Below are 576,716 nucleotides of genomic sequence, written 5' to 3'. Positions count from 1 at the left end.
CTCCAATTGGTCCTGAGAATCACGTATTAACTCATGACCTGGTTCCTAATCTCTTGCCTGCCAATCCACCCATCCATCTTAATAGCTGGCTTTAGAATTATTTCCCCTAAATACAAAATGGATCCTGTCACACCTCAAGTTCAAAGCCTCTAATGCTTCCTTCATTTTGTAAAGCCTGGCAGCCAAATGTCACCTCTATAGGTCTCTCTGACCAATCTCTCTAGACTCTTCTCCCAGCAGATTCTTCCTCAAACCCTCCTGACCCCCACGTCTCTCCATCCACACAAATTCCACTTCCAAGTCTACAAAACTTACAAAGAGAAAAAGGATGAGTGAAGAAAGAGGATCACCATTCACAGAACATCCCTCGTGCGCTAGAGTCCCCATGGGCCAACAAGGGGCCCATTATATACCCTAGGTCTTGAGGTAGGACAGTTGAAACCAACATTCTCCCTGTATGGGGTTTACTGGAGGCTGCAGATGAAGAGCAACTCAGTCCAGTGACTACCGGTGACAGTCGAAGGAACCAACAGGGTGGTAAGGACAAGCAGGGTGATTTGCAGACGGCAAGACAAGAGCTCACACAGGAACTGGTAAACTGGGAGCAGCATGGGACACACTGTGCTATTCCCCTCCTGGGACCTCCATTCCGTATCACAGGCAGGACTGAGAATCCCTGTCCTCATTCTACTCGCTCACCATTGCTACTTTCAAACCATCACACAAAACCTTCTCTTTGTGGAGATTCAACCCATCTTCCTGTTGCTTCCTCTACACCTTTCTCCTGGCAGTCCCGGTGAACCTCCCTTGGAGATCTTCGAGGGCCAAGTGCATTTTTCAGTCTTTTGTCTGCATCCGATCATCACAATCATGACCTCAGCATCCGCAGGGACAATCTAGTGGACGTGCTCTGCTCAAAGTTCTCTACTCTTCGTGATTCCAGCAATCTTCTGGCCACTCCCTTGGCTGCCCCCAAGATGTTGACATTGTCCAGAACTACTTCACCCCTGCATGCTTGACTCCAATATACCAATCCGTAACCACATGCCCTTGACCTCATGACTCTCAGCAGACACGCTAGCTTCTCAGCCTTCTCCTTCATCTCATTGCTCCAGACATTCATGGAGACAAATTTGCCTGTACAGCCCACACCCCACAGACCCTCATTTTAACCATTTTCATTTTGGTCAGTCCTCTCCCCTCCATAAGCAGGTGTTTATGACTCCAACTTCAGAGAGAAAAACTATATATATGAGGTTGTTGGACACGTACCCGCCCCCCCCCCCCCCAACTCCTAACCCCTTCCTAAATCTCTGTCTACATAACCAACATTGCCTCTTTCCCAGGCCAGGGGGAGAAGTGGTCCTACTCTCAAACAAGGCTATTTTCTCCACCTGAAAACTCCATTGGTTATGCTTTCTTTCTCCTTTATTTTCAGTCTTTCCCTTTCAACTGATTTCTTCCTTACAGACTGTCAATAGATTCAAGTACCTAACATTTTGAAAGTCATTTCTGCTTCCCCCTAGCTATTCTAATCCTCTCTCCTTTTATTCCCAAGTATTTCCCTAGAAGGATTGGTCTAGCAAATGAGATTACGATTCAGTAGGTCTAGTGGGGTAGCAGAGTCTGAACTTCTGACAAGTTGACGGGTGAAGCCAGTGGAAAGGGTCTCTAGACAATCCACTTCTTCGACTCACATTTATTCTTCAATCCACTATAATCTGGCTTCTACCCCACCACCTCCACACCCTGGCAATTTGTCAAATCTAATGAATGTGTGTCAAACACTATGGCCTTTTGGAGGCATATACAGTTTACTATTCTCTTTGTGAAACTTCTCCCTTGACTTCCATGACACTACACTTGGTACTTTTTTCCTTCCCTGATCACCCATTTTTAGGTTGCACAACCAACTCCACGTTTATCTTAGTCTGCTTAGGCTGCCGTAACAAAATACCACAGGTTGGGGGACTTAAACAACAAAGATTTATTTCTTACAGTTCTGGAGCTGGAGGTCCCAGATCAAGATCCAGTAGGATCAGTTTCTCATGAGAGGTCTTTTCCTCACTTGCAGATGGCGTATTTCTTGCTGTGTCCTCAGAAAGCTTTCCCTTGGTGTGTGTGCATGGAGAGAAATCTCTCTCTCTCTTCTCTTCTTCTAAGGCCACCAGGACTATTGGATTGGGACTCCCAACCTTATGACTTCCCTTAACCTTAATTATCTCCTAAAAACCCCATTTCCCCAAAACAGTCATATGGGGGGTTAGTGAGTCAACAGGTGAAATTTGTTTTATGGACAATTCAGTCTATAACATCTTCCTTTGTTCTATCTTCGTAAGTTCACGTTGTCCACAGTCAGTTCTATGCCTCCTTTTTTCATTCCTTATGCCATTCCTGGATGGTCTCATTTACATTCCTGGCTTCAGCTACCATTTACATGTAAGTGAGGGTTGTCTCTTTATTGTAGTCCCAGTTGTGTGTATGCACTTTCCAGATGCTTCCACCTGAATGATCCATGGGAAACTCAGATTCAGTATCACCTGCTCCTCCTGTTTTTTTTTTTTTTCATCTCCATAATCAACCCATCAATCAGACCCGAGAAGCTGGATCACTGCCTCAGCAAGCCCACTTCTCCTGCCCACTCTTACTTCCTCTGCACTCAAGCATTTCAAACTCCTTCAGACTACTCTGGTTTTAGACCAGGACCTTCCAAGCAGAAAAGCAGAATGCAGAAGAACAGTCATTACAGTCAGACCACCTGGGTTTACATTCCAGTTCCATCCCACCACTTAATGTTGTGACCTAAGGCAACATACTCACTGTGCCTTAGCTCCCCCCATCTATAAGATGAAGGTTATAATAATACTACCTACCTCATTGTGTTGTTATGAAGAATAAAAGAAACATCTACATGAAGCTTTTAGCTTGACACATAATGAAAACTTCTATTAATATTAGTTAATATTGTAGTTGTTTGCTCTTCCTTTCTACTCTTCCCGGAATACCTTTCTCCTCCCTTGTCTCACCTTTCAAAATTCAACTCAAAAGAAATGTTTGTAAACTGAGGTATGGTGATTGTTGCACAATTTGATAAATTTACTTAAAAACTTTGAATTGTATGCTTGAAATGAGTGAATCATGTGATTACTTAAAATGCCCCAAATAAGTTATGTTTCAAAAATGAAGCTCAAAAATAATTCAGCCCCAGCATGAATTATTTTTTGTTGTTGTTGTTTTTCTCTAGTCCCCTTGGATTAATGGCCACTTCCTCCTCCACTGCTCCCAGTACCTACTTCCATCATAGCTCCTATATTACCTGTGGGCATCATGTCTTGAGAAACTATGTCTTACGTCTTTGTATCTCCAGCTCCTAGACCAATTAAATGAATTATTGAATGAATTAACGGTAAATTCTACTTGAACAATGGTCCGACAAGGTTCATGCATTTCATTCAGTTGATGTTGGTCTCTTATGTCTCTTTAACAAATAGCTGTTCTCCAGCCTTTATTTCCATGGTATTTATTTGTTGAAGAAACTGGATTATTTCTCCTGTCGAAGTCCCACATTTTGAGTTTGGCTGATTATATCCTCTTAGTGTTGTTCATTTGTTCTCTTTCCCTTGTATTTACTATAAACTCATGATTAGATCTAGATGATGTCAAGGACTGTGAAGGGTCTGAAGTTTTATCCTTCTTGCAAGCTAACAAATCAGTCTGCCTCAGTCCCATGGACACTGACAGAAGACATGAGACTCCTGGGTCAAAAACAAAGGACAGTTATTACAACAATAACCGTAGCCGGAGTATCAGCATTTGTGCTCCTTCTTGAGCCTCACTTCCCACAGAGTGATGCAAAGAAGGAATGTTGCAAGCTTTTCAGCTTCATCCTAATGTGCAGCCTGACTTAAGGGCCACTGACTTAGAGGTTTTATTGGATTTCGTAAAATCTAACTTCTCCATTACTTAGTCTTATATCCCAGTGCTTAACAGTGTGCCTGGCACCGAGTCGGTTCTCAAAAAATAATAATTGCTAACATTTAAGGAATATCTATTATATATTGTAAGCACCTTACACATTTTTTCCCACTTAGTTCTCCCAACAATCCTTTAAATACCAGTGCCATTATTCACTCTTTATATCTGAGGTGATGGGGCACAAAAAGACTTGCTCAGAATCAGGGAAGCAGCAAAGCCAGAATTTAAGCTTTAGGCTCCAGTGAAAATGCTCTTACTCACTACACTATAGGTCTAGACAGGACTGAAGAATGAATAAATAAATAAATGTTCTAGTTTCCTTGAGCAACGGTTGCTTTATTATATAGAATAAACTTACAAATAAGAGATACGATGCCCAGGGGTGCCTGGGTGGCTCAGTCAGTTAAGTGTCCCACTTCGACTCGGGTTGTGATCTCACGGTTTGAGTTCGAGCCCCATGTTGGGCTCTGTACTGACAGCTCAGAGCCTGGAGCCTGCTTCAGATTCTGTGTCTCCCTCTCTCCCTCTGCCCCTCCCCTGCTTGTGCTCTGTCTCTCCATCTCTCAAATATAAATAAACATTACAAAAAATTTTAAAAGAGAGAGAGAGAGAGAGAGAGAGAGAGACTATGCCTATTTCTCTTCCTTGATTGTTAGACCTGGAAAGACCTTATTCTGACCTTTTGGATTTTTCACAAATAAGGAAGTTAGAGTAAAACAATGAAATGAAACAAAATGACATGCCCAAGTTACACAGCTAATTAGCGGCAGAGCTGGAACTAGAGTACAAGTAGCAAAGTGCTACACACAGATGAGAACTTGGTAAATACTTTGATGTTGATGAAGTGTTGGAAAACAAATATAGCTTTCCTGTTTCCTTTGAAAAAAAAGATTTCAATTTAACTGAAAAACACATGCTCGAGTTCAAAACAAGAGGTTTTCAGTACAGATGATTCTTTCCTCAGTGTATTCCTCCCGCTTGCCCTCAGATGAAGTATATGGAGGAAAGGCCTTGGGCACCAGTCCCAGAAGATGGTCACACCATTGGCCTCCGTTGGTCAATCTCTTTGGTCTGAAAAGGGAAGAAGTAAACCAAATTCATGGGGATCAGCATTTAGTCACTACCACCCATCCTATGAGTGCTCACAGTGGGGAGCCAGATGCTTCCTGCTTCCATGTATTCAAATATAAAACATATGGACTTTATATTCACAGACCGTGTTCAAGAGCATCACAGGGCATAAGCCATTTTAGGAGACAATATTTAAAAAATCAAACCTATGTTGCTTTCGTATTTTGGCTGCCTGCCATTTCTTCTTCATCCGGCCCTCCTCCATTACTTAGAATTACCTGTTGCATATGAGGCAGGTTTTATTTCCTGGAGGAATATGATTCAAAATGTCCTTTCTGTTTTATTCATTCAGTCATGGGGCAAATATTTTTTTGAGTACCTAATATGTCAAGTCCTGTGTTAGATGGAGGTTACCCCCAAAATGAACAAAAATACGGTACTTGTGTTCATGAGGTGGTAGTTAGAAGATATTAATCAAATAAAAATAGAATTATATAATTATAGATTATATTAAGTCCTATGAAAGAAAAAAGGGAAAGATAAATAGTTTAACAGAGGAAATTAATGTAGATTGAAACCTAAGAAAACCCTCTGCCATTTAGAGAAGTCCAATGCGCTATCCATTGCACAACAGAACCACCTAAACCCTCTGCCACTTAACTAGAGAGCAACATTGGTGATTTTAGCTAAAGCAGATATAATAGAATGATGAGGGCAGAAATATTTGAGAACCTTCTATATGCACAGCATTAAACCAGGCTGTCGACAAATGATAGGCAATCAAAAATTGAGATAACTGATAAATAAGAAAGGAGTAAGGTGAAAATGGAGTATGAATTTATTCATGACATTGGATTATTGCGGATGAAGAAATTAGACACTAGGTTTGCTCTGAAGTTATCTTTCAACCTATATTCCTTGTGCCAAGTCTTGTGCTTGGTTTCCAAAGATAGACTGAAAGGGACAAGTCCTCTAAATTGCACAGTAGCTCTGAGTCACCCATCCAGACCTTATGACGATCTTTACAGGTCAATAGCTCCCCTAGGAAGGCCATATTCTATGGCCCAGACTAATCCTGGGGAAACTGGTGGAAACTAATGTGAATGCCAATTCTGTGTAAAATCCAGTAGTACCCGTGTAATTTCATCACATTATTCACCATAGGAAAATAATAACAAACAGTTCCCTGTGAAGTGCTGATTTGCAATACTAGGAAAGCATGTAACCTGAAATATTAAAATGCAATTATTAAATAACTAAGTTCATTCAGCCACAGACATTAATTGATGTCACTACTCCAAAGCATACAACAAGATTAAATTGGCCATGGCTGGCTAACATGGTGTTTTCAAATGTCTTCACAAAAGATTTTGTAAAGACAGACCAGGCAGTTATTGTGGTAGACAATTAATGATCAGCCTATCTAGGACCCTCCTCTTTCTTGAAAACAGAGCTTGCCTTCTTTCGATAAACTGTTTTTCCCCACTCCGTATTCCCCCTTTCTAATAATTAGGCTCAAAGGATTCTGCCATCTTCTTTCATGGCTCCCCACCCTGGACACAGCAATTAATTGTCCCTCAGGTGGGCCTATGACCCAACCTGAGCCAAGTCTAGCTCACCACTCTCCCGTCCAAGGCCATGTGTCCAGGAATTGGGCAGGTAATCCAAAACAAGGCCATCTGATGGTTCAGCTAATGCTGGGAGAAAAGTCCCTTCCTGTGGACGGCAATGCTGATAAGATATGATCCCAGGAGCTATTGGTAGCCGAGCCACAGTTCCAGCTTCATGGAGAAAGCTGGTCAACAGAGAGAAACAAAGGTGAAAAATGGATTCCTGAAAGCATTGCCATCCTAATTCCAGTCTCCGAATTCCCTGAGCAGCTCTGGTCCCTGTATGTCTGAGGCTGCTCTTGAATTCTATGACCTTCCACCCAACCAACATCCACTCATGAATTCCCCATTTTACTTGAGTTGGAGTTGAAGTTCTGTCTCTGGAAACCAATGGTGTCTGACTGAAACCATAACCCATCAACTTGTTGAAATGATCAAGACAACCCCATCCAATGGGCAGCGCTCTCTTCTACTCATGTAGATACAAGTAACAGAGGACCGCACTCCTGCCCTTAGCAACCGCACAACAGAAGTGAGAAACAGATTTCTCCCTCTCTGAACCGCTCAGACATCTTTGTGAGACTCCTACAAGAGAAAAATGATAAAAGGACTTTAGAGCACAATAGAGAATAATTAAATGACTTTATGAGATGAGCACTGTCTCATGATGTCAAGGAAGGTGGCTTGACTGGTGTCATGAAGGATGAGTAGAAGTTTGCCAGGCCGACAGCAATCTAAACAGAGGGAACAGCCTTTATAAAAGCTTAAGGTACTAATAAGCCCTTATAAAAGCTGAGAATTTCAAGAAAGCATACGTGACTTACTTAGTTTTACAGACTATTTACTTTCCCAGGTTAGGGAAGTTAGAGGAAAAAATTTTAGTTGATGGAGACTACATCATGATAAACATTAGTGATAGCAACAGTTAATTACAATCTGGGTTCCTTGATTATGAAAAGCTATTCTGCATAAAAGTAAGATAACCAATGTAATCCAGTTCCAGCTAGAATTAGAGTTCCCCTGTGTTCTCTACCTATGGTGAGAAAAATGTGAACAAAATCCAGTCCCTGTAGTCCTCCAGAAGACCACATAGCAAGTATGCACAGAGGAAGAGGTCTCTCCATCTACATGGGGAACAGTTGAGATGCCATGGAGAAGAGACAATTTAAGAGGGTACTTGAAATGTTGCTAAGATTTCCTCAAGCAAAGATGTATTAGAACAGAAATTCTCAATCTATAGCCCAGGGATCTACAGGGATTCCTGAGACCCTTTCAGTTGATCCAAGAAGTAAAAATTATTTCATAGAAATGCTAAGAAGTATGTTCCCCTTTTCTTTCTCATTCTCTTATAAAGTTACAGTGGAAAACTCCACTATTGGGAAATCTGCAAAATTCAGAGAACTGATAATTTTTACATGACAATTTCATGGTGTTACAAAATCATGTATGGATAAAAGACCTCTTCAAATTGCAAGAGATACCATTGAATTTTGAAGCAAAAACATGAAAATTTCTCAGCATGATTTCAAATTCCACATAATAATAACCTTTATGAAACTATGATTTGTCAAGATTTGGTACAGTATCATAGAAAATTATCCACAACTATCTGGCAGCTCTTTTAAAATACCTCTCCCTTTCCAACTATATTTATGCATGAGATCAGATTTTCTCCATATACTTCAGCAAAACAACATATCCCAGAAAATTGGGAAGTTGAATTTAGCTGTCTTCTATTAAGCCAGATGTTAAAGAGATTTATAAAAATGTAAAACAATGTCCATCTTCTCACTCAATGTTTTTATGTTGGAAAATATGGTTATTTTCACAAAATATGTTGTATCAACATGGGTTGTATGTTGAATTATGTCTCCTAAACAATGTTGAAGTTCTAACCCCCAATGCCTATGACAGTGACCTTACTGGAAAATGGAATCTTTGCAGATGATCAAGTTAAGATGAAATCATTAGGGTGGGCCCTAATCCAATATGACTGGTGTCCTTATAAAGAGAAATTTGAGCACAGAGACAGACGTACGCAGTAGGAAGATGGTACGAAGACACAGCGAGAATGTCATCTGGAAGCCAAGAAACACTTCAGGCTCCCAAGAGTTAGAGAGAGACATGGAACAGATTCTTCCTCACAGCCCTCAGAAGAAATCAACTTTGCCTACACCATGATTTCGGTCGGACTACTAGTCTACGATACTGTGAGACAATGAATAAAGATGTTAAGCTACTCATTTGTTATGGCAGCATCTAGGAAACTAATACAACATGTGATCAGTTTATTATTTCTAATGAATTTATAAAAATATTTTTTATTTTCACAATTTTTATTTCCAATATGACAAATACCGGGAGACATAGAGCGTATAAGCAAAAGCTCTTTGAGTCCTCATTAATTTTTAAAAGTGAGAAGAGATCCTGAGAGCAAAAAGTTTGAGGACCACAGAACTAGAGGCTTCCCAGTAAAAGGACCACATGAACTGAGGCAGTGGTTCCCAAATACCAGTTCCTGGACAGCTACCTCAGAAAAAAACACAAGACTCTCGGGCCTTCTCCATACCCACGGATTCAGAACCTTCAGAGTTCTGTCCAAGGAAATTGCATTTCTAACAAGCTCCCCAGCTAATTTTTGTATGTAATTGAAGGCGTAGAGGCAGAAATGCCCAAAATGAGATGAGAATTATTTCAGCCAATTCCCTTGCTTTGCAAGAATAGAGACGCTCAAGTTAGCTCAAGTAATAGGGAAGTTTCTTGCAAAGATACACTTGGCATCACTGGGGGACCCAGCTCCCTCCCCCAACAGGTGTTGTAATAGATCCCCACCTCAGAAAGCACTGGGAGATCACAGTATCTCCAGGAATGCCAGCAAGCAGAAGTTTGTGGCTCTTTATGTTCTGTCTTCAGTATGACTAAGCTTTATGACTCTTCAGGAAGAGTCCTCCCCAGTCCTAGCTTCCTTCTGTCCCTTCTCCAAGTATCTGCTTCTTCATACATTTGGCTGCACATGGCTTTGGCTTATGATGCCTCAGATTCACCTCAAGGCAACTTTTTAGCTTCTACTTTATTGCCAACTGGCAGATTCCTTTGTCTTTCTTACTTCAGTCCTTGAGGTGGAAAATCTGATTGGTCCAGTCTGTCTCCTGGGACCAGGTCATGCTCAAATCCACTGGAGAGCGAATGGCTTTGCTGCCCTGGAATCAGATGCTTGCATCTGGTTTACTAATCTGTGAGCACAGGGCCTAGATAAACAAGGTATTAAACACGAGAGCCAATGAAACACGCACTGTGGGCAGGGCGTTTTCCCCTTAGACCATGCTGTGGGTAAAACAGGCATTAACAAGTGACATCCTCAGGACAATTTTTGGTTTTGCTTTTGTAATCCCAAAAACTCTGGAGTTTTTTATCAAGATAACTGATTTGACTAACTCAAATGTCTTTTTGATATAAGCATGATCATAGCTAAACTGATGGATTGGTTGATAATAATGATGTCAATAGTCAGTCATAAAGATCCTAAAAAAATAGTGCTTACATTTCCCTCTGACACTCTAATTTAGCCACTAGTCATTTGCTACATAATTCTAGTTCTCATTGCCTTCCTTTTCCTTTTTCTTTATTCCTTCCCACCCAGCCCTCTTTTTTCTTCTTCCTCCTACTTTGTTCTTCCTGCCTTGTGGTCTTAGATATTTTTTTTTTTAATTAAAAAAATAAAGCTCAAGGCACTTTCTAATTCCATTAGTTTTACATTAGGGTTTGATTTGTTCAAGAAGAACAATTTTATACAATGGCTTTGTCCTTTGATTTTTTGCTGTTTTTTTAAGAAGGAAAAGCATGCAAATATTAAAGTATTTATCATACATTTAATAACCATTGGATATTTCAATTATTTGGATTGTCACTTTAGAGCAAACTATAATTGCTGAGATAGGGCAGATACCCTGCTTTTGTATATTGGTACCCATGGATTTTAGCATGTGAGACAGTTTAGTTTTGTGTTTGGGTAAATTATTTGTGTGTGTGTGTCATTGTATAATTTTTTTCTGTGTGTTTGTGTATATATGTGTGGAGTTTTTCTTGGTATGTGTGCGTATCTTTCAACTGAACAAAATTGCATTGTTTTCTTATGTTGTACTGTATATTTTTCATTTGTTGCTCTGAATTGAAAGAAGACAGTTTCTATTTTGACTAAATTGTTGGATTGCTCAAAAAACAAGCAGAAACATCTCCAAGATTTTGTTGAATCCAATTAGTTGTATGCAACTTGCAATACATCTGATTCTTATTATATGCTTTTGTGTTTTCTCCAGGAAATCAGTTGAAACTAAGTGACTGTGACATTTGACCTACATAGTGAAGGTGTAGATTTAAATTTGCATGTTTTCTTGTACTTTGTCTTCTACATGTGAATGCTGCTCTTAGGACACTTTAAAAAATTAATTTTTGTGTGTATGATAGCATTAACCATATAGCATATCGACTCTTCTTTGGGGAATATCATGGATCCAAGTGTATTGAAATCAGCTTGTGTTTCCAACTCAACCAATTAATTTATCTGTAACAGAAAATATTGACGCACAAAATTCCAAGTTAAGGAAAGTGAAAAATTTCAGGAGAAGTTCGGTCAAGATTTCAGCCCCATTTCTCTACAGTTGTTCAGACTCTGCCTCCCCCACGTGCTGGCTCATGGAAGCTTCCTCAGGTTGCAGCAAAATGGCTTCAGATTCTCATACCATATCACCCAGAGGAAGTGAGAACTTACGTCCTTGAAACCATGGAACAAAAGTCCACTAGCTTCTCCATTAAGGACCAACTCTAATAATGAATCCACCTCTGAACTAATTCCAATGGCCAAGAAAATAATATGCATTGTCTGGCTTAATCCTAGTTGGGTTATATTCAAGCTGGCTTCCCCTCCTATGGTAACAAAATGGCAATGGCGATTCCAGGCCTCTCATCCATAGACCCACTTGTTTAGAAGAGAGAGCCCTTCTACTCTGGCTACTGTTAAACGAAAGCCCTGAGTTCACTCTACTAGTCACATACCCAAATGTGAACCACTCAACTATAGCAACCCATGTGGAAGAATTACTCTCAGTCCAGGCCCTTCAGGGTTCACCCAAGAAGTTGGGGGCGGTGGGGGGGAACCAGTCCTACACCAACTACGGCCATTCAGTTGGGAAAGGTGAAGTGGAAGTTGGGGAGCAAATCAGCAATGCCTTTCACACCAATGACCATCTCAGTGCAAGTAAACACCACCTTCTTGCTTCTCTCTTCAACATGCACCTCTCCCAAAGATACATGCTCCCTTGAAGAACACAAGTTTCCTGATGTACAGATTGTATTTTGCATTCAAACACGCATGACTCATTTGAGTTGACTGTAAAGGAATCTGCTAGGGAAACATCAGTAAAGGCACATGAACTCTACTTTCTTCTTAAGTCTGGTAAAATTTTTTTGCGAATAGTAAGGGAAGGCAGTCCCAGACACAATTCCCCACACACCCAATTACTTTTAGCTTTTTATTACTGTTTTTCAAATATTTGCTTTCTACCTATGCACAGCTCTGTTTTGAACTTTTTACTTATGTTTGTGCCTAACGTGAGGGGCTTGCAAAGCATATCATAGCACCTTAAAAACACTTCACAATCAGGCTGCACTCCAGCAGCCATGTTTTTAAAATCAAGCTGTTGTGAATTTTCCAAGAAGTCCAAGAACAACTGTGAATTACTTTCTTGGGCTTTCTTGCAGGTGCACAGGAAAGAGTTTCAGCCAGCAGACTAGGAGGTGCCAGATCAAGGGACAAAAATTCACTCTCCAACTAAAAAGACACTCACCTGGGACCTGCTATCAGAAACAGCCTGGATAAAGCCTTCTTGATCTACACAACCAGAGAAGATATTCACCACCCCCACCCCCAATGCTTTTAGTCTCCTCTTTATTTTCCAGGGACTGAAAAGTTATGCCAGGATCACCAGAGAAAGAAAAATATTCTATCTGTAGCCATGTAAAATATTTATGAGAAAACTCAAAACTTTTGGAACTCTTTCCATTCATACATATCTTTATAATTGTAAGAAATGTTACCGCATTTGAAAAACAAGTGAAATTTTTGAAAACACTACACTTCCATTTCCAAAACGGTCCCAGCTTAATAAAGATTAGACTTTTTTAGGTCAACTTAAAGTTCCATAGAAACAATCTACAACAAGAAACCTTCACTAGCTGACATTTTCTCGAGGGGTCAAACAATCAAAACATCACTGAAGCATAATATTGTATGTGAAATATTTTTGCCTCTGAAATATTCAAAATAAAAAACCTGTGCATATTACAGGTGATCCTGAAGAGTATTAGAGTCCTTAACTCAACTAGTTGGCCACTTAAGGATGACCTCCCTTGTCCAATGCCGGTTCTCTCTCTGTTCAGTTTAACATCACATTTCCCCAGACATCCATAACCATTATGGTCTCTCTTCCATTTCCCATAATTACCCTGTATAATATCCCTTTGTATGTTTGTTTTGAAAGCTAGAAATTGTTTTTTTATATGCTACATTTCCCACATGGCATGCGTGTGGTATGATGTGTAATTGAAAGTTTTCCACTAATCCCTACTGTTGCACAGGTGGGTAAGAACCAGAAACTGATTACTGGAAAACTACAGGCCAAAAGGACATATGTTTATGCACGTTAGACGTTTCTGTGAGGCTGGGTCATTATTCCCATTTCCATCTTCTGTGGACATGATTAAATCATTCCATTCTGAGGATTGTTGTGTTGCTAAGTAAACTTTCCTAGTGTCATTGTTATTTGTCTTAATTGGTTCTGAAAGCTAATCTACTTTGCGTTTGTAAAAAGTTTCTGGAAGTTTCTTTCTGTTTTATGAAACATTCCAAAAAATGGGAAACTTAGGAGCAGAAAATCCCTTATGTCTCCAAACTGAGACTCAGTCAAAGGGACCAAGTGCCAATGATCCCACTTCTCCAGAGTTCAGAGAAAAAAGAAAGACATAGGAATCAGATATCTGGAGATCAATATTAGCTTAGAAAGCGAGGAAGGCAGCAAGGCTAGATGAGAGGATGTGGCTTTAAAGTTATGACTGAAAGTGTTGAGACTTCTTCACCTTTGAATTTACTTTTCTCCCTTTGAATTTAACAGGCTTTTCCATTTCTTTGGTCCCTGGAGCTGAGCGAGTACAAACCTCTGGCCAGCAAGAGATCAGAATGCACTGTCGCTGCCGGGCAATAGACACAAAAAAAAGTAGGGAGAGAGACAGAAAAACAGAGAAAAAGAAAGAAGGGCCTGCAGCATGTTCCTTCTCCCAAACTAACCCATCAGATAGCCCCTCTTCACCCCCTGGAGACAAATGGAAGTGGGCCAGCGAGCAACAGGAGCTTCGGTCTTACCCACGTCTCCTGCATCCCGTAAGCATGAGGCAGGACAAAAAGAGGTGCTCATCCTAACATGGACAAGTTCATCAATATGACCAGAGACCTTCCTTGCCCAAGGACGTGAATTCAACCAAAATGGCACCAAGACGGGCAGTGTACTTCCTCAGCAATTTCCAATAAAACAGAGCTATGCCAACAGAAGATGAGGTCAAGGAACAGTAAAACATTTTACAAAGCAGCCAAAGGGCTCGAAGATGTTCACTATAAAGTGGTTTAATCATCTAACCTTCCATCATGGTCAGTCTCCACCTGGATAACCTCAGTGTCTCAGGTAAGAAGGTCATGAAGCTGACCCCGGAGGGCAGACACGGCTCAGAGGATGCTGGTGCCAGGTTGTGCGCTCTCCCTCTTCTCTCTCTCCCTTCTCTCCCTCTCTCTCTCTCTCTCTCTCTCTCTCTCTCTCACACACACACACACACACACACACGATGTAAAAACATAGATTACCTGTTGAGAATAGGGATAGACATGAAAGCAACCAAGAGGATGTCGGGAGGTAACAGATAAGTCTGGGAACACAGGCATTTTAGGCCCACAGGCCCTTCCCTCTACAAGGCTAATTAGACGAGACTGGCCTTTTGGAAAAGCTGAGACTGAGAAAAGTGGACTCGTTTCAGCAGAACAGACCAACCTTGATGGCAATTAACTCTCATAGATTAAAATCCTGTTTTCTTCCAACAGGAACTGAGAGAGAAGGCCATGTGGCCCCAATTTGGAAGAAATGGGAAAAGTAAACTATCTCCACGTCCCACTGAGAGCTGGAAGAACAGGCTATCCAAAAATCTCGAGGAGACTGATATATATCTATGAGTAGGCACTTTTAAATTCCCATAAGGCTTATAAATACAAAGGGTGATATAGTGCAATAATGATTTGGCGCTTTTGATTTCTGGTTCAAAAATGTGCAATATTGAATATAGAAACATGAAACATTTGCCAAAACAGAATTTCTTAATCATTTGTATTTACTTAGCCTTTAAACCATTTAAAGTAACAATAACCTGAAAATAATTTTGGCATTAAAAAATGTAGAATCACAGAGGCGCCTGGGTGGCTCAGTCGGTTGAGCGTCCGACTTCGGCTCAGGTCATGATCTCACGGTTCGTGAGTTCGAGCCCCACATCAGGCTCTGTGCTGACAGCTCAGAGCCTGGAGCCCGCTTCGGATTCTGTGTCTCCCTCTTTGCCCCTCCCCCACTCTCCCTTCTCTCTCAAAAATAAATAAACACTAAAATATTAAAAAAAAAAAAAAAAAGGAGAATCACAGAGCTTTCAGAACTCAGAAGTTCCCTTCAGAAAAGGAAATTGAAGTCTGGAGAGAAGGTGTGGCCTATCCCGATATCACACAACTCCTTAATCCAGTGTCTTACCGGAGATCCAAGTCTCTGCTTTCTTGAGGCCGTGCTCTTTCAGCTGCATGAGTTCAGAAGATGCTCCACGTGGCCACCTTTCTGAAGACACACCCCTCCGTGAGGCCCCAGGCAGGAAAGCCCAATGCTTTATAACCATCGTTTCCAGAATATCCCAGGCAGAGACCACACAGTGACCCATTACCATCTGCTAAGGAAGAAGTATCTGTGAAGGGAAGCAGGATGTTGACTTGGCTGACTAGCTTCTTACTCATTTGTCTTCTTACCCCGGATAAATCTGTTTGGAGCTGCTGGGTTTTCTGTGATGTGGGTACAAGGTAACGAGAGCAATTTCTGAAGGCTACATGTTAAAGGCAGCCTCAGGGCTTCATTGGCCCACCTTACTTTTGCAGAAGGTCTAGCGGAGTCAGAACAGGTGGACTTTATTGCCATTTTCAGAAGAGGCACCACTGCTGGGGGCAGTGCGCCAAGTCTCACAGCTTTGTTCCATAAATATGCATACAGTATTGTTTATGGTCTTGCTACACGAATCAGGGATTATTTCATTCTGAAGCACATAAAATTTCATGTGAATTCCATCTTTTGTGTGTGTCTTGAAGTATATTATTTATAGAGGATACATTTCTCCTCTGATACCCATGGTGGAATTTATCTAGCATTTTAACAATGTTGTTATGATGGACTCTAAAACTATTACGTTTCAGACGAATCATAAATCAGAAGACTAGACTTTCAGAAGACCTACCCAAACAGCTGAGCCGGGATCTAGTAAGGCTATACATTTCTCATCTTTATTAAGTTCGATCTTTGCAGCTGACATGATAAAACCGTGGGGAATACTTCAAAGTAAAAAGTGTCAGTTGAATCATTTTAAATAAAGATAAAACTTTCTAAACTCCTAACACACTCTCCTGTTGCCATGAACTGAGTGCACATCGAGTGTGCTGCATTTGACAACTTCTGTGAAGAGAACAAGAATATGTTTATAGGAAACTGGAGAAACTAATTCCTGAGAAGTCTGATCATCAAAGAGGAGGTCACCAATTTACAAATAGATGGCCTCATACTACTGTCACTCAGAATACCGGTAACCATTTTTTACGAAACACAAGATCTCCACAATAAAATATTTTGGTGTATGTTGAGTTAAACAAAGCCAAGGTATTTCTTCATGGTTGAACCTCTCAGAACCATGTGCACATGCACGTACATTGAGAATCTCCAAGATAAGCGTATCGTATGTGGTTCCCCAAAGTATCTAAAAATTTCCTTCCCATGCCACCTGTTTTTGGAAACACTATGAATCAGTTCCATGAAAACCTTATGTAGAAAAAGACATTTCTGAATTGAATTCAATTCTAGAGTTTGTTTTCATATTTTTAAACTGCCGTAATTATAAACTCCTGGGGGCCAATGGTTGCATCTTACAATTCTTCGAATCCCCCACTGTGGTTCTAGTGACCCACCCAACCTCACTCATTTCCTCCCTTCTTCCTGTCACTCCACTTAGCCCCATGCAAACACACCAACCCCACTCCAGGCTTGGGATTTCCCATTTCCCATTAGCATGCTTTCAGCTTCCTTCCCAGAGATGGTCACATAACTATCTCCCTCCTTTCATCCAAGACTCTACTAAAATCACTCCCTCTTTATTATACCTTTTCCCCCACCCTGTTTTATTTTTCCTCATAGCACGTAACACTATGTGGCCTGACATTATCTATCCATTTACTTCTTGAACACGTTTATCCTCAAACTGACCACATGAACACAGAGACTATGCTTCCTTCACTCCTGTACCCCTAGTCCCTAAGGCATTGCCTGTTACATACCTGATATAAATAAGCAATTACTGAAATAATATACTAAAGAATCTTGCAAGAAAAAGAGGAAGCAGAGGAAGGCCCAAGTTTTTCCTGTGTTAGAATCAGTTCTATTAAAGAAGCTTCAGTCACCCCATGCCAAACCACTGGCTGGAATTGATCATATACATTTCAGCCTCACTTGTTGACTTTTCTTTTAGTCTTGGCAGTAGCTAGTGGCAACCCAAGGGGACACTGCAGAAAGAGGTCCAAGATGGGTATCAAGAAAACTATGTTCTTCCCCAGCAACTTTGCCACTAACTTGAGCAAATCATTTACACCCTCTGGACCTCCTCTTTCCATTGTTCATCTATTAACTAGATCCATAGAACACAGCTCGGACAAACTCTACTTTACAAATATATGCTAATATCACTAATCTTAATCAATTGTTGATGTGATCTGTGCTCAGGTAAGTTTAAAAGATTTGGGCTCAAGGAGCTAATACATTTTTATTGCAGAACTTCTCAGGGCCTTTAATATAGGGACATATATTATGACCCTCTTGGGTGAGGGATAATATAAGCACGTCTCTCCATATTTCTTTAACCAAAGAAACTTTTTAACAGCTCCTAGAACCTTCTTCCCTGGAACACCACTTTAGGAAGTACTAAAAATGATCTCCAAGGCCACTTAAGGTATTAACATTGTCTGACCATGACACTATCACTCAAGGGACAATCCTATGCAATGGTAAAGAAAAGCCACAAACAGAAGAGCATTAGAAATATTACGGTCCCTTAAGCCTTAAGAAGAAGAAGACAAACAACCAAGTAAAAAATGGGTTTGAAGAGACATTTCACCAAAGAAGATATACAAATAACTAACAAGTATATGAAAAGATGCTCCATATCACTAGTCATTAGGGAAATGAAAATTAAAGCAACAAGGAAACACCACTACACGCCCCTTGAAATAGTTACCAACAATACCAAGTGTTGGTAAAGATGTGGAGAAACTCCAACACCCAGGTTGCTCACGTGAATATAAAATGATACAGCTATTTTGGAAAACAGGTTCTGAAAAAGTTAAACATATACTTAGCATTTACCCAGCAATTCTCCTACTAGGTGTTTACTCAAGAGGAGTGAAAAGTAAAAACTTTTACTCAAATTTTCGTACAGCATCATTTATAATAGCTAGATAAACTCTGGAAACAATATAAATGCCCATCAACTGGTCAATGGATAAATAAATGTGGTTTATGCCTAAAACAAAAAGGAACAAACTACTGATACATGCAACAGCATGGATGAACCTGGAAACATTTAGCCCAGTGAAAGAAACCAGACATAAAATACCACATGTAGTAAGATTTCATTTGTAGGAAATTTCTAGCAAAGCAAAATCATAGAGACAGAAAGCAGATCAGTGGTTCTCCAAAGCCATTGGAGACTTAGTAAACATCTGTGAATCCTAGTTTCCATATCTATCAAAAAGGGGTAATATACTATTTATTCCATAGGATGGTTATGATGTTTCAATTAAATACATGTAAAGCACCTGGAATATAGTCAGTGCCCCCAGCATGATAGTGATTATAACACTTCAAAATCCATTCTACCAATTGGTCCAGTTTCAACCATGTAGCAGATGCCATTTATGCCCTTTCCCACACCCCCTTGACACACCTGACTTCACCAGCTGGTCTGTTGGACAGTTTCCAGTACAATCAACTTCTCCACACAAGGACCAGGGTCCCTCTTCTCTTTCTAAAAGATTTATCTGGCATCACAAAGACTTGCTCAACTATAAGCAGGAGCTAAAGTCTCAGTCAGAGGCAAGCATCCACCAAGGCAAGTGGATAAACAAACAGGCTCTCCATCCTCCGGCAGCACATTGCTGAGGTGTGTTCATGCGGTCTTTTTTTGGGGGGGCGGGGGGTCCCCAGTGTGATAAAGCCTCAGTTGCCCACCTGAGTAACCCACTAATGGACTTGCTTTTATTGGATTTCCTCCTCCCCAGTCCCTTTCCCCATTTTCTCACACCTGCTGTCTGTGATCACTTCCCAAATCAACTTATAACCAAGTTCCCATCTTAGAGTCTGCCTTAGGAGAGACCCAAACTAAGATAAACTAGCTGTGTGTGCTTAGGCAATCTCATCAGATCATCTTATCTATAAAACAGGGTAACTGGGCAGAACAACTTTCATGATTCCAAAGTCAGCCTACTTATTTTTGTTCACATTTCCAATTAGCATATGAAAAGAGTAATCTATACTTTCATAATCTAGTAATTTTCAGTGAACACCTAAATATGGCTACAGCTTTTCCTTTGCATAGAGAATGATTGGTTTTGGTATGTTTAACAATAGGAAATGATATGCTATTTGGTTTTTCTGATCACAGAACCTGGAATCACAAACAGGGTACAAAAGTGTGTAATGGCTGTCAAAAGAAAGACATATTAAGCTAATTCGGGTATTGAGAATGTGTATCAAAGATGGACACAATGGTATCTCCCATCCCCCACATGCATTTACACTGGGACCTTGTCATTCTCCCATCAGTAGGCAGAATCTGGTGTCCCTCCCTGTGAGCCCGGGTGGATCCTGTGACTGCTTTGTCCAATAAATATGACAGAAGTGATGTCCCAGTTTTAGGCAAAGCATTAACTAGCATGTCTTTTGCAAAACAGCCAGTGGGAAGGAAGAGAGAGTTCCCTGAGATCCCCATGCCGTGTGAAGCCCAAGCCATGTGGAGAGGCCATGTAGGGAGGGAGGGGCATCACAGGGAGTGAAGAAGCCATCTTGGAAGTGGACCCTTCAGCCCCACATCCCAGCGAATGCCCGGTGGAGCAGGAAAAAAATGGCCAAGTGAGCCTTCCGTGAATTTCTACCCCACAAAATCAGAAGCAAAATGAATGGCTGTTCTAAGCTACTGACTGCTGGATCACTTATGGCACAATAATAATGAAAAATCGTAATCATTAAAACTGAAGAATTTGAAAATTCATAAAATGCTTTCTAGGATTAGACTGACTTCAGAAAAAGAATTGTAGATATTGTCTCAGAAATCGTGGCGAAGGTCCTTTTGGGGAAATAGAAACAATGAAAGCACAATCCTATTTGAAGTCTCACGTTTTTTCATTAGCTGCAGAGTAATGAAAAACAGTCACCCTGAATATCCAATTTCCCCCAATACTTTCATTCTTTTCTTAGGCTGGAAGTTTTAACAATTCATCCTTTACTACAAGTTGAAAAAAAATGCATAATGGTTTTTTAAACTTTTTTTTATTTCTGGCCAGCAGATTTTGAAGGTGAAGCTTTAATCACATGCTAGTCTTATAATCACTGCTGGTTTTCAACTAAAGTATTACAAATTGGGCTTTAGTTCAATTTAAATCGCATGGGCCAAATCCTACCCTTGGTTATTATGGGCCACTCCCATTGAAATCATTAGTAGTTGTACATGTGGAAACAGGAGATAATTTGGCCCCATGTGCTTTTGTGTCCATGTGTCTCTTCACAAATACAGGCACAGGGGCTGGGGTGCATAGAGGAAACATCTTGTGCTATTTGGAATGAGTTATCTTTTTGCCATACTGCGTTCATGTCAACATGATGAAAAGAAAATGTAAATTTAAGGACAAGCAACATTTCCTTCCATTGCTTTTAGTGCTGCTGGCTCCTGGCATAGCTGGTCTAAACACAGTTGCAGGTCCTATCCATAACCAGGAGAAGAGTCCTGTCTGCCCCCTCTCCCTGCCCGCCCCTGGAAGACCCCGCCTCCATTCACAGTGGATTAGGGGGGCAGGGCGTCCATGTCCGGTCCTGGCTCCAGTTCTGCCGGTAGCAACTATCATCCCTGACAGAGTGTTCTCTTTTAACTAGACAAATGTCCAATGCCCAGGCAATCCAAACATCTGGCCAAAGGACATCTTTACAGAAAGTTCTGGGAGATACATTTTGCCCGTTCAACACTCAACGAACTCTTTGGAGCATCTAGAGCAGTGGTTCTCAAGCTTTAGCCTGCTTCAGGATCACCTGAAGACCATGTTAAAAGAACAGAGGGCTGGGGAACCTGGGTGGCTCAGTCGGTTGAGCTCCCGACTCTCAGTTTCGGCTCAGGTCACGGTCTTGTGGTTCATGGGATAGAGCCCCATGTTGGGCTCTGCGTTGACAGTGCGGAGTCTGCTTGGGATTCTCTCTCTCTCCCTGTCTCTGTCCCTCCCCCGCTCTCAATGTCTCTCTCTCTCAAAATAAATAAGAACTTAAAAAAAAAAAAAAAAAGACAGCGCTGCGTACCCCAGTCCCCAAAGTTTGTGAATTAGTAGGTCTGGGCGGGGGTCCAGTGGTGACACACACAAGTCGACTCAGCCTAAGAAAGAGGGAACAGCGTATAATATTTAGTGATTAAGGAAACCAATTGTAGTGAACATTGGTTGTTATTGTCTGCCAGTAGGCCTTCTTCTGGTGTCAAAAGAACTGTTTTCCTTTTGGGAATTGACTACCCCTGGCTCACTGTAGCCTTCTCAGCATCTAATGTCAGTGGCCCCACTTCTCAGCCAGAGACATGTTACCCAGGCTGGCCAATGAGAGCCCCTTATTTTGGGGGGGGGGGGCTTGACAATAATACTGGAAGATAGAGAGAGTCTTTATCCTTCAGAGATTTCCAGCATTAGGACCATGTATGGCCAGAGCTCCTGTGGACCTTCCTTACCGCATGTGGGCAGAACCAGGCTGAGAATGAAGCCATGGTTGATCATATTTTTTCAGAGATGATCACAAAAATGTCTCTCATCACATGCTCCTCTATGACTATGCCTCCTATGAAGCAACGGAGTCTACGTTCCCTTCTCTTGAATATGGAAAATAGAAGCAGCACTGTGTGACCTCAGAGACGAGGAGGTAAAAGGCAAATCAGGTTTACCTGGTTCTCTTGGGATGCTTTTGCTCATGGAACCCAGCCAAGCAGCCACAGGGAAAGGATCCGTGTTAGTGTTCTGGCTGACAGCTCCAGCTGATTTCCCAGCAACCACTGGCACCGATTGCCATTCATGTGAGTGAATGTGCCTGCAGATGATTCCAGCCCTCAGAACACCAGGTTCTCTCCAGTTGAGTCCCCAGACATTATACAGCAGAGAAAAGTCATCCCTGCTGTGCCCTTTCTGATTTGTGACCCACAGAATACCAGCCATGTAGTGGAGAGCTTGAGGTATTTTGTTTTGTGGCAATAGTAATTAGAACGGAAGCCAAACCGAGGTAAACACAACTGATTCAGGAGGAAAAAAGAGAGTGAATGAACTTCAGTTCACCTTCACCTTCATCTGAAACCCCAACTTCAACCTTGCGCAAAGTAAGACCCACCTGATCTCAGGCATCCTAGCTTCATGAACTAACAAGTTCTTATTTTTGCCTAAGTTATTTTGAATTGGGCTTCTGTACACTTCAACCTAAACAACCTGAATACACCAACTTTTAAATATCATGCAACCAAAAAAAAAAAAAAAAAAATGAAGAGGGGAACACATAAAACATTGAGAGAGCTTGGTACCTGATGCCTCTTAGGATGCCTTCAAAGATACTGTACATGTGACTAAAAATCTCAGAAAATTGTTCACACAGGAGGAAAATAATATTAGAATCAGGAAAATGTCAGATATAAGTGAACATCTAAATCAGGAACATCCAGATATTCTGGATAGAGCCTGGACCCTGTAGTAGAATATGGGTTCTCATCTCAGGTCAGGGCCGAGTCCTATCACATGCACCTAGGTCAAACTACTGAAAATAAACCATAGTACAAAGTGTAGGGTGCTTCTGAGAAAGAGCTACAGAAAATCTGGGAAGGAAAGTTTGTGAAGAAAAAAAGAAATAGGGCAAGGAAATTATTAAACGAGTGAATAATAAGTGATTTTGACAAACCATTCTATAAATTCTGAGAAGTTATTACTTCCAATGGAGTCATCTTTCCAATTCATTTTTCTTCCTCCAGGGTTCTCTGAGCCTTCCCCTGCTCCCCGTAAAATATTAGGCTTTTTTTTTCCTTTGGAATATGATTATTTATTCCCAACCATATTAACTATTAAAAAAGGTATACCCAAACAAAAATAAAGGAAAATAGTTTTAATTTTAAGACTTGAGTATCCTTATATCATTCTTTTACAGGTACTCTGAGAAATAGGCACAGAAATTATCTTTAAAGTTTACAAATGAAGATGAAAGGCCTGGGATGATTCTTTTCACTATATTATGAGGAACTTAGGTTAAGTCAGTCTTCTTTAACACATTGTGTCAATTACTGTGATTAGTCAAAGAAAAATGCTCTCCTACACAGTAAATCAGGTTTCAATGACTGACGTAGTTTTCTGCAAACACAAGGAAATAGAAAGACCACTGAACGTGGAGCCATGGTACCAAGTTCATGGTACCTCCACTCAATAATAGACAGATTGCTTTGGATAAATCATCTGACTTCTGAAGCAAAATGCCTTCATCTGCAAAATTCTTCATCCCACCCCTATGGATGCTATGAGTCTCCAAACAAGTAATGCAAATGTTCTTTACCAACCCTAAGTCCTATACACGGTGAAGAGCTATTCAAGTTCAAGTTATGCAAGGTAAGTCAAACATATTCAGATTGGATAACCTTAACATTTCCCACATCTGTATTACTGCTAACCTTCATTATGGGAAGAAGTATTTTAAGTATATTATATAGGTGACCTAAAAGTCACCCTTAATGTAAATCCTAAAATAAGCACCTGGAAACATTGCTTTGTAGAGTCCTGACAGCATGGCCCAGAGCTAGAAATCCCATTCGATTTTAAGACTTAAGGGACAGAGGGGCGCCTGGATAGCTCCATCGGTGAAGCGTCCTACACTTGATCTTGGCTCAGGTCATGATCTCACAAACCGTGGGTTCAAGCCCTGCATCGGGCTATGCACTCTCAGTGAGGGGCCTTCTTGGGATTCTCTCTCTCTGTCCCTCCGCTGCTCATTCTCTCTCTCTCAGAATAAATAAATAAACTTAAAAAAAAAAATTTTTAAAGAGTTAAGGAATGGAAAACTATGAGAAAGTTATTACTAAAATAACCTACTTATCAGACTATTTAAGCCAGTCTTGTTTGCAAACTACAGATTTGAGTGGAAATCTCTATGGATAAACGCACAATTTATCTAATAAAAGAATTTTATTTTATTTATTTTATCTAATAAAAGAATTATCTAATCCAATACAAATGACTTGATGAAACAATTGTCACTGGAGAGACAACTTGACCTTCTAAACTCAGGATTGACCCCCTGAACTCAGGAAACTCCTAGAAGCTTCTGCCTAACTGTCAATTTCCTCTTTTAGAAACTACCTAACGGCTTGCTGGACCAAGACAAGAAATATTTGAGGAGGACCCCTGCAGATGAATCAGAAAGTGGCAAGCAGTTACCTCGGCTGCATTATAATGTTAAAATCCCCCTCTGAATATTCATCCCAAGCCTCAATAAAAGGAGCCTGCTCAACCCTGTTCAGAGAGTCATGGCTTGGGAAATTATTCCTGGTGGTCTCATTATTTGTACAACTTTGTGAGGCATCTCCACCTGGTGTGGTCTCTATTTATAGCTCACGGAGGAGGGGATCCACTTTGGTCTGGTAACACAGTTACTGGGAGGCAAGCAGGGTCAAGGGAGAGCTCTCTCCTAAAACACATGTGCTTTAGTTAATAAAGAAACTTTCCAAGCATCAACCCAAGGGCTGATGGCTTAGCAGCCGGCTAGACGTGGAAAACCAGAACTACACTAGGAGCGCTGGCCACCTTCCCTTCTTAGAAACTCATAATCAGGGAAGTAATAAAAATTTTCCCCATCGTGACAACCATGACAAGACATGACTTCCCATGGTACTGATGACATATTTATTCCATAGGTGGCACAGGGGTCCATGACAACTCTGTTATGCTACTTCCTCTATCTGGAGGCACTCAAAGGACAGGGCTGTGTGTTAGGGAGGAAATCTAGGGACAAGGGTTAAAGTAACCATTTCCCTCAATAGAAAATCTTTTAATTAATTAAATTTTTATCTTAACTCTCCACTTACCTTTCTCAATATCCCCACAACACAAAGTATCATTATTCAGGCAACCAAGTTGCCTCAATAAAACTTCCATAACCCAACACCTGTGGTCTGAATTGTGCCCCCAAATATTCATATGCTGAACATCCAGTACCACAGAATGTGACTATATTTGGAAATAGAGTCTTTAGAGAGATAATTAAGCTAAAAGGAGGTCTTTGGATGGTCTCTACTCCAATATGACTGGTACTTTTAAGAAGAGGAGAGTAGAGAACACAGATAGACACAGAGGTAAGACTATGTCAAGACACAGTGAAAAGATAGACCTGTAAGACAAAGGAAAGAGGCCTCAAAAGAAATAATCCTGCTGGTACCTTGATCTTGGATTTCTAGCCTCCAGGAGAGTGAGACGATAGATATGTTATTTAAGCCACCCAGTCTATGGTACTTTGTTATGCAGCCTTAGCAAACTAATACACCACCCATTCTCTTTTAGCCAAAACAATGATCTAATGGTGCAGATTTCTATAGACAGAAATCCCATATTATCCCAGAGTAAATACTTCCTAGAGACAAGCCGACTTCTGTGCTCACAGGGGTGTCTTCTAGGGTCACCAGGCTAATTTGATCAAGGTAGGAAACCAACCATGCTCTCCCATTTACTTCCTGCTCTTTCGCTACTTCTCCTCTCTGGAAATACAGCTAGGTGTGATTTCCAAAAAATTCAACTCCAAGTCTCCTTGTGATTGAAGACTCAAGTAAATTCAAATAAATTTTAACTATGTCAGTATCCATAAAATGGGTACCCATTTATTGTTCCGTTATCCAGGAAATATTCTTTGACTGAAAGGAACTGGAAGATGGAAGATGAAGTTCAGTTTCATCGCTTAGTTTGGCTCTCAACCTCACACTTGTGCACCAACATTTAGATTCAACCTTGAACATAAACATCCATATTAGTCTAAACCATATCACTTCCATTCTGATCATCTTCTGATGCCATTGATCTCATAGTCGAAGAGCTCGGGAAAATGTGCTTCCTTCCTTCCTTCCTCCTTCCTCCAGGGGAGAGAAATGACTTTTTCAGGCATGTAAATAGACACAGGTCTATGGCTTTCTGACTTCTGAGTCACCAATCAGAAAACAGACTAAAGACCTTATAAACAGCTGTGATGATGGCTGCTGGTTAAGTGTTTAGGAAATGGCATTTAATTCTGTCATTCATCTACTTCAAGCAGGGAAAATCAGAAATTATATTTGTAATAATATGATATTTACCTCAGCAGAGTTTATTAGACTGTCATTCAACAAATCTTGTGCAGTAATTGCAATTAAATTAGCTCCAATTGCCATCAAGGGCAAGTAACATTTTCTCAGATTTCAGCATCCCGGTGGCAGGTGTCTTTAACTCTTGACTATTGCATGGATTTTAAAGATGAATTAGATTAAATCATCAGTTACAGCTCTATATTTATTGTATCTTCCTTTGTTGAACTAAAGTCATCAACACATTTTTTGTGCCTTAATATGAGATCCTTTGTTTTCCTGCTTACCTTATGGATGTGGTGTTTGTCATTAGCGTGTTGTATTTTAAATACTTTGTTCAGCCTTTCGAATGTGACAAAGGAAAAGAGAAGCCTATAATCCATTAAGGAATCCGTTTCTGAAACACATTACCATTGCATCAAAGAAATCTGTCATATTTGTTTGGATACATTGTAACTATGATGCCGTGATCTTTTCTGACAAGAAGTCAGAAAACTTTGATAGTTATGAACGTTAATAGTTATTAAACAAAAGCAGACAGTGAGAGGTCTATGGTGTGCAGGGGAATAATTTTCCCTTTGTGTGTTTTTGTTTATTACTGACCATGGAATAAATGATTCAATCCTTCTCCAGACTGTTACAGAGTTAATACATACTTATTCCCAGAAAGATAAATCTGTGCCTTGTTTAGCTCTAGGTATAATGTATCTGTTGAGAATTAAAAATGTGTTGGCACTCTTCAGGGAGAAACAAAGAAAGAGTGTTTACTATGACTTTTAGCCTCATATTTCTTTTTGCCAATTGCCAACGGAGTCATTCCTTCACGGCATCTCCTGGCCAGGATTGAAAGCTTCGTATAAATACCCCTTCCCCAAGTTAACAGCTCTTAATCTTCCATTTCTTCCAGCATTTTTCCTTAATGTGCATCGATCAAGGCTCTTCTTGTCACTGGCTGCTTTCTAGCAAAAGCTACTGCCATATGGCCTCAGTTCAACTTGTAAAGGATGGTTTAAAAGTCCATAAAGTACTGAGATCTTCAGAAAAAAAGAGAGAGATTGATGTTAGAATTTTTACTACTGTCTTGCACAGCAGCTGTCACCGTTGAGGAAATTTATGACTGCAATAGCTTTTACTGTGTTGAAAGGAATCCATAAATGAGTCTTAACTTTACATGAGGCCAGACACTAGCATTACTCAAACCTGTGATAGTCTATTATCAACAAAGCAACTGTATCACCAAAATTGTATACAAGTTAAAGATAAGCCATTTTCTCTATGACCTCTGCTAAATCACTCTTCCTCCATGAGCCTCTATTTCTTAATCTTTTGAAAGTTCATTTCCAGCACAGAATGCTGAGAACCTATGACCTGTAGGGGAATTTTAAATTTCACTCTATAAAAAACAGTGTTGGGATTTATATTCTGGAGTCTATCTTCTGTTTACTTGGAAGGTAGGAGGTGCAAGTAGATCTGATCAAAATTAGTCACTGCCTGGGAACAAAGAAACAACCAGATGTGTAGCAGGGTCTGTCCTGCCAGAGTTCTTAAGCTGAGACTTTGTAACCAAAGGCAAACCCTTGGAATGGCTTAATGCACATACCATATGCATAAGCGTATAACCAAAATTTACCAAGCATTCAAATTAAGCATATACAACTCATTACAAATCTCTCATACAACCATATCTACAAATAAACTATGCATATGTGAGTTTCATTTAGATTACCCATACTTCCCCCAACGCGGAATTAGAAACAGAGTTGATAGGAGTCTTTGTTCATTTTTCTGCTGTCTGCACAGGAGTCCAGCTCAGCTGAATGTCAGGTTCAGTCCCTGAGCTGGTCTTTGTGCTTAAGACGTAAGCAAAAGATTTCTTTCATCAAGCCAGTTAACATATATGTGAGTTAAGAGAAGCGCAAACAGCAATAAAGTGGACCTGACCCATCCTTTATAAAAATGTCTGGCTGGAGGCATTTGTACAACACTTAATTTAGAAAACAGAAGGAATTCTCATAGACCAAATTACAGAATAATTCAGAATAGCCAGAACTTTACGGGTAGGACGGAGGCACAACTAATGCTACTCATTTTGCAACACCCTTTCTATACTCTTACTTTCCTTCCCCTTTCTTATGTTCCTTATCTCTCACCCACACGGGAAAAGGCTATTTTGTTACCTCTGAGGAACCTCAGATGTTGCTTTGATGGGAAAGGACCATCCAGAAAGACAATCCCCTCTCCTCCAAGGAAAGAAATTCTCCATCCCTAGCACTTCCTGATTCCTAGCAACAGTTCCTTCTAATGGGTTCTTTTAAGCACGAAATATTGAGACTTAGTGTCCTGGATGCTGCCAGTACCCTACCCATGTCTGATGCAGTCCACCCTAGAGGTCACAGCAGCTTGGTAGACCCTTCTTGATTATGCTGCCAGGATCTTACCGCAAGCACCTGTTTCCATCTGTCAGCGCACTTTATCTGACCAGAGGATGGAGCACAGGGCAGGCTGGAAATGTCAGGAGTTAACACCTAGTTAAGTGTAAACCTCAAACCATGAGGGATGGTGAGTGGATAAATACCTCAATTTTTGCACCTCATTAGTTGGATAATCCTGAGGCAGTTTCTCCCACAGTCTCTCAGAGGGTCCCCCTACCCCTTGACCCCCACCCAAGGACTGAATCTTCCCACAGCAGTGGCCCCAATAATTAATGTGCTCTTTTTTGCTTTCCCCTCTCCTCCCTGTCTCACTTCCTAACTCCCTCTCTGTGCTTCCTAAGATCATCTCCCCACTTAACTTTTATACCCAAATCTTTGCCTGAGATTTGCCATGGGGCAATTCAAGATAAGCAAAGAGCAAAGATAAAACTCCATTTGATTACAGAAGTATCAGAATTCAAGATGGGGGGTGGGGAGTGGAAGAAGAGGTCTGTTCCAGAAGCCTAGATACCGAGTTAAAACAGGAAAAACTGACCATTGGCAGCAAATGTTCAGGCATGAATCTGGCCAAAATCAGATACCGGCACCAGTGGGTGAGAGAGACGGACTTTCCTGCCACTTAATCAGGTGATCAAGGATCAAGACGGAGGGATATGAAATGATTGCAGAAGAAGGTTTGTCAAACAAAGTTGAAGGCCAGTTCTGAGCACGTGAGCCAGGCAGGAAAAAGTCAGAGGCAAAAGCTAATTTAGATAATAGCTAATAGACTTAAGAGACAGGCTTAAAGTCTACACGTCATAAACTAATGACCCTTCCAGGAGATTACAGTAGAGTCTTAGCTGAAAGCAGAGTCATGAGACTGGATTTTCCCCTGAAAGTCAAGTTGCCCCAGAGAAACTAGGCATCTGAATTTACTTTGTCAATGAGAAGAAGTCAAGCTTCATGGGCATCTCTCTACCCCGTAGAGCATGGTGACTTCTCTGTCTAAGGCATTGATCTAGTATCTAGGTCTTCTGGTTTCCTGAGTAAGGCACACTGTTAACTTACCAGTAAACATCGAATACTTTAAAATGCAAACACACACACACACACACACACACACACACACACCCCTCATATCTTAAGTTACCTCGGCACATATCTGATGATCTTGTGAAATGAAAAGAACAAGGAATAAAACAACCACTGGTGTTTATTCTCAAATCGTCTCATTCACATAAAAAACAATTAGCTTTTACTGTTGAAAGACTACTCTTCAGTTTCTATTATTGTTGACTTTTGAAGATAATAAAATAAAGATTCAAGTCCCACAAGGGTGGAATCAACACATCAACTCTGCCGATTACATCATGGGTTTATTCCTTCTTCCCAAGGCTTGCAATTGGGAATTGCATCAAGACAAATATTTTTTAAATAAAGTAAGTATTGTTAGTTTCAAGTATGATTGCCTCAAATATAAGCAACTACACAAATATGAAACATGTTGGATGAAATGGTAGAAGGAAAACAGAGGAAGAAGCAAAGTAAAAATAGAAGCCATATACATAAGGGCATAGGGTATGAAGCAGAGGGTTTCTTCTGAAATTATGTGAAGCCAGTGAAAAAGATATCATTTGGAACACAGTATTGTGCAATTCTAGTCAATGTAAGAGGCAATCAAAATGTTTCAGGGGGGCCGAAATGTTTGAAACATGAGGACGCAAGTGTTGGCCCATTCAATACCTTAGAGAAAAGAAAACTATGGGAAAATTTTTTCCAAGGGTATATGCATGAGCCAAATTCCTCACTCACATACTTGTACATGGGACCTAATTCTGCACTTGGATATTTGTGGCAACTCTGCGTTCTGCAAACCTAATGCTTGTGTGAAACAGGAGTTAAGCATATGGCAAACTTCAGCCTGCATGGCAATGTAGCTTCTGTTAGCATTAAACTTCTCATTAGTACGCAATGGAACTTTTTAAGAGGAAAACAACGTCAATGACTATAAGCCATTTGTAAGCTATTTTAAAGGTTGGAATTCAAAATAAGATTGAACAACATAAAGCAAATGTGGGCATCATCCACCACCCCCACCCATCAAGACCCTCTACCAGAACCAGCCTGGCTTAATCGAAGAAAGGATAAACCCAGTTTAGCGGCCTGAGATATGTTCCTGAGAGGCACATCAGAGACGTATGCGGAGACCTAACGCCTCATAACTTCTTATCACAGGCATGTTCCAGGTGGAGAGAGGAAGGAAGCAGCCTTGGTGGACAAAGCGCTCAGCCTCCCTGAACCTCCCTGGAGAGTAAATGCTTCCCAACCATCAGGGAAACAGCTCACTCTTAAGCTTCAAGTCTTGTTTTCTTCCCATGTTTATGTGGCCACTATCTTCAAGCTGTAAGACAGTGAGAGCAGCTCTCACTTTAAAAGTCAAAAGGCTTTGAGAAGAGAGCAAATTACTTCTCTGAACAGAATGGCAGGCACTCACTGTGTTTTCAGTACAATTTCTTAAATGGGTGGATGTGGTATTTCAAGGGACTGCACAGCCATGGTCTCCTTCCTCTTCTTCCAATGGTTTGGAAGAAGCAAATGGTTTGGAAGAAGCAAATGGTTTGGAAGAAGCAAATGGTTTGGAAGAAGCACATTAACCTATAGAAATGCATGCATCTGCTTGTGGGAGTTCCTTGAATCTCCCAGGTCTGTTCTTTCTTGGCCAAAATTTGATTTGACAACTATGGAGTATGCAGCAAGGGCTGAGCAGAAAAACTTAGAAAGGGGAAACAATGAGCTTTAGCCCAAGTTCATTTGGTGTGGTATGGAACATAATGATGAAAGACAAGATGTTGAGAGAGAGAAGGCTGGAGGAGAGACAGGGTGATCTTAGACTAGAAATGAAAACTAGAGACAACCGAAATATGTTAAGGATTGAAGCCTTCACCTGTCTTCTTTCTCTTCTGTTTTCTTAACAATAAAAAAAAAAAAATTAGAGCATAGACATGATGCCATTCAGCAGAAACATACCCCACACAGAGTGTACCAGGGGAATCGCTGCCTTTGGCTGAATCACTGGCTGACTATAAATGGACAGAGTGCGAAATCAGAACAGAAGTCTAGGTCAAGGTGCTTCCAGAAGAGCAAAGAGGGAAGGGACAGTTGTCCACTGGAGAACAATAAAACAAAATGCCCTTAATTTTAGAAACTAAAAAAGGAGAGCATATTATACTCTGAACGTGGTCAATGGAGCCCATCGCCAGAGGAAAAAAGTTACCAAAGGAGTGCTAAGCTCCTACACAAGCCACAGAAAAACTAGATTATTTACTCAAGAGCAGGAGCTCAAGAGGGGCCACAGAAAAGGCAGAGGGAACAAAGGAACTCAGTCATTTAACATGCCAAGAGAAATAAGTGGTAGCAACAACATTTTTAAACCCTAATTTATGGGGAAAAGAGGAAAATTATCAGTCTCAGCCAAGAAAAAGAATAGCTCTGCGTATCTTCAGCTATTAGATTTTTGCATTCCTAAATACGTGTCTGTGGTCTGTGATTCTCAAGTCCTTTTGTGAGCATGAAAACTGACCTCCATAAACATCTCCCTAAGCCACTTTCCTCCTTCCAAGATACAGATGAGGTATTTACTATCCTGACTCAGCTGCGCTCCATGGCGATAACAATATCATCACTTATTGTGAGGGTCCTAATGCTCTTTGATAGCTCAGTGGGCATTTTCCTTATTGCCAGTAGGCCTACCCTCTGGGTTCTCAGGGGGCAGAAGGGCAGAAAGGAGGCAGTAGATTGTTTGTCTGTTCTTTGACCTTAATCATAACAGAGAAAAACCTGGAAATAAAATGAGAGCCCCAACGGGTATACTTCAACTTTGTCTGCAGGGTTTCATTTCAGTTATTAGTCATGAAAAAAGACTCAGCAAATTTGATTAAATGTTACCAAGTGTCAAGGCTGGATGGTGCAAACAGATGTTTTCATAAATTGTTATTCCCTTTGTTTTTCTATGTACTTAAAATTTTTAAAGAAAATTTTATTAAAAATAAAATAAGGTTAATGGGAGATTACATGGTACAACGTTTTGGGGTTTTTTGTTTGTTTGTTTGTTTGTTTGTTTGTTGTTTTTACTTTAGAGAGAGAGAAAGCACAAGCAGCAGGGAGAGGGGCTGAGGGGGAGAGAGGGAGAGAGGGAAAGAGGGAGAGGGAGAGAGGGAAAGAGGGAGAGGGAGAGAGGGAGAGGGAGAGAGGGAGAGGGGGAGAGGGAGAGAGGGAGAGGGAGAGGGAGAGAGAGAGAGTGAAAGAGAGAATCTTAAGCAGTTTCCACACCCAACGTGGAGCTGGACATGGGGTTCAATCCCATGACCCTGGGATCAAGAGTTGGACACTCAACCAACTAAGCCACCCAGGTGCCCCTGTATGGTACAAAGTTTAACAGTGTCTGTGGTCTCTACTAGCATGAATCACAAAGTTTAGGAGAGAAACAGAATTTCTCAATCATCTGTTCCCTAATGCCAGTGAGTTTTGACCTCAGCTATAAATTGCCATCACAAGGGGGTAGTTTTTATAAAAAACTTTTCCTTGGCAAGGCTCACCGGAGGCCAAGTGAAAGTTAGCATCAGTGAATGTAGGGCCCAGACATCTGTATTTTGTAAAAGCTTCTCTGATGGTTCTAAATGTGTAGCCAGCCTTGAGAACAACTCATATACTTTGGGATATTGCCCTCTGTTAACCTGGGATGAATCAGAAAGAGTGTGACAACAGAAGGAGCACCAGAAGATTGGATTCTGGACCCAACTATATGACAAGCCGAGTAACCTTCAACAATGCATGCAATCTCTTTGGAATCCACTTCCCTTTTCTGGAACATGAAGGCACTGTGCTAGAAAAATTAAGAGGTCTGTTCCTTGTTCCTACGTTCTATTAATTAAATATAAAAAGCCACAATTTTGTATTGATGAGTTAATTGGAAATGTTTTCTTCAACGGTATTTTCAGTAGAATAGTAGATTATGCACTCTCCAACGCAGCTAACTTGTATTTGGCTGGCTTCATTTATCAAAGATTCCTACACATGGCCAACTCTGGAGGATCCTTTTAAGCCACCGTTGGAAGAGGGGATTCCATTTTTTCATTACCACGAATCAGTGGGATGCCTCAGCCATGAATAAAGATGCCTCACTGTGCTTCGTGGAATTGCTTGCCTTCTGTCAAATAAAGATGGATCTTGCACTTTTGGATTACAACAGGGAAGGGATACCCATATAAAAGGGCTAATTTTATAAAGTAGCCACTTTGCCAGCAAGTGACCTTGAGAAACCTTGAGGCCTTGGGTTTGGCACTCAACAAACCAGCTCCCTCACTCCCCCAGACTCCCACCCTCCCTCTCCCCAAATCTTCCACCCTCATGAAAATGACCAGCTCACCCTATGTGCCGTGTGTGTACCTTAAAGTCAAGTGTGTAAAGCCAGCCTGTGGCAAATCGGTCATTTTTGAATGAAAAGGAAAATGCTTTGATTCACTCATGTTTTAAAGATGTTAGACGCAGTGAGAGGAATTCTTCTTTTGCAGGCTACTAGTCCAAAAGGAAGAAAAAAATTACCTGAAGGCCACATATAAGTCAACATTGTGGGGTCTTGTGACATGACCTGTAACAAATGGATTAGCAGCAAAGGGTTGAGGGAGAGCAAGGGGCCCTAGGAGCTGGAACTAGACAACGGAGGTGGGGAGGGGGCGCACACCCAGGCCAGCAACACGGTCTTTAAAGTGGATAACAGATAACCAGTCTACTACCAAATCCTGCTGGGATCATACTTCTTTAATTCTGGCAAAAAAACAAGGTAAGGGTCTGATCCCACGAGGCCTAGTATTACAAATAGGAACTGGGCATAGGGAACGCGACAAGAACCCAGATACATGCCTGGGGCCTCATGGCAGGATTCAAGAATAAAACACATACTAGCCCAGCAAGCCCAGTATCCCAGAGGTACAGCAGGGATTCCTGGTTGCTGATTCACCTGGGTAGAGACAACAGGGAGACACTAACCAGCCCTCTAAGACAAGCACTGAAGACTGGGACCGAGCTGGAAGTTTGGGTTAAGAAGTCTCTCCTATAGACATGGGTAAAAGCGGGGCAAACAACCAGGATATGACAAAAAGCAACTTAGAATTTTAGTGAGTTTTCTTATTTTTAGAAAAAAAAATAAAGAAAAATCAAAATTGAGCCGATATTCAGCAAAATAGCTATGATTTTATGCCGTAAGAGTGCCATTAAGTAATGAATGTGGGGAGAAAAAACTAGGTATACTCAGAGGACATGAAAAAACCAAAGGGTTAGCAAGAGGGAAAGATCTGGAAAACCCCAGGAAGAGAGACAAAAAGAGAAAGAGCAAGAGAAAGAGAGGGGCCAGCAAATCCCACACATAGAACTTCTAATCCCTGCAACGTCACTCTCCTCCCTCACGAATTGTCCCTCTGGCTTCTGTTTTAGTACCTTGGCTTCCATCTTCCTTGTTGAATGAGCAAAACAAGATCTCTTCAGTGCAGAACTACTGGAACTTCCCTTCTTGTTGCCCTTCCTTACCACAGTGCCAGTCAACAATACTGGCATACGTACCTCTAAAATTAGTCCTGACCATTTCAAGTCACTTGTCCTTCTCCTTCACCTCCCCCCTCCAGCCGGTTGTAGCCCCCTCATCCATTTGGCTCTGCTGGACCCCATATGTCCCCCAGGCTTTACCCAGCTCCCATGCTCCTCGGAGGTCTGGGCTCTTTATTGGCAGCCCTGACAGGGGTTCCTTTTCCATCACAACCGCCTTGGAAGATGTCTCTGCTATAGAAATGAACCCAACTCTTTGGGAAAGTGATAGTCGGAATGCCTACACTACAACCTAGGTGTAAAAAAAGACACTTCCTCTGACCTGCCATTTAGAAACAACCTCCCGCCAGTTGATCTGTACCCACACCGTTGAATTGCATAAGACAAATTTTGCAGTGAGCTACTGCCTTTTGGTAAGGATCACAATAGTTCTGGCTTGGAAGGGAAAGCATATATGGGGTTTTCAACAGTAGGATTTATTGCAGAAACCCTGCTTAAGCTCTCCAAGAAGATGGAAGAGAACACAGAGCAAGGACTTTTATGCCACAACCATCTTCAACCTCTCCTTGAGTGCCAATATCTAGATGTAGATGTAGAAATAATTGCGGTGTGATGTATACATCACAATGGGGGTCCACTGTATAGGTGGACTCAGTATAGGCTATATTTTCCTGGAATGTAAACTTCAGGTATGACAGAGACCCCCTTCATCCTGAATAATGGTGTTGTCCCCCTCTGGCCCTTCTCCATGTGCAAGCCATCCTTCCTTCAGAGAACAGTGAAGATTTGCTCAAGTTTAGATTGTGCTTCGTTGACCCCTCCTTTGTAAGGGGTAAGCACGTTAACCTTTAAGCTCAAGTCTTTTCTCCCCAGCACAGAGGAATTCTCTTTTGTAGAAGGGGAAGCCGCCCTTCCTTACTGAACTTAATTATCATTCCCAGATGAGATGTGTATTTTCATCCTGTACCTCTATAGTGATTTACTTCCAGAACACTATCATAGGAAAATAAAATAAAATTGGCATTGGTTAGAGAAGCTCACAGACCCTTCATTTTAAGGAAAGTTCAAAGATATCCAATAAAATTGAACTGTATTTAAATCCAATTTTAAAATTCCCTAATCTTAAAAACTTTCTAGCATTCCACAAAACCTGGAGGACATAAAGAAAAAGATTAAGACGTCTATAGAAAAAAAATATATATATACATGTGTGTGTATGTGTGTAGAGAGAGAGAGGAAAAAAAACCCAAAGATAAACAGAAAAAGACAAGATTTCCATCATATATATAGGGCTTTAATGAATCAATAAGGAAGAATGAACAGCCAATAGAAAAATAATTAGTAAATAGCATCAGTGGGTACTTTACAGAAAATGATATACAAATAGCTAATAAGTATATGAAAAGATGCTTAATGTCACACATAGTTAAACATATGCAAATCAAAAATAAGGGGACTCAGGGTGCCTGGGTGGCTCAGTCAGTTAAGCATCTGACTCCTGACTTCGGCTCAGGTCATGATCTCATAGTTTATGATTTCGAGCCCTGCATCAGTCTCTGCACTGATGGTGTGGAGCCTGCTTGAGATTCTCTGTCTCCCTCTCTCTCTGCCTCTCTCTCTCTCTCTATCTCTCTCAAAAATAAATAAATAAATAGATAACTAAATAAATAGATAAATAAATAAATAAAGGGACTCATGTTCTCAACTATAAAATTGAAAATTTTCAAGTATTTAAAAGTTTAATTAAAATCTGATATGTCTGATGGTGTTGCAGAATCGCATTTTCATGGACTGTTGGTGAGCATGTAAAGTAGGGCGGCATTTTTTGGAGGACAGTTTGGCAATATCTATCAAAATCTTAAATATGCACACATCTCATACAACAAATGCAATGGCTATGGTCTCCTAAATAAATAGATGTATGTATAACACAAAACTAGAAACAATAGTAACTTGCATTAAGAAATTATGATAACTCCATAGAATATTGATTATCTGTTAAAAGAAAATGGATTAGGTGTATCTACATTGCCTTAGAAGAATCTCCGAAGATTAAGGCACAATAAATATATATTCTATAATCTCATTTATGTAAGCAGAAAAGAACAAGTATAAAGGAAATTTAATTATATGCATAGATATAGTTGTTTATATTCACTTGTGTTTGCACAAGCCTTCTGGAAGAATAGGCAAGAAACAGTTAAGAGGATTACGAGGTTCCCTCCATTTAAGTGACTTTGTTTTCCTTTCACATTTGGCAAACTTGGAGAAAAAGAAAGCTTTCCTTAGCTTTTCTAGGTAAGTCTGTCATTCCATGGGTCCAGAGATGAGGGAAGAATGGCTAGAAATTCTCCCCACCCTTTTGTCCTTCCCACTCATTGACCAATGGGACATCTTTGTCATTTACACAGGTTGTCTTTCCAGTGGTCCCTTTATAAAGCTCATTTCCATTGTGATCAGCTCTTTGTAGGGCCATGAAGACTCCATGTGTCAGTGTCGCTCATTAAGCTTCAGAGGCTCCAACAGCTACTGTCATGATCAGGCAGGAAGCCTCCTGCAGTAACTTAGAGCTTGGCAGTACAGAAGACATAGTGGGTGATATTAACAGCCATCTTAGGCAGAAACTTGCCAGGCCTGCACAGAGCCACAGAACCACAAAGATGGCTGGTCACCAGATACAATTACTCTTTAGCAAAATCATTTTGAAATACCAGCCTCTGAAAGGTAGACAGACCAGAGAAACTTCTGCAAACGTGAATTATTGTCTTTGTGCTAACTGGTTACTCATTTTTCATTCTTTTTTTTTCTCCCATCCCATTTCCCTCACCCCACAAAGTCCTCCTAATATTTTTAGGAAGAGTGTTCTTTCTTGTCTACGTAAGTAAATGAAGATTCACTGATGTATGAATTAATGAATTTCTAAACACAGTATTTTATCGGAGTTGCTATATTCATTCCTTGAAAAAGTAGGTTTAGGGGCACCTGGGTGACTCGGCTGAAAATCTGACTCTTGATTTCAGCTCAGGTCATGATCCCAGGGTGGGGAGATCAAGCCTCAGGTCAGGCTTTGCACTGAGCGTGGCACCTGCTAAGATTGTCTCTCTCCCTCTGCCCCTCCTCTCTCTCTCTCTCTCTCTCTCTCTCAAAAAAGAAAAAAGGAACAGTAGATCTATATCATGTTACATCAATATTTCAATCCTAGACTCTTAATTTCCCATTCAATGGCATGGGAAAATAATAACTGCTGTTACATGCATTTTTAATTTATGCCCTGAAGAAAACACAAATAGATAAAGAATCTTCCAAACTGGAATGGTGACGACTGAATCGAATTTTTTTAGGAGGATTATTTTCCAAAGAGTTGGTAGAGAAACATTCTTGAACAGACCAAGGATTTTGTACGGCATTAATTTCATTGCTCGAGTCTATTTTGGGTGCACATTGTCAGCAGATCTTAGTAGCTAGTTTATTTCAAATGCACAGTTAGCATACTTCACATACTGGGAAATAATGCCAAGGGAAAGCATAACCAAGTCCATGGCCTCAAGTTTTGGTGTACAGGACACGGTGAGAAGTCAAATTAGGGTGCAGATGCAGCATGGGAGGGCGGAACACATGATTCTAGAAGTCTGAAAGGCCTGTCTCTAGTCTCAGCCTTGCCTCCAGCTGTCAGCGAGACCTACAGCCAACCACTAAAACAAACCAGCCTCATCTGGACAATCAAAGAAATGGGCTTGATGATCTTGGAGGTCCCTCCCAGCATTCTAGTCTTGTGAAGGTGGGCAGGCATGTCCTTACTCAAATGCCATTTTCCAATGACACCTTGTGTTTCAAGACTGTTGCAAACAGCTCCCAGAACAGCAGCATCTGAGACCTGCTCACCAACTCAGATGAGCAGAGATGGCATGATTCCTTTATATCTCTGATCAGTCTTCCTCATTAACCTCAATCAGTCTGGTTAGTGAAGAAATTCTATTTTAGTTTGAGCCAATAAGATTAGTCTCATTCGGTGATTTAAATGTTTTTCTTGATTTTTTTAAAAAAATGTTTGTTTGTTTGTTTGTTTGTTTGGAGAGCACCAGCAGGGGCAGAGAGAGTGAGAAAGAAAGAGAGAGAGAGAGAGAGAGAGAGACAGAATCCCAAGCAGGCTCCTTGCTGTCAGTGCAGAGCCCAAGGCAACGCTCAATCTCATGAACCACGAGATCATGACCTGAGCCAAAATCAAGAGTCAGACGCTTAACTGACTGGCCACCCAGGGACCCCTAAACATTCTTTTCCAATCAATACACCATATCTTCTTCCCATGACAAAGAGCAGGTGCACTGGGGCCAAGCAGAACAAGGATAGGATCCTGACTCTGGCATTTGCTAGCTATGGGAGCTAGGACTAGTCACCCAACCCCTCTCAGCCACAGTTTTCTCATCTAAAAAGTGGGGAAGCTGGGTTTGTTATAAGGCTTAAATAAGACATTTCAGGTAAACAGCTAAACCCATTTCTCAATCAATGTTAAGTATCATTATTATCGTTTTTGTCCCATTATTCCCATCACAAACTGTACCATCTGCGGTTGGACCCTTTCCATATCTCCACGCCTTTGCTTCAGTGCCCTTTGGCTGGATTTCCAAATCTGCCTCAGTTGCCTAAACCTGCTTTGGGAATCTCACAGCTACTGAGTCAGAGTGACAACTTGGTGGGTGGCAGCGACGGTTGGTAAGCATTGGACATGGCGTCTGAAGATTTGGGTGTCACCAGCTCTGCCGTTTACTAGCTGACGAAAGCGCACAACTCTTGCGACTGTTACCACTTTATCCTGCTCAATTCAAGATGAGGCTAAAATGGCCGCCATACTCAAGGGGCCTTCATCGTGAGGCTCCAATAAGAAAATGATCTGAAGAGTGCCCGTCAGGGTGCCTTGTTTAGTAACGTTTGGGGGAATCGAAGAAGACATTAGTGACATAAATGAGGGAATGAAATGTTGTAAATACTCCACAATGATACTAAAATAAGGCCTTCTGATATCCTTGTGTGAAATGAGGTTTCCTAATAGCAACTGCCCTTAATCCACTCCGAGTCCCTGCTCAGCATTTACCAACTTCCCTCTGTCGTCTGTTCTCTAAACTAAAGGAAGCCACCTGGTTTTCTCAGCAAGGGTCGGGGCCAGACACTAGCCACACCACACCGCATCAAACTTCCAAAATAAAAGCGGCAAATTCTGCCCACTCTGGATTCCAATATTCACATATTCCACACCTTACAGACTCTTTGACTATGTCTCCGGATGGTTTTTATATGGATGCCTAGCATTATGAAACAGGTAACAAGTATGAATTTGTCTCCCAACATTCAGGTATATGTCACAACTTTCCCTGATCTAGGGTTGCTGAAGTTAAAGCTTAAGTACTTACGTGGTATTCTGCTGCTCAGCCTCAGGGGGGGTCTCACCAAAGGCACTGCCACTTGTAGAGTGCAGTGTTAGAGCAGGACTCAGGTGCCTACCTTTAGGGAACCTACCAGCCTCTCCTTTGCCCTTTGGTCCCCTCTCTTTCTTGAATAATCCAAATGCAAATTTCTATTCTCTCTTGGGGCAAAAAAATACCTTCCATCTGACAAAGCCATGGCTACCTTCTTAACAGTGAAAAAGAGGGAACATCTTTTTTTTAATTTTTTTAATTTTTTTTAAACATTTATTTATTATAAAGAGAGACAGAGAGACACAGAGCGTGAGCAGGGGAGGGGTAGAGAGAGGGGGAGACGTAGAATCCAAAGTAGGCTCCAAAGTAGGCTGTGAGCTGTCAGCACAGAGCCCGATGCGGGGCTCGAAGTCACAAACTTCGAGATCATGACCTGAGCCAAAATCGGTCGCTTAATCAACTGAACCACCCAGGCGCCCCGGGAATATCTCTCCTTTGTTCACAATGATACAACAGCAAAAACAGGAGTTGTTCACTTTTCCATGAGCTCATCCATCCCCATGTATGTAGCTTTGCTCATTACATCACAGCTCTGCTTCTCCTTCAGCAACCCCCCTCCAATGGTGATGGCGGACAGGGTGGAGATACATACTGACGTTGCTGAAAAGAAGTAAGTCATGGGATGCATAAAGAAGATGTGGTATAGGTATAAAATGGAATATTACCCAGCAATCAAAAAGAATAAAATCTTGCCAGAGGAGCCAAGATGGCAGAACAGCATAGAAATTTTTTGTGTCTCGTGTCCCTGAAGTACAGCCAGACCAACACTAAACCATCCTACACACCTAGAAAACTGAGTGGAGGATTAACACAACCATCTGCACAACCGGAACCACAGAATTCAGCAGGTACGAGGCGCGCAGAGGTGAACTTGGGGAGAGAGAAGCCAGCGGCGGGCAGGGAGCCGCCTTTGCAGGCGGAGAGAGGATGGAGACTAGGGCGGGGGAGAATACGGGAAAAGCAGCCCTCCCCAAAAGCAGCTGGAGAGAAAGTGGAAAATGGGAAACAGCCGCAGGGACCAAACTAAAAAGGGAGAAAGGGAAAGGAGAGGGTTTAAATTCCATTAAGACTGTAAACAAGGGGAGCGCAACGGCTGCAACTCTGCAGCTCCCTACCTGGCGGTGCTCTGGCGAGAAGGGCGAATCCCCAGGAGCAGAGTGAGGTCCGGGAGGTTCTCGGGCCACACGGGGAAAAGCGGTTCCACTGCTGGAAGGACATTTGGAGACTGTTGAAGCCACCTGGTCCCAGCAGACCCCAGAAAACGGCCACATTCGCTGGTGCGTGAACAAGGTCGTTAAGGGTGAAGCCTGGTACCAGAAGTGTGTGGTGATTTTCCATAATCCCTGAAATGCTGCTGCTACACTGTCTCGCGAACTTTTTCTGGGACGGGCTGGCACCTGGCCGCAGTCTCGGGGCACCGGCAGCAGCAGGGTCCGGCAAGTGTTCCTGGTGCATCTAACATTCGGCCATTGCTCATTCGGCCATTGCTCGGTGAGACCCTCCCGCAGAGGGGCGGAGCGGGTCAAGGCCACAGTCCTTCGGAAGTAAGGGGCTGGGGAAAACAGCCGCAGCTGAGACAAAACTCGGGAGAGACGTGCTGCCTGGGGCCTGGTCACGGAGAGTGGAAAAGCGGGGAGTGGTCGAAAGCTGAAGACAGAGGGCGGGTGCGCGATTGGTGATCAGGGAGAACAGACCGGGTAGCTGGGTGGCGCATTTTCACCGCTCCCGCGCATGCGCGTAGGCACCTATGACACCGCAACAATCCACCCCAGTAGGCTAGCAGCGCCATCTAGTGGAGAGCGGAGCCGTTGCGCTGAGCCCCGCCCAACTGGGCCAACTTCGCTCTTCAAGAACACAAGTCTCACCGCCGGCTTAGTTTATGGACTATAAAGAGCTACATAGACTGACCTCTAGGGGAAAACGAAGCAATTGCAGTCCTACTTCAATCGGGTAGCGGGTTCATCTATTCAACTTTCTTTTTTTTCTTTTTTTCTCTTTCTCTTTTACACTTCTTTTCTTTTACTTGAACACAGAAAGAGAAAAAATTCATTTTTATTTTCAATTTTTATTAAAAATATTTTTCTTTAATTTTTATTACTATATTTTTTTTTTACTTTTGTGTAAACTTTTTCAAATTCTATTTTACTTCCATCATTTTATTTTAGTCTACTTCAGTGTATTCACCTTTTCAAATTTTCAAACAATTCCTTTTTTTCTTTCTTTTTCTTTTTTTTCTCTTTTTCATTTCTTTTCTTTTTCTTGAATGAAGAAGGGGAAAATCTTCATTTTTACTTTCAATTTCTATTAAAAATATTTTTATTTAATTTTTTACTATATTTTTTACTTTTATGTAAATTTTTTCAAGTTCTATTTTACTTCCATCATTTTATTTTAGTCTACTACAGTGTACTCACTTTTTCAATTTTTCAAATGATTTGTTTCTTTTTCTTTTTTTATCTTTTTCTCTTTTTCTTTTCTTTTTTCTTGAATACAGAAAAAGAAAAAAATTCATATTTATTTTTAATTTTTATTAAAAATATTTTTCTTTAATTTTTTCTACTATATTCTTTACTTTTGTGTACATTTTTTCAAATTCTATTTTACCCCCATAATTTCATTTTAGTCTACTTCAGTGTATTCATTTTTTCAAATTCTCAAACGATTTCCTTTTTTTCTTCTTCCCCCCCCACCTTTTTTCTCTAATCTGTCAAACCACTTTCAACACCCAGACCAAAACACACCTAAGATCTAGCATCATCTATTCGATTTGTGTGTGTGTGTGTTTAATTTTCAATTTTAATATTTTTTAATTTTATTTTTTTTAATTTCAATTTTTTTACCTCATTAATTCCTTCTCTCCCTTCAAATGACAAAATAAAAGAATTCACCCCAAAAGAAAGAGCATGAAGAAACGACAGCCAGGGATTTAACTAAGATGCAAGAAAGATGTCTAAACCAGAATTTAGAATCACGATGATAAGAATACTAGCTGGAGTAGAAAATAGATTAGAATCCCTTTCTGCAGAGATAAAAGAAGTAAAAAATAGCCAGAATGAAATTAAAAAATGCTATAACTGAGCTGCAATCACGGATGGATTCAGCGGTGGCAAGGATGAATGAAGCAGAACAGAGAATCAGCGATATAGAGGACAAACTTATAAAGAATAACGAAACAGAAAAAAAGAGGGAGATTAAGGCAAAAGAGCATGATTTGAGAATTAGAGAAATCAGTGACTCATTAAAAAGGCACAACATCGGGGCGCCTGGGTGGCTCAGTCGGTTGAGCGTCCGACTTCAGCTCAGGTCACGATCTCACGGTCCGTGAGTTCGAGACCCGCGTCGGGCTCTGGGCTGATGGCTCGGAGCCTGAAGCCTGCTTCCGATTCTGTGTCTCCCTCTCTCTCTGCCCCTCCCCCGTTCATGCTCTGTCTCTCTCTGTCTCAAAACTAAATAAACGTTAAAAAAAAAAAATTAAAAAAAAAAAAAAGACACAACATCAGAATCACAGGGGTCCCAGAAGAGGAAGAGAGAGAAATGGGAGTAGAAGGGTTATGTGAGCAAGTCATAGCGGAAAACTTTCCTAACTTGGGGAAAGACACAGACATCAAAACCCAGGAAGCACAGAGGGCTCCCATTAGATTCAACCAAAACCAACCATCAACAAGGCATATCATAGTCAAATTCACAAAAGACTCAGGCAAGGAGAGAATCATGAAAGCAGCAAGGGAAAAAAAGTCCTTCACCTACAAGGGAAGACAGATCGGGTTTGCAGCAGACCTATCCACAGAAATTTGGCAGGCCAGAAAGGAGTGGCAGGATATATTCAATGTGCTGAATCAGAAAAATATGCAGCCAAGAATTCTTTATCCAGCAAGGCTGTCATTCAGAATAGAAGGAGAGATAAAAAGCTTCCCAGACAAACAAAAATTAAAGGAGTTTGTGACCACTAAACCAGCCCTGCAAGAAATTTTAAGGAGGACTCTCTGAGGGGAGAAAAGATGAAAAAAAAAAATTTATATATATACATATATATATATATATATATATATATATATATATCAAAAGCAACAAAGATTAGAAAGGACCAGAGAACACCACCAGAAACTCCAACTCCAACTCTACAAGCATCATAATGGCAATAAATTCATATCTTTCAGTACTCACTCTCTCACTCTAAAAGTCGATGGACTCAATGCTCCAATCAAAAGACATAGGGTAACAGAATGGAGAAGAAAACAAGATCCATCTATATCCTGTTTACAAGAGACCCACTTTAGACCTAAAGACATCTTCAGATTGAAAACAAGGGGATGGAGAACCATCTATCATGCTAATGGTCAACAAAAGAAAGCTGGAATAGCCATACTTATATCAGACAATCTAGACTTTAAAATAAAGACTGTATCAAGAGATGCAGAAGGGAATTGTATCATAATCAAGGGGTCTATCCACTAAGAAGACCTAACAGTTTAAATATTTATGTGCCAAATGTGGCAGCACCCAAATATATATAAATCAATTCACCGCAAACATAAAGAAACTCATCAATAGTAATACCATAATAATAGGAGACTTCAACACCCCACTCACAGCAATGGACAGATCATCTAATCAAAAAATCAACAAGGAAACAATGGCTTTGAATGACACACTGGACCAGATGGACTTAACAGATATATTCAGAACATTTCATCCTAAAGCAGCAGAATATACATTCTTCTCCAGTGCACATGGAACGTTCTCCAGAATAGACCATACACTGGGACACAAACAACCCTAAGTAAGTACAAAAAGATCAAGATCATACCGTGCATATTTTCAGACCACAATGCCATGAAACTTGAAATCAACCACAAGAAAAAATTTGGAAAGGTAACAAATACTTGGAGACTGAAGAACATCCTACTGAAGAATGAATGGGCTAACCAAGCAGTTAAAGAGGAAATTAAAAAGTACACGGAAGCCAATGAAAATGATCACACCACAGCCCAAAACCTCTGGGACGCAGCAAAGGCGGTCATAAGAGGAAAGTATATAGCAATCCAGGCCTTCCTGAAGAAGGAAGAAAGGTCTCAGATACACAACCCAACCTTACGCCTTAAGGAGCTGGAAAAAGAACACCAAACAAAACCCAAAACCAGCAGAAGACAGGAAATAATAAAGATTAGAGCAGAAATTAATGCTATCAAAATTAAAAAAAAAAACAAAACAGTAGAACAGATCAATGAAACCAGAAGCTGGTTCTTTGAAATAATTAACAAAATTGATAAACGACTAGCCAGTTTGATCAAGAAGAAAAAGGAAAGAAATCAAATAAATAAAATCAAGAATGAAAGAGGAGAGATCACAACCAACACAGCAGAAATAAAAACAATAATAAGAGAATATGATGAGCAATTATATGCAATGAAATGGGCAATCTGGAAGAAATGGACAAATTCCTAGAAACATATACACTACCAAAACTGAAACAGAAAGAAATAGAAAATTTGAACAGACCCATAACTGGTAAGGAAATCAGATTAGTAATCAAAAATCTGCCAAAAAATAAGAGTCCAGGGCCAGATGGCTTTCCAGGGGAATTCTACCAAACATGTAAGGAAGAGTTAACACCTATTATCTTGAAGCTGTTCCAGAAAATAGAAATGGAAGGAAAACTTCCAAACTCTTTCTATGAAGCCAGCATTACCTTGATTCCAAAACCAGACTGAGTCCCCACTAAAAAGGAGAACTATAGACCAATTTCCCTGATGAACATGAATGCAAAAATCCTGAACAAGATATTAGCCAACCGGATCCAACAATACATTAAAAAAATTATTCACCACGACCAAGCAGGATTTATACCTGGGATGCAGGGCTGGTTCAATATCCACAAAACAATTAATGTGATTCATCGCTTCAATAAAAGAAAGGACAAGAACCCTATGATCCTCTCAATAGATGCTGAGAAAGCATTTGACAAAATACAGCATCCTTTCTTGATAAAAACCCTCAAGAAAGTAGGGATAGAAGGAGCATACCTCGAGATCATAAAAGCCATATATGAACAACCCCAATGCTAATATCATCCACAATGGGGAAAAACTGAGAGCCTTCCCCCTAAGGGCAGGAACAAGACAGGGATGTCCACTCTCACCACTGTTATTCAACATAGTATTGGAAGTCTTAACCTCTGCAATCAGACAACACAAAGAAATAAAAGGCATCCAAATCAGCCAGGAGGAGGTCAAACTTTCACTCTTCACAGATGACATGATACTCTGTATGGAAAACCTAAAAGATTCCACCAAAAAACTGCTAGAATTGATTCATGAATTCAGCAAAGTTGCAGGATATAAAATCAACGCACAGAAATCGGTTGCATTCCTATACACCAACGATGAAGCAACAGAAAGAGAAACCAAGGAATCAATCCCATTTACAGTTACACCAAAAACCATAAAATACCTAGGAATAAATCTAACCAAAGAGGTGAAAAATCTATATGCTGAAAACTGTAGAAAGCTTATGAAATAAATTGAAGAAGACGCAAGAAAATGGAAAAAGATCCCATGCTCCTGGATAGGAAAAACAAATATTGTTAAAATGTCAATACTACCCAAAGCAATCTACATATTCAATGCAATCCCTATCAAAGTAACACCAGCATTATTCACAGAGCTAGAACAAATAATCCTAAAATTTGTATGGAACCAGAAAAGACCCCGAATAGCCAAAGCAATCTTGAAAAAGAAAACCAAAGCAGGAGGCATCACAATCCCAGACTTCAAGCTATACTACAAAGCTGTAATCAACAAGACAGTATGGTACTGGCACAAGAACAGACACTCAGATCAATGGAACAGAACAGAGAACCCAGAAATGGACCCACAAATGTATGGCCAACTAATCTTTGACAAAGCAGGAAGGAATATCCAGTGGAATAAAGACAGTCTCTTCAGCAAGTGGTGCTGGGAAAACTGGACAGCAACATGCAGAAGAATGAACCTGGACCACTTTCTTACACCATACACAAAAACAAACTCAAAATGGATGAAAGACCTCAATGTAAGACAGGAAGCCATCAAAATCCTTGAGGAGAAAGCAGGCAAAAACCTCTTCAATCTTGGCCGCAGCAACTTCTTACTCAACACATCTCTGGAGGCAAGGAAAACAAAAGCAAAAATGAACTACTGGGAACTTGTCAAAATAAAAAGCTTCTGCACAGCAAAGGAAACAATCAGCAAAACTAAAAGGCAACCGACAGAATGGGAGAAGATATTTGCAAACGACATATCAGATAAAGGGTTAGTATCCAAAATCTATAAAGAACTTATCAAACTCAACACCCAAAAAACAAAGAATCCAGTGAAGAAATGGGCAAAAGACATGAATAGACACTTCTCCAAAGAAGACCTCCAGATGGCCAACCGACACACGAAAAACTGCTCAACATCACTCATCATCGGGGAAATACAAATCAAAACCACAATGAGATACCACCTTACACCTGTCAGAATGGCTAACATTAACAACTCAGGCAACAACAGATGTTGGCGAGGATGCGGAGAAAGAGGATCTCTTTTGCATTGTTGGTGGGAATGCAAGCTGGTGCAGCCACTCTGGAAAACAGGATGGAGGTTCCTCAAAAAACTAAAAACAGAACTACCCTACGACCCAGCAATTGCACTACTAGGCATTTATCCACGGGATATAGGTGTGCTGTTTCGAAGGGACACATGCACCCCCATGTTTATAGCAGCACTATCAATAATAGCCAAAGTATGGAAAGAGTCCAAATGTCCATCAGTGGATGAATGGATAAAGAAGAAGTGGTATATACACACACACACACACACACACACACACACAATGGAGTATTACTCGGCAATCAAAAAGAATGAAATCTTGCCATTTGCAACTACGTGGATGGAACTGGAGGGTATGATGCTAAGTGAAATTAGTCAGAGAAGGACAAAAATCATATGACTTCACTCACATGAGGGCTTTAAGAGACAAAACAGATGAACATAAGGGAAGGGAGACAAAAATAATATAAAACCAGGGAGGGGGACAAAACAGAAGAGACTCATAAATATGGAGCACAAACTGAGGGTTACTGGAAGGGGTGTGGGAGGGGGGATGGGCTAAATGGGGAAGAGGCACTAAAGAATCTACTGAAATCATTGCTGTACTATATGTTAATTTGGATGCAAATTAAAAAAGAAAAAGAATAAAATCTTGCCATTTGCAACAAAATGAGTGTACTGTGCTAAGTGAAATAAGTTGGCCAGAGAAAGACGAATACCATAGGATTTCAATAATACGTGGAAGTTAAGAATCAAGACAGATGAACATAGGTGAAGGGAAGAAAAAAATAAGATAAAAACAGAAAGGGAGAGGCACCTGGATGGCTCAGTCAGTTAAGCGTCCTACTTCAGCTCAGGTCATGATCCCGCAGTTCCTGAGTTGGAGCCCCACATCGGCCTCCCTGTTTTCAGAGAGAAAATCCAAAGCAAAGCCTACTACGTACGGATCCTATCTCCCTCTCTCTCTGCCCCTCCCCCACTTGCACTTTTTCTCTCTCAAAACTAAACATTGAGGAAAAAAAAAACAACAGAGGGGTAGGCAAACCATAAGAGACTCTTACATACAGAGAACAAACTGAGGGTTGCAGGTGGGGAAGGGGGATAGACTAAATGGGTGATGGGCATTAAGGAGGGCATTTGTTGGGGTGAATCACTGGGTTTTACTCCTAAAACCAATACTACACAGTATGTTAACTAACTTGAAAGAAAGAAAGAAAGAAAGAAAGAAAGAAAGAAAGAAAGAAAGAAAGAAGAGGAAGGAAGGAAGGAAGGAAGGAAGGAAGGAAGGAAAGAAGAGGAAGGAACAGAAAGGAATGGAAAGGAAAGGGGAAAGGAAAGGAAAGGAAAGGAGAGGAGAGGAAAGGAAAGGAAAAGAAAGGAAATGGAAGGGAAAGGAAGGGAAAGGAAGGGAAGGGAAGGGAAATCATGGGGAGCAAAATGAACTAAGAGGCAGTTTGTTATTTACCCAACTTATTTACTCCATTTACTTGAACTTTGTATACCAAACATGGCTCATGGTTGCAACAGACTCTGGTTATGGTAAGCAAAACAGAATATCACTGAAAGGATATTAAGGATGCAAATTCATCAATAGTCCAGAACACCTAACTTAGAAAATGGATGAACACTAGGGAAATCTAACGACCTGGCAACTGAACCCACAACAAAAACCTTGCAACAAGAACTGCCTGGTTTATACAACGTCCCACTGTTGTGACAATGACTCCTAAGCCTCCCACATCTCTCTGTATCCCTCCCTCGAAGCCAAACTTCCGAGCAACTAGTTGGCCAAGCCCAGGTTATTTGTCTCCTTTGGCTCTGGTGCCACAGAAAATTTTCCTTCCAGAAAAATTATCCACAAGAAGGGAGTTCTGGCAAATGATGAGGTGGGGAAGGTCCATGTAGAAGGAGAGGTTTCATGGCGGACACTCACCAATTATCGATCTTCGGTAGATCTCTTCTTTTCCTGGTCTGTTTCATCATCTGTACATGACAGGGTTGGACTCAATATTGTTTCAGATTCCTTCCAGTCCTCAGGGCCACCACCTGCTGTCTCACTTCTTCCTCTGACAGCTGGCTGTACCTCTGAAGGCCAGCACCGGAGAGCTTTTAGATGGGTAGCATCTAACCAGAGGTGAGAGCACAACACATGTTAAGAGTGAGATTAGCCTCATCATCAAAAAAAAAAAAAAAAAAAGATCTGATATTCCACTGATGTGTCTCCCTCTTTACCGATAGATATTCCCCCAAACCACCATTTATTTTTTTCAATAAGGGAAAATACCCCATTTCCTGCTTCCTTTCATATGGGCTTCTCCATGCTGATTCTTATCTCTGGGTTTCGTTTAGACCCAAACCATTTGTTTCTCCGGCCCAAAATAATCTTCCTGAACTTCTCTCCAAATACCCTCCGCTTCACGGCCTTTCACTTGGATCATCCATTCTAACTGAATCTCGAAAGCTCACGATGTATTTATTAAACTACAATTTAATTGTTCCCAGTTGTCCATATACTTTCCCCTTTAAAGAGCTAACCTGGTTGTTCAAAATCAATCAGTTCGTCTATTTCCGGCTTGTATTCTCTCAAGCATATCGTTTTGTTTTTGGCTTTGGTCATTGCTTTTTTGTTTCAGATAAAAATTGTTCTATCATCGCCAATGACTAAAAATAACCAATTTTGATTGTTTCTGTCCATTTATTTATTTTTCTTAGCCAGTGCCTCAGATAACTCTCTGTATTCATTTTCTGTGCAGCCCCCTCCAGCTCCATTTAGAAAGCCGGACAATCGCTCTGCAATGATTTGTTTTTCTCTCTCTAAGATCTTCACACAGCTCTGCGTGCACTCTTCAGCGTGTTACGCACATGCTATTTTTGTTAAGTCCCGCATTCTTCTTTTCAGAAAGACTGCAGTTCTTTGAGCTTTAATTATGGTGTCTTAAAAGATTCTTCAGCTGCTTTCATGCTCGCGAATTTTATACTTCCTCTTATTGCACCTTCTTCATTAGATTTCTTAATTCCCCAAAATTTACTCTCTTGAAATCCGATACCTTTGTACAGCTGCATTGTTCGAACCTACATCTTATTATTCTCGAAGTGAGTCATCTGTCAACACGGAAACCCTTTTGCCCACTTGCCTGCTACCTTCAAATATGACTTTTTTTTTTAGTTCTCCCTCCACCCTACTGCGAAAAAAATGTGTATATGTATTATTATTTCTTTCCAGCAATTTCAAATCTCTAAAGGTAATCGAAATTCTACCCCCATGCCCCTTTGTTAGAAGGATCAGACCAGAATTACCTAGCACATGGCCAATCTTTGCAGCCATCAGTGATCACTTTTTTTCCGGAGACAAATCTAGTCTAGAAAGAAGGAAATATTGTCTATGATCCCAATATTTGAATCAATTGAAAATAACTAGGAAGGTGGCTAGGTTCCAAAGTTGGAAATGTGCATATTAAATGGGTAAGCATCTACCTTTTTTGAAGCAAGTTACGATAAATACAGAACTGGAACATGGAAGAATGAAGGTTAAAACCACTTCCTGGAACAAACTTAGTTCTTGGAATTCCTTTGGCTCAAATGTAGGGTTATTATCGTAAAAGTCGTCATGTACTGCAACCCTGTACTGACTTCAAAGTGAAGTATCACAAAGACGATCACTCTTAAACAGGAGAAAGAATATCTTGATGGAAGCAAAGCAAATAACATATGAATTCTGGTTGGTTTGAGTAGAAAGAGAACTAGTAATTGAGGAAAAGGGTTTAACCAAAAGGATTTGAGTTCATTTGATTAAAAGTATTTTTAAAAGTCTCACATAAGCATCCCTGAATATTAAAGTTTCTGAGGTTTATCCATCACTAGTCATTTTCCAATTAACTGTACATCCTAATACCCCCTGATCCTAGTTCAATGGCTTCGGTGACTGATCATTTTGTTTCTTTTCAGAACAGATATTTAAAGCTGAAGTCTTAGGATAGTGATTACAATCATTTTGTGGGTTCGAGTTTGCAATCCTGACCCTTTAGAGGCTGTTTACGTCTCCTCGTGCCATTATTCAGGCATCAGGTGGCCACACCAGGTAAATTTAGGTGCAATTTGATAGATGGACTGACGGGGCTTTTCTCAAAAATCAATGATGCAATATCAAAATAGCTTGGTTAATTTCTCTCTTTAATAAAAGTTAGAAGCACATATGAAAAAATTATTAACTGCTACATTCGCATCCATATGTTGACAATGTTACACACATGACTTAGCAACAAAAATGAAAAAAAAAATACAAGAAATACAATATGGATGAATCTTAAGAAATAAGGTTGAATCACACAAACACAAAATTAGGAATACTCTGTTTAAAAGGGAGTAGGGAAATGTATGTATTACAAAAGTCGTTATCACATAAAAAAGAAGAAAGGGTGAGGAAATATTCCAGATTAAGGGAAGTTAAAGAAGACATGACAATTAAATCTAACAAGTGACCCTAAACTGGGTCCTATACTAGAGAGAAAAATGTTCACTGGAAGGGGGAAGATGTTATAAAAGGTTATTGGTCAACTAACAAAATTGGATTATGGACAGTAGACTCTATTGTATCAATGTAAATTTCTAAAGCTGATCCCTATACTGTGGTTACGTACGAGAACGCCTCATTCTTAGGAAATACACACAAAAGTATTTATGCAAAAAGTGCCATGATATATAACTTACTCCCAAGTGGTTCAGAAACATTACATACATGCGGGACAGAGAGCACACATACATAACGAAGCAAATAAAGAAAAATGTAAAAAATAGGTAACTCTGGATGGCATGTAAATAAACGGGAGTTCTTTGCACTATTTTATTTTTGCAATTTTTTTATTTTAAATTGTTTTCAAATTTAAAAATGTAATGATATACGATTGATCACATATGACAGATTGAACAGAATACATCTTATGTGATTCCATTTGTATAAAGCTCCAAACCAGGCAAAATTAAACTTTATTGCCAACAACAACAACAAATTAAACTATATTCTTTAAGCATGTATAATTAGGTAATAAAACTAAAACTAAAAGCAAGGAAATAAATGCTATAATAGGTGTGTGGGAAGCATAATCCCATAATAGGATACCATAATAGGATAGCAGTTATCTCTAGCAAGGAAGCGGGGTGGGGAGGGGGCGGTTACTTACAGAAGGGACTTGCCAAGGTCTTTGGAGTGCTAGCAACATACTATCTTGCATCCTGGGTGAAGAATGCATGATTATTTGTTTTATAATTATTAAGCAGAATGTTTATGTCTTATGAGCTTCCCTGTGCATGTTTTCTAAAGGATGAAAAGAAGAATGGGAAAGGGGTGGTGGGGAGAGGACAGAAAGGAGAAAGAGGAAAGAGGTAGAGAGGAAAGATACCCAGGCACAGTTTATTCCCTGCTTTTGTACTCATTGATGAGGGAAGTGCTCTATCAAATCACCCTTGGCAAAACTACACAGAAAATTGCCCGTGAATCTGACTTTAGACCAGAAGCCCACTATTGCTTCCAGGTCCCTGACTTAGCACAAGCCAAAGCTTTAGAGCTGTCCTATATATATCGGGTATCACCAGATATGGGTCGGTGAACTACAGTCCAGAAACAGGTAATTGACAGGAGAAAGATCCAAAAGCTTTAATTCTTCACTAAAAACCGAGACCACTGGAGTTGATCTTGGGTTCATTATTTAGCTGTTGAAAAGCTTTGTGAGATCAGTAACTTATTTAAAGGTTGTTAAAATTAACAATTAAAAATGTTCTAACCAAGAATTGGCTTTCCTTTAAAAAGTATTAAAGGTAAGAATCGTTTCTTCGATGTTTGGATGGGAAATCTACCAAGGTCCATGGAAAGTTTATGCTCGCTTGTCAATAGTATAAAAAGATTCCTATGGAAAGATTTTGCAGCTTTCAGTATACAAGACCTATCGCTGGGAGGAAACTGACACAGCTTGGTTAACTTATCATTCAGACATCAGTCCTGTCACTTCTACACACACAACATAAAGGGATTCAAGCGTATAGTAACGACATATGGAAGAACCTGGGCTGTTCCTGAAAACCACCGTCTGACCAGCTCTGCAAATAGAATTAATTGAAGAAAGAGGTTCAAAACAACCCAGTGAGGGCTTATATTTTAATTTGTGCAAATGCATATAGAAACCATGAAATTAATCTGTTATGCATTTGGGTGGTGCCCAAATCCCTAAAATTCTAAGTAATATATGACCGATGTTTCTTTAATTTATACAAACACAGGAACAGTTAGATGATAGTGTTCTGTTTACTGACTAGCTTTGGGAAATATGTCCTGCTCTAAGTTTAAAGTAATAATTATAGACTTTTCTGAAGATACAATCTACTCCCACAAGGAAGGTGACATATTTGTTCTGGTCCTAAAAATATCCCCATCTGCAGCCAACCCAAACAAGTAAAGTGGGAGTTAAGAGGATGCTCCATTTTTATTGGGATGCTGTCTTCACTCACCTTGAAACACGCTGATCAGGGATCCTGGAAACCAGCACACTGTTTACACTGGAACGGTCGTCTTGGGTACCACTTAATAAAATCTTGAAAAGCGGTTCAGAAAAACATCTCGTTAAGCTCTTATACGTGGGTATTTCTAATGTGGAGCATTCTGGGGACGTTGATAAGACGCCTTTAGCCAATGAGGTGTGTTTCAGAGTCCAAAATGAGAAAGAAAACAAAAATTTTGAACAAATGATGTGTCTACAATTGTCTGTCTGCCCTAAGGGGGTCCGGATCCACAGAGTTTGGGCTGTTCTTCCTCCAGATATACTCACCCCATGCTCATTGCAAACCTTAGAACCCAGGGAGCCAACCCTCATAACTGCCTTAAAGAGATTGAGTCCCAGGATGTTGCATACAGAAGGCCTTGTCCCAGTGGAGTCTTGCACACCTCCCTCTTTCAGTACACCTGCCTTGTAGGACCTATCATTTGTAAAACATGGGTCTAGACCTTAAGCTTGAGGAATTGACACACAAGAGCTGGTGCATGTGCGTGTGTGGTTCCTTGATCGCTGCTGTTCACGAACTTAATGCTAAAATCTGCTTTTTTAGAAGCAAACGATAAGTTTGATTTGAATCATTGGAGAGACGTTAGCAAGATGCAATGTGAACGATCAAAAATGTGGATTAAAATGGTTGCCTTGAATAATAAAAATTACATTCTTCTTAAAACACTTCTGAAATAAATCAGAGCCCATAGTCAGAGTGCAGCTAGGGATCTGAAAGACTCCGGGGCGCTTGGGTGGTTCAGTCGGTTAAGACTCCGGGGCGCTTGGGTGGCTCAGTCGGTTAAGTATCTGACTTTGGCTCAGGTCATGATCTCATGGTCTGTGAGTTTGAGCCCCACATCAGGCTCCGTGCTGACAGCTCAGAGCCTGGAGTCTGCTTCAGATTCTGTGTTTTGCTCTCTCTCTCTCTCTCTCTGCCCCTCTGCCTCTTGCATTCTGCCTGTCTGTCTGTCTCTATCTCTCTCTGTCTCAAAAATAAACACTTTTAAAAATTTTTTGAAAAAAGAAAGATTCAGATGCACTGTTGGGCAAACCATATCCTTTTACGTATACTGTCTCTAATAGTGATTGCATCCAGGTATCACATGGCCATCAAACTTGCCTCCCCATTCCAATATTTTAAAGGAGGTCTTAAAGGGGAACTGTCCTTTAAAATGTGCCTAATCGCCAAGTATCGAGGTCACCCCCACTGGTATGGCAGGTCTGGTCCCACACTTGACATTCTACATCACCAGGAGAGCTTGTTTAATCCCAGTGTTTCAGTTTTCCAGTGTAAAACATGACTATAATAATAATCACTTCAGGGGTGCCTGGGTGGCTCAGTCGGTTGAGCATCCAACTTTGGCTCAGGTCATGATCTCACAGTTCTTGGGAGTTCTTGTGTCAACACAGAGCCCGCTTCAGATCTTCTGTCGCCCTCTCTGCCTGTCCCTCCCTTGATCATGCAATCTCTCTCTCTCTCTCTCTCTCTCTCTCTCTCAGAAATAAATAAACATTAAAAAATAATAACCACTTTATTCTCTCAAGGAAACTTTAAAAAGAGTTCCAGACTCTCACAGGAAGCCTTATTATACCAATCGAAGCATCTTCTGATTTCAGTCATATCTTTTCAAGAAATATAAACACGTGGTCTTTTTATCGGCTAATAATAATAATAGCTTAATAATAACATCAAGCCTCTAATATGTCAAGCAATAAACTGGGTACTTTTAGAAACATTATCTGATTTAATCCTCACAATCTTTGTGGTTAAAGTAGGTATCATTACTTATCCACTTATTATATGAAAAGAACAGGAGATTCAAAGATATCGAGGGACTTTCCCAAGACCATACAACTAATCGTGATGTACGCTGAATTCAAACCCATGTCTGCTTATAAGATCAAAGTATAGAGTTATTTCGACCATGTCAGAATTACAAAGAATTTCCAATAAAATTAGAATTTACAAAGCACTTCCAGAAACGTTCTGAAAGATAAAGATTACCAGGTTCTCATGAAACTTACGATTAAAAGTAATAAAATCAGTAGTATATTTGCTATATGTGGTTAAGCCCCCAGAGTTAGTATTTACAAAGTGCCAAAGAAGTTGATTAAGCTTATTTAATAAGTCAACTCAGTCAGGCAAATTAGACACTTCCATTAAGAAAGTCAGCCAAACTGCTTATGCTTTTCATTTCAAATTTTGCAAACCAAAACTACAACCGGTTGAATTTTTCATTTCTCTCTGAGTTGCATGAGTGTGTCAAATACATTCACAATCAAGGTCAGATCTTTCATGTTCTCAAAGGTAGTAATGTAATGAGGTGGCACGGGGTCGGGGGAAGGTCTGAAGACTATTTTCAGCATTTCAAAGAGTCTAACAGATATCAAATATGTCTCCCAGATTAGGCTGAACAGGCTAATTAAATAATCACATTCCTAAGCTTTTGACCAGAATTACTTCAGCTCAATGCAAGAATACTACTACAGTGATCTCATACTGATCGGAAAGACTGATTGGGAGTTGCATGTGTCTTTGGTTAATAAAAAAAAATTTTCGGAAAAAAAAAAATATAATGATCACTTAATGTCATAAAGGTATCCGTGCCAAAGTGTTTATACTTTTTGCAGTATTGCAGTTCAGGTAGCAAAGGGAGTGAAACAGACGCTCAACAATGAAGGTGTAACTAAATAAACAATAGCTTACGCCTGCAACAGACTACTATGTAACTATAAAAAGGGCGGGCATCATTTCAAGTTATGTTATAGAATCAAATAAGCAGGTCACATAACAACATTTTTTACACGGATACTATAGGCCTGCTGCTTTCACCCAGGTTAAGAAAACACGGACGGGGGGCGCCTGGGTGGCTCAGCCGGTTAAGCGACCGACTTGGGCTCAGGTCATGATCTTGCGGTCCGTGAGTTCGAGCCCCGCATCGGGCTCTGTGTTGACAGCTCAGAGCCTGGAGCCTGCTTCAGATTCTGTGTCTCCCTCTCTCTCTGCTCCTCCCCTGTTCATGCTCTGTCTCTCCCTGTCTCAAAAATAAATAAAACGTTAAAAAAAAAATTAAAAAGAAAAGAAAACACGGACGGTAATATGGGTATATGGATAGACAAGGGCGTATTCTCTACGTACCTTCTAGTGCATTCAGAGGGAAAGAAATGGGGAGAGGTCATCTGAACCGGTAACAGCCTTACCTTCCAGGAAGGGGAAAAGGTGGGTACGAGTAAATAGGGTCTTTCCTCTTCTACTCTAAACTTGCATATGGCTTCGATTTGGACAGTGAGCACCAACCGTGTTGTCATTTTTCTTTTAATTCCTTAATAAACGCAAGTGGTTTTGTTGTTGTTCGGTAAGCCTTTCTAAACGAGAACTTGATACGGAAAACAAAAAGAAAGGGAGTCCATGGTGGTGGAATCCGGGTGACCCGCTAGCACAGACATAACCTTCTAAGGCACATGCAAAGCACACACACACCAGCACTCTACCTGGGACTGAGCAGCCCCTGCGGCATTTATAAAAGCAAGCTCTGTTTTTCCGTGCAATGGCTCTTCTCTGCGCCCTTGAAAACACTGCAGACTGGTCAGCTAACAGTGCAAACAAGTTAGAGGACCAACATGAAGACCCTTAGAAAACGCTGGCACCTTCCTGAACTTGGAAGGAGGCCTGCTCCTAATTGGACACAGGTGTGCCTGAGGGGAAGCTTCCTTGTAAGCGTTCCCGGGAGGAGCCTGACCAGCCAGGCGCGCCTCCCCCCCTCCCCACTGCAGGAACCGGGGAGCAGGCCTGCTGCCGCGGCCGAGACACTGAGCTGCTTGCTGTCTGTCCGGCCCCCGGCCCTGGCACGACTCCCCAGCCCATGAGGAGTGACTTGGTGCGTGCCAGGAGTGTGCTAACGACCCCACTTTGGAGACGTTGACGATCTCCCCCCAAAAGATGTGGGCTGCACACGGCCTGGTAAAAAGTGCACCTCTTGGGCTATACCACAGCGACTATTTCAGAGTGAGTTCAAAGCACGTCTCAACTACACACTCAGTACGAGGAGAGAAGAGGGAGGCTTAGCAAGGCCTCTTCTGTCCCCCCATCTGCCACCCAGCCTGAATCTTTTATTCCAAGTTTCTTCATTTCCGTTGGAATGGCCTATCCGTCAGGTATTAAGTATATTTTCGTGTCCTCCGCCCAAGCTTTGCTGGGAACCGAACAGGTATGAGTCCTTGCCTGAGCCGGAGGGGGCAGATCCACCACGTAAAGGACCAGGACGGCAACACGAGTCCCTGAGGTTGGCTGAGACCCACCCCGCCCCCCGGGCGCTTGAGGGAGCAGTGGGGTCCCTGCACGGATGAGGCAGGGGCAGTGAGGTGAGGTGGGCATTGTGGGGAGTGGGTCCATGCCGACAGCAGACAGAGCACCAGAGGAGACGCCAGCCAGCAGGGCTGTTCCCAGTGAAAGGGAGAAAACTAACAAACCAGCCACTGCAGGAAAGGGATATGGTACAGAGGGCTGAGCATTCCTAAAGGTCTACACAAAAAAATGTGCTGGATCCTCACTTGTTCACTGTTTCAGCCTCTCGGCCTTCAGATACAGTGAAAGAGCCTTTTTAAAGCATTGAACGAAACAGGAAGCCACACCTTCAGCAGCCTTTGCTCTGCCTTTCAAAAGCCCTTGACTGAGATCGTGAACAACAGAGCGGCCGCAGAGAGCAGGTGGTCTGGTGGGCAGATGTCTGGACCTCGGGGGGAGCCCAAAACTCTCTGCCAGATCTCCAGGGTAGTGTCCATTCATGGTGGCTCTCTCCTCTCCGGCCCTGACGCCCCCACGCTCCAGGCCTCAGGACCTCTTGTCCTCTGCCTTCCACAGCATGTTCTGCACGTGACCGTCCGTTCCTGTTTCCACCTGTCACCTCCTGGAAGTCTCAGGCTTGAACAGCCTCCTCACCAAACCCCAGCCTGCCCCACTCATGCCCTGGGACCTGCCCCAGCTCACCGCAGCTTTCCACTGCCTCTTCTCCGCAGATGACTTTCCCAGGACAACCCCGGCCCTGATGCTCGCTGTCTGAAAACCTGGGCAACTCATCAAGCGTCCCCCCCAAAAATGTTCGTGAGCTTGAGTCAGAAGACATGGCTTTACTTCTATTCCCTACATGTTATTATTTATTATCGGACTCTTGCCCTGGAAGGTGAGTTTTATATCAGGAGAAAAACTGTCTTAGATACCTGACATGTCGCGATGCCTAGAGGCGTGTGCCCACAGCCACAACCACAAGCCACACACAGCTGAATTGAGCACTCAAAAAGTGACTCCTCGAACTGGAATGTGTTATCATCTGTGAAACTGAACCGTGAAGCCTTTGAAGGAAGAAATGAATGAAATGTATCTCGTGGATAATTTTTATATTGATTACTTATTGCAATGATATTCTTTCCAATATATGTGTTTAATAAAATATTACTTAAATTAATTTCACTTTTTTCTCTACTTTTTTTTTTATTTTAGAGAGAGAGAGAGAGAGAGAGAGAGAGCATGCACACAAGTGGGGGAGAGGAGCAAAAGGAGAGAGAGAATCTTAAGCAGGGTCTATACTCAGTGAGGAGCCTGGCCCCACAATCCTGGGATCACGACCTGAATGAGAGTCGGACGTTTAACTCACCGAGCCACCCAGTTGCCCCTGTTTCTCGACTTTTAAAAATCACATTATTTGGTGGGGAGGGGGTTGGTGTTGATTCATAGAAGTTCTTTATATATTTGGGGTATTAACTCCTTATCATTTGCAAACGTCTTCTCCCGTTCAGCAGAAGATGCCTTGTTGCTGTGTTGATGGTTTCCTTTGCTGTGTAGATGTAATCCCGATAGTTTAATTTTGCTTTTGTTTTTCTCCCCCGAGGAGACATCTCTAGAAAAAATGTTTCTTTGGCCCATGTCAAGGAAATTATTGCCTGTGTTTTCTTCTAGGAGTTTTATGGTTTCGGGTCTCACATTTAGGTCTTTCATTCATTTTGAGCTTATTGTTGTATATGGTGTGAGAAAGTGGTCTAGGTTCACCATTTTGCAAGTAGCTGTCTAGTTTTCCCAACACCATTTGTTGAAGGATTTCTCTGTTGTTGTTTTTTGACATGGCCACTGGAAAATTTTTAATACTGCTTATATTCTAGTTCTATTTGGCACCATTGGCCTAGACTTCTGCCTGATGAACTTTGGCGGCCAATACGTCTTAAATTACATACATGCTGTGGCTTCTTGGGCCCATCCTTTAAACTTGCAAAATCTCTTTTTATTTTTACTCTTTGACATGACAATAAAAATATCTATCCCATAAGACCTGTTGTGAAGACAGGATAAGATAGTGCTACCCAAAGTTTAAAATATTACCTGAAGATGTGTTATCTGTATTTAAAGTTTGGTGAATGTTTGAAGAATGAGAAATGCAGGGTAACTGAATAATCCTTTAATTGTTAAGACAGTCTTACTGGCAGAGCATGTAAACATCGGGAAGGACCACAGTGAAGGGGTAGGATTATTGCTCTGAAACCACGGTTAACTGCACACGGTTGGAAAGCACACGTCACCAGAAAATCAAGAGTTTGCCAAATTTATGATGGAAGAATAGATTTTTTTTTTGACAGCTTAGTGAAAACATCGATACTAATTGTCTTGCATTCTAGATTTCAGCATGGGTAGGCTGTTTCCCCTTTGGTAATTAACCATTCCATTTGGTAAAGTACCTTTTAAATGTCAAGTAAAAAAGGGCTTCCAACTGAAAAATAAAATGGGGTAATGAATTTTTTAGAAGTTAAATTGACTCAGGAAAAGGCGAATCAACTTAGAAAACACAGTCACTTTGACCGAGGCACCCCTGACTCTCTGTCAGTAACAACCATATTCTCAAGTCTTCCTAATAAGACTGAAATACACAACCGAGGGGAGAAGGCAAAACCAAAAACTCTCAGGTTTTCTTCTTTGCCACAGAACAGGTCACTCGAATATAAGTGCTTAAGGTGGAGAAAAATTTACCTGACTTGCAATCCAGTGAATAATATATAAAGTTAAGGGAAAGATGGCTATTGACCTAATTTCATAGTTCAAAGTTAATCAAATGAAACCCTTTCTTAATCATTGACATATTCAGGCATCTTTAAAAGATGCTTTTTCATTGAAGCCTGGGTTGTGTTGTGGAGACGGAAGTCTTTGTTCTCTTTTCTCTCTCAGTTACTACATATTTGTAACATCCTAAAATAGTAGTTATCCACTGGGGTGATTCTGCTCCCTAGGGGATACCTGGCGATGCCTAGAGATATTTTTGGTTGTCACACGTGGGGAGGGTGCCATTGGCGTCTTGCAGGTAGAGGCCAGGGATCCTGCTATACGCAGGACAGCCCCCAATAACAAAGAGTGAAGAAGGCCAAGGTGCCACGGTTGAGAAATGCTGTACTAAAAGAACAGGTGTCTACAAGATGTTTCAGAAATTTTTAAGTGCTTTTCCTGTACATCACAGAAAAGCACATGAACTTGGGCCTCTCCTTGATGGCCTTCGGCAACCATCAGCACATGATCACAAGGCTAAGGAAGCAGTGAATACGCTAACTCGTTGTAACTCATTCTAGAAAAACTTAGGAACAGGTTATTAGTCTGTAAGAATCGATCAAGGAAATGGGCAACACTAGGAAAATGCTTAAGGTAACACAGCCAAGTTTATAAGGCTGAAAAACTTCCCTTGACACACTTTATGCAACATTAACTCAATGAGTCTTTGGTATTCAAGAGCCCTGTACTAAGGACCTGGGAGGATAAAAAAGTAGAGAACCTCACCATTACCACCAGCAAACTTACTATAGACTGGAGTTTAAATAGCCCTTCAAGAAATATCTCTGGGATTAAACAACACTGGGGAGGCATGGCACCATGGCAAAGAAGAATCTGGCTTTGGAATCACCGAAGGACGAAGCAGCATTGGAATCCAGACATGCCCCGGGGAGAGCCTCTTAATCCTTCTGAATCCCAAATTTCTCATCCGTAAAGTGGGAATAATAGCACTCCCTTGGCAGGGCTGTTGTGAGGATTGTGTACAATTATTTATGTACATTGTCTGGCATGGTGCCTCGTCCATAAGTGGCTACTCAACACACACCAGTGCCTTGCCTCTTAATTCCCGTGTTGCGTTTTCATCTTAACGATACCTAAGAAACCATGGTTAGGTGAGACGGAGGGGAAGGCTTCTTGAAGGTGGTATGGAAAAATTGGCTTTTTTTGAAAAACAGCTACCTCAAACAAAACAAAATGAACAAAAACCCTTAAATCCTTGCCAAAAAAAAAAAAAAAAATTACTGGAATGGAAAGAAGTAGCAGAGAAATCTGGAAACCCGGTGATAACAATACTGATGGCAGATCTTAGAAAACTGAAAAGTCTGGTAGCGATGGAATATTCCAGGTTGGAAGACACACCCTGCAAGAAGGCAGGATCACTCATTTATGTTATTTCAATAAAACGAGAAGTGATCTGGACTTGGAGAAAGAACCTGATATCTAAAGCGATGTGCAAATTCAAGAACCGGTTGCAGATGTTCTGGTATAAAAATTTATTTGGGAAAAGCTTTCAGGATCTACGTGACAGCTCCTGCGTGTTCAAAGGGCTTGAATTATAGACTTAGTTAGAAGCTACGAAATGTATATTTTTTTTTGTACTGAACGTATTTTCTAACTTTCCCTAGAAATCCTCATGAACTTCTTTGGTGCTGACATGCCGCTGACAGCACATCTGCTGTCACAGAAGAGAAAGAGAGAAGAATACTTGAAGGTATTTTCAGGGATCAGAGAGAGAAAATTTGACCAGAACGTAGGGGACCACAAACCCAGGAGAAGGGGACATGAACTTGGAAAGTTAGGGTGATGCCATCTATTGAAGGGTTGAGATGCCTGGGAGAGGAATTTGTGCAACTCAATTGTGCAAACACTGTGGAAACTTCATGGCGGGGGGGGGGGGGGGGACATCAGTCTGAATTTCCACAACCCTCTTGCCATTTGGCCTCTATCTCCCACTGGATTCTTAGTATAGCTCTTTATACACGGTCACCCTCGCCAGTCTCTAAACTCCTAAGGAATGAAAATTACATCGCCATTATCTTTACATTTCAGTGGCAAGATTACCCGGCAAATCACACACTCTGTGAGGGTTTTCAGGAAAAGTGAGTAAATATGAATGAACTAACCAATGAATCAGTGAGCTAAGGAGATAACGGACAGGAAGGGCATAACTAGAGGGAACAATGTGGAAGAAAACCGACAGTTATTTGGGCTGGATTGACTCAAGAGGAAAGAGCAGACATGATGTTGAGTCTTTACTCCAGGGTAACTGGGAGAACGGCGGGCATCAAACACAGGGAAGTTAAGACCTGGAGCTTATCTGGGGAGACCATGAGGAAAGACAGATGCATAAAGCAGTCGAGAAGCCCCAGCTATATGTCCACATCTCAGTGCGTGTGCAATCTGGATTGAATGCTTTGGCAGAAACAGTGCAGGATACATGGTGTATTCTCTCACTGAAGGAAAACTGTGGGTGTCTAGACATTTTACTTTGATAAAACCGAAGGCGTTAAAGATCATGGTAATTAATTCCCCACGATGTTAAGGCAACCTCGAGAAGACATCACACTAGCTAGCGGATTATTAACTCAGGAAATCTGTATCACTCATCTTTGGACAATCCCAACCCTTTGGACAATCCCAGATACTAGCAGAGGTGACCACTGCACAAATAGCATCGTGATAAGTGCTATAGAAGAGGTACAATCACATGGCAGCGAGCACAGCGCCTCAAGCATGTTCGAGATGTTTTCCAATGCTTCAGTGAATGACTGAATGAATTTGTATCGGAGGGATTGAATAAATATTGGCTCGCCAAAGCCTACAGAATGCAAAACTGTTTTGTTTTGTGTATCTGCATTTGACATATTCCGTATCAACCATTGTTCTTAACAACATTTGTAGACAATTGAGATAGTTTGTAAGAAGTGTGGATAATTTCCAGGTATTCTGAAGCATTTCACTATGACAGACCTGAGCAGCCCTCTCCGGCAGGGAATTAGTAACAGGTAAGATTGGCAAAAACTGGATAGAAGAGAAGATGGGCCACTTCTTACATAGGATTATAGTACACGGAGCAAATCGACTCCACGATCACCATCTTGCACACACATGTGCATGCGCACGCAAGCTAAGGCCAAATGATTCACACGCAAGCTAAGGCCAAATGATTCAAGTCCAAGGTTGCTAAGTAGAAAGCAGAGCCAAAAGCTGAAGCCAACACCAGAACCCATGGCTGCCCTTAGCGAGGAGTAGAGAAGCAGATCAAAAGAGAGAAAAGCTGGAGGAATCCCCACGCCTCTGAGGGGGCACCCAACACAACGTCTCATGGGGATACCCTCTGCTTGGTGATTCTAAGAGGTTCATGCAAATGCAATAAAAGAGGACAGAATTTATTCAAAGTAAAGTGCAAAGTAAAAGTTAATAGAGGACGTTTCTCATAGGCAGATGTATAATTTTCGTCTTTGAAAAATACCACTCGCAGGGCCCCCTGGGTGGCTCAGTCGGTTAAGCGTCCGACTTCGGCTCAGGTCATGATCTCAAGGCTTGTAAGTTCGAGCCCCACGTGGGGCTCTGTGCTGACACTGCGGAGCGTGAAGCCTGCGATTCTGTGTCTCCTTCTCTCTCTGCCCCTCCCCCACTTGCACTCTGTCTCTCTCTCAAAAATAAAGAAACACTAAAAAAAGAAAGAAAGAAAGAAAGAAAGAAAAATACCACTTGCAACTTCACACACAAGTTTCTTTAATTTGTTTTCTTTTACATAAACATGCTCTTAAGAGATTCTTTTTTTTACTTTTGAGAATATAATACATTCACATATGCTCTGATAATGATTTATTAGTTTAAGAATATTCCAATAAAAATCAAAAAGTTTGGAAGACAACTGAATATTAACATTTCTAGGATAGTGAGAATCTTCTTTCTTTGGATGAGATGCATGTAAATGGTGCTTTTGTAATTAAGGATCCCAAATAGCAGACATGTTTAGCTGTGATTTCGCATATTATAGATATTCTGGTATCTCATTCTAATTTTCATTCAATTTTATACCATTCGATGTGAGCGTAAGCTGTACGGCATTCTTGCCTGGTGGGTTATCTTGCCGGGTTGAAATGCTGGCACCCAAGCAAGCTACCCGGCAGATATGTAGCCTCAGAGAAACTTTGAAGCAACAAAACTATGAAAGGCTTGTGAATTGTTCAATGGTAAGATGGCATTTTCACATTATAAGGAACTTGTAGAATGTTATTTGGCTTTATGAAAAGAGATAGTGCTAAAGTGTAGACACAAAGGGAGAACAAATGGAAAGATCACTTACAAAAGAATATAGAGAGAAGGGGGACTGGGGAATAATCAAAGTTATAAAAGTGGTCTGAAAATCTCAGAATTGATTAGTTGGGCCGTTGTTGGGGACTTGGGGCTTCAGATGATCAAGGGCAACTGCTGAAATATCCAGCCCGGCAATAACTTTTGAAGCAAGCTCCACTGCAACCAATATCAAGGCGATGATCAGATTATTTGGTCCAATTGGAATTTCATTACATCAGAATGTCTAGGAGTCGATGATTTCTAATCTGGAAACAAAGCTAGTCATCAAATACCCCCGGGGCGTCTGTTATTCTTCTGTAATTGTAGAGGGGGAAGGAGGCTGATCTCTAGGAACCATTCGTGATTCTACAGTGCTGCCCCATATCATCCATGGTGGAAAATGACCGTCCTACTTCCAAATGGTTGTCTGATCTAAAGAAGGGTCCTTTGTTCCATGAAAGAGGCTGCTCATCCTCACCATTTTATTTCTTAACACTTAGAACTTTCATGAAAGATGTAATCAAGGAGACACCAGATGTCATAGCATCCTAATTGCTGTCGATAATCATCAAGAGCTTAAAGGCGTTGTATGTGCATGTGAAACATTTACTGGCGGCGTGGTTCCCAGGCAAGAATATGGAAACAGCTGTTTCACTTGAGAGTTTAAGTTCCTATGGTTAAGAGGATATGCTATTTCTAAATCAGATCAAATGAATTAACTTTTAAAGTAAAAATGGTCCTCCTGTAGTTACACAAAGCAAATGCTTAGTTTTAATCAAACCGAATGCTGGGGAACGAAAGAACTCACTCAAATAATTGAAGTGTGTGTGTGTGTTCGTGTGCGTATGTGACAGAGAGAAAGAGAGAGAGAGGTGTGCTTGTGTGGTATGAGATGGGGAAAACAGAAAAGTTTCAAGCACAGTCATCCCTTTTATTGTATCTATTTTTAATGTTTATCTCTTTATCACTGGTTGTGAGCAAATTGATTATAATGTGTTTTGATGTAATTTGCTTCATGTTTCTTGTGCCTGAGATTTGTTGATCTTTTCATACCTGTGAATTTATAGTTTTTATCAAATTCGGAAAATTTCCAGTTATCATTTCCTCAAATATCCCGTATCCTCTCCTATGGACATGACAATTTCATGTATATGTATATTTCATGTATATTCATCCATTTGAAATTTCCCCCCATCTCACTTAAGTTCTGTCCTTTCTGTCTGCAGTCTTTTTTCTCTGTCATTTTGAGGAGTTAATATTGCAGTCTTCACATTCATTAATCTTTTCTCCTGCAATATCTAATCTACAGTTAATCCCACCTCATGTATTTTTTTTTTATCTCAGATGCTATGGTGTTTATCTCTAAAAAATTGATTTGAGTCATTTGTATGTGTTTCATGTCTCTACGTAACAAATTCAATCTTTCTTCTACCTTCTTGAATATACGAAGTGCAGCAATAATAACAAATAGTTATTATGATGTCCTTGTCTAGTAATTCGATTATCTGTGTCATTTCTGGGTCAGTTTCGATTGTTTTTCTCTCCATTATTGATAGTATTTGCTTGCTTCTTTGCCTGCCTGGTAATTATTTATTGGGTGCCAAACATTTTGAACTTCACCTTGTTGGGTGCCAGTTATGTGTGTATTCCTATAAATATTCTTGAACTTTATTCTGTGACACAGTTAAATCACTTGAAAATGGTTTGAGCGTTCCAGATCTTGTTTAGTTGGGCAGAACCAGGGCAGTGTGTAGTCTAGGTTTTACCTTCCCTGAAACTGACGAAAGACAACTCTTAGTACTCTAACTGATACCCCATGAATTATGAGATTTTCCACTGTGGCTTTTGGAAACAAGCACTACTCCTGGCCCGTGTGATGACCTTCAGGCACCCTTCTCTCTAATCCTCTTGAGTGGTTCTTTTCCAGCCTCAAGGACTTTCCCCGTACACATGTGTTAATCAGCTCAAATGAATGTTTAGGAGAGACTTTCTGCAAATTTCTGGCATTCTATCTCTGTACAGCTCTCTCCTTTTGGGTGCTTTGCCCTGCCTACTCCAGCTGCCTTGTCCTCCCCAGATATTTCCTCAATTCTGAGACTGTGCACATCTTCCTGTGTTCCACTTTGTGTACTGCAGTCTGGAAACTTCCTAAAGGAAATAACCTTCCTAAAGGAAATAAAGGACAACACTAAAGCTCTCCTCAATTGTTTCTTATCTGTTAGGGATTACTGGCTTTGGTTGCCCAATATCCAATATCTTGACTGTTGCCATTTTATTGTCCAGTTTTTTGGTTGTTTTAGGTGGAAAAATGAATCCAATCCCTATGGTTCCATCTTGATTGGAAGTGGAAATTCTCAAATCCAATCATGACTAAACTGCTTAATTATTTATACAGCAGCACATGTCAAGGCATAATGCAGAATTTGGAGGTGATTTCTATGAGAAAAACAAAAAGAAAGAAAAATGAATAAAGGATACTGAAAAAAATTGAATCTCCTAAAAAACTTTTTTGTTAACAATTGACAAATCTTTGCAAAGAAAGAAAGACCAACAAACATAGAGGTAGATAATTCTGCAAATTGTGTGAAAGACTTGCTCAAGTTCACAATAATCTGAAATCCTGACCCTTGGAGTTTAGCAAAAGAAATGATGATGTTAACGGAAGTCTGATCTTCCCATCATGGGAAGAATGTCTTCATGAAAAGACAGAACCATGCCTGGCATGGTGCCCAACACATACACAATTAATGTTTGTGCAGGAGTAGTGATTACTGTGGGAGAATAGAGAAAATAATGATTAATAAAAAAACATAAAATAGCGTGACATAGGTATGACACAGGTATTCCAAGCTACTGGAAACAAATTGTGTCGATGATGCTAAAATATATATATATTTACAAGTTCTATGAAGACATGGGGCTTCTGGGACACTGATAGTGTTATTTCTTGACCTGGATAGGAACTACAACAGTATTCAATTTACATCAACTTAAGTTTTTTCTTTATATTTTATGCATTTTTCTGTGTATTTATTGTTGTACACAATTATAAAAGGTTTTTTTTTTTTAAGATCAGATGAGAAACCACAAGAGAGCTAGGTTCAGTTGCCAGCTTTGAAACTGAAAAGCTGAATGATTATATTCTTCATCATAAAAAAAGGAGTTATCATAATTTATTATCTGTTTTCAAGTTTAAATAAATATTGTAGAGATCTCTCCGGATAAATGGCTTCCATGTTCTTTCTTTTTTTCTTTCTTTCTTTCCCTATTTAAGAGAGAGAGAGAGCACACACAAGCAAAGAAGGGGCACAGGGAGAAAAAGAGAGGCTCTTAAGCAGGCCCCACACTCAGCACAGAGTCCAAGGCCGGGCTCTATCCCATGACCTTGGGATCATGACCTGAGTTGAAATCAAGAGTCCAATGCTTACTTAACCAACTGAGCCGCCCAGGTGCCCCCACATACATTATATTTTTATGACCCTGAGGAATAGGCATAATTATTCACCTCCATTTTGCAGATGTAAAAACTGATTCTTGAAAGGCTACATGACCTTGTCTAAGACCATATACAGTAAGGAATTGGTGGAGTTATATTCACTGCACCACAATTTTTTGTCTTCCTTGATTGTATATAACATAGTATGTGAAGGGTAATATGGCAAACATTGTTGGTTATCTCCAAGCATCCACTCCTCCACTTTTTCCTTGTTAATAGATCATGAGTTTTGCTCAGTGATCAGGTAGCCATCCTCCGGAAAGGAGTGGGAGTGAGCCTCCCCAGGCCCAGGAAATAATACCTTATTAATTTAAGCCAATTATAGTCATCGAAACCCTCACGAAATGGGCAAGTGTTGCCTCTTGACCAACCAGATGCAAGAGAAGATACGTGGTGGGGCTTATGCTGTAAGAACATGAGGCTTGAAGCCTCTTGGCGATATTGACAAGTGTGAGGATAAAAGTAACACAATGAAGAAGTCTAAGTGGGAAGACTAAAAACGAAAACAAAAAACCCTAGATCTCTGATGACATAAGTCAAACCCTAAAATATCCCAGCTTCCAAACCTCTTATACGTGGGATAACAACACCCCCCCCTCCCTGCTCCACATCGTGTGAGCTCTTTTGACTGGGATCTTCCTGTTACCTGTAGCTGAAAACCTTCTTGCTAATATGCTAAGCACTGAAGTGATGATATTCTTGCATTGTCTGACTTCTTTTCATCGGAAATCCTATGAGACCAATATTACTATTGCCATTTTTCAGAAGAGGACTTAAGGTTTACAAAGCTTAGCAACTTACACCAGTTTATGAAGTGAACACTGGGCTGTGTATCTATCACACCACACATGTCACATGATAGATTCCACAAGTCTTTTTCAAAAGATGATGTCTTAGTCACATGGGCACATTAAAAGTTATTTTGTTGCCATCGTTTTAGTTGTGGCTACAGTGAGAATCAATGTCTTTTTTCTCCAGTATTCAAACAAAGCCCTTCAGGGCAAAATTCTTGCCTCCTGGAGCTCTGCAACCCATTCTCTCAGGAAAATTTCTTAAGCGCAAAGGAAAGACAAATATCCCTCATTCTGAGGAATTTTCCTAACGATGAGATAATTACTGAGAAAATGAATTAACTATTTTAGGAAGGATATCCCTGTCATAGGGGCTTTCAATTAGATACTGGGTGGCCATATAGTGAAGATGTGGCATTAATCTGATCAGTAGCTCGGCCAAATAACCTATTCTTAATCTACAGTGATAAGGTTTCATGACGCTCTCAGATTCTCGATGGAATAATTTATTCATACCCATCCCATTTGTCATCTTTCTCTTTCTCTTCTTTATTTCTCAAGCGAATAGAAGGATGAAGAAGAAAAAATCCAAAGAACTTCCAACTTCTCAAGGGAAAGATTTTTCAAATGGTGCGGTATGAATACTGGTATTTCAGAGCCTGTCATTTCTTTCAATCTGCAAATAGTAATTTTCTGCTTTGTGCATATCTGCTAAGAATTTTCTAAATACAAAAAAAAAAAGATATATTCCTTCCCTTGAAGAGTTTGCAACAACTTACTTGAACAGACGCATTCACATTAAAAGTTAAAAATAGAAGAAAAATGAAATGGTGTTCTTTGACAGAATGTAATTATGGGCAAAATGGAATAAACTTTAAATGGGGTCTGGGCCTTTAAAAAGGACAGACGTCCCTGCACATCTAAAGAAACAACCTCAAGCCAAACAAATAAACCATTTGGCAGTTGTTGGTTTTTTTGTTTTTTACGTCCTTGGAATAAATGCTTATGTGATGATGAACTCTCCACGTTTGCTAAGATGACCAAAATATTAAGCTAAATCTTGACCAAAGCCAAGCCCATGAAACAATACATTCGTGGTCAAGGGCATATGTCTTATATTCGGAGCAAGGCTTTGTAACCCGGGGTCCACAGATCCTTAAGGGACTCTTCCAATAGATCTCAGGGAGGTCCGTGAAGTTGAATGGAAAGGAATTATACATTCATTTTCACTAATGTCTAACTGAAATCTCATGTTTCCTTCAACAAACTATAGTATTCTTAGCAGTTTCTGTGACCTTGCCAGCAGTAGAAATCGTAAATATTTTCATATCACATTATAACTTTGTAAAGATCTTAAAGTATCACTTATGCTCATTCCTACTTCAACGTGACAGTTATTAAACCTCTTACTAACTCTTGTTATTTGATGCATTAATAGACACAGGTATTATGATTTCACAAATTTGGATGGGTGGTATTTTTTTCACATATTTTGATCAACATTATATTTCAATATAATTGGGGTTTTTTGAAATCCTATGTATTTTGCTCTTTTGCATGTAGAAACAGTATTCTGAGACAGGGTCCATTTACCAGAGTGCCCAAGGGTCCACGACACAAAAAAGCTTAGGAACCTCTGGTTCAGGTATTTTTACCTTCTTCTTAAATTTTAATGAATACTTTCTTAGGTCTTAACTGATATTCATCGGTGCTCTGTTTCTGGTTTTGTCACACATTTGAGTTTTGGGGTCTCGATGTTTGAACCATCGGGTGCATAAAGGAGAGCATTAGTGTTAAACAAAACAGAATTACAGTTACTTCAATTTTTAAATTTTGTCTCTCGCATACACTTTGGGCATTTTTATCCCTCTCAGTAAGTGAAAGGGAACTGGTCCCAAGACTTTGTCTGTAGCAGGAGTGAAGTGTCCAGATATGATGCATGAACTCATCAAGTCTTGAATCTGGAACGTATTTTATGGGTTTCAGAAGTTTCTACCCTGGAAATGAGCTTCTTCCTGCCATAAGGAGAGGTATAATCTCCTTTTTCTTTCTGTTTTACCTTAAACTCCCTGAGCACAATTTAACCTCAATGAACTCCGTTCCTAAAGATCAGATGCTTGCCCTTTGAAGAATCTGCATTTCTTCTATATACAAAGCAAGTTAATTCATACTGTATAAACACTTTGTAAAATGTACATGTCAAGGCAGACAAATTTGTATTATTTTTTAGACTATGTTTGTTTGTTTTGAAATTAAACGTGAGGTGCGTTTATTTCAAAGACACGAACATCAAAAGATAACTTTCGGCCATTTAAACTCAGACGGCTGATTTATATTGCTCTCTTCATGTTACCTAGCATTGTAGTTAAAGATCAATAAAAATTAAATGTTAAGATAGACTATTACAAAGACATGGCTATTATGTTGCTTTATTTTATGTGAATTTGGGAAAAGAACATTAAGCTGACACATCCAGAAAGAATTTTGTATGTGTGGGGTGTTTCAAATTTATGAATTTCTTAAAATTCTCCCATTACAAATAGCCTCTGGGCATATGTACGCATCGAAGAAAGAAAAACAAGAAACTGGCCATCAATAGCAGCCCCATAGGAAGTCATGGGCCAACCATGACATTTTAGGCCAGGGCCTTGGTCGACAGACTGCTAATTCCCACGGAATTCCAAGTCAGAATTTAACCATTTCTGTGTATGTCCCTTTGCCCCTCTAGTCATCTGAAAATGTTTTTTAAGGAACAATGAGAGAAACGGGGGTTCCCCAACAAAATGCATCTCTCTCCTTTCTTCTTTTCATGTGATAAGTCACATGAATCTTAACATAGGGAAACAGTGCTATTTCAAGTCCTTAACTCTTTAAAGCAAGTGAGAATGGTTTCAGCCTCAAGCAAATTTCACAGAGGACATGTTCCTAGAACACTTGCTCCTTCTTACCACTCCCACTGTTTTGTATCAAGCATTAGGTAACTTTATTTCTTTTTCAACTTTGCCTCAATTTACAGGTTTGGGGATCCCATGCACCTCAACAAGAAATCCAGTACGGAAACGAGGGACAAGTTAAACAACTTCAGTTTTCAAGCTGCATCCATGATACCGCCCTTGGAGTCCCCTACATGTTTGTAAACACTCGTACACAATCAAAAACCACTTCGTTTTCATTTTTAAACCCTACAGAACCTATCAGAGAGATTACAAAGTTGTCTTTAGTGTTTTACCTAAAAACCAAAAGCAGAGTAATGCCTTGAAGTCACCTGGGCCTGGATGGAGAAGATTAAGGAAGATTGTGACGGCTGATGTGCTAATGACACACGGCAGTACTGGAAGGTGCCCAATGAGTGGAGCAGTGGGGTTGTGGTCATTCACGCACACTTAATGTAGCCAGAATGTGGCTGTACTCATTACCATGAAATTCTGCAAGGGTGAGTAATTTCCACAATGACTCTTAAAGCTTATAGATGATTTCACATTTTGAGGAGGTGGGGAAGGGTAAAGAAGAGACCTAAGGCTCTTTTTTCCAAAACGAGAAGGAAGTTATCTATACTGAGGAACATTGGGATGAATGGCAGGTGCTTGCGAGAGAAAAAGACGAATCCTTTGCATGAAGCTCTTGTCGCACTGAAAACGATCCCATTAATAAAATGTCATGCTCAGAAGCTGAAAAATATTGTTCACGCTCAAATCTGGAATATCCAACTAAGCGTGTCTGATATAGAGACCCCCCAGACAAAATACTATATTACGTTCTTTTTTTTTTTTTTTTTTTAACGTTTATTCATTGGGCATCTGGGTGGCTCAGTCAGTTAAGCATCGGACTTCAGCTCAGGTCATGACCTCACGGTTCATGGGTTCTATGCAGACCCATCAGAGCCTGGAGCCTGCTGTGTCCCCCTCTCTCTCTGCTCCTTCCCCACTTGTGCTCTCTCTCTCAAAAATAATAAACATTAAAAAAATAAAAAATAAAATATTCATTTTTGGGAGAGAGAGAGAGAGAGAGAGAGCGAGCATGAGTGGGGGTGGGGCAGAGAGAGACAGGGACAGAGCATCTAGAGCAAGCAAGATGGGGACAGAGCAAGACGAGGACAGCAGCGAGCCCGATGTGGGGCTTGAACCCATGAACTATGAGATCATGACCTAAGCTAAAGTCAGATGCTCAACCTACTGAGCCACCCAGGTGCCCCAATAGTAGATTACATTCTTCTGAAGGGCCCAGCTTTCTGATTGCTTCCTGTTAGGTCTATGGAGTCACCATTTGATTCACAAATTAAGGACAAATTTTTGTTTTCCCACATGGTGAAGATACTAACGATGTAACCAGGACTGATTTTGAAGTATTTCCTTTCAAAAAACTGAATGATTTGTTTTCACAGATGCATAAAATTTCAAGTGACAATATCAGGCCAAATATCATCTAGGTAGCCTATGTAAGATGTGGCCCTTGCAACTTGGCCCCAGTGCAGGTAAAATCTTCAAGGACATTTCAGAATCATGAATCCAAGAAAACTTATACAATTAGCAAACCATAAAATACATCTGCAAAGCCATAAAAAAAAGTCTTCCTCTTTTTTCTGCATACCCCACAATGTTTCAGTAATCAGCTATAAGCACAAAGAACACAAATTCTGGGAAAAGGTAAATCAGAATTAAAATCGCAGAATTTCCACCTCATCGCAGGGTGACTTTATGCAAGTCACTTAACTTTTCCAAGTAACTCATTGGTGCTGGAGTGGAAGTAGTCGTTCCTACGTTGTGGGGTTATGTGAGAATTAAGTAGGTGTCTGTGGAGTACTTAGCAAAAACAAATAGCACCCCGTAGCACATAAGCACTCAATAAAGAACACCTGTAATTATAATAACATAAATCATCTTAGTACTACTCGATTCAAAGCAGCTTACAAATACGCATGAAATACACAAGTTAACAGTGCAAAGGAAATAAAACGCCAGAGGAAATAGAAACGCAAGTTAACAGGGCAAAGGAAAACCAACAGTAAGAAAATAACGTGAGGCCAGAAGTGTGCGGCTTATTTATTCATCCGTGAGTTCAATCAACACATATTTACCTGATGCCTGCTGGCGCTGGCTCTGAGCCGTGGGACGGTGCGGTGGCCAAGACATGCGATTCCGCATTCTTGGTCTGTATGTTCGAGAAAGATGAAGGGCATGTAAAGTGCCATCTGTATTGAAGCTTTAACAGCCATTTCGTCCTCGTTTTTGATACGTTGTCTTGAAATCACAGTTAAATCAATGTAAATATAAACTCTCAGGGCAGATGTGGAGTGAGGATAGTGCTTTGTACTATGTGCCTCAGTATGGCCTCACGGCCCCGGGGATGGATCTAGAGGGTGAGGGTTGGATTTGCTGCCTCCATCTGTCCTGTATGTGTGAGCACGTTTCCTGGCTACCCTGCAACTGTCTCTAAAGGGGCGTAGCACACACCCCAGGGGATGCTCGAAGTGATTTGGGGGCGGAGGAAGACAATTTCAGACATTCTACTAGTATTTTGTAACAATAAAGAAGACAGGTTACACTTTCTTCATATTTAAGGTATGGGTTGGCCCCTGTGCCCTCACTCCGACTGTCCCTGGCGTGCTCCTTAGTCCCCGGCGTGACCTAAGGGAAGAGCCTGATTGACAGTCACAGCTTTCTAGCATTGCATCCTGGAAAATCCTGCAGTTTACATGTGCCAGGCTAACCTGTTTTAAGAGTGGTGTTACCTGATGTTAACTAAAACAAATAACAAAATGAACAAGTGAATTAGAAAGCGTGTGGCAATGGGGCGCCCGGGGGGCTCGGTCAGATGGGTGTCCGACTCTCAGTTTCGGGTCGGGTCATGATCTCACGGTTCATGAGTTCCAGTCCCGCGCCCGGTTCTGCACTGACAGGGCAGAGCCTGCTTGGGTTTCTCTCTCTCCATCTTTCTGTTCCCTCTTCTCCTCTCTCTCTCTCTCTCTCTCTCTCTCTCTCTCAAAAATAAATAAATAAATAAATAAATACACTTAAAAAAAAAAAAAAAAAAGAGTCCGGCAGGGAAACCATGCTTTGAAGATAATACAAATAACGGAGGTACAACAGAACAACTTTTTTTTTTTTTAAGGCAAAGCTGAGACTTCTCCTGTCCCTAATGCATGCTCTTTGGTGTCACAGTAGTAAAAACAATGACAATCTCATCATATCTGACAAAAAGATGACCGGAAAAATGAGATTGGAAGCACGGGTTTTTATCCACTATACCCGACAATGACCTCGCCCTAAGTGTGTATGATGTGTCCTGAGATATTATACAAGGAAGGGTTTTAAGTCATCATGATAAGCCAGGCATTTAAAACCTTATAAGCATCAAGAACATGAAATCCAAACTGTGATTTTTTTTTTTTTTTTCAGCAATTTTTAAAGCCACAGAACAGTCAGGGCTTTACAAAATTTCTCTGAACCTTAATGGAAAATGTTTTGAAGTCACTTAGGAGGTTTCTTGCATAATAACGAGAGCCAAAAAGTATTTGTCTGGCACAAACAATTCTGGGCTAAGATTACAGAGATACCCTTGCACTTGAAACTCCTACCCGGCTCAGAGCTATTGCAACAAAGAAGAGAAAAAGCCAGAAGTGCGCAGATTTCTTCAGGAGGCCATTGAAGTCCTTAGTTTTCCAAAAAATAAGACTTTCCTGTAACAAAATGTTCATCATGCTTTGTCATCAGATGGAGTGATCAGGAAAAGCTTTTGTAACACGGAGGTTCCCCGGCCATCACTTATAATCTTGAAAGTTTCTCAACGTAAAAAAAGAGTGACATATTTTTCTTCTACTACAACACACGTGTTCCAAGTTGGAACATTTTCTGTAAGGACTGGTCGTTCTCAGTGGTATGCCATGTAGCAGATCTATTTCAGATATCTCTACGTATCTGTATTTACGTCTCTTTATCTCTGCCTATATATTTAAATTTCACTTATCCCCTCAAAATTGAGGTGATAGTTTAATAATAACCGAAAAATAATATTGTTTTTAGAAAATGGTTCAAGCTATGAATTTCAGGCATCTGAAAATAAAAGCTTAGAAATATTGTCATTGTTGCACGATCTTGTGGAAGAAAAAGAATGTATGTGACTATAAAAATTCAGATCTGTGCACTCAAACCTGGAAAAGAACTTTCCAACCTGTTTTCAAAACATCTAAATGAGGAATTTCAGGACTTAAAAAAATCACAGGCACCTGGGTGGCTCAGTTGGTTAAGCGTCTGACTTCAGCTCAGGTCATGATCTCACGGTTTGTGGGTTCGAGCCCCACATCGGGCTTAGTGCTGACAGCTCAGAGCCTGGAGTCTGCTTCCGATTCTGTGTCTCCCTCTCTCTCTGCCCCTCCCCTAATCGTGCTCTCTCTCTCTCTCTCTCTCTCAAAATAAATAAACATAATTTAAAAATTTTTTTTAAAAGAAGCATAAAAATCCAGCATATCCTGATTAACTTGGGAAAATAACTAAATAACATCAGAGACTGGAAATTTACCAAATTTCAATAAAAATGAATGATTGACAGAATTTTTAAGTATCACAGTTTAGAAGGCCCCACCATGGATGTGCATCTTTCATTTGAACTTATGCATCTCTGAAAGGCATTTTTTTCAGCTATGAAATGTGTTATAACCAAGGATCAAACTAAACTGAATTTTGAGACAGATTGTCAAATACCTGCTTCATAATATATTTAACCCATATTTTCAAAATAATGGAGCATGTTTGATCACACTGCTCTTATTAAAATATAACTAGTGATAGCTAAGAGTTAAATATGTTAATAATGTTCTAGTGAGAGCAAAGAGTATACACAAGGATGAATAAAGTTCTAAAATTTATAAAATATTATGTTTCTTCTTGAGAGCATCCTGAAATGTTTAACTTCCATTCTCCTATGTTTTACAATGTGCAGAATGTGCGTATGCAAAAAAAAAAAAAAAAATAGAGCAGTAGATCGTTTATAAATAAATCTATTTATAAATAAATGTTACAGCTAGATGTGCATACGTTTACTACGAGGGGTTTGGGGGGGTAATTTTTGTTTGTTGTTAAATGTTTATTTATTTATTTTTGAGAGAGAGAGCATGCGGGAGAGGGGCAGAGAGAGAAAGAGAGAATCTCAGGCTGGTTCCACGCCACCAGGGCAGAGCCCGATGCGGGGCTCAAATCCACGAACCGAGAGATCATGACCTGAGCCCAAATCAAGAGTCAAACGCTTGACTGACTGAGCCACCCAGGCGCCCTGTTTTCTTGTTTTATTTTATTTTTTAAAAAGGAGAGGTAGATCACTCTGCCGTAGAGGCGTATTTCTTAAAATGTGGCTTATGAGGGGCACCTGGGTGCCTCAGTCAGTTAAGCGTCTGACTTCAGCTCAGGTCACGATCTCGCGATTTATGAGTTCGAACCTGTGATGGGCTCTGTGCTGACAGCTCAGAGCCTGAACCCTGCTTCAAATTCTGTGTCTCCCTCTCTCTCAGCCCCTCCCCTACTTTCTCTCTCTCTCTTTCTCTCTCAAAAATAAAGAACCATTTTTTAATGTGGTTTATGAACTGCCTGCCTGTTAAAAATGCTTGTTAGAAATGAAAATTTCTGAATTTCACCCCAGAACTACTATTTCAGCATCTCTGGAGGTGCAGCCCAGGTTTTTGCACCTTTAGCAAGCTCTTGAGGTGATTCTTAGGCATGCCATTGTTTGCAGACCAGGGCCTCCAGCCAAGAAATTCATGCCTGACTCTGAGCCATCAGATGCACATTCTGTGCCCTGAGACCAAAGACTGAGTATCAAGGACCCATCCCCTTGGTTGGTCATGATCAGCCCAGTAGCCCATTCTCAGACTTATTGAGAATAATGTTGGAGACAATAACAGCTGCATGGCCAAGAGAAAGAGAACGCCTTACACACTCCCCCCCCCGAAAGAGGAAAGAATTGGGTTGATTAGGAAATTCTTCACTTCTCCAGGACTTTTCATCCTTGGAGCTCATGGTAATTTACGGATGTTAACTTCGTCAACCACACAGATCCCTATGGGATAGGCAGGAGGTCAGACTAGGACATTCTGACTATAAAACAAAATATCTAAAGGATAGTACAGTAAAGAAATACAAATATCTAAGTGGGCATTTTAAAAAGATAAGTACTCCTTTATCTCCGAGTAAAATCCCACGCAGGAAAACGAGCGTCTTTTGCATCCAGATTTCTGCCAACTGGTAAAATACAAGTTGGCCCCCCATTCTGAAAATAAATAGGACTTTGCTTCAGTAATACAGAACCAAGAGCAGCCATTTCAGTGCTGCCTGAGTCCCTCCCTGGCCTTATAATCACCAAGTCTTAGGCTCCTTGGGTCTTACCTTACAATTTGAAGGAACATCTCAGCTTTCCTCGTCAAGCAAAACCTTCCTGCATTTTCGTTAGTCCTGCTCTGTGTCATCTGTCTGTCAAGAAAGCAGTTGCCTGTTTGATTCTTAATTGCTCTTGTTTTTTTTATTATAGGACGCATTCACATTTTGGTAACATGTTCTTCTTTGTAATTAGATATAGTAGTTAAAACATCTTTCAATTCACCATGCCATTTTCCTTTAATCAGTGCATCAGCCAGGCTTTATGATGATGGAACCGTATCTGTACTTTTCCCACAGCAGCGCCGCTCAGAGAAGATTGTGTTGCGAATACATTTTGCAATTGGAATGAGATTCAGAGGTAGACGTGCTTTGAGTTTGCAGGGCCTCGAGTGTGTAAACCAAATGAAAGTAAAAGGTGGCTGCCTCAATTATTCGTATCACCAAGATCCAAAGATTTTCCTATGGGGCGGAGGACACAATAGCTACAACTATTTGGTGACCATGGGTGAAGTTGCCTATCTGAGAAAGGATCAGAGTCCTCCAGAACCTTCTCTGCAGGCCACATGGGCAAGCTGGACACTGGCAGGATCTCTAGACTGCAGTCTTGAGGTAGAATTCCTTCTTTGGGGAATCTCAGGTTTTGCTCTTATGGCCTTCAACAGATTGGAAGAAGCCCACCCGCATCAGCAAGGATGAGTTCCTTTCTGGAGAGTCAACCGATTGTAGATATTAACCGTATCTAGAAAACGTCACCACCTCGATTAATGTTTGATTAGATCACTGGGTGCCGTAGCCTGGCCAGGCTGATACAGAAAACTACATGTCACAGAAGGCAAGAACATTTTAAGGCCTCTTCTCGTTCAATTCCCTTCCAGGGAAGTTGTATTAGCTGTGTTTTACAGATAAGGAAATTGAGGATTAAAAAAAGATAAGTGAGTTGCCCCGGATCAAGGAGGAAATAAGCAGATCAGCCGGCCTCCCTCATTCAAAGTCCTGACCCACAGAGCACACCCATCCTGTGCGACTCCCTCCCCTCTGTGGATTGGGAACCAGTGTGAAAACAGGGCTCTGTCCCCCTGCCTGTTGCTTTGATCGCCGGATGAATGGGCCCCACAGCCTTGCTCCTGGAACCACCTCGTTCACGAATGAGGGATCAATCCCAGTAACAAAGCAGAAGATGGGGGACTGTTGGGTAAGACAGTGATTGAGAGACGTCCTGGAGTCAGACACCTGAAATTCAAATCTCAGTTGGGCCAAATCTCGGGTAAGTAATACATACTTTCTCAAAAACAGCGTAACGTTACGTGCCTGTGTCCCGAAGCTGCCTGGGTTTGAAGCCCCATTCTGCCTCTTACCAACTGAGCAACTCCGGGCAGCTGTTTACGTCTTTATGCCTCAGTTTTCACATCTATAAAGTGAGGACAATGGTACCACTGCGTTAGGTTACAGTTAAATGAGACGATTCCTGTAAAACACTGAGAACCGACTCTTGCACATAGTAAGGACCCAGCTATCTTCTGCTATTATCTAGAATTCTACTTCCAATATATAAAATGAGGATAGGGGCGCCTGGGTGGCTCAGTCGGTTAAGTGTCTGACTTCAGCTCAGGTCACGATCTCGCGGTTCGTGAGTTGGAGCCCCGCGTCGGGCCCTGTGCTGACAGCTCAGAGCCTGGAGCCTGTTTCGGATTCTGTGTCTCCCCCTCTCTCTGCCCCTCTCCTGCTCATGCTCTGTCTGTCTCTCTCAAACATAAATAAACATTAAAAAAAATTCTTTCAAATAAAAAATAAATAAAATGAGGACAAAAATAGAATATCAAGGGGTTAGTGTGGGAACTAAATTGGCTGATAAGCCTGGAGTGCTCAGCCTGGTCATGGCTCACTGGCAAATGCCCAGCAAATGTTAGCAGTCCATTCAAATGCAAGTTCCCAACTGTGGGACCGGTAACCCCTCCTCCCCACTCCCTCCCCACCACCTGACATGTGGCAGCCAGTTTAAAACATTAAGAAACATACTTAGAATTAGCGATAGCCAGAGGCCACACCTAGCAGAATGGCATCCTGGGACTGACCCACTCATTGGAAAAGAAAGGAAGCTAGAATCTACCACTGTGAGTACATGCAGAGAGAGCCATACTTCTTAAATTAAAAAAAAAAAAAAAAAAAAAAAAAAAGTGGGAGGGGCACCTGGGTAGCTCAGTGTGTTAAGCAGCCTTAAGCAGTCGACTCTTGGTTTTGATCTCACAGTTCGTGAGATCGAGCCCCTCGTCAGGCTCTGAACTGACAATGGGGAGCCTGCTTGGGATTTTCTCTCTCTCTCTCTCTCTTCCCCTCCCCCGCATGGGCATGTGCTCTCTCTCTCCCTCTCTCAAAACAAATACATAAACTTAAAACATGTGGGAGATAAAGTGCTATTTTGCTTTATACATACACATCCTTGAACATGCATATTTCTCTCCTTTTGTTATGTCCCCTCAGGCAGCAGAAATAAACCCAGACACAGCACCCAGAGAGCAGTGGTTAGTATGGGTTCTCCTAGAGAGGGCAACCCTCTTGCACTGTTGGTGGGAATGCAAACTGGTGCAGCCACTCTGGAAAACAGGATGGAGGTTCCTCAAAAAGTTAAAATAGAACTGCCTTAGCATCCAGCAATGGTACCACTAGGTATTTACCCAAAGGACGCAAAAATATAGATTCAAAGGGGTACGTTCACCCTAATGTTCTTAGCAACACTATCTATAATAGCCAAATTATGGAAATAGCCCAAATGTCCACTGACTAATGAATCGATAGAGGATGTGTGGTGTATATATACCATGGGATATTACCGGGCCATCAAAAAGAATGAAATCTTGCCATTTGCAGTGACATGGGTGGAGCTAGAGTGTATTATGCTAAGTGAAATAAGTCAGAGAAAAACAAATGTCCTATGATTTCACTCATATGTGGAATTTGAGAACAAAACAAACGAACATATGAGGGGGAGGAAACAAAGGAAAAAGAGAGGGGGAAACAAACCATAAGAGACCCTTACCAACAGAGAAAACACTGGGGGGTTGATGGAGGGAGGTGGGTAGGGGGTGGGCTAGACGGGTGATGGGTATTAAGGAGGGCACTTATTGTGATGAGCACTGGGTGTCACATGTTAAGAACTGAGTCACTGAACTCTACTCTTGAAACCATATTGCACTTGACATTAACTAACTTTAAAATTTAAATAAACATTTGAAAAGGAAAAGAAAAAGTATGAGTTCTGCTAGCACATGGACTGCAAGTCAAATCCCCTCTGCCACCTGTTTGCCTACAGCCCACCAGCTAAGAGTGGCTTTTCAGATGCACATTCACGATTGCTTTGATGACAGACAAGTAACTTTGAATCCAAATTAAGTGCAACATTATCCCTCCCCCAAAAACATTCTTCTCCTTAGACCTGCATTACAAAAATTGTACACAGTGATCATTATTATTATTTTTTTAACTTTGTCAATAAAAACATTGTGAAAAGTATTTTCTCTCTTGTTGTGTAAGTACCTACATAGTATCTTCAATATTGCCTCTTAACCTACAGAAAGTAAATTTAAATAATAAATATTATTCTCTGGCCTTTTACATAAAAATGTTTGCCAACCCCTGCATTAGAGATTCTAACTTGTGGCTTTTTAGTCCCAACAGCTGGTTCCTATGAACTCCAAGTGCTTCCCTGATGAGCACATTCGATTTGAGAAGAGGGAATATATTGGTGTCTCAGAACACGTCTTAAACCACAGGGGAAAAAGAGTTCTTTGCCTTGACAGTTTTAAACAAGAAAATGTTACTCACCCAATCCCAGTCCCACACTCTTAACTGTGAAATGTATTTATAAAGCCATGTGATCAGAAACATTGTGTAGTGTTTTCTGGTCGTGGGAAAGAGGGCCATCCTGTTGCCTAAATGGACCCATTCTTTGGGAAGAAGTTATTTCATATCACATGATTAAAAGTTAACTTCTTGGAACCTCTCCTGAGATTCTGGAAGCTACCATCTTCTAAGCTAGTTCACTTGTTTAAAATGTCACCTCTTTCCAAGAGCCCTTAAAAGTGCACACTCTACCTATTTCATGCTGGATTAAAGCATTCTGGCTGTTAACGTTTCTTAAATGACGGAAGTTAATAATTTCAACTAGTTTCAAACATTAAAGGTCTACTGACTTCTGCTCTTGCCCAGCAGCTTCAAACGTTAAAACTCCAGAGCTAAGGAACCCGTACAGGAAAAGAAATTACAGAGACCATGCCCTTTATTCAGATTCTTGTGATTCAAACAACGTTCTCTCCGGAAATGCAAAAGTCAGGTCTGCGTCAAATGGCAAAAGAAGAAGAAAGAAAGAAAGAAAGAAAGAAAGAAAGAAAGAAAGAAAGAAGAAGAAGAAAGGAAGGAAAAGAAAGAAAGAAAGAAAGAAAGAAAGAAAAGGGAGGGAAGGAGGGAGGGAGGAAGGAAGGGAGGGAGGAAGGAAGGGAAAGAGGAAAGAAGGAGAGAAAGAAAGAAGAAAAGAAGGAAGGAAGAAGGAAAGAAAGAAGAAAAGGAAGGAAGGAAGGAAGGAAGGAAGGAAGAAAGATGAAGGAAGGAAGAAAGAAAGAAGAAAAGGAAGGAAGGAAGAAAGAAGGAAAGAAAGAAAAGAAATGAAGGAAGGAAGGAAGGAAGGAAGGAAGGAAGGAAGGAAGGAAGGAAGAAAGAAAGAAAAGAAAAATTTTCTGGAGTGAAAAGGGAATATACATATGCATATTAACAAAATATCCTAAGACACGTCAGAATATGGGAGAAACAAGAATGCACAAGTACAAAAAGAGAAAAGCAGTGTCAGATGCACCGTGCTTGGGTCTTTTATCTCGAGGAACCCAGTAGGAAAATGAGGCTGGAGGCCAATTGCAACACCCAGCGCTGTCAGATCTGCAGATAATCAGGGAACATCACAAACAGTGCTCTCCCAAAATAGAAACTCTTTACTTATAGAAGCCATAGGTCATGACCTCCCCAGTTTGGGCCTCCTATGTATCACCCAGTTCTAAAATTACCCTACACTGCCTGCCTGCAGGGTCCACTCAGGGAAAGGAAACAAAGAGGTTTTGACAATTCTTAAAAGTAGAAAATGAAAAAAGCAATGCCTTTGCCTGTTTTTTTTTTTTCTTTTCACCCATTTGGATAGGGAACATCAAATTCCATATACAGTAAGTTATAGATAATTTATTAATATACCCAAATGGTAAAACAGCTGTAGGGGGCTTAAGATGTCACAAGCATCCATAAACATCTCTTTAAAAAGGCAAATAAGTATAATTTCTCACCACAAAAACTTAAAATACACATTTGAACTGAATAATGTAAACCATCAAAAGACTCAATGGTGCTTTTCATTGACTTGAAGTCCTCATAAAAGGGTCCATATATCTCCATCACTTCTTTAACAAGTTTTACTACAGAAAGAAAAAAATCAAAGAGAAAACCACAGAACCACAAATCTTAAAGATGAAATTGACCTTGAGACATTAATTACTCCATCACTCAGCTGCTCCTGCTGCCCTCACATTTACCCCACACCACAACCCAAAGAATATCTTTCATTTTAAGCCTCAAAATATGAGATGCCACAAATTTCCAAAACAAGCAATTGCCTTTTAAAGAAAACTTGACTTACAAGTGACCTATGAGTATAAATGACCACTTCATGCCCACTTGGTTCCAGAATCACTGGTAGAGGGGCTATACCTTCCTAAGGAACCACTCTGTCCCCTCATCTCTCTTGGGAAAACCCCCACCCACAATCCACTCCCAGCCAGAAAAGTACCAGTTCTTACAGGAGCATCTTCCTAGGAGAAGTCACTGGAGTCTCCAGACCCTGCTCCCTGCAGTCAAACCTCGGCCTTCTTCCTTCTTCAAGTCTGTACCTGACGCCCACCTATTGCCCAGCTTTGTCTAAATAGACCAAAAGTGGGATGGGAAAGCACCAAAATTAAAAGGCATATATTTATAAACATAAAATATACTAATGCATAATGTACATGCATTGTAAATATATATATGTACATGGATGCATAGAAATACCTGCAAACCTGTATGTGTGTTCCATGTACATAGAAGGTAGAGATAAATATATGTATATATATACACACATACACATACACACATATATATACATGCATATATACACATGCATATATATATACACATACATATATATACACATACACATATATACACACATATATATATACACACATACATATATATACACACACATACATCTATACACACATATACACATATATATACCCACACATACGCATATATATACATACACATACACACACATATATACACATGTATATGTGCACACATATATACACACACATATACACACACATATACACACACGTATATGTACACACACACATATATACACATGTATATGTACACACACATATACACACATCTATACATACACATATTATATATATACACACACATACACATATACACACACAGATATATACACACACATATACACACATGTATATCTACACACACATATACACACATGTATACACATACATATATACACACATATATACATACACATACACACATATGTGCACACATATATGTACACACATATATGCATACATATATATACACGTGTATACACACATATATACACATATATATAATATATACATACACTATATACACACATGTGTATATACACATATATACACATATATACATGCATGCACACATACACACAAATATATACATATATATATATATATATATATATATATATATGCACAAACACATAATACATGTGTCTGTATACATATAGACGCATGTGAAGCCAGGTAGGGATTATAGCAGGCATGGTTGATGCCCCCTCCAGGCCCACTTCCATTACTGAACCGATGATCCCATCCCCCGAGTCTGATCCATCCCCTGCCTCCAGCTAGTAATTCACAGGAAAAACAAAGGACAGAGGAACACACTGAACTGTACCAGGAGTTTCAATCAGCAAAATCCACACGGAGAGAGACTTTACAGGTCACACAGCCTGGAGTGTACAAAAGACAAACTGCAAGGAAAAGACAGGGTTTAAGAGATTCCCTGGAAACAGACTCTGGGACAGATTTGCATGCAGAAGATTTCTTGAGGAGTGAACTGAGGAACAACATCTGTGAGAAAGAGAGAGAAGCAGGACTGGGCAGAGGGGCGACTGAGCTACCACTTGGTTAGCTGATCACACAGGAAAGTAAGGGAGCTGGGTGCCCTCTCCCACGTATTCAAACTGACAGAGGAAGGCTGAATCAGGCTCTGCTCAACCAGTCATCGGAATCAGACTGTCCCCAGGAAAGGAGTAAATGACCGAGAAGCCACCCACAGTTCCTTGCCATGTGGGCTTCCCCGGAATGGTCCCTGACTTCATGAAACCAGCAGTAAGATGCTCTGCCGTGAGTGGGCTGCTGACGATACACAGCCTTACATAATGTAGCAATCCCAGAAGAGACATTCCATCACTGTCACCATATTTTACTGGTTAGAAGCAAGTCATAAGTCCTCTCTGCATTCAGTGGAAGAGGATTATACAAAGGTATGGACACAAAGAGAAAGGGCCAGCCTATGAGTGTCCTCCACGGTCCCCCTGGCGGATGGATGTATGAGAGCCTCAGTCCTGAGGGGCAACTGGGGGGACCCCACAGTCTCCACTCTAAATAGCACCCTGTATGATAGAAGGCACTTACAGATCCGCGAGACCTCTACAGCTTATTAAAAATGGGCAAGACTAAACCATATTGTCTAAAACTAGACAGTTTAGGGACAGGTTTCGGCTCAGGTCATGATCTCACAGTTATGGGAGTTCAAGCCCCACATTAGGCTCCATGCTGACAGCTAGGAGCCTGCTTCTGATTCTCTCTCTCCCTCTCTCCCTGCCCCTCCCTGCTCATGTGCTCTCTCTCTGTTTCTCAAACAAACTTAAAAAAACTAAATATTAAAACTGGACGGTTTAGTGATAATATAAGAAAGAGACTCAATGAAGTGATAATTATAAATGTCATGACCTCTGTTGGGGCTGAGTAAATGGGGCTTCCCAGTTGGCCGACAAAGTTCTGTTACTTGATCTGGTGGAGGGAAGGGGTTTCCCTTATTATTATTATTCACTAAGCTATGCATTTGTTTTGTATTTCTTTTATATCTGTATTTTATCTTGAAGTTTAAAGCTTAAGAAAAATCCCAGGATAGAAATATGATTAGTCCCACTGAGGCAATTGTCCAGTCTCTTCAATTAAGTTGCAGCTAGAAAGCACAACAAGGTCATCTATAAAAACATGGCCAGGCAAGTCCACCCCTTTTAGTAGGGCCCTATCAAGTGGGCAATTTCAATAAAGGATATGTGGACGAGAAAGAATGAACAGGCTTCTTCCAATTCCAAACAGTATATTCCCAGCAGAGGCAAGTTGAAAAAAGTAATCTCCAGTGATAGCATTTCCAGCTAAGAAACCCTTTTTCATTTGGAGTAATTGAGGTCAAAAAAAAAAAAAAAAAAAAAAGTGGGTACTTTCTAATATTACCCAAGCAGCCATATGGGTGATGAAATAAAGCTGTATCAAAACTTCTTTGGTTCAGCGGTACTAAGAGCAGGTTATATCATTGGGAATGTTATTTGGTTCAAAGCAACAGAAGCAAACTCAAAGTGGCTTAAGCGAAAAGGATCTGTAATGTCTCACATCACAGCAAGTCTGAGCTGAATAAACCTTCAGCGTTGGTTATTCCGTAGACCAACCGTGTCAAGAGGCACCCAGGTTCTCTGCCGCCTTCTGCTCACATCAGATGCTCCCCGGGTTGGCTCCAAATGGGCACGTGAAAACCAAACATCACATGATGAAACAATATCAGGAGAAAAAGACAGCGTCTGTCTTTTCTTTTGACTTTTTTTGGAGGCAAACTTTTCCCGGAAACCAGCTTGTAGACGTCCCCGCATTAAGTCACGTGCCCAATTTTAAACAAATCCTGATCGAGAGGAATGTGATTTCCCCTTAGACCAGTCACGCCCACCCTGGGCTGGGGCAGCCTCCCCCCAGATACACAGCAGCACGGGGTCGACCCAATACCTGAGTAATATCAAAGTTTTCTGCCAGAAAGGAAGAAGGAGGAAATGGTGCTGTGGGGTCCATTAACAAGGTAACTAACAATGCAACCAGCAAGTGCACCACACAGATAATTCATCCACCTGTGAGCCTGGCTTCTTAAAACACGCAATTATTGACCACAGAACCTTGTGGTTTCCTTACATACAGAAACTTGAAGTCTAAAAAGAAAAAGATTTAGAAGATCGTGCTGTACATTTTGGGATGAGCACTGGGTGTTGTATGGAAACCAATTTGACAATAAATTTCATATATTGAAAAAAATTAAAAAATTTAAAAATTTAAAAAAATTTAAAAAAAAGAAGATCATGCCGTAAATACACGAGCATTCTCCCTTTCTTGTTTGTTCATTCTCAATAGGCTAAACAAGTGGTACAATGTCAAGCTTAAAACACACGTAAAAAAAAAATTAATTACGTGTTTTACCAACTCCCTATAAGGTCCCTGTCCATACAGTTTTCCTACACCCACTTGTGGGTCACCGCCGTATCATTGCCACAGCCTCTGGAACATGTCCCCAGTAGCAGGAGCAAATGTAGGGACCACAATGCCAAAGGTGGAGTTTAGTTATCCTGGTCATTCATCAGCCCTTCTCTGGACCCATGCTAAGCTTCCTGTCTCCAGAAAGTCCTAATGAGCTAGGCCTAAGGCCCTGTAACTAACAGTAAGGAAAAAAAAAAAAATGAGCTTGTGATTCAAACAAATATGGATTCAAACTCAAGTTCACCTTGACTTACCATCAGTGTGACAGTTGACAAATTTCTTAATCTCTCTTTGACTCAGTAAAGTTGGGTAGGGTAATATCTCCCTCCTAAATCCTGGTGCTGGTTAAATAAAATAATGCCAGTGCACTGCTAACTTAATGCCCAGCACAAAGGAAACATTTGATAAAAGTTAGCTTTCATTGTCACTTTGCTCTGGGAATTTGATTTGTGCTAATAAAATCATTATGCTGTAATTTCAAAGTGGAAGCACCCATCTACACACTGCTGTCTGATGTTCTGGGGATTTTTTTTTTTTTTTTCTCTTTCTGCAATAGCAATGATTTAAGGAATTTATTGGGGACTTTTCTCCTAAATTAGCACTTGGCTATTTTTGCTATCACTACCTATCCTAGTTTTATCCTTCTATTTTATTTCTCCCTCCCCTAAATGAGTTCAGCACATCTTAAAGCTGAATATTTTTTTAATGTTTTTATTTACTTTTGAGAGAGAAAGACAGAGCACGAGTGAGGGAGGGCAGAGAGAGAGGGGGGAGACACAGAATCAGAAGCAGGCTCCAGGCTCTGAGCCCTCAGCACAGAGCCCGACGCAGGGCTAGAACTCACGAACTGCAAGATCACAACCTGAGCCAAAGTCGGACGCTTAACCGACTGAGTCACCCAAGCGCCCCTGAAAGCTGAATATTTAAATTACAACATACCAGAGATCCAACCCATTTACCGCTATTGCACTAAAAGAATGAATGACAATTTCATGATCTAAAATAACACCTCTTACTGATGTGGATGATTGCAACGTCTTGATCACATACAGCTCAAGTCTGCACTAAGATTAAACAAAACCGCGCCGTGGAGCGTGAATAGAACCGGTCCACAGAGGAAGGACCGAGCAGAGCTGCGTTGGAGAATTCTACCTTGTGCACAACTTGCACAGCTGTATGAGCAGCCATGGGTCCCAGACACGTCATTTCTCACCTGGACCATTTCAGTAGCTTCCTGGCTGATCTCCCTGACTCCACTCTTGCTTCCCCAGAGTCTATTTTTCAGACAGCAGCCGGAGCGATCTTTTAAAAACAAAAGCCAAAACCCTCCAGTGCCTTCCCTTCATGCTTAAAATAAAATCCAACATGCTTAATGTGACCAGTGAGGCCTTGTGCGATCTGGACCTTTCCCACTCTCCCGGACTTGTGCTCACCACTCCCTCCCCTCCACCACCCCCCTACCAAAGAGGAATTATTCCTCCAATATGCCAGACTCTTCCTTCCACACTGCCTACACGCTTTCTGATCTCTCTGCCCAGCATCTTCTTCCCCCAGATCATCATGTAACTAACTCCTATCATTCAAGTCTGCTCAAATATCACCTGCCTGGACATACTGGGTTTAAGCCCCGCCCTAAAACAGCACCCCCAAATCAAACCTTTTACCCTGCTTTGGTTTTCTCCTTGCCATTACAAGTTGGCCTGGCATTTATTTATGGTCTGTTTCCTCCATCTGGATTTAAGATCCCTGAAGGTAAGCAATTTGTTTTGCACATCCGTACATTTTATTTTTTATTTTTTTTTAATGTTTTATTTATTTTTTAAAAGAGAGTGCAGAGAGGGAGGGGCACAGAGGATCCGAAGTATGCTCTGCACTGACAGGCTGACAGCAGCGAGCCCCGTGTGGGGCTCGAACTCACGAACCCCGAGATCATGACCTGAGCCAAAGTTGGACGTTCAACCAACTGAGCCACCCAGGCACCGCACAGATCTATACATTTTGGAGGTGTGTCTGTCATAAACTAGACATCCCGTTAATGAATATGTAGCATAGCGATGAAAGTTGGCCACAGCACAATAATTGTGATGCTTTCATAGACAGTGGGAACCATTCTTATTTACTACTCAGTTTTGCAGAGTGAAGTTTGCTAATGTAGATGGTGTTATTGTTCTTAAAGCCACTTTGAGAGTGCCACTGAAAATTCTGATATTCAAGGGACACCTGGGTGGCTCAGTCTGGTAAGCATCGGACTCTTGATTTCAGCTCAGGTCATGACCTCACGATTCATGGGTTCGAGCCCTGTATCAGGCTTTGCACCGACAGTGCGGACCTTGCTTGGGATTCTCTCTCTCTCCCTCTCTCTCTCTCTGACCATCCCCACTCGTGCTCTCCCCACCCCCAAATAAATAAACTATTTTTAAAAAAGAGAGAAAATTCTCATATTCAAAACAAACACAGACGGTCTCTAAACTAGTCTATAATGTCAAAGAAACGGTTGACAAAAAGAGATAGACAATCTGATACATTGTAAATAAATACACATTAAATATACTGCGCCTTTGGGTTGACTTCAGCAGTATTAAAAATACACTTTTTTACTACATTCATAGCAATCATTTGTGGACATAAATGACCATTAACGGCCACCAATGAAAATCAGACAAACACTCGCGTTATGAGATTTATGAATGTTTTCAAGTCATGGAAAGGAAAATGTCAGCTTTCAACTCCTAGCTTTCCAGTAAAAGGATATAAAACAGCACCGTAATTATGTTCTGCAGATGTTGTGCTAATAATTTTCCCATTGCATATGAACTCAATCCAGTGGAGGGGGTGTGAGGAGGGAATTGATATATTTCCATATTCGGTGGTATTAGTTCATAAGGAAGGATAAAACATGTCCTGCTATACTGCATTTACTCCCAGAGTTAATTTCGCCATGAAAGGAAAACCCGTGGTCCTTAGGGCCAGATAATATCGTAAGTGACAAATTCCTTCAAACGATTCACCATTCCCGATTTTAACGGTTTTCTTCTTCCTCTGCCCATGATTTAAAAGAACACAATCCAAAAAATTCCATTTCTGATGTGCCACGATAAATCAGTGGTGTGTTTAGTACCAACTTATAAAGGAAGAAAAAAATCGTTGTAAGTTATGCTGTTGTGCGAAAGTTCTTTTGCAAATAAATCACGTTTTCAGAAAGTTGGTCTTTTTTCTTCTGCTTCAGACGTCATCTGCCTTTAGACAACCATTTTGGCTTATCGAGCTGGACTTGGCTGAATAAGGTGTCTTGTTCCCCCCTCCCCGAGATAGGAGCCTTCTATAAGCATTTAGCACTGTACCCTTGTTTTAGTGTTCAAAGGATGATTTCGTCTTCAAAGTAATACTTTTCTGCCACGGACGGGTCACATCCTTGTTCCAATGCTTACTCTCATTGAACTCCCCGGTAAAGATCTTTCTTTGAAATGGCTTTCTTGGAAGAACTATAACCCAAAAAGACAGTTAATGCCAGGAAAGAGTAAAACAACAGGACACAGGAAAGAAGAAATAGGCATTGTCATATGGTTTGGATTTTGGATTTTTTTCTCCTCTGTAACATTTTTTACTTCGCTTTCCAGTTTTCTTTCCACTAGTTGAAAAACCCTGAGAGATGCGACACTCCCGTTCTCCTGATTCATGCCGTAGCCCTTCTCGAGAACACAAACGGGTAGCTTCAGCCTGAGACCAGTGTCCTGTTCATTTCCTCCTTGCTAAGCGGTTGACTTCCCCACTTGCTCAATTCTGGCAACTTGATCACGGACGATTCGTCCCCAAACCCTATGTACCCTGAGAAGTAAACTCATTTTTAAAACAAACTGAAATGCACTTACACCGTGAATACAAATATAAATTCATTCCAACTTTAACCCAAACAAGTTTTAATCTTAGAGTAACCTGCAGGCTTGACTTCTTCCCCCCCCGCCGCCTCCCCAGGAAAAATAAACGAAAGGGGAAAAGGATACATTGGTTTCGTATGTATTATTTTCAAACACACATCGGAATCCTACCTTTCACTTCATGTATTTGTCCTTGAAAAAATAAGAGCTAGAAAAGGCATACCCTGACACCCCCCAAAACAGACTCAAAACGTAGGTTTTCATTTCAGGTCCCAAACAAAACCATGTTCTCACTTCACTCCCAAGAATAGAAAATGCTTTCACAAATTTCTCAGAAAATGAAATCCTTAACGTCCTGCGCAAGGCAACGGCATGGGGAAATTTCAGATGTCCTTTTTGGGGGACTTGGTCCCGGATCAGGTCTCCTCGCTTGGTGTCAATGACCTGGGCTGCTGGGTGCTCTAACTTCCTATGGTGTTTTACCAGCACAGGCCTCTAAAGTAAACTGTTGTCCTACAAAGTAGTGTAACCCTACCTCAGCTACAAACATGCTCAAACACACACAAACCTTCCACCTCGGGACAAACGACAATCCCAGCTGCTTTCTGCCCGGGATCCGGATTCTCGCGGCCAAGCACGCCCCCTTTGAAGTGTAGAGCACCTCTGTCGACCTGCATTTCGCAAACTTTGCACTGTTTCTCTAAGCCTGACCCCTGAACTGATTGTCTGATGACTAATTCACATGCTAAGCTGCGGTGTATCAGTATCACTGGCCTGCCTGCGTTTGTCATTAAGGGTTTGCAGTAAAAAAGGAGATGAAAAAGAAAGGTGTAATATTAGACCAGCAGCCAAACATCTTATGAGTGTGTTTTGAAAATGTGAGTTTAAGAGAAATAGGCAACTCGTCTTAAGTAAGTCTTTCAAGTTATACGGAAGGCCTATATGTTTTTATTTTTGACGTTACTTTTATTCCTTTCTGTCCAAACTATGGGCTGCTGGTAAAAGCCAACCTTATGCAGGAACAAACTCACCGCTGTGTGAGTTTCAAACTGCAGAAGAAAGTAAAGATGAGCTCTTCAATCGCCCCTGCTTCTGAAACAGACCTGTTTTGCCACCATTAATGTCACCAAAGTAGTCTAACAGAAATTAAAGAAAAGAGTGTCCATGGACGTTTCTGATTGAAAAAGTGGCTGGTCAGGTCAACGACTGATCTTGCTGAGTGACAATGTTTTGTCTTACGCATACGTGCCGAGGATGAAAAATCTAACTTTTTTGGAACTTTTTCATCACAAGAGACAATTGCATGAAGCGTCATTTTTGTCTACAAGATTTGTGTGCTATTAATACCGTGAAAGATAGTCTGTTGGGACATCTTGGCAAATGCTGCCACAAGATTCTTGAAAGAAATAGTGGGGCCTCAAAATGTGGATAATGGCTCTTTGAACAGACTCTGAAGACCCATTTCCATAGACTGGACCAACTCTTTTAAAGAAATACATAACGAGAAGTCACATAAAAGGGGTGGGGCAAAATGAGAAGATTAAAAAGAAAGTAAAAGATTAAAAGAGGGAAAGAATATAAGGAAAATTCAAAAGGAAAAAAGATCAAAAAGAGGATTAACCATGTTACTTGTTGTTTTTCAGAAATTAAAAAAGTATGGAGGATAAGGAATTTGTTTCCTTTTGGCCCAAGAAAAATGCCAATTATGGTAGCTAAACTGCCCGGATCACATATCAGCATGCTTTGGAAATGTGAGAAATGGATGGGAACTATAAACACAGAGCAATAGCTTACAGTTATGTTATGAATTAAGCCAGAAAAATATCAAGATTTAGTCACTGAATAAGCTGCCAAGGTTAATTTTCTCTGATGAACTTGAGCAAGATCAGAATAGAAGCGATAGGACTGTAGTTACATGTTTTGTGCAACACCCCCACCACTTTCTAGAATCAAACTTCTCTCCTGGAAAAAAAAAAAAAAAAAAACCTCAGGCTAAGACAACGTAGTCAACAATAATGAGGTCACGAAATTCCCTTTCATTTCTTGATTTTTATTTGATCAGTGCCCTAGCTCTGAGTTTAGATCTCGGGTAGAGTAAAATGAGGCAGCCAACATTGCTGTGTCGCCGTCACTTAACAATGCTTTTTGCATACTGGTCCTCTTCGGCTTCTCTTTCCTATCCTTTTGATATCAAGAATTAATCATTTAAGTTTGCCTTAAAATACAGAAAGTGTTTGGGTTGTTTATATTAATCAATTTGGTGAAATTGATCTTGTACATCTTAGAGTATACACTTCATCGTTGGATGTGTGTGTGTGTGTGTGTGTGTGTGTGTGAGACCATTTAATTTATTTTATTCCTGGTGAATTCATAGCAGTTTTCTCATTACACTTTTTCTGGTCCACATACTTCCTTTTGGGTTTGGCTTTTAAGATGTTCAGTTTTGTTGTGGTGGTTTTTTTTTTTTTTAACCACAGAACTGTTTAATTGCCAAATATTAATTGCTTCAAAAATAAGAAACTCAGATAACTTCCGTGCTCCAAAAGATACAGCAGACAAACAGTAAATCATGAAAGAGAAGCACAAATGAAAGGGGAGAAATCAAAACATAGTTATGTGACACTAATATCAAATGAATTCTAATAAAAATACAGATTTAAATTCTAAATTATGTGGTGGAACTGTATAAAAAATGTTTTTGGCATTCAGGTATTCTAATAGTATATTTAATATAGTCTCTCTCACAGGTAAACTATGTAAATTTTACCTAAGTCCCCGTGCTTTTAGTTTTCTTCAAATACCCTTAAGGGTAAATCGCACAGACAACAATCCAGAAAAGTGAATGAATTTTATATTAATTGCTCCCTTTGTCAGTGGTCAAAAGGAACAGACTGTCGCTTCTGAGGCGTGTCACTATAAACAAACAACTTAGGTCAGGAGCCACAGAAGTTACTTTACCTCCCGCTGTCGCCATCTTGTGCGCACTTTGGTGAGAGGGTTGGGGGTGGGAACTGTGACCCCAGCTCGAGCCAGAAGGATGACAGGTTACTGAAGGGGTGGGAAATTGAAAATAGAGCCCTTACCACAGCAAGCCTGCTTCTGGAATCCATCTTATAGAAACAAAAGTGCCAACATGGAATTAGATATCTATATCATCTATATCTATATTGATATCTCCATTCTTTCTATCTATCTATCTATCTATCCATCTATCTACATGAGAGAGAGAGAGAGAAGGAGAGAAAGTTTACCACAGTATATTTACTGGCAGAAAAAAATCTGAATGTCCATCCATCTATCCATCAGGAAATGGTGTCATGAATTATGACTGATCCCCACCCCCCGCAGTATTACGTAGCAGATGTCCGTGATAGCATCTGTGAGGTTAAAAAATAAAGCAGAGGGTACTAAAGACAAAACGAAACAAAAAAACAACTCCGCGTGTGCAAATGAAGGTTGTATTTGTTTATATGAGCATAAAGAATTAGTGAAAGAATACTATTAATTTGGGGAGACTAGAGAAAGATAAGTCACACTTTCAGCTTTTTATTTATGTGCCTCTCTGGTATGGTTACATAAAGTGTGATTTCAATTTTACATACATATTCAAATAAAGAATCATTTTAAAATACATAAGTTTTGTCCGCTATCTGGGGGATAGGAATCTTTCCTGGGGGTAGGAATCTTTGTTATAGAATCTAATTGTTTGAACCAACCTTTAGGCCTCTGAAGATGGCAAAGAAGAACGAGGGGAGGATTTCTAAGCAGGTAAAAGAAACAGAAGTTGCAAATACCTGGAGAATGAAGCTTTCAGGAAGAATAAACATCAAGTGCAAAGGCCCTGAGGTAGCTGATGTTTGGAGCATTAAGAAATAGCAGGGCCAGTGTGGTTAGGGCTGAATAAACAAGATTGGAACAAAAGAGCTTTTAAAGAGATCCAGGGGACAGATTATAAAACGTGTGTGTGTGTGTGTGTGTGTGTGCGTGCACGCATGCAGGCACGACTAGACATAGGGATCACAAACAACAGTTTGAAAACCACCGATCGGATTGTATTCTAAGGGTGAGAAAAAGTCACTAGAAGATGTGAGCCACATCGAAAAGAATCACTGCGGCTGCTGTGTGGAAAACAGACTTGGGGGCCACGCGGCAAGAGTGGGAGCAAAGATTCCATTTGGGGGGTGTTGCGGTAGTGGTCTAGGTAAGAAAGGATGACGAGGACACTAGACCGTTAGCAGCAGAAGTCATAAGAGGTTTTGAATTTAGGATATATTTCTAATGCAAAGCTACTCCAGAAGGCGTGACCGTTTGGATGTGCAGCAGGGAAGAAAAAGAAGGCTCAGAACGACACCCCATTTCCAGGCATGACCGACTGGGTGAATGGTGACGTCGTTGACTTAAATAAAGAGCAACAGGACAGAATGAGATGGTGACGGAGGGGGAGTACTGCAATCTGCTCCGGATACATAAATTCGAAGTCAACATGACCACGTGCCTGCTTTGGCTGATGGCACATGGGCAGTAGTGAAGTGCGCCAGCCTGGCGAAGACATAAATCTGGGTGACCTCACTAGATGGCCGGCTAGCAAAGCCACAGAACAAAAGGAAATCTTTGAGGGCGGGAGTTTTCAAACTGTGCGGCTTGGCCATGAAATGAAGAGTCATGAAATGAATATAGGGGCTGTGACCAGGAGTCTTTTACCAAAATGAAATTAATGATATTGGATTAGATAAAACTGAGTAGAAAGGAATCTGACTGGGGCGCCTGGGTGGCTCAGTCAGTTGAGTGTCTGACTTGGGCTCAGATCATGATCTCACGGTTTGTGGGTTCGAGCCCCGCGTCAGGCTCAGTGTTGACGGCTCGGAGCCTGGAGCCTGCTTCAGATTCTGTGTCTCCCTCTCTCTCTCTCTGCTCCTCCCCCACTGATGCTCTGTCTCTCTCTCTCTTTCAAAAATAAATAAGCATAAAAAAATTTTTTTTTAGAAAAAAGGAAAGAAAAAGGGGTGCCTGGGTGGCTCAGTTGGTTAAGCGTCCGACTTCGGCTCAGGTCATGATCTCACGGTCTGTGAGTTCGAGCCCCGTGTCGGGCTCTGTGCTGACAGCTCAGAGCCTGGAGCCCGTTTCAGATTCTGTGTCTCCCTCTCTCTCTGCCCCTCCCCTGTTCATGCTCTGTCTCTCTCTGTCTTAAAAATAAATACACGTTAAAAAAAATTAAAAAAAAAATAAAATAAAAAGGAAAGAAAAGAATCTGACCGTATTGAATAGAGTAAAATAGAAAACGTGAAAAGTCCCGCATGTGTCCTTGACAAACACCGCGGCCACTCTGGGGAGCTGTGTGAAAGGCAGTTAGTGAGGGTGATGTCACGAATCCGTGGATCGACAAACACTACTGTAGATTTGGCCCAAATGCATCTCATTTAACTTGCCAGTAGGTGATGGTTTACCACAACAGGATAGTTAACGTCGTACTCATTTTTAGTTAGGACACAGGACGTGAAAGTAAGTCGGTGGAGAAAACCCCCGGGCCACAACCTAATGCCAACTCTTCTCCCACTGACCCTTTGTTGCCTTGTTCTTTTTCTTTACAGCCATTTATAACTCATATGGGATACATAATATTAAAAGGACTGAAGGGCCCAGTCATGACCACCCCTCCCACGGTTATTTCTGCGTGTACGCAAGGATCTTGATGATGGTGTCATTTTACCCATCCACGTCCAAGCCTCTACTCAAACGTGTGTGCCTTGGAAGTGAAAGATCATAAAATTAATAAATCCCAGTTTCCTTTCTCATCTTTTTTTTTTTTTTTTTTTTTATTTTTGGGACAGTGAGAGACATAGCATGAACGGGGGAGGGGCAGAGAGAGAGGGAGACACAGAATCGGAAACAGGCTCCAGGCTCCGAGCCATCAGCCCAGAGCCTGACGCGGGGCTCGAACTCACGGACCGCGAGATCGTGACCTGGCTGAAGTCGGACGCTTAACCGACTGCGCCACCCAGGTGCCCCTCCTTTCTCATCTTTAAAGTTCAGGGTTGCAGCGTTAAGCCTCCGACTTCGGCTCAGGTCATGAGCTCGCAGTTTGTGAGTTCGAGCCCAGCATCAGGCTCTGTGCCTAGAGCCCGGAGCCTGCTTCAGAGTCTGTGTCTCTCTCTCTCTCTCTGTCCCTTCCCTGCTCGTTCTCTGTCTGTCTTCCTCCTCTCAAAAATAAATAAACATTAAAAAATTTTTTTTTAATTCAGGGTTTCTACTTAAGAATAGAGAAAAGGATGGGAGAATCTTGATGGTGTGCACACAGTTGCTCGCAGAGATTTATGGAACAGCCGTTAGGTTGCGGGAAAACTATCTTGTGTATTTCTTATGACAACCCGGTGAGAGATGAGCTAATATCTCTATTCGATCACCGAGAAAACCAGGACTCCTGAGGTTTAAGGAGTTGCCTGTTCAGTGAGTAAGTGGGATTTGGGATTAGAAACCAGGTCTTTCTGAAGCCAAGCCAAGTTGGTTCTTGTCACGCGACACCACAGCAGCTTTATCTAGGTGTGCTGTTAGCACTGTTGTCGAAAGAAGAGGTTAGAAACACCCTACTTGTCCACCAAAAAGGGAGTGGTGAATTATGGTATATTTGACGATGAACGTAATGGAGGAAAAACTATATGGAGAAAGGTTTTCAACATAAATTATGTAGGAAAAAAACCATGTGACAACCAAGGTGGAAGAAAAAGACAGAATAGCGTTTATTAAAATTAAAATTAAATAGGGGCGCCTAGGTGGCTCAGTCGGTTGGGCATCCGACTTCGGCTCAGGTCATGATCTCACAGTTCATGAGTTCGAGCCCCACGCCGGGCTCTGTGCTGACAGCTCAGAGCCTGGAGCCTGCTTCAGGTTCTGTGTCTCCCTCTCTCTCTGCCCCTCCCTGCTCATGCTCTCTCTCTCTCTCTCTCTCAAAAATAAATATTTAGGGGCGCCTGGGTGGCGCAGTCGGTTGAGCGTCCGACTTCAGCCAGGTCACGATCTCGCGGTCCGTGAGTTCGAGCCCCGCGTCAGGCTCTGGGCTGATGGCTCGGAGCCTGGAGCCTGTTTCCGATTCTGTGTCTCCCTCTCTCTCTGCCCCTCCCCCGTTCATGCTCTGTCTCTCTCTGTCCCAAAAATAAATAAAAAACGTTGAAAAATAAATATTTAAAAAAATCTAATAAATAAAATTAAAATTAAATAGTATTTATTAAATATATTCTTATTTGAGTACCAAAAAGGGGATATATACATATATGCAAATACACACCACATACGTTTGCATATGAAGAGACTATTTGGAGCAAGATATATCAGAGCCTGTTAATATATATATATATAAGATATAAGATATAAGATATATCAGAGCCTGTTAATAGGGGCTACTACTGGAGAGAAGGACAGGGGGGTCCAGAGTAAGAAATTAAATTACTTTGTATTGGTAACCAAGTGCGTTATTAACCTACATGGTCATCATGAGCACTAGAGTTAAAATAATTCCAAATCTGTTTCCAGGCACACAGTGGGAAGGCATTTCCCCCACCCTTTTTGAGACTAGGCCGTGTGTCATGCTTTGGCCAATAAAATGTGGGCAACTATAAAGGGTGTCACATCTAGACAGAAGTCCTAAGAGCCAGCGCCCAATGCATCCGTCCCCTTCTGTCATCCTAGCCACACTGAAAGGAGAAAGCAGAAACAAACCCTTCATGAGCCAGGGTCCCTGAGTGCCTGGGATGAGGGGAGCACTCCTCCAGCCTCTCCTGGATGATACGACATAGAAAAGAAAGGCTCGTGTATAGAAAAACATAACCCTGGCAATTACATTAGAACTTCTCCGTATTTTTTTTAAGTTTATTTCTCTATGGGGGGGGGGAGGGGCAGAGAGAGAGGGAGAGAGAGAATCCCAAGCAGGCTCCATACTGTCAGTGCAGAGCCCAACTCGGGGCTCCGTCTCGAGAAACATGAGATCGTGAGCTGAGCCGAAATCGAGAGTTGGACGCTTAACCGACTGAGCCACCCAGGCGTCCCGGAGCATTTTCAGGTTTTTAAATGGTAAGGGGAAAGATTTGTGTTAAAATAATAAGTTGGGTCGTTCGTTAGTTAAGTAAATATTTATCGAGGACCAAATATGTCCGAGGCACAGGGACGCGCCATCAAATAAGACCGACAGGATCCTCACGTCCACAATTAACACAAACAAATAAATGACCAAGAAGCTATCGGGTCACGTGATACCCATCACACATCAGGTGTGCTCCAATGAAAATAAAGCCGCCTGAAGCTTTGGGGAGGGACCCGGTGACTGGCTCGGGAGGTCAGAGAGACCGCTGGGAAGCGATCTCTTCAGCTGATGGTTGCAATTATGATGAGAGTTCTAAAACCACAAAGAAGTTTCTTTCAATCTCTCTGTAGTCTCCAAAGTTTCTCGAGTAGGTCTATATTTCATTTTAAACCAGAATAACACCATAAAATAAACAGATAACAGTGGATAAAATGAGGGAGTAAGGGAGTCTTTACTTAGAAAACCCCGGAAAGTGAAGAACATATTCAGTTACACCTACAGATGGAAGCGATAGTCGTAAGTGGATACAGAAGCAAACGTTGGCGCCTCTCTCAGCGGAGGAGGCCACGAATTGAAAATGTATCCCATAAAACATCCATCAAGATAGCAGTAAAAGGGGTGAAATGTGTACACACATAAAAACAATTGGAAACATACTTGCCTAATTATACAGACAAAGATATCAGGATGAGTGTTGAAAGGGGCTGAGAACCTCGAAGATGTGCAATCTCTGCCTTAATGGAACCCAACCAGGGCTGGGAACATGGCCTCAGGGACAAACGCCACCAATTACAAAAACATTAAAGAGTTAATAAAGCCTGTGAAGTGTTTCCAAAGAAAGGAGGAAGTGAGAGAAGGAAGCCACAATTCCTCTTTTATCAGCAATTACTCTTTCATATGTTTGTATCAAGCGAACTTTATTAAATCATTCTGCAAAGGTCAAGTGGGATGTGTCTTTCCTAGACTATTTTCATATTTCATGACACAGACTGAGTAACTGGATAATATACACTGTATTTCCGAAGACTGGAAGACATTTACGCCTGAGCGCTGACTTCCTGTCACGTGATATTAGTCATTTAGACAATGGGGTTTTATACGACGCAGCATATGTACCCAGCTCAGCCAATTCCTTTTCCGGTGCCTGAGAATCTTCCGCTCAGCAGCTGTCAGAAACACAGTTTACCTGCTTATCTTTAGGAAAAGCGACTAGTTCCCCATTCACACCTACAGCGACAAGGTGTGACCTCCCAGGGGGCCAACGTCAACACTTTTTCTTAAATCAAATAAAGCATTCAAAAGATTGAAAATCCGTTCCGCGGCTCGCAGAATAATCCATGAGATACAAAGTTCTCTTAGTGAAGAAGCCTTCTCTTCCCAAAGGATGGGGCAAGGCTCGAGGCTCTGAAAGCCTGACCCATCCGAGAGGGCCCCGGGACTCACATTTGTCATTGCTTCACCGTTATGACCATTTTGAAAGTGACAGCAAGACTGCAGTGTGCTATATTGGTGTTCCATCGTTGTTATCTTCTGTCCAGAACTTTCAAAACTTCTCACAAATATTATGTCATTTTGCTTTCGGCACCCCTACCAAGTAGGCACCTATCTGGGGTTGTTACCCCCGAAGCGGAGAGGCAAAGGAAACCACACTAAATGTTATCAGTGCTTCTGTTTGAGTTGTGGCTCCTCAGATGAGGGTTGTTTGCATCCCTCTGCTTGGCTGCGTTTTCTATTGTTCTTTAATGGGCCTTTATCATTTTACAACACATTTTTTAGTTGTTTTCAATATTTATTTACTTTTCGAGAGAGAGACAGAGACAGAGCACAAGTGGAGGAGGGGAAGAGAGAGAGGAGGGGACACAGAATCGGAAGCAGGCTCCAGGCTCTGAGCTGTCAGCACAGGGCCCGACGCAGGGCTCGAACCCACCAGCGGTGAGATCGTGACCTGAGCTGAGTGAGATGCTTAACCGACTGAGCCACCCAGGTGCTCCTTTACAACAAATTTTTAATGTTGTGAGGCAAATGCAAACAAACCCTGCCATCCCTACAATAGACCCTGTAAGGCAAGGATTCAAGTCTTTTCTCTGTGTTACTATCACCAGCCCAGGGCCCTCTAGGCTGCACCCTCTTCTTCATTAAGTACATAACATTCTTGGGGCACCTGGGTGGCTCAGTCGATTGAGCGTCCGACTCTTGATTTCAGTTCAGGTCACGGTCTCATGGGTTCCTGAGATTGATCCCCACGTAAGGCTCCCTGCTGTCAGCTTGGGATTCTCTCTCTCCCTTTTTCTCTACTCCTCCTTTGCTCGCGTGCTCTCTCTCTCTCTTTCTCTCTCTGTCTCTCAAAATAAATAAATAAACTTAAAACAAACAAACAAAACAAAAAGTAGATAATGTTCTTTATCTACACCCGGTAGGGAGGAAAAGAAAATTAGCATTTCTTAGTAGTTGCCCGTGCGCACGGGAACTGAAATAAGACGCATAAAATTCACCCAGTTAATCTCGCCATCTTGGGAGCTGTAAGTATCTACTCATGTGATCTGGAAAGTGGCAGCTCAGAGAAACTACTACCTTAAGGACATTAGTAAACGGGCAACAGGAGAACAAATCAGGATTCAAGCCCCCGCGTGACCGATTTCGCAGCCAATACCCTCTCCGGTACGACACACGCAGGCCATCCTCGTCCGTCATGCTACCAGTACAGTATTTCCATCCTGCCTCCTTCCAATACATCCTCCATGGAGGAGGGGCATTAGCTAATGTTCCTCCTCTGCTTGGAGGCCGCCAGTCACTTCCCATTGCAAATGGAATTAAATCCAAGCTCCTTATTGTGGCTGCCCTGGCCCAGCCCAGGCTGGCCTCATCCCATGCCGCACTCCCCCCCTGCATACCAGACATAAGGACCTAATTTCGGTACCTCAAACAGGCAAAGCTCTTTCTCAGATTCAGACCACCTCATCACATCCTGCTCCCTCTGTTTAGAAAACCTCTCTGCTCACTTCCCCAGGCTCATCATACCTGCCAGGCCCTCCCTGACGATTTGGTGTAAGAAGGCCCCATGTTTCACCCTTTCGATCCTCTTTTCCTTCCCCACACTCAGCACGATGCCTAATTAGAGGTTCGCTTCTTTACTCGTTTTTGTCTGTCTTCCCTATGTGACGTTCAGAATCTGCCAGGAACCATATTGACCAAAACATCAGAGCCATTAAGTGATTCCCGGCTGACAGCAGATTCTCACAAAGTATTTGCCAAATAAACGCATAAAAGGCTTAAGTCCCGGTGACTCCCAGTTCACATTCTACTTCACTTCCAGGTCATTTGGCCTGCCTGGGTCCCACTGTGTCATCAATCACATTTGCCTTCCTCTCGTCTACAAGAGCGTGTCAGTGGAATTATCGGAACACAATCCTTCCTTACCGCCAACCCTTGCCCTGGATTCCAGTAGGTCCATCTGACCTGAGCATCCACCTGCCAGGCAACTGGACAAAGTTGGGGCTCTTTCAGCAAAGAAGAAAACAGATGGAATGACCACCTCCTGCCCACAGACTTGTGCCTGTAAAATCTACTCACCTTTCCCCCTGCCCCCCACCCACTGCCAAAGACAGAATTCTGTAAAATCCAAACCAAAAAAGAGCCATCCCTCCAAGAGATTCCCGACGTCCCCCCAGAACTGTTGCCCCAGTGCCACCCTCACTGTTAGAAATCGGTCTTGCAGTGGGACAGTCCCCAGTGTATAAGCCCAGGGGGTGAGAAACCCTGAAGACTATAGCTTCAGACTGATCCTTGCTGTTCTTTCACTGGGTCTTAGACACATACCTGTTTTCATGACTAAAGTTGCAATGGTAAATAAGCCACCATTGGCAAAGATTCTTTGGAGCAGAGGTCAGCTCATTATTTTCTTCTTTGTATCTTCAGTCCCATTACTTTGGGAACTCTCAGTGGTTAGAGAGAGTCATTTAAAAATTATGACCACACATGGAAAAAAAAAAGAAGAAGAAACTATGAATACATCTTCTCAATAAATTATATTCACATAAAAGCCATTTTTTTGTGACTTTTCCATTCACGGTCATTAAAAATAATCTCTCCGTTATTTTAGTAACTTAGATAAGCCAATGAGTAAGTTTAAGAGCCCAGGAACATGTACAATCTGCATAGCATAATTAATGTGATTAAGTAACACTATTGGGGCCCCTGGGTGGCTCAGTCGGTTAAGCGTCCAACTTCGGCTCAGGTCATGATCTCGCAGTCCGTGAGTTCAAGCCCCGCGTCGGGCTCTGTGCTGACAGCTCAGAGCCTGGAGCCTGTTTCAGATTCTGTGTCTCCCTCTTTCTCTGACCCTCCCCTGTTCATGCTCTCTCTCTGTCTCAAAAATAAATAAACGTTAAAAAAAAAAAAGTAACACTATTCATTGCTAACACTCACCAGTAGCTCACCATCAGTCAGGCATATGCAAGGTAACATTTGACCCTCAACAGAACCCATTAAAGAAACCATCATTTTTCTTTTCTTAGAGAATATTTGTTTATGTTTTATTCTTTTTTGAGAGAGAGAGGGAGAGAGGCAGAGAGAGAAGGGGACAGGAGACCCAGAGCGGCCTCTGCGTTGACAGCAGGAAGCCTGGTGCTGGGCTTGGACTCATGAACCGTGAGATCACGGCCTGAGCGAAAGTTGGACGCTCAACTGACTGAGCCACCCAGGCACCCCTTACAGAATTTGAAATTAGTGTAAAAGAAATCAGATAACGTATCCAAAATCACACAGCTAGTACAAATGTTTGAGTTGCCAATCCAGAATTTCAAACCAAGGTTTTGAGTCCCCAGAGGTCTGTAAGCATTAGGCTACACAGTCCTCTACTATCTTTACGATGGCGCGCCATTTTTAAGGACTTAGAAGATTTAAAGAGGTAGGGTTGTCTCGGATGCTCTGGAACCTTATCAAGTCCAGCCTCTTGAGGTATCTGGGGGATCCATAGCGAGACATGAGTTCGTCTCTTCTCTGGCATGCCATGGAGCCCATCTTGGTTATATTGTCCCCAAAAGCAGCTCTCTTGTGATCTTTCCAACAATGTATTGCAGGTGGTTTCTCTCTGCTTTCAAACCATAGCATAGCAGCCTCACATGTACTAAGGAGCAAACCTTCCAATGGCCTCAATGGCCCTCAAAGGCCCAGCAAGACCCAGGCCCCTGCCACCTCCTCCGATGACATTTCTGCCACTCACACCTTGCTCACTATCCTGCAAATCCCCCTCAAAGAGCCAATCTGGTCTCCAGGCCACTCAGTCCCTTATATCTGAGCCACAAAGCACAGCTAAAGAAAAGCACTCCACCCTCACCCGGGGCCTCAGGGCTGTTCCACGACCTCCGAGTCCCAAGACAGAGCCTGCACCGCTCCACTGAGGCCACTGGAGATGCTTGTGCCCTCCCCGCCGCCCTTAGCCTCGGAGACAACAGGCAGCACAAGTGAACTCCCGCAATTCCACGGCCTCCCTCTCGGCCGGCACACACGTCTGTGTCCTTCCCTACTGCCCTTACTTAAGCAGGAAAGGTTTAAAATGATGCTCTCTATCCAGGATAAAGCCAGTCTGTCTAAAACTGCACTGCATCTCGCTCAATCCCTTCCTACTTTGCCGGGCCTACTTGCTTCCCTCATTGACCGTCACTCACCTCCTTTTTTTACACCTCCAGTCTCTCACTGGGCAACAAAGCTTACCATGTGGCTTTAAAAAAGGTGCTTCCGCTTTCTGAGTATCAGATCATGTTACCACATTGTTGGGTTGCTGTGAAGGTTTTTAGACAATACATTTCTGCAAAAGCTCAATAAAATACAACTATTGTAATTAGAGAGTAATTTCCTAAGTCACGAATCTATGTTGTCAGTCTTCCAGTTAAGAGTTCTTCAATGGCATCCCTTCACTTTTTTTTTTTGCACTTTTTAAAGTTTATTTATTTTGAGAGAGAGTGAGTGGGGGAGGGGCTGAGAGAGAGAGAGACAGAGAGAGCGAGAATCCTAAACAGGCTTCACACTCAGTGCAGAGCCTGACACGGAGCTCAATCCCACGACGCTGGGATCATGACCTGAGCCGAAATCAAAGAGTCAGATGCTCAACTGACTGAGCCGCCCAAGTGCCCCCCTCTCCTTCACTTTTAAAATCAAATACAAATCCTTAGGGCACCTGGGTGGCTCAGTTGGTTGGGCGTCTGACTTCGGCTCAGGTCATGATCTCACGGTCAGTAAGTTCGAGCTCCACATGGGGCTCTGTGCTGACAGCTCGGAGCCTGGAGCCTGCTTTGGATTCTGTGTCTCCCTCTCTCTCTCTCTCTGCCCCTCTCCTGCTCATGCTCTGTCTCCCCTGTCTGTCAAAAATAAATATTTAAAAAAAGTCATCACAGGAAATAAAATAAAATACAAATCCATGAACATGGTATGCTATAAGGCATTCTGGACTGGACCCAGACCACCTCTCCAAGCTCATCATTCTGTCATATGGACAACGGATGTTATATTTATCATTAAGTCTCAAAGGCAGCTTAGATCTCTTTGTCCCATTCTCCTTGCTCTTCTCTCCCACTCCCCCTCAACCTGCATTTATTATTTTTTGAATATAATTTATTGTCAAATTGGCTAATATACAGTGTATAAAGTGTGCTCTTGGTCCTAGGGTAGATTCCCATGGCTCATCACCTCCATACAACACCCAGTGCTCATCCCAACAAGTGCCCTCCTCAATGCCCATCACCCATTTTCCCCTCTCGCCCCCTCCATTAACCCTCAGTTTGTTCTCTGTATTTAAGAGTCTATTATGATTTGCCTCCCTCCCCCTCTGTTTGTAACTATTTTTTTTTCCCCTTTCCCTTCCCCATTGGTCTTAGAAAGACATATCCTATGTTTTCACTCATACGGAATCTTGAGAAACTCAACCTGCTTTTACACAGCAATTCTGGAGCCGTGAATATTGTAAAGTTGAGTGACTACATTCATTCCTCTTTGTATCAGCCAGCTGGCAATATCTGGCTCTGTATTATAGTATAGGAACAAGCAATGATTCCTACTGCCTCATTAAACTCAGAAAGCTACTTTCTCTTATAAGTTTAAATCATGTAAGCAGAGACAGACAACAATGTTGAGCGTGTGTTTGAGAACCCACTGAGGACATGCTCTGCTGGATGCATGGTCTTGTAGAGAATCACAAGCTGAGAATCAGAACATCCGAATTGTATTCCTAACTCTACCATTAATGGCTGAGTGTGAAACTGTGGATGATCATTTCACCATCCTGTTGCTTAACATTCTCGCCAGAGACTGAGGATTGTATTCCTGACCTGCCTTCTTCATGAAGATACTGGGAAGATCAATATGATGTGTGTGAACCTTCCTTGAATTTCTCAAGTGTCATCCAGACCATTGAGGGTACATAAATACTACTCCTCAAACTCTTTGATATTTATTATGAAAGAGAAAGTCTGCAAGTACATATGGAGACGTTTTCTTACAATCAGTTCTCAAGGTGATGTCTTTTTCCAGTGTTAAATTTGAAAGTAAAGACAAAGGAGAAAGGAAAAGAACTGAAGTCAGGTAAGAAGCCCAAACAAACAGAACCCAAAGTTTTTGGATTTTGGGGGGGAAAAAAACAGATTTAAGGAATTTATTTTTTTATTTATATTTTCTTTATTGTACACTGTAGGTAGAGCAGAAGTCTGAACACAAAAAAGAAACAGAACTCATAAAAAGCCCTGTATCAGACTAAATCATGAGGGTAACTACATTTCTTGAAAATTACAGTGCATACATGGAGAGAGAACTATGATGTAGAGATTGATATAAATGATTTATTTTTCTTTCTATGATTCCATTTTACTGTTTTTTAAAGAACAGTTTTTGGGGCCCCTGGCTGGGTCACTCGGTTGGGCGTCTGACTTCAGCTTAGGTCATGATCTCACAGCTTGTGAGTTCGAGCCACGGCTCGGAGCCTGGAGCCCGCTTCGGATTCTGCGTCTCCCTCTCTCTCCGCCCCTCCCCTGCTCATGCTCTCTCTCTCTCCTTCGAAAATAAATAAACATTAAAAAAAAATTGAAACAATAGTTTTAAATGTTGCCGTAGACTGAATGTGTCCTCTCAACACTTAGATGATGACATCTAATCCCCCAATGTGATGGTATTAGAAGGTGGGGCCTTGGGGCCTTTTGGAGGTGATTGGGTCATGAGGGTGAAGCCCTCATAAATGGGATTAGTGATCTTGTGAAAAAGGCACCAGAGGATCCCTTCCCTCTTCTGCCAGGTCAGGACACAGCCAGAAGACAGCCACCTACGAACCAGGAAGCGAGCCATCACCAGACACGGAACCTGCCAGTGCCTTGATCTTGAACTTTCCAGACTCCAGACCTGTGAGAAGTACATGGTTGTTGTTTATAAGATGCCCAGTCTTTGCTGTTCTGTTGTAGCGGCTCAAACTCACTCTCAGTGTAATTGAATGATCATGAAAATATATTGGTACACTTAGTTAAAGACTGAAGACAGGGGCACCTGGGTGGCTCAGTCGGTTGAGCATCCGACTTCGGCTCAGGTCATGATCTCACAGTTTGTGAGTTTGAGCCCTGAATCGGGTTTGCTGCTGCTCAGCGCAGAGCCTGCTTCCCTGCTTGGGATCCTCTCTCCCTCTCTGTCTCCACCCCTCCCCTGCTCGTGCTCCTTCTCTCAAAAAGAAAACATTAAAAAAAAAAAAAAAAAGACTGAAAAGTAGATGCAAAGCTGAAAAGGTCTCTTATGTTGGTGGAACAACGTACTTGTCAAACGTTCTCCAGAGTTGGACTATGGTCTTTATTGTTTCAGAATTGGAACCAAATTGAACTGATAGAACTTGTTTTATTATAGAACAGTTTTATTACTGTCAAATATGTGTAGTAACTTCAATTAACCAACAAATAAAATGTTGCCAGGTATAAATTTCTATCAGTCTTTTAAAAACAAAAGACACGTTCCTCTGAATAATAACTACCATATAACTTTGTTCATTCTTTTTTTTTTTTTTAATGTTTATTTATTATTGAGAGACAGGGCGTGAGCAGGGGAGGGGCAGAGAGACAGGGAGACACAGAATCTGAAGCAGGTTCCAGGCTCTGAGCTGTCAGCACAGAGCCCGATGCGGGGCTCGAGCTCACAAACCTCGAGATCATGACCTGAGCCGAAGTCGGACACTTAACCGACTGAGCCACTCAGACGCCCTTAACTCTGTTCTTTCTTTAATGATTCCTGCTATGATCTCCAAGACCTGAGCTTTTTAAGGAGGCTGATTACATCGGTATAATCATATTTACACCATAATTTTTTTTTTTTTTTGCAAATGCTTTCTTCAGTTTTAACACAAAGGTATACTAAAACTTAGCTTTCATCAAATAGTCTTACAAACTACATCATAAATTCATCCATAGATGTATTTATGAGCTTCTTTAAGCAGGAATCATGGTTTGTTTTGTCTTTTCAAGCTCCCCAGTCCTGGGAACTAGAGTAGATTCGGTGAATTCCCTGAAGCCCTACACACTCTCACTATTTTTCCACGTGTAAGACCCCGTCCACGTTATATTATCAGCAAACTATAAACACTAAAATACTACATAAAAATCTATAAAATGCTGTAGAATTTAGTGCTGGACTCAATTACAGCTGAAAACAAGTGAATCTCTTGTATTCAAGGTGTAAAAACTGTTCGAATGCTTCATAACAACCAAGCATAAATAGTAAGTGACGATTTGGTTCCGTTCAATAAACGTGTCAAGCAAGCTGACAGCGAACAAAATAAAGCTGGAAACGCAAAAATAACCGAGCCGCTGGCCTTGTCTTCCAGAAACTTAAATTGTGGAGGAGATAGACAAGTTTAAAGCAGTTATAAAATTATATGGGCAAGGCTTATACTCCAGGTTTCTTGCTATGATAACTGTAAAGGAACACGGTCCCTTTCTTTTTTATGTCCAGCTTTTTAGAGTGAACACGACCATCCTGCTTAACCCCAAGAAGTCGATCCTGTGACTAGATTCCTCTCACCCGTGTGTCCCCTGGAATTCTTGGCAGATGACTACCTCTCCTGTAAATCTGACCTGCCACCTCAGTCAACCCTCTGACTTTGGGAAGGTGCTGTGCATGACGCCCCTTACCCTCCCCATATCAGCAAACAGTATTTGCTTGCGTGTACCCTTAGCCCCAACTTGGGCATGGACCCTTCCCTTAATTCCTTAGGATGACAGCTAAGGCCTGACTTCTGTGGAGAGCTGGGAACAACGGGAAAAGACGGCAAAACAGAGCACTCAAACCTAGGTGCAATTTGTGGACCCTCCCAGATCCCTCTCCGTCCTTCCCACCCTGCTCTCCACGTAGCAGGCTGCTATCCGGGCCCACATGCGTGGCTCCTGCACCCTCTGGCTTCTAACTGGGTTCGGCCAATGGGACCCCCAGGAGGAGTTGGGAGAGAGGCGGAAAATGAAGCCAGGATATTTTTCCCTTGGCTCCTTCTCCCTCACAGTTGCCTCTGGATGTCTGTGTCCTTTCAAGAGCCATCGCTCTCAGAGCCCACTGTTCTATGTGACGCTCTCTTTCCAGGTTCCAGTAAGTTCTCCCTTCCCGTCCCATAGCAGCTCTCCTCCTCTCCCCAGGTTTCCACATAATCCCTTGTGATTGCCCTACACCCTCCAACTTTATAGATAATCTCCTTATTAGAAATCCTTCTCTAAATTTCCAAATTCAAGTGTGGCATCTGTTTCTGTTGACTGAGACAAAACCATGGTTGCCTGAGAGCACAGCCCCCTCCCCACCACCCAAGACCCAAACGTTTCCAGAAGGACTCTCAGCGTGCCACTGTGCTTTTGGGAACAGTTGACTTCTCTCAAGCAGGCCTCTGCTGCTGTAAGCCCAGAAAGAAATAACTGGTCCCCTACAAGTAAATATAATACGCAAAGCTGCCTAGTTTCCCGTCATCTGTACCTCCACCTATATGTTCTTTATTCCCCATCCCAGAGAGGATATTTGCTCCCTTCTATGTGACCAAGAAACCCAATAGGGTGCATTTGGGAAGCGGGAATGGGTACAATTTGTCCAAAAAGAGAATTTAAACGTGGAGCTTAAAAAAGAAGAAAAGTATTGCTTCCCATCTTTGCCCATCAAGGTTGAGCAAAGAGATCTTGGGGCCCAAACTCAGCGGAGCACCCCATTACACACATTTGGATAATTAGTCACAGTGGATCGTCCCAGTCAGCCTGTAATGAAAGGTACTGCAGGTTCCAGACCTGCGACAAAGAACTTTCCACTGATGAAAATGCAGCCGGACCACAAGAGTTGGCATTACACCCCTCCCAAGCTTTCGAGGATCTGTTTAGAAAGGCAATAATCGGGGGGTGCCTGGGTGGCTCAGTCGGTTAAGCATCTAACTCTTGATCTCAGCTCAGGTCTTGATCTCAGGGTTGTGAGGTCAAGCCCTGTGTTGGATTGCGTGTTGGACGTGAAGCCTACTTAAAAAAAAAAAAAAAAAAAAAAAAAAAAAAAAAAAAGGCAATGATCATATATGTGTTCCTTCTCCCCCAAGTTTCTTATCAGGCCCCCTAGGTAGAAAGTCTCTCAATCCATTATTAAGGAAAAAAGTAATTGCTCATTTAACCTAATCTCCTATCCTTTGAACTCTATAAACTAGGGACTCCCAGAAGGCTCTGGCTTCTTTTGTCTGGAGCCCCCACAGCTAACATCATACAAAAATGAAACTAGGGGTGCCTGGGTGGCTCAGTCAGTTAGGTATCTGACTTTGGCTCAGGTCATGTTCTCACAGTTCGTGAGTTTGAGCCCCGTGTCGGGTTCTGTGCTAACAGCTCAGACCCTGGAGCCTGTTTCAGGTTCTGTGTCTCCCTCCCTCTCTGCCTCTCCCCCCCACTCATTCTCTCTCTCTCTCTCTCTTTCTCTCTCTCAAAAATAAATAAACATTAAAAAAATAAAAATAAATGGAACTGACACGCCCTTTGGCACTGCATCTGCCCAGTAACTTCCTATTTCTCCTTAGATATTCTGCCCCAGGGTCCCTTCCTCTGAAAAGTATACAATGCCAGGCGGAGCGATGCCCTGTCTCCTGGTGTTCCCACACTCACTTTCCCTTACGTATCGCTTTGTGTCCCAACACGTTATTTACTGAGCCAGCTAATTCGGAGCTGGGGTCCTCTGGAAGCAGGGACTGTCTTACTTTCCATTCAAACCCCACTGCCCAGCATACAGGAGGAGCTCGGTAAGTATCCAACAAATTATTTAATTAGGAAATAAAAAACACTACCTCCCTCCGTCACTCTACAAGTACTGAAAAGAACCGGCATTTGTGGGTTTCTGTTCAATGCTCAGGAGCTCAGCGTCATTGAGTGGGTGGACCCAGATGAGCGGGACCAAACGACAGTCATGTTTTCGGTCCCATGATTCAAACTCTCCTGAATGCCACAGGATCACAAGAGCCTGGGGCACAAGATGTCAATGCACCACTTGGGGAAAAGCCCCACCACTACCGATTGTTGTGTGGTGATGTCCAGCTGGAGAGGTGATGGGGTCATAACACAATGCCAATCAAACAGTGATTCCACACGTTTCACCCTCATTTATGTCACCCGATTGCCGCCTCTCTACATTTTTCCCTCTGGTTCAAGAACAGGGGGGAATATAAGGCTAAGGTGACCTCCCTCGGCTGTGCTGTGAAGAATGACCCTGACCGTAGCTCTGAGCCCCAGAAAGCCCATCAGCCAGTTCCCTGGTCAAGTGTGGCCAAGACTTCAATCCAGCCAAAGGCTTCTCTCTGAGCTCTTGCTTCATCGACCCTCTCTCTGCCCATCTCCATGGATTCTGAGTCACAAGGCTGGGTAGACCCAGCAATAGTGTCTTTTTAATAATTAGGTTATGATACAGGTAGGTGTGAGATCCAGTGCCATCAGCGACCAACCAACTGGCTCTTTCACTGCCTTGTGCCATCTGCCTCGGTCAGAAACACCGGAAAGATGACTCTCGAGTGACTTGTTAGACCCCTGACTCCCGCTCCTTCCCTAAGCTTTTCTACTAATCCAATCCAAGATAATCTGTGTGCCTTTTTGGTCTTACATTAACCGCCTAGCTGGTCCCGCCCCAAGGATTATTGCAACATCAGACTTGTTCACCCCGCTTCACACACCCTCAAGATTGAGCTTCTTCTTCAGATCATGTCAGGAGTACAGTACAAGAGAGTCGCTCTTCATTCATTCATTTATTCATTTACTCAACCGGCAGGTACTGAGTACTCATTATGGGCCAGACATGGTGCTAGGCTCTTGGGATTCAACGGCCGGTGATACCAAAGAGTGGATCTATGAGAAAGAGACTAGTTTGTATCACCGGCATTGACAAGAAGCCTGAGCCTAGTTCTGTTTCTTTCTTCTCTCTCACATATTATCCAACACTGATTCCAGACCCATGAGTGCTTGCCTGGGGCTGAGGTCGGCCTTGTGGATCTCTTTGCCTAAACCCTGCTCCTTGTCACTTGCTCTGCTCCTCGGTATTCGACACCAGCTCTCCTTATCCATAAATAATTAAACACCAAAAATCATTTACTCAGAATGAGGCCCAAGCCTGCGTCAAGTAGATTTCCTTTCCGTAGACATCTTGGTTCTAGCTCCATAGAGTAATTCTGTATTTTGAGGATTGAGTCGTCCATCGTATGTCTGCACAAAGGGCATCAATAAATCTATCCCCTCCCCCCATTTCAGACTCTTTCTAAACTCACACCCACGAGCTAGTGACCTTGTCCCTTCCACTGGCTCTATTGCCAGGACTGAGAAGATCCCTCCGAACATAGGATGTTCCCCCAAATACCCAGTGCGTGTGAAAACCCCTTTCCAAACGGGACTAAAACAATTAAGTTCGTTCCCATCGCTGATGTGAAATATGATAGCTATTCCTCGGAAAATTGCTGCCAAGGAAGGAATGACTCAGCAACTGACATTACTACACCCATTATTTAATAATTTGAGGTTCTAATGTTCAGTTTTTCCTTGTGAGTTTTCAAGCTAAACTGTATAACTATACGAACTACAGGAGCAGGGACTCCAACGAGTGGTCAGGACCAAGGGGAGTCAAGTCCTTGCTCCTCTGGAGACTGATTGGGTACAAACAAAAATACATAAATACGTCAGGGGAAAAAATGACTTCACAGAGACTTTCAACATGAGGAACATGAGCCGAGCAAGAGATCTCAGAGACACGCAGAAATAAGGGCGTCAAGAAGCGTATCGGCAAGAGACGTGAGCCACACACGCCAAGTTCTGAGATTGGGAGGGAAGGGAAAGTGATGTGGACGATCAGGTTCTGTCGTGCAATCCCACCTCCTGGAACTTCCGCTCTCATGTCCTGGGAGTGAATTATTATTACTTTTTTTAATACCTGCTTTCGGCTTGAGTTTGGCCCGAGGGTAGGTTGACGTAAGGAAGTGAGGACTGCGAGCAGGATTGGGGAAGGTAAAATGAAGACGGGTTCTGCCACCAGGCTGAGCAGAAGTCAAAGCCTACTACTTCTGACTGTGTATGACCTTGGCCCACCTAATAAACAGCTCTGGGCCTCAGTTTTATTTATAATTTGGGGCTAATGATGCCCACCTCACGGGATTGCATGAAGATTAAACAGGATAAAAAAAGTGGTAAAGATGACCTTCCTACCCTGTTCTTGAAACATTTGGGGGCCGGGGGGGGGATGCTGGGTGGCTCAACTGGTTAAGCGTCTGACTCTTGGTTCCGGCTCAGGTCATGGTCTCACGGTTCGTGAGTTCGAGCTCCGCATGGGGCTCTGCACTGACGGTGAGGAGCCTGCTTGGGATTCTCTGTCTCCCCCTCTCTCTGCCCCTCCCCTGCTCTCTTTCTCTCTCAAAAATAAATAGGGGCGCCTGGGTGGCTCAGTCGGTTAAGCATCCGACTTCGGCTCAGGCCGTGATCTCACGGTCCATGAGTTCGAGCCCCGCGTCGGGCTCCGTGCTGACGGCTCGGAGCCTGGAGCCTGCTTCGGATTCTGTGTCTCCCTTTCTCTGACCCTCCCTCGTTCATGCTCTGTCTTTCTCTGTCTCAAAAATAAATAAACATTAAAAAAATTTTTTTAATAAATAAATAAACATTGAAAAATAATTTTGCAATAGATCATTGTCTCTTTTTCTCTAAGGTTTATTTTTTTGAGACAGTGAGAGGGAGAGAATGTGTAGGCGAGTGGGGGAGGGGCAGAGAGAGAGAGAGAGAGAGAGAGAGAGAGAGAGAATCCTAAGCAGGCTCCACACCATCAGCGCAGCTCTCACAAACCCTGAGATCATGACCTGAGCCAAAATCAAGGGTCAGATGCTCAGCTGACTGAGCCACCCAGGTGCCCCTGGAAAAGACAACTGTCAAAAAAAAAAGAGCAACATACTTGACTGGAAACAAGTGAGCTAAGAACACCTGACACATTTAAAGAATTTGGAAGTTTTACCTCCTGCACTTCAAGTCCTGGGGGTTTTAAAAAGACATGCCTTAGAGCAGAGCTGACCAACAGAACCTTCTGCAGTGATGGAAATGTTCCATGTCTACACTGCCTGATATAGTGGCTTCTACCCACATGTGGCTATTGTACACTCGGGACGTAGCTAGTGCAACTGAGGGACTTTTTAGTTTTATTTACTTCTATTACAAATGACAGTCACACGTGGCTAGCTGCTTATGGAATTAGCGCTCCTTTAGATTCTTCTAGAACTTTCTCTCACACTGGACCTGAGGAGCCAGAAGAGCGACTTGAAGCACACAGGCTCTGGAAGCAGTGTGCCTGGAATCAAATCCCAGCTCTGCCACTGGGGGAATCTCACAAAAGTGCCTTATGCCTCAGTTTCCGCAACTGTGAAAGAGCAATGCTAATGATGCCTGCCTCATATAAGGTATTGGGAGGAATAAATAGATTAATGTAAGTAAGAGTCTCCAAGGGTATTATGACCCATTTACTCGATAGTAACAGTGCTCATGGGGCACCTGGGTGGCTCAGGTGGTTGAGCGTCCAACTCCTGATTTGGGCTCAGGTCATAGTCTCACAGTTTGTGAGATCAAGCCCCAGGTCAGGCTCTGTACTGACAGCATGGAACCTGCTTAGGAATCTCTTTCTCTCTCTCTCTGTCTCTCTCTGTCTCTCTCGAAAGGCGGCGGGGGGGGATGAAGGAGGACAGAAGAGTGAATGAAGTAGGCAGTAAGGTTTTTCATGAAGAGTGAAGACAACTTCTAAAATAAAATAAATGACACAATATGAAAGCTCTCAATAAAAATTTCAGCAGGGTGACCACTGAAGATGAAGACAGAGAATGTACTTCTGGAGGAAGACGCACTCCCAAGTGGTAGTTGAGGAATTCGATCGCTTGGAGAACCACAGAGAGAGAAAAGAGGGCAAAGGGGTCTACTTAAACACCACATATACAAAAATAAAACCTTCAGGGGCGCCTGGGGGGCTCAGGAGGTTATGCATCCGACTCTTGATCTCCACTCGGATCACGATCTCATGCGTCATGAGCTCGAGCCCCGTATTGGGCTCTGCACTGACAGCAAGAAGCCTGCTTGGGATTCTCCCTCTCCCTCTCTCTCAAAATAAATAAATAAACATTAAAAAAAAAAACAAAAAACCTTCCGTCATTTAAAAAGTGTGCTCAACCAAGCTTGTTCAAGGCAATACAATCGTCAGGTATGTGACCCTATCTGTCCATGGTATAGTCTAATCCAAAAGTCACCGTTGTCAGTGAAGTGTGTGTTCTGTGGACTTCCCACACCCGCATTTTTATTAACCCTATAGTCACCAATTCCCCAAAAAAGCAGTATTGGGCAAGTTTTCATAACTGTTTATTCATTATAAATAGTAAATATTTACTGCACTTTTTACATGAAAGACATTTTTACAACACATCGTTGTTGGTTGAGGCTGCGACACAAAGCCCATCGCCTTCTAGGACCAACGTATGAACTACTCTGGAACTACGCCTAATCTCACTAACCGACTACGTCATCATCCTTAACTCTAAAGGGAATGTATCTGTGCCTACCTCGCTCATGGTTCCAAGAATAGAAAGAAATAAATAACACTGCCTTCCACCTTCTCGTTCCTCGTAACATCTCGAAAAACAAATTTATTGACATTCTAAAATGTCACCACACAAACGTATGTAAACCTCAGTTCCTCTGGTCTTTTAATGTTGGATACCCTTGTATAATTTAAAAGTACATGAGAGCCACGTGGACATTTCTGTTCTTGCCCTGCCTTTCATAGAAAAGAGAAGAATGTAAACGTCGTCACGTTAAAAGCATTATTCTCGAACACGGTCTCTAGTCAAAAGGAGCAAGCCGGGTGTTGGTTGTCCATTAAATGGCGAACATCATGCATTCTACCGCCATGAATCATGGGCTGCGAAAATAAAGCACCTGCAAAAATAGAGTTCTGATTCTGTTTCTACGGCCCTGGCCACTGCCAGAGCATCCGTGAGGTACACAGTATTGCACACCGATAAGCAGCTGTGGGAACGCACGTCACTTCTTCTCCACCGCGCCCTCCCCCCAGGTTGGCCAGGTCGGCTTCCAAATGAAAACGAACTGGGAAAATGTCACATACCTCTCCCCACACCGAGAAAAAAAACAAGCTTTTCTTCCTGTTATCCCATATCCTGTTAGCAAGGCTGCCCGCCCGGGACATTATTTATTGACAACTGGGTTACAAAGGAGGGTGAGATCACAAATAATTTATTTGGGAGGTCCTTTACATCTAGTCTAGCTTCCTAAAAATGGTGTCACTTATTTTTATATCGATTTCCAGTGTGTAAAGGTCAAGGATTCCTCCGTTCCTGCTTCGTTACGTGAGCAGTTTTAAGATCGTAGAAGTGTCAGCATTGAAACATCAAACATGTCATACTTTAGAGTACTTTCTGACTTGACTTTAGAAACATTCTGCTTGCCTGAACCAGTCCAGATAAATCTCACGCACACATACACACACACACACACACACGCACACACAAATGGAATGTTTTAGCTCCTTGATCATCAGCACGGAAGAGTTGGGGTATTTGATATGTAGCCACGTTAAATCATTGCCTTCAAATGTTGTGTTTGTCTTTTTACGGTTCCCGGCCTTCCTTTCTTCCATCGCGTTTGTCCAACATGTTCAAAAGAATTTGAGACCAACTACCGGAGGGGGGAGAAAAAGAAAAAAACCACTCTTCTTGGTCTCCTGTCGAGACCGCCCCCCAAAAAGCTGATTTTTGTTTTCTGAGGAGATTCTTCACGTGTAGGCTGGGGAGACCGGAAACAAGGCCAGTTCGAGCTGCAAGTGGACAGTTCACTTACGCGATATCAGGCTTGAGATAATGAAAGGCACCTGTAAGGAAACACACACAGCTCTTTAGGTCACGTTGGGACAATTCACAGCAAGAGGCAAAATCAGCTACAGGCTGACGATGTCATATTTCATACCACGGTATCAAAGGATCGAGACCAATATTTTTATTCCCGGGACAAGTTTGACACAAGTCTGTGTCCTTGGGATTATACCCCATGTGATCCTTGAGCTGACCTCATTAAGAACATGTGTTTCTAATGCCAGGGGTTATTTCATTTTGGCCAACCCTCGTGTTTTACCTAGTGGCAATCAGGTTTCACATCTCCGGCAATTAATAATCGCAAGATGTCGTTGACATCAGTTAAGAAAATAATTAGACAAGGGAGCCCTTGCCGGGACAATCGGCTGGCTTTGCCGCAACATTGATACTGGGATGTAAGGCCTAATGGTGCCTCTGCGCCCCCCGCCCCTTTCTTAAGGAAGGGTGGGGACTTTTCGCCCTTTCAGGGGTGAATTCCCCCCACCAGAAAGACCAAGGCTCACTTTGTCCATACTGCCCATATTGGTAGCTGGTGACGGGGTCCATACTGTAGCCCGTGGTGCTGTAGGTGGGTGGACAGTAGGACTGAGACGTTGGCAGACTGTCCAAGCTCTTCATATGGTCTAGTCTCTGACTGCAGCTGGCCGACACCGTGGTGGTAGGTTCCAGGCCCCCGGTGAGAGGGGAGAGAGCATAATCGGTCTGGGGCTGATGGGGCACACCACCGTGGTTGGTCAGGAGTCCCATTACCTAAAGTAGACGGGCAGATTGGGAGGAAGTAAGAATGCAGGGCGGACCAGATCAGAGCCGAGAGCTGAAAGAATCACCGGAAAGGTCCCCTTTTTATTTCTTCGGAAATCTGCTGTTACAGGGCCTTCCAGAAGACGATGACTGCAAGGCAAAGGGGCGTGGACACCGCCTCGTGCGCAGCGATAACATCTGACTGCAGTTTCAGAAAAAAGGAAGGGGGGGGAGGAAGGTGTAGGGGGGAGCGGGGAGGGAAAAGAAAAAGAGGTGGAAAGAGAGACTCACCATGCCTCTCATGATAAAATCGGACTAGAATTTCAAAGAAGGGGAAAGGAAGGAGGGACAGAAGGACAGAGGGAGACATTATATCTGTTCATGTAGAGCGCTGGCTAATCATAGATTACATCTGGAAGTTTCACATGTGATTTTTAAACACACGTTTGCTTATGTTTTTTAAAAAGCTCAGTGGAGTCAAATGAAATCCTCGTTGTGTATTTTCAGATGTCTAGGTCTGCTTTCATAGCGTTCCCTCTCCAGAAGGTTCCTCTCCCTAACGCGGCCATCTTTCAGTAATCAGAAATAATTACTCCCTCCCCGATGTTCCCAAGCGTTTTATTCATCCCTCCCACTACACGATCATGACTTTGCTCACCTACTTTGAATTATGAGAGTTTTGAGGCTAATAACCTACTTACCTTTATAGTCCTAGAACCTAACTTGGTACTTGTCACATATTAGGTACTGAGGGAAGGAGGGAGGCAGGGAAGGAGGGAGGCAGGGAAGGAGGGAGGCAGGGAAGGATGGATGAATGGAAGGAAGGAAGGGAGTAGTAACCAACTGCCTCCATTACCTGCCTTTTCACTTCTTCTCTAAACATTTCATATATAAGAAGTGTTAAAAGGAAAGAAAAGGTGGAAATGCAAACATGTTCTAAAAAGTCCATTCGGTGTTGTAAATAACCCTGGAGAGCAAGAGAAGTTTAAAAAGAAAAGAAAGAAAAACCACCTTGTGGTAACAGAATGACTTTCAGATGCGCATGGGGAAGGGTTTCGCAAACTCAAGCTCGCTGACCCTTACAGCCCCTTGTGATGGAAGTTAAGTGGCTAATTAATTTGGCAGCTGGAAAACTGCCACCCGAGAGAGGGAGGGATTTTTCTCCGCTGCTCTGATCTAGCAGCCGGGGTCAAGAAGCAGTTGCAGAAGAAATCCGGTACTGTGTGTAGAGCACCCCCCCTGCCAAATATTACCTGTTTCCCAAGTATTTTAGTGCAGGAGCCCACAACTGCAGGCAATGCCATTATAGTCCTGTTATATCGGGGTGCCCGGGTGGTTCAGTCAGTTGAGCATCTGACTTCGGCCCAGGTCATGATCTCGCTGTCCATGAGTTCGAGCCCCTCATTGGGCTCTGTGCTCTGCTCAGAGCCTGGATCCTGCTTCAGATTCTGTCTCCCTCTCTCTGCCCCTCCCCCGCTCATGCTTGCGCTCTCTCTCTCTCTCTCTCTCTCTCAAATAAATAAAAACGCTTTAAAAAAATTATTTAAAAAATATTCCTGTTGTATCTGAGGAAGAAATTAAAAGTACAAATAAGGGCAGGAGGAGAGAGTAGCAATGAACCCCAAGCCCCATCTCCGGCCTCGTGCTGTCCCCCGAGGTAATTCAGACCACAAAATCCTGGATGTAGGAGTTCCAGCAAGGGACTACTCTTGCATCCCAGAAAAGGCATCCTAAATTAGATTTCAAAACCGAGGATGCCACAATCCCCTCTGGGAGAGGTCTGCATAATCCTCATAGCCAAACAAAATCTTCTTGAAATGCAGCTTTAAACAGATCTATCTTCAATTAGCCCCATGAGACAAAAGGGGGGGTCTGCTTACAAACCTTCTATGGATTACCCTTTCTTCCTGTATTTTAACAAGGCACCGATTTCCCTCACCTTTTCCCTTAAGAGCTATTCTCTGTTTCCTTGTCTGCCTTTCATTTGACTTGTGTGTGTGAGCATGTGAGAAAGGGGGGGCCAGTGTGCAGAAAGGGACACAGCAATACCCAAATTTTTAAAGATGTTCCAGGGGCTCTAAGTTTCCTTGAGTTATGTGGCAGAATAGCTTTTTAAAAAGCTTTAAAAACTACATATATTTTAAAAAATAATCATATGTGACAGAGTATAGTTTTATTTTACTGGGCATTTGGAGAAAACGAAAGTCACAAAATAAAGAATCAGTCTGATTCAGAGCTGCAGTACGATAGAGGTCTCTAGAACATGGGGTTCTCATGGGCCCTACCTGACGCCGTTTACCGTCAGTTGATTGCTTCATTTTCTCCTTCTAAAAACTATGAACATAACCCAGAATGCATTTGAGTTATTTCCTGAATGTTCTTCCACCTGCATGGGTTTTTTTTTTTTTTCTTTTTTTTGCCTTTGAGTTTGTGCAGATGATTTTACAGTATATGTTTGGAACATTCATAAAAATGCTATTGACAGTCTAGTTTATTAAGTATTTTGTTTCAGCCCAAATTATCCATTCGTGTCTCTTAGAAGAAAAGGATCTAAAACGGAAGTCTTTCAGTGCCAAGCACATCCCTTCAAATCATGGGTATCTGGATGGGGAAAATAACAATATGAAAAATGTAACTATTTCAATGAAAGGGGGGTAAGGACACAGGGCACAAATACTTTACTGCAAATAAGCTGTGTGAGTAAAAACAAGTACTTAGAAAAAGCCATTTTGTAATTACATGAATCCAGAGAAGAAAAATGGCCAATGGCACTGGGTAAAAAGGAAATACATTTTAAACTAAAATAGCACCCCTTGTGAAAATACTTACTTGTAGTTAATATTATAATATTATATTATATTATTATAATTACAAATATAATATATATTATATATTACTATGTTATAAAATATATATTAGTATATTATAATTATGTTATGTAATTATAGTATATTATAATTATATGTTATGTAATTATAATATATTAATATTAATAAATAGTTAATATTATGTCACTTCAAGGGAGAAAAGGAGTACTCTATACACAATGAAGGTTGAGGAGTGAGAGCGAAATGTTATTCAAAACACGCACACTCGCCCATGAGGTATCCTGTACATTTTTGTGATAAACTTTTTTTTCATCCTCTGCCATATATTTCTTAGTCTGCATAACTTTGAAAGCGGTAATAATTTTGTCCATTGGAGAAAACCTTGAAGATCCGAAAAGAGAAGAAATGAGTCCTTCCTGTAAGCAAAATTCAGCTTACGTTGTTCAGGGAGAAACTTTTTGCAGTTCTGAATTTATGAAATACTTTAGGACAAGACTTAAATCTAAGACCTAGAAGTATATCTGCAGGAGGATGGAGAAGATACAGCCGTATCTGCCAGAGCCGTTTTCCAGGGCCATTGGAAAGATAGTTCCTTAAGGTTCCAGGGCACAGCGTCCTTAAGACGTTGCAGAGCACGACCCGGTCAGGAGGGATGGCTGCTGCGTAAATGGAACAGGAAGGAATCCACACTGGGTCTTCCTATCAGTATTGCCAATGTCACACACAGAAAGCAAGTGACAGCTTCTGCTTGAGCAAGAGCCCTTCGCTCAGCAGTCCAGGACTTGTAGTGGCCAATGTGAAACACTTAAAAGGACCAGAGCCCAACTTTGGTCTTCCCTGATAGAGCCTAAGAGACACACATTTTCCTACCAGTTCTTTCCACTGGGATGGTCACATATTGCCATCATTTCTTTCTCCAGAATTATTTAAGGATGGGCAAGAGGCACTGGCCCAAAAGGGACACTAACAAATAATTATAAACTAACATGATTGATTTCAGGATTTCACATGGAGAAAACTTGAGAAATGTACATCTTTTCAAATAACTTCTCATTTGAAAACTGAAGAGGATATCTGCGTCGGGAAGTAAAACAGTGAATATATCAAGGCAACATGCATTACTTTCCCCTAACATAATTTAAAACCTCAAATCTCTATGGAAGGGTCCCATTACACTTTCATGTACATTTCTTTAAAAGCTATTTTGTATTTCATGTGGTTCAAGAGAAGCTATGGAAATTTCTTTTTTTGCTCCACAAAGAAGTTGGTAAACGAACTTCTTAGAGCTCCCCCAATATGGCTATGGAATGTCTTCTAGCCATATTTTCTTTCTAAGAATATTGTCACGATTTCTTTTATACATGTTTTTCCTACAGCCATTTGTCATTTGAAGCCTAAAATAAAATCTCCATTTGTTGCAAAGTGGGGTATTTCCCCCCCTCATAAACCATTAGTGAGCTATTTCTACTACAGGACTGGCATTTTTGCTAATTTTTTTTTGTTTTTAATTTGGAGTCAAGGGAAGAATAATTGCCCAGTTTTCACAAACAATTTCAAAGGAAAATAAGTGCACTTGGAACTATTCAGTTCTGTCTACGGAACACTGACCACATTCTTACTAAATGCCACAGAAGCCCAGAAGATACAATGACCAAGATCGCTGTCGTGTCCCCCTGGGACATACAACTCCTTTGAGTCTGAGTACAGCTCCCAGGTGAGGAGTCTGAAAAGGCCTATTAAGTATATTTCTAAACTGTTACCTCCAAAAACACTTCCCAGACACTGTTTCTAGATTGTTTTAAGGATAAGCTTTTTAAAAAAAAAATTCAAAGCCTTAGAATCATGTGCCGACGCTAATGCTGATTCTCCAGTTATTCGAATGATCAGAGACATTTTCTGAAGATCTCCTTAAAGTCATTCTCCAGGTTCAGAATTCCGAACAGGGTGTTCATATCTTGATTGGAAGATTATACGGTTCAGGAAAAACTAACTCTCGACAATTGTTCCACGACATCTTTCTCTTGAATTAATTTTCCTATTGCAAGATGAAATATAAAAGATAAAAACTATGGGCCAAATGAAGATTTACATTGAAAACAACGTGTCTGGAAAATATTTGTCTTCGCGGGTTACGGTTTTTGCCATCAGCTGAAAGGGCTCAGAGCTCATCAAAAATCTCAAATGATTTAGCAAATTATGGTGTATATCTCGGTGCATCTTTTTTCCTCAGTGGGAATCCTGGTTCGTGTCTTTGTTTTCTTGTTTGTGCCGAACTAATCAGATGTTCTTGTGATTTCACATTTAATGATGCACATTTATTTACATTTTAGAAAACTGTCGTGAAATATAGCTATGTAGGATATAAAGGGGTTTTTTTAGTTTGGTTTTTTTTTTTTTTTTAGCTTCTACCCTCCCCTCCCAAACTCTATATACTGATTGTATATATATTGAATTTGGCTCTAATTTATTTTCAAAATGAAACAAAAATACTCGAACGTTTAAGAGTGTGTGTGTGTGTGTGTGTGTATGTGTGTTTTGCTAACACAGCTGCTCTGGGAGTCATCTGATGGTTATATTTCAGTGACTGTACCTTTGAGGCTTGAAAAGCCTAAATTTGGACAAGGGAGAACCAGAACATTGCCTTCAGATTCAAATGCCTTAGGAATTATCCTGCAGTTGATTAGTATCGAAATAATTAGATTTTTGGCCCTGTCGGTTTAAAAGCTGTAAGAGGGAAGTAGCCTGAGGGCAGAGTTTCTTTAAGGTAAGTATGGTGACCTTCTCACCCACACCCACAGTTATGGGAAGGGCATGGCCGACCTTTACCTAACCAGATAGAACACCAGTGCTTATAAAACAGCTACCACATCCTTATTTTTAATTTTAATCCTTAGCTTACATTTTGCAAGGAGCTATGTTTAATGCATGATTCAAAAGTATGAGTGCCGGACAAGTGTGGTTCATACGCTGCGCGGATTTCTAAGATTTATTTGAAAAGAGCACAGCAAGTATTGTCTCGGATAAACCCTAAGTTCTAGATGCCCTTTCATCTCCAGCCCTCTGGCCAATCACAGGATAACTTTTGTTTCATCAGTTCTCCAGGGTACCTATTTCTCAATAGAGCTAAGCTGTTAAATTGATAGCAATACTCTTTCGGCCCTGCCGACTAACACTTAAAACCAGGCAAAGCCTCAGCACAGAAATGGTTTGCGGTAATGACGTGTATGTACACACGCATTCACACACACATACACACATGCACGTATACAGTGTTTACTTCTGGCCAATGATGAGCACGTCCATCTAGTACCAACAAAATAAAGCCCATTAAGAGAACGCTTATGCCACCTAAATGAAAAAGTATGCCAGTTAATACAGTTGGTATTTGACTATGTTAGACCCACCATGGGTCATAATAAAATTCTCATATGTTTTAATTCATTTACGCATGCCTGCATTTAATATGCTTTGTGACCATGTCTACAATTAATATGATTTATGGGAAAAGAACATGTGCAATATTGGGGGGGGGGGAGAGTATAGCACAGACTTTTTTTCTTCTATGAATGAAAAATATAACAAAACGGCTCAAGGAAAATCGTTGGCTGTTAGCATATTAAGAGGGACTGACAGAGCCCTGAGTAAACTTGAGGGAGTTAATGATATCCTCTTATCTGACCCTGACACATTTGCAGCATGTAATTTACAGAAGCTCTGTCCAGGGAATCTTGACAAATGCTCCTAACGATGTCAGGGCAATGTTCCATTCTAATGGAAAACAGATGTGGGTCAGATACCCTCATTCATCACTTACCACAGAGAGTCTCAAACTCTCTCTGGAAGGAATGGCATTACCTGCTGTTAACTCTTCCCATCACCACCACAGTCCTCTCCAAGGTAAGTACTCAAACCCATCACCGCTTCAAAAACCTGCCTGAGCACATGACTGTAGAAAATCAAACATATATCTGGGTTTAATTTCATGACCACTTCAGGACATGTTTGCTAAATATTCACTGACCCTTTGGGATCTAGGATTCCAAATCACGAAAGCGAAAAGCTCTACACTTGGGCATCCCACAATACTTCAGGGATTAAAACTTCATCTCTAATTGCCCATAAACTAAACCTGCATTCCAGGAACTGGAGGGCTGATTCACCTTCATAACCATTCATAAATGCCAATCTTGCTGCACCTTAACTGCCCAGCTCTAAGGTTCACACACACACACACACACACACACACACACACACACACAAACTTACAATAAACTTGAAGTCCACATTGGCTTTTAGAAAGAAGGGCTTCAACTCTGCCCCTCTGAAACCAAGGATGTTGGGCTACACTGTATTCTCTTTCCCCCGAGATTTTCCCTTCCCCCCGGTGCTCTAACAACATGGAGGACAGACATTCCAGCCTACCAAGGGAGAAAAACAGTGGCCCATCTCAACAAGGAAATCTCTTCTTCCTTCTAGACCATGTGTGACGTAGGCAAATATTTCTATGGCTGCCCAAGTCCTAAGATGGAGTCCTAAGGCTCCGTCTACTAAATGCCTAAAATTACAGAAGACAAGCTTCCCTACCCTTCTCTTCAAGTGAAAGAAGGTGTGTTCTCAGGGTAGAGAAAAGAGCCAACTGAAAAGACCAAGTCATACTAATTTAATGAGTAGATCTCAGGAAGGCGATTTCTATTAACCATGGGAAAGCAGAAGGCAGCCTTGCAAACGTCAAAGAATATACCTTTTAAGAAATGTGTTCCGGCCTATTTCGCAGGATTTCCGAGATGCATGGACACTTGCAGCAAGGCCATCAATATGGGACGTCTGAGAAGACAGTCTTCCAAGAACCAGAAGCTACTACCCCACTAAGCTAAAATCCTATGTACCTTAATTCTCTTTCTTACCCAACTCCAGGGACACCGAGCCAACACAAAGATGTTGTGTTGCTCATCTACCTGAAAATGTACTTGTGTCCTTGATCATAAATTGGACAGTGGCTATGTCTCCTATTGCACGGGCAACTTGATAGATGCTGGGAACATATGGGGCCCACAGTGAAACCACTTACATGGTTCTCTGAGCTACAGAAACTAAACCTGCACCTCCCGATCTTGACTAAAGAGAGTCTTTGTAATTTACTGACTAAAAGACTATTCCCCAATTAGTAACTCAACTACTCAGATTGTCCCTTACTTTCGAAGATCCTTCCACTGTACCTGTTACTTTAGCTACCTTTATCTTCTACTGATGAGAGAGAAGCATAGCGTTCATCAGATTCGCTTATCTTTCCAGTCCCATAGGAGTTGAACCGTAGATTTTTCAAAACGTGTTCATGTCAATATTGTATTTCAATAAATCAAAATGAGAATGAGCAAAGGAACCATTAGGATAACCCTGCCCCTCCCCACTCTAAGGCCCAGGGAATGACGGATCGTGGCCCTTATTCTTGCTGGAGTGAGTGTTCTTACATTCTTGTGATCTGAATTTCTCTTTAAAAAAAAGTTTATCTATTTTTGAGAGAGAGAGAGCAAGCAGGGAAGGAGCAGAGAGAGGGCGAGAGAGAATCCCAAGCAGGCTCTGCACTGACAGCTCTGACATGGGGCTCAAACTCACAAAGGGTAAGATCAGGACCTGAGCTGAGATCAAGAGTCAGACGCTTAACTGACTGAGGCACCCAGGCACCCGGTGATCTGAATCTCTCAAACAAAACTAAGTGTTGTACATTGTATTTCTGGGGACTCTCCTGTCTCAGGCACATGACAATCACTGCATTCTAAGCAGACACCAAAAAGGAGTCCTTACTTCTGTACCAGTTTAACAAGAAGATGGAACAGAAGTGAAGACAGTTTAAGCAACGTGCCTGAAGACACACAGCTGATCAGTTTTGGAATCTAGTTGCTTTTGACCTTGAGGCCTCCTTCTTGAGATCAGTGAGTTACATCCACACTGCAATCTACTCACTAGAATTCTCTTGCCTCTCTTTACACCCTTCTCTGCCTTATCTAAACATTATTAAGCAGTTAATAGCTTCTTCCTTAAAATTACTCTTTTGCATGCTACGTTATTATTATACGGGTGGTGGGGATGGGGCGGACAATGTGTCCAAGTGAAAGATAACATCAGACATTATATAGAAAGAAAATTCACTTGCGAAAAAAACCCAAGGGAAGCGTTTTAGAAATGGACAACTCGTGAGCAGATCTCCACCCATGTTTTCTCTCATTTAGCACTTCCTAGGAAGTGTTCCACAAAACCTGGTAGTTTAATACTCAACAAAAGGGCTCCACAGTTGAATTAGAAAACGCTGAGTTAGACAAACATGCTTCCATACTGCAAGCCTTGTCAGAGCCTTTAGTAGTCTCATGGGCCCTGGGATTTTGAAAGATAACACTTATCAAATTGTTGACTCCGAATCCCTTTTCCCCAAACCACTGTTTCAGGGAGCCCACTATGGGGAATGAGCCTGGATTACGAGGCACTGTTTGGTTTCTGGGTGTTCAAAGACGATTATGACCCAGTACCACTCCTTCAGAAGCTCACAGTAAAAGGGGGAACGGGTGCATTGTTATGTAACACAGCCTGGTACGTGTTTTAACAAGGTGCAAACACAACGATGTACGTCCACAGAGGCTGAAAGAAAAAATTCTGCCTGCGAGAGTCATGGACGGGTTGACACTGAACTAGAAATTTTCCAATGGAGTCACACATAAATAGAGGCTCACCACTACGGAGCGTTCTTAAATCAGAAGTTTAGTTAAATTTTTTTAATGCAAACTGTCCAAAATGAGACATCAGTTTTGTTTTGTTTTGCTGTAAGAGAAAAAGATACTTCTTTCAAGAACGCCTGCTTCCTTCATTGTTCAGGGTTGAGGTTCTCTCACCAGGAGGAAATACCCCCTTCCAGGTGGAAACACTACCCTGTGAGTCTACAAAATGCACTGTCTCACAATCTCCCATCGTTCTCATAGGAACAATCAGCAGGAACAGTGCTGTCGCTCATCTCAGCAACTCTGGTTTACCGAACTCCAGCTAAATGTCAAGAGTAATTTTTAAATAGCATACAGTACATTGAAAAATACACACCTCTGATGAAACCCAGACTGTTTCGCAAAAACAGATTTCTTTAGAAAAAAAGAAAACAAAAAATAGTACACAACTAATGACTAAATCCAGTCTTCTGCGTCTGCACTACAAAGCACACATTCAGCCCCTAATTGAATAAATATGCAAGTATTCAGATTTCTGTAGATATTGCCATTTTGCAAATGCAGTAATAAATTAAAAGCTTTACATTGCATTCCAACCACATATAAAGGGTTGATTCAGACCAGTGGCCTCACACTAGGATCCAGCACGGTCTTCCTGTGTTTTACCAACGACAAAGAAAAACTTTTTATTCTAGTAGCTTCCTTATAGACCCAGCAACCACACACAATTTTTTTCTCCCCCACAGCTAAAAAAAATCGGAATGGGCCTAAAAAACCATGGGCGTGTTGCCTTTGATTTGTGCAATGTACAGGAGAAAGCAGCTGATGGAGTTTCTATTTAAATCAACTCAGCAGACACACAAAAAATTTAATTCAGCGAGAAAGGTTTGCTTGTGGCTCATTTCAGTGAGATGATGTAAGATTCAGTCATTGATGCTGCTCCCGCCCTTCTTTCAAAAGGAGATTTCGGCCAAGTAGCTGTTTCTTTCAAAATTCTCCCAATCTGTAACTAACACAAGAGGCTGTGGCCAGAGCTGACACAAACCAGGGCTTTCCTCATATTCTGTAAGGGTAGCAACCACAGCCTTCGGAGAAAAACCAAAGGCACCAGGTCAATTACAGACTGCACTGAATTCAACAGATGGATTAGCAACAATGTTTTCACCACGGAGAACATCTGAAAACCTAGGCGGGGGAACAGAAACATGCACACGGTCAACAGTGATCCTGGTGTGGCTGAAATGGGCTCATTTATGGTCATAAACATCCTGGAGCCTTCCTCAACACGGGAGGCTTTGGCAGCTTGGATTTGAGCTCACGGCCTGCTTCAGAAATGAAACAATGAGGCTCGAGCCTCGGAAGGGCTGCTGCTTTTGCATGGCATGTCTGTCTCTCCGTCCGTCCCAGCTTTGTTTGACACCCCACCAATCTCTTTAAATCAAAATCACTCCTCTTTGCTCCACAGGTGACTTTCTGGAAAGTGTAAACAGAGGGAAGCGCCTCTTTGGGACATGGGCTGCTGGGCTGGCTCTTTGCAATGATAAAGGAGGGCGGAGGGCACAGATCCTGAAACCCAAAACAAATGGCCTGGCATGAAGCGGCTTCTGCGTGTACGCCCGAAAACATCCAGAAAAATCGCTCTCCTGAAACAGGAGCCGGCCCCGCCACCAGGGTAAATCTTACCGCTTTTCCATGGATCAACGGTACAAGAAAAGGTCAAGGAATTACCACGCCACAGTGAAGAAGATTGCTCCTTGCGTGAAACAGAAAAGCACCCCTCGCGACCGTTCTTAATGACTACACCTCATCCACGTAACAAACTGATCCGCGGTAAGCTAGCCCTTATTCCTTCGCTGGACAAAGAACCATCAACTGGCCTTGCAGCTAAGGAATCTGAAATAATGCGAACACCGTGGTGCAAAAAAAAAAAAAAGTGACAAGCAAAATCAAAAGCAGTCTTGAGTTTTGTGTACACATATTAACACTCAAATGCTTCTCCCTAATAAGTTTCGGGATTAACAAATGTTTGTCAAAAGAAACTGCGCTGAGCAATTGAAGTCTAATTTGAAATGGAACCACGACGGTCTAATACATATATGCATGAAATGAGGACACTCGCTAACAGGCACGGCTGCCACCAAATATGCAATTTACATACATTACACACTAATAATCTCAATTTTAATATTATTCTTTAAAAGCGACTGGATGGGTGGCGGAGCTAAAGGTTTTCTTTTGTAAAATGCGAATAAGAACAAAAGTTGATCCTGGTGGTCCTCTGCCGTTAACCATGATCTCATTACTGTGAGGAGCTATTCGCTCTTTCTTGGGTCTGCCCCATCCCCTCCGAGCTGCGAGGATACAACCAGACTTCACAGATGAATGGTCGACAGCCTTGATGAGACGTGCAGACCTGTGCTTTGTTCCTTAGGTGACGAGCGGCGAGCAAACATTCGAGCATTTTTAAGCCTTGAACACAACGAGTCTGCAGGAGAATTTTTTTCTTTCCTCAGCAGATTATCCATGAAATAGGACAGGTGTACTGGTTACTCAATTACATCTTATCCAAGACCGGGACGAAAATTTGAGATGAGGCCTCCGAGCATAGCTCTTACCGTGGGGACTTATTAATAACAGTTATAGGTTGCTTAACACAAAACTTTTTTTTTTTTTTGTAATTTAAGCCTATTTTCTTATTTTGTCGTTGGTTTCACTCATAAACCAGAAACGAAAATCTGCCCATCTGCTCTACACATAAAATGTGTTCATAATAATCCAGATTTATACCAAATGTATTTTTAAGTATTGCTGAATCGAGAGAGCACTAAAACTTTATGGCCTCTGAGGTTGCAAAGAGGATTTCCTCTTTTTTAAGGAGGAAAATTTTTTAAATGAACATAGGAAAGGCTCAGAAAGCTTCTTGGATATCAAATGGCTCCATAGGAAAAAAAAAAAAAAGGCCCATGATATAAGAGTAAATGAATCAAAACCATATGGATCAAATTTTCCCTAAAATACACAGTTTGAAAAATTAAGGAGGAAAAGTGCTTGGCAAAATGTGTTTTAGGTTTTACCAAACCCAAAACATTTGAAGAATCATTTGCAATGGTTGATGAACCCTAAATGCAGCCAAGTTGGCCCATTTTTGTATACAACATAACAGTAAAAAAAAAAAAAAAAAAAAAAAAGAGAGAGAGAGAGAGCTTTCTAGAAACCATGTAACCCCACCGATACTGTATTTTACGCAAGAAATCATTAGAAGCTGTGACCAAAAAACTGCGGTGACTGTAGACGTGGGATGGGGGTGGGGCACGAAATGATAGAAGTTTGTGAAATTAATTGGCCTTGTTTTTGGGGTTTGGCTATGTGTGTTCCGGGGGGGGGGCAGTGAGGGGAGTGTTTCTTGCAAAGGAAAGTTAATTGGAAGAACATGGGCCAAATGTTAATTAGTCTCATGTCTTAAGCATCTGGTAGTATTTCCTCAGCACTTCATACTCCAAGTCGACATTCCTTTTTCTCTCCTGCATGTGCAGCAAGGTGCTGGTAACATGCCATCCGGGTCTGCAGGGGGAAACGCGTGGTCTCTGTTTCCCTGCGTTCTGTCTGCACTGTCCCCACACCAAGAGAACACAACTTTTCGAAAGAAGGCTGCTACCACGGCGGGGGGGAAAGCCCTCGCTAGAGTGACTCAAACGGTTTTCTTCTCCGGGGCTGTTTGTCATTCATGATATAAGCCCCATCTCCTAAAGGCGTTAGGTAGCTCAAACAAAATGCAATTCAGAGACAGCAGAAAAGGTTCGGGCCATAGCCTACCCCCTCTGTCACCCATCACTGAGACTCTTGCCTCAGGTCCCCCTGACAGATCCAGTCTTTAGGGGAATATGAAGGCAAACCCTCCATCTGTGAAGCTTTTGACCACGCCTGCAGGGAAATCGGGTCAAATATCGTCAGTGCCAGAGCCTATGGAAAACTTGCTAGGCTATGACGCTTCTTCAGCAGGCGAAATGTGTGTACTTTGTGTTTATACAAGAATAACAATTGGAAGAGAGAGAGATTTGGCTCTTAAGTCCGCCGGTAACTCACCCTGTCATTTAGATGACCGCGTTGCCCTGGCCTCAGTTTTTCCATAAGAAAAATGGCCGTGTTCCTCAGCTATAGTTACTGATTTCCTCAGAACAAGATAAACTTGCCAACGATTAGGCGCTGCGCAGACCCTTTCGGCAACTCGAGGAAGGCTATGCCCGAAGTTCCTAAAAGTTTCTGTCAATATTCTGATATTTTGTTCAGATACGTGTGAGTCCACTGCTGCTCAAATCGGGCCAGCTGGACAAGTGTGACCTTCCCGAGTTGCTGCTTCACACCTGTCCCTCATGAGGCTGAGACCCTCCCCGAGAAAAGCACTGAGGACATTTAAGAAATACCATTTGGCTAATGGCTCCGATTCCAAGCTGCAGAGGAATCTTTGCTTGAGGGAGCAGACGTGTCGGAGGCTCCAAAAGAAACACACACACACACACACGGAGAAACAACCTGCCCTTCTTTATGGTGGTGTCTATTAAGTTCTTGACAGGAAACTAGAAAGCCCATGCCATCACAGTTCGCACACATCCTAGTTCGTGAGTTCCAAGTGTGAATGGCCAACACCACTAGAGAAAGAGTCAAATAAAATGGGCAAATTATTTTCAACATGTCAACCAGCCTCCACTGGAAAGATCTACAATGAACTGACCGTAATAACTCCAAAACCATTAGGCCCAATTCCATTTAAGTTAGTAGGTAGGGAAAGGCCTCTGATGAAACGTAGCGGTAGAAAGAAGAAAGCTATATACACTAGTATCTCAGTTATATATATATATATTTTTTTCCAAAGTTTATTTATTTCCGAGAGAGTGTAAGCAGGGGAGGAGCAGAGCGAGGGGGAGAGAGGATCCAAAGCGCGCTCCGCGCTGACAGCACAGAGCCCAACGCAGGGCTCGAACTCCCCAACCGCGGGATCATGCCCTGAGCCGAAGTCAGATGTGCAACTGACTGAGCCACCCAGGTGCCCCCAGTTATATGTTTCTTTAAAGGCGTAAGACTCAAAAAAGCTGGAAGGCAATATGCAAAAATATTAACAGTGTTGCCCAGGGGAGTTTTTTTTTTCCACTCTGAAGATACTCTTAAAAAAATGTTTTCCATTTTCTACAATAACCATGTAGTACCTTTATTATTGGGGGAAGTTAAAAGATTGGTAGACAAACTGAGTGAAGCTGAAAAACCATGTACAAAATGTACTAGCAAGAGTATCAGTTAACCTGAACCAAAAGTTTAGAAAATTTGTCTCTACTAAATGATTTTAAAATATGGCGGAAGCCCCCCCCCCCCCCCCCGCCACTGTTTTTCATGAAACCTGTTTCCTCTTTGCCCAACTGTGTACTCTCATGGGGGAGATCCTACTACGGGCCAAGCCTCCCAGCTTCCAACCTCAAATCTCTCTATCTGGTGGTCTTCAGCAGGCCTCAAGCAAGCTCTCTGAGCCTCGGCTGATTTGTCTGCATATCAGATGGTCCAGAGAGAAGCAGGGGAAATGGAGGAGTAGGAGAGGAAGAGGAGACATGGAAGGATTAGTTCCATTTTGAATATCATATGATCTAACATGTTAATAAGCACTTCTATATAATAACTCAGAAGGCTAAAGACCCTTTCTCTTTGTTTATTTGTTTATTTTTGAAAGAGAGACAGACAGAGTGAGCAGGGGAGGGGCAGAGAGGTGGGGGGGGGGGGGAGAGAGAACCCCAAGCGGGCTCCACGCTGTCGGCGTAGAGCCTGACGCAGGGTTCGAATTCATGAACCATGAGATCGTGACCTGAACTAAAACCAAGAGTCAGATGCCTAACTGACTGAGCCAACCAGGTGCCCCTAAAGACCCTTTCTTTACTCTCTTCTTTGGTTAATAGGTAATCCGGGCTGTTCAAAGTGGCCTCGTCTTCAAGTTTTCTTCACAATATTCCTAACAAAGCCAAACAACCAAGGCTTGGTCCTCCCCCCTTGCTTAAATAGAGGCGATCCCGAGAAGTGATGAATCCCAAAGCTATAGAAATCCAAGTTCTAATTTCCAATTCTCCTCCTCTGTTGTTTTTTAAATGTTTGGCATGATTCTGATCCACTCACCATCTTTTACTCCCCAACTCTGCCTGAAGAAATAAGGAGGAATTTCATCATGTATTATTTGTCCCTTTTCCAACTCACTGGGGATGTTGTAAGGACTAAAACAACATGGATTCTCGTGGTAGTTTGAGGGGGAAATGTCTGGTTGAAATGCAAACTATCCTGAATATGTATGAAGTAATAGGTGAGAAAATTAACAGAATACGGAAGAGCGTAGAAAAGGAATACTGGAGGAGTTGCCTGTGGAATTTTCCATTGCTTGATATTGGAATGATTCCCACTCTACTGTCAACTCTGGAATCATACAATGAAAGATTAACAGTTTCAAGACTAAGTGCTAATAGCGCCAATTATATAATATAAAAAATATACTATACTGATTATAATATACAAGCTCATACGCTTAACACGAAGTCAGGAGTTTCACTTCTAGAATACAGATTTGTGTCATTCTTCCTGTTGCCGCTGAACAGGAAAGAAATGCCAAGGGAGTGCTGGGTCTCACCTTACAGAAGCAGTTAGGGTTATTGAGGGTTACTTTTATCAAAACATTCAACCAAACCGTGTTCAAAACAGCTCTGCTATGGCCCCAGACTACTGATGCTAAAAACCGCAGAGATAACTACTTCTGATGTAACTTCTCAACTGTGGAAGAAGCTTATACCCTCTAAATCTGGGCATTTTAAAGAGGAATCTACTAATGGAAGTCTATGATTTTCATGCAAAAGCACATTTACAAATGCCAGCACTTGGAAATTCAATGTATTAGAGTCCTGTAGGAAGCACGTTCATTGTTTTCATGTTGTTATTTTTCAGCCGAGGTTTAAAGCCACCTCTTATTTCTTATCCCAGGATGTGCTATAGGAATCTATGAAACTTAATTACATTGACTGTTACAAAAAAGGATTTATGAACTTTTGCCTTTAGGCAGAAATGTTTATTTCATTGCCTTTGCTATTCATTCTTTTCAACTCCGACGGCTTTGAACTTTTCAGCTGCTCAGAGTTATCACCCTCGTGCAGAGCCCAGGAACTGCACTCCCAACACACAAACCACAAGTTGAAGAAAACGAAGAAGGCGAAGATATATGAGTCGTTATTTTGGCCACCCTTTGTGCCATTAAAATCTCATTTTCTGCCTATTAGAATGCCCTCTTGGTGCTTAGGCAGCGGTGATAGTCGGTGATTAGTGTGTAATTGAGTATAATTGTCTTTTCACTTTTCATTTCTGTCATTCTGAGCTTCTCTCTGTTTTTCTCACCACCAAGAGGAAAAAGGGGGTGAAGAAAAGATAAAGCTGTTAAAACTCTCACTCTCCGCCCTGAAGAGATTCTCGATTGCAATTATAGATTGCAACCCCTTTGTGACATTTCTCCAAATTTAGTGGGCAGCTATCTTTGCCACCTGGGCCAAGAGCTCTCCTAATAAAATCAAGCGATCTGTATTTAAACTACTGCTAATAATGTCAACCTCACACAGATGCCACATGTAGGAAATTTATCCAACCCTCCAACATGCAATTACCAAGGCAATTTATTAATATGATCTCTGAAGAAAGGCTCACAGTCCAATGCAAATTAGAAAAACAATTACAACATTCAAATATCTATATATTCCCAAAGTCGCAGTAATTCTCCTAATCTGTGCGTTTATAACTCATTTATCCCAGAGTTCTGTAGTCATCAGCTGATCTCTCCCCACGCAATTTGTTTGCTTCCCCTCCGATCGCTTTATAAAAGCTTTGGTGTTTTCATATTGGGTGCTTTTGTTCACAACCGTATCAGCTGATCACGTACCTTTTGGAAAACAACAACAGCAACAACAAATGTGTGTGAGCTTCTGACCCAAAGCTCAGACCTAGGGGTGGAGCCAACCACTGCCTTGACAACTCGGTGTAAACACAGAATATCCACGATGACCTTAAAAATCACTTGGGTTTTAAGTCCAAGCTCCAACTTTTGATACGGGCCCGTAGGAAGGGTGGAGAGAAAGGAAACCAGAAAACTGAAATCATGTGGCTTGTAGAAAGAGTACATTATGGTTTAAATTTGGCAATTCATTATACGACCGCCTCGGGGAATTGACTGTTCGGTTCTAGTATACAGCAAATCGTCTGTCTGGAAACACGGGACTGACCTGAGGTGAAAGGCCATTGCCAATGGCGGGGTTCATGGGGTTGGAGGGCCCAGACGGAGGCACAAAGCTGTCTGTATAGCTGGAAAATCCATGCCTGGTGCTGGGGAGGCAGTAGGCAGTGTTGCCGTCTGGGTTCGAAGGAAGAGTGCTTTGGTGTACTGTGCTCGGAGGAAGAGGCTGAGGTCTGTGAACGGTGCTGCTGGGATCCGACACGGCTGCAAGGGAGAAGACTGTCAGCTCGGAGGCACCGGTGCAGGCCAGCAGAAGACGGTCACATCACCGAGCCACCAGCGGTATCTACCGCTCAGACCAAACAGTAATTTCAAACTGCATTCCACAACATGCGTATAGAGCCACTCATAACAGCCACAGCCACATCTCCGCACTTACGCGCAAGTACGTAACTGACGTCCATACTTTCCTGGCATACTCACCCAGAAAACGAGAGCAGAAATCACATTAACAATGATAACGAGCCTATTTTGGTAGCGAATGTTATTAATCAGGGTAAGGATTAACCAGTGTCAGAATCGTAAGGCTCACATTTCTTGTCAAATATTCTTCCTTTTTTTTTTTTATGTTTATTTATTTTTGAGAGAGAGAGAAAGAGAGAGAGGACCAGCAGGGGAGGGGCAGAGAGAGAGGGAGAGAGAGAGCATCCCAAGCAAGGTCTTTGCTACCAGCCTGGAGCCCAACGCAGGGCTCGAACTCACCAACGGTGAGCCAAGTTCAAGAGTCAGACGCTTACCGACCGAGCCACCCAGGTGCCCCCGGTCAAATGTACTTTCAAAGCACCTAAATATTCGTGTGGAACGTCTGCAGTTCTATCTTTCTTAATCCCAAGTAATTTATCACTTATCCCATTTACCTCTGTATGCCATCCAGCAGTGACTTTATCAAAGCTTACCTTCGCTCGATTACTATTGTTAGTAACCATCATAGGACTTTAGTTAACTGCAGACAAACGAAGTAAAGTTTGTACAAACGAAGTAAAACTTTAATAAAGCCAAAGCTAATCCCATATTGATTTAGGAGAACTGTTTTGTTTGGTCTCATTGTTTTTGTTTTAAAATAATGAAATAGTATTACATTATAGCACGGTTCATCCAGAGAGATCCAAATAATGTCATAGAGCCAACTATGTTTCTGAAATGTGACAGGTACATGTAGGATCACCTGATACCATGCAATTAACCTACAAGTAGCAACAACGTCAGCATCGCCCCGGGTTCCCCTGGCTGTGTAAAACAAGCAGCAGAGAAAGCCTTGGGAGTTACGCTTCAACCCCCGGACTCCCCCTTCCTCCATACCTTGCGGAATAGCTGTGGGCTGGTAAGATGTCTCCGACAGCTGGTATGTTGGCAGAGTCGGCATGGCGGTGGGAGGGAACCCCCCCGGAATGAGATGGTTGAAGGCCATCAGTTGATTGGCCCCAGCTTGCTTCCTCCATCTTGCACGGCGGTTGCTAAACCAAACCTATGGATTTAATTTAAAATTTGAGGATTTCACTGATGAAATAATAGTACATTCTTAAAGAATTTTTCATGCTAAAACAGATGAAAGGCCCCTTACGGACGGGGCAAATAGACGCAAGAGCCCTCTACCTTCTGTGTTGTATTGTCAGGGGAGAAAGGAGAGTTCAATGTCAGGGGTCGGGAGAGGGGTTTCCAGGACCGACCATGGGCCCGCGGAGCCCCCACAAGCCCCATGGCGACCATGGGCAGGGATGGCCGAGCATGACTGGGAACCACAGGAGCTCTCCACTGTCCCCATCAGCAACACCTACCCACCTCGATCTCTTTCCACATCGAAGCGAGGACACAAGCACCTCTCGGACCCGTACGTGACATATATCCTAATTAGGGCTTGCCTATCACGCTAACTTTGTATTTAATATTTTCATCAGTCTGACTTAGCGTTTCTATGTTATAAGCATAGCTCGTGATAATTGATTAAATGAAGCCATCTTACCATCTCTTTCAAAGCTGACACATGGTTCTGGTCTTAATGGAAATACATGCCAAAGAGGTAAGTATTTCAAGAAATGAAAGCATTTTATCTAAGAAGATCCCTTAAATAATTAGTTTATTATTTCTCTCAACAACAGCTTAAAACACCTATACTACGCTATGCCAAGCACTATGATAACCACATATACTCAGAAAAACTTTGGTATAATATAGTAAAATGCCTTGAAAGAATTCAAAGTAAGTAGCCGGAGAAATGGCAACCATAGGGGTGAGAAATGTAACCATATACCCAAATGTTAAGCAACTGTGATACAAGGCTTTTAATGGGACCCATCATCTTGCTCAATTCTTACAGCTGCAGCTTCAAAGTGGAACCTTTTTTTAAAGTGTATTTATTTTTGAGGGCAGGAAGGGGCCGAGAGAGAAGGAGAGAGAAAATCCCAAGCAGGCTCTGCGCTCTCAGCACGGACCTGACACAGGGTTCCAACTCACGAACCATGAGATCATGACCGGAGCTGAAGTCGCTTAACCAACTGCGCCAACCAGGCACCCCTTAAATGTGGAACTTTGGATGATTTGAGACAGTGTGTATGTGACGTTCCCTTAAAATTAGAGAGTATTTTGGGGCACCGGAGTGGCTCAGTCAGTTAAGCAGCCGACTCTTGGTTTCGGCTCGGGTTGTGATCTCCCGGATTCATGGGTTCGAGCCCCGCATCGGGCTCTGCGCTACCAGTGCGGAGCCTGCTTGGGATTCTCTCTCTCTCCCTCTCTCTCTGCCCCTCCCCCACTCTTACTGTCTCTGTCTCTCTGAAAATAAATGAATAAACTTAAAAAAATTAAAAAAAAAATTAGAGAGTATTTCTACCAACTAAAGATAGTCTAAGTCCTATATCAGAAGTTCGTTGAAAACTTCACATGGATAAAGTACTGTGCTTGGGGGTCAGAGGGAAAAAGGGATGAATAAAATGTCAGGATAAGCCAGAATTCCCTGCACTCCAGCAGCTTTCAGACTTGTCCTCTGGAATGCACAGAGCCCTTAAGGAAACCAAAATAATCGCTCCCTGGAAGCAGAAGCTCCATATTTGGAAATGCAGAGAATCAGGGAGAGTTTGGAGTGGAGACGGAATTTGAATTCGTTTTAGAATATGGATATGATTTTAACAAAAGGTCACTCCTGATGGAGGTGATAATACAGGAGACCAGAGTGTCCAAGAAAAGGTAAGACCTGATTTCCTTACAGAGCAAAGCTAACAATTAGACAACTTAATTGTTTTTTGTTTTTTTTTTTTAAGTTATGGAAACTTTTAAGAGTGGGGGGAAGAATTTCTCCATCTTGGAGCAAGAAAACCCAGTTTAACAAATACCTTGCCAAGGTATCTGCTTAAACTTTTGTGATTCACCCAAGTATTTGCCTGGAAAGGAGTCTGGTCTTCTCCTGGCATGTTGTAAGACACTGGTAAGGAAAGCTGTTTGAACTTCCGCAAAATACTAGCATTTAATACTCCTTAAGTTTCCAACAGGAAAAGAAGGTAAGTCAATATTTTCCCATGTTGATACATAATTGAATTAGAGTTTTACTTAACTTAATAAATTGCCACCTGGGATAATAGAACCATGAACAGCAAGCAATTTCAGGTTTGCATCAACTGTGTTTTCTCTCCGCAAAGCTAAGCATCTGTTATCATGACTCCCAGAAGTGCTTAGAACAAGCTGTTTGGGGCTGAAGGAGGCTGAGAGTAAGGAATGTGGGCTGTATTCAAGCCTGAGTGTATTGTACTATACCACACACGGTGGTCGTATTTTATATTATAAACCCTTCAGATTAATGAGTCACACTCAGCCCAGGTGAAGTGATCTCTGACACCTATGTGCACTGTAGGCTGGGAAGAGAACTGAATTTTCAAAAGTTCACTCATTCGGACTAGCTATCCTCCCTTCTTCTGTTGAGATCGTTTATGAAGAACTGAGTCCGTACTTCCATTGTTATCAGAACATGCTCCCGACCTCTCTGTGCCAACTTCCTTCTGTAACCTTTAGATAAGTAAACCAAGTTTGATTTATCCAGTGGGTGGTGATGCCTGATCACTCCTTCAATCTCAACCTACTTTTGATCCAAGATCACTTTAACTCCTCCATAACCCACTTTTTTTTTACATGAAAAATGTCTTTGCTCAAACAAGAAATAATAAGAAACATCATGACTTCCTACAAATATCTTCAGGCATCCAAAAGACTAGGGATGTATGGTTTTTGGGGGTTTTCTTTTCATTTTTCCAAAATGATACAAATACTGAAGACACACTGAGTAAACCTACCAGGAGTTGTATTTAAAAGTTCTTAAAGTATTTACAATGCGATATCTATTATACCTACAACAAAAGATGACGAGAAATCATTTGGGGAAGCAAATCTTTACTGCAAAACAAACCTTCGACAGGAGGTTCAAGAGTTTGCCAGTGGAAGGAATTTAAATGATGTTTAAATTTAGGCTAAATAAATCCAGAGGGCTATTCCTGAGAGAACCAGAGATTACTAAGGACTGTCCTTCCTGTCTCTAGCCATTTAACCAGATTTTTTATTATCTTGCCATTGCCAGCCTTCTGCATTTCCTAGAACCAGCTGTATCTGCCAAAAGAAACATTAATATATATATTAATAATATATATAATTTTATATATAATATATTTTATATATAATTATATAATTACATATATATATCAGAAAGTAGTCCTTGCCTTCTTTCTACTTTGAAACTCATAAAAGACGTACCTACTGTTTTTAATAGGAAAAAAGTGTCCTTGAAATAACCTTCATTTTCAATATCTAAACTGACCAAGCACAGGGATCCTGGGGTACTGTTATGACCCCATCTTTGACTGAAAGACATTCTCTTAGCGTTCAGAGGTTTTATGTTGTATCACTAACATTGTATTCAATATTGTATCACTAATTCCTAAACATCAATGATTCATCTACTAAATGAACTGGGTGAGTGCACAACACTGAATAACTTCATCTGAAACGGGTGGAATGCATTTATGACTCAGTTGTTACAATTACTAGAAACTGCTCTTTGTTCTGAAAAGAATAGCATGGGCAACAGAAACAAACTGGCCTCTGATGTTCCAAAGGAGAATATGGGTCTTGCATCAATTTCTTAGCCAGTAGGGCAGAAAGAGCAAGTTTTACAAAGTTGGCTACCTACGTGTTAAATGTAAGTCTATGATCTATAATTCAATGTAATCTCACCCTCCCCACACATTACCTGGCCTTCCACATAACATGGTAAGGAAGTGGGGCAGGAGGCGTACGTTGGGTGATAACGATATTAGCTACAGCTAAATGCTGATAATTAACCCGTATAATACCACAGGGCATCAAAACCCTCCCTCAAAGCAAGTTTTTAATTCATCTGATGAACTGCCACCTGGTTCGTTTTCATCTGCCCCCGGATCTTTCCCTACTGGTCCCTCTACAGACCCCTTCCACAAAGCTGTATTTCTGCCTTTGGAAATGATCCTCAGACCCATTTCTGAGGTACTGTAATATCCAATGAATTTTTGAAGCAAAATTTAAATTGATTGAAAGATCCTCATCACATCATGATAACTATGGGAAAAAAAGATAATGATCCACAAAAAGAGAATAGGGTTTTCTTAAACTTTTCTCTTCTTGGGTCACATAAGTAACCAATTTGTCTAGACTTTCAACAATACAAGTTGAAGAAAGCTTTGTGTTTTAAAAGATACAATAATACCTTTTATTCGCCCAGGTTCAATGCAGACCGGGCAAAAATTGAATCCCATGCCCCCCACCTTGCTACCTCTGTGACCCTGAACAAATTGTTGACTATCTGTGGGCCTCTGCTTTCTCATCTTCTAAGTGGGAGAAACAAAAAGCTACTTCACAAGATTGTTGTGACAATTAAATAAGACACTACAATTAAAGCCCTTGAAAGAACACCTAGGAAGTATTTAGTGTTTAATAAAAGTTAGCTATTGGGGCGCCTGGGTGGCTCAGTCGGTTAAGCGTCCGACTTCGGCTCAGGTCATGATCTCACGGTTCGTGAGTTCGAGCCCCATATTGGGCTCTGTGCTGACAGCTCAGAGCCTGGAGCCTGCTTCTGATTCTGTGTCTCCCTCTCTCTCTGCCCCTCCCCTGCTCATGCTCTGTCTCTCTCTGTCTCTCAAAAAGAAACAAATGTAAAAAATAATAATAATAATAAAAAAGTTAGCTATGAAGTATAAACATCACATTGCCGTCACTATCTTAGACACCCAAGAATTAAACCCTTGCTTTGTCTTCCCAGCTCTGTGGTCTACAGCCAAAGCCTTTTGTGCCCATGAGCAAACAGGAAAGTGCCCAAATAACACCTCAAATAATTGAAAGCCAGTTTGGCTTGAATGGAGACTTGGGTTAAATTTGCTTCCAAGTTTCATGGATTAGTGCTAATTATCCCATGGTGTAAGTCTAATTTTGCCCATCAAGAAATTACTGGTTCAGATTTTTGGTGTGGTTCTCAAAGGCAAGCTAACCTACATTATTCCAGATGGGTTATTTCAAATGTAATTGGAAAAATGGGGAGAGGATATAATACTTAATGCTTAGAAAGGGAATTCACAACATTTAAAATGCTTGATTAAACACAACATTCAGCGATGTGTAATGTGACAATGCCAACATAGTACTTTCCAAGTAGGTAAATTCAGGATAAGATGCAATATCCCTGGACCTTCTCATTCACTCCACACCCCCTCTCTTTCCACATCCCACTCTCCCAGTGCTGCTTTCCAGCTGTGACCACTGTACAGAGAACAGGTTGGGGGCGGGGGGAAGAATGGGTAAGGTTGACAAGGAGAAGCTCCAGGCTCTGAGGAATGTCAGAGGACCGTGAACACACAGAAAGGCAAATTCAACTGCATGCATCTTCATTCACCCCAAGAGCAAACTCCTGCTGAGAATTTCAGGGTGATGATATTTTTGCATCATTACGGAATTCAGGCCCAAATGTTCCATACCTATCGTAACTTCTGAACGACACAGATTTGCTGGGTGGCTTCAAATTCCCATTGGATCAAAAATACAAGAAAACACGTGTTTGGCGAGAATGTAGAGAAAAAGGAGCCCTCATGCACTATTGGTGGGAATGCAAACTGGTACGGCCACTGTGGAAAACACTATGGAGATTCCGTGAAAACTTAAAAATAAAACTATCATATGATCCAGTAATTCTACTACTGGATATTTACCCAAAGAATATGAAAACACTAATTCAAAAAGCTATATACTGCTAGGAATTTACCCAAGGGATACAGGAGTACTGATGCATAGGGGCACTTGTACCCCAGTGTTTATAGCAGCACTCTCAACAATAGCCAAATTGTGGAAAGAGCCTAAACGTCCATCAACTGATGAATGGATAAAGAAATTGTGGTTTATATACACAATGGAATACTACGTGGCAATGAGAAAGAATGAAATATGGCCTTTTGTAGCAACGTGGATGGAACTGGAGAGTGTGATGCTAAGTGAAATGAGCCATACAGAGAAAGACAGATACCATATGGTTTCACTCTTATGTGGATCCTGAGAAACTTAACAGAAGCCCATGGGGGAGGGGAAGGAAAAAAAAAAAAAAAAAGAGGTTAGAGTGGGAGAGAGCCAAAGCATAAGAGACTCTTAAAAACTGAGAACAAACTGAGGGTTGATGGGGGGTGGGAGGGAGGGCAGGGTGGGTGATGGGTATTGAGGAGGGCACCTTTTGGGATGAGCACTGGGTGTTGTATGGAAACCAATTTGACAATAAATTTCATATACTGGAAAAAAAAAAAAAAAGAAGAAAATAAAAAAAAAGCTATATTCACCTTTATGTTTACTGCAGCATTATTTACCATAGCCAAATTATGGAAGCAGCCTACATGGCCATCGATAGATGAATGGATAAAGAAGATGTGATATATATATATAGATAGATACATATACATATACATATACATATACATATACATATATACATACATACATACATACATACAATGGACTCAGCCATAAAAACAAATGAAATCTTTCCATTTGCAACAACATGGATGGATCTAGAAGTTATAATGCTAAGTGAAATCAGTCAGAGAAAGACAAATACCATATGATTTCACTCATGTGAAAACTGAGAAATAAAATAAAGAAAAAAGAGATGAACCAAACACCAGACTCTTAACTATAGAGAACAAACTGATGGTTACCAGAGGGGAGGTGAGTGGCGGATGGATGAAATAGGTGAAAGGGATTATGAGGACACTTATTGTGATGAGCACTGAATAACGTATAAAAATGTTGAATTTCACTATATTGTACACCTGAAACTAATACATCATTGTGTGCTAACTATACTGAAATTAAAATCAATCAATCAGTCACTCAGTGCCTATTAGATTTCCCTGAGAATCTCAAATTACTGATGAGAAATCATGCATCCTAGATATTTAGTTATTTACTTATTTTATTTTAGAAGGAGAGCAAGAGAGGGCAGGGGAGAGGGGCAGAGGGAGACAAGAGAGTGAATCTAAAGCAGGCTTCATGCACAGTGTGGAGTCCAACACAGGGCTTGATCCCACGATCCCAGGATCATGAACTGAGCCCAAATCAAGTTGGATGCTCAATTAACTGAGCCACTCGGGTGCCCCTTAGTTATTTTTAATCGGGGGATGGGAGAGGGGAAGATGACATTTGAGAATATGACAAAGTCAGGGACCCCTCTCTGGTTAACGCTTGTGTATACGCACACACACACACACACACACACACACAGAGGCAGAGGCAAAGGCACAAAATTGTGTGTGCAAATCTCAAGTCCCCTAGATTTCTTGAAGTTCTTCCATGATTATCCTGGTCATCTGTGGACCCAAACTGAGATCATCTGATCTAACCTATCCCATATTTTAAAACAAAACAAAACAACAACCACGACGACGACAACAAAAAACTGAAGCCAGCAGGATTACAGCAGAATCAAGTGACTTCCTCAACAAAACACGTTTGGCAAGCTGAGACCAAAACCCACATCTTGTGACTCCTAATTAAATGCTGTTTCCTCCAACAGCTTCCTTTGCTGTCTTCCATTATCCTGGTGGGAAAAGTGATACTTCTCTGCTTTGTGGAGTTCTCAGATGGAATATTTACCAAAACTTTTGCACATCATAAATATTTGCATTCTTCCCCACAAAACGAATGCTTCCCATTATTTGCATAATGATACCCAGGAGGGGAATTGGGCAAATCAGTCTTTGGTGTACAGTAATTCTTAGATTGTGTACTCAGATTCAGTTGTGATAAACACAACATAGCTACCGTCTAAACAAATTTTTATGAAATACTGACAAACGCCTAAGTTATTATACGTTAATGCCATCTGTACCCAGAAGACTTTAGAAATATTTTACTCAGGGGAAAAAAATAGAATGTAGACTTGTTTGGAGGTGGGGAGGGGGGGGTTCGTTTGGTGTTTGGTTTTCCCAGGTGCCCCAAATTAAACTAACTCACACTTTCTGGCTATCACTCAAACTGAGTTGACTTTGCTACTGCTTTCCCAGATCCTTCTAAAAACTAAAGGATTTTGTTCTGGCATTTTAATCAGTGATTAACTACTCCCTTCTTTTTCCTGCTGTGTTAAGTAAAAGATCCATATGCCGGGTGTTGTAGGGAATTTGTTAGGCTGTAGATCATAGCTGTGGTGCAAGACATGATGTGTCTCAAGGGAACTAATGAAGCTATAAGGAATGTAAAGAGTCACCGGGTTAAAGCCACATTAGGACAGCTGTTAGGTTAATGAGGGCCCTGCTTTGGAGAGGAGGTCACTGTATAGAAAAATATGAACCACTCTTTATTGGTTTGATCCCATGTCCTCTGCAAGTTAATGGGCCTTTCTCATTCTCCTCTGACATTCACTGAGCCAGATGTGAATGCAGGGCACTGCGCAAATTGCAAGGGCTTGAGATTCATTCTGTCCCCCGTCCTTGTTTTTGGCAAAGGCAGGAACGAGGTACAACAACACTGAACATTCTTTTAGTTTCCCGTCACTCTCTTTGTTTGATTTCTTTAAAATCCGTGCTTATTTTTTGACTCCGAGTTCAGAGCTGTCTTCTGTCTGTCTAAAAAGGACAGACTCGGGATGTGGGCTTGACCAACAGGGAGTATAGGGACCAAATCCTGGAATCTAGTGGGCACTCAATAAAAGTTTGCTGGAAGAATAGAGATAGGAATGGATCTGACTTCAGATTTAAATCAGGTCATCACAGAACTATAATAAAACAATTAGATTTGAGGTATATCATATTTGTAACACTGTTATATGTAATATCAGAATGCATACACTACATATATAATACAGTATTTATGTACACATATTATCATAATTTGTGGTTAGTGGTGGTCATTTCTGGAGAGGAACACTGTATCCCAATGTAACAGGTAGAGAGATTCAATAGTTCCAGCTGTAAAACATTTGCACCGTAACACCTCCCCAAATCTGTGGCCCTTCTCTTCACTCACCCTTCCATCCACGTCCTGCTTACACAATCGGGTGCCTACATTCCAGCTCTGGATACCTTTGGCCACCGTCCTTTCCCTTCCACTCCCATGGCCACTGACCCGTTTCATGCCCACGGCTTCCACTGCCTAGCACATCAACTGTGAGAGCCTTCCCCTGAAACCCAAGCCCTCCACAGGATGTCCTCAGCCTAGATGTCCAACTATATTCCTCCCTGCCCCCTCTTACCTCTCCCTAGCCTCCAGCCACATTGAACAACTCACTGTGCCTTCAACATGAATGGAAATGAAATGTCACCAGGTCTGTAACTCGTGTGTTGACTCACGTTGTACTCGCCCCACCCTCCCTGACCAGTGAATTTCTCTGTAGCTTCGAAAGTTCATCTTAAATCGGCCTTCTTCGTGAGCCTCTCCTGTTACTCCAGCAAGATCTCATTCTTTCCTCTTCTTAACTCTCACTGCACTCTGTTTCTGTCTTAGGGTACTTACTATATCTGGTTTATTATTATTATTATTATTTGTGCTGACTTCATTAACCATATTAGACTGCAGCTCCTTGAGCGATTTCTCTTAATCCCTCTTAGCGTTCCTTCACTTTGTTAGCACTATGATACACGGAAAGCCAAGTTGAATGAGACAGTTCTTCTGACGAGGCTTTGTAGCCTGGAAGAGGCTATTTCTGAACAAGTCTGTAACAGGAGAGGTAATCAGCTGCATATGAGATGCATTGATCAATCTAGAGACCAGATCGACTGACCAGTTCACTGCTGAGTCTCCAACCTCATTTTGACTATGAAAGTCAAGTTGCCAGGAAGAACACAGCGTTTCCAGATGAGGCAACTTAACCAGAGAGAGGGGTGCCTGGGTGGCTCGGTCGGTTAAGCATCTGGCTCTCGGTTTTGGCTCAGGTCGTGGTCTCACGGTTTGTGAGTTCAAGCCCCTCATTGGGCTCTCTGCTGACCGCACAGAGCCTACTTGCGATTCTCTCTCTCCCTCTCTCTCTGCCCCTTCCCTGCTCTCTCTCTCTCTCTCTCAAAATAAATAAAAACTTTTTTAAAAAGGTGCTAGAGAGAAAGGTGGGACCTTTATACTACTAAAGGCTACAGTTCACAATGAAGTGCCTTCGCTAACATATTTATTTTCTTGGTTTCAAATCTGCTTTAGATGAAAGGACACTTTTTTGTTTCCTGTCCGGATTTAATCAGGACGTGGCTGTCCGGAGTCAGTACCTGCACTCGGGCCTCCGTGAGCTTCGCCCTCTGTGCCAGCTCCTCCCTGGTATAAATGTCAGGGTAGTGGGTTCTCTCGAAAGCTCTTTCCAGTTCTTCAAGCTGTTCTGCTGTGAAGGTGGTTCGGCTCCTGCGTTGTTTTCTCTTCAGGGGCAAATCTGGTTCGGAGTCAATGTCGGAGCCTTCATCTGATTGGGGTGCTGAGGCTAAAGGCACAAGAGAGAGAAGGTGATAAAATGGGGGTCAAAAAACAAGGGTGACCAAGCCTTAAAGATTCAAATCCTAACGTCCATTCCCAATGTCTTCCCTGGGACACCAAGCCCCTCTCTGCAATATTATATTATTAAATGATACCTCCTCCCCTATTTTGTCTCCAGGCCCCCCAGGCAGAAATCATTGTTCTCTGCATCTGTCAGTCGTGGTCCATTATGAGATCTTAGCAAACAGGGACAGGCATTCTTTCACTTTTAGGGCCCTTGTCCTTAACACTTAATGGGTACTCCATCTGTGTTTGATGAATGAATCATTTAATTTGGTTCCAAATTAACTCTCTCCAACTTTGACATGAGGAAATCTGTTTAAAACGGTGGTTCTTTAGAAAAAAAATTCCAGGGGTGCCTGGGTGGCTCAGTCGGTTAAGTGTCCGACTTCAGCTCAGGTCACGATCTCGCGGTCCGTGAGTTCGAGCCCCGCGTCGGGCTCTGGGCTGATGGCTCAGAGCCTGGAGCCTGCTTCCGATTCTGTGTCTCCCTCTCTCTCTGCCCCTCCCCCGTTCATGCTCTCTCTCTGTCTCAAAAATAAACGTTTAAAAAAAAAATTTAAGAAAAGAAAAAAATTCCAAAACTAATGTAGTATCTAAAAAGCCAATAATAGTGAACTGTTACAGGATCCCAACAAATTTATAGACTCTACTGCTCCTACGGAAGAAATCATACTTATAGTTAGTATCTTATTACCAGATACTGAGAAATATTTAAGAAGAGTTTAGATACTGTTGATGTAAACCTCCTGAACTGACTCCAGAAAAAGCAGGCATAGTCTAGTGACCTGTCCCTACACCAAAAGTTCAAAGCCTGGGTCTCTGCTGAATGGCAAGCAGCCGCCCAGAGGCTGTCGCCTCGTTTGAGGAACACGGTAAAAAATTAAAATACGAGTGCCTGTGTTCAAAAATTATCGCAATTGTGAGATGGCCACAACAGAGCATAAAAAGCAAACACAGAGCCCTTCTGAGCATGGGGCCATGAGTGGGCGACTGCATAGGTCACATGTCCCTGAAGCCAGGCCCATTGCAGGCCCCTTCCCAGCAAGTTTGAGTTTGTCTGTGTTAGCAGACATCAGGGAAGGAGATTTTCCATAGTTAGTGTATGAGCATCTCCAAAAGAGAGGAAGGAACCGGGAAATTAGATAGGAATTTGCATTAATGATGCAATACGGCATCCGTGAGTTCTGGCAATAACACAATAACTGTCAGCCTGGAGAGTGTTCTGAGGTTTGTGGGCACAGCAGACACAGGGCTCTGGGCAGGAGCGCAGCCATCTCCCGGAGGCCCTGGACATCAGGGCAGTAGCAGGGGGCCATCAGAGGGCTCTCAGGCCACACACTCTGAGCAGAGCTCAGGACACCCAAGGGCCTTGCTCCTGAGCATATCCAAATGCACTCTGAAAACTCCCCAAATAGCTGAGGGATCCTCTGGGGAAGGGGCTGAAGTGTGCTGTCTGCAAATGAGGAAGGAATTGTAGATCATTAATGTCATTGTCAAGGTAACTCCTTTGCACACCCCGGCTGTAGGACCCGAGGAAACACAGGTGGTGCCAGAAGCGATGACAAAATGCAAAAAAGTACCAATTCTCATTTATCTTAAACTCCAACAACTCTGCCCTACAGAAATCAAAAATTTCATTCTACTTCAGTACCAATTATAAGCTGCCCAAAAGGGGTACACGTCCAACATAACCCATAAATATAATTTTAATTTTTTAATATTTAATACTTTTGTAATTTACTCACACTCAAACTTGAAAATTAAGAGAGCGAATTAATAATCTATATGACAAATTAAAGAAAAACAAGTACCTGTACGTAAAAGCAAAATGGAAGCATCGTATATAATGCATCTGCTATATGTTAGCCATGAGGCTTGGTTTTTCAATTATGTTGTCTAATTTAACATAAAGTGGTCTCATTTTCTTAGTTTATTTTATTTATTTTGAGAGAGAGACAGAGAGAGAGAATCCCAATCAGGCTCCACACTGTCAGCACAGAGCCCAATAGAGCTCGAACTCACGAGCCAGAAGATCATGAAATGAGCCGAGATCAAGAGTTGGATGCTCAACCGACTGAGCCACCCAGGCGCCCCTAAAATGGTCTAATTTGATACAAATCTTGTTTTAGGCTACTTAGGAAATAAAACCAGACTTTCTTTAAGTGTGGGAATGTTTTAAAGGAGCAGTAACACGCTAAGAAATGTGCCGTACGTTGCATTATAAACTTCAAACGCTCCCAATACAACTTATGTGTGTACGTGTTTGATAAACGTGAGTCCGATGAAAAGAGCGGTAATTTGTGCGTCATTGTAGGGCAGTGGATCTTGAGCTGTTGGGGCTTCAGAATCACTTGAAACGCTGGTGAAAACACAGATTGCTGCCCCCACCCCGTTCCAGAGTTTTCTGCTTTCACAGGTGGTATGCCAACTTTACTGATCCTGAACGATACTTTGAGAACCACCTCTACAGAATATTCCAGACTCTCATTTTCTCTCCCCAAATTCCCCAGTATATAATATTTTTCCTGCTGTAATTTATCAAAGCAACACTTCCACATACATAATACACTTTTCAAGAAATGGATGAGTCGTTCTCCTGAGACCATTGCGTACCATAAAATGTTTCCCTTCCCTGCTTCCGGTTTCTGTTGCCCTGACTTTTCTGTCTTCTGTAAATTCAGGTGCAAACCCCAACAGCGTTTAAGGGCTGACCAACAGCTTCCTCTGCCTGTGAGAACCTTAAATCTTTGCTTCCCCTTTCTCTGACTATGATCCCGTTAGGATAATAGTATGTGGAAATTTTCATGTTTCCTCTGGGAGTCTCTAGGGTTATTAAATCCTCCCAAGTAAATATGATGTGCCATGCACTGTCAGGTCGATTAATCAACATCACCTCTAGTTTCTGAAGAAAGGGGGCTGCTTACATTTGCGAGTACCAGTGGGAGTTAATTCTGAGGGTCAAGGCCACCGTGTTTCACCTGAACGATCCACATCCCCCTGAATATAAGCTTTGCGAGCCTCTCTCCATCTTGTTCACTGTTGGAAGCCTTGGAACACCGTAGGTGCTCAATAAACACACGATGACTGAATGGAAACACCAGGTAGAATTTAAGTTTTGGACCAACACTGATTTCTCTGCCACTATTTTGCACCTTGAAATGGAAATGCTGCCCTTCTGAGTCTCCCAGCATGTACTGAAATGAGGTTCAGGAGTCCACAAATCCTCAAACATTATTTGGAAGTTTTGGCAAGTATTTGCGTAACTGTATTTTTCGGGGAAATAATTATCAATTTTTTCTGAGGATTGTGATTTTTTTTAAAAAAGCAAGTTGATCACCAACAGCTAGTAATTAAAAAGACTCAGAACGGGGCGCCTGAGTGACTCAGTTGGTTAAGCGTCGAACTTCAGCTCAGGTCATGACCTCACGGTTCACCAAGTTCGAGCCCCGCTTCGGGCTCTGTGCTGACAGCTCAGAGCGTGGAGACTGCTTTAGATTCTTTCTCTCCCTCTCTCTCTCTGCCCCTCACCCACTCACACTGTGTCTCTCTCTCTCAAAAATAAATAAGCATTAAAAAAAATTAAAAAGACTCAGAACGTCTAGGAGTTCAATAATACAGGCTTTGCCACTAAAAATGAAATTTTCTTTGACAAGCTAATAAGTCGCTACTTGTATTTCTAGACTGCTTATTCAAGAGCAGTCCAATGGTTGTGCCTAACTAGGAAAACCTCCATAAAGCACCATTTCAAAAGACACTGAGGAAATGACTTGCCTGATTTCTCTGCGGGAAAATTATCTGAACCAATGGATCGTTTCTGGCAACATGAAGCCACAGTTGTACCAGTTAATTCTAACTTGTCCCCATCTGTACAGCCCAAAAGGATGTGGGCTTGAAGATATGTTAAGTCAGCCACCCAAGACTAATCTACCAGCTAGGAGATACGAGCTACTTCTAAAGACGGAAACACTACTGTGCCTTGTATCACCCAATAGAAATAAGATGCATTATCTGTGCAGAACACGAATCACAATAATGTCATGAATTTGAATCATTCCGTTTTTACCAAAAACAAGTCTGACACTTACATTTTAACAGCACAAGAAAAAGTATTTTGAAGTTCATCTATTTCACATATTCAACTTTCCTCTAGATACTAGATACAAAATACCTAATCCTCCTAAATATTACAGCAAAGTAAAAACAAGGCTTTTTTTTTTTTTTCAGACAGCTCAACACAAAGAAATTACAGTTTTTCTAATGCTGTGAGTTGGACCCCGCAAGCCAGTTCTCTAAAATAGACTGCCAGGATATAACAACTAGATTAAATATAATCTCTTCAGTAATATAATCTCTTTGGATTACTTCTTCTGTCTAGCCTTAATATTAAGAGGGGATTTTCAATGGCATTTAAGTTACTCAGTCATATTCTACACACGCCTTCACAAAGTTTGCTTTATTATTCATTAAATAGAGATATTGTTCCCCAACTTGAAATTCCAGAACAGCTCTCCTAAGAAACCCACACCAACATATGATACATGACTTTCTGAGTGGAGATTCTATTGCTCTAAATTGCATAATTCTCCAATTTTACCCCAATCCATATTCTTATCAGACCTTGAAAGTTTTGACTCTATTTTCAAAACCCCCTCACAATCCATTTTCTGACTTATACGTGAGTGTAATTCAATGTCTCCAATGAGCCTGGAGCAAACCTCTCTCTTACCAATGTAAGTACACAAAAACCCTGTGAAATAAATACCCCTTTGTACAAAAAAAGGAAACTGAGACTCAGAGACAACATTATTCAGATCACGTGACTAAGGAAGCTAGGATTTGATCCAGGTGTATGGGGCTTCGGAGGACATACTTTCTTTCTTCTAGCCTGGTATGTTCTAAATAGGTGCTCAGTTCCTTCTTCTCTCTCTCTCTCTCTCTCACGTGTGTGTGCACACATGCACACGCGCGCGCGCACACACACACACACACACACACACGGTCCTTTTGAAGAGAAATACCAGAAACAAATCCAAACAGGAATTCTAATACAAGTTATTTAGCTGATTGCCACCAATGACTCATTTGTCCCAGGTTTTCAAAAACTTCCTAGAATCAAAGGAAATTTATGAAAACACAACCGTTTAATATTAGACACCAAATCAATTTCCTGATCGAATTTAATTCCATTCAATGAACATTTATTGAATTCTTTGTATATTCAAGTGTAGTCGTTAAACAAGGGTAAAGCCCTAAGAAACTAATCCATTTGCCAAGATGCTGAATGAATTTATTTAAGAAAACAAAATAGTCTGACCATTTGAAGTCTCCCTTAAGAATCATCGCAGAGCCCTGGTCATAAGATCCAGCGTCAATCTAGAAGATACTATTGGTCACAAGCAGTTGAACTGATCACTCATTTTACAGCTTTACAAAATCCTTCTTTTTTGCTATTAAAAACATCTTAGTGAAAGGATCTCAAGCCCTGTAAAGTAACCTCAAACTGTTTTCAGACAAAAGTGCAGGAATAAATAACTTGAAATCTGTTGGGGTATTCACAAGTTATTCAGTACACGCCCCAGAGTGATCCGGGGGAAACAGTCACCTCTCCCCAGGTGCCTCAGTGTTTCAGTTCCGTGCTTTGTATGAAAGGTTATTTCTTCCTTTTCCCTCTCAAGCTAATTTTAGGTCTCAGGAGCCAAATTTTTAGTGACCCCAATGATTTCACATTAACTCCCAAGATTAACCTTGGGAATGTGGACATCATCAGTTTAAAAAAAAAAAGAGAGAGAGAGAGAGAGAGAAAGAGGTCAAGCATAGGCAACAATCATTACCCCCACAGGATTACAAATTCTTCCTTCGGAAACAAATCAAACTGGGAGGAGAAGGCAGAAGTATTTACCACCAGCGGACCAACCATGAAGTTTAATTAAAGAAGGAATTACAGAATTAGAGAGTATGTCTTTGTCCGTTAACCCCTTGTGACCTCTTCTGTAGCCTGAAGAAATATTTCATCCTAGTTAACGCTATTATACATGAGATCTTACCTCAATTTTATAGGGATTTAGTCATGTGGACTTCTATAATTATTGGTTTCCAGACCAATATAATTCAGAGATGGGAGACAGGCAAAAAATGGAGAAACAAAATAATTCACAAGCATGAATTTGGCACACTGTCTTTCTTCTCAGCAAGACCTTTCATTTGAATAATTAAAGAATCAAAACATGACAACCATTTAAACTCTATGTTTGTCCCAGATAGAATACGATGCAATTTACAGACACAGAGGAGGTGGGGGGGATCTCTCTCTGCGGGCTCTGAGGCTGAACGTCATCATCAGTCATTCACTCTAAGATGGCCCCAGACCAAATCGGACGGTCTTTTCGTCTGTACTAATCTTTGCAAGCTCGACCTATCAGCATTTGTACTCAAAGCTGTGTCTTGCTGATTAAAAAATAACAATAATACAACACAAATTAAAGTAAGAATCGTGCCTGAGAGCTCCCTGAGACCACTTCCTCCCATATCTGAAGGTCTTAGGGGACCTGGCAGGTATATTCCACAAGGTCTTTGACGGGTCAGCTCGAAGTTTGAGGCACCCACTCGGCTAACTGCAGAATGTCTCCTGCGTTTGTGAGTTTTGCCATCCAGCATGAAGGGGACGATGGGACAGCTAACTGTTTTCTGATGTGAGGTGGCCCTTCTCCACTGAGAGAGATGTGAATGACCTCTCTCGTGTTTACTCGGGTGAAAGCCAGGACGAGTGAGGCAAGACTGATATTCCCTCACAGACCCAGAGTAAATGACAAATGACATTTTCCCTTTGTGATCTTTGGGATTTTTGTTGACTTATTTGGAGGCTTTTGTTGGATCCCAAGAAATGGCCTGTGGCTGAGGCCTATTCTACCGATTTCCACGCTCCATCTGTGGAATCCATCAACGGGGCATTTTACCCTCATTCAGGGGTCTGACACCTGCCTGGCAGGGAGCAGCAGACACAAAGAAAGCCGGGAGTGGATGAGAAAGGGGAGGTTGGTTTTTTTTTTTTTTTTTCTTCCAGGGGCGGGGGGGGGGGGGGGGGGGGGGGGTTGAAATGGATGCACAGTAGGGGTTAATCCAAGCCAGTCTAGAGACTTCAGCACCTGGAACCTTCTCTTCCACATTAATTCACAAGCTGAGAAGTAATCGGCGACATTATTTTTTTTAAGTGTGTTTAAATCCTATCTAGGTCAAGAAAAGAAAAGAGATACAGAAAGGAAAAGAGATACCCGCCTGAAAGGAACACACGGGAAGACTGACGACCAAATCCAAAGGTGGATGTAGAAAGTGCGCGAGTGACCTAACAAACGATCAAGCATTCAAGAGAACTTCCCAGAGTTCCTGACTCAGGGACAATTTGAGGAGCTGTTACTTTGCTGGTGGATAAACAGGGAGAAATGGCCCGTCACCTCATCGGTGGTCCATGTGGAGGGGAGGGGGTCCTGTTTTGCTTTTTGTCGCCTCTACAACTTCTCCGAAGGTGCCAGCCAAGAATCTTTAACAAGTACCCCCCCCCCAGAAAAAAAAAAGAATAAGAATAAAATAAAAGGAGGTAGGACGATCTGTGGCAAGAATATTCTGGGCTTTCTCCAAGAAAGGTTCTTTTCAGAACACTCCATCTAATTAAGACCCGCAGCCACTTCCCCACTGCGGCCCCTGCCCCGCAGTCCCCATTTGGGGGCTGCAGAGATGTAACGCTATTCCCCTCCCCCCGCCCCCAGGTCCTTCCCTCGGAAGCCGCCTTCTCGCAGCACGGGGTCATTAGAAGGAAAATAAGCTCCTGCCAGGTTGGTGCTAATCAAAATAGCACAAATAAACCCTGACACTCAACAACTCCCCGAGTGCCTGCCGCCCCGGGAGGAGAGTACAGATTGGTTATGAATCCGGCCGGCCGCGCGTGCTGCACACCCGCCCCGGAGTTCTCGCAAGTGCACGACATGGACCGTTGGGTGTTTACTTAAGATAAGAGCTATGGAGCCGCCAGAGCGGCCAAGCTGCCTCCCAGGCGATGAGCAGCACGGCCCCAAAGACCCCCCAGAGCCTAAGGTCCCGATCTCGGCGCAATGTCAGGTGCGCACCGCACCTGCAGCTAGGTTACGCTGAGACACCTTAACTCCGAGTGGAGTTCGTCCCAACGGCCGGCCGGCGGCCGTCGCCTGATCATCGGTCACCGCAAAGGCCTCCCTTGTAACAACAAAGCCAGAAAGAAAGGCTTATGCTTCCTTGTTCGTCACAGCCCCGCCAGTAAATGGCCTGTAACAGCCATATGCACTTGATACATTTAAGGAAAAACCTGCCTGGGCCCTTTTTCTTCCGCGATTACAGCAGCATCTCGTCTGGGGGAGCCGCAGAATCGTGACCAAAGCGTTTCAGCACCTCCCTCCCCAGGCTTCAAGTGCAGGACGCATCCTTACTTGCTTAGAGACCCTGACGCTGACCCAGATTACCTCGGTGGCTTCTTGAACCCCAGATTACCTCGGTGGCTTCTTGAACCCTCTGGTTTACGACCTGGAGGTGCGCGTGACAAGAATTGCTCTCAACAACATGAATCTCTCTCACCGAGGGAAAAGATGAAGTGACACCTCCCTACCCCACCCCTGCAAACGATTTTTATTTAAAGTTGTTTAACGGCTTTTTAAAAACGCCGTGGTCACTGCCACTGGAGCATTTCAAAGAGAAACAGAGGAAAGCCCCAAGAAAATGTGTTGCTATTCAATTAGGAAAACTGATTAGTTGACTAATTAATCAGTTAACAGCTTTCTAAGAATAGTCTCCCATGATAAGAATTTCCCCCCTCAAGAGCTTAAAAGTCAGTCATAATTAAAATTAAGAACCAGAGCTCGCTCTCTCCGTGTTAAGTCCCCATGGCCCTAAAAGCAGGGAAGCTAGGTTCTGGTTTCCCGGGGATTGGGCTGCATGGAGCAAAGAAAGGTAATTTGCACACTGAAGGGGAACAGGAAAACGGTAGTTCTCGTGAAAGGAAAAGAGCCAAGTGACTTTTATTTACAATTGCCAAGAGAGAGGCCATTATTGACCATATGTGCCACAATGGCCCTCTTATCACGGGCTGGCCATCATGTCCTTTGGGAGCTGTTAATGAACTGGGTAATTGAGCTGCTGACATGTGTTACCAAAACAAAACAATAGGAAGAAGAGACAAATGAACATTTTATTTGCCAATCAGAGTAGGTTCGCCTTTTCACGGAGCTGCGGCTAAGTTACTGACTGAATACATAAAACAGTGCATTGAAAGCAAGCAGATGTAGACACAATAATAGTTAACTGACAGCTTCTGGCCCATCTGTGCTTAACATTTTGTTAAAGAAATTACTTGACTTGCTAAAGAGACCAATCATACAGCTGCCCCGAGTGCTACATTATAAGAGATAAATCATTAGCTAAACTGTTTCATGCTTAAAATGACAATGCTTATTAACAGTTGTGTTGGGACATTTTTGCCGGCACAGCTTGACACAGTTATTACTTGCTAAAAATGGGACAACTCCTAGATTTTCAACAGAAGGGAGTTGGGGCCGGGGGAGGAATCCGAACACTGCAAACCCTTTGAAAGAACAATAGGCATTTTTAATCTCTCACGATTAAGTCTGCATTTCTAAGATGTTACAAATGGGGGGGGGGGGGAAACCTGTGAAATGGACCACAAGATGATGTTCCATGTGGTAATTAGGTATCTTTCTTCCATATCTCTTTACTATGGTGGGGGGTGGGGGACACCATGTTGCAAAAGACTTGCTGTCTGAGATTTGGCTACTGTTTTTGTTACTGCATCTGAATTGAAACCACATTTTTTTCCCCCACCCCGGTCCAAGTGTGGTTCATCCACTGCCATGCAGGACAGCTTACCTCTGAAATCATGTCTTTGTAAACTGGTTACCCAGAGACAGAACATGGGTCCCTCAAAATCCCTCTTGTGATGATTCCTTCAACATTCTGGGCAAAATTAAGTCAACGGTAGCAACAGTGATATATGAAAGGCTGCTATTCTGACTCACTGACTGCCTGTTATAGTCAACTCCTGCTTCCTTCCTCCTTCATGTACACGTTCTTTCATTTTTCCCAAAACCCTATTGGAGAAGTGTTGTCACCCCCATCTTAAAGATGAGAGGGGGGAAAAAATGAGGTCTGGGGAGTAATGTAACCTACCTGATCCATGAGAACGCAGAGAGGTTATCCAAATATAAGATCGTATGTATCAAATATAAGATCTAATTAGCATTGCCATTTGAGGAGGAAGATTGATGTGGGCTGGAAGAAAAACTGTAGCCAATATCATCACATTTTTTTTCTTCCTGGTCTACACTGCCAGGACTCAGATGTCACAGTCAACTCTGCAAATCAGTTGTGAAAACACGACTATAAAAGGTGAGTGGTATTCTCAGTGGTGGTTGGTGTGTGTGAAAATTATGTTATGCACAGTTACTAACAGAGATCGCTGGCTATGAAACGGAAACCCTAGCTATGTATACAGAGCTTTAAAATAAGACACCACCTGATTCGCGACACAGTGGACAAAGACAAAGAACCACCCTGCCTTCACCTTTATTTCCCACGACTGGATATTTTTGCCATTGTGTGCATCAGTCACTTTCACGTCGACAAATAAATCCAAAGCAGAATACAAAAAAGAGATAACAAGTTGCACAAAGAGCCTTTCAGGGGGTAGAAAAACAAAAGAACGCTTTTGCCACCCTTATTGAGACAGGACTAGCAAAGACACACGCGACCCACGCTGTTTTACCGACAACTAAATTTTGTCAGGATTAGCATGGTGGGAGATATTCGGGGCGGGGGGGGGAAACCAAACACAAGAAAGGCAGATTTAAGAAGGAAGTTAAATACGACACCTTTTGTGCCAGAAACCTACATAAAGAGATAGAGGCCTGACAGCCTGGACAGACCAGGGGAAAGCATTCCTACAATTGCTGAAACATCAGAAACCCTAGGCCAGTCCCTTCATCTCAGAGCTGAAGCCCAAAGAGCAAGCAGGGTTGTCCAGATTCACACACATGCTTCAGGAAACAGCGGCTGATGTTGTCCTCGGCACCGAGGATGCAAAAATGAATAATGTGTGGACTTAAAGCCAGAAAGCAAAAGTCGCATCACCTGGCTCCCACCGCAGTGCTCTCTCCACGGAGGCCAAGCCTGGGTACACACAGAAGATGATAACCCAGCCGTGTCCTGCAGCAACAGGGGGATTAAACGGCCTCTCAAGGCTGAAACACCTAGATACATTATTTACCAAATAACGGAGCCATAGATTCTGTGAGCCTGTGATCTTTAATATAGAGATCAAATTCATACATAGATGCTTTCACTGACACCTCCCATATGGCATTTCAAGATTGTTTCTTTGCTTTTTGTCTCCTACGGGATTCCGTGAGGATTTCAGAAAAGGGGCAGCACAGGAAGCTGGTTTTGAAAATCCAAATCTTACCTGGGCCAATTATGGCTTCTTGGAAGAGAGAAAGAGGTAATAACTGAACATAAGCGAAAGAGGAAACTTTTCCTGGAGGCAAGAGAGGAGGCTGAGCTTAATTCTCGCTGGCACAGGAATTAGTGGCAACATCAAGGTCACCATCAAAAATCATTCACGGAATACCTACTGCGCAAGAAACTTCAGTCGAGGCTGGGAGGGAAGGGAAAACGAGGAAGAGACAGTGATTTCACCCCTTCGGCCTGCAGAGGTATGAGGCTCAGGTCTGGGAAGTTGGCCAACCGGTCGAGATGACTAAGTAGAGGATATGAACGATTTATCAACCTCCCCGCTTTTTGAAATGTTGTTTTCTTCTCTTTGCGTCTGAGCAACAGTCACCATTGAACTCAGAAGTGATTCCAGAGGTCTGGGCACACAAAGCTGGCCGTCCTGGCAGAAGACCTCCAGTCCTGGAGACAGGCCAGTCAGCTCCAAATGCCCAATGGGCCACTTCCTCTCTGATATGGGGAAAGCTGCTTAACCCTTGAAACCGGTTCTTTCATTAGTAAGTGTGGCTCAACACACCTGCCTCAAAGGCTGATTTAAAGGAAAGGCGAGCGTTTGTAAAGCACAGAACAGTTCCCGACGAGCAATATATCCTCAGCAAATATGGCCCCCCTCTGCCTCCCTTCACCACCATATTGTCCAAGCTCACTAGGCATAAAGGACTAGCATGAGGAAAATTCTCTCTCTAGGTTAAGACTGAGGGAAAAGTGGCCACTGAAGCCTTGTAGAAATTCCCAAATTCGTGAAACAAGAGCCTCGTCCAATGTCTCATCTGCTACCTCTTCCAAAGATCCTGTCTATAATCAGCCGGTATACATGTATCCAATTAAAAAGGATATTCAACTCTTGCTGCATATCTAATTCCCTTAGAAATCCAAAATGTTGGCCAGGGTACTCTACTCTTGCTGACCCAGGACACGTGTCTGTGCTGTGTGTCAATGTTTAAGGTAGCTCTGAAAGTAAATAAATTCTGTGCTCCCAAGTACCTCAGGGCCTGAACAAGAAGGCTGATGGATCAAAAATCAGGCAACTAGCCTAAAAGAAATTAAATATACTTGGCCTCCCCTCTATGCCAACATTCATTTTGGTTTCCATGGGAAAGAGCTTTGAATATGTTTGCTCGGAGGCAAATTCGCATCTGCTTTTATGTCTACTGATACACGTCTAAAAAACAAAATTGAAATATAGTTTTAACCAATTCACTCTCTGATCGTGTTGATTAGTGTTCCCAGCCAGTGTGAACAGCTCAGGCACCCAGTCTCAGAAGAAGAAAAAAAAAAAAAATACAAGGATGTCTTCGGTAGCCGGCTTCTATGTGAATTACTAGACAACTGCCTTGCCCCTCTACGTTGCCTTTTCAGGAATAATCTTTCAGAACTGAAGGGAAATTAATAAGGAAATGCTGGGTAGAAGGGAGCAATGGAGAGGAGAGAAGAAAGAAGAGAAGAGGGTGAGCTGTCCATCCTAGCAAAGACGAGTAATAATGCAGTAAGTGATTTTAGAGTCAGTGGGTTGACCCCAGGCACTCCTTTCCCAAAAGACTGATGACAAGTCCTTTTGAGTTGGGAAAGCCTGCTCTGAGGGACGAGAGTGGGAGAGTGAGGGTCTGAAAACATGTCCTGATCCTTGGCAGCTTTGAATAAATTACAGACCCTCTTGGATGGAAACCAAAGATAGTCCTACTCATGTTTTCCACTCACGCCAGCCAGTGATTTTAACTGGGAATCACCCCATCAGCATGTCAGGATAGTGCTAATATTTAATCCAATTCAAACTCAAGTCCTACTCTTCACTACCCAACGATAAGTTTATTCCTAAGAAGAGTTTCGTCGACAAAATATATTTTCTATTTTGGGGGCACTTGTGTTTTCACACGGTAAATGTACATTACAGTAAAAAATAAAATTTGGGCAGTGCAAAAAAAAAAAAAAAGATAACCCCAGAATCCAAAACAATCACTATTGATTTTAAATTAAGGAGTTAGATTCTATAAATGGACGTTTGGCTGGCTGGCTGGCTGGCTGGTTGGATGAATGGATGGACAGAACAAGAGTTAGATATAGATTGACCAAACTTCTTTACTTGTTTCTTTCCATTCTTTTGTTCTGTGTATATCATTAACAAAATGTAAGTTTTTAAAACCTCTTTCTTGATTAATTACACCTTAAAAGGGTAAATAAAACTCTTCCCTCCAGCAAACATTCAAATGAATTTATCTTTGTCGTTTTGGTAATAACAACAAATTTGGTTGATAGTATTGTTATGTGCAAATTTAACTTGAGTTCTGAGATTCTGTAGCACTACTCCTTCCTGTTTACTCATATACACCTGCAGATACATTTGAATGTGCAAATATAAGCATGTGCCCATCTCTCTATATAGGGACCAAGATAAATGACATGTGCTCGCACTGCATTCACAGGACACCAGCATATAATTCACTCCAACAAGCACAGAAGCTGTTCCCGTACATCTCACTATAAATAAGCCAGTCTTGTTTAAAAGCTTCTCAAAGGCCTGAAGCATCCAAGGTGGCTGTCTTTACTGACCATTCCTCCCAATCCTTATCCCCATTTCTAACTAGGCTATCACTAAGTAAGAGGGGGCCCCTAAAATGCTTCCTTCTCCCTGATAGAAGCCAGAGTAGGATCAGTATGTACACAGAACAGGACGCCGGCTAGAGAAGAAACCCAGCAGAAGCACAGCAAGATGACATCCAGGTAAATAACAACGTAAATTACGGGGGGGTGGGCGGGGCGGGGATATGAATACATCACTGTTTAAAATCTTTTTTACGACTACTTGCTAGTGGTCATGCTTTATGTTAAACGTGCTGCTTAGCATTAGAACTTTAAAAGCTAGAAATCATTTCAAAGATCATCAGACTGTACTTTACCTTACAGCTTCAAAACAAAACAAGACTGAGTTTCAAACAGATGAAATGATACTTCTATCATCACCTGGCTTGTTAGTGGCAGAGTTAAATCTCAAACTTACATCTTTGAATTCTAAATTTTGGTTCTTTCCTTTTTATCACAGTGTCAGCGCATAATTTTCTGTGGATCTGTGGCTGAATTGACTTCTATTTTCTAGTCAGCTCTGGTAGCTACAGTCCCCCTCCCAGAACCACTGAATCTAAAGATGAATCAGGGGGGGCGCCTGGGTGGCTCAGTCGGTTAAGCGTCCGACTTTGGCTCAGGTCATGATCTCACGGTCCGTGAGTTCGAGCCCTGCGTCGGGCTCTGTGCTGACAGCTCAGAGCCTGGAGCCTGTTTCAGATTCTGTGTCTCCCTCTCTCTCTGCCCCTCCCCTGTTCACACTCTGTGTCTCTCTCTGTCTCAAAAATAAATAAACGTTAAAAAAAAAATTTTTTTTTAAATAAATAAAAAAAATAAAGATGAATCAGGGGCACCTGGCTGGCAATTCTTGATCTTGAGGTTGTGAGTTCAAGCCCCACGTTGAGTGTACAGCTTATTTGAAACAAACAAACAAACAAAAATTTTTAAATAAATATGAACAAAATGAGATGGACTTTGGACTCAAATTGGGCCTTGGGGGGGAAAAAGTAAACATGTAGCCTCTCAACCATTCCATGTACATCTAACCATTAAATGATGCTGTTTTTGCTCCTGACTTTTAACACTCTTTATTATATCTTTTTAACAATTCTGTGAGTTAGACAGTATTATCCTTTTTAAAAAAATAAAGTTGACACTCAGAGTGTTTAAAAGGATTTGCCCAAAGTCTCAACAAGCCAGCTAGGCATTAGCCAAATAAGTGTTGAGAATATAATCATCAGGCCTTCTCTCTTAAAATGCATGAAAATAATTTCTATCATCTTAGTACCATTAGCAAATTTCTTTGCTCAAGTAACATATATATTCAAATATAGATGACTAATAACCATTTTTATAAGAAATAATGATTAGTGTATTTCTGAGTAAATCAGCTTTAAAATGTAGAAACCTATTAATTTTTTTAATTTTTTAATGTTTATGTATTTTTGAAAGAGACAGAGAGAGCGTAAGCCGGGAAGGGGCAGAGAATGAGGGAGACACAGAATCCGAAGCAGGCTCCAGGCTCTGAGCTGTCAGCACAGAGCCAGAAGCAGGGCTCAAACCTATGAACCGTGAGATCCTGACCTGAGCCAAAGTCAGATGCTTAACCAGCTGAGCCACCCAGGCATCCTGAACACTAATGATTAACGCAAAGTTGAACACATATGCAAAAATCTGCTAAGGGTTCACTGTATGGAACTATTTTCACTGGACTGGAACAAACATACTCTTCCAGAATCCCATGAGCTTGCCAAAAGGGACCAAGGGCTGGTCCTATCTTGATTTTCCCACCCTAACTAACTGAACCTGGCGTGCCCTTTCTGCCCATCTTAACATGATGTCCTCATAGGTCCCCAAACTTCCCAGGAACCCCCCACCCATCAATACCCCTCCTTTCTCTGGACTGCAAGGGCACTTCATACTTTCCATACATTCAGCACTTGTGCTTCTTAACTGAACTATTGACTAAACTTTGAGGTCAGCTCTTTTGCAACCATACATTTCTCTGACTGACCACTTCCTTGAATTACTATAAATTTAGTTGTGTGTCCCAATAGTGCTTTTTCATTTAATGGGTCAAACAGTCAGAGGTCAGCAGAGCAACTAGTAAGTCCATACAGACAAATCTAATGAGTGCAAACACCACCGAGAGCAGGTTTTGAGGGATCTTGGTTCTGTGCTTGCCAGATGAGTAGTTTTGCAAGCAAAAACTTAGAGGCCATTCTAAGAGCGCTGGCTTTGTGTGTCAAAGTTCAATGGTTATTTTGACTGCCATGATGCTGAAGAATTTGCAAAAGAGAAGCTGACTGATGGTGTCACGGCTCCATCACAAAATAAGGAAAGAATATTGAAAGAAGCACAGAGACCCCATTCTACCTCAATCTTTCATAGGACTCCAGTTAATTTGAAAGGCATCCACAGGCCATAGGTAAAGAGACTTTCTCTTGGTTTCAGTTATTGCCAATGAGGAAAAAAATACGGCAAAGTGCTCAGTAAACTGTAACAGTCGCATAACATGCATGTTTTTCTCATCACCATCACCGCCATATTGTCATTATTATTGTAGGAGATGATGCAGCACCAATTATACAAAATGTATTAGCCAATGTCAAATTAAAATGGCATTGCATTAAGGCTTTCACTTTCTCTAGAAAAGAAAAAGATGAGTGTATAAGAGGTTCTTCTTTGATCAGCTGAAGACACGTGCCCCTCTTTTTCCCAAACTTCTCAAATTTCTTTGAATACAGGAGGACACCAACAGCGTCTACGTGCTTCTTTCCCAGAGAAGATCTTTCCCTTTCGCAATTTCTTCTTCAACTGTAGGCCTTATGGAAGATGAACCCTCAACTTCCAGGATCCTACTTATCTTTCAACAAAGACGTTCTTCTTCCCTTCCAAAAAGGTTTGAGTAAGTCCCACCCTGAAAATATAGAGCCAGAAGCAGATCGATGTTTTGTGGAGCCTAAAGTTTCTACAGTTTGGTGGCTGGGAATGCTGCTTTTAAACAAAGAACAGGGGCACCTGGGTGGTTCAGTCGGTTAAGCGTCCAACTCTTGATTTCAGCTCAGGTCATGATCTCAGGGTCGTGAAACTGAGCCCTACGTTGGGCTCCACATTGGGTGGGGAGCCTGCTTAAAATTCTCTCTCTCTCTCCCCACCCTCCCTCTGCCCCTCCCCCACTCGCTTGTGCGTGTGCACACTCTTTCTCAAAAATAAATAAGTAACAAATACATAAATATTTTTAAATGACATAAAACTAGCTTAATTTGGCATGTTTTACAAAATTACATGACCATGGGACACACTGTTGAGGCCTTTGCAGGAATTTGAAAGGCATCCTTATCAGTGAAGGTTCCGAAGTTTGCTTTGTTGTAAACCCACTACCGCTCATGAATCACTGCTAAAGCCAGAAAGCCCCTAAATGCAACGCACAAGAGAAAGACGCTCGCTTTCTACATCCACACGTCCCTCCACGAAAGGTCTAAACACCCATCAACAGTGGCAATGACAACCCATCCTACCACAAGTAGCAGGGACAGACAAGTCAACCAGTAATCATAATTATAAGCCACCTAGAATCTTTCACAGGGGCATGGCGTTTCTTGCCCAATTCTGCTGAAATCAACTCTTGGACGTAGCCACTTCCACAGCCTGTGAGTAAAGCTTATCCTATAAACTATAACAGTGGAGACACGCCCTTCACAGATCGTTCAGAGAATTTCATGATAAATATGGGAAGCCATTTTGCTTTGTCTTCTAACCTTCAGGAAGTATCTTGGAACCTGGAACATATCCTAGGTAGGGATCTCATGAGCCTGGTGACACCCTCGCGAAATCACTACCACGGGTGTGGTGCCTTCCACGTGCATGTTGCTTATACCCATTAGGGCCTCAAACGGAATGCAATTGAAATGTTTGGGGAAAGTCTACTTTAAGATGTTTTCTGCAATAAATACGTATGGCTTTTATAATAATGGAAACAGTTCCAGTGTTGAGAAGTACCCTCAAAAAAGCCTGGGTCTTCTTACGAGAAGTTGCAAGCAACCTCGTGAATCAGTTCAGCGTTTTAGCCAGGACGTGAGGTCTTTTTGTACCTACAAGATGACGCCACCCGCACCCTCCCAAACTTGAAAAAATAGCAGAGTAATTAATCACAAACACCACAAAAAGGTTGCGCGTGTTAACTGACTTTGTAACACCTTGCCTAGGAAACATTCACAGCACAGAGACTTGGAAAGAAATATCGTGAAAAATGAGACTTGCACCAGACGTAGGCCAGATATGATACTCTAGAAACTGAAGTAGAAGAAATGGGGCCATCACAATGTTATAGAGAAAAATAATGCCTTTGCTTCAAGTGTTTGACTATTTCAAGCGCAAGGATATTAGAGTTTCACTCAGTGAAATACTACCTTCCATTTCTTCTTCTTTTTTTTTTTAATGTTTATCTATTTATTTTTGAGAAAGAGAGAGAGAGAGCAGGGGAGGAGCAGAGAGAGAAGTAGACAAAGAATCCCAACAAGCAGGCTCTGAGCCGTCAGCGCAGAGCCCCACACGGGGCTCAAACCCACAAACCATGAGCAGAAGTCAGACGCTTAGCCAACTGAGCCACCCAGGCTCCCCTGCATTTCTTTACTTGCATCTGAAGATGTGGCTTTATTCTCATCTGAGATTTCTTAAATCCTGAATAGGGTATAGGATGTCACATAGCTTTACCCCAAATGACTCACTGGGGACTAGATTCCTTTACATTTCCTTGCACTTGTAAATACATCAGACACTACTTTCCACTTATCTCAGAGCAGTTCTACCGCATCATGTGAGAAAGATTTATTACACATGAAATTTTGAGCCGAACTTGCTAAGACTCCACAAAATTAAAAATGTACATTTGCACTTATGGACCATCTACCCTATTACTTCAATGGTCTTCTCGAAGTGTTCCATTTGGATAGCCAATTTGGGGTGAGTGAGGAGGACTGTCAACCCCCCTCCCCACCCCCCCCCCACCCCTCCCACTGTCAGGTGCTTTGCTGCATAACCAGAAGATGCCAACAGAAAGAACCCTAAGCATGAGAATCACCACAAACAAAGATGTGGTGCTAGGAAATCACATAATTTCTTCCAAATTAAAGACGTGAAGGTCTACACCAGGGACCAGCCAAACACAAGCCACTGTCGGTATCTGCATGTCCTGTGGTCTAAGGATGGTTTTTACACTTTTAAATGGTTGGGGGAAAAATCCAAAGGAAGCAGAACATCAAGAGCAACTGGCTGGCTCAGCCCGTTAAGTGTCTGACTTCAGCTCAGGTCATGATCTTGCAGTTCATGAGTTCGAATCCCGCATCAGGCTCTGTGCTGACAGCTCAGAGCCTGGAGCCTGCTTCGGATTCTGTATCTCCCTCTCTCTCTCTCTCTGCCCCTCTCCTGCTTGCTCTCTCTCTCTCAAAAATAAATAAAAACATTTAAAAATTGTTAAGAATAACATCAGCACAGAAAGACTAAAGGAAATCTCCGCGTCCATAAATACAGATTATTAGGACATAGCCACACACTTCTATATCTTTTGTGATCACGTGCTACAAAGGCAAGCTGACAGAGACCAATGGTCTGCAAAACCAAAAACACTCACTCTATAGCCCTTTGCAGGAAAAAAAAAAAAAAATGGCCTGGCCTATACAACGACCAACATTTTATGGGGACTCAATTTGCACCAGGTACCATGTCAAACACCTTTACTTGCTTTCATTCATCTAAACCAAATGAACACTGTGTTCATCCCTTGTTTTGCAGATGAAATGCTGAGGCACAGAAACAGTCGGGTGGCTAGTATGGCGTGGAGGGGTGGGTCTGATGTAATGTATACGGAGATTCATGTTTATTGATTCTGGGCCAAGCTTCATCCCCAAAGCCCACCATCACTACCGCCATCCGAGGGCACGCAAAATACAGAGCCCAAACTCTCACTTTTCCCTAGCATGTCTCAAGTCCCAATCCTCCTGTGGTGTGTAGGAGGGGATGCCTGGCCCCATCTCCTGCTGCTGTCATTCCCTCATGTCCAGGCATGAATGAAGCCAGAATTGTGGGGGACTTTTTCCCACAAGAATCCAGGTCTCTGTGTTGTTACTCAACTTCATACAGCCGGTGCCACATGTAATTCATGGGCTAATTACACCCAAGAACCACGCTATTGCTCAGCTCACAAGAAGACAGAGAATGAGGAAACTCTTCTGATTGGACAACAGTTTTCCGGGGGATGTGAGTCTTGCTGTTGCGGTCACTTAAGTTTCATGTCGACGCTTGCTTTGACTTCGGACTCTTGGATTATCTTGGATCTCTATGTGATACACTCGATGACCTCTGCCATGAGCCACCGGTTACACCCACAGAAACGGTAGAAACGCAGTTGTCACCTCACTCCCTAGTCCTATGCCCTGATGCCCTATACACCACTCTCACCCTGTTTATCCAAATTGCCACCACCAGGGCAGCAAATTTACCAATCCGCTAAACAAGGAAGCTAGAAGCAGCACAGAAGAGAGACATATTCTATTCCCAGGATCCTGTTCTCAACCCAGATGGTCTGTTGGGCACGTTGCCTAAACTGTATCGCTCTCACATTCCCCATTTGTAAAGGAGTAATAACAAGCCACAGGCGATTATGAGGAACCAATTCACAGGGGTATGAAGAGTCCCTGAAAAATGCAGAGTACTACAGAAAGGCAACCTAAAGGTAAGCCACGGTGTTGAAGTATAAAACGTATATCCTGGTTTGACATTAGTGTGCTAACTTTCTCGAACACTGAAGACACGTTGGGGTGTGATTCAAGGATTCAACACTTCATGCTAAGGAAGACTCCGGATGTCGATACCAATCAATCTAGATGGTGCACCACCAGAAACGGCAATAAAACAAGTTGTCAAAGATAAATACGTTGAGACACATGCTCTCTTTCCCAGGGAGGGAAAAAAAAAAAAGGTCAAAGTTTTTAATAACTTCGTCACAACATTTTTCTCTAAGTTTGCATTCATTTATTCACAAGACAGTTGGACTCCCAATCCCAATATGTGTTCGGTAGATACATTCTTTGCCAGGGGAGGCGAGGGGGTGGCCGTCACAGTCTTGTCCCACCCTTACATTTAGATTGGGTTTGTTGGATCCAAGTATGCTGGTCTGTTCTGACATGCTTCCTCCTACAATAAGAACCATCGATGCTTTAAACATACAAGGTTACCCTGGAGGTCTGAAATTCAAGGACTCTTCCATGTCCAGAAAGACCTTTGGAAATCTAGGTTTCCCAGAGTCTCTGAGTATTATTTTACCACAAAGGCACCTCTGAGACCCACCTCTGGGTCTGCCCCTCCACTGATGGAGACATCAATGCCATGATTACTTAGGATGCAAGAGAGTATCGTGGCTGGCTGAGAACGCCCAAAGATCTCTTCGAGATCTTCTTTTCATAGTATTTTCCTATCGCTCTAGGGTATGAGGATATCAAACACCTCAGTTAATGTCAAAACGCATGTATCACAGAGTGTCCTATGCTTAAGGCTTACAATTAAACGTTCTATTCTCAATTCGGTTGAGCACGTTGCAATATCAATAGAAATAGAGATTTTGTCTGGCTCAATAGCCAAACACATTTACAGATTTCACTGGAGAAAAAGGGAATGTATATAGTCTTCAAAACCGTGAGCCATGGGATCTGATTTTAATACTGAGAATGAGTCAGGCGTATGGTAGGTGATGGTAGGAAATGTCTGCCCTGCCTAAATGTGGTCAAAGCCTCAAGGAGATGGGAAAGGGGTATCCTTCTTGCTGGAGCGTCCTCATTGGGTGATAAAATCTCAGCATCACTATTACATGGGAATATTGTGCAAATCATCTACCAACATCTGCATCAGAATCACCTGAGGTGTTTGAGGAAAATGATGGTATCTAAGCCCGACCCCTGTTCTGCAAAATCCAAATCACCTGAAATTGATCCTAGAAATGGTCTTTTAAGCAAGGAACCCAGAAATTAAGTGTAATACTGATAACATTTGTCTGGCGTTTACCGTGTCAGTCAATGCTCTGAGCACCTTACATACACTAACTCAGGTTCTCTTATGTGCGACTGGTAGATTCCGTGAAGTCGGCGTACCACTGGGCTAGGTTTTCGCCTAACATGTGGAGAGTCAAATCCTGGATCTGTCATTTTTCTGCCACTATGGCCCTCAAAAGGCTACCTGATCTCCTCCAACCCCAAGGAACTCATGTGTAAAACAAGGGTGATCATTCCTAATTTGCATGGTGTTGTGACGATGGCCTTTCTTTTCTTTTTTTCCTTTTCTTGGAGGGGGGGGGGAGGATAGCATTTCAGCTACATATTAAGCTCAAAAGAGATGTGCTCCAAGACTCCTCTGTGAACTGACAGAGGCGCACACTTTCCTACCACGAGAGCTCAGGTGCATTTGAGAAAACGTCCCTAACTGGGCAGTGATGATATACATGCCCAGTCATATTCCTTACCCACAGTTCAAGAGCCTCCTTGAAGATGAGCTATCACCTCCCTATGGCTTGTGCCAGGTCCTGTCATTGGAAGCATCAGAGCCCACGGACTCTTTTCTTCCTTCTGGGATTGGGGCTGTACTAGGTCCAATCACATTCCAAGGGGGCAAACTGGCCCGACAGGCACATCCTCTTGAGTGTTTTCACAGTTCCCACGAGGGACTTTTTCTGCTCACAGAAAACCATTCTTCCCTCCAACCAGCCACAAGGACTGTGCTCACCATCCCTGGAAGATTCCCTGATCCCCGCCACCCCTCCCTCTCAGCCCGCTCCCCCCTCTCCTCCCCCATCCCTCCTTGATCCCTGGGCTCACACCGAGGAAGGCACTTCCTGATCCCTCCCGCTCCCCCTCTCCACTCCCACTGAGACAATCCCCCAGGCACAAAGACCCCCTAACCTCCTCCAGGCTCAGCCCGGGGGAGACTCGGAAACTGCTCTTTGATTTCTCTACTGCAAGGAATTAACTTTTCTTCCCTAGTAGCCTGGAAGTCTCAATTTCTCATAAATACAAAAACAAAATACTGTATCTAACAGCGATGTACGGACAGTCTTTCACGTTTCCTTTTCCTGAAACTCAGGACGTGAGTGCCAATACGGTACTTTTAATGCGATGCTCCCAGGACACAACTTGTGTTGGGGAAAGTAACCTGACTCCATCCCAGAAAGCCGGCATTGAATTTGATGAACTGGCTCTCCATTTTGAAATTGTACACTGTCCCTAGACCGACTCTCCCTCAAAGCACAGATGCGGCCACCCGACCCTAAACCCTAAAGCTCAAACTGCAGCACTGAAGTGACTCCCGGAGCTGTGAGATAACTTTTGTTTAATAAGGCACGTTGGAGACAGTGAAATACAACTAGTAATAGTCACAACAGGTTGTATAACCCGCTAGTAAAATCTGGAAAATATTCACAGAGTGAGCACACAACAGGGGCAACAGTCCACAGGCCATTTTTTTTGGTGAGGAAAAACAGTACTAAATGGGGGGGGGGGGGGAGCAGGTTCCACATAGATATACACTTTAAACTGTCTACACTTCGTTTAAATGTCTCCGGGTGCCTTCTCCCAACAGGGACCCAATCAATATTTCTTCAATAAATGGCTCGGCATGTTCAGACCTTCAGAATTTCTAACTCTTCACCCTCTTTGTCTGCCTATTGGAATTTTGCACATCATCGTAATTCAAGATGGATTTTGTTTTCCTTCGCTTTTAACTCATGCAGCCAAACATAAAGGGCCAATTAATACTTCACTTACATGTTTTGAGCACTCGTACAAGCCTAGGACAATTATTTTTCTGCCCCAACAGCTACCAGAGAAGTCAAAACCTGCATCACCAGTGAACTTTTAAATAATTCTTGGAGGCTTTATCACGCTCGTTCTGGAGACTCCTGTTGCCCGTGATCTCCACGAAGCAACTCACTGCCTATTTTCCAGACATTGTTGCAAAGTCACTCATGATTATGTGTAGGAAAGGTCACCAAATGAACTACCTGCTCATTGGTCTGTTTAGAAGGCCCAGGGACGTGCATGCCCGTGGCCACCGATCCAAAAGTCCCACTGGGATATTTTTCCAGGAAACAATGAGGAGTCCTGGGGACTCTGGGGCCCTTGGCATCTGAGAGCCGCGCGGAGCCCAGGGCCTCCGGGGCTGGAAGGCTCCCGGCAGCGCAGGGACCTTGCGCTCTGGGGCTTTGGGGCCCGCGGGGGTCGCCTGCGCCGCCTGGCCTCGAGGCGTTCCCACACCGGAGGGCTGTGGGAACCCAGGCGGGGACAGAACCGCAGACCCTTCTGGGGGAAAGGGGAGAAAAAAAAAGACCGCTTCAAGGAAGAGGAATATTCGAGAGACGTCCTTCCATCCTAAAACCCACTTGGTTTTCTGGAACGCTCTGGGGCACATTTGTATTTTATGTTAAATCAAATGAGGACTAATTCACATCGCCACCATCCTTTTTTTGTTTGTTTTTGGAGGAAGAGGGGTGGAAGGAACAGTGTATTTATGTGCCCCTATCTATAACCTTAGAAGAGATGCTCATGCATCTAAGCCTCGAGTATTTCATCCACAGAGTGGGCGTATGTCCCTCACGGCATTGTTTTGACGATTAAACTACGTATGTGAAGATTTATTTTCCTACACCTATTATTAGTATTATTACTCCATATGAATTATAAGTGAGAACAATTTTTATTCCATTAGTAACTAACCTTTAATAATCCTTATAGGGTAATTTTTTAAGAACTGAATATTTCGCCACAAATTTATTTAAATACAAAGCTTATATTCAGAGCCTGAAGGATGGCCCTCCCCCCCCCCTTTCATTGACCTAGAGATAAACTTTGACCCCTTGTTTGATAACCACATTTTTCTGAAGATGCCTTGTTCCTTTCAAGAACAGCAGCTTGGCCCCAGAATCTGGAAACTGACATGCTTCAGTATACCTCTTTCCTCCCTTTTTGGCTTGACAGCAAGAACCTTTAACCTTTAGGCTTGATTCCTAAACCTTGTGTATTGTTTGCAGTGAGAGAATATTCGGGGGCAGACGGAGAATTTGCCTCATCCTAAATTTCATTGGGTTGCTGACTATATCTTTCTAAAGTGTGGATCTGAAATTCGGTTCTTAAAAAAAAAAGTCTCTTACTGGCAATGCTGAGATTTTTTTCTTTTCTTTTCTTTTCTTTTCCTTTCTTTTCTTTTCTTTTTCCCTAAGTCTTATTCTCTTGGGTCAAATCATGGCACTGATTTAACACACACTATAAAAATCTCAACCCCTGAGGCATAAGTGAGCCGCTAAACTGACCTCGACAAAAAAACTGGAATGAGGAAACTTTTTCCCCGCAGATTGGAAGTTCCATGGCTTCCTCAAAAGAAAAAAAAAAAAAAATTAAAATGTAAACTTTTCCTAAACCAAATGTATTCTATATTTTACCTTATCTACAGCAGCTGAGAACCACTTTCCAAGAATGATTTGTTGGAAAGCAAAAACCTGCTCTTACTGCTTCTAAGTGAACACACACATCCTTGTAAGCAACCAACACAATTCACCCAACAAAACATCATTGTTGAATGAACCCATTCCCCACTTCCGGCTGCATTCTGAAGTGGAAATTCCTAATGTCTGGAATCCTATTACATTAAAGACAGGAATCACATTGCTTCTGCCTGTTTTATCTCTAGATCAAAAGGTAAAACCAAAAGATTGTACGAAGCAAAGAAGCACTTTGCAGGTAATACATGATATATCGAACATAAAGACTAGGCATGGCATTCTACCAATCAACATCTATTAAGAACATCAAAATGAAAGGGATTTATAACTCCGAGTCCAAACAGAGAAATGACACTGGGAAATAACACTGTGTTTAGAGAAAGAAAATGCAAGTGCCCATATTGTTTAAATAGTTCCAAGCCAGAGCTGGTGCCACAGAATTCAACACTTTTGCCTTTTTCCTTTTTGTTTTAATGGGGGGGGGGGGGGGGGTGGGGGAGGGAAGAGAGGGGAATCTCATAGCTTGTGCCTTCGAATCAGAAGTTTATCAGTGGCCTTGGATCAGTCACTTAACTTCTCTGAGCCTTGCTTTCTTCATCTCTGCGGTGGGCAACAAAATGCCTTTTTACAGCCATCACAACACTGAAATGGCTAATAAAAACTACAGGTAAGGGTGCCTGGGTGGCTCAGTCGGTTAAGCGTCCGACTTCGGCTCGGGTCACAATCTCACGGTCCATGAGTTCGAGCCCCGCATTGGGCTCTGTGCCGACCGCTCAGAGCCTGGAATGTGCTTCAGATTCTGTGTCTCCCTGTCTCTCTCTGCTCCTCCCCCACTCATGCTTTGTCTCTGTCTCTCAAAAATAAATAAATGCTAAAAAAAAAATTTTTTTTTAAAACTACATGTAAAAGAACTATAGCCAAATGACACATTATAATTATCATGGCTGGATTGTGACAGTTTTACTGAGCTAGATTTCTATTTTTTTTCTTTAACTCAGAAATGAAATAACTACTTTTCATTTACGTGTGGCTATATTTCAACACCATATGGTCTTAGTTGAGGAACAAAACTAAAAGTATTTCTGGCAACGTAAAATTTAAGAGTAATGCTTAGAATCACTGAAGAATCACCTAGACTTTGTATAAATCACGGAAATGAACTCAAGTAGTCACAAACATGGAGCACCGAATCCTTCAGTGCAGCCCAGTCTCAAGGCAAAATTCCTAAAACTACTTAACTGATTAACCTTGGATATTCATTTCAACGCACGGTTTTTACGGAGTAACCTGAATTCAGCGGACTTATCTAGTCCAAAGTTTCCAAAATCAGGTCGACACACTGAACTATTCTGGCAGACCTGGAGTGCCCATGACAAGCTGCCAAGTTGTCCAGGATGATCGGTTTTAACAACCTCCCTAGAAAATCCAGGAGTGTTACAGCCATCTCTGCCAATCTGAGAGCCACATGTTGAATCCTTGATTACATTTGAGATTCACGTGTTGAATCATTGGTTAAGTGTTAACTGTGAATTCTGTTCTAAATGTTAGAAAGTGGGGAGGAAAAAAAAACATGTTAAATACCTGGCATATGTGTCAATTTCTATAAAACATTAGGACAGAGCATTCAAAGTTCACTGGAATTTGGCAAAGAAATTCTAGACGCGGAGGAAAGGATACCAAGATTATAACCTCTCTCATTATTCCTTTCTGAAGCAGAGCAGGGGTGGTTTTCTTTCTTCACTCAAAACAAGAAAGAAAAAAAGGGGGTGCCTGGGTGGCTCAGTGGGTTAAGCGGCCGACTTTGGCTCAGGTCATGATCTCACAACCGTGGGTTCGAGCCCCGCGTCGGGCTCTGTGCTGACAGCTCAGAGCCTGGAGCCTGCCTGGGATTCTGTGTCTCCCTCTCTCTCTCTGCCCCTCCCCTGCTCACACACTCTCTCTCTCTGTCTCTCAAAAAATGAATAAACGTTAAAAAAAAGAAAAGAAAAAAAAAAAAAAAAGCAAAGCCTCCTGCCGTCTACTTCCCTCCCTGAGTTTCTGATATCTTAGCACTTAACTCATGGGCTAGATCATTGACCTGGAAACCCTATAATATTGCACATTTACAAATGTTTTTGAAAGGACCCAAAGACTTCAAACCATATAAATTTAATAAATAAAAAAATTAAAAAAAAAAAAAGCCACGGGTAGATTGACCTGGTCTTCATGAACATACATCAAATACCTTCCTTGTTCTCCGAGATCGATTTTAAATGTTGCATGACAAATGCAGGAAGCAGGTGAAACGCATGGTGATTCAAAGTTCATCTCTGGGGTAGACATGACTTTCCTCAACCTCTCTGAATTACAGCCAAACATTTCACTAAAATCAAGCGCTTACACAGAGGAAGAATTGGTAATAGAACGACATCCCCCATTTGGTAGATAACGTTATTAATTTTACATGGAATAGAAACAGATTCATTTTATTATCACCCTCTGATTGTTAAAATGTTTAAAGACCAAAACAAAATAGCTTTCAATAAATGAATTCTTCCCAGCAGAAATTGTTAGTAGATACAGACAAATGTACATGGAAAAGCAACAAAATGGATACAAACAATTTTGAAAAGGAAGAAAAGGTTGAAGGAATCACATTAGTGGATCTTAAGAATTACTACAAAACTATAGTGGTCAAGACATTGTGGTGTTAGTAAAAGGAAAGCCACATAAATCAATGGAACAGAATAAAGTACAGAAAGAGACCTATACAAATATGGCCAGTTGATTTTGACAACGAAGCAAATGCAATTTGGTGAAGAAAGGGCAGTCTTTTCAACAAACGGTGTGGCAACAATTGGACAAATGAAAAAAATAAACAAACAAACCTTGCCCTACACATAAAACCACAGGCAAGAATTGACTGAAAATGGACTACAGACCTAAATCTGTATTGAATACGAGAAAATCTTCATGACCAGAGGCTAGGCAAAAAGTTCTTAGATGTGATGCTAAAAAGCACAACCATAAAATTAAAAATTGACAAACTGAACTACATTGAAAGCAAAACTTTTGTGCTGCAAAAGACACTTGGAAGAATTCGAAACAAACAAACAAACAAACAAACAAAAACCAAGCTAGAGACAGAGAGAAAACATTAGCAAATCATATATTTGACAAAGGACTTGTATCCAGAATATAAAAAGAACTCTCAGAACTTAACAATGAGAAAACAAAATAGCAATTTAGAAATGAGCAAAAGAGTTGAATAGACACTCACCAAAGAGGATATATGGGTGGCAAAAAAAGCGTATGAAAAGATGTTCTTTATCATTAGCCATTAGGAAAATGTGAATTAAAACCATGATTAGGTTTCACTGCACATCTGTTAGAATAGCTAAAATTTAAAAAAGAAAAAAATACTGATAATACGAAGGCCTGGCACAGATGTACCTGGCACCTAGAATGTTCATGTGTTGTGGGGCGCCTGGGGGGCTCAGTCGGTTGAGCATCCGACTTCGGCTCAGGTCATGATCTCATGGTTGGTGAATTCGAGCCCCGTGTCGGGACTGTGCTGACAGCTCAGTGCCTGGAGCCTGCTTCGGATTCTGTGTCTCCCTCTCTCTCTGTTCCTCCCCCGCTCACTCTCTCTCTCTCTCTCTCTCTCTCTCTCTCAAAAATAAAGATTAAAAAATTAAAAAAAAAAATGTTCAAGTGTTGCTGGCAGACTGATATAGCTACTGTGGAAAACAGTTGGGCAGTTTCTTACAAAGTTAGAAAGTTAAACATACACTTAACATGTGACCTGACAATTCCACAACCTGGGGTAAAGATAAATGAAACTTGTGTTCACACAATATCTTTACACAAATGTTTATAGCAATTCTATTCACAATGAACAAAAACTGGAAGTAACTGAAATGTTCAACAGGTGAATGGATCAACAAACTATGACACATCCATTCAATTGAATATTATTCAGCAATAAAAAGGAATAAAATGTTGACACATGCAATGACTTGAGGGAATCTCAAAATAATTATACTAAGTGAAAAAAGCCAATCTTAAAAAGCTACATATTATATGGTTCGATTTATAGGATATTCTTTTTTATTTTTTTAATTTGAGAGAGACAGCAGGTGCACATACAAGCAGGAGGAACGGTGGAGGGAGAGGGAAAGGGAGGGAGAGAAAATCCCAAGCAGGCTCCTCATTCAGTGCAGAGCCCAATGCAGGGCTCGATCCCACAATCCTGGCATCATGACGGTGAGCCAAAATCAGGAGTCCAATGTTCAACTGACTGTGTCACCCAGGCAGCCCAATTTATAGGATATTCTTAAAAGAACAAAACGACACTGATGGACAACAGATCAGTGGTTTCCAGGAGTTAGGGGTGGGAGGAGGGTATGATTTGAATGGGACAGCAGAGAGAGTTTTGGGGTGACAGAACTATTCCCTGTCCTGATTGTGAGGCAGTTACACGAATTTATATATGTGTTAAAATTCCAAAAAAGAACAAGCACGCACGTTCATAGCTGCACCATCCATAAGAGTCAAAAGGTGGGGGTGCCTGGGTGGCTCAGTCGGTTAGGCGTCCGACTTCGGCTCAGGTCACGATCTCACGATCCGGGAGTTCGAGCCCCGCGTCGGGCTCTGGGCTGATGGCTCAGAGCCTGGAGCCTGCTTCCGATTCTGTGTCTCCCTCTCTCTCTGCCCCTCCCCCGTTCATGCTCTGTCTCTCTCTGTCTCAAAAATAAATAAACGTTAAAAAAAATTTTTTTTTAAAAGAGTCAAAAGGTGGAAACAGTCCAAGTGTCCACCAATGGAAGAATGGGTAAACAAATTGTGGTATTTGCACACAATGGAGTATTATTCAGCCATAAAGAAGAATGAGGTACTGATATATACTACAACATGGACGAACCTTTAAAACATTATGCTAAATGAAAAAAGCCAACCACACATCATATATCCTATGATTCCATTTATATAAAATATCCTATGATTCCACTTATATAAAAGAAAAACTATCCCAGAAGAGTTAAGGACATTGAGACAGAACACAGATTAGTGGTTACTTGGGATTAGGGAGCATTTCCTTAAAGGTGCAGGCTTTCCTTTTGGGGTGATGGAAATGTTTTAGACGTAGACAGATCTGATGGTTGCACTACATCACGGATGTACTAAACGCCACTGAATTGTTCCGTGTTTTTTTTTTTGAAATTCACAAATACAAGAAATCCAAGAAAGTCTATTTGGGACAATTTTGTAACAATAAATTTAAAGTAAAAAAAAAAAAAGAAAATTATAAAAATGCAATGAGTCGATAACTCCAGGCTCCAATTACCTCCTTGAACAGAGCATAAAAGTAAAGATGTTACATTCTAGAAGACTTCCCGTTTGTGTCCATTAGGCTCCGGTCTTCCTGAAACTGCTCCTGCAAGACGGTCACTCATAGGAGGAGAATGTTTTGCCCAATTAAAAAAAAAAAAAGCCTCAGCTGTCTGAAATTCATTTTCTTTTCAAACACTTCCTTAATAACCATGTTAAACTGACCTACCTATGGGGACAACATAGATGGACCTTGAAGGCATTATCTTGAGTGAACTAAGTCAGACAAAGACAAATACCTGATGATCTCACTTTTACGTTGGATCTAAAAAAGTCAAATTCATAGAAACAGAGACCAAATGGTGGTTACTAGGGGCTGGAGGATGAGGGAAGGGACGAGAAATAGTGACTATGAGACGTGATGCAGGTGTTAGCTCAGCTACGGTGGTAATCATTTTGCAATACATAAATGTGTATCAAACCATCACGGTAGATACTTAAAACTCACACAGTGTTATCTGTCAATTATATCTTAATAAAGCTGGGGGGGGGGGGGGAAGCGACCCACTTAGCCTTTGGAAAATGTGGCTGTGTTGAGAGCATACTGCCTGTTAATTTTTAACAGAAGAGAGATGAAAAGGGGGAAGTTTATTTTGCTTTTTTTTTTTAATGTTTATTTATTTTTGAGAGTGAGAGAGACAGAGCATGAGCAGGGGAGGGGAAGAGAGAGAGGGAGACACAGAATCTAAAGCACATTCCAGGCTCTGAGCGGTCGGCACAGAGCCCGATGCGAGACTCGAGCTCACTGACAGCGAGATCATGACCGGAGCTGAAGTTGGACGCTTAACCGATCGAGCCACCCAGACGCCCCTTATTTTGCCTTTTAAGACTGAGGAATTCTGGTGACAGGACCCCTTTTTGTGTTCAGCTGCTTGCCAATTCCCACCTACACTGTGTTTTGGCCGCTCCGTGTCTTTGCCCATGCTGTGCCCTCTGCCTTTAATACCTTTCCTCTTCAGTGCTTTTGGCTCCGGCCAACTCCTAGTCATCTTCTAAAACTCAGCTCTGAGATCTTGTCCAGGAAGCATCCCTGAGGCTGGGGATGGCCAAACAATTTCCCCCTGCATTCCCACAGTGCCCTGGGCTTTACAAGCCCTTCAACGAGGGATTGGCAGTGATCTGCTCACGTGACCATCTTTCCCCCAGGCGATAGGCTTCTCAAGAGGAGAGGGCATACTTTGCTCATCATTATTCTTTCCAGTAACTACTGTAGAGTAGACATTCGATAAGTGTGGTTGGTTTGTGTGGATTGTTGTATGTTTCTCATAAAACAATCTGGATTGGTGTCTGAATAAGTTCTAGTCTCTCCTCATTCACACAGGTTGTTACTCTTGCTTTGTGATCAATTCTGATTCTCCAGGTTCTATATTTTCCCAGTGGTTCTAAGTTAGTTTCGTGTGGACTTCTAATATCTGGAACAAGGTTTTTCTTCTCTTTCAGAATACCAGAAGTTAGAACATTTGGCAAGCCAGACTTCAAACAATTCCAGAACAGGATGATGGTTTTGACTTCTTTAGCTCATGTACACATGCATAGAATCCAACAGCACAGCTAGAATTCTCAGTTAATGCCTGTGAATGAATCAAACTCTTAACCAACAAATCAGGAAAGTAAGCCATCTCCTACCTCCTGCCATCACCTGGCTCCTCGTGCCTACAGAGGGTTTCTCTCCAAGGGTTTAAAAGCAGGACAAACACAACAGTGCCAGAAGTATCCAGTAGCTAACCTAGGTTTTGAAGGACTCTCTTTTTTTTCTTCTTAAAATTTTATTTTTTAGAGAGAGAGCACATGCACAAGCGGTGGGGGGGGGGGGGGGCAGAGAGAGGGAGAGAGTCTCAAGCAGGCTCCATGCTCAGTGCAGAGCCCGACGTAGGGCTCGATCCCATGACCCTGGGATCATGACCTGAGCCAAAATCAAGAATCAGACACTCACGGGGCGCCTGGGTGGCTCAGTCAGTTGGGCGTCCGACTTCGGCTCAGGTCACAATCTCGCGGTCCATGAGTTCGAGCCCCGCATCGGGCTCTGTGCTGACTGCTCAGAGACTGGAGCCTGTTTCAGATTCTGTGTCTCCCTCTCTCTCTGCCCCTCCCCTGTTCATGCTCTCTCTCTCTGTCTCAAAAATAAATAAACGTTAAAAAAAAAAAATTTTAAAAAGAATCAGACACTCAATCGACTGAGCCACCCAGACGCCTCTTCGAAAGACTCTCTTTTTTAAATAGATTTACAAACACAGGAAGCAACAGGTGTTGGCAAGGATGCAGAGAAAGGGAAACCCTCTTACACTATTGGTAGGAATGCAAACTGGTGCAGCCACCCTGGAAAACAGTATGGAGGGTCCTCAGAAAGTTAAAAACAGAACTACCCTATTATCCAGCAATTGCACTATGAGATATTTATCCAAAGGATACCAAAATTACTGATTTAAAGGGATACATGCACCCTGATGTTTATAGCAGCGTATCAAAAATAGCCAAGTTATGGAGAGAGCCCAAATATCCATTGACAGATGAATGGATAGAGGATATGCGGTATATATATATATAATAGACTATCACTCGTCCATAAAAAAGAATGAAATTTTGCCATTTGCCACAACAGGGATGGAACTAGAGAGTATTACGCTAAGTAAAATTAATCAGTCAGAGAAAGACAAATACCATGTGATTTCACTCATATGTGGAATTTAAGAAACAAAACATGAACAGAAGGGGAAAAAAAGAGAGAGAGAGAGAGAGAGATGAAACCAGAAAACAGACTCTTAACTACAGAGAACTGAGGGTTACTGGAGGAGAGGTGGGCAAGGGGACAGGTTAAATGGGTGGTGGGTCTTAAGGAGAACACTTGTGATGAGCACCAGGCGTTGTGTGTAAGTGGTGAATCACTAGGCACTACACCTGAAACTAACGTTATTCTGTGTTAACTGCAGGGATTTTAAAAACTTAAAATAAAAAAAATAAAATAGAATAGAATGGAATGGAATAGAATAGAATAGAATAAAAATAAAATAAAATAAAAATAAAATAAAATAGATTTACAAATACAAAATCCTTAGAATGGGGAGAAAAATCACCATAAGTTAGGGGCTCCCTCTGGTGCGTCTCTGTCCAGGCGATTTGCTAGGAACGACGACACAGAAACAATTCGTGACTGCATCCTGACTTCCCCTCCCCACCTAGAACACCTTACAACACCCAGCAAACAGCCAGCATGCTCAGGGGTTCAAGTAAGTTCCTGGGAATCCCGCCTCTGAGCCACACCCCACGAATAAGATGAACAAAGATAGAGTCTGGTGCTTACTGCGGGGCACAAAGTGTCCCTGTGTACTCTCTCATATAATTTTCAATCACGATTCTATACGGCAACCTACCATTAGTAGGTTTCATAAACCTACCAGCTGCAGAAGCACTTAAGTACACTCCCTGAAAACAGACCTGCTCTTCAATACTCGCTCAGTGCGGCTTGTCTCCCAGAAGCCACGACCCAGTTAAGCAGCGTGCCAGTTGGGATACAAGTTCTGGAGTCAGGCAGACCTGGACTCTGAGCCCAGAACCACCTCGACAAGATGCATTACCCAACCTCTCTAAACTTTCGCATCCTTAGCTATCAGATAGGACGTACATTCTCATTATTGCTTTGTTGTTATCTGTCTGGCCCCTAAAGGGCCGACTGTGAATTCAAGGATAAATTCTAACTGGGGGGAACCATTAACACCAACAGATCCCAAAGATCATCCAGATTCCAGGAATTCCCTATGTGCTTCTAGGATGCAGCTCTGGAAGGACAGAACTAGGTGGGTAGCATCGTAAACCTGAGAAAGCGTATGGCATCGAAGCTGTTTACAGCAGGACCTACAAGTGTAATCACTATAACCTTGCTCTGTAAGCTACATTCAGCCCTTTCAATCTGAAATGCACCACGGGGTAGGCGGAGCCCATGAAATAATCTATCTGGACTTCCAGAACCACAGTCTCACCCAAAGGGGCATGTGATTCTGATAGTTCAGGCCGGTGGGCAAATTTAAAATGGGAGGAAAACAGGATCATAAATTGCTCTTCACGGGTCCCCAGCCTTCACTTACTGAAACAGAAACTGGGGGTTCGTGTGGGAAAAGGAGTAAGAAAACAGAGGCTAGAAGGGTAAAAGTTGGTGGAAATTTGTAAATCACCCAGAAGTGGGGAGAGCATGGTGACAGCAAAGACCCCCAGTTTTCCCACGAGAGCTGACTTTGATCTGAAAGGTACACCAGCATTTTCAGTATTCTAGGATCATGGACATTTCCTAATAGCTCCAGATACTATGATTTTTAATCACCCTGAAAAAGGACATCCAAAGGAGTCCTTTGATAAAAGAAACGCCCTCCTTCTAGAAGTAGAAAAGTTTCCGTGGTTACTACTGGTGAAATGTCCTAGCTCATTTATTCTACTTCTATTATTGCCTGTGTTTTTCCTTATTTTACAATTATTGTTTACTTAGGTTTTTTTATTATTTGGAGTATTTGGCGGTACTTTCCTCCCGAGACACCTAAGGGCATTTACAAAATCACATAGTTGATTCCTGCTAGTTAAGCTGCTACTGTTCTGTTGACTGTTTCTGTGGTAGAAAACACCTCTTACCCCCTCAAACATTGTTCTGTCGTAGCCTTAAACAGGACAAGGAGGGAGAATGTGTAGGTTGACTCTACTATATAGCTAAAGTCATTACTAGATTCAAAAATTAACCATATAATTTGTTTTTCTAGTTTTGTATACCGATCATCATTGGTGACCCCCCAAATCAGGGTTTTTTTTTTTTTAAACAAGGAAAGTTTTCAAGCACCAGGGTATGATTGGTGCGTTAAAAGGCAGAGTGATGCAGTATTTATTTCAATAATGGACTTTTTAACAAAGGCAGAAACATTTACATTAATAGCTACATTCTGGAACAGTATGTCAAAAAGCTGCATAACAGATCCTTCAGATCTATTACTGTCCCTCCAAACAAAATCCATTATGCCCAAAACGCGACATCAAACGACAATGTGCAACAGCCCATGTTTCAAAAAATCCGAACAGCGTCCTCAGGGACCTCTTTACAAGCCAGCCTCGGTGTTTTGTAATTCAGAGACACCTTTGGTTCGACCTAGCTGCAGACATTTATACAGGTGTTTGGGGTTTTCTCCCTCTCTTACCTATCCACCCCTGGGGAAGCCTGGAAATCTTTTTTTAAAATCAGTTTGCTCACACTTGCAAAGAAGTGCTTGGTTAAGGTTTTTTGTCTTTCAAAATGACCCATAAAAAGTGGAATCCAAAACTATCCCTGCTCAACACACTAATAGAAACCGATCGAGCCTCCAATCAGACCCCCCAGCCCTGCCACCCCACCTCACCCCTCTAGGTGACGTCTACAAACCCCCAGCTCGGCGCTTACCAAGGAAGGCTTTCCAGCCGCTTCCCCCCAAGGGTGTGTCAACAGCCAGCCACGATGGGGAAAGCTAAGACAGGAATCCCACTTCGCTCCGAATCTCCTCTTCTCCACGGGGGCAGAGTGGAGTGTTAGCCAAATCCTTCACATTATTTAAGCACAGCTTTTGCTGGCTAATTTTTTTTTTTCCTAAAGAACTTTCCTAGATGGGTAAACATGTTTGTCTTTAAGGGTTGTTAAAGAAGAAATCCTGCATATTTCAGCCAGCTCCATATGAATCGAGTTAAGTGACTCTTCAGCATGCTAATGTTTGAAAATCCCATATTTGTGCCATATTCGGACTTTTTACTAGGAACTCGACTTCAATGCAGCCCCCGCCCCCCCCCTCCAGCCTCCTCCTACCCCCTCCTCCTCCTTTATGTATATATGTTGCATAATTATGGAGCAGTGAGTATTTATCACCTTTTCTGGGCAGTAAGCAGAAAGAAATACAATACCATTACTTCCAGTTACTGCCTTTCCCAAGATAATTAGGTAACACAGCGGAGGGAGCCTCCGTAGGCCTAATGCTGTCCAAGTTAAGTGATTGACATGGCTCTGTCTGGCTGCTCTATTAACTGTTTCATTTTGTTGCTATTTGCAGTTTGCTTGGCTAATACTCCGAACAAATACAGACTGTTTCTTTAGCCCCTTTTTTCTCTTTGACCTTCTCCTGCCCATTTTCTTTGACTCACTTCAAACTGCCTTGAAAAGGCCTGTTGAATACACACAGTCCATCAGAGGCCCAGGTTCATCCCTACCCTTGCCCTGAATGCCTTACTTCAAAGATGGGCCGCATTCTTTAATTGCCCTTTGAATTAATATCAAAGGGTCACAATGCGAGTGCCAAAAGAGAAAGGGGCTTTAATGAAGCGAAGAGCTGCCATTCATTTGCAGATAAGCACGTTTTTATGCCTGAATGGTCACCGCAGCTAAAGGCTTGGGGAAGGGGAGGAAAAGACCTTAAGTAGTGATTAGTTCAAACAAACAAGAGTAAACAAATAAAAAAAAAAAAGTCTACAAACAGCGACAACATGAAATAAATAATAAGGCTAAATTCGTGAGCCGCACATCCCCTCCCAAACATCCGTTAAAAAAAAACAACAACAAAAAAAAAACCCTGCATGTAGTTAGCAAATCCATTCACCATTTTTAATCCCATATTTCAACACTGAAATTCCAAGGGCGGGACTTAACAACAGGCCGGAGATAAAGTATTTTCGCTTTGTGCCATTGGTAACACCGAGGTAAAATGTTAAGACTTTAAAACGTAGGGGGAAAACATGTACCCTTCGCAAAAAAAAAAAAAAAAAGTCCCAGTGCTCCGGACATAATTACTTTGGATGTGAACATTTGTGTTGAAATGATTGATGCTTCACTAACCCTTCCAGTGCAGAGAATTTAGTTTGAGTCTAAAATAGTAAAACACTTTTATCAGTCATCTCTAGATGTAGACGAGATCTGTCCCAGGGAAATCACTATTTGGTGGTGCCTTCATTTGTCCCCTTGTGATACTGTAGCTGCAACAATAGACTAAGTCTATCAGCAGCACTGGAGGTCAACAGAAGGTAAAATACTGCTCAAATCGTAAGTGACCACAGTGAAAGAGTAAGCCTTGCTTCTCCTCTCCATCATTCTTCTTTTGGAGAGGCTGGTGATTGAAGGAAGGGTTTCAGTCTCAGTGAATTATCATCTTAACTAAAGCTCAGACAACATCCTTGGTGCCCGGCTACCAAGTGGATGGATGGCTGGCCTCTGGTAGACGCAACATTCGGACCATCCCCTGGACTTTCCTCCCCCCGGCGGATGCCTGATAAACAGAGTTCAGTTTACTCTCCATGACGTAACAAGGAAGGTCCTTGTTCAAGTGGTTCAAACGGCCTCTGAAAGTGAGATGCCAATTTTGAATTCGTGCGCAGAAAATTGCCGCTGCGGGGGCGCCGGGGTGGCTCAGTCGGTTGAGCGTCTGACTTCGGGTCAGGTCATGATCTCACAGTCTGTGAGTTCGAGCCCCGCGTCGGGCTCTGTGCTGACTGCTCCGGAGCCTGGAGCCTGCTTTGGATTCCGTGTCTCCCTCTCTCTCTCTGCCCCTCCCCCACTTGTGCTCTGTCTCTCTCTGTCTCAGAAATAAATAAAAACATTTAAAAAAATTTAGAAAATTGCCACTGCTAGGTCAAGAGAGAGAGCTTATCTTTGAAGAAATCAAAAGCACCTTCTCTTCACTGGCCTTATTTTCCATGAGCTCGTCCATCTGGTTCATAGTTGCCAGAACAGAGGGAGAAAAGGGCAGCAAATAAATGTCAGAGAGGCAGTCAATCTGCATAAATCTCCAACTCCTTCCAGAGAAACTCCTTCCTGGCCTGCTGGGCCTTCTAATCTTGTGACATGAGCCAACAGGCATCAGAACAATGTGGAAATCAAAAGCCTTATTTTGCCCAGATCCAAACCCCTAACAGCACTTTCCCCCATCCTGCTTTTCAACCAGAAATGCACCAGGGTGCTGCTCTGCAGTAAAGCAGTGTGATCTCAACAACTAGGTCCCTTCTGTCCCGCATACGGAAGGAATTCTGTTTTGGACTGACCACAGGAAGATCCACTTAATTCTTATTAGACCGTACTCAGAAAGCATTAAGGCAACTCAATCAGCTCCCAAATCTTGTTTCAATAAGCACAAAAGCAAGGAGCAGATTAGGAGGAAATAATGCTTCATATCTGTTCAGAACTCCCCGTGTGTTCAGGGCGTTAATACCTCACTACCACGCTTGGGGCTGGTGGAGCAAATATCATCAGTCCCACCTCAGAAGAATCCAGCTCAGGGTGGCGAGCGAGTTTCCCTCGATCACACCGCTAGTAAAGACAGTAGACCGGCTCGGAAAGTGAAGTCATTGAACTCCGAAGTCTTTCGTGAAATCACAGTTACATCTGTTGCAGAAATAGATTTTGGCAGCCCAACGTGCTCTGGTTTCTTTACCGACAGCCACAAGTGGAATAAACTTCAACACACTGCAAATCCAGCTTAATGGGCCACAAGAGAAATGTTTGGACCACGTATTTCAATTTCCTCATACAGATGCAACCATTGATTAGCTCCATTCAAACGAAGCAATAATAGCAGCGCCAATAGTAATGATTATACTTCACATGCGTCCAGGGCTTTACAGTTACAAGTGTTTTCACACCCACTACCTGATGTCATTCTATTTTTTCAGATGGGGGGAAAAATATTTTTTCACTTTCATGTCAAGTGCCTAGGAACGAAGCAGTGTGAATCTCGAATATGCCCTGGTGTCAGGTGAAGTAAAGCATCGGGAAGTTTTCACATCTAAACAGTCATCTCCTTAAAGCTGCCCGAGTAACAGGTTTCTTATTTCCTCTGTGACTCTCGATCAAACTCAGGGGCATTTGATACTCCAGCAGAATCGATGTTCCCAAGGGACAGATCGTTCATGCTCGCCTTCTCTTCTCTAGCCACCTTTCCATTCACAGCTGGCAAAAGAAGTTTCCGAGACTCAGGTCCGGGGGAGCCACCCCTCTCTGAAGCTTAACCTGCAACGTGCCAAAACGGGAACAGGAACGTACCCAACGTCACAGAGAGCTGTTTTTATTAAAGGGCTCTCCTAAACGTAAATGGGAGTCTTGTCCAGAGGCCAGCTGGACCTCCGTCCTGAAGGTTCGCACTTTGCCTCTCTCACCAACTCGTGACCACAGAGCTGAGCTGCTGACTTTGCGCACCACCCTCCACACAGACAACCTGGCCCGGGGGGTCTGATGAATATTTAGTGCCGAAGACACAGCAGCCACAGCTCCTACCCTTTATCCCCCGTTAGGAATCAGAAGCGTGCTCGCAAGAAACTCTCACCTTCAGGGAAGAAAAAACAGAGCAGCCTGTCCTGCAATTTGCAGACTTCGAAAAGTTGCATTCGCTCGGCTTCTTAACACACGTGAAGTCTACCTCTTCCGCTCTCGCCACTTCTCCCAAGAACCAGCCCGGAGTGAGTGTTATGTCAACTAAAGGGGCTTAGAGGGGAAGAAAATGTGATCCAAACAAACCTCTAGGAGCAGACATCCTGCTGTAGGCCTTCAATGGGAAACAGTTGTCATGAAGTAATAAGAATTTGCATAATTTGGGGGAAGACTGTTTTCAAAGTCATCTTCTTTTTCACCTGCTTAGGCCTTTGCCGTGTATGGCTTTGGTTAAGTTTTGTTGATGGAGGCTCATGTTTAACCAACTGTTTTTAATTTACAAATTAAACTTGTCAGAAGTAGAAATCCTTCCCTTGGAACTCTTCCAATATGTCAAGAATTAATTCTAATGAAAACGGCATTGCCTAAATGCAGGATGGCCAGTCGCTTATTTTATTTACACAAAGTCCTTCTCAGTTTCTTTGATAAAAGCAGCTAAATCTTTTTCCTCTTTCATGTTTTGTCAGCACTTGATTCCTTTTGTCCCTTGGCTATTTGCCTAGCTGTGGACAATAAGGCAGGAAGAAAAGAAGCAGATTGTTGGAATGGCCCTCAATAAACCTAATTATGACATGTTGACTGCCCTCACCATGACAAAGTCAAGGGACCCAGGCTTATTCAATTACCCTTGCCAGGTTTCCCTTTCAGACCTAAAGTTATCCTTTGACTGTTTGTATTTCTGAACAGTATTCATGTTCATTGTGAAAGAAAATCCCCCGGACTTTGAGGGGTTTTTAAGTTGATGCTGTTATTGTAGCTAATTTTTATTAACTGAATGATAACATGATAAAGAAATAGACTTTTGTGATGTAATTAGAACAAATCAGTGTGTGCTGAAAGTTACACCTCTCTTGCCTTTCTCGTCCAGCCAGCCTGGCAGGACGTGTAACCTGAATTAATAAACAAAATAATTTCTTCAACCTGCGCGTCCCTTACAACATGATACAGAGTCTAGCGCCACAGAACGGGACTGTTGCTTCGATGTGATTCTTCTTAACTTAAAAAATAATAATGACACGATTTTGGGGTGTGTGCGTTGTATGCGTTTTGTTTTGTTTTGCTTTTTAAGCGCCAAGAAGGTTCTTTGCCCCATTAACACCAGAGAACATAAGTTCATTGATACCTTTATGCCAACAGCTATTTCTTCAGCTGTTTGAGATAGACAGGATGAACAGTATTTAATTAAAACTCTGGCTGCTGGTTGGACGAGCCCTTTCCTCCTCGAACAGATTGTTCGGAGATCACGCCAGTGGTTCCCGCAAAGCCAGTGTATAAAAGCTGTGTGTCAAGTGAACAAAAGAGTGGAAAAATGAAGGAATGCCAAAAATCAGCTCCTGATCCATCGTAGCTTTTAAGTCAACTGGGTCTGATAGAATTAATATTCAATTGTATTTAAAGCTGCACAAAGCTTAGCAAGAACAATTGTTTTGTAGGTTACAGCATCCCTCGGTAATTTCTTTTTCTTTCTTTCTTTTTTTAAATTTTCTGTTGAGAAACTCATTGTTCTTTTTAGGTAATCTGGCAGCCCTTGGGACTATAAGAGAATAAAAGTTCAACCACAATATGACAAAGTAGGTGCTATAATTTCTTCAATTTGTTCGTCAACTCATTCCCTTTGTTAGAAAATTCCCATCGTTTGAATAAAAGCGAGCCTAAATCGTAATCTGCCCTGCTAGCGAATTTGGACTTTGGCGTTTATTTGCTTTCTAGGGAAATTACTTTTTTAATCCTAATGTGAGAAATCAACTTCACAAAGGACCTTGAGAAATGAAATAGACGGTATCCGCAGCGTTTGAAGAACGTTCAGAATAAGTTCTCTCTAGAACGTTTTCTGCTCAGCTAGCCCCTCTCCTTGCACACAGCAACACTTTCATTTTCTCCGAATCCTAAACGGATATTTTTAATCTCAAGCACCCAAAATGAACCGTACAACAAAGTCTTTCAGCCTCGTTAACATAAATAATTTCAGCGAAATGCATCCCAACCTTGTATGTCATAGACTGTCACTCTACGGTTAGCTGTAGCATTTGATTTCATTTCTTCAGTGAATATCAATCTGTATTCACACTGACTTTAAAATCCCTCTGAGCAATCACAAAACAACCATAATAGCACTCTACTGAGAAACAAACAAACAAACAAACAAAAAAAAAAAACACACCTCTTTTAATAGCATAGCAGAAAACAGCAAATGCCTCACCACAAGAAAGTTGAAGTGTTCTTCCAAAGTGTTCAAATTACTTTAATCAACGAATGTAACCTCCTGTCTAAAGGAAGTTGAAAAATAAGTCTGCTCTTGCTACTTTATAGTGGAAATATTATCAAAATATCCAAGATGTCTCAATATTTTAACCTGAAGCATATGTATTCCTGCATTCCCTAAAACGCTTTAATGTTTTCATACAGTTAAATAGAATGGCAACTCTTCTCCGAATCTCGAATCTTGCTAGCACTTCCCTAAGAAAACATGAAAGAAAAGTAAGTGGAGGAAATCAAATACTAGATCGAGCACTGCTCACCACCCCAAACTTGGCAACGCATTATAAATGCCTGCCGTTCTAAAAGTTATGTGGTTATCTTACTATTCAAACTATATTAAACAAATATATGCCATAACTCACCAAATCAACTTGTTCAAACCTGCTGGGAGTGCAGTTCGTGGGCAGCGTAAGTCAGAGGTTGGCTTATGGATACGGAAAGGGGAGTCGACAACCTGAATTGTTTTGATTTGTATGGAGTTACTCAACAAAAATTCTAATGTTGGCTAAGAGTAGCTAAGATCAGATTTCTTCTTTAATCTGCAGGTCAAGTGGTGACTTTCTCTCTTATCACATAAAAATTTTCATTTGCGATTCAAAGTTCAAAATCGCAATACATTGGATCTGACTACAGGCTAATGACTAAGAAAAACAGAAACAAACTCTTTCGTATGGTAAACAGTAGTTCTTATTATTCTGAACGTATAAAGGGGTAGAGTTCCCCTTCCTGATGTTCTCGTTTTATAATGTTCAGCTTCTATTTCAGAAGATTAGTTGATATTTTGTAGCAATATTTGCTCACACGTGTTTCCACAAACCCATTTGTTTAAGATAAGGAAAGCCTCAACAAACCTTGAGCCATAGATTATCAGATACGTAAGAAAAATTATGCATGCAGAGATTAGTCTGGATAGTTTCATGCTCTAAAAATTCTTCAAAAAATAAATTTTCACAATGCATTTTACATTGTTAGCTTCGTCATTTTGCCTCTGCAGTGAAGGTTCACCATCTTTGAATGATTCATCGTCTATTTTCAGAATATAGACCTAAAAAGTCAATATGGAGATGTTGACTCCTCAAATAATTTTCTTCCGCAAAAAGAAAAGAATAAAACATTGAAGAGAAAAAAAAAATTCAAATCTCGTCTCGATAGGCTATGACATCTTGCCTTGAATTGTTTTCAATGCAAGAAAATTATTTCTTACATTCTTTTCAAATTTCTAAAACGCTTAATTGCAAAGGCCTTGCAAAAACAACAAAAGTTTTCGGATTTGAAATTATATACTGTTTAATCTTTGAGTTTTCTCTCAAACTCTACTATGCATGAAAAAATTTAATTGATTCAAATGTGATTTGTTTTTAATTCACGAGTGTCTATGCGTGTCTTTTAACCCAAGGCAAAAGAAAAAAAAAAAAGCCACTTTATCTGATTTAGTTTTTGACAACTACTGATGGGGAAGTTAATTTATGTTTAATACGACAGCAGAATCAGATGAAGTGAACACACCATTGTCTGATTCTCTCTCCTCAAGCCCAGCTTCCAGCTCTGACTTGGTCAGCTACCAGAAATCTCATGTGTCCCTCTCCGGTCACAGGGAAATATGTCCAGACACAGATGATTTGAAAGAGGGAATGTTACTGTCCTGCTTCAGCAACTCTAGCTTAAGGGGAAGCTCTCCAAATAATATCCCCAGGGGTTTCCAGACGCTTCTGGAAGCCACGGTTTTGACAGGAGGTACAAGAAACCGTGCACTGCCCCACGTGGACGGGGAAGAGCCAGTGGGTCCACCTGTTCAACAGTACAGCAAGCTTCTGTTCCCACCCTCACCGTTCCAGCACCTGGAATCCTTCTTTCCACAGACGAGACAGATAGGAGTTCCTTCTAAGACATCCTTGCCCTGATTCTCCGGCTGCCCAGAGGCCCCACTGTTTCTTCAAACAGCTGCCTGGGGCTCCCGGCTGAGTCTGCTGAGAACAGACGCGACACGTGGCCGGAGCCACCACGTCCTGCCAGAGCTGGGGCAGACCATACCCTTCACCTCGCCAATGCCTCTGTTCTCGGAGGAAAGGAGAATGAGGCCCAGAGAGGGAAAGCGACCTGGTCATAGCAATGGTTTTGGAGACCTACAAGAAACATCTAAAAACTGCCCAATCCAACTTCTACAGCTGAGGAAATCAAAGCCTCCCCCCCTCCCACCCAAAATTAGGGCTCTTGCCCACCTCCCTGTGTCCAGGGAGTGGATGTTCCTCATCTTCTGGTAAGGAATCTGTCCAGGATCCCTCTAAGGGGCTCCCTGCAAGGACCTAAGATGCTGTCCGATATCAGGGCCACATGGGTAAACTCTCAGTAGCTCAGACTTTGGTCCCCTAAGTAAACAGGATAAGGCATGAGAAATGAGGAAGCATCCTGGCCAACTCTAAGGCCTAAGACACAGTGGAGGGAAATTGAGTATTATTATTATTATTATTATTATTACTACTACTATTTTGCTCTCACACAGGTGTACCAGGCCGTCTCCATGCTCAGGGACCATCTCTGCTCACTTCTACCTTTCCTACCCGAAACTAAGCAAGGACAAGGATAAACACAGCTTTGAGGGACCTGAAGCTTTTATAGTTGAGGGAGCCCCTTCTGAGCAGTAAATACGAACAGACCTTAATTTGGCACCATTTGCCAAAAACCTAATGGCATGAAGACGCTGTAGGTACTCTTCCAGAGCCTGGAAGGGCCCATGCAGGTGAGGAGCCCCGGAACTCAAGGTTCATTCACTGTACGATACGCTCACCTCTCTGACAAGGACTCGTCTTTTATCCTCCACCTGAGGAGGCCTGGGGGAGATGTAGACTGTTTCTACATGCTTGTGCCTGCTGTCATTACCTAACACTTATAAAAGGTCGATCAAGTCTGAGTGATCAAGCCCCCACTTTGGGGGCTCAGCAGGAATCCAGGGTCGTCAGTTAATAGCCCACCAACATGACAGGCTATTTCTGAACCCCATATATCATGGATGCAATAAATCCCAGCTGTTCCCCTGGGGCGCTCGTGGCATACATTCTCCAAAGCATCGTGTTGCTGAGGCTCTCCAGGACTCCAGTACTGAGAGTCTAGGAGTCTCTGGCCATCCAGAAGATTCCTAGAAGTGCTTCAGTGCACTTGCCAGAAGCTTTCCCAGCCAGTGGATCCATCATGGCTGCCCCTTGGGCCCTAGTCCTCTAGAGGAGGGAGCCTCACTTCTTCTGACCTCTGCCATCTGCCCAGGTGGCACTAAAAGCATAAGAGCTCAGATCAGATGTCTGTTCCTTAGGAGGGTTTTGAGCTCTGAGGCAAGATAGGCCCCTCAGTGCCCTCCACGCCTGTGGCTGTAGGCCAGAACAGACCCTTTCTGTTCTTCAGGAAGTCCAAAGGACACAAGCCAAGGCCCTTCCCTGGCACCCAGGAAGTGTGGAAAATCTACCTGCGATGGAGAATGCTCTCGGCCCTACCTGGACCTGCCTCCTCCTGGATAGCTCAGTGGTGTACCACACCCGGGCAGGCCATACTCACCAGCAAGAAGCTCCCTCATTTCAGAACGAGTCTCACCACTCACAGTGAAGAGAGGATCCACAGGGGTGTGATTGAGGGGCACCAGAAACCCATCCCTTGCCCCCACCCCCCACAAAAATGTCCTTCCTACATGGACACCCGGAATTCTACCACTGGAGATTCTTTCTTCCACGGTAGGTTATGAGCTCCCAGCGTCCTTCTGGAAACTGCCAACATCCCAGGAAGAGGTAATGGGTTGAGTCTCGACGTGAACGAGGAAGAGTTGGTGGAAATAGGACAAGGGGTGGGGGACACAGGGAAGGAGAGGAGACGACATCCAAGACCGACCTCCCTCTTTTTACCCCAGGTCAGCCCAGAGAGCCCTTTGTGAAAGGAAAATGGGGGGAAACATTTTCAAAAGATTTGAAAGGCAGAGCATTGGGGTAGGGAGATTTTCAAACATCCCTGTAGAAGGCCCAGACTTGTTCCGGTAATATCGTTTCCTATACACTACAGTTTGAGTGACAGTTGTATTTTTCCTGAAGCTTTTCCAAAAGGATTTTCCAAGTACCAGGAATTGCAACGTGAAAGATTGTCATTGTCCTTCCTAATGAATTTAATTTGGGTCTTCAACTAAAGGAAAAAATAAAAAGGATTCATTTCCGGGGGAAAATTGTTAAACTAGTAACATTAAATTATAGTAATTCAATAAAATGATAAAGTTAGACAGCAAACCAAATTCAGACCAAATTTGGTGCTCTGTGTCATTTGTATTTTGTAATAGGGAAATTGTTCCTCTCCTTATCTGCCCAAGGTATATGCTAATACCCCATTAGAAATAAAAGCCCGTTAGGGGTGCCTGGGTGGCTCAGTCGGTTGAGCGTCCGACTTCGGCTCAGGTCATGATCTCATGGTTCTTGGGTTCGAGCCCCGCATCAGGCTCTGTGCTGCCAGCTCGGAGCCTGGAGCCTGGTTCAGATTCTGTGTCTCCCTCTCTCTCTGCCCCTCCCCCACTCATGCTCTGTCTCTGTCAAAAATAAATAAACATGAAAAGAAAAGAAAGAAAAGCCCGTTCAAGAACTTAGTTTCAATTTCCCTAAAAAAGGACAGACCCCATGACACAGGTGCACCAGGTAATGAGGACTTGCTCCCACCTGCACAAGAGTTGTATGTCCCCACTCTCTACTGACCACCACGTGAGCCTCTGAGGGACACAAGGTGAGGCGGCCTTCCCAGCCACCAACTGGCTTTCGGCTCAGGAATGGCCTGAGACACACCAGCTGACAATTTTCCACAGGGAAGAAAAAGACACTGAGGATTCAGGGCCCAGAAAGTTCCCCGAGAAGAGCCCAGAAGCTAAATCCCAAATAGGCCAGTTGACTTTCCAGCCTGGCCTCCATCTTGGAACCCAACCCCCAGTGTGTGTGGGGGGGGGGAGGGGGGCGGTGCCAATACCCAGCATCCCCCCTAAGCCCTGGACTCTTCAGCCTGGCTCTTTGTAGTGTCTGACCTGATGCTGAGATCCCAGTCTTCCGTTTGCCATCTTTTTTTCAGACAAAAATTCAGCAAGTATTCAGAGCTTGGCAGGGCCAGCGACCACAAGCAGACATTGGCTTCCAGGAAGAAACCATAGAAGTTGCCTTTCTGCCGCCCTCTGACAAACGTGTGCCGTGCGCACACAAACCCCGGATGTGCCCTGTCTGCACAAAAGCCAAGCAAGCCCACCGCCTGGAAAGTTTCCACACTGGATGGCTTCCCAAATCATATTCCTCTCTGGCATGTTGCTAGTCTGCCGGAGGCACCGTGAGGAGACCCCATTTATTTGCTGGACTTCCTGAAATGGACCCCCAGCCCCTTTTAGAAATGGTCTGAGAAGATGTTAGAAGTTCCAACATTTTTCAAATTGAACCAATGATTCCGGACCCTGAGGTCCCATTGACTTGGGAATCACGAAATGGAAAGTTGAAGTATTTCCCCTAACGAATTCATGGGTCCCTTTTTATTGGGAAGAAAAAAAAAAAAAACACGGCAAATGTACAAATCAGAAGAGGGAGCTGCTCTCCCACCAAAATCCCTGCTCGCTGACCCTGAGCCGGCCCGCTGGAGAATGTTCTCCCGGTACCTGTGCAGATGAGAACCGTGTAAAGACGCGTCAAGTATCTCAAGTTCGGTTACTCTGCCGACACAGCTCTGAAAACCGCATCTTTCCCAGGGTCTAAATTTCTGTTGGGAACGTCACAGCAGTCTGACAAACAAATCAACGTTTCTTCAAACTTAACCCCTCCCTAGCCACCCCCACCCCCACCACCCATCCTATGTGGAGAGTTGCCTACTTTTGCCGGGAGTAATCAGAGGTCACAAATTATGGGCCTGATTCAATCCAAATTACGCACCGAGCTGGGAGAGGGCAGGGGAAAAAAAGCTGCTTCTGATGCTTCTCAGCTCTTCACAATGCTCTGGACACCAGGCCTGTTTGCATGTTCAAACTGACTCCTTTAGATTTCCATAAGCAAGTCAGAGAGGAAGCAGGGAGAGGACCGAGAGGATCCACCTAGCTGCGTTCTGTCGAAGCACACACAAAAGTTCTAGCAGAAGAACTCACCTTCCTGCCACTGCCTGGCACAACCGTGCTCCGGGGACGGGCGGCAAGAACGGTCAAGAAAGAAGACGGGTTCTGTTTCTCGGTAATTTTTGTTTTTTTAACCAAATCAAGATTTTGATTCTCAAAAGCAAATCCTAGCTCCTAGCTTATTCTCCCATTTCTGCAAGGCCCATTCCTAAAAAGGAATGACTCGAAACATTGACTTCATAACATTTATTGGCGTTCACATCTTCAGTTTTCCCAAGAGGGTTTGCAGCGGGTTGTTTTTCTCATAGGGTTGGAACACAGCTCTCTCTGGCTCATTTCACAGACTCGGACTTCCAGCTTAGGTAAGCCAGGTACTTAACAGCATCAACAACTGAATTCCTGGGCATCAGACTGAAGGGAAAATAGGCTGAAATGATTTGAGGGAGGCGAGGTATGTGCAAAAACATAAAAAGTCCTTTGTGCATAGGAGGGAATGGATACATGCCCCTTAAGAGTTTGCAAAATTAAAAATCAGCCTTTCCCAAACTCGAGAAACCCCCGAGAGCACCGGGCCAGCCCGTCTCAAGAATCAGAAATACAAGACGTGTTTTACTATTCATGACCTGCTCTCTTACTAGTTCAAACCGAATTTGGTGACCCTGAAAGACAACTTCTCTTTCGTAACTAAACCATCAGGATAAGTTGCCACTAAATTGTTATAAAATTAGCCATAGTTTTTCCAGCCCAGAAGGAAAAATAACTAAGAAGGCTTAACATAAATATGTTAATAAATGATGGGGGTGGGGAGTGAAGCGAACAGTAGATAAGAAAAAAAGAGGAGGGGCGCCTGGGTGGCTCAGTCAGTTAAGCATCTGACTTCGGCTCAGGCCACGATCTCACAGTCCGTGAGTTCGAGTCCCGTGTCGGGCTCTGTGCTGACAGCTCAGAGCTGGGAGCCTGTTTCAGATTCAGTGTCTCCCTCTCTCTCTCTGACCCTCCCCTGTTCATGCTCTGTCTCTGTCTCAAAAGTAAATAAACATTAAAAAAAAATTTTTTTTAAAAAAGAAAAAAAAGAGGAACCAAAAAGTCAAAGAAAAAAGCTTTCCTGGGATTTAGAGATTTCTCCATTTGGAACAAAAAGAGAGTAGAGGAAATTTCCAGAGTGTAGTCACTATTGGAAGACCAACTTCCTAAGCAGAAATTTCAAAATCTCGGCTCCTATAAACACACAGCGGTAGAGAAAACTGTTTCATTTCTCTCGTGCACGTAACCAGCATGCTCCTGCTCCATGCTAAGTATCCCATGATTTGTTCTCGACACAGTACTAAAATTCCACCAAAGCCACCAAAGTTGCAAACACTTTCTCTTTGTCCCTACCATGGAGGAATTATTTTATAAATAAACTCACACACGTTAGATTGGACACTATCTAATGCTAAATAAATCACCTTTTGCCATCGCAAGGGAATATTATACAGCTATACAAAAGGCTGTGGAGACCATCAGACCCTGATGTGGAGTAATTGCTGAGATATAGTCTCAAATGGAAAGAAAAAAAAAAAGCAAGGCACAGAATAGTTTCTAAAGTGAGCTACCATTTGTGCAAAAGGAGGGAGAATATTTTTTAAAGAGAGAGAGCAATGTAATTATTTATGTGTAGACTAGAGGGGTGACCAAGATACTGAGGGACATAGATGGGAAGAAAACCTATTAACACCTGTTCCTGTAAATCCTTCTGTATCTTTGGAATTAAGCGCAGAGTGAATGCTTTACTCAGTCAAAGTAAATGGGACGATTTAAAAATGAAATCTGACAAAGTATATATTTCTTTTGAACGTTTGCATCAACAAGAGTACAATCCCCGGAATAAAAGAACGCTTCCCTTTTGAGGCTGAGAGTTGGCCCCCATAATCCAGGAGTCCTCTTGCATCTAAAAGCCTTGGGGGGGGGGGGGGGGGGAGAGGGCGCAGGGGTGCAGCACAGTCCAGAAGGAAGGCCCAATGGCTCGACAGCGAATTTTTATCAGTTCACTGGGGGCCGCCTGCCGGGACGCCTAAGCCCCAACAGCTGCATAAACTGGCTGTGCCCCAGCCTGACCTATTTCAGAGACAGGTCAGACCAGTGCATGCGGGGATAAGAAAACAACCTTCCTTTTCTGCAGTGGCTGCACCAGCAAGGCGCTCCAGCAGGGGAAACGCGGGCCAGGAGCTCTCCAGCCCCCTCCCCCCAAGCCTCACAAGCCAGGCTACTTTGTTTTCAACTCTCCAAACGGCACCCCGGAAAACACAACACACAAGTTCCCGAGCTCGGGGAACTGGATGGAGGGAAATCGAATAGAAAGGTCACCGAAATGTATCCTCCAACTTCACGAATGCTATTTTGGAAAGTTTCTTTAATATTTCTGAACTCGAATTTGATAGGAGAGGGGTTAAGAAGAATCATGCACAAAGAAAGAAGAATGCACAAAATCTCACGTGCGGAGCTAAGGAGATATTTAAGAACACGGAGGGGGCTGAAGAGGGGACAGACAGAATGAGAGATGATGCCAGACCAATTCCGGAAAATGCAGCATTGCAACAGAATTTCACAAGTAAGAATGCATGTATGAGACCGATTTTCAAACAACAACTTGTTTGTCAATCTCTGGAGAGAAAAGAACTTGTGCAAAAAAAAAAAATCGAAGAAAAGTTTGATATGGAGGGCTCTTAAAGAGCCAAGTGAATCTAAGAGAGAAAAGTAATCTTTGTAGAACTAGGAGAAAAACATAATTTAGAAATATCTTTTGACATCTCAGTGAATGGCTTTAGAATTTTGTTATTTTTCTTATCTATTAAGACAATAAAATCTGTTACATTAAATAGTTGCTTACAAACTCAATCTTTTTGACTCAGTGAAAGTGGACTCTGTGTGTGTGTGTGTGTGTGTGTGTGTGTGTGTGTGTGTGTGTGTTTCTTCATTGTTGCTCCTAAGCCCTGAATTAAGCTTTTATCTGCCTTTGGGCAGAGCCCATCTGCCAGCAGGCTGGTCATTTTCTGCACGTTCAGAAGGTTTTCTCCCCCAAGATTTTGAGTGTTCCTATCATACGTGTAATTTGCACATAACTTGCATTTTCTCATTTTCTTCTCATATCACCCTGGGAAAGTAGTATGATGTGCCCCATCTTATAGACTTCAAAGCCGAAGTTCAAGGGGATCACACCTGAAGTGTGGTTGGTCTCAATTTTAGAGTAAAATAAGGGAGGCAAGGCCCCTTTTACTTTGGGTACTGGGCTCTTACAATGCAAGCAAAGGCAGGAAAGAAGACTTTGGGTGTGATTAAGTCAGAATATACAAGAAACACTCAATCAGGAAACTGGCCAAGTAGGAATTCAAAAAGAAGAAACCTGTTGCTTTTCTTATAACAAAATGAATTGGACCAATTAATTTTCTTTAGTTCAGGTTAAGCTCAACCATGGTAACTGAGACACACACACACACACACACACACACACACACACACGCCAAGATTTTCTTAATCATGGTAATATATTTGAAAACTGGCCAAACTTTAATATGTTTGAAGACAGACTCCATAAGTCTACAGTTATTTAAAAATAAAATGCTTTTGGGGGTGCCTGGGTGACTCAGTTGGTTAAGCATCTGACTTTGGCTCAGGTCATGATCTCACAGTTTGTGGGTTTGAGCCTTGCCTCAGGCTCTGCGGTAACAGCTCAGAGCCTGGAGCCTGCTTCAGATTCTGTGTCTCCCTCTCTCTCTCTCTCTTCCCCTCCCTTGCTTGTGCTCTCTCTCTCTCTCTCTCTCTCTCAAAAATAAATAAACATTTAAAAAATGTTTTTTAAAAAAGATAAGCCCTATAAAGAAAATAAGGAAGATTTTAATATCCCCATACAATGCCCAAGTGCCTGTCGACTGGATAAGTCATGTCTATATTAGGGTTTGCCAAAAAACAGAGATAAGAAGGGTATATATTGACTGTACTATTAGCATTGCGGTGTACGTATAAAATCACTAGCCTACAAATGCAAGCTTTCTATTAAAAATGCAAATTTGTGGGGCGCCTGGGTGGCTCAGTCGGTTAAGCGTCCGACTTCGGCTCAGGTCACCATCTCGCGGTCCGTGAGTTCGAGCCCCGCATCAGGCTCTGGGCAGATGGCTCAGAGCCTGGAGCCTGTTTCCAATTCTGTGTCTCCCTCTCTTCTGCCCCTCCCCCGTTCATGCTCTGTCTCTCTCTGTCTCAAAAATAAATAAACGTTAAAAAAAAAAATTTTTTTTAAATGCAAATTTGTGTGTGACCATGTAAATATTTACTATAAAAGTACATTAAAAACCAAACCAATCCCACTGGTTTAATTGCACAGCAATTAACTTTCTTTTCTTAACTATTCTACCCTAACTTACTTATTATTTCCATCTAACGACATAAAGGCAAGGACATTTAATTCTGCGGCAGTTTCCAGAAATATGCCTACCAGCCGATTATAAAAATTCTGAAAATTTACATTTAAGCCTCCGTAAAACTATACTATTTGAATTCCCAATATGACCCTGGACATTTGTTAATGCTGAAAATCAGTGGTATTTCCTCTCCCTCAGCCAAGAAGAGTCTCTCCTATCCTCGTCACAAAGCGTTTTGAACAGCTATTTTTAAATGGAATCCATTGATTACCCCCCTAGAACTGAGATTTTATGTTAATATACTGTTGTAGATGCATTGAATCTGGCCAAAGAAAAGTGCATATAGTCACAAAATCCCAAAATATAGGTGAAGGAGACAAATATACAGCTAGCTTCTCGTTGCCTGTCATGTCTTCTAATTTGTTTTACTGAGGGAGATTGATTCCTCAATCACTGCAGTAAGGAGGACATAAAAACTCAGACTACTTTGATCAAGTTGCTTCACCCCAACGAGAAGAGTTTCTTTGTTGTTGTTTACTTAAAATCCTGCAACAAAAATCAAAATGCTACAAACTTTGCTACATGCAATGTGCAGGATAAAACTCTTTCTCAAGATTGCCCTTCTTAGGAGAAATGTGCATTGAATCAAATTCTAAATTTCGCATCACCCTTTATTATGAGGCACTTTCTTCTACCTTAAAGAGAAGTGGTCACTTCCATCGCAGAAGTCTGTTAGTCTTAGTTTTTATCAGGAAGGAAGGAAAACCAACATTGAAGGTACGAATTCATAAAACCTTTCCTCAAGTGTCCTCAGCAACTGCTTTGCATGGTTTTCATATCTGCTTCTGACAATGATGACGTTTCTAACTCCTCTCCCCTGAACATATGTTTTCTAATGTTAATGGGCATTTTGATAACTGTGCGTGTTCCAGTAACAAACTGGAAATTATATGTTTGGGGAGCATAATCCTAATACAGATAACTTGAGAGAAAGATTTCTTAGAAGACAGAGGTCTTGATTCCAGCAAAAGTTCCATGCTTTTGAGGCTCAGTGTTTGGCCCGACACCACAAGGCAGAGCTGAAAGGTGCACTGTGACCCTCTCCACCAGAGACTGGCAGGTACAGGGCAAGAAAATCTTTCCCAATAGAGCAGAAGATGGTCCTCTGTTCCTGATTTGCTGTGCATCTTCCAAGAGAAAGACAACTTCCGAAATTCCCTTCCACTTTCTCTGATCATAGTTCCTCGGTGAAAGGCAACCCATCCTTTTTTTTTTTTTTTTTACAATAATATCAAATCGTATTCCCCCCCCCCCCAACTTGATTGAGATATTATTGACATAAGCCAATTCTCATATCAGGAATTCTGCCTTGGTACTGAGATCAGACCCAGTTTGGAGCTCGATTCTGCTGCCCCCCGCCTTCACAGTATAGGAATACATAGCCTGATACCCAAGGGGGAACAGTCACTTAAGCTCCATATGTATATTTCATATACATGTACATATGACGTATGCAACAAAGAACGCCCTAATGCTGCATCTGGACCCAGGACAGGGTAACCATAACAGATCTGAGCTGACTCACACTTCCAGCTTAATCTTTTTCAGACAGTTGCTCTACACTGAATGATTGGGACTATATCAAAGAACATTTAAGCACAGGTAGGTTATTAATTAATTGGGAGATGATAATGGAATAGAAAATATCCACTAGTAATTCTGTACGTCAAACTCATCTTGTTCAAGAGTGAATAAGAAAGAATAAAAACAAAATAAAATAAAATAAAGCCCTATGCACATTATTTAGGACTTCAATGAACACAATCAGAGAAGAAGATTCAGAAAGACAGATCCACGATGCATATTTGAATAGCCGAAGCCTGAATCTGGCATAAATTTCACAACCTCAGAGTGATTTGTTGGAATTTGCAAATTAAGCACAGAGATGGTATTTCTAAAAAAGGTCTTGCAGGAATTTTAACTCTCATAATAAAAGAAAAATTTATCTAGATATATTGAATTCTTAAACTTAAAAAAAAAAAGTCTAATAGTTCATCTAAACATCAACAGCTAAAAAGTCATAAAATCATTCAGGGAAATTTTTTTCCTAGCATTAAACAGAAGGGCTGAATAAGAATTGGGAGTTGTGCTATTATCTCAAATTCTGATGACTCTAGAAAGTGTAATCCATTGGACAAATAAGTCTTTGTACAACTGGATATGGTTTACTGCCAGCATAATTCATAGTGAGCAACTTATAAACTCTAACGATGCACAAACTATACACAAATACATATCGACTCCTACATTATAGAGGGTTAAAATATGCATGAGACTCATGTAAACAAAAAACATAGAAGCACATGTAGAGAAACATACTTAGTGTAACTCCCAGTTTCCTGGGTATTTAACTAGTCCCCACCTAGTTTTACATAAAAATCTGACATCTTTCCTTCCATCCTTCCAGCTTTGAGGGCAACTTCGGCGAAAGCAAGTTCCACGTTTAGAAATTTAGGGATGAGAGAATGATAGGTGCCATGCCTCCGGCCACCCTCCAAAAATGAGAATCTACTTGATGATAAATTCACCATCTTAGCCTAAGCTCTAAACAAGAAATCACCATAGGATAATTAAAAACACCCCATGCGTCTCTTCTCTACAAACCTACGACGTGTAACTGGTTTGGGTTCCTATTTCTTAAAGAGAATTTGGCCAATCCTCCTTAGAGATTTCAGAGGAAAAGGAGGATTTTCCAAGACAGATAAGTTGAAATGATCCCGCTTTGATCTCTGTGGTTAAGAATCCCTCACAATAGAAGATGGCCACTGAGGGGCCGCGATCCCGGCCTTTTAATGCGTAACAATGCTATCAACAAACAGCTACTTAATCAATATTTGGCCAGAGGTGCTGAAAACTTCCTTTTCAGATTTTAATTCCTAGTTGTAAAACAACCCCAGAGCAGCCAGTGAGATAAGGCATTAAACTGACTGCTTAATTGCCTGTTAGTGTCTTGTTAGTTATATATGTACATTCTTAATGGTTCTTTAATCTTTATTTACCCACATAAATAAGTTACCTGTCTAGAACCCCACCGAACTGAACCTTCTCTGTCCTCAGTCCTGAACAAACTTTGTCTCACTCTTTGTTTAGGGCTGATGTTGCGACTTTTAACTTTCATTGGCTATTTACTTATGTGCAGCTTAAATATTTAACCTTATGGTTAGGAGGGATTTTTTTTTTTTTTGTCTTGAAAACATATTTATTCATGGAAATTGAGTTCAGTGGCAACACTCCTATTCACCTGATTGATTTCCACATATCCCACTCTCCTGAACCGCAGGGCACTTGCTGGTTCCGCCTCACCGCCCCGGTGGGTTTTATTGCGAAGCCCTGGGGACTCTTAAATGACCCTTCAGTAATTATTACGCACTTGAAGCCCCTAGTCCCCGTTCCGGTGCTATCAACAATCAAATCAAGCCCCAAAATAAACATACGATTTCAAGCATTAATTAGAAAATCTGCATGTTTTCAATAAGGCCAGAAAGTAAGCATACAGCAGCCAAACAAACAAACAAGCAAAAAAGAAAAACCTGCAAGATCTGAACTCTGGTGGTTTTCTTTTTTCTTTCCTCTTTTGTTTTCTTTCTTTCTTTCTCTCCCCCTCCCTCTCCCTCTCTCTCTCTCTTTCTCTCTCTCTCTCTCTCTCATCATTCCAACAGGAAAATCGCTACCATTACGTCCCTGAAAAGGACCCAGCCTGGTGTTTTAATTTAATTCAAGTGCTGATATTCCAATACACTTTTACATGGGTGCTATTTCCTTGTTGCGTATTTTAAGGACTTCAGAAAACATAAACTTCACTCAAAAGACTAGAAGGCGACATTGGGGTCAAATTTAGGATTCTGACAAACGGACTTGGAGAGTGGCCTGTCCACTTTAATAAAGGTTCCGATGCCACAAACCTAAGATCTTATACCCCGGGATTTCAGTCTGTGGGAAAGTTCCTCCCCCCCTCCCCTGCTTTGCCTCGCGCCAAAACGTCCTTCCCTTGCTAAGTCGGGGGGAAGAAATGGCCTTCGTTCCTCTCGACTTCAGTAGCGCCCCCGTCAATGATAAAGTGTTCTTTTCATGATTCCATTGGAAACGAAATATTTCAAGGGCCTTTACAACTTCTGTGCGTTTTTACTTGCTTTATCTTCTGCCCCGCGGAAAAACTGACAGCGTCCTAGTTATTTCAGAAAAGCTCGCAAGGTTTCAAACAAAACAGGAGCAAAACTTTGGTCACTTTTACTTTCTCAAACAACAAACAAACAAAAAACAAAAAAAACCACACAGACCTGCTTTTCATAAATGTCAAATAGGAAGGAGAGATATGAATGGAGTATAAGCCCCAACCGACCTATGCTTGCGGTCTCTGAGCTCAATCTTTGAAACTGTTGCAAACCTCCCACGCTCACTAGTGATTTTTAAAGCGGGAAAGGAAAGTCCTAGGAAAGTGTATCTCCAGCCTCAATCAAAACATCAATTGGGCAATCTGGCCTCTCCCCCCCCCCCCCCCCCCGCACTCCCGAACTGCCACATCAAAGCCTCTGCAACAAGTCGGTAATTGTAATGTTGCATCTAAATATTTAAGCGAGAGTCTTGCCGTCGCGTGTCCATTTACAGTCCTCATCTGTCCTCTAATTCCATTACGGCACAAAGCAAAAATGTTTCCCAAAACTCACAAACAGGAAAAGCGTCACCCTGCTGGAGGAGGAGGAGGGGGGAGGGAGGGAGGCAGGGAGGAGGAGGAGGAGGAGGAGGAGGAGGAGGAGGAGGAGGAGGAGGAGGAGATGATGAAGGAGCACTTTCTATTGATTAGTCACTGCTTTTGTGTTAAGGGCTTTCTTTAAAATAAGAAAAAAATGGGGGGAGGCTGCAGAAATTTCACTAATGTGAGCCTCAGGCAAGAGAGGGGGGAAAAAAAAGGAGAAGAAGGGGGGGAGGCGGGCTGTGTCTAGATGAAAGTGAGAAGGACATAAAGGAGGCAATTGAGTCGGCTGCAGCCCGGCGAGCTAAGCTTCGAGCCGGCCGGAGCGCAAGGGAGGGGGCGGCGCGGCGCGGCGCTTTGGCGCAGGGCGCAGGAGTGGGGGCCGACCCATTGTGACGGCGCCCGCGGGCCCGCTCCGCCGCGCTGGGGGAGGAACAGAGGCGCCCATTGAGTGGCCGCGGCGGAGGCTGTGCCCACAGCCCCCGATGCTGCGACCGGGGCTTGGCTCCTGCGACTGCGCCTGTTCCGATCACGGTGCTGGCCGGAGGGCCGGGACCAAGCGGGGTGGGGGGTGGGGATGGGGGGCGGTTTGCTGTCCCCCGGCCTCCCAGCTCTCTCCTTTCACCCGGGCAAAGGAGCTGGAAGGACGGACGGAGGAGGGCTGCACAGCGTCTAGTGCGCTCCAGGGCGCAAGGGCCTGAGCGCGCCGAGTCAGCACGCCGCGCTGCCCTTGGATTGGGCAAGGGACGAGGGAAAGTTGAGAAGGTAAAGGGGGTCACCTAGAAGAAAGGCCAAACGCTGGAGAAAAGCGAAGGCAGTTCTGACCTCTTTCGGGGTGCCTGTCCTTCCTGTGCCCTCGAGTCTGACAAGCGGAAAAGACGTCTCCTGGCAAGCCAGTCTCAGCTTCCGTCGCCCCCCTTCCCGACCCCGCAAGGAAGCTGGAACCTCCAGAGAGAGCGCGTCCCCTGCTCAGAGCACCCAGAGGTCCTTTCTAGGCCAGCCTCCTCCCCCTCCCCCAGAGAACTCAGACCCCTTTATCAACATTCATCCCGTTTTACAAGCGGGGCAGTCGATAACTTTTGGTGCCCAAAGAACAGAGGTAATTTTTTTAGGTTCCTAGATTTCCCTTTAAACTATACTTCACTCCTACACTTGTCCTTTCTCTGGGCCCCATATGCCCTCCAGGGCTTATCTGGAAAGGGAGCTAGAGCCGCTAAAGAAACGGTCGCTGTATCCTCTCTGACAACCCCAAATTAAATTAGCTTCAGCCTCCGCGGAGTGTGTGTGTTTTCAACGGCACAGCCCCCGCTGGGGAGAATACTCTGATTTTAAAAATGGTAGCAATTGCCCTTGAATGGCAGCCGGCCCAGCTAGACGGCCCAAAAGACTAGAAACATTTTGTAGGTGAAATAGCCACTTTTTTCCACGCTGGAGAGTCCATAAAACTTCCTGGCGCAGCAGCTATTGGAGCTCATTGAATAATTCATCCCTCATTGCAAGCCCATAATGTCTATTCTCAGCCCTTTGTGGGGCTGTTTTCTCTTCTTTTCTCCTTGAATTATAAAAAGGTTGCCTTCCTTTGTTCACATCAAGCTGCTGCGAGCTGGAGCTTTGTCTGGGCCGAGCTAAAGTGTGAGTTTCAATGGACTCTCCAGGCTTTGTCTCCCAAGTTCATCTCCAAGTGTAGATTGTGTAGAGAAGGCCTTCTTTGTAAAAGCTGGAAAAGTTGTACAAATGTTTGACCAGCTCATTTGGGGCGTTTTGTCTCCTGGGCCTCGCTTGCCTGTGCTGTGAGGGAGCGGCCGCTCGGCCGCCGGTGCCTCCAGCAACAAGTAGCAAAGCCGTGCCCCCCCACCCCCCCCTTCCTGAGCCTCTCTGATAGCTCTGGGCTTCTTGCCCCTGTGCCCGCAGGGGGCCCGTTGGGTTTGGGATTAGCTGGTTCCTCTCCTTCCTCCCTCACCAGTACCTCTCTGCTCCATCTAGGTCTGGAATAAAAGCTGGGTGTCTCCTCAGAGACTACAGCAGCAAATCGCCCCTCCCAGAGGAGAGGCTTAGACTAAGACCTTGTGAGTCCCCTGCTTTAAAGGGAGGGAAACAACAGCATGTGTATCTCCCTGCCCGTGGTTGGGGGTGTCTCTTCTTGGTTGTCCGTGTGTACCGGAGCATCTAGGCTTCTGTGTATCCCTGAAATCTGCTGTTTGGGTTTGTAACATCTAAATCTGAGTGTCCCTTCAAGGTTGTGTACAGAGCTGGCATCGGTTCGCAAAGCTGCTGCCATCCGCCAGGTTGGCAATGAAAGGCAAAAGCAGTAACCAGCTTTCTACCCGCAGTCCTGACTCTGGAAGCCACAGTCCTGACTCTGGAAGTCACAGTGGGTGTTCAAGCCCATCTGGAGAGCCGCCTGCCCTTCTAAGGCAAGTCAAAACTCATCTCTACCCACCAAAGTCCAGGCCCAGAAGCAGGAACTCTAGGCATGGCTGGGACTCCAGGTGCCTCCCCACCGTCCATGCCTTTGAAGAGGTGCAACCATCCCCAAGGCCAAAACTGCTCACGGGAAAACTGCTGCAGGGACCCCTTTCTGGTTCAACTTCTACCTCCCCTGGGGGGCTGCCTTTCCTTGGCGGGGGCGGGACACCTTTAGACTCTCCAGACCAAGTGCTGCAGGTAGACGAGAAGGAAGCCGCACTTATGGCTCCAAAGGAGAGACTTTCTCTTGATGATGCCAGGTCACAGCCAACAGGGAGCAGGTGGCCTGTGCCTTCCCGTGGAGACAGGGTGCCAAAACGGCGGGCCCAAGAGCCCACATCTTAGGCTGGTTTTACTTCTAGACACACACAGAAATCCAACCCTATCGCATTTGAAAAACAATTTAAAGCACAAAACAGCCAACTTACATGTATGTATGTATAAGGCACGGAATTTGGGGGGCCCCCCGCGGCGCCAAAGAGTTTTGAATCCTTCTCTCCCCGCCCTTCCTCTGATAATGGGAAACTCTGGAAATCTGGGCCTTTCCTGAGGGCGCAAAAGTTCCTTCAGCTTCCGGGGACTCACAGACTGTCCCCAGCCCCTCAACCCCCCACGCCTGGGTCCTGTATACTGAGGGCAAGTGGGAAGCCCTTCACCAAACCGCAGCTCGCGGTTCCAGACTCCAAGGGGCTGAGACTGGTACAGAAGAAAGGCTTACAAAGTAGAAAAAAAAAAAAAAAAAAAGACCAGAGATTTTTGTTTTAATTTCAAGTGCGTCTCTGGTCCTTCATGTGAATGCTCCGTACGCGGGTGCAGTGGGTACCAAGGGAGAGACCTTGACACCAGCGGGAGCTGGCCGGCGCTCTGGGCGCCGACGTCAGAGAGCGGACGTGGCCGAGGCGCGGGCCTCCGTGCGCCGCCCGAGCGCGCCGCCGCTTACCTCGCTCGCTCAGGATGCCGTCGATGCTGTGTTTCGCCTTCTTCTCGCTCTCCTCTGCTTCCTTCCTCTCCAGGTCAGCCTCCTCCTCTTCGCCTTTCCCGAATTTACTCCTCAGGATGCGGCTGATGGAACTCACTGGAGGCGCGGGGGGGAGGGAGGGAGCGCGGACGACTGAGCCGTGCCAGGCCGGGCCGTAGGAGCCCCGAACCCCCGACCCGAGCCGTAGAGAGGCTGCCTTGCACAACTCGCCTGTGTCCTCGCCTGTGTCTCCGTCGTTCTACCACCCCATTCACCCGCCCACTCCAATCCCCCCACCACACAGTCTGCACCTATCTACGCGGAGCTACTGGGAGCCCGAAGCCTGGGAAGCCCTCACCTCCCAAGTTAGGGCCGGGAGCCGCCATCTGTGTCCCTCTTGGCAGAAAGCATTCCCCTTTTTGACCCTATAGACGGGGCTCTGGATCTCCAATCCAAGAGAACTCTCCGGCCAGCCCACCACCCCTACCACCACCTGGGTATTGGACCCCCTCGGTTCGCGTTAAGGGAGGAAGAACCACAGCGGACCCGTCCCCTGCAATTCAACGTTTTTTTGAGGCTATAAAGGGTTTAAATTTCAACTGCAGAATCGTTTCCTATTGTAAAAAATCAAAAGAAAATGCACTCTCCCCCATTTATTTTTTCCAGATTCCAGTCTGGTAAACAAATCCATACTCTGAAATATCTCGTTCTCGCAGGGGTGGTGGTGGGGGGGAGGGAGTTTCCTTTTAATTAAAACAAACTCTCCCGCGCGCCCGCGCGCTCGCCCTGCGTTCGCCCCTCTCTCCGCCTTCCCCCCCGGCGGCCGGGGCGCCGGATGGTCCCTGGGACTCTCGGGAAAAAGCCGGGCCGTTGCGAAGCCTCCCCTCCTTTGCGCACTAGGCAGAGCCTGGGCTGGCGCGGCCCCATCTCCCTTCGGTTGGGGTTACCAAAACATTTGTTTCTCTTTTAAAAGGGAACATCAATATTAATAAACAGTTGGCCTCCGCCTCGCGTTTCCTGCTTTCGTCCTCGACAGAAATCCTCTTTGGGGAGCCGTTGGCGGTCTCTCACCCCAGGACCAGCAGCTCAGCCCTCCCTGGGTAAAACACCCAGAGCGCGTCTGGCTCGTGAATATTTCAGGGCCCTGGGAGGGGCTGCCTCCCGATCGCCCGGATCGATCTCAGGGGTGATTGTGGCTTGGATGACCCGCCCGGGGAATAGCGACTGACGGCCGCGCCTGGGGAAGATGTTAATGGCCTCGTACCTGAAGGCACAGTGTTTCGATCACAGACAGCGTCCTTGAGTAATTTGTCTCGAATTTCCCAGCTGAACATGCCCGGGTTCTCTCTTTTGTATTCCTCAATTTTCTTCTCCACGTCAGGCGTTGTCACCTGCTTTAAGAGAACAGGCAGGCAGGCGTTGGTACCCCAGGACTCTGGGCCAAATGTGGTGGCCCCATCGCCTCCAGGCCCGGTGGATGCTCCTTCCTGAATCCCCTGGGAAGGTCCCCCTTGTTAGCAAAAGGACCCCGTTCTCTGGAGCAATTTACTTTTAGGAAGGGGTAGAAATGAGATCACCTCACCCCTGTCGACCCTGTTCCTCCCTAGGTAAGCTTGGGCACTTAGGATAAATTAAGAAGACTTATAACATCTTGGGGGAGAGGGGTTTACTTTCTGATCCCTGAAAATAAAGTCAACTCCTTACACAGAAACATGAAAACGAAACTAAAAAGGGGAATGTCTAAAGGAGAAGCAGAAAAATCAAGTTACAGCTACAACTCGCACCTCTCCAAAAATAAGCACAAGATTTTAGCTACCCTCAAGAGCAGAATGCAATGTAAAAGGTGATTATATGGGTTTTAAAAAATCAGAGTGGATAAACAAATACGGATAATTTGAAACACTGGGTCTTTTTTTTCTCTCTCTCTCTCAATAAAAGTTGTTTCTAGAGATTCTCGGAGAGGTTGGAAAGGGAGCTAGGAGTGGGAGGAAGGAGGGTGTTTGGAAGTCTTCGGTTTGCCAGAATCCTCCTTTCGATTTTGCCCCGTGGCAACTAGAAAATTATATTGGATTTTCCCCACATCCAGAAGAAAAGGCAGACCCACTGCAATCCCCTCCCACTGAGTCTTAGCCAGTGTGACTCCTTCATTTTTTAAAAGGAACCAAAATAATTTGAGGATAGTACCAAACTGCTTTTTAAATGCCAAGTAATCTGCCCATTACAAAGGAAACAAATCACCCTAGCTTTTGACTCCCTGAAGACAATTTGGACTGGAGGAGATTGGGGACAGAAGGTGGGAGAGAAACCATTTAGAAAACCAAAAGTGGCTCTTTAGATCTGGCAAAAGTGGTGCGGTGGGTCGGAGCTGGGAAGATTCTTGGGAAACCAGCAACAGGTGGGCACGCACAGTTGCATGCTTTATGTGTTTGCCTATTAAAATAATTTGATGAGTATTCTAGGGTTCCGGGACATTCTTAAAAATGCTGTATCTCCTTTGCAAAAAGGCTGGAGTTTTCCCTTAGCGTTTATCAAGGAGCAGCGCCCAGGCAGCAACCTTGTTCTCCTCCCCCCCCCCCCCACACCTCTTTCTAGTCTTGAAAAATAACTCCTTGGAAAGCCCCAGATGAGCGTCCTTGCCCCCTGCCCCGATCCTCCCTAACCGGGGAGACCACAGGCCTGGAGGCCTCTGGGGCCAGGCCCCAGCACTCACCTTGGGTTTGCTGCCACCAATGGCACCGGGACGGATGGAGCCGGTCTCCTGGTACCTGCACAGGATCTTAGAGACACAGCCGTGGGACACGCGCAACTGGCGGGAGATGACGCAGGGCCGGATTCCGTGGTGGGCCATCTCCACGATCTTGTGGCGGATGTGGTTGGGTAGCGGCCTGCCGTTGATAAATACACCACCGAGCTGGTTGACGCGGCCCTGGCCGAGGGGAGTGGACACTGGGAGCGGAAGGCGAAAAGAGAGGCAAAGGAAAAGTCACTTCTGGAGAACAGAGAGCAGCCGGGAAGATGAGCCCACCTAATTCCTGACGCTTGGGGACAACCCGCGTGTTACAGCCACAGCTGAAAATGCAAGACAGCCGGCTCCCAGCCCCAGCCCCTCTTCCAATCACATCTGTTGAAAGTATTAAGCAATTCGGGAGCACATAATCTTGTGTGAAGGGGCAGCAACGACAGCAAACTAACTTGCCCCAGAGAAACTGTCTTCCTTTTGGGCCCGGAGAAAGTGGCATCTTTGGCAGGGGGTGGGGGTTGGAAGGGAAGACCCTCGGGCCAGTATCTTGAAGCTTGCTCGAGAAACAGCCTCCAGGCAGAGAGAAGGTTACCCAGACGCTGGCCTCCTGAACTCCACTCCCCCAAAACCCCGTTCAATTGGAACCACTCCTTTTCTAAGGGACTCAGAGGAGCTGACAGCCCTTGGGGTTTCTGGCTGAGAGTGCAGCAGCCAAAGGTCAAAGAGGGTCCCCAAAGGAGGCCTCAGGTGGTAGCGAGTCACCTGTTACACCTGGGGACCCAGAGGACAGCAGGGTCTGCAGGCAGCCCCCTTCACCTCCATCCATGCTCTAGGTATGACATTATACTCCAGACCCAGCCTGAAGGGGGGACGCCTCTGGATCAGCTTCCCCCCCGCTCTTGCTGCCCCAACCTCTTCAACTATCCAAAGTCTTCCTGCCTTGGGATTCCCTTCTGGATGACTGCAAGGCAGTTCCCCCAAAAGGGTTTATGGAAACTTCGAGATGCCACTTGAGATGAATGGAACTCTAATTAATTAATCGGTTAATACTAAAAATTCCAAGCACGAAGCCACCCGGCTCCTGCCACTGCACTCTGCGGCCGGCGAGAAAATTCTTTCGGAACTAACAAGAGCTTAGCAAATGTCCGCGCAGCCGCGACAATTTTGAAAGGCCCTGGGGTGGGCAAAATGCGGAGATGGTGCTTTCTGGCGCTCAGAAGCCGGTCCATCCCTTCCCCGCCGCCGCCGCACTTGCAAAACAGCAGAGGAAAGTGGACCGGCCCGGAGCAGGCCTGGCCGCCGAGCTTCGCGAGGGTTTGCAGAAAGAGCTGCGCTCTGTTTGCAGGGAGAAAATCGAGCGGAGATCTCTCCCCGACTGTTAGCTCGGTGGGGGGGGGGGGGGGGGGGGTCGGGGCACCCAGGGAATGGGGCTCCCAGGGCACGCCGAGGAAGCCTGTGGAGACGCTGGAGCAGCCCGGCTCGGGCCCCGGGCTCCGCGCGGCGCTGAGGCGCCCCCCCACCCTTACCTTCCAGAGGGAAGCCGCTGCGCGGGTAGTTCTGCCCCGGGCCCGGCCGCATCATCCTGGGCACGGCTCCGGCCAGCGTGGTCATCCTGGGGGCAGCTTCGCTGGGAAATTATATCCAGGTGAAGGCGAAAGAGAAAGGCGAGCGCGGTGCTGGCGGCTCTCGGGAACTGCCCCCGAGCGTGGGGAGCCCCTCCCCAAAAAGGCTGGAAAGAGAGGGAGGGACGTGGGCAGGAGGGCTGCCCGCTCCTCGTCCAGAGAGCGGCTCGGGAAGGAACCGGGGAAAGGGGCGGGCAGGGAGGCCCCAGAGTCCGGGATCGCGAGCCCAGGGCGGAGAAGTTTGGTTTGAGTCTGAGCGAGTGGCCCTGCGGCGGGGGGCGCTGGGGAGGGGGCTGCGAGCGCCGCGACGAGCCAGGGAGGGGGGGGTGGGGGTGGGAGCGCGGCCGGCCTGAATCTCCTCCCGTCGTGACACCGAGTGCGGGGATCCGGGCTCGGGAGCATTTATTAGTTCTTTCACCCAAAGCTTGGTCAGGAGCCCTGAGCTGCGATTGGCCGACGGGGAGACCGTCCCGGGTGGCGGAGACACGCGCTGATTGGGCGACAGCGGCCACTTTCTCTTCCCATCCCCGGCGGTGCCAAGGCCTTGGCCGGCCCGGAGAGGGACCCACGCTGCTCCCCTTCCCCGGAAGAGAAGGGCAGAGCCGTGGAACCTGGAAGAGACAGCCCGAGGGAGGTGGCAGCTGCGCAGAGGAGAGGAGTCCCTGTTTCTTTTTTTCACTTCACGTGTGTCCCTCTCTCCTTGACTTTCTATTGCTCTCTTTGTCTCTGTCTCCCTCTGTGTATCTCTGTGTGGCTTTCTCCGTCTCTGACTCTATTCTTCCCGTTCCGTCTCCTTGTCTCTCTATGTCTCTATTTTTCTGTGACTCTTTTTTCTAGTTTTGTTTGTTTGTTTGTTTGTTTTACAACCACTGGAGGGGCGCAATTACAATAAGAAGGCATTGGGACCCTCTGCCCGCCCCCCCCTCCCTTGTTTAGCTTTCTCTCTTCTGGTCAATGCCCCTTTGGCCTAGGTTTGTTATAGGGGTCCTCCCGGTGGGGTTCCTCCCAGGAGGAGTCCAGAGTGTGCTGATAAAGTTCTTTTGTCTTCTCGGTCTGGGAGCAGGAGTGGTGAGGAGCTTCGGCAGCCATTGGGGAGGCCCTAGGACTCGCTAGTTGAAGTCTGGGGTGGGGAGGGAGAAGAAAACTGCCTCTTGATTGAAAAACCCACTCTGGGAAGCCCCAGCTCTAAATCTCGAGGTATAGATCCCCAATGCGGCAGCAGAGATGTGTCTGTATGTTAAAGTTTTGCCCGGCTGCTGCGTTTGTTCTCAGGAATTTATTATGGTATTCAGACTAAACTGCTGGAAAAATAAAAGGAGCGAAGTCTTGGCTAGGAGCTGAAGTGTCCCCAGCAGGATATGACGCCAGGAGTGTTGTAAAGACTGTCTGTCCTTAGAGAAGGTACCATTGTGCATAGCCCTTTATTTATAACTTGGTAAGTGCCAGCGAACTCGCCTCCTTTACACCCCGAGTGCCAGCCCCGCGCTCTGCCTGCGCTTTATTCGCTGAAGTCTATTCAAGGACTGTCACTCTGGGGCTGCGAGGTATTCAGGGCCTTAATCAATCAAAAGGATGAGAATCGGGCAGGTTTTTCCCTTTGAAATAAAGGAAACAATGACTTCTGGGCTTCATGTTCCCCCTTTTCCTTTTACGATTTTTGAATTTTTCCTGCGCCGGAGTTCCCCACCCCTCTCTCTAGGTCCCCCATCCCCCAACTCCTTTGACAGTTTTCACGTGAAGGCGGGCCCCCAACCCCACTTCCCCACCCCCTAATTAAGGCAAACTCAAAAGGGAAGATGGGGGTGGGGGGGGTGGGTAGCTTATAACTGCTCAACCTTCTGGGAGTTGGTTCTTTAAAAATCCACTCGCAAGTGGGAAAAGCAGGCAGCTTTCGGCCGGCTGGGCTTCAACATTAAAAGGCTTGACTGACCTTCCGAGCTGCGGAGACAGGCCTCTGGAAACATGGAAAAAAGTCTGGACATCTCCTCACTCACCAAAGGGGGGGGGGGGGGGCTGACGTGCATTCATAGTACAAAGGAGAGTCACCGCTTAAAATGAAGCCCTATTTAACCTGATATTACATAAAACGATTCAATTTGTCAAGGGGAAAACGTTCTCATTTCCTTTTTGGGGATCACCAAAATCCGTGTCCTTGTTTCTTCCTAAGCCACTTCTCAGGGATTGCAACCCCTGAGCTAGAAATTCTTTTTTTTTTTTTTTTTTAGTTTTCCGTCTTTAAAAAGTTGAGTGGAGCCGATAGGGCACTTTCTAGGGTCAGCGGTAGTTGGAAGAGGGAGGTACCCAAGGTGTATTTTAAGAGGGCAAATGCGGACTCAACTCGCCACTGAAAGGAACCCAGGAACATCCGGGACTGAGTCTCATTTGTATCCGAGCCGAGGGCTGTGTCTCCAAACCCTCGCGGCGCTGACCCGGCGCGCTCCGGCTGGATGTTCTCCTTCCCCAAAGCTTGCAGATCAGAGAAGGTGCGCGGGCTGCAGACTCCTTCTCCCGGGTTGCACGTCCAGCAACCGTGAGCGGCAGGGCCAGGGGCATCCTGGAACGAAGGTACTGCGGGTTGAACTGGATCTGGAAGTACCCATGGAAGCCAGTCCAGTATGCGCATCCATAAACCGACCACCACTTGCTATAAAAACGTACAAATGGAGGCCACGAGGGTGTGTGTGTGGGCGGGGGGGGGGGGGGGGGGGGGGGGTTGGGGGCCTCAAGCTCCAGGATCTCTACTCCCGGGCCTTCCCCTGCGGGAGAGCTCTTCTTCTGTAGCCAGATTAACTCATACCCTCTCCAGCGGGTGGCGGTCAGAGGACCCGGGAGACTCAGAGGTGGGTGAGAGGGCACCCTCAGTCTCCCAGCAGCTGGGTCATTAGGGCTGCGGGGCCACTTTGGATCCAAAGACCTCGGGAGTCCAAGTTCCTTGAACTTGGTATCCCTGATTTCCGACCGGGGAAGGCCGGGACAGCGACATTGGCTGAGGCTCTGGGGCCCATGGCGCCCACTCGCAGCCAAACCAGACCAGGCCCGGAGCCGGAGCCTGGACATAGACGAGCGCAACAGGTCGCGGAAGGGTGGGGTGGTTCCTGGCTTTCCAGATTGGTTTCGAGAACGAACCCGGGTTCTACACTTCAGCCACTCCTTCCCCATCTCCGAAGCTTGTGCCTCCCTTCTTTCAGAAGTCTCTCCGGAAGCAGAAGTTACCCCCGCCCCCCCCCCCATTCCCCGGAGCAGGAAGGGAGTGTCCACCCAGGCCCTGTCCCCGTTCCCAAGCCTCTGAGCCAGAGTCTCCGCGCTGCCTCTGGACGCGATACAGTCGCCAGTTGACAAAGGAGTGGCCCCAAAGTGGGTCTTGGAAGGCAAGCGCCCTCGCCCCTGCGGCACTGAACGCAGGTTTGGAAGGCAGCATCATTTCCCCAGGCTGACAAATTACCCAGAAAGCAGGCAGGAAAGTCTCTAGGACAGTTTCCAGAACGAACGTGGTGTCCACGCGCACTATCCATGCACGTGCAAAATGCCACTGAAGCCTTGAGGGCAATAGGAAGATAATGGTGGGAGGCGGGGGAGAAGGATAACTCGCCGATGCCTCCTCTGCCCCGAGTTTCAGAGGAACGTCAGGTGAAACAGACAGCTGGCTGCCTGTCCAAGCCTGGGGCGAGCGTGCCGCATTCACTTGAACAAGCTTCTCCCGCTCCCGGGTTTGGATGTGTGGATCAACAGTCCAGTCGCGGTCCGGTGCCATCTGCTTTGGGCCGCAGGACGCCCTTCAGCGCGCAGCTCTTGCATTTGTGGACCCAGCCTTTCATGAGCCCCGGACTTCTCTTGGCCTCTAAGAGGCGACCTCATTTCTAGCCAGACAAAGGCCTTAAGAAAATTATGATCTATGTAAAACACTGTTCTTGATGGCCCGGGCGGGGACGTCTGCCACGCAGCCACCCAGGCCTTTTTTGCCCCAACGGGAGGGCGCGGGATCTGGCAGCCTGGCGTGGTAGCCCCGCGGGGCCGCGCCCGTCCGCTCGCCGAGTCCCAGGCATCACCCGGGGTTGCAGTCTGTGGTTTGAGCAAACACCACGAAGCCCTCGATTTCGCAGAAAGGCTGCCCCGCGTTCACGCGAGGGAAATGCAAAGCACTGAGCCCTTGACCACGCGCGTCTTGGCCGGATGGGAGGATCCGGGGTTGGTGAATGCTTGGGTTAAACCCGCCGTCCCGCGCAGCGCCAGGCGAGGCGACCATCATTGGGCCCCCCGCAGTTGTTTGTCAAAAACTTTGGCGCCGCTCTTCTCCCCCACTGGAAAATCAGTCGGGATGAGGTCGGATTTAGGGACTGGATGGGGATCTGGGCGCCGCACTGAAATGTGATGTGCGCCAACCACAGGGATTTTGCCCCTGCGGTGCCGCTGCGGCTGGGGGAGCGGCCGGGAACGTGTGAGCGGATTCTCAATAAAGAACATATGGTTTGTGGGAAGACAAGAAGGAGAACGAGGAAAGGAAAAGGAAAGGAGGGGAAGAAGAGAGATGTAAAAGGAAAAAAAATTTTTAACGGCAGCGAGGGAGGGAGAGAATGAATCTCTCGGCAAATTGTCTCCTGCAGACGTTTGTTTGGCTCTACAAAAATTATTTTTATGCAAATAAGGAAGACAAGATGCCAGAGCCCAATTTCTGGGTGGGGGAGGGGGAAGCGTCTTGTAAAAAAATTAGAATATGTCCTCTCTAATCTTCAAAAATGCTCTGACCAACTCGGTGAGAATCCACGGCGCAGGGAGGGGGGTTGATTAATTCGACAATTGCTCGGCTTGTGAGCAAGCAGGGTGTTTGCGTGGGGGTAAGGACTGAGGGGTCTTGGCAGGGCATCTTCCGATGGGCCCAGGGAAAGAGGCAGATGATCTGACGGGGGGGGGGGGGGGGGGGGGGCGCGGGAGTAGAGCTGGAGAACTTGATAGGAGGGCTGCGGGAGGCGGGAGGGTCTGTAGGGGTTTCTTTGAGCCTGAGGCCAAAACAAAAACAAAACAAAACAAAAAAACCCAGCAAGGCAAATGACCATTCCAGGAACTCCTGGAGTGGGGGGGGATGGGATGTGGGAAACGAAGGTGGGAGGAGGGAGGGGAGTGGAGGAGGTGGGGGAAAGCTAACAGGCCTTTCACTGGGATCAGGCCAGGTCTGACTCCATACGGCCCCACTGCCTGAGCCAAAACTCAGATCTGCCACAGCTCCTCAGCCTGCGTATCTTTAGCCCCCGCGGGAAATTTCTCTCCCACGAGGATTTCAGGGGGGTGGGGACGGAGCGGATGCAAGGAGCAAGAAAAGAGAGATCTTCGAGAAGAATGTTCAGACCTGGGTGTCTAGCTGAACCAGGATGCGCTGGATAGTGAGGGCACGGGAGCCTAAGGCAGCAGAGCTGTGAGTAAACCCAGGACCCGCAGTCCGCAGGGATTAAAATCTCGCCTGGAGCGAGAAAGACTCTGCAGCCAACTCCCAGCAGTGAGCGCAACAGGTGGGGGGAGGTGGAAGAGGCTGAGGCTCCCAGAGCCACGCCGGCTGGGGCCAGGGACTGGAGGAAAATAATAGGAAGCATGCAGCATGCACCCTGCCTCCTTGTGGCCCGTGGGAGCTCACCGTGCACAGAGGAGGGGACCCCCGCCCCGGGATGCATCCGTTCCTGACTCCACCAGCCTTTCGTAGGGAGGAGGAGAAAAAGAACGAAAAAGAAAAGAAGAGAGAAATGAAAAGGAAAAAAGAAAAGGAAGGGGAAAAAAGAAAGGAGAAGAGAAGAGAAGAGAAGAGAAGAGAAGAGAAGAGAAGAGAAGAGAAATCACCACAAGCTAAACAGGTTGCCTCAACCCTTCCAATTTCTTAAACATCAAGAATCCCGTTACGTTCCTTCGTAGACCTTAAGGTTTCTCTCCATCTCCCTTCCCCCAGGAAAACACGGATTTCGTGTTTTAAATTAGGTTTCTCTTTCTGGAGACGGACCTTTAAACTAGCCTTGGGTTTGGGGGGTGAGGAGTAGAAGAATAATTTTGATTTTAGAAGCCTGGAGATGGGAGAACCCTGGAGGGGAAACTGAGAAGATGGAAACTGACCATCCAGAACGCCACAAGCGATCGAAAGGGGCCTGCCAGACAGGGTGGTTTAGCTGGAAGGAGCCCCCACCAGAAGTGTAGACCTGACGCTAACCGGCTGCCCAGAGTCCTGTCACAGAAAGCTGTCCCGCGTCCCCGCGGTGGCCCTGCGCGCTGGTCGCCGTCGCGGTCTTGCTTCTTTGCCCCGGGAAACTCCAAAAAGTATCCTGGCCCCCAGACCCCCAGGGCCCAGTGGGGGCCAAGAGTTAAGACAAGTAGCCCCAAGAGAAATGCGCTTCAGAGAGCCTTTTTTCTTCTTCCCATTTCTAAACGAAATCTAATACTATCTGGCTGCAAAAATATATATCACTGGCCCAGAGACTGAAAGATTAACATTTGGATATGTAGGAAATGTAATCTGCATGGCTAATTGATTCCTAGCGTATCAGTTTAAAGGATAAAGATCGATATCTCCATGATGGATATTGTATTAATAGGGGCACAAATAAAGGCCGAAGAGTCGTTACCGAAACCTTTGAAGCCTCTTCCTGACTCCTGCGCCCTCCACGCGGCCACGCAGCTCCCCCCAACTCTCGCCCCCCCCCCCCCCCCCCGCCCCCGCCCCTGCTGGGTGGGAAGCGCTTGCTCCCCCCACCCAGGGGCACAAAGTCTCCGGCTAAAGCCAGAGTGTTTTCACGCGGCTACGCTTCGGGGAAAGTTTGCACTTCCCCTCCCCCGCCCGGGCTGTAGCAGGTGGACAGCAAGGCGGGAGAGAGAGTGGTATTTTAGCAACAACGCACCACTCAGATACTTAGAAACACAGACATAACAGGCACGTACGTCCACCCACACACATTCAGACACGCGATCACACATTCATACGTAGCGGGTAGGTTCTCAGAGCCCCTTTGGCCTGGGGGACTCGAAGCTAGCGCTCCTTTCCATGCCTCAACCCCTCCCTGACGGCACCGTCGGAAGCTGGGGCCCGGCGGGGATCGGTGATCAGGCCTCCCGGAGATCCCCTCCAGAGCCTTGAGGGGGGGCGGTAATGAGGCGCAACGGGGAGTGTGCGGGGCAGGGAGTGCCCGCCAGGGCCGGGCTAGTGCTCTCGAGGGAGGGAAGCCCACCTGCATCTGGGGTGGTTTCAGACGCAGTTAGGGGGATGGAGGTGTAAGGCCCGGGGAGTAGGTCCCGTAGGCGGCGACATGAGGGGAACAGGATGGGGGACACTTCGGTCCGGAACAAGTCGGCCTCAACCGGGTGGTAGCCAATTAGTCCTGGGCCCCAGCGGCCGCCCTCGCCGCAAATCCCGTGAGGCCGAAAGCGTGTTGCAAATGCAAATAAATCACCCTTCGCGCCCTTCTCTCCATTAATTAAGAGGGACGTTTCGACTAAACGAGCGTAATCTTTATTAATTGCGCGGCCCTCGGAGAGCCGTTCGCATCAATCACGCCCAAAGCGAAAGTACAGGGGGCGCCTAATCCCTTCCCAGAGCGCTTTTGGGGAAGGAGCCAGAAGCTGGCGTTTCCTGCCTTCCGTCCACCTTCCGTGGGGCGGTCGCGAGGAGGTCTTTTCGCACCCCAGAGCCCTCTGCGCGCGAGGCCGGACCTGCCCGACCGTCCCCCCACTCCTGTCCCGCCCCCATCCGGGCACGCACTCGTGCACACTCACAGAAACCGACACACAGTGGCGTCAACACACTCACGGCCGTCTCCTCCTCCCTCACCCTCCGTTCCCTAGCCCGGTGCACACCGTTCCCTACCCTCCGGCCTCCGACGCTCGTTGGAGGAGCCGGAGAAAACTCGATTCTGCGGACCCCAAATCCGTGCTCAGCAACAATCCTGGGGGCGCTCAGTTTACCCCCGGGTGGAGGAGACAGGCCTGGGGGACAGAAAACCCAGTCCAGAGGCCCCAAGGATGCCCGGAAAGCTGCCCGGAGGATGGAATTGGGAAGATCTTAGAAGCCGCCCAGGTGGCCCAGTACTGGGCACGGAGGGGTTCAGAAGACGCCTGCTTTGGTTAGGTGGGATGAGGGTGGGGTATCGAGGCTCCACTTCTTGGCAGAGAAATCCGGAAAGGTCGAAGCCTCCAGGTCGCGCGTGGGAAAGCTGGCTGGAGATGGAGGTCGACAAATTCAGGTTCCCCGCAGCCCTGCTGAACTCTGAGGGCAAGGACCCAATGCTCACCCTGGAGAGTGCCCTGGGAAGGGGTGTCTTGTGCAACCACCTCTCTCTACCTGGCCCTGAGTTGGTTTGAGCCAGAGCCCCTGTCACCCCCATCCTTCCACCTCCATCTTGCTGGTCCTGTCCTCTCTGTACCTTGAGCCTGGACATTGGGGCTGAGATTCTTCCCCTTAAAGAGATTCTGCTGGATTAAAAAAGGATTTGGGGACACAAATCTAACAGGACAGTGACTTCTGAAGAGGCCTTAACAGATGAGGTAGAAACTGCGCAAGCTCTCTTCTTGGGCTCTCTGCGTTCTGATGGCGAGGATCCGACCCCGAGGGACACTGGGTCCATTCCTAGTTCCCTTTCTTGGTTTTGCCGCCCAGTGAATGCTGTGTCAAGCCTGGCATCAGAGGTTGGGTCCTCAGTCGATTCCGCCCTCCAAAGGACGGGCCTGCTCGCCCTTGCGTCTTTGGGCGATCTTGGCCCAAGGAAGGGTTCCCCGGAAGTGGAAAGTCGCACCTCGCAGTCATCTGAGCAGGGTCCCTGGAACCGCAGAGCCCTGGCTCACAGCCCTGGGACCCACTGGCCTGAAGAGAAGCCCGCACTGGGGGAGCCAATAGGTATGAGAGCCAGTGGCCTGCTAACAACACCCTCCCCTGGCAGACTCTGGTGTCTGACATTCTCCCATTCAATCGTTCACGAACCCCTCAGAAAGTTCTCATTAAATGCTCAGGCTCCTTTGTTCCCTGGTCATCTCCAGGGCCCGAGACACGTGCCAAAGCTGGCCCTTGAAGCCTTTCCCTGATGTGGTTTTGATTATTTTATTCTACCCCTCATCTCCCACTGAATGGTCAGCTGGGCTCTCAGAGCAGATCACAGGGCGCACGCAAGAACTTTCATTCATTCCACACATACCTATTCAGCTTCTACTGCGTGCTGTTCCAAGAGCTGGGGCTACACTCCTCCTGGAAACAGACCAAAGTCATCCTTCTCCCGGCAGAGCCGACCGTCCAGAAAATAACTAAAAAGAATAAAGGGGCGCCTGGGTGGCTCAGTCGGTTGAGCGTCCGACTTCGGCTCAGGTCATGATCTTATGGTCCGTGAGTTCGAGCCCCGCGTCGGGCTCTGTGCTAACAGCTCAGAGCCTGGAGCCTGCTTCGGATTCTGTGTCTCCCTCTCTCTCTGACCCTCCCCCGTTCATGCTCTGTCTCTCTCTGTCTCAAAAATAAATAAACGTTAAAAAAAATTAAAAAAAAAAGAATAAAAATGCCACAGGTCAGGAGATTGGTTGCAAGAATGTGGCTCAGTCTGGAGGTGCTGAAGGACTTGAGGGAGGAGGGGGTGGGCATAAACCGCTGAAGTAGGGTGGGGGGCCTTGTTATTTCAGCCACAGAAGCCTGAGCAGGTCCTCTGAGGTAGCTTTCTGAAGAGAAGGGAGGGCAGGAAGGAGCATCTGGGGAAGGATAAGGCCAAAGGGATGGAGTGAAGGAACCATATACACTGACTACAGTAGTGAGTGACTGGGCATTCTGAAGCCGTGGAAAACTCGGGCAGGCTCTGGCCAGCCAAACCTGCAGATGTCCTCTTTCTGAGAAGACACTTCCTTCAGGCTACCAAAGTAGTGACAGGGAGGATTGAATCTTCTCACAAACAGGTGGAGGCTTCCTAGGACCAACCCTCTCTCTGCCTCCGGGAGGAAGGCAGATGTCACCTTTGGAGGTCCCGGAGACTGGGACTTCCTGGTCTCCTCCCTTCCCACAGCTTGAGCCCATAGTTGTGGCTCAAAAATCCACGCTGGGTTTGGGGGCCCTCAGCTTGGCCCCCATTGTCTGCAAATTGTATTTTTATTTGAAAGAAAACGAAAGCCCAGCTTCTTCCTGTCTAGGCCCCCCCTGGCTGACTCCCTGTCACAGGACCTGTCACTCCCATCCCCAAACAGGAGGAAATTCCTTCCAGGCAGGGGAAATGTTGGAAGAGGTAGAAGTGCCCTGTTTCACACCGTAGGGGCAGACATGTATGTGTCTCCTGGGTGATTTGGGCAGCTGCCCCCACCTCTTGGGGAATGGGAGAGGGAAATCTCCAGAGAAACCCAATATCCTAGAGAACCAGTTATCATTCTCCAGCTGGTGGTCTTCTGAGATACATGGAAAACAGGAACATTCAGGAGAGAGTGTCTTCACAAGGCTCCACAAATTACTGATAATAAAGGCTTTGAAAACATTTTTCCCTGCGGAGATTTGGGACCGAGGGACCCAACAGATAAAGTGGAGGCAACAGACTGGAGCCCTGAAGCAGGGGCCGGAAAAGAGGCCACAGCTCTCTCAGAAGTGTGCAGATATACCGCCCAGCTAGAGGGAGCAGTTCTTATCACAAAAACTACTAATGAAACAAAACTTTGGAGCTACCTAGCAGAGGAGAAAAAAAGAAACTGTGTAACTATGAGAGAGCTGAGCAGGCTTAGTGGAAAGGGAATCCCTGTGGCATCTCCAGACCTAAGTTATCAATCTCCAAAGCTGTTTGAAGAGGGTCTCACAAAGCCCAGGCTGCCCTGTCACAATGGGGTCGTAAGAGTCACCCCTGGAATAGAAATGATACTTTCAGGTCCCTCAGAACAAGGTCACATTTCCCTGGGGCGGGGGCAGGGGCTGCACTCTACTCATCTGATTGGTGAGGAAGCCCCAGTTTTAAAAGAGCCAACAGTGTGGTTTCATGGGGGGTGGCGGTGACCCAGGAAGGCAGGAGCCAGACCCTGGGGCATTCAGGACCAGAGTGGCAGGTCACCCTGGGAAGGAGAAATGAAAGAAGCTTTTGGGGCTCAAAAAGAAGGAAGTACCGTCAGAATGGAAGGCTTGGGATGGGGGGGGGGGGGGAAACTCCTGGAAAGGGAGAAGATTGCTTTAAATCAGAAAAGGGGCGGGGTACCTGGGTGGCTCAGTCGGTTGAGCATCATGGTCACAATCTCAAGACCTGTGAGTTCGAGCCCTGAGCCCTGAGCCCTGAGCCCTGAGCCCTGAGCCCTGAGCCCTGCATCAGGCTTCGGGATTCTATGTCTCCCTCTCTCTCTGCCCCTCCCCTGCTCATGCTCCGACTCTCTCTGTCACAAGTAAATAAACATTAAATTTTTTTTAAACAGAAAAGGGGAGAGGAAGAAGGGACAGAGAGAGGGAAGGTGAGAAAGAGAAAGGAAAGAGGGAAAGAGGAAGGGAAGGAGAAAAAGAGTATGACTGCAGAAGAAACAGTATGACTAAGATACTGCTTTTTTTTAAAAAAAATCACTTTTTAAGTTTTATTTAGTTTGAGAGAGGGGGGAGGGGCAAAGAGAGAGAGGGAGAGAGAATCCCAAGCAAGCTCTGCAGTGTCAGTATGGAGCCCTATGCAAGGCTCGAACTCACTAACCTGAACTCACTAACGGTGAGATCAGGACCTGAGCCGGAATCAAAAGTCCAATGCTTAACCGACTGAGCTACAGAGGCGCTCCAAGATATTTCTGATACAATGAATCCCAACTGGTGTCGATCAAGGTGGATTCATACTAGACAACGATGAAGGACTGTTTCTGATATGAAGGACACATTTGCACTGGAAGTAACCAGAATCCCCATTTCACTATTCCAGAATACGTGAGCATGAAGGGCACACTTGTATATTGGGGATAGCGGGATATAGGGGAGGGAGACGGAGAAAAGGACATTAGGAAAGGAAGTACAATAGTTGTAACCCTACTATGTGCCAGACATGTCACATATACCCTTGCTTAATATTGACTTAAGAATAATTCCATGTGGCTTGCTCCCAAGGTTTTCAAATTCATTTATGTCAAAAATAAATGAAATGCAGGTTGGAGTTTTGCCAGCTTACACATTGACGAAGGGCAGGGTGATGGGAGAAAGGATGGATATGAATAAAATCAACCCTTGAAACAAACCCTTTTAAAGTATCAGTTACAGAAGTTGCCAGGGAGGAACCAAGGAAGGGGATTCCCTCATCCACTGTCTACCACCAAAGACTGCTCTGGCTTCTCTCAGCCTCCCTCCCAGGATTTGGACCACACTTTCCAGGAGACTTCTCTGAGGACCAGTGGCCTGGGGTTGGCAGCATGAGACCTTGGAAGGCCTAGTGTATCTTGAACCAGCTTCTTGGATTCCCAATCTTGAATAAGCTGTTTTGGAAGAATTCGAATATATTTTGGGAGAACATAAGTCCGTTATGCGGTGACAACAGTCCTCGATGACAATGATACATTAACATCACATAAATATATAATAGTAATACTACATAATCACATTATATTACTATTTTATGCTTATTATGTTACTATAATATTATAGTACTATTATATGTTATATAATGCTATATATGTATTACATAATAGTATTGAGCACTTTGAAGGTGCTGGCATTGTTCAAAGCACTTTAGAGTTTTACAACTTCTCCAAATAACCAGATTGTATCTAGTTAAAATGAGGGAAAGGGGGCACAGAGAGGTTAATTAACTTGCCCTAGCCACAGAGCTAGGAAGTGGCAAAGCTAAAATTTGAACCCAGGGCATTTTGTTGACAGTCCTGATCAGTTAGAAAGCCATAGGTTTCTGGGTTGCCTGGCTGGCTCAGTGGGTAGAGAATGCTACTCTTGATTTCGGAGTAGTGGTGACTTTGAGCTCCACATTGGGAGGAGAGTTTACTTAAAAAAATAAAATTTAAAAAATTAACTAAAAAAAAAAAAGAAAGCCGTAGGTTTTCACCACTCTGATTAAACCCCAAAGGGATGAGATCTGGGGGCTGCCCAATATTTAACCTCTCCTTTGTTTGCTTTGTTCTGGTTGTAAATAAATTTCAACTAAAGTTACCTTTAATGTTTCTGGGAGGCACCGCCCTATCTTATCTCTCTTGAAGAGAATGTGGTAATCTACTCCATCTCACTCTCCCTTTAAAACGTACTGAATGATACAATCCTACTGAAAATTTTTGCTTATGTTAACCAACCCTTTTTCTTACTCCCAGGGAGAACTTATTAGCCCATATTCCATGCGGAGAAGAACTTGAGACAGGTTGGTATCATCCACCCGCCTCTAATTCGGGCCAGACATGTGGTAGGCGGGCTGAATATTTGCAGAAAGAATCCAAGTCTTCCTGACTCCCTGAAGACTGGCTATAAATCTGGAACGTGTCGTCACTGGGGCTTATGAAGTCCTCCTAGGCTCCCAGCCCAGGGGCGAACGTCGCCTTCTGCTGGACCGACAGGTGGTCCTGTAAAGTCTCGGTGGGAAGCTGGTGCGGCATCTGCATGTGTGTGTGTGTGTGTGTGTGTGTGTGTGTGTGTGTGTGTGTGTGTGGTGGGGGGGGGGGAACTCCAAGGAATTGACTAGAGGAAACCCAAGGACTCTTCAGGTACTTCCAAGCCCCCACCCTTCACATTCGCGACAAGCTGGCCTGCCCCGGACAAAGGCAGTGTTGGTCTGGACACCTTTTGTGTCTTTGAAAGCTGTGGGGGAATGGGGGTATTGGACAGCCCAGAAAGCACAGGAGGAAGGAAGGACTGAGCTAACACCACTCCAAGTCCTTCGCAGGCTGCGACGGCCACCCCACTCTGCGTCTCTTTTCTTCTTTATCTCCGTATTTTGAGCTTCTCCGCTATTTTTAAGAACAGGTGCGAACTCAGAGCTTTGAGGAGGGCCCTGGGAAGGTCATGTGGGCATTCAGGGATGGTAAATACATCATCGGATCACAAATAACAGACCTTCGGCCCCGCAATGCGGGAGGAGCAGTCACAAAATCCAGGGCGTTAGGGCTGGGCTGAAGACCATGTTCCAAACAAACGCAAACAAACAAACTGAGCGGAGGTTTTGGATGCTGGGGTTGACAAGATATAGTGCAAACTGGTCCCCACCACCACCACCACCACCGCACCGCGCGAAACCAGCGGTCACGTGAGAGCGTCCTTGTGCCTTTCATCCCGGCTTCTCTTGTCTGCCCTTCTGGATCACAAGTGCGTGCGGGTCCGCGAGGCCGAGGATTGGACCAAGGGACTGAGAACGGGACAGGCTCCAGTGGCTGGCCCCAGCCTTGTGGGGATCAGCCTGTCACCCCAAGCTGCCTCAGATTCTCTCCAGCCCAGGAGGCTACTGGAGATGAGGGACTCAGGCCAGCCCCAGGATGCGGGATTCCCCCTGCCGCCCTAGGACCTGTCCCCAGGGAACCTGTCCAGGTGGCGGCCCCCGGGGTGGGCGGTCCCCGGGATTAACCAGGGACAGCCAACTGCTTTCCAACGGAAAGCCCTGCTTCCCCTCCCCCGCCTCAGAGTCCTTCGGCTCAACTGGGAGCCACCACGGGCGTCCGCGTCCAAAAGTAGAGAAATCGAGGTAATCCCCACCCTCCCACCCACCGGGCAGCAAACTGGGTCTCAGAGCAAATCCCTTTACACCTGGATCCAACAGCGTGGAATTAATTTGCACGCTGAATGACTGCTCCGAAGGGTCTTTTCAAAGCATTTAATAGTTCTCCTAGTGAATGTTTTAAAACATGACACCACTAGATCTGCTCCACAACCATCCTACTGGCGACCAGCAGATTCCTTCAGCTGTCACTGGCGATGACACTCACAGCTGTCACTGGCAAGGTTTTGTTAATTTAACCTCGAGACTTTCCTGGTTATCCAGATAATCCGCCCTCAAATCCTCACACTGTCACTGAATTTTGATGACTCAGGGGTCCTGGAGAGCACTCACCCATTTTGCAGGAACAGGGGAGTCTTATGGGGCCCGGAGTCGCAGCGGCACCGCCCTGCATTAGGAAAGATCACAGCACGTCAAATGGAGATGCAAATATTTGCTTAACTTTCCTGGGAACACAAAGTTAACAAGAGTGTGTGTGTGTGTGTGTGTGTGTGTGTGTGTGTGTGTGTGAGACGGAGAGAAAGAGAGAGACCAAAACCAACGATTACATAGTCACCCAAACCAGTTAGCTAAATTTTGACCACTTGCAAAATCCAAGCATTTTTCCACAGTCTGCCAGTTTCTAAGAGACCTGGTGGCGTTTAGTTCATTAAAGCGAGATTAAGGAGAAGGTCGTATTTCAATAAAAACGTTGTGAAATACAATGGCTTTCAAATCTCGCTGCACAGTATAATCACCTGGGGCGCCTTTTTAAAAATACTGATGCACTTCCCCTCCTGCAATTAACTATATGTCTCTGGGGACAGACACGTGCCTTTTTTTTTTTTTTTTTTTTTTTTTTTTTTTTTTTTTTAAAGCCCCAGGTAATTCTAACCTGCGGTCAGCGTTGAGAACTTCTGCTAAGGTTCGCATCTGGTGACAAGTTTGCTGCGGGTGAATTTAACAAGAAATGGTCTCAATGAACAAATCAGTTGCTGTGCAGAGATTGGTCCCAAACATTCTTCCTGGGCAGTAACTGTTTATTTCTCACTTGGACTCAATTCTTCCCCCAAACTACAAGTCAGGTGTAATTGTTCTCTACCACTCAAGTTTGACAATAAAATATTGTTAAACCCACACACAGTAGACTTATAAATGTGTTATTTCTACACGATGCAGATAAGTCTGTCATTGTGGTGGGAGATAATTGAGCCGCCCTTGGATTGCCATGGTTTTTTAAAAAATAGTAATTGGTCAAGATCATACCTAGTGTTCTGTTCTTGAAGTGATTAAACACTTTCTCTCCTCTTTATTTTGAAATGTGTCTTTTAAATATTAGGAGCGGGGAGAAGCTTTTTGCATATCTTTTCTACCTTCTTTCTTCTGTCTTCAACATTCCCTTACTCCACCCCATGGAGATGTGGTATTTCTAAACCAAAGAAAATCCAATTTTACATGAAAGACATTTTTTTTTCTAAAGGAAGTGTACACATTCTTCTTGAGCTCCTAGGAATATTCTTGGAAATTGAATATGGAACACTTTTGCTTTCCCCAAATGTAAATATTAAACACTCTTTCTTCCTGATTTATAATCAGGAATGATGGTAAATGTATCACAGAAACAAACTTGCTTCTCTTGAGCACATTTTAGTTTTCCCTAAGAGGACAGAAGCCTCAAGTTTGATTGACGGAGACAAACATGTTTATGGTATACATTACCAAGCTTTTCTTAAATGGACAATCAAAAGAGATCTAGCAAAAGATAGATAAAATCTCTCTCACACTTTCCCCATTCATATAACTTCAAATTAAGATCTGGCTGCAGTCAGTTTTAACCTTTATTTGAGAAATAGTTACTGTAGTAAATACTAGATATTTCTCACAATTACACTGTAATGCATACAATAAAAACATATTGTTTCAAAGGGAAAGAAACGTAAATGCATACATAACAGGGATGCAATTCATTGCCTAATACATGAATTTAATCAACTGTGTATCATGGCAGAAATGTAAAACACAAATATTAGCTAATGGGAAATAAATGATTAAAGAGGTTGAGTTGGGTCACGGAATCATGGGGGGGGGGGGGTTACTCAGCTATTAAGATTATAAATTTAGCCGGTCTATGAAGGGTACATTTTTAAAATAGCAAAGATGAAAGAATTAAAAAGGCACATAACGAACGATGAGAAATTTAAATTCAGTGTTGCGGGGAAATTTCACTGCCCAGTAAACATGTCCCACCAATGCAGGTGCTATTAGCTTTGCAGGAGATTGAGCAGTCATGGTCCTAAAAGAAGGAAGCCAAAAGGAGGCATACCTTGAAATCTCACAATGCAGAAAATGATCGGAAATGGAGGTGAAATGTCCTTCAGCCTCTCCACTGTCTTGTCACTGAATATAACACACTTAGGATTTTCACTGCGATGAACTGATTGCTCTGAAAAATCAAAGTGGTTTTCCAGTATATTTTTTCACCTTTCAAAAATTCTTATGAAATCAGGAAAAGCAACTGTTTACCTAAGCCCCCCAGGGTCTCAGGAGTTATTAAGGGGAATCAAGCTGCTTAACATTCAGTCCAGGGGGGTCCCATTCGGCCAACTTAAAAAACTCTGCCACTTACCGTATGCTGAGGGCTGACTAAGGTTTTGTGGGTAAAGTGTGTGACCAGACAAGGATCCTGCCCTTAGAGATTGAGGGCAAGATCTGCCCTGGAGTTTTAGATAAAGCATGTAACCATTAAATAAGACCACTGGAGACAGTAATAAGTGCTGAGAAAAAAAGAAAATTTTGGTAGATATTCCCTTGGCATAGAGTGATCACAGCACACCTCTCTGGAGAGGTGATATTAGACCCTAGGAAATCTGAGTGAAAACAAGGCCATAGATCCGCACAGGGCTTCAGTTTCCTTTTTTTTTTTTTTTTAATATTAAATTTATTGTCAAATTGGTTTCCATACAACACCTAATGCTCATCCTAATAGGTAGGGCTTCAGTTTCCAAAGCATTTTCACTCATATGCCCTTGTGTTGTATACAAGTCCTTAAGCCAGTCTTATAAAGTAAGCAGGGTTGATACGTGGTGTTCCCATCTTGTAGCAGAGGGAGCCCGAGGCTCAAAGAGGTTAAATTAATCACCAGGTCTTTCAAAGAAAGGAGAGCCTGTATGGACTCACATCTCCTGGGTGCTGCTCCTAGCCTTTAGATCCCACACCAATGTTCTTTCTAGATATGGATACCGTTTACCAAATCGTATTGCATTCAGAGGCTGAGGATTTAATCTATGACCTGCAAGATGAGTTTCTTTTGCTTGAAATGTAGGCTTTACAGAATCATGATGGTAACTCTAACCTGATGCTCCAGAACCTAAGCAGAACCTGGACCATGGAAACCATAAGTTCTTGAGCAGGTGTGCAAGCTAGAGAAGGACTGCCTTTTTAAGTTTATTTATTTTGAGAGAGAGAGAGAGAGAGAGAGAGGAAGAGAGAGAATCTCAAGCAAGCTCCATGCTGCCAGCGCAGAGCCTCATGTAAGGCTCGAACTCGGGAACAGTGAGATCATGACCTGAGCCAAAACGAAGAGTCCTAACTGAGTGACCCACCCAGGAGCCCCCAGGGCTGGCTTTTTACAGTGATTTTATTGGCAGTTAACACTCATGAGGTGGAGATGTGTCCAGAATTGGGTCAGGCACTTCCAAGAAGGTGAGAATTTCCATGAGAAGGGAGGAAAGCACCCACTGACATCAGGAGCCCTCTCTACAACTCATGGGACCGTTTCAAGAATTACCTTTTAAACTGCTTTGTCTTAGGAGCTGGCATACCAGGACTTCCCGCATGATGTAGGAAGTGCTTTAGGATGACTAAAGCACACCTGCAAAATGGGGACTACTTGAATAACAGAAAGCAACTGGAAATTGAACACGTTTTCCGCTGCTCTGTCCTGTCGCTTAATTTCTGATAAGGAAGTCAGAAATGAGCTGCAAGACAAAGTCAGCCAAGAAAAAATAAATCTCACCATGTTTAGGTACTGAACTACTAACTGTGTCTATTTTGACTCCTATATTTAGGAGTATTCTAGCTCAAATTTCTCATTATAAGAAATTTACATGTGCAACCTAAGAAGGAAGCAGAATGTGGCTTGTACTGTGACGGAGGCGATTCAGACATTTTTCTCATTTACAAGGAATAATTCAGTTTATGTCCTTGGTGTACCTTCCTCTGTGGAGTGTAAATAAACTCTATAAGAAGCAAGCTGGTCCCCAAATAACTTTAGACAGACTTCCAGGTTGCCAATTTGAGAGTGTGAAGTAACAAACAGGTGTGTGTGCACATGTGAACACATCATTACATACACAAAGCCAACTTCTGTCGGTAGCACGCACACACACACACGTGTAGATCTACTTGTGCAACGAAACAGTTATGAATGCAAACAGAATCTCAGCACTGGAAGTAAACAAAGAGTAACAGATAAAAACGAACAGAGAAGTAACACAAGTTACTTGCTTGAGGTGTAAACAAATCCAAGCTAGTTTCTGAAATGTGACTCTTAGTATTAGGAACATAAAAACATTAGGAACCTGAAAACATTTAGCAGAAACTGAGAACCAAACCTGACAGCAGAGTTTAGTTTTAGTGGATGTTATACTAGTGGATGGGTAAGCTGCTTCTCCCTTCAAAATACAATGGATAGATCTCCCTTGGCCTTCAGAAGTCCTGTGAAACCCTAGAAACAATTCCATAAAATGCCCACCCTCGCGATGTACATTCCTCCCATGTGTGACTTATTTCTCTCAGCCTCATTCAAAATGTGAAATTAGGATTTGGATGGGGATGAGTATTTCAAGAAGAGTGCCATAAATAACTGGGAGCAATTTCCCCATGAAATAAATTTCATGAAAATAGGTTTTTTTTTCTATAAATGCTTCTCGTTTTTATTAAGACAACGCAGACATAAAACACACCATATTGCAATTCCTAAATTGCAGCCATATCACTTATCAGTGACCAATAAATTACTTCACTCTATGATAGATACAAATGCTCCATTCAAGTTCAGTTAATAGAATAATGTCAGGATATCATGCAGACAGCTTGCATTAAATACATGAGGAATAACAGCATACCCTCAACAGCTTCTGTGATTTTCAGACATGAAAACTTTGTCTTATTCCAAATTTGAAGAGATGGAATAAAGAATGTTTTCATATAAAATACATTTGAAACAGTGGGGTTTTTTTTCTTTAAAAAGGCATCTAATCCACCTGCAACATACACTCGTAATACATCTTTTTAGTTAGAAAATCAGGTAGATATGTATTCTTTTTCATCTAATATGACCGATGTGAACCTTTCAGTGATTTCCAATATCAAACAGTTAAATTCAAAATAATATTTTCCCGGTAAGTGTGACATATATTTGTAATCAGAGGAAGAAAGACTTGTCAGTTTTGTCTTTGGGAGCTATTTTCTATTTTATCAGATAATTTAAAGTCAGTAGTTGTTCACGGTATAAAATCTTGAACCAATCACTAACACGCCTTTATTTTCTGCTCCTAATCTTGAAATGTATTTGGACTGGAGGTACGGGAGAAATATTACTGCTTATCAAACACTTCCCTGGAAATTTAAATGCACAAAATTTCCAGATGTATACATTCTAGAATAAATTATTTTAAAAACGAAATGAAGAAAAAAGGCAGAGGAAGCCTACAGCTTATATTCTGCGTGAATAGCTTTCAGTATCTTCCAGGTGGGGGCAACAGTAAGTCAGTTTTGAGAAGAGAAGAGAGAACGGGCTCTTTAAGCTCCCTGAGTCCAGTTACAGAAGATGAAATGACTTCCTGGTATAGTAACACTGTGAATAAAACAATCCTAAGTTTTCACGATGGGACTTCTGGACTCCGCCGAGCCGGGAGCCGCGGCACCGGCAGCCCTGCGCGCGCCGCCACCTCTCCCGTCGGCTGAGTGGCGGCAGCCCCAGCGCGCAGGCGCGCTGCGCACCTGCCGGGGAGGGCGGGGGGCGCCCAGCTGCGCGCGGCTGGCCTCGTGTGCCGCCGCCCCGCTCTCCCGCGCCGTGTCCCCGGGGAGTGGACTTCACTCTCAGCGCCCCGGGCTCACTCGCCTTCCAGGACAGCCAGGAAGCGGGGACACCCTTGTTTCACGTGGACATCTCATTCATCCTTGCTCTGGACAATTCAAGTCCTTTCACAACTGCGGCAGACGTGCGCGCGCGCACCTCTCCCCTGAAACTCTCCAGTCGCGGCAGCCAGAAAATCAGCTCTCGGGCGGGGCGGCGGGGGGCCCACTCCTCTTCTCCTTCTCTTTGCAAATCCTCGGACTCGGGGGAGGGACGGCCGTGCACTCTGGCGAGGACCTGGGTGGTGCGTGAAGCGGAGGGCGATCTTGCACAGTCCACAGAGACGGGACTCCCCAGCAGCACCCCCGCCTCCTCGGGGTCCGTCGCTGACCCTGCGCGGAGGAGGCGGGGCGTGGGAGGCCTGAGAGACGCGACGCCGAGGCCCGGTGGTGGCCGGGCGTCCCGGTGCCGCACGGAGGGGGCGCATCTCGAGCGCGCGGAGCCGGAGGCCCGTCCCCCCCCCCCCCCTCCTCTCGGGCCGCGCGGGGGCTGGAGGTGCTGGCGGAGGCCCGGCTTGAGGCCCCGTTACGTGTCGCTCCTCCGCGCGCCGCCGCCAGCCGCCGCCCGCGCCCTCGGGCCGCCCCCCGCCGCCCCCCGCCGAGCCAGCGGCCGCGCCCTCGGGCCGGTACTTGAGCCAGCAGATGACCCAAGTGACGACGACCGAGAAGAGCGCCAGGATGCTGGCCACCGACAGACAGATGGGCCCCACGGGCGAGGGCGACCCGGCAGCGGGGGCAGCGCCAGGGGGCGCCCCGCCGCCGGGAGGTGCCCCCCCGCCGCCGCCGCCGCCGCCGCCGTAGTGGTTGACGAAGATGAGGCCGGTGAAGAGCAGCACCACCATGGAGAGGAAGGAGAAGACGACGCACACGCAGCCGGCGGTGAGCGCGGCGCGCTTGCAGTTCTGGCAGCTCTCGTAGGCGCCCGGGGCGCGCAGGCCGGCGCGGGCGCGGGGCTCGCGAGCGGCGTCCTCCGCGGGCGGCGGCGGCGGGGCCGGGGCCGGGGCGGGCGGCAGGGCGGCGGCGGCGGGCGCGGCGCGGCGCGCGGGCAGCGGCGGGAGGCGGTCCTGGGGCAGCGGGTCGTGCGCGGCGCGCAGGGCCAGAGGGAAGGCCTCGGCGAGCTTGGTGTTGTTGGGCAGGCCGTGCACGCGGCTGTCGGGCAGCGGCGTGCGGTGGCGGCACACGGGGCACGCGATGGCGCCGGGCGGGCCGTGCCAGGGCGGCGGGCGCAGCGGGCGCTCAGGCGCGGCGCTCGCAGAGGCGGCGGCGGCAGCGGCGGCGGCGCGGAGCTGCAGCTGGCTCAGGCACTCCTGGCAGAAGGTGTGCAGGCACGCCAGCAGCTTGGGCGCGCGCCGGTCCGCGTCGAAGTAGTTGTAGCAGATTTTGCACTCGTAGTCCTCGAGCGGAGGCAGGCCGGGGACGGTCACGGCGGCGCTCCGAGCGGCCGCGTCCCCGCCGTCCCGGGCTCCCGCCGCGGCGACCCCGGCTCCTGTCGAGCTCCCGGGGCTGCTGGTTGGGCTCCGCTCGCCGCCGCCGCCGCCGCCGCTGTCGCTCGCCGGCGCTGCCATGGCATGATCCGCCCCTCATCGGGGGCAAGGTGAGGAGTCTTCCTCCCCCTCGGTCGTCGCCTCGGCTCTCGGCAGGGAGGAGGCGCTTCTGCCTCCCCCCTCGGGCTGCTGTCGCCTGGCGGGGGAGGCACCGCTGGCTGGGCCGGGCGGGGGCGCAGCGACGACCGCCTTCCCTCACGCTGCCCCAAGGCGCGGGCGCCTCGGTCCCTCCCAATCCCCTGGCGTCTCTCCGCAGTCCCCCCCTGAGCTTCTCAAGGCCGCTCTCCTGGCCCCTTTGGATGTCAGTTTTTGTTGGAATTGGAAGTGGAGGGAGGATGGGGGGGGCGGTGCAGGAACGAAATTTGGGGTGCGGCTGCTTCAGGATGTGGCGCCCTTGCACACACCCCCTCCCCCTCCCCGGCAAACAGACGAGGGGTGGTGGTGGCGGTGGGAAACCTGGTCCTGCTTTTTCCTTATTCCTCTCCCTCGTCCTCCTCCCGTTTACCCTCGTTATTCCATGTTTGCTCCCCTTGGTTTGGGGCTGAGTCCCTGGCGGAGCCTCCTCGCCCCCCCCCCCCCAACCCCCACCAGCAAGAGCTCACCGGTGATGTAATGCGGGACCCGCGCAGGGAGGGGAAGCGGCAGCCAGGGCAGCGGCGGCAGCTCCGGTTCCTGTTCGTGAAAATCGTGATCTCATTTCTCCGTCCAAGGGCGAAAGCCAGTAATTACCCTGCCATTTATATACACTTTCCACTTGTATTAGCAAAGCCCAGGTAGCCCTGCAGCGTTCACAGTGTGGAAGCGGAGGGCTGGCATGTTCCTTTCACCGTTTGGAGGAAATTTTGGAGCTAAACGGTATCTTTCTTTCCCCCTTGAAATATTGCTTGCTGGGATTGAAGGAGGCAAGAAGACAGAGACTCGTAGCCAGGTCTTGCTGATTTCCTGGCGCTGACCACAGGGGAGGAGGTAGCTCTTTCGTTGGTGCGCAGGCGTTTTCAGAGGGGGGGGGGGATTGCTGTTCTCAAACAGGTTCACGCATTTCAAAGTCTAGCTTAAACTACCCCCCCCCCCCCCGCATCACTCACCACCATCTTCCACTTAAACTTTTAATATGCGAATGTAGAGAGCCAAAAATTCCCTGAGTAACTGGAAGAGATCCTCTTGATTTATTAAAACTAATAGAAACTCTACTGGGCAGCTTAGCAAGAAGCAGTGTTTCTTGAAAGGAGCACTCAGTAGAACATAGGATTGGTGGTTTGGGGGGGGGGGGGCATCTGAAAGGTGCTGTTCAGATATTCCTAACCAGAAAGTTCTTCCCTTTTTTCTCCAGGTTGGACCTGCCCCCATGAAAAGAGAGAGAACCACAACAAGGAAGGTGAAGAGGAGGGTACTCTGGGTTCCCATGAGATGGGAATGTTTCCACTTCTTCTCTGTGTTATCTGCGGAAGGCAGTAAGATGCTCCAGAGAATGTTTGTGGAAAGGACAGATGAATGGAAAATCAGCTGAAGGAAAATGGCGGAAAGGAACCAGTAAGATACCAATGCAGGAATTGTCCTAAACAGCTGGTAAGTTTCTATGATATTTGAAACGGAATTTACTGTTTACTCTTTGTGAATCGTGAATGTGATAGATGTCTTAAGGGTGAGGGGTCTTTGGACAACTTACTAGAGACCACTTTAGCTTTCTAGTTCCTGGTTTCAGATTTGATAACTATGACTTGGGGTAATACTGTTTCTTTTTGCAGTATGTTAGTTTGTGACGGGGGAGCTGTGATGAGTAGAGGGCAGGGTGGTGGGACATCAGGAGAAGTCCCTCATCTGGCCTTGGGATATTACAAAGTTATGCCAACCAGCCTCTGAGTGGCGGCACTAGCTTCCTGTCCTTTTCGTTCCCTCCTTGAGCTGCAGGATTGTGAAGAGCCTGGAATCATGCATTTTGGATGCAGTTTTAAACTGGGTCCTTCTATGTAAGCCCTGACTAGCCCTGTACTGAGAAAAGACATATTGCTGTTGTGGGAAACATTTAAAAGCAGGTCATGGGGGGAAAAACAAGCACAAAAACAGGACGGCTCCTGTGCGTTTATGTCTTGTCCTTCCCACCCACCCAGTTCTTGGGACATGTGTAACTTCCATGCCAAAAGGGGGTGGAAAAAGAGTTCTGAAAGTCCACATGTCTGCATTTGGGCCAAACAACTGAAGATTTTGAACTTTCACTCTATTCTGCGTTCTCAGCACTGGATGGAAGAATGGAGAAACGGAGCATGGGGCTGTAGTGAAGTCTTCCAGCCTGAGCACCATTGACATTCTGAGATGGACAGTTCATTGTTGTTGTTCTCTGCACTGCCAGAGGTTTAGTGGCATCCCTGGGCCCTACCCACTTGATGTCAGGAGCAACCCTTTCCCCAGTGGTGACATGGCCGGGGGTGGGGGGGCGGGGGGCGGTCCTTGGAAGGTCTCCACCAACATCACAGATTTGGTTATGGGGAACCCAAAAGCAGAAACGTTTCCCAGCTTCTAACTGGTGCAAGCAAAGAGCACGTTGGTAGGCAAAGTAATAATTTAGTAGCTCCCAGCATTTCTTCTACAGCTCACGGTCTCTTAGATACCATAGCATCCTCTTTGAGAGGTCCAGGTACACTTTTCATCCATAATACATTCTGTCTACGGGCTCATAAGCGATTGCCAGAATTCGGTTAACGATGCTGGAATTTACTCTCTGGAAATTTGGATAGCTTTTTAAAGGGACCCAGCATCTCCCAATTATTTATACCCCAGGGCCTGTCCCTCATTATTTAGGACTCTCATAAAGGTGTCCCATGGGAGCCTTCGTCAGTTCAGTGAGGGGCCGTGACATTCCTGAAGGGTGTGAGTTTGAGTGCTGCAGGCATTTGCCCTAATGAGCCCTTGGGCCCAGGGCTCACAGTTACCTACAGCGGTAAATAGTAAAGCTTGGTCATTCGTGTAGGAATTAGGCTTTCCTCGTGGCGAAAACTGTGTTGAAAGGGATCTTAAGTCAGAAACGAGGAACATAATATTCACATCGGGTTTGCATTGGCTTTGCTCGTGAATCCTGCTCCTGCCTTGGACATATTAGATAATCAGTGTTGTCTGACTTGTGTTCTTTTTGAAGACCTGAGTAAATGAAAGACACCAATGGTCTTGGGTAATCTCTTATATATATAGATATATTCCCTTCATCAGCTGTCCAAACAGAGAGGATGTTTCGGTTTTAGGATCATTGTCCTGTGTCCAAATGCTAGGTGTTCCCCTCACCCTCTCTGTGTAGTGTTCGATATCCTTGTTCGCTTCTCTGTGCCTCAGTTTTCCAAACTGTAAATGTGGGATGAGTAGTTAACATAAGTCTGTTGTGAAAATTGAGTATCTTACACACATAACCCCAAACCCCTGTTAACACCCGCTATTGTTTCTATCAGGGGTTTCTTTTCCTGATCTCAACAATCCTCCCAAATGCCCTATGAGGGAGGCCCAGAAGGCTTGTGCAACCAACCCAAGGCGATAAGCCAATAATGACAGAGCGGTCCTAACCCAAGTCTTCTATTATTTCAGAGGTAGAGATACAGGAAGCGACTTGGTCAGAAAGACAAGGAGCAGGAACCCTGACCTAGGAATCTAACCACGTATTATTGATCCATTAGTGGTAATAAATAAAGCCCTGTATGAAATATGAGGACAAAGTGAAATCTCTCATTGGTAATATTGGAAGAATAGATGTAGAGGCAGATAATGCCACTCAGAAGCAAGTAGTAAAGGAGTCCATCAAAAAGCTGACATTTTAAAATAGAAACAGGATCGCGTCAATTAGGCATGTATTGAGGTCCTATTCTGGCAGGCATTATTGCTATGTGATAAGATACCTGGCCTCCAGAAACTAAGAGGATATTAAATATGTGTGCAAAACTTAGAGGCAGAATGAGGCACGCTTGTAGTCCAGGGGTGAGGTCCGGTGGGAATAAAGAGGAGAGAGAAATTGTTGGTGCTCTGGGGATGTAAGAAGTTTCCACAGACTCATGGTGAGTGAATTGTAGAGGGTTTAGAAAAATGCAGGAAGACATTCATGGCGGCATCAGGGAAAGCGGGTAGGTGGAGGGCATGGCAGGGGGCCTGCTTCAGAGAGAGAGCGTGCAGAGGGTAGGGCATCATCAAGGGAAGCCTGGAATGCTTCCAACCAGCCGGGTAGGGCTTAATTCTGCAGACAACTGGCTGGTTGATGGTCAACACATAGCAGGAGTGCCCGTGGGAGTTTGAGCTTGAGAGTGATACGTGGGCCAGAATTGGAACTGACTCTCAAGGGGGACACACGGATCAATTAAGAGGTTACTTGAGGTGCTAGATCTCATTGCTCTATACTGCAAAGATACAACTTTTAAAAGAATGAATGTATTTCATTTATGGTGTAAGTTTCCTCTCATTGTGGAGAGACGGTATGGTCTAGTAGTTAAGAACAAGTTCTCTGCTGCCAGCACTTACTAGCTGCATAGTCCTAAAAAAGGTCACTTAACCTTTTTGTTCCTCAGTCTTCTCTCCTATAAAATGGGAGAGTAGTATCCACCTCCTAGGGTTGTTGCAGGGTCAAAATGAGTTAATATTTATTCAGCTTCAGACAGTGCCTGGTACGTGATAAGTGCCATAAAAATGTTGAGAAAAGAAGCCACCTAGCCAGGCCCAAACTGCAATGATTTAAAAAAAAAAAAAAAAAAAGATGCTTATTCTAGGGAAATTATCATTTCTTTTCAGTAAATAAAAATAATTCAGAATAAAAACCGATCTTGACCAGGTGATCCAAGTTAACGTCAATAGTGATAAGTGAAGTTAATCACAGGTACCCTGGATGTGATGGGTTGAGAAGGGCACTTTCTGTGCTTCTCCTCTCCAAAACCTCTCAATAACCCCAGTTTAATCATGGGAGAATATCAGATAAATCCCAATAGAAGGGTATGCTACTGAATACCCGACCAGGACCCCTCAGAACTGTGAAGGTCATCAAAAACAGGGAAAGTCTGAGAAACATCACAGCCAAAAGGAGCCTAAGGCGATAGGATAGCTAAATACGGTGGGATATCCTGGATAGGATACTGGAACAACAAAGACATTAGGCAAAAACTAAGGAGATCTGAATAAAGCATGGACTTCAGTGTCATCGTAGATCAAGATTGGTTCATTAGATGTGATAAATGTGGCCTAGTCACATAAGATGTAAATAATAGGGGAAAAGGTGTATGGAGTATATGGGAACTCTCTGTGCTGTCTTTGCAGTTTTTCTGTAAATCTGAAACTATTCTAAGATAAAAAGTTTATTATGATTTTTTAATGTGGTTAATCATGGGAATTTGCAATCACAAGGCCACTAACGTTCTTTGGGATTAAGACGTATCTGCTCACTGTGCATTTGTATCGCTTCCACTAAAATCCAGTAAGCAAGATTTGCAAAACCTTCCAAGGCAACATTTGATTTAGTATTTACTGCATTAGGGCATCTTAATACTTTTTACAGTGTACAGATAATAGTAATTTTTAAAAATGTCTAGAAATTGTTCAACTACTTTGAAGAAAATTTAGGAAAGAGAGTTTTATTATTTATTTAAATATATATATTTTTAAGTAATCTCTGCACCCAACGTGGGCTCAAACTTACAACACTGAGATCCTACAACACTGAGATCAAGAGACACACGCTCCACTGTCTGAGCCAGCCAGGCACCTCAAGCAATTAAAATCTTCATCATATAGCCTTTGCTATATTTTGGATTAATTCTTTAAGACTGATTCTCAGAAGTGGAATTTTTGTAGGCCATTGTCCTTGAAAAATGCAATTTGCAAAATTTATTGGCTGGATGACTTTACTTTTTAGTAAGCATTAATTATCCTTTGACAGTTTGAGTTGTTATTTAGCAACACATTTTGTCATCCAAGAAAATGCTTTTATTCTGTTAGTATTAGTATTTATGAAGGAAGAGCTTTTTTCGAAAAGAATATTTGTTTTCTCTTTGCGAACTTCATTGTAAGTCTTAAAACCATTTCTTTTTCCATTGCTTGTTTTAATTTTGTTTCAGCAATATTTGGGTAAAAAGAAAGAATAACCAGGTAAATTTTGTAGTTTACGTAATAAATTCATCCTGTTTCCTCATATATTGTCTTGTTTCACTGGATTCGTGGCGTTTTGATACTTTGGCATTCTTGTGTGTTTCTCTGCTTAAACTGTAGTTTATGCAAGACAATACATATCTGTTGTGCTCCCCAGGGACTATTAATATTTGCTTTTAAGAGTCTTAGCTTTCAGGGTACCTGGGTGTCTCGGTAGGTTAAGTGTCCAATTTCAGCTCAGGTCATGATCTCATAGTTCATGGGTTTGAACCCCACGTCACGCTCTGTGCTGACAGCTCAGAACTTGGAGCCTGCTTCAAATTCTGTATTTCCCTCTGTCTCTCCCTTCCCCTGCTCATGCTCTGTCTCTCTCTGTCTCTCAAAAATGAGTAAGTGTTAAAAAACATTAAAAAAAAAAAGATTCTTCTTTTTCTTGGGGCACCTGGGTAACTCTTGTGTCTTAAAATGTTTTTTCTTTTGTGTAAGAAATTTGAAAAATGACTTCTCTGCTCTGAAATTTGTAGACCTTCCCAGCAGTATTTTACAATTTCTATGTCTTTCTACTCCCATTTTATAATAGGGGTGCTGATATTTAGACCATGAAGGTCCAAATCGCTTACCCAAGGCCATGGGGTAAATTTAGCTAAAATCACAAGCTGTATTTCTCTGAAGGCTGTAGGGGAGAATGCGCTTCCTCGCCTTTTCCACCTTCTGAGGGACGCCTGCATTCCTTGCCTCATGGCACATCACTCCAGGCTCACATCATCTCTAGCTCTGTCTCTGGCCCTCCTGCTTCCCTCTTATAGGGAACCCATGATTGCACTGGGCCCTCCTGGATAATCCAGGATACCCTCCCTGTCTCAAAACCTCTAACTTAATCACATCTGCAAAGTCCCTTTTGCACGTATGTAAAGTAAGATATTCATGGGTTTGTGGGATTAGGATGTGGATATCTTTACGTGCCATTCCTTTCTTGACCATGTAAGCTCTGCAGCCCCATCAGGCTGTCACAGCTGGTGACTGGTCCTTGGGTCACATCCACCCCAGACCCCACTCAGTTGCGAAAGAGCTGAGAGAAGCAGTATTTCCCAGTCCGTTAACGGCACACCGGTGGACTGCAGTACAACTGGTGAGAAACTTCAACATAAAATATAATAACGTAAAAGCCGATATTTGGTCATAAGAGTGTCAGCACCTGAATTTCCATCCCTGAGAACTTTCTCCTGCAACCAGTCTCCTTTGCTGCCTAGAGTACTGAGGAATCAATGCCCCCCGGAGTAGCCCTCAGTCAAGGACTAGTGAGAGGCTGGTGTATACATACCCCAGCTCCCTCCTCCCTCCTCAGCCAAGTGAATTCTGAGGTGTCTACTTTCTCCTTGCTCTCTGCGTTCTGCCAGCAGAACTGTGGGAGCTGGCTTGACAGGGTACCCTTTCGTGGCTGTCTTCTCTTCCCAGCTTCCTGTTCTTACTCTCCTTTTGCTGTTCCTTTGGGATCACGTCTTCTCTCAGGGTCTGCTTCTGGAAGAAGATGTAGGGAAAAGTTAAGACATGGGGAAAATCTTTGAAAAGAAGGGAGAGCAGAAAAAGAATGTTGAGGGCCATCTGGGTAGCTCAGTCAGTTGAGTATCTGACTTTGGCTCAGGCCACGATCTCACAGTTCTTGAGTTCAAGCCCCGCAGCAGGCTCGCTGCTGTTGGCGCAGAGCCAGCTTCACGTCTTCTGTCCCCCTCTCTCTGCCCCTCCCCTGCTCATGGTCTCTCTCCCTCTCCCAAAAATAAATAAATGGTAAGAAAAATTTTTTAAATGATCAGACACGTTTTCAAAAGCTTTTCTGCTTGAGCCCCTCTTGAAGTAAAAACTGGAGAGGGAGTAATTGTAGTCCATAGATATATTGTAGGGGGTTCCGGGACATGAATGTTTGTGTCTCGCCTCTAGAACATATCCTGGGGAAATTCTAAGCCCCTAAGAGAAGCCGCACCCACAGGCCCAGAGTGGTGTAGCGATGGGGTAGGAGCAGTTCCACGTGGGGAGAATCAGACACAGCTCGTTCCACAGTGTCGAGTCTCTCGATGCTCCAGAGCACTCCTGGAGGGCACACACAAAAGTTCCTGAGCGCTGAGGGGAGCGGATGTGTCTGAGATGGTCCAGAGGGAGATTATAGTTGGGAGACGGAAGAGGCAGGTGGGCCCGAGGCAGGAGGTCTCAGTAGCAGGGCGTTAGGGATACAAGGGACCAAGGTGGGATGGTGGCCACCTGAACAGAGGCCAGCAAGGACCAACCTGCTCCTCCCCACCTCCTGCCTCTGCCCTCCTTGACCCCAGATGCCATCCAGACTGAAAGGAGAGAGAGGGTCACGGTCCGGAACCGACTGACCTGTTACCCAAAAAGGTGATTTGTAAGCTGGAAAAGAAGTGACCAAGTTATTGGCAACATTAACTTTGTTCTTCACTGTTATTAAAAAAAAAAATGGGGGGGCGGGAAGGCTGATAAATCAGGAGCATATAATACTGCACCTGCTGTCGGAGAAGGTCTTAAAATTGTTTAATGTTTATTTATTTTTGAAGGAGAGAGAGACAGAGTGTGAGCAGGGAAGGAGAAAAAAAGAGAGGGAGACACAGAACCCAAAGCAGGCTCCAAGCTGTCAGCACAGAGCCCGACACGGGGCTCGAACTCACGAACCGTGAGATTGTGACCTGAACCAATGCTTAACCGACTGAGCCCCCCAGACGCCCCTCCCCCTGTTTGTTTTAACTGTGGTCTACCATTCATGTGGCCCCATGAAAGTAACCCTAGGAAAGCACAGGTTAATTGGACAGTGTGGAATAACACAAGTATATTAAACTAAAACCAATTTATTTTTCAATCTTCACACACATGTGCGCACACACACACACACACACACACACACACACAAAGTTCCCCTGAGTCACTATGCCCTTACAGCTCCAAGGAAGTGGAAGAATCAGTACCACTTTGAAAAAGAGGATCCCTGAGGAGCTCAGGGAAGGCTCTCCTGAGACGGGTCTGCAGGGAGAAGGAAGAGTGGAGACTCAAGTGTCAGACAAATGTGTCCTGTCTCCCTCCTTTAGGCCAATGAGCCCAGACAGGTGAGATGGAGCCCAGAACTTGTTATTAGGTGATATGAAGGGATTATTGCTGATTTTGCTTGTTATAATAATAACACTGGGATTATGAAAAAAGTTCTTATCTTCTCTGTCTACTAAGTATTATAGGAGAAAGAGTATGACGTCTTGAATTGCTTTAATACACCCCAGCAAAAATGAATACATAGATAAATACATATAAACATGGGAGAACAGAAAAAATAAGATTGTCACAAAAGTATAAAAATTGCGCACCTGGGTGGCTCAGTTGGTTAAGCGTCCGACTTCAGCCGAGGTCATGATCTGGCCGTTCCCAAGTTCCATCCCCGCGTTGGGCTCTGTGCTGAAAGCTCAGAGGCTGGAGCCTGTTTCAGATTCTGTGTCTCCCTCTCTCTCTCTCCGCCCTTCTCCCACTCATGCTCTGTCTCTCTCTCTCTCTCTCAAAAATAAATAAACTGTAAAAAAATTTTTTTTTTTAATTGTTGAAGTTGGATGAAAGGAATTCGGGTGTTCCTTATGCTACTTTCTCTTGTGATATTTGCAGATGTTCCTATCAGTTGTTAATCTTAGACTCAAAATTGGCAGCATTCTTACAAAAATAGCACTGATAATGCTCACGTTTTTGAGGGTCTCACTGGCACTATGGTTTTAAGGGACTAAAGAAAATCGTCTTGAGTTCAGCTCTTTTATTCCTAATGTTTTCTTGACTCTTGTCTCAGCCGTTTCTAAGAAATCAAGGAAGAGCTGGGGCACCTGGGCGGCTCACTTAGTTGAGCATCCAACTCTTGATTTCGGCTCAGGTCATGATCCCAGGGCCGTGGGATCAAGCCCCGCGTCAGGCTCAGCGCTAAGCGTGGAGCCTACTTAGGATTCTCTCTCTCTCTCTCTCTCTCTCTCTCTCTCTCTCTCTCTCTCTCTCTGTCTCTCTCTCTGTCTCTCTCTCTCTGTCTCTCTCTCTCTCTCCCTTTGACCCTCTCCCTTGCTTGTGCCCTCTCTCCCTCTCTCTAAAATAAAAAAAAATAGGACACCTGGGTGGCTCAGTCAGTTGAGAGCTCAGAGCCCTCTTTGGATCCTCTGTCCCCCTCTCTGTTTGCCCCTCTTCCCTCATGTGCTCTCTCTCAAAAATGAATAAACATTTAAAAAAAAAAACTAAAATAGGGCACCTGGATAGCTCTGTCAGTTGGGCTTCTGACGCTTGGTGTCAGCTCAGGTCAATGATCCCATGGTTTATGGGATCGAGCCCCACAGTGGGCTCTGCGCTAACAGCACAGACCCTGCTTGAGATCCCCTGTCTCCTCTCTGTGCCCCTCCCCTGCTCGTGCTCACTTAATCTTTCTCTCTCCCTATCAAATAAATAAACGTTTAAAAATAAAATAAAAGAATCGGGAATGCAAGCTGGTGCCGTCACTCTGGAGAACAGTGTGGATGTTCCTCAAAAAACTGAAAATAGAACTACCCTACGACCCAGCAGTTGCACTGCTAGGTATTTGTCCACGGGATACAGGGGTGCTGTTTCGAAGGGACACACGCACCCCCATGTTTCTAGCAGCACTCTCAACAATAGCCAAGGTGTGGAAAGAGCCCAAATGTCCATCGATGGATGAATGGGTAAAGAAGACGTGGTAGATGTATACAATGGAGTGTTACTCGGCAATCAAAAAGAAGGAAATCTTGCAACTACGTGGATGGAACTGGAGGGTATTATGCTAAGGGAAATTAGTCAGAGAAAGACAAAAATCATATGACTTCACTCATATGAGGACCTTAAGAGACAAGACAGATGAACATAACGGAAGGGAAACAAAATAATATAAAAACAGGGAGGGGGACAAAACAGAAGAGACTCTTAAATATGGAGAACAAACAGAGAATTACTGGAGGGGGTGTGGGAGGGAGGATGGGCTAAATGGGGAAGGGTCATCGAGGAATCTACTCCTGAAATCACTGTTGCACTATGTGCTAACTAACTCTGGTGTAAATTTAAAAAAATAAGATTAAATTAAAAAAAATAAAAAATGAATAAAATAAAATAAAATAAAATAAAATAAAAGGAAGAACCAAGGGAGGCAGGGAACCCAGGTGCTAAATCGAGCCTTTCGGAGCTCACTGCCCAGTGCAAGACATACAGGTTCTCTCTCCTCCGGTCTTTTCTCCTGCATTGCTGCTCAGCCATTAGAGCCCGGAGCCCCACCCTTAGCATTCTAGATATCTCTTGAGTCGTTGCTCCAAATCTCAGAATGAGTGGATCAAGGGAGATGGAAGAGGATGTTTAGGAGGTTATCAACGAATGCTATGTGAGCAGAATGGATGAACCGGACCGTCCTGTGCAGTGAAACTGTTTGTTACTCTGATCTTTTCGAAGATTCAAAGAGATGCGGGTCTTGGAGGCGGGGCCCATCCTCGCCTTGGAAAGTCTCCGAGGCTCAGATGGCCCCACCTTAATCTCTGAGAGCTGCTGGAGATCACGCCTCCCAGGGCAGCCAGCCGCAGCCCCAATTCCATACGGCTTCCTCCTCCTCCAGTCATTTGGTATCCTTCGCATGACAAAGGCAAAATTAATGGGACGTGCAACATACATATCTCCAAACAGCCTTTCCACAGCCGGGCCCTAGTAATCAAATCCGTATGGTTGATAGAAAAAAAATTTTTTCCTTCTGGTAAGTCTGCCCTTTAATTAGATGCTATAAAAATAATTAGGTAGAGGGGCGCCAGGGTGGCTCAGAAGGTTGAGTGCCGACTTCAGCTCAGGTCCTGATCTCACGGTTTATGGGTTCGAGCCCTGCGTCAGGCTCTGTGCTGACAGCTCAGAGCCTGGAGCCTGCTTCCGATTCTGTCTGTTCCTCTCTCTCGAAAAATAAATAAACATCAAAAACGTTTTTAAAAAATTATAATTAGGTAGAGAATATGTTTTACAGTTAGAAAGGCTCTTTCTCCTTGAGCGATGAATCTCCTCTTTGGGAGGCTAAAGTGCAGTATTTTTAATGAAAAGAAAAGCAGCTTCTTGGATGCCACAATGAGAAAACGAAGCTGTTACTGGATTGCATTTCTTACCCTTGTTTGTTCTGATGCTTCAGTCACTGCAGTGAATCCCAAGACTCTAAAGGCTGCCCAAATGTGGTGAATTATAAGACACTCGCGTTTCCGACCTAACACCAGGGATTGTCCTGACCTCGAAAGAGATGAAAAGCCAAAGATGGTGTAAATCCATGTGAGTAGTATCTAACCATACCTTCCACGGAAAGGAACGGGATTGCATGTGCTCCCGGACCACGAGTGGTGAGGAGGTGGCCCAGCCTCCAAGACTGCTGTCTCTGGGATGCTTTGCAACGTCTTGAGTAGCGAAAGGCTTCCCAGACCCTGTAGGGCCAGGCAGCTCCTCGATGAGCTTAATCTTCGACTGCAAAATTTGAAAGGAAAGGGAATTTAAAATAAAAACATTTCAGACCCGGGGGCGCCTGCGTGGTTCAGTCGATTAAGCTTCTGATTCTTGATTTTGGCTCGAGTCATGATCTCATGGTTTGTGAGTTCGAGCTCCACATCAGGCTCTGCGCTGACAGCAGAGATTGGATGCTAATCTGTTTGGGATTCTCTGTCTCCCAAGCTCTCTGCTCCTTCCTGCTTGTGTGCACTCGCTTTCTCTGTCTCAAAAATAAACATTTAAAAAAAACCAAAAAACATTTCAGACCCATTGTGAAATTTCACTTTTTTTTTTAATTTTTTTTTTAACGTTTTATTTATTTTTGAGACAGAGAGAGACAGAGCATGAAGGGGGAAGGGGCAGAGAGAGAGGGAGACACAGAATCCGAAGCAGGTTCCAGGCTCTGAGCCATCAGCCCAGAGCCCGATGCGGGGCTCGAACTCATGGACCGCGAGATCGTGACCTGAGCTGAAGTCGGACGCTTAACCGACTGAGCCACCCAGGCACCCCTACTTTTTTTTTTTTTTAATGTTTATCTATTTTAGAGTGAGAGACAGAGTGTTAGCAGGAGAGGGGCAGAGAGAGAGGGAGACACAGAACTGAAGTAGGCTCCAGGCTCTGAGCTGTCAGCACACAGCCTGACGTGGGGCTCAAACTCATGAACCATGAGTTCATGACCTGAGCTGAAGTCAGATGCTTAGCCAACTGAGCCACCCAGGCACCCCTGAAATTCTCACTCTGTAGCTCTCTTGTTTTACACACATATATGATCAATTTATAAGTTCTTAAGTATTTTAGCTCCAAGAGAAATTTTTAAAAGGAATTTCTGCATTTGATTAGAAGAAAGGTAGACAAAGGTGAACAGAAGAATCACTAAAAGTCTAGATGTAAATGACCTCGATTCATCTGTGAGTAGTTCTAGGACAGTCACTGTTCTTTTGTGTATGTGTGGTAAAAAGTACATAACATAAAATTTATCATCTTAACCATTTTTTAAGTTTATTTTTTTAAACATTTTTTAACGTTTATTTTTGAGAGAGAGTGACAGAGACAGAGATAGAGTGCAAGCGGGGTTGGGGCAAAAAGAGAGAGAGAGAGACACAGAATTGAAGGAGGCTCCAGGCTCTGAGCTGTCAGCACAGAGCCCGATGCGGGGCTCGAACTCATGGACTGTGAGATCATAACCTGAACTTAAGTCGGATGCTTAACCAACTGAGCCACCCAGGCCCCAAAGTTTATTTACTCATTTTAAGAGAGAGAGAGAGAGAGAGAGAGAGACAGACAGACAGACAGACAGAGTGCAAGCAGGGGCAGAGGCAGAGAGAGAGAGCCCGACTGGAGGCTCATTTCAGAACTTGATCTCATGATCTCAAGATCACAACCTGAGCCAATATCAAGGGTCAGACGTTTGGCTGACTGAGCCACTCAGGCGCCCCCTCCTCCTCCCCCCCCCCCCGCCATCTTGAGTGTTCCATTCTTACGTGTTCAGTAACGCTTAACCAACTAAATCACCCAGACACCCCTCCATTCTTTTAGATACAAACCAGAAGTGGGATGCCTGGCTCATGTGGGAGTTCTCTTTTGAATTTTCTGAGGCAACTTAATCTGTGTTCCATAGTAGTTATACCATTTTACAATCCCCCAACAGTACACAAGAGTTCCAATAACCCCACATCCTCAATGACACTTGTTATTTTCTGGTGGTTTTTTCCCCCCTTTGACAGTAGCCATCCTAATGGGAATGAAATGATATCTTATTGTTTTGATTTGCATTCTCTGATGATTAGTGATGTTGAGCATCTTTTCATATACTTGTTGACCATTTTTATACTGCCATCTTTGGAGAAATGTCTATTCAGGTCTTCTGCCTATTTTTTTAATTGGTTGATTTTTGTTGTTGAGTTGTGGGTGTTCTTTATATACTCTGGATATTGATCCATTTTCAGATATATGATTTACAAATACTTCCTCCCATTCTGTAGGTTGCCTTTTCACCCTGTTGATTGTGTCCTTTGATGCACACGTTTCCCATTTGTGTATTTTGCTTTTTGTTGTCTGTGCTTTTGGTGTCATATCCAAGAAATCCTTGCCACATCCAGTGTCATGAAGATTCCTCCTTCATTTTCTTCCAGGAGTTTTACAGTGTTAGGTCTTATGTTTAGGGATTCAATCCATTTTTATTTAATTTTTGTATTGAGTGCAAAATAAGAGTCCAACTTCATTCTCCTGTTTGTACTTATCCAGTTTTCTCAACGCCATTTGCTGAAGAGCTTTCCCCATTGGGTGATCTTGGTACCCTTGTCGAAGATCACTTGACCATATTTGTGAGGATTCTTTTCTGAGGTCTATATTCAATTCCATTGGTCTGTTGGTCTGTGTTTATGCCAGTACCACACTGCTTTGATCGCTATAGCTTTGTAATTTTTTTAAAAAAAATTTTAATGCTTATTTATTTTTGAGAGAGAGACAGACACAGCATGAGTGGGGGAAGGGCAGAGAGAGGGGGACACAGAATTTAAAGCAGGCTCCAGGCTCTGAGCTGTCAGCACAGAGCCTGATGTGTGGCTCAAACCCACAAACTGTGAGATCATGACTTCAGCCTAAGTCAGCACTTAACCAACTGAGCCACACAGGTGCCCCTGTAATTTTTTTTTTTTAAACCAGGAAGTGTGAATCCTCCAATTTTGTTATTTTTCAAAAAAATTTTTTGGCTATTTGGAGTTTCTTAAGACTCCATATGAACTTTAGGATGAATTTTCCTATGTCTTCAAAAAATGCCAGTGGGATTTTGACAGCGATTGCCCTGACAGCCACTGGTCTTTACTAAATGCAGTGGAGAATCTCAAAAAGCAGGGAAAGCTACTGAGGCAGCAGACAGAAGCTTGATAACTAGAAGTGTGTACAATTTTCTCAACCTCTTTGTAAAATAAAACGATCACAGCAGAAAATTATGCAAGTAAATGTATTTGTCTTTGTCTTTTTCTCAGATCGCTACTGATCAAATGGTTGCTGGGAGAAAAAGAAGAGGGAATCAGCTGTTTCCTTTGAACATAGAAATATTTTTTTAATTAATTAATTATTTATGAGAGAGAGAAAGCAAACAGGGGAGGGGCAGAGAGAGAGAGGGAGACAGAGAATCCCAAATAGGTTCCATGCTGGCAGTGCAGAGCCTGACCCGGGGCTCAAACTCACGAACCATGAGATCATGACCTGAGCTAAGATCAAGAGCCAGATGTTTAACCGACTGAGCCACTCAGGTGCCCCGAGCATAGAAATCTTAATTAGAACAATAATAATAGTGATTGTCATGGTATCATACAGCTTGTTCTGCCGTTATGTTGTATAAAGCATGGACAGTCCTTTATCTCCTTTTATTTCAGTCCAAAGCGGCATGTCCCAAAGTTATGGTCCCTGGAATGTTACCTCAAAAAAAGGTTTTGTGATCAAATAATTTGGGAAGCGTTGCAAACTACATTCTTTTATACTCTGCACTTAGAGATTCATTGTTAAAACTCTGAGGAGTCCTGCCGAGGTATATACGAAGAAATCAGTTCAGTATTGTATAAACCAATGTTTACCAAACTGTTATGGCCACCATTTGGTGTTTTGTTTTGTTTGTAGTAAACCTATTAATGTGCCGTGAATCTAAGGTGTGGCCAAAGACAAAGACACTCAGAGCAGAGAATTTAAATGAACAGATTTTTAAATGCTTTATTGCAAATACTGAGTTTGTGCAGAGTGTTGCTGGAAATAAGATGCATTGGGCAGGGGAGCGCATCGATCGACATAGGAACTGATTTCTCCCGGAATGCCCCTAAGGAGCTACAGCTGGGGGTGCCATTCAGCATGCGTGGAGACTCGGGTGTGTTTGTAATAAAGAACCTGGGCCATTTCTTCCATATGCGGCCCCATCATCTACATGAAACCATGTACTGTCTTATTTGCAGCAATGCCCTTGCTGAAAAAGAGCCATTGGGTTCTGAAGTTATTTTGAGCCAGGCCAGATGAGATGTTAGAGGAGATCTACTTAATCGTCTCTTCACATGACGATGATTTGGAGTATTTCCTATAGAGGGAAGTAAAGGCTAAATTACCCTGCATCCAGCATGATTAATCATATTGGTTGTTTATCTGTTTCTGTCCCTGGCCATGATAGATTCTCGTTCCTAATTTCTTTTAAAGAATGGCTTCTTCCAAAACACTAAGACTTCAAAAACCTTTAAATGATGTATTATTTATCTGTCTGGCCACACAGATTCCTTCAGAGTCATTACTGACTCATTCCCACAGAGTCATTAAATCCATCCACAGTGCATTCGCTGACTTAATGATAAGCAGATTTGGTTTTGGGGAGACTCAGGCAGGCTGTAAAGGGCAGATCCTTGAGACTTGATCACACCCACTACCGGCCTGCAGGGGTGAGATGCTCACTTCAAAGCAGGGGAATGTCTGTGGGCCTGAAGCTCAGTTTTGGAGGCCCTATTTAAGAAAAGGAATTCAGATTCTTAGATAGAGAATCAAATGTTCACTTAGAATTGTAATATAAACCACCACCATAACAACAAAATACTTAAAGCTGACAAACTCTGGAAAGATCTCCAAATTCAGAAAATAACATTTTTTAATATTTGGCTATCTGATACACTACCCAATAAAATTATTGCCTGCATATGTTTGATTGCCTATTGTTTCTTCTTTATTTATTTTGAGAGAGAGAGAGAGAGTGTGTGTGAATGAGCCAGTGGGGGAGGGGGAGAGAGAGAATCCCAAGCAGGCTCCATACCGTCAGTGCAGAGCCTGATGCGGGGGCATGAACTCACATACCGGGAGATCATGACCTGAGCTGGTCAAGAGTTGGCCATTCAACTGACAGAGCCACCCAAACGCCCTTTGATTGCCTATTCTTGCAACAGTGATTTTGTCATACTTTTCACTGAGAGAATGGAAGGAGAAATCAGACATTCCTCTTATTGGATCAATCCAATAATGGATTGATGGCGAATCATCATGGTGGATGAAATGATGTTTTGTTTCCATGGGTGAAATGATATTTTTGTTTGTTTTGTTTAAAATTTTTTTTAAGTTTGTTTGTTTGTTATAAGAGAGCAAGATTGAAGGAAGGGCAAAGAGGGAGAGAGAGTAAAATCCCAAGCAGGCTCTTCGCTGACAGTGCAGAGCCTGAGGCAGGGTTCGAACTCACGAACCCCGAGATCATAACCTGAGCCAAAACCAGAAGTCGGATGCTTAATCGACTGAGCCAACCAGGCACCCCAAAATGATGTGTTTGGTTGTTTTTTGTTTTTGTTTTTTTTTGTTATTGAGACTGTGGAAAGGTTTCTTTTGGCTTCACAACTTATTATTGGTACATTTTTTAGGACTGTTACCAGTTTCAGGAAAACTTCTCTCAAGTGTCTTTCACAGACTTGCAGGATTTCAAGGCATTTCAGAGGTTTGTTGTTATAGGAACTAAGCTTAAATACTTTGTGAACTGATAACACTCTTGGACCAGCTCATCTTTGGTGTTCCTAATGTTGTGGTCTATTATGAGGGCCATGTCAGACCGTGCACTTTCATTTATCAAGGTGGACCGCATGGGTAGAGTGGGTGTTAGGACCATTACTAAACTTGTTCTTGTACTGGGGCAGCTAGCAATAACTAAACTATACGCAGAAGGCGCTGTGAGGCACAGAAATATTCCACGAAACCAAAACTATATGTTTCCCCATCAACTTCCTTAGTCATGGTCCGAAAAATGCCCGTGGCTCGTAACCCAACGTGACTGAGGAAGGGGAGTATGACCGAGGAGAAACTAAAGTAGGAAAGAGACAGTGGCCTCAACCATTTGTGGTTAAAATATAAATTTTACAAGAACACATGGCCATGAAAACACAGATGCTTCACATGAGGGGCCATGAAACCTAAGCTTTATTGGTTTCACGATAAATCCATTTCTTGATTTTCTTCCACTCAGATTTTCTTCCACCAGAGCTGCTGTTGTTTCTTTGGGGAGGCTGCATGTTTGCTTATTGAAGTTAAGGACCATAACTGTAGGAAATAGGATGCAAACATGTAGGAGGCATGCACATGACCATATTTCAGCTGGCCAATTTAATGGTACACTCAATAAAACAATGACTCTGCATGATGGGATCAGTAGCTCTTAAATCTGGCAGCAGGTTAAAATTGTCTACATAGCTTTTTAAAAATGCACATTCCTTGGCCAATAAACCCAGAGCTTCTGATTCCATAGACCCAGGGTGAGGCCCAGGACTCTCCCATGTTCACGTTTCCTGGTTAATTCTGATGTGCTGCTAGGTTTGAGAACCACTGATGTAGACAGAATATTTGGATGAATGCCCGTGCCTGTTACAGCTCCATGGGGCCTGAATACAGGGTGAACTTCCAAAGAGGGTTTTGATCTGGTGCAAGCAAGAGCAGTGAGTTCCCCATCCCATCAACTGGACCAGCACTTTGTGAGGAGATTGTGATAGGATAGAAAAACCCATTTCAAGCACAGAAAGGAATTTGGGCACAGAAAGGAATATATTGGCCCCTGTGGCTGAAAGGCCCATGTCAGGCATGGCTGAATCAATGTTTAACATCCTTACACAGAGAATTTCCCATGGAGAGAAAGCATCCCTTTCAGTAATACGTCTTGGAGTAGAATTTTATTGCCCTGGCTGGGTCAGGTGTCCATTTCTGACCCAATTGTTATATCCAGACCATGGGCTAGAAGACCTCCTCAGGCGCTCAAGGTTGGTCAGCCTCACTGACCCATGTGACCCAAGAAAGGGGGTGGTTGTTCCCCCAAGTTTGCAGGCAGGAGCAAACTGATGAATGGGTGGTTGGCTCAATGACCTCTGGAGCCACTTCCAACGGAGGGCAGACTCGCTCTGTCTCTGCCAAGTTCTCAGACTTGCCCAGCCTCGGTGCCACGCGTGTCTGACACCCTGCTCCTCACAATCGGGGGCATGGGGCGAGGTGCTCCGGAACCTGTCTGGTGATCCGCAGCTCTCCACTTCCTGTTTGGGTGAGGTTCCCACAAGCTGTTTCGCAATCGTCCAAAACGAAGCTGTGAACCAGGGGAGGCTGTGTGGAGAGGTGGAGTCAAGATCCAAAGCCAAAGGAGGCAAAGTCAACAGAAGTGGATGGACACGATGTTTCCAAGTACATGCAGGTGTGGATGCAAGAGTAATTTTTGAGCAGGAGCAGGGATGGCTAAGACAACCGGCAAGGCCACCTCCTGTAGCCACAGCGGGGCACAGCACCCCTAACCACGCCCTCAGCTGGCCACACGTGTAGCCCCATGATGAGACAGGTGCTTTCTTGCACTTAACTATCACAAGTCAGTGGCAAGGTAGACCCGGAGATGGGCCACTCACATCCCCCTCAAGGGAGGTTCACTTCGGCCGTGGGGAGGTCGAGCACCACACAGCTCCCAGCTGGTGGCTCCTTCAGGGCCTGCCTGGGCTGCAGAGAGCAGCGGCGTCTCAGGTCGTGCCCGTCCCAGGCAGCCTGCCTCTAGATGTAGAGTATAAATGTTCTTTTATTTTTGAGAGGGAGAGAGAGAGGCACAGAGAGAGGGAGACAGAAGATCTGAAGCGGGCTCTGTGCTGACAGCAGGGAGCCTGATGCGGGGTTCAGACGCACAAACCGTGAGATCGTGACCTGAGCTGAAGTCGGACGCTTAACCGACGGCACTACCCAGGCGCCCCTAGAGGTAAAGTGCAAAGGCCCAGCCACTTTGGTCCAACGAAGGACAACTTTAATAAGCGTTACTTGCTGTAGATTCCCACCCGGTCCGTGGGCTTCATGAGGCCTGAAGCTCCGTTTCTCTCTGTGCCCAGTTCTTCCACGTGCTTTCGCAAGTGTTGGTCCTTAGTAGACATCTTGAACCCCAGACTTTGTTTCAGTATCTGCAGTGTCAGCCTATCAGTGTATCAGTATCAGGAAAACCCACCCTGTGGTAAGTATCATCAGGTTACATTGTAACGGGCCGATTACAAGTAAGAGGAAACCTTCAACTTGCAAACTATTTTTTTTAATTACTAAAACAAAGGCGTAGGTCTAGGCTTCCTTCTCTTTTCCTTAAAAACATAAGAAATTGTGACACCTGAAACTAATATAACAACACTGTATGTTAATTATAGTGGAATTAAAAATTTTTTTTTTTGCTAATGTTTATTTATTTATTTTTGAGATAGAGTACACTCAGGTTGGGGAGAGGCAGAGAGAAAGGGAGAGAATCCCAAGCAGGGTCCTCACTGTCAGCACGGACAGAGCCTGATGAGGGGTCGATCTCAGGAACCGTGAGATCATGACCCGAGCCGAAATCAAGAGTCGGATGCTTAACTGACTGAGACACCCAGGCACCCCTAAAATTTTTTTAAAAATAAGGATATCACATTATAAAATCTAAACTCTGTGTTTGCACAATAATCAAACATAAGAAACATAGAGCGGTTGATTCTAAGTAGTTCTTACATAAAAAAATTTTAAGTACAGATTTCCCCCCTCAGTTCTTTCTGTTAGCCTCTCTTAAGAATCAGAGTGGAACATTTTCTTTGATTTTGTCAGACTTGGGGGGGTCATGTAAATTCACAAGAAGTTGTGCGGAGAAAACAACGTTCTAGTTTAATTAAATATTTTGGTAGAAAGGGGTCATTGTCTTCATCATATGTGTTCAATCAAAATTTTTAAAAATTAAAGTAAGATTCAACTCAACACTGAATCTGTTTGAAACATGGTGTTATTTTTCGTTCATAAAGGCATGTCGATATCTCAGAATACATCTGCATGAGGATTTTGAACCTGGGTTTTATTTCACTGCAGCTGTGCAGAGTAGGTACTTAGTAGAGGTCTAGAGCTTTCAGAGTCTCTGTTAAATTGTTTTCTGTAAATGGAGTAAAATGTCATAATTTAGACTTTTAAAATTTAGATTTTTTTTTTTTTAAGCAAGCCATAAAGCACACAGCTAAAAAAATCCAAGCAGTTCAGAACAACTTATAAGGAGAAAAGACCAATCCCCCTATCAGGGCTTCTTCCAGTCTGTCTCTCCAGAAGCCGCCACTGTTAATCATTTATGTTGTAAGTTCTGTTAGTGGTTACCTAATGCATCTCGAAATTACATGCTTACATTGCCACTTCTTGATCCGCCAACTTTGGATATTAAAAATTGATTTTCTGCTATCACGGGTGAGGATTTAGTTCCTTCGTTGTCCCAATTTGTATTTTTGTATTTCTATTTTTAGTTTCTTTATAACTGTAAATAATATGCTAAAAACGATTTCTTATTCTATCGGCTTTCACAGGCTGTCATGATTGCTCCTTTTATGTTGAGTGTATTAACACCCTTAGCCTTTCTTCCCTCCCTTATGTCCTGACCTTTGTTTGCTGTTCTCTAACCTTTATACTGTCAATGTTGATAAATTTCTATTCTGTTGTTTTTTTTTTTTTTTATGTTTGTTTATTTTTGAGAGAGGGAGAAAGAGAGAGTACATGCAAGCAGGGGAGGGACAGAGAAAAAGGGAGACAGAGGATCCAAAGAGGGCTCTGTGCTGAGAGCAGGCAGCCGGATGCGGGGCTGTAACTCACAAACCACGAGATCATGACCCGAGCCAAAGTCGGATGCTTAACCGTCTGAGCCACCCGGACGCCTTTGATAAATTTATATTCTGTTTTGTAATCATAATTAAGCCTCCTGTGCTTTGTCTATAGGTTTATTCTACGTGTTAAAGTAGGGGGAAAAAAAAACCCAACAGTGTTCACTGTTTAATTTATCACACAGCCGTGTCATGTGCTTCGAACATACCTCTCTGTGGTTTTGTTGTCATGAAACTCGAACCTCTCAAAGGGAAATGTTCTAGGCATCAGGGTCACATGTCTTCTCTTCTTAGATTCTATCAGTTATTCGGAACCACACTCCAGTTTAGTTGCTGTATATTTGAATGGTGATTTTTTTAATTGATTTTTTTCCCCTACTTTCTGATTGCTTTCTCTCTTGTTATCGTTGCTGGTGAATGAAAAACAATGTGCCTTCTTCACTGTTGTTTGCTAATCCCATTGATTCTGCTGATTGAATGTTTTTCTTCTCCTTCTTCTGCCTCTTGGAGAGTCTCTGATTTCACATTCTGACTCGGACTGATTTTTTTCTTTTTTTTTTTCAGAATAGCTGCTCAAGTGACACCTTGAAGTCTTTTATTAGATTCCTGGTTAGTGATATGGTTTCTTAGGTCCTGGATCAACCTCCGTCTTGGTGTTTACCTGCAGGTGAATTCTTCAGAAACAGTGCAATCTAAACCCTATGAGTTCTCGGGTGTCATAAAGCAAAAATCACCATTTTCCACACTAAGTTGATAGCTTTTGCATGGCACCCTGGATTTAAAACTTATTTTTCCTCCGAAATTTGCTGCTGAGAAGGTTAATGCTGTTGAGTTTTATTTCCTGTGGGTGCCCTGCTGTTGCTCTCTGGAAGATTTAGAATATTCTTTTATTCTCAGCACCCTGAAATTTCACAGTGACATATCTGAGTTTGGGTCTTTAAAAATCAGGACATATATAAGACATCTGAAGGGGCATAAAGAATAATATAATGGAAATAAGACATTGGACTTTCTTTTTTGCATTTAGTCTCCTTAGCTCATGAAGGTCCTGCTTATTAGAATTTTTATTGGTTGAATGGATTGATCCTCTGTGTCTCCTTTTCTTCTCCTATTATCTATTTCTTTGAGGGTTTTTATTAATATTGTATTATTCCTTTGAGGAGGGAAATTCTTTGACTTTATCTTCCAATTATTCCTTTGATTTTACATTGTTTATTACCAACTTTTCTTATTTCAAAGATCTCATTCTTGTTTTCTTTTTTTTAGGTGGAGAAATAATTGATATATAACGCTGTATAGTTTAAGGTGTACAACATAATTATTTGATACGTATGTGTATTGCGAAATGATTACTCCAGTAAGTTCAGGTAACATCTATGACCACATAGTTAGAATTTTTTTCTTGTGATGAGAATTTTTTTTTTTATGTTGATGAGGTTCTTTTATTTTTGATTTTGTGGTGAGAAGTTTTAAGATTTACACTGTTAGCGACTTTCAAAACCACAATACGATATTACGAACTCTAGTCACCATGCTAAACATCACATCCCAGGACTTATCTTATGACCTGAAGTTTCGTTCTTATTTCCCTTGAGAGCCCCTTTATGGAGTTAAGTACTTTTTATGAGTACTATGTCTTATAGAGTCTCTGAAGATACTAACAGATTTTTGAAAGGTCGCATATTAACTGAATTATTTCTTTTCTCCAAGATCAAATCTCTAGTCTAATTGAAAGGCTGAATGAGAGACCTGAGTATACACGTGTGGTTGGTTGGCTGGAGGGATGTTGGCCTAAGAGGTGGCTTTTCCCTGGGGACCCACCAAGTAACAAAATCTGGAACCCCTTTGCTTGTGGTCCTGGTTCTTGGCTGAGAGTTCATTCCATTTCTTCAGAGAACCTTCAGGTTTTTCGCCTGGGTGTAAATACAGTAGCTGCCCAGCTACTGTATGTGGGAACGGGCAGAGTTAACTGCTTCGTACTCAGCATGTTCCTTTTATCCTTATATTTTTAGCTCCTCTAGCCTACTTGTCAGTCATACCTGAACCCAGAACCACACTGGAGCTGTGTTGAGAAAATTAGTTCCCTTTTCCACTGCACCCACCTTCTGGAATATTCTAGACTGCCACCTCCTCAGCTATTAAACTTCTATCTGTTACTGTCTTCCAGAAATTTGCTTAGATCTCTCATCTGCGACGATACCCTCTGAATAACTTTGCTTTTTATTCCTTTTTTTATTCCTGTACTCTTACTTTAATGGGATTTCCAGAGACAAGAGGATCAAAAATATGTGCTCAGCATGTAGATCCCATCACGAATCGAAAGAAAGTAAGAATTTTCCATTCTGCTCTCGATTCAAAAACCCCTAGACTTATAAAAAAGCTGGGAACTTTATGACACGTTTCTCCCAAAGGACCATACATGCGTAAACTTCCACATTGTTTGAATATAAAATAATCAAGCTCTCATTACGAATGAGAGCTTCTTGTGCCTAGTACTTGACAGATCCCGTCTCACCGAATGCTCATTTTACAGATGGAGAAATTGAGGCTCAGTCAAGCAAGTTACACAAGGTCACAGAGCTAGTAAGGGGCAATGCAGTTTCGAAACCTAGTTCCATCCGATTCCTACACCAGCCTGCACGTTGCCTGTGAGGGGGGCACACCCTGATCCAAAGTATGAAGGATGCCAACAGAGGCAACTGCCAAGCGTAAAGACCCAAATATCTCGTTCAACTGATTGTAGCTGTCGTCCGTGTTCAACAACAAAGGTGACCAGAAGTTCTTTGTGAGGAGAAAGGACTCTTGACCTTTCTCTCTGCCTAAGACGGAACGTTTCGAGGGAGCAGATTTCATTGACCCACAAGTCTCTTGTGCCCAGTAGGCCGTTGTCATTTATTTTAGTCCTATTCTTTTAAAAAAAAAATTTTTTTTAATGTTTTATTTATTTTTGAGACAGGGAGAGACAGAGCATGAACGGGGGAGGGTCAGAGAGAGGGAGACACAGAATCCGAAACAGGCTCCAGGCTCTGAGCTGTCAGCACAGAGCCCGACACGGGGCTCAAACTCAAGGATTGCGAGATCGTGACCTGAGCCGAAGTCGGCCACTTCACAGATGGAGCCACCTAGGCGCCCCTATTTTAGTCCTGTTCCTGAGAGGCTCTGCCAAACTCTGTCCTCAGCAAATGCACCACATTCATGTTGGCATTTCAGTTGCAGGGAAAAAAAAAATCATTAATTAAAACGTGCGTTATTGAACAGCCACAGCACACGTAGGATTCTACTATGGGAAGGGCAGTAAGCACACGCCGTATGAATCAATTATTGCTACAAATCCAAACCATACTGACAACATTCGATGTGATTCTTTTCTTTTTAAAAAAAAGAAGATGGAACTGCTTTACTTGTATGAATCTCCTGTTTCCTTTCTGCAGTTTGAAGTTTTAGAAGACATTTTCTGTGGGGTAATTAAATCAAATATTTAATACTATTTTTAAAACCCATTTCATGACAATGAATCTTACATACGCAGATGGGAAGAAATGAGAACTGTGGCTCTCCAGATGGAAGCTCTTTAGAACAGATGCCATCATCTAGACATGTGCTCTGGAGGAAGAGAATTAATCAAAATAAGGAATAACAATGTAGCTCTTAATGGCTGTGGCTGGTTCCCAATTTATAGGATAACTGATGTATGTGGGGGAGGCAGGGCACATTCAGGAAGAAGCTAGGAGCCGCTGCCCCATATAGTACAGTTTGCGAGGGAGTCAGGAACAAGGGATAGATCTTGTCTTGTTATTTCAATTATTGTTTTAATTAATCGCTGGAAGTGAAATTGCTGTCTCTAGAAACACAGGAATAAGGAGATACAGAGACCTCCACAAAGAACTTAGAATACCTGTCCTACAGCTCTGACTTTCTCTCCTTAGCAGGTTGGTAGAAACACCTAACCTTAGGGAAAATGTTATCGGCTAGTGTTACTTTCCTCCATATATCTTTTCCACTGAGCCAATACAACTTTAAGGAGATTCTCGTTTTGCACTTTATGGGTTGAGTATTGCTATTTTGCCTGTGTTATTCAGAGAAGGAAAGGGAAGGCTGCCTGGGTGGCTCAGTGGGGTAAGCATCCGACTTCAGCTCAGGTCATAAGCTCACGGTCAGTGAGTTCGAGCCCCATGTTGGGCTCTGTGCTGACAGCTCAGAGCCTGGAGCCTGCTTCAGATTCTGTGTCTCCCTCTCTCTCTGCTCCTCCCCCGCTCGCGCTCTGTCTGTCTCTGTCTGTCAAAAATGAATAAACATTAAAAACATTAAGAAAAAAAAAAGCAAAGAAGGAAAGGGAAATTCTTTTCAAAATAGAAGATTTCTGTTGGAGCTGATTAGAATGGAAAGACTTGAATGATGAGTTCAGATGAATTCTACCTCTGTTCTGCCAAATATGTTTTTTTAAGGAGAATGGGGTCAAAAGGTTAAACAAAATAAAAGGAAGGAAAGAAGGAAGGAGGGAAAGGGGGAGGGAGGAAAGAAGGGAGAGAGGGAGAAGAAAAGCCAGCCACAACTTTGCGAAAGCTTCTGCCCTGCATTCAGATATTGAAGCCTCTGATTTCTCTCTGAAATAGCTCTACAGACTCAAGGTATACTTGAAATGTAAGCAAGGTTAGTAGAAGAACCTGTAAGCCTGGGGAAGGTATTAGAGCCAGATTCATGCCAGATAATATTGGCCAATGAAATCAGCTTTATAAGACAGAAGAAAACCTCAGTGATGTAAGGTACCATGATGACATGAGAGGCTGGAGCTGAACTCATGACCCTTAGAGTTAAGTCTCTAGCGAGGCAGAAAAACAGAACGGAAGTGTGGTTTAACAGAACCTGCCACCTGCCTCTGGACCGCCGCTGGAGCTCAACTCACCGAAGAAGACAGACAACGGGATTCAGATGACGTCATGCCATTTCAGACCAACATTCCTACCCAGAGGGCATGGGAGAATTGAGGCCATTAGGTAAATAATGAAGACAACTCTTTCTTTGTTGGAGACTTAGAAGACAGGAAAGGCCAGCTTTGGGCCGTGATGATAAAATGCCATATGGAGACAGGATGCACTGAGGGACAACTGCTATGATCTCATGTCACATAGGAGCATAGAAATGGGTATGCCGTCACATGCTGGGTGTTTTGGTGATAATTGAGAGCACCAAAATATATAATAATCACAGTCCAAAGGATAGTACGCCTTCAGCGTTTTATGTCGGATTTTGCTTTTTAAATCCTGAATTTATGTATATTTTAAAGTAGCGGCTGATGGTTCTTAAATGGCATGGCAATTAGAGTTGGACTCTAGAAATGCTGTTTTCGTCTTTGCCAATCAGGAACAATTCCACAGGACACCTTCACTGCAAAAAAGGAACAACTTCAACTCTGTCCTACTAGTTCTGGTACAGGGGCTGATAGGAACATCTTGCAAAAGGCAGAGTTCTCAATCAATTGCCAGTGTTTAAAAAAATCCGAAGTGCTTTAAAGAAACTTTAAAGGTGACAAATACCAGCTTTTCATTTTGCCAACTCTATTGTATTTTCAAGTTCACTGCTGACTAGTCCCAATGTTTAACTGCTGAAAGTTTAGCAAACTGTTTGCATTAACTAGATTTATGGAACACAAGGCTTAAAAAGTGTTTTTTCACTGCGGATTACAAAGTAGGCTATATAGGGCAATGGCTACAGGCAGAGAGACTCTATGGGAATCCTGCCTCTGCTGTGGCAGCATGAAAATGACTTCTAGACACTCAGAGCCTAAATGTCTTCATTCAGGGGCCTAATGATAGTACCTATTCTTTAGGTGTTGTAAAGATTAAATGAAATAATAAAGTAAGTACTTGACAAGTGCCTGACTTATAAGGTACAAGATTTTGTTTTGTTACATTTTACTGGAAATTTCTCAACATGATGCTGTTTTTTTAATGTGTATTTATTTTCAAGAGAGAGAGAGAGAAAGAGAGGGAGAGAGACAGAGCATGAGTGGGGGAGGGGCAGAGAGAGAGGGAGACACAGAATCTGAAACGGGCTCCAGGCTCTGAGCTGTCAGCACAGAGCCCCACGTGGGGCTTGAACTCAGGAACTGTGAGATCATGACCTGAGCTGAAGTCGGACCCTTAACCAACTGAGCCACCCAGGGGCCCCAACATGGTGCTATTTTAATAGATACAGTTTGGGAGCATAAATGCAGGTGACTTCAAACAGAAACATCAAAATATTATACAAAAAATTTCCTTCATGATGAAATAGACTGCTCAATATGCTTAGAGTCCTCTTTGCAAATTTTCCTACCTGTGGATGTTCTGGGCAAGTAAGTGAGTTCAATGGCTTATCTTCAATAAAATGTTCTATCTCAAAGGAGAGGAATACTCGATTTACTAGTTTACTGACTGATCCATTCATGACCATATTGGGTCATAGATTCCGTGATCACACTTCCTTTGTCTAGAATCTGAATTAAGAGACTCAGGGGAAATTATAATCCATGGGATGCTGAAAGGTCATTTAGAGCAAGGCTGAGACAGCTACATTGGGCCCATCAGGAGATTGGGGGGGCGGGGAGCAGAAGGTGGGAGTCGAGGGAGAGAGTGGGAAAGCAGAGCCCATGTGAGTGAGAAATGGGTCAAGGCTCAGGCAGAGACGGTGAGTGAAGCCTGCCAGATGAGGGCAAGGCCTGGATTAGGACTGATTCTGCTTCCAGATTCATACACACCGATGACCCTTCAGTTCTGGGAGATTTCCCTGATGCCCTGAATTATTCCCACCTCCCTTGCCACTTTACCTTCCCTAGTTTGAATAGTGGATGCTGAAAAAAAGTGGTTTCCTTTGGACTTGGTGACTTTGTTGGGTTTCCTATTGAGTTGGGGTGGAAACTTTCTTGGAAGCTAATGAGAGTCAAGACATAATACTAATATCAGGGTCTCTTATTCTAGTGAGTTAGAGGATCCTCCCAAAAGGACCATTTAGGGGGAGGTGCTGGTATGGGAGTTGGATTCTTGGCATCATTAGTTCACCCATTTCCTTACTGCTGCCAAGTTGGCTGCGTGGCAAATGGACACAGTGAGGGCAGCACCAGCATTCAGCTAGGGAGGAGTCAGAAACAGGAATATTGTGGGTTTTTGTGTTTGTTTTGTTTTGTTTTTGTTTTTTGGTTTTATTTATTTAAGTAATCCCTACACCTGATACGGAGCTCGAACTCATGACCCTGAGATCAAGAGCTGCACGCTCCTCTGACTGAGCCAGCCAGGCACCCTAGGAATAAGAATAGTGTTTATTGACATGTCATTATTCCCCTAAATAACATGATCCCCTAGAGACACGCTGTCTGTTGACAGAGGCTGCGAGATGCTAAGCAAGGGTCCGTAAGATTGCAGGAGACAAATTCCTGTTTCCCTCTGACTTTTTTCTGTATTGTGTCGGTTATTGGGCGCCGTTTTGCCTCTCTGCTGTGACATATCATGGTGGGGTGTCACTGGATTAACATGATCGTGCATCTTGGCTACTAATATGGCTTTTTCAGAAGCATTGAACATGGTCAGCAGAAACTGCTTTAAACTAACGCACAGGAATGTCAGCACAGAACTGCAAGGGTTAGTTAATGGGGGCCAAAATCCCACACGGCTGATGAAGCATGATATTTAAGAGTTGAAGCAAATTACCTATGAGGTCTCAGTGCTGAGCTCTAGGAAGTAAATCTTTTATACAATTACAAGGTAAGATTAACTGTCCAAATATTACTTATTGCCTTACCGTATTAAGTTCCTTATTTATCCCTCAATAATAATTTACTAAATAACTATTACTATTGTTAAGGGGTAAAGTACTATATGTAATCATAAATATGAAGTCGTTATTTGTGCATATCATATAGAACTTACTATATGATCATTTAAATATCTACCTGCAAATTTCATATACACTGTTCATTGCATTATATGACATTTTATATAATTACTACTAATATATAGTAGTATTTTGTGTTAGTGGTACTAGCAATTAGTAATCATTTACTACTAATAATTTACTAACTAGCAATTAGTAATCATTTACTACTAATAATTTTACTAGGTTTAAAGCATGCTACATATAATAATAAATAGAAGGCGCCTGGATGGCTCTGTGGGTTAAGCATCCAACTTGAGCTCAGGTCATGACCTCACAGTTCGTGAATCCAAGCCCTGCATTGGGCTCTCTGCTGCCAGGGCAGACCCTCCTAGGATCCTCTGTCTCCCTCTCTCTCTGCCCCTCCCCTGCTCACATGCATGTGTTCTCTCTTTCTCTCAAAAATAAACATTAAACCTTTTTTTAATATTAAAAAAATACATAAATATACATACATAAATACATAAACATAAATTAAGCTCTAAGAATACACTTATAAAAATAAAGTGCTCTAGAATAACAATTACTTCAGAATATTTGGAAAATCTAGGAAATAGAAAAAAAGATCAAAAATCCCATCTTAGACAACTCCCAAAGACTATCACTTGTGGATGTGTTAGTCTATTTCCTTTTGGTCTTTTTTTTTATACAAAAGTTGTGTTGTTGCTGTCATTTTCCTTGGTTGTGATCATAAGCATATAGAATTTTGTATCATACTTGTTACGGGTAATATTATATCCCTGGCATTTTCCAAATGTTCATGAAGTCTTCCTAAATGTAATTTTTCATAATAACACAACTTTTCATTGTCCAATAACGTTTATCATTTGTACGTGGAAATTTAAGTCCTTTCCAAATAATTTTAATGCTTATTCTTTGAATATTTTAGAGTAAGTTTTTGTTAGAATGTAGGGGTATCTCCCTGCTATCTGTATTTTACTTGTTTAAATCTGCTTAGTTATTTTAAAGAGTCATTCACCACAAATCTTTTTAATTCATAGGAAATTTAGATATTTATACTTAAGATGTGATGGAACTTACTGAAAAATGCTAAAGAGTTACTCCTCTGAGTATTTCTAGTTTGTTTTAACACAGTTTGGGAATTCCTAGAGGCTCAGGCATCATATTCTCAGGGACTCAGTCACTAACGCTAATGGTGTTTTGGTTTTTGGAGGTGGTTCTCCTAGAACTGTCTGGGTAGTGATTCAGTGTTAATATTTAGACCATTTTCCCTATTGCTTCAACTTTATTAGATTTTTTTTTAAATAACAAAGCTGACATGGTTTAACAAGTCAAATTATACAGAAGCATTTAAGAAATTTAATAACCTGCCCTCTACTCCTGCCCCCCAAGATAAATGTAACAGTTTGCTGTGCAACTTTCTATATTTATATTTTTGTATCTATATGTACACCCACACATACACACACACAGGCAGAGTTTGTTTAAAAATAGCATTATAGGAGCGCCTGGGTGGCTCAGTCGGTTAAGCGTCTGACTTCGGCTCAGGTCATGATCTCATGTCTTGTGGGTTCGAGCCCCGCATTGGACTCTCTGCTGACGGCTCAGAGCCTGGAGCCTGCTTCAGATTTTGTATCTCCCTCTCTCTCTGCCCCTCCCCTGCATGCACTGTCTCTCTCTCTCTCTCTCTCTCTCAAAAATAAATAAACATTAGAAAGAATATTTTTTTTAGAAAAAATATTTTTTTTTTTTTAATTTTTTTTTTCAACGTTTTTTATTTATTTTTGGGACAGAGAGAGACAGAGCATGAACGGGGGAGGGGCAGAGAGAGAGGGAGACACAGAATCGGAAACAGGCTCCAGGCTCCGAGCCATCAGCCCAGAGCCCGACGCGGGGCTCGAACTCACGGACCGCGAGATCGTGACCTGGCTGAAGTCGGACGCTTAACCGACTGCGCCACCCAGGCGCCGCTAGAAAAAATATTTTTTAAAAAATAGCATTATACTACATACATTTTCCACAGTGCCTTTTTCACTTAGTAATATATCATAAGTATCTCCAAGCAAGAATGTACACCAAACTCACTTTCTAATAGCTGCATAATTCATGATATGGTGTTATCAATTTATTCACCTGTTCCTTATGATGTATGTTCAGGGTGTTTATAGGTGGATTTTTTTACATTATAACTAGTGGCGTAATAAAGATTCTTAAACATATATTCTTATACATTGCTTTTTATTTCTATATGCTATAGTCTTCTAAGTGGAATCTTTAAAGTGTATGGATATTTTAATTTTCAGTAGATATTTCCAGATTAATTTCATAATAGATTGTAGCAATTGGCATTCTCATCAGCTGTGTATGAAATGACCAGTTTCAGCTTCACCCTCAACAACATCAGATTCTGTTGCTCCTAATAATTCAAAGTTGAAAAATTGTCTTGCTTAAGTGCATTTCCATACTACTAATAGGGTTATGCATACTTTCAAGTGTTCGTTACTGATTGCATTTTGTGTGTGAATACCCTGTTCCTGTCTTTGCCAATTCTTTTGTCGGGTTATTTGTCTTATGAATTAATAGGAAGAATTTATGTGTTTGGGGAAATGACACTTGCCCTGTCACATACAGTGCAGTTATTTTGCTCCCGTCTATTTGCTTTGCAACTTAATTTATAATATCTTTTCTCACCTGATAAAAAAATAAATATGGAGCTTTATTGTCTGCGGGTATATTTCAGGTGGAAAGTAAATTATACCAACACTGTTTACTCAAATAGTCATACGTTACCCCGAACTGAAATGTAGCTTGATTGCATATCAAGCTACTACCTGTCTTTGGATTTGTTCCTGTCACCTCTATTTTATTTAGTTGTTCTATTAACACCTGTATCATGATGTATCATGGTAGTGTTCTATATTGGAGTAAGTAAATATTTAAAATAATTATGTTAGCTTGTTTACTATGAATATAGTGTTTTTAAATTCTTTCAGTATTGCCCCGTAGACATTAAAATATAAAATGCTTTCGGCTAATGGACAGGAATACCATTTTACTGCAGTAGCTTTGTAATAAATGCTAATATCTAACAAGGCAAGACTGTACCTATGACCTGCTCATATGCGTGTTCACCTGTCTTCCTTTAAAATTATTGGCTATTCTCAGGTATTTATCTCTCCATATAAACTTTATACTCATTTTGCCTTGTTTTAAAACATGGCTATTATGATTGCATTTGCATTAAATTGTTGTAACCATTTGGAAATGATTGAACTTTTTAATATTGAGACTCCCCATACAGGATCAGGAAACGTTTCCCTATTAGTTCACGTTTTGTTTTATACCCCTAAATAAAAGTTACAGTTTTCCAGATATAGGTCCTGTGCTCTTCTTGTGTTATGGGCTTTTGTTCGCTTTGGTTTGGTTTGTTTAGTATCAATGGAATTTTTTTTCCATTTGTACTCATTATTCAGGGTTTTTTATATATTTATCTTGTACCTAATCACATTACCAATTTCTCTTATTATTTTCAAAAAAAATTATCAGCCTCTTGGCTTTTCTGAATATATAAAATATTTAGAAGAAAATAAGATAATTATTGCCTCTTTGTCAATATATAAGGTTACTTTGTTTCTTAATGCTTCAGCTAAAACTGGAAATTATCATTGTGAACGCACTTCTTAATTTTAGGAAACAACTGTAATTTATTATTGTTTAATGTGCTTGACATGGGATTTTTCTAAGTGGTCTGTACCATATTAAGATATTTCCTTCTATACTAACGACTGGAGATTGGGGTCCCTAGGTGGCTCAGTCGGTTAAGCATTGGACTCTTGATTTTGGCTCAGGTGATGATCTCCCAGTTGGTGAGTTTGAGCCTGGAGTCAGGCTCTGCGCTGACAGGATGGAGCCTGCTTCCAATTTTCTGTCTCCCTCTCTCTCTGCCCCTCCCCCACACATGGGCGCTGTCTCTCTCTCTCTCTCTCTCTCTCAAAGATAAACATTTTTTTTTAAAAAAAGGATTGGATATTGGTATAATAATGTGCTCTTTTATTCTGTTGTCTACTGAACCAGTTTGATAGGTATCTTGAAGTTGAATGACATTTACAGAAGTTCTGGTTGGTTACAGTGGTAGTGTTTAGTGGTCCAAAACCTGGACGTTGGAACCAGACCGCCTGGGCTCAGATCCCAACTCCAAGACTTCCTGTGTGGTGCCAGGAGAGTTACTTTGCTGCCTCCAGTTCTCCCCTGTAGAATGGGGGTAACAAAAGTAGTTACATCATGGGATTATTTTGAGTATGAAATGAGTTAACGTGTGTAAAGGGCTTAGGACAGGGTCTGGCATAGAGAAACCTCTGCATTAACTCCTATTATCAATGCATACGTGGATGTAGTTTACTGATAAGTCATTTAAATAATTTGTGGGCGAATTTTCTGTATAGTTTTCTTTCTGTTCCATCTTTATTGGCACGTGATAGTGTGCTGGTTTCATAAGATTAGTGGGGGGTGGGGTGCCTGGGTGGCTCAGTCGATTAAGCGGCCGACTTCGGCTCAGGTCACGATCTCACGGTTTGTGAGTTCGAGCCCCGCGTCGGGCTCTGTGCTGACTGCTCAGAGCCTGGAGCCTGTTTCCGATTCTGTGTGTCCCTCTCTCTGACCCTCCCCTGTTCATGCTCTGTCTCTCCCTGTCTCAAAAAAAAAAAAAAAAACGTTAAAAAAAAAAAAAAAGATTAGTGGGGGGAATTTCCATATTTTTGTATGGTTTGCTCTAGTTTTTAAACTATACATAGGAATTATTTGTTCTTTAAAGATTAGCCATTATTCAGCTTTCGTGGTGCTTTTTTTGAAACTTTTTTTTTTAGAGAGAGAGAGAGAGGCTGTGTCCCTCCCACAAGCAGGGGAGAGGGAGAGAGAGAAACCCAAGCAGGCTCCACATTCAGGGCGGAGCCCAGATGTGGGGCTTGATCCCATGACCCTGGGATCATGACCTGAGCCCAAATCAAGAGTCTGGCACTCAACCAACTGAGCCACCCAGGCGCCCTGAGCTTTTTTAAGAGTCCTCTATCTTAGGTTATCGTTATGATTTTTCTTAAGATCATTGGCTTGTTCAAGTTTTCTCCTCTTCATATGGTACTATCTTCATATAGCTGAAAATTTATTGCCACAGAACTTACATATCTTATTTTTAGAATATTTAAAATAATTTTACGATTTGATTGTATTTTTCATTCCTAATGCTTTGGGTTTTTTTTTTTTTTTAACTTTATTTATTTATTTTGAGAGAGAGAAAGAGCACGTGCATTGGAGAGCAAGTCGGGGAGGGGCCGAGAGGAAGAGAGAGCTCATCTGAAGCAGGCTGGACAGCATCAGTGCACAGCCCCATGCAGGGCTCGAACCCACAAACAATGAGATCATGACTTGAGCCAAAATCAAAAGCCAGGCACTCAACTGACTGAGCCACCCAGGCGTCCCTCATTCCTAATGCTAAACATACTATTTCTTTTTTTTTTTTTAATTTTTAAAAAATATTTATTTATTTTTGAGAGAGAGAGGCAGAGCATGAGTGGGGGAGGGACAGAGAGAGAGGGAGACACAGAATCTGAAGCAGGCTCCAGGCTCCGAGCTGTTACCACAGAGCCCGATGCGGGCCTCAAACCCACAAACCGTGAGATCCTGACCTGAGCTGAAGTCAGATGCTTAACCAACTGAGCCACCCAGGCACCCTTAAGCATATTATTTCTAAGTCACCTGTGCGAGGGATTACATTTGTGTTTTTTTCTTTTTTTAATGATCAACTGTTGATTTTCCATATTTTTTCTTTATTTTATTAATTTCAGGAATTTTAAGTTAATTCCCATCTCCTGCTTTCTTTTGATTAATCTTTATTATTTTGGATGTTTCTTATTTTGTACACTTAAATTATTTTCAGTTCTTTAAACAATTGTAGGAACTTGAAACTTTTAAAAATCATAATTTTCATTGCGATGAACATTTTTAGTATAGCCTTTTAAATATTTATGATTGTTCCCTTTGTATTAATTCCCAGATGTCAGATGAGTCAATAGAGAAAATATTTGTTGAGGATCTTTGTAACATTTTTGAAACTTTACATAGTTTCTAAAACCCCATCTTATGAAGGCCATATATAAGAGAGAGCTTAAAGAGTAGAGTACTTTAAAAAATAAATTGTTTGGACAGATTTTGGTTCTTTTTTCTATTTATGTTCTATATCTAGTAGACAAAAATTTTCGTAGTACGTTTTCCACTTGAGGAATGGCTCAGTTTCACTTAGGCTAGTGGCATGGAATGTATTAATTTGTTCCGAAATCTACATTGAAACTTACAGATTCAAAAGAGATTAAGTGTATCCTTGAGGGAAAATATTCCTTTGTAATTAAACACGTGGTAAAGATGAGTAGATTGTAGTTACCATAGTAGTATGATATCTATAAATGAGATTGAATGAGAAAATTGTAGCTTCCATTTGAAACAAACAAAATTACATTTGCTGTCGGTTTTGGATTTTCATATTTCATCATAGCTTTTGAGCTACCTTGTTAATTAATAAGTATTTAACAAAGTTCAGAAGATCTGCACCTCTCCATTGTACTCATCTCTGTTAATTTATCATTGGTTCATACAGCAAAGGAAAACAGATGTGATGCTATATGATAATATAATACCAATGATATAATGAATGATTCTACTATGTGTTTGTACCTATTTCTAGTCATGAGTCAACCCTGTAATCACAGAAATATTTTCAAGTAGCAGACTTGTTTTCCAGTCCTAAAAGAAGAAAATATGCCTAGGAAATTAGTTTCAAAATACAGCACACAATCTGAAATATGATTAGCCCTCCACATAAACATATGATGGTTTCTGTCTCACTGTTTGCTGTGTGTACGTATAGGGTCAGAGCCTCTCTCTCCTTGAACTCAGAGTAAGATGACAGCTGATTTTCACTTCTTGAAGTAGACTGTGCAAGAATGAGCTTAGGCACAGACGATGGAGGAGACTCCCATACTGAGGTTTGAGGCTACTTTAAAGAGCTGGGCAGTTTATGAATCCTGTTGACTGACAATGTTTTACACCATTGGCGACAAAGGAAATTTATTTATTTATTTATTTGTAATTTTTTATGTTTATTTTTTGAGAGAGAGAGAGAAAGAGAGTGAGCCAGCAGGGGAAGGGCAGAGAGAGAGGGAGACACAGAATCTGAAGGAGGCTCCAGGCTCCGAGCTGTCAGCACAGAGCCCGACGTGGGGCTCGAACTCACGGACCTCGAGATCATGACCTGAGCCGAAGTCGGACACTTAACCAGCTGAGCCACCCAGGTGCCCCAAGGAAATTTATATTTTACACTCATGCAGAATGTAAAGACAATCTTTATGCTTGTGCCTCACTCCCATTTTGGGGGCAGAAGTTAATGGCCGTTTTTTGAAAAATGTGCAAAACTGTTACAAAGATAGGCAACCATGTGGAGGTTTCCATACAGACAAATAAAAGATACACTTTCATCTGCTGGAAGTGAATTTAACAGCCAAGCTGCTGTGGTTGAACTTGAATAGGAGGATGAAGTTCTGGAGTGCTATGTCATAAAACGCAAAGGCCGTCTTTGACATCCAGTGGTTTCTGTCTTTTGATTCGGCCGGCCAGTGATGAAACAGTCTTGTTCACAAACATAGTTCACTAGCACAGTAATAGAATCAGAGCTCCCATCGCACGCTTTTTGAGACAAGGGCAGGCTTGAGTCAGATTTTTCCAGGACTCTTTTGGGTTAATCCATGCAGCCTCCGTTCCTTTGTGAGGTCATTTTTGGCATTGCCTCTGTGCTTGATGTGAGCAAGTTAAGGATCATGAACACACATTTAATTTCAAGGTCCCTGGAGCAGAAATAACCATCAAAAGAATTCTGTAGGGTTCCAGGTGCCTCCAGTCTTTTGCCTGCAGAAAAACTGGAAGAAAAAAAATCACTCTCCTTCAGCCTAAAGAAACATATTTTTTCTAGCATTGAAAAGTCAGTGTGATTCCCTCTTCCTGTCTCCTTTTCCAGAGGAGCAGTTTGGATGGAAGAAAGGCATAGCAGCTTTCTTGACAGAGTATAAGGCTTTGAATGGAAAGAATGACCTCATTGATTTGATCAAAAGTATCCACCAGTAAGCCTTGAACAAACTCATCCATGTCCAATTGTCCCCCGTAAATATTCCTTTACTTGCAACATATTTGTTTTCCTGAAGGGCATTCAGATGCTCAAGATCTGTCTTCTAGAAAGCCAGCAAATTTCTGTACATAGGAGAAGTATATTATTTCCTGCTGCCTTTCTCGCTTCAAACAAACTCCTCAAAAAGTGGTGACTTGAGGTTCTGAAGTGGATGTCTTCCATGAAAATGGGCCACCAGGCTTAATGCAGGAAAGCTGGCAGCTTCCTGTGTCGCCTATGCTTGCCTAGGTAGGAAGCCGTGAAGCACATACACGTCATTGCAACTTTGGCGATGGGTATAGATGTTCTGTTAAGCGCCACAGAGCTCCGTCGCTACAGAGAATATTCAGATTGTTTTTTCTAGTGGAAGTTTTACTTTGCAGATTCTGTTCTAAGGTTATCAGTGGTCTCTGCATGTCCGCAAGGGGATTATAAAAGGTATTCTTTGATGGTAGTATTGAACACCAGGAGGAAAACCAAAGAGTGATCCCGTGATAGGTCAGACCAAAGCAAAGGCATAGCTGACAATGTCTCCATTTTTTCTTTCTTAGGTAGCATCTCTCTACAAAGAACTTTCTTCCATCACCTGCAAATGAGCCGCCATGCCTCCTGTAAGGTTAGAGTTCCTGTCCCTTTGTCTTCTCTCAGAAAAACCTTGTAATAGTCACCTCCAATAGTGGCAAATGGATTTCTTTTTTTTTTTTCTGCTCTTCTTTTTGTTTGAGCATCACATGGACCAGGGGTTTTTATTTATTTACTGTTACAGTCACTTTATAGTCATTATTCCTTCTGACGCTGCAGTTGTCCTAAATTTAGCCATGTGAGCTCCTTCATTCTGGCTTCTGAACCCTTTTGAAACATCCCCATTAGACTTTGAGCACTATCTTGCCTTAGGGCAGACAGATGTTCGCCTTACCAAGCACTTTCCATGCTCCGGACCTGAAATGGCTCATTTCTCTAAGAAGTCTTGCTTCCCTTTAGGAGAAAATATTATTTACAAATCAAGGTCTGGGCTCTATAGACGTCCACCTAATGGGGTTATCAATGGGGAAAAATATTTTAGATGTCATAGCCTGGCAACCACAGTGATCATACTTTATCCTTTTATGCACAACAGCATCCCATGCTGGCAAACACTTTAAAATTGTTTTGAGTGAGGGGTGCCTGGGTGGGTCAGTCGGTTGAGTGTCTGACTTTGGCTCAGGTCATGATCTCACTGTGAATTCGAGCCCCACATCAGGCTCGCTGCTGTCAGCATGGAGTCTGCTTTGGACCCTCTGTCCCCCTCTCTCTCTGCCCCTCCCCCGCTCACACACACACACACACACACACACACACACACACACGTTCTCCCCCCTCTCAAAAATAAAAATTAAAAAAAATGTTTTGAGTGAAATGACACCTTAATAAAATACTTAGTCATAATTTAAAAAATTTTTAAATTGTTTTGAGTGAAATGATACTTTAATAAAATACTTAGTCACATATTTTTTTTTTTTCAAACTGAATTTTAAAACCAAAGAAAAAGATCACTTTGGAGACGATTTAAAGAATCCTGCAAAGGCTCAAAAAAAAAAAAAAGTTAGGGAGGGAGCCAAAACATAAGAGACTCTTAAAAATTGAGAACAAACTGAGGGTTGATGGGGGGTGGGAGGGAGGGGAGGGTGGGTGAGGGGCATTGAGGCGGGCACCTGTGGGGATGAGCCCTGGGTGTTGTATGGAAACCAATTTGACAATAAATTTCCTATTTTAAAAAAAATAATAAAATAAAATAATCCTGCAAAGGCTCTTCAGAGACCCTCAACATGTCCTAGACTTGTGTCTAGGAATTCTCTGTAGATTAGGGCAATTGTTCTGATCTGGTTATACATGATATCACCTGGGAAGCTGTAAAAAAAATCCCAATACTGAGGTCCTACCTCAGAACATATTAAGACAGAATGTTTAGGGGTATGTATCAGCGTCGTTGTCTTTGTTCGCTATTTTGTTCTGTTTAAATCTTCCCGGGTGGTTCTGCGTGCTGCCAGAGTTGGGTATCACTGCCTCAGGATCTTGACGCCATTAAAAAAGGCAGCACCGGGGGCACCTGGGTGGCTCAGTCGGTTGGGCGTCTGACTTTGGCTCAGGTCATGATCTCGCAGTCTGTGAGTTCAAGCCCCACGTCGGGCTCTGTGTTGACAGCTCAGAGCCTGGAGCCTGCTTCAGATTCTGTCTCCCTCTCTCTGCCCCTTCCCTGCTCTCACTTTCTCTCTGTCTCTGTCTCTCTCTCTCTCTCTCAAAAAAAAAAACCAACAGCATTATATATATATGTATGTAAAAAGGCAGCAGCCATGGAGAATAGTAACACCTAAATGTGTGATCGGTTCCTTTTACGTCCCATTGATCCCAAGGAGAAGCGAAATAACCAGGACGATGGTTGGAAACTGTTGGAAAGTGCAGAAAAAAAGAAAAAAAGACAGGCTTCATCTACAAAAGGAACTGCTTTTCTGCTTCAATCAAATCTGATGATCCGGACTCTAAGTTGTTTACTAGTGAAGCAATAAAACTTTATCAGGAAATATTTGTTGGAGCTGCTGGCCGACTGACAGAGTTAATGTGCTGCTTGGATACGGACAGCACTGATGTCGTTTATCCGTGTCACCCTGTCCCAAGGTTTGCCAACCGCCATTGCTGCTGTTCTGGAGGAACTTGGAGCTGGAACTCAAGGCAAGTGCTGTGCTGTCCTTTTCTTCTGTTGCACCAAATAATTTTCCAAATCTATCACGTCGCTAAGTGTCTCTCTAGATGTAATGGCCTGAAATCCGAAACAATGGCACTGCTGGTGTGGGGAGAAATGGCTTTCTCATTTAATTTGTCAGACTTCCAACCACTCATCTATTCCACAAGCAATGTAGCAGCCAAACCTCTGTGTTTCAGAATTCAATTATAATTGATTGAAAACATTCTGTTAAGAGCCAGTTGACTGAAGACAATGTCCTAGAAGGTTTTGTCCTTCCAACTTTTTAATACATAAATTTACAAACATGCGGGAAAGTGGGAAAAAGTAGCCCAATGAAGATCTGTACGTCCCCCGCTTAGATTTAACAATTAACAGCATTTCGTTGAGTGTGTTCAAGACCAAGGTGTGGACAGGGTTGGTTTCTCCGGAGGCCTCCTTCCTTGGCTTGTAGATGGGCATCTTCACATCGCCCTCCCTCTGGATGTGTCTGTGTCCTGATCTCTTCTGGTAAGGACATGAGTCAGATTGCATTAAGACCTACCCTACCCTCATTTTAATTTAATCACCTCTTTAAGGGCCCTATTTTTATTATTTTTTTAATGTTTACTTATTTGAGAGAGAGAGAGAGAAAGCGAGCAGAGGAGGGGCAGAGAGGGAGAGAGAGAGAATCCCAAGCAGGTTCCATGCTGTCAGTGCAGAGCCTGACGTGGGGCTTGAACTCATGAACTGAGCCGAGATCAAGAGTGGAATGCTTAACGGACTGAGCCACCCAGGTGCCGCAAGGGCCTGTTTTATTTAAAAATAAAAGTCACTCCTGAGGTGCTAGGAATGAGGATTTCAAGCAGACATTATTGTGACATCTCACTCCTAAATATATCCTTTGCATCTCTTGAGAATAAAATTGTTATCTTACGTAACCTTAATGCCATCGACCCATTGGAGAAAATTCAAAATATTCTGTGTATTTAATCCATGTTTGATTTTCCCCAGTTATCCAAAGAATTTTTTGTGGCTGTTTTATTTTCCTGGATAATGATACAGTAAGGCTCATACTTGAATTTGACTGTCGTGTCCTTTTTGTCTTTTAAAATCTAGACTTCTCCCCCTGCCTTGTACCCAGCACATCTCCCCGCCCCCACCCCCCCAACCCCATAGCACTGACTTTTTGAAAACACTGGCAGGTTATCTATGGAATGTTTCACATTTTACATTTGACTGATTACTTCCTTACGATATAATTTAACTTGTGCCTCTCCAGGCTGTGTTTATATAAATGAGAAGTTAGATGTGGTTAGACTGTAGAACTGACCGCCATTTTTCTCTTAAGCGGTAGACTCTATTTCTCAGCCCCTCGACTCCAGGCCCAGCCCTGTGACTTGCTTTGTCCAATGGGGCATTAGCAAGTGTAACACCAGCAGAGAGGCTGGACATGTGCTTGTGCAGCAGGGCTAACCTGTCTTTGCTGCCCTTGGGGGCCCTGTGACTGGGCCAGGCTGCTGGCTGAGGAGCAACGTGTGATGACGTCTTCACCCTCCTGGCCCAGCAGGATGCCATCAAACAGGAGGCCACCCTCAACCACGCAGCTGGCTCAGCCCAGAAGAATCATCTCTCGGGTTCAAAGAATAATATGAGGGGTGCCTGGATGGCTCAGTCGGTTAAGTGTCCAACTCCCGGTTTCGGCACAGATCGTGATCTCACCGTTTTGTGAGTTCGAGCCCCGCATCGGGCTCTGTGCTGACAGTTGAGAGCCTGCTTGGGATTCTCTCTCTCTCTCTCTCTCTCTCTCTCTCTCTGCCCCCGTCCCACTCGCGCTGTCTCTGTCTCTCTCAAAATAAATAAATAAACTTAAAAAAAAGAAGTGTATGAAATAATAAACGGATATTGTTCTATCCAGAGTGATGTGTTCTGCAGCATGAGCACTTAATGCAGATACAGAGGCTTGATTAAATTCAGGTGAAATGTTTGGGCAGGAAAACTTTATAGACGATGCCATGTACTTCCATCATATCGTGTCAGAAAGCCCATAACGTCAATAGGAGGCTAACTTTCGGACCCGATTACATGTGGATTAAGAAGACAGATTCTTGCTCATGCCATCCCTCAGGTTTTAACATCTCCTTTAGATTTTAGGGTGTTTGTTTTTTTGAAGAGTGAGAAAGAGAGGGTGTGCACAAGTGCTTGAGCAGAGGAGGGGCAGAGAGACAGAGAGAAAGAGAATATTCCAAGCAGGTCCCACACTGTCAGCACAGAGCCTGATGCAGGGTTCGATCTCATGAACCCTGAGATCATGACCTGAGACGAAATCAAAGAGTCAGACATTTAACCAACTGAACCATCCAGGCACCCCTCCCTTGGATTTTAGCATCAGGGCACCCTTCAGTCACCAGGTTTGATAGGACACTAATGGTGACAAGTGACGATGTCCTTCCCGCATGTTCAGATTGGCCAACACCCAACAGTAGCTCCCACATTTGTTGTGGGGAGGAAATCGTCTTACCAAATTATAGCCATATAGGGCCATTGGTCTAAAGTTTAACACTGATGGATATATTTCTACTTTGCTCTACCTAAACTTTTTTTTTAATGTTTATTTATTTCTGAGACAGAGAGACAGAGCATGGGTGGGGGAGGGGCAGAGAGAGAGGGAGACACAGAATCGGAAGCAGGCCCCAGGCTCTGAGCCATCAGCACAGAGCCCAACGCGGGGCTCGAACTCACAAACCGTGAGATCATGACCTGAGCCGAAGTCGGACGCTCAACCGACTGAGCCACCCAGGCGCCCCCTACTTTGCTCTACCTAACTTCAGAGATGTGGAGGTACCCTTCTGTACAGACAGAATCGAGCTGGTATATAACCTAAGTTGACCAAATTGGTAACTACTCCATTCGTCCCCAATTTAAACAAGTAGGTGGTTACTTACTACACAGTAAAAGGAGCATTTCCACCCAACACCACCCACAAAGCAAAGGAGTTACTCAATTATGGCCTTGTTTTAATCAGAAGCTGAAACTGAATGTGAAAAGTTAAAGAAAAGGAAGAGAAGGAGTAGAAAAAAGAAAACATTTTTATTGATCGTCTACAGTGTTCTGGGCCTCTTCTTGGAAACTTTCCAGCTCCTCTGGTGGGGAGACAACAGTACTTAAAATGATGCAATGTTTGGGGTTCTTCTCAAACTCCCTCCATTTGTTTGTCATTGACTAGAACCCACCCAGGAGTAAAATAAAATTTATTGGACACATAGCTGACCCTAACCCTATTTCTTTAAACTAGTACATGTAGTAATAATGTTAAAAGACCAGAGGGAATCTGGTGTCCTTTTAAACTATTTTCTATGTAATATTTTAAAATTATACTGAATTTTATATTATAATATATAGACGCCCAAAAAGTTCACAAAAGTAGAGAGTATCATAAACCCACAAAATCATCACATTCTCCATAAGCCATCATCAATTCCCACACTAATTGCCTTTATCTTTCCTCTGTCTCTCCTTCTCTCTCAAGTTTTTAATGCACATTTCAGACACCATGTTATTTTAGCCCTCAATACTATGGCGCAAATCTCAAAAAAAGGAAGGGAATATTTTCCTCCTTAACCACATACATTACACAGCCACACATAATAAAACTCTAACAGTAATGTCTAATGCTATCTAATACCCTGGCCATGATAAAATCTTCCCCACTTGCTAAAAACATCTTTTAAAAATTGTACGTGTCAAGAAAATGGTACATACCCAGATCTAAACAAGGTCCAATCGCTGTATTTGGCTGTTTATAACCTTAGATCTGTCTTGACCCTTAATCTGGAGTGGTCTATCCCCACTTCTATTTGTTTGTTCTGGGCCATTGACTTCTTGGAGAAACCTGGTCAAATGTCCTGCAGAATGGTTCGTACTGTGGATTTCACTGAAAAGAAAAAGTTTATTTTTTATTTATTTTTGAGAGAGAGAGAGAGAGAGAGAGAGAGAAACAGAGCACGAGCAAGGGAGGGGCAGAGAGAGAGGAAGACACAAAATCCGAAGCAGGCTCCAGATTCAGAGCTGTCAGCACAGAGCCTGACATGGGGCTCAAACTCACAAGCCGTGAAATCATGACCTGAGCAGAAGTCAGACTCTTAACCGACTGAGCCACCCAGGCGCGTCTGAATATATATTTTAAATGGCATAGTAGCAACTATTTCTTCAGAGCAAAACAAAAACAAGACTCCTTTGCATGAAATTTCAGAACTTCAGGGTGCTTGGGTGGTTCAATTGTTTAGGCATCCAACTTCGGTTCAGGTCATAATCTTGCTGCTCATGGGTTCGAGCCCTGATTTAGACTCTGTGCTGATAGCTACGAGACTAGCGCCTACTTCAGAGTCTGCGTCTCTCTCTCTCTATCCCCTCCCCCACTCATGCTCCTTCTCTCTCTCTCAAAAATAAACATTAAAAAAAAAAAGACATTTCAGAACTTCTATTGCCTATAGGTGTTGGAATATAGGTTTAATGGCCGGAATATAGGTTTAATGGCCATTTTATATAGTTTATGCCCTTATGCTCTTAAATATACAAAGGTTTTGGATCAAGGTTCTTCCAAAACACTGCCCCTGTGCAGGGTAAAATGTCTCATGGCTAATTACACTCCTTGTCCCCATTCTAGGCTTTTCTGTCTCTTTGAGCCATTCATTATAGAAGCACACCCCAATTTTGTCCTTAATCTTTTGTTTGACCAACTGATTTGGACTTAGACTTCCAGGTTTTTAATTTGGCAACCTTGGAGTCTGCTTCCGTTGCCTGCCTCCGCGCATGCTCACACATCAGCAGCCCAACAAAGTGGCCCTTCTTTGCTTCATGAGCTGTTGTGCTCTAGTTATATTTGGGTAAGTTCGACAGGTTGATCGCTTTGATAGCCCCAACTGTAGCCTTCTTGTATCCATGACCTTTGGCAGTACTCTCCCACACTGTCTCTGGGCTTGGCCCTGTGACTTTCTTTGGCTAAAAGGGCAAGACCTAACTTGACAAAGCAGAGGCTTGAGAAGTATGTGCGTGTTTCTGCTGTTCTCTTGCACAATTGAGACCTCCTTCTCACACTCGGGCCACCATCTAGATACCATGGCCAAGCTGGCCTGCTGCAGGAGCATGAGCAAATATGTAAGGAAACCATTATCCTGGAGGATGGAGGTGGTCCTAGACCAGCCAGCCCTAAGCCAACCAGCCAGCTGACCATAGACACATGAGTAAGCCCAGATCAGCAGAACCAGCCAGCCAACCTACAGACTCAAGAGAATTAATGAATGGTGGGTTTTTTTTTTAAGTCATTAAGTTTTGGGATAGTTTATTACACAAATAGTAGTTGACTGATACGGTGGGGAAGATGAATCCCACACTTAAATTAACCGAGGGTCAACCTATTTCCGCACAAAAGTGAGTTACATGAACGCACAAATTGGATGAGGGCACTTTATTTCTCCAGGAAATGTAATTCTTTTTTATTATCAAAAATTTTTTTTTGATCTTTATTTCTTTTTGAGAGAGAGAGAGACAGGGCGTGAGCAGGGGAGGGGCAGAGAGAGAGGGAGACACAGAATCCGAAGCAGGCTCCAGGTGCCGAGCTATCAGCACAGAGCCCAACGTGGGGCTCGAACTCACGAAAATGATTTCATGACCTGAGCCGAAGTCAGACCCTGAGCCGACTGAGCCATCCAGGCACCCCCGAGAAAATGTAATTCTGAATCTTCTGAGGTTCCAGTGAGTATTCTCTTAGATACCCCCACATTCTACCCCTTGAAGGAGGAAGGTCAGTGATGACAGTCATTGACCTGGAAAATTCGAAGCAAAACCTTAATATGACTCCTCAGTCATCAGATATGAGTAAAATTATTTCAAGGCCAATGGAGTTTGCATCTGGGTCAAAAGATTCTGGAATCTCTTAAACAGTACTGACAGACACCGTTATTTTGTGAACCGTGAAATGGTGACTTCTGATACTGTGATCTAGCATTTGAAGCTGACTTCACAATTTCAATTCAAGCGTGACTACGTCCATGATTTAAAAAAAGAAAGACGCTAGGGGAAGGGAAAAAAAAGCCCCACCGAAGGATAAATGCCGCTGAGAGAAGGAGATCAGGCAGTGAAAACTGTGTAGCCTAGAGCAAAGAGCGGGCCTCAGGGTTCCTTGGAACCACGCGTGGCAGCGAGGACAGAGGCGTCCTGGGGGCCAAGACCAGAGAACGACTCCAGCGAACATATGGCGGTGAATTAAATTATCTTTTAAATGAAAAAATGACATGTTCCTGGAGCCAATTAGAGCTGGACCCAGTCCTGGCTCTTGTAATTGAATATGGGAAATGATTTGGGGCTGCAGTTTATGTTGACGAAGAAACAGGACCTGTGATACAGGCTCTTTTCTTTCAAAGAAAAGCGCTTTCCTGGTTTAGAGCTTAGAAGCACGTTATTTGCTAGAGCACTGAAAGTGAGGTGAGATATGCCTTCAAGACACCTGATTACAGTGACAGACAAATCACCGATGTGGAAAAGGCTTCGACTTCATTGTGTCAAGGAGTCACGCAAAGATTTTGGGGGGTCTCGGCACAGTCATTATCTTCGTATCCTAGAAACCCCATTTCCTTTGTCTGAGGTAGGACATTTTTGCATCTGAGCGTATCCCTTTATGTCTAAAATGGACAGGAAAGCCCAGTAGAGGGCTTTAGAAACCACGTCAGCCCTTCCTGGCCGAGGTCACAGGCTGTTGGGAGACTCCGTTCCTAGAAGTCACTTTTGGGGGGGTGCTCCTGCCAAGGCTTTCTGGACCCCAACAGGGCACCGTGCAGCTGGCAGGCATTATGTCAACTTCGCGTGTTTCTAAGCAGAGCTCTGCTGTACACAAACACAACTCAGAATTCCCTCGTTGAACATGACCTTCTGTTAGAGCCAGAACTGTGCCGACAAAAACTTCATACCAGAGACTTCACAGTAGAAGCCACTGTGGGAGCTGGGAGAGGGAGGGAGACAGGAGTATAGAAGGAGTATAGAAGGAGTACAGCATGTCTGGGCACTCTAGGGAAGCAACAGAATAAAAGCAGAAGTAAATGAAGGGGAAGCATTTACCAGCGAGAAATAATCTAAGTGAAAACGCCGCTCCGGTCAGCGTACTGGAAAGCATGTCTGCAAGGGCCAGAAATCGGCCTTCCAACTCTTACTCACCCCTGCTCTGTGTGTACTGTGGCGACTTGTTTCTTACACCATCGTCCGTTTCTACTGCTTTTATTATCGTTGGCTCAACTCTATGAGAGCAATAAGAAAGGGGAAAAAAGGAAAGCAGATCACTGAAGTGGGCTTGGAAACGAGAATGGCTGTATCAAGATGACATTTGAAACACTGGCCCAACGTTTCCTTTGAATTGCACAGTTAAGATCACAGAACAATATGGGAAATGAGCCAGATTACACGGTACATTAAAATAAACTAGAGTTATTTCCTCAACCCCACAAAGCGGGCAAGGCCACAGACCGCTGCCTTTCCAGGAGATGGCGAAACCCTTCCCATCTTTTGGAGAGGTTCTATTTTAGTCCTTGGAAAGCATATTTGGATTTCTTTATTTTATTTGCTTTGTAATTCTCTCCCTCGTTAATATATTCTGTAGAGCATAAGGCCTAAGCCTCTTCCCTTTGGCTGGTAATTCTGTGAGTTAGAGCAGTGCAGTGTTTCAGGTTTTTCAAAGTTTATCTGCAATTGGCTACTTTCCTGTTGTAGAGGAGTTAAGAGGGGTATTCCAAAAGTTTCTTTGCAAGGGTGTTTGTTTTCTTTTTCCTCTGATGAGAAGCAATCTATCAGTTTACTACCAGTCTTAGACAATTAGGTTTCTTCATATCTATTTGCATTATAAACATGAATCACTTCAAATTAACTCAGTATCTTTTATGCAGGTTGGCCTTTGAGGCCCACAGGAATGACTAGAAGAAAGCCAACTGAACTAAGACCCAGCTGCCAAAAGTTATATGTAAAATTAGAGTTTTCTTGCTTGCTTCTCTTTGATAGACTTTGAGGTTAATGCTCCTGCAGAACATTCTTCAGTAGTTATTTTAAAGCTACTTTAAAATCGTTCAGTCTAAGGTCATAACCGAACAAAGATAAGACTTCTTGTTAGTTCACTCGGTCCTAAGGTCAGCTTCATAGAGTTTCAGGAAGTATTCATTCCTACAAGCAAGGTTCATATCCTATCTGGTTAAACTAAAGATGACAGGAGACCAATACTCCATTGAAACCTGAAACCATGCTCTTTTAATTAATGAATAAATAAGTATTTTGTTCATGAAATAAAGACAAAAGAATGTTAACTAGACAGCTTTTTATACTCTGGCAAGCAGATCTTACACATTAAACTATGGAGAAAAGATTTTTTTTTTAATAAGGCAAAGCATATTTTATTATCCTAGTATCAAAATGGAGAACCTGTGTTTGTAGATCGTGTGGCATAAAATGTAAGTATATCTATTCTAGTTACAGCTGAAAGTTTTCTCTGCCTTCAAAGTTGTATTTGTATCTTGTTTTCATTTTTTTAAAACGCTGTTACAACTCGGACATTTCCCCTGAGTGTTCTGAAAAATATAATCCTGCCCTTTGGGCTCCCCGTTCTGCACTCAGAGTCACCCTTTCTTTCTCATGACAGGCAACCCATATTTGTAGCTTCGAAGCTTTATCAGCTAGTTTCCTGACTGTGGAATTTGAGAAGTGTGTTAGCCTGCTTTCATCTTGTCCTCTCTCTGTGCCTCATGATCCAAGTTGGCCGTGTTTGTGACAGTGTAACAATTCTCCAACAAATCGTGGGTCTCTTCATTTGTCATGGAGATTTACTCCATTAGACAAGAGGTTCTCCACAAGTCTGTCCCGAATAATCCCACATCTATTCCTGGCTTCTGGTGAGATGGTCAAGGGGGGGAGGGTCCCTGAGTCATATGCTTAAATCTCTTCAAAGAGCCTTCTGTGTGATTGAATATAAAGCCGCTTTGACCCTTCTTGGAGAAGAACTGCAAAAGGTTGTCTATTTTTCCCAGATTACTAGTGAAGAAACAGAAGCTTGGAGATGCCGTTAACTCGCCCAACTCTCTCTCGGTCCACCAGAGCCACACTGTGGTCTTTATTATTCCTCTAATAACAGAGCCTCACTCACCTCAAGGTCATTACTGTTCTCGTTGCCTAGAATGTTCTTCCTCCAGGTATCCATTGAGCTGAAGGGTTTCCTGGGAGGTGGGACTCTTAGTGCTAAAACTGGGAAAATTGAGGCAAATTGGACAAGTTGTTTACCCAGCTAGAATATGTGCTTTACAAAGGCAGGAGTCTTGGTTACGTATTGGGGTTTGTTTCTACAGCTCCTAGAAGGGGCATATCGTAGATGTTCAAGAGATATTTGTTACATGAATAAATGAATAGTATGCAGAGTCCATTCTGGCAATGGGAGGCAGTTGGGACAACCAGACAGAGTTTCCAGAGGCAGCATCCGATATCAGAGTTGACGATGTTGGAGGCACTGTACGGGGTCTAATACATAGTGATGTGATGGTTTAATTTATGCATCAACTTGACTGGGCTAAGGAATGCCCAGATAGCTGGTAAAACATTATATCTGGATGTCCCTGTGAAGATGTTTCTGGAAGAGATGAGTATTTGAATCACAAACTAAAACACAGAAGAACTGGCAGGGGAGGACAGGACAGAGCATCTCAAGATCTGTGTGACAATATCATTCAGTTTAACATACATGAAACTTGATTCCCAGGAATAGGGGGCAGATAGAATGGGGGGGGGGGGGGGAATGTGTGAAAAGATGTCAAAAGCACTCCAAACGATGAGTGATATGAATTCACAGATCCTAAACTCAAAGCAGGATAAATACAAAGAAATCCATGTGTATGCACAGCATAATTAAACCAAAAATGAAGGCAAATCTTCAAGGCAGGCAGTGAAAAAGACACATTACATTCAGTAGACACGATATAAATAATAGATGATATCACCAGAAACAGTGGAGGCCAGAACACAATAAAATGACATCTTTAAGGCACTGAACGATAACTCCAAGCTTTTGTCTTGACTTCCAAAATGGTGCTGTCATCCATGGAAGCCCTATCTCACCACAGGCATTGCTGGGTGGTTAAAGCTGGACCACCCAGTCAAGAGATATGATGACCTCTCAGAAGTAGAGAAAGTGAGGCCTTGACTAACACAAATTGGCAAGAGGGGAAAACCAATAAAGCAAACAGGGCAAGTAGAGGTACAGCGGGACTGCTCCTTTCCAGAAACAAGTGTGCTCTTTGCACACAGCTCCTCAGGATGTTTGACATCCTTAGCTCCAGTCATTCAGTCATCGTTACCACCAAAGGGATGGCATTGCTCCTCACATCTTCCAATGCCCCTCGAGACACTATACCGCTGGTTATGGCAGGATTCCCCAACCTTGGCGATATTGACATTCTGAGCTATAGGGTTCTCTGTTGCAGGGGCCATCGTCTGTACTGTAGGATGTTTAGAAGCATCCTTGGCCTCTAATTGGTCAAGGTCAGGAGCACCCCCTCCCCCAGTTGTAATAGCCAAAAATATCTCCAGGCATTGCCAAAAGTCCCCTGGAGGCAAAATCCCACCTCCTCTTTCTCCTCTCTGTTGAGAACCACTTGGGTATAAGATAGCAACCCCCCGCCCCGCCAGAATCTTTAAAAAAGGGGGGGGGGGCGGGGATCAGAAACAAGAAAGAGGTAAAGGAGAATGTTCAAGAAAAGAAAACACTTTTTATATGGCAGTGGATACTGAAGTCAGAGTGTAGGATAAAGAGAGAGCGGGTTGAGTCAATAAGGCAGCAATAAAGAGACATTGAGTCGGGAAATTGGACAATGGAAGAAATCGGAAAATACCAAGAGAGGCAGCAGCATACTTTTGTTTCATGTCACTTTCTCAAGAGAATGGAGAACTTAGAAACCTCAAAGGCGGAAGCAAAGAAGCTGATAGAAAAGGGGAGCTCCAGGATGAAGGCAAGGGAAGAGGACGAGACACTCAGACCACATGAATACCACCGAAACCAGATTAAGCATGCAGGTAGATACTGTGATGTAGGTCGTTTAGAATGTGATAGTTCTCCCAAAAGCCATCCACCTTTTCATAAACATAAAGTTGCTATCCCTCCTTTGTTTCTGATTGAGACAAAGGATATCAGGGGGTCAGAGCTCTTTGTTTTTATTCTACATATGGTCATGCCCCACCTGGATCTCTAGGGTGACAGGCTTCCTCCAATCCCACTGCAGTTTGAGAATCATTGGTTTGCAGTATGAAGGCAAAATCAGTTCTCACTTACAAACAGTGACTAATGAGAAGAGGAAGAGGAGGAAGGGGGTTGGGAAGGGAAGGGGACAGAGAGGGAGAGGGAGGAGGAACAGAAGGAGGGAAGAGGGGAAGGGAATAGAGACAGAAAGGGGAAGAGATGGCTAATGTAATACATACATTCAGCTGAATCCCAGGGCATCTCAGCTTCTGCCCTTAGTAGTTAATGCGTAGGAACCATCCCACTCTCGACACATAGCAAGAAATAGACAATGATGGGAGGTAAATCCAAATTGGATTGGGAGAGCTCAATCCCTACCTCATTCCCTATACTAAAATAAATTCCAGACCAATCCATGTTAAACTTAAAAACTGAAATAATGACAATACTGGAAGGAGATGTGGGGGGATTTTTTAAAAATAATATGGGCGTATAGAAGACCCTTTAAAGCATGTTACAAAACCCAAACTAACTCCAGGAAGGCCAAAAATGGCTAAACACGACTGTACACAATTTTTAAGTTCTGCATGGCAAAACTAGCATCATCAAAGTAAAAAGATAAATGAAAACGGGGAAATTGCCGTAAGTACTATGGACAAAGAGTACAAAGAATCCATAAGCAAACAAGAACAAAATATTTGGAAAAAATAGAAAAATGAGCAAGGGAAAATTGATCAGGCAGTTCACAGCAAAGGAGATACATGAGGGCAGTAAACCTTCTAATTGTAAAGAAGCAATTAAAGTAATGAAATGACCTTTTCACCTACCAAATAGATATTTAAACGATTGATACTGGTTAATATCAGCGACTGAATAGGAAGTGCGTTTCATAGCCTCTTAGAGGGCCTTGGAATTGGGGACATCTCTCCTCAGGACAATTTCGGAATATCTTTCCGAACGAAACACGCACAACCCTTTGGCCCAGCAAGTTCACTTAATAGAAGCTCTCCACCACGACTATGGTGGAACCCTCCCCGCGTCCCTGTTTCTGAGAGCGAACGCTGGGAACAGCTCCAAGTGCCCAGCAGTCGTGGACTGGTTATAGAAATGATGGGATTGTTTTCCTATGCATGAATCACTGAGGAACAAAACCCTTAGCTCTAAAAAGTGAGCTGTTACTTTTACAAAAAAAAAAAGAAAAGAAAGTTCAAGGGCTCGGGTGCATCTGCATCTGGTGAATCCAGAAGTTGCAGGCTGGGATAGGCTGCCGGAGGACTGGAAGCCCAGCCGATGGCAGATGGGGCCACCAGAGGCAAGAAGTGCGTTCATGCGAAAACCGTCTCTCCAGGGGATGTGTGAACCAACAGCAAAGGTGAATCGACATTGATGCCGATTCCTCTCTTCTCAGCCAGGATTTGTCTTAGAGAGCAAGGCAGTGCTGAGCCCAGGGGAGAGATGGCAAAATGGGGCGGTTAGCGGACAGCTCGGGTGGAAAATCAGAAAGACCTAGATAGACAGCACCACCCAATGCGTCTGCGCAGCTGTTTTAATAAAGAGTTTCAGGAAGGCCTGGGTGGCTTAGATCACGATCTCCCAGTTTGTGAGTTCGAGCCCCGCATCGGGCGCTGTGCTGACAGCTCAGAGCCTGGAGCCTGCTGCGGATTCTGTGTCTCCCCGCCTCTCTCTGCCCCTCCCCTGTTCACAATCTGTCTCTCTAAAACAAATCAGCATTTTTAAAAATTAAAAAAAAAAAGTTTCATTTTTTACAGAATTCTTTAAAGAGTACTTCGGTGTAGAAAAGCATACCGGCATTGCTCTTCAAGTACATCTTTAGTAATAGTAGGGGCTTAGAAAGTCAGAGCAAATACATCTGGTGCATTATGCTAGTGTGAACCAGTTATAATGATTAAAGTGAAGCTTATGTCAGAACAATTAATTACTGAATGAATTTCTCTAAGACGAGTGAGCTCAAACGTCATCTTTCATATCATCAAATTATGGTTTGGAAACAATTATTGTTTCCATAAAGACATTTCATAAGAATGAAGTCGGTGAAACAAAGGCTAAATATTTGGAAAACATATGTAAGTATCCAAAGTACATTAAGGGGCGCCTGGGTGGCTCAGTCCGTTGAGCAGCCGACTTCGGCCCAGGTCATGATCTTGCGGTCCATGAGTTCGAGCCCCGCGTCGGGCTCTGTGCTGACGGCTCAGAGCCTGGAGCCTGTTTCAGATTCTGTGTCTCCCTCTCTCTGACCCTCCCCGTTCATGCTCTGTCTCTCTCTGTCTCAAAAAAATAAATAAACGTTAAAAAAAAAAATTTAAAAAAAAATGGGTGGCACACCTGGGAATCTTGTGTAAATTATATTAAAACCCAGCGTTACAGTTCCCATGAAAGAGACAGATTGCAACACTTCGCCGGGAAAGTATTACACATCTATGTGTTCATCGCTTGTGTATTTTAAATGAGGGCCACTTCCCTTGCCCAGATTTTGCTCAAGGTATTGATTCATACCTTAGTTCGATAGTTCTTAGAAGTTTGCTCTAAATATATTTTCTACCAGCGAAAACATTTTCTCTTTTTAAAAACACAAATCAATATATGCTTTCTTGGGTCCTGTTATCGCTGTTTTTGTGATTCACCTGATTTATCTATGGTAAGGAGTACATTATGGTCAGTACAGAAGTAGACTTCCATTTTGCAATTAAAGCAGTTCTCGCTATAATTATTGTTTACATGCTCGTGTCCTCCTCCCTCCCCAACATACACATCTACACACCCACACGCCCACGTGTCTGTGCACATGCACGCATACACACACACACACACACACACACACACACATACACGCACACCATCTTTGTAAACCTTGGGCCTTACCCTAATAGATACTCAGTAAATCCATCTAGTTAATTATGCTGGTGTGATTTTGTTGAATTGATGATGAAATGCCCTTTCCAACTGTGGGAAACACTATCTGTTGCCTACTCAATATCCATTCTTATCTCAGCCCTTCTTATGAAGAAAACCTTGCTTTGTTGAGGTGGTGACAGGTATCTCTACCCCAAGGCAAGGGGATGAATTGTGATTGGTCTAAACCAATGAGAGCAGGTAAGCTCAGTCCCCTTGGCCAGTATCGCTCAACAGTTGGCCATGTAATCCAGATGTAAATGAGCTTTCTAAGTAGGCTTTCAGAAAACATTTTGCTTTCTCAATAGGAAAGATCAGACTCAGTTGGAAAAACCCTTTGCCCATCCTTTTCCTGACTAGAAAACATGAGGTGCCCAGAGTCATCTTATCATCATTGGCACTTGAGAACAAAGAGCCAACAAATTAAAAATGGCGGGAACTTGGAAAGATAGAAAGGACTTATGCTAACATCACAGAGTAGCCACACCAGCTCTGCTTGTGCTCTCCGTGGTCAATAGCAGTAGTTGAATATTCCATTACCTACAACCAAAAGCTCTCCTTACTGCCCCCACCCTTAAATGTATATCATTAAAGGACATATAAGTACTCCAATATAGGGCAGCCATTTCTGGCTCTTCCCACTCTCTCATTCTCAGTATTCCATTAGTTGGTGACTTTAATGTGTCTTACCCAAATTCACTTCTGTATTAGTTTTCTGTTGCTGCATAAAAATTACCACAAACTTAGCAGCCTGAAACAACATTAATTTATTATCTCACAGTTCCCGTGGGTCAGGATTCTGGGCGTGGCTGAGCTGGGTTTTCTGCTGAGGGTTTGACAAGGTAGAAATCAAGATGTCAGCTGGGCCACATTTCATTCCAGCTCACCTGGTTCTAGAAAAATTCAGTTCCTGCAGTTGTGGGACTGAGGTCCCCATTTCCTTGTTGGTCATAAGCCAGGTCGCAAGCTGCTTTCAGCTCCCAGAGGCCACCCGCATTTCTTGCGCCCGTCATCTTTAAGCCAGCCATGGACAACTTCTCACACGTCAAATCCCTCTCATGCTTCAAATCTCTGACTTCCTCTGTCTCTCTAGACCCTGATTTAAAGGGTTCATATGGTTAAGTCAGGCCCACCCTATCTTAAGGTCAACTGATTTGCAACCTGAATGACATCTGCAGATCCCTTCAGAGCAGTATCTAGGTTAGCATTTGATTGGATATTTTGGAGACCGTGTGTGTATGTCAAGGGCTGGGAATCCTGGGGGTTATCTTAGAACTCTGCATACCACACCTTCTTGAGGGCAGGGACTGGGCCTTACACATATTTTTTTAACTCCCCATCTTTTCTACCCCAAGATCTGTGATGTTTTTCCTCTGCAATCAGAAGTTCGGTTCAAATTAGTTTATTTCAATGATTTCGTATTTATGCTGAATGCTTCCTAAAAGTACAGGTATGTTTTATGGGCCACCTTTGTAGAGTATCAGCCAATGGTTTATCCCTTGTGGATCTGATTCAGCAAGTCCAGGGGGAATCTGGGAATTTGCATTTCTAAGCAGTACTGTTGGAGAGTTAGGAGGTGGGTGGCCTACTGCTGGGGCAAAACAGTTCCCTAGACCGTGTGCCTGGAAGGGACAGGCCATTCTTTCCAGGACTGCCGTGAGGCACTGATGATACAAAGTATATAAATCTCCTATGGGCCACCTGGGTGGCTCAGTGGGTAAGCGTCCAAATCTGGCTCAGGTCATGATCTCGCGGTTTGTGAGTTCGAGCCCCACGTCGGGCTCTGTGCTAACAGCTCAGAACCTGAGCCTGCTTCAGATTCTGGGTCTCCCTCTCTCTGCCCCTCCTCTGCTCGCGCCTTGTCTCTCTCTCAAAAGTAAGTAAACGTTAAAAATTTTTTTTAAAGTATATAAATCTCCTGGCACGTCATGGGAATGCAGTGGATTTTTCTCTACTATGTAGCACAATACCTGCCGTATAGAACGCATTAAATAAATATTGATGGAATGAAAACTTAAGGTGTGTTAATTAGGAATGCTTTTGACTGCAAGACACAGAAAACCTAACAGTGGTTATTAAAAGCCAGGATTATTTTTTGCCCAATAAGCTGTGTGTAGGTACGCTGTTGCTCACACTGGTTCAGCAGCTAAATATCAGGGCTGTGGGCTGGTGTCTTTGTGATTCTCTTTTTTAAAGGATTTTTTTTTTTTTTAAACACGCTTCTCTTGGGATATAATTTATATACCAGAAAGTTCACCCACTTAAAGCATACAATTCATTGGCTTATAATGTATTCACAGACTCCTGCAACCATCACTGCGCATCTAATTTTGGAACGTTTTCATCATCCCCCAAAGAAACCCCATTAGCAGTCATCACCCACGACTTGTCTCCTCCTCCAGTCCTAGGCAACCACCGATCTACTGTCTGTGTCTTATCGATTTACCTATTCTGGGCGCCTCGCTGCAGTGACTTTGCAAGGTGTTCTTAGCTTCATGCATTTGGTACTGGGTCAGCCATTTGATATCTAAGAGCCAAACACTGACGTGTATTTTTAGCAACATGACTGTGCTTTTTCCTTTATCTGCAGAAGCCGATCTCTTTGCCGGTTATAAGACCCATTAGTTGACCAGCTGCCATATATGCCCTGCTCTGGTCATCAGACATGGTTTTCTCCCTGCTGATCATTTTTAGAGGTGCCACCCTCTCCTTTAGCAACACAAGTTTTACCAAATAACGGGCCTGAAGTAGATGATTTACTAACATATTTGTCAACCTAATTAAAGTTGCTGCAGTGAAGTTTTTCTTCTTTGTTTATATTTTGAAATAAAGATATTCCAGATGATTCCAAATCATCTGGAAAAAAAAAAAGATCCTAATCCATTTTAATGGTGTCCTGTGAACCAAGCATATAACTACTTGTGTTAAAATAAAAATACCCCATTTATGTGACAAACATCCAGGGATACTGGCTTCTAAACATAATGGAATTCTTCCTTAAATATTTAGGGGCATCTGGGTGGTTCAGTCGGTTAAACATCTCACTCTTGCTTTTGGCTCAGGTCATGATCTCACGGTTCATGAGTTTGAGCCCAGCATCGGGCCCTACGCTGACAGTGCTGAGCCTGCTTGAGATTCTCTCCCTGTCTCTCTGCCTCTTCCCTGCTGTGCTCTCTCTCTCTCTCTGACTCTCTCCCTCTCAAAATAAATAAATAAACTTAAAAAAAACTTTTAAAAATAAAAAGTCGGGGCACCTGGGTGGCTCAGTCGGTTGAGCGTCCGACTTCGGCTCAGGTCATGATCTCGCAGTTTGTGAGTTCGAGCCCCACATCAGCTCTGTGCTGACAGCTCAGAGCCTGGAGCCTGCTTCGGATTCTGTGTCTCCCTCTGTCTCTGCCCTCCCCCTCTTGCAATCTCTCTTTCTCAAAAATAAAACATTTAAAAAATTTTAAATAGATGTTTAAATGTTTTAACTGTTTAAATAAAAACATTTAAGGGGCGCCTGGGTGGCTCAGTCGGTTGAGCGTCCGACTTCAGCTCAGGTCACGATCTCACGGACCGTGAGTTCGAGCCCCGCGCCGGGCTCTGGGCTGATGGCTCAGAGCCTGGAGCCTGCTTCCAGTTCTGTGTCTCCCTCTCTCTCTGCCCCTCCCCCGTTCATGCTCTGTCTCTCTCTGTCTCAAAAATAAATAAACGTTAAAAAAAAAAAAAAAATTAAAAATAAATAAATAAATAAATAAATAAATAAATAAAAACATTTAAAAATTTTTTCAATAAAATAAAATCTGTAATCACTACAAGGAGACCTATCCTAGCTCGTAAGATGACAACTGGTTTTGCTTCCATGTTTTTAAGACAAACACATGTAGTTTAATGACTGTGCTAACACTGAATAACTACATAATTTTTATTAAGTTAACATTTAGTAAAATTTTATCAGTCTGACTTCATAATTAAATTTATTTTCATAAAACTATTTGGATCATTGTCTAGAATGAAATGGTTCCTGTAATTTCATCCACACACAGCCTCTTGCTGGCCCCGTGCAGATCATGATGGGGCCATTTTGTTATCTCTTCCCTCAACCACTGACCCAACTTTTACCCTTCACGTTACTCCCTGACTTCCACCCACACTATTCTGTTTCAGCTTTGCTCTGTGCTGTGCCTTCTGTCTTCCCGGATCTCTAGTTGTCAGCCTGACATCCCTTCAGAATGGACCAGTCCAATCCCGCCTTCCTTACCCTGTGCTGAAAGTTATTTACCATGTTGGCTGTCCCAGTGACTTTGTAGGTGGCTGCTGAGAAAGGGGATTAAATGGGACTTCTCCCCAACAGCTTCTGAATGGAAAAGAAACTCGCTTTGCCCTAAAGCAAAAAGAACCATTGTTCTTCAACGGTTAGGCCACTGGTGAATTGATAATGCGAGTTAATAATGGATTAAAGTTATATTTTATAGCAAATGACTTAACCTTTCCAAATCTCGGTGTTCTCATCCGTCCGAGTCATAGTAACTTCTCCAAACTTTTCAGTTGCTGTAATGATTAGAGATAATGTTTGTAAAGGGCCAGCTTACACGGCGGGCTTCCCCGGTTCTTAGGCTTTTAGACTCAGACCGGAACTATAGGATACCGTTGGTGTTCCTGGGACTCCAGCTGTAATGAGGAATCTGCCACTGGCATTTAGGTGATCAGGAAATAAAGAATCACAGCATGGTGTGGTGAGTCACAGGAGGCGGGTGATTCATAGCAAGGCACCCAGAAGCTGCTGGCCAAACCTCACGTCTGTCATCTGCGGAACCTTCCACACTAGGCTGCCAGTGCTCCAGGAGCAAAATGGCTTCGGCTACAACGATCACACTACCATCTTCCCTGTGAGGGCTCCAAACCAGAACTACGCCAGTAAGAGCGAGTTTGGGAAATGTTTTTAGGCCTCCAGCCCTGTGATAAAAGGGAGAGCTCTGAAGTATTATCTTTTAAGAAATCAGAGAAAAGACATGAATCCACAAGGTAAAACTATATTATTAACTTCAGCTACCAAAAAATTGGCCTCCTTCCTCCCACACAGCAAAGGCCAGCAAGAGCTCACGATTTTAGCTGCGAGGGCCCTGGCAGGTGATGCGGGCACTCCTGCCCGTGGGCTCTGTGGCACTGGCACGTCTTCCTGGAAGTCCGTGAGGCATGGGTGACGTTTACTATTCACAGGTCACTGACACTGGCACAGATTCTGTTATGCTGCTCTCCCAGAACCAACCACCAAAGTGAAGGTGAACCAAGTCGAGAAAAAGAAGATCATTTAACCCCGGCGAGGGAGAAGACTTTGCACCCACTCAAAAAAGGGGACAACTTCCTGTCTCTTATGAATTAAAAGCTCGCTTGTGTAGGAGCGCCTGGGTGGCCGAGTTGGTTAAGCATCTGGCTCTTGATTTCGGCTCAGGTCATGATCTCACAGTTTGTGGGATCGAGCCTTGAGTCAGACCCTGTGCTGAGAGCACAGAGACTGCTTGGGATCCTCTCCCTCCTCCCATGGAGTGCCTGGGTGGCTCAGTCACTTGAGCATCCGACTTCAGCTCAGGTCGTGATCTCACAGTCCATGGGTTCGAGCCCTGCATCGGGCTCTGTGCTAGCAGCTCAGAGCCTAGAGCCTGCTTCAGGTCTGTGTCTCTCTCTCTCTCTGCCCCTCCCCTGCTCGCACTCAGGCTCTGTCTCTGTCTCTCAAGAATAAATGTTAAAAAAAAAATTTTTTTTTAATTGCCAATGTGTAAACACACCCTTAATAGAAGTTCCACAAATGTTCAGCTGGATGAAATTTAACCTTTTCAAGGAATTTCAAACGCAGGATCAGCTACTGATTGCTAGTTATGCTTAAGGAAGACAAGAAGGTTTGAGGGCCAAATTTATTCCTAGATTTAATGACACTGATGCCTGTCCTGTCTTCTCTACTGCATTCCAGATTCCTTAAGGTAAGGAGCCATCAGCGCAGAGCCCGATGCTGGGCTCGAACCCGCAAACCATGAAATCATGACCTGAGCTGAAACCAAGAGTCGGACACCTAACAGACTGAGCCACCCAGGTGCCCCTGGCCTTCCTTGTTTTAAATGCAGTACACTGAGGAGGGCACGTGTTGGGATGAGCGCTGGGTGTTGTATGTAAGCGATGAACCACGGGAATCTATACCAAAAACCAAGAGCACACTGTATACCCTGTATGTTAGCCAGTTGGACAATAAATTATATAAATAAATAAACAACAAATAAGTAAATAAATAAATAAATAAATGCAGTGACGGTAAACACAAGTCCTTCAAGGACCAAGCCAGCAATGAAATGAGAAATGAAGGAAAGGATGGAAAATAATACAGAGTGGGGAGAACTCTAGAAAACCCCAGAATGGTGCCCCGTCTAGAGAGGGCAGTGGATATTCAGCTTAGGTGAGTGTTGCCACAATGAATCTTGGCCCTGTGGTATCAGTTGCCAGTTATTAAACTGAGGCTAGAAATGCATATCGTACACAAAATCACCCGATTCTTTTAGGTTTACAATTGTTTAAAGGTTGGCAATGGAGTCTGCTTTTAAGATCCCGGTGTGGGCCAGACTCTGAAACCTCTTGATGTTGGTTCCCGTGTGTCAGTTGGCTCTAACTTTTGTTTTCGGACTTGCTCGTGGAGCCTCTCTGCCGAAGCCATGCTGTAGCCCTGATTCTGAGAGCCTGTATCGGCAGGCCTGGTGGTCCGGGCTCTCGTAAAGAGTGGGTGCTGGTCCTGTGTGCTCGGGCCAGTTACAGATTGGTCATCTGCACACTGTTAGACCATAGGTGCTTCCGTTTAAAGGATCATATTATGGTCTGTGAGTTCGAGCCCCGCGTCGGGCTCTGTGCTGACAGCTCGGAGCCTGGAGCCTGCTTCCGATTCTGTGTCTCCCGCTCTCTGCCCCTCCTCCGCTCATGCTCTGTCTCTCTCTGTCTCAAAAATAAATACGCATTAAAAAATATTGTTTTAATGTTGAAGAAGTGCTTGTAATATCTGGTGGCTTCTAGCCACATTTCTATGACTGTCACCTCTTGGTATAATTACAATGATCTCTTTTTCATAAGCATTTTTTTCAGGAACTGGCTCTTCTCACTAGCCAAGCCTGACCAGTGAGAAGGGTTTTAAAAGAAAAATAAACCTTTGCAAATTACAAGAGAAATACGTGCCTGTGAAAAACTCCCAACAAATCCCAGGTGCATATAGTAAAAACCCAAAGTTCGGGTTCTTCCTATTCTATGCCGGGAGGCAGCTACATTAGCAAACAGGTGTTTTTTATCCTGGATCTTCGTCTCTTTTTTTTTTCTTTTTGCATCCGCAGGCACAAGCATGTGCACACACACACACACACACACACACACGCATTTTGTGTATTTTAGTAGCTTCCCCATAGCAAAATGCTATACGTCCTGTTCCATATTATTCTGGGGCTTGCTTTGTTTACTAGACGCTGTGTGTTGGAGGTGATATCTGTGCAGTTTTCTACCCAACTTTTAGCTTGTAGATGACTCATGAATATATGCATGAAATGTAACTAAAACTGCTTCCCTTCGATTTGGAAGTTTATTTAGAGGCCTTAAAATTGCGATAACCAAGTGCTACAGTTCTACCCAGGGCTATGTAATAAACACGGTCTCAGAAAGTGTCAGGTTTGCTGAATTTGTGCTTGGAATCCATTCTACAAATGCCCAGGAAACTGGTTATCGGAAGTGGCTCAACAATGAGTGATATTCATTGGAAATGTTCTTTAGGAATAAAAATGATCATCCCTAATACACCACTTGTGAAGAGTCAAGGACATATTTTTGTTTGTTTTAAATTGGAGCACTCAGCATACGAGCTCGACCCAGCCGGCACAAGCCTGATGGAATGGGAAGAAATTGTTCACTTTTCTTTATTGCATGTTTTGATGTTTTCTCAAAGCATAAACCAGAGGGAAGGACTGACTTCAAATTGGTGGGCATGAGAGATCTCTCCCTTCCTTCGGGTTCTCTAGGTAGATATCGCATGCTAGACTGCACAGTGTTCCTCATAAAGTGCTCAAAATCCATCAAAATTTTTTGGAAGAAAAGTATTTTGTGTCATGTGATTTGATTCAACTGGATTCAAACCAAGAAATCCTGGCTGAAATCAAACTCTTTACCAATATTCATGCTTATGAGAGTAGGCACACTGGACCCCCCCCCCCCCAAATGTTTGCTGGGGGTGGGGGATGGGGTGGGGAGGGGAATCCAAGATCCCAGCCTTTCTTCTTATTGCCTGCCCTCTTTCTGCCCCGTTTGCAGGAACATCACCTGTAACTGTTTTCTTTTAAAGCAAGGTTTTAAGCTGAAATTTCTCCCAGCCTGAGAGGGTTTGTTTTTTTTTTTTCTCCCTAAGAGAATTTATGTTTGATGATTTATTGAAAGTGTCCCAACAGAAAAAAACTGGTTTCCATTAGTTAGAAGCAACGAGTAGCACCCTGAACAATGCAAGAGGAGTTTTATGCTTTTACATTTCAAAATTTCCGCGAGCTGGTTAGTCCGTGGAGCCTAGGGCTTTGATCAATTTACCAACAAATGATATGTCGCCAGTCTGCTAAGGCTGTTTGTTACTCCTCAGGTACTTTACATAGTATACATGAAAAGATATAAATGTGCATTAAAAAACAACCTGCGAGCAATGCAATTCATCTATAGTAGTTTGCAAATTCTAAAAGGGTTGTGTGCCAAGAGATCGCTTGGGTCTCAGAATGTGTTACCTGTATAAAGTGACGAGATTTTCAGCAGAGCCCAGGAAGCAATCTGATTCATCATGAGGTGAAATACTATCAATAGATTCACTGAGTTCCAGAATCTCTTGGGAAGCCCCGACTGCAGGGCTCTCCAACACTCCATGGGGCTGGGGCAGGTGGGGGTTTAGGGAGGTGGGGTGGGAACTGGTGGTTTTCATGGCAGCAAGAACTGGGCGCGGGGAGGGGGGGCTGGGCGGTGCCCTGAGGGTGACAGAAAGGTGGGAAACTGCCCAAGTCTGAGTTCTAGAGCCTCAGTTTCCATGTTCTGCCAATTCCTGGATATCTGAGTTAGGCCTCTTTGGGCCACAAGTAATAGAAATGGGGAACTTGAGACCAGGGGTTCGGGGGTAGCGCGGGAAGAGCCTCCCAAAGACTGAAGCAGGCACCATAGAACCGACTTGGGGGTGGTCTGCTCCCCTCGCCTGCTCCCTGCACATCTGCCACATTTCTTCCTCAAGCGATGTAGGCTCTGGTTTCTAAATTTTCTTCTCTTTCGTTCAGCAGATGCCGACTGGGGTCTGGCAATTGCCAAAGAGGAAGCATTTGGGGAGCTCAAATTAGGTCAAGTGTCCAGCCCAAGGCCAGCTCACTCTGGCTTGGTTTGGGGGGGAGGGAGGGGGTGGGGGAGCGGGGGAGGGGACCTAGGGCTCCAACATGACCGCCAACCTCCTCTCCCGTTCCTCTTCCTTCTTGCGCAGGGGAGCCAGCCTGTGGAGGGGAAGGGAATTCCCCCCAGAAGAGCCGCGTCCGATGGCAGATCCTGCAAAAAGTATCCAATACATTTTGTAATTTGGGGGAAAATCGCGTAAAATGGAGGTAAAAACCACTTGCCTCTCAAGGTCGTAGAATTTACGTGCAACAATTTTGAAAATGCGTTGTAAATTCTCAGAGCTCTAAAAACGGCGAGATTTTACTCTTAGTCTAGGTCAGTAGTCATTGAAGGAGGATTTATGGAGCGCTTAGTTCATGTCGGGGATACTTTCCGATACAGACACAAAGAGTAAAAGACAAACCCTGGGACTAGAACGTAATGCAGTCATAGAAGAAATTTTGGAGTCACACAGACCTGCACCGAACCCTCCTGCCACTTACAGTTGGGGGCTTTGGACACGTTTCCTCTTTCTGAGCCTCAGTTTTCTCATCTGTAAAGTGGGAGTGTTACTCCTTATCACAGCCTACACGGCCCTACGGGATCCAGCCTCTGCTCACCCCTCCCCAGTCAGTCCCTGCCCGCAAGCCTCTCCCACCTTGCTGGCCTCTGGTGGTTCCTCCAACTGGCTGAACTTGGGCCTGCCTCAAGGCCTTTCCAGCCACCGTTTCCTCTGTCTGGAATGCTCTTTCTCCTGATCTGGGTAGGGCACGCTCCTTCCTTTCCTTCAGGTCTCTACACAAATATCCCTTCCTAAATATGTCTCCCCCCTCCCGGCACCGTGTTCCTTACCCTAAAACTACGTATTTACTTGATAGTTATTGGCTGTGTCCCCCCCCTAAAATATAGGTTCCATGATCCAAGGGCACTGGGGTGTTTTCGAACTTCTGTGACCCCGAGCCTAGAACAGTACCTGATATTAGTAAATGGACATACTGTCACACAGGGAGAGCCCCATGGGACAACAGAGGAAGAAGAGACTGGAGTGACACTCCTACAAGCCAAGGGCCATGGAGGAAAACCTCCTTTACTGAGAGGATTTTCTACCGCTCTGAGAACACCTCCCCCCCGACCCTGCCCCAGTTCACCTTGGTTCACCTTGGGTTGGATGGGTTTTCCAGACTGGGTTTGGTCTCTTTACCTACCTCCAAGGTAGTCCTGTGGCTTCCAAAGGTACTCTAGGACCAGAATCAGCTGCCTGACACCTTGAACCCTGGACCAGAGCTGCCTGAACATAACATTCAAATCAGGAATAGCATTGTTTGGAAGCACCCCAAATGTTCTGCAGTAGATGACCGGTAAGATAAATTGTAGTGTCTCTTCCAATGATACGGAACACTCTCCAATTATATCATAAGTGAGAAAAGCAAGACAGAGAACATTATGTAAAGAATGTTACCATTTGTATATAAAAAAAAAACCCAAACAATAGATTCACATTTGCTTGTCTATGCTATTAAGTAAAATTCCACTTGAAAAAGTCTTAAAAAATGAGTATTATTGGGGCGCCTGGGTGGCTCAGTCATGACTTGGGCTCAGGTCATGATCTCACGGGTCGTGAGTTCGAGCCCCACGTTGGGCTCACTGCTATCAGCACAGAGCCTGTTTCGGATTCTCTGTCTCTCTCTCTCTCTCTCTCTCTCTGCCCCTCCCCTGCTTGTGCTCTCTCAAAAAATAAACACTTTTTTAAAATCAGAATTATCAAAATGGCGCTGAAATGAATCTCCACATCCCTAGCTGCTTCTCCCTGCCTCCGCGTACCATTCATCCGATAGCCAGCCTCCCAAGTCATTGTCTGGAAACACTGCTTTCCTCAGGTTCCTCATTTGCTTTTCCGTGACTTCTCATTACCTCAAACATACACCACCAACTTTATAATCTGCCATTCAGGGCCCCCTGCGTACAGACTCAATTCATCTCTCCCGTGTGACTCCACCACCCAATCCGGGGACTCTCCCTTCCAACCACCACCAAGGGCTCACTGACCCCGGACACGGCAGCCATTTCTATGTGACTGAGGGGTTGTGACACGAATGAGTGCTGAATTTTGTCACGTGACTCTTCTGCATGTGTCGAAATGAGCCTAAGTTGGTTTCTCAGGGCTGCTGGGACAAAGTGCCCCAAACTGGGTGGCTTAAAGGAGTAGGCTTTGTTAATTCACGGTTGTGGAGGCTGGATGCCTGAGATCTGGGTGTCAGCAGGACCACGCCCCTTCTGAAACCCCTTTGGGGAGACCTTCCTTGCCTCTCACTAGTTTCTGGTGGGTTGTCAGTGATCTTCCGTCTTCCTTCCAGCCGCGGAGCCCCAAGTTTCTGCTTTCATCAGCAATGGCGGTCTCCCTGTGTGTCTGTCTGCAGGCAGTGGTCTTCTCAGAAGCACACGAGTCCGATGGATCGGGACCCACCTACTCCAGTAGGACCTCGTCTTAACTAACTACACCTGCAGTGACTCTGTTTCCCAAATAAGGTCACATTCTGAGGTACGGGTGTTAGGACTTCAACATAGCTTTTGGGGGAGACACAATTCAACCCACATAAGAAATCACATGACTTTTCTCCTTAGCGCTATTAATAGGATGGACAATACTGATGGATTTTTGTTGTCGTTGTTATTTAATTATACCTGTTAATGTTACAACTGGAACAAATTGCCCTTGGCCCCAAGGCATTCTATTTTATTTTATTTTTTTTTAATTTTTTTTTCAACGTTTTTTATTTATTTTTGGGACAGAGAGAGACAGAGCATGAACGGGGGAGGGGCAGAGAGAGAGGGAGACACAGAATCGGAAACAGGCTCCAGGCTCTGAGCCATCAGCCCAGAGCCCGATGCGGGGCTCGAACCCACGGACCGCGAGATCGTGACCTGGCTGAAGTCGGACGCTTAACCGACTGCGCCACCCAGGCGCCCCAATACATTCTATTTTAAATGTACTGCTAGATTTTAGCTGTTGACATCTTAAGGTTTTGAACCCTATTGGCAAGTGAGAATATTCTGTTGTTTTCCTTTTAATGCTCTTTCAGTTTTGAGATCAGTATCATAATGGCTTTATAAAAGGAATATTGAAAACTTCTCTCTTCTGGAATAAGTAGTATTGAGATTATACATTCTTGAAAGGTGGGGGTAGAATTTCCCTGTGAAGTTATCTAGGGTAAAGTGCTTTTTATGCGGGAGAATTTGAACCCCTTTATCTAGTTCTGTGATGATTGCTCTGTTAGACGTTGTTTATCGGGATCAATTTTTAGTGAGTTGTTTCTTTCTAAAAAAATTGTCTGTTTCAGGGGCGCCTGGGTGGCTCAGTCAGTTAAGTGTCTGACTTTGGCTCAGGTCATGATCTCACGGTTCATGAGTTTGAGCCCTGCATTGGGTTCTGTGCTGACAGCTCAGAGCCTGGGGCCTGCTTTGGATTCTGTGTCTCCCTTTCTCTTTGCCCCTCCCCCACTCATGTTCTGTCTCTCTCTGTCAAAATAGATAAATAAAAACGTCAAAAAATTGTCTATTTCGCCTACATTTTCAGATTTGTTTGCATTGGGCCATGTGAAGTACCTTCTAAGGACTTTCCAAATTTCCTCTGCTTTTAATGATTATTTTTCCTTAGCATTTCTAATTTTGAGCTTTCATGTTTTTTCCTTTTATTCTTTCTTTGTTATGCTAATGGTGTTTCAATTTTGTTGATTTTTTTTCCAAAGATTCAATTTTTGGATTTATCAGTTTCATTGTTTTTCTGTTTTCTAACTTAATAATTTCTGCTTTCAATTGTCTTTAAAATTTTTTTTTTTTACCATTTGTTTATTTCTGAGAGAGAGACAGAGAGCATAAGTGGGGGAGGGGCAGAGAGAGGGAGACACAGAATCCAAAGCAGGTTCCAGGCTCTGAGCTGTCAGCACAGAGCCCAACACGGGGCTCAAACCCACAAACCGTGAGATCATGACCCAAGCAGGTGTCAGATGCTTAACTGACTGAGCCACACAGGCGCTCCTCAGTTGTCTTTTTTTTTTTTTTTTATTGTTTTTGTTTGTTTACTTACTTAGAGAGGGAGTGAGCAGGGCTGGGGCAGAGAATGGTAGAGAGAGAGAGAGAGAATTCCCCCCACAATGTGGGGCTCGAACTCACTAACTATGAGGTCATGACCTGAGCTGAAATCCAGAGTCGGATGCTTAAGTGACTGAGCCACCCAGGCACCCCTCTGCTTTCAATTGTTTTAAGGCATCTCTAACTTTGGCACATTTGTGAGGTAATTCTAATCCCAGATTTGAGAATTACAGCTGTGGTATATGTAGTTTTTCACTAGTAATCGGTCTTCGGATAGCCTATGTTTTTCACTACACCAGTTTCCTATCATTGCACATTTTTTCTGTGTATGTGTATCTTATTTCTGCAACAGATGGACGCCGTTTGAGGCCAAGGCTATGTATCATATTTGTTAGGGATGATAAAGACTGATATTGCAGGTATGAAGTTAGAAAATTAACGTAGATGTGAAGAACCTATAGTGGGAAGCTTCCAAAATGGAGGTCCTGGTAATCCCTACACCCTACCATTCACACTTTTGTCTTATCCTCTCTCTCCTTGAATGTGGGCTGGACCTAGTGACTTGCATCTAATAAGTAGAATATGATAGAATATCGGTGTACGACCTCCAATATCTGATTATAGAAGATGGATACTTTGTCTTCTCGGAGTCTCTCAGAAGGAAGGAAGGGAGCTGGTGGGTGGGCTGTGAGCTGTCCCCTGGAGAGACCCGTATGGCAAGGAAGAGAGGGTGGCCCCTGGCCAATAGCCCACAAAGAATGGAAATCTACCAGCCAGCACTTCAGCGATTTTGGAAGCTGATCTACCTTCGGTTGAGCCTTGAGGTGACTGCAACCTTGTGAGAAACCCAGCGCCAGAGGACCCAGTTAAGATGTTCCTTGGATTCCTGACCCACAGAAACTTCATGATAATAAATGTTGTTGTTTGAAGCCACTATTTGTGGGACAATTTGTTATGCAGCTGTGGATAACCAATACATAATCCCAACCCTGGCCACCTGTCTTGATCTAAGAAATACTGCCAAGTTGAAAAGTGAATGGTCTAGTTGCCATTTGGAAGTGACCTGCTCTGTAGAGAGAGAACTCTAAAAGAATTTAAAATGCAATAATGCAATCATTACTAAAGTTTTTCATTTAAAAGGCATTGTAACACCATGTTCTTCTAATTTGTTTTTTTTTTTTAATTTTTTTTAATGTTTATTATGTTTTAGAGCAAGAGAGAGACAGCAGGGAAGGGGCAGAGAGAGAGGGAGACACAGAATCCGAAACAGGCTCCAGGCTCTGAGCTGTCAGCACAGAGCCCGATGCGGGGCTCGAACTCCCAGACCAAGAGATCATGACCTGAGCTGTAGTCGGACACTTAACCAACTGAGCCACCCAGGTGCCCCACTCGTTTTGATTCAATAAAGATATGACAGTTTTCCCTTCAAATTTACTTATTTTTAGTGTTTTCTTTTTTTAAAAAAATTGTTATCTGCCCATGAGTATTTAGAATGTGTCAAATCAAAGACAGACTGCCTAGATAAAATCGAGCAGGTCATGGGTTGAATTATAACATAGATTTATATTGCGGAACATTTAAATCAACATTGGTTCGATTTCCAACCACCAAACAAATCTGTCCTCTCCTCTTTCACAGAAATATAGTCTAAGCGGGACATAAGCTGCCCTCTAAAGATGACATTTCCAAGCCTGTCTTGGGCCATGTACCGATGTTCTTACTGATGCAACATAGACTGCTGTTTAGGACATTCACTGGATTTCAGACGTGCCCATAACCCAGCTGCAATCATGCAGAGGAGAACAGTGACCTTCGGCTTGGTCCCACCGGGTAATGAAGCAATAAGATGAAAAGAACCTGAGTTACTGTGTAGCATCATGAAGCAGAACTTCCCACACCCAGACCTCTCACCTGGGAACTGTTACATGAAAGGGAAATCAAACAGCTGTGCTCTTTAAGCCACTGGATTTTGGGGTCTCTTTTTTACGGCAGTTTAACCTTCGCTCTAATGAATACATCCATCGTCGTTCCTTTACAATATGTCACTTGGCAATTACTATATACACAACGAAGCAAAGTACAAATACCTTGACTTCTGCCCTGGGCCAGGGGTGGGGCGGGGAGAAACAGCAAAATTTTTTCTCCCAGGCATGCCTAGTGCTAAACTGTCCAAAAAGCTACAGGTTATTTTTCCTGCATCCAATTTATTTATTTATACGCATGACTTCAGGCTACCCTGTAACTTCTCCACTACATGTTATGTTGGCACAGTCCTTCAGTTTACCGCTTCGCTTCTCGAAGACGGTGATTTTTGTTAGATTGGTTGGGAAATTTATTGTCAGGACATCAGCCTGTGCTTAGAAGACAGGATCTGGGGAAGCATACGGATCCCTGCCAGAGGGCACCAGCTTTTCAGTGTCACTCGAGACATGCGGGGCCAAATCCTCCTGAAGATTCCTGCCTAAATTGAATGTTTCTGGCACATGCAATGCTACGTCACCCGGTCGCCTTCTAAAGCTTTTTCACAATAGCCTTGTAAGACAGGAGGCGCGGGTTATTCTTCTATCACAGGAAAAGACTGAGGCACACGGTGACATCACAAGTCACTGGAAGGCAGAGTCAGCACATGGCCCTCCAAGGAGGTAAAGGAGACTGTGTGAACGTACAATCCTTTGGCTTTATGTTACATGGGTTGAGCTTGCCTGGCTTCTTTTTAATACGTGAGAGGAAAGGAAAACTGAAGCATTAAATTGCAGAGATCCATCACTCCAGTGTCTTCATGGGAAAACCTGTTTCTTTAAACACATAAAAACAACAGGTCACGGACGACTCCAGCTTCAGCCTTTAAAACTAAACTATAGGCTTTGGGCCCGGTGGCTGTAAATGACAGCAACGTTGGGGAGAGGGGCCTTCTGCTTCCGGGACCGGACGTCTCCACCTGCTTGTGACAGCAGCCCTGTGCGCCTTCTGTAAGTTAAGTATCGCCCAAATTTCACTGCTTTCTCTGCCACCTTGATCTTGCTCTCCATCAGGCTGGGGAAGGAGAGCAGAAACTAAGGCATGAGGGAGACCAAATCATCCTTGGACGCTACGTCCCAAAGGCTTCCTGATCTAAAAGGACAGTTGGAGGAATGGGAAAGTGGCAGGTGTTTGTTCATAGTCATTTGTGCAACTAAATACTCAGAAGCCTTTGCATGGCTACCAGGGGGCACACACGGGGCCTGAGGCTGTAAACGGAACGCAGGACTAGGATTGTACTTTTGTTGCAGACTGAGCTGCTAGGCCTAACTGACCTCACTCCATGTGAGGAAGTGCAGAGGCCCGGGCCGCGGGGGTGGGGTAGGGGGGGAGAATCTCTGAGCTTCTAGGAGATTCTAGCAAGAGGAAGACTAACCAAGGCCACCTGCAGGACATTTCCTTTGCTTCTCTCCTGCTGGGATCCTTAAAGCAGGCCTGGCTTCAGCTGCAGGGAGATGTCAAATCCTCCTCCCAGCCCTACACCTTGATCCCCCAGGGTCTAAAGGTCACGAAAGATCTCCTTCCGTCTCTCCAGCGCCCTTGCCTAAAGTAATTAGAGGCAGAGCAGAAAAAAGTAGAAGGGAGAGGCAGCAGCATCTTTCTCAATGCAGAAAACCGAGAAAGAACAGCGTTTCCTCCACACCCCTCTGAAGGTGTTCATGAACCGACTGCCAAATCACAAGAGCAGGGGCAAGGACTCGGAGGATGATTCAGGGTGTGCTTTCAACTCCCTCCGTTCTTGAGCAAGGTCGAGGAGGTCGGGCTTCGGGGAGACGTTGCATCAGTTTGGGAAGAACTTGGGCACCTTCCTGAGGGGGCCCATTCTTGCGCGAAGCAGGCAAAGAAAGGAGTAGACGGCTGGGTGAGGGAGCTGGAAGGCAGTCCGACCTCACCTTGGGCTCAATAGTGAAAGTGGGGTCACTACGGGATCAGCCCGCGCATGGCAGGAAGGACCCGCTCAGGTCCGCGCTGTGCTCGGCCGCTCCCATTAGGTGGCACGTCTGCACCGGCCCAAAGGGATTGGGGGTGCGGGGGCGCGAAGAGGGGTGCGGTTGAGACACCTGTGCGCCTCCGCCCAGTAGCGACCGGGCCGGACGCCGGGGACTGCCCGAGCCCGCCCGAGCCCGCCGGGAGGGACAGGAGGGCGGGACGCGCCCCGCGCAAGGTGGAGGCAGCCACCTGGGCGCCCGCGCGCGGGGCGGCGCTAGGACCCGAGCGGCGCACCTGTTGGCCGGCGCCCCGGGCCCCGCCCGCCCTCCGCCCGGAGTGCCCGGCCCGGCTGGAGCGAGAGCGGCGGGGACAGTGCGAGCCGAGGGCATCGGCGTGGCGGCGGCGGCGGCGGCGGCGGCGCGCGGCCCCGGGCTCACCATGGCCGAGCTGCTGCGGAGCCTGCAGGATTCCCAGCTCGTCGCTCGCTTCCAGCGCCGCTGCGGGCTCTTCCCGGCGCCGGAGGAAGGCCCCCCGGAGAACGGCGCGGACCCCGCGGAGGACGCGGCGCGGGCGCTGGGGCTCCGGCATCTGTCTGACGCCAACGGCAAGGGCGGCGGGGGGCCGGCCAACGGGCTGCGGAGAGTCTCGGCCCCGCAGGTAACCGCTGCCAGGTGTTCTCCGCGGTGGGGGAGGGGGCAGCCTGCGGACGTGCTGGGCCTGCAGACTCCGCGACGCGGGGACCCGCGAGCGCCATCCCAGGCGGCGACCCGGCTCCCGGCGCCGGGTATGGGGGGGGAGGGGGGGCTCCGGTCACCAGGATGCCACCTCTGAGGCGGCCAGGTCGCAGCCAGGTCTGTTCCGACATCAGATGCACCAGGAGCTTTAGATGCAGTCTAAAGACTTTCTGCCTTCGTAAGTGAAATGTATGTTCGCGAATATCCTCCCAAACGTGTAAGAGTTACGTAATTGGAAAGAGGAGGGGAGATGTCCTTGACATTTTCACGAGAGGCTTCTCCGGAGAGAAATTCTGCGAACCCCCCCAGCCCCCACCCCAGGGATTCATGAGTTTCCTCCCATCCCCCCTTCCCTGGTCCACACCCAAGGGGCTCCGTGTGCCCTTCACTGCCCTGCATTTCCAGCTCGAAGGACAGAAGTTCAGGTTTAAATACCGCTCCTGGAGAGGTCCACAACTCCCACCCCCTACCAACAGGGGGTCCGAGACGCCACCCCTGCCCTGCCGAGTGGGTCTCTTATTAACTGGCACCAGGGACTTTTGACAGATGCTGTCAAGAAAAAAAGGCTCCCCGCGCTCCCCTCCAGGCTTTCGGAGAGTGTGGTTATACAACCCACTGCGGCTTCGGGGAGCCAGCGCAGTGCACAGAGACTCCGGGCGGGAGGGACCACAGAAGCTGCAAATGCGGGGGCGGTGGGGGGCTCTCTGCTGCCGTGACCTGCCCTGGGCACCCACAGAAGCTGCCCTTTCCCTGGGAGAGGTACAAGGCGCCAAGGAAAGAAGCAATGTATTTACAATTGCAACTACTTTTGGGGGCGGGGAGCCGTTTGGTGACCGGAAGGTGGCATTTATTTATGAGTAGATTTCTAGATCTGGTAACTGAAGAAGAACCTGGCTTCGATGTGGGATGGGATATTGTGAGCATCGAATTACAGAATTTATTGGAGAGGGTGGGGGTGTATTCCATTCTAGAAAAACCCTCTATAATTTTCTTTTTCTTTGTTTCTTCTCGGTGCCACATGACATCTAGTAACTTTTAATTTTTTTTAAGCTTATTTATTTTGAGAGATACAGAAACAGAGTGGGAGGGGGAGCAGAGGGAGAGAGAAAGGATCCCAGGTAGGCTCTGTGCTGCCAGTCCAGAGCCCAATGCAGGGCTAGAACTCACGACACCGTGAGATCATGACCTGAGCTGAAACCAAGAGTCAGACATTTAACCGACTGAGCCACCCAGGCGCCCCAACATCTAGTAACTTTTAGATAAATTTGAGACCCACCCACCTTTCCTTTTGCCTTGTCTTAAAAACGGGACAGAGTCAGGAGAGAAGAACCGTCACGTACTGGAAATGTGGCACAGCTTTTTCTATTCACACACACATACACACAGGTGGATGCACAGACTGCTTTTTGTTGTTCTCTCCCCACACGCTTCCCCTGTTTCTCGAATTCAGGAAGCTGAAGAAGTGTGCATTTTCCCACTAGTGCTTTTCAAAGTGTTTGAAACATTACCTTTGGTGAGGAAACTAAATTCTGGACAAGGATCCTCTTATGCTTTAAAAGCACTCAGATAAGCAGGGTGCCTGGGTGGCTCTGTCGGTTGAGGGTCCAATTTCAGCTCAGGTCATGATCTCATGGTCCATGAGTTCGAGCCCCGCGTCGGGCTCTGTGCCGGCAGCTCAGAGCCTGGAGCCTGCTTCAGATTCTGTCTTCCTCTCTCTGCCCCTCCCCTGCTCAAGCTCTGTTCTGTCTCTCAAAGAATGAATAAACGTTAAAAAATTTTTTTCTTTAAGTGCAACAAGCAGATTTCTTACAAAGAATTGTCTTCTACCTGCTTAGAAAGCCGGAGCACTCAGCCACATAGTAGGGGTGTCCCCCTTCCCGTCCAACACATGACTTCACTTACAATAGATCATGAAATACTAAGAGGAAGCTAAAAGTTCATGGTAAGAGGTCATTGTGTTGAGGGGAAAAATACCCCACAAGAGCATTTGATGCATTTGAGAAGTTAACGAACGTTTTTAAAGATGAGTCTGTTTCAGGTGACTTGGGAAGAGTAGTATTTTGCAAATCCAGGGAGAGTTCCCAAAGGAAAATGATTGACACCTGCCCTGGGCAATTAATAGGACCTTAAGGGGGTGGTTGGAAAACTTCTCTCCAGCAGCTCTCCTCGCTTCCCCCACCCCTGGGACTTTTGGCCTCGACCCAGCCCCTGGTCTGCCTCAGCTGCCTGTCCTTTCTCCAAACAGTCCCACTCATCCCTCAGCTTCAAAGGTCAGTTCAAGAGACACCTTTGCTCACCTTCCAATCTCACTCCCCCTCTTATAGGCTCTCTTTGTTTCCTGTGATTCTTCATTATAGCATGTATCACATTGTGCAAACATGCCTTTGTGTGGCTGATTATTGCCAGTCTCCAGCGCGTGATAAGCTCTCAGAATGCAGGAAACTTGCCTGGTGTGCTCATTATTTTCTTCACGTGGGAGATCAGTGAATTTTGTGAATACGTGAGTGCAGACTGCAAAATTAAACCTGCCTTTTAAAAGCAAGATAAGCAGATTTCTTGCAAAGACCTCTCTTCTTGCTTCAGCGAACAGAATGGTAGGGGTTGTCTCCTTCCCATCCCAAACACGACTGCACGCACTATAGATGATGAAAAAGGAAGAGAGAGCTAAAAATTCAAGATAAGATATGAAAGATTTTTTTAGTTGAAGACTAAATATTGAAAATCAGTTTTTTCCCCACCAAGCCTAGAAGGCAGGCAGCTCTTGGACGCCGATTTAGGTCCTTCAAACAGTAGAGAAGTGTTTTCATTTGGGTGACTTTAGAATGCAACAAATCGAATTTTTCTCACCTCCCACATTTGCTGAATTTATTTTAATTCTTAAAACAGGACAAATGTGGAAATGATTAAGGGCCTCCTTTACAAATTCTCCTGTAACACCATAGCACTGGTTAGTTAAAGATTAACTACATCTTTTACAAACCGGGGCTGGGCCGGGTTTGTACAAAGCTGTCATTGACTAAGTCAGAGTGGACCTCAGAGATTTCCTGGTAGTCATGACTTTCACAGGCAGGTTCCGACTCCTAGAAGGTTAAATGCTTTATGGAGGACTTCCCTGGTGTCCACACAGTGAGACCTTTTGACTCCCGAGTCTAAACTTCTCTCCACCATGCACCTTCCAGGGAAAAACTCCAGGGTTTCATTTTATCTGTCTCATTGAGCAGGTGTGAGGTGTTGGGGCTGGTTGGGAGCAGGGCGGAGGCTGGGTGGAAAGAGAACGCGTTGCTCTCAGTGTGCAAGGGTAACTGTAAGAGAACCTCCTTGGTAGTAGCCAAGATCAAGAGGCAGGGATCCTGGGACTGAGTAGAAGGGCAAACGCCTGGTTACAATTGTGGTGGTTTTTTGGTTTTGGGTTTTTGGTGGGTTTTTTTTCCTGCGATAAAGCCAGCGTGGATATAACGGTATTTTGATTTTTTTTTTTTTTTTTTTATCATCGCTGCTTACTCAACTCAGTTGCCTTCAGATAGACGGTGCAGTGCCGTTCCGCGTCACCCTGTTAGACCGGAGTGGTCTTTCCAAATTGTACCGTGCTCAATAAATACTTTTTGATAACTATTTGCGCAGACATCGTCTTACAGTTGGGTTGAGGCAGGGATCGAAGATCCGTTGTTTACGGAAGTCTTTGTACTCCTATTTCCTTCTTGAAACCTTCGGGGCCCTCCAGGTGCGTCAATCCACGAAAACCCACCCTTGATTTTACTGGCTTGCGAACGTGCAAAGAACCATCTTAGGAATCAGGACACCTAGATCTGGCTCCGCCTCTGTGACTCAGGGAACTTCCCTGGGCCGCATCTGCACATGGGCACAATGGAACAGAACCGTGGGTTTCCACCTGTGGCTGGCCATTAGCGCCAATTAGAGGAGCTTTAAAAACAAGCAAAAAAAGCCCATGTCCGGGGGCGAGGTCAGAGGTGGAGGCTGAAGAAACTGGCAAACAGAGACGGGAGGCTCCAACTTCTCTTCTCCCGGGGCCCACCACCCTTAATGTGCTCAGGACGCGGATAGTGATGCTGGAGGCAGTGGTCGAAGTTGCTGCCGCCTTTTGGCTGGGTTAAAACTCAACTGGCCAACAGGTCGAACTTCACCTTTTGATGATCTTTGATGTTCCAGTTTGAAATGGTAAAAGCCCCTTTGAAAAGGAAACTTCGACCATTTTTTCCTAGTTACAGACATGGTTCAGATGAGAAACTTGGAAAAATACCAAGAAGTTAAATCCAAGCCCATTATACCACTGCCCGAAGATAATCACTCGGTAAATGTTCAACTTCATTTTTCGTTCTGTGTTACTCCATAGCATGGTCAAAGTATAATTTAGTTAGCCTGTTGCTGGGCTTTTAGGCTGTGTCTGGTTTTTGCATTAAAAATAACATCTTTGTACGAGTACCTTTCCACATACCTTGACTGTCTTTTTTATTTAATTTTATTTTTTTATTTTTAGAGAGCAAAGGAGGGAGAAGGGCAATGGGAGAGGGGAGAGAGAGAGAGAGAGAGAGAGAGAGAGAGAGATAGTGAGTTTGATCCCAAGACCCTGGGAACATGACCTGAGCCAAAATTAAGAGTCAGATGCTCAACCAATTGAGCTGCCCCAGTGCCTCTGTTTGATTGTCTTTTTATTTTTTTTTTTTTAATTTTTTTTTTCAACGTTTTTTATTTATTTTTGGGACAGAGAGAGACAGAGCATGAACGGGGGAGGGGCAGAGAGAGAGGGAGACACAGAATCGGAAACAGGCTCCAGGCTCCGAGCCATCAGCCCAGAGCCTGACGCGGGGCTCGAACTCACGGACCGCGAGATCGTGACCTGGCTGAAGTCGGACGCTTAACCGACTGCGCCACCCAGGTGCCCCTGATTGTCTTTTTAAATTGAGATGTCATTGACACATAATGTTATATTAGTTACAGGTGCGCAACAGAATGACTCAATATTTGTGAATATTGTGAAATGATCACAGTAGGTCTAGTTAATATCCATCATCACGCGTAATTGCAGTTTTTCTTCTTGTGATGAGAACTTTTAAGATCTACTCTCTTAGCAACTTTCAGATATACATTATTAACTATAGTCACCGAGCCATTACATCCCCATGATTTATTTATTTTGTGACTTCAAGTTTGTATTTTGTGACCACCTTCGCCCATTTCACCCACCCCACCCCCACTGCCTCTGGCAACCATCAATCTGTTCTCTTTTCTATAAATTCAAGTTTTTTGTTTCATATTTCATGTGTAAATGAGATCATATGGTGTTTGTTTTTCTCTGACTTATTTTACTAAGATGATGCCCTCAAATTCCATCCATATTCTCTAAAATGGCAAGATTTCCTTTTTTATGGCCAAATATTTTAGTGTGTGTGTGTGGCACATTTTCTTTATCCATTCATCCATCAACGGACACTCAAGTTATTTCCAAATCTCAGCTGTTATAAGTAACGCTGAAATCTTTTGGAGCTAGTGTTTTCTTTTTTTTTTTTAATTTCTTTAATGTTCATTTATTTTTGAGAAAGACAGCATGCGGCAGGGGATGAGCAGAGAGGGAGGGAGACACAGAATCCGCAGCAGGCTCCAGGCTCTGAGCTGTCAGCACAGAGCCTGACGCGGGGCTCGAACTCACAGACCGTGAGATCATGACCTGAGCCAAAGTCGGATGCTTTAACTGACTGAGTCACCCGGGTGCCCCTGGAGTGAGTGTTTTTTTTTTTTTCCTCAGATAAATACTTAGAAATAGAACTGCTAGATCATGTTGTATTTGTGTTTTTAATTGTTTTTAAAGATTTTATTTTTAAGAGTCTCTACACCCAGCGAAGGGCTCGAACTCATAACCCTGAGATCAAGAGTTGTATGCTCTACTGACTGAGCCAGCCAGGCGCCCCTATTTTTAATTTTTTGAGGAACACCCGTGTTGCTTCTGTAGTGGCTGCCCCAGTTTACATTCCTACCAGCAGTGCTCAAGGGTTCCCTTTGCTCCACATCCCTTCCAATGCATTTCCAATGCAAAGTGTCTTTTCAGTACCCTTCGACAGCTCAGCTGCTACAGCAGAGGACTGTAGAGGAAGATCTTTCAGATCTTCTGCCCAGTATTTGAAAAACAATCGTTATTGAGTTGTATGAGGTCTTTGTATATTTTGGATATTAATTCCCCTTCTCAGATACGTGATTTGCAAATGTTTTCTCCCATTTGATAGGTTGCCTTTTCATTTTGTTAATGGTTTCCTTTGCTATGCAGAAGTTTTTTTTTTAATTTTATTTTGTTTTTTTAGTTTATATATTTTGAGGGCAGGGGAGGGAGAGCAGGGTAGGGGAAGAGAGAGAATCTCAAGCAGGCTCCACACTGGAGCGTGGGGCCCAGTGCAGGGCTCGATCTCACAAACTGTGAGATCATGACCTGAGCTGAAACCAAGAGTTAGACGCTTAACCCACGAGCCACCCAGGCGCCCCTGTGCAGAAGCTTTTTAATTTGATGTAGTGCCACTAGTTTATTTTTGCTTTGGTTGCTTTTGTTTTTGGTGTCAAATCCAAAAACGAAAGAAACCAAAAAAACATCACTGCCAAGACTGAGTTCAGTCTTTGATTATTTCCTTAATTTAAATTTCTGCATGTGGAACTGCCGGGTGGAAATACATATATAATGCCTTTCAACACCAACTTGTCTCACAGAACAGGTGTTCTAAGATATGTAACGGTGAGTGTGGATTTTCTCACCCCCTCACCACTGTCAGGTATAAACACCCTCTTTAATCTTTGGAGAAAATAGGCCACCTTCTGCTTCTATCCCATCTTTTCTTCCTTTATTTCTTGAGCAGCTACTGTGTCTCTGGGGTGGTCCTCAGCCTTAAAGATACAAAGATAAATGAGATCTAGTTCCTGCCCTGGGAAAGCCACAAAGAAAATGGTGCGATGCAAAAAAAAAAAAAAAAAAAATACCAGAATAGAATATGTAGGCTAATAATAATAATTGGGTACGAGTTGATAATAATAATAATAATAGGCTGATGATAACATAATAATAGGATTCATATGTGGCCAGGGAGACCCTAGCAGGAGTGGCTCACCATCCCTGGGGAGGCCCATGAAGTCTTGATAGGGGCTAAAAGTGCAGTAGGAATCAAACAGCTGAAAAGGTGAGAATTTCTTTTCTTCACCTGGAAATCTCAAATGATAAAACACTCAGACACGTTGTCATTCTTGGTGAAGAGCGACACGTTCAGCCTGGGTTCCCAGCAGGCAAGAGATTAAAGGGTGATTAAAACCCCAGGGGCGCCTGGGTGACTCGGTCGGTTAAGCGTCCGACTTCGGCTCAGGTCATGATCTCACGGTCCGTGAGTTCGAGCCCCGCGTCGGGCTCTGTGCTGACAGCTCAGAGCCTGGAGCCTGTTTCAGATTCTGTGTCTCCCTCTTTCTCTGACCCTCCCCTGTTCATGCTCTGTCGCTCTCTCTGTCTCAAAAATAAACAAACGTTAAAAAAAAAAAGAAACCCTTAAAAATGGTTAAAATGGCAAATTTTATGTTACGTATATTTGACCTTAAAAAAAAAACAAAACAACCCACCACAAGTCCAACTTCACCTTCAAGGAGGAAAAACGTAACTTCCCTTAAGTGTGAGTTGCACAGGGTACAACGGGGGAAAAAGAAGGGGGGAAAGGAGTAATTTTCCAGAGTGGAAACCTGACAGACACCACGTGGGCCAGTAATCAGTGTTAACGTCAACAGCGGTCAAGTCCTGTTGACAGAATGTGGTTTTGATGCATGTAGGTAAATGAAACACTCTTGATACATGTCGGAAGCGGCACTCCACATGTGTGTTCTTCTTTCCGTGTAATCATGAGAAAGACACCAGGCAAACCCTAGCTGAGGGGCATTCTGCAAAATCGCTGGCCTGCACTCTTCGAAATTGCCAAGGTCGTAGATAACAAGGAAAGCGTGACCAATGTCCTAGCCAGGAGAACACATGAAAACTAAATGTAATTGTGGTATCCTGGATGGAACCCTGGAATAGAAACAAAGGATGTTAGGTAAAAACTAAGGAAGTCTGAATAGAGTATGGAATTTAGTTAATAAAAAGGCATCTGGGGCTCCTGGGTGGCTTCGTTGGTTAAGCGTCCACTTCGCCTCAGGTCATGATCTTGCGGTTTGTGGGTCCGAGCCCCGCAGTGGGGTCTGTGCTAACAGCTCAGAGCCTGGGGCCTGCTTTGGATTCTGTGTTTCCGTCTCTCTCTGCGCCTCCATCACTCTCTCTCTCTCTCTCTCTCTCTCTCTCTCAAAAATAAGTAAACATTAAAAAAAAATTTTTTTAATGCATCAGTGAAACCTTCTGCAAATTGAAAACTGCTCTAAAAACTAAAGTCTATTTAAATTTTTTCAAAAACAGGGAAGGCAATTGAAGGGAGTTCAAAGACGGGATCATTTACAAAAGGTGTAGGCAGTGTGGGAAAAAACCGACAGGGGAGGACAGCATCTCGGAGCAAATGCCTTCAGCCTCAAAAAGCAAGAGGAGAAGACAAGGTCCTGGTAAGCTCAGACCCGGTGAGAGCTTAGCTGCCAGAGAGAGAGACTCCTGACAGGAGCCAAGACCGTTAGTAGAGAAACATAGCCACAGGCTGGCAGGAGGAGTGGGGGAGATCTGTTACCAACTCGCTCTCCATGTGCCCTCTCGTATGTTGCCAGTGTCTCCCTTGGACCAAATGCAGTCAGAAGCCGGGGAGATCGGGAGGCTGCCTGATGCAGTCGACCTAGGTCAGCCTCGCTGGAGAGAGGCGGAGAGCGGACCCGGAAAGACAGATGGAGAACGTCGAGCCCAGGTTGCATGAAGACATTGGTATGGTGTTTCGAGCTGGCGTCTGGGGCCAGAGCCAGAGTTTCAGGCTGAAGCCTGAGTGTGGCTTCCTGCAGAATGTGGTCTTCATCCTGTAGACGAGGGGGATGGGAAATCGATTTCATGCCATGTGCCCAATCAGAACTGGGGACTGGGACCTGGTGATAAGAAAGGCTCTTGGGGTGTCGCTGTGCCTAATGGGAAGGAGTGGGGGATTGAATGGTGATGTCTGTGGGGGTTATCGAGGGGGCCTGGTGCTGAAGCATTTAAAAAATGGGGAACAGCGGGGCACCTGGGTGGCTCAGTCGGTTAAGTGTCTGACTTCAGTTCAGGTCACGATCTCGCGGTTTGTGAGTTCGAGCCCCTGCCAGACAGCTCAGAGCCTGGAGCCTGCTTTGGACTCTGTGTCTCTCTCTCTTTCTGCCCTTCTCCCACTCACACTCCGTCTCTCTCACTCTTTCTCTCAAAAATACACATTAAAAAAAAATTTTTTTAAGTAAAAAAAATGGTAACGGGGGACATGGCACTAACATGAAATCAAGCCTTGGTATCTGTGTGGGGTTCTTCATGAAACTCGAGTATCACCTTCACCCACAACCTCCTCGGGAGGAAAGAGACCACTAATGGTTTCTTAAGACCTAGGTTGCTGTTGGGAACCTTAAAAATAAAACCGTCAGTCATTTTGTAACAAAAATGGGTTTATTCAGGATTAGCAAAGAATTGCAATTCGGGACAAGCAAACTACAGCAAAACCAAGGCAAGTCCTGGGAACAGAGGAGAGGAACGCTCTTTTGTAGAGGGAAGGGGGAAGTTGGGAGGGCTGTTACAAACAAAAAGTCCATTGGAATAAATGGGGGGTTTGTCGGATAATGGCTTTTCATTGGCTGAGTTGTGACAGCCTCTCACTGGCTGGGCTGTTGCTGGGCAAGGAGAAAACCTTTCTTCCTGTGCCTGGGGTAGACTTCTTTCTCTTCCTGTTGGGTCTGCGATTGGCTGAGGAGTGGTGGGGTGTGAGGGCTCCCCCTGCTGGCCGCTGGGTTTCTTTCCAAAGGAGGTTTCCTTTTACTAATTTTCATACCACAGTTTTAATCCTGGAACCCCATCATTATGGCCACAAACTGATTGGATTGGGGAGCAGCCCTCCAATCAGTGGCAGCTTTCTATAGGCTGGTCAGCATCTGATGACACGATCTGGTGCGAGAACCTCACCGAGTTGGGATACTGCACCCTGGAGAGTGACTGATGGGGCCAATCTCATTGCTCCCTGAGGGAGTCTGAATGCAAGACCCAGAGACAGGGACAGAAATGGTGGAGTGGTCCTGGACTTCAGAGAGAAAGAGGAGGCCATTGGCAGAAGGCTCGAGACAGAGAAAGCAGTGGAAAAGCAGAAGTTCAGGGTCGCAAGGAGGGCAGAAAGCCCACAGCAAGTGTTGAAGCAGAAGAGAAAACTCCAAGTGGAGCAGGAAGCTGAGGCTTGAGTGTGATGGGCGCCACTTCTGAGGGCAGGTGCTGGAGGGACTGTTGACCTTCAGGATGGCAGGGCTCAGGGGGGGCCTCAGGGACAGAGACTGGCTGTGTGGCTGCCAGAAGCCTTTCCTTCCTTCCTGAGGGATCACGTAACAAACTCCTCTCACTGGAGGGGGCCGGTGTGGGTCTTCCCTTGCAAGCAGAATGTGCTGGTCCCTACTGCTTTGCCAACTTGCCCATAACTGCGATTAGATCATTAGTTTTATCCTTTTTGTGTAGTTGGGTGTGGGGGGGTGGTGGCAAGGGGCAGATCCCTCTTTCTCCTGTGCACCCCCAGGGCCTCACATGGGCCTGGAACATGGCGGGTGCTTTCGTACTTCCTGTCGAATGAAGCACGTAGGTAAGGGTGTGCTACACTCAACCTCTTTCTCGGCAGAAACGAGGTAGCCTGCTCTCTCCTGTGACAACTGGGTTCGTTTTATCCCTGACTACCTGGCTGTGTCTTCTTTTAGCATAATGGGTTTTTTTGTTTGGTTTTGTTTTGTTTTGTTTTTTCAGTGCCAGGTCCTTCCTTTTTATCCAGGAAACTGATAAAGGGTTTTGATTAATGAACAACTTTTTAATTGGTCTACTTTCTTTGTTTGGACACCGCGAGGGGAGTTTAGGTATTGCATGACGTTGGTTATGGTAAAAATACTTGTCAGCTTAAAAAACTGTGATTACATTACTATGTTTTGGAACGCTGTTGACAGCAGGCCTTGTCTAATTCTAATTTTCTTGACTTATAATGAAGATGTCAACATGTTTAAGTTTTTTAACAAAAGCACTGTCACTTCCGTTGTTCCAGTTTTTTGTCAATTATTAAACCCTCTGCTGTCCTGATAAGAATTCCGTCTTGAGCAAAGGCACTTTTGCATTTTATTTGGCACAGAATTTTCTTGGGAGAAAATACTGTCACAGTTTCCTGGCAACACAAGTAGAGTGCTTCTTTCTGTGTTAGGAATCTAGGAAAATGCTAAAATCGGGGGCCTCCGCTGGTCTTTATTATTCTCCTCGCCTGGTGGGATACATTCCACATAGGAAGAAAATGAGATACTGAAAAATCCAGTGACGACTATGAGGCACATTCTCTTCTCACTCCTGCTTCGAACTCGGTATGGACTCCTCAGCAAAGTGTTTTAAGAATCGAAGAAAACAACTCCTCACGCGCAGGGCAGGATGGATGGATGGGGAAGGAAATAACCACCTGGGATCTTGAGAGGGGGCGGAAAAGGGAGTAACAGTTTCCTTGAACCATTTTGAATATTGCCCCAAAGTCCCCAGATGCTCACTGGCATTTTTACACTCATTTGTTTAATACAAAAAAACTACCCGTCAGATTCATTCTTGCTTTTGTTAATGCCATCTATTTTGGTGATCGTGTCGGCAGGAGAAATAAATGCACTCTCTGTAATCTTCAGGTATGTTTTGATTTTTCCACGTGGCAAAAATCTTTGTTGCCATAGAATTGTATGGGAAACAGCCCACAAAGCAAGGACTCCTGTGGCTGAGAGGAAGACCGGGTTATGGTGAATAGAAGTCCCCCTGGGGTAGAACGTTGGGAACAGAGAGTCCAGGACCTCATTGGTGGAGAACACATTTCTTGGCAGTTAAAAAAAAAAAAAAAAAAATCACCCTCTCTTACAAGGTGACTTAAAAGGTGGCCGTGAAATAGACATCAGAGATTTTGTTAAAAACATGACAATTGAAAAGAGGCTCTGTTAGAAGTTGGGTTTTTTTTTCCCCCCTTCTTTCTGAATTTTGATCTTTTGATGATTTTCGGCTAGGAAGATATCAAATATCTTGAAATTGATCTTTATAATTGTCAACTCTTAAAGCAATTCGCGTTTATGTTAGCAATAGCAGAAGATACCAAAAAGTAAAAAGAAGAAAACAAAAATCCTGCATGAATTTTGCAACCTGGGGAAAAAAATGTTAATGCCTTAGAATTTTGCTTCCTTTTATTTCTATGCAAATATAGAATGTGTACGTTATGGATATACATACGCATACGATTTTGGAATTAGCTTTTTTTACTACCATCATGAACATTTCCCCACATTACTGAACATACTTCAATTATGCGATTTTTCAGAGTTGTGTTATAATTCAATAGGTGATAGGAATTTAAATTTTTTTCCAGTGGTCAAAAAAATTCCTGACGTACATATCTGGATTGTTTCAGCATTTGTCTTTGTACTTCACCTGGAGTCTAAATAGTGAATTATTTCCTGAGAACCACAGAAGAAGCTGAATTCAGTTGTCACACTTACTGCCAAATGGCCTTCTGGAAAATGTATCTCAATGATCGCTCCAAACGGCAATCCAAGACAGCTAGCCCATGGTCAGCATTTAGTATTACCTTCCTTTTGTTTTTGTTTTCCTTGTTCTTTATTATAAGCTTGGGATAGTAAGTACACGGATCGTAAATGTGCGACTTGGTGCGTCTGACTATGTGTCTCCCTCCCTGTGACTACTGCCCAGAGGAGGGTAGAGAACAATTCCAGAAAGTCAGAAGGCTCCCTCAGGCTCCCACCGAGCAATAACACCCTCTCCCAGGGAACCACTCTTTCGCCTCCATCAACCAGGACTTAGTTTCATCTGCTCTCGAACGTCACATAAATGGAATCATACAGGATGCGTACCAGTGGTGGTTACATTTTCTATGCCACAGAGCATCCGTTGCACAAACATATGACAATGGATCCTCGTTACAGACCGTTTATGGACATTTGGGTTTTTATGAAGCATCAAGTATTACTTTAAATATCTTTTACTCTTAACGTTTTGGTTTGATGTAATTTCAGATTTTTGAAAATTTGCAAAAATAGTACAGAAACATCCCTATGCGCCCTTGACCGCTGTTTTCCTAACGTTAGCATCATGCGTAACCACAGCGCAGTTATCAGGGTAACGGTATGCAAGCCGTGGAGCTGTTCAGTTTTCACGAATTGCTCTCCTAATGTAATTGGCTATCCAAGGATCTAATGCAGAAGCATAAACTGCACTTAGCTGATATGTCTCTTTAGTCCAACCAGTCCAATCCGGAAGTTCTTCAGTCTTTCTTCCTGAGCCGCAATCAAGAGTCAGGCGCTCAACTGACTGAGCCGCCCAGGTGCTCTGAGAACAGCTAATTTAAAAAAAAAAAAAAAAAAGAACATTTATTCATTTTTGAGAGACAGAGACAGAGGGCCAGCAGGGGAGGCACAGAGAGAGAGGACGACACAGAATCCGAAGCAGGCTCCAGGCTCCGAGCCGTCAGCACAGAGCCCGACACGGGGCTCGAACCCACGAACCATGAGATCATGACCTGAGCCGAAGTCGGGCGCTTCACTGCCTGAGCCACCCAGGTGCCCTGAGAACAGCTAATTTTAAATTAAAAACTGTAAAAGAGAATTCCCTACACGTTAAAAGTAAAGTAGCTTCCCCTTTCTTTCAACTGGACTGCCAATGACAATGGCTGAAGTTATGGCCAGGGAAGCTGAATGGAGGCACAAACTCAGAGTTGAATGGCGGCCTTTTCTGGTTTCAATGTCAACAATAACAGTTCCCCCGAATGGCAAACCCACTGCATCTGTTTGGTAGATGGATTCCCTTCTCCCACTGGTGGTTTTCGTCACCAGGAAGCGTTTATCAAATATCTCATTGTAAAAGGTTTCTTCAACTATATTCTACAAAGGGAGAAACTTAATCATGACATCCAAAGGAGATCTTGAAAGTAATTAAAATTCCATATACTTCCGGACATGGAAATACTCACCAAAAAAAAGCAATTTTAAAAATGAAAAATATCCATAATATAATCCAAATTTCAAAAACTACACAAGCATACATTGAATATATATTCTTCAAGGATCTGGAATGATGAACCAAATGCTGCCAGTGGTTCTTTCTGAATATCTTTAAATATTTCTTTATTTGTGCTTCTATTTTTTTTCACACTTTTATTTTCTGCATTTTTTTATTTTTACAATAAAAGGGTAGTGGTTTTATGTTTAGAGAACATTAAGCCATTTTCATTTGACTGAAAAAAATTTCCCCTGAGGATGTCTTATACTTTTGAGGAATATTAGTTACTAAGATTACTGACATTGTTCCACATAAAACTTTTTTTTTAATTACCATGGACATCTTTGCAACCAAATATCAGCAGGGTTGCTTGTGTTCCTACCTTGAGGGGATAGTTATTAAACCGTTGGAAGTATACCAAAACTCTCTTAAATGAAACAAAATGGCTGCCCCCTCCGTGCCTCTGCAGAAAGGCCCCGCGTGAAATTGCAGCACACCTTTTCCTGCTCGGTCCAAACTACAGCATGAAATGCCTAGAACTTAAAACACATAATGCTTTTCTACACTCATGAGAATTCCTTAATGCACCGAGAAGAGTTTGGTCTCAAAAAGATCTCTCCTCTACTTGGCCAAAACTATTATTACAGAGTTCAGGAAAGTCTTAAGAAAAAAAGATGTTGGGTGTTATCACCCAACCCTTCGGTCGATTTTTGGCAAGTAGTGTTTGCTGTTTCTTTAAAGGTTGTTTTGGAAGATCTCTTCCCCAACCCCCCTCCCCCACGGTAGACCCCTTCCTTTCTTTAGATATTTTCTTTTTTTTAAATAATATTTTTGAGTTTTGATTACAGTCTTACACATATGATGCGAGATTTTCCCCCCTAGGTATTTGATGTTTTTGATGCTATTGTAAAAATCATTCTTAATATAATTCTGTGCTCTTGGTTTTGGGGGTAGATGCCCATGATTCATCGCTTACATCCAAGGAAGATTTCTTTTTATTGCTGTAGATCCAAACAGTTGTGACCGGGTTTTAGTTCTTGGGTCACCTTCAGGCAGTATCTGTGCATGCTTTGTGTTGGAACTCAGTTTCGCCTAATGTGATGACAGTGTTTGAAGTAAAGGTACCCTGAAGGAGGATGCCGCGTAGGGGCATCACAGCCACCTTTGTCTATTGTTTGGTGTGGTTCTTATTTGAATAATATAAGAATTGGTCCATTTTTATTGTAAGATAAAGCGTAATTACTAATTTCAAAGACCAAATGGATATTTTCTTTTAAAAACATGAATATTTCTTACTTCCCTAAAGAAATGTAAAATAATGTTTGCATATTATTCATTTTCACGCAACGTCAATTGGAGTTGTATTAAGTCTGTGGGTTAATTTGGAGATAACTCACATCTTTATGATACAGAATCTTCTTATCCCCGAACATGTCAGGACTTGCCGTTTATTTAACTCTTTTTAAGTATCTTCCAGTAAAGTTTTATAGTTTTGTCCATAAATCTTGCATCGCTTTTGCTAGATTGATTTCTTGACACCTTATGTTTTTGTTATTATTAAAACAATATTTTGAAATTGGTTTCCTGCTGGACTGTTGGCATGTAATTGAATTGTGTGTATTGATTTGGCCATCTTGCCAAACTTTGATTAATTCTAACAAACTGGCTCTCATTTCTTTGTGTTTGCTATGAAAAACAGTCAAAAAGAAGATTTTTGTTTTCCTTTTCAATTCCTTTACCTTTCATTTATTTCTTTCTACCTCACTGCATAGATAGGGCCTCCAGTATCATATGGAGTAGAAGGAGGGATGGCCCACTTTCTTGCCGTGTCCTCGATTGTAAAGGAATGGTTCTTACATTTCCCTCCCTTTTAAAGCTTGTTTTCCAAGAGATGTACTCATGAATTTCGGCTTAATTATATTGGCTATTTTTTCTGTATTTAGTGAAAGGACCATATGCGGGTTTTTTAAAAGCTCCTTTAATCTTACAGAAGGTGAGTTAAAAAAGATTTTCTTTGTTGAATCCACATTCCATTTATGGAATTTACTCAGTCTGTGTCATGATAGAGTCAATAGCAATGTTTACTCCTTATAGCAGACATGACAAAAATATTACTTAGTAGACTTTTTGGAGTAATATACTTTATTATATATTTTTTTTTAATTTTAATTTAATTTTAATTTTAATTTTTTTAATTTTTTATTTTTTTAAATGTTTATTTACTTTTTGACAGAGAGAGAGAGAGACAGAGCATGAGCAGGGGAGGGGCAGAGAGAGAGGGAGACACAGAATCCTAAGCAGGCTCCAGGTTCTGAGCTGTCAGCACAGAGCCCGACGCGGGGCTCGAACTCACAGACTGTGAGATCGTGACCTGAGCCGAAGTTGGATGCTCAACCAACTGAGCCACCCAGGCGCCCCTTATTTCTTTAATATTAGACAGAGAGAGCATGAGCAAGGGAGAGGGGCAGAAGGAGAGAGAGAGAGAGAGAGAGAGAGAGAGAGAGAGAGAGAGAGAGAGGGGCAGAGAGAATCTTAAGCAGGCTCCATCCTCAGCACAGAGCCTGAAGCGGGGCTCGATCCCACGGCCCTGGGATCATGACCTGAGCTGAAATCCAGAGTCAGACGCTCAACCAACAGAGCCACCCAGGTGTCCCTGAAGTAGTGTATTTTAGAAGTATCTTCCTCCAGCCCCTTCTCCCACCCTTCTTGGCTTTCTTGGGTGATGTGACCCATAAGCATTGGACAACATAACTGTGCAGGCCATCTTCATGGGTCTATGAATATTGCGTATGTATCGTAAAATTTGCTTAATTACATAAATATCCTTGAACGTGAAAAACAAGTTTCTCTTGGCTGAATATCCAGAATGTCTTTTTAAAAAGTGGTTTCTTGGGGCGCCTGGGTGGCTCAGTCGGCTCAGTCGGTTGAGCGTCCGACTTCGGCTCAGGTCATGATCTCGCGGTCCGTGAGTTCGAGCCCCACATCGGGCCGAGTGCTGACAGCTCAGAGCCTGGAGCCTGTTTCGGATTCTGTGTCTCCCTCTCTCTCTGCCCCTCCCCCGCTCATGCTCTGTCTGTCTCTCTCTCTGTCAAAGATAAAATACACATTAAAAAATTTTTTTCTTTTTTAGATAAAAAGTGGTTTTTTTTTTGCAATGTGTTCCTGAACTTCTATTTGAACTCTGAAGTGTGTAGCACTTTATGGATCCACTATAATATAATAAGGTAGCATTGGAAAGGGTTGGCTCGGGGCCCTTAGCTTCCTCCAGAGCAGGACTGTTTTATGGGGCTCAGTACTGCAAAGACTCCACCCACAAGCACAGCAAGGTCAGTCAGAGTGGGGCTTGAGTGAACAAACCTGAACTCAGAGTAACCAAATATTCAATCACAGTATTACACCAAGGAACGCCTCAGAAGGAATCGGCACATTTGAGCGCGGTGACCTTTAGAAAACACCCACACTTCAAAAGAAAATGACATTGTCAGTGCCTTCTCCCCTAAAAATAGTCACAATATTAAAATTGACAATATATCATGCGAATGGTGACTGCGTCGCGAAGTCGAAGGTATCGCGTCCTGAAGCCCAGGTATCCCCGGCTTTCCTCTGTGAATCTTTTCTTTAATTTCAGCTTATTACCGAAGGGAAGGATTTACGAGGGGCCAGCCTAGAGGGAGGGAAGGAGTGGTGCTTTTCTTCTTAAACTTCCGAACCACATCACCTTGGGCATATCACCTGAGCTTGACTGCCTTGCTTTTCTCATCTGTGAAATGGGGGAAATGATCGTCTAAACCTCCCAGGGTTCTGAGATGTGAGTAAGATCACTGGGGGTGCCAATGAGTGCCATATCGTGTCTGGCATGAAGTGAGCCCTCAAACGCCGTCTACCCCACTGTCTCTGCTGTCCGCCCACCACCCTTGCTTTAGCTCCTACTCGTCCTAATGCCCCTACTGCAGATTTTTCCCAACAGGTCTTTCACCTCTTTATGGTGGGGCATGAGCGGTGGGGCAGGAGGAGTGTTGGACCATCCGGGTCGTACAGATCTTCCTGTAGCATTTCAGAATGGCTTCCACCCTAGAACTGGGGCCAAATACGTTTGAAATTGTATTGAAGTATATTCGGGTTTGTATTCCTTCCTTCTGATAGTTTGGAGTATCCAGTCACTTGCCATAAAAATGCTTGCCCAAGTCCTGCTTCCCCTCGTCTGAGCTTACTGAGTTATGGAACATGTATTATAGAATGTTTTTTTTGCTCTGAGATAATATTACCAATGGTCAGCCAAATATACCAAGCACCTAACAGTATGCCGGCTCCTGAATTACACTCTGAGTGCTCAGCAATGAATCTGCCCTGCTTACCATGCTGTTGAAGGCCTGTCAGTCCATCAGGGAGACAGGTAAACAGATGAACATAACATAGTGGGGAGAAAGGACAGATTCTGAGAGATCATCAAGGTTCAGTTGAACGAGACCCTCCTTTCTCGGATCCTCCCTCATTCCCCGTAAGAAAACTCTAAGTGAACATTTTGGAAGAAGTTGCTTCTAAGATTTCTGATGGACCCATTCAGAGGAGGTGAAACTTACCAAATATCCAGTTCAGACAGCTGACGTTCTCCGATTTTAGAAAACAAGGAATGTGATGTCATGTGGAAAAATATTCGTGGAGATTCTGTTTTATTATTGTAGATGACGTGTAGATTTCATGCTTAAGACTAGAGTATTGTAAGTGAAGAGAATTCAAAAATGGGAAAAGTCATTGTATGCGTGAGGAAGACGATAATGCTTTGAGCATGTAGGTGCCAAGACCCCTGCCCTCCGACCCAGGAGAGCATTAACTATGCAGTGACTGGGAAAAGGGGCCCTTTATGTTTACCCTTTTCCTTTGACTGTGTGCAGAGTTTTGAGAATAAGGCCACACCTCCAGGTCCCCACATGGGTATGGTAATGGTCGTCCCATGTGGGGTGAAGGTGGTAACTAACTATCGCAGCCAGGAGGTAACCTTGCCTAGGGTGGTGTCTCCCTCTTAACCACAAAGCAGGGCCTTGGCAGTCCAAATGTTGGCCACATACGTGCTTTGTTCCCATGTGGTTTTACCTTTCTAGAGGTGGTGAGACCTTTCTAGAATTTGTGGCTTCCGTGGTTTTTTTTTAACTTTTATTTTATTTTGAGATAGAGGTAGGGGGGAGAGAGAGAGAGAGAGAGCGAGCGAGCAAGCAAGTGCAAGTCGGGGAGGGGGCAGAGAGAGAGAGAGAATCCCAAGTAGGCTCCGTGCTGTCAGCACAGAGCCCGACGCAGGGCTCGAACCCACGAATCACGAGATCATGACCTGAGCCAAAACCAAGAGTCTGAGACGAAATCAAGAGTGAGACACTCAACCAACTGAGCTGCTCAGGTGCCCTGATCCTTGTTCACTTTAAACAGGGCAACGGGATGAAGAATGCGGATGATGAGACGGTTAATTTGGGGACACGGTACAGTTGGGGTTGAAATGGTGAGAGACAGGAGGTGGGGGAATGGCCAGCGTCAGTGACCGAAGTGTTTTCCCTCGATTCTGGTATTGATGGGAGAAGGGAGACAGTGGGATGAATCAGAGGCACCAAAACCAAATGACAGAACTTTTTTTTTTTTTTTAAATTACATGAGCAGTATGTATTTACTATAGGAGCTGTAAATAACCAAAAGTTTGAAATGAAATGCTCAGTCTCAGCACCCAGGTCATCCATAGATACTCCCTGTTACTATTTTGGGGTATAACTTTCTAGACACTTTTCCTGTGCATGTATTATATGCATCTTTAATAAAAATACTGTTTTCCAACCTGAGTTTCCAGTTGACCTACCTAGAGCTTTGTCCCACATCTACAAATATTTATTTACAGTATTTTAATGACTACATAATATCCCATTTTCTATCCATTGTTTTTTGCCAGTCAATTAAAATCATTTCCATTTTTCCTGATAGTGTAAACCCTACAATGGATGCCTGTGTGCGCGTTCTTATCGATTTGACTGAGACATTTTGAATGGATTCGCAGGACTTAGAGATAGATCCCTTCTTGGCCTCTTGTATCCAAAGATAGCTCAGCATTCTGAGCCTGAAGAATTTGGAGTTATTGACAGAAATGAGAAAATATGGAAAGAGGAAGAATTACAATTATAAAGAAGGGCACAGTTGATCCGTTAAGGTTTTTTTGTTGTTGTTCTTGGTTTTGTTTTGTTTTTGTTTTTTTGCTATGGGTAACAGTAAGCCCTATTAAGAGTTGGCTTGAAATTTCTATTTTTCTCATGTAACAAGTCTAGGGTTGGGGAATGCTGACATTTGTTCAGCCGCTTCACAATATCATCGAGGACTCACGGTGCTGCTTTTTGCTTCTCCATCCTTAGTTTGTTGGCTTGTTGTCTCGTGATGTGAAGATGGCTGCCGTTGCTCCTGGCATCATAGCCATGTTCAAGTTAGGAAGGAGGTGGGAGTAGTGACAGCTGTCTCTGTCCTTTTTACAAAGAAAACCGAAGCTTATCCGGAAGCTCCTCCCTACCTCCTTACTTCTCACTTTCTGGAGTGGGTGGGGTGACACGGCCACCCCCCAACTGCAAGTACGTTAGAGAAAGGAGGCCGTACAATTGTCCAGATTGACTTGCCCCATTGCCCGAGGCTCGACCTGAGTTTGGGCTCTGCTAACAAGCCAGAGGGGGCCGTGGGGCGGCATCTAGTAAGCGGTTCACGATGTCTCTGATCGCTATGCTTTGAAAAGCTGAGTTCCCGGGACATTTTGGAGGTATTGCTGGGGGCAGCAGGGAACCTGGAAGAGGAACGGAAGGGCCATCGCATGCCCATAGAAGGAACCACGGTAGATAAGTCAGGCACACGGGACAAAGTTGAATGGCAGATTATTCAGTTTGACGGAGCAAACTGTGACAGGTGGGAAGAACAGTACATTTATGTATTTATTTCCCCCGCCCCTTTATTACATGGTATACCGGTGCTCTTATCTCCTCCTCCTAACGAGAACCTCTACTTCTCCAAATATTACCGAGGGTCTTTCCCTGTGCCGAGCTGGGCGCTGGGGATCCAGGGGTGAATCAGGCGCGCAGAAGCCCGTGCACTGTTGGGTTTACAGACCAGCGAACGTGGCAGAACAGCAACCGGAGAAGCAGCTGCCGTCGGGTGGCAATAGCGCCACGAGGACACACGCAGCTGGACAAAGGGGCGCGGCGTGCCTCTGCCACCCGCAGCAAGCCGGCTGCTGTCACCGCCTTACCGCTGAGGACACTGAGGCAGGCAGGCCGGTGTCCACGGCGGTCGGTATTCGGCAGCGCCTGGCCTCCGATCCAGATCGGGTTCCAGGGCACGTACTTGGGAACCTGCTTTTTGCCGTGACTTCTCGGCCGCCGCCGGCCAAGCACGGTGGTCGAAACCGCTGTCTTCCGTGCCGTGAGCTGCCTGGACCCACCGGGACCAGGTTTGGAAGAAGGATGAAGACACGGCTCAGAGATCCCGATCTGTGAACCCACCCCCCCACCGCTTGGGTTTGAACAACTACTGACAGGTGCATAAACTTGGGCAAGTTAGCCTTGGCGCGGCTGAATCGAGTGCCTGCCTAGGAAGAGCGTCCGAAGACAGTCCAGGTGATGGGAACACGGCAAGTGCTTCGTAAGCACTTAATAAGTGTGCATTGTTACCTTTGCTGGCTTTTACAGGCTCTTGGCGTCCTTCGATGTTCTGCTCACAATGCAGAGCCAGTCTCGGGAAGACCTCATTTCTTTTTTTTTTTTTTTCCTGTGCAGACGCCTCGCATTCACAAATGTATAAACTGCAGACAGCCTGGTGGCCCGGGGAGGGAGCGTGTTCTCCCGATGGCACATTTCTAAAGCACAGCATGCTCAAAATTTTATCCTCCCATTCGACATGCTTTTGCAGACGGCACAATATGGAACTGGTCAGACCCCTAATTATGACAGTGCTCCAGAGCCAGAATCCAATCATCCAGTTGACAAAGAACTTGGGACAGAGGAGGGTGGCCAGCTGTTCCCCATCTCCAGTGAGTAGAGAGTAGGAGGCAATGGCTTTAAGCTGCGTGAAGGATTTGGGTTATTTATGGCGGAATTTCCTGACGGCGAAGGTTGCCGAACATTAGGGCTGGATGAGAGAGCAGGGTTGTGGAATTCCCGTCTGTGGAGATTGTGCAGCACGTTCTTGTGTGTGTGATTCCTGCAGGTGGGGTCTTCCAGCCACACCCTCTGTCTCGTGTCTCCCTTTCTACCCATGTGGTGCTCGTGACCAAGTGACCCTTCTCGGAAAGGCTAGGGAGGCGGAGGCTGGTCGGCAGAGAAGGGAAGGAGCCATCTTGGTGAGGACACATGAGCACGAACGGGGTTAGTGATCCTTGCACCGACAAGCCCACCCAGGCCAGGTGAGAAGCAGAGATGGTCCAGTTGAGCGCTTGGCTGGACGCGGAGAACATAGGACAGCCCCGTAGGAGGATCCCGGATTCTCCTCACAAGGCCCGTGGGCACTGTTGCTGGCCTTCAGTCCTTAAAAGAAGGACAGAATCTAGGGAGTCTGAACATTCTGGCAACGAATGTTTCAAAAGCCAGTTACGTGTAGGCTAAAGTGAGTGGATCCCTCGGCCGTAATTCAGAGCACGGGGTGCTCTTCTGTGGCCCCTTCGATGCCAGGCCCTGTTGGCAAAGAGGAGGAAAATGAGCACGTCTCCAACTTCAAACAGGGCCTCAAGGCAGCAGGATCCCGCCTCCAAGTGAGAACCTCCGTAGTCATGGCTTAGGACCCTACGAACTGCTGTCTTGTAGCTCAAAACTTATCAAATGTTGTCAATCAAGAATCTCAGCCTCCCCTGAGACTAGAACATTCACCAACTGCTCCAGAGCCCCACGTTATTTCCTAGCGAACCATGCCTGGTGGACGAGGACGACCTCAGCAGTCACGTGGTCAGCGTCCAAGTCCCATTAAGCCCGCCCTTCCCAAGACACTGTGGAAGCTCTCTTATCTGTCATAAAGGCATTTGTGGAAACTTCTCAGAGACCATCCTTCTCCTCTCTTCCCATCTTCCACATAGTTATAGGCTGCCATTTTCTACAAATACAGTTTATTATTTTTTTAAGTTTATTTATTTTTGAGAGATTGCGCGTGCAAATGAATGAGAGGCAGAGGGAGAGAGAGAGGGAGGGAGGTAGGAGAGAGAGAGAGAGAGAGAGAGAGAGAGAGAGAGAGAGAGAGAGAGAGAATCCCATGCAGGCTCCACACTGGCAGCAAGGAGCCCCAAGCAGGGCTCGGGCTCACCCCGATGCGAGGCTCGAACTCCCAAACTGTGAGATCATGACCTGAGCCAAAGTCGGAGGCTGAACCCACTGAGCCACCCAGGCGCCCCACATACGATCCGTTTAAGACTAAAGGGACATCGCTGAGGATAGACCAATTGTTATCCACAGGCAGGCAGAGAGATTGCCTCTCCAAAGCAGAAAGAGTTCAGCTGTGGTCAGGATCCCAGATTCCACAAGGATTCTGGCGGAGATCATCTTGCTTACTGATGGGGCGGTTGCCTTAAAAGGTGTACTGGTGGGAGAGCGGCTGGCAGACCTCGTCACGGGACCCAGAAGGGGCCCACCTCCGACACCATGTCTCCCCTGAAGTCCCAGCTGGACTCCTGGAGGTGGGGACCATGTGTGTGGAGCCTTGGTCATGTGAGAGTAGAAAGAGAGACATGAGAACACCCTGCTTTTCTGTCTCCTGCCTTCCTGTGTGTCCTAAAACTCAAACTCAAACCAGCCCTCTGGGTAAATAGGGTAACAGATTCCCTCTTTTTTTTTTTTTAACCATTGAAGGTTTACCCTATCCTGAGTTATAAATATCAACCTCTTTGTGTATCTCCTTCATAGCATAAAAAACTGTATTCTGACCAAATGGATGACACTTTCTTGTTCTCATAATTAAATGGAATTCTCCCTCCCACCCCCGCCGTTTCTTCACTCCGAGTAAGAAACAGAAAATGAATAGAAACCATACTGAAGAGAAGAGAGGGAGGAAAAGCTGGAGTCAGAGACTTAAAAAAAACACAACTCCGCTCTAAACTTTCCAGAAGCAATTTTTCAGAGTGCCAATGAAATCAGTCATCTGGGGGATGTTTTGAAGGGAGAAAAGTGCTCTATAAAATGACTAGTGTATTTTCTTCGTGTGATCTGAAAAAAAAAAAAAAAGTATAATCCGTTTCTCGCCCCATTGATGGCAAATACTTTGACAGTCATATTAATATTTAGAAGACACCTGTGACGGATGTATGGCATTCTCCAGCTGCCTCTTTATCTAGTCTAATACGTGTATAAAAAATTATTTTGATGTGCCAAGAGCCTAAATCCTCTGCATTATCCGTGGCTGGCTTGGAAAGTGTGGAACAGATGTCTGAGGGGCTGAAGTGCTCAGCCCTGAGCTGTTCTGGGAACCACAGCCACCTCCGATACAAATGCCCCTTCTCTTATCTGAGGGGAAAGAATTCAGGGCTTGCCATGGTTTCCCGTTGACTGTAGTCTCTTAGCAGCTCTGAGGTTCAGGTTTCAGACTGATAACGTGACAAAGGCACGAAAACTAAAAGAAGATAGATATCCAACGTCTTAAGTGAATGAAAGGAAGGAAGAGAAGGAAAAGAATAGTGATACGTTGATTTAAAACTGAGTCTTCGTGGGGGCACCTGGGTGGCTCGGTTGGTTGAGTGCGGGACTTTGGCTCAAGTCATGATCTCGCTGTTCGGAAGTTCGAGCCCCGTGTCAGGCTCTATGCTGACAGCTCAGAGGCTGGAGCCTGCTTCGGATTCTGTGTCCCCTTCTCTCTCTCTACTCCTCCCCCACTTGTGTTGTCTCTCTGTCTCAAAAATAAACTTAAAAAAAATGTATCCCCATAATCAGTGAGTGTGGTAGCAGGGTACATGGGAACCTATTGCCTAGTGGTGGTTGTTGGGTGCCTGGTGGGGTGATGGGTCATTACCACGGTCAACAGCTTCCGTTCACTCGGCACTTTCTATATGCCAGGCGCTGTTCTAAATACTTCATGCGCATTGATGCATTTAATTTTCACAGCTCTGGAAGGCTGACGCTTTCGTCAGGGAGCCAGGGCCACACAGCTAGTGGATGGCAGAGCGAGGATCGAAACCCAAGTGTTCAGCCAGGGGGCCGAACTGCCTCTTTTGATTAGGCTGCCAGAGGCCATCTGGTAAATTTCCAAGACAGTGCAGGCATTTTTGTGAACATTTTGACTCTATCACGTCACTTTCTTCTGTAAAGGTCCCTTTGGGATCTCCAGGAATGAGACCTCTTCTGCTTTGTGTCTTTTTTTTTTTTTTTGCCAATGCAAATCGGGGACTTTTCTCTTAAACCTGCCAATAGTCTGAAGGTAGAGGGAGGAGAAGCGGGGGCGTTTTTGTCTTTCTAACAGAGATAAGGAAAGATGTATCCCCGCTGGCTCAGTGGATACTGTTCCTCTTGCCACGGTTCCGCATTTTATATCCTTCTCTGGGCGTCAGACTCTGGAGAAAGGCAGCCAAGGTGAACTTGGCTACGGCTGTCTGCCACGGTGGAAGCCTTGATCCCGGAGAACCTCGGAGAGAAAGGAAGGAGTTCAGGGCTAATATGACTCTACTTTGTGATAAACTTTGAAGTGGCCTGTTATGCAAGGTCCTCACCTTGATGCAAATTACATTTCTCCTAACCATGAACCACAGAGGTTTCATAGGTAAGGGGGACCCAAAATACATGTGGATTTGTTCCTGGATAGTTGTGCTTCTTAGACTCGATCCCTAGGCTTTTTTGCTTGATTAGCTAGAAACTCGGCCGAGTCTGAGCCTCAGTTAGCTCTTCTGAAAATAAGGCAATTGGACCAAACAGTGGAGCTTTAAAAAAAATAAATAAATAAACCAGTTTGGGCCCCGCTCCTGATCTGATAGATCAGACTGACTCTAGTGAGGTCAGGCGTGTGTGTTTTCCACAACTCCCTGGGTGACCATTAAGAACTTCTAGGGGCACCTGGGCAGCTCAGTCGGTTAAGCGTCCAAATCTTGGTTTCCGCTCAGGTCATGATGTCGTGGTTCATAAGTGTGAGTTCCAAATCAGACTCTGTGCTGACAGCGTGGATCCTGCTTGAGATTCTCTCTCTCTCTCTCTCTCTCTCTCTCTCTCTCTGTGCCCCTCTCTGCCCCTCTCTGCCCCTCTCTGCCCCTTCCCCACTTATGCTCTCTCTTCTCTCTCTCCTTCTCAAAATAGATAAATAAACTTAAAAGAACTTCTAGATCGTTCTAAGACCCCTTCTATCCAAACTGCATGCTGACAGCAGGCTCACCCTTTGTTGCTCTGTCTGTTCGTTCAACAAGTGTTTATCGGATGCCTGCTATGCGGGAGCAGAACAGCAGCCACTGTGCTGGATGCTGGGGATTCCACAGGAAGGCGTTGGTCAGGCTCACTGCCTTCAACGAGCTTGCTGCCCAGTGTAGACAAACAGGTAAAAGAGTGAGAAACTCCCAGGTGGGAGCCATGAAGAGAACCGTGAAGAGAATAGAATAGGGTTGTGCAGTGGGAGCCACTGAGAGGGTGGCCAGAAAAGGCATCTCCAAGGGGAGGCTTTGAGGGGCTGGTATCTCAGAATTGAGAAGGAGGAGCCAGCCAGTGAGGCGGGAACATGCTTAAGGAGCGAGTATTAAAAGAAGGCCAGAGGGACTGTTGTTCAACATAGTATTGGAAGGTCCTCGCCTCAGCCATCAGACAGCAGAAAGGAATAAAAGGCATCCAAATCGGCCAGGAGAAGGTCAAACTTTCACCCTTTACAGATGACATGATACTCTACATGGAAAACCCAAAAGATTCCACCAAAAAACTGCTGGAACTGATCCATGAGTTCAGCAAAGTCACAGGATGTAAAATCGGTGCACAGAAATCAGTTGCATTCCTATACACCAATAATGAAGCAACAGAAAGAGAAATCAAGGAATCGATCCCATTTACAGTTGCACCAAAAACCATAAAATACCTAGGAATACACATAACCAAAGAGGTGAAAAATCTATACACTGAAAACTATAGAAAGCTTATCAAAGAAATTGAAGAAGACACAAAGAAAAAGGAAAAATATCCCATGCTCCTGGATAGGAAGAACAAACATTGTTAAAATGTCAATACGACCCAAAGCAATCTACATATTCAATGCAATCCCTACCAAAATAACACCAGCATTCTTCACAGAGCTTGAACAAACAGTCTTACAATTTGTATGGAACCAGAAGAGACCCCGAATAGCCAAAGCAATCTTGAAAAAGAAAATCGAAGCTGGAGGCATCACAATCCCAGACTGTAAGATGTATTACAAAGCTGTAATCATCAAGACAGTATGGTACTGGCACAAAAACAGACACTCAGGTCAATGGAACAGAACAGAAACCCCAGAAATGGACCCACAAACGTATGGCCAACTAATCTTTGACAAAGCAGGAAAGGATATCCAATAGAATAAAGACAGTCTCTTCAGCAAGTGGTGCTGGGAAAACTGGACAGCAACATGAAGAAAAATGAACTTTTCTTACACCAGACACAAAAATAAACTCAAAATTGATGAAAAACCTCAATGTAAGACAGGAAGCCATCAAAATCCTCGAGGAGAAAGCAGGCAAAAACCTCTTTGACCTTGGCCACAGAAATCTCGTACTCAACACGTCTCCAGAGGCAAGGGAAACAAAAGCAAAAATGAACTATTGGAACCTCATCAAAATAAAAAGCTTCTGCACAGTGAAGGAAACATTCAGCAAAACTAAAAGGTAATCGATGGGATGGGAAAAGATATTTGCAAACGACATATCAGATAAAGTGTTAGTATCCAAAATCTATAAAGAACTTATCAAACTCAACACCCAAAAAACAAAGAATCCAGTGAAGAAATGGGCAAAAGACATGAATAGACAATTTTCCAAAGAAGACCTCCAGATGGTGAATAGATACATGAAAAAATGCTCAACCTCGCTCATCATCAGGGAAATACGAATCAAAAACACAATGAGCTACCACCTCACACCTGTCAGAATGGCTAACATTAACAACTCAGGCAACGACAGATGTTGGCAAGGATGTGGAGAAAGAGGATCTCTTTTGCACTGCTGGTGGGAAGGCAAACTGGTGCAGCCACTCTGGAAAACAGTATGGAGGTTCCTCAAAAAACTAAAAATAGAACTACCCCACGACCCAGCAATTGCACTACTAGGTATTTACCCTAGGGGTACAGGTGTGCTGTCTTGAAGGGGCACATGCACCCCAATGTTTATAGCAGCGCTATCGACAATAGCCAAAGTATGGAAAGAGCCCAAACGTCCATGGACAGATGAATGGATAAAGAAGATGTGGTACACATGTGATACACACACACACAATGGAGTATTACTCGGCAATCAAAAAGAATGAAATCTTGCCATTTGCAACTACGTGTATGGAATGGGAGGGCATTATGCTAAGGGAAATTAGAGAAAGACAAGTATCATACGACTTCACTCATACGAGGAATTTAAGATAGTAAACAGATGAACCTAAGGGAAGGGAAGCAAGAAGAATATGAAAACAGGGAGGGGGACAAAACATAAGAGACTCTTCAATTTAGAGAACAAACAGAGGGTTGCTGGAGGGGCTGTGGGAGGGGACATGGGCTAAATGGGGAAGGGACATTAAGGAATCTGCCCCTGGAATCATTGTTGCCCTATATGCTAACTAACTTGGATGTAAATTAAACAATAAATACATTTAAAACAAATAAAAGAAGGCCAGAGGGGTTGCAGCATAAAAAAGGAGGTGGGCCCCTAGAGAGAAAGGAAAGATGTGCAGTGGTCAGACCTCCAGCCTTGAACATGCATTTGGACTCCCAAGTGCAAGGGAGAGTCGTTCGTTGGAGGGTGGAGCCACTGTTTGTTTTGTTTGTTTTTAGAAATGAATTGGTTCTCTCTGCTTTACATTTTTTTAAATGTTTGTTTTTGAGAGAGAGAGAAAGAGTACAAGTGGGGGAGGGGCAGAGAGAGAGGGAGACACAGACTCTGAAGCAGGCTCCAGGCTCCGAGCTGTCAGCACTGAGCCCGATGGGGGTCAAACTCACCAACCATGAGATCATGACCTCAGCTGAAGTTGGACGCTTAGCCTACTGAGCCACCCAGACCCTCCTCTGCTTTACATTTGAATAAGGTCATTTTGACTGCTCTATGATACTTGACGAGGAGGATTTATGAAATTATCACTTGATATTTGACCAGTTGGGCCTTTTTAAACCGCGAATAACTCACATACCACCCAATTCAGCCTTTTAGAATGTCTAACTCCGTGGTTTTTAGTACATTAGCCAAGCTGTGAAGTATCTGTGCAGCCATGTAGATAATGTATCACCACGCTCTACTTTTAGAATTTAAGAATAAATTGCGTTAAGTTGCAGAAATGTGACCGTATAAGAAATCATAGTAGCAACAACACAGTTAAAGCAGGCTTGACTGGGACTATAGAAGAAAACATGAAAACTCTCTTCCCATTCAGCACATGCATTGGAACTTTCTGTGCTGTCCAAATTGGTAGCCATTAGTCACATGGGGCTGTTGAGCGCTGGAAATGTGACTAGTACAACTAACTGGATTTTTTAATCTAATTACATTTAAATGTAAATGGCCACATATGGCTACCATATTGGATGGAGCAGCCGTATGGCAACTTACGAATTCATTCTTATCTGAGATCATCTTTCCCATGTCCCCTAGCTCCCCGGTTTCCAAAATGATTGAAATTTCGAAACATGTGCTATACAAATTGTTGTATTTAAATTTAATCCTCACTACAAAGAAAGAGCTACAGAGTTCCCACAAGGAATCCAGATGATGGGGTGGGGAGCGGGGGGGGGGGGGGGGAAGCAGAAGGGATAGGGGAGCCTGTTCTGCAAATACATCTGAGTGGGAGGCAGTTTGCTTGGCATCAGGCATGGGTGACATCTGTACCCTCACGGGAGGGCAGAGGAAGGTTGTGAGCTTGGCCTTGGCTTCACAGCTCAGCAGGAAAGAAAGTAATTCCAGAACCAGAATAGTTTGGAGGGCGCAAAAGTGAGGTTACTTCTCCTGCTCAGATGTTGGGTTGTGTGTGCCAAGAACAAAATCGCCCCCTTCTAGAATTCTGTTACCAAACCATCAGTTACGAAGAATTGGACAGCCAGGAGAAACTGTCCAAACTCTCATGCTTAAACTCATTAAGTTTCTTCTTTCCCCCCAAAGTTCTAGTTAAGCTGTTTCTGTTATTCAAAAAAAAAAACAAAAAACAAACAAAAACCAGTTTCCAACGGCTTTCTTTTTTTCCCCAACGATGTCCTTTTCCATCTTTTAGAAGAAGAAAAGTAGCTCAGGAGTGCCTTTTCTCATTGCTTTTTAATTCCTGGGAGGGAGTTCCCCCCAAACACAACCCCCTTTTGTTTTAATCACCTTTTGTTTTGCAAATACGAGGCAAACATGAAAACAAACACATTTAAGATGATTCTTATCCTAAAGCTTCCTGTACTGTTTTGGAGCAAAAATAAATCCTTGGTATTTATTATGTATGAAGTAATGAAAAGTGGCCTTTAATGAATAATTAACGTTTACCTATAAAATCTGACATGCTGGGGAGATCAGAAATACTCACTGCTTGATAAACTTAGAAGAAGAAAAAATGATCGACCTCTAAACCTGCAGGGTTTTAGGACAAGCGCACAACGGCACACAGAGATCCCATAGGTCAACATATTTTAAAGTCGTTCATTTAGCTGACGGAGCATTAAGTATGACACGTTGTGACCTCCTACTTTGACATCTGTATCTTCCCGCGACCTGGTAAGCCGGGTTCGTGTTTAGAATTCTCAGGCTTCCAGAGTTCCACACTGGAACGTTGCAAAGACAGGGAGCCAGCCTGTCACCCACTCAGCCAGGACTGCATGATGGACTGGCCATGTGCCTGGGCTCTGTCTACGTCCCCCACCAATGGCTAGCCCTCGGGTCTGGGGAGTGCACACTGGTGTTCCTGTCCAGACTAGGGAGGACAGACTTGGGGGGAGAGAAGGTGCAAGCCCTGTATGCAGGCTTAGGCATTTGAGCAAAGAATGCTGGGATCCCAAGAGCCTGGAGAACAATCTAGAAGACTGAACACCTTCCCTTGGTCTGTGAGAAAGGACGTGGTTCAAGGATGGTCAATGTGGGGCGCGAATCACAGAGTCCAGGGCATAGGTCCTGGTAGCCTGGCTCTAAGGGCAGCACTGAATCCTGTAAGAGCCAGTGGACCATTTCAATGCCTCTGCGTTGAAAGAAACTCCCCTCCCTAACCGACCGCTTCAACCTCAGCCAACTGGGACCGCCTCTTAGCTGAGCTCCCCTTCAAGATCCGGTTCCCCACGTGGTCTCTGTACAGAAATCGGAAGTTTTCAGTTTGGGATTCCCAAGCTTCTCCAGGGCTTTTTATGTCTACTTTGAAGCTTTGTTGAGGTACAATTCACATACCGTGCAGTTCGCCGCTTGCTTTGGTTTTCAGTCCACTCCCAGAGTTAGGCGGCCGCCACCACGATCAGTTTGCAAGCATCTCCATCGTCCTAAAAAGAAATCCGTCCCCATTAGCGGTCTCTCCCCGCGGTGCCGACCCTCGGCGACCCCCAGTCTACTTTCCGTTGCAACGCACTTGCTTGTGCTTCCCGGAATGATTTCGTACCTTTCCAGTCGTTTCCCCTTGCGTGCTACGCAGGCCTGGGGAGAACTGTATGGTTTCAGTACGTTCACACACGGTATTTGTCTTCTCAGTATAGACAAACTATAGATTGTCTATATAGATTTGCTAATATAGATTAGCGCTTCTCAAACACCAATATTCTCAACTTTTCATATGCATGCAAATCACCTAGGAGAGCTGCTTAAAATTCCCAGTGATCCTGCAGGTCTGGGATGAGACCTGAAATTCTGAATTTCAAACAAGTGGTCTCCATGTCGCCGGCGTGGGCGGCGAACAAGGACACACGTGACCCTGAAGTCATGATTTGCACCAGAGCAGCCTCCATCTCAGACAGTGTGTCGAGGACTGTCTTAGCGGGGACGGTCGCCGTCGCGGCCTGGAGAGCTGCAGGAAGGGAGCCCGGGCGCGTGTGCGCGAGCCAGTGGACAGGGCTTTGCATACATGGGCCTCCGTCCACCCTTCTGAAATTGGGGTGGGAGGACCCCCAACCCTTTTCTTTTTCTCTCCTCTGCCTGCCCATCCACGTCCTCCCTGATTCACCCTTGTCCCTCTCAGCAGCAGAATGCCACCGCCTGTTGAACTTGGTCTGGTTCCCTTGCTCATCGAGGCTGCAAACCCCACATTTCTCTGACCATCTCTGACGCATCAGGGTCATCGGTTCTAGTCACACGGCACTTTCTGGAAATCGCGTTTTGTGAAAAGAAATGAGAACCACATTTTCCGCACGTTGGTATTTCCAGTGACTTCTGTGTCCTTAGGTCTAGGAACTGTGGTCCCCTGTGTGGCATCTGAATGAAGCATGTGGCAGCCGGTGACAGAGCTGAGCTGACACCTGGAGCCTACGGGTTTGTTCAGGGTGGGTCGTCGCGTGGCCCTGTGGCGTTCGGTCACCGTCCGTGGAAGAACTCGCCTTCTCTGGGTTTCATCAACTTGTTTTTGTTTCTGTGGTTTCTTGCTAAATAACTGTATCATCAGATCCCACATGACTCGGCCAAGGCCAAAAACAGAAAGGAAGCTTTCTTCGTCTTCCAGCGTGGCCGGTGGAGACTCTCGGAGTCGCCCAGCTTTTATCTCGGGGGCGAAATGGGAGCGGAGAGAGGCTCGCGTTGGTTTGAGGGACTGTGGGCGGCAGGGGCCGACTGGCTGTCACACCCTCCATGAGCACAGTGTGGGAAGCGGTTGGGGGCACCTGTGGTAGCTTGTCTGTGCCCAGCCCTTGGACGCTCTGCATCTGAAAGACGTGGGAGCTCAGTGAGAAAGGACAGACTGGGAGCACGGTGGCCATTTAGAGCACATCTCTGACCAGGTCATTCCTGGCTCACACTCAGTGCCCCGCCCCCCCATCACCCACGGTTCTCAGTACTCCTCTGTCTGCCTCCGGTCCCCTTCCGGCCCTGCCACCAGCAGACCTCCTTGTAAATACCTTACACTCTAGCTTACAGGACGTGGCCCAAGTCCGGGACACCGGCTTGCTGCCTCCGTGGCTCTGCACTCACTGTCCCTTCGGCTGAATGCCCCCCCCCCCCGCCCTTTGCCTTCTGTCACAGTTCCCCAGCCTCCTTGCCTCCTCTATGATGTCTTTGTTTTTCAAATCCTCTGACTCCTTTCCCTCTTCGTGTTCCACTATAAGTGGCTACTTCTGATGTTTTCTTATTATTTAGACTATTAATAAAAACAATGCAAATACAACTACTATTTATTGAGCCACGTACCGAGTATCTGATGTGGCACAATGTGGTTCACATACGTGACTTCATTTCCTCTTCCACGCATCCTTGCCAGGGAGCTGGTGTTATACCCACTGTGTGCGTGAAGATACACATATGCGCTTCGCAAATGAGAAAGTTCAGGGCACCTGGGTGGCTCAGTCTCTTAAGCACCTGACTCTTGATTTCAGCTCAGGTGGTGATCTCACAGTTCGTGGGTTCGGGTCCCACATCAGACTCTGTGCTGACAGCTCAGAGCCTGGAGCCTGCTTTGGATTCTCTGTCTCCCTCTCTCTCTGCCCCTACCCTGCTGTCGCTCTGTCTCTCTCTCTCTCTCTCTCAAAAATAAATAAACATTAAAAGAAAAAAAAAAAAAAAAACAGAACAAAACAAAAAACGGCATTCACAAGGCACAAAGAAACCAGAGTGTGCCAGGGACAGGCTGGGTGGGGAGGACCATTGTTCTGACCCAGCATGGTTTCCTTCTTAGTGCCCTTTCATGTGTATACACACTATTTCAAAGCTTTTCCTACATCTATTTTTGTGATGAGTGGCTTTAAACTTGCTCAGAGAGAGCCTTGCGGAGGGAACTGCAGTTTGAGAACATGATGGAAATTGGTGGAACCTCCCCAGCTTTTTTCATGTGGACGAGGTTTAAGGGGATTGCAGAGGGGGTGAGGGTCTTGGGAAACAGCCCCTCCCTTCCGTCCGTCCATCCACCTGTCCTTCCCGGATCTCTCCCATCTGATGCCCTTCGATGCCCACTGCCGTTGAGTGACAGTGCCCCAGGGCGTGGGGGTGGATCGAGAAAGAAAAATGGTTCCAAAGTACTATGTTTACCATCTTGGATTCCCGGAGAGCTCAGAGAAGTAGAAGGCTGGATTCAAGAAACGGGCACAGGTAGCACGGAGAAGGTTTATTTGCTTTTCTCCCTCTCCATCCGTGTCCACACACACCCACTAACACGCTCGCCTTCAGCAAAGAAAACTCCCAAGTTTTGGGTCTTGTATGGAAACCAATTTGACAATAAATTTCATATTAAAACAACAACAGCAAACTCCAAGTTAAAAATTCTGTGTCTCTTTTGCCCAGAGGAGCAAGAAAGAAGCAGGAGAGCCTCTGGATAAAAATCCCCTTGACTTCGGGCACAAAGCTGTCGGACTTCCATTTCATTTTTGTAGCACTTAAATGTTTGTTTTTAAATCTGTGTATGCGAATGCTCACCAAGAAGAAAACCTTGTATGTGCCCAGATAACTTTCTAAAATTCCGGTGGTGCCTCCATGCTGTAGAAAATGTCTTCTGAAGGGAATTAGGAATTGGGTAAGTTCCCGCCACGCTTTTAAAACAGAACGGAATCAGCCCTTCCAAGTTCTGGATGCGGAGTGTGTGCGTTGGGGCGGGAGGGGTGGGTGAAATTCCTGGGTTAAAACTAATGAACTCCAAGCTTATGAGACTCCTTCTTGAACATATAGCTCTTCCAAATGTCATTTTGATAAGTTAATATAAACGAATCAGAAACATCTGCACCAAAAATCCCCCTGAATACGCAAGGGCTTAACAATTAGGGGGAAGAATGTTTCGTACAATGTGTTTCAGGTTTTAGCAGATCCAAAATGTTTTTGAAAAACAGTTAAGTTCTTAACACATTTTGAGAATTTAAAGGGCGGCTGGTTGTCCCATGCCTCCCCACCCCCCTTTAAAAACGGGAATGGTTATTCCTGTTCTTTGTGTTGACTCCTGCCCTGTTCTTATTGCCTGGGGAGGAAATTCTCCCAGCAGAGGCCCCATCTTTAGTCTCTGCAAAGGGCTGTCCTACCCTCTCTCTTTCTCTCTCTCTCTCTCATTCCTAGATTTGCTTCGTAAGCAAATAATTGTGTGTGTCAGGCACCGGGTTCTGAAAGCAATGATGAGACCGTGTTCTGTTGAGTTGGAGGACTCGTTTCTAGATTCAGGTTGGGACATGGTTGCCACCGTGGGTCACTGTCACAGTCTCACTATCTTTGACAACTACTGGTCCATCCTTTCTGCCGGTGCCCAATCTGAGAGCCAGCTCTTGAGGAAAAGAAACACAAGATATCAGATGTGCAGAGGATGAGCTGAAAGGTGATGGGTTGGCAGGAGAACAAAACAAAAACAAAAAGCACCAAAAACAAAGCTCAAACCCCACTAAACCCCCCGCTGTGAACAAGGGCCACCTTGTGTTCAGTCCTCTCGAGCTGCTCTTATTCTGGGACACAGACTGGGGGACCCTGACACATGCCAGCTGAGCAGATGATTACGGCTCACACACAGTCTCCTTTTGAGCTCTTTCATTCAGAGAAGTTGTCCTTCCATTTTATTGACTTCCGGTGTCGCCATCCTGAAATTTTAATCACCTAACACCGACTAGCCATCCGTGAGATCACCCAACTTGTAATTCTATCTGGATGTCAGGACGAGAGAAGAAACCCTTGCTCATTCTTGTTTCTTCTGTTTCGCCTTCAAGGGACACGGCCAGTCCTTCTCAGGCTTCCTAAGTAATCGTCATGTAATTGTCTTTATAGGTTGGAAAGTCTTGATTCCCTGAACTTAAAAAAAAATAGTAATAATAAGGGCAATTAATTAAAAGGGCTGGGAGCCTATTAGCAAAGAGATGTGATTCTAGGAAATCATGTGGCTACCTGACTGTGGGAGCAGCGTGACTCCACCCCAGTTTAAGTTCAGTGCTGCTAATTAATGGTATTTTCTCATGAAGTTTAAGAAATCAAAAAATGAAAGAATTAAAGCAGGGCTGCTTCTCACTGTTTCCGACCCAAGATTTGTTCTAGTCTTGTTGGAGTAGATCACATCAGGCTCTTATCTGAAACTGTTTCAGTGACTGTCGGGGCCTCCCTAAATCCCAAACCGTCATGTTCCAGTGCGCTTTGGGGTTTTTTACTAAGAGGTCTCTCTCTCTCTCTCTCTTTTTAAAAAATGTTTATTTATTTTTGAGAGAAAGAGAAACAGAGCATGAGCAGGGGAGGGGCAGAAAGAGAGGGAGACACGGGATCTGAAGCAGGCTCCAGGCTCTGAGCTCTCAGGACAGAGCCCGATGAGGGGCTCGAACTCATAGACCGCGAGATCATGACCTGAGCCAAAGGCAGCCGCTCAACGGACTGAGCCACCCAGGTGCCCCTAAGAGGTCTCTAACCCTCAGACCCTAAAGGAACCGGCTCACCTCCCAAGGCGGGGTCCAGCTCAAAGGGGTGTTCCGTGAAGAGCAACCCCCAACACACACATGCCCCCTTTGTATTACATTATCCGGCTTTAATTTTATCATATTGCTAACTGAAATAATCTTATTGTTAACCTTCCATCACTGCAGTGCAAACAATGAACCAATGATCGACACAGACATGACCTCTGTTTAGAAAAGATTTGCCATTTTCAATTTCCCTTGATTTTATTTTTAAGTCATCTCTCTACCCAGCATGGGGCTCAAACTTACAACCTTGAGATCAAGAGTTGAATGTCCACCACCTGCAATAACCTGGTGCCCCTTCAATTTTCTTTTTAAAGGTTGGGCATTGCTTGGTTTGCACTTGGTGGATGAACATGATAGTGTCTCATAATAGCCTGGGGGGCCTGGGTGGCTCAGTCGGTTGAGCGTCCAACTTCAGCTCAGCTCATGATCTCGTGGCTTGTGAGTTCGAGCCCCGCGTCGGGCTCTGTGCCGACAGCTCGGAGCCTGGAACCTGCTTCGGATTCTGTGTCTCCCTCTCTCTCTGCCCCTCCCATGCTGGTGCTCTGTCTCTGTCTCTCAAAAATAAATAAACATTAGAAAAAATAAGTAGTTTGAGGGAGTGTTTATTTTATAAATATTCCTGCAGTGTGCAATGGCACGTCCACCAAAGCCTAGTCTTTCAGAGAGAAGTAGCAGGACCAAAACCTTGCAAATTACAGATTCTATTGAAAGAAGAGTCACCGGGGCGCCTGGGTGGCAGTTGAGCGGCTGACTACAGCTCAGGTCATGATCTCAAGGTCTGTGAGTTCGAGCCCCGCGTCGGGGCTCTGTCCTGAGAGCTCAGAGCCTGGAGCCTGCTTCTGATTCTGTGTCTCCCTCTCTCTCTGCCCCTTCCCTGCTTGCTCTCTGTCTCTCTCTCTCAAAAATAATAAACAATAAAAAATTAAAAAAAAAAAAGAAAGAAGAGACACCAAGTTCTGGGAATTTGCCCTTCTCAATCTCTGGGCTCTAGATTAGAAATTCTGGCTGAATAGATACAAGGTAGAGTTTTCATCCTGACTCTGTTGCCTTTTGGGACATTTGTCCCAACCACAGAAGGTACTTTTCCGGGGAGGCCCCGGTCTCCATAAATGGCTAATGATCTGGATACCATAGGCTGATAGCCCTCTTCTCCCACAATCCCAAGCACAAAAAGGTATCGCATGTCTCGAAAAATGATCGTGGGCAAGCTTGTGCCCAATGTGGCAACCCTCAGAAATGGGTGAGGGTGAGCGTGCAGGTTGAACACGCGCACGCGAATGCAGACGTAACTCGAGGTGACAGAGAATTTCCCCAGTTGGGCTTAAAAAAAAATCAGAACTTCCTCCCAAACCATCAGTCTTAACGGGATATGGCATACTTTCTTCTTAGTTTTTACCTTTCCTTAAGTTCATTCATAATGAATGAATGAATGAATGAATGAAAGCAAGCAAGCAAGCAAGCAAGCAAGCAAGCAAGCTGGGGTGCCCAGGTGGCTCAGTCGGTTGGGGGTCGGACTCTTGATCTCAGCTCGGGTCAAGATCTCATGGTTTGTGAGTTCAAGCCCCGCATCAGGCTCTGCGCTGACAGTGCGGAGCTGCTTGGGATTCTCTCTCCTCTCTCTCTCTCTCCGTTCCTATCCCTCTTTATCTCTCTCTCTCTCTCAAAACAAATAAAAATAAAAACCTTAAAAAAATAATAAAGCAAACTGCTGCCTCCCTTTCAACAGAGAACATAAGGACAGACGCCCCTGCCTACGGAGGTCAGAGAACCTTGTTTTCGAGCCGGGATTCCGCAGGGTGCTAACAGTGGTACAAACATTCCCTTTAAGGAAATAAGGTTTGTCATCCAGGAATTTATGCAAACCCTTCTCGATAAAGGCAAGGAGCCCAAGATGGCTGCCTTCTTTCCTCATTATCAGGTGGTTATTTGATCCTGCTGCTACTTCGGTGGGGCGTCTCTTACACCTGCCTTCCCTTTAGTACTTCCTGCCATCGAGGTGCCTGTCTGGGCTCAGATCCTGTGTTCAGACCCTACTGGAGGGTCGTCCATGGACTTTGCTAACTGTCCCCTTCTGGTTTGCCACCAGCATTTTGACCTGTTGCTTTGATCACGCTATCCTATGCTCCTAAACTCCCATTGAGACTTCCTCTAACAGGGAGGATTAACTCTGAGAGCTTGATTTTTTTTTTTTTTTTAATGTTTATTTATTCTTGACTGCGAGAGCTCGAGCAGGGGAGGGACAGAGGGGGGAGGAGGGACTGAGGATCCTCAGAGGGCTCTGCGCTGACAGTTTAGAGCCCGACACGGGGCTCGATCTATGACCTGAGCCGAAGTCGGACGCTCAACCGACTGAGCCACCCAGGCACCCCTTGACTTTTGGCTTTAAAAGCTCTTCTGGGGGCTGACCTTTCTACTCAAAGCGTGGTCCGAGGCTTGGCAACTTGGCTACATACGGATCACCTGGGAGATCGGTGGCCCGCACAGCATTCCCCCCACCCCCCCAGGTGATCCTTCAAAAGCTGCACTTTAACAAGGTGCCCCAGGTGACCTGCATGCGTTTCTGAGAAATCTTGACGGCTACATCCTCGTCCGTGGCTGGCAGCTCTTTTGTTTTCCCGCCCGGCTCTGCAAGGACTGCTTTGCACCCTCCATCAGCGCTACTGATTTATTTAATCTTGCCGGCGTCGCTGAGTGGTAAATACTGTTATTATTCCCATTTGCAGAAGGGGAAACTGAGGCCCTGGGAGATCGTGTCATTGGTGTGAGACTATTCAGGTAGCGTGTGGGGGAGCAGCTGGGATTCGCTGGGAGACCTTTGCCTCCGGAGCCCGTGTTCGTGACCCGCGGACATTGGGCCTTTCCCTCTCCCTGGCCTGTTGTCACAGGCTATCTGCTCTGCGTTCAGTGGCTTCTTCCTCCTCAGTCTGTAAAACTTCTCTCAACCAAGGCCATGGTGAAGGGAGTGCTGCTGTTCCGTGTGTTTTATAAAAGAGCTTTGGGTCTTAAACTTTTCTTATTTACATTTATCTATTTAATGTTTTTATTTTTGAAGGGGAGAGACAGAGCATGAGTGGGGGAGGGGCAGAGAGAGAGGGAGGCACCGAATCTGAAGCAGGTTCCAGGCTCGGAGCTGTCAGCACAGAGCCCAACGTGGGGCTCGAACTCCCAAACTGAGAGATCATGGCCTGAGCCAAAGTCGGACGCTTAATCGACTGAGCCACCCAGGTGCCCCTAGCTGTATTTATTTTTGACCGAGAGAGTGCAAGCGTGAGCTAGGGAGGGGTAGAAAGAGAGGGAGACACAGAATCCGAAGCAGGCTCCAGGCTCTGAGCTGTCGGCACCCCAACGCAGGGTTCGAACTTACGAGCCGTGAGATCATGACGTGGGCTGAAGTCGGATGCTTAACAGACTGAGCCACGCAGGCGCCCCTGGGTCTTAAACTTTTTTTTTTTAATTTTTTTTTAACGTTTATTCATTTTTGAGAGACAGACAGAGCATGAGTGGGGGAGGGGCAGAGAGAGAGAGAGGGAGACACAGAATCTGAAACAGGCTCCAGGCTCTGAGCTGTCAGCACAGACAGGGGCTCGAACTCACAAACTGAGAGATCATGACCTGAGCCGAAGCCGGACGCTCAACCGACTGAGCCACCCAGGCGCCCCTTAAACTTATTTTTAAGGAAGGTCGTGCCATCCCCCACGTAGATTTGATCCCTCTTAGCCCTAGATGGTGAGTTTCCTATTGCTGCCATTTAAAGTGCACAGCTGAACACCATCGCCCCAGAGGGGAATTCCTGTGGGCTCTGTCTCAAACTTGACCTTTGGAAAACGCATTTACAGCTCAGGTCTGAAAAAAACCAACAGAGATAAGGAAAACGACCTTGCAAGGACATTGGTGCAGAGTTTATCAAATCCTTTCAAGACCTCGAGGTCGGAATACCTATCTAGCCCCCCGGTACTCAAGGCCCAAGGTTAATTACAGAAAGCTACGCGAGGTCTGACAGAAATTAAGGTCCGTAGTTTTCAAACTGACTTCCGACCTATTTCAAGGAGGCATTCCAGAAAAAGGCTTGGGGCTTCAGGGTGGGCTGGCCTGAAAATAGGGGTTCCCTAGACCTCCCCTCACTTTCAAACAGTTAGTACAGACTTTCTTATTTTATATAACAGGCGCTGGGATAACTTTCCCCATCTATTTGTGTGTGTGTGTGTGTGTGTGTGTGTGTATTAAAAAGCAGCTGAAATAATCAGACTCCATCCTTTTCAGCGGAGGCCCCTGAGGTGCAGAAAGGTGCACTGACTTCCCCAAGGTCACTTATTGTTTGGCTAAAAGCTATTCCTTGTATCCCTCCTCCTTTGAAAGCTCAAAAGCCGGGCCCTCTGCCAAGTCTGTTCAGTGTTCGCTCCTCTGCCCTCTGGGTCAGCCCTGATTCTATTCAGTGGTGCTGACCTGGCTATATTTCCTTGGCGTTCAGGGCTCCTCCGTGCGTGTTTGGAAAACAAAACACCGTTCAGGTGTTCCCGGGGCGGCGCTGAGTCCAGAAGTCGTGTATCTGCTTGAACTTTCAGGACAATAAGGCCACAAATAAAACACACAGAGAAGACTGTCCATGACATTTTGCAGTTAGTAATAACGGGTATGTGGTCATTTCCATCTCACCGTTCCTGTTCACTAGAAACTTCTTCATCTGGCTTTGCGACAGATAGGCACCCTGAGAAGTATTTTATTTCCAAAAGTGGTTCTCCACCCGCCTAAGTGTTCAATGCCTTTATGATCTTTTGCCTAAAAAACTTAGCTGCTAATCCCCGCTTCCTCGGTTCACGCCCCAGAGACACTGCCCACAGCCTGGCCTGTCGGCGCCCATGTGTGGCTGGTTCTACAGAAATATAGAAGCAGAGTTCTGGGACCTGGTTGCCTGTCTCCCAGCTTTTACTCCTCTCTCTGCCCCTGGCTCTATACCATTTCTATTTCTAACCCCTGTTTCTTCTCCCTCTAATTGTTCCCGATGGGACCAACACTGGAATTCTTGTTATTTCCAAAGAGATACTGAAGTCATCTGCTCTGAGATCTCCTGCAAGGGAAACGTAGATTCTTGTTCTGAAAAGACAAGCACCCGATTGTTTTATTTAGGTACCTATAATTACCGAGAATTTGGACGAAGATATTGGCTCTCATGCTACTTAATTACATATTCAGAGATGTTATCTAAAAAATCCTTTGGGCGTCCTATATATACACGGATATTTTTAGTTTCACTTTTGCTTCTTCTGTCCCTGAGAAGAGTTAGAGAATATCTAGCTCTCCTCCAAAAAAAGAGAATTCCCAAGAGCTTGTAAAAAGCAAGTCTGAAGATATTAATTAGTAATCTGCAACTCTAAAAAGTGGTTTGCTATCCTCCCTGACAGTCTTTCAATTATTTACTAGGATTAAGATCTTGAACTTGGTCTCAGGTAAATCTCTAGGGTAGGGAAATGGTTGTCGCCGCGTGTTTCTAATGTCCTATAACATTTGAGTACTGTGCAGTGACACGAGGGAGGAGTTTGACCCTTTTCAGAGTTTGGGAAATTTCTCCCTGTAAAGCCTCCAGCAGGACTCCTTGCTGGGTATACTGGTAGCTGGTGGGTTAACATAACTAATCTTTATGGACAAAGGGGCTTTTCACAGGCTTTGACTCAAGGGCGGGCCTGCAGGATGGATGTTTATAAAACAGAAGCTGCAGAGATTAATCCTCGCATCCGAGAGAAGTTTGGTCATTTGTCACTATTTTATTGGTCCTTGTCTTGCAAATCCAGCCATAATATCTCGGCAGAGAGGTGAAACTATGCTCTTCCTCATTTAATTCGTTTTGAGCATTGTCCTCTTTCCTACTTAGGACGGATCTATTTCCACTCTGACTTGAATTTACATTTAGAAGTAAAGCCTGTCCCTCAAGAGAGATGAATTTTGAGCTTACAACCTGTGCTTGCCCCTGACCGGTGACTTTCTCCAGGGCCACTGCAGGGTACTTTTTGGCTTGAGGCTGAATGCTTGAACTTCCCATGACTGGAGCTGAGAGCAGGTGTCAACTTCCCCCTGAGTCCTGTGCCTGGGGGCACGTAGAGGTGCTGGGATTAAATCAGGAACCTTTTAGGAGAGAGGAGTGTGTACTTGGCAGGCAGCCAACATTGTCAAGTCCAGTTAATATTCTCACAATTTCCAAGGTCATCTTTTTATTATTATTATCATTATTATTCCTAAAGTGTAAAAGTAATCTTGGCTTTTTGCAAGGCCTCAAACACAGTTTGGTCCTTTACAAATTCATTCCCCTGAACAGTACTCTTTGGCGCCCCCCACAGGAGCTCCTTGAAGCCAGGTACCACGCCTGGCTCTTCTAAATATTCTTGGCACTCAGCACAGGTTCTGGGTCCCTCGCAGGCACATTTCTTTGCAGAATAAACGTGTGCCACTTATTCTCCGAATTCTCCCAGGACTCGAGGACCCCAGACTTTGTGTAAAACAAAGCAAAGCCAAAGAAAGGGGCCACCTTCTCCCCCTTTCTCAGTGTTGGCATTTTGCTTTGATTTTATTTATATAAAGGCTATGCCAACTATAAATAGCATTAAAACTGATTTTTTGGGGGGGGGTTATTTAACAGGGTGACAATGTTTTTGTTAACTTGTTACTGATATTAATTTAAGGACATTCGTCATATTTTAAAATAGGTTGTCTGCCTATTCCTATTTTAACCTACCCTTAAGTCCTTTTTTTTTCCACCTGCCTATTGCAGGGATAAGAGGAAGGGAAAGGGTGACCGAAAATAGAATTGCATGTTAGCAGCCCCTGCATGCACTTGATGTGTTTCTTAAACCATCCCCGTACTGCGTTGACTGTCCTAGTTCCATTTTAAAGATAACCTGGGGCACCTGGTTAAGCGTCCGACTTTGGCTCAGGTCATGACATCTCGGTGGTGAGTTCGAGCCCCACCTTGGGCTCAGTGCTGACAGCTCAGAGCCTGGAGCCTGCTTCCGATTCTGCGTTTAACCTCTTCTCTCTGCCGCCCCTTGCTTGTGCATTCGCTCTCTCGCTCACTCTCTCTCTCTCTGAAATAATAAATGAATAAACTTTAAAAAATAAAAATTAAAGGTAAACTAAAAAGACACACTGGCAAGTGATTTTTCCAAAGTCTCTGTATTGGTTATCCACGGCTGCTGCCACAAGTTACCCCAAGCTTAGTGGCTTAAAATAAAGTTATTCTCTTACAGCTGTGGAGGTCGGAAGTCCAAAATGCTTCTTATTCGGACGAAATCAAGGCGTCACGGGGGCTACATTGCTTCTGGAAGCTCAAGGGGAGAACCTGCTCCCTTATTTCTCCAGCTTCCAGAAGGTGCCCTGCGCTGACTCGTGGTCCCTCGCCCCATCTTCAGATGACACTCCCCTTGACTTCCTGCCTCCCCCCTCCTATTTTGTAAGGATCCTTGTGACCACACTGAGCCCAACCAGATAATCTCTCCATCTCAACATCATTACTTATACCTGCAAGGTCCTTTTTTGCCGTGTAAAGCAGCAAATTCACAGATCCCTTGGGGTGTGGAAATCGTTGGGGACGTTATTCCAGCCCCCACAGTCCTAGCCCCAGAGCATATCCTAATATACAGAACTCCATACAGAGTTCACCTTCTGTGCACAGGAAACAGTTTTTGGCTCTTTCGTTGGCCCTCTAATTGCTGAGCGATTACCTACAATTGCTGAGCAAAATACATACAATTCATAGTGGAAGCACCTTGGCAGTTGAATTCCTGGGGAGTTTTAGAGGTTTTTTTTTTTTTTTTTTAATTTTTTCTTTAACGTTTATTTATTTTTGAGACAGAGACAGAGCATGAATGGGGTGGGGCAGAGAGAGAGGGAGACACAGAATCGGAAGCAGGCTCCAGGCTCTGAGCCGTCAGCCCAGAGCCCGAAGCAGGGCTCGAACCCACGGACCGCAAGACCGTGACCTGAGCCGAAGTCGGACGCTCAACCGACTGAGCCACCCAGGCGCCCCTAGAGGTTTTTAAAACTGGCCTCGTGGTGACCTGTTGGATGAACTCAGAGCCTTCTCACTTTTGTCTTCTAGGCTTCTGTACAGAAGTACATTGTGAAGAATTATTTCTACTATTACCTATTCAGATTCTCAGCCGCTTTGGGTCAAGAAGTGTTCTACATCACCTTTCTTCCGTTCACTCACTGGAATATTGATCCTTATTTATCCAGAAGACTGGTCATCATATGGGTTGTAAGTATCCTTATTACCTTCTAACCACTGCTACTCCCACAACCGTGACCCGCTTTGGCATTCAAGGATGTTGTGTATATGTTCTTTAAAAAAAAAAAAAAAAAAATCGCTTAGAGTTGAATTTTCAGGTGGTTTACTTTGGAAAAGTAACAGGACAAATTAAAAAGCTATGAACACAACTTGTTTTGTTTGCAAACAGCAAGCAAACCCATGGTTCATGTACGTTGTCATACACCCCCGTTTGGGGGAATAAAACGGGAAGAGAGAGATGATGTGATGTGCAGAGAAGAAAGGACATTTCTGGGAGCCCTTGTAGGGGCAGGAAATGCAACCTCCCAAGAGGCCAATTTTAGTACAATTTGGCCCCAAACTGGAAACTAGAAGCTGTTCACTAATAATTGCAAGGGGTCTCAGGAGACCATCTAGTGCCCAGAACTAGGGGCCTGACACGTGGGCGGACTCTGTGAGTCACTACTTGAACATGGTGACGCTTAGCGACTAGTTCGTGAAGGGGAAGGAGTCTTAATGATCAATCAGTTGGAAGGTCAGGTGGTTTCACTGGAGGGAGGATCAGGGCAAGGTCACCAGCACAGGCGGCTGTTTCCCCCGACTCAAGGTTCTGCACTGAAAACAGAGGTTCAGAAGCACTTGGCTCTGTGAACGGAGTCTGGGTTCTTGTGCGGCTCTGCTCCGAGAAGCTGTGTGATCTTAAGCAAGTGACTGCACCACGCTGGGCTTTATTTTTCTCCTCTGTAGACCAAGTGAGAATGGCCTCGGTCAGAAGCCATAATCTCACATATCCTTTAAGGCAGGGAAAGGGAAGTGAAACAGTGATACCCCGAATGGGGAGGGTGGTGTGGGTGTCAGTGAGGGTCATGAGGGACACGGGGCAGCGGCCGCCCGTAGGGCCACCTGTGGCTGCCATGAGGCAAAAGGGGCTGGAGTTGCCAGATTTGTTTTTCATGGGAAGCCTCCCATTTTCTTACATGTAGGCTTACATCTTTAAAACAATGTATGTCCGCTGAACAAAGAATCCTTCATGTCCACGCGTACGGGGCTGGGTTTGAAGCCTCTAGCCTAAGGAACCACTGAGGTCTCCAGGGCTATGGTTATGATTATTTGGCCCCAAATTCCTCCTGACTTTTTTCCCCCCTCCTTTACAGTCGAAAACACAAGCCACTGGTTCCTTTCCCCATCCCTGTCTCCCAACCAGCTGAGTCTGAAATCTAGCTCCTCTATGAGAATCTGATCTGAGAATCTGCAAAGGCATGTATGCATCTTGCAAAAGGGGAACGTTAGCGGAACGGTGCATCTCCCTTTCTGCCTCTCCCTTCCCTACCTGCAGAGCAGTGCGACCCTGGGGCAACTGGGAGGCGGGGAGAGCTGATGGGGGCAGGGAGAATTCCCGAAATGCACGAAAGGTGCATGGTGCATTTATTTTCTGGATATGATTATCAGTGTTCCAACATTCATAGTGGTTGAGTGAAGCAAATGATGCAAAATCACTTCTAATAATTTTTCAAGTGTACTGGACTGATTGTACTCCGGGCCAGCTGCGTCCCCCACTGAGGGTAGACCACTTTTCCTGAAGGGCCGGGAGGATCTTGACACCTGATGGTAGTTAGGGGACTCTCTGATTGTCATTTTGGTGATTTTTCACTGTGGAGACCTCATTGCCAAGTGCTCAAAGGATTTCCTGTGTGAGATAGAATTACCAGCCTTTTGCTGGACAGAGAGCTGATAAAATCTTTGCTCCTTTGAGGAGCAGGTTGTCCTGGGCTTTGGCGACCTGTCACTTGCTTTTAGAAATGGGTGCATGGTCACATGCAAGGCACCCGTGCTCGGGGTTCCATATCTGGGTGGTCAGCTGGGTCCTCAAGGCAGCGTGCGAGGTCCTAGCTCCTGGTGCGGACAGTGGAGCCCATCCCAGGAGAGATAGGTGGAGACAGAGAGATGGAAGGGGAAGGGCAGAAACTGGGGGCAGGGGAGCAGGGAAAGGGGGTGGAGAGGGAGGAGAGGAGGGGGAGAGAGGCCCAGAGAGAGACCCAGGGAGGAGAAGAGGTCCAGAGAGAGACCAAGAGACAGAGACAGAGAGGCCCAGAGAGAGAGAGAGAGAGAGAGAGAGAGAGAGAGAGAGAAACCGAGAAAGACACAGAGAGAGAAACAGAGAGACAGAAGCCCTGAGAGAAACGCAGATTGAAAGAGATTGCAAGGTGGTAGGGGGAGCTCTGTGCTGGCTTCAGAGATAATAATGAGATGGTTTTGGCTCCAGTGGGGAAGTCTGGAAGGGAAGGGGAATCCCCACAGTGGGGGGGGGGGGGGGGGGGGGGGCGGTTGGGAGGGAGGGAAGGGTGGAGCACAGTGAGGTGCTCCTGGATAATGAGCTTCCACCGAGGGGGCCTCTCCTGCATAGGGATGTCCTAAATCAGGGGCCGGGTCTCAGGGAGCCTGGAGGAAGTGAGGTTAATTACCTAGGGGCGGAGCTTGGAGCCTCCTAGCTTTAAACATCTGATCTCGCCCCAAATCCTTTGGAAGGCAGCTGCGTTCAGGAGGGCCAAACCGGTTGTCAGGTTTTTCCACTCCGTCGACAGTTGTCATGGGATGGAGTCTCAACAGGTTTTATTGCATTTAAAAATCATTTGTTATAGTGGGAGTGACTCATACTGTCAGAGGTAGCCGAGCAGGATGTGTGGTTAGATGACATGCTTCCTCGTCACAATTATCACTGTGCCCCCCCCCACACACACATTGTACATCCTTTATTGCTTTTATTGGCATCCGTGTTTATTATCTTATTTGATTTCATAACAATGGGTTAGTATCAGTTGCATCATTTTATAGGCTGGGATAATAATACTTCCGATAACAATTAGCCCTAGCCTATGCTGAACCCTCAGCGTACGTGGCCACTCACTGGGATATTGCTTTACATATTTTTATCTCATTCAATCCTGCCGGCGATCCTGAGATGTGGTTACTGCCAGCCCATTTTACAGATCTGGAACTGATGTCTACAAAGGTTAAATCACTCACCCAGGATCGTGTGGGGTTAAGTGGGTTTGATCCAGGCTCCCAGGGCCTCCTCCTGTGCTGGAGGCAGACACTGCTGTCGCTTCTTAGGCTCCTTTTTTTTTTTTTTTTTTAAGAAATGTTAAAGCTGAGGCTTTAAGCATGAAAACACCTTGCCCAGTTACCTTCAATTGCACATTTGCTAGGATTGTGCTTCATGTGTGCCCATATGGCATTTACTAACTATATTCTATTTAAGTGTCTTTGATAGAACTTTCTTGACAAGTGAAAGATCTTTTATCCCAGAAAATGTAGACAAGCCTTTGCACTTAGCTGAAAAAATATCAATCCTGTCATCCTTTCCCTCTTCTAGTCACTTGTCAAGGTTTTTGACCTGGCATTGGATTTCATTGAACAGAGAAGCCTGTGAATGGATTATCTAAGATGTGCTAGATCGTGCTTTACAAAGAGTCACCATCCAGAGTGATCATCCTGTCTCGACTTCCATTTTGGTGTGGGGCAGTCCCATCAAAAAATAAAAACTTTACAATAGTATTACAGGGGCGCCTGGGAGGCTCACTCTGTTAGGTGTCTGACTTCAGCTCAGGTCATGATCTCATGGTTCATGAGTCTGAGCCCCGCATCAGGCTCTGTGCTGACAGCTCGGAGCCTGGAGCCTGCTTCGGAGTCTGTGTCTCCCTCTCTCTGCGTTCCCCCCCCCCACCCCCCACTCATGCTCTGTTTCTCTGTCTCTCAAAAATAAGTAAACATTAAAAAAAAAATAATATTGCTGCATCTTTAAAAGGTTGGAAGCCGTGATACGGCATGGTGGTCGGCTTTGTAACAGGAGACAAAATTTCACTTCTTTGCAAAAGCAAGTTTTTCTCCATTTAGTGAATAGCATTGCAAATATTGTTACCACAGTTGATCCTTGGAAAGCTTTTTTTTTCTCGTTCTTAGGATATTTTACTTACTTATATATCTCTTTTCACAGCTATTTCATGGCAATTCAGAATGAGCTGCAAGAAAAAAATGGGAAAAGCAAAATTAGGGGGAAATACAGATAGAATAGGAGATTAAGGCCTCGTCTGAAGTTCAATGTAGCCTGTTGATTCAAAGTTGAGCCACAGATTGGCCTTTGAACTTTGTCGTGACCAAACCAAAATGAAATGAAATTACATCCACTAGGAAATAATCAGCTTATTCCTAAGGGAGCAAATCTTTTCCTGACACATAGAATCATTAAGCTTAGGGATGCCTGTGGCTAAATTATTTTCCTAGAAATATTGTTTCGTATCAGTACCCCCTAACACCTGTGTGAGTACCCATTTTGACTCTTCCTCATAAACTTTGTGTGTTCTCACTTTTTTTTTTTTTTTAATTTCTTTTTTTTTCAACATTTTTTATTTATTTTTGGGACAGAGAGAGACAGAGCATGAACGGGGGAGGGGCAGAGAGAGAGGGAGACACAGAATCGGAAACAGGCTCCAGGCTCCGAGCCATCAGCCCAGAGCCTGACGCGGGGCTCGAACTCACAGACCGCGAGATCGTGACCTGGCTGAAGTCAGACGCTTTAACCGACTGCGCCACCCAGGCGCCCCTGTGTGTTCTCACTTTTTAATCACTGGTAATTTCACCAACGAAAAATGGCCTCTCATTTAGTTTTCATATATTTTTAGTGAAGATGAAAGCATTTTGCAAATTTCTGTCAGCCATTTGCATGAACTCTTCTGTGACTTGTTAGGGTGCCTCTTGAGTATTTTTTAAGTGGGCTTTGATTTTTTTTTATTGATTTTTTTTTTTTCACCAGTTATAAAATGATACTGAACCATTGATTTTCCATGGATCAGAGGCGGTGTGTCTTTATAAGATTTTTAGAAGTTTGGGACTTTGAGAAATGATGTTGAACTCTATGGTATCATTAACAGTGACTTAAAGTCCTTTAAAATTGAATTTCCGTGCTTTTGTGCTGGGTGTGCAGTTGGGGCACAGACTTTAGCACTCCCTCTTGTCTTACCCTTTGTGACCACCCTGTGGCCCCTTTCAGGTATTTGAATTTGAGATTCCGATTTTCAGGCACCTAATCTTTCTGGCCTATGGTTTCTCTGGCCATAAACAGCTTACTCTTTGGGCAACCAGTCCCTAGAAAACCTGGCTGTGCTGCCTGAATCCAGTGAAGTGAAAATTTGTCTTGAGTTCTTCCTTGTGTTTTTTTTCTCATCGGTAAACATTTGCCTTTTCTACCTAACATCAAAAGATCACATCTAAAAGATTCTTACCTAACCGTGATTTTTTTTTTTTAAGTTTATTTATTTAGGTAGAGAGAGCACACACACAAGTGGGGAGAGGGGCAGAGAGAGAATCCCAAGCAGGCTCCCTGCTGTCAGTGCAGAGCCCAACGTGGGGCTCGATCCCAGGAACTGTGAGATCATGACCTGAGCTGAAATCAAGGGTCGGATGCTGAGCTGCCCCAGCATCCCTAAGTGTGATTATTTTAAAGTTTTTGTTATCGTATCCAAACTGTTCTTACAGCTTTTCTGGTTGTTGCTTCTGAGTGTTGTCAGGCACAGTTAATCTCTCTCCTAATAATTCGTGGCTTTTGTTTTTTGGGCTGGGGATAGACGGTTAATTGGGGCACAGAGCCATGGGCCAGGTTGGAATATCAAGGCTTGGGTGTCATCCAAGCAGTGATACCTACTCAAGGCACCTCATGATTTTGGCCTGCAGCATCCCAGCTCTAACAAGAAAGGACTCAGAAGATCCCTAGAGGTTTGAAATGTGGTCATGAGTCTTCTTTGTTCCCTGTATGACACTTAGAAGAGGTTCGTCTGTGGCATGGAGTCAGAAAGAAAGGAACCAAAGTTGGGCCAGATTACATTAAGACACACACACACACAGAAGGCACGCCCTCTCTTTTGCAGACTGAATGCTAATGTGCCTTTACTAATTTTGCCTTGTGTGGTGAATCCCCTCAATATTAGACAGTACAACTGAAATCCATATCCAATCCACTGCTAAATAATTGATAGATTGCCTGCCATTTGTGTTCAATGTGATTGAAGAAACACTTTAAAGGAAAATGCTTAATTGCCTGGTGACTATAATTGCCAGGCCCTTCTGTTCCTACTCTCCCAAGTCCGATGAACTCACGTTGGGGAGTTCAAGTTTAAAATGATGGATTACCCCTGGCTTACATTCTGATTGTTGAAATCTAACTAGCTGATATCTACAGTACACAGCAGACCCCAAATTTACACTTAAACTGTGCCTGTGACCTAGACAGTGTCCAATGGCTGTAGAATCTAGAGTATTATTTTATAAAACTGACCCGTAAATTGGCTAAGAGGCAAACTTCGTGATAAGCTACCTGTCAGAATGGGGTGCTGTCTCTGGATGTGGGCAGGCGGCTGTCTGGCTGTCCCACAGGGGAGTCAGAAGGAGAAGGGAAAAGCCTTCCCAGTCCCTGTAATTTACCCCCCAAGTCTGGGGTCAATTTTAGTGCCACAAGATGACTTTAAATGTGATTAGCTCCTAATCCTCTGTTTAAACTACTACCACGATTCACTTCAAAAGACTGCCCTGCTCGTTAAATTGGTTCTTGCCCGAGATTAATGAGTCTTGAAAAGTATCCAACACAGGCCGGATTGCAACCCGCGCTCACTTGCACTGAATGAAGTAGAATTAGGCGGCAGAGTTTGTGCCCCCGATTCTCTGAAGTAGAATCTTGTAATTGAGTCTTAGTTAAATATTAAGTAAATGTCTCTAGGGGGTTGTTATGCAAACTGTATTGGTTTGGTTTTGAAAGACAAGAAGGATATATTTTGGTTTTAGTCTGGGCTCAAAAAAAAAAAAAAAAAGCCTTGAACTGGACTCCTAGGGTCGAAAAGATAGACTTCAGTCTCTCCCATGTGTCACCACCATTACCTGAAAGATGATCCTCCCCTTCTCTTGTATGATGACGACTGGAAAATGTGCCCACGACCCTCTCTGGCCACCCCACCCCCAGTACTGTCCCTGCTCCCAGCCCCCCACTAAAGGCTGCAGTGCTGGGTTTGGGTTTGGTTTGTTTTTGTTTGTGTCTTTGTTTAAGTTTATTTAGAGAGAGAGGGAGAGAGAGAATGAGCAGGGGAGGGGCAGGGAGAGAGAGAGAATCCCAAACAGGCTTCCGCCCTGGAGCCCTGACTCAGGGCTCAAACCCCCAACCCTTGAGATCACGAACTGAGCCGAAACCAATTCAGATGCTTAACCGACTGAGCCACCCAGGCGCCCCAGGTTTGCTTTGGTTTTGCTTGAGCAGAATTGTATCCTCCCAAAGAGCAGGCGCCACTCCCAAGTATCACTTCTAAATGCATCACTTAACTCCTCATGGTTGTGCAATTGGTTTACAGCTTTGCGAGCTATGAAGTTGTTTGAAAGCCCAGGGGCCTGCAGGGGGGATACCTTTATGGAGCTTCTAAAATGATGCAAAATATTAAAGATTTCATAGAGTTTGGGGTGCAGTCAGTCCTTGTCTTCTCCCTTTGGTTTTATGGTAGCCTGTTAAGTCTCATGGTAAAAAAAAAAACAGGTAACATTTGTGAAGTCCTATCCAGACCAGGAAACAGGCAGCAACCAGGCAGGGAGGAGGGTAAGGCATTCAGTTTCTCTGAATCCACTGTGGGGGATGGCGGCTGTGGTGGCCCACTGTCCCCCACTGTCCGCAGCCATCAGGGGGAGGGCGGTTGGGGGGTTGGGAGGGGCTGGGGCGCTCAGTCTCTGTGGGTCTTTACAAACCACCCTTCTGGACTGGACTTTGTCCCAGATTCCCTCCCATTCACTTGTAAAACAAAAGAGAATGAGCTTATCAATAGACCATGGGGGTGGGAGGGGGGGGTCTTTTAGATAAAATTTTCAAATAATATCTTCACAAGTCTAGTGTTTTTTTCCTACCAATCGATTCCATTTGCAAAGCTGCATGCTTGAATGGGTCTGCTTTGCTAAGCCTCCCTTCCATGCCAAATGCTTTACATTCGAGAACCCCATTTCACAGGGGGCAAAAGTGAGGCCCAAGCGTTAAGGGACTTACCCAGGGGGACGGCAACCAGCGAGTAGCATAGGGAGTGATCACACCTGATTCTGTTGCCCAGCGCTCATGGGTCCTTCTCATCTAGCTTAAAATGGCTGCACTTTACCCCCCTCCCCCCCCCCCCGCCCGCCATCTAATTCCTCAGAAATGTGCGTGGCCTGTGAAGTTGGAATGTTTCATTCCAGCTCATTGGAATGAGTTGTCTCATTCCAATTCTCATTCTTGTTGTGCAAGAGCCCTCTATGCACAACAGCTACCTCATGGATTTCCTAAACATTTGTCCCTCACTTCTCTGTGCTGTGGTCCCTGTGAGTAACCCTCACTCGTCAAGCTGTGTGCCCCAGACTTGTTACACGTGCCCAGGGGGGCAGGAGCCTGGGACAGTGGAGAAGGGCTTTGGTACCTTTGTCTCAGGGCTGGATGCCTGAAGATGGCCGCCTGCTAACCCTGCCATGCCTAGGCCCACGGTCCACTCCACCTCCTTCTATTTGGCAAAGCAGCCTAGTAGAAAAGGAGGAGCGAGGAAAAGAGGAGGCCTTTGTGTCATTAGGAGGTGGGGATTTGACCTGAAGGGGACTGTCCTTGCCTGAGGAGATGGAACCTCCTGGGAAGGCATTTTTCTAGTCTCTGGGCCTTTGCTTCCCAGGCTTCTGGTCACTGGGAGCCTACATCCGCCCTGCATCCCCGCCCACCCGGCCCTGCCGCAGGAGGACGAAGAGCCTGACTTCCTCAGTAGGTCTCTTGTAGCTTTTGAGGATCCGGAAGTGTCACCTGTGCTGGGAATGGAGAAGGAAAGGCCTTGAGCAGTTAAGTGCTCTGCCAGTTCACAGCTCAAGAGGTCCTTTATTTAGGCCTCTGGAATTTTCTGGAAGCTTGAGAGCTCCTAGACAAACCCAGTCTTACTAACCTAATGGCTGTCATCTGTCCTCCTCCCTGTCCTTTTACCAGTGCAGCACAGGGGTGGGGGAGGGGCGGCTTCCCCAGAGAAGCCTTTTGTGGCCTCTTCTCCCCAGGGCAGACAGCAGGGGAGGCCTCTTTAGTCAGAGGCCCCGCTGCCACCGACACTAGTCAAGCCTTTTGCTCTGGTAGCCTCAGTGGGCACGCATGGTAGCCGGGAGGCACTAGGCCTGCTTGGAGTTGAGCCTCGGTCATCTAAGGGCTAATCTGGGAAACTGAGGCTTGCTGGCTCGACCGACTCCCGGGGTACCAGCCCCCGGGTCCAGTCCACCTGCTGGTGTCCGAGCCCCAGCTCCAGCACTGCCCTTGCCGGGCTGGGTCTAGCTCACGTGCTCTTATTTCCTCCGTGAGGCCAGTGAATACACCACTTTCAAGGAGCCACGGTGTAACTGCTTAAGAGCAAACAACATCCTAGAATTCAAAAGTGCAAGGCCACGTGTGGCTACGCGGGCACAGCCTGAGGATTCTTCAGGTGAGCATGGCCTCCGTGCCAGCTTTCAAGACAATGATAACTGTAAGGGCAGCCATAGCCATCATTTATGGAGTCCTGACTCCTAGACAGGAAGCAGTGGACTTTACAAACATCACTGAGTGCAGTATAGGCACTATTATTATTCTCATCTCAAGGGCAAGGAAGCAGCTTGAGAAGGTCAGCCAAGCTGACGTAGGCAATAGGAAACACAGGATTTCAACCTAGGACTGTCTGATCCCAGAATCCTGGCCATGAACCACTGTTCATGAATTACGTTCAATGTACTCCTGCTTTTTTGCATCTTAAATGTGCTCGATTAATTTTATTTTTCACTTTATGAGTAGTGAACCACATTAATACAAAAACCAAGAAAATAAGAAAAAGTTCCCTAAATTCTACCTCATTTATTGATTTGAGGGTAGTTCGCCTTTTCCATCTATTTCCTGGCCTGTCTACACAACATTGGATCACCGTATACGGTTTTTATGCTGCCTTGTGATAAATGGTGTGATAGGAGATTAAACAGGACTCCCAAGTTCATGAGTGAATGCGTAAGAAAGAGAGGGAAGTAGGGTCAAGATGACTCATGAAACTTTTAGCCTAAAAGGAATAACTGAATCAAAGAACCAAAGTGTTTGGGGCACGTCGGTCACTCAGTTGGTTAAGCATCCAACTTTGGCTCAGGTCATGATATTGCAGTTCGTGGGTTCGAGCCCCACATCGGGCTCTGTGCTCACAGCTCAGAGCCCGGAGCCTGCTTCTGATTCTGTGTCTCCCTCTCTCTCTGCCCTTCCCTTGCTCAGGCTCTGTCTCTCTCTCTCTCTCTCTCTCTCTCTCTCTCAAAAATAAACATTTAAAAAAAAAAAGGGGGAAGGGAACCTTAAGAGTTAGGAGACTTGAATTTTAATTCAAGTCTACTTTGTTCCCTCTCTATTTAACACAGTGTATGTTTCAGTGGTAGGAGTGGAAGCCTTTCTAGGGGGCATGGCAAGGCCAGAATGGACTCAGAGATGTGCAACCAATCATAGTCCAGAGCTTACTAATAACTACCCAAATGACATTTCTTTTGGGTCCTCAGTTTGACCATCTATGAAATACGGAGTTGAACCGATTGACCATAGGGCCCGTCTTATTTTAAGAGTTTTACAACTATAAAAATATTGATGGTGATGTCTTTGAGGATATGCAGTCTTTAATCATATGTTCTGACTTCAACAATGCATCTGGCCCTATAAAATTTCCCTGGAATGACCCAACCCCCGCCCCACCGTCCCATACCTTGACTGGGTTGGCTCATGTCACTTTTTCTTGGTGTCCACCATAAAGAGCAACAGTGGTTCCCTGTGAAAAGTGTCCTTAAGGAGATAGCTGGACCCTCCCCAAGTCTGAGTTGCTAGGAATCATTTGGCCTTGCAAATTCAAGCCAGGGGGCCAGATGGAAGCACTGAGGATTCAGCACTCCTCCTAGTTCAGGCCCAAGTGCAATGGCAAACATCAAGCCCATGAGTCTTCCTCTGAGCTTCCGTGTGTGTGTGTGTGTGTGTGTGTGTGTACACATATAAATTCATTGTATTGCATATGCTCAGATTTAACTAGAAAAAGATGTTCGTTTTTTGTTTCTTTCAAAATTAAATTTCTTCTGGCATTCACAGGCACTGAAATCAGAAGGGAAAAATGTTTTGTTCAACTTGAAAATGTTTTTCAAATACATAGCAGTTTGACTTTAGAGGCTGGGAAATGACATCCTGGAGGTTTTTCCAAAAACTAACTTGGAAATTAGCAAGTTATGAGAAGCAGTAAACTCGCTTCTTTTTAAACGAACACTGCTACACAAATAAAAGCTAAATGAGGGAAATAAGGGAGCTGATTTCTTTTATGAGGCCATAACAGAAGGTTCAGTCAAAGGAGAAAATGAAACTCTGGGTTTAATACGAACACTACAATTGATATTACACACCGGTATCTGGGTTGCCCGTGGGAAGTGAGCCCAGCCCATCCTGACCACGCCCCCATCAGGGCTTCTTAAATGACGGCTTCCTGAAATAAATCAAGGTTGAGCAATTTTCAGTGTCTGTCTACATAATTGGGGAAAACATTTAGCTAGAAAGAATGGACACAAGGGGACAGACGGAAAGTCTCCATTTTTCTCTAGCCAACAAGGATCACAGTGTGGATGTTTAATTAGAATTCATTAAAAAAAAAAAAAAAAAGATGGGGCTCATTCACTTGGATAAGCATTCCAAAGAAGCTAAATGTTCTTTGAGGCTCTTGCCTAGTGGGGGCTGGATTCAGAAATGAAAACCTAAATTTGTACTGTAGAAAGCAACGTAGAAGACTGGATTTTATGCTTAAAAAAAAAAATACTAATCTACAAAGAATGTTTGACTATTTTCCCTGGGGACAACTAAAAGGGTATGTTTAACACTGAATGGACTAAATAACTAAAACTCTGTCAAAAGCCTGAGTTTCGGGAAATCAGGTGCTTGTCTTTATTTAAAACCATCTCAGTAACCTCAAAGGGTGTTTAAGGTGTGCTAATCTGTTATCTAGCTCTCCTATGGATATTTTGTATAATTTTATACCTTCATAAAGAATAGTTTAAGGAAAATCTATAAAAGAGTATAAGACCACCTAGAGCCTTTTTAGGGTGTCCCCTTTAAGATTAAAATATGAAGAGCCATTCACGAGCTGGATCCTGGTTCAGAAAATATCCTTGGAAAACGGCACGGAAATCTTGGTGATTGAGATTATCCTGGAAAAGCCAAGGTGAATGGATACCCAAATCAAAACCCAATGGCAAATACTCTTTGGGCAACACTTTGGACATTTCCCAGCCTTTGCGACGCGAGACGCTGAGGTCATGTGCATTTAAACACCAGACGTTGATACGAAGTGGAAGACAAGAATAGTAATGTTTTGAAGGCCTTTCTGAAAGCATCTGAATCTTGTGTTCTTGCGGACACATCAGGCCGAAGTCTCTACCTGTAGTTTTTGGTTTGGGGATCTCGCAACCTTAAACACAATGCGTTAGCTATTGCTACCAACACCTCGTTCATAAACTACTCCGAGGTGCGCCCCTGCAGAGCCTGGGGGGAAGAAAGTAAAAGATGATGAAAATGTGCGCGCCTCTGAAGAACCAGGAGATAGATGGTTCTCCAGTGTAATTGGTCTCATGCCAGCATTTCACAGCTGCCATGAAAACAGCTGGACGTAAGCAGACACGGTAACATTTCTGTGTCTAAAACATGATGGCAGATGGGGGTGGGGTGTGGACCCTGCTTAAGGTTCTCTTTCCCTCTGCTCCTCCTCTGCTCGCGCGCGCTCTCTAAAAGAAATAGATAAAAATTACAAATAAACATAAGAAAATATGTCAGAAGCATGTTAGTAGGTTCCACACATAAGTTCCATGAGTCCTTCATTGTTTCTAAAAATAATATTAAAAATAAAGAAGCTTGCAACTCCACAGGTGGCATAGCACATCCAGATAGAATTCCTTTTCCCCCACCCCGGAAAATGTATTCCTATCTTAATCTAACATCATTTTGGTAAGATATTTAATACCTGTATTTGCTATGACAAAACTAAGGATGTGACGTTACTAATCCTTCTCAATCCGGCTGCTTGCTTAGGCCGTCATACTGTGTCCAGCCTAAAATAAAGGGCCTCTAGGGAGGAAAGGGAGAGTCTTTGGAATGCACCCGACAGGTTAGGCTGTAGGTGGTCGACGTAGAATATTTGTGGATGGGCAAATGCAGCCCTTTAGGAAAGTTCCAAGAAGAACAGTCATAGAATGAGTCACTATAACGTATACTGGATAAACGTAAGCAGGCTTTAGATTTACAGACGTTTAAATGTTTGGTAAAGACTGGGTCATTTTTTTTTTCTTTTAAAGGAAAGTTTGCACCTGTTTGCACAGTGACCCGAATTCTGATTTCGCCTAGCATCAGCTTCTCAGAAAGCTTCTGGCAGTTTTCTTCGGCTTGCCCTTAACCTAAGATGGTGGTTTGAGGGTCTTGAAGCATTTTGGCAACGTCAGAGCTGATCTCGTGGTACTTTCACCAAAGCACTTTCTCCTACAAATCAAAACCTGGTTAGATAAAGTGCCCAAGTTCTTCTTCCCTTTCTTTGACTTCTAAGCCAAGAGTATGGCCAGACTCAACCTTCCAATTCCCATTTTTGTCTTGTAGATTCTTTGAACTCTGTCTCCCCTGGCCAATCTGCACAATACCTGGCTTGACCAAGCTTGAAACTTCTCTCCATCCCTAGGCCCTTGAACTTTGACCCACATTTACCCCAAACAACCCCCCCCCCCCCCCCCCCCCCGCCAAAGGGCCCTCCTGAGAATAAACTGAGCTCAGGGTCAACATCTCTGATCCACTGTCCTGTCCACCTCCCCATACCCAGGGAACATTTTCATTCCTCCCTATCACAGAAAAGCCCTTCTCTGGCTAGTCTTAGAACACTTGCAGAACTCTGGACCAGAGGGGTTACCCTATTGCTAGAGGCCTTTCCCCTCTTGCAAATAATTCTTTCGAATAAAGCCTATCCTTTCCTATATCCAGATTTGGGATTTGTTTGATAGAGACAATAGAGAATCCCCCCCTAGAATACCTTTATGTGACTACCCTATCATTCCCTTTCAAATATAATTTTGTGGCAAATTTTAGTTTGTGTTTACTCCCCCTTATGCAACATACAATCTTCTGTATCGCAGAAGACCTTCCAGGAAGGCTTTTGAATTTTTCCTTTAACCAAGACAACAAATAAATAACAAGAACAACAACAAAAAATGAGGAGGGGGAGTCATTTTGTTTAAGGGTTAGTATTTAGCCTACACTTGGGACTAGATGAGGAAACCAGATAGAGACCTAAAGACTGCTGCTGGAACACACAGTGGGTCCCTGACTTTATTTTTATAGCGTCAAATCACAAGCATTAGATATAACTGATGAGGTTATAATAGAGACAGTTGACTCTTGAACAACATGGGTTTGAACCATGCACGTTCACTTATTTGTGGATTTTTTTTTTTTTGATAAATATAGCACAACACTGTAAATGTATTTTCTCTTAGGATTTTCGTAGATTTTACCTTTCAACTTAAAGGTAAGGATACAGTATATAATACACATAACGTACCAAATATGTGTTACTTGACTGTTTATGTTATCGGTAAGGGTTGTAGTCAACAGTGGGCTCTTAGTAGTTAAGTTTAGGGGGAGTTCAAAGTTACCCGTGAGGGGCACCTTGCTGGCTCCATCAGTAAAGCATGTGACTCTTGATCTCAGGGTCACGAGTTTGAGCCCCACGTGAGTTAAGAGTTTACTTAAAAAAAAAAGTTTTTTTTTAAGTTGCACATTTTCCACTGGGCCCCAACCTCCACGCTGCTCAAGGATCAACTCTCTATATAAATGTAACTACAAAAGCATCTTCCACAACCAAATATTATGCTATTTGTGTATATTCTCCCCTTTTATATATTTTAGAGCTGGCTTTCCCAGCATTCATGAGAACCATTGAGAACCTGCTATTTAGTACCTCCTTCTCAGGGGGGTGGGGGGGGGGCACAGATAGCCTATTACCTTGTCTTATTACTGTTTGTAATTGAATAAATAGTTCGCAAAGAACATGGATTTTAAAAAGTGCTGTATCACTTTAATATATGGAGAAACTATTTTCATTCTATTAGGACACGTAGGCCATTGATTAACGACATCAACTGTGTGTTTTACTTTATATACTGGTTAATTCAGGGACCTTGATCTCACCAGATGCATGCTCAGGTCGGTAGTAATCAGTCATACAATTTCTTTTAAATTTTTTTTCATGCTTATCCATTTTTTTGAGAGAGAGAGAGAGTGTGAGTGGCAGAGGGGCAGAGAGAGAGGGAGACACAGAATCTGAAGCAGGCTCTAGGCTCTGAGCTGTCAGCACAGAGCCCAACACAGGGCTCGAACTTACTAGTTGTGAGATCGTGACCAGAGCTGAAGTTGGGTGCTTAACCGACTGAGCCACGCAGGTGCCCCAGTCATACAATCTTTTGTTCACTCCAGTAATTGATCCTAGAAGTTACATAGTATTGAAGAAGACATTACCTAGTATGTTACATAAGATTCTCAATTACCTCCTAGAGTACTGATACAAGCTATAAACCCTAAATTATTTACCAATGTAAGTGACTTATTGACTCTTATTTTTTCATGAGGTTGCTAGATTCGAAAAGCAGGACTTTTTTTTTTTTTTTTTTTTTTTTTTTATTTACCTTTGAGAGAGAGGGAAAGAGAGAGGGCGAGAGACAGAAGGCCAGGCAGGCTCTGTACTCTCAGCATGGAGCCCAGTGCGGCGGGGCTCGAACTCACGAACGTGAGATCATGACCTGAGCCGAAACCAAGAGTTGGACACTTAACCGACTGAGCCACTTAGGTGCCCCTAAAAAGCAGGACTTCTAAATCAAAACATCTAAATGATCTCCCTTACCATAGGGAGCTGTGAAACAGAAAAGCTACAAAAATAAACACAAGCATCTTAAAACAGTTCATGTCCACTAGGTTTTCACTTCTCAGATTGATACATTTTCTATTTCTTTCAGTGTGTGTTTTTGAGAGAAAGAGACGGCGTGTGAATGGGGGAGGGGCAGAGAGAGACACACACAGAGGATCCAAGCGGGCTCTGAGCTGTCGGCACAGAGCTGGATGCGGGGCTCCAACCCACGAACTGTGAGATCATAACTTGAGCCGAAGTTGGACGCTTAACCCCCCTGAGCCACCCAGGTGTCCCTGAGATTTTGATACATTTTCTAAAGCAGTGGGCACAGCCATTCTCCTGGGAGCCACGGATTATCCATTTATTCATCCAGTAGAGATTTTTATTCTATACCCTGCACTTGTAACTTCCTGTTTCCCACATCTCTGGCAACACTCCCTCAGTTCGAGCCTGCGTCGTCTTTATCTGGCACTATCACATTAACCTTCTAATTAATCTCCTTACAGCTATTCTTAGGACCCTCAAATGCGTCCTGCCCACAGTGTTTGGGTGACCTATCTCATGCAGTAGGATAGCACACTACTCTTTAAAGCATGCTAACATCCAAGCACCGTAAAACTACCCGTAAGGTCTTTTACAACTGGATTTCTGCCTCAGTCTCGACCCTTAGCCCTTCCTCCTGCCCATTCTCTGGAATCACAGAACTCCTGATGACCCACACTCCCACCCCTGGCTATGCATTTGAGGTGTATCGTGCTCCGTTTTCTCCCTTTTTTCCTCTTATTGCCACTGCCCGTCATGATGCCACCTCCCCTGCCTCCTCTGAGACTCAACACTGGCATTGTCTAAAAACAAACACAAAAACGACAGCCTAGACCTTGTATCTTCATTCCCTACCAGATGGTTCCTTATAGCCACTCAAATCTTTGGGTGAAATGAATAAAAGCTGTTTCTACAAAGATGACTTAAGGGCTGGCCCCCTACAGGGGACAGTCCTGTAAAGAAGTAATTAACTGTTCAGGGTGCTCCAGATATGCTAGAAAAATCCACAAAGTACTAAGATAGCACCCTTGAGATCTTTTTAAAATGGAATTTCCCCCCATCTGCAATGGCTCCTCAGTGTCCCTGATGGAAAGTCAGGGCGCGAATTTGGTCGAGAGTCCGTCCAGGTTTTTTCGGTGTGAAAGTAACAATTCCGTTTGTTTCTGAACTGATAAATATTTGAGCACGAAACCAGATTTTTATCTGCTTTCTAACGAGACTGTCAGATCTCCTTTCTTACCTTGTCATTGCTGAGCAACAGCTTAAAATTTAGTCATTCATTTAACCAACATCTGATGATACTTATATGCTAAGTGCTGGGGAATAAGCAATGAACAAGACCGACCCCAGCCTGCTTTCCTGGGATTTAGGAGTAGGCAAAACAGACAGTATTAAGTAAAACGATGCAGTAATTGAAGACTGTTGGTATCGTTTGGGCCACAACCACGGTGAAAGCAGAGACCTACTTGAAAGAAGGTGGTCAAGAAAGAGTGCTTTGGGCTGTTTCATTTAAGTTAAGGCTTGAAGACTGAGGAGGCAGAGGGAGAAGCTGGCAGAGACTTTTAGGCTGACACGGGTGGCGAGGGCAAAGATTCCAAACTACACCAGGCACTGTTCCAGACTCTGGGTCGCAAACAGGGTAGGGCATCCGTTCCAGGCGAGGATAGGGCCAATAAAACAGAAATACATAGTCTAAATGCAGGCAGCGTGAAATTCTACGGAGAAAAAGGAAAGGTGTGTGGAGAGGTAACTGTGTTAGGGAAGGAGGTCAGGGAAGGCCTTTCTCAGAAGGTGGCATTTGGGCATAGGGCGGACTTGATGGACAGTTCACTTGCAACTCACGTGTAAATGGGTTCATGGCAAATCTAGAATGTTGCAACCTTAGCGGTCTTTCTGATTGATTTCTGTATTCGTTTGGAAACCGGTGTTCCCAAGCAGCCTGAATGGCCCATCAGGCAAGGCCCTCAGATTTTTAAGAGCGTGAAGCCACCTTCGAATTGGCCTTTTCCATCTTCGAAACAAAACTTGTGCTGCGATTCAAATCCATAAGACATTTTGTTGAACGGTAGTTTTGTACAAAGACAGGCTTTGCTCACCACCGTACGGGCCTCCGCCTTCCTGCATGTGGCAGTAAGAGAAAAGGGTTCAGGGATGTGCCTGTTGGCCCAGAAAGCAGACACCGGCAAGGCTCAAGTCAAGCCTCTCTCATTACAAAGGGTCACGGGGAGGTTATAGCCCCGGTCACAGGCCCATTTGGGGGCTGCTGACTGCATGATCAACAGCCCCTCCTAATAGAGTTAATCACTCACTGGCCAACTGGACAATCAGTGGCGCCCTGCTCTCCTCTCTCCATGTCGCCTATATTCCTCCAGACTCCTTCCTTTGCCTCCTGCAGAGAGCAGGCGTCAGGCAGGGGACCCTCTGGGATTCCTGGCCCTTCCTACTCAAAGACTGGCCCTTCAGGAGAGTCCTCTAACTCCAGGGGAGGAGAGCCCATTCTTCTCCGCCTGGGAGAAAACTTGCAATGAAACCCTTCTGCCAGAGATGTAGAGGAAAACAGCAGAGATGGGGCGTCAGAGGAAAAGCAGACCGTGTTTTCAGAAGAAAGACATCACTGTAGCCAAAATGAAGAGGAAACTTGCTTTTCAGAGATGATGGGCTAGAGAATATTTACACGTCTACACCCCCTTGTCAAATGCAGTATCATGTTAGTTTTTAGAATATGTTCATTTCGGGAAGTGGTGAGTTGCAGGTTTTTTGGGTTTTTTTGGTTGAGCTCTAAAAGTTGGTGTTATTATATTTAAGCCAAGCAAGCCCTTCCATAGAGCTTACTAGAACCAGAAGTCTCTTGGCAGAGAGGCTGAAGGATCAGGAATTCCAGTGCCCCAGGTTAGAACTTAGAATGTTAAGGTCTCACGCTGGGCTGGCTCAGAGTATGTCTGAACCCTTTGGTTGGCAGAAAGGAACTGAACCAGTCTGGCTGACTGGCTTTACGCCTTTGGTATGAGAGCCTCTACCTGAACGTCAGAGCTTGGGTACTCTCTCCTGTACAGAAGACTGTCCAACGTTTAGACATTTCCCAGGAGAGAGGTTAAATCTTAGACCAGGGCCCATTACATTTACAAATGGATGTGTAGTTGCTGTTCCCAGGGCTGGTGATGGTGGGGGAGGGGAGCAGTAGAAAAATGACCGTGTGGGTCCTAATTTTCATGAGAATGCCTCTTTTCAGTTTGGAGGGAAGAGAAGTATAACCAGAAAAGTGGGGGGAGGTGAGGAGTATATAAGGGTATCGATAAACACATAGCCGATTGAGGGTATTATGGAGATTGGATGCTTGGGTCTGTAGACCCCAAACTGACTTGGCACACGGAGCTGGCTATCATGTTGATAGTTGTTCAAAAACGAGTATGAAATCGGCCTTGGCCAGTGTTGATTAGCACGGCCAGGGATGTCAAACTGAAAATTGGAAATAGATGTTTGGCTACTCCCCCGATACATTGAGTAGATAGATACGTAGCCAGGGCGCCCTCACCAAAAACTGACGTCATCTGCATTGTCGTAAGTGAATTTTCTTCCTTACATCCTATGATTATGGCTTCCATAATTTTGTTAGCTTGCATATTGAATTTTTATTCGTATGCATTTCCTTAGCCCTCCATTTCCTTCCCAGCCTTTTAACTGGTAATTTTGTTTGCTCAGGGACCATAGCACAAGAAAGCACCTCATAATGAAACAGTGCTTCTCCCATGAATGCGCAGTCGTTTGAGCATGAGGCAATGTGGCCCGCACTGCAGAGAACAGCCAGGCCTGAAGGTCTGGGACTACCGTCCACCGTTCCTATCACCAGTTAGCTCAGTGTTAAATTTCTTGCCAAGTAAGAGAAAGGGGAAGATTTGGACATATGCGATGGGAACCAAATCCAGGCAAGCAGAAGGCCCCTAACCCTTGTATTCCCTCCAACAAGGACCATTGGCACAAATCCTTCCTTAAGACCGCTTTCCTGATTAAAGATGGTTGTAATCCCTTGGAGTTACCGTGGCATTACATGTGCCTACACCAGAAGCCATATTTCTTTCTGTGCGGTGCGGTCAACTGGTCCTGTGAGAGGCAAGCCGCTGAGATGTGGTTGACTGTACTCAGAATTTGGATGGATGAGGTTGTGTGGCTTGACTCCTTGGAGTCTTTAATCCTTCCAGAAAGAAAATCTTTTGTGTTTCCCTTGAGTGACCACCATTCCGATCTTTTCTGAGTTGTGTAAGAATGTAGACTGACAGACTCCCTGGGTGACCCGCTCTCCTGAACCTGCAAGAGCCATCTCTTTACAGGAAGCCAACATAAAATGACCCAATTCCGATCAACTGTGGAAGGAGAGCCTGCGGTGTCCTGAAAGACCAGGTGTCCAGGGTCGGTCCCTTAGCCTAAAATCAGGCTCAGGGTCTGTCAGGTCAGCGTGATGGCCTCCCCGACCTCACCACCTCCAGAGACTTCCTCCTCCACAGATACTGCCGTAGAAGGACAGGCAAGGGCAGTGCGATCACATTCTCTTAGAGTAGTTCAAGGCTACACTCTCTGGAGCTAGAGAGATTTCCAGATCTACTGAGCCTGAATCCCATTTTAATCCCAATCAAATCCCATTTTAATTGCTTTTTCCAATTGAATATTTTTCCTTCAGGAAATTGACACACATCACAGAAACGCAAGTACATTCGTCTACGTGGCTCTTTTTGTTCTAGTAAATGTTTGGGGTTTGGTGGAGCTGAAAGGGGACACGTAAGAACATTTGTTTTGATGACCAACAGTTTTTAAGACGGATGCTTTATGGTGAAACACAAGTTACCTAGGTGGCCAATGACCAGGGTTTTAAGAAGGGTCTGGGCAGATATTCATTGTGTCCCTCTCCTAAGTTTTCCCATTTGCTGGGCCCACTCCTAGAACACGAGTGATCGAATTGTGGGAACGTTTGTAAAACACGGATGAAACACAGAAATTGGCCTAGGTGAAGTGAATTCAGTTTTGAAAAAAATCACTGGGAATTAGGGTAGGTACACAAAAACATCTTGGGAAAATTGAAAGATCAAAAACTGGTCACTAAATATAACCTACTGGTGTCCCCTTCTTATATTTATGGAGAAAAATAAGAGAGTGATTTGCCAGTGTCCTTTGAAGGTAGAAACTACTGTTCTCCCGAATTACGGCCAGAGCGTATCCCGTATTTGCTTTATCATAGGCACCATATATAGGCTGCTGTTAGCAATGTTGATTTTTAACATCTAAATGGCTCCCAAGCTGACGTAGATCTAAGCAAGCGAGGATTTAGGTAAAGCCAGCAGAAGCTTATTATTAATGCACTATGCTGAAAAGCTCTAGCTTGCCGTTGCTAAAGACGAGAGCCCTGGGGAAAATGATAGCTCATTTTGGAAGCTAGTGTTAGAAATGGTACCACTCCCGAGGCCAGGCTAGTGAGCTGCTCATTCAGCTCAGGGATGACCTTGCACGCAGCCTTGGCAGGACTAGAGATTCAGGAAAAAGGGCCATGGACATTACACCACAGCTTGCCATTCTCATCCGTGACCACCACGGAACCATCATGATCCGTGAACAGTGATGGCATGGACCATGGTCTTAGGTTCCTCCACATTGCCAAGGTCATCATGGAGAACCTTAGCCAGGAGGGCCAACCCCTCAGTCTGTAGATGGCATTGCTGGCAATCTTAAAGGAGTTGTCATTGCCACAGCTCTCTCTCTTACTGAGCATTGTGACATCAGCACAAGGGCTCAAGATGATAATCCTTTGTCTTTACCCTTCGAGTGAGCACCGGCCTTGTCTAAGATGGTGAAGATATCAGTGGGCTCTGTGAGGTATTGAGCACATCACCCCATCTGCTGTTGGTGGGATCTTGCTTCCAGAAAGTGGGGATGGAATTTCCATTGCCTATCAGCTTTCCATTCTCAGCCTTGATGGTTCCCTGAACACACTAAGGGTAGAATCACTTCTTAACATGTAGTCTGTGTTATCTAGGTCAAGGAAGGAATCCCAGCGTCCACTTTGGAAGCAGGCTGGTGACTAGACCCCTAATACAGGCGTATCCCCTTAGCTCTTACCAACTTTTACCAACATGACGAGGATATGGCTGGTGCCCCATAAAAACGTGAGCTCACTTCTGTTGAGGGGGAACCGAGAGAGCGGCATGAGTTGTGAACATGAAAAAGTAATACATTTTAGGCCACGTCCAGGTAGCAAGGTTGAACAACAACGGTTATGATTGTTTCAATCTGTTTGGTTCCTGAGTTCCAGGTGGCAGGTGACATGAGGTTTAATGGCAAGAAATTCATCCAAACATTTACCTAAATGTCTTCAGCTTCCGATTTCAGAACACAAGAATTTGGATAGTGAGGGATACGTGCATGCTTACTGCCTGTTTGCATCATACCGCATGTATGCATTCATTTAGGACCCAGGCTTTTTGCTGCAGCCAGGGGATAAAACAAGCATATAGCCCAGATTAGAAGTAATCGTATGAAAATGAGTGGAGATCGATAGCCGCTTAATTGTATAACTGTGATTTCCAGAGTGCTTAGTAGGTGGGGTGAGTTTCTATTTTTTAAATATGTACAACTTGGTTTTAATTAGGTTGTAAAATATAGCCACGAATCAGGTCACGATTTCACAAATGTTTTACTAGAAGGGAGTAAGCCCACTTGAAGACCAGTATTAAAGAGATAATCGCATGGGTCATCCATGGGTATGGAAGAATCCAGACAGAGGTTTGTGACTGACCGTAGTTTGCAAAGTGTTAACGAGAGCTGGGCAGACTGATCTGGGAGCATGAAGGGGACCCCAAGCCCAGCTGGGTACGAGAGCCACAGACAGGGTCCCTCCAGAGGTCCAGACATGTTCTGGTTAAAGCCATGCTAATCTTGAAAGTACTAAAAAGCCAGTCATGTAGGCTGTTGTTGCCCCATAAAGACCAAGGATGATGCTTGGCTGATTGGTGAAGCTCATTGGCAAAGAATCAGCTCTTGGGCTCTTGGCTCAGATGGCTTGGGGTGATTTTCCTGAATGTGTTGGGTTTCTAACCCGTGAAAAAGTCCCGTTGCAGATTTTACTGTTTTCTATGCAGGCAAAAACAGAAGAGTCTTAGGTTAATAGTCAGCCAAGACTAGAGATGGACTTTCCTTCCAGCTTAAATTCTGAGACTTTTTTTTTTTTTTTTTTTTTTTTTTTTTTTTTTTTGCTGTAGCCTAGCCTGGCTGGCTGTGTTACACAGCTTTTTAGCACATACTTGGAGATGGGAACAGTCTGTGGCTTGAATCAGATAAGAAAGTTGAACTTAGTGAGTGACTAACATCTACTGCCTTTTTGCTTTTGGGGGGGTCTATAAAAATAATGGTTTTGATCTTTCGGTATTATTTTACCATTTATTTTCCTGTGGTCAGCAGGACTAACAATGAAAACACTTAAAAATGTGAGAGAGAAGGGTCATGAAAAGGAACGTTCTTTGCAATGGTTACACTCTTCTCTGAAGTAAATTGTTGTTGTCGTTGTTTAGAGAGGGAATAGGAACAGGGGAGAGGGGCAGAGTGGGGATGGAGAGAGAGAGAATCTCAAGCAGGCTCCATACTCAGCACGGAGCCCTGATGCGAGGCTTGATCTCATGACTCTAGGATCGTGACCTGAGCCAAAATCAAGCGTTGGATGCTCAACCAACTCAGCCACCCAGGCACCCCTTGTTTGTTTTTGTGTGAAAAACTCAAACAGTACACACAGTAGCCACCCCAGACCTTAGTTCTACCCCCTAGTGATTCTATCATCCACGATTTCCCATGTGCCTACATGCATTTATATGTAAATACATTTTTTAAAAATACAAATGGGGTCGATATATACTCTTGCAGCCTGTGGCTTTTTTTTTTTTTTAATTTAACAGTATATCTCATAAGACTTTTTGAACTGTTGCATAATTTATTTTAACTGGTAGTCTGTCATGGCTATTGAGAGTTGTTTCCAGATTTTCGTGGTTGGTTGATTGGTTGAAGGAGGGTAGGCTTATGCATGATTTTAGCTTTTGTACATGCTCTTTAATTATTAGTATTGAAGACACCCATTCCTGCAGTGGGTACCATTTTGGATGTGACATCTGTCCAGTGGCGAGTAAAGGACACCGGTCTCAGCCTTCTGCTGCACAGTTCATTGGTGAAATGGTAGAGATAAGCATTTGGAAATTTTCTCAGCAGCGGTGACATCTTATTCCCTCAGTCTGAAGGGCAGTCAAGTGACCTCTATTGAGTGCTACATGGATGCAATGGGTTAGGATCATGGACTTTGGGTTCCTTAAGGAAAGATACTGTTTGAACATGTTATTCATCAGATGCTAGCTGTTGGAGCATGGTGGAAAGACCATAGGATTTGCAATCAGAAAACAAAATTCGAGCCCAGTTCCGCTGCACTGATGGTGTTAACTTTAGCGAGACACTCACCTTCTCTAAACCTCAGTTTCCTCATCCGTAAAATCAGAATGATACGAACATTAAATAATGTCTATGAAAATATACCCCAAAGAATTCCCTACACGAATATTAGGTTATCGTTTTACCCAGCTCCTTTCTAATAACGAAAAGGAGGCTTAGTTGGTTTGGAGTGACTTTCCCAAAGATGTTCATACATCTGTGACTTAATTACTAATCTCTGTACCCTTAGTGTTTGCCTTCAGAAAGGTCAGAAACAGCTCTGAGCTTGCAAAAATGGAGCATTAGAACGGCAAATGTTGTAACTTATTTTATTTTTCTCACCTGTCGTTTGTGCTTTAGCTATTATATCTGCATTTCTACGGGACTTTGAATATGCAAGCACCAGTTTTCTGACAGTCTTCTGTGATTTATGGTGTTTGCTCTGTAATTTCTTTGTTTTGGTGCTTCAGGCATGGAATGAAATCTTATTAGTTTGAAATTACAGTTGCTTCTCTGAGTGACTCACCACCACCCCACCCACACAAACACACACAAGTACACGACACACACTGGAATGGGCTCAGAATTTTAAAAAGTAAAGAAAATAAAGTAATGCCATAAGCATGAGAAAACATTCACCAACTGAAAACAACTTTTCACACTGGCTGTTAGGCAGTGGCCTCTAGAATGTTCTGAAGTAACCATAACAAAGGACTGCTTTTAATTCACTCCCTGATGCCACAGAGCCCTGTCTTCCAGGGAGAAGAGAGGACCGTGTACCAAGTAAACAAGAACACAGCCCCATCTCTTTGTAAAAGTGTTGATCTGAACAGTCTCCACAGCTAAAAATTGCTCTAGCATGAGTCCCCTGGTCCCGGTTTGGAGGAGGTGGATTTTCAGCAGCTTTCTCTGTGCCATGGGCGGTCCCCCACTCAGTGCCCTGCAGAACCGGATGGGGGCAGAGCTGGGCGGAGCTCCTGAAGCAAAGACTATTTGTAGCCTCCATAGCTGCTTATCTGGAATCAATACTGGAAGGTGTTGTCAATAACACTTTGCAACAAAGGACTTCAGGGACACGAGGAAGAGGTGTTTGGGGACCTATTTCGATGTCTAGTGTCTCTTTTTAAACTGCGATGACAGTCACATATCATAATAGTCGCCTTTTTGAAGAGTGTGATTCAATGGTTTTTCATGTCTTCATGTATTCATTACCACCATCTAAATTCAGCCCGTAAGAAACCTCCTATCCCCGTTCCCCTCCCCTCCAGCCCCAGACAACCACTGATCTACTCTCTGTCTCTATGGATTTGCCTGTTCTGCACATTTCATATAAATGGAATCATACAATATTTGTCCTTATCTGGCTACGCAGCATACTGTTTTCGGGGTTCATCCCTGTATACAGTCTGTATCTGTCTCTCATTTTTTTATGGACGAATAATATTCTATCGTACTGATCTACATTTTGTTTATCCATTCAGCAGTGGATGGACGTCTGGGTTGTTTAAACTTCTTGGCTATTGTGAAGGATGACCCTAAGACCATTCACGTGCCAGTTTCTGTGAGGACCTATGTTTTCAGTTCTCGTGGGTACATGATAGGAGTAGAACGGTTGGGTATCTGGTCTGTCTTTATCCAAATCATCACATCAGTAACCTGAGAAGAAGGGGAACGCGCTTCCTTTGGTTGGACTAAGAAACAAGATGGGTATGTACTGATGGAGCAGCTATGGTCTTTGGATTACATCTTAGTGTTCTAATCTCCAGCACTTAAGGAATGATATAACTAATTCCTGACTTTTTAAAAAATAAACCCATGGGTAGGCTATAAATCCCAATGACTCGAAATGTTTCCATTTTGAGACCTGAGGGACATACTTTTGTTAGTGTCATTCCCCCATGGTAGAGGATAGCTGGAAGACAGACGTTAACATTTATCAAAATACGTGTGTGGGGGGCGCCTGGGTGGCTCAGTCGGTTAAGCGTCCGACTTCGGCTCGGGTCACGATCTCACGGTCCGTGAGTTCGAGCCCCGCGTCGGGCTCTGTGCTGACACCTCAGAGCCTGGAGCCTGTTTCAGATTCTGTGTCTCCCTCTCTCTCTGACCCTCCCCCGTTCATGCTCTGTCTCTCTCTGTCGCAAAAATAAATAAACATTTAAAAAAAAATTAAAAAAAAACAATACGTCTGTGGATGGAGGATGGGGGGTTGGGGGGTTGGGGGTGTAATTTGAAAACAGACTCTTGTTGCTCCCTGTGTCATACAGAGGACTTAGCTTTTATTATAACAACAGTGGAGCCTTTATGCCATGAGAATGGGGATGCTTTGGGTCGGAGCGGGGAGGACAAGTGGGGGGGGGGGCACCAGGCGATCTCAGTGTATAAAAAAGAACGAGTAGCTGCTTGACTAGTAATAATGTTCTTTCAAGGATCCTCTATTTTCAAAACTATCCAGGTTTCATTTATACTAACGTGAAGAGTAAAGTATTGTTAATCTGAGATGTGTTAAGACACAGTGAAGGTGGCCGTTGGGATTGCAATAGCTAGACAGGGCTACCGCACTAAGAGAACACGCACTGTTTTCTGTGACTGCGCCTGATGGGCCCGGATGTTAAGAACAGACCCCAACTTAGAAGTCCTTCCATGCCGGTAAGACATGTTTTGTGTTGACAGAATTGATTTACTAGAAAAGCCTTTTGTCCTCTTGGGATCGACAGTAGACTATCCAGAGAAGTGGATTTTTTTTCCCCCACCTGTATATTTCCTTTATCTTGTAATCAGGGCAGAAGTAAGCAAATAGGCTAATTCCTCATCACAAAATGCTACAGGGCCCCAGCACCGTGCAAGGGACCCAGACAGTTTGCTAAAGCGTTAATGATCTATAATTGCTTCCTGCCTTGCCTCCTCTCATGGATTTTTCCTTTACACATAGGCCTTTGGGGCCTCAGTCCAAAGGAATGTGATGGATGATGGAACTTAATTTGGTCCCTTTAGGTAGGAGGGCCCTTCAACAATACAGAGTGAAGCCCTCCATTTAGGGCAAGCCACGTCAAGTTAATCATTATACTCTTTAACTGCAAACTAAATGGAGAAATGGTTCTCTTCTGCCATAGTACTCTTTTTAATAGACTTTATTTTTTAGAGCGGTTTTAGGCTCATAGCAAAACCAAAGGAAAAGTATGGAGACTTCCCATATACTCCCTTGCCCTCAACCAAGCACAGCCTCCCCATTATGAACATCCCACACTAGAGCGGTACATTCGTGAAAACTGATGACCCTAACTGACACATGATAATCACCCAAAGCTCACAGTTTACAGTTCACTCTTGGTGTCGTACATTCAATGGGTTTGGACAAATGTGTAATGACACGTATCCACCATTATGGTATCATACGCAGTAGTTTTCCAGTGTTCCACCTATCCTTCCTCCCCTCCGATGTCTGGCAACCTTTGATTTTTTACTTCTTCACAGTTTTACCTTTTCCAGAATATTCTATAGATGGAAGCATCTAGCATGTTACCTTTTCAGATTTTTTTTTTTTTCACTTAGTAGTAGGGATTTAAGGTTCTTCCACGTCTTCTCATGGCTTGAAAGCTCCCTTCTCTTAGCGCTGAGCAACACGCCTTTGTCTGGATGTACCACAGTTCATTTACCCGTTCACCTGCTGAAGGACATCTTGGTCACATCTGAGTCTGGGCACTTAGGAATAAAGCTGCTATAAACACTTGTGTACGGGTTCAATGCACCCAATTCATTTGGGTTAAATACCAAGGAGCACGAGTGCTGAATCTTAGGGTCAGAGAATGTTCCGTTTTGTCAGAAACCACCAAACTGACTCCCAAAGTGGCCGCGCCATCTGGCGTTGTCATCAGTGATGGATGAGAGTTCCTGTTGCCCCACATCCTCACCAGCATTTAGTGTTGTCAGCGTTTTAGATTTGGGCCATTCTGGCCAACAGGCATATGAAAAGATGCTCAACGTTGCTCCTCATCAGGGAAATACAAATCAAAACCGCACTCAGATACCACCTCATGCCGGTCAGAGTGGCTAAAATGAACAAACCAGGAGACTATAGATGCTGGAGAGGATGTGGAGGAACGGGAACCCTCTTGCACTGTTGGTGGGAATGCAAACTGGTGCAGCCGCTCTGGAAAACAGTGTGAAGTTTCCTCAAAAAGTTAAAAATAGATCTACCCTATGACCCAGCAATAGCACTGCTAGGAATTTACCCAAGGGATACAGGAGTGCTGATGCCTAGGGGCACTTGTACCCCAATGTTCATAGCAACACTTTCAACAATAGCCAAATTGTGGAAAGAACCTAAATGTCCATCAACTGATGAATGGATAAAGAAATTGTGGTTTATATACACAATAGAGTACTACTTGGCAATGAGAAAGAATGAAATCTGGCCCTTTATAGCAACGTGGATGGAACTGGAGAGTGTGATGCTAAGTGAAATAAGTCATACAGAGAAAGACAGATACCATATGCTTTCACTCTTATGTGGATCCTGAGAAACTTAACAGGAACCCATGGGGGAGGGGAAGGGAAAAAAAAAAAAAAAGAGGTCAGAGAGGGAGAGAGCCAAAGCATAAGAGACTCTTAAAAACTGAGAACAAACTGAGGGTTGATGGGGGGTGGGAGGGCGGGGAGGGTGGGTGATGGGCATTGAGGAGGGCACCTGTTGGAATGAGCACAGGGTGTTGTATGAAAACCAGTTTGACAATAAATTTCGTATTTAAAAAAATAGATTTGGGCCATTCTGATAAATATGTAATGATATCTCATTGTTTTATTTCATAATTCCCTAATGACATGTGATGCTCATATCTACAGTAATGTTTTTAATATTTTAGACTTTTTGATTCTATAAGATCTAGTGCACCTTTTTTTTTTGTTGTTGTTGCATGATGATGTTGTTTTATTGAACCAATAAAGTGCAAAGAAGCTAGGCATACTTTTTGCTAATGTTTCCATTCATATGCTCCATGAGGACAAAGATCTTATCTGCGTTGTTCTCTCTGGTCATCCTGAAACCAGAGCAATGCGTGGTCATTCACTTGCACTCACTATTTGCTGAATAGAGTGGATTAGATGGTCATCGTCAAAAAGACACATCTACATCCTAATACGCGGGACCTGTGGACACTATCTTTTTTAGAAAAAGAAGGATGGCAGATGAATTCAGTTAAGGATCTTGAGATGAGGAGATCCTCCTGGATGTCTGAGTGGGCCTTCAATCCAGTGGCCAGTACCCTCGTAAGAGAAAGGCAGAGGGAGAGTTGAGATGGGCAGAAGGGCAGGAGACAGAGGGAAGAGGAAGAGGCAAGTGACCACGGGGGCAGAGATTGCAGGGATGTGGCCACAAGCCTAGGAGGGCCTCCAGCCACCAGAAACGGGAAGAGGCAAAAAAGGGCTCTGCCCCAGAACCCTGTAGGAATGCGGTCCCCTGACACCTCGATTGTAGACATCTGGCCTCCAAGCCCTAGGCAATCACTAATCTATTGTCCGACTTTATGGATCTGCCTGTTCTGGATATTTCATACAAATGGAACCAGGCAATATGTGGTCTTTTGTGTCTGGCTTCCTAAACTTAGCATGGTAGCACCTCCTTTTATATTCTAAATGTTTTATAGTGCCCGCTTTGCTTTCTTTCAAAGCATATTATTCATAGATAATTTGACCTACTTACATAATTTCTAAAACTCTGCCTTGTAATAAGGTGACTTTTAAAATAAGCAAATGCTGGGGCACCTGGGTGGCTCAGTTGGTTAACTGTCCGACTTCAGCTCAGGTCATGATCCCACGGTTCGTATGTTCGAGCTCCGCACGGGGCTCCACGCTGACCGTGCGGACCCTGTTTGGGATTCCCTCTCTCTCCTCTCTCTGCTCCTCTCCCACTTGTGCTTTTTCTCTCTCTCAAAATAAATAAACTTTAAAAATAAAAAATAGGGGTGCCTGGGTGGCTCAGTCAGTTAAGCGTCCAACTTCGGCTCAGGTCATGATCTCGCGGTCTGTGAGTTCGAGCCCCGCGTCGGGCTCTGGGCTGACAGCTCAGAGCCTGGAGCCTGCTTCGGATTCTGTGTCTTCCTCTCTCTCTGACCCTCCCCCGTTCACGCTCTGTCTCTCTCTGTCTCAAAAATAAATAAACGTTTTAAAAAAATTTATAAAAATAAAAAATAAGCATGCGGTGTGCGAGCCTCTCACGCATCGAGCAGCCTTTCCATTGGTGACCCGACTGCCCCACGTGGTTAGCCATTCTAGATAAAGTTTCAAATCAACCGAAATTTCAGTCTTCCCTCCGTTTCCTTGGTAGTTCTCAGAAACTTCAGTGTGTGTTCAAACCTCGCAAGAAAATATTTGGTGGTTCCTTCTAGCAGAGAATTAGGCTCTCCCTTCAGAGGATTACAGATAGGTGTTCACCTACAAGGGTGTCGGCAGAGCCCTCAAGAATCATATTGGACACAAAGAACGATTTCCTAGGGTGACCATCTTGTGCGTTCAATGGCGTATCGTATCCCTGGCCTTCCCCCCTCTTAATGCTGCTGGTGCCCGTAATCATCGAGCTAATCAGGAATGTCTGCCAGGAGATAGCATGTCCCTTGTGAGGACCTGTAGTTCAGCTCTTCTGAACTGAAACACGTCTGTGTGCACAATCACCTCTGGGTCCCTAGTCCATCCATTTCTGGGTTTTTTTTCCTCTTTTATTTAAATAATTTCTACTTGCCATTCTTACATTTGTAAACCTGTTTGAAATTCTTTTGTCTTAAAAAGTTTTTTTTAATGCTTCTTTTTATTTTAAATTTAGTGTTGATTTTTGAGAGAGAGAGAGAGAGACCGAGTGAGAGCGGGGAAGGAGGAGAGGGAGGGAGGGAGACACAGAATCCAAAGGAGGCTCCAGGCTCGGAGCTGTCAGCACAGAGCCTGACGCGGGGCTCAAACTCACAAACTGTGAGATCGTGACAGGAGCCAAAGTCGGACGTTTAACCGACTGAGCTACCCAGGCGCCCCAAAGCATTTAAAAATTCTGTCTGCTGCCCCACTTTTGCTGACCTTGATCCCACCTTTATCTCTCACCTGGATTTTGCAATATTCTCTTACCTTGCCTCCTTCCCTTTAGTCTTGATGTCTTTGCCCCCACTCTGCCCAGGACACCAGAGGACAGATCAGATCTGGCTATGCCTCTTCCCCAAACGTACTAGTAAGCTGAACATCCAGATGCCCTTCCATACAGTGTCTCATGGCCAGACCCACCGGCACATCTCCTCATACCTGAGAAGAACTTTTGGAATGTTAACATGCTGAAACCTAGTACTCAATGGGATGGTATTAGGAGGTAGGGCCTTTGGGAAGTGCTTTGGTCATGAGGGTGGACCTTCATGAATAGGCTGAGTGCTCATGTAAAGGGCACCCCAGAGAGCTCCCTCACTCCTTCCGCCATGTGAGGACCCAGCGACAAGATGGCTGTCTGTGAGCCAGGAAGCAGGTCCCCACCAGATACCAGATCTGCTGGCATCTTGATCTTGGACTTTCCATCCTCTAGAATATAAGAAACAAGTTTCCCTTGTTTATAAGCCACCAGCCTGTGTTTAGTTGCTATGGCAACCCAAGCTAAGGCAACCACTTGTTGAGATGTGATTGACCTACAATAAACACGTCTTTAACAGCTTTATTGAGGTATATAATTCACACACTGTACAACCCACCCATCGAAAATGTCCAATTCTATAATTAGTGTGTTCGCAAACTTTCCACATACTTAAACTGTACAGGTTGGAGTATTTTGGCCTAGGTGCATATCCCATTTGTAATTTCTTTACCGCCTTCCTGGCAACCACTGGTCTGCTTTCTGTGCTATAAAGTTAACATTTCAAGAATTTTATAAAAACAAGATTATACAGTATGTACTTCTTTTTTCTTTGTTTTTGTTCTGGCTTCTTCATTCTGTCTCTACATATATACGTCTCCATAGGATTCGTTGGATAATTTTTTTCAAAGCGTGTTGGCATTACGATGAGACCTTCTGTTTGTGTCACGGGGACCTCATACAGGGCTCGGCTCATTGTAGCTTCCCTATAATGAATGCGAGGGCAGAGACAGGACTCCCCGGCCCACAAGAGGTATTCCTTCCCTAGGACTTGAAAAATAGGGCTCTATTTTCTGTTTAAGGAGAGCTGTCACTACAGTAATTGGTATTTGAAATTTATGGGTCAGAAACAATATGCGGCGGTAATATTTTTTTAAATGAAACGAACAACTGTCCTCATTCTTAAAAACATCCTTCAAACATAGCAGGCAAAATAGGAGCGGAGTCAGAGGGACTTGTGAACTCCAAGGAAATTTAAAAATTTGTCTGCAGGCCCCCTGGCTGTCTTCACTTAATGATTTCAAGGGTTCCTGCCTGCGGATTTTAAGTACTCTTAAGCAAACTAGAATTACCGTGCCTGCAATATTTTGTTTTCGTTGGTGAGTGGGGAAGGGCCAGTGTTGAGAAATGGATCTCAAGCGGCTTCTGAGACATTCCTGGTCGTCGGTGATGGCTGCAAGTTTTCCGTCCCCACACATAATTGTCAGTCTGATGCGGTTTTTACAGGTTCACAGGAGGGAGGCGGAAACATAAAAGAGCGAGCCGGTTTCCAGGACAGTAGTTCCCGGTAATAAGGGGACGGTAAAGAGGTTGAATTTCAAAGTCCGATTAGAAATCGCAGCTCTGGAATTCGGTGATTGTCACTGAGGCTTTAAAGCCTGTGGATTTGGCCTGCTGTGCACAGACAGTGGTTCTTGGTTTTTTAACCCAGAGCAAAATGGCAGTGGGGCACAAAACATAAGCAGTGCCTTCTGGGGGACGTGACTACGCTGGAATAATGCTCAGAATTAAGCGAGCTAAAAGAAAGCACCAGAACGTGGCCAGGCCCTAAAGCATTCATGGCCGGTCTCGTCCCAAAAAGCAAGGTGACTCCACCCATCACGAGCTGAACAGAGGCCTAGTAAAATCAATACGGTCGTGGTAAGATGAGGAGGTTTATGATTAAAGCCCGGGACAAAGGGACCCGTGCGAGAATACAGTGTCACGTGGGGCTTCTCGAATTCTCATGTGCACACGAGCCACCTGAGAGTCTTGTGAAAGCCGGGCTCTCATTCCGTAGGTCCGGGCTGGGGCCTGAGATGCTGCATTTGAGACCGGGGCCCAGGGTGGGGCACACACGGCCCGTCTTCAGGCCACACTTCGCATGGCAGATGCAGGCTTGAGTAGAGGGGCTGCTCTTCCGGCTTTGTGCCTGATCCTGAAAGTGTCCTCGAGAGCTCTCTGCCAAAGGAAGTCTGTGGTTGATAGTCCTCCCTGTTCGTCCCTGAAGGGTAACGGAAGTCGAATTCTGGTTTGTATCTTGTGCTTTAAGAGAAAGAAGGGAGGGGAGCCGTTTCTTCATTAATGTCATCGTGAACAATCACTTGAGAAAACTCTAGGTTGAGTTGTCTGTATTTGAGGGTTGGAAATGCTCCTGCCGTGTATCTTACTGATGCTCCTGATTACTGAAAGAAATTAAATTATATCCAGTGTGTTGCCTACGTGCATTTAGAGTAACAGTGTAAGATTCAAAAATAGAGTAACATTCGAAAAAATTTTTGTTTATTTATTTTTGAGAGAGAGAGAGAGAGGGTGAGTGAGCACAAGCAGGGGAGGGGCAGAGAGCGAGGGAGACACAGAATCTGAAGCAGGCTCCAGGCTCTGAGCTGTCAGCACAGAGCCCGACATGGGGCTCGAACTCACAGACCGTGAGATCATGACCTGAGCTGAAGTTGGACGCTTAACCGACTGAGCCACCCAGGTGCCCCCCCAAAAATTCTTAAGCAGAAGCTCTGTAACAATCACTATTCTTTTCTTTTCTTTTTTAATGTTTATTTTTGAGAGAGAGAGAAAGAGAGACAGAGCACACATGGGGGAGGGGCAGAGAGAGAGGGAGACACAGAATCTGAACCAGGCTCCAGGCTCTGAGCTGTCAGCACAGAGCCCGACATGGGGCTCGAACTCACAGACCGTGAGATCATGACCTGAGCTGAAGTTGGACACTTAACCGACTGAGCCACCCAGGTGCCCCCCCAAAAATTCTTAAGCAGAAGCTCTGTAACAATCACTTTTCTTTTCTTTTCTTTTCTTTTCTTTTCTTTTCTTTTCTTTTCTTTTCTTTTCTTTTCTTTTTTAATGTTTATTTTTGAGAGAGAGAGAAAGAGAGACAGAGCACACATAGGGGAGGGGCAGAGAGAGAGGGAGACACAGAATCTGAACCAGGCTCCAGGCTCTGAGCTGTCAGCACAGAGCCCGATATGGGTCTCAAGCCCACGAACGCAAGATCGTGACCCGAGCTAAAGTTGGATGCTCAACCAACTGAGCCACCCAGGTGCCCCAGAACAGTCACTTTTCTGGTTAAAACTTGAGAACAAAGACTGTCTGATTTGAGAACTCTCCCGGTTTTGAGGTATTATCATGGTGGCATAAGCCACAGATTTTGAAGCAAAACTCCTTGGATTCGAATCTTGTTCTCTACCTGCGTTCTGTAGGTGTCACTGGATTAAGTGAATTAACATCTGTAAAGCTCTTAGAACAGTACCTGGCACACATAGGAACTATGGAAATGCTTTTTGAGTATATCATTCAAATTAAGGTATGCGTTAATGTCCTATCTTAGGGGCCCAGTGGTCTCCTGGAGTTCAGACGGCCTGTTTCTCTTTTTATGGACTAAGATGCACCCTACAAGACTTTCCCAGGAGGTAGCTGGGTCAGAGAGGAAGGGGATTTTCCGCCAACAGACTGGGATCGCCCAAATAAATTCACACAACCGAGGGATTTCACTTACTCGGTTAGACTCACCCCCGTCCTTTGGTTTTGCAGTTGGTGATGTATATTGGCCAGATGGCCAAGGACATCCTGAAGTGGCCCCGCCCCTTCTCCCCTCCCGTCGTGAAACTGGAGAAGAGAGTGATTGCTGAGTATGGAATGCCATCTACCCACGCCATGGCGGCCACCACCATTTCCTTCACCCTCCTCATCTCTACGATGGACAGATACCAGGTGAGGCCGCCACCCATGCCGTGAGGTGGCAAAGAGAGGTTTTGCTTCAGAGTTGTCTTTTCTGAGGGGCTTTGAGGTTTATGAAATCGAGACTCGGGGGACTGAAATGTATTGAGCCATCAGTGACAGTTTCTTCGTAGAGAAAGGGACATATGGGTTAGCATCCAAGTCAGGCTGTGCCTCAGAGTGAAAGGCACACCCCCCAGTAATAACACCCCCTCCCCCCACAACGAGCATGACATGGACTGCCCCGGGATCCAGAGTGTGGCATCTGCCCTCCAGAGCACCGTCACCAGAGCTCCCGACCAGACAGTACGTGATCGGTTTTCTCATCTTCTGTTTGCGGCAGACGTGAGGAGCTTATGATCCTCGTACATGGTCCTCCAGGGCTGAGATGACTCCACCCGATAAATCCTCTTGCTAGACTCCCCGGGGCCCAGGGCAGGAAAGAGTCTGTGCCCCCCCGTTGGCTCCCAAGGATGCCTCTGCCCCTGGTTGGGGCTCAACCACTAGAAATAATGGCTCCGTGTTTTCTAGATTCCTCTCTAAATGACGAGAGATTAATAACTGTTGAAAACGGAGGAATTTCACTTCATGAATATCTGCTTAGATGCCGATTACAGTCAGACCTTTCAAAAGTTACGTCAGTACCGCGGTCAAGTTTTGCTTTGCCTACCTGAGGAGTTTGGCTCCACGTTTGCATTGAATTTAATAATTTTTCCCTTTTACTCTCTGGAAAATTTAGATTTCGTTAAACCTAGCAGTCATGTATGTAAACGACAGTGTCGTTTCGCCTTGTCCCTGCACCCTCGAAGCCCGTTCTGTGTTCTACGTTGTGCAGAACTGGGGGGGGTCAGCCTGATGTAGTTGGACAAGGACAGGATTAGCGCTGGATCCTGGCTCTCTGCCTCTGGAGTCTTCTACCTGGTCACCTGGAGTCAGACCTGAGTTTCCCGGATGGGAAAGGGACGGGTCCCAGGAATATATCCAACCAGGTATAATCTTCTGCCGTAACTTAGACGTCACTCCAGGGTCAGAATGTCTGAGCTGTCCAGTACTGCCTGTCTGAATTAACTTAACGCAGACTTCTGAGCTCCATGATACGCAGGACACCTGCCCCAGCAGGACATGGTGGGCCCAGGGCTGGTCCTCATCATCCAGAGAGGCCTGTGAGCATGCTGACATTGCACAGGAAAAAAGCCTCAAGTAGCAGCGGACTGCAAGAAAACAGCAACAAGAACCATTTATATACTCGTTTCAAGGCCACTTGGTCCTTTAAAAATGCTTTTCAGCTCCCATGATGTAGCAGTTTTCAGCCTGAGTTGTTGCAGACTTCTTTCCTACTCAATTTTTTTTTTTAGTTAAAAAATTCTTTCAATGTTTGTTTATTTTTGAGAGAGAGAGGGACAAAGCACAGGTGGGAGAGGGGCCGAGAAAGAGGGAGACACAGAATGTGAAGCAGGTTCCAGGCTCCAAGCTGTCAGCACAGAGCCCGATGTGGGGCTCGAACTCACGAACCGTGAGATCATGACCTGAGCTGAAGTTGGAGGCTTAACCAACTGACCACGGAGGTGCCCCTTCCTAGTCAATTTTTAATGATAAATATGTGTAGCTATTTGGGTTCTTTGCTGTAACATTTCTGAATCTGGTTTCTTTATATGTGTTCAGGCTAATGCCCAAACTCTAACTTCTGAATGCATTAACTCATTACTTAACACTTTTTCTTAAAATCTGAGACCCGGTTAATGATAAATGTTAAGAAAAGACGTACGACCATGTGTGATTGTATTCACATCTTAAATCAGAAAGAATGTGTTGGGGGAACACCTGGGTGGCCCAGCTGGTTAAGCATCTGACTTAGGCTTAGGTCATGATCTCCCGGTTCATGAGTTCGAGCCCTCCATCAGGCTTTGTGCTGATAGCATAAAGCCTGCTTCGGATTCTCTGTCTCCCTCTCTCTCTGCCTCTCCCCCGATAGCACTCTCTCTCTCTCTCAAAAATAAATAAACGTTAAAAAAGAACAAAAAAGAACGCGTTGGGCTTGGAGATGGAAATTGTGGCTTCCGGTTCTGACTCTTACCCTTTACCGGCTGTGCGACCTTGGGCACAGTCTGCCTCTCTGAGCCCAGCTCCTATTGTGAGGGTCAAATGGGATGATTAATGGGAAGGCATCTTTGTGCCAAAGTTCAATAGCGATGTAAGGGTTATCGAGTTTAAGGCTGTCTTCATTTGTGGAATGGACCTAATGATAGAACCCACTTTGCAGAGTTGTGTGTCGATTGGCGGAGCAGGTGACTGTACAGAGCCTCCCGTAATATCGACAGCTCTCTGTCGTCTTTACCCTTCTCACCGTGAAACCCCACAGGCGTCACTGCTTGAAGCACATGGATTTTATCTCTACGTCTCTGTTTATGAGCAGAATATCTGCATGTTCCTTATATGACTCCGCACGAGCCGGATTCTTCCGCTCATGTTACCCGCCAGCGAATGTTGAGATTCATTGTTGAGATTCAATGAGATTCATCATTGGCTTCATGTTACCCGCCAGCGAATGTTGAGATTTAGCGAAGTCTGGATTTTTGCCTTAACATCCGTATGCAAAGGTGCCCATTCTTCGCTTGGGCCCACTGCCCCTGGGCTTCCTTAGGGAGCCAGCTGTTGCCAAACTTGACCACACAGCACTCGGCGGGGATGGAGCTGGTTGGGCTTCCAGGTGGTGGTACGGCCCATCCACCTTGCCCCTCGCTCAGCACTGTATACTTCATACATGTTACTCTATGGAGAAGAATAGGTCGAAATAAAAGAACGATTTACTCCGCTAAAACTGGCTTAAGGCCGAGTTCTAATGAAGTCTCGTTGGTAGGTTTATAGTTTATATGTTGTGAAACTTCCTCCCAGCGCTACGGTCCTGGGCGCCCTCCCCTTTCCTTTGCTCCATTTTCCCCACTTTTCAAATGGTTTTAGACCATCAGACTGCTGGTCTAGGGAAATGGAGATTGACTCCGGTGGCTATTAAGCCAGGATGCTCTCCTCCCACGGCGTCAAACTACGTGAGCATGGTCTAATCGCCTTGTTTTCTCTTCTCCCCCCGACAGTATCCCTTTGTTCTGGGGTTGCTGATGGCTGTGGTGTTTTCCACCTTGGTGTGTCTCAGCAGAGTCTACACTGGGATGCACACGGTCCTGGTAAGTCCCTGTGGGCAGGTCTTGGGGTGACTGTCCAAACAACACCGCGGCCAGTGTGTCGGTGTGTTTTTTTACGCTGTATACTTCTACAGCTATTTGCACACGTGCTTATACTTCCCATCAGGCCAGTGAGGTAAGTAATTATGATGTTGTGACTCTTGCGTAATAATAATAACGAATCGCTAAGATAATATCCAGGGAGGGGCGCCTGGATGGCTCAGTCGATTAAGCATCGACTTTGGGTCAGGTCACGATCTCTCGGTTTGTGAGTTCGAGCCCCGTGTCAAACTCTGTGCTGGCAGCTCGGAGCCTGGAGCCTGCTTCGGATTCTGTATCTCCCTCTCTCTCTGCACCTCTCCGACTCTTCATTCTGTCTGTCTCTCTCTCTCTCAAAAGTAAAAACATTAAAAAAAAATTTTAATAGAAAAATTAAAAAAGAAAGATAATATCGAGGAGGCTGAGCTGGGCTAGGCTCTCCTGACTCGAAAGATTGGCTAGAATGACAACAGAGGCTCAGCTGATTTCTTTTCATGCTGGTTTACCCGTGGTGCAGGAGCAACGCCCAGGGTCAAGGATGGGAGCTTGTGGATACGGCTTCCCACTTACGTCCTCACAGAGACGGGCCTGGATTGTAAGGATCTCAGCTGCCCCCTCCAGGGAAAGGGTCCCGTCGGGTCAAAAGAGCCCAGAAGTATAGGCCTTGCTTCCTTTCCAGACCGCTCTGGGCTGGCGGTTGTGGTGACACAGAGAGACGTGTCTGCGTTTAAAGGTTCGCCTACCCTTTTACCGAATTGCGTATGTTTCCCGGGCTGCGGCGGTTCGCGCGGTTACAGTGACCTCAGAGCTCTGTTTCTGGGTGTGCCAGCCAGCTGCCTTGGAGTTCCAGAGCACGAGGCTGGCCATGGCTAACCACAGGGCACTATTTATCATCGTAATTGGCACAAGAAAGATTTCTCTAGAACGGAATGGGCCCTTGCTAATTGTGTTACTCTCTGTGTCAGGCTCAAAAATTGTGTTAGCAGAAAATGGCTCTGAGGGAAAGGCGACCCTCCTGCCTGTCCTCCTGGTGTCTGGCGTTGGTCATCGCAAGAAGGGTGGCGGGGAGCGGGGGTGGGGGGTGGGGAGGGCGGGGGGCAGAAGCAGCAGAGGTGAACAGATGGATTGAGAGAGCTTGTGAGAATGAGCAGAGGCAGAGGCTGGGAGGATGTAAACCCAGAGAAAGGGGACTTATGGCCGCACGGGATGCGGTGAGAGACCCTCGTGCTTTCCCCTTAAAGCACAGGCTAACTCAGAAAAGCAAGGAAGAGCCGAAAGCCACTGGAGTCAGGGCTGGGCCTCGGGGGAGGCAGGCCAGGTGCCACATGGAGGGAGCGCCAGACAAGTCCGCGACCAAGATAAATGATTTTAATGGAACACTTAGAAAAAAAGCAAAATTAATGCAAAAAATGTCCATGATAAACAAAATGCCCACGTTTTTCTTTTAAAGTTTATTTATTTATTTTGAGAGAGAGGGAGACGCAGAATCGGAAGCAGGCTCCAGCCTCCACGAGCCATCAGCACAGAGCCCGATGCAGGGCTCGAACCCACGAACCGTGAGATCATGGTCTGAGCCGAAGTCGGATGCTTAACCGACTGAGCCACCCAGGCGCCCCCAGGATATCCATATTTTAAATAAAGGCCAGCTCTGACCCTGAATTTGCACGACCCGGCAGCTTCCGCCCCATCCTCATTCCGGCCCCACCAGACCTTGAAGACGCTAGAGGAGCAGTTAGGGGACCAGGCGTTTCATCTCCCTCCCGAGACTCGTCCTTGCGGTCCCCGTCCCGTCACACACACAGCGTATCTGGCCTCTGAGCCAACAGGGGATGGGAGAGGGGAGCATTCTCAATTCGCCACACCGCTGCTTCGCATTAGGAGGACGGTCCCTCCAAGTACAGCCGTGGACCTCAATGTGGAACCAGCCAGCGCTCTCGCGGGTATTTGGCATTCCTTTCATCTGGGGCTACTTTTTAATTTCCGCAGGCTTTCCTAAAAAGTGATCCCGAGAATTCAGGTTGAAATGCAAACCAGCATCAGCACGAGAATGTGGAACCGCGGACATGAGTAAAGGGCACAGAAAACCCACCTCAAGAAAGACACAGCTCGGTGCCTGTCTTTGCTTTTTAAAGTGGGTTATGGGGATGGGGCAGCAGCTATTTGCAGGGAAGACTGTTGAAGCCTCTCATTCAGCTGCAAGGAACAGGCCCAGCTGCTCTCTTTGGGGCATCCGTCCCAGAAGAAACTGGAGCAAAGCTGTAGAAACTTCGTCCCCACCCTCACCCCCCCCACCCCGTGGCGCCATTGCCACCCCCCCCCCCCCCGCCCTGGGACTTCTCCCACACGTGGAATTTTATTTCATAAAGATCTTAGAGCCGGACGCAGGCCCAGGCCAGGGTGTGACGGTACGTAATTCCTAGTAGCAGGAGGGAACAGTTCCTTTTAATCGCAGGATCGAGTTAAATTACGGATTGGCAAGTCTTTGTCACTCAGCAGCAGCTGCATAGTTGACTGCAGGTGCCGGGCTGGGAGCCAGATCTGCGAGATACACACGGAAACAAACCCTACCTCGCCCTCCCGAGTCTCTGCGTGTTGATGGTGACAGATGTGCGAGCTGCTGACGCCTTGGTATGACAAGTACTGTACTTCGCGTGGAGCAGCTGGGCCGGGCCTCCCTCCTGGACCCCTTGCAGCCACCGGGGACTGCCTCGCACTAATGGTTCTCAGTGACTGCATAGTCACATCCCGGGGAAAGCTTTTTTAAAATCTCCCCCGGGGGGTATTTGGACACCCACATGCATAGCAGCGGCGTTATCCACAATACCTAAAGAATGGAGACAACACACACACACACACACACACACACACACACACAGATCCTAAGCTTTGGTATTTTTTCAAAGCTCCTCAGTTGATTTTAATGTGCAGCCAGGGTTGAGAGCCATTGATTAGACTAACTGTCCTCCAGAACTGGCTGTGAGCACGGAAGGAGCTGGAAGGTGGAAGGCAGGTGGAGAGAGAGCCTGTGCAAGCACCCGCCACGTCCACGTCGTGAACTGCTCTCATCGCCCGCGACCGGGACGTGCCCAGCTCGTAAGTCAGGCAAGTAGCTGATGGCTTGATGCAAATGGCCGTCTGCGCACGAAGAGGAAGCAATTCAAGCAGCGCGGAAATGTACTTATCTCGCCCCTGAAGGAACCACTGCGTGTCAGGGGGTGAGTGGTTTGCTCTCTGATGTCAAGGCTTCGGGGACAGGCTCCGGCTGACTCCTGGGCAGGCCTGAGTGAACCTACGCGTGGTGTCACCATCCTGCCAAACCAGCTCTGGTCCCACCTCAGAGATGGGTGTCTCATCTGCCAAGATGTCTCAGTGAGAAAGTTGGGCACCGCCCTGGCTCCTGCCTTCCCACGCTCCTCGGGTGGTCACCAAGCTGAATGAATTCTGACTCACACCACTGCTAGAATCTTATTTCCGTATCTGATTATGCAGTCCCGTGCACGGGGAAGTGTCTCCATCTCCTGCTGGATGGGGATAATGCCACAGGTGGCCGCAGCTGTAAGCTGAAGCCATCTGTGAGCTCTAGGGGAATCGACCTCGGAGAGAAGTCGGTACTGTTCGTGGCAAAACACGGGGGTAGAACACGGTGGCCTTGATGACATCCTTGAGCTGCTGATGAACCGCCTCTGGGGCCACACTACCTCTCGGCTTGGTCAAGGTAAAAAGTTCATCGTTGCTCCAGCTGATTTTTATTGAAGTCTTACATTTCCCATAGGGAAAGGTGTCCTAACCAACGATTTACGGAAACGTGTGTGTGTGTGTGTGTGTGTGTGTGTGTGTGTGTGTGTGTGTGTGTGTGTGTGTGTGAGTGTGTGAGATCTCACATTCTCTTGGTTTGAAGAGTAAACCAATTGTAGCCAGCTGCGGAGGGAAATAAAGGAAGAGAGGGCAGAATGCGTTGGAAGGACTGGGACAGCTCATGGAACTCCGCTCATGAAACTCAGGGTTGAGCAGCTAAGCCTCCAGAAGGATAGAACCAGGGCGTCTGAGAGCGCCTTCCTCCCCCACTAGAGTGCCACTGTTCAAAGAACCCCACAACCTCTCTCTCACGTCAGAAATCTTAATTTCCAGCGATGAAAGCTTGATTGCCCTGGGTGCTACCCTTGGGCCAGTGAGCCTCAGTGAGGGGAGTGGGACCCAGAGTAGAAACCAGACCCCAGAAGCCACCCCTGTGGGCTAACAAAGGCAGTGCCCTGAAAACAGGGGCTAGAAAGTTCTCACTCCTGAGAATGCCCAAACCCAAGTGGTTACCATCTGCGCGAGTCAGGACTCCTTGAGGGCAAAGAATAGACACTAACTCAAACTCACTTAAGCTTAAAGGAAAAGTCGTTGTTGTTTCCTTTTAAGTTTATTTATTTATTTTGGGAGAGAGAGCAAGGGAGAGAGAGGGAGAGAGTGTGAGCAGGGAAGGGGAAGAGAGAGAGAAGGAGAGAGAGAATCCCAAGCAGGCTCCATTGCCAGTGCAGAGCCTGATGCAGGGCTCGATCTCACGACTGTGAGATCATGGCCTGAACCAAAACCAAGAGACAGACAATTAACCACCTGAGCCACCCAGGCATCCTTGAAAATGTATTGGCTTTTATAAACACACTGTAGGAAGGGTAGAGGTACAGGTAGCCCTTGGGAGGATGGGACCTGAGGTCTAGATCTTTGTCGGAAGTCTCCCTATGCTTTCCTAAGCTTCTCTGCACATCTCTTCACATGGTGGGTTCATATTCTTGGGCTGTCTTCTCTCTGAGGCTAGACCCAAGGAGCTCTGGGCTTAACTTCTTTGTTTTATTCCTGAAAGGATTGCAGTGGGGAGAATTTCCAGAAAGTGTCTAATGGCCTGGCCCGGACAATGAGCCCATTGCTGCGTTAAATGTTTTTGGAGGGTTCCAGAGATGGTGGTTGGTCCAGCTGGGTGGGGAGCCAGCGTGTGTGAGCAAGGGCTGTGATAGACGGTGATGGTCAGGGTTAGGATTAGGGTTGGCCTGTAGGAGGGGCACTTCTCCAAAATGAAATGGATCTGTCCTCAGAAGAGGTACCCAGGGGTACCCTTTCTACATTGACACCATTGCATCTTCCTGCTCTTTCAAGGACTCAAAACTGGACATTATACTTGTTTATGTGGGGAAAGGAGGATGAGAGCAAATCAAGAAGGTCGATCATACTCCGTTTTCGATGCCTGAAATTAATCAACTTGTACAGAATTGATTTTAAGTCTTTTGACTGATAAGGCGATCATCCCCAATACGTTAACAGTAAAATTAGCCACAAGGTTTGTTGTTGTGGTGAGATTCGTGAATGGTTGTTCCGTTATTTTGAACTTGAATGAGCTGAAATGCTCTTCTATTTTATTGTCCCTGAATTGTTTGATGTGTGGATAATTATATAGATATTGGGTTTTATTTGCTTACTCATTTCTTTCGTTCCTCTAAGTACTGCTTTAGTTTTGGTTGCAGTTGGAGAAGGTTGAAAAGGCTTCTCAAATATTAAATTATCTGCAGCGCATACAAAACTGTATCCTGGCTTTGGACTAGAGCATTTTTGGTGGTTTGTTTTTTTTTTCTTCAAGTTCTTTGAAACTAGTTTAAAAAAAAAAAAAGCGTACTTCAAACTGCCTTTCTTAATATGGAAAAGAAAGCTAATTATAATATAAATTATACCCAACCAAGCCTTACTTTCTGTTGTAGGATAAGTTCGTTACTGAGATAAAAAGGGAATTTCGTTGTGTTTTGGAGCACTATGTTATTATGCATATTGTTGTTTTCTTTACCTTGAAGAGACGTACTTTTACCCTTTTATGAAAATAGAGAATTGTTTCTGGTTTCAAAAGTAATAAGTACTCATGGTAAAGCATTCATCCTCTCTTGTTTTTAAAGCTGTTGTGGGTTTTGTAAAGACTAAATCGTTATTAGTTAACCACTATAGAAGTCCACACAGCCATTAGTTAGGGTGATATAATGGGAAACTGAAGACACTGTTATGTTTTTGTATTAATCAAACTAAAATTAGGGCATTTCCAGTAAGAACTGCTTGTGGTAGGTATTCCTAGCCATCAGCACAGGCAAATTAATTTTTTATATCTCCACCCTGTCCAAAAAGCCACAGTTGGGGCCCGGTTTTCCATCTGTTCTGCAAGTGTGAGTTGAGGGGGCCCACAGGAGGGCTCTGGATCCCGGAGGGGAGCCAGACTGAGCCTCGAACGCAGCCCGCAGAAGCTAGGCAAAGGCAGAAGTTGGTCAAAGCACTAGCATCACCCAGAGGCCAGCGGTCCTGCAGGGCAGGACCCCAAAATTTAAAGGACTGAAGCAGACACAGACCGGTACTGGGCCGGTTCGCCTCCGACCAGAAGCCACTTGTATCCTTCCTGCGGCGGTAGAAACCGGTTGGCCTACGAAACTGTTCTAGTCTGGTGTGTGGTCAGACCTGAGGGAATGTGACCATTAAGTGGCAATTAGGCTGCCTGGGGAGGAAGGCCAGGGAACTATCTGAGGCTAATGGCCGGGCAGCCGAGCCCAAGTGGACGAGGCCAGCAGCTACAGAGATGGTCCCTCACGGTGGAGTCAGATGGGCAAGGTGGCCAGAGGGAAGCAGGTAGTCTACCTCAGTGAGAACGTCCCCAGAGTGCCCATATCTCTCAGACTGTGGAGAGAGGGAACTCGGGCAAATGCTCGAAGTCTAGAATTGTATTGACAATGCATTCACTTTTGCTTACGTGAATAAAAACAGCCACGTCCAGGGACAGAGCACAGCTTTGAGATCCAGCACTACTGGGTTGCAACTGTGTTTTAGGTGAGTTCCAGTTACTAGTAACATAAGAATAAGAGATTGGATTGAACCTTCCATGGAAGCCCAGTGTCCGGAGGTTTCTTTCTTTCATTAAGTTCTTGCTTTTTGGAGTATACAGCGTGTTACGGTTTCACTGAAGGGTGATGTTTTTCTGTAAGCTTATAATTGTACACCTCTCTTAACAGAAAATGCACTGGCTTCAAAATCTGTCCGATCAACTTTTGGAAAAGGAATCAGACCTTCCCATGTATTTACACATTTTTAAAAGAGCTTCTTTGGCCCCTTGGGAAAATGCATATATATATATATGCGCAAACTTCGACCATGATGCTCACTGCAGCTGTGAAAATATTCCACAAAATATTGGCATTCCAGAAAATATTGGCATGAACTTGCACCTTATCCCTCTTGCAACTTTGTAAATTGTAACCAGTTTGTCCCAGGGCGGAGAGGTGGAGTGATTTGCTGTGATTCTCAACTAACCACTGAAACCCGAGAATGGAGCCATTTCTGAATCAAATTCAATCATAAGGAGCATTCGGTTTAGTTCAGTAAACTTATACACTATTCACCTTCTCCAGAAGGCAGATGTACCCTCTTAGAAAAGAAGAATCCTACACATTTAACATCGGTACCCCCAGGCCCGCTACACCGCACCTCCCTCAAGGTACCCACACCCCAGTTCTCTGACACCATCCCTTAGCGGAACACCCGATAAATGGAATTCTGTGTTATGTACGCTTCTGCCTTGGGCTTCTTTTACTCACCATTTTCTTTGTGATATTCACCCATGTTGTCATATAGAGCTTTAGTCCGTTCATGTTTACTGACGTAGAGTATTAGAATGTATGCCCATATCACACTCTATCCCTCCTATTAAGGATGGATATTTTGGATTGTTTCCAGTTGGAGGTTATGGTAAATGATGCTACTCTGAACTCCCTTTTGCGTGGCTTTTAGAGCAAATACGTACATTTTCACATTGGGTGCGAACGCACAAGTAAAATTGCTAGGTCATAAGGAGTGTTCAGCTTTAGGATATACTGTTGTGTCTCCTGAAGAATTATACCAATTTCCACCCCCTACTGGTGGTATATGAGATTTCCAGTTCTCCGCATCTCTGCCCACCCACCTGATGTCGACCATTTTCATTGTAGTTATGCCCGTGGGTATCTAACAGTAGCCCATTGTGCTTTTATTTTGATTTCTCTGATGAATAATCACACTCAGTCCCTTTTCATATGTTTATTGGCCATTTATATATCCTCTTTAGTGGAGTGCCTGTTTTTCTTTTGACCTCTGTTGTTGTTGTTGTTGTTGTTTTTACTGGGTTGCTTGTCTCTATTGGTGACCAACTGGTCAGATAATCTGTACAGCATGGCAAATTTCTTTTCCCATCTGATGGCTTGCCTTTTTACTCTATTGGTGTCTTTAGGGAAAGAGAGGTTCTTAATTTTAACCTAGTCCAATTATCACACCTATGTTTGTAATTTTCTGTGTCCTGCTTAAGATACTTTTGCCTACCGTAAGGTCATGAAGATACTCTCTTATGTTTGAGAAGATTTAGTATTTGGCTTTTCTAATTTAGATCTACAGTCTGCTTGGAATTGATTTGGATTCATCTTTGCTCTGTAGGGATACCAGATATGCTCGGCACCGTTTATAGGGATTATCCTTTTTCCATTCGCTGAAGCATCAACTTGGTCATAAATCAAGTGACTGTGATACTCTCTATGTATATACTCTCCGCTCTCTTGTCTATTTGTCTTGATGCTAATACCACCCCCTTATTTACTTTAGCTTTGTAATAAGTCTTGAAGTCAGGTGGTAAAAGTCCTCCGATGTTCAAGTATTTTAACTCTCCTATTTTTGATCCTCTGTTAGCTTGTTAGAAAGTCTTTCCGGGGCGCCTGGGTGGCTCAGTCGGTTAAAGGTCCGACTTCAGCTCAGGTCATGATTTCCCCACGTCGGGCTCTGTGCTGACAGCTCAGAGCCTGGAACCTGCTTCAGATTCTGTGTCTCCCTCTGTCTCTGCCCCTCCCCTGCTCGTTCTTTCTCTCTCTCGCTCTCTCAAAAATAAATAAATATTTTTTTAAAAAGTTTAAAAAAAAAAAGAGTCATGGGACGCCTGGGTGGCTCAGTCGGTTAAACATCCAGCTTCAGCTTAGGTGGTGATTTCGTGGTTCGTGAGTCCGAGCCCTACTTCAGGCTCTGTGCTGACAGCTCGGAGCCTGGAGCCCTCTTCAGATTCTGTGTCTTCCTCTCTCTCTGCCCCATCCCCTGCTCATGTTCTTTCTTTTTCTCAAAATAAACATTAAAAAAAAAAACTGTTTAATAAAAAAAAAAGCCTTTACAGATCATTTAGTGTTTACCCAAGAGATTATAACATGCAGCCTTGATTTGTGAGTCAAATGCAAATTAGTACCTTTACCATTCCCTGGGAATAGTGAGCCATTAAATGAAATTCAATTCTACATATATTTAAAGCCCACAAGAACTTATTTTTATTGTTTTATAATTAACATACATTTAGGCTTATCCACATGTTTATCTTTTCCGTTCTTCATTCCTTCCTGCAGTTCTATTCTTCCATCTGGCATCTCAATTCTTTCTGCCTAAATTAGTCTATTCAGTGTTTCTTTTAGCATGGTTATGCTGGCAGTGAATTCTCTTGGTTTTGAGTTTTGTTTTCTTTTTTTTGGAGGCGGGAGGTGGAGGGTGGGGAGAGTGGCTTTATTTCACTTTTGGTTTTGGAGGATATTTTCGCTAGGTATAGAATTCTTTGTGTCCTTTCCTTCAGTATCCCTGACCTGGATTTTTGCCATTTCTACCTGCCGACAGTGTGTACTAAGTCAGTGTAACCAGCTTGATCAGATAACAGTGAGTTTCCAGATTTCATATTTGTCAAGCCAGGATGACTATTTTTTTAAGATATGGATAATCCATTGGTATAGGCTTTTGGAGGGCATTTTGCAGAATATATGGCTGTCTAAAGTGCACATTCTTAGTATTCTGGGCTTCTATCCCAATTTTAGTTTACTCTAAAGCGTATAATCGCACATGTGTAAAAGTGACAATAGTGATAATAATAGAAAACATTTATAAAGCTCTTATGATCTGCTGGGCACCATTCTAAGTGCTTTGCATATATTAACTATCTCATAGCAACCCTACAAGGTGGGGGGGGGGGGGTGCTATTGTTTTCCCAGGCTTACAGAGGAAGCAAGAGAGGTCAAATAACCTGACCAAGGCCCTGTAGTTGATAAGAGATTGGATTGAGATTGAAAACCAGGCAGTCCAACTTCAAAACTGTGCTTTTAATTACCACTCTGTCCTAACCCTCCAGGATGTTTATTAATGCATTTAATAGCACACAACAAGAACATGCTAAATGTTCATCAATCAGATCTAGTTAAGTATAGTATTTCCATAGAGTGGAATGTTCTATAGCCATTAAAGTAATGCAGTTCTGTAATCATGAAAAGATCTGGATGGCATATTGTCGATGAAAAATGCAGGTTACAGAACAGCTTATAGTCTATGGTGCCATTAGTTATGAAATTGTGCGTGTCAGGGGGTGGTTATGGATAGAGTCCCCTGCAATGCATTTTTAATAATGAGCCTGACTTGTTTTTGAGAAAAACAATAAAGCTATTTCTGTTTAATGGACAGAGACTGTATCTTACTCTTCCTCTATCCTCATATATTGCTTGGTATGTAATAGTCAGTTGAAAATAAAAGCACATGATGGCTGCTGAATCATGATGGATGAATTACTAAATATTTGAGCTCTACTATTATTTACATGAGGATTGAGGATTTCCCAGAAGGAAGATTTTAGACTTTATTGTCATGAATGTTAACTCTTCTTTGGGAATTTGCATGTCTTAGTGTTTCTTTCTTGCACTGTCTGCCCCCCACCTTTTTTTTTTTTTTTTTAAGAAACAACACTTAATTTTGGCAATAAAACCAATACATGAGTTTCAAAGGGCTTACTTCCTGCGTCCTTTTATTGTTTGGGCCTCAATTAAATTGGCAAACCGTTGACTAGAAAAATTCCCCTTAGTTGGTATAATCCCACCTCCCAAATCTGACTGAAAAAGGGAACTGAGTTCTCAGCAGAATTCATATCCATCCATCCCCTCTCTGTGGTGCTGTTTCAGAAGATGAAACTCACCTCGAAGAGTTTAGAGCTGTGCTGGCTCAGGTTGCCCTTAGAGAAGAATAGCATTTATTTCACTGGCCGCAAAGGGCAAAGGACTGTTTATCCATTGCAGCTGTCAAACTGCCTGAGAACTGGTCTTATTAACAAAGTATGTCCTTCTGGGACATGAACGTGAACAGAGCCACAGCAGACAGATGCACAGGAGTAAAGGGGCTGCCTTGAATCCTATGCTCTGAAAGTCAACATAAGGTCCAGAATTTAATTTTAATCTCAAAATGCTATTGAGGTCTGTGTTTATGTATGTCCGTGGGAATGTTCCTTAAAACATGCTCAATTCAGAAAGGAAGTGAATATTTCATGTATCCTATTTCTTTTTTTTTTTTTTTTTTTTTTAACGTTTATTCATTTTTGAGAGATAGAGTGCAAGCTGGAGAGGGGCAAAGAGAGAGGGAGACACAGAATCCAAAGCAGGCTCCCGGCTCTGAGCTGTTAGCACAGAGCCCGATGCGCGACTTGAACCCGTGAACTGTGGGATCATGACCTGAGTTGAAGTCAGATGTTTAACCGACAGAGCCACCTGGGTGCCCCTCATGTATCATATTCATAAATGCACACAAGGCTTCCTGTAAGTGCTGCAATTTATTTGATTCTTTAAAAAAAAAAAACCCGAAGCCTCCACAATATTATTTCATACGCATTGATTGATGGCACAATTTGGTTTCCATGCCATACCTCTGAGCTCTCGCCACACTTGTGCAAAGGATCACCCGTGTACCGCAGTCTTATGCCTCATTGTATCCTGGATCTCACTTCTCCATTTAATAAAGCTACATAGTTTCGCCTTCTCACTTGGCATACACTTAGTGGCAAAGAAGTGATAATCCTGTAATTGAGATTGTCCAGCCTCATCAAGGACACCACATGACTGTATTTGACATCACTAGGACGGTCTGCAAAGCAAGACCGATATTTTTCAAGTCTCTCGTAATCTCCAGTTCCTACTGGGATGCAAGGGCCACAGACCGTGCCCTCCAGAAGTTCTATTTTGCACAGGGAGCCAGGACTCAAGGGTTCAGGCCAGCATTTCCTAAGGTCAGTGACAAAGGACTGGCACAGATTTACTTTTCCTCTAAATATGAGCACTAGGTCAACAAAGAATCTTCAGATCTTTCTCTTGTATCTGGTTCTACACACAAGAGTTTCTACATCAGACTATCACCTTAGGACTTTCAAAAGCTATAGTCTCACCTTTGTGTGGTACTCCTATGATTCCGAAATCGTACTCTTCTGCATATTCCAAAACACTCCAGAAGCTCTGACCTGCTACATTCACCATGAAAAGCCCATGCTGGCCTCAGGGATTTTTAGCAGGGTGAGATGGTATTGGGCATTCATATTGTAGTCCCCTGACCAGCAGCCTCAGCATCACCTGGGAGCTTGTTAGAAACGCAGACTCTCGGGGTGCCTGGGTGGCTCAGTCAGTTAGGCACCTGACTCTTGATTTTGACTCAGGTCATGATCTCATGGTTCATGAGTTCGAGCCCCGCATCAGGCTCGCTGCTGTCAGCACAGAGCCCGCTCTGGATCCTCTGTCCCCCTCTCTCTGCCCCTCCCCTCTCTCTGCCCCTCCCCCTGCTTGTTCGTTCTCTCTGTCTCTCTCAAATAAACGAGAGAGAAAGAAAGAAAGAGAAAGAAAAAGAAAGCAAAAGAAAGAAAGAAAAAGAAAGGAAGGAAGGAAAGAAAGAAATGCAGACTCTCCAGCCCCACCTGGACCCACTGAATCAGAACCTGACTTTTAGGAAGCTTCCCAGCAGGTTCTAATGCAAGATACGATTTGAAAAGCACCGAAACACCCTACACACAATCTCCCAGCAAATATGGGGACAACGCCAATTAAATTTCAACCTGCATGGGCCTGTTCAATTCTATTGCATTGAACATGACTTTCTTCTGTTCTCTTCTTGCTCAGAGGCCCCTCTGCCCACCCAGATTGGAGAAAAATCGCTTAAATGTTTGACAGTGCCTTTTGTGTCTTGAAGCAGATGGTCCTTCCCTATAGTTTCATTCTTACAAGCTGCTTAGCAGTTGTCAAAGATGATGTTATAACCTGTCTCGAAGCTTGTTTGATCTAATGTCATAATCCTGTTGACCCGCCTAGCCTTGTGATTCATCATAGTTAGAGCTGTTCATATTAATGCGAATTATGGGTGGGGAAATTCTGTCTGTTTCACGAAGGTCTACTGTTGGGACTTGTTCGATCCTGTGAAGCCAAGACAAGCAGATGATTATTTCCTAACTCATGCTGTATATGGACTAAAGTTTAGACACATATACCTAAATATATTTCTAGTTAATATTGATATTGTAAAAAGCATGCAGTAGTATCTTATAGTGTCATCACATTAAGAAACATTAACACCTGGGGGCGCCTGGGTGGCTCGGTTGGTTAAGGGTCTGACTTCGGCTCAGGTCATGATCTCACGTGAGATCTCACGTGAGATCCGTGAGTTCGAGCCCCGCGTCGGGCTCTGTGCTGACCGCTCAGAGCCTGGAGCCTGTTTCAGATTCTGTGTCTCCCTCTCTCTCTGCCCCTCCCCTGTTCATGCTCTGTCTCTCTCTGTCCCAAAAATAAATAAACGTTAAAAAAAAAAAAAATTAACACCTGCCCTGTTCGCTTGTTTAGCGAAGCAGTGAATATACAACGTAAAACAAGAAAACCATTGTTGTTTGTTGTTATATGGAATGTACATATTCAATCATCCAAGATAATTAGTCACAGGAATAACCATTGAAATAATTACTTGCTAGACGATAATTTTTAAATGGGAAAATCATAAGTCTTGCCCACATATAAACTGAGTCAAAGATTTTATTCAACTGATTAATTAATGATGGAGCCAGCAAGGTATAAGGAACTAAGTACTTACAATTTAATAAGTATTACTTGGAGACTGCTGAGTTATGTACAAAACTGGTTACTATCCTACAGAGTAACAAACTGTAACCTTTGGGGTTATCATTTCCGCTGGACGGAAATCTTTTGCACCTCTGCCAAATGAAAATCTGTCAACTCGCCTGTCACTCCGTGAAGTCTGAGACCTCTAATCAGTAGTGAACGGGGCACTGTTCTTCTGTAATCCTTAGATGGCCTTTCCCCCCATATGACATTGAAGTGAGTTTATTTTTGGCAGCCTGGGTGGCTCAGTCATTAAGCATCTGACTTCGGCTCAGGTCATGATCTCACAGTTCTTGAGTTCAAGTCCCGCTTTGGGTGAACATGAGCCCTGCTTCAGGTTAAAAAAAAAAACAAAAACAAACACGAGCCCTGGGTAAGCCCCACTTCTCTCTCTCTCTGCCCCCTGTGGGATTCTCCCTCTCTCTCTGCCCTTCGCTCTCTTGTGCTCTCTCTCTCTCTCTCTCTCTCTCTCTCTCTCTCTCTCTCTCTCTCTGAAAAAAGGTTATTTTTTTTGCCTCATGTCCAAGTTTTATGTAACTTTTCTTAACACACTTACAGAAAACCATTTTCTGTTAAAAATGTCAACATAATTTCTAATGGAGGTTTAGATGTGCTCACTTGGAAAGTGAGCATTTATTTTTAAATTGCAGAAGGCGAAAGCTGGCATACTTTCTTCTCCCTCATCAGTGACTCCTGAGCTTAGTGAGTATTCAAAAAGTCCTCCTGGGGGCCCCCCGGGTGGCTCAGTGGGTGGAGCATCTGACTCTTGATTTCGGCTCAGGTCTTGATCTCACGATTCGTGAGTTCAAGCCCTGTCGTTGGGCTCTGTGCTGCTTGGGATTCCCTCTCTCTCTGCCCTCACCCCACTTCCGTGCCCTCTCTTTCTTTCTCAAATAAATAAACTTTTAAAACGAACTGAGAAAAAACTTAAGACGTCTTTTTCCAGGCTTTCTCTTTATGGCCATAGATTTCCATGCCTCATGATCCTTAGTCCTAGATTTGTGCTTGGGTATCAGGTGGTGCAGACAACAGTCATGACACGGCAGGGAGGGGCATCAGTGACGGAGTCCCCCCCCCCCCCATTCAAAGAGCCGTGAATTTCAGGACATTCTACTGCTTCTGCTCACACCGTGTGGCAAGGTAAATCTGCTTTTGCTTGGTCCCTGTGAACAGTGGTGGGTTTCAGTAGGAAATTAATATTTTTCAACTTACGCATTCCTTCTTTCTCCTCTATACGTATGCTAATCACATAACATGCAGGTTTCTCTCTGTAATCATATTCATATCCATGAACAGTGTTGCCTCCCTCTTTCCATTTGGCTTTTACTGAATCTCATCGACATTATTCTCAGAAATTGAATTAACTGTGGGCTAGCGGGGCAACGAGCGAGTATTCCGAGGGCGTTAACTAGGAAACCTTGATCTGTCACTGAAAGTTATTTGCTAGAAGATTTGTAGGAGCTTGGGATTTTTTTTTTTTTTTCTAGTTTGTTTTTCATGTCAGGGTCTGCTCGCATTGAGAGCATTCACTGCACGTACAAAGAAATAGGTCTTGGCTTTTACTCTGCGCCTGGCTTCAGCTCGCTCTGTGAAGGCGGCCAAGGGCAGAGAGGGCCCTTCACATTCTCTGCGGGGGACCTGGCGGAGGGGAAGATGCCAGAATCCCGGACCCCTCGGCATAAATGGTTCCAAGATCTGAATGCATTCTTTCCTAACAATTGAATGAATGGGTTTGTTCTCCCCACTTCTTTCTAGTTAGCTAACCTTGTGTTGTGTTGGTCTACTCAATAGCATTCTTCAGCGAAGATGTTTGGAGATAGAATGTGAATTTGGCCCAGTGAGCCGCATATGGGAATGACATGTAGGGTCCGAATTCACAAACGCTGGCAGTTCTCAGGGTTGGGGCCTGTGGCTGAAATATCTAGAGATGTTCACCAGGAGGCGTGTTTCCCTTTGGCTAAGAATAAAAACACGATTTTTATGTGTTTTCTATAAGCACTCACTGAAGTTCGCCCCGATGCTTGGGCTAGCTTGATTAGCATTCTTTCCTGAACATTCCAGATTGCCTGTCTTTATCATCGTTTTCTGTAATGAGACACAATAAAGCTCAAGCTTTTATCTAAATACTCAGTTTTATAAGTGAAAATGAGAATAGGGACAAAAATCATCTTTCTGCATAGTAACTTTGGAAAATGGTAGTCCCCTGTAATTTTTTTTTTCCCAAGTAATTTGAAAGGTTTTGCTTAAACCCAGGATGGTAAATTAAAGATTTATTATATTTTCAAACAATGTGCTCGGATTCAAACAATCCTGGCCATGGAGCTTATGTGCCTTTATTTTAAATGTTACTTACGTCGTGGGGGAATGATACGTTGAGTGTCCTATAGACGCATGGGGGGTTTCATTTTTTTGGCGTGATGTGAAAATTTATAAGCATCAGTTAAGTATTTTTTCTTTTCAGCTGTGTTGACACATTCTCATTTTAACATCCTGATTTCTTCACCTGGATTACTTTTTCACTATATTAAAATGATAGGTGTTGACTAGAAAATTTACAAAATACCACAAAGCGTGGAGAAGATAATCATCATCTGTGACATGCAAATAGGAAAAAAAAAAAAAAACTACTTTTAACATTTTAGTTGATCCCTTCTGACGTTTTATCCATCCATGCAAGTATATATTTATATAAATCTAGGACATCCTTTATGGAAAGTTTGTATCCTGCTTGATATTATCTCACTTACGGGTGCTTTGAAACCATAAAAAATACGGCTCCTAAGTGTATCTTCTCAAATGTAAAATGTTCATGCTAGGTTATTAAATAAGAAAGCAGTACATGTTTTTGTCTTAACACAGCATGCTTGATTTGCCTCTTTCCCAATTCTTTATTGTTACAATGTATGCCCCAGTCCTTGTGCTATGTTTGCTTATTTCTATTTTCGGATTGTTCCACGGTGGGGCATGTGTTACTTAGTTGACTTGACTGGTTGTGAATTGAACCGATCCAATGAGAATCATCCCTATACGTGGATCTTTGTGAACGGCTTTATTATTTTCTTTGGATTTTTTTTAGAATAACTTCCTAGGAGTGGAATAATTGGGGCAAGGCAGTGAATTGTGTATTTGTTGTGCAGTTTCTAGGCTAATTATATATGTTCTATGGAAAGACGTTTGGTGGGGATTTTTTTTTTTTTTTTTTTTTTTTGCAAAGTAAGGAACGTCTATTCTGCCATTTTTGCCCTCATGTCCTTCCCTCCCATGCTTTGTCACCAGCTCTTTTCCTGATCTCCCGTGCCAGTCACATCTCCCTGTAAGTCACCTGCGCCCTTCCCTCTCTTCTCTCTACCCTGCCTGTCAGATCCACCTGCTCAGGACAGCTTTGTCCCAGAGCTGGCTCCTGGCTCCCCACCTCTGCCCTTGTGCCCTCGGCACTGACCCCTGCCCACAGCCCGTCTTCGCCTTTCCAGAGACCTGGGAACTGTTTTCTCTCTAGCCCCATGTGCTGTGCCAAACAGCAGAGGTTCCAAAGAAATCACCTGCTCGTTTAGAATTTTCCAGAATCAAAACAGCAGATCCAATTCTGAAATGGAGATTTTTGTCAGTTTCTATAGTTTCTGCGAACTGAGTAGCTCGGAAAAATTAACACAAAAAGTTGTTCCTGAATTTTCAAGCGTTACAGTCCTTATTTTTAGAAGCTGTTTAGGATAATTTTATTACTAAAGATTTAGAGCCCCGAATTAGAAAGCTCATAAGCGATGGTTCAAGTATTTTCCTTATAAAAATAACAAACCGTCGTTATTACAACATCACCTTTTATGGCAGAAAATCCAACTGTGTTGGCTAGCAGGGAGAAACCTCTATGCCAGCAGCCACGTTGGCTGAGATTACCGTTGCCTCAAACGCTAGGGCTGTGAACCAAGAGAGTCCACTCTTCCTGAAGCATTGGAGACGAACAGAATTCATTTGTGAAGAATATTCCAACCAGATGTCTGGGAATTTGGTAACTGCAGTTACAGAAAAAGACAGAAGGCAGGCAGGCAGGCACGTTTTCTTTTATGTGTTGCAACAGGGGGTATTAACGATTTTGGACATTCAGGAGAAGAGAAGGGCCCGCATGTGCTATAGGCCAGGATCTATGCTGGAAGTCTGGAGACCTAAGAGAAGCTTGCTGATCAGCGTCTTTTAATCAACTCAGGGGAAGAGTGTGCAGACATATGGCCGCAGCAAAGACAATATGAAGGAAGGGCTTCGGGAGTGATTTGAAGCAAGGGCCTTCACATTCAATTCAGGGAGGGTTATTTCCAACGGTGGTGACACACGAAGATATTTGGGAAAGGAAGTGGCTTTTGAGCCGAGCCTTAGATGAACTGACATGGTCTGCAGAGACGTGGTTCAAGTGTGCTGTAGATAAAGGGAATGCAAAAAGCTAGAGGGAATAGATTGCACTGGGCGTGTTTGGCGAAAGCGAGCAGCCGCCTCTGACCGTAATGGAGAGTTCAAATGGGAAAGCAGTGAGGGAACCCCCGAGAATGGTAGACCGATCAAACCCATGGCACATAGACTCTGGCGCTCAGTCCGGAGGCTAGTAATTCTCCAAGTTTTTACCTCAGCATTGTGTCGGGTGTTAAATGCAGGCTCCTGGGCCACACTTGCATCCCCTGCATTTGATAAAATCTGCATTAAAAATTTTTTTTTAATGTTTATTTATTTCTGGGAGGGGGGCGGCGGGGGAAGGAGCAGAGGGAGAGGGAGACAGAGGCTCCGAAGCAGGCTCCATACTTTCAGTGCAATGCCCAATCCGGGGCTCGAACTCACGAACCATGAGATCGTGCCCGGAGCTGAAGTCTGGCCCTCGACCAACTGAGCCACCCAGGTGCTCCTGACGTCTGTATTGTAATAGTCTTCCTCAGGGATTCCAAAGTGTTCATGTTCCACAAGAACATTGGAGAACATTTGCTATTGAAACAGCCATCAGGGGGCGCCTGGGTGGCTCAGTCGGTTAAGCATCCGAATTCAGCTCAGGTCACGATCTCGCAGTCCGTGAGTTCCAGCCCCGCATCGAGCTCTGGGCTGATGGCTCAGAGCCTGGAGCCTGCTTCCGATTCTGTGTCTCCCTCTCTCTCTCTGCCCCTCCCCCGTTCATGCTCTGTCTCTCTCTGTCTCAAAAATAAATAAACGTTTAAAAAAAAATAAAAAAAAAAAGAAACAGCCATCAGGAAGGCGGTCGGGAGAGTGGGAGGCAGGAGGTGACGTGAAGGTTTGACCTCGGGGTGGTGACAGCCGGAGCAGGGATTTGTGCGGGGGGAGGACTCCGCAGAACACGGCAATGGGAGCTTATGGGCAGCGAAGAGAGGGAGTGCTCAGTGTGGCCAACAGGACCCTGAGATTCTGGGGCCAGGGAGACTGGGGCGAATCTCCCCGAACACCCACAAGATCACTCCAAACCTCTAACACCCTGCACACCTGTGTATATCCCCACCCCGAACAGAAATATCCCCACAAAATATTTCTGGGGTTTCAGAGGGAGTCTCCCCGGGGCGCTCCAACCAGTCTGAGCCCCCCTAGCGACTCCTTGGGGTGAGACAGTATGGTGTCCCTTGCTCCCCGCCTAGGTCAGCAGGTTGGTCCTGCCTCCTTGCCTTCCAGGCTCAGCAGCTCGCAGGTACCGGCGGTCACTGCCCCGTAGCTCGTCTAGGAGATGCTGTGGCTGCTGAGTCCTGCCCCACCAGGCCCCTCCCCCGCTGGTCTGCCTGTCACCAGCGTCTCTTCAGCTGCCCCTCCAGGCTCCGCAGGTCTATACCCAAGATGGATCCAAGGGCCAGAGTGAATGAGGCGGGCCCTCTGCCTTCGTCCTGCCAGGTGGGTCTCACCAAGGGCACTGTGGCCAACAGGTACGAGGAGGAATGTGTTCTTCCCACTGGAGCGCCCTCCGCCAGAGGGACCTCAAAACAGCCTTCTTCAGCTCTGTGTTTTATACACTGAGGCAGAATGACTCTCTTCATTCTCTCCGACTCCTTCAGAACGCAGATGGGACTTTGGTGGGGCTGGCCGGGACATCATTTGAGTGGTAGAATCTTCTCTTCCCCACTGAGAGTAAAGGCTTGTTTGGGGTGTTTGAGTTCATTGGACCTGGGTCTCCTCCTTGCCTCAGAACTGTGTGTTCCTTTAAGACTCGCAGACGAGATGCTCTCAGTCCTAAGGTGACATCTTAGCAGGCCATCTCCCCCTCCCCCCCCCCCGCCACCGTTTGCCACGTATGCCCAAATCCCCATGGAGGACACAGCTGGGCTCACCTGGGATCCCCACTCCATCTGGGAATTGAAAGGCAGATCCTGTTTGGAAGAGGAGACGCTGAATTATTTCACTTGAATTTTTTTAAGGAGGCAGCACGTTTACATGGTAATAAAATTCAGAAGGCACACGAGGGTGTCCTGTGAAAAGTCTCCTTGCCCACCGTGTCCCCCGCCATTTAAGTGGACCTGTTTGCGTATTCTGGGAAGAACTTAGCTGTATATTCTCCCATCTTTTTAAAAATGAAAATGGCAGCATGTTAGGCACACTGGCCTGCCCTGTGCTTTTAAAAATTCCGCGTCAGAGGGGCTCCTGGGTGGCTCAGCCAGTCAAGCGTCTGCCTCTAGATTTCGGCTCAGGTCGTGATCTCAAGGTTCGTGAGTTCGAGCCCCACGTCGGGCTCTGTGCTGACGGTGCGGAGCCTGCTTGGGATTCTTTTTCTCTCCCCTTCTCTCCACCCCGCCCCGGCTCAAGCTCACCCTCTCTCTCAAAATAAATAAATAAATAAACTTTAAAAAAAAAAAAAAAAAAAAGTTCCATGTCAGAACCTCCTCACCCATTTCATAGAGACAGAGTATTCCGTCGTGTGGCTCGACCGTGGTTCGATCTAACCGGTCCCTATAGGTGGAACTTGGCATTTTTCCAGCCTCCTGTTATCGCCAACACTACCACACTGGACAACTTGAAAATACACACCTCTTGGGGCACCTGGGTGGCTCAGCCGGCTAAGCACCTGACTCCAGCCCAGGTCACGATCCTGCGCTTTGTAGGTTCGAGCCCCGCGTCGGGCTCTGGGCGGACAGCTCAGAGCCCGTTTCGGATTCTGTGTCTCCCTCTCTCGCTGTCCCTCCCCCGCTGGCACTCTGTCTCTCTGTCTCCCCAAAATAAGTAAACATTAAAAAAAATGTTAAAGGGGCGCCTGGGTGGCGCAGTCGGTTAAGCGTCCGACTTCAGCCAGGTCACGATCTCGCGGTCCGTGAGTTCGAGCCCCGCGTCAGGCTCTGGGCTGATGGCTCGGAGCCTGGAGCCTGTTTCCGATTCTGTGTCTCCCTCTCTCTCTGCCCCTCCCCCGTTCATGCTCTGTCTCTCTCTGTCCCAAAAGTAAATAAAAAAACGTTGAAAAAAAAAAAATTAAAAAAAAAAAAATGTTAAAAAAAAAGAAAGAAAATACACACCTCTTTGCAGCTAGAGGCAGATGGATCCCTATGGCCAAGTCCCAGAATGAGACTGCGGGTCAGAGAGGTGAAATTAAAACTTTCTTCCCCCACAAGGGTTGTGCCATTTTGCACTCCTACAGTCGCACGGACAGGAGTCCCCTTTCCTTTCTACTGCTTCCTCAGCAGAACGTTTTCAAACTTCTGGGGTGAGGGGAGCATTCCCAGCACAGGTTGGGTGGGGGTGGGGGGAGGAGGGAGGGACAAGCCGGGAACCTGTAGGAGTCCAGACGTTGCTTTCCACACAGCCACAGACGCCCCACTGTGTTATTTAGTGAAAGCAACGGGGGGGGGGGGGGGGGGGGGGGGGGGGAACCCACCACCTTTTAATTTTTGGCTTGAAATGTGATTTGTAGTAACAGTAAAGTTGCCTTTGTTTTCGGTATGTGGCTCTATGGATTTTAACACCTGTACAGATTGGGGTTGGCCATGCACACAAAACGGAACGGTTTCTTTATCCCCCCAAACACCCTCCCCCCACCCCTCCCCCCTGGCAGCCGCTGATCTGTTCTCTGTCACTAGGGTTGTATCTTTTAGAGGATGTCACGTAAATAGAACCATGCGGCATGTGACCCTTGGAGAGCGGCTTTTCCCCAATCGGAATTCCCTGGAGATTTGCTTCCAAGCTGTTGCACGCATCAGGAGTGTGTTACTTTTTATCGCGCGGAAGCATCCTGGCCAATGAATGTAGCACGCGTTCACCCGGTGAATGGCTTTGAGGTTGTTTGCAGTTTTGGGGGGGGGGGGGAGGATTATAAACAGAACCGCTATAAACATTCACGTGGTGACTGTTCGGTGAACATAAGTTTTAATGTCTCCTCTGCCCAGTTTAATTTCCACGTACTCATAGGTTCAGGTATGTTTTTGTGTGCTTAAGAGGCGCTATTTCCTTTTCTGTAAACTCATTTCCTTTGCTCCTGTCTCTTTTTGCTTGTTGGTCGTTTCTATTTTAGCCCAGTTGGTGTGCGGGGCTGTCCATCTGGGTGAAAATGTCCAGCATTGGGCCAAGAGAAGCAGGACTCACGTCGGAGAGAGACCCCTGAAACCCCAGATCTGAGATCCCCACGGGGAGGCTGGAGGGGGGAAGCCAGTGTGTTATACTCCCCGAGGGAGGAGACACATCAGGCTGGAAGACGGAGTCTGGAAATGCCCGTGTCTCGGATGCGGAAGGAGGAGGATGTGGAGAAAAGAGACTTCTTGGGGGTCGCAGAAGAGTCAGCGTGATGCAGGGTAACATTCAGAAAAGCTGAACATTAACGAGCCGCTGAATAAACACAGGGTACCGCCTTCAGAAGAAGAAAGAACGTCTCTTCCCGAGAACTCGAAGTCGAAATGAATCCTAGACAGCGGCAGGCCACACGCCCCGTACATAGACAGGGTTGACTCTAGGTGATGGAAACAGGGATCTTTAGTTCTTCTGCTTTTCAGCAGCTTTCAGATTTCCGGTAATGCCTCTGTAGTACTTTCTGGTGCCTTCCAGATTTTCCGATGCCTCAGGGAAAAATTTTGAGTTTTCAACTGTAAACTTCCAAAAAAAAAAAAATCCTTGTGAAACGTTGTCACAAAACCTCGGCAAGTTCTTCACTCTCTGAGTTGATGTGAGCCTCTGTTAATTCCAGTAAGACTTTGCCTTCTGGTGAATTTTGCAATGAGAACGCGAAGGGAAGGAGACGATGGGTGACATTGAGGGGTTAAAGTATTTAACATTTTTTTTTTTTATGTTTTTATTTCACTTTTGAGAGAAAGAGAGAGAGAGGCATGAGCAGAGTCGAACTCACAGACGGCAAGATCGTGACCTGAGCTGAAGTTGGACGCATAATCGACTGAGCCACCCAGGCCCCCCTTTATTTTAAATAAGCATTTAAGGAGGGAAGGAAAGGAGGGACTGAGAGAGGGGGAAAAAAATAAGGAAGGGGAAAGAGAGGAACAGAAGAAAGAAAGAAGACCACAGTCTAATATGTCCCAAAAGGAAGGATTGGTTAAGAGCAGCATGGAATGTCCACTGGCTAAGGTTGTCTGCACGCTGTTGGAAATTCCGTCTCAGAAGACGGAGCACGTCCAAAGTCTCTTCTCAAACCACCCCCCGTAAATGTACCTTAGAGGTGACAAAGGGCAGCTTGCTGTGTGCAGGGGCCTCCCCAGCACCTGACTTCCTCCTCCAGCCGCAGCCCCAGCCCCAGGCTGCCAGGAAAGGAGGACGCCCCCCTCTGTGAGGTTAAAGGCAATACTTGTGATAGAATATTAAATGCAAATAATAGAAGATCTAGGAAAAAAGCGGTCCGGGCTGTTCGTTAAGAAAACACGTAGCATTTTTTCCAAAGGACAGAAAAACTGGCAAATACGTAACGTGAATAGCGCCGTGGTTTTTCCTGTGGTCAAATTTGTACAACTTCCCATTTTTTACCGCAGTGTAAGGGAAAGCAATGTGCAAATTGTCCTTTCGGCGTCAAAGGGACCCGATTGGACTCAAGTGATACCTGTCCACAGGGAAGCACTCGCTGGCTTACACCCTTCTTTTCTCTCCTCCCCACAGGATGTGCTGGGTGGCATCCTGGTCACCGCGGTCCTCATTGTCCTCACCTACCCCGCCTGGACCCTTATCGATCGCCTGGACTCGGCCAGCCCCCTCTTCCCCGTCTGTGTCATCGTGGTGCCATTCTTCCTGTGTTACAACTACCCCGTGTCCGACTGCTACAGCCCAACCCGAGCGGACACCACAACCATTCTGGCCGCGGGGGCGGGCGTGACCTTAGGGTTCTGGATCAACCACTTCTTCCAGCTCGTGTCCGCGCCCGCCGAGTCCCTCCCTGTCATTCAGAACATCCCGCCGCTCACCACCGACATGGTAGTTTTGGGTCTGACCAAATTCGTCGTGGGAATCGTGCTGATCCTTCTGGTCCGCCAACTTGTACAGAATCTCTCGCTGCAAGTGCTATACTCGTGGTTCAAGGTGGTCACCAGGAACAAGGAGGCCAGGCGGAGACTAGAGATCGAAGTGCCTTACAAGTTCGTCACCTACACATCTGTGGGCATCTGCGCCACAACCTTTGTGCCAATGCTGCACAGGTTTTTGGGATTGCTCTGAACCTCAAATGGTTGGGAAGTAGCCCACTGGGCAGGAGAGCCAAAACAGGAAAGTAGTTGGGTGGGCAAGTTTCGACCATACGTTTTTCTTAAAAAAAAAAAAAAGAAAAAAAAAAAGAAAAATCCCGAGTCCCATGTTTCTTTTGCTGACGTCTGCGATAAATATTGCTGCTGTGCGAAGGGAAATCCAGTCTCCTGGGGGCCAGTGGTCTGTAAGCATCATGCTGCGGGTGAAGCCAGGCTAAACCCATGGTCCGTTCTTTAAGGGTCCCCCCACCCCAGGGACCCTGGACCTAGTCGTGGGCTGGCAGGAATCGTGGCCTGGCTTGGGAGATCCGAAAGAGACAGGCGTGATCGGAGAGGCTGGAGGTCAGGCGTCTCTCTTCAGTTACGACCTTGCCCATGACTGAGTCTCGGGTCCAAACTTGGTTGGTCCAGAGAAGGGGTGTCACCGTGTAGGACCGCATTCCTGGGACAGGGTGACTTTGCTGTTGTGATCACGCTAGACTGTGCCCGCTTGGGTGGCAAGGGCGCTGCAGAGCTCCCCGTGGAGCGATAAAGAGGCGGGGGGCGACGCTGGGAGATGGTGGGCGAGAGCCTGTGTTCCTCCTGAGTCCCGCTCTCTGTGGGTGCACGTATTCAAACAGCATCGCTCCTCCTCGTCCGTGCGTTTTGCAGAATTCCGGGTAGCATTTCTACACTCTTCGGATCCAGGAAACCTGGATCCCACCTCACTTTATCTGGGCTTCTCAGAGTGTCCCGCTCTCTCCTGCTTCCCAGGGACTTGGGACCAGCACTCTGCCCATCTGTAGGTGGTTTTTTTTTTGGCTTCCTTACCAACTGGGGAGGCCCTGTCAGCTGCCTGTGAAAGTGGATCACTAGAACAGATGAACTTAATCCCCCCTGGGGCCTGACAAGGGGGGGACTGGGCCTCCGGGGACATCACTCCTCCATTTCTCATCTACTTTGCGTAAACCTGTTTTCTCACCTACTAAGTAGAATCGGGGCTCCCTCTCCATCTTCCCGCCTCTTGTCTCTCGGCAGTTTTTAAGGGTAGTTAAGGCAAGAACAGGGTCGGCCTCTCTTGGGAAAACAACATGACCGAACGCAACACACCCTTTAAGCCTGTGCGTGTCCTCATTAGACTTAGGCAGGGATCTTATGCAAACACCGGCAGCTTCTCTCTGCAGGCTCCTCTTCAGTTCTTAAGAATTAGGAATAAGCAGGGGTGCCTGGTGGCTCAGTCGGTTAAGCGTCTGACTTCGGCTCAGGTCACGATCTCGTGGTTCGTGAGTTCGAGCCCTGTGTCGGGCTCTGTGCTCACAGCCTGGAGCCTGCCTTGGATTCTGTGTCTCCCTCCTTCCCTGCCCCTTTCCCAGCTCACACCCTGTCTCTCTCTGTCTCAAAAAGGAAATCGACGTTAAAAAAAATTTTTTTTAAAGAATAAGGAACAAGCATGCACAATTTCCTGAAAAGTTAGCATAGATGCATAGCTAAGGAAGTATCTTTCTCACTATGGTACCCAAACCACTGAAATCAATGACTTGTGATCCCAACATGCCATCTCCATACACATTCTTTGGGGGACAGTTAGCCTGCCTTGAACATTAGGCTCTTAACCTCTGCCCCCAGTGCGAAAACCTCAAGCCCCATTTGTCCCGATTGCAAACATCTCCCCTGGCCTTTCTGTTGGGATGACCTTTGCTGTCTGGCTTAGCGCTCCTGTCTATTAAGAAGGACTTTTTTTAGGAAAACGTTTTGCTTCTCTTTGAAATTCTCCTGACATTTTCCATAGTTAGAAGGCGGGGTTCAAAATGACCTGCCGTTTGTTCTTACAGCAAACTCCGACCAGTATTTGTGGTACCATGATGGGGGGGAAATGGGAAAGGAAAGGGGAGGCCCCAACTTACGGGCCAGCCCCACCAGTGCAGTGGAGGAGGCAAGTCCCTGCAGCCCTGGATAATACTTATGCCAAGTGATTTTAGTTGATTGTTCTGGAGCCGGTCAGCAAAAGGATCAGGTCTTTCCACTTGTATCTTTTGAAAGGAGAGGCCATAATGGTTGTCGAGGCAGTGGGTGCTGACACTTCACTCAAGTGTGTACGTGTAATTTTTAATGCTGTCCTTTTAAGTCCCAACAATAGGACAGCAATCCGCCGTATTAATGCATTTGAGGCTGTATTTACACAATTGGATTGAGGATGGATACGGTAGCTGTAGCCCATTAAATAATGACCCAAGGGCTTGTCACGGTTGGTCCCTTTTTGAAGTATCTTGTTTTGCAGCTGGAGAATAAAACGTATGCTGGGGCGCCTGGGTGGCTCAGTCGGTTGGGCGTCCGACTTCGGCTCAGGTCATGATCTCGCGGGCTGTGAGTTCGAGCCCCACGTCGGGCTCTGTGCTGACAGCTCGGAGCCTGGAGCCTGCTTCCGATTCTGTCTCCCTCTCTCTCTGCCTCTCCCCTGCTCATGGTCTGTCTCTCTCTGTCTCTCAAAATTAAAAACATTGAATAAAAAATTTTTTTTAAAAAGTATGTATATTGGTGAAGACAATTTTAGTTTTTGAGTTCTTCTGCTCTGTGGCCTGGAATCCGGCAGAAACGGATTGGAAAAGTCACTACCTGCTTCCTCCTCTTGCTGGCCTTCGACACTCATCTGACACCCTCCCAGGCAGCTGTCGCACACACCCCACGCGTGCCCCTTCAAAGAGCAGGCCCTATGGCTCCTTGGAGACATTTGGATTTTCTCTCTGGGGAAAGACTGCCCCCTGCTGGAATCGCCTCAGCGGTGGCCCAGAGCACCTCTCCTTCAGGCGACTTGGGGATTAAGAATTTAAAAGTCAAGCTCATCGTGATGTATCCAACATAGGCTTAGGACCTGTGGTCGGGCCAACCCTGCCTTTGGAAACCGTGACGCCAGAGTCCTCAGGACTCCTGGCACCTCTGGGAGGCAAGCAGAACATGTCTCCTTTCTAACCGTCCTCAGCCTGCCCCCAGCCCACTACCATTCCAGGCCGGGACCTCCAACCTGTACCGTCATCCTAAACAGCCGTCACTCCATGCTGATTTTGCTCAGATCTGCCCCACAGCATTATGCAGAAGGAAACACAGAAGGGACCTTGAACTCAAAACCCGCGAATGGCCGTGGCCGAAATCACTCTACAACAGGCCTGATGGTCGCACTGGTAACATGGGAGTTTCTAGTCCTCGTCGGCAACTTGGGCTTCTTGAGTGTAATCAAAGCATGTGGTGTTTCGGGGCCATATGCTCCGGGTTTCTATTTTGGAAGGTTTCAGATGTCTTGCTCATGTAGTGTATGTAAATTTATTCTTTTTAAAATAAAATCATTTTTGGTTTGCTTATGACTTCTTGTTACATGTTTCAAAAGCTAGGGTTGTGCTCCCTTGGATTTTTTTTTTTCCTGCTAGACCTTTCAGGGTTCATTGGACCGGAGTTGAAAAGAGGTGACAAAAATAAATGGCAGGCTCTAGAATTCTCTGTCGCTGTCGTAGTTCAATCATGTGCAGATGTTGGGGAGTGTCACGGCGGCCGTAGATGTGATTAGCAGGAAGCGGTAGGCGCACAAGCTCGCAAGGAGTCCCTCCTCTGACTCCTTGATACTAAAAAGAATCTTCGGGGCGCCTGGGTGGCTCAGTCGGTTGAGAGACCGACTTCGGCTCAGGTCATGATCTCACGGTTTGTGAGTTCGAGCCCCGCGTCGGGCTCTGTGCTGACAGCTCGGAGCCTGGAGCCTGCTTCGGATTCTGGGTCTCCCTCTCTCTCTCTGCCCCTCCCCCGCTCATGCTGTCTCTCTGTGTCTCTCAAAAACAAATAAATATTAAAAAAAATTTTGGGGGGAAAAGAATCTTACCATATTTGGAGACCAATGCCACTGTGAGTTGAAAGGTAAATGCTATCGGTGCTGCTAGTTAAGGTAACTACACGGTTTTCACGAATAAGTACCCTGCAGAGCCAAATGAATACGACCCTGTTTCATATCCACATCGTTACGATGATAGGCTGTGTCTTCATGCATCCCAAATACGCTATTTGAAATGGTGCAGAAAACTCCCACTCCTATTGGCAAGGCCAAGGCTAGGCCCCCGTTTGTACTTTCAATACCTAATACATCGGGCACCATGGGCCTGCGGAGCCGGATGGACGTAATCCTGCCCTGTGGAGCTCTCGCAGGAGACAGGAGCCTCTGGCTCAGGGAATTGGAGGGTAGGGGCGTAGGAGCCCGAGAGGAGGGGGAGACGAGTTCCTGCTTGGGGGCTGCAGCAAGTCGAGGGGGGCTCCCGGGAGAGGCAGCACACGAGCCAGGCTTGCAGAACAGATGATGTGACGGGAAGCAGATACGAGATGATACTCCATGGCGAGGGCGGAGCTTGCCAGAGACGCGTCCCCCAAACACCTGCGGCTCTCCCGAGGGGAAGCCACACCAAAGCCGGGGTTGACGACCGTGTGCAGGAAGAGCGGTGGTGGCCGTGGCAGAGCAAAGGACGAGCAGAACCAAATCACGAGAACGGGAAGGAAGGGTGAGGGAGCCCCTTAGTCCATCTCCTTACATCCATGTGGGGCCATTCCAGAGAAGATGACATCCGAGGTGGCTTCCCAGTCTCCCCCATCGTTCCTCCTTTGAACATTTAACAGGCCGCAGTGGGCACCTTCCCCTTCCGCCGTCTTGGACCTGACCTCGCCTGCACAGTTTCATGCCCATTCTCGTTCAGCTTTCAGCAGAGGTGACAGTTGCGAGGGCCTCCGTCCGTTTCCCTCTTTTCTCTGTTCGGTTCCCTGACCTAGGCCCGCGGAACTTGATGTAAAAGTATTTTACCTTGGTCTGGCTCTTTGAGAGACCTGTAAATGTGCTCGCTCACCCTCCCTCCCTCCCTCCCTGAATCCCTGGTTGTCTAGTAAGAGGCTAACAAGAACCAAGTGGTGTAGATGTATCCAGTTTTAGAGAATAGATGTTTTCCTGAAGGCTGTCTTGATTTTTTTTAACTTGAATTTTAAGTGCACCAAGGGGTTCGCTGTTTATAAATGGCATTTTTAATCATATGGCAGTTCTTCATTTCTGTAAACATAAGGCTCTTTAATGGATTACTTTGGATACACCATGTGTCCACTGTTTTCTTAAAGTGGGGCACACCTGTAGTACAGACTTGCCTATTTACAGGACGCATATGAAAAAGAAGAGTTGAATGTGGACCATGAATAGAATGTTAAATTCCTAAAACTATAGCCACATGAGACAACGGAGCTATATGAAGCCAAAAATCCTTTTTCCTTTTCCACGCCTGTCTATATGGCATGCAAAAACAAACAAGAAAAGCCAGGGCGCAGCTAGTTCCGGCTGTGACGCTTCTTTCATGCACACCCTCGACACATCTGCTGGCCTTGCTCTTTCCTGCTACGACAGCAGGGTCCCCTTGCTGGGAGCACAAGCCAGATTCTTCCCCAGTGGAGGTGTTCGGAGAATGTCAATGCCTCTGGACAAAGCTAGCCTCGAACTGCTGAGGACAGGACAGGGTGCCGGCTGGTGCTACCTCCACGCCCTGTACCTGCGTCTGTGAGCCTAGAGACCATGAGGCCTCCCGGGCTTCCAGACTGCAGCGTGGGTCACGTGGGAGCCAGGTGGGCGGTGCTGTGGGAGGGGCAAAGTATGCACAGGCCACGTTAGCCATCTTAATTAGGTGCTGGTAAGAATACTTGGCTGGGAAGCTATTTTTGTGAAACTTTCATGAAGTCCGTCAGTTCTGCTGTTATTCCATAGGTATTGGTATTATTATCAGCTTATTCCTTTATCTCATAGTTTTCTTCTCTAGAAATTGAAAATCTGTACCTTCTGTGTTTCCACTTGTTCAGTCTTTCCTCTAGCATCTTAAACATATGGAGGACAGTTACAATAATATCCTATTAATTTTATCACCTATGGCACATTTGTCAGTTTCTGATTTTTTTTCCCCCTTCCTCATTATTGGTTAGGTTTCCCAGCTTCTTGGCTTGCCTGGTAATTTTTGATTGGATGCCAGACACTGTGAGTTTTACATTGTTGGGTGCTGGGTATTTTGTATTACTATAAATATCCTTAAGCTCTGTTCTAGGATGCAGTTCATTTCTTGCAAACAGATTCTTTTGGCCTTGTTTTTAAGCTTTATTAGGCACAACTGGAGTGGCGTTTAGTCTAGAGTTGGTTTTCCCCAACTCCTGAGGCAAAATCCATCTAGCCCTTCTCCGCATAACCTTTTGATTCCTGGGGTTTTCTAGCTCTGACCTGCCCTCTGTGAGCTCCAGGAATGAATGGTTCAGTTCTCCGTGGATGGTTAGAGGTAGTGTCTGTAATGGGTGCTGCCCCCATGTGCACGGGCTGATCGATACTCAGCTAGAGACTCAGGGGCCTTTGCAGGCAGGTTTATGTCTGGTGTCTTCCCGAAGGCATCTCACCTACAGGGTCCCTCTCTTCCCTACAGTGCAGTTTGCTCACAGGGCGCCCTTCCCTCTGGCTTACCTTGTGTCGTCCCCCCAAACGCTGTTTGGATGTTCTACCTAACACAGCTGAGAAAGGTCTACTCCCAGCCATCTCTGATTGGTCTTTTACTCTGTACGATTCCAGCGCCAGCGTGGGGGGTTACCAGGTTTGTATCCTTTACAACTGGTTTCTTGCTGGCCCTAAGCAGGTGTTTCTTTTAGAGAAACATTTTCATTCCTCAGGACAAAAAGTTGTGACTTGTGGAGTGCAGGAACTTTATTTCGCTACCAGGTTTCCTCAACATCCTCACTTTTCTGTCTTAAAGGTCAGATCTGCTTTGTATGGCTGATAAGATCTGCAACTTGGATCACCTAGCAGTCATCTCTTACAAGTGCCTCCTAAAACAGGGAGAGGGGGGCTTTTCAAAATGTTTTCTATGCAGAATCACGTCATGCTCCTTAAATAGAGACAGTCAAGGCCAAACCTTAGGGATGAGTCAAAGACTTGAATGGAGGCCTTGAGCGTATTCTTACCACACTGCATCAGTCCCATGAGGGAGAGGAAACATACCGGGCTTTAGCCATAGACATAACTCAATCCAACCCTTTGCTGGAGATATTTCTTCAACCCACAGCTGAGTTACAATGTCTGTCGTCATCCTGTTTACTAGGAAGTCAGAGGAGGGTGGGAGACTGGACAAGAAAGCAGGCAGTAGTAGAAACTAACATCGCTCTGGGTCGGCTTGGCCTTGCTTGTGGCCCAGCTGCCTTCTCAAGGACTGGCTGTTTGGTTCCTGTACCTTTACCCAAGGAGGCGGATCTCCTCGCCCTGACCTGGGTCAGGGAGCTGCTCGTAGATTGTCCCAGGGCTGTACTGGTGCCTTGAGTGCCGTTATGTATGCCAGCCTCTACCTTTTTAAAAATAATATATCCAAGCTCCTTATAATAAGCCACAGCCTGGAAGATATCAGACGTGTCAAATGCTTCTGCTGTTTAAAGGGCATATTTTACTGAAGGCAGTTGTGTCCCTTTAAGGCCACCTGTCTGCTTTTGGATAAAATGGACCAAAAAAGCCAACTCAATACCCAAGCATTGGCGTTAGTGGTATTTACAGAAAGCTTCAAGCACAAATAGCAGCTAAGACTGAGACACAGGATTGTAAGCAGTGCTCTTTTCCCAATGTGACGAGCCCCTTGTTGCTGAGGGCAAGAGGGCCAGCTGGGCCGGCTGGGTCCTAGTTGGGCTACTCCTATTTAAAAGGTAATAATTTAACATTCTTTACACCTGGGAATGTAACCTACTGGGATAAGATACTGTTTGGGTGTAAAAGGCACACGTAAGAACTATCTAAGTAGCCCCTCGCCTCTCCGAATGCGTCTATCAAATACCAAATGTGGATGTTTGTACAGCCATTAGGCCTGGGTTTTCATGGCCTCTAAGCTAATACTGTTTTGGGGCTGGCATATGGAGGTCCACTGATCACTGTACTTGCAGATTTGGAAACAAAGGTCAGCAGAGGAATAGAATGACGTGGGTCTACAGGTCCTGACCTAGAAAAATAAGACATGGTGAGTGAAGTGTCATGATGTAAAATACTATGTAAAATACATACTACTATGTAAAATAGAAATCGAAGGTTGTTGCGAATCAGTAAGTAGAGTATGGCCCCAAAATCGTGAGCCTGTGTGTGGCTGACTGTCCAAACTAAGGAAAATGTCAGGAACAGCACAAGCCAAATTATTAACAGTGGTTAGTTACTTCAGTAGGAGACTGGGGCAGAAAGGGTAGATGAGCCTGGGAAGGTCTAACTTTGTACGATTTTCTATAGTTGAGATTTTTAACTTTGTTTTTCCGTGTTTTTTATAAAACTCAAAAACTCCAACATTTTGGATAAGTAGGTAAGTGACACAAAACACCAAGTGATCTAGGGAATCCAAGTCGCTCATTGTCCCAAACCCATTTGTTAAGCATGTGACTTTTGGGCATATCATTAATCTCTCTGGAGGTTGAATGTTCCCATAAGGCAGGGAGAATTCCTACTTTATCTCCTATGATTATCATAAAAACGTACACGTTGCAACAAGATCACGGGTGAAAATATAAAACTCGAGAGGAATACATGAGTGTCGGGCTCTAGCAGTCTTCTGTAAGCTAGAACAAGAAATCAATTATATCTAATTTCCCTTTTCATACTAGGGCTCCCAGTTTTCACTAAGAAGGTGTGTTTTCTCCAACATAGGTTTTGGTAGTACCCACGACTGGCCCGGCCCCAGTTCAAATGCCTCAGCTGGGACAAGTGTAAGATGATCTGGCCGTGGAGCCTCAGTTCCTAAACTGGTGGTTCATTTCTCCTAACGTAGCCGATATCGGTTTTCTTCCTACAGTTTCCCTGCTTCAGAGGGCAGAAACATCCCCGTGATGGATGGAGTTGATCTTTCCCCTTTCATGCTGGGATATACAATCAGAAATCAGATGTCAGTGGGTTTTTCATTACAAGTAGTTTCTGACCAAAAAACATCCAGGTGGCTCCCTGCTAACAGGGTATCTCAGGATATCCACTCACTTCAACCATGGCTATCGCATGGCCCACGAACCTGGACTTTAACTACAGACAACCTGAAACTGGGGGACAGTATCTCCTGAAGAGTGGACCAGTAAACCACTTTAAACAGACACACCAATTCTACAGTTCATGCTTTTACCCCAGGCATAGATGTGGGGTGCAAGAGTATTAACTACGCTAACATGTTTCTCCCATCTTTGCTGAGGTAATAAGCTACATCCTAACTACCATGCCAGTTAGGACAGATCCGTCCCATCGTCCCCAACAGCTTAGCCCTCTACCCTTTGCAGTCCTTTCCCCTATGCAAGCTCTAGCCAGCCACTGTACCACTGACTCTTATAGAATTTCATTTATGTGCAATCACATGTAGTCGTGGGTCTGTTTTTTTTTTCCCCCTGAGCATGCTTAGGGATTCATTCATGTTCTTCTTCAGTAGCTCATCCCCTTTTATTGCCGAAAACTACTCCATGATACGGATGTACTATAATTTAGCTATTCAGCTGCTGATGAACATTTGGGCTGAAGCTACTATAAATAACACTGTTCCCTCTGTTTCCACCAGCAGGACACGGAGGTCCCACGGCACGGGTCTCACCAATGCTTGGTATGAGCCAGTCTTTCAAATTTCAGCCATTTCAATTCGTACTGTGGTTTTTATTTGCCATCTCCCCGATGACTGAGAATTTTTCCCGATGCTTACTTCATTTATCTGCAGGAAATATCTGTTCAAATCTTTTGTCCATTTAAAAAAAAAAACTGGGTTGTCTTAACTTGTAAGAAATCTTTAGGTATGTATGCTGGACACAAAACCTTTTGATGTACATTCTTTTTTGTGAGCTTTCTCTTCATTTAAATGCCGCAAACAGAACAGGGAAGGAGTGGTGAAAGTCTGTATGTTCACAAATCTTACTAGGCTGGACACCGCTGCCCTGATTCAGAGCAGTAAGAGGGCTGGGTTTCTCTGTAGTAGGCTCAGCACAAGCTCCAAGAACCTAATTCTTTCTAACTTTGTTAGTTATTTCTACTGGACTTAAAGTTTTACATTTTATTGTTTCATCATCTTAACAGGAATTGAGAACTTATCTCAAACATTCGACCTTTTTTCAGTACCTATTGGAGGAGTCTAGATCAAAGAAATAAAAGTAAATTAGGAGGCAAGACAAGGCAGACCGACACACTTAGCGTCAGAGGAGAGACCTAATACTTCCCTGCAAAATAAGACAGAACCTAGTTGCTCAACTAAGTATTTAAAGCCATGATTTTATAGTATTGATTACAGCAGAATGTATAGCCTGGGGCAAAAATACTCTTTCATGGTTTCCGAATGTTCATACCGCACTGCTATCAACACATTTGTTTTAACTCGTCTAGCAGAACAGATGTGTGTTGCGTGAACTCCGTCTCAGGATATCAGAGTGGAAACACCCACGCACCTTCAAGCCCTTCAAATACTCGAGTCTTCTTTCACTTTCAAAGGACTTCGAGGCTGTAACTGCCAGACGGCCGCTGCTCCCTAATCGTTTCCCAAAGCTCCTGCTGTCTCCCACTGCTGGCTGCACGTCAGATGGAGAAGGAACAAATTCTTCCATTCTCCCGCATCAGCGCTGGTTTCATCAGCAAGGCTCCGGCCTGCGGTCCTCTGGGCTTCTCCTCGTAACGCGGCTTCACGGACAGCGTGTTCGCACAAGCTGGCCTAAGGCAGGGAGCGGGCGGCCTCTACACACGGAGCCAGACACGACTTCCTACTTTATTAAACATTAAAGCGCAAGCGAATGGTCCCAGGGGGGTAGGGGGGGTGGGAGGGCAGAGACGACTCAAGGACACCAGGGAAGGAGCAGAACGCTCCGGGAGAGAGTCACACGGCAGAGACCCATCTTCACAAAAAGGGCTCGATGTTGATTTCCAGGGAGGAGCAGGGCATGGTCAGCTCAAATTTAGTGATGACATCAGGATGAAGGACCCCGAGCTTCCCGATGCTCTGACCCCTGGCCAAGATCTCGGCGCATCTCCCGGGGAAGAAAGCAGCGCCTGAAAGAGAGAAATCAATGTTTCTCCCGGCCAGAGAGTCAACAGACATTTAACACCGCAGGCTCACTAGTCTGCTTGAAAAAGAACTTCTTTAAGTCACTGGCTAGTAAATGAAAGTGCTTCCTCACACTTTCTAATCTTGAAATTACTTTTGGTATTACAGCTAGCAACTCTTACAAGGAAAAGGTTAAGCAGTAAATATCAAAGTCAGGGTCCTGTATGGTTTGTCTCTTTCTTTTCTTCCTTCCTTCCCCTTTTTTTTTTTTTTTTTTTAATCCCAGAGCTCCAGGCCGGAAGGATCAAGAAAAGGAGGCTGACGAGCACAGCTGGAGAAGTCCTAGGGGAACCTGGCAGGGAGGAAGGACAAAGGGGAAAAGTGAACCGTAAAACTGATGACCTTACATGGGAAGAACCTGTTTTGAAACAGGTTTTTCCATAGCCATCCTTGCTGGATAAAAATTCATTTACTATTCCACCCTCAGTCTTTTCTACCTTCTTGCACAGAGAAGCACAAGCTTGCGCTGTCATCGGCAGGCTTAGGCCTTGTTAGCAGAATGCAACCCCCATTCCTGTCGGAGAAAGCACTTTCTCAGCAGTTCTGGAGCCTCTCCCGTAAAACCACAGCAAAGGCCAGCACCAAACAAGTCTGGGTTGACCCCCGATTTACTTCAAGATAGGCAGGAAGTGCTCTCTTCATCTGGTGTCAGTGCAGAGACACGGCTCACCAAACCAGGAACTGGTACTGAGGCTCAAACAGCCAAACACAAGCAAACCTACAAGCCCCTCCAGATTCGCCAGCTGGCCAGGGCCGCAGAGTTCAGCAGTGCCCGTTCCCTCCTCAAGGTGGGGGTGGGGGTGTGGGAGCTGACTCACTTCTCTAGCCACCAACTTGAAAAGCGATCAGGCCCACAGCTCCTGACCGATTCAACCGAAACATTTACTGGCATGAACTATAAATACCCAGCAGGTCTGGGCCACAAGCCTGCAGCCTGCCGTTTCGGAGCGAGTGCATTATTTATGAAAGGATAAACTGCTGAGTCTCTGCTAATGGCTCCAAGGTCGGCATGATGAAGAGGAGCGGAGGGGGACCACGAACACGTCAGTACCAGCTGCACCACGAAGACGTGGAGGACCAGTTCACACACTTCCCAGTCAGCCCGGGACTGGGCTGTATGTTTATGTTCCTGGAACACAGGGTTTTGTTTATTTTTGAGAAAGAACGAGCGTGCGAGAACACGCAAGCTAGGGAGGGGCAGAGAGAGGGAGACAGGATGGAAAGCAGGCTCCACATGGTGAGTGCAGGGCCCGATGCGGGGCTCGACCTCACAAACTGAGATCAGGCCCTGAGCCAAAGTCGGACGCTTAACTAACTGACTTAGCCATCCAGGTGCCCCCACCTGAAAAACATTTTTAATTGTCGCTCTTAACTCCCAGAGCACCCTGGGCTGAGATACAGAATGGTCTGTTCCTCACCTCCCCCTAAACAATGTTGTTCCAATGTCTTATTAGAAGATTTCACTGGACTGCATTTGGAGTTTATGTTTGGCTGTGCACATGAATCCACGCTTGGACAGAGGGGGGACTCAACACAGAAAGCAAACCGGACGGACGAAGTGAGAGATATTTCACTAAATCTGATAAAGATGGCACACTTTAGCCCCATTTACAAAACTAACCCCACCCCCACCGTAATAAAAGAAATCTTCAGACAACAAAGCATGGAGCTTGTCTAAGCGTTGACGGAAGCAGTGTAACCAAGAGCCGGACACTGGAAGGACCGCTGAGGAGGCCGCTCGCTCCACCGTCCGTCGCCCCTTTACACACACACACACACACACACACACACACACACACAACTACGGCTGAATGCCCTACGCTAACTGAAACCACCAGCGGCCGATTTCTGAAGGCCATCCAGAAAGAAAGGAGGCTTAAGACCTTCCCTGCTAACCCTGCTCCGTTGAAGAATCCTCCCCGTGTATCAGAATCCTTTTTATCTATCTTCAAATTCCAACTTGATTGGATTCATTTTAACTGAAGCATAAAACCAGACTATTTTAGAATCTAAGCCAGATGTACTAGTTCTAACAATGTTAGCAAAATAAAGCTGAAGAGATAAGAACTCAGAATTTTTACTTCATAAAAGAACCTTTGGAATCAGCACTTTTAGCAAAATTCAGTCACATTCTTCTTCAGTGAGCAAGTGTGCTCATGCCATCTGCCCCTTTCTCCAGAACTTCCGACCACATTTGGCTTTAGCTTGTTAACCAGTCAGGTCCTCGGTCAAACAAAAATGTTCCTATCACGAAATACAATTTCCCTCTTTCCAAAGAAAACGGAAATTCGCTATGATGCATAATTTAAGACCTATTCAAGTAGGAGAGCGCTCTAAATAATGTCAATGCCAAAAGCTCTCAGGCCAGCACACGGGTCCGTCCGAGTCATCACCACAGGCTAACCTGGCCGGGGTCAGAGGACCCTGCTGTAGAGCAGCCTCCGCACCAAGGGGGCCTCGGACGCCTGGACCAGGGGGAGCCCTCCTCTACCCACCGCACGGAAGACGGAAGTTCGGTAACGGAGTTCTTCGGAAACTTCACTTCGCTGAAAACTGCACCCTTTAACCCGTGACACCACGATTGTTTTTTTGCAATTTCTCTTTCCTGACAAGGTCAGATGATGAGAAGTACTTCTTTTTTTTTTTTTTAATGTTTACTTATTTCTGAGAGAGAGAGAGAGAGAGAGAGAGAGAGAGAGAGAGAGAGAGAATCCAAAGCAGGCTCCAGGCTCTGAGCTGGCTGCACAGAGCCCGACGCGGGGCTCAAACTCATGAGCTATGACATCGTGACCTGAGCCAAAGTCGGACACTTAACCGACTGAGCCACCCAGGGGCCCCAGGACTTCTGATTTTATGGACTCTTCTGTTCAGTTAGAGCAAGGAGGAAGTTTCGGTCTCCCACACACAGGTTGAGAGGCACACAAAGGGACTTCGAAGGGTACGGAGAGGACCTAAAAAATGGACCTCCTGACTGATGATGGGTGTAGACTAGAAATACTGAAAGAAAATTTAAAATTATTGGAACACAAGCATTTCTTAGTGCTTTTTAAAACGTTATGGCTCAAACCAAACTTTGCAGGCAGAAATAAATCACTCCAAGGAAGAGAGACAAGAAATAAGAGAATTGCTTCGCTATGGAAACAAAGGGAACACACTGGAGTAAAGCAGCCATTAGGCCCGAGTTCAAAGATGATAACGTCTCCCATCGACAGCAGGATGGCTGAGCTCAGGAACACAGGCAGATCGATGCACCGTAACACACTGCCTGGGACTGGATGCAACTTAAATCAGTCCTTCTAGGAGAAGTCACATCTGAATGCAGCCTCACCACGGGTCTGGGCTTGTGAACAACCAGACCTGGATGTCAGAGGCTACTCTAACCTCAACACAAAACAAACACATGTTTCTGGAGAAAGAGCGGCCTGCTGGGTCTAGAGACATAAAGCTGCCAATTCAAGGAAAGTCATGGTGCCCTGTGAATGGGAATTCTAAAATTCAAATTCTACAAAATACATCTGCTTATTACCCTTCTTCACGTGTCTAAGCCCAAAGAGAGGTCCTGGTTTCCGGGGGTACTAAGGTGTGTATAAACACGACAATTTTCAACCTGTGCCCAAAACGCTCCCTGGCAGAAAGCTCCTCGGCTCACTTTTCCACCCGGTTCCCTGCAAGGATTAAACTCTCGGCTTTGCCGGTATCCATCACAGTGAAGCGGCTTCCAACGGAAAGCAGACCCAGGGGAAAACAGTGCTCTCTGCTGAAATCCACATGGAAGCCCAGACAAAAGAAACATCAGTTAATCACAAGCAAGAATTTAATTTCCAAAACCTAGTGGGGTGTAAGTAAGTCCCTTAATTAAAGCTTTTGTAGCATCTCCTCCAGGTCTGTAATTGTCTCTCTGGCTCGGGCGGCAGGACCACTTTGAGGACCTTGGGGGTAATTCTCGGCCAGTAACGCGGCACCGCACCCAGTCTTTAGCACATTTTCTGGCTAATTGACCTTCAAAGCGTTGGTGAGCTCCCACTCTTGCTCGCTGCCAAACACCTTTCACAGTTTCTTTTTGCCCCTGTCTTTTAGGGTTATATTAGAGGCCCAAAGTTTGGATAAGCTTCACACACAGAGCCATTCCTATAATTTTATGAAGCATCGGAAGTAAAGGTTTAAGGCGGTAACTGAGCAGACCTCTAATCCGAACGTGGCACAGCGTTATCAAGCACGAGGCTCTTAATTCCTTAACCTTAAACCCCTGCCAGTGGCTATATTCATCTGGCACTTTATTTTGACCATCGCTAACAATCATCTACTCATAATTTTACTTTTCCCTTCACATCACTGAGACATGCCTCAGGATTCAAATCCCCATATTTAACTGCCTGCAATCTGGTACTTCATCACCCAGATTTTTCTCTAATAAAAAGGCAAGAACAAAATAAAAAGGGGGCAAGGGGCTCTGGAAAAGGACTGAGTGTATCTCACATGTGTCACAGCAAATAACAGAAAACACCACTATCGGCTTAAATACAAATAACCACATAGAGCTCTCCATAAATTCAGGGACAAAATACAAAATGCAGAATCATACAGATACCATAAGCCACTGAGCTGACTGTATTTTAAATCTGTTCTAAATGGCTGATGATGTGATATGGGGTGGGGATAGGAATCATCATTTAACAGGCTGATTCTAGGGCTGGCACCTACCAAGCCTACCCCTTCCTCTCCAAAGTCCTAATTCTAAATACCATCCCACGGTGCGACAGTCCATCCTAGGAAAACACGAAGGACAAGGACATTCCCAGCCTTCCATCCTGGTGTGACGTGGGCAGAGTGGAACGGGGCTGAAACCACAACCCCCTACGCAGGGCTCCCCTCCTGGTTTCCCACCAGCTTCCTGAGAGTGCAGTGACCAGAACCGTCTAACTCTGCCGCGGGCACGTCAACCTCACTTTCCCTTTCTAAGCAGTGTTAGCTTAAAGGAAGAGAAAGAACAAAATATAGGGCCTCTTTTAAAAAACTGAACACACACTTAAACCGAACATGGGTGCACAGTAGTTGGTTCTTGAAGTGTCAGAGGCAGTTCTTGGTGTAGCAGCAGAGTGGGGAGACCCCATCGGGCAGGGAGGAGGCACGACAGAGACAGCATGTTAACTTATAAAAACAAAGAAAAACGTTTTAGAAGGAAAAAAAAAAAATCAGTATAATTACTGAGCTATAAACCTGCACATTTTTTTTTCCCCCAATCTCAGTCCACTAAGGTTGGGAGAAAAATATCTCTACAAAGCTCATTCAATTTGTAAGTGGAGACTGAATAATTTCCAACTGGTAATATAAAACACCCGTTTCCCCCTAGATGCATATAATTCTTTGCCTTACATCTGAAGTGAAATATTTATGGTACCTAAAGTCTTTAAAGAGAGGGGACCTAATCCCTTGAGTTTAATGGCTATCTTTCATCCCTTTCAGAAGATCAAAAGAAAGAAAAAGCCCTTACACAACTTTACAGTGCTAATCCCAACACACCTGCAGACATCATTAACTCTTAAAGCAAAGGCCACCGGACGTGAGCGGAGAGGGTGCCTACTTAACCCCACAGCACGGGACCGAGGAGGAAACCTGCACTCACGGCAACAGCCTACGGAGACTGGGCAGGGCAAAACCCCTACTGCAGGTAAGGGCTGGATCCTGTAGACTTTACTCTTAAAAAGGAATCAGCCGAGCCCAGACTATCTAGTCTTCCAACAAAAGGAAAATGTCTTCAATAAAAAATCTTTCAAAGCAGTGAGGCTGTGGCCATCTATGGCGTCATCGTGGCAACTGTGATTAGCAACCTGGCTGAGCCTTTCAGTGCCACTGACGCCCAGGCCACTGCACATCGAAACTACCATGCAGGCTACTGCACGTTTGGGGCTGGCCTCATGGTGGGCCTGTCTAACCTCTTCTGTGGAGTCTGCGTGGGCATCGTGGGCAGTGGAGCTGCCCTGGCTGATGCACAGAACCCCAGCCTCTTTGTAAAGATTCTCATCGTGGAGATCTGGCAGCGCCAGTGGCCTCTGTGGGGTCACTGTTGCAATCCTGCAGACCTCCAGAGTGAAGACGGGTGGCCAGATGATCTGTATGGTGGGGCCGTGTCCCACTGTTATTTGTGGTTTTCCTGGGACAGCTGGCCTTGCAGGGGGCTTGGTGTTCAAGGGCCCTCCCTGCACTCACTCATTTGTCAACTTGGAGGCACTGCCTGGCTGGAGCCTCAGTGGGGGAAGCGGGTCACTGATGACCGTGCGCAGCTGTGCACCTGTGTCCCAACTCCACCCCAACCCATTTTCCCGGTGTTTGTGAAATAAACGTGGTATTTGTCTGGGTCAAAAAAAAAAAAAAAAAAAAAAAAACCACCTTTTAGAATGAATCACCACAGGGCACCTGGGTGGCTGTCATTAAGCATCTGACTTTGGCTCAGGTCATGATCACACTGTGAGTTCGAGCCCCACTTCTCTCTCTCTCTCCTTCCCCACCCCACCTCTCATGGGATTCTCTCTCTCTGCCCCTCACTCGTGCCCTCTCTCAAAATAAATAAATAAATAAATCACCATAATCACTTTATGACAAAACTCCAAAATTTCCCAGTTTACTTTGTATCAACAAATTTGTAACTTCGTGGCTATCACTTTTTAAGATCTACTTTAAAGTCTAGTCTATGTCTAGGTCTCTCTCATACCCACCTACTCATATTTAAAAAGCTGAAGAAAGTCAACAATGTTAGAATTTAAATGTGATCCATCCAGGGGTGCTTGGGTGGCTCAGTAGGTTAAGTGTCTGCCTCCGGCTCAGGTCATGATCTCATGGTTCCTGAGTTTGAGCCCTGCATCTGGCTCTGTGCTGATAGCACAGAGCCTGCTTGGGATTCTCTCTCTGTCTGCCCCTCCCCAGCTCATGCATGTGCACTCTCAAACATAAACTTTAAAAAAAAAAAAAAAGTGACCCATCCAGTTGCGATTTTAAATCAGTCTCAAATTTACTTGTATAAAACCAAAGGATTTTTAACTCCTGGTTAAAAAGTGTCCTCATGGACTACTGATTTTGACAACTCGTATTCTAAATAATGCCATTGTCCTACATTTGTCTGATGCTTCCATCATTTCCCCTAACCTGTTACATTTCTTAAACACATTAAGACAGTTTTAGAATATCAACTTCAGAAATAAAACGTAGGACCATCCTGCTTTCCTAGACTAATAAAATGGTTCTTTTCTAGTTTTTCACCTAATAAAATCCTTTAAGGAGGCAGTTTCTCAAGGCAAGTATGAACACCTTTACACTTTCTCCACAATTATAGTGAAATAATAATAATCATAAGGAGACCATCGTAGGGTTAACTGGGGAAAGAATGGGAATGTTAAGTATATAAGACTATCTGTAATTTCACAATTAGTTAACTTATTTCAGACCTTTGACAAACATGGAGTAAAGAGAACTTCAAGCGTGCAGTTATGGCGGATGGGCCGTAGTTTCAGAACTAGATTTCTGCTGACACGTAGGGAGTGCGCGCAAAAAAGGAAAGAACCTGAGACTGTTAAACTCTGCCTTCTACTCCTCTCCTTCCGTGCGTAGGAAGGGCCGGGCCGCAGCCCCAGTCAGCCCTGGCCAGGCCCCCGAGGACGGGCAAGTTACAGATGGGAGAAAGCAAAGCACAAGGAGATTAGGGGACTCGCCCAAGGCAAGCCACAGGATCGGATGGTGCCGACGGCCACTGAAACGGGGCGCCTGTGTGTGTGTGTGTGTGGCCCAGAGCACAGATGGCCCACGGGATAATGTTTTCAACCTTTTGGTCAAGCTGTCCATGTTTGCAAACTTCTGGTTTAAAATAAAACAAACAGAACTTAAGAGGGGGAAAGAAACCTGACAACATCTAACCTCAGGACAGACCCAAGCAGGCTCTGCAGAATTATCAATACAACATAATACTGACAAAACCTAGAGCATTCCAGGGAAAACAACTATGTTTTTTCAGAAATCTCACACATCATAGGCACGCTAAGAATAAATTCCAGATTCTTGAGACAAGGCTACAGTAACACGAGCAGATAGAGCAGCACCACAGTGACCCCACCTAAAAGGCGAGGAGAACGGCGCATCCGTCAGAACCTGTGGCAGGGCCTGCTTTCGAAGCTCTGAAACTCCTGCATGATCTGAACCCCGGAAACGACTTCGGAGAAGATCTTCCCTGTGCCTTTATTTCAGAGATGAGAAAATGGCCACCAGAGAGGATAAGGAAACCATACGGCTAGGTAACAGCAGAGCTGAGATCACAAGCCCAGTCTGTGCTGCTTTTACCCACTGTCACTTTTCTCAAGGGCAGAGCTGAAATCTACCCGGAGTTTACTCTGCAGAGTATCCATCCCAAATGCTTTCCCAAACTCACCTGCCTCTCCACAACTGTGTGGTGCAGACGGACAGATGCCAGCATCCCCCTTAGAGACGAAGAAGCTCGCACGAGGGCATGAAGTCCTAGGTCATGCGGGCTCCAGCGACACAAGGACTGGAAGCAACATCCGGTGTTTTTACTGCACCGCAGCTGACGCGCGTCCCCGGGTCCGACGAAACATACCCTTTCCTATCGTTTCCAACTGCTGTCTATACCACCTTGGGATCTGCATTTCAACTTAGTTTATATCCACATGTCTAAAGACATTTTTAACATCTCCATTACATTTATGTCCTCGTTTGCCAGACTGTTCTTAAAGTATCTTATGTTGGACTTGTTCCCAATTATTCACTGTTATATACAGGGCTTCTAGAGTATATACTGCTTTTTGCTTTCTCCGTTTCTTCCCCTTTGCCAAGAGTAATAGCACACAGTAAAAAAAAAAAAAACAAAAAACAAAAAACAAAAAACAAAACAGGAATCCTTGTCTAGCTCATTATATACCAAAGTGTTAAAGCAACAGATTTCTAGATTTCTAGCAATGGTAAACCACAAACTTACATTCATGGGGGTCACACTGATCCCATCTCGTACAACACCAATTAAACGATGCTTTCCCTTGCGTGGTATCAAGTCCTACCTTTCTTAGTTCTACCGAGGGGGAAAATGCATCAAAGCCGCCTAGGAAAGTAATTCCAAGAGGAAATCTCTGTTCAGAGAATGTAATTCAAACAAGCTAGCAGGCCTTAGGAATTAAGAGAACTGATCGGAAACTTTCCCCTCCTGGAAGGGGAGTGCCACGGTATAGCGGCTGAGACGACAGCAGTGACAGAGTGCCTACCAGCTACTGATGGTATTACTCACCAAAACAAGAAGTTCTGGAGGCATTTAGAGCGAGGCATTTTGTTTTGTTTTTTTTTTAACGTTTATTTATTATCGAGAGACAGAGAGAGACAGAGCATGAATGGGGGAGGGGCAGAGAGAGAGGGAGACACAGAATCAGAAGCAGGCTCCAGGCTCTGAGCCATCAGCCCAGAGCCTGACGCGGGGCTCGAACTCACGAACCGTGAGATCGTGACCTGAGCTGAAGTCGGACACTCAACCGACTGAGCCACCCAGGCGCCCGTCTTTTTTTTTTTTTTAACGTTTATTTATTATCGAGAGACAGAGAAAGACGGAGCATGAGCAGGGGAGGGGCAGAGAGAGGGGGAGACACAGACTCGGAAGCAGGCTCCAGGTTCTCAGCTGTCAGCACAGAGCCCGAACGGGGGCTGGAACTCACAAACTACGAGATCATGACCTGAGCCAAAGTTGGATGCTTAACCGACTGAGCCACCCAGGTGCCCCCTTATCTGGTATTTTTGCTCCAGGGTTTACTCTTTATGGCCTTCAACATCACTCAGAAGAAATAAAAATACCATAACTACAGTCACATGGTTTGTGTTTACAATAAGGCAAGTAAATAAAGAACTGCCTGTATTTGCTATTATACTGGGCAGTGCCGCTGTTCCCCCACATTTCTTCTTCCATGTCTCCCTAGATATGCTCTTTTCACATAGGAGTGTGGCTGTCACCATGGCATGGTTTCAGGGGGCGGGTAGATTTTTCTATTCCACTGAATTAGCCCCCATTCTTTTTGAAATTTTTATAATGGGACCAAACTGTTCTCCCTTCACAATCAGAAAGGTGACTAAAAATCAAAGCATCTCTTTAAGTTCACACTGATATGTATCAATGGAACGGAAGTCAGATCCCTTCCTGAAAATAAAGTATTTTCAAAGGATTAGAAGGAGACAAATAAGAACCCGGGTCCTAGAGGCAGAGGGTCGGTAGGAAGAACACTAGAGACACAGAAGGATGGCGAGGGCCAGGGGTTCTCAATGTAAGCTGTCGATTTCACATTTGGCCCGTCTTGCCCAGAATAACCGTCAGCAGGAAGAGTGTGTTCCTGACCCCCAACCCGCCTGAACCTGCAGGTTCTCAGGGGTAGTTCCAAGTGCCCAAGTCACCATGTGACTATCTGCATGGATTTCTCAAACAGGTCAAGATTAGACCAGAGCTATTCAACACCAACATAAAGCAAAATAACTCACCAGGACCTAAGCTCTCAACTGAATGAAGTTAAACTGTCCTATCGTTTATATAAAAACATTGGGAGCACTTTTTTTTTCCCAAATTTTTAATGTTTACTTTTGAGAGAGAAAGAGAACATGAGCACAAGTGGGGGGATGGGCAGAGAGAGAGGGAGACACAGAATCCGAAGCAGGATCCAGGCTCTGAGCTGTCAGCACAGGGCCTGACATGGGGCTCAAACTCACAAACTGTGAGACCACGATCTGAGCCATTAACTGACTGAGCCACCCAGAGGCCCCAAATATTTATCTATTTCTGAGAGAGAGAAAATTAGAGACAAAGAGACAAAGTACAGAAAGCACGTGTGGAGTTGGGGACAGGCAGAGAGAGAAGGGAGACACAGAATCCAAAGCAGGCTCCAGGCTCTGAGCTGTCAGCACAGAGCCAGATGTGGGGCTTCAACTTGGGAACGGTGAGATCATGACCTTAGCCGAGGTCAGACACTTAACCGACTGAGCCACCCAGGTGCCCCGGGAGCACTTTAAATGAATGTCAATCTATGGGATTCCTGCAATGATGTAGAGAGAAGACTAAGCTAAAAGGCAGAAAGGAGTCTAAATAAAGGATAATATGGAAAGCAGAGAGAAAAGGTGCTGGCAGATGAAAGAACCTCTGGAGAAGACCGACATCTAACGAACGTCTGGTTAACTTTCCACTTCCCCAATGCCCCACAGTCTACATTAAAATACATGGTTTTCATTTTTAACAAAGCAGATTATGGCTTAACATATTTTTATTAACCTTTAGTTATTTTTGAGGGATTGAGAGAGAGAGAGAGACAGAGACAGAGAATGAGTGGGGGAGGGGCAGAGAGGGAGACACAGGATCCGAAGCAGGCTCCAGGCTCTGAGCTGTCAGCACAGAGCCTGATGTGGGGTTTGAACCCACTAACCATGAGATCATGACCTGACCCGAAGTCAGGTGCTTACCCTATGGAGCCACTCAGGTGCCCCTGGGTGTAAATATTTTTTTTAAATCAGGGGTGCCTGGGTGGCTCAGTTAAGCACCCGACTTCAGCTCAGGTCATGATCTCGTCATTAATGAGTTCAAGCCCCGCGTGGCTCTCTGTGCTGACAGCTCAGAGCCTAGAGCTTGTTTTGTTTCCGGGTCTCCCTCTCTCCGCCCCTCCTCTGCTCATTCTCTCTCCCTCCCTCCCTCAAAAATAAATTTAAAAATATATATTTTTTTAAATCTGCAAGCATTAGTTTTTAAGGCTCTCAGAGTATTGCTTGTTAAAAAAAAGGGGGGGAGGGGAGATGTTGGTCAGTGATTTTTTTAACGACATTTTAATTTCCTAAACCATAATAGATGGTAAGCTATTAGCTACTAAGCAGTGAGAGTTACTATATCAAACTATACCTCTGGCTCAACTATACACAAGGAGGGAGCAAAACAGAGACTGAAAAAGGTGTTGGAATACAGTGGAATGACTTCATTATTAATCTAAGAGGATAATACAAGTAAAAAACTCCAAAAAAAAAAAACCTCACCAAAAAACAAAAGGCCCACAACCCCACAAATACATCACTGTAAACAAAGTCCTTGGATGGGAAACCTGGTTATTAAGTTGCAAAGCGCTCTGAAAGGATGATGGGTATCAACATTTGCTCCAGCTCCTGTGTAAACAGGATCATACACAGAGTCCTCTGCTCTGATACATAATGTATTCTTGAAACAGTTACAAAATAAACCCAACATTTAAATACACCATCAGCTAAAAGGTTTTTATCAATTCCCTAGTTATGGCATAAATGTTTCCTTTTGGAATCTGAATCTTTTCAGTACTACCTGATTAAGGTCTCACTCACCTCAATTTCTAACTACCCCCCTTTACATATAAATACGACATTTATTTTAATGTTGGGAAAGACTGCTAATAGACTACAGGGCTGGGCTGATTAAGGACACTATCATGCCAATCTCTGCTTGCAAATTTCTTGAAACCGTTCTACACAGTTGAACAACACAGGTTTTCTTTTCTTGAAAGGGTCCCACCCATTCACATACCTGCATGTTTTCTCCTGTACCTGCTTCAATGTAACTAATGGACTTCCAAAACTCATTTCATCTTTTAAAGATATCAGAGATAAAAGTTTGGATCTCTTGTATTCCTTCATGGATTCCAAAAAGCATTTACCATAAATTTAGGAAATCAAATAGTACCATTTAAAAAAAGAGCAATAATTGGAAAACAGCATGTATCAAAATCTACAAAGCAAATGGAAAAAGAAAAAGACTGGATCTATTCCTCAAATGTACTCAGGATAAATTACAGAGAGGTTTAAATGTAAAATGATGAAACACTTAAGCACTAAAGCATGGAGAATTCCTCCCTCATCACAGAATGGAAGAAACTTTATGACTCAAAATCCAGAAGCAGTAAGGAAAAAGACTGGGAAGTTTTATTACATAAAAATCTACATGGCAAAAAAAAAAAAAAAAAAAATTTAAAAACTTAGAAAAAATAGTTGGCTGTACATCACAAAGGGTTAGCATCCCTAAATGCGTAAGTTTCTAAAAAGAGGGAAGAGCAACATACCTAAAGAAAAAATAAGCAAGACCTATGAACAGAAGGTCACAAAAGTAGATAAAAATGTCCTGAATCGTGAAAATACGTTTACTCGCTCACAAGAATAAACCAGCTACAACTACAGTAGACACCCTTTTCCTCCCGAAAGACTGTCCCTCAAATGGAGAAGTCTGACAAGCCTGTGAACAAGGTTCAGGAAAAAAGGTCTTCTCATCTGCTGCTGGGTTTGTATGATGTTAGGACACAAGTCCTCCAGAGGGGTGTTTGCCACTATCTAATAAAAGTATGAATTTATCCTTTGTCCCAGTAATCCCAAACTTCTAGGAATCTTTCCCAAAGAAACACTAGCAAAAACACCAAATAACATATGCAGAGATATTCTTCATGGCATTATCTGCAGAAGCAAAAGACTGGAAACAGCCTAGCTATGTCCACTGATAGGGAATTAGTTGAGTAAACTGTGGCACTCCAGTACAGCACTCTGCAAACGTCATAAAGAGAGTGAGAGAGAGAGAGATCTCCATATATGGCTGCAGGGTGATCTCCAATGTAGATTAAGTTTAAAAAAAAAAAAAAAAAAAAGTACAGAACAGTATGTAAAGAAAGTATCAACTCCCTAGTTGAGAACATGGAGAACACAGACACACATTTAAAAAAAACTACAGAAAGACAACTGAAAGTAATAAAAATCATAACCTATACAGGCAGTGAGGGAACAGTGTGATCGGAACAGAAACGAAAGCTGGAATTCTTGAAATATACTTCATTTTGTAAGTACTATCCTAAGTACAAAGAAAACTGCAGATAACATTTAAATTGTTTTAATAATCATACTGATGTCATTTTGAAAAACAGAGCGAGCAAATAACTTCATCAGGAACCAAGATTTTCAATGTAAAGGAAAGAGCTATAAATATAAAGTCAAGTATAATAAGTAAAAATCCTCTAATTCTAAGTTGGAAATATCCATATGACTCAATGTTTTCTTGTTTAAAAGAAAAAAACAAAAACAAATGAACGGTTTCCCCAGCCCTGCACACCAAAGTCCCAGAAGCAACTTCTTCGGTAGCAGTAAGCAACCTCGGCACCCAGACTGCGATCTAAATTTGATTTCTCACTAAAAGGAACCAGGGCCACTTGACTATATACCTGCTTCCAGGTCTGACACAGAACATATATATGAGCCCAGAAATGTTTTCTACATTATTACCAGCTTTAGAAAAAGCTCCATTGTATACAACGATTTTCCCTCCCCGCTCACCTTCATTTTAATAAGAACCTCCTGACAAAGGTTTCTTAAGACTTAAAAGTCTTTCCCCCTACTTTTCCAGGACAATTCAGCCCTAAAGAGGCTAAAGAAGGCAGAAATCCCCACCCTAGGGACTGTGTGTCCCCCAGATCAAGAAAGAGTCAGCATGGAGTGTCAGAGCCTAAGGGGGTGGAGAGGACATCCACAGCTGAGCAGAGGACAGCCCTGAGGAGGCAGGGGAAAAGACGGAGTCTGGTTACAAACAAGGGCACTGATCCAGTAAGTAAATAAGTCAGGAACAATGCGAGCCAGGTTGAAGAGACACACAAACACGGAACAACAGAAAACTGGAATGAACCCTGAATGTCTGGGCTGGAATGGGAGCACTGCTATGGACTTATGGTCTTAGAAAATACACACACACATACACACACACACAAAGAAAATGTATATGTGTGCACACACATACACATGCAAATAACTCTCACCTCCAACAGCAATAAACACACCCTAAATCTTGGCATTCCCTAATAAATAGAACCAGGATGGAGAAATGGGGCAATGGAAAGTTCCAGATAAGACTGGGAATATTTTCTTGTGCCCAAAGCAAGCGAATGCTAATAAAGAATAGGAACATGTTAAAAGGACACAGAAGCCAGCTTGAAGGAACCCTCACTGGCCAAATTGGGGACAATGTAAGCAACTCAATTATTATAATGGATTAAAATACTGAATAAGAAATAGTCCATACTGATAGAAATAGGAAGATACATTAGGAGCAGGACATTTAAATAATTTCAAAGTTCTTCCCACAAAATGTTTATTATAATAGAGAAAGGAATAACTTTATAGTAGTAAAACCTAGTACATACACATCCTGTAACGGTTAAAGTGAACACCATCAGTCATGAAATAAATGGAAATTGGGCCACTTGAGACGACAGCATTATTTCTGTTACATTCCGCCAAATCTGAATCTAACGGTAAGGAAACCTCAGACAACCCAAAATCGAGGGATGCACTACAGAATAACTGGCCTGTAATCTTCAAAAGTGAGACGGTCATAAACGTCAAGTAAAGACTATTCTAGAACTCTCCAAAAAGAGACTAGAGAATCATGGCAGCTAAAGACAACACATGAGTCTCGGATGTAAAAGATAATAAAACTTGCATAGGGTCTAAGGATTAGATGGTGGTTAGCATTAAGATGAATGGGATTTTCCTGATTTTGATGATTACATTGTCGTTATACAGGACAATGTCCTTGTTTGAAGGAAATACACACTGAAGTACTCTGGAGTATTGGGTCATTAGGTTAGTAAGTTATGCTCAAACAGTTCAGGAAAGGTTCTTTGTACTGTACTTGCATTTTTTTCTTTTTTTTGAGAGAGAGAGAGAGAGAGAGAGAGAGAGAGAGAAAGGCCACGCGCGAGCAGCAAGGGAAGAGCAGAGACAGAGGGAGAGAGAATCCCAAGGAGGCTCTTTGCTGTCAGGAGCCTCCTCCTTGGGGAGGCTCCTCCTGGGGGAGGCTCCTCCTAGGGGTGGCTCCTCCTTGGGGAGCCGATATGGGGCTTGATTGTGGGATCATGACCTGAGCGGTAATCAAGAGTCAGATGCTTAACCGACTGAGCCACCCAGGCGTCCCTGTACTTGCATTTTTAAAGTAGCTTGTGACTACTTCAAAATTTTAAAAACAAAATGGGGTTTAAGTTATAGGAGTGTCCTGAAGGGAGCTTTCATCAAATTCTCAGAAACAAAACAAACAAACAACAACAAAAATTACCACCCCAGTTCTATACTTTGAAACAAAAGGAAATACTAAATATGAATACATCAAAAGGAAATCAACATTTTGAAGACAGGTAAATTCAATAAATTTATATGCTTAAACACATCTACTTCAAAAGAAGTAAGAGCTGTTAGTGGTTTTAAATAACTCAATTATTCCCTTAACTAACGCCTTTCAAAGCTGCTCCAACGGACAGGTAGTTTCCTTAAGATCTGTCCATCTATTTATCTAAATACATGCATCCATGTTTTGTTTTCTATCACAGTATTTCCTACTGTTTTGGGAAATGCAACACCTTATTTCATTTTGTTCCCTTACCCTGACATAATATTAGAGCTCATCCATTATTTTAAGTGACTAATTGTGTTGAAGGATTTATCAGACTAAAACAATAGTCACTGCCAATCTATATTAACTCCTATCATTAACTTTTCAACTTACCGAAGAAACCTTAAGAAACACGAGCTGAATCGATGTTTTGGCAGATTTGCCTTTCAGGTCAGTGCTGATGAAAAAGACTTAACGTGGGGGTCCCCACAAGCGTAAGACGCCATTAGGTACCTGGTCTTCCTGAGCAACTAGAACTGGACGACACCCAAAGCCTGACATCTAATCGCTGATTCAGGAGAAGCTGGGTCCACAGCTACTCATCTCTTACCCCCACAAAGCAGCTCTCCATGTGACAGGAAGACTTCTGTTACTAAAACCTTAACTTCAGCTATTCCTGGGGCGCCTGGGTGGCTCAGTCGGTTAAGCGTCTGACTCTCGGTTTCGGCTCAGGTCATGATCTCACAGTTTTGTGAGTTTGAGCCCTTCACTGGGCTCCACACTGACAGCACAGAGCCTGCTTGGGGTTCTCTCTCGCCCCCTCTCTCTCTGCCTCTTCCCCACTCACGCTGTCTGTGTATCTCTCAAAATAAATAAACTTTAAAATGAAATAAAATCTTAGCTACTCCTAACCATGGCACCAGAAAGAGCAGCATGTGAAACAACACTGTACAGAGTGAGAATATCTACTCATAGTCACTACAGAATTCATGAACTTCCTGCTTCTCTAGAAAGGTGGGTTTCAAACTTATTTTTTCAAAAGGGACCCTTTGTTCAAATTTTACTTGGAAGTATACAACTACAATGGGTTTGTTGTTTTATGGGAACCCAGAAGACATTTAAAAAAAATTTTTTTAATGCTATTTTTGAGAGAGAGAGGGAGACAGCACACAAGGGGGGAAGGGGCAGAGAGAGAAGGAGACACAGAATCCCAAGCAGGCTCCAGGCTCTGAGTTGTCAGTACACGGCCCGAGCCCAACGTGGGGCTCGAACTTATGAGCTGTGAGATCATGACCTGAGCTGAAGTCAGACGCTTAACCGACTAAACTACCTAGGCGCCCCCCAGAAGACATTTTTAAAAGCCACTCCTCTACAACATATTCCCTGGGAAGGGGCGGGCAATGTCTTCACTAGCTGTAAAAATGCCAACTGAAAATAAGTGCCAGCGGTTAGCAACAACACCTTCAAGGCAACAAGACACAAGTACGTCCGTGAAACAAATATCCGTGAAGGTGGCCGGAATGAGACCACAGCCTATGCTGATAGGAGAAGGGGTCATCAAAGTTGAATTCAAAAGCCAAAAGTAAAGGAATACAACAACAGAGAAAGAAAAAATGAGAATGGTTTTACTAAGAGTTAATTTTAAAATGACTCAAGAGGTTAGCATGAAACTTGATTCTATGATCTTACAGCTGGATAGCACTCAATTCTGCCAAGGAGTTCAGGCAAGTAGAAATTAAAATATAACTTGTAAGTTAGAATTGATTTTATCTTTGAGAAAAGAAAATCCCAAATATCAATGGTTTAGAGAACACAGAGGTTTGTTTTATATCAAACACAGAATTACGTGCTCCAGGGAAGGAGGCCTTTATTCTGAATGGCCATGTGGACAGCTGATGGCTGGCTGCACAGCAGCCCTACCTAGGGATTTATTCAATATGTTTACCTTTTTATTAGCCACCCAGCCACCCACTCTTTTGATCTTCTGGATTGGCCACTCGGAGGGTTGGAATGTAGTTTGCCAGAACACATCATTCCCTAGGAACTCACAGGACGTTGTTCTCAACCAATATGCTGCAGCATACCCATGTGGCAAAACCAGGGTGCCACCAAAATGTAAAACTGTCTTACATGTACTGAGTAGTAAAAGTCACCCTAAAAATCCTCTAAACTTTCAGGATCTGGGCCCTTCATGCAAGCTAAAACTGAACTTCTTTCGCATCTCTTTGTATTTGGGCCACGGCGTTTTCTACAGAAGAGCGGAGGCCAGGATCCAGTTAGGAAGCAGGAAAAAAAGGAGTATAAGGTGGCAAATAAAGACAAATGGCTGAAGTGAACTCCAAAGAATGCATTCAGTTACAGCCTGCATGCTCAACAGGGGTGAAAACGAGCTCTTGGGGGCAGAAAGAGAGAGATGAAAAAAATCCTGTAAATTACAGGGGCGCCTGGGTGGCTCGGCGGGTTGAGTGTCCGACCTCGGCACAGGTGGTGATCTCCCAGTTCATGGGTTCGAGCCCATCAGGCTCACTGCTGTCAGCACGGAGCCCACTTCAGATCCTGTCCCCCTCTCTCTGCCCCTCCTCTGCTCACACTCTATCAAAAATAAAACAAACATGAAAAAAAAAAAACAAAACTACAATGGTCTGTGGCCCTGCAATGCCGAACCCAAACTGACCATCTTACGCCTCAGTATTCTGTCCCTCCCACTGGGTTGTCCTGGGCGTCACGGGGGCAGCACCGACATGGAAGACAAAGCAGCCGTGAGCAAAGTCAGACGGTGCTACAAAACCACGGCCACAGACGGCCGGGACCCTGCCTGCCAGACTCCCTGTCGCTCGTGGAGCCGTGCGGACGGGCGGCCTGCACGTGCACGGGCTGCCATCAGCTGCCTGGAGGACATGATTGTTCACATCCGTCGCCAGGAGCTTCCGTGCGGCTCAGGCTTTGACGATTAAATCAAAAGTGTCCGATTCAGAAAGTCATTCCACACATCACTAATTACATCATGTGCCAAAAAGAAAAAACAATAACCAGCCAGTTATTTTCTCTCAAGGAAAAGCTAAATTCACTAACAGTTAAGAAATGAGTCGCAGTTGTTTTACTTTTGCTGAAAAAAAAATGCTTTACATGACAAAATGTGATTGGCACATATAATTTGACACACAATTTATACAAGTAGATAAACATTAAAAGTTATTCAGTAGATACAGATTTTTTAATTTAACTTTTTAGTTATCTTTAACCCTGGGTTTTAAAGAGGTTTACACTTCTTCTTTTTATGCACGAAGCATAGCTATACAGAGAGTACACAGTGTGTGGTGTATCTGTGGTGTCCATTTTCAGAGAGGGGCAATTAGAGAGAAAAAGTCTAAAAAAGGTTTCGTAGGGGAAACAGAAACACTGTTAGGACATCTGTCAGGTGGGAAATGGAACTGAGTCATTCAAGTGAGATGTAGCGGGAGCACTCCAATTTGCCGAGTACTGAAACGTCGGGTAAGAACCAACCAACACACGCACGCACGCAAAGTGAAAGGAACGTGAGTGGAGAGAACTGGCCTGGTACATATGACAGAGGGAGGCAGAAACACTCACTCAAAACCACAGGGCCAAGTGAACCCCCCGATAACTGTGAAAGCTTCATAAACACCGTGGCCCACGGTACGCTGCGGCTCTCCGCGTGGGGATCACGGCTGCCGCCATATTGGTTTGAGTCTTTTAATCCCTTCCAAGAAGGTAACAAAAATTGTATTTGAAGGCTTTCCTGAAACACGAAAAAGCAGACGAGCAAAGGAACAAGGGCTGTTTTGACACAGAGTGCTATGGTCAGGAAGCTTAAAAACTTCTAAACCCTTTTCCAAAAGCGAAAACTTGATGCCTTAACAGAGTGATGCCTTTGTTGGTGGTAACTAAATGTGGACACATCACACGGATCCCCTTCTATTCTGGTCCAGGACACTCGTGTAAATCAAACCATAAACGCGCACCGCTCCTTCAAAGGTTGTCCAACAGATACGCTTCCCACGTATTTCCAAGCTCGTGTTACACTGAAAGCCAGTGTGAAGATCAAGGGAGCCTCACAGCTTCACCCGTGTATTTCAGCATCTGAAATCCTTCACAGGTGTCCTGAAAGAGGAAAAGGTCTCGACCTACAGGTCAAGTCAATGATCATTAGGTGTCACTGTGACAGAAGGGATCTAAATAACCTCTGTAGCTACATATGGCGCGGGATTAAATGCACATATTACTTACAGTGATTTTTCATCTCACAAAATGAATTCTGAGCAGCATGAAAACTAGAATTGTTCAAAACTACATGCTGTAAAACCTGTCTCTCAGGGATCTTGTCTCAAGTTTAAACTGAGGTCTCCTGAAGAATTGTGAATAAAACCAAACTGAACCAGGTAACAAATAAAAGGGGGAAAAATACACACTAGAGTCAATGCAGCCAAACGCACGCAAAGCCTGCCACCTCCTACAAGAAATAATTTTTGCCACTGATTTGCCCACTAACCACATAACTGTCCTAAACACAAAAACACTTGAGATTTTTTTTTTTTTCTTGCCCAGAAGTGGTTTCTGAAAAAGGATAAATGCAGTTTGACATACATAATTTAGTTTGCAACCGACCACGAAGGGGAGAAGCTTGGCAGGGTGGGGGTGGGGGTGGGAGGAGGGGTAGGCATGTATATATATATATCCACGCTGTAACAATCTGATCAAACGCCACTAGAACAGCTGAATCCTTCTGAAACCCTCAAAAGGCTCTACAGTCTGCTGCAAAGTTAAAGGTTCTTTTTCTCCTCCTCCCACTTAACTGACCTTACCCCATCATCACCTCAACGTTCTATTTCACCTTACGTTCCTAAGTGCAAAGGTGCTCGGCAAATGAAAACTCGGTAACACCCTGACTTCTAACTCTGGCTGCAGTCCTTCTGCAGAGACTCCTCAGGCTGCAGAGGGCTGTCGCCTTCAGAATAAACAAGGTTACGCTGCAATGTCAACAGAACACTTTGGGGTCAGTGCAGCGATCCGTCAGTCAAGCTTCCAGATTTCTCTCACAGTGGACAGGGCCGCATTTCTCAGAGGGGAATCAAGTTTTGTTCCACTCATCACTACCACCAAACAGCATAGCACAGGAGGAACTCGGTGGTGCTCATTACCAAAGACAGAAGAAAGCGGGTGTAACTGCCAATGGGCTGACATTAGCAGGAACCTCTGGTGAAGAGACTTAGCTCAATTATAAACGCAAAGTCACTAGGGATTTTTAATTATTAAAGAGTAAACCATATGCTAGAGTAACAGAAGACAACTCCGTAATCAAGAATGGCAGGAAATGGTAGTTCTTAATCTGTTTCTATTCTTTGACACTCTGAAGACCTCTTCCTTCCAGAAAAAGTTATATGCAAACTAACAATACATTGATAACAATGATGTAGCTAAACACACTCCAACTACCAAATTCCAGTGTTTACATAGCTACTTAGGAGATATATACGTATATCTATATGATACATATACAATATACACGTGAAGTTTTAGATGAATACCAGCTTTGCTCCGGACTTGTTTTGACAAACCACTTACTTTAAGTGTCGATTTCTTTAACCATAAAAAAAATGTCATTAATCAAAATAGACTTAGAAATGCCTATGAGAAATGAGGAACTATTATTTATAATGACAGTAATTCTCTTTGGTTTGATGGCTCTTACAGAAAGCACTCAGAAAAAAAGATGTGGCCAATGCTGGTGATAGGGGCAGTAGAAGTAAATACCCTGCTTTGTTTTTCTTTACCCCCCAAATAGCCAGTTTAGATATAATGAAACATGTACTGGTCCAGGCCACCCATATGTATAAAGAAGTTGTACCAAAGCTTTTCAAATTTATAAATCTAGGACATTTCATAGACGTCAAAACTTTAAGACATTACAATATTCTACTATGAAAGCCTAAATAAATTTAAAAAGAAACAGAATATTGACTCTGTCCTCATCCTAAATCAAAACCATAGTAACAACTTGGTCTAAAAAAAGTGAATGTCAAGACCTACAACCACATCAGAAGGTACAGCTTATGAAGGCATTTTCTAATTAAAAACAAAACACAACACAACAGACATCTTTGCATTACGGAGATTAAGTACTAAGTATTACATATTTTAGCACCAAAAATAATAAAAGGATTTAAATACTATCCTAGGTTTAGAATTATAAAAATCTGACTTTTAAAAAGATCAACACAGATTCGCTTTTTCTATAAATGGTTCCAAGCAACACATACCATGATATTTTCCAAATGCTAAGTGCTGTAGCTCCTCCCTTTCAGAAGTGTCTTAAATCAGTCTTCTTGGAATGGCTATGGCCAACACTGAAGTTCAAGTTTTAAGTCAACACCCTCACTACTGTCGTATAGTGTATACTGTGATATGGAATCCACACTATACGACCTTCCAACCATTCTCTACCCCTTACTCTATGCCACCCAATCTCCATGCTGCTGCCAGATTAATCCCTCTCAAGTACAGGTCTAAATCATATCACTTACTTGAAGAGAGAGAGAGAAACAGAGAGAGACAGAGAGAGAGAGAGAGAGAGAGAGAGAGAGAGAGAGAGAGAAGCTTCAGTATTTTTTCTCCTGATTAGCTAAAATCCCTAGCATCATTCTAGCATTCAGGACTCTCAAATATATTCCTAAGCTTCTTCCTCACCCTATAGTCAAACCAAACTGCACTAGGCCATGTTTCCCATATTTTGTCTTGGCTCATGTGGCTCGTCTTGCTTCCCTATTCCTTCCTTCACAGGCCCATCTAACTTCCCAGAAGCTCAGTAATGCTTTGCTGGATGCCCTCAGGTGCACAGTTTCCCCCTGTGGAAACCTCAAGGCTCCCGTCGGATGCAGTGGCCTGGTGTGAGAGCTGGAATGTAATGCTCTTCACCCTACAGATTCCAGGATAGTGGGGCCTGTCCTACTTACCCTTGTCATCTTGAAACCTGCCTCATGACTGGGAACTCCGATTCCTTCGAAAAACAAATGTCTAAGGAGATTACTGAGGCCAGAGAAGCATCATATTAAAATGTCGGTTTATGGTTTATAGAAATATCATTAATATAAAAGTGTCCCATCCATAACAGATTATGTTCCAATTCACCATTTCAGTTCTTTGCAATCTTGCAAGAAAAGAACATTAGGCCTCATATACACAGCATAATCTGTTTCAGAGAACTGGTTTTTATCCATCCAGTTAATTTATTTATGAAAGGAAGTTTCTAAGTCTTTAGAAGGTAAAGAAGATACCAGCTTTCAGGTTGCTATTAACTTGGTTGACCCTATCTTAAAGAACTCTAGAAGAGCAAACTGGTGAATACATGAGTAAAGGCACTGAGAAGGTGGGCAACTTGGGCCTGTGGAAGGAACACTGGGCGGCAGGAGCCCTGGATTCTGCATGTGACGTGCAGCCCAGCTCATTCAACTTGCCTACGTCTGGTTCCTTCACCTGTGAAACAAGTGAATTGGATTTGCTGAACTCCAAGATCCAGTTCTAACACTCTGCGCTTCTAGAGGGCCAACACATGACTTCCTGGGTAATTTCTAATGAGAAATGTGGCAGAAAACAGTAACTCCCTGCCATATTTAATCTCTCAATTTTGTGGGGAAAAAAAAAAAAAGAAAACCAAAGAAAAAAAACTTCACAGATCAACCTAAAAAGGCCCACATGTTTCAGGGTTATTGCATTTTCAAAGAAATCTTCAAGTTAAAAAAAAAAAATTTAAGACAAACCACCCACAAAAAAACAATCTATGAGGACTAAGAAAAATAAATCTAAGAAAAACAAAACTATGCCCTCCAAAAGACCTCATATCACTAGTAACTGCTAAGTAACACTTTAAAAAAAAAATGAATTTCCTGTTAGACATTTAAAATGCCTAACAGTTAAAAAAAACCTGTCAGGCAGGCAGTAGGAAGGAGTGGTATAAAATATTTCCTTTCAAGTTGTTTCTGGATCTCTAGTCTAACAAAATAAACTCAGGTTCCAACTACAGGGAAACGAAATGTAAAAACTTCAGCATCCCCGGCACAGTGAGAAGCCAGCACACCAGGATACGTGCTCTGTCCTGTTAGCCTAACTTAAACTCTCCAACAGATGTCGCTGCACGGGCTTTCATACAGGGGGATTCGTGTTCTTCCTCAGTCAACCTCACGACTTGATTAACGTGAAGCCTCTCAGGATAACTTTCCAGGTTTTTCTTTTGTCTTAAAGGCTTCAGACAGGCGGATTTGAATGTGAATCCTCAGTTTAGGTCCTCTCAGCTTCCAGTTTGGACTTCTGAGTTCAGAAGTGCCACCACGGTGCTGGTGGCTTGACCGTGTCAGTAACTAGGGGCTACCACACTCACCTGGAACAAAAGCACTTTACTAAAAGAGCTCTGCAGGTGTTTTCCTAAGATGCTGGAGGGAAGAGGAAATGTTTTCTAGAAAATACTAACAATTAATTGAAATTGAACCTCTATTTCCCACCTCCCCACCCCAATCAAATTGAAAAAAACTATCAAAACACAGGACCTGGACTCTTCATTACATTATCGCTAACTCTGGATTCAGCTGATGAGTCTTACCTTCTGATGCCTTGATCACATATCCCCCCTTCTTCTCACCGGGAGGCACATTCAGGAGCTGCATAATTCTGTCAAGTAGCCCATGGATGATCTCAAATCCAGGATTCTTGTTGTAATAAACAGCACAGAGGTGCCTGTAGTTTCTTGCGCCTACATCTGAAAAAATAAAAGAATTAGACACAAGGCCATGGTGACCATAACGTAAGAAACTCCTATGGGGCTAAAAAGCATCTTTATGAAACTTAGAGCTAAAGCAAATACTTAGAGTAAATTGGGGGGGTGGGGTGGGGAGACCGTAAGTTCAAAGAGTCAAAATTACATTGTTTAAAGCATATACAGGGACACCTGGGTGGCTCAGTCAGTTGAGCGTCTGACTCTTGATTTCGCTCAGGTCATGATCTCACGGTTTGTTGAGTTCAAGCTCCGCATCAGCCTCTACACTTTCAGTGCAGAGCCTGCTTGGGGTTCTCGCTCTCTCCCTCTCTCTCTCTCTGCCCCTCCTCCACTTATGCTCTCGCTCTCTCTCAAAATAAATAAATAAACTTAAAAAAAATGTTAAAAAAAGCATATACATTGGCTGGAAAACTATGAAGCGATTGCTTCTCGGCCTTTTGGCTAAGATCAAGTGGAAAACTGAAGCGAAGAAGGGAGTAACTATCACAAAAGTTAGGACAGTGGTTGTTTTAAGTAAAGAGAAGCGATAAGATGGGGAAGAGCCTCACAGGACGCTTGAGATACTGGCAATAAATATTCTATTTCTTAGTTTGGATGGTTTATAATCTTTTCAAATCATATGTTACATATATTCTTCACAATTAAAACATGAAAAAAAGCAATATAGGAGGACAAGAACAACACTGATGTAAATGTAAGCCAAAAAACTCTCCACACAGGAAACAGAATGAAGAGAAATATACCTAAATGCCAACAGAGATTCTATCTGGGCAGAGATCATGTTTACCAAATTTCAGCTATTTTCCAACTGTTCCTTGATTATACATATTATTCTACTTTGAAAATCAGCATTTCCAAAATATTTTAAGAAAGATGTGCAGCAACCCAAATAAACCCTGACGGTGAGTGGATAAACAAAGTATGGTTCATCCATATAGTGGAATACTACTCAGCAATGAAAAGGAACAAACCATTAATAGATGTGACCACCTTCATGAATCTCAAGGGCATTCTACTGAATGAAAAAAGCCAGTCTCAAAGGTCTACATACAAGGCCATTTATAGAACATTCCGGAAAAGGCAAAACTATAGCAACTGAGAACAGACAGTGGTTGCCTGGGCTTAGATGTGGGGGAAAATGTAACTCCAATGGCACAACGTGGGGGTTTAGCGGCAACAGAGCTGTTTTGTGTCTTGTAGTCATGGTTACAAAGATATGAAACTTTATTAAAACTCCTTTTTAAAAAAAGTGCATGGCATATAGAGGTAAACTCAAATTCAACAGTGAGCATTGAACTTGAACAGATACATATTCACTTGTGGCCCTTTAATTCTGAAGGAGACTGCTGCTCTAACACAAACATCGAATGCTGACTTCATTTTGCTATTCAAATTAGGGACAGAGAAAAAATAAAACAATGTCTACCTGGGGGAAACTGAAAAATAATCTACTTTATATTCTCATGGAGTGAGCCAAAGTTCTTCCACAGATTTATTCCCATAGCCACGACTGACAAAATACAAAATGTCTTCTACCTTCCAGATATCCAAATAAAACCTGGGTATTTTAAGACACTATACGACTAAAGTAATAAAAAAGTGAGCACATAAATGGGATGAAAAGGAAAACTCACAACTGATTACTATGTGCCAGGTACTTATTAGTACCTATCATTCTTCTATAATCTTACTTAATTTTCAAGACAATCATGTACAGTGGGTTTTATTACCACTATAAAAGGGGACAGGAAAAGTTAGATGGAAAAACAAAGGCTCAGACAGATTTTACCCAAAATGTCAAGCAAACTGGCTGGAGCTAACTAATTACATAGCTAATAAGCTATAAAACCAGGATATGACTGGGAGGGTCTGGCTCTAAAACACAGGCTCTTTCAGGGTGCGTGGGTGGCTCAGTCGGTTAAGCATCCGACTTCAGCTCAGGTCATGATCTCGCAGTTTTTGAGTTCGAGCCCCACACAGGGCTCTGTGCTGACAGCTCAGAGATTGGAGCCTGCTCCGGATTCTGTGTCTCCTCCTCTCTCTGCCCCTCCCCTGCTCATGCTCTGTCTCTCAATAATAAACATTAATTTTTTTTTTTTTTTTTTAAACACAGGCTCTTTCTAGTAAACACTGCAAATGTTGAAGTCTCTAAAGGACTTAGAGATTTCTTAATCTCTGAAGCACTTAGATGAAAACATACAAGCTTAATACAGTCAAAGATGTACGTTCTTAAAATGGTTTTAAGAGGACACATTTTAGTATTCTCATGTGTTATTTGTCAGAAGTCCTTCAACTGAAGTTTCAAGCCATCAACAATACTGTAACTCATGGAAAGAAAGCGTATTCGAAGTGACACTTCTGACTAAATACAGTGAAGAAATGACCATTCTTGCCATGTAACATTTCTTAGTGCCCACTAAGTTCAAGGCACTCTAGTCTATGTATCCCTGGAGGGAGAAGGTCAAAGCCAGCACAAGGCCTGCACAGACTAAACCCTCAACAATTAATTTCTGAATAAATGAATAAAGCCCAGAAAGGGGACACACACACACACACACACACACACACACAACAATTAAACGGTGCCAGGCCCAGACAGTGGGCCACATTCTCAGTCCGCACAGGAGCCAGCTGCTGGAGGAAAGGAGTTCTTCACTGTTGTCATTCTCTATCATTTCTCTTTGTGAGAATAAAGGAATTTGGTATCTAAAAGCTATAATTGAAGGTGTAAGAATAAAAACTAGTATTAAGACCAGGCAGGCATAAAACCTCACTAAACCAACCACATGCATAAACTAAAATGAGGGGCCTGATTTCTCCGTCGGAACACACACACGCACACGTACACCCGCATACTCCCTGAAGGGAAAACAATGCAATGAAACAGAACTAAATTATCCCTTTCATATTACTGACTTGCTCCTGGGTATCTCTGCCATGTGGTACCCATTTCTTAGTGTCACGTGCTTCCACTTTAACCCACAGACATGTATTCCAACTACTTTGTTGTTCCACTTTTGCTGGGAGAGAAGAGCCCAACAGTAATGCCAGCGTTCAGAGAGCTTAGCAACATAACCTGAAGCTTTGTTTTGGTAACCTCGGTGCCTTGGAATACCTCTTTCCTGATCTCCAAACCACGTAAAACTTAACTTTTCTGATAAGAGGAGCAACATCTGCTTTAAAGACTTCGAATTAAGAAAAAGCAGGTCGCGTGATTTTGATGATCAGAATGATGAGCTTACAATAAAAATTACATGCCTTAAAATTATATTCTATTCAAGAAAGGTTTCAAGATGTTTGCATAACACACGTACACATACACAAATACGCTATGTATTTTTAGATTCAATTTTGCAATATTTTTAAGAAAAGCCACAGATTTTTAGGGCCTTATACTAAACCCACTGTAAGAATTAAACTATTTAGATGGTCCTTCCAACTCCCGCCACGGACTGGCCTTTTCCTCCACATCTCCCCAGTGCTACCACTCCCTCTGGACTTGCTTCCTCACATCTTGCTAAGATATTCCCTCTACTGTAGCCAAATTGAATTAAAGGAGGAAACGACCACATATTCGGTTCCACCCATTCCTCCCTGGAGAAACCGCCAGGTAGAATAAAATTCCATCTCCTAGTATTTTGCACCAAGGGACCCTCTTACATCACAGGAAGTTCCCTGACTACATGCCGCAAAATAAGAACTATTTAAATTTCATGCCAAAACAAGCGTTTGTTGGAAGTGCCTCAGTTCTTCATAACTCCATTAACAGACCTCTTGTGTTAGGCCATCAAACAATTCTGCTTCTTCAATGGGCCTGCCAAGTATGTCAGCCTAAATTACCAATGCATTTTGCAGACTTCAAAGTACTGCCTGGAGAGGCTGATCTAAACCACCCGAAAGAGGGGATGGCTGGCTACAATTCTAGAAGCTGAAAGAACATGCCAAATGATTTTTTAAAAGAGGAGGAAAAAAAGTGGTACATGATGTCCCCCAGTAAAGAACTATTAGCTACAACTCAAATTATTCAAACAGGCTCCTGCTCAGTGTAGACCGTCTCTCACCACGGTACGAAAAATAAGAAGCAAATTACGGGTGTTAGGTTATTATATATGGACAGACTGTAAAAGGGCAGAGTCTTCAAGGGAACAATTCCGCCTCTATTCTCAGACTCACGTAAAGGCCCAAATACAGATGCTAGGAGAAAGCCTACTGAAAAACCAGAGGTCGACACTGAGCACTGAGATTAACAGTCTGGTCAAGGCAGAAAACAAAATGAAGCACCTTTGTTTTTAATCCATTCCACCCAATAAATTTCTTTAATACTGGTACCCAAGAGACTATAGTTAATGTGGCAAATTTTGCATATCTCCTGAAACATGTCGATGTAATATTAAATGATTCACAAGAGCTACAAGAATTATGTGAAGACCTACACCTTAATACCTACCTGACATAAGAAAACAGGAACATTTACACACTGGTGTTAGGGCTGCAAGTTTATAAAAAAAATATATATTTTTTTAAACGTTTATTTATTTTTGAGACAGAGAGAGACAGAGCATGAACAGGGGAGGGGCAGAGAGAGAGGGAGACACAGAATCTGAAACAGGCTCCAGGCTCTGAGCTGTCAGCACAGAGCCCGACGTGGGGCTCGAACTCACGGACCGTGAGATCATGACCTGAGCCGAAGTCGGACGTTTAACTGACCGAGCCACCCAGGCGCCCCAAAAAAATCCTTTTTGGAAGACAATTTAAGACAGCAAAAATTTAAGGTGCATACCTATGGACTAATTCTATTTGTACAAACACATATTTGTATAAGGGTACAAGGATACTCATTACAACAGACATGTTAGCAAAAACCTGGTAGCAATCTAAATATTCATCTTAAGTCTGAACAAACTATAATACAGCCACACAATGGAATATCATATAGACATTAAAAAGAATGCAATGGACAGAATGTGTTCATAGGCAAAAGTACATGATAGGAAAAGCATAATTCAATTTTTTAAACACTAGAAAGTATTTATATGTATCTATGGCTCTACAGAGAAATGTAAAACACATGATTGCATATGCACAGGAAATATACAATAAGAGTGTGTGTGTGTGTGTGTGTGTGTGTGTATACATTGTAACAGCATATACACACACACATATACACATAAAACTATAAGAGTAGGATTAGGAAGAAGTTGGATATGTGTTTTGTTTTTTATTAAATATGAAAAATAAAATTGCTCTTAATATGTATTTGTGAAAGTTCTTAAAGATACTACAAATTTTAAAAACAGAAACCTTAAGGGGCGCCTGGGTGGCTCAGTTGGTTGAGCATAGGACTTCAGCTCAGGTCATGATTTTGTGGTTCACTAGTTCTAGCCCCATGTCGGGCTCTGGGCTGACAGCTTGGAGCGTGGAGCCTTCTGTGGATTCTGTGTCTCCCTCTCTCTCTGCTTGTACTCTGCCTCTCTGCCTCTCTCTCTCTCTCTTTCTCTCTCTCTCAAAAATAAATAAAATTAAAAAAAAAAAGAAACAGAAACCTTAACAGCAATTTTCCTTAAAACTTCTATATTAACACACCAAAGTATGGATTTTTTTTTTCTTTTTTTAGATAATGCTGAAAGCCAAAACATAAATGTGAGGAGGAAAAAAAAATCTATGACCTTCTCAATGCATGCAGGAAAAAGTTATAACTGTGGGTTGCCTTTTAGTTAACATAAACCTGGAACAGATTTTTATCTATTAAAAAAATACAATATGCAATGCATGACAGAGCACATTATACTCACATTTGCAGATTTTAACTATGTGGAACCAAACACACTAAAATAACTTTCCATATTAAAAATGATGTTATTTACAGTTAAGATGCCATCATATAGGGGAATGATGCTACTTCAAATACTGTCAATGTTCCTTACACCCATATTTTTTGAATTATTAATTGGAAATTCTACATGCCAAAAACATGAAGTAGTAAAATTAAATTAATCCAGACTGATGACATAAGCTTTCTTCAGAAAACCACATTCCACATGTGGACGCTAGATAATCTTCCATTATTTGATGGCTGCAGAATTAATGAACAATTTCTCAGAGCTCAAGTATTTCACAAGCTCATAATGAAAACGCCTCTATTGAGCTCTTTATCAAGCAAAGAGTTATAGAAAAAACTATAAATATCTGGCCGCCGTATTCAGTAGGTTACAATATAGACAGATCCACGAACGGTACAGAGGAAGCTGGAAGAACAAACCAAATCACGGAACAGTGAATTAGTTGTGTTCTACACAGCCTTGGTGGCCCAAGGAGGAAAGAAGAACAAGAATCTCATGTACTGTGATTAACGCTAAAAGAGATTCTGGATTTCCACATCTAAACAAGTCAGGGTCAGAAGATCATTCCGATTTAGAAAAGCTACGGAAGAGTGCAAAATTTTAGACACCACTTGAACATTCGGGGGAGGGGGTGGGCGGGGGCAGAGAAAACACAGCTCGTACCAGGACTGTAACGATGCTCTGGAGGAAGTAGGAGTGGTCTGAGCAAGAAGTGAATGAAGGCTTTGAGCGAGCATGCTTGCTCGGGCAAGCGAGGTCCCCGGAGCCCTCCCAGTGTTCAAGGGCCTGTAACCTGCTCCATCTACCGTAATATTAAAGCCCCAAAGCCTTCAAGTGCAGTAGCTCAAACTCAAGTGCGTGGCGACGTGATCATCAGGATTCTCCATAGATGTGACTGAATCATGCTAAACCTAAGGCACCTTATACCCTTTACGAAGCCAAGCCAAGCCAAGCCATCTTGCTGAGGTATGGTTTCTTTTAAACTCAGACTCAACCCAGCGATGTGTTCTCTACCGCCACTTCAGTGAGCTTCTAGGCATTTTGGCAGCTTCAGTGACCATCATGAAATAAACTGTGATGGCAGAACTCAATCTGCTTTTAATAAAAAGCCAGAATGTTGGGCTTTGCAAAATCCAATTGCTTTTCTGGGCACAAAGATTAGCCCAAGTTAATTCATAAGTAGGTCCTGGGCTCCTCTAAAGTAATTTACTCTTGGGACGGCTGGGTGGCTGTCGGTTGAGCATCCAACTTTCGATGTCAGCTCAGGTCATGATGCCAGGGTTGTGGGATCGAGCTCCACGTCAGGCTCTGTGCTCAGAGTGGGGCCTGCTAGACATTCTTGCTCTCTCACTGCCCCTCTCCCGTGCCTGCTCTCTCTCTCTCTAAAAAAATAAATAAATTTACTACTTTGTTCATAGTTTAGTTTATATAGAGGGAACTATGAACAACTGAAATCAATAACTCACAGCAGCCTGATTTGATAGCTTCAGGGTTGCTTCTACCGACTTCCGTAACACAGCTGAAAATTCACCCCACACCACAGTCTGCATTTAACTTCATTCCAAAGACACATGCCATTCTGCCCAAAAGGGATAAATCCGCTTAGCTGCTTGAGTCATGACTAATTTTTAACAATGGTGCAGCAACTTTGGATCCTACAGCTCAGTAAATGCAGTGGCTGGCTCAGCCTTAAAGAGCCAGGATATGTTGGACTCCACACTGAAGTCTTAATATTTGAGAAGTGTGTCTGACTTAGTTGCTCAACAGGAAGCTAGCCTGATAGTCTCACAACATGGACGGTCAGTCAGTGAGTCCACACGAGCAGAAGAAAGTGTCCAATGAGGTCAAGAATGAAAACATTTCATTTGCTCTTACAGAAACGTAAGAGTACAATATGTACGAGAGTACCGGAACACAGGGCGAATAAAATTGGTGGGAGGCATATAATAATCCAGCACAGATTTCTTCTTCATTTCCATTGAGGAAGATACACCTGCCTATACAAAACTGACATGAGGCTGGAATTCGGGGTTTTACTTAATGTTACAAAACAAGTCAGTGGTGACTGTCAATCCTCCTCTGTGCTATCAGGATCCCTTGTACATTCCCTTGGAGCACTATGTATAAAAACCTATTTACGGGGGGACACCTGGGTGGCTCAGTCAGTGAAATGTCTGACTTCAGCTCAGGTCGTGATCTCGCAGTTTGTGGGTTCAAGCCCAGCATGGGACTCTGTACTGACAGCTTGGAGCCTACAGCCTGCTTCGGATTCTGTGTCTCCCTTGCTCTCTGCCCCTCCCCTGCTCGCACGCACACTCTTTCTCTTTCTCTCAAAAACAAATAAACATTAAAAAAAATAAAAAAATAAAAACCAGTTCATCTCCCTCAAGACTGGCAACTCTTTCTCTTATATTCCAAACAGACCCTGCAAAGAAAAGGAACTCGAAGACTCTTCGGGGGCGCCTGGGTGGCTCAGTCGGTTAAGTGTCTGACTTTGGCTCAGGTCATGATCTCACAGTTCGTGGGTTTGAGCCCCACGTTGACAGCTCAGAGCCTGGAGCCTGCTTCAATTCTGTGTCTCCCTCTCTCTCTGCCCCTCGCCTGCTCACACTCTGTCTCTCTCTCAAAAATAAATAAACATAAAAAAAAACAGACTCTTCTACCAGTGCAATGAATGAGATGGTCTTGTTTACTCTTGCCATACATCCCTACCTTCTGAACTTTGGGTACAGCACCCCCCGCTAATGAAAATCTGGGATGTTTTTATATTACTGGAAAAGTTCTCTATCATTTCATTTTTGATACTCTAGATTTTTCTTCTTCAAAACAGTGTGACTATTTAGAAGGAAACGGCTAACTCCGACAGAAAAAAATGCTTACTGGCTTGAAAGGCAGTAAAAATGTATGTGCTCAATTCACTGAGGAGAAGTGGCTGATGAATTACTGAAAAGAAAACAACATTCCTGTTTTTAAGTAAATAACCCCCCCCCCCAGTACATTTTGGTTTTTCATGCCCTAAAATAAGAAGATAGAATACAACAGAAGAAAACCCAATTAAATCAAAAGTTAGGACAAAAACGGAGCCCCAAGGGCGGCAGCAAGGTGACATTAACCCTTTAATGGCTGGACGCTTACAAGTCATTCTCATGGACAATCACCACAGACCAGGACGCTAGGTACCTGGCCTCAGGGACTGCTAATACCCCGCCAGTAAGAGCAGACACCAAAAGGTGCCTATTACACGGCCAGAACTTTTCAAAACGCAAATTCATGTAATCCTTACAAAAATCCAGTAAGTGCAACCATCATCCCCACTGCTACAGATGAGAAAACAGGCACAGGGAGACTGAATAAATTGTCGGAGGTTGAGCAGCTCTTAAGTGGCAGAACCAGGACTCAAACCCCAAAACGCTGGCTGTACAGTCTTGAATCCATGGAGCTGAGCTGCCGCCGCTACAGGGTCCTCTGCGTACCCCCAAATGACAAGCAGGGGGTCCACCTGCACATACGCAGAATAATCCATCAGGAAAATGACTTGCTAGGATAAAAACTCCGGGTCTCCCTCAAGAGGAAACCTACTCCAGAGGGTGAACTTACTGAGCACGCCTCCCTCCTCTCATTCCTCAAACCCCACTGACGGAAAAGGTTAAAGACAATAAACCAGAATGGTGCGAGATAACAGGCCAATGTCTTATCAGATGAAAATGGCTCCACGGGGAGAACAGCACAATAATCACAAGTAAAAACCGGAATAAAAGGTCTGCTACAGAGATGAAAACTACTCTTTCTGATGACACGAAGTGTAGCAGAAATGCAAATCGGAGGTGACAAGTATACAGACTGACTTTCTGGGGTTATCGCCAGGGCGATGTGTTACGTGACGGCCCAGAGCGCTAGCACTGAACAACAGCTCGCTCGCTCTCAACAGGCGGCCTTCTCTCCAAGCGTGGTCCTCGCTTGCGGAGTGGAGTCTGTGCCTGGGCCTTCCCAGAAACACATGAAAGAAAAAAACAGCAGAGACATCCCTACCAAGGGCTGGACCACAGCCAAGCGCTCTGTGCTCACAGCGAAAATGTCCTCGCGGCAATCGTGGGGACCTCAGCTGGCTCCTCACCCTCCAGACTCCGAGCCGCCTGCTTACAAGTGTGCCCAGCCCTGAAGCGCCCTGAGGGAGCCCCTGCCATTAGGAAAGAGGCCTACCGCTGAAACAGTATTACAACACTTTTGAGGAAACTTAGTGTAACTGACCTAATCCTATACACATCTGTAAATAGGTTGGATCACCAAGGATCAAAACATACAATTCAAAGAGCCAAGACGAAAGGAAAGGAGTCAAAATTAACAGAAAAACCTGACAGTGAAATCATAACAAATTCTCAGTTATCTGTACCGATGGAGGATTTGAGGCACAAGAACCCTCAGAACTACTTAGAGCCGGCACGGAAAATGTTTTGATTTCTACCACCAAAGAAAACTGACACACCACCCAAAGAAAATGCTACGCAGACTGATATTAAAATAAACTTTTATTCTCTAAGGATATATGCACAGAAACCAAATTCTGGCCTTAGCTTGAAGTCCAAAACTTATCCAGCCTTGGGCAAATTAACACTTCCCTGTCTTAATTTTCCTATATATTAAGCATGGACAGTGTTTTTGGCCCCATCTGCCTCAAAGAGATGGATTAACAATCAAAAGAGAAGAAGTATGTTTAAAAAGATTTTGAAAAGTATAAAGTACCATCCAAATGCAAGGTGATGCCGTTAGCCGAAGACAAGGCTGCACACCGGGAAGTCGATGGAATCCAGCTTCGGCGGAAGAGTTTGCTACAAAAGGTTCACATACCGTCGGCACGGACGTGCCTCTCTAGTGTCCATTTCCTAAGATCAGCTGATTTACAGCCAACGGTTCTCAACTACTCTGGGCGGTCAGAACAACTGCCATATGATCCGCTCCAAGAGAAACTGAGGAAAAGGCCTTTGCTGGTGTCAACAGATTCAAAAGAAAACACGGAGTTCTGCAGTCTGGGGTGAGGCTCCCGAATAGAACACAGGATCTGAACAGTTAAATCCAGGGAACCAGAGAAACACTGCCAGCAGCTCAGTCATTTGATGGCACCGCTCACCAAGAAATGATCTCCTATGCAGCTCCAGACCGACCTCAGTCTGAAGACAAAAGTCTGAATAAGACTGACATCCTTGGCAATCAGGTTTAAGCACTAACTAAATACAGGTTTCTTCAGGAATCTCTGAGTTCCAAACGGTGGACCAAGCAACTGGCTGTACTAAGAAGTCCAGACGACACTCGAGACAAAACCTGGTAAAACGTGTACAATAACTAGTACAAGAGTGACAGTGAACAGCCACTGCTAACTACAATGGCAAGGTATCAAGTACCTTAAAATGACATGCACATAAATCACAGGATATAAGGAAATGTTCCGTAGTACTTTTTTGAATGTTTCTTTCTTTTTGAGAGAGAAAGAGACAGAGCGTGAGGAGGGGAGGGGCAGAGAGACAGGGAGACACAGAATCAGAAGCAGGCTCCAGGCTCTGAGCTGTCAGCAGAGCCTCACGCGGAGCTGGAACCCACGAGCCGAAGTCAGATGCTTAATGGACTGAGCGACCCAGGCACCCCTCAAGTTGAGGTTTTAACAGGGTTCTTCATAAATGTTAAGTTCTTTACGATTTGCTTTCCATTTAAAGAAATAAGAGAGCAACTAAATATTTGAATAGCTTCCTTGGATGGATTCATATCAATCATGAAAACTAAATTTATGAAACAGATGGGGAAATTTAAACACGAGCTGGGTCTTCGATGATAAAAGAGTGTGGCTTATTTTTTAAAAATCAAGAGTGGCCTCTGTTATCTTTTAGAGATACATTATCTTCTAGAAATACATACTAAAGTGTTTGCTGATGACATGACAGGATGTCTGGGAACTACATCAAAAGAACATGGGGAAGCAGGCTGGAGTACAAACAGATGAAAGACTGGCCACGTGCTGATAACTGCTGAGCCGGGTGCTGGATTCATAGGGGTCATCATACTGCTTACCTTTTAATATGCAGGTGAAATTTTCATAATAAAATGCTTTCAGCGGGACTAAAAGGGGACTTGTTCTTACCTCTGCTAGAATCTTTTACTACAATGTCAGAGATTTCAAACAGTTTCAGAGGAAGGGGCATCTTCCGATTCGCAGCTATGGTCTTTAGGAGGCCAGGAAGAAGGGTAGTGCGTGCCACCTACAGGAGAACACGTGAAATTGCATTGACCGAAGGAGAACCAAACCGACCTGGTGACAAGGCCAGAACTCAACAGCTTCACAGCAAGACTCTTCTGGAAAATGCAATGCCTAAATATCCAAATCATTTTTAATTTTCAATTCCAAGACAAAAACTTAAAATATTCTGGCTTCCAAACTTAAAAAATGAAAAGTCACAAAACTTGATCCCAAAATGAGAAACAAGTATTATAAATACAATGCTTGTATCTAGGATTGGTTATTTAAGACTTCAAATATATAAATTTTCATATCCTGCTTTATTTTATAAAGAAATTGAAGGAGATTACAAGAAACCCAAGTATTTATATAAGTTAAATCAGAATCAAATTCTTAAAAACCAAGACCAGGGAAAATGTAAATGCAATTAAAATACCATGACAACGAGAAAAAAGAACACAAATACGTAAGCACTAAAAAAAATTATGCAGTTGCTATGGGCAAGCTGTGACTATAGTTTTCAGCTTCGTAGCCAAAGAAATACAACCAGACATCCTAGTTCTTAAAAACAAAACAGCTTCCCTACTTCTGTCTCAAATAAATTTCTCATTCTGAGCTCAAGGAGACAGGTGGGCTTTTGATGCATCACGTGACCAGACCAGTTTTATGAGCAGGAGTAGGAAACCGTCATCAAGAACGTGGGCTCTGGAGTCAGACACCAGCACTGCCATCCTCTGCCCAGACGACTGCGTGAGCTCACGCTGGTTTCTCGGCTTCCAATCCTGCTACCTTACGGTCTGTTCTCCACAATGATCCTTAAAAGCTCAAATCAGATCAGGAACCTCCCCTGCTCAAAAATCTAATAGGTTTCCACCCAACTGTGAATAAAACCATGCCCTACATGGGGTCCTTGTATCTAAATCCGGCCCTGGCATCCTCTCCAACTTCAATACACGCTGCCCCCAATGGGCGTACCGGGCTTTGGCCACACTCCGTGGAAGAGCAGACTTCCACCTCAGGCCTCCACGCCTCCTCCCTACCTCCACTTCATACGTTCTTCCTCTGGACTCACATGTGGCGGCCTTACTTTCTTTAGGTTTCTTCTCAACAGGTCCTCTCCCACAAAGGCCCGTCTGTCCTGACCACCCTGACTAAAACAGCAGCCCCTCTGAGATCCTACAGGCGTAACAGTAATAAGCCCCTAAGACTTGCTAGTAGAATGTGTGTTGAGGAAAGAGAACGGATTTCCTATCAATCTCACTCTCGCAATTGCTGCGAGCAGCCTCAATCTCGGTGCTTTTCTAAATACTGCTCACGTTCGCGAATGGAGAGAAAGTGCCCAAGCCAATCAGAAACAAAACTGCAGTGTTAAAAGAAAGCTTAACTTACTGTAATACAGACAAGCTTCCTGTGTAAATAATTTTTCTTAGGTTCCCCCCCCCCCCCCATTTTACAGATAAGCCTTATTTGCTTGTTTAGAAACTCAAACGGCAATACAAAAAGTGAAAACTGAATCCAATCAAACTTCTACATCTACCTACCGACATACTAGAAATGTAGGGGACCAGTGGAACGTATTCCACAAGATCTTAACTGTGGGAACTCTACAGGACAAATGACCCCGTTTCTTCAACAAATAAAGTGAAAGGGAGAGAGGAAAAGACAGAGATGGCTAGAGGAGCAATCTGTAAATTAAAAAGACTTAAGAAACACATCAACTTTGTACAAACATTTGAATGCCAAATCAAACTATTAAAAAACTTGAGACAACTGGAAAAATGTGAACAATGATTGGCTACTTAAGGATACTAAAGAATACTATTGCTGACTTGGGGGAATGTGGTAACGTTCTGTAATTTTGTTTATAATTATAATAAAAATTTACATGTTTTAACTAAATGACATTTCTTCTTATATCCATTCTCTAACATCTCTGTGAGAAAATACCCCCAAATTAAGAATTATGCAAGAGAAAGAATGGGCTTAGACAATAAATGGGAGTTACAAGTCCACAAACAACTTTACATTTAACCATAAGCAAACAGAAACCTGTCAGCCCCATGAGTAACGGTAGGATATATCTGCTAGTAAACCATGAGTAAACTGCAGAATCTGTCGAATCCAAAAGACAGCCTCTCATCTAATGTATTTTATGCAGAATTATTGATTCTGAAAGTGTGCTAAACCACTACTATTTATAGTGATATTTAATGTGCTTCTGATTTGTTTTCCTCCCACTTACATAGAAAACAGAACGTAAACCTAAAGAACATTACCTCATCTTACATCTATCAAGCTTGATAAACAAAACTGGGAGAAAATGGAAAACCTGGAATAAACGCAAATAAAAACCCAGTTAAGATTTACTGAAAAATCCCTGTACCCAAATGATTTTGAGTGTCTCCTATTAAAAAGAACACCATAAGAGAGAGCAGTAGAAAAGCTAGTGGGCCTCAAAGCAAACTTATGATCACAATCTTTCCAAATTGGCATAATTCTTCAAAGTTCTGACACTGAGTACCGAGAAACAACTCATGTACTTGGTGCATGTTATTATCAATTAGTTCTTTAAACAGCCTCGCCCTAATCTACCGCATTAGTGGGTAGCCCTATAGATTAAATCTAACTTTAAATAAAAATCTAAATTTTAACATTTTTAGAACTTTAAAAATTTTTAGAATTGAGCCTTCTTTTACAGATGTGAAAACCACAGAACTATCTCAAGAGTTCACATGTTATTAACAGCATTAATTTATTTGAAAGCATTTCTTCCCAATTCTAAGATTCCCCTTGATTCCAAACCCGGTTAAAGAAAAATCATCAAGAGGGGCACCTGGGTGGCTCAGTCGGTTAAGTATCCGACTTCGGCCCAGATCATGATCTCACAGTTCGTGAGTTCGAGCCCCGCATCAGGCTCTGTGCTGACAGCTCAGAGCCTGGAACCTGCTTCGGACTGTTTCTCCCTCTCTCTCTGCCCCTCACCTGCGTGCACTCTCTCTCTCTCAAAAATAAATAAAACGTTAAAAAAGTTTAAAAGAAAAAAAGAAAAATCATCAAGAATTGCGCCTGTAACCAAAACAGAATGAGAGCGAGCCAGTATGAAAGAGGGGAGATGGTTTAAAGTCATTAATAAGCAAAGGTATCATAATCTATAAAAGAGCGTTTCGAGGTAATATCATAGTCTATAATGTAAATCATTTAACACTTACTAAGGTAGTATCATTCGCACTGACATATTCCTACACCCTATGTGAAACTGCCATTGAACTAAAGGATTACCATGAAAAAAAATGGAGACGGCTTAGTCAAAAACTGATGTAGCAACTAATTTCAAAGTGAATGACTTCACAGAGGTACTGTGAATAGTTACTGACTCATTTACTACAAATGGGTAGAAAAGATGAAAACTTCAAATAGTACTTAAAAAGTCAACTGATCTGAAAGGAATGAAATGGAAAGTTCAGGTAAGACTGGGCTACACAGCACAGAGCAAGCAAAGACCCACTGTACATCAATCAAGAAAAGATTACAAAAAGGTGTTAAGAATTTGTCAACAAAGTATGCAGGAACCAACTATCCTCTATCCAAGAAGAGACTTTTAAAAAGCTCTAAGACTTTGTTATCTGAAGTATAATAACTTCTGTACCACCTCTCAGTATTTACTCAGACTCTTAGCTACTTAGAATTCTCACCTGGAATTCAGCTGTCTTAGGATTACTTATGTGGACTGCCTTTGTTGCAGAGATGTCCGAACCAAGTTTATCAGCAATATCTTCTTGGGAGCACTAAGAAGTACATACAAAATAAATAAGGAAAAACAATGACTAAATTGAATATACAAAGTATTTAAGGCTATAAGTCAACTTATGGTCTTGTAGCAATGTAGATTCTCTGTATAAAGAAGTTAAAAAAAAAAAAAGAATACATGTATCAACTACTTCAGGGTCACAGCAGATATAATTTCACATTAACAGTTCTTTTACAAGGAGTTCTATCTATGATACAGAGGCAAAGTAAGTTTTCCACATGTTGATGGTGCTATAACTGTATTTGGGCCCTTCCTAAGCTAGCCTCTCACTTACCAGTCTAGTCTCTTACAACTAGCTACCCATTCCCTGAATCTTACACTCTTCCTTCCTTCCTTTTACCCTAAGTGCCTTCCCCCAACCTACCTACTACCATCCCCCAACAGAGTTCTACCTCTTCCATAGATATATTCCTAGTGACTCCAACTTCTCTCTCCTTCCTTGGTGTTCCTATGGCTTTGTTTTGATTACCATTATAATGTCTGCTAAATACGTACTGACTTACGGTAGAATGACAGGAGTAAGAGCAGAATTCAAGCGGCCTGAATTCTGCCCAACATTCTCTCTACTTGATCATTTAACTTCTGTGCATCTGTGCGTGATAAAGCTCTGAGGAATAAACTCTTAAGCACTCACCCACCAAACAGAGAAAGAGGCTGGTCACAAAACCAGGATGATAGGCAGAAGGTATGAAAATAAAACTCACTATTAGATGCATTACATCTAACAAATGAGTTAACAAGATAATGCAAATAAAGCACCTGGCACAAACTAAGCGCTCAAAGAAATATTAACAGTGATGCTTAATAAATTACTAAGAACAAGTATCACATATTAATGCTAACTGCTGCAAAGGAGTTTAAAACTTAACATGAAAACTGATGTACCATCAGGGTACTGAACTATCTCCAACATTAGGTGATGTTGCCTAATTGCACTATTTTACCAAATGGTCTTCAAGGGCTAGTTAGTCTGCATTTCTCTTGGGGGGAAAAAGAAACACGGATGGGCTCAGATTTTATGTCAATGCCAGTTCTAATGATTCTTGCCATGCTCTCTTGGGAGGGATACTGAAGCCACATCCAGGCAGAGCAGAAAAAAGCTCCCTGATCTGCCATGGCTGCAGAGGTAGAGAATCATGGCAGGCATACTGGGAATAATCAAATTTTCTCTACAACACGGAGGTGGGTTTTATAACAAGATATAATGTGATGAATTAGGAAATGCAATTTAAATAATGCAATCTACTCTCAAAAAGAACTCGTCTGTATTAAAAAAAAAAAAAAAACATCGTTCTGCACAGCAACATAGGTAGGTATGTGAGTGACCTTGTACTTTATCACAACAATGGAGGAAAACGGACTGAGATTAGAAGCAGTTTAAATTTTTTCTTTTTAAACACTACTTCTGCAAAAAGGCAGGGAAACACACATGCCGAAGTCTAAACAGCAGTTAGTTCTGGGGAGGAAAATAGGGTTAGAATCCAGAGGGCCAACAGAAGGGAACAGTTATGGTTTACTCTACATGGTTCTGTACAGGTTTTGAATCCTTTCAAATCAATCCTGTATCACTTCATTTAAATTTTTTTTTTAAGATTTATTTATTTTTGAGAAAGAGCATGAGCAGGGGAGGGGCAGAGAGCGGGGAGGGACGCAGAATCCAAAGCAGGCTCCAGGCTCCAAGCTGTCAGCACAGGGCCCAACGTAGGGCTCTAACCCAAGAACCGTGAGATCATGACCTGAGCCAAACTCGAATGCTTAACTGAATGAGCCACCCACCTGGGTGTTAAGTGTCCGACTTCAGCTCAGGTCATGATCTCACAGTTCGTGGGTTCAAGTCCCGCGTTGGGCTCTGTGCTGACAGCTCAGAGCCTGGAACCTGCTTTGGATTCTGCATCCCTCCCCCATCTCTGCCCCTTCTCTGCTTGCGTTGTGTCTTGCTCTCTCAAAAACAAATAAATGCTAAAAAATAATTTTTAAATAAAATAAAATGCAATACATTTCTTGGGGCACCTGGGTGGTTCAGTCAGTTAAGCGTCTGACTTCGGCTCAGCTCATGATCTCAAGGTTCATGAATTCAAGCCCCATGTCAGGCCCTGCGTTGACAGCTCAGAACCCGGAGCCTGCTTTGGATTCTGTGTCTCCCTCTCTCTGGCCCCTCCCCAGCTCATGCTCTGTTTCTCTCTCAGAAAGAAATAAAACATTAAAAACAATTAAAAAAACAAATTTAAAATCTAAATAAAGGACTAGTGAATCAGCAAAATTAAAATGTTGACCGACAAGATACGTGAGATCCCTTCCCCTGTTAGCATCCTACAAATACAAATGCTCACTGAAAGGACCCGGAGAGGTTGCATCTCCCTCTCCCCACATACATAGTAGCGTAGCCCCCACTCCTGCCTTCTGTAAATACAACACTGAGAAGTCTATGTCTGGAGTCGAGTTGAGGGGAGAAAACGAATTAGTTTTGTTTTCCTTTGGTTTGGGTTTTGCCCTACGTCATTAAGCAGAAGCTTGCTTGAATACTCAAGAACCACACTGTAGGCACCACATAAATGCTCAGCAAGAGAAGAAGGAACTATAAACGGCATACATATTTTATTCTTTTCAAATGGTCAATCTGCAGGGGGAAGGGGATTTCCTTCTATTTTGTAATAAAATTCATTTCCTGATTCAAGCCTTTTATGTCAGCTTTTCAACTCAAAGCAAATGTTGTGAACATGTTCAAAGACCAGTTTAATGTGTAACAGTCCACAAACCCTTAACCAGGGCGGCATCTAGTGGGCACAGACACAACCAAATTAAGACTAAATATTCTAACTTCATCAGTCTGGTTATGAAATTCATTGCGAATTCAACCCTTAACATTTCCATGCTAATAAAAAATACACAGTTATCTGTCATTTAAGACTGTTTTGTCCTTCATGATTTTCAGTGACTAAAAAGAAAACATTTCTTCACTAGAAATTGTACGTTCTCAAGTGAAAACATTTTTCTAGAACCTGGAAATGTTAGCAGTCTGGCTTTTGTAAGTTCGTGTCAGGAATCGGAGAATACAGTAATTCGGGGATTCACTGTCAACAATCAGCTGCACACAAAAGCACACAGGACATACCAGAGCAAAGGTAAGCGCTTCGGTGAATCCGGCGGCCGCCATGTCATACCGTAGGAGCTCTGTGAGCTTATTAAGAGGAAACTGGAAGAAAGATATTTCACCTCAATAAAATGTCCTACTAACAAAAGGTTTAAACAAAACACGTCCTTAAAAGGAAAACCCCCTCCCATCCTAATACCGCTAGCACCCCCATTTTAGCCCTCCCCACCGCCCCACTACCCCACTATTCCTACACAGATGTACAAACCCCCGCTTGACCTCTCCCACACCAAACTTCTGCCTTCAGGCCAGGTTGAGGAAATGAATATCCCAGTTCGAGATTCAAAAGGGCTCCAAACTCGAAACCTGTCTTTCTTCAAGTACTAGCCATCACAAGTTTTCAACTTACTCTAATCCACTGGGCATCTGTTTTGTATCCTCTCCATAGCAAATGCCTCTCATGGCACAGCATGTCCAAAGGCTACTTAATTCCTATGTTCTGTTTTTCCCAAAACCTTCCTGGCATTCAATAATCAGTCTCTCACAATAAGGAATATTTATTTAAGGGTGCAATCTTACTTGATTAGCTATGGTGTATGTTTTCGGGAGGGCCATCTGAATGTTGTTATATCCGTAAGCAATAGCTGCGTCTTCTACGATATCACATGCGTGGATAACGTCAGCTCTGGTTGGAGGGATCTCAATCTCAATCTGATTCCCGTCGCCTATTACTTCTGACTTTAAATGCATCCTGGTTAGAAGCTTGGCAATATTTTCTGGAGTTTCTCTGAAACAGGAATGTACAATCCATAAACTTCACTGGATTACTTAAAACATGCTTATATTTTGGGGTGCCTGGGTGGCTCAGTGGGCTCAGTCATGATCTCATGGTTTGAGTTTGAGCCCCGCGTCGGGTCGGGCTCTGTGCTGACAGCTCGGAGCCTGGAGCCTGCTTCTGTTTCTGTGTCTCCCTCTCTCTCTGCCCCTCCCCTGCTCACACTCTGTCTCTGTCTCTCTCAAATATAAATAAACATTAAAAATTTTTTTTAAATGCTTATATTTTGTTTTAAAATACTCTAAGTATCACCTTTCTTTCGGAGTTCCGTTAGACACTAGATATCACAACAGAGGAGTTATTATCACTTACTCTGAAAAGATATGAAAACCCTAAGCATTCTTCCAAGAAAAATTAAAGTCCTGTGGGTACTTCATTCTTGAATTCTCTCCAACAGTAAATAAATGGTTTCAAAGCGTACCTGATTCCAACTTTTTTGTTAATTAGATCAGCTCTCACTATCTCTTTTCGGTAAGCCAGTTCCTTCAAAGAGAAAAAGTTTGAGAAGCTTCAGTCATTCCCTGTCAGCTACAGTGTTAGACTCTAATTTTACGTCATCTTACTGTGGCAGTTTGCCCTCCCAAAAAACCGTTGTTAGAGCGAGACACTGAAAATAAACATAATGTTTCGAAAACATTATGGAGGAATAAATCTGCTACATTACGTTCATAACTGAACATTCTACTTGCTAGACAACAGGAACTTCTCAGAAATATAAAATGTCAAACACTTTTCTCTTAGATGATCAATCACCACTCTCTACAATAAAACCCTGGTACATCATTTCTAAGATGCTTATAAATCCTAAGGATTTTGAATCTCCTCTCATGCAAGGTGTATACGACCAAGAAAGAGTTCAAATACCACCGTGTACTATCAAATATCACCATTAAGCTAAATCTAAGTGTTACAAAGAAACTCCTTTCTTATCATTTATTCTGGTGGGGAATGTGACCAGGCCCCCCCCCAGGCAGTCCTAGCGACCATCAATCTGCTCTAGAAGGTAGGGCTGGAAGCATCTCATAAATTGGTACTCCCTCCCCTTCAAACAGCACATAAGTGTGCCACGTTAGGTAGGAACAAATATGTATAAAACTCAGGCTTTTCGGCCCTTTGCACACATACCTATGAATGTTTCTTATCACTAAATTACTCTCAAAAGTATAACTACCACTAACAAAAAAGGCTATACATCTAAAAATGTTTGGATCCAAGTAAGGACAATGGGCCAGAGCCCTGCCATTCAAAATGCAGTTCTCAGGCAGAAGCATCATCATCACCCAAGTGCCTCTTAGAAATGCAGACTCTTCGGCCTTGTTGCTGGGAGCAGTGACAATGGATCTACTGAATCCAGATCTGATACCAAGATCCTGAGCTGATGTGACTGCACGTTAGGGTTTAAAAAGTACAAAACCAGATGCGAATGACCGCCACAGAAACAACCTTCACTGAGTCGTTAATATGAACTAAACAGTACAAGACACTTTGAAGATACTAACCTTAACCCTCACAACAGATACTATTAGATTTCTTATTTGTGAAATGAGAATAGTAAATTTTAGATGAGTAACTATTCCCTGATCACAACAATGGTAAGCTGCTGAGGTTGTGATGCTATATTCCCGGTGCTTACAAACATGCTCACAAGAGAATAAGCACTTGGTATACAATTAATGAGTAAGTGTGTCCAAGAAGCGAATGAACAAACACGTGAACTGACATGTTCAGGCAGCCTAATTCCGAGGCTCACACCATTAACCACCAGCCTCTCTCACTGCCTTCCACTTAACTTTTCAGGTCCTCTTATTCTTTTATATGAGATAACAGAAGACTAGGAAGAACTTCCAAAGTGTTTTAAAAAACATGCTAATTCATATGAGGAACAATCAGTTCCTCAGAAGGTCATTCTCTTCTGGGAGGACAATCTGAGAAGAGCTGTTTTAATCTACATTTATAAGGAAATAAATTAACAAATGACAACACTGATACAGTACTCCTGTTCAGAAATCCCATCATTTCAAATTTATGAAACCTCTTTATAATGCAAACAAATTCAAGGAATTAGCTACACGAGAAAAGTCAACCAAATTTTAACGTATCTTTTTCTTCCTCAAAGTACATATTTCACTTTTGTTAATACTTGACGATTCTTGGGGCATCTGGGTGGCTCAGTCGGTTGGGTGGCCGACTTCAGCTCAGGTCACGATCTCACAGCCCAGGAGTTCGAGCCCTGCGTCGGGCTCTGTGCTGACAGCTCAGAGCCCGGAGCCTGCTTCGGATTCTGTGTCTCCCTCTCTCTCTGCCCCTCCCCTGTTCATACTCTGTCTCTGTCTCTCAAAAATAAACATTAAAAAAAAAAGTTAAACAAAAAATACTTGACAGTTCTTCACATTAAAGAGAAAAAAACTTTTCTCAACTCAAGACATCACTGTAAAACAAACTAAAAAGCTCTCTCTGGCTAATCCCAAGTACTACTGTCGTAAATCATATAAACGGCCACATTCTTCCCAACTCTGCTGCATCCATGGACTCACAATATAACACTTGAGGCCCCCACACTGAGAAATGAGAGTCTATTTCACCCTCCTTGAATCTAGCAAAATGACTGGCTTAGGCCAACAGGACACCATGCTTAAAAATACTTAAGCACTGGACTTGCTCTCTCTCGCTGCTGGGAACCCTGCAACTGCCACCATGTAATAAAGACCAAACTACCTTGCTGGGTGTGACAGACACTTGACCTGGGTACTCCAAGACTAAGCAGACTTGAGCGAGGCCATCAAAGGTCATCTAGCTGCTAGCCTACCAACCAGCTGATGACCCGGAACAAGGCTGGCAGAGGTTAGCCAAGCCAGCTCAGACCAGAACTACCCAGCTGACCAACAGAATCATGATTCTATTGTTCATGGTCATGAACAAATCTTTGTTGTTTTAAGTCACTAAGTCTTAAGATATCAGTGAATTATATAACAAAAGCTAACAGCCACTAAAAATTTTTAACTGATACTGCCCATAATTTCAACGTTTTCTATAGTTATACATTTATTTTGAATTATCATCAATATTCTAGAATAAAATAGGATGCTAAATTACTCATGTTTTCAGGACGGGGTGTTCTGACCTCAGCAGGTTTCATCTACTTTAAAAGCTATTTAAATAGTAGAAACTATTCCAGGCTGTGACCCACTTCTTAAGTGACGGAGGAATAGTGAAAATTCCAAAGAAAAAGAGCTTAAAGAATGGCCTCACTGAATCATAACCACAACTAAATGACTAATACAGTCATGTGTTGGAATGGTCATCTTTATTTATAAAACCATCTTAGGGGAAGAAAAAAACCCAGTCAGTTAAGAATAATGTTAGTTTAGATTTCTTTTTTTTTTTACTAAGATCCTACGTCTGGACAATAATTGTGCTTATTCCTTAGTCCTGCTAATACATTCGGAATTTTTAGTTACAGTGATGGCCTTTAGCAACTGTTAACTCAAACGTGAACAGATTAATTAGGTTTGGAGGGCTGAGTTATCTTGAAAGGGGTCAGACTATAAATTACCCAGTTAACTAGCTAATAGAAGAAATCAGAGGAATTCTGGCCACGTACTGTGGTCATACAACAGAGTTGGTGGCTGAAGCCCAACTGTCACACAGCTCTACCACTTAACAGCAAGAGGCAAGCTATTTAACATCTGAAGGTCTCTAACTCCATCTGGGAAAGGGCATAATAACGGCACCCGCCTTCACAGGGTCATGTGATTATGTCCATGTGATGCACATAGTATAACGCCTGGCATGTGGGTGGACGGACGGACATACAACGAGCACTCTAGCACCATTATTGTTACCACCTGTGTTATCAAGTCCACTTCTTAAATACTTACTGGAAAGATGTATGATTTTCCATTAGGAAAAACTACCTCAGCGGCTTCAACCCTTAGGAAAAAAAAAAAAAAAAGAGAAAGCCAGAAATAAAACACTTAAAAAAAAAAGGCAGGGAGTTCTAGAAATGAACGTATGGCTCACAAGTCTCTCACGTGGCCTGTAACAGTAGCCTCAACACATTCAATCCATTCCCGTCCCAACACTGCCGCCTGGATCAATCCCCCTGCGTTCGCCGCCCCCCTGCTGTTGCTCCCCCCGTGGCTCCCATCTCTCCTGGGGCAGCGCACGCCTGACGTTTTCTTCTCGGTGCTGCAAAGCACGCTTCCCCTGGGGGCTCCCCGCCAACACGGACGCACACATTCCAGCCTTCACCAGGGTGCTGTGTTAGGCCACGAAAGCCGGCTACGCAACCGCTCCGGGGCGCATCAAGCTACAAAACCGGCACTGCCGCGCCATTTCAGGCGTGGGCTCTGGAGTGACGCAGCTATTCTGAATTACAACGAACACTTGAATGAACAACGATGCTGATACGCAGCAAGGGCCATTTAAATGTTGTCTAAGTCAACAACAGGCTCCGGAAAAAAATGCAGAGATCTTAGTGACACATAGAGGATGAATGCTTTGCTCTCATACGTGCTTCCCTACTTGTTTAGCTGTTCCTCAGCTGCCCCTCCATGTTTACACCCTCAAATCCAACGATCCTTAAACACAGCTTGAATTTCGTTGCCTCCACAAGGTCTGCCCAGGTGCCTCAGCTGGCAATAACCTGCCCTTACAGCCAGAACGTCACGGAAATTTATTTTAAAGTACTTATCACTTTCTATTTTATACATTTATGTTCGGATCTTAGCCCCCGCAAAGAGAGGATATATTCTAATCACCAGAGCCACGTTTTTCGTCTTTACGTCTAGCACAAGGCCTCACTGCTTTGCCTTCAGAACAACAGGCTGTCCATAAAGGTGTCAAATGAACTTACGTAAACGGATTCTCACAGTATTCACTGAACATGGTGACAATAACATCGAGAACTATTTTTGCCTGCAAAAAAAAAAAAAGGAAAAGACAAATGTTGTCATCTACAGATATATTCTCTCTTCACTCAGATGGAAGTGAAAATTTAATTTAGTCCTCAAACATCTAAAAATGAGACTTTATATATACATTCTAAAAAAGGGAGTGGAATAAGAGCTGGTGAGCTAAAGTGGGCCTAGCCGTACCTTCAGGTGGTCTGCATTTATTCAGTTCTCGGAGAGTTAACAATCCATGACTGAAACAAATCATCTACTTCCCCCGGCCCTCCCCCTTGGGTTCACCAAGTTCCAAGGGAGACAAACGGCTAAGTCTGGGGGTAAACCTCATCAGTGTCCTAGATCTCTGCAGCCAGGCGCCCGACTCCTGGCTCGACCACTCACTGGTAACCGGACTTTGGGCCAGTTCCTTACCATCTCTGTAGTTCTCCGTCTTCACCTGTTACATGGAGACAATAAAATTCCTACAGTCTCATCTGGTTATTATGAAGATTAAATGTTTTCATGTGAGAGCAATGCCTGGCACACTGCAAGGGCCATACAGATTTCTTAAAGTTTTTAACTGGAAAAATATTCTCAGAAAAAAATACAGTAAACTTATTGGGATATAGGCTTTGCTTTACATACCCTTCACTGTTTAAATGTAAGATTTAGGGAAGCTACCTAAAGGTCTGTTAACATATGAATTCTTTTTAATTGGTAAATAGTGTAAGCCGTTATCACTCTAGGATTTCTGACGGCAAATATGGCCCATAAAAGTTATAAATGAAATACCTTACAGTGGTGTCCAATCCTGTTAAGATGTATTAGATGCCATTTATCTGCCCTATTTCTACAGGCCAGGCTTCTCCTGCCGTTCAAGCTTATCTTTCCCAATTTGCTTACCTGCCACCTCACCTTACGCCTTACTTAACCCGTGTAAAGAAATCGGGGGTGGGGGGTGTTTCATAGCAATCTAATATATGTATTTACTAAAAGTGACTGAACTAGTATTCTACATACTCTAGATATCATCACATGCACATGCCCTTTGTCAACTTGCTAAATAACGCTTCTTTATAGCCAGTTCATTTTTAAAAACTTATTACCAGGTACACAAGGCACCAAATTACTCGGCATTTAAATTAAGCCAACCAAAACAAACAAGTTATACAACACTTTATTCCATTTCTCAATTTTACAGTTAGGTACATGGCTAATTCTCCCACCAGAATGAGTTCCTCAAAGTCAAGAAACTTGTACCTCATTAAATTCACAGCACTGGAAAGACAGAAGTACTCATTAAAGGTTTGTTGATTAAATGAACACACCATTACCAAGTACAGAACATCTACAGTTTTCTAATTTTCTAAATTTCTGAAGTATGTTCCCATCTACGAAATCAACACTTTGTAGTTCAGCCATATAGTCTTGGCCAGAAATAAAATCTGTCCTGTCTGACAGTATAAAAGTGGAATCTGTTTCACTTACCTTAGTAAAGTCCGTTCCTGTGCATTCAATAAATACATTTCGAGTATTTACAGTTATTTTGGAATGATTTCCTGCAACAAACACAAGGTAACAAAAACAATCAGTTTCAGAAATACAGGTGCACTAAAAAAGCTCTCCAACACAGGAATGACATTTTCAATTAGGACACGATAAAAACTGGTATCTCAGAGGTAAGGTGAAAATGCAACTTTTATTTTAAGCCCCCACTGCAAGCAGGTGCATCAAAACAGTAACCAGCTATTACTAAGTGCATTCAGCCCACCAGCTGCTCTGCCGGCACCGGAAGAAGCTGTCTCCTCGCACCTTCACCACAACCCTGTGCCGGAGCTGCAGGTAGAACGAACACTCAGAGCTTGAGCTCCTTGACCCTGATCCCAATCCATGAAGCAGCAAGGCTACGATATGGTCTCAGTCCGGCTACTCTGAAGCTCAGGTTCTGAATCACTGTAACAGCTCAAGTCCAAGACCTCAAGGACAAGAAACTCTTCTCATCATGAATCAACTAAACCTTCTCCTCTCCAAAAGGGTAACGTCTACGGCTTTGAGATCATTAAATTTTGTGAATACATTCAAGTTGCCTCATCAAACAAGCCCTCAGGACTGAGAAAAAGAGGGCCGAAATTCAGCTTAGAAGTTTTAACTATAAAATAGCAGGTTACTGATGAATGGATAAAGAAATTGTGGTTTATATACACAATGGAGTACTACGTGGCAATGAGAAAGAATGAAATTTGGCCCTTTGTAGCAACGTGGATGGAACTGGAGAGTGTTATGCTAAGTGAAATAAGCCATACAGAGAAAGACAGATACCATATGTTTTCACTCTTATGTGGATCCTGAGAAACTTAACAGAAACCCATGGGGGAGGGGAAGGAAAAAAAAAAAAAAAAGAGGTTAGAGTGGGAGAGAGCCAAAGCATAAGAGACTCTTAAAAACTGAGAACAAACTGAGGGTTGATGGGGGGTGGGAGGGAGGGGAGGGTGGGTGATGGGTATTGAGGAGGGCACCTTTTGGGATGAGCACTGGGTGTTGTATGGAAACCAATTTGACAATAAATTTCATGTATTGGGGGGGAAAAAAAAGAAAAAAAAACAGCAGGTTAGACAGAATTTGAGCTTAACCAAGCAAATCACAGGCTAAAACCAAAATATCAACACCCTCTGGAAGAACAGGACAGAATCCAGAGACTGGCACCAGTAAGTACCTATGTACCTATATTTACACATTTAAACGTTATATACTGGGGGACCCTGGGGGGGCTCAGTCAGTTGAGTGTCTGACTTCAGCTCATGTCAGGACCTCGCAGTTCCTGGGTTTGAGCCCTGAGTGGGGCTCCACACTGACAACCTGCTGGCAATTCTCTCTCTCTCCCTCTCTCTGCCCCTCCTCCACTCATGCTCCATCTGTCTCTCTCTCTCAAAAATAAATTAACGCTAAAAAAAAAATAAAATTAAAGGGGTGCCTGGGTGGCTCAGTCGATTGAGCATCCGACTTCTGCTCAGGTCATGATCTCACGGTACATGAGTTTGAACCCGGCACTGGGCTCACTGCTGTCCGTGCATAGCCCGCTTCAGATCCTCTGTCTGTCTGTCTCTCTGCCCTTCTCATGCTATCAAAAAATAAACGTTAAAAAAATTTTGTTTTGTTATATAAAAACACCAGTAAAACGTTTATTAAATAAAAACCATTACAATAAAATCTACAAAATTCTGAGATTCCAGATGAAGATTTGATTTGATTCAGCCAAGTCTAAAGTTCAATTCTACAGAAATATTGAAGGATAAAACAGAAAAAAACCCAAAAAACAGAAAACAAATAAAAAACCCTGAGGCTCAAGAAACAACTCACCATTGATGATAGGAGGCATTGAAAGGACGACACCATTGCTATCATAGATAACTGGGAACAGGGGTTTATTTTCAATGATATGTAAGTAATGTTTAAGGTGGTTGTCAGTCTGAAAAAAAGGAAGCCAAATTGTGAATTAGTTTACACACCTATCTAGCACAGAAAAATAATAAAACGGTCCCAAATGAGAGAAAGTTCTAGATTTGATGTGCTAATATAAATAGCTCAATAGCCTCGCATACCTCCTCTCCAACAGAAGAGAGATGAGAACATAGCCTGGTCATTTTTCAAGACTAAAAACAGATTTGCAAGCCTGAATGGTCTCAAGCAAAACACAAACCATCACAAAACTACCTCAACAGGAAGGAAATCACTGGCCAATCAGGCCAAGGATAAGAGCTGCTTTTTCTGAATGATACCTACTACTTTTATTTTTCGAATGCCATTTAAAGTGACTACTAAATGATTTTAACCGCTGGAACCTAAAATGCTAAACAGTAGGAGGTAGATACATTGTAATATTGTTTCTCACAAAAAACTAGCTTAATCTTACTCTTCATATTCTCATGAGGTTTAATTATACCTGGACAGGAATATCACAATGTGGCATATTCCACTGCATTGGTTCTCAATTCTAGCTGTAGATTAAAATCACCAAGAGGTTAAAAAAAGGAACAAAAATATGCCCAGGCCACACTCTAGATCAAAGGAATCAGTAGCTCGTGGATGGAGCTAAGACACAGTTTTTTAAAAGGACTCATTTAAAATAATTTTTTAAAATAAAAATTAAAAGTAGTCATTTACATCTCCCTATTCCAAGACCAGACATTAAAGGAATTTTCTTGATTTATGGAGAGCTAATGCATAAGATAAAAAAAAAATCTACCTTGTATATGTTCATCAATTCACAGGCTGTATAGTCCTTGGTCTTATTTAGAGGCTTGAATTTGATATCTGAAGGTCGCTTTGCAGTGTAAGTAAAAGGGCCTGACAAAGTGTCCAAATCATGGGTACCAATAGCAACCAAGGCTCTTTTCCTAAATGTCGAGAGAAAAGAGGGAGAGGACAGACAAAACAAGTTCTAATAGTCCAAAGCAGATATTCGGGAGCTAACAGACGTTTTAACAAAACGATTTTTGACACTTCCCTAAAATAGCCTGTTATTACAAGGCAAATTTAGAAGAGAATAATGAACAAATTCTCACAGCCATCCAAAGTAATGAGAAATTCTAAAGCTACTTAAAACACATTATTTCAGGAGCCAGAATAGACTCCTTGCTGCAGTGCTCTCCTAAGTACTGTGTTAACTAGGACATTAGTAAACACTCCCTTTTTCTTTTAACTCCTCTTTGGGTCTTCAAGTGAACAAATGTTTTATTAGAATAAACTACCAAACTGCCGTGTTTTTTGGTTTTTCTATATTTTCTTTAATTTTCTGTCACAAAGCTGTATGACTTCAATAAGGGAAAAAATTAAAGAACTGTGAATTACATTTAAAATTTAATGTGCAAGGGAAGTTCAGAAGGTATTAATCTCATTTGTTCTGCAGTTTATGTGCAAAGGATTTAAGGAAATTTTAGGAATTTATAGCAAGTTAAGATTAGGAGAGAAAGAAATAGAAACAGGAATATAAAACAGAGCCAGGAACAATATTAACACTAATTTAGAATCTAAAGGCCTACAGTCTTAGCACACAGTGTCACAAATTTAGCTCTAAGCTTTCTGAAAGACAATTCAAAAAGAAACTTGGTCAGAATGTATGCCATTCTTAAGACTTCTTAAAATTAGTTTTAGAGGGAAATACAAATATATTTCAGTATTCATGTATAAGTGCATATACACACCAGATAAAATGCATTGGCAATCAAGGATTTTATGAAGGTCCACATTACCTGACCTGTGAAATAGTTTTCAAAAGTTGTAAGAAATAAATCTTGGTCACCCCTTCAAGACAGGTAACAAGAAATTTAAGAAATAAAACTGATAACAAGCACAAAGAAGTGTTACTTTACTCTGAGTTATGTGCTTCCGGAAGGTAGTAACTCCAGAAATATCATGGGTTGTAATACACAGTTCCATAAGTTTAGATACATTAACTCAAAGCCATGTGTAAGAAGGTCCATGTGTGTGTGTGTTTTTAAGATAGTAATGATTCCTTAATCCTAAGAGTATCCCACAAAAGGTCACTAAATTTTGATTTCAAACCCATCACAAAAAAATAAATTCCATATGAATCAAAGAGCTATGCATTTGGAAAAACAAGAGATGAACACACATACACTCACAGAAGGAACTACAAAAATTATTCAAAAGAAAATACAGGACAATGTGTAAAACTGGAGTAGGACACCCCTTAAGACACAAAATATATCCCAGATATATGAAAATATGCAAACTAAAAAGAAGTTGGAAATCAAGATTTCCCTATCATACTGGCAAAAATTGTAAAGTCTTGCCCTGAAAAAGCAGGGGAGAGCTGAAAGAACAGAGTGGGAGATTCAGTGGTTGCCAACTGCAGAGGTCTCGCCTAGCTAAGTGTTTTGAATCTGAGTCTAAGTACTCAAAAGTCTTTGCTGGCAAGACAAAATCACTCCTCAGAGAAAATCAAGAACCTTACCCATAACATAACATTCGATGTGCAATCAAAAGACAGGGAAATGGGACTCCTACTCTAGACAAAAAACCAGTCTGTAAAAACCAATGCTAAGATGACCCAGACTGTCAAATCACCATGCAAATTTTAAAGCTCCTACCATAAAAAATGTTCAAGAATTATGGGGAAAATATACACATAAGGAGCAGAAAAGGAAATAACAGCAAAAAAAATTAAAAAAAAAAAAAGAAAGAAACACTTAAGAAGAAGCCAAGAGGGGGCACCTGGGTGGCTCAGTGGGTTGAGCATCTGACTTTGGCTCGGATCATGATCCCATGGTCAGTGAGTTAGAGCCCCACTTAGGGCTCTGCTGTTAGCTCGCAGCCTAGGGCCTGCTTTGGATTCTGTCTCCCTCTCTCTCCGCGCCTCCCCTGCTTGTACACTGTTTCTCTCTCAAAAAAAAAAAAAAAAAAAAGTTTGTTTTTGTTTAAGAAACCAAATGGATTCTAGAGATGAAAAAGGTAAAAATTCACTGGACACTTCCGGCCAAGACGGAATAACAGACTAGATTTACACTCTTGCCTGAAACCACAAAAGGGGCAAAATACAGGAAACTGTTTCATGGGTGGCCCTGGACATGAGGCAGTGAAGGCAATCCCTGACAGACAGCAAATCAATGAAGGGAGCCCCACGACTGCCCGGCTTACTGCCTCGAGGGGTTTCCACACTGTAAGGCAGGGAAGGGGGACAGGGTTGGAGATCAGCAGACTCCTGAGTTGAAGAGACGTAACGGGGAGTCTGGGGAGACCAAGACTGCTGGAGTTGACAGGAAACAGTACTGAAGTGGACAGCGCTATCAGAATCCTGCACATCTGCAGAGGAACCCCCTCAAGGGTTCTGCTGAGTACTGATCAGCGCACACACGTGAGGAAGTTACTCGAGGACAGAGAAAGAACTATCGGAAGAACAGTGTCCGTGCAGACTGAAAACCTGTTTCCTGTGGGAAGGGATCAAGTAGACAGGAAGGTCTTGCCTCCGGATTAGCAGTTTGCCCTACACAGAACCTAATCAAAGAGGGGAAAAGTCAATAAAACCAAAAGCTGGGTTTTTTAGATCAATACGATCGATCCTCCAGCCACAGTGATCAAGGGAACAGACAGGAATGAAAAGGTGATGTCACTACAGACATTAAGAGGGGCACCTGGGAGGCTCAGGCGGTTAAGCTACTCTGGATTTCCCCTCAGGTCATGATCTCATTATTTGTGAGATCAGCCCCGCCTCAGATCAAGCCCCATCTTGGCTTGGTCTGTTCTCTCTCCCCCGTCTGCCCCTCCTCCACACACACTCTCTCTCTCTCTAAGAAAACATCGTGAACCACTTTATGCCAATACATTTGATAATGTAAATGAAATGAGTGTATTTCTTGAAAAAAAGTTTCCAAAGCCCATGCAGGAGGTTAATTAAGATTTACTGACAGGTAAGGACACTGACACACCAGAGTATCAGGATGTAGTTTGTTTCTCCCGGTAGAAAAAGCTCATGATTCCCAGAAATACCATATAAACAGAGGTTAAAGCTGAATTAAGTGAGGAAATGCCTTCCAATTTAGTTAAAAATAGATTCTTCAAATAAAGTCCAGAACATATATGTCCAGAACATATAATCGGGCTCAACCACTTACTAGCTATACCTATGCTGGTCAGAAATCTCTTGTTTTGTTCATTTGAGATATTTAAATTCTTATTGCTTTGCTTAATAATGACGTTAACAAGCTAACACACAGACTATTTTTACAGCAGAACTGGGAATATTTAGAAACTGAAAAAGTTTCTTTTACCACATAAACAAAGATGTTTCTGGAAATAGAGACCTACTGATGTTTTATTTTTAAAACATTTCATCCCAGAAGAAAACATCCAGGGTCCCCTCCACCCCTTCCCCATCGCTTACACAAAAGCCTCTTCTAGTCTCCAGTTTACCAAACTGCAATTAGCACAATTAATAAATTCTTCTATTTTTATTCAAGACATCTCTAACTGTTAATCATACCTTTTGATCAGCATGAGATATGCTGATACATTTCAGGACCAATACAAAAAAACCTTGCTATGTTAGCTAAAGCTTGATTTTATCCGTAAACATATCATTTACTTCCATTAGGATTTTTTAAATGCTGAAGTTAGTTCAAAGACTCCCACTGTTACCCTCCTTGACCTTTAGGAGTTCAGGAATTATACAGGTTTGAAGATCACTGCGCTAAAGGAGCATATGGGAAATGATGAATAGAAATGTCCAATAAGTAAGAAAATTCAGTTACTTAGAAGTCTCAAGTTTCATCTGTCAAATTTATTATACTCAAGAGACACCAAGCCAAAATTTTTCCACTTTAAAATGACAGGTCATACTTCAAATTACCACCATTTAACATTTAGTAGTATGATGCACTACTAAGAATTTGAACCAAACGACAATAACACAAACATAAAAACCAAGGAAATCTCTAGGACTAGATATTTCTTCTCCATATAGTTTTCCCAATAGAGCTCTTGTTTCTCCATCTATGCACTGTTTATAAGCAGTAACAAATAGCTGTCTGGTAAAATTTAAACTGATTGCAATTTAGCTAAGCAAATTTAAGCTTGTTACTCTCACAGATTAATTTAGAAACGCTTTGAAAAAATCTGCAGAAGAAGAAAGGAAGGAGGGAGGGAAGGGGGGTAGAGAGAGAGAGAGAGAGAGAGAGAAAAGGGTAAAAAGGAAAAAGAGGGGGGAAGGGACAGAGGAAGGTAAGGAGGACAGAAGATGCAACGACAAACCTGCAAATGTTCTGATGTAGTTTCTCCTGAAGTTCAATGAAGCTGTCGTATCGATCTTTAGTGAACTTGATATTCCGGAGAACCGCAGCCACAGCATAAGGGCGTATTCTTGCTGTCTGCAGTGCATCAGGCCGTTAGATAGAGTCCAGACTAGGGCCTTTCTTTGTAATAACGTCTTGTAAAACAAAGTTATCTGCACTCTTGATAGTATCACAAATTCGCAAACACGTATAACATGTATATTCATATATTCATTCAATCCGAGATAGAGTGGTGACAAGAGACAAAGTCATCATTCTCATGGAATTTACATGTCAGCAAAATTTCTGAAAATTTACTAAATAACTGAGAAAAAACTAGTGTCTTTAAGTAGTTTTCTCATAGTTGATGTTTTTACCAAGGTGATGTCCCCTCAAAGTTTCTGTAAATTTTATTAATGTATCACAACTTAAACAATTATATCTCAAAGTACTTTAAATAAACACATGGGTGTTATTTTCCAAAATTATTGAGGAAAACTGATGCTTTGCTGTTACTGACAAATGAAAGGGAACAAACTGACAGTTTTTAAGAGCTAGAGGCTAAATATACGTCCATTTTTAGCAAATGATCAAAGAAAATTATATTTGGCAGAGGGTCAGCTTTGTTTCATTTTCCTCCCCACCTTATAAATATATACACCAAGGAAATTTTTTAAGAAGGAAAATAAGAATTTATCTTTATTACCTCCTCTGTGATGATCAATTTCTGGATTTCTCCATTAGGTGTTACCCGTTTATACACTGGAGCCTTTATCCTAAAAGGCAATTAAAACAAACTTGCCCATTTTTCACCAAACCATTTCATCAGCTGTAGTCTGTGTAAAAGTATATAAAATGAATAGATCTAGGACAACTGGCTGAAGTTAAAGAAAATCAAATTTAGGCTGAATAGCAAAACAAAAAGCAAACTTTCTAACATTTAAAGTGGTCCAAAAATGGTATAGGATGCCCTAGATATAGGGGAGCCCTACTAATGCAGGATCAGCAGAGGCTAGAAAACACTAAGCAGCCATGGGGGGGGGGGGGGGGGAAAGGGGGGCATTTACATCAGCTGAAGAACTAGATTCAATAACCTTTAAGCTTTATTCCAACCATGAGATTCTGAACCTCTAGGAAAAATAGGGTTTATTAAAAATACAGATTGCTGGGGCCCCTGGGTGGCTCAGTCAGTTAACCGTCTGACTTGGGCTCAGGTCGTGATCTCACAGTCCGTGAGTCTGAGCCCGTATCAGGCTGTCTGCTGTCAGCACCTCTCTGACCCTCCTCCACACATTCTCTCTCTCAAAAATAAACAAACATTGAAAAAAAAAATGTTTAAAAAAAAAATTGCCTGGGGAGCCTAGGTGGCTCTGTCGGTTGAGCATCCAACTCTGGGTTTCAGCTCAGGTCATGATCTCATGGTTCATGAGTTCAAGCCCCACATCAGGCTCCACACTGACAGCAGGGAGCCTGCTTAGAGTTCTCTCTCTCTCTCTCTCTCTCTCTCTCTCTCTCTGCCCCTTCCCCGGTTGTGCTCACTTGCACACACTATAGCTCTGCCAAAATAAACAAACAAACTTTAAAAAAAATACAGATTGCCTGGTTCCATCTGGATGTACTGAATCAGGATATTCAAGGAAAGGCCTGGTAAATGGTATATTTTGAAGGCACAGTGCAGGTAATTCTTATAAGAGATTGGGGACTACTGTTTTAATCAGTACTTCTCAAACCTTAAGCGCTTATAGTCAAGTGGGGAATTTGTTAAACCACAGAGTGATTCAACAGGTCTTGAGGACAGGCTGAGATTCTGCAGTTCTAACAACTCTCAGATGAGAGAGAGTACGCTGGTCCACAGACCACACTCTGAGCAGCAAGTCACTCTCCTAATTTTGTCTGATCATAAGTATCACATGAGGTGCCTGCTAAGAGTAGAAAATTCTAATCAAGCAGATTTGGAAAATGCACTCTAAGGGATCATCCCTGATCCTAAAATAAAGAGGATCTGTCATGCAGAGAGAATGAATGGAGTCACCCTCCAAATTTTAACCATCTAAACCAAATGCCTCATCATCACCCTTTCACCCACACCCATCAGTCATCTGAAACCTCACAGTTGTAGAATCTAGCCCACTGGCCAGAGGCTCTTATTCTTTTGCAGCTAACCAAATAATACATACGTAATCAAAACCAAAAATAATTATTTTTGATAGCTGTTACTGTTTCACCTCTTTTTCACTTTATATATTCACTACTTTCTGTATTCATTACATGAGTAGTTGGAAGGGGACTTAAAAATATCCATTCTGGGGCGCCTGGGTGACTCGGTCGGTTGAGCGTCCGACTTCGGCTCAGGTCGTGATCTCACGGTCGTGAGTTCGAGCCCCGCGTCGGGCTCTGTGCTGACAGCTCAGAGCCTGGAGCCTGTTTCAGAGTCTGTGTCTCCTCTCTCTCTCTGCCCCTCCCCTCTTCATGCTCTGTCTCTGTCTCTCAGAAATAAAGAAACGTTAAAAAAAAAAATTAAAAAAAAAAAAATCCATTCTAAACTAGGAGACTAAAATCAGAGAGGCCAATTAACTTGCCCACGGTCAGACAGCCATCACAAGACTTTCAGTTTTCCAGTTAGGAAGCTCCACTCCTGAGTCTTCTTAGAGTTCTCAAGCAAACAGCGTATCAAGGTTTGACACCTCTACTTTCCTCCCAACATCTACTTCAACTGGATTACTGAGGAAATTCACATGAACCCACTAAAAATTTTAAGAAACCATAAAATCATTAACCACTCCAGTTTTAAATATGTTCCCACAATAAAAGGCTAGGACTCAATATGCAAATTTTCAGATGGCTATAATCTGCATGAATCTTACTCTCCAAGCCTCTCTCTATGCAGCCCCCAATGCTGTGTACCTGTCCTGCAAGTCTTTTTCTGAAGACTTAAGGTTGCTGATAATGCAGGCAAAAGAAACCTAACTTAGCAAAGTATTTACTAAATATTTTCTTACCTTTCTTTGAAGACTTGAAGTCCTCGAACCAATCCTTCCAAACAAAGAAGATCATATCTATTGGCAGGGACATCAATTTTGTAAAGAACAACATCAGAGGCTCCCTCCGCCTTTTCATTACCTTGTTCCTTACTTATGATTTCTTTCTCAGAAGTCTAAAACAAGCCCCAAAAAATAAAGTGAAATAAATGTTAACTCTTCTGAAAAAGTAGTAATCAGTGCTATAAAGTAGTAACGACATTATACATGTTCTTTTCGGCAGTAAAATGTGTTTATTATATTTGCAACAAAAATAAAAGTATTAAGTGTTACAATCACAGCACCAGAAAATACTCCAATTTTTGCTGAGTTCTGACATCTAGCATCCTCAGTCATTCCAGAACAGCACTAATTCATCTGAAGCAAGGGTCAGCAAACTATGGCCCACTGGCCATTATCATGCCTGCCACCTGTTTTTGTAAATAAAGTTTTAATGGAACATCACCAGGACCATCTGTTTACATCTCACCTATTGTGACTTACATACTGCAACATCTGAGTTGTGACAGAGACTACACCACCTACAAGGCTACTATCTGGCCCTTTACAAAAAAAGTTTGCCCACCCTGGATTTAAAAGAAAATACACCATCACCAAGTACGGAGGGCAACAACAACGAAAAGTGCCAAAGAGGCAAAGTCAAGATGATTCACCAAGTAAAAGAAATAGGGCTTATAATGACTCTCAAAGCTAAATCCAGTAGGCACCCATGTGAATGAGAGTATTAAAAAAAAAAACAAAAAAAAAAACAAAACAGGGGCACCTGGGTGGCTCAGTCGGTTGAGCGTCCGACCTTTGGCTCAGGTCATGATCTCACAGTTTGTGAGTTCAAGCCCCGCGTCGGGCTCTGTGCTGGCAGCTCAGAGCCTGGAACCTGCTTCAGAATCTGTGTCTCCCTCCCTCTCTGCCCCTCCCCTGCTCACGCTCTGTCTCTCTCTGTCTCAAAAATAAATAAAAATATTTTCAAAAAAATAAAAATAAAAAATAAAACAAAAACAAAAAAGTATGAAGCGATGAGAAGCTGTGGTACAAATGAGAAGAGATAACAGACACAATGGGAAGCAATCTAATGACAGAAAAGGTATGGAACAGCAAGAATAAGGCAACCAAGAGAGAGAAGAGAGAAGAAATACCACTAAAATAATTTTAATACAGTGGCCAAAAGCTTAGAATATCTCAAACGCCACATTACCGCAGATAATAACAGATTTAAATTTTTTTTAAGTTTATTTATTTTGAGAGAGCAAGTGGGAGAGGGGCAGAGAGAGAGAGAGAGAGAGAGTGGAGAGAGAGAGAGATGGAGAGAGAGAGATGAGAGATGAGAGAGAGAGAGAGATGGAGAGAGAGAGAGATGGGAGAGAGAGAGAGATGGAGAGAGAGAGAGATGGAGAGAGAGAGAGATGGAGAGAGAGAGATGGAGAGAGAGAGAGAGAGATGGAGGAGAGAGAGAGATGGAGAAAGAGAGAGATGGAGAAAGAGAGAGGAGAGAGAAGAGAGAGAAGGCAGAAGAGAGAGAGAGAGAGAGCAGAGAGAGAGAGACTGAGAGAGAGAGACAGAGAGAGAGAGAGACAGAGAGAGAGACAGAGAGAGAGAGAGAGAGAGCGAGAGAGAGAGAGAGAGAGAGACAGAGAGAGAGAGAGAGAGAGAGAGAGACAGAGAGAGAGAGAGAGAGAGAGGACAGAGAGAGGAGAGACAGAGAGAGAGAATCTAAGCAGGCTCCTCACAGATAGCATGGAGCCTGATGTGGGGCTTGAACTCACGAACCATGAGATCATGACCTGAGCTGAAATCAAGAGTCAGATGATTAACCGACTGAGCACCCAGGTGCCCCAGTAACAGATATTCTTAAAGATAAACCACTGTCAAGAAAGATAAGAATTACTATGGTGTACATCTGAAATAAGATACTGCATGTTAATTATACTTCAATTTAAAAAATAAACAGCAATTTCATTGACCCCCTTTGATCGAGCTCTATTTAAGTTCTAATTTTTCCTCCTCCCTCTGCCTCCTTTCATGTTGCGTCCTTATCTCCGCCATCATAGGAGATGTGGCATTTCAGAAAGGACCCTTATGAAAAAGGGGAGAAAATGTGGGAAGCAGAGAAATGAAGACCTCTGAATTACAGAAGAAAGGCCTACTCCCTTTGCAAAAAAGACACCAGCTTAAATCTTTCATTTCAGGATCTCAGATCATGCTAGGACTGTATGTGAAGACTGGGTCTGTGAGGGCTAATAAAAATCTTACTGAAATCAAAGACCACAGAAATTTCAGAGCTGGAAGGGGTCTACATCAATCGTATAGTCCAGCCCTTATTTCACACATGAGAAGAAGGCCCGGAGAAGCGATGTAATTTAATTGTCAGTGGTTACCCAGCTAGTGAATGTGGGAGCTTAACCTATTACTCAGATTCTCTGATATCTAGTCCAATGCTTAGATATCACACAGCCTCAAACATAAGCCAAGTGTAATTATCACAGCAATTTAACAGAAAAATCTCAGTCAACTTCAAGCATAGAGATGCTCATTAACAAAACAAAGGTTTCCTGTAACATCAGTTAAAGCAGCAGAAAAAACAAGGCAAATCAATTTACATCACGTCAGCCTAAAGATTTAGCCTCACAGTGTTGTAACACTGCAGAGATCAAGAAGATAAAAGGTGTAAGAAAAAATAACACTAATTACAAGAGAAATATTAAATCGTTTTAGTTATAAATACAATGTCTATTACATGATCATGAGTAATATATTTTGCAAATGTTATCTAATATTTAATATTTTAATATTATAGTAATATTTGATGTTTTTATTAATATTTTATTATACTAATTTAATAATTATTTAATAATTGAAAGACTAGGGATATGCTTCATAGTGATTTTTACAGGCAGCCCTTCAAAAAACAGAAGATCATTTTACAAGGCCAATGTATACAGTAACGAGTGAGGAATGAATTAACATTGGTTAAACAGGAAGAGAGGAAGGTACAGTAGGGCAGAGGAAGAGAAGTAGGGGGAACCACAGGCCAGTGAGACATAAACTCTGGCTAAAGTAACGTTTCCATCGCTCCCCAGGCCTCTTTCCATAATTTATAAAAAGGCACCACACTGCAAAGGAGCACACCCTCATTCTGGGGTTACTCGAGATGGTCTATCCGTCTCCCCAGCATTAGCCCAATAACTTCAGGTGACAACGTAACATGTAAACCCTCTCTGAGATTTTAAAGAAAACAACAGACTCTCTTGGAACTGAAGCTTAGCCCCTTAACACCAAGAACACAGCAATCACCATAGCCCACGAATATTCCATGTTAGTCTAACCATAAGGTAACAAAATACAGTAGACCTCTGCAAAATGCGCTTATACACAAACTATTGAAAAAATATTCAATACATACAATTTCATCAAGTTCCAGACCAAATTCAAAGCACAGTTCATCAAATTCTTCGTCAGCTGGAAAAAAAAGGAGATTGCTAATTTTATTGCTAATTTTAATTTGTTCAGCTTAAATGGGAGTAGTACATAAACTGCATTTTCTTTTAAAACTGCCTTACACCAAGCATATGAAATATCAGGCATCAGCACCATTTTAAAACCAAAAGAGACAAAAAAAAAAAAAAATTAAAAACAAATGACTATTTAAGGGCTGATTCATTTAATATCAACTAGAGAATCAGGTTACCTGCACTGGGAAGTTTGGGTAGGGATCAAACGTAAAGTGGGCTCCGAAACACAGATCCAACACAGTGGGATAATGTCACGTAAGTCCTATCCTTTAAAATCCTGAGGCCTTGCGGCCCGGCTGGCCGGGCCAGAGTTTGACTACTCCACTTCCTGGTTCTAAGAACTGGCACCTTATGTAAACTTCCTGACTCCTAGGCCTCATCCATAAAGTAGCATTTTACAGCCATTTATTTATAGCAGGAACTCTGGGAAAGTTTTCAACATTATTATGCAGGTAACAGACCTGCCACAGCACCCTAAAACGTACTAGGTCTGCAACAATTAACGGTTCTCTTCCTTAGTTACATTCTGCTTCCCTCCACTACCTCATACGGCATTTTGAGGGACTTTCTTGTTACCAAAAATTGAACACAAACCATCATTACCAGTATATTCTAGTGAAAAGCCGGTCTGAAGATTCTGATCTTGACAATGCACTTCAGTTCAACATTTACAAGAACCTACTACGTGGCAGGTGGCTACACCAGGTGCCAAGGCTACAAAAATAAAACAACTCCTACTACTTACTCCTCTGTAAAGAAATCAGATGCGTAAACATAGTTTTAAGTGCAAGGTACGGAGGTGGCACGAAGGCGGCCGTTATCCACTTAAAGTCAGCTAAGGCTTCACAGAAAGGATGAGTTCATTAGGCAGAGACCTGAGGAGTGGGACAAGACCATGGCAAATTTGGAAAAGTTCAGTATGGATGAAGCCTAAGGTTCCGGTCAGGAAGAAATTGGACGCAACAAGTAAAAGAACTCACAACATGCCAAGGGACTTGCTCTGTCCTGCCTGTAGGCGGTGGGGGTTACACGGAAGGATTCTGCGCTGGGCAAAAGCAGGATCAGATCTGCACTTTAAAGGATGGCAGCAAGGTGGTGGATGGATTGGAGCAGGGAGGTTTCCCTAACAGTACAAGTGAGGCACAGTGAGGGCCTGACTAAAGGAGTGGCGGTGGGTATGAGGAAGGAAGAATGTGGGAAAGGTCAAAGAAGCAGGATCTGCACGGCTCAGTGACCGGATGGGAGGCGGGAGGTGAGAGCAGGAAGAGTCTAGGACCCCCAGGTCTCCCGTGTGGATACCGTTAACTGGGGCGAAGAACAACAGATGTCCCCAGTGATCTCTACCTCCTGGTACTCACGCCCTTGTGTAGACTGAGGTCTGAAGCAATCACATGAGTGATCCCGGGAGCATACTCTTCAGGCAGCCAAGCCTGGATGGAGACGACTGCAGGCCCAGCTGACATCCTGCCGGCAACCCGGTCAGAGACCCAGAGCTAGAACCCCCCAGCTAAGCCACTCCTCCGTCCCTCTCTCAGAAAACTGTGAAATAGGGAGATGGGCTAGACCGGTGATGGGTACTAAGGAAGACACTTGTGATGAGCACTGGGTGTTGTACGTTACGTGATGAATCACTATTGCACTGCGTGTTAACTAAAATTAAACACACACACGCACACAACATAACTGGGAAATAACCACCACTTGTTTTACAGTACTGCATCCTGGGGTAATTCGTTATGCAGCGATAGAGACTTCAGTCCCTGGAAGTGGAGTGATGCCAAAACAAAACGGGGAAAACGTGGGAATATGGCTTTGGAACCAGGAGGCAGGCTTTGAGGAAAGTGTAAATCAAAACCTCAAGTGCCTGTAACGAGAAGCCTCATAGTCTTTAATAGGATACAGGTGAGGATATGGAGGAGCCTGAGGCAGTGTTACTAGAAACTGGCAAAGGGGAATCCTTTTTATGTAAAGGCAAAACTTTAGCAATGCTATTACCCGGTTATGCACACTGTAGAAAATGTACCTACTCAACTAGGTGATGTAACTAAGATTCCCAACCAGTGCTGTAGGTGTCGCTTGGTTTTTTTTTCTTGCTGTTTATGAGAGAAGAGACAAAGTAAAGGCCATTAAAAAGGAGCCAGGACTTGACGGTTTTAAAAATTCAGTCTCCTAAGGTATAAAATGGTACTAAGATAAAGAAATGACTTCTGAGCAAACAGTAAATCCAGAGCATTGCCAGGAAAGCATGGTCCAAAGATGAAATCAAGGATATGACTGTAAACTCTTAAGACTCAAAAAGATCAAAGGTACTATTCATTCAGAAAAAAGGCATTATCAATTAAGGCTGTGCCTCACAAGTTCAGTCACACAACTGAGCTTAATCAAGGGCCCTGTATCAGTACAAATCCAAGGTACAAAACACCTTATTTCAGAAATTTGTGAGTGCCATGGCTTCTCACTAATGAAATGGAAACTAGCAAAACTCACTGAAGACCCACAAAGTTTTTAAAAGAAATATATAGGCAGAAACATTACAAGCTTGAGCTGAAAGGGACAGAGAGAGGACAAAATGAAGTCTCTGAACCACCAAAGGCTATTGGCAAGTAGTAGAGAGAACTAATCGGATGTAAGACACGTGCTTTCTTTCCCCCATAAAAATAAGAATCACTCAGAGAGCGCAGCCAAGAGCCCAGAGGGTAGGGCTGAAAGCCATGGAGAAGGATCCTAGGCCTTGAGACCTCATCAAGAGAGTCGAACACGTGCCAGTTCAATTTCAGAATGTGTCTCCCATGTTCCCCTTTGACGAGGAATGTGTATAGCGGTCCTCCTATGCCTCTCTCCCCGCTGGATGTTAGTTGTCGGCTGGGCAGATCATCTCTTTGGTCTCTGAGACCAAGAGAAACTATAGTCAAGCCGCTGTACTTAAGAAACTACACCTGAAGAGCCTCATCCACACCGGGCCGTGATTTAGAGGAGATTCTGGATTTTGAGATGCTGCTGTGATGGGATAACACTTCTGGAATCCTTGGGAAGGGGTGAGTAGGTTTTGTATGGGGGAGGAGCATGAATCACCGTGGGGGTAGGGGGCAGAGGGCAGACTGGCAGTCAGCCTCCAAAACTACCCGCCTCCTGGTATTCATACCCTGGTGTAGTCACCTTCCACACTGTGAAATGGTCTGTGTGACCTAAAGAATATGAGAAGGGATGGCATGTCACTTCTGACATGTGCTTCTATCACTCTGAACACTCAATTACCTGCTCTCTTGGGACCTCTTGCTCTGGGACAAACAAGCCACCATATTGCAAGCAGTCCTAGCGAGAGGCACTGAAGTCTCTGGCCAAACATGTGCAAAGAACAGAGGCCTGCCAACAACCACTTGAGTGAACTTGGAATTAGATTCTCCAACCCCAGTTAGGCCTGGAGAGAGGACTACAGACCTGGCACCCTTAGGACAACATAATGAGACATCCAGAGCCAGAACCACCCAACTGAGCCACTCCTCACTCCTGGACCCTCAGAAACCATAAAACACACGACCATCTTAAGCTGCTAATGTGGGGGGTAATTTATTATGCAGCAATAGAAAACAATTTGATCAGTAACCATTTAGTTTAGAACCGTTAAAACACTGCATCTTTCAATGCCTCATTATACAATTTGTTTTATTCCTATCCGCTGTATTTCACGTGCTTCGAAACAAGAACAAAATTGTGATTAATAATTCTAACAAAACAACACATCTAAGTGACTACCCCTTAGAGGTTTGTAGGACATATACAGGTGGCTCTGACAGTCCCGTCAGCAGTCACACCAAGGCAGAGCAGGAGCAGAACCGAACAGTGATAATAAATCAGTTAACAAGAAAATGTTAACTGTGGCAAAAGGAACACACCTGAGCAGAAAAGTGATAAAAAGGTAGACTAAGGAGATAAAACGGCCCCAGAGAAGGAAAAGGACCAGAACAAAAGCAGCTTGAGAAATCTCCTTGGTAAGCAAAGAGATGGTGAAGGCAGTGACAGGGAGAAACAATGGAATTTAGGACAAAAAGCAAACCTTGGAAGGACTGAAAAAAAATAGAATGTGCATACCAAAGACTGAATATCTGAGAATAAAAAGTGAGGAAGACTAACAAAAAAAAAGAGGGTAAGAAACAAGAGGGACCCATTCTAACTTGCAAACTAGATGCTTTGCTAAACATGCTTTTCCAACTTTGACCTCAACCCAATAAAGTTTCAAGAAAAAATACAGGAAATATAAACTGGTATTTCTAACCTGCCTTAAGTACACCTCAGTAACATCAACCTTCATGACTGAAATTTTAAGTTCATTTATTTTTAATTTATTTTCAGAGAGAGAGAGAGAGAGAGAGTGTGTGTGTTCGAGAGCACATGCATGCACAGGGGAGGGACAGGAGATGGGGGTAGAGAGAGAATCCCAAGCAGGCTCTCCACTGTCAGCATGGAGCCCTGATGCAAGGCTCGAACTCATGGCCTGCGAGGTCATAAACTGAGCCAAAATCAAGAGTCGGACACTCAACCGAGCCACCCGGGCACCCCTCTGAAATTTGAGTCATTAGCTGATGGATACTTATCGGGGGGAGGTGAAATCAAGCTTGCCTGATCACTTTCAATAAGAAAAACATGGGAGGGGTCGCTAGAGAATCTATGAAATCAAATAGATGTAAATAGATGACAAATCTCACCATTTTAAAAACCTAGAGTATTTTTTACTTTCTCAGAAATGGATACTTGGGTGGTAACTGATCACAGATGTCTTAAATATTTGCCCCATACCATCGTGTATAATTCAGGCATATACCATTAGTAAGAACATGGTTTAGAAGAATGGGTTAAGAAATATAAATAAGCACATTGTAAAATAAAACAGTGTAGGGAATTAGAGCTGAATTCAGAAGTCAAAAAGTATTACCTCTATTTTCAGGGACTTACGGCAGAACCCGACAAAGAATAACACTTGAAGAATATGTGGTATCTAAAATTGCGACTTTAGAAACATTTTAAAAGCTATCTTCGTGGTAACATTCTAGGCAGCAGTACCTGTTACACCGACTAGGTCTCTCTTATACTGAACCTTAAAATCCAAAAATAGTTCTCACAAATCAGTTGCCACAGCCCTTATATAAGCTGATAACTATGGGGAGAGACAGCTATCATTTCAACCGCTACAACCATATGGCCGCTGATAATTTGCACTGTTTCCTCCCTTTTCTAAATGGGGATGTTTTCAGAACTAAAAAAGACACCAAGTGTAGCATGAAGACTGAGCCCGCCCGGTAAAGACTCCTCGTCGTCATACAGGTCTCAGGTGTTACTATCCTATCTAACGTTGTTCTTAGCACAGTATTTTTGTTTCCCCGATAGCCTTTAACATAATCCAGAATCAGTTCATTAGTGTGCTGGTTAATTATTGTCTGCCTCCGTCATCAGAACGTGAACGGCGGCCTTACGTGTCATGCGCACCGCTGTATTCCCAAAGCGCCAGGAACAGCGCCTGGCACCTAACAGGTGCTCAAAAAACATTAATAAAGTAAGATAGAATGCCACCACTTCCTGCTCAAGCTTCTACCCCCTAATGCCTCATAAATGTTGTTCCTACAGAGCTCTTCTTGTCGCGCTCAACTAGCTGCACTCGGGATGCAACCCAGAGCTTCATTCCTATTCTATCCCCCGACACGAAGCACGCAACAGATGCTCCATGTGAGACTGCTGAACGAATGACATGGCCAGCTTGGCACGTGCGAATGATGCAACACCAGCCCTGGCAAGGCGGGCTGGGAGAGGCTATTTCAGCCCAGCCCGGCCACTTCGACCGCCAGACATCCCCGTCTCTACCCGGACCACCCGAGGCCAAAACCTGCCGGGCAGCGTGAACGTTCTCACGAAGGCCTTTTGAAGGGGGGAGGGGGGGTCCCAGCCTCGGAGCAGAGGCACAAAGCCAGGCCACGGCGCCCGCACTTACTGTAGGTCCGACCCAGGGCTCGGAAGAGCAAATCCCGCTTCACGCTGACAGTCGGCATGGCGAGTCGGGATCTACTGCGCCTGCGCGGTGAACCGGTCGGGGCTCAGCGCGCGAGGCACGTAGGACCCGGCTCCCTCTTGTGCGGGCTCCCTTCAATATTGCCAGTCGGCTCCCAACAGCTTCTGCCTCGTTTTTCATCTGGAGGCACGTAAATTGCGACAGTTAAACTCCTTAAATCCATATGCGTGGTATGAATAACGTGCAGGCTGAGAAAGGAGACAACATTGGCGACAACGTGCTACGATTTGATGATAGGCAGTAGAATAGGCAGATTGCAAAGGCCCTCACGCCTCCAACCCACTATGGGCGGAGGACGCCAAACTAGTGGGAGGGGCACAAGGGGGGGCACGTCGGGGGCGGGGCCTGGAGGTGGAGCATCCTCTCCCTGGGGAGGTGAGAAGATGAGCGGGAGGGGTCTCTGACAGCCTACGGAGAAAAATGTGCAAATCTGAGCTGTGGGATCTGGAGAAACCGTCAGGCCGCAGTTTGGGCTTCAATCTTCGCGCTTACGTACAGTCTCCCTTGTACTCTAGGTTTGAGCCTTGCAGCAGCCCTTTAAGACACAGGGTCTTAGAGACATTTTTAGAAAAAGAGACAAACTGATGGTTAGGCAGTGCTGTCTGCTGGCGGATACTGTGCTCAGTCCTCCGTCATCAGTAGCGGATTTCCTCTTTATGACAACCCTAAATGTAATAGGCTGAATAGAGGCCTTCAAAGATATCAGGTCCTAACTCTTGGCCCCTGTAAATGTCACCTCATCTGGAAGGTATTTGCAGATTAAGGATTTGGGGATGGAGAGATTATCCTGGATTATCAGAATGGGCCCTAAATGCAATCACATGCATCATTTGAAGAGGGAGGCACAAGGACATTTGACAGAAACAGCAGAGGGGCCGGCAGTATAACCGTGAGGGCAGAGATTGTGATGATGCAGCCACGAGTCAAGGAATGCCAGCAGCCATCACAATGATGGACTCTCCCTTACCTCTGGAGCAGGCCTGGAGGGTCTACAGACACTTTGATTTTGGCCAAGTGAAACTGATTTTGGACTTCTGGCTTCCAACTGTGAGAGAATAAATTTGTTGTTTTAACCCACCAAGTTCATGGTTACTTGTTACAGGAAACTAATATACAAACATAGGCACCCATTATTCCCATTTTACAGATGGTGAGACTGAGGCACAAATGGAGTCACTCACCTCTCAAGGCAGAGCTGAGGCGTTTTCATGAGGGAGACCTGCCTTTATCCTTTCTAGTATTTAGTGAGTGAGGCCTCCAAAGCCATTCAGGTGGGAGGCAGTAGGGAGTGGAACTTAGGCCTCTCTGACTACCATCAAGCAAGTTTTCACTGTATTAGTTTCCCTCCATGACTGCGGGCAATCCCTTCCCAGTGCCCAACATAACCGATTGGCAGAGGTCAATAGCAAACATCATGCCCAACAAAATCTTCTGCCAAATTGGTACTCAGCTCTCAATTAACAAATAAAGGACTTCATAAATTATTGCATGCTGACCTGCTCTCCTCTGGGAACCCCAAAGTGTTCTGTTGCCTCTGAACCTCACTTTTCCTTATCTACGAAACAGGGATAATATACACCTTAGAGAATTATCCTAAGGATCAGAAATGCTCATAAATGATTAACATGCTTAAGTCCTAGGCCCTAGAAGTAAGGCAGCTGTCATTATCATCTATCCTACTCAGTTTCCTGTTTGTCTCAAACCACCAGGGGAATTCTGTTCTCATCTCCCTGTATCCCCCAATGCGTCCATCCTGCTTTTTCATCCTTTGTACCTTTGCTAGGACTGAATGTTTAGAGGATTCTAACGGAAAAGAGAAAACTAGAACACCAGTGTTCATGACAGGTGCTCAGCTGACTGATAGGAAAGACACTTGGAAAACGAGAGTGTATATCACAAATTGTAGGGAGGTGCCTCTTTTGTCTAATTTTAAAGCCAGCTGGAGAGCAAGAATGAGATGGCAGCATTTCCTAGAAACAAAAGATGGACTGGCCAATACACACACAAAAAGTCCTCCTTCCATTGGAAATTAGGGAAATACAAGTTCAAATTATAATGAAATATTTTTTAATGTTTTATTTATTTTCAGAAAGTGAGCACGTGGGGGAGGGGCAGAGAGAGAGAGGGACACACAGAATCCCAAGCAGCTGTCAGCCCAGAGCCCAACGCAAGGCTTGAACTCATATACCGTGAGATCATGACTGGAGCCGAAATCAAGAGTTGGACACTCAACCAACTGAGCCACCCAGGTGCCCCATAAGGAAATACATTTTCACCCCTACCAGACTGATAAAAACGTGAAAGTCTGACCAAACTAAATGTTGGCAAGAATTGGAAGTATAAGCTTTGGAAAATAGGGCCTTACTTAGAAGAGCAGAACCTGTGCATACCTTACTGCCATTAAACTCCCAGGAATGTTTCTCTGAGAAACTCTCACCCAGGTGCCCCAGGTGAGCAAATAAAAATGTTCAGTGTTACATTGTTCGTTGTAAAAAAAACCCAAAAACCAAAAAACCCAAACTGGAAACAAGACATGTGATCATTATTATTTTTTCCACTTTAGTCTCAAATATAATTCTTTTTTTTTTTAAGTTTACTAATTTTGAGAAAGAGAGAGCGCGCACACAGGCACAAGTGGGGAAGAGGCAGAGAGAAATAATCCCTAGCAGGCTCCACACTCCATGCTGACCCTGATGCGGGGCTTGATCTCACAACTATGAGATCATGACCCGAGCAGAAATTCAACCAACTGAGCTACCCCCTTAATTTTTTTCTTAACAGTAGTTGTCTTAGGTGGTGAGATTATTTCCTTCACTGTACCCTTTGTATTTAACAGAACTGTAATTAGCAAGTATATTTTTGTTATGAGGGAAAAAACTACAAGGTTCCTATAGAACACAGTCACGTGCAGTTCCTCTGCCTCCTCAGACATGTGTAGACAATCCAGTTCTTCCGTTGCTACGTGACAGGAGAGCCTGCGTAGATCTGGGCGAGCACGATTGTTTTTGCCTGTAAAATGTGTAACACACAGTGAAAGTTTCTGAAATGATTGTGCCACTTTCCTGTTAGGCTTATGGGTTGAGCAGCAACTGAGAAAGAGAAGCTATGAGGTCTGCAATCCTTCCCGCACTTAAAAATGCAGTATTATGCCTATGACATTTCACACTACAACAGCAGATAGTTTCAAGGGGTATGCCCAAAACAAACATTTGTCCAATCCCAGCCTCAGTTTCCTCATCCATAAATTGGAGACAGAACCTCAGCGGATGGCTGTGAGGACAACGCATTTGGAAACAATTTGAAACCTGCCAAGCACCCTGTGAATATTAGATGTTTATACTCAAGGTAACAGCCCAGTGATCTGAGACTATAAATTTGCCCTGGAATTAAGCTTAGTAAAACTCAAGTTGATGCCTCCAGTAGGATGAGACAGCGCTGTAAGCTCAGGTTGTAGATGATACAATTTACCATAAGGGACCTTGTTTTAATTGTGGTGCATCCCAAACTGGTTCTATTCTGGCTAAAACCTTGTATGTCTTTCCTGTAAATTTCCAGGACACTAATCCCTTTGTAGGTTACCCTGAAACTTTTAGGACAAGATCAAAGCCCATCTTTCTTCTTGGGTTTCTACCGACGGATCTATCTAGAACCAAGAAGGCCTGCTAGACCTGCCCAGTCAGGTTGATTGGCACTGACTTCCCAGTTGTCAAACCAGTGGTCATCTTAAATTGTATTTTAGAAATAAACTTGATAGACACTTTATATTATTGACCATCCCCTCATTCTAGAAATTCTCCTTTCTTAGTTTTCCTGACTCCAGATGCCTCTGTTTAGCTCCCTGGATTTTTCTACTAGCTCTCTGTGAGAGACAATACACTGTAGTGGTGACAGTTCTATAATAACAGATGCAAACGTTGCATTTACTGCTCACTGAGACCTTGAACCAAGTACTGATTATTGATGAGCCTCAGTTCCTTATAAAATGAAGGTGACAATAATATGTCCATCATTGGCATACCATAGGATGGTTATGCAAATTTTTTTTAAACTTTTTTTTTTTAACGTTTATTTATTTTTGAGACAGAGAGAGACAGAGCATGAACGGGGGAGGGGCAGAGAGAGAGGGAGACACAGAATCGGAAGCAGGCTCCAGGCTCTGAGCCATCAGCCCAGAGCCCGACGCGGGGCTCGAACTCACTGACCGCGAGATCGTGACCTGAGCTGAAGTCAGACGCTTAACCGACTGAGCCACCCAGGCGCCCCGGTTATGCAAATTTTAAGAGCAGTAGTTCATGGTAGGGTTTAGCATGTGATAAATATTAACTCCCGGGGCGCCTGGGTGGCGCAGTCGGTTGAGCGTCCGACTTCAGCCAGGTCACGATCTCACGGTCCGTGAGTTCGAGCCCCGCGTCGGGCTCTGGGCTGATGGCTCAGAGCCTGGAGCCTGTTTCCGATTCTGTGTCTCCCTCTTTCTCTGTCCCTCCCCCGTTCATGCTCTGTCTCTCTCTGTCCCAAAAATAAATAAAAAAATTAAAAAAAAAATATTAACTCTCATGGCCTCCTGTACCTCGCACACTCCCCTTTCCCTTTCTTCAGTATAGGATTCCCTCCAGAGTTATGTCTGGTGATCTTCTCCCCAAACAGTCTCATTTCCACTACTATCTAAACACAGATGGCCCCCATTCTAACCTCCAGCCCATCTCTCTCTTCTGTGCACGTTTCTTACCAACTTCTGAACATCTGCACCTGGGTGGCCAACAGGCTGGCATGTCATACTCAAAAACGGAACTTTCTCCTTACCCCTAAACTCTTCCTTCGTGTGTTTCCTATCCTTTTCAAAGTCACCACCATCCACCAAGTTACCCAGGCCCAAAATACTTAAATTGACCTAAACTCCTTCATTTCTCTCTTCTAACTCATTATGATTGAGGAAACTTGGGTGAATCTGCCTAGGATGCCTTATTTCTCACAGCACAAGGTTAAACCTTTGTGTCACCATGTTAAAGCAATGGAACCCTGTATCTCATGCCAGTCTACCAGGGATAAGCACCTGATCCAACCTGGATCTTGGACTTGGGACCACAGGGAACCTGAGGAGGTCCATTTTATTTAATGGTGGAAGCAGCTAAGGTACGAGTCTGGAGCCACTGGTGGCCATGTTTCCCACCACTCAGAGAAAATAACCTGCGATGAGATAAAATGATACTGACACCAAGAGAACAGAGAGTGGAGAGAAACCTAGAAGCATTTAAATGGTTGTTCTCAAGCCCCAGGTGTCTCCCTCCTCTTCCTGAAATTTGGTTGTTTAACTGCATGAAGTTCAGATGGCTTAAAGCATGAACGGTAGAGGGTTACACCTGAGACTCAAGAGGTCGGTAGATGCCCTATAATGCAGGGCCCAAAACTACATCAAAGAGTTTGGACTTTATCTTCAGAACAATGAGGGGAAACTCCAAGATTTTAAGCAGAGAAATAACACGATCAATGAAGTCTTCTGGAAAGACCACTTTGAGTACATTGTGTACACGGAATTAGGAGTGTTAGATCAGAGGGCCAAACTCAAGGTGGGGAGGTCAGGTAAGAGGCTGCAATAATCTAGGGGACCAACGATAGCAGCTAAGACTGGGCCAATTGCATGTGTTTGAAGAAAAACAGTAATAACAATAGGCCAGCCTAATCAACAGGTCATATACGAGTAGCCATAAACAACTAGAAAGATACAAACGTGAGTGCAAGACCATCCATTGGATTGGCCCTTCTTGGAACTGGAAGTCGTGGGCTGTGCTGTGCCACAACTCCAAATACACTGCTTTTGGACCCTGCCGACTGCCTCTTTCAGGACCTGACCCTGGCCCCAGGTGGGTAGCAGATCATTCCAGTCTCTTTCTCCTCATTCCTCCCTCACTTGGGTTGCTGGAACCTCATAGGTTTCCAGGCCAAGTGCAAACAGAAGGTGTGGGTGAGGGTCATGAGAAGAGAAATCACGATGGCTATAGAGCCTCACTATCTCGGGCAAGACTCCTGCATCTCTGCCCAGAGCACTGGGCAGATTGCTCACATCAGTTGAGAGGACCATAAGAATACAGAGGGTCCATAACAAATGTCTTTAACTTAGTTCAAAAGAGTGTTAAAAAACAGAACTTCCTGAAGAACATTCGACTGAAACTACCATAATGATGGCCTTCTATCAACTTTAACCAGATCTGGTCACTCCCAATGAATTATGGTAACCAGGATGTTTGAGTTTCATGGGTGTGTATGTATGTAGAGAGAGAGAGCGAGAGAGTGACAGAGAGAATATTTACCTTTATGATGAATGCACCTTATGAAAACTGGAAAAGTGACCTTTCTCCTAAACTATCCCCTCTGAGAACTGTCAATCCAGGAAGAATACTATTTCCTTTTCAAACTTAAAAACAGGAACATATTGACTTAGGTTACGGTAGAATGTCGTGTTATGGAAAAACATCATTCTCTTCCAGTTAGTAGAAATTAGCTGTCATGAAATGCACAGAAAAAAAATAATAGAACAAGGAAGTGATGTTTAAGTTATTCATTTCCACGAGTAGGCTTTTGTAACCTATGAGGCAATCGGAACTGTCATCTTCTTCTTAACTAGAGTTGAGGACTAGAAAGGGGAACCATCCTTGGTTGGTGGAATCAGATCTCCAAGCAGGACAGTGTTGATTTCTATCCACATGATCTCATCAAGACTTGCCACAGCAGAGGTGTCTGATATATTTTTGTTGAATTTTAAAAATTTTATGTATGTTTTATTCACTCGCATATACCCAATGCCAGGCATACAGAATGTGGTTGGTAAATATTTGTTGATCGAATAACTAATCCCAACCTAAACTATGACACACTTTGTCCTCTGATTCTTCTGCTCATTGTTCCATGACTTCTCTATTTCAATGACATTCCCTTCCTTCCTTGCGATATCATTTAAGGAACAGCTCAGGGGAGCCTGGGTGGCTCAGTTGGTTAGCGTCAGACTCTTGATGTAGGCTCAGATCATGATCCCAGGGTCAGGGGACTGAGCCCTACTTCGGGCTCCATGCTGAATGTGGAGCCTGCTTGGGATTTTCTCTCTCTCTATCCCTTTCCCATGCACGCTCTCTCTCTCTCTCTCTAAAATGAATAAAATTAGAAAAGGAAAAGCTCAGTATGGCAGTTATGTGCTCAGGCTCTGGAATCAGACAAACCTATTTTCTTTTTTTTCAGTGTTTTATTTATTCTTGAGAGAGAGACAGAGGGAGGGAGACACGGAATCCAAAGCAGAGTCCGGGCTCTGAGCTGTCAGCACAGAGCTCGACGACGGGCTCGAACTCACGAACCGTGAGATCATGACCTGAACCGAAGTTGGACGCTCAACGGACTGAGCCACCCAGGCGCCCCCAAACCTATTTTCAAAACACAGCAACTTGGTTCTACTACTTACTAGATGACCAATTAGTTTCACCTGTAGTCTCAGTTGGCACAGTGGTAAAAGATAATCGTACCTAAACCGGAGTGCTATTATTATGAGGTTTAAATCACACAACACCAAAAAGTATGGACACAGTAGTTGCTAGGTGCTAACCACTCAGTAATGTTGACATTATATGGTTTTTTTAACTGCAACCCCATTCAAACTCTGTATTTTTCCAGATATTAGGATGCCCCCCCCCCCAACACACACACAAATAGCCAAACAAACAGTAGTTTCCAACCTGGGTTTTGCAAACCCTCAGAGCTTCTGTAACTGTTTAATGTCAATTTCATTTTGCTAAAAATACAGCCACTTTGGGAAGGAGGGAGATGCTGAGAAGGTCACTTCTTTTCCACTTAGAGCAGATTCACTTGGATCTCTTCTAGAAGTCAGAGTTCTTTGAAGGTTGAAAAAAACTCCCCTGCTAAAATACAAGTTTGAAAACATTATCTCATACCACCTTGCTTCTCCTCCTCTGTTTTAGTATGGCTATGAAGAGAGCTGGGTCTATTCCTTGTCAGTAACTGGCTGGGTTATCCTGGGCAAATCCCTTAATTTCTCTGCTCTCAGCTCCCCATTCCATGAAACATGGGGTTAAGAAAGATAATGTTTACGGTTGGTGTTTTCATGTCAACTTCAGTTCCAGAAATCAACAAAACTCATAGAGAAGCATTGTTTTGAATAGCTCGATAAATGAAAACTTTCTCAACATTTAATTCCAGTAATCATTTGGCTACAATAACCTGGGACATAATATATACACAAAGGAATGTGCTGAATACTGAATGAGTGATCTAATAGTTGCTTCTAAAATGGTGAGAGGCTGTTACACCAACTGAGCCCTGGTGGGGCCATGCTTTGCTGCAGTGTGTCATGCTAGGCTATGACGGCTGTTTTCTACTAGCTGAGGGCCTGGGAAGGTGACAAAAACTCGACTCAGTAGTCCTACTACTTGATTAGTAGGAGTCTGGAGGCCTTGCGCTTCTCATTTACAAGGAAACTGTGAATTCAACTAATCAACCAATCCTAACATTTATTTTATTTAAATTTTTAATGTTTACTTATTTTTGAGAGAGAGAGAGAGCGTGCTCGCTCGCACAAGCGGGGGAGGGGCAGAGAGACAGGGAGTCAACAGAATCTGAAGCAGGCTCCAGGCTCCGCGCTGTGAGCACAGAGCCCAACGTGGGACTCGAACCCACAGACCGCGAGATCTAGCCCGTACTTATTTTCAACCTTGTGCCTGGCAGAAGCCTTTTTCATAAATAACCAATGACAGAATGCTCTAATGCTCAGAGACCATGTCTTCATTTACTTTGGTCATCAACACCAGGGCAAAGCAAGCACTCAGCAATCCTTTGTTCTATGTGACATTCATTTACTGAAGGGATGGCTCTTCTCTCTAGGTTTGAGACAAAACTGTATTTGAAGCTGCTCCACTCTGCCAGCTGAGTGACATTGGGCCTGGATGTCCTTGAAATTCTTGAAAATGCTTCCCTTGAAAAGCCAATGCTTCTTTCACAGGATTGCTCTAGGATGCGCGAAGGGCTCCCCACAATGTCGGAGAGTGTTCTCATAGTATCCCCATTAGCACCGGGGGAAGGTTCAGGGAAGAAGTCTAAATGAGAAGAAAGTGATTCCTCAACTAGGAAAAAAACAAAAACAAAAAACCCAAACCAGCAAGTTTTGTATACATAAAGTCACAAACAACTCTGCACTACTTTGTAGTATTTGTTTCTTATCCAACTTTCCAGTAAAATGTTGATGGAGAAAGGCGCATGGTGGTGATGGCGAGTCAACTTTGTTGATTTGTCCTGTTGCAGATCTGTTCTAGCAATGACTGGACAGCCACTTGCCAATTGGAGTTGTCCCAGTACACATTAACTAATATTTATAAAGAAAAGGGAGGGAGGGAGAGGGGGGTGGGTGATGGGCATTGAGGAGGGCACCCGTTGAGATGAGCACTGGGTGTTGTATGGAAACCAATTTGGCAATAAATTTCATATAAAAAAAGGTAGCAGGTCCTCACAAGGATTAGGCAATTATTGAGAATCTATCCATTTAATGCATCAAACTGAAACCCTTCAGCGGCAAGTTTTAGCGTCAAGACTGAACCCTAAACACAGCCTTGCAAGGATCTGGCCTTTGGCTGCCATTTTTGCCTCATTCCACCCTAATCTCCCTGTTACCTGAGCTCCCACTATATTAGTTTTGAGTTTCAGCTCCAGGACCTTTGCACATGTGCTTCTTTGCCTGGACGACTCCCTCAGTTAACTAGATCCACCTTTATAGCTCCAGTCAAGGTCACTTGTTCAGTGACTTCCCTGACCTCCAGTCTAAGTCCTAAGAACCTTCCTTCAGTCATTCACAGTAGGGTTTCACTTTGCAGTTGTACACTCAATTGTGTGGTTATTTTGCTTAATATTTGTCTCTGCCCATAATCCATGCTCTCTGAGAGCAGAATGAACGCGCGACTGGGTTACCAGGTGTATACGCAGGGACACAATGGTTCCTGGCATGTGGTAGGTATTCAGTCAATATCTGTTGAATAAATGATTAAGCGAAAGGTTTCCAGGACTAGTGTAGAGATCTGAGTACCCAAGTGAGGAGACCAAACCCCTGTTCCCTTCTCCCCGCCCCCCCCCCTTTCCTCGGGGTTTATGGGGGTGGTGGAGGGGATACAGACCAGTAAACACAAGAGTACCCTGCGACCAGAGAAGCTACGTCCCGCACCTCCTTCCACCTGGTGGGCGATCCTTTGAACCAACACTTCCCCAGCCTCAGAGAGTTCGGAGGAAGGGGTGGGTTTAAGGGCGGATGCTGAAGGTGATCGATCAGCCGAACAATAGATCCCGGTGGAGATCCCAGGTCCTCCGCAAGGCTGCCAGAGCCCACGCTGCCGAGCTCCGACGGGCGGCCAGCTGACCCCTCTGGCCCTAAGTGACCCCTAGTGCCCAAAGCGGCGCGCTCTCCCCAGCGCCGCGGCGCGCCAGCCAATGCGCCCCGGGCGCGCCAGCTGCACTGGGGCCCGGGCGCGCGCGATTGGCAGCCCCCAGCCTCAGCCCTCGCGCCCCACCCCCGGACGAAGTTCTGCCCCCGCCTGCTCCGCGGCCGCCGCCCGTCCCCCTCTTTCCGCCCCCGGGGGTGTCCGGCGCGGGGCCCGGATCCGGCCGCACGCTCCTCCCACGCGCCGCGGAGCCACCAGGTTCGAAGCGCCCGCGGTCGGCGCAGTCCCCTCCCGCGCGGGACCATGAAGGTCGAGTTTGCGCCGCTGAACATCCCGCTGGCGCGGCGGCTGCAGACGGCCGCGGTGCTGCAGTGGGTCCTGTCCTTCCTCCTGCTCGGTAAGGACCCCGCGCGCTCCCGGCCGCGCGAGACCCAGGCCAGACGCCGCAGTGCGGGGGGCTCCGTTTCCTCCCTCGCGGTCAGTCCTTGGCCAAGGACGAACTGAGATACCAGCCCTTCTTCCGCCTAAGCCAGAGCAAACAGGTCAAGGAGGGAGTTCGAGCTAACTTGGGACTCTCCTTTTTGGTTTCTCTCCCCGTGTGAACCTCGTAGCGAACGAACGACTGTTTGCCAACTGTTTTAACCTGTGCTTTTTTTGTCTTTTTGATTGAGGCGTAGCTTACCTACCATAAAAGGCAAAGATGATAGGCATACAGATGAATTTTGGCAAATGGACATACCCAAATATAACCAGGACCCAATCCAGCCATGGAACATTGCACTGTAGCCCCTCAGAAGTTGCTAAACTCTTTTTCTTGAACTGTGGATTCGTAAAAGGAAAACCAGCACCCGATTATTTACAGCCTGATTCTGTCCTCTTGCCACCCTCGTGACCAACTGCCTTGTTGACTTTGCTGTGTTTAAGGTCATCCGGGTGCAGAAAGGCACCTTTGTACTAGATAGACTGGGTTGAGTTGGGTTGGGTGGCTTCTGTATGTAAATAACTCGACCCAAGGGGTTCTAGTGGGTTCCCAAGTTGATCCCATCTGGAAAGGGCACGTGAGTCAGTCGCTAGATAGAGCAGGGTGGCTTACCTGAGCCCCTTTTTCTCCCCTGGATGTTTGTCCAGCGATTGGAGTAGATGGGGGATGGTATGAGAGGAGGGAGGAATTATGGAGAACGTGCACTCTTCTGAAGGCTAAGGTCACTTGTGTGCTGTAAGGAGCTGACAGGTTGTACGTTGAGGCCGCAGTACGATCAGTAATAATAAGCCCACTGCACTGTAGACATCTACACTTTTGAAATGGTTTCACAGTTTTGAATGCCTAGATCAGTGGTTCTCGACCCTGGTTGCACATGGGAAACACTGGAAGAGCTTGTAAAAAAACCGCAGACGCCCAGGCTCTCTCCCCAGAACGTCTTAATTCATTTGTTACAGAACGGAGCCCACGCGTCAGTATGTGCGTGTCTCTGTAAATATGTAACTGTGTGTGCGCATATACGCACTCTGCTGTACAGCTAGGGTTTCCTGAAAAAGGAACTTCAAAACGTTAGCTCATGAAGTCCTCGCAGGCCAAACGGAGACAGGGGTGGTAGCATGATACTCCATTTTGCGCTGAACCATCGAGGTAACAACAAACACATTAGGGCACAGTACGTTCCAGATCCCATTCTAAGCACCCTACACTATTAACCGTTCGGCCTTCACCACGACCCTGTGAGGTAAAGGACTGTTCATTTCTGCCCTCGTTGGACAGATGAGGAAACGAAGAGGTGAAGTAAATTGTTCAAGGTCACGCACAGGGGGAGGTGGAGAAGCTGGATGGAAACCTAAGTATTCTACCCAGAGTCCCTGCCTTAACCACTCTGCTGCCCACATGTATGGCTTGAACTTGGAGACGATCTTCCCTGCTGGTCAATCAGCTCCTCTCTGGTAGCCTGTCGTCCTTTTCTCGTGTTTGTCATTGCTCGTGTCTGTGTATGTCTGCGGTTACTCGAGAAAGGTCCGCATTACCATCCTTGTCCACCGGCTCAGTGCGGGAGCACTCAGCACGTGCCGAGCCCACGGAAGGTATGAAACAAATACTTGTTGAATGACTGTCTCACTCTGTCACCCAGAGGGGAAGCTATCCGCCCCATGGGTCGCTAGTTGTATTAACCCATGTCATCCTCACAGCAGCCCTGCAAGGTAGGAGCTACCCCTGCACTCATCTTACAGAGGAGGGAGCTCAGAGGTGAAGTTGCTCAAGGTCACATGGCTCTACATAGCGGGCGGAGCCACGGGTGTTAATTGTGCGTGGACTAGTGACTCAGGCGTGACCAATGATTCCTAATTTGAGTCGGACTAGACTGACTTGCAGACCATTTAAATGTCTGCATAGACAGACCATAAAAAGTCATTGCGTGCATTTGACTTTTGTGTTACTAGGAGCATATGACTTTGTGTTATGTATTTTGATAATTTTATTTGGAAAAATTTCAGACATACAAAAAATAGAAGTGTGTGAACTCTCATTTACCCATTACCTGGATTTATAATTATTTTGACAATTTGCCGTATTCGTTTCATCAGTTGTTTTGCAAAAATGTTTTAAGACAAAGCACGTTGTTATATTTTAATCCTAAATATTTTAGTACGGAGATATAGAATTAAGTATCTTTTTTACATAATCAGAGTACATATGTGGCATAATAATTGTTTAAAATCATTTAAAAAATTTTTCAGTTTATTTATTTATTTTGAGAGTGACAGAAACAGGATGAGTAGGGGAGGGGCAGAGAGAGAGGGAGAGAGAGAGAACCCTGAGCAGGCTCCACACTGCCAGTGCAGAGCCCGATGAGGGGCTTGAACTCATGAACCGTGAGATCATGACCTGAGGCGAAACTGAGAGACGCTTAACCGACTGAGTCACCCAGGCAATCCTGCTTAAAATCACTTAAACTAAGTTCATATTTTCTGAACCGTGTCAAAAATACACTTTGGTGATATATCTGAACAAGGTTCTCAACAAGACCTTTGTATTGCATTTGGTTTTGTTTTTTGGTTTTTTGTTTATGTTTTTTTTCTTTAATGTTTATTTACTTTTGAGAGAGAGTGTGAGCAGGGGAGGGTCAGACAGAGGGAGACACAGACCGCAAAGAGGGCTCCAGGCTCCGATCTGTCAGCACAGAGCCTGATGCGGGGCCTGAACCCACGAACTGCAAGACCGTGACCTGAGCCGAAGTTGGACGCTTAACTGACTGAGCCACCCAGATGCTCCTGCATTTAGTTTTTACGTATCTTTTAATTTAGAACAGTGTTCCCTATTTGTTTTCTTGTCGTGAAGCACTAAGGAAACCAGGTTATCTGTCCTGCAAGATGTAGCCCTGACTGCTTCTTTGTGGTGTTAACTTGTTCCTCAGTCTCCTATATTTCTTCGACAGTGGGAGTTAGAGCTAAAGCTTGATTAGATGTAGATGAAACCTTTGTGTCAAGGCCTCTTCCCAGGTACTGCTCTGTGCTTCACATTCCGTCAGGATGCACAGAATGTCTGGTTGTCCCATTAGTTGTGCCTAAGAGTGGTCAGTGGGTCCAAATAGGAAGTCATCTGAGGGCTGGCTGGTCATTGACATGTGCAAATGAAAGTTCTCTGTTGATCATTGCCCTGCCACCTAGTGACATAAGTCTCCATTAATGATGCTCGCTTGAATGAATTGTTCTATGGGGGACTGCAAAATGGCGGTGTTTTTATTCTGTCATTTATTCATCATAGCTAGAATTTATGCAACGAATAATTTCCCCCCATCAGCTAGGGCTGTTTGACTACCCTACAATTCAATTCTTACTGGAAAAGGTAGGATAAGAGCTTACTTATTTCCTTCCATTTAATTGTCAATTTTGAAGTAAGGAGTTGATGTTGTAGCTACTTTCAGTGTTGGCAAGAGTTTTTTTTTTTTTTTTAACGTTTTATTTCGTTTTGAGAGACAGAGACAGAGCGTGAGTGGGGGAGGAACAGAGAGAGAGGGAGACACAGAATCTGAAGCAGACTCCAGGCTCTGAGCTGTTAGCACAAAGCCCGACGCGGGGCTTGAACCTATGGACCAGATCATGACCTGAGCCGAAGATGGATGCTTAATCGACTGAATCACCCAGGCACCTCAACAAGAGGGTTTTTATTAGGTATATCTTTTAAGATCTCTAAATCAAAGTCTTGGAAGGCATTTTTCTTTCCAGGAAATGAGTTTAAGCTATTAGCCCTTGAAATATGAAATCATGAAATCAAACATCTTTCCTTGAGATAAATGTTAAACACCTGTCATCCAATCTTACAACATTGTATTAGGTTTTGGTGTATGACATAATTATTTGATACATGTATACATTGCAAAATGATTACCGTAATAAGTTTAGTTAACATCTATCACCACCCATAGTTACAAATAATTTTCCTTGTGATGAGAACCTTTAAGACTTACCCTGTTAGCAGCTTTCAAATACAATACAATATTGTTGATTCTAGTCACCAGGCTGTGCATTACATCCCCCGGATTTATTTATCTTCTAACTGGAAGTTTGTATCTTTTGACCCCTTTCGCTCATTTTGCCCACCCCTCCACCCTCCTGCCTCTGGCAACCGCCAATCTGTTCTCTGTACCTATGAATTAGGTGCTTTTGGTTTGTTTTCTTTTTAGGATACACACACAAGTGAGATCATATAGTATTGATCTTTCTCTCTGTCATTTAGTCCACATAGCATAATACCCTCAAGGTCCATCACAATGGCAGTATTTCCTTCTTCTTTTTTTAATTTTTAAAGTTTACTTATTTATTTTAAGAGAGAGAGGGAGAGAGTGAGCAGAGGAGGGGCAGAGGAGGGACCGAGGGGGACAGCGGATCTGAAGTGGGCTCCATGACAACAGCAGAGAGAACCTGATGTGGGGCTTGAACTCATGAACTGTGAGATCATGACCTGAGCCGAAGTCGGACACTTAACTGACTGAGCTACCTAGGCGCCCCTCCTTTGTCTATCTTCATGCCAGTACAATGCTGTTGTGATTACTGTGGCTTTATAATACTTTGTGGAGTCTGATCTCGTTAGCCCTGAAACCTTGGTCCTTTTTTTAAAGAGTTGTTTTGATTATCATAGATTCTTTGTGTTTCCATATGCACCTGAGAATCAGCTTGTCAGTTTCCACACACACACACACACACACACACACACACACACACACCTTCTGGGATTTTCATTGGGATTGATTTTTGATTGAGATTAGTCTATAGGTTAATTTGGAGAGAATTGATATCTCAAAAGTATTGAGTCCTCTACTGTGTGATATTATTTATATCAGAAGTTTTTAAACTTTAGGGCGTATTTTTTGAATATTTATTTATTTTGAAAGGAAGAGAGAGAGAGAGTGAGAGAGCATGAGTGGAAGAGGGACAGAGAGAGAGAGAGGGAATCCCAGGCAGGCTCCTTGCTGTCAGCATGAAGCCTGACGTGGGGCTCAATCCCACAAACTGCAAGATCCTGACCTGAGCAGAAATCAAGAGTCAGACACTCAGCCAACTGAGCCACCCAGGTGCCCCTAAACTTTAGAGCATATTTAAGATTCCCTTGGGCATTTTTGTTAAAATGCAGATTACTCAGAGACTTTGATTCTGTAGGTCTCAGGAAGGGCCATTAACTTTTTAAAACTTTGTATTTTGAGGTAATTCCAGAAATAATAATTCTAGAAAATAAAAATTCTAGAAAGTTACAAAAATTCCAATATTCCTTTATCCCATTCCCCAATGTAACATTTTACCATGTTTTTTTTCTTTCTCTGTCCCTATCTCTCTTTCTCCACACACACACACACACACACACACACAGTTATTATTTTTTTTAACTATTTAAGGGTAAGCTACAGATATGCTTTCTCTTTATCCTTGAGTCCTTGAGTGTACATTTTCTTTTTTTTTTTTAATTTTTATTTTTTTAAATTTTTTTTTTTTAACGTTTATTTATTTTTGAGACAGAGAGAGAGCGAGCATGAACAGGGGAGGGTCAGAGAGAGAGGGAGACACAGAATCCGAAACAGGCTCCAGGCTCTGAGCAGTCAGCACAGAGCCCGATGTGGGGCTCGAACTCACGGACCGCGAGATCATGACCTGAGCCGAAGTCGGCCGCTTAACCGACTGAGCCACCCAGGCGCCCCGAGTGTACATTTTCTAACACCAAAGACATTCTCTTACATAACCGCAGTACAGTTATCCAAATGAGAAGAATTAACAGTGATGCAGTTCAATGATCTAATCCATACATAGACCCTATTCACATTCCAGTAGCTGCCCCACAAATGTCCTTTATAGCAAAGGAACCCACATGTTGTATTTAGTTATGTCTCTCTTTTCTTACAGTTTTCAGTTTGTGGCTATACAAAGTAGTTCTGTTTATTTTGTCCTTTAGCTTGTACACATTTCAGAAATATTAATAACATGGGACTAATTGTACCTGGATCCTTGTAATTTATTTGCCTTTATTCAATGAAGAAGTAGGTCCAATAATGAATTTACTTAAAATTTTTTTTTAACGTTTATTCAGTTTTGAGAGGCAGAAACATAGTGTGAGCTGGGGAGGGGCAGAGAGAGAGGGAGACACAGAATCCGAAGCAGGTTCCAGGCTCCGAGCTGTCAGCACGGGGCCCAACGCGGGGCTCGAACTCACGGACTGCGAGATGGTGACCTGAGCCAAAGTCGGCCGCTTAACCGACTGAGCCACCCAGGCGCCCCTGAATTTGCTTTTAAATAAGAAAAATGCAGTTTCCTCTCCAGAAAACTTTTTAAAAGCATTGGGGAGCAGACCTACATTCGAGGAATCCTGAGCTGCAAAATTCTGGAGAGGGGTCTGAGATTTGTCTTTCAGTATCACCCTAAGAAACTCTGGGGGGTAAGTGCTCTTAAAATAGGAATTTTAAAAATCAGAAGAATGTTATGCTTCCATTCTTATAATCAACAGATGGCTCTGATTGTGTTTTGAAATACAATGCCTCGGGAGCAGGAAAAGAAAAGAATGTGCCCGCTGGACTCTGAATTCCATTTTCGTTCCCCATCCTCGGTTACGTGGTTAAAATAAGTATAGAAACAATTTCCATAGGGGAAAAATGAAAACTTCTTGGATACAAATAGGAAGGCTACATATACAAATTACGTATTTTCAATTATTTCTTAATATTGGTCACTATTAAAATCCAAGTAAACAAACCTCAATAGTTTTTGTAATATTTTTCTGATGCTGTTTGCTCATGGAAATTTAATAGAATCATGTTCAAGATGAGACTTTTGTTACTTAAGTAGATTTGTTCTTCAGTTTTGTGTAGTTTTTTTTTTTCTTTTCTTTCTAGTGGAGCCGTTTTATTTCTTTTTTTTTTTAACTTTTTTTTATGTTTATTCATTTTTGAAAGAGACAGAGCACAAGCAGGGGTGGGGTGGAGAGAGAGGGCGGGACACAGAATCTGAAGCAGGCCCCAGGCTCTGAGCTGTCAGCACAGAGCCTGACGTGGGGCTTGAACTCACGGACCGCGAGATCATGACCTGAGCTGAAGTCGGATGCTCAACCGACTGAGCCACCCAGGCGCCCCTATATTTCTTTTTTTTTTTTTTTTAATAATCTTTTGGGGTGCCTGGGTGGCTCAGTTGGTTGAGGGTCCGACTCTTGATTTCAGCTCAGGTCATGATCCCAGGGTTGTGGGATCGAGTCCCATGTCGGGCTCCGTGCCAAGCATGGAGCCTGTTTGAGATTCTCTGTTAATATTTTGGCATATTTTCTCTTGCTGTTTACCTTTTATAGATTTATTTTTACTGAAGTAATATATGCGCTGGAGAGCAAACCAACTAGCATTTTGGATTGAGCCCTGTGACATTGGTGTTTCTGAAGGTCCCAAGCGGTCAGTGGTGGCTAATAGCATTTGTTGAGTGTTTCCTATACACCATCACTATTCTTTACGCTTTTCGTGGTATCTGTATGTTTCATTAACCAGTTATTTTTCCATGTTACAAATATTACTTTCTTAAATGTTGAAAAACTGATAAAGTTAAACCTAGAATGTAAAGGAATTGATGTACGTCAGGTCTTTGAAGAAGTGCCTATAGACAAAGCACGTTTTTAGGATTCACTGATTTATCAAATTTGGCTACCACTGTTGGAGCATTGGCCCTGGATGAGACATTGTACAGTGCCCTGATGGAGGCACAGGTGAGTCCACTGGAGTCAGAAATGTGGGGGGCAGGGGTAGCATAGGAAGATCATTGCTAAATGCTGCAGAGAAGGCAGCCTTTTGTAACATTGATATTTTCTAAACAGCCCCCAGTAATTATCTTCTAGAATGTCCCAAAGTCTGGAATTGCCTAATTATGTTCTTACGATTGGAGTCAGGTTCAGCATTTTTGGCAAAAAGCCGGCAAAGGTGATGGGGTGTATTTCCCATCAAATCCCATCAAGAGGCATCATGCCATTTTGTCCCTTTATCGGTGATGCTGAATTTAATGACCACGCCACACATTTTGACTGAGTCTTATTTGTTTCTGATGTTTAATCCTCTTGAAGCGGGTAGGACATTGCAGCCCTCTTCACGGGAGCCAAAAGGTGGAAACAACCCAGATGTTGAATGATGAATGTTTTCTTTTTCTTTTTCTTTTTCTTTTTCTTTTTCTTTTACATTTACTACAAATGAGATTTTGTTTTCATTTAGACTGCAATGTACCATTGTATCTGGTGTACCTATCTTGATTTCTTTTCTTTTCTTTCCTTTTTTTTAGGAAGTGAAAAAATTTATTTATTTATTTTTTAAAAATTTACATCCAAGTTAGTTAGTGTACCGTGCAGTAATGATTTCAGGAGTAGAATCCAGTGATGTGGCCCCTACATATAACACCCAGTGTTCATCCCAACAAGTGTCTTCCTTAATGCTCCTTGCCCATTTAGCCCATCCCCTGACCCACAGCCCCTTCAGCAACCCTTAGTTTGTTCTCTAAGAGTCTCTTATGTTTTGTCCCCCTCCCTGTTTTTATATTATTTTTGCTTCCCTTCCCTTATGTTCATCTGTTTTGTCTCTTAAAGTCCTCATATGAGCGAAGTCATATGATATTTGTCTTTCTTTGACTAATTTGGCTTAGCATAATACTCTCCAGTTCCATTCATGTACTTGCGCATGGCAAGATTTCATTCTTTTTGATTGCAGAGTAATACTCCATTGTATATATATATACCACATGTTCTTTATCCATTCATCCATTGATGGCCATTGGGCTCTTTCCATACTTTGGTTATTGTCGATAGTGCTGCTCTAATAAACGTTGGACTGCATGTGCTCCTTTGAAACAGCACACCTGTATTCCTTGGATAAATGCCTAGTAGTACAATTGCTGGGTCGTAGGGTAGTTCTATTTTTAACTTTTTGAGGAACCTCCATACTGTTTTCCATAGTGGCTGTACCAGTTTGCATTCCCACCAACAGTGCCAAAGGGTTCCTCTTTCTCTGCATCCTCGCCAACATCTGTTGTCTGAGTTGTTAATTTTAGCCCTTGGATGATGAATGTTGAACAGATGAATGGATAAACGAATTATGATATATCCCTATATATGGGAATATTATTCAGTCCTAAAAAGGAATGAAGTCCTGATACATGTTTCAGGATGGACGAGCCTCAAAAACTTGATGTTAAGTGAAAGTCTACAGAAGGTTGCATATTGGATCATTCCATTTTTATGAAATATCCTGAGTAGGTAAATCCACAGAAATAGAATGTACATTGGTGGTTGCCAGGGGCAGAGGAGAAGGAAATGGGGAATAACTGCCTAATGGGTTCAGGGCTTTATTTTCGGGTGATCTAAGTATTTTGCAACTCGGTGGAATTGGTAGTTGCACAACATCGTGAATGTGCTAAGTGTCCCTGGATTAATTTCCTTAAAGTGGTTGATTTACATTAATGTGAATTTCACCTCAGGAAAAAAAGTGAAGGGGGGGAAGCTTCTTAATGATATAGAGGAAGTAGAATCTATGGGAATGAAATCATAAAAGAGTACGAACGACAGAGGCTGGCTTGTACAGCCTGCACCCCAGTCAAAGCAGCTGAAGTTCAGGCCTCCCGTGCAACTTGGAATGTGGATCAAGGCAGTTTTAAGAGACATCAACCTCAGTTTTGAGAACTGCACCATGGGTTGGAGTAGACTTTTGTATCTTTTCTCTTTGACCTCCAATTCGGAAGAATCATGTTACGTTGGATCGCTTAATGAGATAAAAATAGAAAATAGAGGTGATCCAGTCACCTAGTTTTCTTAGTGTTTTCTTCTTTCAGTCTAATTTAGGATCATGGGATTTAAAAAGCTATTTTGGTGCTGTTTGTGATACGAAATATTAAAGAATGTGTGCCATGTGTGGAGTGGGGGGGGGGGTTTAAATTAGGACAGCTCCTTTGGATCGTAAGCTCTCAAAGTATATCAAGTGACAAAGGCGTTTCTGCTCAGCGGTGTAGTGTTTTACTAATTGTCCTATGGAAGTAAATTAAAATGTGGGGAAATGTGATGCCAGATTATGTGTATAGAGAAAATTTGTTAGAAGCCCACATTTTCAAAAAGAGAAGAATGGTTGACGTAGTATTGACATTCAATGGAATGTTCATCACTTCTCAAAAATACCATTTATGAAGGTTTTAAGGCCACATCGGTGTTATAAAACAGCTAACGTGAGATAATCATAAGCGATAAAATACAGAAATAAAAAAAAAAATGTGATCAACCATGTTTAGGACACATAACCTGTTCCTAGGAACAGAAAAGGCCACAAGGAAAAATTTGAACAGTACTTGCTGTGGAGTGACAGGAACATGAGCAGTATTTTATCTGCTTTTATTTTTTGTGTTCTCCAAGCGTGTAATAGTGAACACAGTTACCATAACGATGGCTCCCATTGTCAAGTGCTTGCTCGGTGCCAGGCACGGTGGCCTCTCTGCGTCTCCTTCCCCACGGTCCGTGGAGGCAGGTGCTGGTATTAGCCCATCTCACAGGTAAAGGAATTGAGGCTCAAGGAGCGAAAGAACTTCGCCCCCTGTTCGGCAGCTAGTCGGTGGCAGATTCCAACATAAGCACTCAGATTCCAGATCCGTGTCTTAACCATCGTACGTGCAGAACATCTAGTGGCTGTTAAAGACATATGCAATATGTATTCAATTAGTGCGTATGTGGTTGGGTTAGTGAAACACTGAATTAATGGCCGGGGGATTTTATTTCTGGACCTGCTCTTGACTCCCTCTGTGGTTCAAATTGAGTCAGTATGCTTTTGGTCTCAGTCCCTCCATCATTATAGTAAGGAAAACAGAACCTCCCATTTACCTGATTTTTTATGCCTATGAGCCTGCTTATCCGCTTGTAATAAGTACTTGTAAGTTTATGGTGCCATTGCCATAAGCTAAGAATAGTTTGGTTTTGTTAAAAAAAAAAAAGTGGGGGGGTTTAAAAATTTAGGCAGATCTAGGTTCAAATCCTTTGGACCCTCAAAATCCTTAAGCCTCAGTTTCCACGACTGCAAACTGGGTACAGTAATGTGTACCTTGAGGGTTGTGAGGAGGAGAAAATGACACTGCCTGTGGGAGATGGTCACCCCTCATGAACTGTTCTGTCCCTTCCCTGTCTGTCTTAGCTCACCTGATCTACCATAGAGTACAGAGTAATGAGATCTACCTAAGTTTTCTTGTACACTTTTTTTTTTTACACATTTTAGTAAAATAAAGAGAAGATTAACCAACAGTGGTAAATTGTCAGCACTCAGACCTGGGTAGAGGCAAGCAGGTGAAGCAAGATGAAATGATCCTGGTAGGAGTGAGAGCAAAGGACACCCTTTTGGCTGTGCCCCCAGAGTCATGGAAACTTCGCTGGCTGTTCCAAAATGTGACAAAACACCCCACGGAGGGTTAGAGGGCACATACTTCCTTAACTTTTCATGCACCTTTTCGTAAACAAACCTTACCCTGGAGAAAGCAGGTCAGTTCTCTTATTGGGGTCCATTTAGCATAAATCTATGCTGGGATATGTATGGATTTATATATCTCCAGAAATATAAATACTTGTTCTGTTTTTAGCCAAAACAGGCAAACAAACAGACAAATTGTATCTAGCAAACTGTCATAGTTCAAGGTGCTGTGAATCCGATCATGATCGTTTGGGAACAAAACTGTAGCAAAGCTGACAGAGTAGACAGGAGTTTGGGGGACTGAAGTCGGCTCTAGAACAGAGAGTATAGCACATAACAGAAAGAAAGAGGCAAGGACACTTCCTAAAGTAATGGTAATTGCTGGCATTTCTTGTGTCGAGCTTTATGACTTTGTGCTCCCCTCTCCCTTTCTCATTAATGTATTTCTCTTTCTATAAATATTTTTTTAGTATGATAGCACGCACATGAACTGTCTTAGCTTAATGTATTACTTTAAGGCAAACAGTCTTGTCACTGACTTAGGTCGAGTTTTGTCTGTCCTTGCTTCACATATTTTGAAGCTGTGTCACGAGGTGTGTAAACCATTTGGGTTTTGCTTTGTCGTTGTGAAACGTTGCAAGTAGTGATAGGTAAAGGAAGATGTCAGGAGTTCCTCCTATACCACCTCTGACTCTCGCAACAGAGTTCCTGAAAACAGAGTTTGTCGATGGAATGTTCTCTCTTTGTGGGCACATAAATAATGGCTGCTTAAGCAAGGTAGACACCTGTAGTAGGAACTCTTCTGCATCCTTTCAGCCCTGATTCCTCCATATATCGTGCCAGGGAGGTGGTGTAGACCATAGACTTTGAGAGTGGACTGTGAATTAATGAATTAATTAATTAATTTAATGTGTATTTTTTGAGCGAGAGAGAGACTGTGAGTGGGGAAGGGGCAGAGAGAGAGGGAGACACAGAAATCCGAAGCAGGCTCCAGGCTCTGAGCTGTCAGCACAGAGCCCGATGGGGGGCTTGAACTCACGGACCCTGAGACCCTGATCTGAGCTGAAGTTGGAGCCCCAACCGACTGAGTCACCCAGGTGCCCCAAGAGTGGGCTATGAATTTAGATCAACCGCTTCCATTCTGTGGGACTTGGGCAATTCATTTAACCTCTCTACACCTCTGTTTTCTATGAAAAGGACATTAAGCATACTCTAGCCGCTTCATTGATACTGTAGCTATGTAAATATTAAATGAAAATATTTTGGCAAAGTACATAGTACAATACTTGGCATATAGTAAACATCCAATAAATGTTAAATAATACTCTATCATCTGCTGTCTTGTTATATTACCTCACTTGAACTGAGGCTCAGGGTTTTTTTGTTTTTGTCTTTTTAGAGAGAGAGTGCGTGTGAGCAGGGGAAAGAGGCAGAGCCCGATGTAGGGCTCGATCCCATGATTCTGGGATCATGACCTGAGCCGAAATCAAGGGTTGGATGCTCAACTGACTGAGCCATGTAGGCGCCCCGAAATGAGGCTCAGTTTAACACACTCTGTGTGTGTTCAATCCCCCTGCCGTGGGCCGATGATGATACGGTACAGTGAGCAGATGCTAACTGACCCTGACTCCTGAGGTCTTTCCCTTTCTTACAGCACAGGTGTGCATTGGGATCATTGTGATACTGATCATACACAACTATTGGTTCCTCTATGTCCCTTATATGACATGGCTTTACTTTGACTGGCGTACCCCAGAGCAGGGGGGCAGGAGATCCAACTGGGTCAGAAGCTGGACCGTGTGGAGGTATTTTAAGGACTATTTTCCGATTCATGTGAGTAGAATTGTTTTGTGTAGTACTATTTTGAGTTGGGAGAAGAATGGAAATTTGCTTTTATCACACACAGTTTAAGCTTTTCCCTTTTCAGAGGGAGAAAGCCAGCAGATCAGCCCAGACTAAACGGGATCTGGAAGGCTGTGTGTGAGGGGCCCTGGGCTTAGGAAATAGTTTAAAAATTGGGAAACATCACTAACCCAGAGAACTACATGAGTCATGTTCTCTATTTCCTTTTGACAGAGGAACTAATCATGAGGGGGTTTCTTTGTTTCTTATTGGAAACTGATCAGGGAACTTTTTTTTTTTTTTTAACCTCAATACGTACTGTAGCTCATCAAAACTTGGGATTTGGATCCAAGCCACAACTACATATTTGGGTTTCATCCCCATGGAGTGCTCGTTGCTGGAGCCTTTGGAAATTTTTGTACGAATTATTCGGACTTCGAACAGCTGTTTCCTGGATTCACTGCATATCTCCACGTGCTCCCATTTTGGTTCCGGTGTCCTCTCTTTCGAGAATATCTGATGAGTAGTGGTAAGTGAAGGCAGATCACTATTTCTACCATGTTCTAGGGTGGCAGGACCACACAGAACGTTCCCTCCCAAACACAGGTTTACAGTTTTGTAGTAAAACCCTTTGCTTTTTTCCCTTTCTGACACTTCACATGCTGCTTGGATGATTCTTGCCACTGGACTGAAAGTCCCAGGAAGACACAGACTGTGTCTTTTTTAACACACCTAGTGTCTAGCCTCGTGCCTGGGATATAGGAAAGTTCAATAGATGTTAATTCAATGAATAAATTGATGAGTGCATTTTGTGTATTGAGATGTGGAAGAAAGAATCTCGGGTCAACCAAGTGATAGACGGTGCTTTTGGAGAGGCACTTTGCATGTTTTTATAAACATTAGAGATGGAAAATGTGCTCCAATATGTCTTGAAGCAATGGCAGTATGTAAAGTAAGCATACTTAATCTGCCTTTTTCTTCCCGGATTAAATATCATTTGGCTCAGGAATGAGTTCATTCTACTCTGCTACTCTGAACTAGGGGAAAACTCTTTGATTAATGAAACCATAATTCTACCAATTCCAAGAATACAATTTAACTGGAATGCTGGACACACTATATTAATGTGCACAGAGGCTAAGCTTGTGTTTACAGCTCTCACTGTAATTTGAAGGGTTCAGTTTGTTTGGTTTTCTGACTGGACCAGCTTATTCACTCCACATGAACTACAGTAACTCACAAAGCGCTTTATGTTTATGGTCGCTGTGTAGGCTAACTTTACTGTCTTGCATTTCTTAGATAGAAAGAAAAGCAGATAGTCTCTATGTGAACACTTACAATTTCAGGATCAATAAGTGGCATATTCAGAGACAGAATTTTCCAGGGTCTTCCAGGTTTTCATTACGTCCTATTAATTTCTCAAATCTCTGTTGTCATTATATACCTGATAAGAAATCACTAAGCACCGGAGGATCAGAATCCCTGGCTGGGTTTTTGGGTTCTGTCTACGGACCTTCACCCGCAAAGCCCTGGGCTCTCTGTTCAGTCTGGGCTGCCACTGTATTTGGCCTCTAGAGGGCGCACCAAACCTCCAAACTACCATAGAGGCAAAAAAAAAAAAAAAAAAAAAAAAATCCCATCTCTTCCCTGTTTTGGAGACACTGATTGGGTTCGTTTTATAAAAGGAAAAAAAGGGAAATTTTTTGAATTGCCAAAAAAAAAAAAAGCACAGAAATGTATTTACAGGACACAGTTGTGGTTCCAAGCCACAAGTGCGTTTGAGTGGCATAACTGAGAGCAGGTGTGGCAATTCATGGCACCAGAGATGTAGATACACCCCTCTCCGTGGCCATGGCAGATACATCTAATCAACCTGAGAGTCTTTCTCCAAGTAGTGCCCTCACAGTCACTGCCATTTACTCGAGCCGGCATTTGAGATTAAACTTGTCTGTTCACTCAGGCTTATGACATTATGAGATCTTTTCCTTTTTCCTATGACCTGAGATCTCCTAAAGGCTAAATAAAAATATCCACACTTGAAGCTCTAGGGTGTCCTTGTCTTGAAGTTTAGAGAGTTCTTGATTTTTCCTGGAACCGGCTTCCTAGGACAGCCCCTTCTACTCTGCGCCTGCCTTGGCAGCCGTCCGTCTGGGCATGAGAGACAGACGGACATGTGTACTGAACCCCCGGTAATAAAGAACCAGTAGGGTTTCAGAGGTCCTTTGCTGACCAGTGCCTGTTTTGCTCTTACCCAATAGGTTTCTGTCGCTGTAAGTCCCTGTAGGTCCCGCCTCCAAACCATTCCTCTTGGTCCATTTTCATGAGTCTGTACTTACCAGGTGTCAGGCGGGACACATTCCGTGTTTCGAGACTCCTGTTCCTTCCTGTGTACCGAGTAAGGCTGGGCAAGTAGCAGAGATCAGCTCACAACAGCCTTATATACTACACAGAGGAGGTCAGTAGGAAAAGCAGCCGATAGATTCACCGAGACTTATTGATTGCTGCGGGCTCGTGAAGGTAGCGAGCGATGTATATGTCATCATATCATCGGCCTCTAGCTCAGTCTCTGCCTTGTAGCAGGTGCTCAGTACGTGTTCTGAATGAAGGAATGACTGATGTGTCAACAAGATTGCTAAGAAGGGGGAATATACATGGGAGGAGCCTACTTTTGACTTGGGTGACAGAATAGATGATGCCCATTCCCCCTGAGAGGAAATGTTGCCAGAAGGACAACCTTGAGGAAGAATACAGCACACTGGGTTTGGCAACATGGAACCCGAGGTGTCTTTGAGTTGTCAAGGTAGAAATGTCCACTGGGCCATTGGAAGTGTGGGTGTAGGGCCTCAGGAGGAAGATGTCCCAGGAGATAACGTTTGGGAGAACTCAGCAATTGTAAGTGGTAGTTGAATCCATGTATATAGATAACGTTAAAAGGTGTTAGAAACGAGGAAGGAGACTGTCGTAGATCAACCTGCTGTAACGAAATACCATAGACTGGGTGGCTGAAATGATAGACGTTTATTGTTCACTGTTCTGGAGGCTGGATGTCCAAGATCAAGGCACTGGCAGATCCAGTGTCTGGTGAGAGCCCCATTGCTGGCTTGCACACAGCCAGCCATCTTGTTATGTCTTCACATAACATAACCCCTCTCTCTTCCTCTTTTGATAAGAACACCGCTCTCATCTTGGGGCTGCATTCTCATGACCTCATTCTTTTATTCTTGCCAGAGGTCCTACTTCTTAATACCATTCTATTGGGGATTAGGGTTTATAGAAATTTTGGAGGGATACAAATATTCAGGTCTTAGAGCCCTAAGACATAGCAGCAGTTACAGAGATCCTGTAAAGGGAGCCTAGAAAGGGACACTGAGAAGTGCCCGGAGGAGAGTCGGTATCTGGAAATCTAAAAGGCCCGGAAGCTATGCCTCCAGTTTCCACTCAGGGCACATGGGGCAGAATGGCCGTGCCTTGAACTCAGAGGAAGTTCAAACCCATTGAGGCTCAGGGTTCTTTGCCCTCTAACCCACCACTCTCTGCCTTTCCTCTCTTTGTCTCTTTTTTTAATCTTTATTGATTCATTTATTTTGAGAGAGAGAGCAAGCAAGCACAAGTGGGAGAGGGGCATAGAGGGAGAGAGAGAGTCCCAAGCAGGCTCTATGCTCAGCACAGAGCCCGGTACGGGACTCCATCCGACAACCGTGAGATCACGATCTGAGCCGAAATCAAGAGTCGGACGCTTGCTTAACTGACTGAGCCACCCAGGCTCCTGCCTCTTCTCTTAAGAAAGTGGTTGGTCACTCAGAATCCTGCATTATTCTATATTCCCCCAGTAATAGGAGCTCACAGAAAAATAAGCATATAATTTTCCTTTGAGAGATGAGGTGTGTTGTGTCTTAATAAAACGTGTCCGACATACTCTTTTATGACCAAAAACAATGGATAAAGCCAAGAATGGGAGGAAACAATAAGACATTAAAAAGGAATTATCTCTGAAATACAGGTCATGAATGGCTTGTGTTTTCCTCTTTTTTCTTTTCCTGTAAGAGTTCATGATGTTTTCCTCCAAGAGGACATAGTACATTCAAAATCTGAAAAGGAATCTTTAAAGTTATTTTTATGTGGGAAAGCCTGGTACAAAGACCGAACAATTATATCACGGTCTTAAGTAAACAGTTTACCAAAGTCAGACTAGGCATTTTGGAACCATGTAAAGATCTGGTTATTTGTTAAACATCTGAACTTTTAAAACCATTTACAATATAAACGTAAGTTTGGGAAACAAGAATCCATGTAGAATATCTGACAACAGGCCCTTGTGTGTTCAGAAGATCTGTTGCAGCCTCTTGAGAAGGATATGCTTTTTGGTTCTGAGCCAGGATTCAGCAGGCTACTGATCAAGGCCACCAAATACAGCCATGCAGGTTATGACTGAACAATTGCAGGGGGCCCTTTTACTTATAATGCAGTATGAATAGAGTCCATAGAATTGAGCAGTGCACAACCTATCCAAATAAGTGGTAGATTTAACAAGTGACATGTTAAAATAATTTTTTTGATAAAATTTTAATGTTTATTTGTTTTTGAGAGACAGTGTGAGTGGGCGAGGGGCAGAGAGAGAGGGAGACACAGAATCCGAAGCAGGCTCCGGGTTCCGAGCTGTCAGCACAGAGCCCGACACGGGGCTCGAACCCACAAATGGTGAGATCATGACCTGAGCCGAATCGGACACCTAACTGACTGAGCCACCCAGGCGTCCTGATAACAAGTGACATTTTAAAGATACAGCCCATCACCTGCCAAAACGTTAGATCTAATTAATGGAATACATTACCCAAGATCTGGCTGTGTCAAAATTATAAACTACAAGTTGTTCCATATGTAAGCAGGGTAGGGAATTTTGTTAAGTGTTCGCAGATGCCACAGAATATTATGATAAAAATGCTTTCTTTTTTTTTTTTAATTTTTTTTTTAATGTTTATTCATTTTTGAGACAGAGAGAGACAGAGCATGAATGGGGGAAGGTCAGAGAGAGAGGGAGACACAGAATCCAAAACAGGCTCCAGGCTCTGAGCTGTCAGCACAGAGCCCAACGCGGGGCTCGAACTCACGGAGCGCAAGATTGCGACCTGAGCCGAAGTCGGACGCCCAACCGACTGAGCCACCCAGGCGCCCCAAAATGCTTTCATTTTTAAAACACAATAAGTACTTACCCTCTTTGTTTTATTCACTAAGGGCCAGTCTCAGTTTCTAAGAAGAGTGTGTCCCATGTGCTGAGCAAGGAGGGAGGCGGAAACATTTCAGTCATAGTTCTTGGGGGCGCGGAAGAATCGCTGGATGCCCATCCTGGAAAATTCACTCTGTTCATCCGCCAGCGGAAAGGATTTGTTAAAATTGCTTTGACCCATGGGTAAGTAGTTTCTCATTTCAGGTACCTGGGTCAGAGAAGTTAAGACATTATTTAAAAAAAAAAAAATTTTTTTTTAATGTTTATTAATTTTGGAGAAACAGACATGGTGTGAGTGGGGGAAGGGCAGAGAGAGAGAGAGGGAGACACAGAATCCGAAGCAGGCTCCAGCTCTGATCTGTCAGCACAAAGCCCAACGTGGGGCTCGACTCAAGAACTGTGAGATCATGACCTGAGCCGAAGTCGGACGCTCAACCGAGTGAGCCACCCCGGTGCCCCTAGAAATTAAGACATTATTAAATGAACACAGAGAAATAAAGTATTGTTTCTTGTCCTTAAAGGAAGACCTCCTCTTAGTTAACCTGACAGTAAAAGTAGATGTTGGTGTTCGTGGCGAATGGATTACAACCTTCACAGTGAGGTAGTTCAGTGTCACGGCATCCAGCACCTACACTCACCTTGCAAAACAAAGCAAACAAAAAAGGTACAAAATTTTATATTCACGGTACAGATTTCCAGTCAAATGAACAAATGAACCATGGCCCAAACTATAGGTGGAAAAGAAGTTTCCTGGAGCCTTGATTGGCTCTCGAATAAACTTCTGTAAATTGCTAGGCTGCTGAAGTCCCTTCTCAAACGATTTCAAGTATAAGTTTCATGGTGTGGAACATGAAATTAGCAGGATAGGGAGGCAGAGGAACATTGAAAAATTGTCAGGAATAGGTTGCAAAAGCCAGCTGGACAGAATAAAATACTTAAATCCCTTCCATTGAAAATTTGTACTCTTCCCCTTTGTTATTTGTAGTGCCTCCTTGGTCCCAGTGTTTTCTTTTGGAGAAAATGAGCTGTTTAAACAAGTTAACAACCCTGAAGGCTCATGGCTTCGAACCGTGCAAGAGAGGCTACAGAAGATCATGGGGTTTGCTTTGCCTCTTTTCCATGCCAGAGGGATTTTTCAATACAATTTTGGCCTGATGCCATACAGGAAACCGATCCACACTGTTGGTATGTACCTCAAGGACCAAACGCTTGTTAGAATAAATAAAAGTATTACCTAACTTTGAGCCACGTTACTGTTATTGATTGTGGTGTTAGTGCAAGAGAAGTGGCTTCAAGTAAGAACTTCCTAAAATAAGAATCCTATAGATGTTATTTGAGCTTTATGTATGATACGTCTTTAGCTAAGAAATGACTATTTTTCACTTGGGAATTGAATACTTTCAAGAATACTGCTATTGAACTACAGGGAGAATCCAATTTAGACATAGAGTTTCTTTCTTTTTTCCTTTTTTTTTTTTTTAATTTTTATTTATTTATTTTTGAGAGGGAGAGAGTGAGCAGGCTAGGGGCAGAGAGAGGGAGGAAGAGAATCCCAAGCAGGCTTTGTATTGTCAGTGCACAGCCCGATGCAGGGCTCAAACCTACGAATCGCAAGATCGTGACCTGAGCCGAAATCAAGAGCCGGACGTTTAACTGCCTGAGCCACCCAGGCTCCCCTAGACATAAAATTTCTAGTACTGAATATGAATCTATTTCTCTGCTCGAGCAGATCGTAACATAGCGGTTCTTTGATGAATGCGTTACATCACAGTCTATTAATGTATGCAGATTTCTATGTAATGAATATCTTCATCATATTCAGTTCACATAGGCATCAGTCTGTAGCAAAAACAATTTTGGGAGGCCACTCACTGTAGTTGTATGTATTCTAATATAGACTGATCTTATTTTTAAAAAGTTGTATATTGGGGAGACTTGAGATGGGGGAGGAGGGTGACAGACCATGTTGACAGAAGGACTGAGGAGCAGAGTAATTAGCTCTTCACATCGAAAGTGACCTGGACCGCCCAGCAGGAGAAAGGGCAGAGCCAGACCCTAGTAGCACAAGTAACCAAACTGTATATACTTCATCTGAAACAGGAAGTAATAGTTTCACCAGAGACAGTCCATTAAATGCCATTCAAAATGTTTTTAGGTCTGTTTCCTTAGAACCGGATTTTACCGCTTTCAGTTTCTGAGAGCATTGCATCTCACATGCAGTCACATGACACTATTTTTAACTGTGTATTTAACTCACATGGAACGTTAGCAGACTGTTGATTAGTTACTGTAATGGTAACACAGAGATAAGTTTGCCGTTGGTGTTTTTTCCAAGAGAAGCTGGTTACATTTCTTTGGCTATATATATAAATATATATAAATAGGTTACAATATATATATATATATATGTATATATATATATATATATATAAATAGGTTGCAAAATATATATTATATATAAATATATATATTTATATATATATTTAAGCAGGTAATCAACATGTTTTAGAGCATGATTTTTCTATGTCCTGATGCTGGGTTTGGTCCCTTATGTGCAAAGTACTATAGTTGGCATTTGGGGGGATATAAGGAAAATGGAAAGACATTATTTTTAGGAACTGAAGTTTAAGTGTAACTCATACACGCATGAAATAGGTTGCCAGTGTTGAAAGCCAAGTGTACTTTGTTGGATTAAATGATTACAGTTATCACCCAATGGGGTTAAACTTTAGTTTTAAGTGGTTATCCCTTGACACAGCCTAGTTTTAACTCTGCTGACAAATAATTATTTGGTCAGGGGTCAGATAGAAATGACCAGATCTGAACTCGTTGTTAAGACTAGCAACCAGAGCTCTGGTTTTTCGCTCATGCCTGTCTAATGTGCTTCTCTGTAACATTTAGAATAAGGGAAACTTGCTTCAGTCCATCCTTTCTGCTTACCTCCCAAACAATTGTATCGGAAATACCACGTCTTGTCTCTAGCATCTTCAGTGTCCTGCCAGTATTTGAAACCTTTTAAAAAAGGAAGCTGAAAATATGAACATTTACATAACACCTCAGCCGCCACGAGATTGATTTTATCATCAGCCAGATGACTGAGGCCCGCCTGATTTGAGTGAACCAGACCCGCACAGACCATGTGCATTTAAGGACTTTTATTTGAAATAACCCAAGTAAGGATAGAATATGGACAATTCCTTAGACAAAAGCAGAGCTATGTATCAACCCAATGCAATGTGATATTGCAACAGAGACCTAAGTTGCTGTGTGCATTTCCATTTTAAATTAATGCACTTCAAGCCCAGAGTTGTTTCTTTGCTGACTCCCTGACAGAGCCCAGGCAGGTCAGGTCGCATCCAGACCAGCAACTTATTTTGTGATCTCTCTGCTCCCCTTCTACTTAATTAAGAGTTTATATTTAAAAAAAATAAATTAAAATAAATGGGGCACCTGGGTGGCTCAGTCGGTCAAGCATTTGACTTTGGCTCAGGTCGTGATCTCACCGCTCGTGAGTTCGAGCCTCGCGTCGGGCTCTGTGCTGGCCGCTCAGAGCCTGGAGCCTGCTTCGGATTCTGTGTCCCCCTCTCTCTCTCTCTGCCCCTGTCCCGCTCATGTGCGCTCTCTCTCCCTCTCAAAAATAAACAAACGTTTAAAAAAAAAAGGCGATTAAAATAAGAGTTTGTGAACTTAACTCTACCTCGCATCATGAAGACTCAGTAAATATTAGTTCAGTTCATCCTCAATCATCACTTCATCTTTAATTCTCTCACTGACAGCTGTCTGGAGATGCTCAGATTATCCATCCTACACACGTCCACACGTCTGTGGGGCTTCACTTCCTCATCGACGTTAGAGCATTCATTTCAGCGTCAACGATTCTCTAATACTAGTGAGAATTACTAACACTGCAAGGCTGTGTCTGCTAATATCCTACTAATTAAGTCCTTTTAGAAGAAATATGTTCTCATTAAACCCAAAGTGCCATCATCAGGTTACAGTTACCCTCCGTGCACTTCTTACACCAAACCTTGCTAAACCACCAGGTTTCTCTGTGTCCTCCATCAAAACCCTCTTTCCTCTTTGCTGAGGGTCATTCAGTGCTTACGAAAGGGAAGTTGGTGGTGGAATGAGTGAAATAGGGGATGAGGATTAAGGAGTTTACTTGCTGCGATGAGCACCGGGCGATATATGGAAGTGTTCAATCATTATATTGTACACCCGAAACTGATGTTACAGTGTAGGTTAACTAATATTACAGTGTAGGTTACACAGGACTAGAATTAAAATGAAAAAAGTAATATAAGAAGCTGCCATATATTTCCTTTATACATTTCAAAAATAGTATACAATTTACGTATTTTATGTTGTTGGTTTATCAAAATACAATAAAGCGTTCACAAAGTCGTGATTCGTTACATAAATAATGGAGAGAAACTGATTTAACGATCGCGTGCATCATCATAATCAGGAGGGATAATTGAAAGAAGTTGCGACTTTAAGAACAATGTGTAAAGGAGTGCAGTTCCTGGGAATTGTTTCTTTCCACAGTATAGAGCTCCAGGAGGCCCGCCGGGATTTTGTCTTACTGTTCCCTGCTGTATTCCCAGGGCCCACAGAGTAGGAGCTCAAGACCCATTTGTAAACAAATCGTTCTTCAGTTATGCCTGTCTGATGATACTTCTTAAGTTTTTAAATACCTAACAAGTAGACGTTAAAAATTTTAAGGCAGGCTACTTTTAAAAAAAATTTTTTTTAACGTTTATTTATTTTTGAGACAGTGAGAGACAGAGCATGAATGGGGGAGGGTCAGAGAGAGGGAGACACAGAATCTGAAACAGGCTCTAGGCTCTGAGCTGTCAGCACAGAGCCCGACGCGGGGCTCGAACTCACAGACTGCGAGATCATGACCTGAGCCGAAGTCGGCCGCTTAACCGACTGAGCCACCCAGGCGCCCCTAAGGCAGGCTACTTTAAAAAAAAAAAATTTTTAACGTTTATTTATTTTTGAGACAGAGAGAGACAAAGCATGAACAGGGGAGGGGCACAGAGAGAGGGAGACACAGAATCGGAAGCAGGCTCCAGGCTCTGAGCCATCAGCCCAGAGCCCAACGCGGGGCTCGAACCTACGGACCGTGAGATCGTGACCTGAGCCGAAGTCGGACGCTCAACCGACTGAGCTACCCAGGCACCCCAAGGCAGGCTACTTTTAAATTCACGTTGTAGAGCCCGTGCGCGTAGTATGATGGGAAGTTGCATGTTTGGGCAAGAAAGCAAGAGACAAGGGAGGCTTGCCATTTAAAAAGGGGGAAATTTCATGTACCATTGTATGTGTTGATTTTAATTTCTGTAAGTTTATGTTGAAAAATTTCAAAGGTTCAGAAAAGTTTCATGAGTAGTAAAATGAACTCCTGTGTGCCTTTCTCCCACACTTGTAACATTTTGCTACAGTTTTTCTCTCTCTAGTGGTCTAATACAACACTGAACTTTCTGATAGGAGCTGAAATCATGACATCTGCTTCTATGTGTCTCTTAAGAGCAAGATGATTCTCTTCTCTGATGTCAGTGCAATTTAGGAAATTGAACGTTGATCAAGGACCGTTAACCAGTGTACAGCCTATATTTCAAATTTCACCAATGGCCAGAATCGTTGCCTTGTTAGCTGTGCTTTTTGGGGAATGGGGTGGGTCACGTGTCTTTTCCCCCAAACAGAATCTTACGTCGCATTGAATTTTCGCATCTCTTTAGCCTGCTTTAGGCTGGGATCATTTTTCAACTTGCCTTTGTCTTTATGACATGAGCGATTTGGAGGAGTATAGGCCAGTGGTTTCTAGAATGTTCCTCACTGTGGGTTGGTATGATCCGTCGTGGTTATATTCCAGTTACGCGTCTGTGGCAAGAATTCCACAGGAATGCTGGTGCGTCTTCCTCAGGACCTCGTGTATCAGGAAGCTGTTGATGTCAGTTTGTCCCACTGTTGGTGATACTCACTTTGATCACTTGAGTGGGGTGTTTGCCAGGTTTCTCTACCATAAAGATAAATTACAGAGATTTGTCTACAGAAACCTTTATATGTTTACATACGTAAATATATCATGTATCTTAGATTTATATTTATAAATATAAAGACTTTTTCCTTTTCATCAACAAGTAACCTGGGGATGGTGTTACTTAGACACTGTAATTGTCCTGTTCATCAGACTTTACTTGGTGGCTTTACTATCCATTGATAATTCTTGCCTGAATCGATTATTGCAATCATGATTGCAAACTGGTGGTTTTCCAGCTCTAGTATTCCTTCCATATTAATTAGTTGGCATTTACCATAAGGAAAAGTCCTCCTTCCTCCCAGTGTTAGATTATTTGAATTCTGGATACCCAGAGAGGCTTATCAGCTGTGTTTGCAAGGGTCATGGGAAAGGGTCCCTTCCCATCTTGTCCAGCCCCATAACTTCCCCTGACTTTCTGGTTCTATTAATTCCTCAGCCTAAATTTTATTATGGATGTGATAGAAGTGTTTGTTTCACTTTTTAAAAATTAATTAATTTTTAAATTTGCATCCAAATTAGTTAGTATGTAGTGCAACAGTGATTTCAGGAGTACATTCCTTAATGCCCCTTCCCCATTTAGCCCATCCCCCCCTCCCACAACCCTTTCAGCAACCCTCTGTTTGTTCTCTATATTTAAGAGTCTCTTATGTTTTATCCCCCTCCCTGGTTTTAAATTATTTTTGTTTCCCTTCCCTTATGTTCATCTGCTTAGTATCTTCAAGTCCTCATATGAGGACTTTGAAGTCATATGATATTTGTCTCTCTCTTACTCATCTCGCTTAGCATAATACCCTCCAGTTCCATCCACATAGTTGCAAAAGGCAAGATTTCATTCTTTTTGATTGCCGAGTAATACTCCATTTTGTGTGTGTGTGTGTGTGTGTGTGTGTGTGTGTGTGTGTGTGCGCGCGCGCGCGTGTATACACCACATCTTCTTTATCCATTCATCCGTCGATGGACATTTGGGCTCTTTTCATACTTTGGCTATTGTCGTTTGCACTGCTATAAACATTGCGGTGCATGTGCCCCTTTGAAACAGCACACCTGTATCCCTTGGATAAATACCTAGCAGAGTGCAATTGCTGGGTCATAGAGTAGTTCTATTTTTAATTTTTTGAGGAGCCTCCATAATGTTTTCCAGAGTGGCTGCACCAGTTTGCATTCCCACCAGTAGTGCAAAACTGTTCCCCTTTCTCCACATCCTCCTCAACATCTGTAGTTGCCTGACTTGTTAATTTTTAGCCATTCTGATAGGTGTGAGGTGGTATCTCATTGTGGTTTTTGACTTCTCTTTCCCTGGTGATGAGTGGTGTTGAGCATGTTTTCGTGTGTCTATTCACATCTGGATGTCTTCTTTGGAGAAGTGTCTATTCGTGTCTTTTGCCCATTTCTTCACTGGATTGTTTGTTTTATGGGTGTTGTGTTTGATAAGTTCTCTATAGATTTTGAATACTAACCCTTTATCTGATACGTCATTTGCACATATCTTCTCCCATTCTGTCGGTTGCCTTTTAGTTTTGCCGATTGTTTCCTTAGCTGTGCAGAAGCTTTTTATTTTGATGAGGTCCCAATACTTCATTTTTACTGGCTTCCCTTGCCTCCAGAGACGTGTTGAGTAAGAAGTTGCTGTGGCTGAGGTCAAAGGGGTTTTTACCTGCTTTCTCCTCTAGGATTTTGATGGCTTCTTGTTTTACGTTTGGGTCTTTCATCCATTTTGAGTTTATTTTTGTGTATGATGTAAGAAAGTGGTCCAGGTTCATTTTTCTGCACGTCACTGTCCAGTTTTCCCAGCACCGCTTGCTGAAGAGAGTGTCTTTATTCCATTGGATATTCTTTCCTGCTTTGTCAAAGATTGGTTGGCCATACGTTCGTGGGTCCATTTCTGGGTTTTCTATTCTGTTCCATTGATCTGAGTGTCTGTTTTTGTACCAGTACCATACTGTCTTGATGATTACAGCATTGTAATACAGCTTGAAGTCTGGGATTGTGATGCCTCCTGCTTCGGTTTTCTTTTTCAAGATTGCTTTGGCTATTCGGGGTCTTTCCTGGTTCCATACAAATTTTAGGATTGTTTGTTCTAGCTCTTTGAAGAATGCTGGTGCTCTTTTGATAGGGATTGCTGTTTCACTTTTATATTTATGGCAAAATGAAAAAAATATAATCATTGCCATTAAGAAATTGCTTCTTTCCATTGTGGGCCCAGTGTGATGGCAGGCCCCAGCCACACAAAGAAATCAAAATGGACATTAAGAAGCCATTTGTCGTGCCTCAGCCACATGTACAGAAGCAAGTGATACGGCCTTGGGGTCTGATTCAGAGGGACTTAGGTGGTTTCATTTGTCTTCCCTGAGCCTCAGATTTTACAACTCTAAAGAGGAAACTGTTACAATTGTCCTGTCTTCTCCAAGGGTTATTCTGTGGATCAGATGACATTGTACGTGAGAAAGCACTTTGTGCACCCCCAGAATAGGAGATTACAGGCTGATGTACAGCCCGGGGGGCTTCCTGACCAGACTGTTGAGCGCTATTAAACGTGTTTCCATCTCTCTGTGTACGTGTCCTTGCCGAAGTGTTCATCGAAATCAAATCATGAGGAAATTGACAAATTCAGATTGTGGGACATTCAGATTGTGTTAAACAACTGGCCTAGACTCTTCAAAAATATTAATTTCCTGAAAGACCAAAAAGAGAGAGTGCTCAAAGACACAGCAGCTGTCATGGATGGTTGTGGGGGGTAGGGGGTGGCAATCAGCTGTAAGGATATCATGGAGACAGTTCATCAAGTTTGAATGTAAACTAAGTACAAAATAATTGTGTAGAGGTTAGATGCCTTGGGTATGAGAATGGTGTATTTAAAAAGGACAGCGTTCTTGGGGCGCCTGGGTGGCCCAGTCAGTTAAGCGTCCGACTTCAGCCCAGGTCATCATCTCACGGTTCGTGAGTTCGAGCTCTGCGTCAGGCTCTGTGTTGACAGCTCGGAGACTGGAGTCTGCTTCGGATTCTGTGTCTCTTCTCTCTCTCTGCCCCTCCCTAGCTCACGCTTGCTGTCTGTGTCAAAAATAAATAAACTTAAAAAAATAAGTAAATAAAATAAAATAAAATAAAATAAAATAAAATAAAATAAAATAAAAAGGACAGTGTTCTTGAGGCGCCTGGGTGGTTCAGTCTGTGAAGCGTCTGGCTCTTGATTTCAGCTCAGGTGATGATCTCACGGTTTGTGGGATCGAGCCCTGCATCAGGCTGTGTGCTGACAGCACAGAGCCTTTTTGGGATTCTCTGTCTCCCTCTTTCTTTCTGCCCCTCCCGCTCACTCTCTCCCTCTCTCTCAAAAATAAATAATAAACATTAAAAAAGAAGGACAGTGTTGTTGTACTTAAGAACCACATGCCAAATGTTTAGGGATGATAATACAATCGAACCATTGATGTCTACAACTTACTTTCAAATGGGTCTACAAAAATAAAAATAATACACATGTATATCTGCGCGTGCACACGTGGGTACCCGCGCTTGTGCGCAAAACATTCAAAGCTGGTGAGTCTAGAAGAAGAGTACTCAGGTGCTTATTGTATCATTCTTGCTATAGATGGGGAAAGGAATGTACTTTAATAAAATAAAACTGGTTTGAACCCACTTGACAAAAGTAGTGGATTATGTTTCATGTCTGAGTATATCCGGATGAGGAAAAAAAAAAAAAAGCACAATAAGGGATTCTCTGGAATACAAAGAAAGGAAGGGGAGCCTAATTTAAATTTAAATGTCAAGTAGGGGTTTAAAGAGATAATGTTAAGGGGATTAGTGTGGTGCCCAGTGTAACACAGTAAGTGTTTAATGAATGTTCTTGAGTATGTGTGTGTGTGTGTGTGTGTGTGTGTGTATGGAAGCACACACACACACACACACACACACACACACACACACACACGCATGCTCTTTCCTCGCGTCAGGCATATTATTTGAGCCTCCACCATAAGCCAGAGTTTCAATAAACCCAGGTTTCGTGGGCACCCACATTTTGACCCTTTCCAACCCCCTCTGCCAACAGCCTAGCCTTTCTCTAGGGTCCAGCTGTGTAGCAGCCCGAGAAAGAGCAATTCCTGTGTGAGATCAGTTGAGAGATCAACTCTGTGGAATTTTCAGAATTAAAGAAAAACAGCAAAGATTTCTTGTTGCCAAAGACCTACTCTTGGTCTCAGTGAGAAGAAAATAATGCCCATTTCCAAACTCCTCTCCAGCTGCCTATGCAACGGCTCGTGAAGCTGCTCATTCCCCATCTGAGGTCAATACGACACGACACCATAGAAACGAGGGAAGGCTGCTTGCTGTGTGAGGCCGTGAGCGTGTAGCTCAGCTCCAATTGCTGGATGGGACTGGGAAATGGAACACACGAGCTCTAAAAAGCACCAGAACGTGAACAGGAGCTATGATTCCCGACTCTACCACCAGGAGAGATGTTGGCTGATTTTTTCCAGGGCAAGGAGTTTCATGTCTGAGAGCAGCCATTTTTTTTTCCCCTTTGTGTTGTCAAAAGAGAGTAACAGGGCAGTTTGCAGCTAACATAGGCTTAACTTATTTTCTTCCTCTGAGTGATAAAAAAATCTCCTTTTTTGTGGAGACCGAGGATTCTGGTCTTCCGGGGCTCTGGGGACTCTTCTCAGATTTGCATGGTTTTGTTTTGTCACCTCTGTCTTTACCCCTCAAGAAGTAATTGAGAGGGGGCGCCTGGTGGCTCAATCAGTTGAGCGTCCGACTTCAGTTCAGGTCATGATCTCACAGTCCGCAAGTTCGAGCCCCACGTTGGGCAAGTCTGAGCCCCAGCTCAGAGCCTGGAGCCTGTTTCGGATTCTGTGTGTGTGTCTCTCTCTCTGACCCTCCCCCATTCATGCTCTGTCTCTCTCTGTCTCAAAAATAAATAAACGTTAAAAAAATTTAAAAAAAGTAATTGAGAAAGATTTCTTGCTTCCCGGTCCAATTTTTGTAATGAGGGACAGGGGCACCAGCTTTATATTTTTAATATCTGTTTTGTTGTTTTTTTTAATATAGTTTTGAAATTTCCAGTACCTCAGTTTCCCTACACATAAACAAGAGAAAGGCAAGGAGGAAGCTGTCTATCTCACACTTTAAAGGGGAAAGTCTTATGATGAATTTAGTATCTATGGGCATGTTTGAGCTTTCTGGAAGAGCCACCTGAAATATACAAACGACCATGAATAAGAAAAGAACAGGATTGAAGTTATCTGTAGGAAAACTCATAGGAAATAAGACTTGATTAATAATTCAGAATCCATGGGTCTTTTTTTAATGTTTGTTTATTTTTGAGAGAGAGTGGGGGAGGGGCAAAAAGAGAAGGAGAGAGAGTCCCAAGCAGGCTCCATGCTGTCAGTGTGGACCCTGACACGGGGCTCGGTCTTACAACCATGAGATCATGACCTGAGCCAAAATCTAGAGTCAGATGCTCAATCGACTGAGCCACCCAGGTGCCCAGAATTCATGAATTAAAAAAAAAAAAATTTTTATAAACTTTTTTTTAACATTTTTATCCATTTTTGAGAGACAGAGACAGGCTGTGAGCGGGGGAGGGGCAGAGAGAGAGAGAGGGAGACACAGAATCTGAAGCAGGTTCCGGACTCCGAGCTGTCAGCACAGAGCCTGATGCGGGGCCTGAGCTCATAAACCGTGAGATCATGACCTGAGCTGAAGTCGGATGCTCAACCGACTGAGCCACCCAGGTGCCCCTAAAATTTTTTTTAATGTTAATTTATTTTTGAGAGAGAGAGACAGAGTGCAAGCAGGGGTGGGGCAGAGAGGGAGGGAGACACAGTATCCGAAGAAGGCTCCAGGCTCTGAGCTGTCAGCGCAGAGCCTGATGTGGGGCCTGAACTCATGAACCGTGAGATCATGACCTGAGCCGACATTGGACGCTTCACCGACTGAGCCACCCGGGTGCCCCAGAATTCATGAATTTTATTTAAAGTAATCTGGGAACAACATCTTCTTAGATCCCTGTGCCTCTTTCTAAGTCCCCGGCCCCCCGACTTCCACCTCGAATAATCGTACGTACTTGACCTCTCTTGGGATTAATTTCACTTAACAGAAGCTATTTCTATAAAAACGTACATTTGCTAGTAGATTGGCAACGGCTAGTAGATTCTCAAGTCACCTGCAGATTTCTTAATTTTTTCCTGAAACAAAAAGGTCAGAGTTAGAAGGAAGTTTCAAGATCATTGAGTTCTACTTTTTCATCCTATACATGTGAAAATTACGGCCAGGGAGGAAGTTACTCGGTAGCTCGGTGCGCTTGGTAGTCTAGTGTTTTCTGTGCAGCCCCAGCTCCTCTTCCACCCCACATTAGCCTTCTCCTCAGCCGTATTTCCAACCACAACCGGCGGTAAGAGAGTTCCAGTTTGTGGAATGACAAAGGACTGATGTCTACTCTATGTAAATTTGACATCCAGGCTATCAGAACTGTATGTGAGATTCCTGAGGCTATATCTGCTTAAAAACTTAGCAATGTAAGAATATTAATACTGCAGTAAGGTGATATGATACGTATCTACTATATATGTCTCCTTATTGCATCATTAGATAGATGATAGATAGATTGATAGGTAGATAGGTAGATAGCTAGAGAGATAAAGCGATAGAGGTATCTTCTTAATAATACATTTCGTCCTATGTGTATGTGTATCACTACCTTCTCTGCACCTCCTTACCTCCTGTGCTGATTTTTATTACTTCCTTCTTTCTCTGTGACTTAACATTTGCTTGGTTTTCTCTTAACTCACCCACCACCTGTTACTGACATGGGTTTGAACCTTGGGTGTACCACGGAATGACTTAGGGTAGACCAAAGGAAACCTCCTGTGCCCCCTCTGAGTTCCATTCTATTACCCATGGCCCCACTTGAGCTCATGCCCAAGTTGCTCCTGGGTAATAAGAACCTCTTTGCCGCGGGTCACGGAACATCCTGTAGGTTTTCAACTCTTGGCATCAGTAAGCTGCATTAGGCCAGCAGGGGGAGCAGTGAGCAGCAGGGAAAGACCCAGGAAAGCAGGTGCCAAGGCCATGTGTATCCTGTAGTTTCTAAAAATCTGAGACAACTCTAGACACCTTTTGAAATATGTAGAGAAGTTGACAGGTTAAAAAAATAATTAGTTCATTTTTAATTACAGGTAAAACAACTGCATTCTCATTGTAGAAAATTCCTACAATACAGTTAAAGTGAAAACTACCCCATCTCTACCTTCTTCCCTAGAGGTAATGGTTATCAGTCTCTCTCTCTAGACTCTTTTAAAGTTTATTTTTATTTATTTTGAGAGAGAGAGAGAGAGAATACTAGAGAGGCAGAGACAGAGGGAGAGAGAGAGAATCCCAAGCGGTGCTTGAACCCACAAACTGAATTCATGACCTGAGCCAAAAATCAAGAGTCAGACGCTTAACCAACTGAGCCACCAGGCACCCCTAGATTTTTTAATACACTAAAGCTTATAATACACCTGGAAATATAAATGTTTTTTCATAAATGGGATCATACTGTATTATTTTACAATTCTTTTCCCACTTCATACATTTTAGACCTCAGTGTGTGTGTGTGTGTGTGTGTGTGTATACACATATAATTTCATTTTTTTTAAAGATTGCTGCCTAGGATTCTGTTGAGGGACTGTTCTGTGGCTTATTTAATAATTTTTCTACTGAGACTTCGGGTTGGTTTTGTTTTCTACTCTTAACAAACAGAGTCTTGTGATGATGTGTGTTTTCTAGTACAGATTCTTGGCTCTGAAGATATACATTCTTCAGATTTTTTAGGATGACATTAAAAAGAGAGTAAAGAGCTGATGCCTCATGACTCAAGACTTCACCATCGGTCACAATAGGGTCCTGTGGCCTGGCTGTCAGCTGTACCAGAGGGAGAATGCTAGTGACATACACACACAGCTATGTCCTCTTACTTCACAGCTGTGGTCAGCACAGTGGCTCATTTGACTCAGAGTCAAAACCCCCAGGGTACTTAACACTCCAGCAATCGCTGAGAAGGAAAGTTCTTTATTTGTCATCGAATAGGATGGTGTGACCACCGTAGGCAGCCAGTAAAACGAACAAGGGATTGGAGTGAGCGCGCCTGACAGATTCTGATTGGCAGATCTTTCCAGAGCCGTCCTTTAGAGGCAGCGGTTTGTGACGGAGGGGTTTTGGTTTCTCCTGTCTGATACGTTCTCTATTTTTGTAGTTGGCCGTCCAATCCCCGTTCATCAGACTCTGCACCCAACCACGGAACAGATTGAGGAGTTACATCACGCCTATATGGAGGAGCTAAAGAAATTATTTGAGGCGCACAAGAGGAAGTATGGTATCCCAGAGCACGAAACTCTCATTTTTAAATAACTGTATGCTTACAAGGCACACCAGAGGATGCGAGAACATCCCATTGGAGAATACATATTTTAAATAAGGATTTTCTTCTTTGGCTATGGAGTCCAATGTGCAACTGGAAAATATTATTTATGGTGACAGATGTTGGTGAGTGTCCATGGGCAATAAAAATACAGCAGGTGACTACAGGAGAAGGGTGGAGAAGACTATGACCCTTCTAATCATCCTCCTCGTTTAGGAAGGGCCCGTCATTTTGCAGGTGAAGAAAAGGTTTAGAATTATTCATGTGCTCAAGAAAAAAAAATATGATGGCTTCAAAAAATAATTAGACCCTTTTACTAAACATCACAATAATTTAAGGTAGTGTTTTCACTAAGTACGACAGCTGTTGTTTACCACAGCTGGAGCAGTTAGGAGACCATGTGTGAAATAATTTTCCGTACAGAGCTAGAGGAGATCTTTTTTTTTTTTTTTTTCTGCTTGAACAGACCATTTTTGGGTGAATAATGTTACTTTTCAGGCTTAGATAATTTGATCCCTTTAGGTCATGTCAACCAACACATTCTTATACAATAGTGCAGAATTTTTATGCGGTCTTTGAAATAGGATGAATCTACCATCTGGAAAAACCCATGTGGGTGAGAGCATGTCTCTTCATTTCTATTCATGCTTGGAAACATTCATGCTTGTCGTTTGCTTCGGAGCATGTTCATTTGCTGTGGACAAGGAGGTCTTTTGGGACACATGCTTTATAGAACATTGAAATTCCGAAAGGTTTTCACGGTCGTAGAAATGATTTGAATTTTCTTTCCAAATAGCCTCTTTGAGGAAGACCAGCTATGAAAGAAAGCGTCCTCTCTGGTTGTCGTGTGTCCAGTTACAACTGTCTGGTCCAGAAGAGAGGCAACCCTGTGCCCCCTGTTCACTGATACCTCCCTAGTGCCTGGGCCGGGCACAAAATAAGTACTTGTTTAGTGAATATATTTACGGATGAGCCCACCAAGGTGAAGAGTTTTTAAAGCTGTACCATAGGATGAACCTATTTTAAGAAAAGACCCAGTTTCAGAAGGAGAGAATGTGCGGGGTCTGATTGTCTCATGCCAGTAACGGACGAGACCTCAGGCTAGTTTATAAGATGCAAGTGAAAAGGAGGTTTCTGATCATTAGGCACTAAAAGTTAAGTAAAGTACTCAGTAAATAAATGAGAAGAATGTCTAGTTTCCAAATGATCTCCATTACTATATGTTGCTTCTTTACCCCTTCTGCTCTGGGTATTTGGGGGCAACTTCTTGGAGTTGCCAGTAATATATCTTCAGGCCTCTAATTTTTAAAACATGAAGCCTGGGCTGGAGCCTGGACTGAGTTCAGCATCAGCCAAACAAAATCATGCTGGGTAATGTCTTGACTAGGAAAGCATTTCACACAGGAAAAAATGAACATGCCTCTGGCTTCATACTGGTTGAACAATCCAGGAGTCCACTGACCCATGGCCTTGAAATTAGATCAATTTTTTGTCAAAGCAGGGAATAGGGCACAACCTATTTTTAACAGATGCACAAAACTCGACTATAAATCCTTTTTGGTATTACTCAACACCAACGAAGTATAAAAGGAGCACCATTTACAGAAAATGACACCCCAGCTGGTCATGGGTCGGTCTTTCAGAATGCCACAATGACTAGAGACCTTTATTATAAAGTCTGTGAATTTCATCCCTTTAGAGAAGTTCATTAAAGTCTCTGTGATTTCACAAAACTATGACTTTTAATCTCATACTTGGTCCTGGGAGGCCAAGCTGACCCTGACATCAGCTGGATCATCTAATAAAGCAAAGTTAAAGCCCATAGGTAGTAAAGCAAAGGCACTGAAAAATGAGCAAAGTTCCCCTCTGACGAATTTGCTAGAATTTTGCCATTTCAAAACCCTAGGCATCAGCAAACTTCCATTCTGGTGTCCATAAAATCTTATTTTTAGATACATTTTAGGGGTTTTATCTCTTTCTTTCTTTCTTTCTTTCTTTCTTTCTTTCTCTCTCTTTCTTTTCTTTCTTTCTCTCTCTCTCTCTCTCTCTCTCTCTCTCTCTCGGTCATAATCTAGCCAGAAGTCCATTCATAAACCCAAAGCATAGTTGTAAGCCCCATATAGTCCTACAGATTGCAAGTGAAGGTTTGGACACGAGCTTTTGCTACGGCACAATTGTGGGCTGTATCTTGTACTCACTAATGTGGTTTGACACAGAGTGCCTCTATTTTAAAGATTCTCGTCTACTCTGCAACTGTACCTGATGTTTAAACAGCAAAGCAAAAAATAACAACAACAAAGATAACCCCAGGACCCAGTAAGAGAAACTGACCTAATTGCCTTGAGAAAATGTACGTTTGTGCTATTTGACTTAGACATTTCTTTGTCCTGTTTCTCTTGCACACTGGGCACAGGCTGAGTCATTTGCTTTGTCTTAACGGTTAGAACTGTTGAAATTATCTAGATCTGGTCAAGTCTGTTATGCTCACATTGAAGATTGCAGCTCCAGTGCTTAGAAAGGCCAGCCAGTTTTGCTGGGTCCCAAGGGGAACCAGGACAAGGGAGGCTACATGATTTATGAAAACCCTTCACTAGAACCCTGGAAACAATCAAAGTATATATACTTCAGGGATGAAGGGTGAGCCTTTATTGTATGCATAGCATTTTTAAAAAATACTTTTTAACGTTTATTCATTTTTGAGAGACAGAAAGAGACAGAGTGCAATCAGGGGAGGGGCAGAGAGAGAGGGAGACACAGAATCCGAAGCAGGCTCCAGGCTCCGAGCTGTCAGCACAGAGCCCCACGTGGGGCTTGAACTCAGGAACTGTAAGATCATGACCTGAGCTGAAGTCAGACGCTTACCCGACTGAGTTGCCCAGGTGCCCCATATGCATAGCATTAGAAGTAAAATCCCTATTTTCAGTAGAAGGTACGCTTTGGTCATGGGAAATACAGGAAGATGTAACCTCACATCTCTTCCAAACTACCTCACCCACGATACAAATGGCCAAAGTACATGATACATCTGAAAACAAGTTTGGGGTCTATTTGTCTCCTTTTCCTTTGACAGGAAACAGTGTTGATGGGATTTGTTGATTGTTTTTGTTTTTGTTTTTTTCCCCAGTAGCCTAAGGATAAGCCAGTTCTTAAACTGTATTTGTATATATTTTTTTAAGCTAAGCGATGAGATGTCTATTTCTGGGGCTGGGAGAGTTACCTCAAATAGAATTTGTGTATCTTATGAAAGGAAAAAAAACAAGGCAACTTCTACATAGCCAATCACTCGCTCCAGTTTCTCTGGGCTGGCAAATACAGAAGCAGTTTTTTATATTTAAAAAAAACCAAGGGATTTGTCTAACACCTTATATGTCAGTAATGTTCATTAATCCCTCCCAGACACCCATTGCTTAGTGCCTTAATACCGCATATGAAGGAGAAAGTCTGTCCCAAACCCTAGTTTACTCATGGAATGATGGGTTCCTGAGTGGCAGAGTCTGTGTCCTGTGAGTGTCGTGATCCTGGCGCCCACAGAGCAGGCTGGCCGCACTTTCTCGAATGCTTGTGGTGCCATCTGTGTCATAGGAGCCAGGCTTTGGAGCTAGAAGGGGCTTTGCAGTCCGTGGGTTGTTCCTTCTACAGATGAAGCAGCTGAACCCCAGTGGCTTCGTGCGTGTTGGAACCATGTTCGTGTTACTTTTCTCTGGTGGAGCGGGAGGTAGCACTCGTCCGTCATTGTTGATGAATAAACCCGTGCACCCTCTTGTAGAACAGAGGTGTCAAAACATAGAGTTGGGATGAAAAATACTCGTAAAGCAAGGGATTTAGCCACTCCGAAGCGAGCTCTGTCTTATTGGGACCTAGAGCATGTTTCTTTTGTGAGACTGGCACACCGCATTGTTGATTTTTCCCTTTTTGCGAGAGCTATTTTGGTGATGTGCTCTGGGTGACATCCAAGTTTTCAACGACAAGCTGAGCCACAAGAGCCTTCGGTAGTGAGCAGCAGGCTAAGGCAAGGGGCTTTATGCCCAGGATGAGTGACAGACCCCACGAAGGATTCTCTCTCTTGGTCATGTTGTGACCGTTAAGACAGGTCGGAGCAGAAGTGGAAGAGGACTGTGGTCACCTCAGTGACAGCCTCAGAGCCCCAAGCCCGTTCTGGCTGTGGCTTCATCCAGCTGGGTTGTTAGAGCTGCCTTTTCTTTCTTTCTTTCTTTCTTTCTTTCTTTCTTTCTTTCTTTCTTTATTTCTTTTTTCCTTTCTTTCTTTCTTTCTTTCTTTCTTTCTTTCTTTCTTTCTTTCTTTCTTTTAAGGCTCTTAGATTCTGATTAGGAATTTTCTTAGGCCCTCTTGAGAATAAAGATAAATCTGACCTTCTTGTATTCCCAAGGGCTGTACAATTCTCCCCCTGTCTATTTCCAGACCAACGTGGAGCTTCCTGGTTGGATTCCATCTGTCCAGTCTGGGGAATGGTCACGTGGAAACAACCAGCAAACACAACTGTGCTATTCTTTTTTACCTTCCAGACTTTGACTTCAAATAACCCTTTAGCCTCTGGGTCTCCACTAACTGGCGGGGTGACCTGGGCCCATTCCTTCCTGTTAGGAGTGAATGATCTCCAAGGCTCCCTCTGGCTCTGTCTCTACGGTGGGTGTCTGCCTGTTCTGTCATGGTAATGACATCTAGTGGGAGATGCAGACTTCTCTGTAGACTTCTTTTTCCTCTGCCATCCTCATTTGTGTTCCTCCGGACATGCAGAGAGTTCAAACGACGGTCTCCTTTCGTAGTATACGTAAAACATAAATTGCTACGGAAGTTTCTCCAGCACCACAGTGACCTTCAGTCATGGTGTTTCTACAAAACAGTTGAATTCTCTAAATAAAAATCGGAGACATTTTTCTAAGAGATTTCCTCCTTTACACACTTGAAAACTGTGAAATAACAGTTTATTCCTTGTTAAAATCTTTATAGGAGATGGTGGGCTTTTAGATTTTCTACACCGTACGTGTTTGCCGTGTGCTTTTTAAAAGCTCTTGGTTGATAAAGCTGTGACCAATAAATGTGTTTTATGCCCAAGTTGTAAATGTGTGGGTGTGGTGTTTTATCTGAGCAGAATGGATTCTCTTTCCACGCCTTGCCAACGCTGAATTCACTTGGACTTGAGGGCGGATACAGGCAAGGGAACGGCAGCAGAATCGTGAGCATTGCAGATTCTCATACTGAAGAGCCCGGCCTTTTAGATGCCCTGCATGAGAGACAAGACAAAACAGAAGGCAGGGGCAGAGCTGAACGAAAAGCACAGATGTGCCGGATGAAATAAGAGCAGAGAACAGGAAGAGGAAACAAGACAGGAAGCTGCCGTGGTCAAAATAAGAGTGAAACTTGTTAGTTACAGAAATGTTCAAAAACTGGTAGAAAAATTGATAGATTCCAAATCAAAGGAATCATTGCTATGGGTACGGGGTTTCTTTTTGGGTGATGAAATGTTTTAAAATTCGACCATGGTGATGGCCGCACAACTCTGCAGATACACTAAAAACTCCTACACGCCTCTCTTCAAGTGGGTGGATTTTACGATATGTGAGTTATACCTCAATAAAGCTGTTTTATATACACGAGTCGGTCATCCGCTTGGCAAAATAAGGGAAGAAGCAAAAAACTAAGTTCCTTTTTTTGTGTGTGTCAGCAGTAAAATCGCCTCCCTTTGATGTCAGCATTTTGGATGACAGAGTTTTCGCCTTGATTTTTGAGACCTGGTGGTGTTTCCGGTGTTATCAAAACAGGTGTTTTCAATACTCTTAAAATATTTTATCGGATAAAGAACATGCTGGTTTATTATTGTGTAAAAACACTGCTTGACTTTAACTTTTCCCAGTATTTTATTAATACTGTGGCTAATAATAAATATTGTCATATAAAACCCATCAACATTTATTGACCACCTACAATGTACCAGATACAGAGCTAGGAGAGTTTATGTACATTATGACATTTAACTCTTAAAATAGCCGTGTGAGATCAGTACTATTTTTATCCCATAAAAAAATTGGGGTTAAGAGGGGCTAAGAACTTTGCTTGAGACAACCCTCATGTTGGGGGTGGAGCTCAGATAGGATGCCGGGTCCTCTGGCCAGAGCCCATGCTTTGGATGTAGGGCTCAGGAGCCCTGGGGCGTCCACCATCCCCATCACTAACTTGTGTGACTTTGGGTAAGTGACCTTATACTCTTCACCTATGGAAGGAAAAGGTGGGACATGATTACTAAGATTCTTGGTGGGTCCCTCTACCGGCGATTCTTTTCGCAAGCCGTCTACATTTCTGAATGCCGCGCCCCAACACCCCCACCACAATCCACCCACACATAGACCCAATAGACACAGGGGCCATTCTCAGCACTGGAACAGTCGTGAGCACCAATTGTGAGATGGCAAAATGTTGTGGCCGGCATTAGCAGGACAGAGGAAGAAAGTTTCATTAAATGGACCGATATTTGTGGTCCAAGTTAAGCATTTAAAATGTTATATTAAGAACACCTATGTAGCTGAAAGGCTTGATTTTTTTTTTTCTTTTTTTGGTAGCTATGATTGCATGGGGCACTAGTTGGGGGAAAGGTCGTTTCTCCCAACCATGTATTTTTTTAAGTTCATTTTATTTCTCACGTGTATATGTATATGTGTGTTTGCAAGCACCTTTTAAAATTTTTCGTCATGAAATTGCCACATGTTCCAAATTTAAGAAGAAATGTCTCCGGTTTGATGTCTCCTTCCCTGCCTTCTCCAGTCCATCAGCAACATCTCTAAAAACTCTAGAGAGAAAGGCAATTTGATCTTTAGTTTGGCCTGGCATTGACATTTTATGTGTAATGCTAAAATAATGGAAGGCTGTCATCTATCTTACGTTGGTTGACTCTCTAAGAGTGGGATCATATAATTTGTCATCTGAAATTCACTTAATTTTAAAATAACATTGAATTCCTAAACATAGAATGTTAAGTCATATTAAATAATTTCAGTGGGATTTGCAGAAGGGTTTATATATTACGTACATAAATAGAGACATTGATGGGGAGATACATAGTCATTACTGTTATTGAAATAATACCCAAATCAAGGGAGATTTTTAAATCACTGGGAATCAAAGCAAATGTGATTCATTTGGGAACTGGCTATACTTTTACGGACGAGTTTGATTTTTATTTTGAATAGTAGGTAGGTGATTGAACTCAGTGCCATCATTATGGCAAATAAACGCAGGAGACGGGACGTACGTTTCTGTAGCAAGCCGCCTACCGTGTCAAACTGAGACACAAGCATAGCCAGGCCTTCAAAGCAGTTCCAAAGGAAGCAGAGGGCAAAGTTAAATTGCAAGAAGCAACTAAGGACCTCTTGTGGTCTGTCAGAGGTAAGGTCAAGGACAACAGAAGTAGGGAAACATTGAAAAGGAAGGGAGGACGCTGGGAGGAGGAACAGCCCCAGGGAAGAGACAGACGTCTTACCATCATACACTTCCCGTTAAAGGAACGTTCACATTCTACTCCACGGTGTGTCCCTGTCCCAGAGGGTCTTCTTCTCAGTAACAGATGACAGGAACGCATCTGGTGCTGCCTAAGAGAGGTGTGATCTCGGAAATGGTATTCCTTGGGAGGAAGGTCACGTCCTCTCGTTGGCCGCTGGCTGGTGATGTGAAGGAGTGATTCCTGCATGAACAGCCCACACGTTCTTAGCCCTACCAGGCCACTATGATTAGGACCTTTGCTATTGCCTGATTACTGTCATGACTCCACTCTGACCTAGTCAGCTAGACAGTTGCAGATCTTAGCTGAAAATCATGGGAGACCCTGAAAGCCCTCTCTGCCCCCATCGCTGTGCCAAGTTGACAGATGATACGATAGCAATGACTGCAAAGATCAAATAGGCAAATGAAAACAGAATGGTAAAGTCGCGTTTGTTCAAATCTCCATAGGCATTGGGATCCTTACAACTATCTGTTTCCACTGTTACTGTTGAGAGTTCCGTGAACCAAACCATCAGGATGATTTGGCCACAGAGCTGAGTTTAGATGTTTAGATGACAGAGTTTATGCAAAGCAGCGTGCCCTACTGGTCAATTGTGGCCAGAGAAAATGCTTTTCATAAGGAACTGTTGACATTGAACTTTTGAATCGCTCTGAAGCTGTTACCACATCCTTTTGGCCTGGCTCTATTGCAGGGTTTATTTCCTTTTCCACATCTTGATAGGCTTAGAAACCGCCCCGGGGCCATTATTTCAAAGGAGAAATTTCTCTTCCATCCTGCCCGTGATTTCTCTTTGCTCTGGGCTCTAGTTTTTGTGAAGCAGGGACGCAGTGGCTTCAGTCTGATCCTCTATCTGGGGTATGTAATGTGTTTTCTGCTAATTCACAGAGTTCCATCAGGGATAGTCTCTGCCAGGATTATTTGGCAAGAGTCCACTGAAGAATTACTTTCAGCTTTGTTTGTGGTTACTAGATTCCATTGGAATTTCCTGCATTTCCCAGCGATTCAAAGATTCTCATGGAGGGGTGGAGGCTGGGGCTGCAAGGTGTGTTTCTGCCAGTAAATGCAAGAAGTCCGGGTGCTGCGTGGAGGTAGAGGTTCAGGGCCCGGTTCTTGTGAACATCTTCCCAGTTAATTGGACGATCTTGACCAAGCACTGACTTGGTGAAAAGCACCAAGGCGCGGGACCCGTGTGCTCCCCTCTCTGGGCCCATAACTAGAGAACTATCTCATTGGAGAGAGAGGGAAGCAAATGTCTCCAGAGCAGCACCAGCCCGGAGCTTTGGCCCTGGACTTGCCTGGCTGTAGCAGTGAAAGCTCCCGTCCTGGGAAGCCCCCCTCAGTCACAGGCAAAGTGGGACACCGTGGGCAGGAAGGCAGAATAGTTCACGGCCCTGGTGTTGAGGGCACAGCTAGCCGTTCTGTCCACCTTTGGGAGGGACCACAGGGAGGCATTTTATTTAAAAAATGCTCCAGGGCTACCTGGGGCTCAGTCAGTTAAGCGTCTGACTTCGACTCGGGTCGTGATCTCATGGTTCATGAGTTCGAGCCTCACATCGGGCTCTCTGCTGTCAGTACAGAGCCTGCTTCGGATCCTCTGTCCCCTCTCTCTCTCTCTGCCCTTCCCCCACTCACTCTTTCTCTCTCTCTCAAAAATAAACATTAAAAAAGTTGTTTTAAATGCTTCAGAGATTAGCTTTTAAACTAATTTTTGGAAAATGAATCTCCAACTTAGCTGTGTATCCTATGATACTCTGAAATTTCTCAGTCTCTGTATGTTCAATGTGAATGATGGTCTTAAAGGTTCTGGAAGGTCTCTGTACCTTTGAGTGGGATTTTGTTGTGAGTTCTTCTTAATGCACTGTCTTGTTTGAGTGGCCTCAAAACTAACGACAGTGAATATTCCCGAAGAGCCTGGGTCCTGTGGAGAGTGTCGTGTGTATATGTGACTGTGACTGTCTTTTCTGGGCTTCAGTTTCTCTTTCTTCGAGGAGAAATTATTTTCTTCTATAATGGATTTCTAAAATACTTTTAATGAAGGGGTGCTTAGACACTGGAACTTTTGGAACTGAAGTTATACTTAGAAATCTGAAATGTTATAAGGGAAGGGAAGCAAAAATAATATAAAAACAGGGAGGGGGACAAAACAGAAGAGACTCTTCAATTTAGAGAACAGAGGGTTGCTGGAGGAGTTGTGAGAGGGGGGATGGGCTAAATGGGGAAGGGGCGTTAAGGAATCTACTCCTGAAATCATTGTTGCACTATATGCTAACTAACTTTGATGTAAATTAGTAAATAAATAAATTATTAAAAAAAAAAGAAATCTGAAATGTCAGGAAATACCCTAAACTTTTCATAAACTTTACCGTAGGTTTTTTGTTTTTTTTTTTTTACTTTTCATCATTCTTTATTTTTTTTTTCAATATATGAAGTTTATTGTCAAATTGGTTTCCATTTTACTGTAGGTTTTTACTTTGTTTTTTCTGCCCTTTACTTGTTAAATATATATTTTATATATAAACAATAACATAATAGTTAACATAATACTTATATTAGTATAAATATATAAACATAGCTATATAAATAATTATTAATAACTATATATATATTCAAATCTTATTTTTTATGCCTTATTCCCAAAAGAACCATATGTGGAATAGCTCTCTGAGAGATTTGAGACTCTTAACTGTCACATGAAACTTAATAAAAATGAGAACTGAATATAAGAATATACAATTTTGAGTATTCACTTACAATAATAAAATTCTCTCTCCTACACAGAAGTTCCGAGTGATAGAAACTAGCAATCGTTGATCCTTTTACATCTTTGCCACCATTAAATGAGCACACTGAATCTTAAGACACAGTTTTTAAACTTGTTTTTTTTTATCCTCCCCACCCCAAGACCCTTGGCAGGTTTAACTTAGACTGAAGTTGAACTCCCCTCAATTGGAGTCTGGGGTTGCATGACCACGATCAAATTGCTAAAGAAAACAGAAAGTTTCCCATGACAAGCATCTAACTTATTCTTTCCACAGTGACCATTCTTGAGACTAGGTTTAGAAAACCTCGAGACTGCTTGAAATCAATTCCTACTCCAGAGACTCGAGAAAGCCTTAGCTCGTCCACCAATATAGCCAATAATATAGCAAATAGAAATGTCAACACAAGAAGAAGAAAGGTGTCCATTTTCTTCCTTTACTTTGCTAGAAATCTTGCTGTCTTTCCCAGGATCCCTCTTGCAAACCTTACTTGACATCTCATTGGTCGAAACTGGGTCCCATGGGTCACCCCCAGGTACAGATATAGCCGGGAAAATGACTACTGACTTCCCATTCTCTCCAACATTGTCTCTCAGTGGACTTTTTCGGGAAAGACTAGGATAGTAAATAGCTTAGTCAATAACTACTCAACTCCGTCACTGTTGTGCAAAAGTAGCCGTAGATAATTATAAATGAGTGAATGTGGCCGTGCTCCGATGAAACTTTATTATGGACGTGGAGTTTCAAATTTCATGTACTTTTCATGAAACCTTCTTTTGATCTTTCTTGAACCATTCGAAGGTGTGAAAATCATTTTTAGTTCGCAGGCTATATAAAAACAGGAGGCTGACCTGACTTGATTTGTGGACCCCAGGGGAGGGTGAGAACAGTTTGTGGGGGACACCGTATAGCTGCTGCAAATAGGCTCCGTACCTTGAATATAGAATATAGGAAAGTGATGACAAGCTCAACCTATCAAGCCTACCTTAATTTTCCTGATGTCAGCAAGCAAAGTCTGCTTCCGAATCATGGTCTTTGTCATGAACACATTAAAGTCTACCAGATGCCTTTAACTCAGAAAGTCTGTATCGCTGATATTCTAGGTCAGGAGATCTTTATATATGTTTACATATTTTGTTTTAAATTGCCCTATAGTGACTGCAAAACTGGATCAGACCTACAGAGAAAACTCTAGAATGCAGTGTAGAACTGGAACCAGGTAATTATTAACACTGTAGCCCAGACATTTGCATAATTGCTCAAAGGTCTGTTTGTATGAGCTTCATGAAAATTCAGAAATAATGCTACCCTAGATAGTGGTTAAAACAGAAGAATGGTATATTAGATATGTTGATCTAATGATTATTCTTTTTGAAACTATTTATAACATGTTACCTGTTCGTTCCCTTAGAAACTCTCTGTCCTCTTTTGAACTTTACAGTTAATTTTATAATCATGGTGTGTGTATGTATTTGTATGTAAGTATAAAAGTATTATATACGTACATATGTAGACATATATACATATGATATAACCTAGGCATGATATGTTATATATACTACATGTAATATATGCATATAACTATACATATATAATATGTACATACATATACATAATAAGCAGCACTCTCTCCCTCCTCCCGTCACATAGCTGAAGGGTCTAGGGATTCAGGCGTGGATCCAGATGCTGACATGATATCATCAGAACTCAGTCTGTCTCCATCTATCTTCTCTCCACTGTGTTGACTTCTCTGTCAGACTCCCTTCATGGTCATAAGACAGGCACCAACAACAGCAGGCACACATCCTACAAGATCAGCACTCCCAAAGGAGAAAGAACTCTTTTTCCTAGAATTGGGTCTCAGTTGAACTGATTTGGCTCATGTGTCCATCCCTGAACGCGTCATTGTGGTCAAGGGGTGGGGGGGATATACTGACTTGCCTGGGCTCTGTGGTTGAGTGTCCCTTCCCTAGAGATGGGGACATTGTGGGGCTGGCTGGATTTCTAAACCACGTGGGACAGGGAATAAAGGATAAGTGGGTCCCCAAAGGAAATCAGAGTGAATAGATTCTGGAAAGGCAAAAATAAGGGTCCACTATGGTGACATTAACATTTGATATTTAGGGGTGCCTTGGTGGTTCCGTCGGTTGAGCGTCCGACTTAGGCTCAGGTCATGATCTCATGGTTCATGAGTTCGAGCCCTGTGTTGGGCTCACTGATGTCAGCACAGAGCCCACTTGGATCCTCTGTCCCCCTCTCTCTCTTTCTGCCCCACCCCCCTCATGCTCTCTCTCTCTCTCTCTCTCTCTCTCTCAGAAATAAATAAACATTAAACAATTTTTTGACTTTTAACAAAGGAACTGGGAAGAGAACATGGAGACTTCCAGAGAATGAATGAGGAATGGGAAAAAACCATAGGAATGTGAGGAAAATGTTTTATAGGAAACTGGGCGTGGTCAGTGGTTCATCAGCTTGGCAATGTATCAGAGAAATCTAGGTAGTTAAAAAACAAACAAAACAGATTTCTGTAACTTACCCCAGACTGACTGAAGCAGAATCTGGGAAGGTGGGGTCCGGGACTCTGTATCTTTTTAAATCTCCACCGGCAATAGATGTGCAGCTTATTCATAGAGTTGTTTCGGGCACTACTGAATAGGGTCGTAGAGTATGGGCTAAGCTGCTGTAACAGAGAGACCGCAAACTACAGACGCCTGAAGACATTAATCTCTTTCTCATGTAATAGCCTGAAGGTGAACAGTCCAGGATGGTGGGCGGGTTTATTCAAAAACAAAGTTCCGGGGCGCCTGGGTGGCTCAGTCAGTTAAGCGACCAACTCTTGGTTTCAGCTCAGGTCATGATCTCATGGTTTCGTGAGTTCGAGCCCCGCATTGGGCTCCGAGCTGGCAGCGCGGAGCCTGCTTGGGATTCTCTCTCTCCCTCTCTCCCTGCCCCTCCCCTACTCATGCTGTTTCTGTCTCTCTCAAAATAAATAAATAAACTTAATTTAAAAAAATTAAAAAAAAAACCAACAAAGTGCCTTCCATTTGTTTCTCCACCGTCCCCTCGGGTGTCGTCCTTGTCTGTACAGTTGACACTGGCTGCCACCCCGTTCACATTCTAGCCCACGGGGGAAGCAGAGAGAGGGCAGAGAAGTGCCAAGTTGTCAAGGCCAAGGTTCAGAAGTGCACACATCACTGCCACTTTCATGATATTGGTCTGAACTTAGTCCACATCGCACAGCAAGAGCAAGGGAAGCTGGAAAGTATAGTTTTTCTCTTGCCTGAGATATAAATATGTATTTTTTTTCTTGTTTCCAAAAACAGACCCTCACATATATACATAAGTAGACAGGTGGATGTCTGCCCAGCTAAAATTGGACCCCTAAAAATTAAACATTTATTACTTTCAGTTAAATGTGACAAATTGAACGGCACAAGTCTTTATTGTTTTTCATGAAACTCCTCAAGTGAAAATAAAAATGATTAAAAAAAAATGTCAAAGAGAACAGGGGAGGGGTAAGAGGAGAAAGTGATGTCAAAACTATTTCGCAAGATGGAAAACAGATGGACAAGTGGTAAGTGACTCGCCAGAACAGAAAAGGCAGAAACTTAATGCCAGAGAGAGTCGGGGGGAAGAGTCCTGTAAAAAGCAGGTGATTCCCATTGCAGGATCTCTGGAAGGCCAACCCATTGAGGGCACCAACTATTTGAAGTTGGGTGTGGAGAGGATCAAAACCAAAGAGGATCGTCACAAATCTCCTTAAGGAGAAGACTCACAGATTCCCTACCCTAAAGCCAGCAGCTCTTGCCCCTACCCGAGCAGAGCACAAGAGTTTTGCTCTTGGAAATTCTGGAGAAATTCTACACTCTGGGAATACCAGGCTCAGTAGAGAGAGATGGGGTGGTGAGGTGCCTTTAAAGCTGATTGAGTGACAGTCTCCATTTTGAATGGTAATTCCCATCACCCTCTTCCCACACTAGGTTCCCACTATCCTCAGCACCAACTTCCTATCACCCCAATAGGAGAATAGATAATTCCTCTGTGGGGAAACCCACTAACCCAAGAGAGAAGACCCACAGATTCCAATTTATGTGGGTCTCCATCTGCCACAATCTACTGAAGCCCACCAACGAATAAACTATTTACACAGGGCTGCTGGTCAGCATTTTGGTGTCTGTAAGGAAGATTCAAGAATCATCAGACATTTCAAGAATGCCTTCAACGGGAAATAGAACAAATAAGGAACATGAGAGAGAGGGAAACTTCAGAAAATTTACCTTTAGAGAGACAAGAGAAGAGTTTACAACAATAAAACAAGAACAGAACACTATGTACAGAAGAGCATTTAGAATGGAGAAAGTGACATAACTATAGAGAATAATGGGGGGAGGGGAGGACAAAAATAGGTGTGGGGATGTAAGAGGGAGCCAAATCCTCATACTGCTTAGAAGAGAGCCAGCAGATGAAGTCTCATTTTAAAAAAGCCAAGAAATAGCAATTTAAGCATGTAATTTAGAATGTAGGTATAAACAGGGGCCCCTGGGTGGCTCCGTTGGTTAAGTGTCTGACTTCTGTTCAGGTCATGATCTCATGGTTCATGGGTTTGAGCCCTGGATCGGGTTCTCTGCTGTCAGCTCAGAGCCCACTTTGGAACCTCTGTCTCCCTCTCTCTCTGCCCCTTGCATGCTCTCTATCTCTCTCTCAAAAATAAATAAACATTAAAAAAAGAAAGAATGTAGATATACATACATAAAGGAGGGGCACTTGGGTGTCTCAGTTGGTTAAGCATCCGACTTTTGATCTCAGCTTAGGTCTTGATCTCAGGGTCATGAGTTCAAGCCCCGTGTTGGGCTCCATGCTGGGCATGGAGCCTACTTAAAAAAAAAAAAAAAAAAAAAACATAAAGGAAAAGGCAAGTGAGTTGAAAATTATCAACTCTGGAAGTGAGAATGGAGGGTGGGGGAGGGGAGGCAGGGGCTGCTGCTTTTCATTATAAGCCAATACTTGGCTTGCTGATTTGATTTGCTAATCCATGCATATAGCAGAAAAATACATTCTCAGACTTTTATTAGTTTTAATATCATTCTAAAATATTTTGCATATACCTTAATTAAGAATGTTATTACTTCATATTGTCGAGACTACTTCTTCGCAAGAGGTGCACGAGATGTGTAAGAAGACTCTCTGTGAAGTAATTAGTGAGAAGAGATACAGACGGACCAGGGGGAAGAGGCGGTTTATGAGGGAACTCACAGACTTAAGACATGAAGGCATTTGGAAGAGTCCAGAAACTTTCAGGAGGGAAAGTGAGAACTTCTATTTTAAGAAATCTGAGCAAACCATTATAGACCAAGCTGCCAAATATCTACAGAGAGTTGGCAGATGTTGTAGAACGCACAGACGCTCTGTTTTTAAAAATAATTTTGTTTGTATGTTTTAATAATCGGAAGTCATTTTGTTTGGATGATATTGGGAAATGAAGGCTTGTATGTCCCTTTAAGTTCTCACCAGAAGTGCTTTGCAGAGCAGTAAGTCAGACACTACAAATTGGCTTCTCAAAACCCTGCCTCCCTGACTGGCATCCCACTAAACAGGTCAGATACTTGCTTTCTCAATCTTACTCTAAGCTAAGAGTGCCCACGTGTTCCAGTTGTGGCCAATGAAATATGAGGGAGTCTGGTTAGGGGCTTCTGGGGAGTTCTTTTCTTCCTGATAAGGAGTTGGTGCACTGAGGGAGATTCTGCATGATACCTTTGGACGATGTCATTTTGGAGCTCTCTGTGGCCATCTTGAAACCACAAGGGCAAGGCCAAAGGAATCTCCCAAGACACCAACCCAAAGCTCTGGCATCAACAAATGTTAAACCGATAGCAGTAACTGTCTAAGTCAAGTCTCCCTGTTATGCAAGCACAAAAAAGCCAAGGTGCATTTGTTATGCAAGAACGAAAAAGCCAAGTTTTCTGTTTTGTGCAACCAAAAGCATTCCTATTTTCATCATGGGTCCAAAATATGTCATTGTATTGTTTTTACAAATAATGTAATGTCCGTGATTAGGCAGTGTCCCCTGTGGTCATTGAGTGAAAGAAGGTAAAATGATTTACTCACATCAATATGATCATTCCATTCCATTCGTACACTTGTATGAAAGTTTAAAACAGCTTCTCAAGACGTGTGCCTTGACATACAGATATTGTAGGTGTGACGACATATTGACCCCCTCATCCCTGGGGGTTGCTTGGAGAGGCCTGGGGTGGTAGGAGTGGCCAGTACTATGAGGGTCCCTGGGGCAGCGAGAACTCCTTCTAGGCTGCCTTATCCATTTACCCTCAATGCACTCGTCAAATATAATCCTTAACCCTGAGTGCCGAGTAAAGTACAGAGGTGACGTATGGCCAGAAAGATGTAATACTCCCCTCCAGGTCTCTTAGCATTGGCACCCCCAAAGGAATATCATTATACGGGAAATAAAGTTTACTTGTTGACTTCAGTCCCAATTAAAAAAAAAAAAAAAAAGATAGTAGAGTGTTCCAATTCACACAGCCATTTGGTAGCTGAGTCAGAATTTGGAACTAGGTCTCCACTCACTCTATGCTGCAGAGAGAAGAGGCATACTTATCCCCAGCTCTCCAGTCTTATTTTATACTTCCCTCCAGAACTACCAGACAATAATGAACTTTGCTGAGACGGGGTGGTGGGAGGAGGGAGCATTTAAAGTGGGGTGATGTGTTGGAAGGATGGTTTGGCAACCACAGGACTGAAAGCTCAGAGAACGAGGGTGGTTCAGCCGACTCAAATCTCTTTATCTGTGGTCTGTGGAGATGTGACGAGATTGGAGAAGCCAGAACAGAAGACAGGGGCCACATTGTTCTGCTGGACTGAGGCCTCATGTCCTTCCTCGCCATTTGTTTCTTTGGCCTCCTGAACTCCAGGAGATGGCATTGTCCTTGTTCCCTGTGCCAGCCGCTTATGTTGAGAAAGAGGGGAAGAGTCTGTGTGGGAGCAGGCTGGGCTCCGTTCAAGCCTGTGTGGCATTTCTATTTGTTTCTTTAACTGCTGGGGCTGTTTAAGTATTTCAGCCCTGGGGGGCCACTGCTGGTCAGACGTTTTATTTCCACTTGTGAACCAAGATGGTGGGGCTCTGGTAGGGAATTAGAGGTGTGCCGGGGGATTAGAAGGCCAGTCCAAGCTTCTCTTTATACACGTGAGAAAAATGAAGCCCTAAGGGGCCAAATGAATTTCCCCTAATCTCTAAACTACTTAATGACAGAGGCCAGAAATTCTCCCTGCTTGGGAGACTGCTACCTCCTGGGTCTGTGCCCCTGGCCAGCTTGACTTCCCCAAGCTGCAGTTTTCGCATCTCTAGAGATTATAAAAGAATATTTTCTATAGGGACAGGAGATGTAAGGAGATGTAAGATCATGCATATAAAGAGCATACCGGAGGGGGACCTGGGTGTCTGTCGGTTAAATGTTTGACTCTTGATTTCGGCTCAGGTCATGATCTCATGGTTTGTGAGGTGGAGCCCCCGTTGCTTACGATTCTCTCTCTCCCTCTCTCTCTATGCCCCTCCCCCGCTAGCGCATGCTGGGTTTTTTTCTCTCTTAGAAATAAATAAACTTAAGGGGCACCTGAGTGGCTCAGTCGGTTAAGCATCAGACTTCAGCTCAGATCATGATCTCCCAGTTTACGAGTTCAAACCCTGCATTTGGGCTCTGTGCTGACGGCTCAGAGCCTGAAGCCTGCTTTGGGTTCTGTCTCCCTCTCTCTGCCCCTCCCCTGCTCACACTCTGTCTCTCTGTCTCTCAAAAATAAAATAAACATTAGAACAAACAAACAAACAAAGGAGCATGCTGGAAATGTTAGCTGTACATAAGTACTGCTTCCTAGCCTGTCTCTCTCCATTCAGTTCTGCATATCTTTACTGTGCTAATCTAACTGTGGGAATCACAATAAAAAGCATCCCATTTGTGGGGCACCTGGGTGGCTTTGTCGGTTAGCGTCCGACTTTGGCTCAGGTCATGATCTCACGGTCCGTGCGTTCGAGTCCCGCGTCGGGCTGAAGAACCTGGAGCCTGCTTCGGATTCTGTGTCTCCCTCTCTCTCTGCCCCTCCTCCACTCATGCTCTGTCTCTCAAAAATAAGTAACATTAAAAAAAAATTGTTTTTAAAAATCATCCCATTTGCCAAAACTCATGGAACTTTACACCTAAAAAGTGTGATGTTTGCTACATCTAAATTATAACTTAATAAACTGAAGGGGTTTTTTTAAGGCATTTATTCCATTTCAAGCTATCAAGTCTCATTAAACTCATATAACACTGCCATTTGAAAAGCCCCTACACAATTACAGCGGCCGACTTAAACTATGAAGGCTAAAGGTATCAATTTAGAGGGAACGGAATTTAAGTACTTTAATCTTACTCTAAGTATAGACGCAACCGAGGTCAATGTGGGTGCAGTTAGATCTATTTGCCCTGAGGATTGGTGAAGTATTCTAAAAGTCTCAGCAGCCAGTTAAGAAAATGTGTCCCGTGGTTAGAGATCGTTTGTTTGGGTGATTTTAAGGAAACTGCTGATTTTCCTTTGCAGTTCATGTTTGTTAATAAATAGAAAACTTGTATTTGAAGACTTGAACAATTTCCGTGCACTCCAGAAGTTCTTCCTCCGAAGCTCTGTGAGGTCAGCATATATTTTCTTGCTTTTCTTTCTCCCAAGCAGACGTGACTCCACTCCTCTGGGACCTCATGACATACAGTAGCCTCTAACGGTGTCACCAAGATCTACTCTACATCGTACTTACTTGTGGTTCTGTCTTACTTCCTCGTTTGGATTTTTAGCTTTTTGAGGTCAGGGCTCTGTCTGAATAATATTGCATTCCTCATGGTGCCTGGGATAGTGCTGAATGAATGAAAAAAAATCAATCACTGTTGACTGACAAGACAGAATTAAGAAGCAATACATTGTTTGAGAGAGAACTGAATAAATGGGGAAAAATCAACAAACAAAATGGTGTTTCATTATTGTTAACTGGTAGAGGCAGAATTAAGAAGCAATATATTGTTTCAGAGGGAACTATAGGTCCTTGATTTAGTAAATAGACAATCTCCCATTAACATATCCATTATTTTTAAGTGAATGCTCTGACTGAACCTAGTATTAGGACATCGGGGCTGTAATCCCAGATCTGTGATTACGCAACTGTGGGAACTTGGCCAAGTTACTTGAGCCTCTGAATATCGGTTTCCTCCTCCATACAATGAAGGGATTGAAGTCATTATTAGATCGTTACCAAAGTGCCTTCCAGTTTTAGCGTCCACCAAGTGTGGGTCTCTCTGTGTCCATCTCAATGTCTTGGGCACAGTGGACCCTCAGGAAATCCTGCGACAGAATTGAGGCAGTTCGTTAAGACGTTTGACGTTAGCATTGTTTATTTTGCAAACTCTTCATCAATAGGATGACCTGCATCTCAACAGTATACTTAATTTGGAGGCCTTATCACTTTTACGTCTCTCAAACCTGTTCCATGAATCACAGTTTTGTTTTGTTTTTAGATAAAAGGGACATTTGGAGATTATTTTGGCCAAGGATTCTGAATCTGGGTCATCTTCAACCCAAGGGCGTTAAGGGCTTTATGTATCCCTAAATTGTAGCCCTTGGAATTTTTATTTTTTTCATCAAGTCTGTGTGAGAGCTGTACTCACGGGCATGCTAGCGCGCACACACACACACACACACACACACACACACACACCTAGACTATAAGGCTCTAGAAGGAGAGCTCCTCATTGTGTCTTGCTCACCAATGCATCCCAGTGTCCACAGAACGGGGCCTGCCATTCAGTAGTTGCTCAATAAACATTTGTTGACTGAATAAATGTGCAAGCCCAAAACAAGTGGATTATTTTGGAACCAATCGCAATTCAATATCCCAAAACTCAAACTCAAAATTCTTTTTTTTTTAATTTTTATTTTTGATTTACTTATTTTTTTTTTTTTTAGAGAGAAAGAGAGCACGAGTGGGGAAGAGGGGCAGATTGAGAGAAACCTAAGCAGACTTCATGCTCAGTTTGGAGCCCAGTGCGGGGTTCAATCCCACGACCCTGGGATCGTGACCTGAGCTGAAATCGGGAGATGGACCCTCAACCAATGGCGCCCCTCAGGGCCCTCCCCCAATTCCAAAATTCTTTAAAAATATGTAATTTCTGAAGAATCTAACAAAAGAGAGTGGGATATATCCCAGATACATATTAAACTTCCTAAAAACCCTCTTTACCTCTCCATCTCTCTCACATTTCATACAAGGCCAGGGGTCTTGAACTTCCTTTTCTCTTTCTTCCCCAAAGTCTGACCGGCTCCCTCGTCTTCCTTATTTATTCTCTCCCCCTTCTACCTCCTGACCTTTCCTTTTAAAAAAAATCTGAATATAATTCTCATACAATAAAATTCACTATTTTATTTTATTTTATTTTTTTTAATGTGTATTTATTTTGGAGAGACAGAGACAGAGTGCAAGCAGGGAAGGGTCCAAGAGAGGGGGAGACACAGCATCTGAAGCAGGCTCCAGGCTCTGAGCTGTCAGCACAGAGCCTGACACGGGGCTCGAACCCACGAACCACGAGATCATGACCTGACCCAAAGTCAGATGGTTAACCGACTGAGCCACCGAGGTGCCCCAAAATTCACCATTTTAAAGGGTACAATTCCAGGGGGAGGGTTGTGTATTAACAAGGTTATACAATCATCACCACTAATTCCAGAATATTTTCATCACTCCATAAAGAAACTAGAACCCGCTAGCCGTCATTCCCCATTATCCCTTCCCTCACCCCCTGGCAACCACTAATCTATTGACTCTCTCTGAATTTGTACCTTTTGGACATTCTACACAAATAGGTTCATACGATATGTGGCCTTTTGTGTCTGGCTTCTTTCACTCAGCATAATGTCTTCAAGGTTCATACATATTGTAGTATAATGTATTGACCTCATTCGTTTTTTATAGCTGAATAATATTCCATTGTATGGATTTACCACATTTTGTTTATCTATTCATGCGATGATGGCCGTTTGGGTTTTCCTCTTCTTGGATATTACAAATAATGTTGCTGTGAATATTCACGCACAAGCTTTTCTGTGAATAAGTTTTTCCGCGTTTTCAATTTTCTTAGGTATATACCTAAGAGTGGAGTTGTTGGTCATAAGATAACTCCATGTTTAACTTCTTGAGGAATTTCCAAATTGTTCTCCACAGCCACTGAAACGCGTTTACATTTTCACCACCAGTGTATAAGCCTTCCCATTTCTCTACAAGTCAAAACCACGATGAGATACTGCCTCACACCTGTCAGAATGGATACAATGAACAACACAAGAAATAACAGGTGTTGGGGAGATGCGGAGAAGGGGGAACCCTCTCGCACTGTTGGTGGGAATGCAGACTGGCGCAGCCGCTCTGGAAAACAGTATGGACGTTCCTCAGAAAGTTAAAAATAGAACTACTCTACAATCCAGCAATTGTACTACTAGGTATTTACCCAAAGGAGACAAAAATACATATTTGAAGGGATGCATGCACCCCGATGTTCATAGCAGCATTGGCAGCAATAACCAAATTATAGAAAGAGCCTAAGGGACCATCGACTGATGATGGATAAAGAAGATGTGATATTCATATACAATGGAGTATTCCACAGCCATCAAAAAGAATGAGATTTTCCCAACCATGTGGATGGAGCTAGAATATATTATGCTAAGTGAAATGAGTCAGTCAGAGAAAGACAGATACCATATAAACCATATGTGGTGGAATTTAAGAAACAAAACAGATGAACATATGGGGGAGGAAAAAAAGAGAGAGGGAAACAAACCATAAGAGTCTCTTAGCAACAGAGAACAAACTGAGGGTTGATAGAGGGATGGGGGTGGGGGATGGGATAGACGGTGATGGGTGCTAATAAGGACACTCGTTATGATAGGCACTAGGGGTTGTATGAAAATGATGAATCACTGAACTCTACCTCTGAAGCCAACATTGAACTGTACGTTAACTAACTATAATTTAAATACAAATTTGAAAAGAATACATACATACATACATACATACATACGTGTTTTTTTTTAAGAAGTCTTCAATTTCTCCACATCTGTGCCAACAATTGCTATTGTCCATCTTTTTTTGTTTTTTAATCAAGGCCATTCTAGTGGGTGAGAATGTGATTTGCATTCCTTGTTGCATTCCCAACAACACTGTGACGTTGATTTGCATTTCCTTAACATGATATGAAGCATCTTTTCATGAGCGAATTGGCAATTTGTATACCTTTGTTAGGGATATTTCTAGTCTGGTCTTTTGCCCATTTTTAAATAGGGCTATTTGCCTCTTTATTGTTCAATTGTGAGTTCTTCATACCTTCTAGATACAAGTCCCTTGTCAGATATATGATTTGTAAATATTTTCTTTCATTCTGTAGGGGTTTGTTTCATTGTCTTTATCTTTTTCTTTTCTTTTCTTTTCTCTCTCTCTCTTTTTTTTTTTTTTTTTTGTTATATTAGAGAGAGAGAGAGTGCAAGCAGGGGGGAGGGCAGAGGGACAAAGGGAGAGAGAGAGAATCCCAAGCAGGCTCCATGATCAGCATGGAGGCCCACGTGGGGCTCAATCCCATGACCCTGGGATCATGACCTGAGCCATGATCAAGAGAAAAAATCCAAATCAAGAAAAAAAGCCAAATCAAGAGAAATTAATCAAGAGAAAAAAATTGGCTTGATTTTTTTTAGTGTTGTTTTTTTTTTTTTTTTTTTTTTTTTTTTTTTTTTGCCTTTCCAGAGATTTCTATTTTAGCAAGAGTGTCCAAATCAAGAGTTGGACACTCAATCGACTGAGCCATCCAGATGCCCCTTTTTTTTTTGCGCTTTCTTGATAATGTCCTCAGAAGCAAAAAAAAAAAAGTTTGTAATTTTGGTGAAGTACATTTTATTTAGCCAGACCTATTCTTGCTTACCTTCTACATTAGCACTCTGATTCTTAGGTGAATCAACCTAGCCTCTCTTGTTTCTTCCAGTCCTCCCTTCTACACATTACACTGATCTGTATAATAAAGGCCCCATGGGGAGTAAAACAAATTCAGTGTCATCTTTAGAGTGTGAAATGCAGAGGAATGTCTGTGATCTCCTATTTTGTGATATTATCATCCCTTTTGTATATTCAAAAATACATAAGCACAGGGGCATTGGTGTGGCTCAGTCAGTTAAGTGTCCAACATCAACTCAGGTCATGATCTTACAGTCCATGAGTTTGAGCCCCGAGTCAGGCTCTTTGCTGACAGCTCAGAGCCTGGAGCCTGCTTCAGATTCTGTGTCTGCCTCTCTCTCTGCCCCTCCCCCGCTGCACTGTGTGTGTTTGTGTGTGTGTGTGTGTGTGTGTGTGTGTTGTGTGTGAAAAATAAATAAACATTTAAAAAATTAAAAAAAAATGTAAGCACAATGTGTACTTTCCTGAGGGTATGGCCTATAGATTTATTTTATCAGATTTTCAAAGCTATCTTTAATGCCAATAATATTTTTTTAAATATTCATCTAGTTTCCTTCTCTTGTTTTACAGTAAAATGAGACTTAGAGCCATTGAGTGATGTGGTCGAAGCCACACAGCTTATTAGTGAGAGTTTTACAGCCATTCAGGTTTTCCTATCTCCCTTCCCTTCCCCCATCAATGCGGTCGGCCCGAGGGTATCATGCTGCTTCTAGAATTTCCATATCGCAGGGAGATTCCCCTAGGAGCAGCATATTAATCCAGCACCAACATTTTATCAAATATTTATTCATCAGAGACTGAGGCCAGGCAAGATTGACTTGGAAGGGTGTGTGGGAGCCGGGGAACAGGACAGGTCTAGGTGGTGTGCAAAAGCGTCCATCCTGAGGCCTCCCTAAGAAGGTGATGTGCCTAGGGGCTCCTGGGTGGCTCAGTGGGTTAAGTGTCGAACTTCCGCTCAAGTCATGATCTCGCGGTTTGTGAGTTTGAACCCCACGTCGGGCTCTGTGCTGACGTCTCAGAGCCTGGACCCTGCTTCGGATTCTGTGTCTCCCTCTCTCTCGGCCCTTCTCCTGATCATGCTGTGTCTCTGTCTCTCAAAAATAAATTAACATTAAAAAAAAATTGAAAAAAAAAAAAGAAGAAGAAGGTTGTGTGCCTAGATGGAGCTCAAACCAGAAAGTCACAGAATGAAAAAGGTGGGGAGAGAAGGCGAAAGTAGGATCCATCACCACTTGGCCTGGGCTCTGCTGAAAACAAATTGAAGACTGAAGTCTCGAAAGTGCTGAGAAATTGCCACTACTTCGCCAAGCGGGAGGATAAGGAAGATTGCATAATTGATAACCCTGATGGCCCCTTCTCCCACCCAGACAATTACAAAACTTTCTTTGAATGCTACATTGGGGGTAAAAAAAAAAAAGAGGTAACTTTAGAAACTGTCTGGTTGATTTCTCACTTTTGGACTTTTTTTTTTTTTTTTTGGCCATCTAGAAAGAAGTTTCTAAATGCTTAGTATGGCATCAATATTAGTACTTTGGCTAAAAGTTTAGCTTAGTGTAGTGTAGTTCGTGATATTGTATCAACACGAATTTTCTGGCATTAGTAACAGGACTGTGTTTATATAAAATGTCAATATAAGTGGAACCTGGGTAAAAGGGATGCCGGAATCGTCTACTTTTTGGGTAACTTTTCTGTAAGTCTGAAATTATCTCAAAACAAAAAGTTAAAAGAGAAAAAAAATTGACTTGATTTTTTTTAGTGTTTTTTTTTTTTTTTTTTTTTTTTGCCTTTCCAGAGATTTTTATTTTAGCAAAACATTCTTTATGGGATCATAATGCAAAATATTAACTAATAACCACACATAGCAAATCTCATTAAACTTTGGTATTTATTTTATTTTATATTTTGAGCAGGTGGTACATTTCTAGCTTTCAAAAATTGTAAATGGTTGACAACATGCAGTGGAAACTCTGTCTCCACCGTCAGCCACCCACCTGGTTCCTCTCCTCACGAGCAGTGTTGTGTGCCCTTCCGAGAGATTTTATATGTATATATATATATATGTATATATGTATATATATATATATATGTATATATGTGTATATATATATATATATATCAGGATATATATATATATACACATATATATATATCTATATATCAGGATATATATATATATATCAGGATATATATATATATATACACATATATATATATCAGGATATATATATATATATACACATATATATATCTATATATCAGGATATATATATATATATATACATATATATACATATGTACATATGTATATATGTACATGTACATATACATATGTACATATGTATATATATGTATATATATGTATATATCAGGGCTTTCCAGAGAAACAGAGCCCATAGGATATGGAGTAGACCCCCCCTCCCCGATCCTCAGGGTGTGTTCTCCAAGACCTGCAGTAGATATCAGGAAGCACATATAATACCCAACCCTATACACACGGTATGATCTTTCCTATACATACATACAGATGATAAAGTTCAATTTATAACTCGGGCATAGTGAGAGATTAGCAACACAACTAATAATAAAATAGAGCAATTATAACAATATAGTGTAATTATAGTTACGCGATTATGGTCTGTCTCTCTCTCCTAATGTCTCATTGTACTGTACTCACCCTTCTTGCGATGATCTGAGATGATAAAATGCCTACCGGGTAAGATAAAGTGAGGCGAATGATATAGACACTTTGATGTACTTAGCATTAGGCGACTATTGGCTTTCTGCCAGTGTATTTTTCTGGAGCACTTCCTCAAGCACTTAATATCTACCTGACCTTTCTGTCCCTTCCAGATCACTTCCTCGATTGACTTCTGGGAACTTGCTGAAAGTGGAAGTGACAACCCAAACACCCATCACTTAACTGAGAGAGTGTTTTACTTTGATTAATATATATGTATATTTGTGTTATAAGGGCAGGTGTCTCCCCCAACCAGGCCCTCAAAATACATATTCTAGGACTTTCCTTACCTACTATAGCTTCTCCTGTGCCAGAGATCCTCTTGTTCTTCTAAAAATAATTTTGTAGGGGCGCCCGGGTGGCTCAGTCAGTTGAGCGTCTGACTTCAGCTCAGGTCATGATCTCATGGTTTGTGTGTTCGAGCCCCGCGTCCGGCTCTGTGCTGACGGCTCGGAGCCTGGAGCCTGCTTCGGATTCTGTGTCTCCCTCTCTCTCTCTGCTCCTCCCCTCCCCTCTCAAAAATAAATAAACGTTAAAAAAATTTTTTTATATCATTTTGTAGGGAGAGAGGGGAGCAGGGCGAGTAAGTGAATGAATGAATGAATGAATGAATAAATAAATATCATTTTGTCAGTGATCCACTTTTTCCCACACATGTTATCCCTCTCTGTTTGCTGACTTCTGAACCCCCTTGAGTGGTTCATTTCCAGAATTATCTGTTACTTTCTTGTGTGGCATTTTTTAGTTTCTATTTATTTCTTAACGTAATACTCTTCCTCCAGACCACAACCAGGAAAGCTTTTTTTTTTTTTTTTTCTCAATCAGTAGGGCGTGGATGATAGATCCTCTAGTGGAAAGCTCTACCCACCACTTTTTTTACGGAACTGTCCCCCATTGCAATGCAGAAGTGGCTTGAATCATTTCCTTTTAACTTTTTTTTTTTTCAATGAGGAACAGTTCCTTCTTGTTCTTTGCACATCATGTTCTTTAATACAGGAAGGCTGCCTCCACTGTGCCCACTGGTCAGTCACACCATCTGTCGCTGCTTTGTCGTGTCAATTGCCAGTGACGAAGCGTTGGGAGGAGTCTGCTATTGGCTGAACGTGAGATGACCGGACCAGTCTGGAATTCATGCCTTTGTTTAAAAAAAAATTTTTTTTAACGTTTATTTATTATTGAGAGACAGGGAGAGACAGAGCATGAGTGGGGAAGGGGCAGAGAGAGGGGGAGACACAGAATCCGAAGCAGACTGCAGGCTCTGAGCCATCAGCACAGAGCCTGATGCGGGGCTCGAACTCACGAACCGCGAGATCATGACCTGAGCCGAAGTCTGACGCTCAACCGACTGAGCCAGCCAGGCGCCCCTGGAAATTATGGCTTTGTGACTTGAGTTGCAGGGACAAGCTGGCACGGGGAGGGGGCAGAAATGGGTCAGAGTGTTATCACGGAGCAGAGTGTTGAGGGGAAAGTCTATTTCTCTTTATTGGTTGAGGTTATTCGGCATTCACCATCTCTTTGAACAAGCAAATGCTGCCTTGCACATGCTAGAAAATATGAAACAAAGCTGTAAACAGGAAGAAAGTTGTGTCTTCCAGTTTTGCATCTTCTTGTCATAGCTGTTTACCTAGTGTGTTTAATTCACCGTGACAGAGGCCAAGATTTTTCTGTCTAGTTGTAGCAACACTCGTAGACCGTCTCTCCAGAGATCGCTGATGTTCTCTTCAATCCTCAGTCACAGCACCCTCGCTTAGTAGGCAACTAAAGAATGCGCGACTTTGGCCCAGATGGAAATCTTTGGGTTCAGAGAAGCCATGGGATTCACTGAAGATTGGTGTTAGTTTCCCAGAGCTGCCGTAAGAAAGTACCATAAATTGGGCGGCTTCAAACAACAGATTTTATGGTGTCACAGTTCTGGAGCTTAGAAGTCCAAAATCAAGGTGTTGGCTCATGCTTTCTCTGAAACCTGTAGGGGAGAATCCTTCTTGCCTTTTCCCGCTTCTGTTGGTGGCCAGCAGTCCTCAGTGTTCCTTGACATGCGGTGACACCAGTCTGCTCTCTGCCTCTATCATCACATGGTCTTCTCCCTCTATGTCTCTGTCTAAATTTTCTTCTTCTTATAAGGACACCAGTCCTATTTATTGGATTAGGGACCACCCTAATGACCTTGTCTTAACGTGGGTACATCTGCAAAGGCCGTATTTCCAAAATCATCACCCTCACAGTTACTGGAGTTAGGGTTTCACAATATTTTGGTCGGGGGTGAGGAGAAGACGTAAATTAACCCCTAACGGCTGAGTAGGAAATCTGGTGCAACATTGGGAAAATAATGGCTGCCAAACCACTGTTTCTTTTCTTTTTTTTTTTTTTTAATTATTTTCAATGTTTATTTATTTTTGAGAGAGAGAGAGAGAGACAGACAGACAGACAGAACATGAGCAGGGGAGGAGCAGAGAGAGAGCGAGACATAGAATCCACAGCAGGCTCCAGGCTCTGAGCTGTCAGCACAGAGCCAGACGAGGGGCTCGAACCCACCAGCCACGAGATCATGACCTGAGCTGAAGTCGGACATTTAACCAACTGAGCCTCCCAGGCGCCCCGCCAAACTACTGTTTCTTAAATTAGTCCATACACATGTGTCCTGGGCTACTTGTTAAAATGAACTTTCTCATTCAGTAGGTCTGAGGTGGGGTCCTGAGAACAAGCATTTCTGATATTCTACGACAATGCCAATGCTGGTCCAAGAGCACATCTGGGAATAGTGAGAATCTAGTCCCATCCTGCCCACCACGCGGCCGCTCTCCACACGTAGTATTTAAATTCAAAATTGAATGAATATTGGGGCGCCTGGGTGGCTCAATCCGTTAAGCGACCAGCTCAGGTCATGATCTCATGGTTTGTGAGTTCGAGCCCCACGTTGGGATCTGTGCTAACAGCTCAGAGCCTAGAACCCGTTTCGGATTCTGTGTCTCCCTCTCTCTCTGCCCACCCCCCACCCCCACCCCTGCTCATGCACTGGATGGTGCAGATATAGAACATTTCCACCACCACTGAAAGTTCAAATGCATAGTGCTACTTTAGACCGGTGGTTCTCCAAATTACCACCTGGGAACTTATTACAAATGCAAATTCCCAGGTCCCATCCCAGAGGTACTGAATTGGAAAATCAGGAATTGGAGCCCAGCAGGACGTGTGAACAAGCCCTCAAAGTGACTCTACATGTACATCTTTTTTTTTTTTTTTTTTTTTTTTTGGTGATTTCTTTGTTTATATGGACATAATAAGGATCTAAAACACCTGACCATGACTGTAAAAAGGTCAGTTAATCAGGTTATCAAGGGACATAATTACCCTCTCTTATTTTTTTTTTTAATGTTTACTTGTTTTGAGAAGGGGGGAGAGAGAAAGAGAGAGAAAGAGGGAGAAAAGAACCCAAGCAGGTTCCACACTGTCAGTACAGAGCCCCACTCGGGGGCAATTACCCTCTTCTAATATCAGCTGTGAAGAAATAGAATCATTGGCCCTGTTTTGGCCCAACCTGCCCCCATCAGAGCTTGAGACAAGGACTTACATGTAGGTAGTTTGTTTGGGGATGTGACCCCAGGGAACAGGAGCGTAAAGAAGATGAAAGTTAATGCAAGCTTGCATCATTGGGCTGTCTACACCCTTTGCACAGTTTAGACTGTGCACCCTTTGCAGTTTAGACTGTGTACTTTTTTAAATGTTTTAATGTTTATTTATTTTTGAGAGAGAGAAAGAGAGAGACAGAGCATGAGCAGGGGAGGGGCCGAGAGACAGGGAGACGCAGAATCCGAAGCAGGCTCCAGGCTCCCAGCTGTCAGCACAGAGCCTGACACGGGGCCGGAACTCACAGACCTGGAGATTGTGACCTGAGCCGAAGTGGGATGCTTAACGGACCAAGCCGCCCAGGCGCCCCTGGACTGTGTATTTTAACCTTGAGTCTCTGACACAATGTTTTGCTGTATGATCCAATCAATGGCATCAACACGTACACAATCAGGAGAGCTGAGCTGATGGTGCGGTATTTATAGGGGTTAATCATTACGATACAGGGTGTTAGTCAATGTCCCCTTGCAGTGTAGACTCTGAAAGCAGTGGTTGGTGGCTGGCTCCCAGCTTCCAAACAAACATGCTACTTCCTTTTCTGTCTTTCCAGCCTCAGATTTTCTTGCTTCTCTTGCTTATATATATATGTGTGTGTGTGTGTGTGTGTGTGTGTGTGT

The 576,716-nt window shown here is 43.7% G+C and overlaps 6 protein-coding genes and 3 long non-coding RNA genes across 16 annotated transcripts; 4 read left to right on the top strand and 5 right to left on the bottom strand.

Moving 5' to 3' along the window:
• Positions 1–118,681: 118,681 nt before the first annotated feature.
• Positions 118,682–216,788, bottom strand: PAX3 (paired box 3). Of its 2 annotated transcripts, none has more exons than XM_019445809.2 (9): positions 216,377–216,788; positions 214,821–215,056; positions 213,375–213,504; positions 212,093–212,227; positions 150,522–150,727; positions 140,092–140,257; positions 138,782–138,996; positions 120,727–120,973; positions 118,682–120,222 (listed from the first exon to the last, which is right to left on the bottom strand). In XM_019445809.2, the coding sequence occupies exons 1-9, from the start codon at positions 216,459–216,461 to the stop codon at positions 120,188–120,190; spliced, it is 1,455 nt and encodes a 484-aa protein (XP_019301354.2). In that variant the 5' UTR covers positions 216,462–216,788; the 3' UTR covers positions 118,682–120,187. The 2 variants fall into 2 exon arrangements, with proteins under 2 accessions (XP_019301354.2, XP_053760427.1); XM_053904452.1 differs by having other exon boundaries at positions 213,375–213,501.
• Positions 216,789–235,984: 19,196 nt separating this feature from the next.
• On the bottom strand, positions 235,985–239,741 carry LOC109264998 (uncharacterized). The gene is made up of 2 exons (XR_008422883.1): positions 239,363–239,741; positions 235,985–237,454 (listed from the first exon to the last, which is right to left on the bottom strand). It is a non-coding gene; the product is annotated as an uncharacterized LOC109264998 (long non-coding RNA).
• LOC128772482 (RING finger protein 225) lies at positions 237,681–239,363 on the bottom strand. The gene is given in 2 exon segments (XM_053904440.1): positions 237,681–237,806; positions 237,808–239,363. Coding segments are annotated over 2 exon segments (1,038 nt in total). The 5' UTR covers positions 238,782–239,363; the 3' UTR covers positions 237,681–237,742.
• A 63,616-nt stretch (positions 239,742–303,357) lies between the features above and the next one.
• LOC109264997 (uncharacterized) lies at positions 303,358–308,320 on the top strand. 4 transcript variants are annotated; one of them, XR_002078981.2, is made up of 4 exons: positions 303,358–303,478; positions 304,541–304,656; positions 305,653–305,837; positions 308,046–308,320. It is a non-coding gene; the product is annotated as an uncharacterized LOC109264997 (long non-coding RNA). The 4 variants fall into 4 exon arrangements; XR_002078980.2 differs by having other exon boundaries at positions 304,511–304,656; positions 305,720–305,837; XR_002078978.2 differs by having other exon boundaries at positions 304,511–304,656.
• A 3,202-nt stretch (positions 308,321–311,522) lies between these two features.
• SGPP2 (sphingosine-1-phosphate phosphatase 2) lies at positions 311,523–420,562 on the top strand. Of its 2 annotated transcripts, none has more exons than XM_019445803.2 (5): positions 311,523–311,992; positions 356,985–357,143; positions 392,511–392,690; positions 395,786–395,875; positions 419,905–420,562. In XM_019445803.2, exons 1-5 carry the CDS (start codon positions 311,774–311,776, stop codon positions 420,454–420,456), a joined length of 1,200 nt encoding a protein of 399 aa, XP_019301348.2. In that variant the 5' UTR covers positions 311,523–311,773; the 3' UTR covers positions 420,457–420,562. The 2 variants fall into 2 exon arrangements, with proteins under 2 accessions (XP_019301348.2, XP_019301352.2); XM_019445807.2 differs by lacking the exon at positions 311,523–311,992 and adding an exon at positions 312,156–312,247.
• Positions 420,563–430,723: 10,161 nt separating this feature from the next.
• On the bottom strand, positions 430,724–502,642 carry FARSB (phenylalanyl-tRNA synthetase subunit beta). Its single transcript, XM_019445802.2, has 17 exons — positions 502,513–502,642; positions 496,424–496,479; positions 492,988–493,142; positions 490,695–490,764; positions 489,969–490,084; positions 485,446–485,596; positions 484,560–484,668; positions 482,691–482,761; positions 481,169–481,230; positions 480,192–480,243; positions 476,735–476,796; positions 476,058–476,265; positions 475,500–475,580; positions 472,272–472,364; positions 468,484–468,601; positions 456,343–456,498; positions 430,724–431,511 (listed from the first exon to the last, which is right to left on the bottom strand). Exons 1-17 carry the CDS (start codon positions 502,568–502,570, stop codon positions 431,360–431,362), a joined length of 1,770 nt encoding a protein of 589 aa, XP_019301347.2. The 5' UTR covers positions 502,571–502,642; the 3' UTR covers positions 430,724–431,359.
• On the top strand, positions 432,576–440,875 carry LOC128772518 (uncharacterized). The gene is given in 5 exon segments (XM_053910275.1): positions 432,576–432,662; positions 433,891–434,082; positions 437,030–437,234; positions 437,336–437,597; positions 437,599–440,875. Coding segments are annotated over 5 exon segments (1,047 nt in total). The 3' UTR covers positions 437,900–440,875.
• An 8,700-nt stretch (positions 502,643–511,342) lies between the features above and the next one.
• On the bottom strand, positions 511,343–513,082 carry LOC109264994 (uncharacterized). Its single transcript, XR_002078977.2, has 2 exons — positions 512,795–513,082; positions 511,343–511,945 (listed from the first exon to the last, which is right to left on the bottom strand). It is a non-coding gene; the product is annotated as an uncharacterized LOC109264994 (long non-coding RNA).
• MOGAT1 (monoacylglycerol O-acyltransferase 1) lies at positions 513,082–547,646 on the top strand. Of its 3 annotated transcripts, none has more exons than XM_019445800.2 (6): positions 513,082–513,405; positions 526,592–526,765; positions 527,099–527,303; positions 532,007–532,181; positions 532,984–533,183; positions 546,275–547,646. In XM_019445800.2, exons 2-6 carry the CDS (start codon positions 526,655–526,657, stop codon positions 546,427–546,429), a joined length of 846 nt encoding a protein of 281 aa, XP_019301345.1. In that variant the 5' UTR covers positions 513,082–513,405; positions 526,592–526,654; the 3' UTR covers positions 546,430–547,646. The 3 variants fall into 3 exon arrangements, with proteins under 3 accessions (XP_019301345.1, XP_019301343.1, XP_053760389.1); XM_019445798.2 differs by having other exon boundaries at positions 526,587–526,765; XM_053904414.1 differs by lacking the exon at positions 546,275–547,646 and adding an exon at positions 534,900–535,469 and having other exon boundaries at positions 526,587–526,765.
• Positions 547,647–576,716: the final 29,070 nt, after the last annotated feature.

Source organism: Panthera pardus, unplaced genomic scaffold (genome assembly GCF_024362965.1).
Source record: "Panthera pardus isolate Hobbes unplaced genomic scaffold, ASM2436296v1 HiC_scaffold_10, whole genome shotgun sequence".
Lineage (NCBI taxonomy): Eukaryota > Metazoa > Chordata > Mammalia > Carnivora > Felidae > Panthera > Panthera pardus.
Note: the sequence above shows the minus strand (reverse complement) of the source record. Positions and strands in the feature narration are given on the sequence as shown.

Bases quoted from the DNA above. Each gene is read 5' to 3' on its own strand.
- PAX3 (XM_019445809.2), bottom strand. From the start codon at position 216,461: ATGACCACGCTGGCCGGAGCCGTGCCCAGGATGATGCGGCCGGGCCCG. The intron at 213,505-214,820 runs GTGAGTGCTGGG...GTTCTCTTAAAG, and splicing joins TTGGTGGCAGCAAACCCAAG to CAGGTGACAACGCCTGACGT. The intron at 140,258-150,521 runs GTACTGACTCCG...TTAAATCCATAG, and splicing joins TCACGGAGGCCCGAGTGCAG to GTTTGGTTTAGCAACCGCCG.
- SGPP2 (XM_019445803.2), top strand. From the start codon at position 311,774: ATGGCCGAGCTGCTGCGGAGCCTGCAGGATTCCCAGCTCGTCGCTCGC. The intron at 311,993-356,984 runs GTAACCGCTGCC...TTTGTCTTCTAG, and splicing joins GGAGAGTCTCGGCCCCGCAG to GCTTCTGTACAGAAGTACAT. The intron at 392,691-395,785 runs GTGAGGCCGCCA...TCCCCCCGACAG, and splicing joins CTACGATGGACAGATACCAG to TATCCCTTTGTTCTGGGGTT.
- FARSB (XM_019445802.2), bottom strand. From the start codon at position 502,570: ATGCCGACTGTCAGCGTGAAGCGGGATTTGCTCTTCCGAGCCCTGGGT. The intron at 468,602-472,271 runs GTGAGAATTCTA...GTTCTCCTGTAG, and splicing joins CTAAGACAGCTGAATTCCAG to GTGGCACGCACTACCCTTCT. The intron at 456,499-468,483 runs GTAAGAACAAGT...TTATTTTTTCAG, and splicing joins AGTAAAAGATTCTAGCAGAG to ATGTAGGCGCAAGAAACTAC.
- MOGAT1 (XM_019445798.2), top strand. From the start codon at position 513,312: ATGAAGGTCGAGTTTGCGCCGCTGAACATCCCGCTGGCGCGGCGGCTG. The intron at 527,304-532,006 runs GTAAGTGAAGGC...TTATTCACTAAG, and splicing joins AGAATATCTGATGAGTAGTG to GGCCAGTCTCAGTTTCTAAG. The intron at 532,182-532,983 runs GTAAGTAGTTTC...TGTTATTTGTAG, and splicing joins AAAATTGCTTTGACCCATGG to TGCCTCCTTGGTCCCAGTGT.